The 448,083-nt window shown below is 45.0% G+C and overlaps 40 protein-coding genes and 3 long non-coding RNA genes across 71 annotated transcripts; 18 read left to right on the forward strand and 25 right to left on the reverse strand.

Annotated features, from left to right (window-relative positions):
• Positions 1-2,050: 2,050 nt before the first annotated feature.
• Positions 2,051-30,800, forward strand: LOC130522593 (BCL-6 corepressor-like). 3 transcript variants are annotated; one of them, XM_057027130.1, is made up of 14 exons: positions 2,051-2,805; positions 5,940-6,019; positions 6,534-6,621; positions 6,725-10,252; positions 13,336-13,606; positions 14,962-15,393; positions 15,585-15,812; positions 18,439-18,776; positions 22,766-22,915; positions 24,043-24,209; positions 24,429-24,574; positions 25,127-25,204; positions 25,343-25,529; positions 29,095-30,800. In XM_057027130.1, exons 4-14 carry the CDS (start codon positions 6,749-6,751, stop codon positions 30,488-30,490), a joined length of 6,897 nt encoding a protein of 2,298 aa, XP_056883110.1. In that variant the 5' UTR covers positions 2,051-2,805; positions 5,940-6,019; positions 6,534-6,621; positions 6,725-6,748; the 3' UTR covers positions 30,491-30,800. The 3 variants fall into 3 exon arrangements, with proteins under 3 accessions (XP_056883110.1, XP_056883111.1, XP_056883108.1); XM_057027131.1 differs by having other exon boundaries at positions 6,534-6,606; XM_057027128.1 differs by lacking the exon at positions 6,534-6,621.
• Positions 30,801-43,783: 12,983 nt separating this feature from the next.
• LOC130523036 (mid1-interacting protein 1-B-like) lies at positions 43,784-46,321 on the reverse strand. 2 transcript variants are annotated; one of them, XM_057027980.1, is made up of 2 exons: positions 46,173-46,321; positions 43,784-45,414 (listed from the first exon to the last, which is right to left on the reverse strand). In XM_057027980.1, exon 2 carries the CDS (start codon positions 45,114-45,116, stop codon positions 44,673-44,675), a length of 444 nt encoding a protein of 147 aa, XP_056883960.1. In that variant the 5' UTR covers positions 45,117-45,414; positions 46,173-46,321; the 3' UTR covers positions 43,784-44,672. The 2 variants fall into 2 exon arrangements, with proteins under 2 accessions (XP_056883960.1, XP_056883961.1); XM_057027981.1 differs by lacking the exon at positions 46,173-46,321 and adding an exon at positions 46,033-46,146.
• A 224-nt stretch (positions 46,322-46,545) lies between these two features.
• LOC130523031 (tetraspanin-7-like) lies at positions 46,546-49,419 on the reverse strand. Its single transcript, XM_057027973.1, has 8 exons — positions 48,966-49,419; positions 48,293-48,481; positions 48,146-48,220; positions 47,963-48,058; positions 47,497-47,652; positions 47,277-47,360; positions 46,986-47,057; positions 46,546-46,886 (listed from the first exon to the last, which is right to left on the reverse strand). Exons 1-7 carry the CDS (start codon positions 49,044-49,046, stop codon positions 46,989-46,991), a joined length of 750 nt encoding a protein of 249 aa, XP_056883953.1. The 5' UTR covers positions 49,047-49,419; the 3' UTR covers positions 46,546-46,886; positions 46,986-46,988.
• Positions 49,420-49,835: 416 nt separating this feature from the next.
• xdh (xanthine dehydrogenase) lies at positions 49,836-59,526 on the reverse strand. 2 transcript variants are annotated; one of them, XM_057027948.1, is made up of 35 exons: positions 59,399-59,526; positions 58,784-58,841; positions 58,063-58,159; positions 57,749-57,857; positions 57,113-57,239; positions 56,963-57,024; positions 56,753-56,845; positions 56,595-56,675; positions 56,175-56,319; positions 56,001-56,093; positions 55,557-55,708; positions 55,372-55,465; positions 55,197-55,306; positions 54,836-55,020; positions 54,602-54,764; positions 54,424-54,513; positions 54,091-54,260; positions 53,884-54,010; positions 53,678-53,797; positions 53,469-53,565; positions 53,274-53,398; positions 53,065-53,198; positions 52,907-52,994; positions 52,689-52,775; positions 52,409-52,600; positions 52,187-52,332; positions 52,010-52,091; positions 51,836-51,931; positions 51,545-51,748; positions 51,390-51,442; positions 51,202-51,316; positions 50,921-50,986; positions 50,647-50,835; positions 50,297-50,464; positions 49,836-50,195 (listed from the first exon to the last, which is right to left on the reverse strand). In XM_057027948.1, the coding sequence occupies exons 1-35, from the start codon at positions 59,504-59,506 to the stop codon at positions 50,145-50,147; spliced, it is 4,077 nt and encodes a 1,358-aa protein (XP_056883928.1). In that variant the 5' UTR covers positions 59,507-59,526; the 3' UTR covers positions 49,836-50,144. The 2 variants fall into 2 exon arrangements, with proteins under 2 accessions (XP_056883928.1, XP_056883929.1); XM_057027949.1 differs by having other exon boundaries at positions 50,252-50,464.
• A 722-nt stretch (positions 59,527-60,248) lies between these two features.
• LOC130523019 (adenylate cyclase type 8-like) lies at positions 60,249-69,459 on the reverse strand. 3 transcript variants are annotated; one of them, XM_057027951.1, is made up of 25 exons: positions 68,823-69,459; positions 68,176-68,279; positions 67,837-68,097; positions 67,384-67,569; positions 67,016-67,255; positions 66,713-66,941; positions 66,490-66,639; positions 66,290-66,420; positions 65,949-66,060; positions 65,713-65,840; positions 65,461-65,619; positions 65,154-65,388; positions 64,892-65,080; positions 64,708-64,808; positions 64,422-64,623; positions 64,234-64,335; positions 64,021-64,148; positions 63,859-63,940; positions 63,182-63,340; positions 62,947-63,093; positions 62,691-62,783; positions 62,463-62,577; positions 61,908-62,032; positions 61,742-61,840; positions 60,249-61,636 (listed from the first exon to the last, which is right to left on the reverse strand). In XM_057027951.1, the coding sequence occupies exons 3-25, from the start codon at positions 68,076-68,078 to the stop codon at positions 61,454-61,456; spliced, it is 3,537 nt and encodes a 1,178-aa protein (XP_056883931.1). In that variant the 5' UTR covers positions 68,079-68,097; positions 68,176-68,279; positions 68,823-69,459; the 3' UTR covers positions 60,249-61,453. The 3 variants fall into 3 exon arrangements, with proteins under 3 accessions (XP_056883931.1, XP_056883930.1, XP_056883932.1); XM_057027950.1 differs by having other exon boundaries at positions 68,176-68,387; XM_057027952.1 differs by lacking the exon at positions 68,176-68,279.
• Positions 69,460-69,612: 153 nt separating this feature from the next.
• Positions 69,613-72,200, reverse strand: dnajc27 (DnaJ (Hsp40) homolog, subfamily C, member 27). The gene is made up of 7 exons (XM_057027972.1): positions 71,818-72,200; positions 71,363-71,445; positions 71,224-71,293; positions 70,991-71,155; positions 70,702-70,824; positions 70,447-70,607; positions 69,613-70,366 (listed from the first exon to the last, which is right to left on the reverse strand). Exons 1-7 carry the CDS (start codon positions 71,902-71,904, stop codon positions 70,234-70,236), a joined length of 822 nt encoding a protein of 273 aa, XP_056883952.1. The 5' UTR covers positions 71,905-72,200; the 3' UTR covers positions 69,613-70,233.
• A 167-nt stretch (positions 72,201-72,367) lies between these two features.
• LOC130523035 (T-cell surface glycoprotein CD3 zeta chain-like) lies at positions 72,368-78,589 on the reverse strand. The gene is made up of 8 exons (XM_057027979.1): positions 78,422-78,589; positions 74,337-74,434; positions 74,199-74,240; positions 73,446-73,511; positions 73,295-73,327; positions 73,155-73,208; positions 73,039-73,068; positions 72,368-72,964 (listed from the first exon to the last, which is right to left on the reverse strand). The coding sequence occupies exons 1-8, from the start codon at positions 78,480-78,482 to the stop codon at positions 72,899-72,901; spliced, it is 450 nt and encodes a 149-aa protein (XP_056883959.1). The 5' UTR covers positions 78,483-78,589; the 3' UTR covers positions 72,368-72,898.
• Positions 78,590-79,631: 1,042 nt separating this feature from the next.
• creg1 (cellular repressor of E1A-stimulated genes 1) lies at positions 79,632-82,217 on the reverse strand. Its single transcript, XM_057027975.1, has 4 exons — positions 81,875-82,217; positions 81,113-81,232; positions 80,922-81,035; positions 79,632-80,222 (listed from the first exon to the last, which is right to left on the reverse strand). The coding sequence occupies exons 1-4, from the start codon at positions 82,181-82,183 to the stop codon at positions 80,136-80,138; spliced, it is 630 nt and encodes a 209-aa protein (XP_056883955.1). The 5' UTR covers positions 82,184-82,217; the 3' UTR covers positions 79,632-80,135.
• A 520-nt stretch (positions 82,218-82,737) lies between these two features.
• On the reverse strand, positions 82,738-86,282 carry setdb2 (SET domain bifurcated histone lysine methyltransferase 2). Of its 3 annotated transcripts, none has more exons than XM_057027958.1 (11): positions 85,839-86,282; positions 85,543-85,574; positions 85,359-85,454; positions 84,909-84,996; positions 84,584-84,841; positions 84,175-84,503; positions 83,904-84,073; positions 83,609-83,829; positions 83,278-83,472; positions 83,079-83,167; positions 82,738-83,005 (listed from the first exon to the last, which is right to left on the reverse strand). In XM_057027958.1, the coding sequence occupies exons 1-11, from the start codon at positions 85,842-85,844 to the stop codon at positions 82,852-82,854; spliced, it is 1,638 nt and encodes a 545-aa protein (XP_056883938.1). In that variant the 5' UTR covers positions 85,845-86,282; the 3' UTR covers positions 82,738-82,851. The 3 variants fall into 3 exon arrangements, with proteins under 3 accessions (XP_056883938.1, XP_056883936.1, XP_056883937.1); XM_057027956.1 differs by having other exon boundaries at positions 84,909-85,066; positions 85,543-85,656; XM_057027957.1 differs by lacking the exon at positions 85,543-85,574 and having other exon boundaries at positions 84,909-85,066; positions 85,839-86,281.
• Positions 86,283-86,533: 251 nt separating this feature from the next.
• On the forward strand, positions 86,534-89,500 carry LOC130523029 (uncharacterized). 4 transcript variants are annotated; one of them, XM_057027971.1, is made up of 9 exons: positions 86,534-86,897; positions 87,162-87,350; positions 87,423-87,545; positions 87,883-88,115; positions 88,186-88,323; positions 88,408-88,595; positions 88,672-88,751; positions 88,826-88,909; positions 89,178-89,500. In XM_057027971.1, exons 2-9 carry the CDS (start codon positions 87,254-87,256, stop codon positions 89,321-89,323), a joined length of 1,089 nt encoding a protein of 362 aa, XP_056883951.1. In that variant the 5' UTR covers positions 86,534-86,897; positions 87,162-87,253; the 3' UTR covers positions 89,324-89,500. The 4 variants fall into 4 exon arrangements, with proteins under 4 accessions (XP_056883951.1, XP_056883950.1, XP_056883948.1 ...); XM_057027970.1 differs by having other exon boundaries at positions 86,534-86,881; XM_057027968.1 differs by having other exon boundaries at positions 86,535-86,897; positions 87,162-87,346.
• A 200-nt stretch (positions 89,501-89,700) lies between these two features.
• f10 (coagulation factor X) lies at positions 89,701-105,311 on the forward strand. Its single transcript, XM_057028744.1, has 32 exons — positions 89,701-90,070; positions 90,700-90,870; positions 90,946-90,966; positions 91,047-91,160; positions 91,249-91,389; positions 91,525-91,613; positions 92,015-92,135; positions 92,261-92,807; positions 93,227-93,429; positions 93,950-94,113; positions 94,191-94,215; positions 94,392-94,505; positions 95,108-95,254; positions 95,557-95,669; positions 95,750-95,870; positions 96,008-96,586; positions 97,363-97,526; positions 97,705-97,729; positions 98,117-98,230; positions 98,351-98,488; positions 98,665-98,780; positions 98,849-98,969; positions 99,076-99,548; positions 101,741-101,918; positions 102,602-102,762; positions 103,039-103,063; positions 103,162-103,275; positions 103,419-103,550; positions 103,635-103,882; positions 103,985-104,102; positions 104,208-104,395; positions 104,511-105,311. Exons 1-32 carry the CDS (start codon positions 89,779-89,781, stop codon positions 104,928-104,930), a joined length of 5,697 nt encoding a protein of 1,898 aa, XP_056884724.1. The 5' UTR covers positions 89,701-89,778; the 3' UTR covers positions 104,931-105,311.
• Positions 96,991-101,572, forward strand: f7i (coagulation factor VIIi). The gene is made up of 8 exons (XM_057027961.1): positions 96,991-97,269; positions 97,363-97,526; positions 97,705-97,729; positions 98,117-98,230; positions 98,351-98,488; positions 98,665-98,780; positions 98,849-98,969; positions 99,076-101,572. Exons 1-8 carry the CDS (start codon positions 97,209-97,211, stop codon positions 99,663-99,665), a joined length of 1,329 nt encoding a protein of 442 aa, XP_056883941.1. The 5' UTR covers positions 96,991-97,208; the 3' UTR covers positions 99,666-101,572.
• A 389-nt stretch (positions 105,312-105,700) lies between the features above and the next one.
• On the forward strand, positions 105,701-109,771 carry prozb (protein Z, vitamin K-dependent plasma glycoprotein b). Its single transcript, XM_057027959.1, has 8 exons — positions 105,701-105,992; positions 107,002-107,162; positions 107,244-107,268; positions 107,346-107,501; positions 107,621-107,752; positions 107,827-107,906; positions 108,363-108,495; positions 108,588-109,771. The coding sequence occupies exons 1-8, from the start codon at positions 105,824-105,826 to the stop codon at positions 109,211-109,213; spliced, it is 1,482 nt and encodes a 493-aa protein (XP_056883939.1). The 5' UTR covers positions 105,701-105,823; the 3' UTR covers positions 109,214-109,771.
• On the reverse strand, positions 109,541-113,743 carry pcid2 (PCI domain containing 2). Its single transcript, XM_057027966.1, has 15 exons — positions 113,629-113,743; positions 112,881-112,923; positions 112,709-112,798; positions 112,137-112,210; positions 111,925-111,992; positions 111,803-111,842; positions 111,645-111,699; positions 111,469-111,572; positions 111,263-111,338; positions 110,913-111,054; positions 110,580-110,680; positions 110,421-110,494; positions 110,217-110,342; positions 109,814-109,937; positions 109,541-109,738 (listed from the first exon to the last, which is right to left on the reverse strand). Exons 2-15 carry the CDS (start codon positions 112,914-112,916, stop codon positions 109,649-109,651), a joined length of 1,200 nt encoding a protein of 399 aa, XP_056883946.1. The 5' UTR covers positions 112,917-112,923; positions 113,629-113,743; the 3' UTR covers positions 109,541-109,648.
• Positions 113,744-114,813: 1,070 nt separating this feature from the next.
• Positions 114,814-122,493, reverse strand: tbx19 (T-box transcription factor 19). 4 transcript variants are annotated; one of them, XM_057027962.1, is made up of 9 exons: positions 121,541-122,493; positions 120,689-120,960; positions 118,052-118,328; positions 116,607-116,741; positions 116,451-116,512; positions 116,147-116,205; positions 115,762-115,923; positions 115,535-115,688; positions 114,814-115,464 (listed from the first exon to the last, which is right to left on the reverse strand). In XM_057027962.1, exons 2-9 carry the CDS (start codon positions 120,958-120,960, stop codon positions 115,302-115,304), a joined length of 1,284 nt encoding a protein of 427 aa, XP_056883942.1. In that variant the 5' UTR covers positions 121,541-122,493; the 3' UTR covers positions 114,814-115,301. The 4 variants fall into 4 exon arrangements, with proteins under 4 accessions (XP_056883942.1, XP_056883943.1, XP_056883944.1 ...); XM_057027963.1 differs by having other exon boundaries at positions 120,689-120,977; XM_057027965.1 differs by having other exon boundaries at positions 115,290-115,460.
• Positions 122,494-122,633: 140 nt separating this feature from the next.
• LOC130523034 (vesicle transport protein SFT2A-like) lies at positions 122,634-128,672 on the reverse strand. 2 transcript variants are annotated; one of them, XM_057027976.1, is made up of 8 exons: positions 128,482-128,672; positions 127,740-127,829; positions 127,150-127,235; positions 123,606-123,687; positions 123,451-123,486; positions 123,308-123,366; positions 123,179-123,208; positions 122,634-122,998 (listed from the first exon to the last, which is right to left on the reverse strand). In XM_057027976.1, the coding sequence occupies exons 1-8, from the start codon at positions 128,551-128,553 to the stop codon at positions 122,911-122,913; spliced, it is 543 nt and encodes a 180-aa protein (XP_056883956.1). In that variant the 5' UTR covers positions 128,554-128,672; the 3' UTR covers positions 122,634-122,910. The 2 variants fall into 2 exon arrangements, with proteins under 2 accessions (XP_056883956.1, XP_056883958.1); XM_057027978.1 differs by having other exon boundaries at positions 122,634-123,049; positions 128,482-128,671.
• A 487-nt stretch (positions 128,673-129,159) lies between these two features.
• Positions 129,160-132,855, reverse strand: si:ch211-207l14.1 (histone H3.v1). The gene is made up of 4 exons (XM_057027974.1): positions 131,660-132,855; positions 131,063-131,287; positions 129,946-130,044; positions 129,160-129,704 (listed from the first exon to the last, which is right to left on the reverse strand). Exons 1-4 carry the CDS (start codon positions 131,963-131,965, stop codon positions 129,597-129,599), a joined length of 738 nt encoding a protein of 245 aa, XP_056883954.1. The 5' UTR covers positions 131,966-132,855; the 3' UTR covers positions 129,160-129,596.
• LOC130523037 (uncharacterized) lies at positions 129,622-132,950 on the forward strand. Its single transcript, XR_008949782.1, has 3 exons — positions 129,622-129,717; positions 131,122-131,953; positions 132,855-132,950. It is a non-coding gene; the product is annotated as an uncharacterized LOC130523037 (long non-coding RNA).
• Positions 132,951-133,288: 338 nt separating this feature from the next.
• LOC130523020 (zinc finger protein 271-like) lies at positions 133,289-138,189 on the forward strand. Of its 2 annotated transcripts, none has more exons than XM_057027953.1 (12): positions 133,289-133,422; positions 134,275-134,477; positions 134,899-134,967; positions 135,072-135,167; positions 135,400-135,498; positions 135,605-135,728; positions 135,806-136,103; positions 136,183-136,220; positions 136,350-136,474; positions 136,580-137,087; positions 137,209-137,664; positions 137,766-138,189. In XM_057027953.1, the coding sequence occupies exons 1-12, from the start codon at positions 133,410-133,412 to the stop codon at positions 137,969-137,971; spliced, it is 2,235 nt and encodes a 744-aa protein (XP_056883933.1). In that variant the 5' UTR covers positions 133,289-133,409; the 3' UTR covers positions 137,972-138,189. The 2 variants fall into 2 exon arrangements, with proteins under 2 accessions (XP_056883933.1, XP_056883934.1); XM_057027954.1 differs by having other exon boundaries at positions 135,075-135,167.
• f2 (coagulation factor II (thrombin)) lies at positions 138,159-143,697 on the reverse strand. The gene is made up of 15 exons (XM_057027955.1): positions 143,533-143,697; positions 143,135-143,215; positions 142,882-142,961; positions 142,770-142,794; positions 142,307-142,372; positions 142,123-142,231; positions 141,716-141,852; positions 141,263-141,562; positions 141,054-141,167; positions 140,584-140,710; positions 140,323-140,490; positions 140,072-140,245; positions 139,807-139,985; positions 139,257-139,327; positions 138,159-138,342 (listed from the first exon to the last, which is right to left on the reverse strand). The coding sequence occupies exons 1-15, from the start codon at positions 143,603-143,605 to the stop codon at positions 138,187-138,189; spliced, it is 1,860 nt and encodes a 619-aa protein (XP_056883935.1). The 5' UTR covers positions 143,606-143,697; the 3' UTR covers positions 138,159-138,186.
• On the forward strand, positions 138,949-145,115 carry LOC130523038 (uncharacterized). The gene is made up of 2 exons (XR_008949783.1): positions 138,949-139,211; positions 144,827-145,115. It is a non-coding gene; the product is annotated as an uncharacterized LOC130523038 (long non-coding RNA).
• A 1,158-nt stretch (positions 145,116-146,273) lies between these two features.
• Positions 146,274-151,453, forward strand: fbxo3 (F-box protein 3). 2 transcript variants are annotated; one of them, XM_057026843.1, is made up of 12 exons: positions 146,274-146,429; positions 147,360-147,449; positions 147,581-147,744; positions 148,075-148,189; positions 148,270-148,474; positions 148,594-148,639; positions 148,764-148,848; positions 148,941-149,063; positions 149,133-149,248; positions 149,333-149,440; positions 149,539-149,621; positions 150,206-151,453. In XM_057026843.1, the coding sequence occupies exons 1-12, from the start codon at positions 146,338-146,340 to the stop codon at positions 150,290-150,292; spliced, it is 1,314 nt and encodes a 437-aa protein (XP_056882823.1). In that variant the 5' UTR covers positions 146,274-146,337; the 3' UTR covers positions 150,293-151,453. The 2 variants fall into 2 exon arrangements, with proteins under 2 accessions (XP_056882823.1, XP_056882824.1); XM_057026844.1 differs by having other exon boundaries at positions 150,209-151,453.
• Positions 151,454-151,645: 192 nt separating this feature from the next.
• Positions 151,646-154,158, reverse strand: LOC130522446 (zinc finger protein 443-like). Its single transcript, XM_057026845.1, has 3 exons — positions 154,001-154,158; positions 152,492-153,343; positions 151,646-152,351 (listed from the first exon to the last, which is right to left on the reverse strand). Exons 2-3 carry the CDS (start codon positions 153,333-153,335, stop codon positions 152,017-152,019), a joined length of 1,179 nt encoding a protein of 392 aa, XP_056882825.1. The 5' UTR covers positions 153,336-153,343; positions 154,001-154,158; the 3' UTR covers positions 151,646-152,016.
• Positions 153,993-170,395, forward strand: nhsl1a (NHS-like 1a). Its single transcript, XM_057026842.1, has 11 exons — positions 153,993-154,086; positions 154,853-154,908; positions 160,770-160,880; positions 161,138-161,265; positions 161,762-161,836; positions 162,381-162,615; positions 162,710-162,841; positions 162,929-163,251; positions 163,340-167,069; positions 167,913-168,000; positions 168,896-170,395. The coding sequence occupies exons 2-11, from the start codon at positions 154,893-154,895 to the stop codon at positions 169,500-169,502; spliced, it is 5,445 nt and encodes a 1,814-aa protein (XP_056882822.1). The 5' UTR covers positions 153,993-154,086; positions 154,853-154,892; the 3' UTR covers positions 169,503-170,395.
• A 582-nt stretch (positions 170,396-170,977) lies between these two features.
• On the reverse strand, positions 170,978-176,006 carry LOC130522447 (uncharacterized). The gene is made up of 3 exons (XR_008949629.1): positions 175,850-176,006; positions 171,529-171,621; positions 170,978-171,440 (listed from the first exon to the last, which is right to left on the reverse strand). It is a non-coding gene; the product is annotated as an uncharacterized LOC130522447 (long non-coding RNA).
• A 121-nt stretch (positions 176,007-176,127) lies between these two features.
• LOC130523010 (ALK and LTK ligand 2-like) lies at positions 176,128-183,669 on the forward strand. The gene is made up of 6 exons (XM_057027939.1): positions 176,128-176,510; positions 176,684-176,911; positions 177,417-177,470; positions 178,248-178,328; positions 179,660-179,739; positions 183,472-183,669. Exons 2-5 carry the CDS (start codon positions 176,695-176,697, stop codon positions 179,722-179,724), a joined length of 417 nt encoding a protein of 138 aa, XP_056883919.1. The 5' UTR covers positions 176,128-176,510; positions 176,684-176,694; the 3' UTR covers positions 179,725-179,739; positions 183,472-183,669.
• An 8,058-nt stretch (positions 183,670-191,727) lies between these two features.
• sh3yl1 (SH3 and SYLF domain containing 1) lies at positions 191,728-201,593 on the forward strand. Its single transcript, XM_057027213.1, has 11 exons — positions 191,728-191,878; positions 193,997-194,107; positions 194,355-194,468; positions 195,581-195,645; positions 196,499-196,611; positions 199,165-199,293; positions 199,376-199,520; positions 199,598-199,676; positions 199,758-199,823; positions 200,539-200,571; positions 200,746-201,593. Coding segments are annotated over exons 1-11 (1,065 nt in total). The 5' UTR covers positions 191,728-191,877; the 3' UTR covers positions 200,955-201,593.
• Positions 201,577-207,099, reverse strand: LOC130522643 (solute carrier family 22 member 13). 3 transcript variants are annotated; one of them, XM_057027211.1, is made up of 10 exons: positions 206,687-207,099; positions 205,928-206,025; positions 205,679-205,833; positions 204,838-205,006; positions 204,656-204,758; positions 204,267-204,409; positions 203,281-203,492; positions 202,835-202,940; positions 202,520-202,765; positions 201,577-202,104 (listed from the first exon to the last, which is right to left on the reverse strand). In XM_057027211.1, exons 1-10 carry the CDS (start codon positions 206,915-206,917, stop codon positions 202,041-202,043), a joined length of 1,527 nt encoding a protein of 508 aa, XP_056883191.1. In that variant the 5' UTR covers positions 206,918-207,099; the 3' UTR covers positions 201,577-202,040. The 3 variants fall into 3 exon arrangements, with proteins under 3 accessions (XP_056883191.1, XP_056883190.1, XP_056883192.1); XM_057027210.1 differs by having other exon boundaries at positions 202,835-202,943; positions 206,687-207,086; XM_057027212.1 differs by having other exon boundaries at positions 202,835-202,943; positions 205,928-206,021; positions 206,687-206,826.
• Positions 207,100-207,717: 618 nt separating this feature from the next.
• c3h1orf115 (chromosome 3 C1orf115 homolog) lies at positions 207,718-209,757 on the reverse strand. Its single transcript, XM_057027215.1, has 2 exons — positions 209,354-209,757; positions 207,718-208,224 (listed from the first exon to the last, which is right to left on the reverse strand). The coding sequence occupies exons 1-2, from the start codon at positions 209,660-209,662 to the stop codon at positions 208,084-208,086; spliced, it is 450 nt and encodes a 149-aa protein (XP_056883195.1). The 5' UTR covers positions 209,663-209,757; the 3' UTR covers positions 207,718-208,083.
• Positions 209,758-210,934: 1,177 nt separating this feature from the next.
• On the reverse strand, positions 210,935-215,747 carry LOC130522642 (transcriptional-regulating factor 1-like). The gene is made up of 13 exons (XM_057027209.1): positions 215,664-215,747; positions 214,478-214,921; positions 213,649-214,368; positions 213,530-213,576; positions 213,345-213,444; positions 212,967-213,261; positions 212,813-212,879; positions 212,571-212,710; positions 212,300-212,403; positions 212,124-212,193; positions 211,940-212,025; positions 211,780-211,870; positions 210,935-211,290 (listed from the first exon to the last, which is right to left on the reverse strand). Exons 1-13 carry the CDS (start codon positions 215,670-215,672, stop codon positions 211,286-211,288), a joined length of 2,178 nt encoding a protein of 725 aa, XP_056883189.1. The 5' UTR covers positions 215,673-215,747; the 3' UTR covers positions 210,935-211,285.
• A 582-nt stretch (positions 215,748-216,329) lies between these two features.
• On the forward strand, positions 216,330-218,581 carry lipt1 (lipoyltransferase 1). Of its 2 annotated transcripts, XM_057027203.1 has the most exons (5): positions 216,331-216,536; positions 216,993-217,531; positions 217,665-217,886; positions 217,996-218,267; positions 218,493-218,581. In XM_057027203.1, the coding sequence occupies exons 2-5, from the start codon at positions 217,021-217,023 to the stop codon at positions 218,502-218,504; spliced, it is 1,017 nt and encodes a 338-aa protein (XP_056883183.1). In that variant the 5' UTR covers positions 216,331-216,536; positions 216,993-217,020; the 3' UTR covers positions 218,505-218,581. The 2 variants fall into 2 exon arrangements, with proteins under 2 accessions (XP_056883182.1, XP_056883183.1); XM_057027202.1 differs by lacking the exon at positions 218,493-218,581 and having other exon boundaries at positions 216,330-216,536; positions 217,996-218,465.
• A 143-nt stretch (positions 218,582-218,724) lies between these two features.
• Positions 218,725-227,255, forward strand: eif5b (eukaryotic translation initiation factor 5B). Its single transcript, XM_057027200.1, has 26 exons — positions 218,725-219,063; positions 220,368-220,484; positions 220,689-220,752; positions 220,855-221,016; positions 221,096-221,591; positions 221,678-221,811; positions 221,888-221,965; positions 222,043-222,193; positions 222,270-222,362; positions 222,698-222,784; positions 222,956-223,015; positions 223,165-223,445; positions 223,521-223,628; positions 223,807-223,917; positions 223,997-224,064; positions 224,191-224,332; positions 224,412-224,543; positions 224,689-224,871; positions 224,948-225,109; positions 225,202-225,333; positions 225,435-225,566; positions 225,643-225,719; positions 225,807-225,971; positions 226,039-226,177; positions 226,260-226,421; positions 226,605-227,255. The coding sequence occupies exons 1-26, from the start codon at positions 219,029-219,031 to the stop codon at positions 226,710-226,712; spliced, it is 3,579 nt and encodes a 1,192-aa protein (XP_056883180.1). The 5' UTR covers positions 218,725-219,028; the 3' UTR covers positions 226,713-227,255.
• A 214-nt stretch (positions 227,256-227,469) lies between these two features.
• On the reverse strand, positions 227,470-232,000 carry bco1l (beta-carotene oxygenase 1, like). Its single transcript, XM_057027201.1, has 11 exons — positions 231,810-232,000; positions 231,228-231,356; positions 231,026-231,155; positions 230,799-230,946; positions 230,451-230,598; positions 229,787-230,007; positions 229,105-229,371; positions 228,925-229,030; positions 228,758-228,852; positions 228,424-228,535; positions 227,470-228,359 (listed from the first exon to the last, which is right to left on the reverse strand). The coding sequence occupies exons 1-11, from the start codon at positions 231,871-231,873 to the stop codon at positions 228,211-228,213; spliced, it is 1,569 nt and encodes a 522-aa protein (XP_056883181.1). The 5' UTR covers positions 231,874-232,000; the 3' UTR covers positions 227,470-228,210.
• Positions 232,001-232,692: 692 nt separating this feature from the next.
• LOC130522221 (kalirin-like) lies at positions 232,693-258,829 on the reverse strand. 2 transcript variants are annotated; one of them, XM_057026323.1, is made up of 57 exons: positions 258,542-258,829; positions 254,184-254,258; positions 253,994-254,108; positions 253,723-253,915; positions 253,289-253,512; positions 252,891-253,212; positions 252,693-252,815; positions 252,371-252,562; positions 252,135-252,266; positions 251,918-252,052; positions 251,746-251,838; positions 251,533-251,655; positions 251,220-251,336; positions 251,021-251,095; positions 250,817-250,939; positions 250,630-250,682; positions 249,849-249,996; positions 249,599-249,774; positions 249,420-249,517; positions 248,065-248,228; positions 247,859-247,978; positions 247,691-247,770; positions 247,390-247,528; positions 247,188-247,322; positions 246,850-247,012; positions 246,633-246,748; positions 246,427-246,549; positions 246,172-246,354; positions 245,960-246,084; positions 245,824-245,890; positions 245,591-245,700; positions 245,367-245,436; positions 245,184-245,273; positions 244,972-245,064; positions 244,532-244,643; positions 244,223-244,413; positions 243,824-243,925; positions 243,573-243,727; positions 243,152-243,254; positions 241,377-241,538; positions 240,938-241,145; positions 239,446-239,493; positions 239,247-239,350; positions 239,029-239,157; positions 238,495-238,605; positions 238,238-238,308; positions 238,093-238,159; positions 237,925-238,028; positions 237,766-237,835; positions 237,574-237,660; positions 237,396-237,488; positions 237,275-237,325; positions 236,668-236,745; positions 236,398-236,583; positions 236,142-236,313; positions 235,876-236,021; positions 232,693-235,794 (listed from the first exon to the last, which is right to left on the reverse strand). In XM_057026323.1, the coding sequence occupies exons 1-57, from the start codon at positions 258,594-258,596 to the stop codon at positions 235,609-235,611; spliced, it is 7,086 nt and encodes a 2,361-aa protein (XP_056882303.1). In that variant the 5' UTR covers positions 258,597-258,829; the 3' UTR covers positions 232,693-235,608. The 2 variants fall into 2 exon arrangements, with proteins under 2 accessions (XP_056882303.1, XP_056882302.1); XM_057026322.1 differs by having other exon boundaries at positions 238,495-238,608.
• A 972-nt stretch (positions 258,830-259,801) lies between these two features.
• Positions 259,802-264,683, forward strand: LOC130522224 (IQ calmodulin-binding motif-containing protein 1-like). The gene is made up of 15 exons (XM_057026328.1): positions 259,802-259,992; positions 260,261-260,355; positions 260,780-260,948; positions 261,017-261,134; positions 261,550-261,628; positions 261,768-261,867; positions 261,961-262,133; positions 262,293-262,402; positions 262,780-262,898; positions 263,028-263,094; positions 263,162-263,237; positions 263,318-263,478; positions 263,643-263,780; positions 263,909-264,065; positions 264,302-264,683. Coding segments are annotated over exons 1-15 (1,848 nt in total). The 5' UTR covers positions 259,802-259,990; the 3' UTR covers positions 264,586-264,683.
• A 134-nt stretch (positions 264,684-264,817) lies between these two features.
• LOC130522223 (protein EFR3 homolog B-like) lies at positions 264,818-275,155 on the forward strand. 2 transcript variants are annotated; one of them, XM_057026325.1, is made up of 22 exons: positions 264,818-266,169; positions 268,041-268,117; positions 268,197-268,324; positions 268,394-268,544; positions 268,746-268,867; positions 269,065-269,214; positions 269,430-269,525; positions 269,711-269,789; positions 271,063-271,198; positions 271,283-271,435; positions 271,510-271,621; positions 271,722-271,773; positions 272,130-272,302; positions 272,419-272,494; positions 272,610-272,771; positions 272,867-272,998; positions 273,076-273,143; positions 273,402-273,535; positions 273,686-273,777; positions 274,091-274,139; positions 274,254-274,360; positions 274,461-275,155. In XM_057026325.1, exons 1-22 carry the CDS (start codon positions 265,920-265,922, stop codon positions 274,593-274,595), a joined length of 2,634 nt encoding a protein of 877 aa, XP_056882305.1. In that variant the 5' UTR covers positions 264,818-265,919; the 3' UTR covers positions 274,596-275,155. The 2 variants fall into 2 exon arrangements, with proteins under 2 accessions (XP_056882305.1, XP_056882306.1); XM_057026326.1 differs by lacking the exon at positions 268,041-268,117 and having other exon boundaries at positions 266,042-266,169.
• LOC130522226 (pro-opiomelanocortin-like) lies at positions 274,969-276,645 on the reverse strand. Its single transcript, XM_057026330.1, has 3 exons — positions 276,486-276,645; positions 275,872-275,995; positions 274,969-275,728 (listed from the first exon to the last, which is right to left on the reverse strand). Exons 2-3 carry the CDS (start codon positions 275,986-275,988, stop codon positions 275,189-275,191), a joined length of 657 nt encoding a protein of 218 aa, XP_056882310.1. The 5' UTR covers positions 275,989-275,995; positions 276,486-276,645; the 3' UTR covers positions 274,969-275,188.
• A 108-nt stretch (positions 276,646-276,753) lies between these two features.
• Positions 276,754-282,826, reverse strand: LOC130522222 (protein NLRC3-like). The gene is made up of 10 exons (XM_057026324.1): positions 282,549-282,826; positions 282,407-282,472; positions 282,234-282,335; positions 281,810-281,885; positions 281,543-281,741; positions 279,554-281,348; positions 279,297-279,470; positions 279,060-279,218; positions 278,899-278,945; positions 276,754-278,832 (listed from the first exon to the last, which is right to left on the reverse strand). Exons 1-10 carry the CDS (start codon positions 282,611-282,613, stop codon positions 278,297-278,299), a joined length of 3,219 nt encoding a protein of 1,072 aa, XP_056882304.1. The 5' UTR covers positions 282,614-282,826; the 3' UTR covers positions 276,754-278,296.
• Positions 282,827-284,681: 1,855 nt separating this feature from the next.
• gbx2 (gastrulation brain homeobox 2) lies at positions 284,682-295,493 on the forward strand. The gene is made up of 3 exons (XM_057026329.1): positions 284,682-286,644; positions 290,002-293,453; positions 294,164-295,493. Exons 2-3 carry the CDS (start codon positions 292,934-292,936, stop codon positions 294,700-294,702), a joined length of 1,059 nt encoding a protein of 352 aa, XP_056882309.1. The 5' UTR covers positions 284,682-286,644; positions 290,002-292,933; the 3' UTR covers positions 294,703-295,493.
• A 1,550-nt stretch (positions 295,494-297,043) lies between these two features.
• Positions 297,044-380,826, reverse strand: agap1 (ArfGAP with GTPase domain, ankyrin repeat and PH domain 1). Of its 6 annotated transcripts, none has more exons than XM_057028820.1 (19): positions 379,692-380,826; positions 342,805-342,863; positions 342,642-342,729; positions 338,934-338,948; positions 337,221-337,306; positions 336,562-336,703; positions 335,821-335,955; positions 332,794-332,921; positions 332,381-332,536; positions 332,006-332,098; positions 323,008-323,112; positions 320,721-320,889; positions 319,683-319,847; positions 318,123-318,284; positions 310,033-310,187; positions 309,442-309,532; positions 309,134-309,356; positions 300,030-300,285; positions 297,044-299,942 (listed from the first exon to the last, which is right to left on the reverse strand). In XM_057028820.1, the coding sequence occupies exons 1-19, from the start codon at positions 379,852-379,854 to the stop codon at positions 299,733-299,735; spliced, it is 2,601 nt and encodes an 866-aa protein (XP_056884800.1). In that variant the 5' UTR covers positions 379,855-380,826; the 3' UTR covers positions 297,044-299,732. The 6 variants fall into 6 exon arrangements, with proteins under 6 accessions (XP_056884800.1, XP_056884797.1, XP_056884796.1 ...); XM_057028817.1 differs by lacking the exon at positions 379,692-380,826 and adding an exon at positions 357,849-359,734 and having other exon boundaries at positions 318,135-318,284; XM_057028816.1 differs by lacking the exon at positions 379,692-380,826 and adding an exon at positions 357,849-359,733.
• Positions 380,827-381,855: 1,029 nt separating this feature from the next.
• LOC130523468 (fas apoptotic inhibitory molecule 1-like) lies at positions 381,856-384,088 on the reverse strand. Its single transcript, XM_057028824.1, has 4 exons — positions 382,952-384,088; positions 382,551-382,779; positions 382,393-382,442; positions 381,856-382,311 (listed from the first exon to the last, which is right to left on the reverse strand). The coding sequence occupies exons 1-4, from the start codon at positions 383,138-383,140 to the stop codon at positions 382,162-382,164; spliced, it is 618 nt and encodes a 205-aa protein (XP_056884804.1). The 5' UTR covers positions 383,141-384,088; the 3' UTR covers positions 381,856-382,161.
• A 115-nt stretch (positions 384,089-384,203) lies between these two features.
• On the reverse strand, positions 384,204-386,910 carry LOC130523469 (ras-related protein ralB-B-like). Of its 2 annotated transcripts, none has more exons than XM_057028826.1 (5): positions 386,754-386,910; positions 385,899-386,021; positions 385,615-385,823; positions 385,147-385,321; positions 384,204-384,947 (listed from the first exon to the last, which is right to left on the reverse strand). In XM_057028826.1, the coding sequence occupies exons 2-5, from the start codon at positions 386,010-386,012 to the stop codon at positions 384,840-384,842; spliced, it is 606 nt and encodes a 201-aa protein (XP_056884806.1). In that variant the 5' UTR covers positions 386,013-386,021; positions 386,754-386,910; the 3' UTR covers positions 384,204-384,839. The 2 variants fall into 2 exon arrangements, with proteins under 2 accessions (XP_056884806.1, XP_056884805.1); XM_057028825.1 differs by having other exon boundaries at positions 385,899-386,072; positions 386,754-386,904.
• Positions 386,911-389,078: 2,168 nt separating this feature from the next.
• LOC130523467 (inhibin beta B chain-like) lies at positions 389,079-397,333 on the forward strand. Its single transcript, XM_057028823.1, is given in 3 exon segments — positions 389,079-390,135; positions 393,993-394,185; positions 394,187-397,333. Coding segments are annotated over 3 exon segments (1,164 nt in total). The 5' UTR covers positions 389,079-389,744; the 3' UTR covers positions 394,767-397,333.
• The last annotated feature ends 50,750 nt before the right edge of the window (positions 397,334-448,083 follow it).

Raw genomic sequence — 448,083 nt, forward strand, 5'->3', positions numbered from 1 at the left:
AACTTCCCATAGACAGAGGTCTGTGGTCCTTTGCCATTACTGCTAATGCTACTGCTACATAACTGCTGAAGATTCTGTGTGTGTTGTCTCCATTTCAGTGTGTATGATCCCTCTCTCTTCACACACTTCTGTACCTGCTGCTCCACCTCCGGAGTGTTTTTATTCCATTTTTCAGCTTCCTCAGATGGATATAAAAATGTTTATTGGTGAGATTGTTCAAGGATAATTATACTATTTAGGTAACTAAAAAAACATCCTTTTCAAGGTTTCAATATTATGAAGGACCAGTAAAATGTTTATTATTCCCTTTTCTGACCTGCTCAAAGTTAATTTGTTTTTCCACACAAAATGTTACTTCCCAATTGGCCCAATGTCAGATGACAGTCGTGTCAAATGCGGAGGCTGCCGTTCTCCTGACCTTGAAGGTGACCACAACACCTGGAGGACACACCGACTTTAGTGGCTGTTTTTTTCTGCATTTAACAACCAAAATATCAACAAGATGGAGCCACAGATGTGTGACCAGATAATGGGAACACTGGATCCCCAAATAATGCAAATAATAAATACTCCATTTGACAGGTGTGCAACCTTTTAAAGAAAGTTTCAACGTTGATGTTATTTTCTGCAAGAGAACAAATATCGGCAAACGAATTTTGAAGTTCAGAGTTAATAAAATGTCTTTTATTTCCACTTGGTGGCGCTGTGATATTAAAGCTGAGGACTCCGTGTGCGGGCGTGAGAGGTGCACACGGGAGAGTCAAAGTTGACCTCCCGTGTGCACCTCTTTCACGTGTAGCAGGTCTGTGATCATTAAAAGTATTTGTTTTGTGTCTAAATGACACAATCACAAATGTCGCCATTATTCAACCGCCCTCGTCAATTTAGAATGATGACACGTGACCGATGTTTTAAATAAAGTGCAAAGATTTTTTTTTCGTCGACATTAGCTGAAACAGAAGCGTTAGAATAAAGTAATCAAACTTTGCCAGTGAAAATGGGGAGAATCAAAAGAGAACTGGATAAAAAATATAAAGTAGCGAAGCGATGCGGTTAATATGTGTAAAGTTAACATCATTTAAATAGTATTACGTCGATAAGAGCTTCCGGCTTCTTTCAAAATGAAATGTACGGAACTGAAATTGTGAGGTTTCAAAGAAGATTCATCACACAAGAACTTCAATGTAAAGCATAGGCTGAGATGATCCCATTGCCAGAGCAGGTCCAGACAGCTGATATGTGATGGACATAGGGTTTGCAAATGCTGCAACCTCCAGCGTGAAAAGTTTGGTGATGGTTTCGTAATAATGGTCTGAGAGTGGCAGCCAATGACTCTGAGTTCCCTCTCCCTCAACATGTCAGCAGTTCCTGGTGGCTATTGCCCAGCCTCCCAGAATCCTATCTAGCACCTCCAGGACACCCTATATTGTTACTTCTACCACCACCATGTGGGACCACAGACTGTCCAAGAGTAGATCCTCAAGGAGATTATCCAACATCTCCTCAGGTGTTGTAGGGACGTGGAGGTGACCCACACTATAAAGGTCAGATCATCCTGTACTCTTATCATTCCTCTAGACTCTTAAGGAGGATTCTGTACCCCTGTACCCCCACCCATCTTTCTTCACTCCTGTACATTCACACTCATTTTGGCAAGTTTCCCTCGACCTCTGCTAACTCCCTGAACCCCAAACTCCCTCTCGCCTGTCTACTGTGGGGTCTCAAGCATTCTGTCACCCCACCTTCGTAACAGTCAATCAACAGACAGCTGTAGTTTAAAAACCTCACATTTTCAATACAATACTATAATAAGAAACAATAATAACAAAATACAGTGTGTAATAATGAATAAAAATTAGTATATTTATCTCCCTGGGATGTGTGTGTTTCCTTCATTCCTTTTACTGGAATGAATGTTTTCTGCACACTTAGATTTTGCAAACACACACACACACACACACACACACACACTTTATTTTTTGAAAGCAACTGGCGGAAACGTGAGGCCTAATTATGTAAAACTTGACGCTTTGGAGAAAGAGAACAGCAGAAGGACGGAGGGAAAGAGAAGAAGGGGAGGCAGCGTCCGTGAGAAGGAAGAGAAGGAAAAGAGAGGAGGAGGAAGAGTCGGATAAAACCCAGCAGACAGACGGGCGACGGGCTCGGAATTAAACAGCCCAAATGTGGAATAATTTGCGGGTATCGCTCGTTTCAATTTGAGGATTATTTCCGTTTAAGGAATTATTTTTAATTGTTTTTCATTTTTGGGACGGTTTTCCTTTCCTGGAATTGATCCCGCCGCCGCTTCCTGCTGGGACTTCACGCGCACAAACAGAGGCGTCCGCGCGCGCGCGCGCACACACACACACATATACACACACACACACACACACACACACACACACAATGTCCAGCCTGGTCCCTCTACCTCTGCGCGTGAACGGAAGTCTTTATGCTGTGCTTTTATAATCTTCACGTTTTTTTGCGCACTTTTGTTTGTGAATGTGACCTTTGTCATCTGTGCGCGCGCTCGGGGAGGTTTACCTGAAATCTTCGGGCACTTTTTGGATGATTGTTTATTTTTCGTGCTCTTTGCCCGCGTGCGCGTGTGTGCGAGTGTGAACGCGTGCCGCCTCCACGCGGTCCTGCATCAGCACGCGGCAAATCAATGGGGATGGATTTGTTTACTTTCGCACGAGAGGGTTAAATATTTCGGACACTTTTTGATTTTAGCGGATTAATGAAGAGTCAAAACAATAAATACGAAAAATAACGGAACCGAGCCACTCGGAGGATGATGAAACGGTGAGTTTGAAGGTGGATCTTATCACTTTTTTTATTAAACCTTATTACTACGTCTGAGGTGTTTCTAAAGGAGCTGCGGGCGTTTAACATAACTAATAAAGTTGATTTTCAGGAGTTTAAATATTGCATTTAAGATATTCTGACTTATTTTACACTTATTTTTGGCATCTGCATGTGCCACATTTGATGGCTTTTACACTTTTATGCTATTTTAAAAGATTAAACAACATCAGCAAAATCCTCCCCTCCCATCTGTGGGGTCAACTGGTGTTTCACGAAGGTTAAATACAGCTTTATATAACCCAGACAGTGCAGTTATTGACAAAAATAAAAATAGCTAAACTTTCCATTCAAAGCCTTGAACTCGGTCACGAAAAACCACTAGGGGGCGATCCACATGTTTTACATTCACTTTTCAGAATATTTCAAGTTATCGCGATAAGGAAGCCAACTATTTCAAAAAGTGCCGAGTTATCCGACAGCTAGCTAAGAATACACATAATTTACAGAAATGAATCAGTTCAAAGCTAAATTTAGCTTTGTGTCGTATAAGCTTTAAGCATTTTGTTTTAATTTGCACATTTTTGTTGTTGAAACGTATTTGAAAGAAGATTTTGTGCACGCTCACCATAATCATATTCCTCCAACTGAGCTGCTGCTCGTCCTTCCGTTTTGTTGAAATTTTCAGGAATGAAAGTTTAATGATCCCTGCAGGGGATCACTGGATAAAATCCAACCAGGATTAAACCGTAACTGCACCATTGAACTCTAGGAAATCTGCCTTGTAATGGCAATGAGGCCTTCTAAATTTTGTTTAACTCGATTTGTGAAATCCCAATTGTTGTTTTAAGAAGCTCTACATTTTTTTTCTTTGACGTGTTAGAGGTTTAACCTCACACCATCTTCATCTTTATCTTAATGCAATAAAAAGTCATGTGACCTCTATGCTGTCAGCCTATGGTGGCAACAGGATAAATTCTTCCATGCAACATATACGTGAATACGTAATTATCACAAGACATTCAACGACACCTTCATAGATTTTCAGGTTAGTCTGTGTGAGCCTCTTTTTGATGATTTTGGCATTGGGAGAAGGAAGTTGGGTAACAGAAAGCTTTACGCCCGTGATCACTGCCCAGTGTCACTGCGGGGATGTTTATGTTGATGTTTATGTTGACTGTTTCATTAGACACGAGCTGTTCTGGTATTTAGCTAAGTCCATCCACATCATTCCTCACTTCCTGTTCAGTGCAGGTTTTGGTATCCTCATTCGTTGCTGGGCTTTAAGGGGAGACATATGCCCTCTGGAGTGTCCTTCCAATGGAGAAATTTGATGCGGCAGCATAAAGGCAGGGACATGAAGCCTTTCTGATTCATGGTCATTTACCACCATAAATAACAAATGCTGTCGCTAATGTAATGGTTAGCTAATTCGTACTGTAGTATATTCTATAGCCAGTAGGTGCAGACAAATGGATAAAACATTCTGGGATGACCTTAACAATCCAGTACTCTGCTGGTTTATGGAGTTTGTTGATCGGAAGACAGTGGAACTTTTCAAGTTGCTCTTGCTGCTAGCTCCCTTAGCAATTGATCTTTCATGTGGTCAATCATGACTGTTGAAGGACGTTTTAAGGTTTTTCACATTTGTTCATCCAATGGGAACTGCAGCTCAACAGCAAGCTGCTGGTAAAGTTTATGACATTACAGCTAGCTACTTCATCCCTCCCAAACTTATCTTGTCCTTGTAAAGTCAACATAAGTGAAACAAAACTATTTAGAATTGTACATTTTGAAAAAATGTTGAGTTCTGCAAAACAGTGTATTATAAATGTTTGCTGCGCATGCACTCAAGTACAATTGTTAAGTAAAAGGACAGCCCGCTCCTGATGGAAGGCCAATCTGACTGACATTTGGCTTTAAAATTGTTGATAAATGTCTCCACTGACCACAGGCGGATCTGTGCCTGTGTGCGTGTGGGTGCCAGTGGGGTTGTTGATTGATGAGCATGGATGCCACACGCAGACGTGCACGCACACAGCTGTCCTTCAATAGTCTGGAGATAAGGGCCGTTATTGAAATTCCGGCTCCCTAACAGCCATCAATCTGTGTATGTATGTGTGTGTGCGTGTGTGCACGTGCATGCATGTGTCCGCTGAGCAGCGCTGACACGTTTTCGCTCTCCGTTGGATTATGACTTCCCCGGGAAATGAGGCGACGTGCCTTATCAGTCCTCCGGCTGGGCGATAAAACACACGCGTGCACACGCACTAATGTGGAGCCTCGAAACATCACTGCAGACAGAAACCTTGTGTGTTCAGCGTGTCTGCCTCACTGTCTGTCTGCATGCAGTTTCATTCTGGGACGTTCTTTGTGAATAGAGGATTTATTTGTAAATGTTTTGTCTTTTTAAGATTTACCAGTATAATGTGATATTAAATATTCTTTTACACAAAGACCCTGGTATTACCACACAATCGAGCTAGTAGCTATTATGTTTTAACAGGTTAGCTAGCGAGGCGGCAGTGAAGCACCCTTGAAGGGCAGACAAACATAAATGTCGGGTTACAGTTACCGTGCATTTTGAAACTTTGATCTGAGCTGTGTTTTCAAAAGGAAGCTTGGTTACCTAAACAAACGGTGCAACAAGAACCGGACACCGCTGTCGGTCGTCCGTGCTCCACTGGTGGATAAAAAAGAAATGTGAACAGCTCTGATTTGCTGGTATGATGTGTTATCTGTCATGCTTTTGAAGCAGGAATGCTTTGTTGTACAGGTGATGAGCCTCTGTTGGCCAGTCAGGAAGGATACAACCAAAACATGTTTGACAATGAAAACACAGTACAGAAAGCGACCTTCAACAAAAGGTGCAGTTTCCCAAATAAGAAATCACCAAATTGGGCAGTTATCCAGATCAGCATAACTGGATCCAGAAGTTCTTTGAACTCTAAGGGATTTCCTCCATCTAAATATAAACATTCTCACAGCATAGTCTGAAATGGGTTAAAAGAAGAACCTTTTTTGGTTAAAATCAGAATTCAACAGCTGGTTCTGGAAAGATTGTAGAACCTTTCGAGAAGAGCTTCTGCACATGAGTGGAAGCCTTTGAAACCATCTTCTCTTGTCATTTTTAGACAGGACAAGCTAAGTGTTGTCCACGAGGCAGACTGTCGTGTCTGAGGCAGAAACCAGAGGGCTGCATGTTCACAGCATGGTAAGGTTAAAGGTCAAAGTTCTTTCTGTGTGCTGATGTCACCTTATGCTTTAGTCCCTCCGCAATGTGATGCTCTCTGGTTTGACTCAAATCAGGAAACATTTTGGAAGGTCTGCTTCTGACTCTTTAAGCAAAGAAAACTGAAATCACAGTGTGCACTTCCTACACCAATCAGACACACGCACAGCTGTCTGGATAATTTCATAATGGCCCTGCGGCTGATAGCCAATCAGAGATGGTTGACAATGCCGTGTGACAGGAAATTCAATTACTCTTTCTTGCTCGCTCACTCTCTCTCGATCACTGCTTTGGTCTTTCTTTGTCTTGTTCACCCCAAGATGGTATCACTCTTTATCCTCTCTCCTAAACTTATCTCTTCCTTGATGAGCTTGAAAATGTAGACCTGTGTAAATTCCACCTTTTCTCAATAAATGCAAAAAGAAATGAAGCTACTGCTGCTTTTCCTGCAGCAGCTTTCTCTGCTTCATTTATGTTTGTCCTTTATTTGTAACAGTCAAGGAAGAAATATACGAATGAGATATCCAGCTGAAAACTATTGATGGATGTTTGGTTGTTGATCAATACCAGTAAGAAATATCCCAGTAAGATCCATTCAGGTCAACTGTCATATACAGTATGTCAAAGTATGTCAAAGTGACGATACTACCAGGTTTGATCTGTGTCAATTTCTTCTACATGTTTCAGGTTGATTCCAGCTCTGCTTATAGCATGAATCCATTAGCTGCTCTCAGTGTTGACCGCACTCTGGTAGGAGAAAACTACCGCCCCCAAGGAGGAAATTTCTACCCCAGCATTCTCTCCGGTGAAAAGCCACGGGAGGAAGGCACTTCTGTTCCCCTTCGCTATGATCTCCTTTATAAACCCGATTTCACACTGCTGGATGGGCAGAAATCTGCAAATGGATATGTTGGGCTTTACAAAGGCTCACCACCAGGTTTGCAGAAGCCTATACTTGTTCCTTCTGCAGGGGGTGATAGCCTAGGGCTGAACCAGCAAAATCTATCCAGTGTCAAACAGTCAGAACTGTGTCTGAATGGCGCTGGCAGCTTTCCCAGATTACATTGGATCAGCCCATACACTGACGCAACAATGTACCCATTCCTGGACATGGCATACAAGGCCTCATTTTTATCCCAACCATTACCCTTTATCCATCAGCAACTAGCATACCAGTCTCTGAGTTGTAGCCCATCGGGGGAAGAAAGACCTTTCTATCTGTCTCATTATACTCCCACCCATATTTCATCCACTCTGGGCCCTCCACTTAGGATCCACACAGCGACTCCTACTCCTGCTATTCTTTCAAACTTGCCCCACTCTCAGGACAAGATCTTACAAAGCCTTGGACCTCAGGTCACTCGGAAACATGCTGCCTTTATAAGCAGTCCACAGATACATCAGGACCCTCCACCCCAACCTGTGCCCCTCACTGAGAGACAACATGGGAGCAGTGGAACTATATCCAAAACGCCAACTTCCGCAACAACTACTCTAACCAGTAAAACTGCTGAAAATGGCATCACCTTAGAAAATAGTTCAGTTGGCACTGCTGACTTGGAATCCTCCTCGACTGTCCATTCTCCATGCTCAGTTTCAATAAGCCAACCTGTTAGTAAGACACTAAACAGAAGCACAACCTCATCTTCAACCTCAATCTCTTTGTCTCGTTCATCAACTGCGGGTACCGTGAACTCTGAGCTCTGCTCTTCCAAGAAATTAGAAAATCACAAAAACAAAGATATCTGCTCGGGTGGATCCAATGTGGAAAAGAGTTTTTCTCCTTCAGGTTCATCTCTGTGCAGAGATGTACTACCAAAACCTGCCAGAAATGCTCTGGAAAACTTTTTGGATTTGTCATCAAAAGAGTTGGAAGGAGCCCAAAACAGAATACCTTCGAAATTAGAAGCCCTTGCCAAATTGGGGTATTTACCACCATTGTCTTATGGGCGATCTGGCAATCAAGACATGCCCATAAAGGAGGGTGTAATGGCAACAGACAGCATCTCAACAAAGAAAACAGATCATTCTGATAAGATCAACATTGTATCTTCGCCTTGGCTCATTTCTTGTCCTTCTTTGATTACAACCTCTGACAACAGAAGATCACAATTTTTAAAGAATAGAAATACAGATCACCATCCAATGCCTCAAAATCCACATGGATCTACAGCAGGTATGGGCAAGGATATTCTTAACTATGCCACCGTGGGAAGGCCATCTGAGTTATGTCCTCCCCCAAAGTCCAAACTTGAACAGCAACGCATCCCCTCCAGTGAATTGAAGAAAGTCAGTTTGAACAATAAAGGTGATATTTATAAATCTCCAGGAAAACACAACACAACCTCTGTTAAAGTAGAGGTGCCAGAGATCCAGTGTCATCACAAACAAAAGCAGTCCTTGCGTTTGGAAAATGGAACATCTTCTAGTCCCATCTATGGTGAGTCTTACTTACCGCCTGGCTTATCTTACACTAGCCGCTATATCCCATACTCAGTTGCTGAGAATATATCCCTCCAAAATCTTGCAACAGGAAAAGTGCCAATCTATACACAACTGGGATTACTTGGAACTAGCTTTTACCCACCTCGTATGGCAGCAAATCACGGCATGCCATATGGAATACATCCAAACCACGGGGAGGACTTGATATACCCAAATTCCCAAAGTATGGCCCTTTCTTCCATTTCTTCCCTTCCATGTTCTGACCCACAAGAATTCAATGATGAAACCATGAATTCTGAACTATACAAGTACAAAGGAAGGCTAGAAACAGAAAAATTCAAGAAGAGTGACAATGAAAAACACAGTCCCTCAAATGAAATGAAAAAGGGTTCAAGTAAATCCATGGCATCTGCTAAGGATGATGTTTTTATTGACCTGGTGCACGATGAGACAGAAGCTGATTCATCCACAAGCAGGAACCTCTTGTTTTCCAACAAAAATTCAGATTTCTCCACAAAAGGAGGAAGTAGCTCTAACCACATTCAAGAACGGATGACCAAAGCCCTTGATTTACAGGCTACAAAGCCAAAACAAGAACAGCTTCTCGATAGTACTCAACCCCGACTTCCCGATCCAAACACTTCTCAACATCAAACTCATTGTGAGGATATTTCAGGGGAACTTGAGCCACTGAGTCCTCTTCTGGACATCCCGGAGCAGGAGACAATGCGTTGTGCACGAACATCTATACAGTTTTGTGGAAGAAAAAGCAGAACCTTTATTAGTGCTAGGGATTTAATGAGAAGATGTAGTAATAGTAGTATTCATGGTGTCAATGGGATGGATGCCAAAAATGAATCCAAATTAGAGATAACAGACAATAAAAATGTTATTCCAGAACAAAGCCTTCCCACAAGTGACCACTCACTTGATCAATGTAGCAAAAAGTTTTTTGAAAATTGTGAAAGTAATTATTCCAACATCGTTTGTAATTCAGATGATTTAGTTTCCACTAGAAAAGGTTTGGAATGCAACAGTTCCGGTTCACAGGTCCTATCATGCATTAGTTTTAATCCCAAGGATCCATTAGGAGCAATCAACCTAAGGTCTCCACTGTATTTTAACATAAATCCAAAAAGTCAAGAATTTGACAATCCATGTGGTCAAAGTTTTGTCAACACCGATTCTGTCGGGCCCTGTTATGAACATTTTACTCCCAGGACACCAACTTCTGAGACCACAGTTTATCGACGTCAAATTGATGAAAATGGTAAACCTGCAGCTTCTGACTGTGACAGCATCAATCCCAGACTTCAACATTCTGAAAAACAAAATACTGTGCCCCCAGAATGTGGCAACCTCAACCTTAATGAGAAAAATTGTTCTGGAAATGTCTCTAAAGATCAGATTTCTATCAGTAACCATTCCAAGGCCGATACAAACTGTTTTTTCCCTGGTTCAAACTATAAGGGGCGTCTCAACAATGGAGACATACCTGCGAGTCTTGACGGTCTGTCCTCAAATATGATGGACTCCAAGAGACAAGAAACAAACTCTGACTTCAGCAGTTGTGGAGAAGAATACAAATATATTCAAGAATCCATGGATTCACCAGAAGACAAAGTCCTCGACTGCAATGAGAATCAACGCTCTATCATCTCCACACTCGCCACCAGCTCCTCTGGTGACGGGGGGGACAGGTTTAAAAGTGTGACCACCCATGGTTTGGCTGACTCCAGCAAGCTGAGCAGAGAACAGCAAGGACTGCAGGTAAGATCAGTGTTGACATTCCCATTGTCTTCCTCATCACATCATGAATCAATGAAACTTTGATAGTCCAGTGAAATGGAGAGGTCAAATCTACTTTCCCCTGTTGGTCTAGAATTGGAATGTTTGCACTACTCTGCTCATTCAAGGATTGTTTTCTGATGTCGCCTTTTTCTGTATATGTTCATTAAGGGGATTTAGCCTACCTTTGCTAAAAGTGAACACAAGCTTTCTCTTCACTTTCAGTTTCACTTCACGTGATTTCACGTAATGAAAAACAATTGAAGATTTTGATATTACTGCTGTAGAAGTCCTATATTCAAGAAATCAGTAGATGCCACAGAAATTGTGTTTGCAGTGGTTGTGTTAATTGTTCTTTTATTCATGTCGAATCTGACAAAAACAAGCACTGTCGAGTGAAAATAGTCCAAAAGTGCATTTTTGTCTGAAATAGCCCAAGTAGGATGTTGTGACAATATAGCTGGCATCGTATTCTAATGGTACAAATACGCGGGCAACAAGTCCAGTTCCATCTACTTCCAGAAGAATTCGATGTTGGTTGGTTGGTTGCTGAAGAGTAGATGGGAGGACGGTGTCAGATTACCTGGATACTCTGTCGAGCTTTTTCACTATTTGGGAACCCTCTTAATGAAACAAAGATCATGTAAGATCTTTCGTTCATCATTTTTGACACTCCATTTAATATTATTGATTCTCTGCTTTGTTTGCCATTTTCTTTTGGCTGCTTTATTCCTTCTCCCTCAAAATGAATAAATCTCGATCCCCCGTGTTCTCTTTGTCCTATTTCATCAATCAACAAATGGAAGAGAACAAAAATGTTGCATGAAATGTGTGTACATTGTTTTGATTTATCAGATTTTATATTTTTGGCTGTAAACAGGTAGATGACAGACTGATTGTTGATTTTTGGAACAAAATGTTCTGCTATCAGGCTGTTTTAATTCCTATGAGAGGCTGTTTGGGCACTTAGACGAGGTTCCCAAAGGAGGCGGACGGAGGTAGTGCAGGAGGTGCTCAAGGGAGGTTAGCGCTCAAATTAAGTCACTTTTTGCTCCTGCGCCCTTGGGTGCTGCCGGCTCTGGGCAGCAGCATTAGATGGATTTGTAGATCGTTTCATGGACCATTAATTTTAAAATGGGTTTGTGGTCAGGGCAAAGGGAGGTGACTGAGAATACTGGCCTTTCTAAAGGCACACGGAGAGCGGTTAACAACGTTTAAGAGGGCTGGTTTGGGTCACGTCATTGTAGAATGGACATCATATCTAGCTTCAGATGGACTTTTAGGCAGAGGATAGATCACAAAATCTGACCAAATAAGTATTTTATAAATTAAAAATGACATAATTAAGTTAATTAAGTTTACGCTCTAAATAAAACCAACTTGAAATGAAATAAACTATAATTCTAAAACAAGTGCCGGCATGGGAATTCGATGATTTGAAAAACTAACAAATGTTGAATAAAGGATGAACCATTTCAAATGATAGAGTTGATGGAGAAATTACAGAGGAAGCCACAGAGACCATGCTAAAGTGTCTCAAGGGTAGTTGTAGTGCTCCCGCTAAAATGAGAATGCCAGAAGATATTAAAGTGCTTGAAAGGAGCATGATATATTCATAAACTGCAAGAAAAAAAGCATGAAAAATGCCACTTAAAGTGTAAACTCTGGCTGAAGAAAGCAAGAAATTTGAAATCAAAGGGAAGTTTGGATGATCGTTGAAAACCTACTTGAAGTGGAACAAAAATTGCATGATTTTAGAAAGAGTCAAGATTTTGAATGAGTCAGTGGTGCAATTAAAGGAAGCTCTGAAAGGAACTGAAATATTTATTTATTTATTCTATTTTATTTTTCTCTGCGTGCTCCATTTCCCCATGTGGGACAAATAAAGGACCTGAATCTGGATCTGAATCTGAATCTGAATCTGAATCTGAATCTGAATCTGAAAAAAGGTCCTTAGGTAAGGATGACTTTGTGCATTTCTCCTAGAGCCCTAGTTCTTCACAGTTTTTGAGAAGCTGGAGCCAGAGTTAGAGATTTATCCTGGTGTATTTGTGGTTTCTGATGGGAAAACAGTTTGAAGGTTACAGTTGTTAGTCACGTTGGAGATGTCGAGACTCCATCTCGAAAAATTCTCAGACCCAACTGAAGTTGTGGTGCTTTTCAGCTCCAAAACCAAAGTATGACCACTTCCTCAATATAGTGAATAGAGTGAACATTAGACAACATTCTGGCATAAAATCACACATGACATCAATGTGCAACGTAGCACAGATGAGCAGGAAGCCCTTCCTGTTGTGATGATGGTACGTTACTGTCACCAGACTAAGCTCTGCTGCTAAATGGAAATGCAGCATTACACAAACAAGTGACAGGGTAACATCCTGGAGCTGGCGTTGTCCTCACACATGTCCTGTTTGCTCCTCTACAACCTGTTCTCCCCAGCGCAGCGCCTATCCAACACTTATCCAGACAGGAAACAGGGTGCATACACAGAGCATATATCTGAGCATCACTTAAAGGTCTGTTGTTGGAGTTGATGCAAAGCAGATGCTGATTCTTTTGAACAGAATAATCTCTCATATCACCCATATGAATCTGTCACGCTTCAATGCATATGTAGCCTAGAGAAGCACAGAAACACTTGGAAAACTTCCTGTTAGACTTCAACAAAATTTTCCTGTGAATGATCCAAATTGACAACAATCGTATCAACAAAGCAGGAACAGACCAGATCAGCATCTCCAGACTAAAAGCACATGTTCCCTCTTTCTCCCTGTGCAGGTGCTCCTTCTACTGCTGTTAAGATTAACATGAGCACACAGGTGACCATATTAGCAGGTGTGATTAGCATACAGTAAGTGTAGGCTACGTGTCATTTTGCGCCGATGAGGTGAAACTCTTTGAACAGTGGTTAACTAACACAGAAAAGGTTAAAATAACCTCGACCAAAGAAAGCATTGAATGAAGTTCTAATTGAAACAAATCATGACAGAAATTGAATATTTATAAAAAAAACTGCTTTGTTCTTAATGGTGTCAAATGGCTTCTTTTTGTGGTTCTCCCAGTGTACCCTGCTGAGTTTCCCTGAACTGGAGCTGAAGGAGAAAAAGGAAGAAGAGCAGGAAAAAGGGATGACGGCAGCAGCGGCTGCAGCGGCGGCAGGGGAGACGGAGCTGGCAGACAGCCAGCCCCAAGGCGAAGGGAGGAAAGATGAGGAGGGGGGGGGTGAGGGTAGGAAGAAAGTGGGAGGAGGAGGGAGGGAGTGCTGTCAGCAGAGTGAAGGGAGGCAGGGAGGAGAAGGAACCCCCCCTGAAGACACTGCTGAGGCTCCACGAGGTAAGCGGATTTACGGAAGGGTCTGGAGGATGCAGGCACGTTCGTGCGCGTGTGTGTTCACGCACAGACACACACACGCACATACACACAGAGCACAAAACAGACAAAGCAAACTGTGTATGTGGGATGTGTGTATATGCATGTGCATACCGCACAAACAATTGAACTCTTGATGCACCTCACCGGCTGCATGCTGAGCATACGACTGCTCTCATTTTCTCTCGAAAGCCGAGTGCCCAATCAAACAAGCAAAACAAACACACACACACACACACACACTGGTCACATAAGCTTTAAAAGTTTTTAGGGTAAATCCCGATTTGGTGTAAGTGTAAGAGTTAACAAGAGTTTTTTTAAAGTTGGACAACTTGATGATGATATTGGGTTCTTTCCAAAAATGAATCTTTAATAGCACAAATTTTAATCTGTTAAAGAGGACAGGAGCCATGACAGAACCTGGTGTTAGTCCCTAAATAAAAGTGTTTCATCCGCAAACATTGAGAAAATTGTCAAAATAAAATGGCATTTGTTAAAGGAATACTAAAAACAGCCAATCACTTCACAATCAAACATAGCTGGCAGTTGGTCAGTTCAAGGTGTTGAGCACCCAGACAGTGTTGTCATGACGACTGGCCCAAATGGCCTGCTGCCAGGACGCTTAAAGTGTATTAGAGCCACAGGACACATTACAACTTAGGTGATGAGGATACAAGAAGGAGAAAGATAAGTGACAATGAAGGAGAAATAAATCTGAAATTCCAGAAAAATCAAGCAGCAGATAAAAGGCTAACAAATTTGATCTGCCTCTCGAAGCAGCAGCGCAAGTCTTTAATGAAGAATTTAACATTGCGGCAAGACTCCCGAGAATATCTATGACATCCAAGAAAATGTGCCCTTAAATGAGCCCTAAAGGCCAAGGTAATCCTTCTCCATTAAACCATGCTGTAACTACAGGGCAGCATTGAGGCAAGAAAGAATTACATCAAATCCATTAATTATTAAAAGCATCAAATTTCTGTCATAAATTAATGGAAAGCAAACTCCAGAGAGGGTAAAGCTGAGTGATACGAATGCATCATTGCTCAAAATCCAACTGTTCAACGAGGGGTTAAAATTAGAGAAGCCTCACACAACAGCATCATCTGCATATTGTAATTATTTAGACTCACCTCGAGGTGCATGATACTCCTCTGCTGTTGCAGCATCCTGTTATCAGCAGCGTTCACGTGGATCTGCAACAGAGCATCAACTGCACGTGATGACAGATCAGTTTGTTCCTGGTCATTGATGAGGGAACATTGAGGCCCCTGTGATCAGGATAAATGTCCAATTTGTTATTTTGCTTTATTTTGTAGACTTCCATCCAACCTGTCCCCACACCCATGTATCCGTGACACCACTGCGCCATCACGCTGATAACGTCTATGTCCTCCACGAGAAGATTGACAGCACAGCAGAGGAGCAGAGGAATAATATAGAGGAAGAGGGAGATGTTCCAGCTGAGAAGAGGAAAGATCACAGTTTTGTCTCACAGCCACAGCAGCAAGAAATATTTCTGTCTGCAGCCAGAAGCCCGTTTCAAGGAAACACATCCTCACTGGGACTCGCAGGTTCAAATCTCAGCGTGGCCATAAACAGAAAGCGTATTTTTAGCCTTGAGCCATTTCACCAAAGCAGCATCGTTAGTGGGCGACAGAAGAGAGAGAGAGAAAAAGAGAGAGAACAAGAAAAGGAGGAGGAGGAGGAGAATTCGGGAACCCCCGCCAAGAAGGCCATGTTTACTAACCGTAAGTTAGTGAAGGTGGTCTTCCACCTTCATAGCTAAAACCTTTTACACTTGTTACATTCTGTTATTAGTCCCATAATTTGTTTCATACCAGTGAATCCTGCTAATGTCACACAACTGTATGATTTTACTGCCTGTGATCAGTTTTAGTCTCTTTTGATTGATTTCCATTTGTTTTCTGACCGACATCAGACTCGACCCTCGAGGATGTGAAGAAGCTCAAAGTTTGCATTGAGCTGAATGGCCTACGGTTAAACAAGTCCCACCTTGCCGGAGAGCTCCGACAATGGCTGCCGTGTGGCCCAAGGTCAGTGGAAGTGGACAGGAAGTTGAGAACGGATGACCCAGCCATCGGTGGAAGTGCAGAGGTCAGCGGAGTGTGGCGAAACCCAACACCTGTGAAGAGGAATGATCCGAAAGGTAAAATATTCACATTTCATCGTCTAAGATGAGAAAATTACATCAAATGTTGAAAATGTACAGTGTTTGAATCAAAGGTGTTTCCACACGTAACTCCCCTCCTCACTTTTTTCTGCCTGATTGATGGAGCTCCCAAGTAGAACAACACCAACCGTGTGTGTGTGTGTGTGTGTGTGTGTGTGTGTGCGTGTGCGCGTGTGTGTGTGTGTGCACACGCGCGTGTGAAAACTTGTCGCATGTAAACAATTTCCAGATGGAGCCCAAACACAACACGCACACACACACACATACACACGTGCCAAATAATCATACGGAATGTTTTGGCAGCCTCTTTGTTTTCATGAATGCTGAAGTTCTGTGTGCTCTGACAGACTGTCACTTCCTACAAATTAAGGGGCAAACGTGCAACTTTCCTGCTGCAACCTTTCTCCCAAATAATAAATGTCTTTGTCCACGGTTCAAAAAAGTCAAAAACCAGTCTCTTTTGTGCGGGTATACATGCAGCCACCTGGATGGATTTTTTGCTTTGATTTACATCTCAAAGCCATTGTGGAAGCAAAACAGGAAAAGAGAATGTGCAATGAGGAAATGTGGCAAACAGAGAACCCAGCAAAACTGGGAAAAAATGGACATCCAGGAGCAACAAAAGTGCATTTGCAACTTTTGTTGCTTCAGCTAATTGCACTGTTGACTTATTTCAGAGGTAAAAAGACAATAGTTTGTGAAATGTGACCCTGTTTAAACAGAATTTCTGTTGCACACATGCACGCTAATCAGAACATTCCAGTCAGGTGTGCGTAGGTGCACAAACAACTGTGTGCAACTGTCTGTGTCCAGACTAATGAATAATACAGCAGACGAATGTGGCGTGACTCCCTGAACCTTTGGCTGTGTGCGCACACACGTGATTGTATTTACTAATATTACACATTTCTTGTGTGTGTGTGTTTGTGCGTGCGTGTGCAGCCCCGGTGTGTTGCGTGTCTTGAAGCCAGCTGCAATAGAAAGCAAAACTCCCTCCTCCCATCCCCCACAATCCACTGGCTCGCTCGCGCCGCTTGGTTGCCCCTCCACTCAAGTGAGGAAGCTCTACATTTCTTTGTTCCCCTCCGTCTCACCACCTCTCCATCTTTCTTACTTTTTCTATCTATTTCTTCCTGTCTTTTGTGACCAACTCCTTAATTATTAAAGTAGAGACAAAGCAAAGGCAAAAACTGTTGCTGAAGCACTCCTGAGGTATGCTGACCCAACCACGCTGAGGGATACATGGATTACGCTGAAGTAGCCGATGTTCCTCGTTCTTGATGGCTGACCAATATTTGTGCACCCCTGGAAACTTCAAGGAAAGTCTGCTAAGACCTTCAATGGCAACTTTATGGTTTACCTTCCATCTGAAAGGCTTTAAGGATCTCAAACTCCACACTTGGTCTGGGAACCATGATTTATGGAATCTTTTTAACATCTGTTTGGAAGATCACAGTAGATTGACAGGGGATTATTTTAGGGTTGATGGAGGGTAGAAATCATGTCTGCAATTTATATTGCATTCAAATTTTTTGATCACCCAGACTGTATATTCAAGATCACAAGGAGAGGACGACTGAATAAAGTGCATTTATTCATCTATTTTTCATTACTCTGGAGTCCCGCAGAAAAAAAAGTCAATATAATGTAGTCCATTGCCTCCAATATTGTTTCCTTTTTTTAGACACCGCCTTAGTTGGCTAGCTACAAACATCCCATGATATGCCCAAGCTTTCAGTGACCCCAATAATATATCAGATGCGCTTGCGGTTCCCTTTGCAATGACGCGGATGGTGGAATTTGGTGTTGTGTTTAAGATGTTTGTGTGAATTTTTGGTGAAGTCTTGCTACATTTTGGATTTCGCACACTATAAAGTGTCTGGATTTTGCTTCTGACTGTATCAGGGTTTCTGTCTTCTGTATTAACTGATGAGAAAAGACTGATGATAAAAGACTGACCAGTCCAAAAAAATTGATTTATCAGAAATTAATAAGGAGTTGTCTATACGTGCAAACGGCATCAGGAGACTTTCTGACCATCTTGTTCTGAAGACCCCGCCTTTAGGTACCATGGAACCAAAGGAACTGTAGTGTCTAAACATTTTGAGCCAATACTGTGTCCCCAAGCACAGTGGACACAGAGATTCATAAACGGAACTGAATATTGATTCATGAATGAATGGATAGGTCACTTTTTTGGGGCTATCAATGGCAATTACAGTGGAAACGCTGTCAGGTACATTTTAAAATGTTCGACTTTGAATAAACAGTAACCGTGATAGAAAAGAAGGATTTGGCTAAAGCATTGACAGTGTCAAGACCTGTTCTAATGGTCCCGCTGAAAAAATAGAAAGCACTGGGTGACATCAATGGGACACTGCTTGGTTCTTAAAAAGAATAACTTTAAAAGAATAACATTGATGTCATGGCTGACATGACATGTTTGCAAGTTTTAGCCATCACTCAGCAACGCTTTTGATGCTAAACCAAAGTGGCGCGCTCATTTCTCTGCTTTTTCGTTGCGACAGTAGATGCAGTCTGTAGCTAAGAGTATCTCAAGAACAAAATAAAAAATCTCACTTCTTATCCACTTTCCCCCCAGTTTTCCACATGGCACCACCCTCCACCCCAGCAGATTTTCAGTACAGCTCCGCCCCCCTGCAGGTCTCCCCTGCACCCTTTGCCTCCCTTCCATCCAACGGTCTCCAAGACAAGCATCGGAAATCAAGAGACCACCAGGGAGCCTGTGGTTTCCTCTCCTCTGTCCCTTCACTTCCACTGACGACGTCCTTGTCACCTGACTCCCATCCTCCCCACTGTCATGAAGATGACCTCACCAAACCAAAGGGGAAGCGTCCCTGTAAGACCAAGCACACCGAAGGGGAGACTGGGCAGGAAGAGGCGGAAGGAGGAGGGGCCCAAGATGAGGAAACTGAAATGGTAAGCAAGATTTATCTTCATAAACAGATAGATTTGATTATATAAAACTGGTGAATGCCAGTTTTTGAAAATTCTGGTTGATTCAAGTAGACAATCATTTGCAAGATGCTCATCAGTATTCAGTCAGGTCAGGATCGACGGCCATGCAATACGGGGAACTGTGAGCCAGGACATAATGTAAAAGCTAAACGTTTCAGCTACTGGATCACGAATGGCAACTGGCAAATTGTTATTTTGTCAACCTCTGAACGGGGAAATCCATTCCTGTGCTGCTGGTCATTGTTTTGCTGCCTGCAAACACATCAAATAAAAACAGCCTCCTCTTTGTGGCAATCAGCCATCAGTCAACTGCCACAACCAAGTTTTACGTGTTGTGACAGTGTCTGCGTGGCACCTGCAACAGTTTCCTCAGATGTTGCTACAACAACCGGCGATGGAAAAACATTGAAAAACGTTGTATAGCTGAGATAGTAAATAAATGTAGTCATTGTTTTTAGCCCATGCAAAAGAACAGCACACGAATCAGCCGTCGGTCTGCCAACATCTGTCAGCATTTTGTGGTCGTGAAACTCGCAAATTGCTGCAACACATGTGTAGAGCAGCGTGTCGGGGTTTCGCTTCAGGTCCACGTGTCGTAATGCGACACTTTTTACCCTTGCACTAATATAGCGGTTGAACGTGGGTTTTTACACTGGTACACCCAGTTTAGAAAATGCATTTAGAAGTGTGAACGGCAAGTTCACGCTGTGGGCAGACCCATGTTTTGTGCAGCAGATGATGGGGTAGCAAGGTTGTATCTTAAAAGGGAGAAAATTGCAAAGCCAATTAAAGAAATTGGTGAGACAGGCTTTTCTCGATGAGGTAGGGCCGTTGTCCTGAGCAGAGCTCAGGGTGCAATACAGTCATGATTCCTGGGTATTCATTTATGAAATCAGTGGATATAAATCACCATAATTCCTGAGTAAAATCCTTGATATTGGCACTAATCTGTCATGGTTATGAAAACAATCAAGCGCTTTGGTAGAGCGACAATGCTGTGAAGGTTTTCTTGTTTTGTTCAAAACTGTCGAACAATTTCAAACTCTTAAAGACTGAAACATCTTTTTTGCTTTCTCTCCTCTGTTAATCGTTGCAATTATCATCGTGATTGGAGCTCGGTGGGAAAACTCGGCAGGGAAAGTGTGTATGTGTGTGTGTGTGTGTGTGTTGTGTGTGTGTGTGCGTGTGTGTGTGTGTGTGTGTGCGTGTGTGTGTGTGTGTGTGTGGGTGGGTGGGTGGGTGGGTGGGTGTACACGTGAGTAATTCAATTCACTGCAGATTAAAGTGAAGGAGAGAGCAAACGAGGAAAAGAGGAAGGGATGGAGTGATTGAAGGTTATAGCGGAAGAATAATATTCGCCGCTTCTGCTGTGTTTGCGTGCGTGCGTGTTTGCGTGCGTGCGTGGCAGCTTGTGCCGTTTTGACAGCTGCTGCACCGGAGTTTTCCTCAGGGCAGCGAGGAGACACAAACACACACACACACACATGCATACACACACACAGTCTGGCTCTCTCATGCTTCCTTTTGCTTGCTCTCTCTACCCTCCTCCTTATTTGAGTCAAACACACACATCCACACACACACACACACACACACACACACACACACACACCTCCAGGGCAAAGCTCGCATCCTATCTGTCGATGCGTGGCGGCGAGCAGCTTCGTTTGACAGACGCCTGCACACACACATTACACACAAACACTAAAACACACACGCTGTCTGGCTAAGCAGCGGAGACTGTTGCCGTGGCTTCAGCGGCTCAGCGATGCAGCTCTTTATCCGCCTCTCCGTGCCTCCGATTATCCTCATTTAGAGAATACATTCATTAATTTGAACTTTAAATAAGAGATTAAAACATGATGTTAACTAGCTTATATAACCATAAATTTTAGAAGAAATTTACATTTTTAAAAACAAACAATAAATATTATTTAATATTTTATTTAGAAGATGGCATTTTTATAATGGGGTACTTATAAGTATTAAGCAATGGTTTAAATTAAATGTCCAAAACTAAACAGACTTGAAGAATATAATAAAGAATTGGTTGGATTTGTGCTTAAACCAGGGGTGGGGAACCCCCGGCCTCCGGGCCATATACGGCCTCCGAGACCATTTCTACCGGCCCGCAACGCAATAAGATTTTTATATTTTATATGTGCACTTATACAGTGGGACCGTTCGCTAAACTCCGCGAGCTGCGAGTAGCAGCGGTAGCGTATTTTTGCCCTTCGTATCCTGAAATTTCTTTCGTAACAAGAGGAAATATTTTCCCGTTTTCTGAGATAAAACAGACGGTTATGTTATGTCCGAGTCAAGGTCAGGGTCAGTGAACACAGTATGTGATGTACGTAGAGGGCTGAACTGATTGATACGGACGAAAAATGTATAGCGAAACACACTAAACTCGACGAGTTGAAAGGACAGATGCGTTTGGATAAAATGAATGCTCTTTGTCGGCGTTTGGAGGCTCAACAAGCAGCGTTCACACGACCATGTACCGACAGAGAATATTACGCGTGCAAGTTTTGTGGTGAGTGAATTAATAGCCACGAAGCTGAAACCTCACGCCGAAGGAGAGTTCGTGAATGTGCCTCGTAGCCGCCGCTGAGGCGCTCGCGCCGGACAAAGCAAAATTGTTTCAAAGCGTGAATTTTTTTTCGTGAATAACTATTGAACTAAGACATATTTTGTTATGATTCCAGTGGCTAACGGTATGTTTTTATGGTCAAGGAATCTAAATATGTAGTCAAAGTATATGTGCGACTAATATTTATGGTGGAAATCACAATATGCCAGGAATTGTTGCGCTTGGCGGAGGTCTGCGCTCTCCGAGTGCTTTCTAGTTGTTATTATTGTCTTTATCGTTCTTTCTTTTCATTTATTTTCTTGATTATCTTGTTGTATTGCAGTTTTTGTGAGTAGAGGCCTCGAACAGGCCCTTACGGGTCTCTTGCCTCAACTCTGCACCTCTTTTTATTGTTTTGTATGATCATGAAAACATATTTTACTTGTTTGTCATTTTATTCTATTTTTTTGGTGATTTTATATGCATGTGTACTAAATAAATAATTCAAACTCAAATGCAGCAATCATGAGACTTAGTAACACAGTGGTTATAGACTTTTTTTGTCTTTTTTTTGCATCCCTAGGTATGTGTTCATAATAGTATGGCCCTCGGAGGACTTTATAAAAATTGAAATGGCCCTCGATATGAAAAAGGTTCCCCACCCCTGGTTTAAACTAATGTTAAGGGCACAAAAATTAACAGAAATGTCTGAAACATCAATAAATGTGCATTTTACTGAATAACTGTGGCGTTCAGTGAAAATGCAGCTACATCTTCCATTAGGTGCATATGAAATTTCAAATGCATGAAAAACAACAGTCAGAACAACAGATATAGACAAGACAACAAAGATACAGCTCCATGTAACTCCACAGAAGTGAAATGCTCACAAAAATGTGCAACAAAAGTATTCTGGAGAGGAAACAGGCAAGGAAGGGTTAAACAAACACACAAACAATGAGGAACTCCGGAGAAAATGCTTATTTATCTCCTTCCTGGCTTCCTCTCCTCCTTGAAGATTCCCCACGTCCTCCCCTCCATCTCCTCCTCCTGAGCTTTCTGTCCTCACCCTGAGGTGATGACACATGAACAAACACACACAAATGTGCACACAAACACTCTCAAACACACACACAAAAGTCAATGGAGCAGAGGTGGTGACAGTGCTATTTTGGACCGATATGTGTGTGTGTGTGTGTGTGTGTGTGTGTGAGTGGATGTTTAGCAACATCTGACAGTGATGGATGTAGAAAAAGAGCTTCCCTGTTTATGTGTGCGTACTTAATTGCTTTGTGGGTAATAAAACCAATCTCAAGTACATGCTAATCACTTCAAATCTCTCTCTCTCTCTCTCTCTCTCTCTCTTTCACACACACAGATCCCTCCAGCTGACTCGTCCAGCTGTCGACCTCCCACTCCGCTGCACACACATCCCACCCGGCAAATCCCTCCTGAAGCTCGCCGCCTCATTGTGAATAAGAATGCAGGAGAGACGCTGCTGCAGCGCGCCGCCCGTCTAGGATACGAGGTAACCTGTTACCAACACACACGTGAATCAAGACCTCAAAACAAAAACCTTTGTATTTGTGTTTGGCCTATGAAAACACAAGGGTTTCTTAAGTTTAATAATATCAACAATAATACCGCGGAACAAAAAGTGAGTTGGAACAAAAACACAACAACGAAAGAAAATCTGATTGTTCAAGTTGCCATACTCTCCGTTTACATCATTTACAGTGAATCAGGATGTCACTTCATCCTCAGACATGTTATTTCATCCTCTGCAGAACCTCCTCTCACCTTGAGGAGGAACCTCATTTATTTCTGAGGCCCCATTTTATCCTGATGTGCTAAACTCTGATTTTACCCCAATCACGAACTCAATTTCCTACTGAGAAAGTATGAAATATATAGAGTGAATTCTCCGGATTTTAATGACAGTCTGACCTTTGTGAAGCGCCACCATCAGGACAGAAACCTTATGGCAGGCGTCATCAGCTGAACTTAAACCTGTGGCATTTACCTAAAAGCAGCCGCTCTCTTCAGATGTCCTTCATTTAAATTCAGGAGACGTTCAGAAATTATTAGGAGGCAGAAGACTCAGCGTGTGTGCGCGCGCGTGTGCACATGTTAAACCACAAGCACAGACTCTGAATATTTCATGTGCCGCGCGACAAGCCTTGTCAGGTCTCACAAGTGTCACCCTGCCTCTTCGTGTCTCTCGTTAACGTGCAGCCGCGAAGCTAACGAGCTCAGTTTGCAAATGAAGCCGTCATCCATCAGGCAGACGTACATACACATGTGCATTTTTTAAAATCAAGCCGCAATCATTTCAAGAGATCGGAACACGATCGGCAGAGTGGGAGGATCTTTATTTTCAGTACACCAGGACACAGCAGTGGCATTTCAAATGGATGAGTTTTGCAGCATTATCTCATATTGCAACCGGCCACAAGGTGGGGTTTAATATTTCCGGCCGTATCTTCGCCTTAAACTTAATCTAAAATAAAATGCAAATTATCCAGCGGTGAATTTCCAGTCATGACGTCTGCGGCTTCCAGGGTAGCTGCTTTGAAGGACGATATCAAACGGAAAATTATTCAGTCTTCAAAGGCTGTGATCTCATTGGCTCTCCATGTTTCACCTCATGTCCAGGATGTGGTGCTGTACTGCCTGGAGCAACAGATCTGTGATGTGAACCACAGAGATAATGCTGGCTACTGCGCCTTGCATGAGGCCTGCGCCCGTGGTTGGCTGGGAATCGTACGCCACTTGGTTGAGCATGGAGCTGATGTCAACTGCAGCGCTCAGGACGGAACGCGGTACGAGTTAACGCAGGTTATTCCAGCAGCCACGTGCATGAGTTCAACATTGTTCAGTGTTCTATTCTTTGAAAAAGCCCAGGCCTTTTGTTTTGTTTATCTGAATTTTGGAGCAAAAAAAACCCTCAAACGAGGTTTGTGAGATAGAAATTACATTTTAAAAATTTTAAACAGACAAAAGCTGAAGATTTTACTGATAAAGGATCGATTCTGTTCCAGGCCGCTTCACGATGCTGTAGAGAACGACCATGTGGAGGTGGTACGTTTTCTTCTGGCCTGTGGCGCTGACCCCACGCTCACCTTGTACTCTGGTCGAGGAGCAATTAACATGACCCACAGCGCTACCATGGAGACCTTCCTGGAAGGTAGGAGGGTAATGAGGCATTATCATGAGTGACGCTGGGGTTGATACTAACAATTACAAACCCTCAAATAAAATCTTCGGGCAACCAGATGTTACAAGACCCACAGCAGCTTTAGCATAATCTTAAAATAATAACTTCACATGACCAAAAAGGAAATTGACAACATGAAATTGTGTGTGTGTTTGTGTGTATGTGTGCATGTACATTTGAGGGGGCCCTGAATATCTGTCCAGGCTCATATTTTCTGTCTCCCCATCCCCTTTTCTCCCTCCTGCTTTCCCTCTCTCTCTCTCTCTCCAAAGAGGTTTAATGAGGCTTGGATGTTGAATCCCAGAACAGCTTACTGCCCCCCTACACACACACAGACACACAAGCATTTCTGCCAGCATCCATCTACCCGGTGCCAAGCCGGCCCCGTCTGAGCGTAAACACTTAACCGATTCCTCCAGTCTTTCGCTGCGCGTGTGGCACCGTTGTTTCATCTTTCTTCCTCCGTCTTCTGGGATTTGTCAACTCTTTGATCGAGTGCTAACTCTGCATTTCTCTTCACAGACTATCTGTCTGACCTCCAGGGAAGGTCAGAAGGTGATCAGGGAATCTTCTGGGAGTTTTACAGCAGCTCAGTTTTTGGTTAGTTAACACACAAACACCTCACGCACATGTGAGCATGAAAGGAAGACGTTGAAATGGTTTGGTATTGTTTTCATTTATCAGGTATTTGTGCTGAGGTTGAAGTCTGCATGTCACAGTAAAAATGTGTTTTTCCAGAGTCGTCCAAGGGCGGAGAAGTACATAACATCCTTGCCGACCCGCCAGGGCCAGAAGAGGAGGAGGACGACAAAGAGGATGACAACAACAACAAGGAACAACATGCCAGGAGAGAGGTGTTTGAATTTGAGTTGTCCGACAGACCGCTGCTCCCCTGCTACAACGTCCAGGTGTCTCTGTCCCAGGGGTCAGTTCAAATGTCCCTACATTACAGATTTATATAGATATCACAGAAAACATGATAATAAAACAAGGATAACCACAAAACAGGATGATCTGTCCTGACATATAAAGCTGCATGTCATCTGCATATAAAGGTATCATGTATAGCTAACAATAACATCAATGAGATCTGTTGACATAAATGTCCTCTCTAGTTGCTCTACAATGTAATGGCCTTCTCTAATTATTACGTTCCACAAAAATCCCAGTACTACCTGCCACTATATTCAAAACCCACTCAAGTGCATGGGCGATCAATGCTAACATTGATTGATTTTATACTGATTAAACTGAATATGTGTTAAATCAAAATGTAGATATGAAAATAAATACTGAACAACTACATACAACATTGCCAAAGACCAAAAATGCATCTTCACTTCCCTGGTGGGGTGAGCTGAAAACCATGTTAATAACTCCCAGTCTCTTGCTGGCAAGATAAGGACCCTAAAATTAGACTCAGACGAAACGGTGGTTTCATCATGGTTTCCTATGATGTCACCTCACTGTTCACCTGCATCCCGACTTCAGAGGCAGTTGCCAAAGTGAGGAGACGACTTATCCAGGACAACACATTCTCTGATAGAACTAAACTATTCTCAGACCACATTTGCACTCTGCTCAGCCTCTGTCTCACTACCACCTTCTATGAATTGATTGGAACAGCATTGTCATACCATACATAGGTAAATCGGGAAAAACCCTCAGGACAAGACACCCAGGCACATAAAAAGTAATGTGGTCTATGCTAACTAATGCAGTAAAGAATTTACAGATCTGTACATCGTGAGATGAAAAGAACACTGCACAGATGGAAGACATGAGAGACAACTCCTCAGAAAAGGACTCAGCCATCCTTCTACTTCTGAAAGAGGAACACTAATTTCAGGAGAGCTTTGGCCAGACACAAAAGATAGTTTGAATCTGTAGCAAGCGACAACTTACAGAAAATGATCTCCGTGCACACAGACCACTAAAATGATGTAGTCTGTTAGCCAGGCCAGTGGCAGTAATGAGTCTTTTTATGGATACATGTGGTCACAAAAGTTAACATAAGAACAACGGTGGATTCTAATGGTTTCGAATAAAGTTTTGCGATGACAAAATGCAGTTGCCTCTATGAGCAAGCCAGAAGTACAGAACTAAAAAATTGCAGTTGGCAGTTGTTGATTCTATGGTTCTACTTCTACTCTCACTGCTCTTCTTCTACTCCTAAGTATGGTGTACGAGTACTCGCACAACTTAAGTTGCCTGCAGCTAAAATGTGCATGGCCAAAATCGCTTCATTTTGTGTATACACAACAATAAATGCAGTGGCGTTTTCGAAACCCTCCACCCTGGAGTTTTCTGTCTTTCGGTTTGCTCTGTATTCAGGCGTTCCCGTGAAAACAGACACCCAAAACAGAAAACGTTCTTGTATAAATGAAGCCTTGCAGTGCTTTCGTGGGATCTCTCCCCAGAAAGTTTCACAATGGTTTATACCCGACATCACGTGAAGACCAGAACGATTCACACCCCTTTAACAATGCAAATCACTGCCAACCACCACCAACGACCACTAATGACAGCATTCAGTAAAACGCAGTAAATGTAACTCCAGGATTTGGGAACACTTCTCTTTGATGTGGATGACTAAGAACATTCATAGACATCAACTACATCATCACGAAATTATAATCAGACTTCTAAACTGATGGTTAAATATAATTGGTTGTGACAATTTCTTCAATTTGGTGAGACAGCTACTCAAAACCTTGTCCTCAAGGGCTGGCGATTGATTGAGAGGTGTACCCTGCCTTTGCCCCGATATGCAGCTGGAAAAAGCTCCAGCAACCTCCCTGTGATCCCTGAAAAGGATAAAGCAGTTAAGAGAGAGAGAGAGAGAGAGAGAGATTAAACTCTTGTATACCTAACCCAAAGTTCATGCAACCATAAATGGTACATTCCCAATAGAGGTTTCAGGACACACTGTCCCAGCTGCCCACTCAGTCCATTGGTATTTTCCTTGGCCATAGAGCACTTGTCTATTACACTCAGAACATTATCACCAATGACCAGGACTTGTAGTAAATGACAGTGCCTCCTGTCCCTAATTAATCATTATACAACATAAGATCCGCCATCACATCTACTTTTCAAAGGCAAGATTGGCTAAAAAATATTGGTCCACCATCCTTAAAACAGCATTTAAAATTGATCTTCAATATCATGTAGTTATGGACATATTTGGTAACAGATAGCAGACAGACATTAGGTAAAAGCCATAAAAATATGGCTTAAATAAAATAATAATAGAAGAACATTATTACATTGGAAATCAAAACACCCACTCAGTGTCTGCAAAATATCCTCTAAAGGTGTCCAAAGACAAAATTTATGTCTGGGACCCACTGTTGATGCATTTAAGGTAAACTTAAAACGGAGCCCAGCTAATTACCACTTAGCAGTCATCTTGCTATTATATTTGAGACTGTGGTTGAATTCAATTGAACCATGTCTTGTTTCATGAAAAGTTTTAGTGTTGGAGGTTCTATGTTGGATATATAGGTATAACATATGTACGGATGCATATGAGCATTGTGATCCTGCACAATGTGTCCACGTACTATGCCGCTGATGCACAATCAAATATCTTTTTTTAAGTAAAAAAAATTCAATTTCAGCATTGCCTAATTTAATTCGGCCATCATTTTTCATACTTTTCTTTTCGACAAATCACAACCTGTATAGAATGTCACATTTGAAAAGAAATACCCGAGCTGGCTTGTACAAAACCCGGAAGTACGGGTCCATAAAGCGGACTGCGCGGTGACGCTGTATTTAGGGGAGAAATCGACCAAGTAAGATCAAACCAGATTTAAAGATGCTGTAAAAACAATGAACTCGGAGTTATGAAACACAACTTCATCCATCGGTGGTAAATGAAGTCGACCAGAGAGAGAGAGAACGCACCCGCGCACACGCTGCCGTTCACACCTTTACCGTAACGTCTCACAGTCATGCGTTCCAATTAAGGCGGTGGAAGGAAAAGAACGGGGCAAGTGAGTGAGGGAACGAAAAGCGGCAAAAAAAGAAACGCAATCCTCAGAGGAGAGGATGTAAAGAACGAGGGAGCGATAAAGCCGGAAGAGGGGGAGAGGTCGTTAACGAGGATTGCATCGCTGTGGCGACACGGCTAATTGGCTTCCACTTCGTCTTCCTCCCCTGTCGCCTTTCTGCTTCTCTCTCGCTTCTTTTTTTCCCCTCTCGTGTCTGATGTAGTATTAATGGCTCCTCCAGGGTACAAGGCCACCGGCTACATGCATTCATTCCACACACATTCACGAAGGCTGCTTCAACATTCCACAGAACATTCCTGCAGAAACTGGATGTAAAGCAACATGTGGCCTTGTCCACTGCTCCGTGTGTTGACCACATTAAAATCAATAACCGCACCGCTCACATAGCCTCCTCCTCCCTCCTGTGATATTTATGCAGGTTTTGTCTTCTTAAGACACATTTCTAACACCTTCTCTGTCTCCTTCCTGCAGCCCCAGGAACTGGCTCCTCCTCTCTGATGTCCTGGGCAGGCTCCGGATGACGTCTCGTTCTTTCCGACGCCTCTTTCCACAGCTAAATGTGCAGTCCATCCCCGAGGATGAGTTTTACCGCCAAGCTTCTCTGTCGCAGCTCCTGACAGGTCCAGACGAGCAGGATCTGGCTTCATTCAGGCCGGATATCAAGGACCCACTGGAGCTGATAGAGGCTACGCCTGAGCTGGCGGGCATGCTTGGATCTTCCCTGGAATTTGTGGACACTCGTCACCTGGAATCTTCTCCACCTCTGACCCCACCTCCACCACCGTCACTGCACCTGCCGCCCGAGCAGCAGCAGGATCCAACCAAGGCAATTTCGAAGACAGACAGTGAATCACAAAGCAGGACCGTCAAATCAGGCCAAAGACAAGGACTAAAAACTGGAGAAATTTCTGCTGCAACAGCGAAAACAGAAACCAAAATGACATCTGGCGTTTGTGAAGTGCAACAACAAGCATGTAAAAATGACGTTGGTGCCACAAGTGCGAAATCAAACGTGACGATAAATGTCAACTTATGGGAACAAAGTAAACATACCAGAATTGCTAATTCTGCTTCCAAAGTTGACTCCAACATGTGGCAGCTACAGAGACAAAACAGGGTAACTTTGGAAGAGGTCAACTCAGTTCTTCTGGATCCTAGAAGTGTCACTGTCTTGGAACCCCAAAGAAAAACTCATTCGGACTCCAGCACTTTGGAGCAAAGCAGTAGTAATGCTGGAATTGCGAACTCTGCCAACCCAGAATCTAAAATTGATGCAAGAACATGGCAGCAACAACAGCTCGGAAATTATTCTGCGAGGAATTCCCCAGCTGTGCCTGATGTCAAAGTTATACCGCGGTTACGGAGTAGAACTGCAGGGAATTCAGACAACAATGTTCCATTGGAGCAACAGCAAATGCTAAAAGACTGCGATTCAGCCAATTTAAACGGTACAACAGGCAGTGCCACACTGAAACGACAAAATCCACCCAAAACGTTGGATTCTACAAAATCTTTGGTCAATGGGAGACTTTGGGAATTGCAAAGACAGCGGAATAAGAATACGGTTATCACCGACCCCGCAAAGTCAAGTGCGACAGTTGATGTTCGAAAATGGGAACAGCAGGGAATAAAACAAATAGGTGGCAATAGCCCAGCAACCAAAAGAGAAGCTAGTTTCTGTGACCTCGGCCAAGGTGCTAAAACCATAAAGGTGGATCCCGCCTGGCAAAGGAGCCTGGGTAATGTCAGAGTCCACATCAGAGATCTGGGAATGAACGTGTTGGGAGGTACCACCATCCAGAGAGACCTGAAGAAAGAGCAAGGGAAGGTTAGCGGAAAGGCCGTCAGGGCTAAAGCAAGATCGTGACAATGGAACGAGCTTTTCTCTCAGAAGAAGAAAAAACGTGATTCGGTTTTGTACATATGTGAAAATATTCGGACAGAGTCCTCTGTAGAGTGATGTAAAAGTACGTCTGTGCGATACATCAACTGTACATATGTTTTTATTTATGGGTACAGGTATGATTTTAAATTGTATGTACATAAATTTTGGTGATGTGGTTGACAAGAGAGGAAACATTAGTGTGTAATTTTGTATTAAAATGCAACTTCTTCATCACAAAAATGATGTCCAATAAATGAAAACCCAAAAAAATGTGTTGCTAATTAATGCTAATTCATTATGTAAAGATACTACCCTTTTAAAGGGCTAGAAATAAAATAAAAAATTCTAATTTGTAGAGATCACAATCATTTGCGTGACATGCTAATTAAGGACAATTTAGGGTTCTAAAAAAGACATTAAGTGTTGTATTCAGTCTGCTAGCTGTTGCTACGTGTCAGCACAATGAATCAACATATTTAAGTAGTTGAAGCAAGAAAGTATTCCAGTAGTTGTTTTCAACATCAAATTATCAAAGCTAACACACTAACAAAGATCAGCATGCCAGAAATGTTCGTTTTCCCATCAAATAACTGCTGAACCTTATTTTGTTTGATTTGGTGCACCGATTAAAGCTTCTACGTAACAAAAAATCCATGTAATTCTGGTTAGGAAGCGACGGTTTTTATGCACAGAGCTGTGCGAGTCCAGTAGTTAAAGTGTGTAATTGGGCACCAATTTGCATTTTATTTACAGTGGGCCATGTGCCTGTGCATGTTAAACAGCCTGTAATTAAGGCGGTACAGAAAAATGGTAACATTTCATTTCTAGTGGATGGGAATTCTGCTGATTGGACCGATGACCCCTTACTCTGGCTCTGAGGAAAACAAACAGACGAAAGTGTCCCCAGAGGAGGTTTCACCCGAAATCTCTGATTCCAGACTCAGAGGAAACACCAAGAATGAGCAACGTAAACACAAGTGATTTGAGAGATCGTAGCACAACCAACGCAAAATGACCACGGTTCATTCAACAGATGGCGTGATGCCATATTTCAAACCTGTACCGGCACAAACAAGCCGAGCTTAACCTTTCGCTCCACAGAGCCGACGCGTAGGCGAGCTGCTGGCTGGTCAGACGCTGCGTAACGAATGTGAAGTAAATATCAAACTCTGCAAACATGCTAATTTTAACCTTTGCACAGGTATCCCAGACCTTCACAACAGCTTCTCACTTTCATCGGGTCCCACACCAAAAGGTGAGAAACGCAACGCAACAAAGAAGAACCTGCAGCACACATTTGCAATCAAAAATCTGGGCTGTAAGCAATAGCTCCTGGGACACAAGTGACTCACTTTGGTCCTGGAAAAGTGGGACAAACTGTTTTCCTGTTGTCTGAAAACGTGAGCGGAGCAAGAATCCATTCATGCATGGACGGATGTCTCTCTCTCTCTCATTCGCTCTCTCTCCCTCTCTCACACACACACGCACTTGGTCTTTTCGGTCGCCCACACCCTTTCATCCTGACGTGTGTGTTCAAGATGAGTCATTCACACACGTGTGCATATATGCGCGGGCGCGCACACACACACACACACACACACACAGGGATAAAAGGATGCAAGGAAGTGAACGGGAAAAGACTCGGCACCTCTTCTCGTTTCGTCGCATTACAGATTTTTCTCTTTAAAATACAAAATTCAGTTTTTAAACTGTTTCCCAATTCATGGAAGACGTTGTTATTAAGTTATTTACGATTTGTTCGGGGTTGCTTGTCAAGGAGTTCCTGAAGGTCATTGGCTGAGCTTGCGGTTGTCCTCTGAGTCCATTTCCTGCTGCATCGGTCTCAACGTCTACGTTGCTAGTTGTTCCTGACGGCAGCAACTACATCCTGTTAGCATAATTTGATTATGGTCTAAAGCGCCTCCGTCTACTGCCAAAATAAATGTTGATAATGACAACAGATGGCAAGAAGAGCAGTGGAGATGTTGACGACGTCAAGGGAAGTCAGACTGAAAACAGTGTGAGGTCATCCAGGCAAGTATCCCGTATCCCGTTTGCCCGTATTTGTCATGAAGGCAGCGACACTAAATGATGCTTGTCTTGTTATTGAAATGTTTAAAAGGGCCAAAAGTCAAGGGTGAAGGACATTGGAGCTTCACTTTTCATGATGCAGGGAGCCCCTCCCCATCGAATTGCAGAATGGCAGAATATACGGTATGAGTCCTCACCGACGTTCCACTTCCAGATTATGGGAAATTTAAACTTGGTGGAAGTCACCGCTCCTCTCATTTTCATTTTTGAACACATTCTAGTTGACCTTCAGAATCCAAAAGAGCATAATTAGGAGGAAAATAGGGAAGAAAGCCTTCCATGGAAGGTTAGAGAGGGGCGCAACATCCGGTACACACGCTAATGACAGAGGAATAAATCGACAGGAGGTTAAAACGGCTACATTTGCTGGAGGTTAATTTGTGATAAACATCAGGATCCTGAACAGCAGATCGTTCTTTCAATTCAACATTGCTGATGTCAATTTCCTCAAAGAAACTTAAAAAGAGTGTTGTTGTTTGCATCTCTCTAGATTTGTTTCTTCCTAAATTAACAACAAGGTTAAACCCTGAAGTAAAAGTCAAATTTTATTTATTCCTGACGAATGGCTTGCAGAAGACCAAACGGCTACGTATCTTAACACAGCCGACAGGAAACACCACGGGCCGTCCCTTAAGATGTGATGAAGGCCATCCCGTAGTGTAGGAATTCATCATACTCACACACACACTCACACATACACACACACTCACACTCATACACACACACAGACTCATCCCCTGACGTCAAAGCTGCCACTGGATTCTCTGGTGTGGACAAGCGTTTTTTCCCCCATAATTGTGTGTGAATAATAAGTGTGTAACTGATTGTGCGCTTGTATAAAATTGTGTGTGTTGGTGTGTGATGGGGGGTGTGCATGTGTGTGCACGCGACTGCCTAATGCCACTGTTCAAGACGAAGGATTGAATTGCTAATGCACTGCAGGGCAAGAAAGGGTGTGTGTCTGTGTGTGCGCGTGCATCTGTGTGTGCGGTTGTGGGTGTGCACACAAGTTGTCTGGCTGTTTAGCGAGCGAGACGAGCCGCGCCGTCGATGAATATTTAAAGAGAGAGAGGGGAGAGAGAGCGAGCAGCCATCATTTATTGATGTTGGTAGAGGGAAAGATGAATAGCCCGTCTGTGTAAACAGTGCTGGAAAGCGTGTGTGTGTGTGTGTGTGTGTGTGTGTGTGCACACGCGCGTGTGTACCAGCGTGTGTGTGTTGGAAACAGCCAGCATCCGAATGCTCGTCGGCACTTAGTCTGTATGAGAAACGGCAGCGGCCTGATTACGAGTCAGGTCGCAGAGATTTTCCCGGCATTTTGCCTCTTTTTTCAAAATGCAATTTTCGGACGCCATTCTGCTTCTGACAAAGTGGTGGCGGGATGGCCTGGCAGGGTCTGAAGATGTCCTGACAAACTCACACAGTCTCCGACAAGTTGTCAACAAATGTGCACTTAAATTCAGGGGCGCGAATTACCTGTCAATATCGTCGTGGACGTTGTCTTGCTCAAACCCGCTACAAATCATCTGTGGCTATCCTTATGAAATGTTTTGAATCTATGGAAAGATGGCGGAAAATTCATGTTGCGACACCACGTAATAGCAGCCATGGCGTTTTCAGGCACATAAGGAAACCGGATTTCTTCGGTCGATTACGTAAAATGCATGTTAGCATCAGCCGAGAGGACTCTACCCTCTCGGTTGGCTCGGTTGTGTGTCGACTTACGAGAGAATGTGGGCGGCGGGCTGGCCTCCCTGATCTGACCTGACAAAAGCTTAACAAACAGCAACCAGACGTGATCCAGAATTGCCAGGTTTCACCGGAACGACATGGAGGCTGCTGCGATTCTTACGTTTATGGACGGGCACAAAAACCTGAGATTTACAACACCTAGCTTGAGGGGTCTTGACTCCATCCATAATCTGGCTACTGCAAACTCCTTCATCAACAGAAACTCCGATGCATAAATTATGCACGGCAATTGAGCGACAGGTGTAAATTATTGTTACGCTTGCTGAAAGCTCGTTTAATAAGTCTGATCGCGAATGCTCAGCCCTTACGACTTACATCCCAGCAGCGGTGCTGGCCCAGTCTTGTTTCTCTGTCATTTTCTTTCTAAATGCTCGGCCACAACGAAGTTTTCTGGTTTCCTGGGTCTGGAACACGGTGCTGTGACTAAACTCTGCCTAGCCTTTCACGTAACTTGGGCAAATCGCGTTTCACACTATCGGCAAGCTAGTTTTTGATAATGATATGAAATATCACGCCAACCTGTTTTGTTCTATTTCTCGCATTTGAAAGTAACGACAAAAGGGTTTGGACGCGTAGAGGAAAAGGCCGTTTCGGCGCGTCAAAGAAAAAAAGCCCTTTGGTCGCTTCCGAGTGAGCAGGCGTTCAGGCAGGTACGCACGAGGACAAGCCAGCGCGCGCATGGGAGAGAGGGGAACAGGCGCGAGGGCGGGAGGACGGTTTCAAGGTTCCCCTTCTATTCGCCGGCTCGCTCGTTCCCCTCTGCCTCGCTCTCACACACAGTCAGACAAGGTCACACACACACACACAAACGCGCACACTCACGACTACGCGCGCGCGCACACGCCCGTCTTCATGCTTCGCTGCCAAACCCCTCAACGCTCTTTCCTCGCTCACGCTTTCACCGTGTTGCGGCCCCTCGCTGGCTCGCCCGCTGCTGCACTCGTCTGATCTGCTAAATCTCCTCGGAGCGTATGAAAAGGAGGAAATCAATTAAACTGCCCTGCCAACTCCCACCCTGGTCGGTTCCGTCGGCTGGGATTTGGTGGTGGAAGAAATGTCCGTGATATTTAAAAGAAATCCATAAATCTATATTTTTCACGCCAAATTTAATTGAGCTGCCAGTCATTCCATACTGATTGATTTCTTCGCTGTCCGCGCATGTTGTTAGCATACAGATCGGACAATTGTATTGTTTCCTTTTATGTTTATCAGAACTATGCAGTTACGCCACCGAACCACTAGGTGGCAGTCAGGCTTCCAGAGCATTGTGATTCTGTCAATCGCGTCAAATGCTGCGTTCCATTAACCTCAGAATTCAGAAGTCTGGCCTGGGACTGACATCACATTCGACTTTTCAGCATTGCAGTTACAAAGTCGGAAAACAAGATGACGGCCTCCACGAAAGCCATTCTTGCGCTTGTCTTGTCCAAATATTTAAAACTCCTGGACAAACAAGCGGTCCTTCTGAAACTTTGAAACACGTTGAATTAAGGGGAAATGCAAAACACAGAATGTGTATATTTCTTTGTTTACAGAGAGTATTGAAGGGCGCGCACTCTGTTTACTGTTTACACTCGGGGCAGCCATCTTTGTAAGCCAACTCGTGGGTAGTGGAAATCTCGACCTCGGCGGGCAGCCCAGGTGAAATTCCCAACCTGGAACCCATAAAACCCAACTTCTGAGTACAAAAGCATATGTCCCTCCCAGCTAATTTTTACTGCCTTGGTTTACCTGTGGCTACCTTGAAAGGAGCAGTCTGTAAGTCTGTGACCAAGCTGGTTCCTCAACCACAATCAAAATACAGTGGGACCTCTACTTACGAAATTAATTAGCTCCAGAAGTTGTTTCGTAACCTGAAAATTACGTAAGTAGAGATGCGTTTTCCATGTACTAATGGAAATAGTCCGTTCCAAGCCCCCAAAAATTCGGACATAATTTTTTTCATTAATCATAAAAATGCATCAAAACATGTAACAAATACATGTTACAATTAGATTACCGCACAATAAATGTAGGAATTCAGTGCAAGGCTTCTCCAGGAACAAAATAAACTCTATTACCGTATTGGCCCGAATATAAGACGGTGTTTTTTGCGTTGAAACAAGACTGAAAAAGTGGGGGTCATCTTACATTCGCGGTCTAGACGTTATACCCATTCACAACGCTAGATGGCGCCAGATATATTTGAAGCGAATGCTGAACTTAACGTCCCAGGCCAAAGCGAACCCCTTTCACGAAGAAGAAAAATATAAATAGCGGTAGCACGAAGAAGAAAAATAAAAAATAGCGGTAAGAAAGAAAAGAGAAGAAAATAAGAGAAGAGATAACAGAAAATAGAGAAATGTAGCGACAATCTGGAGAAAAGTGGGTCGAAGATATAATCATTTGTTTCAGATGTACTGTAATTATTTTCTGTATAAAAATTAAATTTGGTGTTCAAAAAGTCTTTTTTCAAACTTGAGTCTTGAAAAAGAGGGGGTCGTCTTATAATCAGGGTCGTCTTATATTCGGGCCAATACGGTATAGGCTAATCTTACATTAGCCGTCATTACTAGCAACGAACGTTAACACTTGTGGTAACACCGCCATCTAATGGACAAACATACGAACACCCACAATAAATAAAAGTTAAACAAAGGCGACGCTGGGAAACACACAAACTTGTACATATTGACGTCCCTCCTAGCCAATGGGATGACAGGATGATGCTAGGCGATAGCCAATGGCAGAGCAGCTACTAGCATGTTTGCATTCGCTAAACTCCGCGAGCTGCGAGTAGCAGCGGTAGCGTATTTTTGACTTCATATCCTGAAATTTCTTTCGTAACAAGAGGAAATATTTTCCCATTGAGACGTGTCGTAACCTGAAAATTTCACATGTAGAGACGTTCGTAAGTAGAGGTCCCACTGTACTTCCCCCAGAGTAGATGTTGCCAGATCCAGCAACATATTATCCCAATTATGTTTCATATTGCCTGTACTAATGTTGCACCAATGTGCTCGAGAAGCAGGCTCTGAAAATGCATTGCTAATTTTAGCAATGACAAGTAGCCATTTTCATTCCTCAATCTATTGCCTTGTCAATTCAATGACCCACCTAGATATGTTCTAATGCATACGATGAACAACCACGCTCGGCAATATTTGACCGTAGAGAACATATGAACTGCCTATGCCCACAGGGATTAGAATCAAGTTAGCCAAAATCCTGGCGTAGAAAGTTCTCAGGGAAAGGTCACACCTGAACGCTGGTGGGCCGCGGCACATGGGAAGCATCTTTTAGCCGCTCCGGTTCTGGTTTATGTCACTGTGGAGACGACCGCCCGCTCTGACTCCACCGAAAAAAACATCCGTGTGCGCGCCTTCCCGCTCAGACACACACACACACACACCACACACACACACACTTTCATTCTCCATGTGCACTCTAATTGCCCTCACTGCCTGTGTGTGTGTGTGTGTGTGTGTGTGTGTGTGTGTGTGTGTGTGCGTGCGTGCGTGCGGGTGCGTCTAAAAGAAGGAAATTAGACTGCCTCATTATTCAAATTGGCTCGGAGGAGAAACGCAGCGCTCGCCTCGTTTACGCCTCGACACAGAGCGAGGGAAGGAGGGATCTGTCACACTCTTCCAGCCTCTCCCGCTCTCCCCTCCTCCATCTCCTCGTTCTGTCATTCACCATCCTTTTGTCCTCTCCTGCTCTCGCCTGCTTCCTCTCTTCCTCCTGTCACTCCATCCTCCCTCTCTTTTTTTCTTCCTCCACTCCTCCCTCATCACGTAGCCCTTCCCTTCTTCCTCGCGCTTCAATCTGTCAGGCCCTCCTCCCCCTCGTTCTCTCGTTCTCAAATTACATCCTTGTTGCTGCCTCGTTTCTCATCCCGTCGCCGGGGGCTGTCGCCCAGGACCGGCGAGGGTGCTAAACGATTTCCCACCATGCATCACTCCTGTCGCACACTCACACAGTAAATTTCAGCTTTCTTCACGCTGTTGGAGTCTCCAGTTGACTTGTTGATGAACGAACAAGGACCCGTTAAAGCGATAAATACATATTTGTTAAATTGAGGCGGTAAATTTTTGGAGCCTAAATTAGCAGATATTGCCAGTTCATCAACTTCTTACCACCATTTTTTCTGGCTCGGTAAATGCGATAAAACATGCGTGATGAAAGTAAATCTAACATGTAATCATCAACACGGGCGGCGCCAACATAGCTGCGGATGCTTTGTTAACCTGATGATGTTTACTTGATTATCCTCGATATTTGTCCCCTCATTATGAAGGAATTGCCTGTATTAGCAGGATAAAAAAAAATCAATGTGGCAACATATTGCCCTCTTGGGAGGTGTGGCACAAGAATTGATTAGCTTTTGGAACATCAATCTTTATTTCGTAGAAGAACGTGCTCCAAACGGATTTCCATGCTATTTTCGCCGACAGTCCAACAATCGTCAAAACCCCAAATGTCCACCAGGGGGCAGTCAATACTTGAATGAGGGACACTGAGAAATCACCCGACAATATAAATTTTCATACTTTTTGAGTGACATCAAACAAAGAAGACATTCGTCAACCGATTAACGCTCTAAGCTAAGTGGGGCATCTTAGCCTCACGCCAACAGTGGTCTCTTTCTTGATCTCCAAATTTAGCCTTACGCGTTTTCCCATCGCCATCATTTTTAGCAACTTTCTTGATTCTCCGATAGATGTCAAAAGGATAACGCACTGAGGCGGGAGATGTTTTTAGTCGCCACTAAGCAAGACTGAGGCACCTCAAGGCGTCCACAACAAAAACTGGCCAATTGTTCTTTCAACATCAAGAAGTCGGAGGTTTAAAACGCCGGTGAGTCTCAACGGGCTCTCTCTTGTTTCTTTGTCATGCTCTGCGTGATCCTTTACCTCTCTTCTGTTTAACATCTCTGCTGACAATGATTTAACATCACATCTCATTCAATTGCGCATTCAACGAAAGAGCGAGAAACCACAGTGGAGAGACGGAAGACATCAGAGGAGGAGGAAAGCGGAGGGAGACGGGATCGGGGGATGACCGATGAAACGAAAGAAAATAAAAGGATGCAAGGGAAAGAAGCAATGCAGGCTAACAGATGTCTACAGGGTCACATAAATCACACATTTCCTGCCTGACAAATTGATCGCTCCTTGCAAATCTCCCCCAGTACACCTCCAGACTGGGCGTAAGTGTGTGTGAGTGGGTGTGTACGTATGCGTGCATGCACACACATGGGTTGAGACAGAACAAGAAAAGACAGAAAGCTCAAGAAAAAGGACACTTAGGACAAAGTAAATTTGGCTTCAATTCGTGAATATTAATCTGAAACACCTCTATAGCACAACAGTGTTACTGCTATGGCAATAAAATAATATACAAAATGAAAAAGGAGGGTTTCATGCTAACAATTAGCCTTTATTTTTATTGCGTTCTTTAATCACATCAGATGAAGCGACACCTGTGGTTTTGGCCTACATGGTTGCCTCCCTCTCATTAGCACCAATGCAACTATATTAGCAATTCCTATTGGCTAAATAAAAATGATGATTTGATTTATTGTTCACACTTAAATGTACTCAGCTACTTCTCACATTCGGTGACAAAATCATTTATTGGACTATTTGCTGACAGGAGAAAGCACCATCTGCCTTTCCAATCATCTGTACCCTCAGTGACTGGTGTGTGTGTGTGTACCAGTGTGTGCATGTGTGTACAACTAAGGATTGAAGATGAAGGCAGTAGCGATGTGACAGGTGAATAATCAGAGCCGTCGCAGCTACACACCTGAGGAGCAGCGATGAACATCTCAAACAACCGTCGTTGTCTGTCTACCCCTCACACACACACACACACACACACACACACACACACACACAGAGAGACTCTGAACTTACCACAATAACCCTGAACTTAACACAGTAAACCTCGACCACATGAATGAGACCCTGAACGCACCACAGCTCATTATCATACAGCACAAACAGGCTAGTTGAGCTCCAAATCACAGAACAGCACAAGTTGCCCAAGTGCACGTCAGTGACACAAGCGTTGTAGAGCAACAACCAATAATTCTGTTCATCAATCGGTGTCTGGATAACAATGCACCAGAGAGATGAGACCTGTACCAAACTGAACTGGACTCCATAATCTGTGTGGCCCGGTAACCATAGCGATTAAGTGACCAAAAGACCTAAAGGCTGTGGACCAGAACACAAGGTCTCATTGACTTCAAGCGCAATATAGAAACAGACAGATTATTATTATTAGTAGTATTATTAGTATTATTATTATTATTATTATTATTGTTGTTGTTGTTGTTGTTCTCTCTCTCTCTCACACACACACACTGATCAAAGCTCCTTGGCTTTGATGTTTGATGGACCAAGGTCAACATCCCTGGATTCCAGAACAGCTCTAAAACACAATCGGCTCTTTCTCGGAACGATTGTAAACCATTGAAATCCGTCCCGGTTTAAGTCCTTTTGTTCACAGACAGACATTCATGCCAGTCGAGGTACGTACCTCTTTTTCCCCGCGGTTTTCCCTCCTGACGTCATCGTGGACACCCAGCAGAGCCAGTTTCTTTATGTCCTACTGGAACCAGTCTATGGATATTCCAGTGGGCCCAGTCCAGTCTCAACTGTGATGTCTGCTTGACAATAATAAGTTATTTAAGAATCAGAAGCTACCAATTCCACATTTTTAGCATTAACCTTGAACCAAAAGTTTGTTAGATTTGGGTCACGTTGGTGGGCCGTGCATTCAAACTGTGGCTGAGGCAGGCGTGACAGCGTCCTGAGCACCATTATATTAAACCCATCCATTATTGTAATAACAGATGGGTAATAATATCTGGGGAAAAAAGCTGAAACATCAATTACACCAGATCTGAGAATTTTATCTTAACACAAGCATTTGCCTTTTCTAGAAAGCAAACATCTCTTAAATGGCATCATATTGTTTAAGTTAATGAAGATTATTCCTTTGAGAAAAATTAATTGTACCGGTATATATTATTAGGAATATTGTTTTCGGTTGCCACACTGTTGCTGACCCTTGACCTTTAACAACACGTGATTCTTCCACAAGCAAATATGAAAAGTGTGTGTGTGTGTGTGCGCGAGTGTGTGTGTTTTAATTATTCTGGGTCTAACCTTGTCAACCTCTAATTGGCAGACACAGGCGCACGGGGACGTAAACCACGTGTGCGTGTCAGTGGCGGTACCACAGCGCCTCCTGCTGGCCATGTCGATGCCCTGCAGTTTGTTTATATAAACGCGAATGAAATAACGGTAAAGGTCTGAAATTAACCATCATTTAAAGTTAATTTTTTTTTTTTTTTAAACACCTGTTAAATGTTAAATTGAATAAACGTATCATTGTCAGACAATATTTAGGTCCAAAACTTTGTGTCAAGTCGAGAAAACAAAAAAAACAAACAGAAAAACGCAGAGATCTTGCAGCTGTCTCTCGTCGACAGCAGAGCTCACATGAGTTCTGAGCTGAGCTTTTTTGTGTTTCCATGGGAATTTTTGGATGAGCAAAACTCAGAATTTAGATTTACACATAAAAACTGAACAAAATAATTATTTTTAGGTGCTCTGTGTGATTTTGCATGGTTTTAGCACAATTTGATTTTCGTCTCAAATTGATGGCATCCCCCTTTGACCCGCTAGCTTCCTGCCTTTTGAACACTGTAAAAAGTCTGGTCTCTGGAGACAACAAGGGTTCGTAAATGTCAAAAGAAGGAAACAAAAAAAAAAGCTTGCTCTGTTTTGTTAGTATTTAGTTTAAAGGAAGGCACATCATGTAAGTTCACATCGTGCACCCTGGAGCAGGGCAGCCAAATGTTCCCACAATCTCATCTGACTGCAGGAGGGAACAGCTACTGCAGCTTCTCACGTGCAAGATGAGGAAACAAACATTGCATGACCTGAAAGGAAGTGAAACTAAATCAGCTTTATTGGAGAATATATGCCTGTTGATGGAAAACAGGTTCCTGAGAACATAAGCAACTTAAGTAAGGACAGCAAATGTGAGCCAATCAGAACTTTTTCAACAAGCTCGGAGTTCTGCTGATGCTTTTGATGCTACAGGCACTTCCTGTTTACAGCTGATGGTTATATTATTCCCATCAAGGCTGACTGGCTGGGACACGTGTGATGCTTTGGGACTTCACCAGTAATCAGATGTGCAGCCTGTCCGTAAACATGATGATCATGTATCCTGAAGCAGTTAGCGCACGCTTGCAGCATGCACACAGCTCATGGTGTTAGCTTTAGCCCAACTGTGTGCATGCAGTATCAGGTATCTGATAAACCCCTTGCTCAGGCCACACACACACACACACACACACACACACACACACACACACACACACACACACACACACACACACACAAAAACGACCTTTAAGTTCTTCAACAGACAGCTGTAAGTAGAAAAACAAACAGCCACTGGTACATTTTGGATGTTTAACCAATCAAAAAATCTTTAATCTCTGGAAACTCAAAATATCCAGTCAGAATTCCATGGAGCAAAAGCACTTTCCTAGATGGAACCCACCCAGATAACATGAAATCGATCCCATCTGCATGCTCCAGCCATCAGAAAAGTCAATAAAAGGTTTATTTTTACATCTTTGGGTTCATTTTCAGAATGTTTGAACACCAACTTTTAGTGACTTTATCCGGGATCCTACACACGGAGATAAAACCCAGGGTTGCAGCGCCGACTGGCGTGAAAACCCAAATTTGGATTTTATTTTTAAAGCTGAAAGTGAAAAGAAAGAGGAGGCATTGCTGTTTTAAGATTAGTGTCTTGTCTTAAATTAGCTTTGCCGCAGCCCGGACTGGTGGCCCGTTTGGTCCTGCAGCCTCACAGCAACTGCTGAACAGAAAACGGGGTTGCCGGGGGAAACCGCCAGCGTCCCCATGGAGTTCTTATCATCACGTTGGTGTAAACCTAGGTTGAGCAACAGCGGGTTTGTTTGTGCTCACAGAACAAAATCCTTCTATTTTTAACCAGACAACAGACTTTTATACTTCTGTAAATGATTGTGGGAGTATTTGATCCGCTCAGGTGTTCGGTGTCAGTATTATGGGATGGACGGCCCTGACGAATCAATACGTTCGACAGGTTTAAATGAAAGCCACTTGGCTGCTATCTGTTCTTCTCCAAACACGTTTGTTCACACAAGAAAACGGCGCGTGGAGAAACTTGCCCGGGGCCGTTTCTCCATCTTTGTGTCAAAGATAAACGCACCAAAACAAGTTGTGAACTCGACGACTCAGCAGAGTTCAACATTCTGGAAACCTGCTTGAGGTCATTCTTCTAGTTGTGATGTGAGAAACTGTCACAGACCAACAAAGAGAAGCTTCATCCCTCATTCTACACAGGAAATATTCAATGATGACGTGCACAAAGATGTTTAGGTTCATTTTTTTTTTTTTTACTCATAACAGTGAACTTTACAAAACGAGGCAGTTTACATTTTCCAAACCCACCACACTGGTTTTGACATTTGAACCGAGAGAAAAGTTTTATTTGAAAGATTGTTTCCCCCTGAGGGTTAAAAGCATCAGCACCCAAACTGCCAGGAGCAAACGTGTTGGTTCTGTACGTTTGGACCCGCGTGGGAAATTCTTATCATGCTGCTGGATTTTTACCTCAAGGTTTCATCGATATATTTATATTTGCACGCAGGTTGGAGGGTTCACCCTTTAAAAAAAAAAAAAAAAACCCTTTTTCCCCCCCAAAAGTCTCATTTGAACACGTTCAGAAATGAACAGCAGAAAACAGGACAAAGAAAATCAAACATCCTCAGCATCACAATTTTCCTTTTACCTCTTTAGCTTATTATATAAATTGTATTTTTTTTTTGGTTTTGTTTATTTTCTATCAGGTCTGACAAACTTGTAAAAATTATTTGGAAGCTTTACTCCAGCTGTTCTCGTATCGGACAACAACTTCTTGCATTTGGAAAACCTGCCACGGGATGAGATACGTTCAGTTTATTGTGCCTATAAAGGACTGATGATCCGGCGTCCCTCAGGGTCCACCTCTAGTTCATCTATCAACAATCAATGTATCATCAAATCCTAAATGATCAACGCACAGCTGATTTATTCCAACTTTTTACATTTGGTGAAATAAATGTTTTGCATGAAATTGAATAATTCCACAAACTGTCTGATTAAGTTTCGGCTGTTCAGGGTGAAAAACCATCTATAAATCAATCAACCAAACCTTGGACATGGCTTAAAACTGAACGGACAAACTGAGACAGAGCTTTTTCTGATATGAGCGAAAGTATTCGTCAGTTCCTGCAGCCGATCTCTTCTTTGTAGCGGGTCGTCAGTGTGTTGGCCTTTCTCGTGAGTTTGGACAGAACCGCGTGGAGTCCGTTCAGGTGGAAGTGAAGCTGCTTCTCCAGATCATCGTCCTCTGCCTCTGGCCTGGACGCCTTGGTGTCCCCCCCGTTCTCCTTCCGTCGCTCCTCAGCCTGCAGGACGCCCCACTCAATGTCGTTGCGGATGGACTTGAGCAAAACATACGAGCTGTACATGTCCCCATCCGGGTGAAAATACGCCGTGTTGTTGCCGTTAGCGCTCTTGACATCCTGCGTGTCTTCCAATGGGACATCCCTGAGCATGCTGGGCACCATCACGGTCTGGTCCATGTTGTTGACAGCGAAAATGAAGCGGTTCATGGCGTTGAAGAGGGACTTCTTCTGATTGTAGGATTCAGATATTTGCATCATGGCGTGCGATGAGCTGCAAAGTATTTCGTTACGTCTGTCACAGCTGAAGCCAAACTTAGCTCCGTAATAGTCTTGAGAGGATTATTATGTGACCACAGCCATGTCCTCGCTCAGGCATTAACAGGGTTCTGAGCTCCAGGTGGCGGTCCAGGTTAAACTAATGCAATCAGGGCGAGAGATCTCTGATGAAAACGTCTGTAGTTTTAACCTGAAGGCTTCTCTCTGGGTCTGAGGAGGGAGGGCGGCTCCTGCTGCAGGTCATCAGCCTGGTTCTCCACCTCCTGAGCTCGGATAGCACCTAAAATCACAACGTGCAGGAAAAGAGACATCTTGCCGTCATGCTCATAGCTCCAACAGGACCAAAAAACACTGACTTTGACTCATGAGCTGCATCCTCACACAGCAAAGCCAGAAAAACAACAATCAGGAAGTGTTTTGAGGTGTTTCCAGCTAGCACCAGCAGGCTAAAATCCACCTTAAAACAACGAGCGCAAGCACTGAGGCTGCTGGGAGTACGGAGACTGCATCCATGCGATCTCAGGTCCTTTATTGCAACAACAGTTTCACATTGGTTGCAATAAAATGTCTGAATTTGTGGAAGCTCGCACTTACTATTAGCTTTTAAGCTAACAGCCGGGCTGTTTCACGAGGAGGATGCGACGCACGTTTGGACTCTTGCGCTCCGATTTTCTCCAAAAAGGAAACAATTAACAGTCATAAAACAGCACGTTTGAGAGCAGAACTTAACAAACCGTGGATTGTAGCCGGGATAAAACCCCGTTCTCCCGTTTATCGTTGACCCAACAAAAGCTAAAACAGAGGGAAATTACAACGCTGCTTCTATACGACGTTGAGACCGAAAGTAGCTTGAGAAATCGGGACATCTGTGAAGTTTAAACGGCGATCGTTAACTTACAATCTGAAGGAATTAAACTAAAACGCAAAGAAAGCGCAGCCGAGACCAAACGGTTATTGTTCCCGCTGTCGCTGAGCCAGCTGCGGGTACCATGAGCTGCGCTACCCGCTCATCCCAACCGAGACGGTCAGGGACCTCACCGTCTGTCCGCCGGGGTGGAGGAGCTGCTTCAGCCCGTTAAAGTGTTCGGAGAACCTCGGCTCGGCTGCAGATTTGACGGTACCAGGAACACGAAGCAGAAGGATGTTGGCTTAGGGGCGGGGCGGAGACTGTCAAACAGTCCGAGCCAGCCAATCACTGGCCGGAATGACCTCATGACATTCTTAACCCCGCCCACATCTCCCAGGACGCATTTCCTCCCTCAGTGGGAGGAGAAAACAGCAAATTAATCAAATCTGAAAAAAATATGTGGGTTTTAGTTTCACTTCTGGTACACTTTGATGTATTTCCTGAGCAACTACTAAGAAACTTTCATGTAATGTTTATTATCATTTGATTTCTGAGAGTCTTGACTTTTCAATACTGTTTAAATGTCATTTATTGTATTTGTTCTAATTATAAATCAAAATACGACAGTTTACACAGAGCAAAAGTTGTGTGTCGACAAATTTCCGACAGGCGATGACAGCAATCTTTTCTCTGCTTTATGAAATGTCGCCCTCTCTCGGTTGTTTGTCCTCATTACATTTTAGTTACGATGTATGAAAACTTTTGTTTTTTAAAATGTTTTCACAAAAAAATAAACAAAAAAACAAAGAGAGGTCAGAGGGCGCTGAAGGATTTTAAAAAATGTTCAGGAGTAAAATGCTGAATCGTTCCAGGTTGTCGCAGTGAGATGAAGCTTTCTTGTTTTCCTGAAAAAGAAAAATGAACGATGAAAACAAATAAGTGTGTGTGTGTGTGTGTGTGTGTGTGTGTGTGTGTGTGTGTGTGTGTGTGTTTGTGTGTTTTACCTGTCAAACCATTTCATACTGGTTGGCGTGGATCAAGCGAGACAAACAGCAGGCCAGTGACATTCCTATCAGCTGAAATGTGACACTCATGTTTAAAGAGAAGAGGAACTAAAACTGAATTCAGTGAAATCTGATGTTTTTAGATCACTTTTCCTGCAATAAAATCTGTTTTTACCAAGCATACTTGTTTCTGTCCTCCTGGTTTATCCCTCACAAATAAAACAGTTCCTGAACTGAATCACGGAGGAGGAATTTTTCTGACTGAAATAAAGCATTTAGAATGTTTTGTACCTGAGAGAAAGCGATACCAAAAGTAATTCCGGCAACAATTCCCATGTTCCTCTCGATGAAGGACGTCACCAGCTCATAGCAGCCCTGCAGGCATTAAGAACCCACTCATATGTTGAAATCATCACAGTTGTAATAATGACCAAAGTGAACATCCAATCACAGAAGCTATGCTGAGTTTAAAATTCGAACATAACAGTTACAGTGAGTCATAATGTGTGACCTGTTTGTGGACTTTACGAGCTGCCAGAGTTGAGTTCTTCAGGTCAGCGAAGCTGCAGTCGGAGAGGCTAATGCAGCAGCTAGCAGGAATCCCACTGGCTGGAAAATGCACACTGTTGAACCAGCTGGTGTAGTTCTGAACCCCACAGCAGCGTAACTACGACACAAACACCAACACTGAGCAGGCTGCAAAGGCCAGTTTAACCCTAAATAATCCTGAAAGATCAGGAAAATCTAAAATCCTCGAGGTTGCTTATGATGTAAATGTCCTGATTAAAATATAATGGGCCAAGAATAGAACCCTGAGGAATGCCACATATTAACTGCGAGACAGAAATTCAATAAATGAAAGTTCAGTAAAGTAGTTAGGTTAAGTAGTTAAATCACAAACTCCAACGTAATCCAGGGGTTTTAATCAAAATCAATCAAATCATCTGTTTTAAACTAAGGAAGGGGCCGACACGAACTCTGCGCTGGATGCCGTCCACAGCCAGACTCCTGTCATCAAGTCCGTCGTAGCTCATCACCGCCTCATTGTACGTCATGAGGAAGGTCCCTTTAATCTGAACACACACCGACGGGCATGAATGCAGCGTGTTGTCAAGGCGACAGTGCTGTGTATTTCTTTTTGCTGTTTTTTTCTGCGTCACCTCGTGACGAAAAATGAACCCAGAGATTCCGGCGATGAGTTCCGTCATGAAGACCAGAGCCAGAAACACGGCGTACTGCAGAGAATAAAGAGTCGGATATCAGTCACCTCCTCGAGCGCACCTGTTGCTGAAATCATGGAAACGCACCAGTTTCAACATCCAGGGTCGACCTTTGCAGGTGGCGAAACACCCAAAGAGTCCAAACAGAACGATGGCCACGCCGGTACCGATGAGGACATATGGGCCGTTGGAGGGGCTGTTGGAAATCAACAGCATGTAGGGGCCCAACATAAACTTCCACCATAAACCCACCGACAACAAGACCACACCTGTCACCTGAGAGGGGGAGGGGCTTCAGGTCAGGCTGCAGTCAGTGGCGCCGCACGCCCCCGTTGATCAAGTTCCCGTCATATTTCAGGCTTACGGTCATATTTATAGATCGTCATTATCACCTGTATGTCACAGTTTCAGCCTCCTCCTTCTCATTCCTCAGAGATCAGACAATTATCAAAACTTCCACTTCACCTCTGACCTCAGCATGTACGACATAAGAAATAGGTCCCGATAATTATCCATTCGAATAATTGTCGGGTTTGTTCTCTTTTGTCTTTAGAGGCCATTTGAGATCTTTGTCAGATTATTGAGTTAATGAAACATTCTTTTATCATCAAATATGACAGAAATGTGAGCAGAAGATGCAGAAAATCCAAATTGGAAGATCTTTAAATGTGTTGATCAACTGAAACTGTCACAAATTCAGTTTAAATGAAGATAGTTTTTTCAAAGTACATAAATCTAGATAATAATGTGCGTTTCTCACCCAAAAGACAAAAGAGTAGAGCAGCAGCACTGTTTTCAGGCAAAGGATCACTGGTTTGGATTCCATCCTCCTGGGAGCCATAATCCAACTGAACCTATCTCTTTCTCTCTCTCTCCCCCTCTCTGTGGATTTCCGAAGTCTCTCGCCCTCTTTTATATCCCGATCTTTCTGCCCCCCAGTCTAAAACTCCGTTAGCATTAAATGAAGCAACGTCTGAACTGCAAAACAGATAAAAATCCCACCAGTAATGAACAGTAGTCCAAACAGAAGATTAAAAACAGGTTTGAAGAAATGATGAAAGATGAAAAAAAAAAGACTTGCCAGCAGATCAAATTCAGCTTTGATCTCCGGACAGAAAGAAAAGAGCAAAGCTAAAATTCAGCTTTCCAGCGTGGGCAAATGCAGTTTCAATCTGAGGCCAGATGGAGGAAACATGTGACACATACTTCACACCATGACCACACAATTAACACACAGGTGGTCAGCGGACAGCCCGGCCCGCTATCACACCTCACTGCTAACCACCCACTTACCCATCAGCCATTGCCCCTGAAGCTGACTCATGCTACATCGCTGCAATATTTAGGGCCGTAGTAGTAGTATTATATTTATTTCATTATACTGCAGTGGCTAAATTAACGAGAAAAAAAGGGAAAAGTATAGCAGTAACTCTCAACATATGCTCAATATCTGAATTATATTGCCATTAATTTTAATTTAGTTTGATCATGCTAATTAGCAAATATCTGTGTAACTGGTGTGCTAACATTAATAGCCAGCTTGCTTTGTTGTTGTTGTAAATGTGTTCATGTTAGGGTTAAAATGCACTGCTCAGGTAATATTTAGTAATTTTAATAGAAAGTCCAGCACTGTGTGGCTAAAAGTTTATTTCAATATTACAACAGAATATTAGAGCACTTTGTAATGGTCAATATTCCATTTGTCAGTGATATTCATGTGAAGCTCATTTGAAAATTGCAGAATTTCTAGTACCTTCATGTAGGTTTTCTCACATTTACTACATATTAAGCTTGAACCGCCAATTGTTACAATCTGAGTTACAGCTGATGGAACCATGGTCCACATTTAGGGGGCCAGATGGTGGCTTCAACTGGTTTTGTAGTTTCAACATTTTCACAGAACATTAAAAGAGTTTTTGTTCCTCCCCACGATGATGTTCTAGACTCTGACAGACCAGGGGGTGAAGCTGCCCGGTTCTGCTGGAGGACACTGAAACAGAAGAAAAACTTTTTTAAACAGAATGTTGTGATGTCTAATGAGGTCACAGTTTATCGAGCAAGCAGATCCAGATCCAGGGCTTCGTTTCCTACCAGTTTGGTGAAATTGTCGACACAGACATTGCGGATCCTCTCAGCAGAAGCAGGACTGTCCAGGCGGAAGGGACCTTTCAGACCAGATTCCTTCCTGACAGCAGTGATGGCATCTTTAATGGCGTAGAAGATGGACGCTGCTAGGAAGAGAGGCGGCTCGCCCACCGCCTGAGGAGATATATGTTATATACATATAGCTACACATGGGTATAACCTGGCACAAGACTTATTTTTTTGTCCCAGAAGATTAATGTTTTTGTGCATTGTCCCTGATAAACAAATTCCTATCCTATCCTATGCTAGCATGTCGCGGCTATGAAGAACATCTGAAATATTTACAGCAATGATACCTTTGAAGAGAAAATGGCCTTGTCATTTGGAGCGTCCCGCAGCAGCGAGACCGTCAGATTGGTGGGAATGTCGCCAAAGGCTGGAATCTTGTATGAACCAGGACCACGAGTGAGTAGGACACCCTGAGGAGAGTAATGAAGCTCTTCCAGGGTGAAGAGACCCAGACCCTGCATGAATCCTCCCTCCACCTGCAGACAAGGACAAGACCTGATGGAGGCGCCAGATTCACAGGCTCATAAGGCGACTGATTTCCTCACTGACTGACTCACTTACCTGTCCGATGTCAATGGCTGGGTTGATGCTATGACCCACATCCATCACTATGGTGGTACTCAGATTCTAGAACACAAATATAATTTTTATTATAAAACACTCTAGACATCCTGCAGTTATCTTTATAGGATGGTGTCATCAGAATAGAAAAATATAACAAAGATGTCAAATTTATGTTAATATTTAGTAACTAACAGTGCTAAATGGCATTAAGAACCCACTAAACAACATTAATACTAACATCTAAACTAACATTGGTAAATAAAATAACCTCTACACACCTTGTGAGCTCCAGTCAGACAGTCGATCTCCACCTCTGAACAGGCCACTCCGTAGCAGAAGTAGTTAAATGCTCGGCCTGAGTTTGAATCAAAATAGTAACCGAGATCAGGAGTCCTGAAAAAAAATAACAGGCCGAGCCGTTAAACTCTGATGTGGACTTTATTATCAGCATCAGAATATCACTCACTTGTAAAACCCGTTTGCGCTCAGGTTTACTCTGTCGAAGTAGGCTGCTTTCACCTGAGGAACGAACCAGTCAATAAATACATCAGAATTACATGTTTTTGGGGCTCATTTCTTCTCCCACAAAGATAACTTTTATGTCATCCATGTGACGCTCACCCAGTTTTCCCAGGATCCTTCGGGGTTCTTACTCTTGTATGGTCCTAAACGCTTCATGAGGATCTCACATGCGTTTTGGACCGCGGCGCCGTTCAGGTCAGAGGAGGCAGAGGCGGAGGTGGCACTGGTGTTGGGGACTGTGTTGGTACTTGTCTCAGAAATGTGAATCTTTGAACAGGGAATGTCAAGAACCCGACTGGCAACCTGGAGAAACAAACACATTAAGTTCAGTTCCACATGGGAGGCCCCCTGGGGTCAGGGTCTGGGCTTTTGGTGGTGAGTTGGTGGCACCTGAACCATTTTAGTGTGGAGGCCTTGTCCCATTTCTGCCCCACCGTGGGTCAGAAGAACCGAACCATCCGTGTAGATGTGAACCAGAGCTCCAGCCTGTAGAACAAAGAGAGACCTGAAGTAAGAACCACAAGACTGGACGCATTTATGCTTGGCAGAACGCTTTGTTCAGACCTGGTTGAGGAAGAGGGCGGAGAAGGCGATGCCAAACTTTGTTGGGACGATGGCGAGGCCTCGTTTGGTCCAGCGGTTCTGCCTGACAGCAGAAATTCATTCTCATGCACCTTCTCTCCTTTCTCAAATTGTAAATGTAAACTTCACCCTTCACTGTTTTCTTCTGTTCCTTTTTACCTGTTGTAGATGTCGATGGCAGCTCGGCGTTCCTCGTATTTAGAGCGAAAGAGGCACTCATCCCAGCACCGGTCCAAAGTCACTTGATCCAGGATCTGGTTGTACGGTGTCGTATCTCCTTTCCTGTACAGGTTCAGTTGACGTATCTACAGAACCTCAGCATGGTCAGCCATAGCCCACAAACACTGGGGAGTTTGGTCACTTCCTGGTCAGACTTCCTACCTCCTCGGCTGGTTTTCCCAGCGTGTGAGCTATATCCGTTATCCAGTTCTCGGCCACCATCATGGCTTGTGGTCCCCCAAATCCCCTAAAGGCCGTGTTGGATGGCAGGTGGGTGTAGCACAGGAAACCGCGGCCACGCACATTCGGCAAATAGTAAGCGTTTTCCATGTGGAACAGAGCGCGTTCCATGATCTGACCACAGGTAGGCAGGAAATAGCATCAGGACACCTTCTGCAAACAATGTGAGCGCACGATCCAGAGATGTAAGAATGATGCTGACCGACAGGGAGAGGTCCAGGGAGTTTCCAGCGTTAGAGTAGTACGTCACATCCAGAGCCACGACCTTCCCGCTGCTGAGAAAACCCACCTGGGGTGGAAATAAATCAGAACATAGAACATGTTGAGTCAATAGTGGGAGATTACGCTGAACTTCTGTCATCTCCACTTCAGCTTGTGTCAGCACTACTTGTGCTCATCCAGCAGGGGGAAAGCTCCTACTTTGTATTTTCCATAGAAGGGGTGTCTCCCTCCAGTGATCAGCATGTCCTCGTCTCTGTCCAGCATGCACCTCACAGGCCTCTTCAACCTGGCACAAGCAAGGAAACTCTAGAACTCTGAGGAGACTCTAAAAGGAGACAATTGAGTGTCGGATATACTTGTCTGCTGCCACGGCGACAACAGTGGACAGTACAGTGGTCCGGCTCTCCTTCCCTCCAAAGCCGCCACCCATCCTCTTGACCCGGACAACCACCCTGTTGTTTGGGACACCCAAGACCTTCGCCACCAGGCACTGAAACAGAGACACGTTACCGTCAATTACCCAAGTTTCAATATGCTGATGGCTGCGTTTTGGAAGTGATTTTACCTGCGTTTCATGAGCATTCTGGGTGGAAACAAAGAGCTCCATCTCGCCGTCCTCTCCTCGGGGCACAGCCAGCGTGACATTGGACTCCAAGTAGAAATGTTCCTGACCCCCAATGTGGATTTCACCTGTCAATAACAAACCAAGATAAACAATATGTTAAAATCTGGAGGAAACTACACACAGAAATTGACAAACCTTCTATTATGTGGTCTGCTTGCTTAAATCCCACTTCCAGGTCTCCATTTTGGATGCTTCTTATTGGCTGGTAAAAGCTCTCGGCAGCGATGGCCTCCTGTGTAAATACGACAGTAAACATTTCCGAACTTGGTCATGTGACTTCCAAGAAACTTTTTTCTTTCCACATTCACACATTTTTGTGCCAGGCCAATACACAGGTGACTCACCTGGATAGTGATGATGGGTGGGAGCTCCTCATACTGGATGCTAACGGCTTTGGCAGCTCTTTGAGCGTGTAGCTGCGTGTCCGCCACCACCACACCGATGATATGACCCACACACGTTACCTGCAGACGGAAGGAGATGTCACCATCCCTAATGAGGAGTGAACAAACTCATCTGATTTCACAGAGGAAGGGAAGTAAACATGCACCTGGCGATCCGCGAAGACAGTCGCATCATGCCGAATGGGTCCTGTGGCGTTACTGCCGGGGATGTCATCGACAAACACGCAGCAGACCACGCCGGGCATCTTCTCTGCTGCAGCCGTATCTACTGAGCTGTCACAAACATATGTTGGCTGCAATAGCCATGTGTTATTGTGCGATTGTTGGGGGTGTGTCTCAGGTGTATCTCTTACAGAATGTTTGCGTGTGCTTTGCTGCTCGTGATGAGAGCCGCGTAGAGCTCGTTCTCATACAAGGGCACATCATCGCAGTAAACCGCCTCGCCTGTCGCCTGCTTCAGAGCGGAGAGGTGCATCATGGGACGGCCCACCATGTCATCCACGTTCTGCCCCTCGGGAACTGCCTAGAGAACAAGAGACATTAGCACACTTATCGAGCCTGTTTGATAATCTGGCTTTAAGTATCATATTATTTACAGGAGTGTAATATTTGTAAGAAGCAGTAATGATACTAATACACTTCTGTGTGTGCGTGCATGTGTGTGTGTGTTCGTGTGTGTTTAGAACCTGGTAGAACTGCACATTGGAGGGTGTCTCTGGGTGGTAAACTTCTGTGGCGCTCAGACAGTCTGATGGCACTTCCTCCACATTCACGCCCTGACCCATAAAAAAAAGCCAATAACATTCCCTCTCTCATAAAACAGTCCTGATAAAGTGTTGATTGTGTTGGTCATCATTTGCAAACCTGTTCTCTGAGCTTCTGCAGCACTGTCAGGTAGAACTTGTAGAACAGGCTCAGGGTCAGGGTTCGCCGGTAGGTCACCATGCCTCCCGGCGCGGATGGGTCCAGGACCATCTCCTCAGCCAACGAGGAACATGCCTCCTGTAAAAGCTCTTCTCCCCAACACCTGGACAATATTGGGACATTGTTCAATTGCTTCATCTTTCTTTGCAACCACTGTGGAATGAGCTCCTTTACCTTCCCACCAGCTTGTTTACTGTCTGCACAGCCATCACAGTGGTTGCCGCCATCCCGCCGTAGCTAAGCTTCAGGTCCTCAACGATGTTGGTACCAGGAGTAAAGGTAACAGTCATGGCAGCTGTGACGGTGCTGATGTCATCTTCCCTGCGAGGTGATTGTTTGAAGGCTGAGAAGAACTGAGTCTGAGAAAAGAGAAATGTTTACACCCAGTCAAGGCAGAAATGCACCCAGCTGGATCCTGGGTCTGTCTCAGATTTCTGCCTTCTGTAATCAGGCCAATAAATGATAAAACAGTGACTGTATCCTGGCACAAGGTCACTAAATTACACTAAATTCTGTAATAATCGTGGTCATTTACCTTTTTGCTGTAGGGGATCTCAATGGACAGCAGGACTTCCTGCGGTTTTACAATTGTCTTCCTGTAACCGGTGAAGAATCCTTCATCCATCTTAACCACCCGAGCACCGTCTGACACATAGAAAATTTAGAGAGGGTGTGTGCGCGTGTCAATGTGTGAGTGTGTACAGTATTACCCTTATCCATCAGTGTAAGTTTGCAGCCTGCTGCCATGAAAACAGGGTTGAGATCTGAGATGGGGCTGGCTGTCATGATGTTTCCACCAACAGCCTGATGACACACAAAAATAAAAATCCAGAACATTCTGGTTGCACCACACACACTCACACACACCTCTGTTTCAGTATGTAAATGAACTCACTGCTACATTGCGTATCTGCAGCCCGGCAAACCAGCGCAATTGTTCCAGGACAGCGAGGAAGACTTCAGTTTGATGAGGAGGAAGCGTCTCCACCTTGTCTTTAAGCACTGCTCCCATGTGGCTCAGAGTGCACGCCGCGCCAAACACAACACCTAAACCCAGAGAAATAATAGCTCCTGATGTTGATTCTCAGCTGTGTATTTGTGAGAGTTTGCACACAGCGACGTAGCGACAGCTGCTTGAGCAACAAAGGGAGCACTAAGGAACAAAACAGTTCTTTGATCTTAGGACGCACGCAACACCAGCTCGTCAGTGTTTCTTTTCAATAAAAATAAAAATAAAAGCAGGGATCATGTCTACCAATTTGCTACCGGTTTCCGATCCTCGGTGTTACCATGACAGCACAAAAGCTATTTGAGTTGTTGCAGCGTTAGCGACACTTACCGTCCTCAGTTTGTGTCACCATGTTGAGTTCAGGAATGTTGTTTGGTGCTAAAATAACTGGGTACACCATGTTTTTAAACTTTATTTCAATACCTGAAAGTAGACAAATCAGTAAGACAACACCAAAGTGATTGGTAGAATCTTGATCTGCATACATGTGAAAGAAAGACTGACCCACTTCGGTGTTTCCCACCACCACTCGGGCGTTCGGATGCTCCCATTTCAGCTGAAGAAATTCGTCTAAAGTGTTGGGCTGCAGCCACATGGTCCGCTCACCACGAAAACACAGAGAACCTGGCTTTTTGTTCTTTGTCAGAGACTAAAGGGAGAAAGGAGATTTAAGACCCCCACAAAGGTCAAATGCTTCTGTGGAATTGGCTTTTGCAGTCATGTGGAATCTACTTTAGTGTGACTCGTGTGGCATGAAACAAAATCATCCATGGAAGATCAGATCAGTCGTCCGGATGTGCTGCTTTGATGATATTATATGCCGATGATTTCTTCGTTTACACGACAGTTTTAAATCAAAAGACTTTAACATTTTAGGACTGGACCTTGGTGATGTCTCGATGCTCAGTGGAATTTGTTGTTTACCATTAGTTCTGGAGGGAAAATGACTTCCTGCGTGGGGTCAATTGGTGCAAAGTCATCTGCGCTGAATAAAGATGTGACTTCCTGAAAATCATAATCAACAAATCATGGTAAAACCGATGAGACGTGTATGAAAACAGGTGGTGAAAAAGTTGATGTACATCAGTGAGACTGTCCGGGCTCTTCTCGTCTCCGTTCCCATTAGCCAGACAGCAGCCGTTGCCCTGGCCCCGGCCTCCACAGCATCCGCCCTCCTGGAGGATAAAAATGGTGTTATTTGCATGTGAGGTTTGTCTTCACTTTTCAACATTTCAGACACAAAACTGCCAGTTCAGCATCAAACTGGTCAGTTTTTGTGGCTAATGACTGACCACAGTGAAAGTCTTGAACCCCTCCAGGATGGGTCTGTAGCCGGTGCAACGACACAGATTTCCTGAAACGGAAAATAAAAACACAACATTGCTTTTGTTGTAATGTGTCGTTGCCGACACTGATTAGCAGATGCCACTGTCTGGGAGTACCGTGGAAGGCCTCCTCCACCTCGGCCATTTGGGGAGTGGGGTTGTTCCTCAGCAGCGCATACATGGACATGACGATCCCCGGAGTACAGAAACCACATTGGGAGCCGTGAGCCTTCGCAATTCGCTCCTGAAACACATTTGTCACTGTCATCAGTGGCACCATGTAAACAGAATAATACACCAAGAAGCAGCTGACCAGAACGTGGAGACACATTCCTGCTGATGTTATCATCCATATTAGATATATAATAGATCTGATATAGGGATGTCCCAAACCAAAATGATCAAGATAGCTATATCACTTCATAGAAATCACCAAAGTGAAAATAAGTTTTGGTATTTATGGTGATGTCATGCTTGGTGCTAGATTACACATGTCGATAACTTTGCCTTGCACTTAATGATGCCCATCGTGTCCAGCAGTAAACATCAATCACACAATAGTGCACTAATCGCTCAACATGTAAACGGGCTGCAGTACACACAGTGAGTGTTTTACCTACTGTACAGTGAGGGGCAGCCCTGTTTCAATATCCATTAACAGTGCAGAGTGCAAGATTCAGCACCAGCTAGTTTTGACAAGAACTAGAAACCTGTCCCAACCGCCCCCCATTGCCTTTACTAAACTACGGTTACCTGTACTGGGTGGAGTTTTTTGGCCACACTGCCGATTCCCTCCACGGTTGTCACGGCAACCATGTGCAGCGAACAGACTGGTGCGAGGCAGGCGTTAACGGCATAGTGACTGGAACCGGAGTTAAAGACCATGAAGCTGATCACAGCACGTTCATGTGTCAGACGTGAAATCAGTTTCCAGTCTTGACAGGAACGAGAGGTCAGATGACAACACATGACGTGTGACGGCTCATCAGGGCACACACACATATTTTCTCTCTCTCAAACACACACACACACGCACACGTATTGGGCCATGCTTTGTCGAAGGATACAGTAGCTGTTGGGTTGGTGGAAGGTATCTGGACAGCATGACAGTGCAGGCTCCACATCCACCTTCAGCACAGCCTAACTTGGTTCCTGTTAATCCCACTGAACACACACACACACACACACACACACACACAACACACACACACACACACACACACACATCACACAATAACTATTAACAGACAATACACCTGACATCATGTGGTCAGCTAATCTGCTCCTGAGGAGTTGAGGACCGAAACATAATCACCTCCATTTGGTCTAAAACAGAAAAAATTAAGATAATTAAGGCAAGTCCGAAGTTGTGGAACTCCCTAAATAACCGACTGCAGGAGGAGGCGCGACCAACAACATGACCAAACTGGGACCCATCTGATAAATCTGACCTCAACCAGTTTATTCCCACGTGACATCCTCCAGTCTGATGTGTCAGAGCATGAGAACCAGTACAGGAACCCGTCCTTTCTCTGAAGCTCTGAGGAGATGACTGGGAATTTAGCAAGTGCTGCTCCTGTGCTGTGATGAGCTCTAAAACATGTCAGACTGTTGTTCTATAGGTGGTCCAGTCACTTTCCCAAGAACTTCGGAGATAAAGAGGAGGTAAAATATTCAGATAAGGGCCTACAGTTGGCTACTTTTCTCTTCATCTTTGCTTTGAATTCATTTTAGAAAAAAATCTGAATTGCTTTATTATTGGCATTTAAAAAATGCAGGTGAGCTCACATTTTCTCCTCAGGTATGTCAGCAAGGTCATCTCAGGATCCACATTTTTCTCAATAATCTGCAACAAAAAGGTTAAAATAAAGAAAACCTGAAGGTTTTTGTGGCTGTTCTGCTTCAGGTGGGGAATAAACTGCAGAAGTAAACCATTAACTAGGTTGGATCATTTTAAATCTGAGAAAAGTCAAGCTTGCTTTTTTTTTTCCATATGTTACATATTTGTACTGTAGATAATCATTACTGACAGTTTATTGATGACTACACACTGAAGATGAGTACCGAGTAACAACTATGGACAAATATTGACACAGTAGCAGAAGGTTTTAGAACACAAGTGTTGTCTTCACAACTCTCACATGAGTTGAAAGCGTGGAATAGTTACAATTCAGTTATTATCTTCATATATGACGTTTGGATTATTGATTTTTAAATGAGTGGGCAAAGATCTGCTGCTGGCCAACTGTACACATTTTTCTTTTTTTAATTCTCAAACTGAATTTAATCACAAACAAAACTGTGTGTAAAATTTAATCAGCACTTGAATCATGAGATTAAGATCATATCATCAAAAAAACAATTAGAAACACTGCCTTTATTTTACTGTAGAATAATTTTTACCTTCTTCCCGTTAACAAAGAAGATGAGCGGGTCGGACCCTGACCCAGAGCTGCCGCGGGTCGGTGGACTGTCGGCCATCCTGCTGCGTGTGGTGCGCCCTCCGTGCATCCTCACACATTAATGCTGAGTCCTGTAGCTGACAGGCTGGAGCCTCCGCGCAGGGGCGGGACCAGCTGCTGGATCTTAAGGAATGTTCCCATCAGAGCGGCAAAGCATCACAAAATCAGCGGATTAAAGTATTCTTAAATACTTTGATCCACAATTAATGACATAAATGACAACATAAATTGAAGGTCATTTGTACATGAAATATAAACTATATAAAAACAAGAACATGAACTGAGCCCCACCCACCAAATCTGCACCCTCAGACCACCTTTGTTTCACCAAAGGCAGTAATCAGATTACTGTTAATAGATATACTTTGATCCATATTCACAAGTGCTCTCACAGGCGGCTTGAAGTTAAAAACACTAGCTTATCATCAGCCAGCTCGATTTCTTCCTCACTAAGAAGTAAACGTCAGCGGTGCATAAAGGACATGGATATACTGTTCATCACACATGAAGAGGCCATTTTAAGATAAGAGCAACAACAAAGTCAGGGTTAATGACCCCGAAAGACTCAAAACAACCTTCCTCTCATCTGTAAACCAACAACTTTGTTGTGAGATGCAAACCGATAAATGTAACAGCAAATATTTGTAATGTGATTTAATAGGTTGGCGATTACGTTGTTATGGTTACATTTGAGAGATAAATATGAAAATTAACCTGGTTTGGTTGTTTAATAGCTCAAAGTTCTAATTTCACCCATTTCACAGTGGAGACAAAACAAACATTCACCAACATTTGGAGGGAGAGTGATGTTTTTGTTTTTTATTATGGATCGATTTGCTCTTGGAAAAGATGAATGACCAGACTTGTAGCGGCCCACCAGACCTTTGGCCACCGAATAAAACCTGCGATTACGACCTTGTGCAGGCCAATAATTCACAGCTAGCGCTGATTGTGGGTTTACTTGAAAACCAATAATCGCAAAACAAGCTGATGTACGGCAACTTAGAAAAGAAATGTACAAAAATATATAACAATCATCACGATTATGCTACACTAACAATTTCCTGTGGGTTGAAAAACACTAACAGGACTGTGAGGCTGCTCACAGATCACTGTGAACCTGCAGTTTGCAGCGCTGACCTTTGATTATTCTGGATTCTTATCAGTACACTCTGTTCAGCCATAATATAACACAGCCATGATTTACAGTAACGGATGTCAAACCAGTCAGACGCTGATGCAGACACACACATCTCTAAATACTGTATAGTTTCTGTTCGATTCTAGAACTGTCAACATGTGACTCCATCGGGCCCTGTACAGTCACCGGTTCAGCTGAATGAGGAGCTTCAGAATAAAAGCAGAACAAATTCAAATGTCGGTCAGCGACACACACACACACACACACACACACACACACACACACACCGGCATTGTTCAATCAGCTCAGAGTCCCGTCACTCATTCATGTGATTTTCTCTCCAGAGATAATTTGACTGGATTTTTTGCTGAAAACACTCCTGGTTTAAATCAGTTTGTTCCATTGCTCTCTTTACACTCATCTTTTTGAATCTATATTAACTTTGTTGAGTACAGTTTAAAATTTACAACATGCTGTAGTATTTAATTGTGTCTAAACTGATCTTATTACACTTTCAGCAGTATGTTGGATCATTTTGTATCAGCAAGAACAGTAAATTAAACTCAAATAATCCTCATGTCTATGAAAAATGAAAACATCCTGAAAACATATTGTTTAATATTTATATGCAAAAGTTATTCCATTTGAAATTAAAATATAAAAATTTACCAAAACTAAGACTGCAATTTGTTTTGTTATTATGCAGGCGTCAGCCAACTGAATTGAGAAAACATTTACAAAGAAAACATAAAAATCTATTCGTCTGAAACATCGCCACCTTCCAGCCGGTCATTTTTCTAGTGAAACGGACGTGTTGTTCGGGCGCCGTGTTCGTCTTGGCCTCTGAACCTCAGCCTACGATGCCTCCACCAGGTGAAATCCTCCGTTTTCCTCCACCAGTTTCTCCCTCTTCCGGGCCTGAATCAGGCTGTAAACCACAGCTCCCAGTGTCTTCCTTTTCAGACTGAAGCCCCGCCCACAGCCACGCTCCATGAAACTAGACCTCTCTTCCCGACTGCTCACAAAAAATGTACGAATCTGCAAATTTCGAGAAACATCACTGGCTCGTCATCATTGTAGTAATTACAAAACATTTATTTGTCATGAGCTAAAGCTAACGGATGAAGGCGAGGTTAGCCTCACCTTTCCATGACGTTCGCTGATGCCTTTGACGAAAATACTCCCTCTGAGCTGCCGAAGGAATCCTCGTTCCACCAGGATACAGCTGGTGGACTCTGGAACCTGAGGGGGGAAGTGTGGGGGTGTAACCGTGCACATGGCAAAGACCCAACAAATCAGACATCCTCACCTGGATCATACCACTGACGCCCGTGCTCTCCATCCGGCTTGCTACGTTCACCGTCGTCCCCCAGATGTCGTACTGAGGTTTTGTGGCTCCAATCACGCCAGCGATGACTGGCCCATGAGCAATGCCTGCAGATGTTGCCACAGGAGACAGAAGTGGTGTGTTCACCACTACTAAACTCTTCATTTTGCTGTTTTGCATGTTGTCGTCTTGTTTTTGTGTTTTTTGACAGACAGCCTCCATTTTTAATGGATGCTAACAGATGCTAAACAGCCTTTTCATGGATGAAAACAAATCTGGAGAGCAACTTTGGGTAAATGGGTGCCACATTTTACTGGCCACAGATTTACTGGTTACTTCATCGGTGACTGTAAAGGAATCGGTTAAATTTTGGGGGGGACTAAAGGCCAGAATTAGCACAACAGCCCTTTTTTTATGATCAAGAACGAGCACAAGACACATGCCAAGTGAAGAATGTGCAACAGTGGTTCCCCTTTATTTCTTAGACTTTGACCCGCCTGGTTGAAACCCTCCTGTCTGTGCTGTTACGGTACCCACCGACTCGGAGCTGGAAGCTGTTTCCTGTGTCTGTGTTGATGTGTTTGAGCGTTTCCTGCATGGACAGAGCGAACAGGACCAGCTCGCTGAGGTGATGCCAGCCATCCTCACACTCCTGAACGTGAGTGAAAAACCACAGGAAATGGGAGAAAAATGTTCTCTTCATTTATCCAAATGCTGGTTTTTATTCGGTTTTGAGGTTTGAAGAAGTCGGATGTGAGGACTGACCTGTCTGTCAGGAGAGAGGCCGGAGGCAGCCATATATGAACTGCCCATCGTTTTTATCTTCTCCACGTCCTGAAAATAACTTTCATCCAGCAGCTGCACGGACACACGCAGCAAGAAATTTCCTTTTCATCTCTATAAATATTCACTTAATCATCTAGATTACAAAAGAGTGGGAAAATACTGCGCCTGACAAGTTTAAAGGTTTTATTTTATGTGTGTGTTTCTGTGTTTCTGCATCTGTCTGTGTGTGTGAGACCTCATCAAAGTCTGTGATGATGTGATTGAGGAGGCGGAGACATCCAAAGTGCTGGTCAGCAGCCTCTTTCTGCTCGTAGTAGTCGGAGAACCCTGGCAGAGAGGCGAAGAGGACGCCGACCCGCTCGTACGATTGAGAGTAGAGTTCCTGTGAGGCCCAGACACAAACACAATGTCCACAACTGCGCACACACACACACACACACCGCTGCAGACACACATGCGGCAGCAGCTACCTCATTATTGCGGTCCCTCTCCAGGAAGTGTTGGGCAACGTGGGCTGGGAGGATGTTGAGCAGCAGGCACTCGTTGTGCTCCCGCAGCTCCCTCATGTCCTCCACCTCCTTTCTGGCCTGGAGGCGCCACAGGAAGTCCAAACGTGCCATCGCCTCGAGCTATATACCACGAAATTGACCAACAATTCCATTTAAATGTGACTTTTTCAAAATGTCTTTGCATGAAATGAGTTGAGAAGATCATGTTCAAACCCAACCATTCAAAACCAGTTAAAGTAACCATTAGAAGCAATGTTACACAGTTAAAGTTACACTGGTGGAACTCTAAAGTTACCAGTTGTATCTTGTATCAGCTTCACACGTGGTTGTTTAATATTACTAATTGTTTTTTATTTTATCAACGGTAATTCAGCAATAAACTTGTGTGTCTCATTCCAAGAACAACCACTAGAGCTCAAATTTCGCATGTCAAAGATTATATTTTGTGCTTAAAGAAGATAAAAACAGCTTTGTAGTCATAGCAAAATAGTTTACTGGAACCCAAAACCCTTGAAATATATGTATATACAGTATTATTATTAAAGCTAGATCTTTAGCACTGGGTTCACATGTCAAAGAGCTTCTCTTTGATTCTTTAGCTAAAATATTACCACAAATTCAGAGTGGGCAGAGCTCACCGTTCTGCTGTTGTAGAGAACAGCTGTGACAAACATCAGCATGAGGATGACACAAATCCCCTTGGTGCACAACTGATGAGACCTGAGAGGGACAACATGTACCTGCGTAAACGTGTGTGGAATCATGGGCTACATGCAATGCAAACAAGGCAATAATGTCACCTGTGCGTCTCTATGAGAAAGGTGTACAGCATGGTGGCGAGCAGAAGAATGACCAATTTCAACACGCATCTCAACCTCAGGAATACTGCGCAGGTTACCATGGAGACCACCCCGCTCAGCACCATGTACTGTTCACAGTCAAGACTGTTAATTCTCCCGCAGTCATAGTGACATATCATCGACATAGAGTGTGATTTGGTGCGAACACCCCACCTCTGGATGTGTGCAGATGTTGACGGCAGGCCAGGTGGAGGTGGGCGGAGCCAGGAATGGGTCACTGCTATTGTTGTGAATACCTGCCGAGCCGCACCAAAACTGGAGGGGGGGAAATTTAAAAGTAATTAGGATTGGAAGGAAGCAGAACGCTAGCCAGTTTAATATTAGCAACTTGTCCGGCTCACAATGTCGACAGTGGCGATTCCGAAGTTGATGCTAATTGCAGTGAGCATGACCAGAGTCCTGGTGAACTCGTTCTCGTGAATCCAGCAGCAGAGAGACTGAAGAGAGGGGGGGCAGCGTTTAAACTCTTCTCCCAACGTCAGCACCAGGAGAATGGAGTAAACGCAGCCACCGACCAGCACCAGGACCACCATGGGAAAGATCCTGGACCATGTAATTACAAACAGTCATTCAATAAATGTTCTCCTGTCTGAGGAAGAGGGAGAACAGTCGGGTGAATTGGCGCACCGGGGAGCAGGGATTAACACCTGGACAGCCATCAGCAGCAACGACAGGATAAAGGAGCAGACAATGTTCGACTTGAAGAGTTCGTCTCTCATTTGGGAGTACTGGCCAAAAAAGAAAATATCAGTAAAGCCGCAGCCAGTGACCCAGACACAGCCCCGCCCACCACAGGAGAGGACCTCATTACCTTCCCCTCCATATTGGTGTCCTTGAACACCTGAGTGAAAGTGGTGATGTGCTCCTTCCTGATTCGCTCACTGCTTCTGACCTCGATGGCCTGACGGATCCTCTTGTTGACTTCCCGCAAGCCTGACCGCTGTGCTGCGATCTGATTGGGCAGCTGGGTTAAAGAACCATTTGTGAAGGTAGCGAGGATCTAAGGACAAAGGAGATCACATTATCAAGCCATTTTTCAAAGGGACCCCCATCTCGTTTTAACGATCCCTCACAAAGTTCATTCCGAGGATATCTCCAAACGGTAGCTCGGCGCTCCAGGTGGTGATGTCATCGTAACTGGGACGCCTCTCTTTAGGGCGCTCCGCCTCCTTCTTCAGCACTGGGTGGACCAGGTATGTGTCAATGTTGTGTTTACGTAGAAACTCACTACGGTCTTGGCCGTGCCCCACCTCTGTTTCATAGATCCCACCCAGACAGTCCAGAGTTGCCCGTGAGATATGAACTCGCCTAAACAAAACAAAACAAAAAGGTCAAACCAACTGGACCTAACTGGAGACGTAACCCAGGGGCGTATCTGACCCCGGCACTCCCGCGGCCTCCAGACTGTTAGCAATGTCCACGTCCCAACTCCAGATGTCAAACTGCCACTTCTGAAGGCCCAGAACACCACAGAGGACGGAACCTGAATGCACTCCGATCCTCATGTCCAGTTCCAGCTGAATTTCCCGCCGAATGTAACTGCAAAAGTACCACGTATTGACAAAGAATCTTCTGTGTGTGTGTGTGTGTGTGTGTGTGTGTGTGTGTGTGTGTGTGTGTGTGAGGTTTTACCGTATGGCATTGATCATGCTGAGACCCATGTCCACACAGCAACGGGCGTGTCCTCTTTGAGGTTCCGGGACTCCAGATACACAGTAATAACAGTCGCCCAGTATTTTAATACGCAAACAGCGATGCTCCTGTAAACACAAACGTCTGCTCTCAGGCAACAATCAACTGTCAAAAACTCCACAATAGAAAAACATTAATCGGTATAAAGGTTGGTGTGGTTGCCACTGAGACCGGACCTCGGCCAGCCTGTCAAATCGACCGAAGAGTTCGTTGAGGGTTCTGACAAGTTCTTGGGCTGAAAGAATCAACGAGAGGGACGTGAACCCAATGATGTCAGCAAACAGGATGCTGCAAAAAAGAGCACAGGCGATGGTGTATTTCAAACATCACAAAGAATGCACACAAATGTCTACATCTCTATCAGGATCCATTCAGCAGATGGACAACGTCACTGTCAGACAGTGAGGAAAAGAGGTCACGTGTTTTTCTGTATAGTGGACGTGAACTCATCTGCAGTGGGATCCCTCAGGGCTGTAATCTTGGCCCATTCTAAAATTACATAGTTTTGTTATTTTACCTGACATCCTTGTAGTGATGGATGTAAATCTTGTGGAACTGCTGAGGCAGCAGGTAATCATCGATGGGGGCCATGTCCCCGATCATGTCCAGGACCAGAAAACGGGGCAGGATGGACATCACCAGACGTTCCTGAAGGACACAGAACCATGTCGAAATGAGATGGATTTTCTTCTAAGGGCTTCTGACCTATTTTCATACTTGTCTTTGGTTCTCTCTCTCCAGCCGGACCCGCCCCTCTATACATCTTCTGGTCTCCAGGAACGACTGTCTTTGAGTTCGGTCTGACAGGTAATGAATGGAGAGACCGGCAGTGTTCATTGCGAGGTACAGCAGGGCCTTAGACAAAACCTGGGAGGGTGAAAACCAGCAGAATCAGCTGACAACTGACAAAGACAAAAAAGAAGAAAGGATTAAAACCTACCTTTCTGACGATGGCGAGGTCACCGTAGTGAGAGAAGACATCCAGCACCAAGTCCAAGATGGACGTGATTGTCCCAGCAACAATGGACCACAGCAGAGGGAGGGGCAGGAGGGTGTAAGTGGAGAAAAGAGAGAAGCAGACGTACCAGGAGTGATCACTCTCTGCCCAAATGAAAGCACCGACCAGGACCTGCAGAATCTGAGAGAACCAGCTGACCACAGACAGGTACCTGAAACAGAGACAGTCAGACGTCCCGCACTCAAATCTAACTGACCAGATCATGAAGCACATGTCCCAACCTACCTCAGCCACAACACCGACATCATCACCTCCTTCCTCGTCAGCACCAGCACGCAGATTCCTGACCAGAGGATGACGGAGAGGCAGGCCAGCCAGTTACAGGCCACGCCCCCCCAGCCCGACGGCCACGTCAGCACAAGGATGATGAGTCTGGCGAGGATGTCGATCATGTTGGTGACAACCAGCGAGGTCCTTCGCTGACCGGACGAAAACTGTTGGTACAGTTGCTCCAAGTCAGGGGACCTGAGCAGGTGACAGGAGGCTTTGGTCATAATTTAAGTGATACTCATATTCATTATGTTTAATGTGCATTTCAAATGTTAGCTCAGCATTGCTAATAGTCATGTTTGGAGTTGTATGTGTCTATGTACTTGAACCTATGCTGCAGCATGGGGATGAAAACACCCCACACAGTCGAACCACATGACTCATAGAAATCAGCGTCCTGCTTCACACACGATGCCGCTTGGCTCTCCGGAATCGTTGGGTAGATACGCGCAGTCGAGGAACGCCGCTTCTGCCAGGATACCGTGCGAGACGCCTTGTTCCGGATCTGCCTGCAGATGACAGGAGCTCACAAGTGAGGAAAATATGGAAATGACTGGTGTTTTTGAAAATAAAACATTTTGTAAAAACCGTTGTCGTCCGCATAGAAACGAATCACAACTTTATGTGGTGTTCCACAAGGTCCAAATGTTTGGATTTGGACTACTCTTACTTTGTCTCATTGAAATCTTCAACTCTCTATTACTGGGAACAGTTTAGCTTCCATCACCTGAAACCAGTATAAGCGCAACGTAAACTGGCGTTTCCATTATTTCTACCTGTTCATTTCGGCGATGTAAGCGTCGGTGACGATAATGCGGTGCCTGTCTCTCCCCAGGCCTCCGGCTAGCTTCAGGGAGTACAGGTTGTGTTGGTCTATGATGTGCCTCACCGCGTTTCGCCACAGCAGCTGCTTCCTTTTTGGGCCAGCAGAGGGGCTTAAACTTGCACTGAGGCTGATGTCACTTCCTGGCCTCGCCAACTTGCACTCGCCGTTCTCCAACATGTAGTCTTGGTCCATGATTTACAACAGGCGACACCTGCAGACGTGGAGAGAAGACATTAATTCCATCAGACTCAGACTGAACTTAAATGACACCGGGACAGCCAGAACATACGGTGCTGTTCCACTTCAGAGGCAGGTCGGAGGTCTAATCCAATCACGTCAGATCACTGGGTATGTCCGGAAGGATCAGTGACAACAAATGTTGCTTATCAATTCCTGAGTCAATTAGAGACGCTTGGTCAACAATCATAAGGGATCAAAGCAAAATAAGGAACAGCAAAGTCCTGCGGGGTCCAATGGTGATGTTTATGAGCAGGCGGCACCCTGCAGGGAACATCATAATGTTGATTGTTTTTTTTACATGAGTGGACAGAATAATGTAATTTGTATATATGAATACAATCCAGAGCATCAAATATAAGTATTTACAGAAATATAGATACATACATTGTATCATGCTAACTGGGGCTAAAGAGGACTCTGATACTGGTTAGGGTAACTTATACTGAAACTAAAAAGTCTGTGATAATTCTTTAATGCTAACATATAATATAGATTAACCGTTGTCAATTGTGTCATAGAACCATAAGAGAAGTTTCAAGTCCACATTCAAAATGAGCAAAATCAGCCTGCCTCATGAACATGTAAATGCTAACATCAGATTTTTACTTCTGATAAAAACATTTTAAAACATATGTAATTCACATTATATTTTCTGAAGCTCGGTGGTGCAGATTTTATTCTGCTTTTGACTCCTACCTCAGTCACGCAGAAACCTTTTCTGTCTCTTCCTCCATTATCCCAAAATGCTTCGATTCAGCCTCCGTTTTTGGTGTCTTTGTTGATTTGTCTCGGTCCATTTCATCACACTTTTCATGCCTTTTGACACTTAACTGTTTTGTTTGAATCAAACATCAATTTTTCTTCTGTTTCCTGGCATTGTCATCTAATTTTCCTCATCCTCACAACACTTAAACTCCCCAAACATTTGATGCTTAAGTTCAGGACATCAAAAAGCATGCAAATATCTGAAAAAATAAAGATATAAAACACACACGTTAGATGAACCCAGCAACACTCAGCAAAGAAGAGCGAGGTGCAGGTTAATCCCATCACGAATTGTGCGGATTAAGCGTCCCTGATGGGATTGGAGGATCTCGCCCTCTGTTCATGTAGGTGTGTGTTTTAAGACAGAGAACAATCAAAGACAAAAACACAAACTCACTGTTCTGCAACACAAAACCAGGAAAATATATAGAACGGGTTTAGTAAACTGAATTTTAAAAAAAATAAAAAAATTTTTTAATAAAATCGGTGGATAAATTACAATTGGAGAGCTTTATCTCTAAATCTCGAGGATTTTTAAACATTTATATATTATATGCATACGGACAGATTAAAAGCTGACTGATCAGTCAAAGTCAAACATCTTGAACGCCCCCTGCTTGCTCATCTCAATAAACCTCACACAACCTCATTCGAATTAGTCATTTAAAATTTTAAATGACTAAAATAAGTGAAGGATCGACTGAACGAAGCACATAACATGAACCATCTCAATCATTTTTAATATTAAAACATGCATCGTGTGTGCAGTTACTGTATGATTGAGTTGATCCAGAACACACAAGTAAAAACAGACGCGAAATACACAAGCAGGCATCACGAAGCAGCGCCGATACAGAAACCTGACGTTAAGAAAGAAATTGCTTTATAATCAAAACTCGTCATATGAAGTCTAGAGTTCATCGTAGGAAAAAGTTTTAAGACACTGAATTGTTTAAGACCTGTGGGATATGAAAATAATGCAAATAAAAGACGTTACAAATAACGAAATATAACTTATAAATCTCTCAGTTAATACTTTTAATGGTTCAACGTGTGTTTTGGAAATCCTGATTTTTTTTTTGAACGTTTGTTTGAATTCTAGATTAATTTATGGAATATAAATACTCACAATCAGATTTAAAGCCAAACTCTCATTAAAACAGGCTCATAAACACAAGTTCAGTCAGGGAACAGAGCGATAAGTTGGCATCGAGCACTGTGGCAAGCAACATGGCACGCGAGACCTTTACGCTGAATAAATAAATAAATAAATAAATAAATAATAAACAGTGAGTGTTCATCGAGGTCCAGGTGCAAATGATCTGCTGCCTGTGGCTTTGTGCTATTTAATATTCTTCAGCAGTGAGGTGCGAGCGTTCACCACAGCCTTGAAAGCGTCCTCGCTGCCGGGGGCCACGCATTTGTCTGGGTGCAGCAGGACCGCCAGCTTCCTGTAAGCTTTGTTCACTTCCTCCCTGAAAATAAGCCACAAACACACCGAAGGTAAATGTCAACAGCTCGACTTTTTTGACCTGACCACTAATCCTCGACCCACCGCGTTGCACCGGGCTTCACGCCCAGCATATCCCAGGAGTCTTTGCTGTTGCGGATGCGGCGAATGGTGTCGGCCTGCTCCTTGGTGAAGCCCGCGCTGACTTCAGTCACCGGACGCTTGCCTCCGTTCTCGCACATGTCGGTGATGGACGAAAAGAAGGACTGAAGAACCAGAAGACAAAGTTCACTTTCATGTGCTGAGCGTGTGTATGAGTGTGTGTGATTACAGCCGATCATTCTTGAAACACAAACACACCTGAAACATTTCATTGATGCCCTCCCCGCTCTGCGCCGAGGTTTCAAAGTAATGGAAGCCCCTGGACTCCGCCCACAGACGTCCCTCCCCCTCGTCGACAACACGCCGCTTTGTCAGATCCACCTGTGAAGACACGTGGCAGTCCGGCTGTTTGAGTCCGACTGTACCGATGAGGCGGACATCGCTCACACTCCTCGTACTAGATGTGTCTCTGCCTGGTCAACACTTCCTCTCATGCCATCACCTAATCTCCACCGTGTCTCAGATAAATAAGCAGCACAAGGCTGACCTTGTTGGCGCACACGATGAACACGATACTGTCCATATTGGCCTGAGAGCCCATTTCCTGTTTCATCTCCCCCAGCCAGCTGTCGAGGGCATCAAAACTCTCCCTCAGGCCCACGTCATAAACCAGCAGGACCCCCTGACTGTCCTTGTAGAATTCGTTCCGCACCTGAGAGGGAAAAGCGAGTGAGGAACAATCCCGATCATGTAGGTGCCACAGATCCAGCAGAAACTCACCTCATAGAAGAAAGGATGCCCGGCCATGTCAAAGATGTTCACTTTAATTTCCCTGTCTCGAACCTGCACTCTGAGAACATACACACGGTTTAATGGCCACACACCTGAAGGAAGGCAGACACACCGGATGTGAACTTACTTGGTGACTCCGTAGTCGATGCCGATTGTGGCCAAATACTTGGGGACAAACCTTTTCTCACAGTAGCGTTTGATGATGCAGCTCTGCAAAATAAAAGCATGGATCAATTAGGGTTTCTAATGATTAAGGAATAAAACGACTATATTTGCTGTGTGGTGTGAACCATGTTGAACGATCATAACTATGACTAATATATTCGTGTAACAATCTCTGACATTAACAATTCCTTAATGTGTCCCCTTTTCTTTTTATCATGGAAGTGAAATAATTTTCATTCGTTAAGCATTTTTCATCGATCGCTGTAATGAAGCTAGATTTATATTTCACTCTGGTAATTTAATACTTTGAGAAGTTAATCTCCTACATTTCGAATCTATTACAACTGAATATCAAACAGTAAATTTTAGTCTTATTTATTCGAGCAACGATGTGGGCTGTGATAAAGTGTCGCTTACCTTTCCAACCTCGGCATTTCCGAGACTTATCACCTTCACACGAAGTGACTTCTTATTGTCTCTGCGCTTCGGTGTGTTTGTTTCCATTTTTATTACTTTAAAATGAAATAAACTGTTTATGTTCCGAATGATGCTGCTGCTGCTGTTGTCAGAAGAGGCTAACAGGGCTATGTGTTAGCAAGCTAGCAATTTTCGCTGCTTTTAAAATTGCTCATCCTTGTCTTTCTTTAAAAGTGCCACATTGTTTTATTTCACATTTAAAAATAGCATTTAGACACAGCTGCCATTGTAGCAAACAGCCGACACGCAACAAGCCTGCTAACCGCATAGCCTACAATGCTAATCAGCTGTTTGTTCACTTCCGGTCTATATTTCCACCGTAAAAGAGCTTCCGGTTATGCTTTTATTATCAGCATGTTAGAAGAACGTTCATCTCATAAAACAACGTGCATTTAAACCATACATTGGTGTTTAAATGACTTCATATTTTGCTAGAACATTTTTAACAGTATTTACTATTCTAACTCATAACGCCAGAGTTTAGAAGAAGCATTGTCAAAACTTTTTATTGAACATTTACAGAATTTATATCACAAACATCGCCATCAGGAAAGAAATGTCATAAAAAAGATGTGTAAAGGAACATCACCAGTTTAATCAACACAGAACAATTCTCAGGAAAATATCAGCTCAATTAAAAAATATATAATGAATAAGAAAACAGACCAAAGTACTTAAAAGCTCAGATTTGTGGGAATTAAAATCTGACAGTTTGGAAAAGAACAGTACTGAAAACATAGAAGGGTATTTAAAAATACAGTTACGGTATGATTTAGCAATGGTGCCAAATGATAATCAGTGACCATGAACGACAGATCTAAACAACATTTTTGTTTTAAGTACACATCTTGGGTATAATGTGGATAAAATAATAATGATGTCAATAAAACACAATCGAAATTTACAAAATAGAGCAATTTTCAGCCAGATTTAAATATGCACACACCTTTGAGGCCGTATGTCAGACTAAACTCTTTTGATTCGAGCTAGAGAATCGGTGCATTCCTGGATCGGTGCATTCCTAGCGAGGTGGCAGCTCCTTCATCTGCAGGGACTGGTAGGTGTCTTTGGTCACAGAGCTCAAACCCTGCAGGGAAAATCGTCCAGTAAAATATATGAACATCTCCCAACAGAAAATAAAAACTTGAAGGCTCTGCTCACCTGGTAAACCTGTTCGTTCTTTCTCTGGCGCTGAAGATTTACACAGGAAAACAGTTAAAAGATCATATTTTGTAGAGAATTTAACATGATTTCATTCCAGAGAAATGTGACCGCACCTCTCTTTTAACAGGAAGTTCTTTGTATTCTCCCTCCGTTCGTTTGTTCAAGTCCTGAATGTGAGGGAAAGTGTGTTTTTATTTGACAAAACTGATTAAAATATCATTAAAAAATGTATAATTTTAAAGCCTTTGGTTACAGTGTAGGTGTCGTCATCCATGGCCCTGCGGTTCTGTTAAAAAAAAGAACACTAATGATTCTCACATTCTCTTTCGGTTCATCCTTCCTGAGTTATTAGCGTTAGCTTCTGGAGCATTTGTTTCTCCACAGAATGTCGGCCTGAGACTTACATTTCCTCTCTCGGGATCTCCTCTCATTACTGGAGCGTAACCCCCAGAGTTCTGACCTTGAAGATCCTGAAAACAGCAACAATTCACATTATAATCATTATTGTTCATACCAAATAAAAGTTAGCATGCTAATACCTGACATACAACAATTTTGACCTGGAACAGCGTAAGAGTGGTTTTATTCATGATTCCACTGAAAACTCACCACAAGTTAGCCTTCTGATTTTTTTTGTAAAATATGCAGAGTGTAAATCTATCAAAATTTCAGTTGTGTCATTTGCCCCACCAGCTAGCTAGCTTTCATGTGGACAACAAAGTTTAAGTAAGAAAGAATTCTAATAACTGTCTTGAGTTCAGTATCCTGACATTTAGCTTTGCATATTTGTGCCGCTGTCAATTTGAGCTTAACATGAGGATTGACACGTAAGCGCGTGAAACTGGGCAGTTTCACATGTTTCAGTAGAAAATATGATACAATACACATCCTTTGTTTGTCCTTTGACCACCTTTACCAACACAGCCGTGGTGGGGGCCCGTGAAAGATATCGCCATATAGCGCTTCCTGCTCCGTGAGAGGAAGTCGTGCCCATAATTCACACAGGCCACCCGTGAACGTGGGCATTTCTTGTTTCCAAGCTACAAACATATTCATTGTGGCGAATGCGTTGTCGATTTTTAAATAAAAAGATCTTCAAAGCGGACCGTTTAACTATGATCGACCTTCGTTGTCAGGGATTTTTGTGTTTCACTCACGCTGTAGAGGTTCTCGTCCTTTGTCTTTTGGCTCCTGAAGAACTGTGAGATTTGTTTATGTCAAAAAAGGAGAGATGATCAGTAAAAGGAGCAACACGCTGAGCGTGTGAACGAGTGAAGGCGTTTAAACAGGCCCACCTTCTCCCTGATCAACATGCCGGTGATGACGAGTCCGTACACACCCAGGAACACGTCCAGAATGTAACAGAGCCGCGGGTCGTTCAGCATCATGGCCTCTGGAGGGGGGTCAGGTGTCAAAGGTCACGATGTTTGCGGGGCAACACAAGTGTGGATCCACGTTATACTTTCCGATTTAAACAACAATCATGCAACAACAACACGTTTGAACAGAGGCAAAACGCTACAAACACCTTTGTAACTTATAAGATTATATTCACACCAATCAGGGTTATTGATTAACTCAATAAAGGCTGGTGTCGACCAAGCAGCCGTCTCATCGATCTGCAGCGTTCTTAGACTAACGAGTTCAGCGGTGAGGCTGTGTGATGAAGCTCGGTGGTTTCCTCCATCACAGGTGTGTGTGGTTACTGAGTGTGTGTGTGCTCGTGCGCTCACATTTGTGTGTGCTTATGTGTGTGAAAGAGAGAGAGAAACAGACAGAGTTGGGATAGCTACAGTATCACTACTGTGATCTTAATACAGATGTTTGTCATTCTTAAGGGGAGTTTTCCAGCTCTTTATTTTGTCATGAAAATCTTATGTGAAATAAAACAATATTTCAAGATTTTTGCTGCAGATAAAGTCGTTAACAACAAAAGTTGACTCTTGGTGATTTTCTCAAATTCCAATTTGAATAATTACCACAAATTAACCATGTCATTGTGTTGCTTTTTGGCAAGGTCGTTGTTATGTTTAGCAGTATTAGCAGCTGTAAATAAATACTGACATGGGTCTCCCTCCGTGGCTGCTAGCATTTAGCTCCTCTGGATTTCTACAGAAGCTACAGAAGGTTTTCATCCTCTAATTAATTTCTGACCAGCTCCTGTTTATTCGATCAGTTTTGCAGGGCAAAAAACAAACAAAAACCCTCCAGTGCCAATGATAAATATATAAAAATAACAAAGGTCTGGAAATGCTTGTGAACGTAATAATCCTAAAAATTAATTTTGCTTTTGGTTGAAATCATATTTTATTTAGTAAGTAAGACCCAAAGATGCACATCAGGGCAAGACTTGAGAGGAAAACAGAAAGGAAAGGAAGATGTCAACCCGAGTTTCACAAATTAAGATACAAGAGTTTCTGATGTCAGCTGATACCATCTGAACTGAACCCACTGTCTGAAAACAGCTCACACAGAATACCGCAGCATTAGCCTCTGTCGCTGCTGCTATATCGCCATGGTAACGCCAAGGAAACCGAGATCACGCGCTCAGAGATTCTTCAGATAGATTTAAATTTCATCTCTTTGAGGTTTTGTATTTACACTAAACTTAAACGTAGTTGCTGAGGCGTGGCTGTCATCTTCAGAATTAAACAACACTTTACGCAGACGATGCAGCTTTTTTGACTTTAAAAGTTCTTGTGATAAAAAATATGGTAAAGTCAGCATCCAGAGGTGGACTTTACCAGTTTACTGCATCATCCCAATGTTAGCCAAAGCTAACTGGCTTATTCCTGGAGGAGGTGATGGGTGATAACCCTGAATTACAGTCCGAGACCTCTGATGGTTACAGCAGCAGAATTTATGCTAAAACCATGAGTGGAATGGGAGACTAATATGATACATTGGGCATAAACTGCAAAAACTGAAGAGCTTCCTTGTTAACCGGCGTGTCGGCTTTGAAAGATCCACAAGGGCTGACAGACGAAGAGCGCTGCAAGAGTGCGAAGAAAAAGATGCTAAAATAAAACAAAACAGCCAAAAAATACAGTGTGAGGCGGCTGATGAGGCGTTTCAAGATTTTGTTGTCATATGACAACAGATGATGCTAATGAGTATTTTAATACTCTAATTTATAAATGTTAAAAAAAGACTTTCATTGTTAAAGCCGGTGTGAAAAGATGGCGAGCGGCAGACTGGAGGCCCCTGAACGTCGCCCCGGGGCCCTAAATGGCTAAATGTGCCACTGATAGCATCAATGTTTCATTTTTATCAAGTCCTCATGTATGAGAACATTGCTCCCTATTGTGGACCTGACGTGCACCTTATTTCCACCAGCCGTTCTCTCTTTTCACCGTCATATTTACACAAACCATCAATTCTTTTGCACGAACTAGCTGATGACACGGAGTTTTCTTTCCATTTCAACTTCTGAGAATTCTTTTGTCATCATGGAATTATCCCACATGTCCTCAAAAGCATCGACAGACTCAGAAAAATAAACACGTGAAGATAAAAGTGACTAAGGCGGGAAAAAGGTCATGTTACACCGAGTTTTTCAGAGGTTTTCTTTTACCGTAAAGATCCTCAAAGCCGGAAACATAATTTTAGTGTTCCTTCATAATGCTAAACTATGGTTAGCTGCTCAAAGAGTTATAGGAGATTATTGAATGTTAACATATAACAAATATCACACATGTATTTCACAATAAGAACACCTTGCATTTGTTTTCGTGCTTCCTCTTTTCATCTTTCTTTTAGTTCTGATTTTTTTTCCCCTCTCTTTCACCCAACTGCAGGATTCAAGAACAAAGGAACCTGGACTGTTTTCTCATAGATCCTCTAAATCTGTGTCCCGAGTGGTTACACACGGTTTGGCTGTGTTAATCAGGTGACACCTACGGTGGTGCTTGGTGTGGAGCCAGCACCCATCCCCATGTGGTCAGAGATCACCTCCTCAGGCTGAACCTCTGGATGGTGCTTCTGTGCCAAATCTCGCAGCTAAAAACCACAGATCTGCTTCCTGGAGTGCTGCAGGGGGATGTCATGTGATGTGTGAAAAAACTTATTGTAGCACATTTTGGATTAAATTACAGACGTTTTGTCCGGCCGTAGCGCAGTCTGTCGGGGACTGGGCTGAGAAGGGGAGGGTTCTTCGTTCGACCCCCATTGCAGACAAAGCATGGAAGGTGTTCTGGTAGTAGAGGAAGGTACCAGAAGACCTTCGAAGCATTGTCAAGGTGCCATTGCGCAAGGCAGCAACCCACAGATGCTCAGATAGGGCCCTACCATGAACTAGCGACTCATCCAGGGATGGACCCTGCCTTCGCCCATATGTGCGCCCTCCCCGTGACCCCGAAAGGGATAAAGCAGCCAAGAAGACAAAGGCACAAACAAACCTCACGGCTGTTCCTTCTCAGTTGACAATCGCTTGGAAAATGTTGGGCATCGTTCCTGAATGTTTAAAACTGTCATAAGATCGGACTCTCACAAGCACAAACATGTATTTCACAAATGGGAAAACTGTATAATGTCTGAAAATAGCTGGTAGTTCAACACTTTTTAGGGTCAGTTATCAAGGGATATGCAACAAATACCAACTCCTGCACAACAGATATAACAATTATTGGTTAAGAAAACAAAACAAAACAAGTGAATAAGCAGAGGTATGTTTTAACTAGTACTTTACATTGAAGAAATTAACATTTTAGGTTATGAAAGAAAAACCTGTGAACAAAAATCAACACTAAACTGCCAATGAGGTACTGAAAGTTTCTATTACATCACATTTCTCTTGCTTATCTTTGACACCAAATATGCAACTTATTCTGAGTCAATCATAAGTTAGTCATAAGACCGTTAACAACTGCAGTTTAAATTCAAAAAGAATTTCTTTTTACATCAAAGCACTTAAAGTCCTTTGCCTTATTTTTTCATCGCCCTTTAACTTGTGGGCTATTTTATGGCTAGCTAGCTCGCTAATTTGCTGCTATGTTGTCATCAAATAACCAGTTGGATGAATCATAGAACACGATGCTGGTTAAACTGCTTCTTTTTCTCGTTGAAAAAGTCACTTTGTGGAAAAAAAATGTGACTTTGATTCTGTTGAGCAACTACAAAACATGCTAACAAAGTCAAGCGTAGTCAACAAACACGTACACGTTTAGTTATATTCTGAAACTTAAACCACCTATAAACTTTCTGGAATTGCACTTTGACTACATTTACTATAATTTCTGTCTTCCACTAAAAAAACCCAACAAATATATGTAAAAATTCAGGCTAACTCTTGATTTCCAAACCCTTGAAACTAAACGTTTGATGACTTTAGCCTGATTTTAAAGGGGAAAATTCTGATTTTGTTCTGTCTGATTGTTCTTACCTGCTGGACGACAAACAGAGGCAAGGACCAGAACACCAGGTATCCTTGCAGAGAGCTCCATCAAGACTGGTTCCCCCAGAGAAGCTTTCTTCTCTGAACTGGATTCAGTCTCCAGTAAAAACTATCTGACACGTTTCACGCTCTCGTCTTTAAGCGGGACAGGAAGTGGTGAGGACCTGCTGTGCCTAGTGACACAAACGCTACGAATCTTTCCTCCACACACCAAAACAGAGCAAACGGAAAAAGAAATTCAAACGGTTTTGGTGACTCGTCTCCATTTTCGATGGTTTGTCATCAAATTTTCATTTTGTTTCCAATCAGAGGCAGAAAAGTTGCATCCAGCTGTTTATATGTTCATTTATAAACACCAGAACATGATTGCTGAGTATTACACAATCTGGCCTTCATTTAAAAGCAACTGTTTTCATCGTCACATCTGGGATGGCTCCTCCATGTTAGCAACACCTGCATGAACCTGACAGTTGAGGAGACTTTAACATAATGCTGACTCAAAAATGGACCTTTCTGGACCTCAGATCCGACTATTAAAAGAGTTGTAACAAATATTTGCTTCATCACGCCGGAACTGTGAGCAAGACGTCCTGTTAGCATTTAATGCCTAATCTTAATTTGCCCAACCCACCATGAGCTGGCGCTATCTTATGCATGTTGACATGTTAGCATTTTATGGGCGATTGTAATTTAATAATATCGACAGATGTCGACTACATGTCGAGGGCGAGGCCGGTTGGATTTTAACAAGATGACAAAAACCGACATGTTCTCTAATCCAGCTCGTAAAAAAGTGATTAGCGAAGAATTATTAACATTGTAATTCATCTTCAAATTCCTGCTACGTTCAGTCAGAAAATGATTTTAAAAAATTACTTTACTAATGAGTCCTAGAATCAAGCATGTTGTTTTTAATTGGCGCTCTGAAGACGAGGAGTTTGAAACAAACCCGAAAGCCACAGTTGAGCCAGAAACTTCTCAGTCTTGTTTCTTTGTGCTGAAGTGAATTCAGCAACATCATCGGTTTCTCCTGACCTGCATTAATTTACAAGTTTCCTAAACTCGTTGCCGCAGTGGAAAAAACCTTGAAGGAGCTGGAACAGAATCGTGCAATAACAAACATCACGTCTTGAAAATGATGCCTAAAACATCCAAACGTTCTTTTATATGTTTGAGAAAATGAGTTACAACTAAAAAGTGGACTTTTTCCCATTATTTTCTTTATTTATACAAACACTCAAAAACATTTTCTCACAAAAATAAAATTTCACAGCAGATTGTCGACATGATTATAAAAAAATACTTTTACTGGAGGTTTTGCATAAGATTTAAGGCAGTCATTTACTGTTAAAGTGCATTTTGTCGTTCATGTGCAAATCCAGTCACATGATGCATTCTCGTTTTAATGAGTTTAGCCTTTGAGCTGCTGGGAACCACAAAAATAAACTCTAAACTAGTACAAATGTGTCAACAAGCTGCTAAAACACTAATTTGCTATATTTAAGTTCTTATTAACTGCAAACTCTACACGAAAGACTGAGAAGCAAATATTAATTTAATTTTTCAGGAGGGAGCGCCCTCTGCTGGCCGTGATTATAGTTTCACAGCAACCTGAGGGTAATTAGTAAACACAAAAGGAAAAATGCAGGATTTTGGGGCCACATTTCAAACATTTCCGACCTCCATGTGTGTCATCGGTGTTTCAGTGGTGCTTAGTGAGCAGCGTCGCGTTGAAATATTCCTCTGGAGTGACGGTCTTCACGCCGCCAAAATAATCCAAAACCCACACCTGAAGGAACAAAAGCGGCACCAGCGTTAGCTTAAGTGCAGGTCGTCGCATTTGCATGCAGTAGAAGTACTCAGATGCAGTAGAAGTACTCAGATGCAGCAGGAGTACTCAGATGCAGTGGAAGTACTCAGATGCAGTAGGAGTACTCAGATGCAGTAGAAGTACTCAGATGCAGTAGGAGTACTCAGATGCAGTAGAAGTACTCAGATGCAGTAGGAGTACTCAGATGCAGTAGAAGTAGTCAGATGAAGTAGTAGGAGTACTCAGATGCAGTAGAGTACTCAGATGCAGTAGAAGTACTCAGATGCAGTAGGAGTACTCAGATGCAGTAGAAGTACACAGATGCAGTAGGAGTACTCAGATGCAGTAGGAGCACACACATGCAGTAGGAGTACTCAGATGCAGTAGGAGTACTCAGATGCAGTAGGAGTACCCAGATGCAGTAGGAGTACCCAGATGCAGTCGGAGTACTCAGATGCAGTAGGAGTACTCAGATGCAGTAGGAGTACACAGATGCAGTCGGAGTACTCAGATGCAGTAGGAGTACTCAGATGCAGTAGGAGTACTCAGATGCAGTAGGAGTACACAGATGCAGTCGGAGTACTCAGATGCAGTCGGAGTACTCAGATGCAGTAGGAGTATTCAGATGCAGTAGGAGTACTCAGATGCAGTAGGAGTACTCAGGAACAGCTCTGGTACCTGTGTGATGTTGAACTTGGCGAAGAACCAGCCGTGATCAGACGGCCAGTCCATCATCTCCGGGTGGCGACTGAACAGAGCTTTCTTCGCAAACTCGGCTTCCGTGCCATTCACCTGACAGAGGGAGGAGCTGAGGGTCACATGACTGCTCACCTGTGTGTGTGTGCGTGTGTGTGTGCCTGTGTGTGTACCTCCATCACAGAGCCCGACAGGATGATGTGAGCGCAGAGGGGGCTCTGGGGGTCGAAGCCCTGCTCTCTGCAGTAATGAGTCTGAGCCAGAGACATGGACATGGACGCCTGCGGGTTCACCTGACAACAGTCAGCACAATTGATCTTGGATTAGATAAACAGTCAGCAGAAAATAGACGACAACTTCTCCTTTAAAACGTCAGGATTCACCAAGTGTGCGTTTATTGGTTGCAACATGAATCGAGGTTGCTGCGGCAACTTTCTCCACCCAGTTTTTGCTGTTCAGACACATTTTTTCGGGACTTGGACATTTTTCTGACATGTGACTTCACCCCAAAACTGCTGCGTCACTCAGACAAGAACTTGCTGAGTCATGGTGGAGCTGCTGCTGTTGCATAAATCCAAAACTTTTATAACGCTAAGTGCAGTTGAAGAAAGTGGACTTTTAAAGGACACAATTTCTTTCTCCATAAACGAGAATTTCTGTCACGTGAAGCTCCACATACATGAAATAACGAGGAATATTTGCTGAGTAGAAGCAAAGAAATTAACACATTTGAACTGCAATTAACTTACAAATCTTTTTTAAGAAGTTAAATAATTGTAACATCTTTGTAAATTAATCTTTGACCCTTGAACGGTGAATTCCCCTTAATTATCTTAATTCGTGTCACTGTAGTTTAAAGAACTATTTGAATCAACATTAAATACCCAGGACTTATGACATTTTCCTTGTCTTAAGGTCATTAACGCGGGTTTTACCTGCAGGTCCTGGACCGAGATCTCCATGTGGGTCAGGTACATGTAGGGGACGCCGGTACCGGAGCACACCGGACCATCACTGACCGAGAAGACGTTGGAGAACGGCTGTCCGACCACCGGCTTGTGTGTCGAGACGGTGGCCATGGAGGCCCAGTCACACCGGTGGGCCACGAAGCGGGCGACACGGGCCACCTGGTCGTGCGGGGGGATGTGGACCCGATAGGAGGAGGTCGGTGGGGGAGCGGAGCAGAGGAGGCCGAGGAGGAGCAGAGAGGTCGCCCGCAGCACAGCGTCCATGGTCGGACTCATTTCTGTTGAAAACTGAGACGAACTACAGAACCACGTAAACAACACCCATATCCGGTCTCGAGTTTTCAAAATATAAAGCAGATTAGACTTTTCTGTCCCTTTTTCCGGTTTAGTTTCAGAATAAAAGACTACTGTTTCCGCAATTATTTCCGAAATAAATTTAATTTTACTCAGAATATTTGGTAATTAACGCCTATTGGTGGACTTTATGTCTATATTATTTTACTGCTATCTATCAACATTTAGTTTTTAAGTAATTTTTGGCCTGCAGTAAGTTTTTGGGTGACACATTTACGACAAGTTTATTTTCATCAGAAGCAATTGAGGGACACTAACAGCTGCACGAAGACTTTTTGATTTAAAAGTCATTAGTCTGCTTCAGTTCTTTTGATGCACCATCCACTCAATATGGCAGGTTCCTGGGGTCAGATGACAGATAGGTGTCTGGCAAAATGCTAAAGGCTAAGAATGCTAAAGCAGAACTTCGGCATCAGTGAGATACGGAGCGACTGTTGGCTTGTATCTGGTCAAGATTGTTGAAAACAATCAACACATACAAAAATAGGATTTATTTGACAAACAGAAAACATGAATTCTCAACAAGGCTCACTTCAGAAAAACTATGACTTTGTTGTTGTTCAGTGTCTGAATGTTTGATGAAGACGACGTTACTGTGCCTCGGCTTCACACATCTCACACAGCTTTTCCTCAATGGCAAAGTGTCCAGTACAATCTCTAGACCCGCAAAGGCAAGGCACCTCCTGTTTCCGCTTGACATGGGTGGAGTAATCCCAGGTAAGCTCGGTGCCAGCCTTCACAACTCTGACACAGATAGAAAAGATAGAAATCAGGTTCCGATGAACAAAAAAAAATCCAAAATCTCTGTCTTTCTTACCTGCTGGTGAAGAAGGCGATGACGGGGAAGGCCAGGTCATGGGAGTCTGTGAAGACGTTCTGGAGGAAGAGGTTCGGCTTGCAGCTGTGCTGCAGGGAGCAGAAGCGGAGTCAAAATCAAACGTCATTTAACCTCTATCACGTTTTATAAACGACACAAAGCCGTTTTGGTCTAACCTAGTATATCCGCTTCAACTTACGTTAAAAAAGCGGCCGACGTTCCCTTCTTTGCTGGCATCCACAATGATGGTGTCCACATCTGTCAAGACTCTCTTTAAAGACTTCATGTTTTTTTTCTCCATTTCGCTACCGTTGGATCTGCAGACATCTGACGTGGGCTCATCCGACATAGCTGCTAAAGTAGCTGCAGGCTGCTGGCCCCCAGGTGGCCCCTTCTGAGAGACAACAAATAAGACTGCTGTTTTTTTTTTTATTCACACAAGATGATGATGGCTAAAGACCAAAGTAGATCTACACCAGACATTAGCATGCTAACACCTCGAGGAGACTTGAGCCAGAACTAGACCCGACCTTGTCTCTGTCCTGCGGTGTTTTGGCGTCAGCAGGTCTCTGGATCACTGGGACGTGCAGAGGAGGCGACGAGCCTTCCATCACAGCACTTTTGCCATCCTCCTGCGAGGGGACCAGCCACTCTGTAACTACCTGTACTTCATCATCAGAGGGGAGTTCTATCCTCGGCAGCTTCGGGGACGGGGGCGTGATGGAACTTTGGGCCCTTTGCAGGATCACACCTGGAAACATTTAACCACACTGGTCAATATATTTCCAGCCGTCACTGCCTCACATGACGCAGACACCTGCTCACCTGCATATGTGCACACAAACGTCCCGCGGTCCAGGTCATCACGGCAGCGCACGCCCCAGCCACAGTTGTCAGTCTGGAAGACCTGAAGACGTACCCTGATCCCTCTCTGGACCAGACGGTTCTGACAGCGAGCTCGGTCACAGCCGCACCACGGTCCACACTCATACACACTGTGAACATATGTCAGAGTGAACAGTGTCGCTCTATCAGCAACCTGGGATCTGTCTGGCTCCAAGTCTTCATTCTGATGGGCAATAAAATTATCTCTCACCCCGATGAGATGGGTTCTTCCAGCCTTTGGTGGCTGTAATGGCGCCCCTCCTTCGTCATGGCAACACAGGCGCACTGCTTTGCGTCGCTGCAGCCATCAACACAGTCGCAACAGGTGCTGAATAATTTCAGACTGCGGCTTAGGAAGCAGCCGTGCGGCCATCGGTCTTTCCTGTAGCGAAAGTTGGGTGGTTTTGCACCACCTTCACCCAGACACAGCTCCACAGGTGTCGGCTCGATGCCGCGGCTCAAGTCAAGCTCTGGCAACTGGAGCCTGTCTGACGGGGGTGGGTCCAACTGAATGAATGGGTTATAGGTGAAGAAGTCAACCTGCAGCAGCAAAAAAGTCAAAAATATTTTAACAATCACTTCTGAGGCCTTTTTCTGCGATTCTGCTGTTTTTGTAGCACCTGCAGGATGTCATAACTCTCTGTGTCCAACAGGAAAGACATCACATCGTCATAGTTACGGAGACTCAGGCCACAGGGTGTTTTGTAAATGACGTCCCCATCCAACGAATCCTCCGAGTCCTCCAACTCTGCCCCCTCAGTGAGTGGCAGTCTGGCGGTCAGCCTCTTAAAGCCGCAGAGCAACGGAATCTTTAGTGGGTTCTGACCCCAAAACAGTGGCACAGACTGAGGCATGATGGGTACTGTGGTCAAGCAAGCCTGGAGGGGAAGAGCAGTCAGAGTTGCTTTTGTATTTTGAGTGTGTGTTTGTGTGTGTGTGTGTTACCTTGCTGCAAGTGTGGGGCCTGTAATGCAACTGAACAGGTGTTAGAGGAGGCAGAAGGTCACCAGGGGAAGCTGCAGCACTAAAGTCTCTATTTGGGGAGAAGGCAGCAGGGGAGGAACAGGGGCTGGATAAAGAGTCCTCAGGCACCATAAGTTCACCTAGACATGACAATATCTTGTTGTGAATCTCTGTGAATGTATATGCCTATATAGCTATATATAGCGCGCTCTCTCTCTCTCTCTCTCTCTCTCTCTCTCTCTCGCTCTCTCTCTCTCTCTATATATATATATATATATATATATATATATATATATATATATATAGCTGGCATGTAAACATGATTTAAAAGTGAAAGGTTCCCTGTTTTCTTTGAAAGTTAAATTGGATGTGTAAGGATTAAATGCTTCACCTCCTGAAGCAGGCAAATTTGCATTTTCAATTTGAGGTTACCTGAACCGATGACCACCTGAACCACAGAAGAGTCCCGATTTAAACCGGACGCTGAACAGTTCAAAGCCTCCAGCAGCTTTAAGCCCTGAACATATTCTGGTGGACAAACAGGAAGACTTGTTAATCACAACAGGAAGTTGGTCACACATTCTGATTATAACATGGAATAATGGCAAAGTCCAACCTCGATCTGTGGCTGTGTTTTTCTTCAGAACCCTTTTCAGATTACCCAGATACCCAAATACTACATGAAACACGTCATCAATATCCTCCTTCTTCCAAAATGCTTTGGCTCGCTCTGAAAGAGCATTGTTTAGATCACTGTTCTTAATAAAAGGACATATCACGAGTTTCAAATGAGGCAATATTTGCCGTACTCATTGAACATTTTGATCCTATATACACGGCAATGAATGGCAATGTGTCTGCTGTGTAAATAAAAATGGATTACTTTGTTTTTATCAAAATGTGACTGCTTACCAACATCTTCTGGATCTAAAGAGTCTTCTTCCATCTCCATCGAAGACGTTAGTTTGCTAGCACCTGCCTACCCAGCGAAGCTTTCTTCATCGGTTTAATAAATAGCCAAGTAATAGCCTACTAACCTTTACTGCAGAAAACCTGTTGTACTAAATGTTAGGCCTGATATTAACGCGAATAACCTGAAACTTAATTTGAAAGTCTGATAATAAGAACAAATAGGAATGTGCCATCTGGTATGAGGTTAACGCTAGTTTTAATTAATTCCTTTTAGCAAGTAATTGATGAGAAAACTATGCTATCACATTAAAACACGAACCTTTGTATAATGATTTTTCAACACTTTCTAAAACCTTATTTACAAATAATACATGTAATATTAGGCTGCCATCTCTTTCCATGGGACCAAAACCAACATAGTTTTTTGCCTTAAGGCGGCCACCGTAGCATTACAAACCCTTCCCTGAGCTTGGACTTTTAGGCAGATTTGCTACCAATCGAATTGTTTTATTTTTCCCATTTCCCATCGTATTAAATCATAACTTTATTCCAAGTGATATTTTTAGACAAGATAACTGTCATTCAAGAAATATTTGAATAGTTAAATTTCTGATGACACGAGACTTGGAATGCTGTCTGAAAGACGTACATTGGGGTGAAAAATTATCCCAAGGATTTGTAATTGATGCACGTCGGACACCGTATGCGAATATAAACCGCAACAAAAACATAACATAAAAATAATCCTAATGTACACAAATTGTACATGTTTTGTTTTCTTTATGCGAAAAACATTATAAATGTATTTGTGACGCACACACGGTCTTCAGTCAGACGTTACAAAAGCACGGCACCACGAACACTTAATAATGTAACCCCGACGCTTGCCTGAGTCACTTCCTGTAGTTTTGTAACGCTAAATTTATGTAAGTTAAAATGTGGAATAATTTAAGAAACGACAGCTCATCCGGAGTAAGAGCGTGGAGGAGAATTTAAACAAATTTACAGCTTGCAAGGCACTTGTCAGGGTTTTTTATTCACAGGTGAGTTACAGAACAGGTGAGTACAAATATGTGTTGGACTGCAGTTACGTTGTGCAATAAGAGAAAATTACCAGTGGTTAAAATGGAACCAGAATTGAAATTCTATTTCATTTGAAGGAAAAGAAGCAGGTCATATCGGCAAAAATGTGTCAATATTTTTAAATAATGAAATCCATTTTGAAAGTTTTTCTAGTTTTTTTAGTTTTATCTTCTAGGTTTAGTGTTATGTAATGGTTATGACAGGGAGACTCTGCCCCCCTTCTTACTTTAACATTGATAGGGCTCAGATGAGGCGGTCTGTCAGCGAGGCCTTCTGGGCGATGTGTGCCGCAGACTCGATGTCCATGCCAGTGCACTGGTACTACAACATCGATGACATCAAGAGGGACTTTGGCGGCTGGATATCAGGCTTCAACTCCCCCCGAGACAGACACCCATCCAGTATCCTCACCCTCTCCAACACCAGTAGGTAACCGGCTGTGACAGGTTTAAAGAGAGATGACAAGAGAATAAATGAATTATGCAAGTTTTTATTTTCCAGCTGGTAGCGGTCGCACAGCCTGGTCCACTGAACCAAAACGTCCTGATGTGGTTGGTAATATAATCCTCCATGATAAACTGGACCTGTGGAAAGCATCTACTGGCTCTGTACACTATCATCAAGGTCTGAATATGACATAAACCTGATAAAAATAAAACATTTTTTTCATCAAAAAATGACTAAATCGCTGGGAAAAACACTGAGGTTAAGAAACAGTTGTCAAAGAAACAGCTGCCCAAAATCCAATTCCTGTTTATTATCCCCAGCTTTTAAGTTTTCCTCTACGTTAGCATGTTAAAGCCTCACATCGTTCCAAACATGAAATGTGTGTTATGTTTGTGATCACCTTATTTTTATGTGTTTATATGATGCTAATCTAATTTATAAGTCAGGGTTCATTGGCTGTTCAATAATGTAACTTCCAGAGTGTGTTTCATCCAGCTGCCGTCTTCATTCTCAGGTCTTCAGGCTGGTGAAAACACCCTAAATGTCCTCTGCGCTCTGCGGGCTGCTCAGACTCTCGTCTCCGGCCGCTTCACTGATTTCTCCCAGCCGGACGCTCAAGCCGCTGTGCTGTCAAACTATGTCGATTTTCTGACAACACCCGGGACACACAACGATACCTATGCTGAATCCTTCCACCGCTCGTTCTTTGCCGACTGGCAGGACACAAGTCCGTCCTCCCCCGGTCAGGTAAAAGAGGCTCCCCTGTTGGCACAGTCAAGTTCTGTGTTTCCATAAAAATCCCTTCTGTCATTTTAAGGTCCTGAAGTTTGCAGAAAAACGTTCCAGGCAGAAGTTGAGCTCCTCTCACCCTGACAGCCAGCTGGATGCCATCGGATGCCTGACCACCATCCTCCCTTTTATTCTGTTGTCGGCCTCAGCCAATGAGGAACAAGCTGTGTGTGTCCTGTGATCATTACCAGCTCTTTGCTTATTTTTATTAGTGGATGCCATGGTGATCTTTGACCTCATGCTCATGCAGGTGTCTTCAGCTGTGGAGTTTGTGAAGCTCACTCACCCCCACCCAAATGTTCCAGAGTATGTAGAGCTTTACAGCCGGGCACTGCACGCCGTACTGGGTGGGGCCAGTGTTCGCCAGCAGGCCGAGCACGCTCTGAGGAGGCTGCACGTCTGGGATGTCTGCCAGAGTTACAGCCGCAGGGCAGCCAGGTACGACCAGGTTGAGCCCCTCATCACAACAGCAGCCTTTAGGGTCTTCAACTCATCCTCAAATTGTGTGTTTCAGATTTGCAGTTTCCTCAGAGAAGCGGCTGAAGGTTCATCAGAGCGCTGTGAGCTACCTCGGTCTGGCCTGCTACACCAAAGGTTCTGATCAATGCCAGAGCGTTCTGATTAACCTGCGAAAGGTGTTAACAAAATGAGATGTTGTGGATCCACAGGAGCACTATCAAGCTTGTTTTACCTTGCCTATGAGTTTCATGACAACCCCCGAGAAGGAATTCTGACCAACACCAACTGTGGAGGTTCGTACACAAGGAAACAAACAGGAATAGACTTTGAAAACATACATCATTGATATAAAAACAGGTTCATTTTGACCTTCTTCAGTAAAAGATCACACCTTTGCTAGCGGTGCAAATTAAAATGCTACAGTAGTTTAACTTCACTCTTAATATGGTCTGGTCTTGGTCTACCTTCATACTCCAGGCTACTCCCAGGGGTTGTCTGAATTCACTTCAGGAGTGTCCGTTTTTATCCATATTTGCACTTTCCTGCCTTTGTTCATCACAGGTGAGAATTGTAACCGTGGCGCAGCGCTGGGGGCCCTGCTAGGGGCCGGCGGCTCTTACAGTGAAGCTTTCATACCGCAGGAGTGGAAGGATAATCTGAGGGATGCCCAGGAAATCCTCCCTGACGTCCTTCAGGAGATGCAGTAAAGAGCAACAGCGACTCCCCGAGGAGAGGAGGAGAACTACATTTGGAGAATTCCCTTAAAATCTGTGGTTCTCACCAGCTGTCACTTTAAAGATAAATGCAATTATTTAAAAAAATGATTTTTGCCTTTGATTATTGTATTGATGTGTATTTAATTTAATAAACAATGAACACGCAGATTTCCAGATATTATTTTAGAATCATTTGAAAAAAAATGTTTTTTTAATCTAATATTCTTTAAAATATTCTGATGTTTTTTTCATTTTTTTTAATCAAAGTGAGAAATTCACCAAACAACATAACCAACTTTACCATATTGGCAAAATATTTATCATCGCAGCGATCAACTTAATCAGGATCTTGAGTTTCAGGTTCATAGGCTGAGAAACTCAACAAAATTTAGCAAAGTTCTGACTGGCGCACACATGAGTGACATCACAGTTCTCCACCTAGTCTAATGAAAAACAGAAAACCTGAATCTGCCCTCATAAAAACAGACTTAACTGTCAAAATCTGTCCCTTTTGCAGAGAACTGGCACCAGTGCTTGTAGCATTATTGTGTAGCACCACTAACGTGTGCCTGTGTCGATGTGTTTGTAATAGAGTAGAAGAGTTTTGTGTATTTTTAGTGTTTTTGACCTTTGATCAGTACAGAACAAACATGGCATCTTTCAGTAGAGGAACGAAGCGTCTCTTCTTCATAAAACTCTTCATCATTACCGTCCCAGTATGCTCTGGGTTTCCGGAAGGTCAGTATTTTCTTTTCTTTGTACTACCCTATTAAAGAAATTGTATTGACTTACATATTTCTGTCTGCTGAGCAGTTAACTTTTAAAACAACATGCAAACAATTTGTTAGCATAGCTATACTAATAGAAAAGTAGGTACAGGCTATTTTCCATACAAAATAATGGGATTAGCTTAGTCTTACATACTGAAAATTGTAGTTTTCCATAAGTACTGGCTAAGAGTGCCATTCAAAAAAGCCATCTGGTGGCCAATCCTGATATAAGAAAATGTTGGAAATCACTGAGAGACCTCACCGATACTTACAATCATCGGGAAAAAAAATAAATTAGGCTGGTATATTGTTTGTGCTCTTGTGCTGATGAGTATGATATAAAGTGATGATGTTGATGATGATGATGATGATAGCACCCTCTCAGCGAGGAGGGTGCGATATCACAGTTTCTTACAACACTGCCACCTAGAGGGCTAATCTAAACCATCACATCGCTGCCAGCTGTGTCCTGGTAAACTCATCAATAATCTGTGGATTCAATTACAAATAGTGTCGAAAAAAATGGTGACACAATGTCGAGTCACTCTTACTCAGCAAGTGATTGACGTCATTATTCTCTGTTATTTTGAAATAAAGCGGGAGTTTTTATGGAAAAACCCGAGGCCAACGTCTTCCTGCATCGCACTCGACGGGCTAATTTCCTGTTTGAGGAGTTAAAGGCCGGCAACCTCGAGCGGGAGTGTATAGAGGAGAAATGTTCCTACGAAGAGGCCAAGGAGATCTTTGCTTTGCCGCAGCAGCTGGAAAGTCCAAGCCAAGCTGTACAATTTATAACTGTCACATCTTTTCACTGACTTGTTTTCTTTTGACCCCTTTAGGAAGCATTTTGGAGGACCTACACAGGTAACTTATCCAATTAACATTAACAACAATATGTGATGGTCACCTGCGTTGATAAATTCTGGGATGCTTCCTGTTTGCAGCTGTGGATCAGTGCAAGTTATCTCCGTGTAAGAACGGAGCGACTTGCACTCGCCGATTTGAAACCTATGCCTGCAAATGTGCAAATGGTTTCCATGGACACAACTGTGACAAGGGTGTGTTGACATCTCTGGCACTGTCATCAAAGGAGAAAGAATAAAGAAATCGCTTTGTTGTGATAGCTCTGTGTCGGCCCCTTCGCAGTACGTCTGACCTCCAACGGTTGCCGCTACAGAAACGGGGGTTGCGAACATTTTTGCAGAGAGTTTCCAGATCGCTCTTACGTATGTTTCTGTGCTCCTGGATACAGACTGGACAAGGACAACAGCACCTGCCTCCCTCAAGGTAAATGAAGAAGATAGCAACAGAGCAGTGATTTTTGAAAAGTTATGCAAAAAGCAGAGAACATGAATCCATTATGTCAGTACTCTTCCAACACTGAACCAAACTGCAGCTTGTTTGTTCATCTTTCCGGCTCAGTTAAGGTTCCCTGTGGAAGGCTTCAGATCCTCTTCAGCCCCAGGGTCATTAATGGACTGATCTGCCCCAAAGGACACTGTCCCTGGCAGGTAAATTCTAAGCCAATGAACAGAATAAGAAAAACTTTGGAACTGAAGATGTCCAAGATGTACAGCATTGGAAGCAATGCTTTAATTCAACGTAGGGTTGATTGCCTGTAAATCTGTGTTGTTTCATCAAACTGACTCATCAGAAATAATATCCAACCTCTTTTATAAAAAAGTTGTGTTGAGGTGATAGAAATTGATCCACCAATAGATGACATGACCCTTATTGCTCAAGCTGCTGGAGTTGCATAAACCGTTGCTGGGAAATGGAATGTTTTTGTACAACCTCCTTTTCATTGCAATGATGATATTATCCCAGATAAGAAGAGGGGATTTCCGTCCAGATGTCTCACATGTGTGACTGAGACTGAGTTTAAACTTTGTCATGCTAACTTCCCATCCAGGCTATGCTAAGTGAAAATAACATCTATACCTGTGGTGCAATCATCCTGTCGGAGCAGTGGGTCTTGACTGCAGCTCACTGTGTTTGGAGAAAACCAGCTCATCTCTTCAACGTTACCGTAGGTAAGACACTAATGGTCTTCACCCATTCAATGGCTTATCAGATATTCCTCTTCATCATATGACCGTTCCTTTAAAATGTAACTTCAATGACAGCAGAACATCCTTTTCAAATGTTTCCTCTGAAGGTGAACATGATCGTGAAATATTTGAGAAGACTGAGCAGCATCGGCGAGTGATCAAAGTGTTGATCCACCCCGGCTATAACAAGACCAACTCCGACAAAGATCTAGCCATGCTGAAGCTTCATCGCCCAGTAAAACTGGGGCTTTACGTGGTTCCCATTTGCCTTCCTGCACAGAACAGCACAATCAGCCGAACGCTGGCGAACATCCGTCAATCCACGGTATCTGGTTGGGGCCGCCTGTCACGCTTTGGTCCCCCAGCAACGATCCTACAGAGGTTGACGCTACCAAGGGTCCCCCTGCAGGAGTGCCGCCTCCACACCAAGCTCAACATCACCAGGAACATGCTGTGTGCTGGGCTGAAGACTGGCGGAAGAGACGCCTGTGAAGGCGACAGTGGCGGCCCCCTGGTCACGTACTACAAGAAAACCTGGTTCCTGACAGGTGTGGTGAGCTGGGGCAAAGGGTGCGCAAATGAAAACCTGTACGGTGTTTACGTCAGAGTCACCAACTTCCTGGACTGGATTGGGAACATCATTGCCACCAATTAAAATTGTTTGAGATGGAAATTGTCAACCAAAACACTGAATTTAACAATTGTATTTGAAAAGTAGAGTAGAAACACAACTGTGTCATCTGCATAGAGGTGAAATGAGGACACATGTAGTTTAAATGGTCTTTAATATTAGCAGGCCAAGAAATGAAATGAAACCTTATCAGAACAGATTTCTGTTTCTTCTGTTTATTCAAGTCAATAATGTAACTCATCTTTTCTCACATTTAATAAATATTTTAATTTAAAAGTGATCTGATTTCTTTCAGACAAAAAGAGCATCTTGTGTAACACCATTCCTGTTCATATTTAAATTTGACTTAGAGTTAAATTTGGGTTTTTGAGCATAAATGCAGATGTTAGCCTCTGAGTAGCTGATATATAATTCACTTTAGCTTAAGAATCCAAATATTTAGCTACAAATTTCAGAAAAACAAATGTTTGCATGTAGGCCGCATGATTTCTACTCATGATCACGTGATCAGCAGAGTGGACAGTAAGAGACTTTGCACCATTGTGTCCACAAAGAAGAACAACGTGCAACCTTCTGATGAAACTATGTGGCTGAGAGTCTTCTTCACCCTCGTCTTCACCTTCACACATTGTCGGGCAGCATCAGGTGAGGACTGACGTGACACAGATGTAAATTCCAAGTTATTTTAGTTTATACCACAAAACCTGTGATTTGTTGGAGTTAAAAGAGCCACAGTGCTACCACACATATGACAGTAAGCTACTCCTTCTGGAGTTGTACAACCAAAACTGATTTTTTTAAAGAGAATAGCCCGAAGGTTTGTACTTCTGTCCACCCTTAAACATTCATTAGTTAAGTTTTCTATTTTTCACAAATGTGCACCAAAAAATGATTACTAAACTGCTGTTAGCATTAGCTAATACAAACATAAGAAATGGCGTTTGTAAACAGACCTTTGTTTAAAAAATAAATTGCCTTAAATTAGTTTTCGCTCCGGTTGAAGGGTCCAAGAGGAGGATTTGGGACTGATGTAACAGGACAAGATGGAACCTCAAAGTTCTGTTGATTTAGAATTGGCACTACAACTAGTTAGTCTGTTCCAGATATGGATGCTGAATCTCTGCCGAACCCTGAATCTCTGGTGAACTCATTTTTGGTTTTGTAGTGTTTCTGGATGCAGATAAAGCTCATGATGTCCTGGTTCGAACTCGGAGGTATAACAGCGGCTGGCTGGAGGAGCTCCAGAAGGGTGACCTGAAGCGAGAGTGCCTGGAAGAAATCTGCTCCTATGAGGAAGCTCGAGAGGTGTTTGAGCACACTAAAATCACGGTAGACCCCCCCACTTTTCTTATCATTGACAGTAAAATAAAATATACACTCTAAATGATACCTCTGTATTTCCTCAGGATGAATTCTGGAAAATCTACAATCGTGAGTAGCCAAACATTTGGCTCTGGAATTTTTTTTGATAAAAATCAACCAAATATTTTGCTGCTAAGTTATGCAAGACACAAATGTAGGTTGCATAGCTCAAACTTTAACAAATTATATACTTTTCAAGAGGTATCTACCTGAATCTGATGATTATTATGTTCATCATTTTTTAGGACCAAATAGCTGCAAATCCAACCCTTGTCTTAACGGGGGGAGCTGCTCTGCTGAGGGTTCGTCCTACACCTGCTTCTGCCTACCAGAGTTTAGCGGGGTCGACTGTGAACTGGGTGAGTACATCTGAGAAATGCTGCTAAAAGAAGTTAACTCTACAGAACATAATAACAGCCTTTGATGGCACACTCAGAATGGTGTGGAAGATATCCACTTCATTCATATTTATACTGTTCGTGCACCATCATAGAAGGTAGATACAATAGAGCTCACTGGCAGTTTTACTGAAGAGGCTGACGCTGCACTCACAACCCCTTTCTTCCTCTATTGGCCATGAACTGTTAGGTTTGGGTTTTTCCAGGACCTGAAAACAGGCAAAAAGCAGGCAGTTTTACCATCCAGAAACAACAACTCTCCGACCCTGGCAGGCAGGCGCTCCATCCTTAAAAAAGTTGCCTTAGGTAGATTGCCGACTGGAGCGTCTTCCTGCAGCACCAGCTGTAGCAAATTATCAGCTCCTCCACGCCCCCCTGTAAGAAACAAGCAGCACACAACCCGGAACCCTGGACCCCAACATGAACAACGGGATACAAATAATAGTTCACAGACAGTTGAGGTCTTTCCACCATTTTTCAAATGTTCTTGGTTCCCTGATGGAAGCTTGCGACACAGTTGGTATGACCTCAGTCTGTGTTTCAATTATGTTGTTGTTGCTCAGAATATCAGACTGCTCCGGACACGTGTCTGCTGGAGAACGGAGGCTGTGAACATTTCTGTCATGAAAATAGTGCAGGACGAAGAGGAAACTGTTCGTGCGCAGATGGGTATGACCTGGATGTTGATGGCTTGAGCTGCAAAGCAAAAGGTGGGAGAGTAATTTTACCAATTCTTACACTATATATGTAAAAGTTGTAAGATAAATATCTGTATTCAAACGTGAAACAGACTTTCTGGACTCCTCTGTTGTGGTAAACTTGTGGAAAACCAAATTGTAAGACAATGGTCTTAATTGAAACGGAAACGGAATACTGGGTGAAGGCGGTCCTCTGCCAACTGGATTGTGGCACTCCTAGGATCAGATTGTCAGAACAACCGATCCTCCAACAGGTGGACACCAATAAAGTACACTGTAAGGAACTATTAAGTTTCTTTCTTTCTTGTTTTCAGAGTCAGTGGCATGTGGCATGGTCTTGTCCACGCAGTTTGAGCACAATCAGCTTAACCCTCGTGCTCGAATTGTTGGGGGAAATGAGTGTCCCAAAGGTGAATGTCCCTGGCAGGTAAACAGAGTCCAGTCCTGTCATCAGATCCCGTGGTTTCTGGAACAGACCCCTCTGACAATACAGTTATTTGTTTGTAGGTTTTGCTGGTGTATAAAGGTAAAGGTTTTTGTGGAGGAGTGATCTATAAACCCACCTGGATCCTGACAGCCTCTCACTGTATGGCGGACATTGATGTTCAATTCTTGAAGGTGGTCGCAGGTATACATTTCAGATCCTGAGCCACAGATACTTGACAGACCCTCCTTCCGTTGTGGTCAAAAAAATCTGCATGCAAAACATTTACCCTTTCGAAGAAACATCATAAATCACCTTTTGCATCTTTTACTGTTTGTCAGGGGAACACAACACGGAGGTGGACGAGGGCACAGAACAGATCATCCAGGTCTCTGAGATCATCATGCACGAAAAGTACGTGCCGAGGACTGCTGACAACGACATTGCCCTTCTCCACCTGGCTGTGCCCATCACCTACACAACGTACGCCATCCCAGTCTGCCTGCCTACGCGTCCTCTGGCAGAACGTGAGCTGTGGGCGGTCAGCCTACACACAGTGAGCGGCTGGGGCAGGAGGAGTGAAAACGGGCCCACCTCGCACCTCCTGCGGCAGCTGAAAGTCCCAAGGATTCGGACACAGCAGTGTATAGAGGAGAGCGGTGTGGTCCTCACCCAAAACATGTTTTGTGCTGGGTACATCGAGGGCAGACAGGACTCGTGTAAAGGTGACAGTGGTGGACCCTTGGTGACAAAGTACAAGAAGACCGTCTTCTTGCTGGGGATTGTCAGCTGGGGTAAGGGCTGTGCCCAACCAGGAAACTACGGCATCTACACCCGAGTGGCCAACTACCTGGAGTGGATACACAACAGGACGGCAACTGTCAACCAGCCAACAAATAACACGGAAAATTTCACAACCTGAGGACCCAAGAGCACAGCAAATTAATGTAAATGTCCTTTTCTTGGAAAAGAAAAATCTTTGACACCCTTCCACTAGACTACACTTCCACCTGGGTAAAACTAGCAACTATGATAATTATTTTTGTGTCAACTCATAATTGAATAAAAGTTTGAGAAAAAAGTTTACTGTCTACATTTTTGACAATTTACGCACTCAAATGTTACATGCAGATTAAGCATTATTAAAAAGGTAAGACTAAGTATCTAAGCAGAGGCCCTAAATCTATATATTGATCATTGATTCATAATTTGCAAAGATGTCAAATACTGAATGAAAGCATAAATATGAACTTTTTGGTAGATAACAATGGTTTTCAAGAGTGGAACTCTATGACAATTCACCATAGCCAGTGTACTGCTGACACTTGATCACAGAGCTGAGGGAAATTCTGCAGGTAGCGTTTGAACACTTTAGAGCTGATAGCACTGCTTCGATCGCTTGGGCAACAGCAGATAATCGATTAGCTCAGAGTACATATAGGCCTGGCTAAAACCTGGCTCTCTGGTGGGTGGGCAGGGCCTAAAAATACATTCTTTCTTTTAAGAAGTGTCCTTTATTGGAGAATTTAGCTGAGAAGCAACATGTTGATTAGGATTTGCTGCACTGTTTGGATTCTCTTTTCCGCCACTGCTGCCGCTGCAGGTATGTTTATTTGCTTTAAACATTTTTATCATAAAGTCTTTTAGCTTCAGCTAAGATATACCCAGGCACACAAAAACTCATTGCTTATTTCAGTGTTTGTGGAAAGAGACGATGCTAGCACAGTTCTGCAGAGACGGCGGCGGGCAAACAGCGGCTTCCTGGAGGAGATGCAACAAGGAAACCTGAAGAGAGAATGCATCGAGGAGATCTGCAACTACGAAGAGGCTCGAGAAGTATTCGAGGACGATGCCCAGACGGTGAATTGGCACTAAAATTAGTATTAGTATAAGTATTAGTTTAGTAAATTTTTAATTTCTACAATTCTTTCAATGCATCAGCTTCGTGGGCCATTCTTAAACAAGTAAAATAAGGTGACACAATCTCTTTGTGATTAGCATCATAGCTATGTCCTAACATTTCTTTATTTGCTTGTAGAGAAAGTTCTGGGAGACATATAACCGTGAGTAATATCATTTATATTCATATGTATCCATGATTTGGATTCATCTTAAAACAATTTTTGTTTATTAAACTATAAATGAACAGTAATCATGCTGATTTTATGCTGATTTTCATCCTGAGTGCTGTGTCGCATTATTGTTTTTGAACATCCTGAAAAATAAAGAGCAAAAGTGCATATTTGTCTTTTTTCAGGTACTTTGTACCTCAGGCTAAGTTCCTATTTGCTTGGATATTGATTTATTAGAATCAGTTTTCTTTTTAGGCAAACATTATTGATCCTTATTTAAAGCAAAAAAATAATAAAATCATCCATTTCTGTCTGAAACAACTGATCCTGAATTCTTAATGATATGAGGAAATAAATGATGAATGATTTTTTGCTCAGGTCATGACCCCTGCTCAGTGATGCCATGTCAGAACAACGGTGTCTGCGTCTCCATGGGAAACACCTACCAATGTCACTGTCCTGAGGGGTTCGGAGGTCAACGCTGTGAGACAAGTAAGACAAACACTGAATCAGCTTTCATGTTTCACTGACAAAATCACCCAAACAAGAACATATTTGGATTTTATTTTACAAATGTGTGCTGGACTGTCTCTCCCCCTTTGTTTTCCTCAGAGGCAGAAGAATTCCTAAAATGTCTTTACCAAAATGGACAATGTCAACATTTCTGCGACGGCTCCGGAGCAAGCCGCAAATGTTTCTGTGCCCACGGATACACGCTGGCATCAGACGGACGACAGTGTATCGCCGAGGGTACAACTATGATAGTTACTCATTTTAACCACTGATGCACCTTTAGATTTGCATTTTTAGATATCAAAATATGATAATTGGTGATCAAACAAGGGGCGATTCAGTGTGCAGCTAAATGTGTTTCACTTGTTTAAAATCTCTCAGTTGACTTCTGACAGTTGCATCCTTTGTTGTAGTGGAGTTTCCCTGTGGTCAGCTGCCCCCACCTGAAACAGGACCAGACCAGACTGTAGTGGGTCAGACCAGGATGGTCGGGGCAAACCACTGTCCTAAAGGAGAGTGTCCGTGGCAGGTGAGCACCGGAGTTTACAGTCACCGATGGAGAATAAAACTGTTGATCGCAGTCTATCTGCTGCTTAGGTCCTGGTGCAGTTACACGGACAGAGTCACTGTGGCGGGGTGCTAATCAGGCCTGACTGGGTCATAACCGCTGCCCACTGTGTTACTGGGAAACAACCCCAACACCTATCAGTGGTAGCAGGTAATCGAAGTCTTGAGTTAGAATTTTTATTTTTCCACTAAAATTTCGACCAATGTTCTGTGATTTGGTTCTGTAAAGTTGTAAAAAAGCTTTATTCTGTTACCAGGGGAACATAACTTGGACAATGATGATGGAACAGAACAGAAAATCCCTGTTGCTAGGGTATTTGCACACGAAGGCTACGTCTCAGAGACGGGTGACAAAGATATCGCCTTGCTCCATCTGAATGCATCAGTTACCCTGAACCGTGGCGTCATCCCCGTATGCCTCCCAACCAAAGACCTGGCCGAGCGGGAACTGCTGATGACTCGCTATCACACCGTATCCGGGTGGGGCAAGAGGACCAATGGAGGCAACGAGGATCACGGCGTGGTTAACACCGTGCCTGTGTCGCCATTCCTCCGCAAATTTTCTGTCCCCATTATCCCCAACCCTCAGTGCTCCCACAGAAGCCAGTTCAACTTCACTGACAACATGTTGTGCGCCGGGTATCTGGAGGGGAACCAGCAGAGTTGCCGTGGAGATGATGGGAGCCCACTGGTCACTCTGTATGGCTCCACTCACTTCCTGATAGGAGTGGTGGGATGGGGACGGGGATGTCCAAACCCAGGATATTACGGGGTTTACACCAACATGGGCAATTTTGTGGATTGGGCGAATGGCATCATGATGGCAGCCAATAAAAAATCAACATAGATAGCTGTAGCGGTGACTTCTATGAAGCTAGAACAGAATATTTTTGAAGCAGACAGAAATTCAGGAACATTGAAACTAAAAGTTTTATCTCAAATGAGTCAATAAATGTGATTTTTTTGAAAAATTAAGATGATGACTTTTTTTTGTGAAGTTCCGTTCATAAAAGTGTTTTTCATTCTCAAACTAATTAAATTAAAATGCAGAATTGAATACAATTAGAATATTATTTAGGATATAAATTAATTTCTTTTTAAAACACCAACTTTGCTGTGTTAAGCTGACTGTGAATCAAACAGTTAAAGAATTTCAGCTCTGAAATTTACCGTCAGTCATGAAGTCGCGACAGTTACGTAAACCAACATCTTTTTTTTCCATTTTGAACTCAGAATTCCTTCTTCTCTCTTGTATCAACATGTGCAAGGAACATGAACATATAACACTGAACATCTGGGCCCGTGGAAGAGAGTAATGGGGAAAAGTAAAAGGGAGCCAACTGTGGCTACACGTCCAAAGTACATGCCAAGAGTTTAAAACAAGACTAGTGTGTCTGTCTCAGTTGTTGTTTCGTATCAAACTGTTTTAGATGGATGTAATTATTATAAGCAATTATGACATTCATGCGTAATTCTTTTTCATTTTAAGTTTAAGAACAGAACAAGAACATGTGTGGTTTCCATCTGGCATGTTAACATAGCGATAGCAGCATTGGCTAATAGAGAATGTCACCCTCATCTGGAAGAGGAGTTTGTTCAGAATGCGCTACATAGCATAAGTCAATTGATTCAACTAACGTTAACTTTTAGAGTCCTGTAGCATCAGTTCATTTACCCGCAGAAGCTGAGCATCCATTCACTTGGGATGAACCGCACAGAACGTGCTTTGATACTCGATGGTCATTGGATAAATGCTTTGATTTTGTCCCTCGGTGTTCTTGGGGATGAGTGGAGCAGTGGGCCAGCCTCGGATGGCCTGGAAGCTGGGCTAACGCATGATGATTGGAGGATCAGTTGAAAGGCTGAATCCCTTCTTGATTGACAGCTATTTTGACATAGACACTGGCAAGTCATCATTAGGAGCTCAGTCCCATCATGGATTTTGCGAGTAAAGTCAAAAGAAAGACAGGAAGTCTGGTGAAATTGTTAATTTCTGACCCTATAAATAAAACACAGTGGTCATATTTTCTTGCTTCAGTTTAACATCATTTCAAAAATTTCCCTGTTGGAGTTTAACATTGTTTCTTTAGTTTGTCCAATTATTTTAGCTATTGGCCAAGACTCCCAACTGCCCCTGTTTGAAAGACAACCAGCTGCCACTGGCACCAATGTTCCTGGTACTCAAAAGAAAGATACAAGAACCAGGTTTTGTACTCACTGCTGATACTGGTGAACATGCTGATGGTGGAATTGTAGCTCATGCACGCTGTACAGAATGTGCATGTTGACAGAAGCATAGTTACAACTGAAACACCCCATAATTCCCAGACCTTGAATGGTGCATCTAACACTGGATCACACAGCAGTTGAAATGAAAACCAGATGTTTTCCTTGTAGCTTTTCTCAAAACCTTCATCAGGGAGAACCCCACGACCCAGCGTAAACCCAGTGTGACCTGGACTCTGCTTGACCCCTGATGCTGTGCTGTAGTATCTGGTACCAAAACATTAGCGTCAGTGTCCTGTCAGTTTTGAGGGGTGGCCAAAAGAAGCCCCCAGAAGAGCTACATTTTCTCCTCTGATAGCCATCCCTCACAGTTGTTCCTTCTCCAACTCACTCAAATCCTTACACCTGTCCACTTTTGCTGCTTCTACCACCTCAACTTTTAAGACAAAATGACTGAAATAAGACTTTGTAACTAATCTGTTTTCAAATTATCACATAAAACTGAATAAATAAGCTGTAAAAACTGTTGATCTTCACATTTGTCCTCAACTCTCTGAACCAAAACAAAATTAATGATACAAATACTTCATCCTGTTGGTATTTTCTTTCCAGCAATGCACTCTGGGATGTCAGAAGATAAGCCACGCCCCTTACGATCAGTGCGCAGACAGCCTCCCCCCACCTCTCTCTCTCTGACCAGTCGTTGCCCTCTCCACCCCTCCTCTCTCCATCCCACACAGTCAGGATCCAACAGTTCCATTCAGCACACTAAGGTCCACTTCCAGCGGATCGAACCATCCACGAGGGACCATGTTTTGGTTACATCGACTGTCCCTGGGCTTCCTGCTCATCAACCTGGCCACCGCTCACATAGGTACGTTGGCTAAAATTCTTAAGTTTTTGAGGTGGAGATGGAGTGTAAAGCAAAGGAGGAAATGTAGGTTGAAAGTGTTCTGAGTGGTTTGTGAATGATTGATGGTCAGCAGGTAACACTTGATCCGCCCCCATATTTTTGTTTACCATCAGGATTTTTATTGACACCTAAAAATCTTACATTTGACCACAGGCTAATGTGAATGAAAGCCCAATTGCGGCTTGTGAATTCTTGTTTTTTCTCCCAATTTTGAAGAAACGTGATATTTACTAAAATAAACCTCTTTAATCATCACACTGCTGAAAATGCTGCTAGCAGTATGGCTAATTATAGCATGTACTTACCCCTGAGATCTAAGGGTTACAGTAAAGTGAAAAGGGTAAGTGTTCAAATTTACATTTATTTTAAAGTATTGAGTATTCACAGGCCTGAATTCAATCAAATTACAGCCACTTCATTTTGGTCTATAAACCAAGTGTGAATAACAGTATTTTAGTTATTTTATTTTAGTTGTTATCTTAAATTCTAATGGACAGTAGTCAATTACTTAAACTTTAATTTAGTTTTACTAAAAATTAATCAAGTATTTGTAGTGTGTAATCCAACCGGAGAAGCTAGGTGGCTAAAGCTAACCAAATGTTTGCTGTGACTGAAAAAAATGATGTTTCTGTTGTTCTTCATAGCCTTTCTGGACAAAACGGGGGCCAGTCAGTTGCTGAGCCGGCAACGGCGAGCTAACAGCCTTTTCGAAGAGTTGAAACAAGGCAATATGGAGAGAGAGTGCAACGAGGAGCAGTGCAGCAAGGAGGAGGCGCGGGAGATTTTCGAAGACGACGATAAAACCGTACAGACAAACCTACATCGACACGCCACTATCAAACAAATCCATCATCAGAACTCTAAAAGAAGCAACATTAATACTGCACACTAGGTTGCTAACTCAGGTTAGCTGTCTGCAACATATACTGTATGTTGAAATCCATGGCAACCTTATAATATAATGTTCATGACTCAGACAAAATGTGTAACAATTAAAACATCCAAATTCAGCTGTTAAAAAAATGCATTTTCAGATTTTCAGATTTTAAAGGTTTAAAACTTTTTAATTCTGTTTTTACAGAATGAATTTTGGGCCATATATTATGGTAGGTTATTTCAGGCTGTTTTGTCAAAACAACTGAAATCTAAAAATGGCTGCAAACACGTTCCATCAAAACGTCATTTTTTAATTTTTATTTTTTAGATGGTGATGCATGTAAATCTACGCCCTGTGTAAATAAAGGGCGTTGCAAAGACGGAATTGGCAGCTACACGTGCTTCTGCCTCTCTGGCTACCAAGGCTTCAACTGTGAAATCGGTAAACAATGTGGAAAATGTAGACAAATGCTGTTTTTGGTCTTTTTTTAAAGGTGATTTCAAAAAGCCGTTCCAATCAGTTTTGATAGCAGCCAGTACTGTGACCAGTCTAAACAACCACTGTTGTCTTCTGTGTATCTGCAGTTATTCCACAGCTCTGCGAGAATGAAAACGGTGGATGTGAACACTTTTGTAAAGTGGTTCGGGGTAACGTTCAATGCTCTTGTGCTGACGGATACGAACTGGCACCGGACGATAAATCCTGCCAATCCAACGGTGAGAGGAAAAAGCTGAGACAACGTGACTGGCCCAAAAGAAAAATCAAAGAGAATCCTTCAAACCTGATGTAAACTCTTGCAGAGACTTTCAGGTGCGGTGGAATAATCACTGAAAACGTCAGAACTATTTTACGGTACCGGCCGAATACCAACACCAACGGTACGAAGTCGGACAACAGCAGCTCCACCAACTCCACTGAACAGGAGGATGAAGAGTTCAGCAGTGGCACCAGCCAGAGGAAGGCTCACGATGCCTCAGACCACGAAATGTCGACGATGACCCGTATTGTCAATGGCGAGGACTGTCCACCTGGAGAGTGTCCATGGCAGGTAACCATCCCTTAGATTACCTCCAAACATTGTTTGTGTCTTTTTTCCAGTACAATTTGCAGCCGTGACATTTGATTATACTGTCCCATCTGGACCTCACAGGCCGTCCTCCTGAATGAGGAACACCGTTGGTTCTGTGGGGGAACTATCCTCAACGAATACATTATCCTGACTGCCGCCCACTGCATGAATGAGACACGCTACTTCTACATCAGACTGGGTAAAGATATTCTAGCTTGGACACACATACACACACACACACACAGCTCGCAACCCTATATTTTCTGTATATTTCTGAATCCCGCCATTGACAATGTTTTCCCAGGTGAGTCTGACATGCTGGAGAACGAGGGCACTGAAGCTATGCATGAAGTGGAAACTATATTGGCCCACTACAATTACAAACGAAACACCTACCACAACGACATCGCGCTCATCAAACTGACCAAGCCCATCAAGTACTCAAGGTTCATCCTGCCAGCCTGCATACCAGAGCAGGAGTTTGCTGAATCGGTGAATCCATCAAACATCGTCACAGTTCACAAATGACAAGTTTAATCTCAGCTTTCAGACAGCACATCTTAGCTCACACCAGCTGCATTTCTAAATGTAAAGTGTTCTCTCACAGGTTCTGATGCAGCAATCCGACGGCATGATCAGCGGCTTCGGTCGCCTTGGTGGAAACAGGCAAACATCCCCCATCCTGAAGCGCCTTACTATTCCTTTTGTGGAACGGCGAACCTGCATGGAATCCACTACCCTGCGCATCTCTGCCCGTATGTTCTGCGCCGGCTACGATGAGATAGCAAAGGACGCCTGTCAGGGGGACAGCGGAGGGCCGCATGTGACGCGCTACCGCAGCACTTACTTTATCACCGGAATTGTGAGCTGGGGCGAGGGCTGTGCGCAAAAGGGCAAATACGGTGTCTACACACAGGTGTCCAAGTACATCCGTTGGATCCGCGACGGCATTAACACGCTGATTCCCAAAGGACAGAGCACCAGACTGAAGAGGCACTACGGCCCCATCAGACGCATCGTTGGCTAGGTATAAAAAAGATCAACCAAACAGTCCACTTAAGGTTTAAATTCAAAATCAGCCACAGAAACCATAGAAGATTACAATTCAACTCATGCTGCTCAGCTAGTGAGTTCCTCAGAGTCCTATTCCGGGTCCTCCAATTCTTGATAAGGGCGATCAGAAAATGCAGGCGCGTTATCAGACGACGCCAATCGTTTCATTGTAAAACATCAACATCTGTGATGTAAAAGAACTTGATTTGCTCTCTTCTCTGGATTAAACCCGTGTAACCCAAGTGATGAGTTGTTTTCATGTATTTTTGATCAAGAATTGGCATTTTGTGCGAATCAGAAAAACAACTGTTGATGTATATATTTTTGTGTGCATAAAATAAAATGATTATCTATCCTCTTTTATCCTTTATTCTCCTCCGAATAAACAGTAGTGGTGACTTTTGTCTTGTTTTTAAAAAATGCTTCCGGGTCAGAGTTATTCTGGGATGGTGGCTGCAGACACATTCGGAGCCTTCAGTGGTCTCGTTCTTTGTTGTTTTAGTGACTCGATACCTCTGTACCTTTGTCCATGTTTGTCTCGAATAAAGAAACTAAATATTTGTGTTTCAGAGGTCGGACAGTCTGCTTGCTTTGGTGATTGTGGACAGACCAGAGTCCAGCACAAGAGAAACACTCTCTAAACAAACAACTGATTAATCGGAACTCTTTACAGCAACAAATTTGGAAATTGCATTTGAATTTAGGAAATAAGTTCGATTGTAGAAATGTGAGGTTGTTGGCTAAGAGGCTACGACAACGAGCCTCACAATAAAAACTGCTTCAAAAGTCAATGTTGAGGTTTTCAGTCACCAAAGTCATTATTGATTTTTATTAAGGGTGACTTGGATTTTACTGTAAAATCCTGTCATGTTTTGGTTTGTAACAAAAGGCTTGACTCAACTGAACTGTGCACACGCTCACGCTCACAGAGAAGCCAGTGACATGGCGGTCACCATCATGTCCGCTCCAGCTCGAGTGTGTGTCCTGCATCTCTGCCTCCTCGGTGGCCTCTTGCAGGTCCTCGTCCAGGGAGAAGGTAAAACGCCTGACATTTTTTCCTCCTTGTTTCTTTTCTCAGGTTTTTGACTATCAGCTGACATCAGAATATAACAATTGTTCAGCAACAGTCTTATTTCATTGCGAAGATAAGATAAACTAAATTATGTGACAATGTAGATAGATACTTTATTGTCAATTCACTCCATGTTTTGAACATACAGAAGAACCGAAATACTGTTTCTCTTCTCTCTAGCTTATCGTGCTGTAATGTAAAATTAAAAATGAATAGAATAACATAACAATATAAATAAGGCAAAAAAGGGGGTAAAATAAGGTGCCAAAGATGCTTTTAAATTGATAAAATTTGTAAAAATGTACCATTTATTATAAATCTTTGCTTAATGGCTGGTTTCCTCAGATGCTGCTAGATTAGAACAGGGTAATTTACAGTATTTGACTGTATTCATAATTAATGTGGCCAGAAATAAACACGTGAGCAACCTAAATTTATTGTCAAATTATTACAACTACCATAATTTTGGATATACATTTCTAGAGATATTAAATCATTTTGTATGGGACAAGGTCAGTCAGAGCTAGCAGCAACTACCAGAACAATGATGACAGGAACTCGAGACAGTAATTCGTTTTTTTTAGCTTTTTCAAATCATTCTATTTGTTTATTTATTTAGTTTTTTGTTTGTTAAAAGTCCTTATTTTAATATGATAGAGGCAGTTATTATTTGAAGATTATACTACATCGATTTTTGGGTATTTAGAAAACAAGGTCTTTATTGTATTTTACAATTATTTTGAGATAATTAAAATACAGATGTGACATTATTGTTTTGGTATAATAACAGGTTATTTAGATGTAGCTAAAAGTCTTTTGAAGTATTAAGTTGAGCTATTTGGTCATTTATGCACAGCAGGCCATTGTTTGGTGATGAATCCCATTAAATGAAGGCAGTTACTTCGTTGATTAGGGCTTTTTCTGATATATATATAAATATTTGTAGGACAATAATGTCTTGAACTGTTTGCAGTGTTTTGGGGGCCACAGACCAGCAATGTGTTTTTGCGATCCAAGCGGGCGAACATGTACCTGATTGAGGAGATCCTGCAGGGGAACCTGGAGCGAGAGTGCTACGAGGAGCTGTGTACCTATGAGGAGGCTCGCGAGTACTTCGAGAACACCAAGAACACGGTCGGATTTCATCAACTGTTTTGGCATCAAGTTTATGATGCCCACCCTAAAGCCCTAAAATCTTGTTTTGCTTTTCAACAGGAAGTCTTCTGGGCAGGTTACCATGGTGAGACTTCCTCCTTCCCCAAATATATAATGATAAACTGATAAGTTGACGTTTGGGATCTGGTCTGTTCCCGAAAGATGGGAACCAGTGCGAGCCGAATCCCTGTCTCCACGGAGGAAACTGCACCGACAAGAGAGGGGCGTTCAACTGCTCCTGTGTTGCCCCCTACTATGGAAAAACCTGTGAGCTGGGAGCTAGAAGACAGATAACTGAATTACAATCCAGCAGATCAGGCAAGGGGATCTGTTGGCTCCACCCAGAAAATGGCTACTCAGCAAAAATCATCATTCATGTGGCATCTTTAATTTCTGTGACATCACTTCCCCATTTGTACCTGCTGCATCTCTTTCAGAGTATTCCCAGTGTCCCACCGATGGTCCCACAGCCTGTCAGCAGTTTTGCACCACCCTCTACCACACCTTCAGGTGCTCCTGTATGCCAGGATTCAAACTACAGAGCGACAAACGGAGCTGCCACCCCGAAGGTCTGATTCACCAATATTCAACGACTGATCCGTCTGTTCAGACTGGCTAAAAAAATCCACTACTGTTCCCTCAGTGGAGTTTCCCTGCGGACAACTTCCTAAAACCTCCAACAGGTCCACATTACTATGTCTCCATGGAAACTGTCCCTGGCAGGTAAGAAACTGGATATCAATTGTATATTTGTATGGAAATAGTTACATATTAGATATAGGCTCCATATTAATACAGATGCTTCAGTGTGTATTGTGGGTGCTGGCGAATCATTCAGGTGTGTAACCTGCCTTCGCCCACATGCTCAGGAATAGGCTCCACCCCCCTCCCTGTGACCCTGGAAGGGATGAAGCAATAGTGGTCTGATGTGTAGATTATTTATTCATAAGGATATTGGCAAGAGTTGCAAATAATATTTAAATATATCATCATTCAGCATACAGATAATATCTCTCCTTCCTCCTGCCATCTTGACACTTGTGCTCCTTAGAAGATAAAGATTGATTGAAGGAATTAAAATTTTTTTTAAAAATAATGTCACCAAGAGCTACTTTTAGTCTTAGGATTCTTTGTGAATATGGGTCCAGGATGTTCTGAGCCTTGTGGCCTTGTCTGCAGGTGAAAGTGGTGAATAGCAGAGGGGTGGAGCTGTGCGGAGGTGTTCTCATGGCTCAGTCCGCTGTTCTAACTGGTGCTAGCTGTCTCCATCAGCTCAATGACGTCCCGCCACAGGACCTTTACGTGGTTCCTGGTACTGAGATTCATTCACCAAATTCTCATTTTACTCATCCTGAAGGTTTCTGTGAGCTGTTTGTTTCTGCCACATTGTTTTTATCATGCTAGGCAACCAGAAGAGGTACCTGCCCGTCCAAACTGTGCATCTCCACCCTCGTTTCCGCAGAGGACATCCCGACAATGACCTCGCCTTCCTAATACTGGTGCACCCTTTGAAGTTTAGCCACGCCCTAATCCACCTCTGCCTGCCCCCAAAGGACTTTTGTGAAAAAATTCTGATGCATTCTGGGACAAAGGGATTCACCAAAAGACATGGGGGCGGTCAGACCCAGGAACTAGCGTACATGACATTGGACCAGTGCCGCAATCAGATGAACGTCTCGCATCGGCTCAGCAACAAAATGTTCTGCATGAGGCGTACCGATGCCACGAGGAGGCCGAGCTACCCGAGCGGAGATGGATTTTCCAGGCCGGAAGCAGGAAACAATTCCAGAGTTCAGAATTCAGCGACCAACTCGAGGCAGTGCGGCCGTCTACTGCCTGGGACACCTGTTGCCACTGTCGACCATGGAACAGTGTACCTGACAGGGCTCCTAAAGTCAGCGTACTCTGACTGCGATGACGGGATGGTGTTCACCAAAATATCCCGCTACCAAAGCTGGATAAATATGTTGATGGAAGAACTTGATAATGACATGGTCCCCCAGAACATTCAGTTCCCCAGTCCTTACTAACACCCCCTGCTGCAATTAATACAATGTTTTTCAACCAAATTTTGAACCAAAAATATCATTTCCAAATCTGAATTCTGTCCTACCTTATTAAATACATTAATCTTTTTACTGTACTAACAATGAATGCTAATGTTTATCTTTTCAATCTGTAAGAAACTAAAATAGTCATTTTTACTGTCAGTCTGTATTTAAACCATATCACATAAGATTAAACTGCAGAACATCTCTCAGTAACAACAAAAGGTAAAATATCCAATACCCACAATGCACCATCAAACCTCCAGCTGTCAAAAATGATTTCTGTATGAAAATAATCATTTCATCACACATCGAAAAAGTATTTTATTCAACGTTTTCAGGGTAAAAAAATTATTTTTAAAAATAAATTGGAAAATTGGAAACATCATAGCCAGAGGGAATTGTGGGTACTGTAGTTTAGGACACTAGAGATAGTGGAGGGAACGGATTCTGTTTACTGACCACGAGCTTCTGGTGTTGGTGGGAGATGTAACCTTTGATGTGACCCTGCAATAAAAGAAAAGCACTCAAACTAATGCATTCACACTTCAGACGCTCCCTTTATTGCACGAATGAGCTCACCATGTAAATGAGATTGGCCAGGATGCACTGCACCTCGTCCAAGTCTACGTCCTCCACCTGCATCATATTCAAAGCCACCAGAAAGGCATCTAGGGGGAGCTGGTGAGTCCTGAGCAGCAGATACCTGCAGCAAAGGCCATCAATTAATGTAAAGTTCAGGTAAAACACACAAACTATCGACTGAAATCGAGGTAACAATGGTTATGATTTACAATCATACAATATGAGAGACAGAAAAACCATTAAATAATTTATGATGTGGCGGATGCTGACCTCACATCAGGGCAATGTCCCTCGAAAGCGAACTAATAATGATTTCACTAATAATGAAATTCTAATGTCAGGCTCTGGCTGTAGATCAAGTGGTAGCCAGCAGAAGGTGCCGCCACCGAGCTAAACTCACACTTTCTTGAACAGGTTCCTGTAGGTGATGATCTTGAGCTTCTCCAGGATGAGGAAGATCCCACATCGGATGAAGAACGTCTCGTGTTTGACTAAGGCCTCATTCAGAAGCAGCAGATTCCCCTCACTGACACATAATCAACCTGTGAGTACGCCGGCAGCGCTGATGTCAATATCTAAGATGTCATCCCAATCATTCGATTACCTCACTCCTTTAGTCACATCGGCAAACTGCAATAGATCATATTTTCTCAGGAGCTGGTGGGTCGGCATGTGACCCTGAAAAAAAGAGCAACATTATGGTTTTTTAAGAGTTAGAGCTGAATTGTGGTTTGTCATTTTTCTGCCAATTTTAGTTTCTGACCAGCAGCATCTTCACGGGCAGCAGGTAGATGAGAATCATCCTCTTGTTCTTCTGACTGGAGCGATGACAGTGATGGAAAGAGTACGACAGGAAGTCCTCCGCTGCAAAGACAAAAACAGACAATCATAAAATCCTGATCATCTGCTTTAGGCTCATTGATTGAATCACTTGATGCTGAAGGAAGCTTATGCTCTACAGTTTAAAGTGTTTGGTTGTGTAAACTAAATGCTTCAGCTGCTGCTTTGTTGCTTTGAATTGACTCTTCTTCATATCTTTAACATTAAAATGTGAATTAAATTGCAGCTAAAATAAAAATGATTCGAGGCTAAATACCCAGTTTGAAGTCGCTGTCGAACATGGCTTTGCGGCCCACGTAGTATTTATACGTGACCTTCTGCGCTTGACTGTAGTCGTTCTTCAGGTTGGAGCTGTCAATGGCTCTGATCAGAGGTTTACACAAGTGCAGCTTATTGATCTGATTTAAAATAAATAGGGGAAAAAAACAACCGATTAAACGTTCACTTTAGATTATAAGTGACATTGTTTAGAATCATTTTGATTCTCTGTGACTCTTAGTTCTTATAATGGCATCACTGCAGAACTAATTTCATAGATCAATTCTGATAGCAATGTTCAATGGTTTACTGTGCACATGACAGTCTCAATGCATCATCTGTTTGGACCTTAAAGTAGATCTTAAAGAGCTGGTTGCTGAGGAACATCATTCCCCACTTCTTTGAGTCCTCAATCCCGGCACGGCTGTTGATAAAAATCAAATAAAACGTTTACCGAAAGTCCGGAAAATCCATAATCCATCATCTATGTGCAGAAATATGTTGAAATAATTGTTAAAAGGAAACTGTTAAAAGGTATCTTTGTCAAGACTCACTTGTCGCTGGCACATATTCTGAAGCAGCTCATGAGATGCTCTGCTGCTTTCTCCAACATCTCACTCGGTTGACCTTTACTCTTCTTCTGCAGCTGTTGTTCAGCCTGGACACATGCACACACTCATTTATAAGAACTCAACAGAATACTCACTCTTATGACAGTTCAGATTCTTACATTGTTGGCAAATATCCTAAGATCCAGAGCAACAGCAAACATCACTGGCAGAGCCCTGCAAACAAACAAACAAACAAACACACACAGATATACAACAATTCCAACATTAGCGTGGCCACTTGTTGCCAAAATTAATTACAAGCAAGTTTCATCCTCACCAGTTCTCCTCTTTCTGAGCCTGGAAAGCTCTCAGGAAGGATGTGAGAGGTCAAGGATTGACACCGATTAATTATTATTTACTTTGGCATCACTGAGTGCATCATAAAGGATCATAAAGGATATTGGACTACGAGCGTCTGAAACTTGTAGGCTTCAACAAAGTCGTGATTCGCCACTGCGTATGTACACCTGTAGCATACAGAGATCAAACAGACCAGTCGTTATGGTTACAAGTACTTAATATTACCCTGGGCTCCGAATAGACCCGAGCTATTTCTGAGAAAACAGAATCCAGATTCCTGAGGATTAGTAGTGGCTGCTCGCTTTCCCTACCTAAGGTGAGCTGCGACCATCTCATCGTACGGTGGCTCTAAAAGCTGCTGACATTTTTCTTCTGGGTTGGCCAGCTGAAACACACAAAGACCAATCAGACCATGTGTCAGCAACACAATACAATGGCATGAACACATTTTCTTGTGTAGTTTTTCTGCTTCTCTCCCCCACCTCCCCATCCATCTCCAGGCATAGCTTTGCATTAACCTGCTGACCTATGACCCCGCTGACCCACTCAACCCTTACACTGACAGCTTGTTGTAATTAATGGACGTGCATGATCTCTGCCTATTCTCTCCTCTGCCTGTCCTCCTCCCCCTTCTCCTCTCTCTCTACCTATCCGGCCATCAGCAAGACGGTCCCCCTACATGAGCCTGGTCCTGCTCAAGGTTTCTTCCTTTTAAAGGGGAGTTTTTCTCCACTGTTGCTTGTTGGGGGTCATGCCCTGGGATTCTATAAAGTGCCTGGAAACAATTTTAATTGTTACAGACGCTATATAAATAAAGGCCTATTGGTTGGTTGGTTGATTTATTGATACTCCTCACAGCAGTCTTGTGTGGGCAGAAGCTCACCTGCAGCCGGGGATTGGCAACATGTGGGTGTTTGAAGGAAAGCAGCTCTGCACAGAATGAACCCTCATGATTATCAATGGATTCAGAAACCTGTCAGAAGAAAACAACAATGAGGAAGGATCACGACAAGGATTCCAACAGACGTAGAGAAACAGAAGGTGCAGCATCTCACCTGCTGCAGATACTGGTTGATCGTGATGTGGGCCATGATGATACTTTAGAAGTGAATGGAAAACAAAGGTGAGGTTATTTACAGTTTCTTCCCATTTTTACACTTTTTATTGAGTAAGCCGCTGTGGAATAATTCAGGTCTGGGGGGCTCGGTAAGAACGCATTAACAAGAGGACCCAATGCGGTTTTTTTTTAAGGTCATACTCATAAGGTTGGGCAGGACAATTAAGGTTGTTACAGGAAAATGATAGTAGTCTTAAGGCTGAGATAAGGTGATATCGGATTTTTGGTGATATCGGAGGTACAAGATAGAGAGTAGTAGCGAAAAATGAGGTGACAGAGGTGACATAGTGGAAAGGGGATTCATGATTTCAGCCCTGTAATCTTTAAAGATCAATGGACTAAGCCTCTCAGACCAGTTGATCGTCATGTTTGCTGTTTAACACACACGTCTTTTTCAGGCAGGGCTGCCGGACCTCTACCTGTAGGGCTTTCCTACATAGTGATCAAAAGAGTATAAATAATCAATGTATTTCGCCGAGATAGATAAAGTGATCTACACTTTTAGCATGGTTTTATTTTCCTTAACTCACTTTGCGAAACAAACAGGAGCATCAACTCGCATAAATAACGCACTGCTTCATTTCGATGTTATATTTCCAGTTAGAACACTTTTAAATCGCCATTTTTATGCGTCATTGCTGGAAAGAAATAATTTGCAAATAATGGGAAAATAATGCCAAAAATACCTTGAATAAGGTGTTTTTTTACTCCAGTCAATCAGTCCGGCATCATCCAGGAAATCGGACCAGTATGGGCGATGAACAACATCCGGGTCATTATTTTAGCTTCCGGAACGTTTTCAGAATAAATACTTTAAAATGTTAATTTAAACCGTCGACATCTACACCTTTTCCCCGAAAATGCAACTTCTCAGATAAAGTATTGTAACATGTTTTACAATAGATTTGTGTTATATTAATAGTGCCTGCTTGCCCCCTTCATAATCGTGGGGATTGAGCATTTCAGTTGCCCGAAGACTGGAAAGCTTTGCCACTTGTGCACTTCGCTGTTGTTTAGACAGGCTTGCAGTTAAGGGTGATTTTTATGATCACCTGTTTTGATGTCTCTTTCGTGTACCTATTGTCCTGTAAAGTACTTTGTGAATAATTTGTGTTTCAATAAACATACTGTTGTTGTTAAACCTGACACTTGATAAATGGAATATTCTCAAACACCTCTCACCCTATAGTCATCCTCATCCCCAAGAAGTGCACAACCAAGGTACTCAACAAATTTAGACCTGTGACTCTCACCTCTCTTGTGATGAAGGCTATGGAGAGGATTGTTAAACAGCACATCATCAGCATAGCTAACTCGGACTGACCCTCTCCAATTTGCATACGCCATGAGCAAAGGCGTTGATGATGCCAAAATATTCATTCTGGACACAGCCAGAAACACTTGCTAACGTAGGAGACAGACGTATTGCCTACTCCAGGTGAAGGAGAAAGTGTATGTTGGAGTCTAGTTCACAAGTTAATAATAATAAGTGGTAATGATGGAGCATTAGGTTGACTGGAGAAACAGAACAGCAGGTGTGGTGATTGCTGCACTTCTGAACTGGTCGGCTTGTCTCTCTGTTACCAAAGCATATTGTGGCAGGAAAATGCTCAGTGTCGGATTTAAAAGGAGAAACTGTCACGTTATTTCAAAATATCGCATTGTTAGGATAAACTATCATGTTATACAGTATTAAAATAAGTTGTTTTTACATATCAATGTGATTTTTGCATTAAACACGTGAAAATCATGTTTTAAATGTAAAGGACAGATATGAGAAAATGGGTCGAAATAATGTGATAGTTGTGTGGCAACAATATCCTTCTGTACTTTGTCTCTCATGTGAAAACAGTAAATGACAAAACAGACCATTTAATATATGAAATTCTCATGTGTTTTATTACATTTTCTTCAACAATAAACTGGTCTTGTCAGAGTTCAAGCCAAGCAGTTAAACCTTAAGGAACGCCACTGTGTTGAAAAGGTCATCACGGCATTATTCATATTTACACCAAATGTAGTGTTTGGGAAATATTGTACATTTATTGACCCAAGGATTTATTACTGTCAGGATTGGATGGGTCATTTGTTAGTCTTACCAACTTATTGGGAAAGTGTATTTACTAAATGATGCTAGTGTTTACAGCACAAGTCACAACATCTTTCAGTTCTCAGACAAAAGCAGCCTTCAGTGGATCTTGTTTAGTGTCCAGGATGGCAACTCGTCACCAATCTTTAATAACGGCCTATTCTAGTTTGCTCTACTGGACCACAGCAGTGTAAGGTATATGTGTTTATCTCTATGTACAAACGATCATAGACAGTGAGTGACAAATGTGTTCAACCGATCCAATCCTTTCTAAAAAGAGTGGGTGGAGCCAGGCAGCCATCCAGCACCATCAACTCGGCTGTTATTTGGAGGCATGAAGCTCTCACTACTTAGTGGTCCATGGTCGGTGGAGCATGGAGAATGGGAGGGGCTTAGCTCGCTGCATCCAGCTGCCCACACAGAGGGATACTGACTGAACAGAAACATGACCTCAATCGGAGTTTTACTATGTTCTACTCTGATTACATTTTGAGGCATCTTACCTGGAGTTGTGAGGGTGAGGAGGTGGTGAGGAAGGAGCAGCGCTGAACAAAGGGAGGGAGGTTGGGGAGGATAAGGAGGAAGAGGAGGAGACAGGACGAGGGGAGGAGCTGCTCCACCCATCTGAAAAGGCCTGAACACTGTCCGGCAAACAAACTGGCCAAACAGATGATCCTTTAATATTTATTTAAATATTTTACAAGGTGTTTACGTCCAATCACACGTTTACCTGAGGCATGAGCACGGTGGGGCAGGTAGGCAGTCGGGTAAGGTGTGTGTCGCCCCTGGAAACTGCTGTGGTGTTTGTATCCGTGGTGATGGTGTGATGTCAGCGGGAGGCTGACATTGTAAGGAAAAGCTGCACTTCCTCCAGTGGCGCACATTGACCAGTCTGAGATGTATGACAACCCCCCCCCCCCCCCCCCCCACATGCACAAACACAAACACACACACACACACACACACACACACACACAGATCGACCTGATCAATCATTCTTAATTATCAATGAGTTAAGAGGCATTAAATAAAGTTTAATTTGATGTCAGTTAATCACTCATTAACATTCTTTAAGATATATCAATGTTAATTAAGACTTTTGAACACTGACTCACATGGTTGAATCCCAGCGTGACATTCCTGTGATTCAGGTAGTCCCCGCACCCCTGTGTTCCTGTCGTGGATAAAACAAACTCATGACATGTTCTTGTGTGTGTGTGTGTTTTGTTTCTGTATCTTTCTCATTTGTCACATTGCTCCAAATGAGTCTGACTAGAGAGTTCTGGGCAGTTCATAATCACCTGATTGGCTTTTTACACATTTATTAAGCCAATACAGTCACATATTTTAGCTCCAGCTGAACGCTAAAGGTGCTTGATAAAGAAAAACTAGCACTGATGATCACTGCTAAGACCTCACCTCTCTTTAGCATCCAGGAAAGCTTTAGCAAAGGGGTTATATTTGATCTTCAGAGCAGTAATCTGGATGAAAACAGAACATCAAAAAGAAATCTAAAGCATAAGATGTCAGATTGATATGTATGTGTAAAAGTTGGTGCATGAAAAGCGACTGTACCTCTTCATTTTGATATGCTGTGACAGCAATGAACTGGGTCTCTTTGAAGGAGACGTTGGAGACCAGGCGATGGCGAGACCCAACACACACAATGTGGAGCTGTGGTTCGTACTTATGGAGAGAGTTCAACATGATCTGAAGACAATCACATTTATTAATGGTTTACCTTTGGTTAGAATGCCTGTTTGTACCTGTTTCTATCCATTCATACCAGTGACTTTGAGATAGTACTGTAAATGGGTTTCATGAAGTCTAACATACAGGGGAGAGTAGATGGAATGAAGCCATCTTTGTCTTTTGGCCCAAACACTCTTTTATCCATCTGTTGTCCATTTCACCATTAACCCTCTCCACCTCCCTTAACTAATGAGGCCCAATTAACCGGTCCCAGTTCCACACTGGACTTAGATAAACAAACATTTCCTATTCAGATTGAGAGGCTGGCTTCACATCTGACCCCAACACTGTGTGTGTGTGTGTGTGTGTGTGTGTGTGTGTGTGTGTGTGTGTGTGTGTGTTGTGTGTGTGTGTGTGTGTGTGTGTTCCAGGTACACTGGAAGTGCCCGCATTAGGCAGGAGCATGTGTGTTCGAATATAGTTTACCTCTCACTCACCCATCCATCTGAAACATGATGTGGAAATTAATTTTCCAGTAAAAACATAATTACCATAATGTACAAATAAGATGGGTAATTATTTCATTATGGGTGAGCGCTCTGTTCCAACTTTGCATTTCTGCATTTCTGACCAATGTGTGTGTGAATGTGTCTGACGCCTAATGGGGTAAATACAAACAAAATTATCACCAATTTTGTAGTACTGAGCATGTGTGTGTGTGTGTGTGTGTGTGTGCATGTGTGTGTGTACATGTGTGTGTGTGTACATGTGTGTGTGTGTGTGTGTGTGAAGGCCTCTCTAACTGGAGAACAGCTCTCCACAGGAAGTGCATTAAAGTGCTGCCAACCAATTAAGAGCTGCTTATCCTGTTCCCGTGGTTACGAGGGGTGCAAGCAGGTGAAGTGAGGCAGGAGAGGGACTGGAGTGGTTAATGACAGGTAGTAGTCTCTCACCCATTCTGATACATTATGGGGAGAGGAGAGGGAGACAAAAGACGAAGAAAGGTTCTTGAAATAGAGAGTGCAGTCATGAAGTGAATGAAGAAGAAGAGTTTTAAGATTTGGCTGAACATAATAGGAAAAGGTGAAGGAGAAAATCAAAAGAAAGATAAAAATATCATAAAAGAGAATAAAAACAAACAATTTTCCACCAGCCAGTCTGCCTGGATAAAGGATGGTCAAAGAAAACTCCTAGTAAGAGGGTCTAGATCAGTTTGCAGTTCTGCAACACTCACAGGGTCAATCTGAAAAACCTTTGATCGTTTCTTTCAACTCAGGACCCCCCCCCACCCCAAATATTGACTCATAATTTGAGGAAAAGTGACACACCTGTCCTCCACCGTTGACCTTGTTGGTAAGTTTGACCTTGTTGAAGGTCACTGCGGCCTTCATCCAGTGAGCTCCGAAGTTGGGGGAGTCAGGGTGGATGTAGATGCTGCTGTGACCCCGCCCCTCTCTGAGGCTCTCCGCCCGGCCAGCTGTCACCCACTCGCCGTTCGCAAACTTCCAGCGGCAGCTGTCGGCCGGAACAAAGTCGAGCAGGAAAGAGTACATGGAGCTGGGGTCCAGACCCGACACGCTTATCTTCAGCACTGGAAACATCCGGCTGCACGAACAAAACACATCATATTTTCCCTTTGCATTTTCAATCACTGACACAACCAGCACATCTGGGACAGCAGCTGTCAATCAGCTATCATTATTACTACTAGCACGAAATTACTTTTTTGCCATAGTCCTTTTAACATAATTAAAGTTTTCCTCATTCAGATTAGTAAGTTTCAGAATTGAAATTCTTAAAACCACTTGTTCAATCTTCTTATGGCCTTTTGGTTAAGACGAGGAAGTGGAGTGAGGCTGCTGTGTCCTGCATCCATTGAGCTATGCTTCATGTCGTAGTACTCCACTTTACATTGCACAGGAAGTACACTTTACACTTTACACTTGACATTTTATCTTATTTAATTTTATGTTTTGCACTACTATATTTTTCACATTTGACTTCAACGCAATGTCACGGGGGGGTAGAGGGCCCCTTGTCACATTTGGACCAATGGCATGACACGCAGGTCCTGTCCACGCAGAAACAGCGGGAGTATACGGCAAACTTTTATGTGCTCTGGATGATTCAGAATCGGATACGGTGCTTTACACATAGACCCAGACTCCAATTCTTCTCTGTTTAATTGTATGGCTGAGTTACAGCAGCACCCACATGCCGGCTGTATTACAGCCTTTCAGCGGCTTCAGGTGGGGACGAACATTCCTCGAGACGGCAGCGTGTTTGCCGAGCGCGTCTCCTCGCCCGTCTCCTTTAAGCGAGATAAATAGTACCATTATAGTGGACGACATCATCTTTGAAAACGATGTCAACGGGATGCTGGTGGAGTTCCTCTCACCCTACTCTCCATGCCTTAAGCACATTACAGATTTATTTTCTCAGCGCAGAGATGCAAAGTATCGGATCGAACACAAATGACCCTTCTGGCTGCCATGGATGCAGCAGCTGACGGCATCACAGCAGATTCTGCATAGGCTGGATAAAACCATCTAAAAGATTCTTTCCTGCATCACTCATCACAAGAAAAGATATTTGTTGGGGCGTGGGTGAGAATATGCAGCCCAACAGAGGTGAAGGAAAACCCGCAGCACTGCAAGGAAGGTTTCCCTCAGGAGATTGTCCTACGTTTACAATTTCTTTTTCCTTTTTATGTTGAATGAAATGGTCTGTCTACAAATTACAGTACACGCAGTCAAAATATGAATAGGAATCTTGTCCAGTCGCTTGAAATCAATCTTCCACATACGCTGAGGTGTAACATAAAATTTCTAATAATGCGGCCACCATTAGAACATCCCTCAAGACAACACTGGTATATTGATGGCACGACTAAGCAATTTGACTGCCTTATCTTCACACAAGGACTTTCAATGTGATGGCTCTGACATGTTCATGAACACAGGTATTTACATTGAAGAGAGGCACCAAGGATTTTGAGCAAGATGTTTTGCAGGCAATCCACAGTTGTTTTGCTGTTTTTACGGAGTTTTTTGAGAAATTAAATTACTGCTTTGCTAACCTCGAGGATAATTCGAGAAATGTACCGAAGCGTCCGAGGACAAACCGTAACATTAACTCTGGAACAACTGCTGCTTTTTCCTCTGCAACTGTTAAAAAAACCAATAATTCTCTGAAAGTTTCAATGAGTGTAACAAACATCCTGCTCTCCATCAGTAACAGAAGCTGAAGTGGCGCTCTGTGGGTGTAAATGGAGGGTTTTGCACCTGCAGGGGTGTGACTGGTTGACCAGCCTTGAATGTGGAACAGATTAATTTAAAAACAGATGCAGATGCTAACAGATACTATCACAGCTAATGAATTATTTGGATCAGAGGGTTCACCGATCTGGAGCCAAGTCAGCTGCTTTTGTTATGTCAAAATTATGATTAACATAAAAGTATTTGTGGGTTTGTTAGACATCCTGAACACAAAAGCAGCTCAAAATGTGCTTCTAAATTATTTTAAGTGGCATATTTACACATATATTTAAATATAATTTAAAAATATGTATATATGTACATGTATGTATGTACTGTATGTATGTGAATGTATATCATTAGAGACATGGAAATCAACCTAAAAGGTACAATGATAAATTTCTATGGAATGACACGTAGCTGAAGAGACGCGCAGACAGTCGAGAGTTTAATTTGTGCCATGAGAAGGAATCGATGGATTTTTAGTGAATTTGAGGAGTATTTTATTTTTGGAACTGGATATAAAGACGAGCGCTGGGTTTGTCCTTCTGGTTTTTAAGCTGCTGATAGAAACCTGCTTAATTAAACCAAGGTGTGAGACGACCAGACTCCTTTTTCTGTGGATTTTAACATCCCAGTGGGTGAACTGGTCTCTGACTTCAGTCCGGCTCAATATGGGTGATGAACGCTGTAAAAAGTTGCACCCACCGTCCGTTCTTGGTGACGATCATCTCGTTGGTGATGTGCTGAAACTTCCTCCACAGCTCGACATCCTCCAGCATCACCCTCAGCTCTCTCTCCGTCGGGTCGCCTTTTTGGCGCCCAGCCTCCAGCTCGCTCTCCACGGCGCTCAGCAGCCGGGACATGCAGCGTTCGTCTGAGCCGGGGCTGCATGCGGGTGTTCCACCGGTGTGACCTCTGAGGTTCTGGTAGGACAGAGAACCAGACTCCCTGTTCTCTTGCGAGCCCTCAACCTTCATCTGGACAAACCCAAAGACTGGATAAGACCATATTCTGTCATTATTGTAATTATCAGGCAATTAGCTGCTGAGTTCTCAACTCGCTTGAGAAGAAACAAACTGAAAAACTGCTTTTCCAGAATCTTTGACAGTCTAATAGTCGACTGATGGGTCAGGTTTTCAATACAACTGAAAAGCGGCAGAACTAAAACCTGCTCATTTCCACAAGTTCCTTCTTTATTTTCAACAGTTATTATCTTTAAATGCAGGATAACTGATTAACTTAAAAGCATGTACTTTCACGTGGTATTTTTAATTTATATCATTTAAATGTAGCTTTTAAAAGATAACATTGTAAATACAGGTTTCTTTATTCATAATGAAATAACTTTTTGCCTTTTGAATTTTCAGAAATGGCCTGTAATCATATTTCTGTATAAATTCATGAATATTAATTTTATTTGAAATGTCAAAAAACTTGCAACTATCAAAAATTTTCAAATATATAAATATGACATCACAACATATCAATAATGTTACCTGAAAATAAATTATAAGCAAAAAGTTATTTGAACCCATAAAAAATAAAACAAAGCCTTACCTGTGACAGAGTCCGTCCCTCCAAATGTGAAAGGATCCGGAAAAACAGGGCTAAGTTTTTAAATGGTAATTGGCAAAAGTATCGAATCAAAAAGAGATATTGAGCGAATCAAAGAGTTAATTTTGATGTGATGTCTCCGCTCAGCCTGGAACTGAAGGTTTCAGAAACAATCAGAGGAGATCAGTCTGACATTACCTCACTCCCTCTCTCTCTCTCGCTCTGTGACACACATGCTCTGTCACACACACACACACACACACACACACACACACACACACACACACACACACACACACACACACACACACACACGCACATCATTTTCACTGAACCTTTAACTGTAACTGGAATTATGACATTCAAATCATAAGTTTGTCTTTCATGTCAACTCACGTGAACTGAACTAAGTGAGAAAATGATGACGTGCACACAGGTGCACGGAAGGGCTCAGAGGTCTGCTCTCAGACTCAAAATGGTATTTGTCACTTCAATTCTTTTTTTCCCCTCTGTTTATCTAAAATCTTAAAATTCCTTAAATCTGGAAAATCACCCTGAGGTTTTTGTCTGAAAACACATAAAATTATATTTCTACAGCTGACAAAGCTGTAAACCTCACACCATGATAAAAAATTAAAATTGGGTTATTATAAATAATTTGTCTGGCCAATTCTACAAGGGCGAAAATAAAGCAGGCCCCCTGCTGCAGGTTCAAATGTCACATGACTCCTTGAAGAACAACAGCATAAGCTGCTCAGATCAGCGTGATAATGAAGAATAGGTCAAATGTAAATGGAGAACATCTGGAAACACATGGAGAGTTCTGTCCCTCAGCCTGCACTGTCATATGATAGCCGGACGGCGGCGGCCACCTTTGAAACGCAGCGTGTGCGTTTGATTGTGTGTGTGTTTTAATCAGCGAGCGGCGGCGGGCGGAGATTACAGGCTTTAGAGTCTTAACAGGCAAGAAAACGCAAACGTCTCTGTGAGGTAAATTTCAGAAAACCAGGTAAGACCCCGAGAAGCAGGTGGGGAGTGTATGTATGTATTGACATATTTATGAGTTTGTGTTTTGGAGACAAATAAGATCCGAATGTAGAACAGTGTCAAAGACTGCTTTATTTTATTTTCTAAAAGTTAATACAGGAAATTTCATACAGACATAACTTATTTTTTTTAGAGTATATTTTTTGTATTTCCCCATTAAATCACATTAGTTTTCTTCCCAAGAGCTCATCTGACATTGTTCAGCGTAGCAACTGCCCAGGATGCTAAAACCGCTAAGCTCAGGAGCACGAACACAAGTGGATCAGATCTAGTTTGTCCCTATACACCCCCCACCACGCTGCTGACGAAGACCACACCTTCGTCGCTCAGCAAACCATCAGCATTGTTGTTGTTGCCCTTTGCTCGGTTACGACAGGTGTGCAGTTGGAAGTCCTGATGGAAACCTCACTGTACCTGATTGGTCACACGGTGCAACAGCAACGACAACATTTGAGGAGGCATTCCCTGTCAACATTAGGTCATGAGTTTAGATGAGTTTAGAGTTTAGTTGACATTTTAGTTCGGGATAAAGGTCTCTGAGTTTCTACAATAATGAAATTGCATTTTTAATATGAACAGAAGAGTGTGTGTTACCTGGCAAAGGGAACGTATGAAAGCGCGTACCTGTGCACAACAACAGCATCAGACATGTCTAACAGTCACTTTTCACCTGTGTGTGTGGGAATGCGTGCATGCGCCGTGTGTGCGTGGTGTGTTTCGTACCAGGTGAAGGCCAGAAATTGACAGGCACAAAAGATCAAAGATAAAGTGATGATTTTCCACTAAAAAGAGGAAATATAAAAATTAAGATCAAAACTATGCTATGTGTGTGTTTGTGTGTATGTGTTTGCGTGTGCATTTCTCACCCAGAAAGTACCCAACACCGTCAGCACCATGAAGGCCTGCACAGAAACGTGCATGTCAGAGATCATCCCTGATGTTACTGGGGCAGATTTGACTCTCACACAAACGAAAGATTTCCATAAAGATTCCGTGAAACATATTGTTGATGGGTTCTCACCAGCATCAGAATGGTGGCAAACGCTCTCTCGATGGCGCACATCGACTTCAGCTGCTTGCACGGGCCAACCAGGAACGTGATGCTAAAGTCGGAACAATGATAGCAATCATATCAAAATAAACTTTACTGTCCCCAGAGGGAAATCTGCCCTGGACAATCAGTCTCACCATCATCTGTGATCAAGACGGAACTCTCAAAACAGGTCAACTAAATTTATATTAGCGGAATTTTAAAAAAAAAAGATTTCAAAAGGTAACTTCGGCCATGGAGATTTTAATTTGTCTCCAGTTCAGCTAAATGATCATTTGTGGGTTCAGTACCTTGCTCAAGGGTACATCAGCAGTGCTCCAAAGGTGTTTTGGCACCTCACCCTACTACCAGAACACCTTCCATGTTTTGGCTGCACTGGGGCTTGAACCCTCAACCCTCCACATCACTGCTCAGCTCAGCAACAGTGAGCAAAAGGCTTCCATTGCCTTGAAATTACTTCACTATCAATTTAAACAAAGGTGCTAGTCATATAGCCTTACCTCGACCCATTTAAGCTAAATGACTAATGGAATATCTCAAATTGCTTGCACGTGTTTTCTGACCATTTCTTTTGTGTGTGTGCATTTTGTTAACAAACCCTTTCTTATTAAATTGAAAGTAATTGGCTGAACGTTGCCCCTCTGTTCCTTGGGATCTAAAATAATGCGCAGCTCATGACCGTTTTCACAGAAAACAATAGCGATGTTTTCAAACCTTACACTATTTCAAACGTCTACAGCTTGTGTGCCTGGTTGACAGCAGGATTCACACATATAGAATGTCAGCATGCATACTTGCCTCTTCCTTTACGTTTCATCACTGTATACACCTGCTTTATAACCTCAGCTGGCGATTCAAGTGTGAGGAGGTCCAAACCATGCTGCCATCACTTATCTGGTCAAAATTCCTACTGCAGCATTATAACCTGATGTCTTGTTTGCGGTATTGACTCCTAACAGTCCTAATCTTTGGACAAAATGCAGCGTGTGGGCTAATATTGCACACAGAGCATCAACATAAATCTTCCATTTCAGCAAGTTATCCATGTGAATTCCTAAATACTTAAAGGATCAGACCTGATCAGTCACCAATGACTGTCACTAATGGGTCAAAAATCACCACTTATGCTTTTGTGGTGTTGAGGATGAGATGATGTCTCTCACCAGACCTTGAAGTAATCAGTCCCTCTACGATGGAGAGGCAGTCAAGAACCCTGTGTGTTCTGTTAAAAGTGAGTAAAATCTCTCAATAATAGAGGGGGGGTCATTTTCATCTCACTAAGCTTCTGAATAAGCGTCTGTCTCCAAGGCCGAGCTAAAATCTGCAAATAAAACCCAAGCATATACCTTTAGTGCATCCAAGTTTGCTACCCAATCGGGATACACTGCAGACTTCTTCAGCACTGCGACTCAATCATTTATACGCTCTGAAAGCACTTCATAACTACACAAGTTAGAGTGACAGGCCTACTTTGGAGTAGGAATGATTGTTGATGGGAATGGTGTGACTCTCCAGAGACAGGTGACAGACGGAGCACCAAGCGTTAATCTTTCTGCCCAGCCAGCCAGCAGTAGGAGGGTCTCCCCATATGAGCCTGGTCCTGCTCAAGGTTTCTTCCTGCTGACGCTCTGTTCGATTTTTGCTCTGTGTTTTTCTCTGCTGCTCCGCACATCATGTTGATCTCTGATGCGCGCTATGTTTTGAAAGGCCATACAGCAGATGCATAGATTAAGTGAGCAGTTCAATGCCCGGATCACAGCAGGTTTCCCTCGCTGAGATGTTTGCACCAGTTGTCCCTCACATACATGCATGCACGCCAACCTCTGGATTTCCCTGATGGAGACTCTATCTGCCTGCACACAAGTGAAGCCCTCCAACTGGATTAGAGTGCCAGTAGCATCAAGCCATGTTTCCGTAAACACCATCAACATGACTCCCTGTATTCATGGCAGCTTCATGCATCAAGCTAGAGTGCACGTTGCCTAAAATGACTGAATGGTGTGGTGGCTTTTTTCCCCTCTTCCCTGCCTCCTCTGCTCCTCTTTTGCATTTAAGGGGGTCCTCCTTGACCTTGTTCACCATGATTCTCAGAGTCATCCTGCTGTTCAGACTTTCATGTCATCTGGTCAGGAGTCTTGACATCTGTGGGGCGTTCGCACAACAATACTGGTCGGCGACACTATGTGACTCTCCATCTCCATCAGCAGTCGGGGACAACTCCTCTTCTTGGGCTCCAAACAATGTTTGGTGTCAAAAACTCATGGAACATATTTATTGCAAGCAGAGAGGAGATCTCTGCTATTATGTGTGCTATTATTTTGTGAATAAAAAACAGAAGTAAGCTGCTGCTGCTGCTGTTGTTGCTGGGTGACTTCTGCAACCCTTTGACTTTTTTGTAGAAGAATATCAAGATATTGTTTCCATAAGTAACTACAAACGTGCATTAGAGAACGAATTATCACATGTTATTGACAATGTGCTCAACGGGGGAGTTTTGACAGCAGCACTAAAGAGCAACCATAATTTCTGATTATATTGCCTGCAGCATTTTTAAATTGCAACCAACTGGATATTTAACAAGCTAAACATTCAGTTTAAGTTGACAACTGAGCTTCAGGCCATCAGAATCTTTGAGGTGTTCACATTAACGACCCAGGCTTATCAAGCGAACGACTGCCTCTCCTCAATTTTGGGGAGGAGGGAAAAAAAATAATATACAACCGGCTGTCTGGATTAAAATTATATAGAATGAACCGGACATTAGACATTAGACTGATTTAGAGAGCGAGCACGAACTCTCTGCACAGCTGTACCAGTTCGTTGTCTGCTGAGGGAGATAGGGGACAGCTCGTTCACAGTCAAGAATTAGAAGCAAGGATAGAAGAGCCGTAATGGGTAAATCATTACAGACCCATCCACTATTAACTCCTATAAACTGAAAGGCTTGTAAGTGACCGCAGCTTTGCTAGCCACGTTGGCTTGTGTGTCACGGGTAGGGAAGACCTGGTACAAAAAGTAGTAGTAGTTTACTACACTGAGAGTGGATGGTAGCCCATGATCTTAGTGTAAACAACAATTTAAAGAACAGTAATACTCAAACGAACCAATAACAATGTTAAAAAACCAATGTTAAAAACAAAAAGCTGCCAAACATTAGCAGTACCACTGTGTCCTTGTCGCCAGGCGAGCAGCGTTATAACAAATATGAATATTATGAGTATATAATGATCTATAATTGTAATAATCATAGCAATAGGTACGTTAAATTGTATTATCATGCCAGAGTTTGAATGCTGAGATTTCTCATTTTCTATATTCGTTCTGGATGTGTGGAAGCCTTTACTACCGATATCCACCACTAGAGGACAATGTTTCTCTCTAAAAAAAACTTTTAGTACATCTCTGGGATCACGGGTAATCTTGTTGGGTCAAATTCAGCTGGAGATTTGTTTCAGTTTTAATACATGTATTTATATTTAACAGTTGGGCAAATCTTTCTTTTTCCCGTTGTTACCTCAGCAGAGCGAAGACATTTCCTGCTGTGTAGAAGGCAGCAAAGATGCTAATACCAAGTCCTGGGAGCCACAGCATAGAGACACCCTGGATAACACAGAAAGGCTGTTACCTTGGACACAAACAGTCAAACAAGAAGGCCACTACAATGATACAGACAGTCGGATGGGAATGATGTTACTATGGATAGAGACAGTCTGAAAGGAAGGCTGCCACCATAGACTGCCAAACAACAATAATGTTACCATGGATGCAGTGACTAAATAGGCTGTTACTGTGGATACACTTGAAGAGAAAGATTGTTTCCATGGATGTAGAGAGTAAGAAAGGAGAGAGTAAGAGAGTAAGAACTTTAACATGGATACAGCCACACGTGAACATTGTTACAGGTACACCAATAAACTGCTACAATAAATACAGACAGACACAACAAATACCAACTAATATTACTACGACATGAAAACCAACCTGTCACCATAGAAACAGAGCAACACTCAGACAGGATTATACCTCCAAAAATACAGTTGGAGCAGTAGAGTCCAAAGTGTTTGTCACACAGCAGCAGCAGAGGAGTTACTGTCCCTGACTCACCAAGAAGCACATCAGGACGCCCAAACAAAAACAGACGACAAAAGCCTTCATCCTGGTTCCACAAGACATCGTGGATGTCTCTTTGGCTCTCTGTGAAGACATCATCATCAACATCAACATCATCAGCATCATCATCATCAGCATCAGCAGCAGCATCATCATCCTCATCATCATCATCATCAGCAGCAGCAGCAGCAGCATCATCATCCTCATCATCATCATCATCATCATCATCAGCAGCAGCAGCAGCAGCAGCAGCATCATCATCATATTGTAACTGATGTTGATACATGATTTCATCATGTTTCATAGGTCATTCTTGGGGTAAAGGGAGCTCCCCTGAACAGAAACATCCAGGTAAAAGGTTAGTGGATTAATATATAGAATATGGCACCAGACCTCATTTCACCCCCAAAAAAAGAATCTCAGAAATTTCTACATAGAAATTTTCTGCACAGCTAATTTAAACCATGACAGAAGACCGATGCGATAGATAAGTATTTCACTTTCCATGAATAATGTCAAACAAATAAAATATGTGGAAGAATAAACTAAAGTATAGTGAGCTGTTTCCTATTTTATTTGATAAAGCAGCGCATAAATCCATTGATTGAAACAGTGTATGTGTGGGTTGACCCAAACAGTTAAAGAAAGACTTAATTATCTGTATTTAACACAGGTGGTGGAGTATCATTGAATTGCCAATTCGGCGAATTAACTGCAAATAAAATCAACTTGTCACCTCAATAATACCAGCTTCATCATCCGTCTTTCCGTCTTTGTCACGGCCCACCACTTTCTTTACTTTATCCATGGTAACGACCTCTTTTGGAGATGACAGGACAACCCAACTGGATCGATCAATGTTCCGATATGTTGCGCGTGCCACTCGAGTATTATTGTCACTGAAAGCAACTTTTCAGAACTTCCGCCTGCAGTTCCTCCTCTGACCACTATACAAATATTACGTTTACGAAGGGAGCGGTGACACAAATTTAGGACAAACTTTTGTCCAAAAAAAAGTTACATGAAACATAAAAATATTAGTCTTATTTTATTCATTCATCCTTGTCAGTTGTCCTTAATTTTTACCTAAAGTCTTCAAACATTACGTTGATAATTTCTTCTCTTTACGTCATCCCAGGTTTGGAACTTTAGAGTAAAATGATCAATCAATAAATTGTAAATTAATTATGAAAATTAATGTAAATGAATTGTGAAAAATTACAAATTACCGACAGAATTTACTGACTAGCTCATTTTGTTATGATTGGAGTGCTATGGTCTCTGTCTCATCACATAAACTTCTCATAATTGACCTGCTGGTTGTGAGTTTTACATCTATGTAATTCAGAATTTAAAAAAAATTCCAAAATCTTGACAGGGTTTCACAAATCAAACAGGAAATCAAACAGGAATGTAGCAGCACAACATATTTATTTATTGATACCTGCAATAAAAACATGGTGAAATGTAGTTTTCACCAGAATGACAATATGTTTTTCCTTAAACTTTCTTTAAAAATCTTGACAACTCTCCTAAACTTGTAAAAACAATTAGTTAGTAATTAAATAAAGAAATCATTAAAAGAGCACTACCCTCCCCCCCCTCACAAACACATACACACACACACACACGCACACACACACGCGCACATCGACTCAAGTGAGGTTACTGTGGTTTAAATTTAAAATAGATCATTTGTATAGTCACTGCTACATTTATAAATAATGGACACCTGCAGATCCCTATCCTTATAAATCTAGAACAGATTTTAAATTCACTTATTAAATGCATTAATTTGTCATGTATCTTTATCCTTTTATCCATCACGCTGCACTATGACTGTGCTATGTTTCAGGGGACTTTGTCACGAGTGGAGCTCCAAAAGACGGGCTGTGGCATCGACACCTGGACACGACAGGTCGGACAGAATTGTTTCCTCCATAGCCACTCCTGGATACACTATGGAGACAAAGTGAGAGCATTTTTAGGAAGGGAGGACAGCTTGCCTGGTCTTCACGGGCCTGTTTGAGGGTTAACACGTGGTTTTAAGGTTAGAGTTAGAACTGGCTTTAGGTCAGAGTAATGATTAGGGTGAGTTGTGATTGTTTGTGTCAGGATAAGGCGCTGTGGGGGTATATTATGCTTATGAAAGTCCACAAAAATAGAAGTGAAAAGATGCCCAGGTGTGTGTGTGTGTTACCTCTTTGTGAAAGCTGTGAGAACACTGCAGTTCTGTGGTGCCGCCGGTTCCTTTACTCAGGTCATTGTGACAGATCAGACACACGCTGTCTGCATCGCTCTGTCATGCAAACAGAGGTTTTTTTAGTGACTGCATTGCTAACCGCTAATCATGCTTGAACTTCAATACATTTTCCCATAAAATGAACCCACAATTATATGTTGTCAGGGGTTGGTTTACAGCCTGGTCACAGGAAAAGAACATTTTGCAGCACTAAAAGCTTGAATATTTTTGTCAGGGATTAGAAAATTATTCTGCATATTTGGTAATTGCCTGCATGTTTAAGCCATTTATGTAATTGTTCAAAGCCCCAATTAGCAATTATGCTCACATAAGAGGATAATAATCGTGCTCATTCATATTTTATAGAAAGCATAGAGCCCATCTGACTAGAGCGACAACAAACATTATTAGCCATCTAAAGGTACTTCATTTTTCAAGGACTTCTATTTCTTTCAACGCATTAGTAATTTTGTAAAAAGATTATTCCAAAGTAACAAATGGATTCTCATGTATTTTTTGTCTCAGGATTACTGATGAACCAGATGAACTCAGTGCTCTTTGAACAAGATGACCAACTTAAGTTGTCCAATTCAAAATAAGTTACAGTTTCTGTAGTTACAGGCAAAATTCCAGGTCTTTCCAGGAATCAGCAAAGAATTCAGAGGCCACAACTGACTTTTCCAGTAACTTCTAAAACAAATATTTGGGCTATATTAGTTTTATTTTACAACTGTAGATGGTGTCCTTTGTGGTCATATTCCATCAGGCAGATGATGGCGATATAATAAGTGAAGTAGATGTTCATTGAATAGCACTTTTCCTTTTTTTTCAGTTTTTTGATCATCACACTATACATTAAATCTGGACGCCAAATGGTTCACCTATGTAATAAGATTGGAAGTAAATTAATGCAACAGTTGATTCTATGTATTTCCACAGCACAGGAAACATGAAATACTGTTTATTCTGATTTGCCATATGACCCTATGCCCATTTTGGCCTTAAGTCTGTGTTAGAAGTTGAATGAAGTAAATTCCTTTTTGTTCAAATCATTTCCATTGTTCTTTTTACCCACCAGTGACATGACGTTGCGTCTTCTGAATGTGGCCCGCTTCTCTGTTACTATGGTTTTAGGGATCGTGCTGATGATAGAGGGTCTTCTTTCGGGGGTGGGGGCAGTGGCTTCCTGTGGCAATGGGAGGAGACGCCGTGATGAGGACCGTCGCAGCAGCACGCTTGCTGTCACCGGGGCCCTCGTGGATGAGTGCAGACGAGACAGGTGTATGGACGAAAGTGCTGACTGGACAACACAGAAAAATTCAACGACATTGGCCAATTAGCGACTTGTAGTTACCAACAAGCTCCAGGCCAGTCTGAGGTTGAGTGCAAGCTGCATTTGATAGTCAACAGTTTCTTTTGTAATTATAATGCTCTGTTCTCTGTTATTCCCATAATGGCCTAGCACATCAAAATTCAAAAGACAGCATCGTCATCCAACTTGAAAATGACTTCACACATAGATTTAGTGTGATCTTGTATTGATGCATACTTTTACATTCAATTTCTGTGGATGCTAAAATTGTAAATTTCTTCAGACAAATCAAAGCAAGATGGCTCCTCGGTTTTATCTTTTCCATATTGAGTCGTAGGGTATTTAGGTGTGTTCTCTTACTGGACATGGCAGCGAAGCCCGACGGTCAGCCCTCATTTTCACTGGGGATTCTGTGGTGCTTCCGCTTTCAAGCTGTCCTGTTTCTGGGTCTTCTTCCTCAGCATCCTCTTTCTCTGGTTTCTCATGATGTTCCCCGCCCTTGTATTTCAGCATCCAAGCATTGAAAATTTTTGCATCTTCCTCGTCATCTTCTTCTTCCTTCTCTTCGTCTCCCTCCTGTTCCTCCTCTTCATCATCTACACTGAGATGGCTCAGGGGGTCTTCTGTGTCAGAGAATTCTTCAGCTTTTTCAAGGTCTGAATCCATTGCAAAAGTCTTGATATGGTAGTTTTTGACGACGCACAAAGGACTTAATATGGTTTAGCAATAAATTAATTCTATACCTGAATAAGTTTGATATAAAGTCACCTGGTTAGCTTGCAATCAAGCTAAACTTTACCCCAGGTGAAAATTAAAAATGTGGAATGAGCATCAATTCATCACAGCAATAAGATGGAATATTGATACTCTGATATACAATTGATTGTGTTTTGGATAAGACAAATGACAACTAAATTAGTCAGTGTGCTGTGCTAGGCTATTAGTAATAGTGTTGTAATTATGTAACAAGGCTGGCCGATTGTAGTGCTAAGATTTAAGCTTAACGAAATCACACGGTGCAGCTAATTTGACACCTAAATAAGACAAGCTGTCAAGTTTAGTCAGAGTATATAAAATAAATTTATCAGGACTATAATACCAGTGTGAATGCAATTTAGACTTTACACATCAAAGTACTGAATAGTTTAGCTGAAAAAACTACTTAAACATAGATCACAATTTCGATTCATTGATTCCTGCGAAAATGAATCCAAAATTAAATCAAAGGGATACAGCAGTGAGGAAAACTAAATTGTGCTTGTATGTAAGTGTCAAACTAACACTAGGCTAGCAGTCTAGTTAACAACCTATATCTATAGAGAGTGGAACAAGACAAGAGATGATCAAAGCAATATATGGACAGATTATCTGAGCTATAAATGGACAAGTCCAGTCCTGTGGTCGATCTCTCTCCTCTTTGTTTGCATCCATACAGACAAAAAATACAACTCCAAAAGAGCCACCAGTGTTCCTGATATACTCCACTGCTCCTGCTGTCTTTTGCCGTGGTCTTTCTTTTTCTTTTTTTTATGTCTGTTGCTGTGTTGTTTTACAGGCTGCTCTCACCAGAGCTCTGCTAATCCAGTTACTGAGCTCTAGGATGAAGAAGGGAGATTATTCCAGGGCTAATTACTGCATCTGTTTCAAACAGGTGAGAGGGGGATATTTCAAGCTCTTTTTTCTATTATTAAAACATTTAAGTAGGATATATAGATTTTTTGCATATATGTGCAACTAAAGCTTTAGAGTTCATTAATGTATATTTAATGACTTAAGACATTGTTTTGGTAGAATTGAAATGAATAACGACAATCCATATTTAATATAGTTATCACCAGTCTGCATAGGGAGAAATTATTAAACGGCTATTTAAAAACTGCTATAGAGTTTCTTGGGACTTAAATATTGATAGCATTTAGCTTAGCTTTTGGTTATTGCTTTAGATATAGCGCTGAAAAAAACCCAGCACGAAGCATCACGCACACAAGCATTAGGAAGTGTTCCGTGTGCTTCCGGTGTGCACCGGAAGTGCTGGTAGCTGGACTGTAAACATGAGTTAGCTGTTAGCCGATAGGTCAAACAAGTGCTGAAACTTGAAGAGTGTGACAGTATGCGTAGAATGGGTACGTGCTGCTTCAGTGTCATTACCAATTTATTTTATTTTTCATTTAAGAGACTGAGTAATCATGTTGCAGTCGAGTGTCGGTAACTACCTAAACTTCGAGCCTAACGTAACCGCATCCCTCCAAAACTGGATCAGTTTGAATCAAACAAGATAAACGTCAATGGATATGCATTATCGAATATTTTAATTGCCCTTTCGAAATTCCGGTTCAAGGTGTTTACGACTTCCAATAGGAGCAGCTTGTTCTTGTGCGTATCAGTTGCAGTGTTAACTGTTTTTTTTTAAAGTAACGGTTTGCTTTTGTTTGTTTAAACCTACTCATTTTCTACAGTTTTGGTGCATGTGAATGTCACACGAGAGTGCACGGCCTCACTCACGAATCTCATCATATTTTGTGCTGCTTATGATGGTAGAACTTGACATCAACATTTCCTCACTACTCCGGTTTGAGGAATTGTGTTCACACTGTCTTTTCCCATGGCCACATAATGAGACTAAAAGAGATCAGGGCAGAATAAACCTAATATTTAGTGATGTAACTGTACCCAGCGAGTTAGTTTACATATCAAATATATAAATTACCTTGCAGCTCTGTCAGACCAGATGTGTTTGGGGAGTAAGATAAAAATGTTTAATCATCTTTGTCTTGTTTTCTGAATAATTTACTCACTGTCACCACTAAGACTTTCCTATAAAACATTTGACCATTGCAGAATGTCTATTTATTTATCAATATAATATATATATATCGATTTTGGTGTTTGCAGTGGTAAAAGCACAGTTGCTGCAGACAGTGTCATCAGAGCTTTTAGCATCTGTGCTTTTCTTTATAATCCTCTCCCCTCTTCAGCCTCCCCTCCCCCTCTATCCTCTCTTCGCCTCCTCATCCCTCCCCTCCGCCTGCTGACGGCAGCGATGTGGCAGGTTGCACGACGGCAGAGCATGAAGAATTTGGTGATGTTGGAGGACTTTGTTTCCCTGGTGACTGAAACAGTCCCGCAGCTCCTAACAGAAAGACAGAAGAGTCTTCTGCTGGTGGCACTTAGAGCCAAGGTGAACGTTTGATGTCTCTTGCATGAATTACAAACAAGCCAGAACTTCCCTGAGAGTTGCCCAATTTCTAAATTGTGGTCTGACTTTGTCCTTGAATTTTTCTCTGTCAAATTCCTCTATAGACATTTCACCTCTTCTCCAAGAGGCTCCTTGTGTGCAATTTAGAGCTGAAGTTCTAAAGGTTATAAAAAACAAAAATGAAGTCCTCCCATATTTTCACTGTTTGCTTTTAGTTGTATGACTGGTTCTTTGCTCTGGCTGGCAATTTAACTATGTGTACCCAAGCGTAAATTTATGTGAATTTTTAATAAAACCAGTCGCTGCAGCTACACGTGACATGCAGATTGATGAGTGAGAGACACGAAATCCATCACAAGCGTTTTCATCTCTGTCACTTTTGCCTTCAACTATTTTAAAACAGGTTGCCCTCAGTGATGCAGATCCACAAGCTGTCCAAGCCCATTTCGGGAAAATCCACTCAGTTTCAGAGGTAAAAGAAAAATCCAAACAGGAGAGATATTTCTAATTTTTTTCCAGAACACAACTTTATTAATTTTGTTTCCTTCCCACCCGCCCGCCTGTGTGTTCTTCCAGCAGCCAGATGAAGAGGTGGACAAATGCTGGGCTGCTCTGTTGAACCTCAACAAGAAACTGACAGAGTGTCCAGCAGACAGACAGCGCCTTCTGGAGGTCAGGATGGACATTGCATTTGAGTCAGACAGCCTTATTTTGAAATACAGCATGTCTGGACCACCAATGTAATATCTTTTATCAATAACACAATTAGAAAATGATTAGCTCTAGGATATCGGAAAACATTTGGTTGTCTGGTGGTCTATTCACGCCTTGTTTGGATGAGGTTTCACTACCTAAAAGTGGTTTTGAGATGTATGTTTTCTAATAGAGGTTTTCTTATTCTCAGGAGGTCTTCAACTACAGTTTTGACTCTGCCCTCCAGTCCCTCATTTCTGATTTCCTTTACAAAATCGAGCAGCTGTTCCCTGTACCTGACTTCAAACAGGTCTGTATTGAATTTGACCTTGCAAATCAGCTGTGGAACATTAGAATAGAGCATAATTTGGCATGCCACTAGCTAACCTCTGCCAATAATCTGTCAATATTTTCAGGCTGCTTTCTGGCTCGAAACTGCTCCTGGAGTTGTGGATGATTCTATGCAGGAAGTCGACAGGGAGGATCTGAGAGAGCTGCTGACCAGTCAGAGCTATTCCCAAGAGCAAGCTGTAGCCACTGGTATTAAAATGGTTGAATTAAATAAAAGACTTTTACTTTTAAATTTTCTTATCATTTGTCTGTCTGTTTTTCTGCAGTGGACCAAAATACAGAAAACGTTCTACTCTCGGCCTGGTCTCACCCACTTTTGACCAAGCTGACCAATCCCGACTCTCCCACCACTTCCAGAGAGGTCCAGTCAGACCCTTTTCCTGACATGGTGCCTCCTGTCCATCTGGGTGTGGAGCTGGTAGAGGAGGAGGTGGTGGTGGCGCTCAACGAGGAGGAGCTGGAGGAGGTTGAGGAGGCCGTGATTGGTCAGGTCATGTCACCTGTGGATCAGGAGGCTTCGGAGGTAGGGGGTGATGAAGGTGCTGTCAATATGGAAGTTGACAGGTAAGACACAGGACTTCTGGAATGTCAGATTTGGTCCAGCTCATGTACAAAATCAGCCAATCACATTGTGCTTTTTCAGGTCAGAAGACAAATTTGCTGTCCAATCAGAAGACATAGGTATTTCTCTCACTCTCTCTTTGATTGCCTATCTGTCTGTCTGTCTGCCTGCCCGTCTGTCTGTCTGTCTGTCTGACACCTGGACAGTGGAATGAAAATGGATTTGTTTACTCCCTCTGACGTTTACAGGGAACCAATCACATCAATCGTGTTCTGAGGTCTTGGCGGAGCCTTTGTATAGTATGTCCCATAATTCCCAGCGGGTGGCGCACAAGTGTCCTCGGTGTGGGAAATGTTTTATATACCGTTCTCAGGTCAGTGGGACTCAGCAGGAACAAAATTAGGACCAGCTGTCCACAGAAAGAACCCAACAATTCTTTGAAACATACGCCTCATTCAGTGTTTTCTGGCATCCACAGGTGATTCGTCACTTGCGCACCAACAAGCTGTGTGCCCCAACATCCACGGTGGCCGAAAATGTCCCAGTGCAACTTAAACCTGGCCTTCAGGAAGAGCCTCCTGCGCAAGAATCCCACCTCCTGGAGCCCCACCCACTCAAAACCCATACGTGCTTCCAGTGCGACACCACTTTCAGAACTGACTCAGAGCTGCTGACGCATCAGCGCAGCCATCGCACTCGCACCGTCTACCAGTGTGACCTGTGTAAGAAAAAGTTCCACCACCTTGCCAGTCTGTCCAATCACAAACAAGCACATCTGGGCAAAAGTGGTTTCACCTGCAGCCGGGGTGAAAAGGAGATTAAGTCGAAGGAGCCGAGGGCGGCGCGGCTGCAGCCTCAGCTCATGTGCACGGTGTGCCACCAGACCTTCAGCTCCCAGAAGCTGCTGCTGCGACACTTGCAGACACACTCGGCAGAGGGGGTGGAGCCTTGCTACAGCTGCCGCTTCTGCGACCAGACCTTCTCAGGTAAGCCGCCACGGCTCTGACCTTGACCAGTCGTTGAGCAGTTCTCACTCTGCTGAGTCATGAATATAGCTCATTTGAAGCAAACTTGGATAATGATCCCAGATCTCTCACTGCTGTCCAGGGGTGACCCAGCTTCGGATCCATCAGCGCACACACACGTTCCGAGCATACAAATGTGACCAGTGCAGCAAAATGTACAGCTCTCTGACCGGCCTCAACTCACACAGGGCGAGCCACATCAACGAGAGTCGCTTCCTGTGCCCCCAGTGCGGCAAGTGCTTTAAAACCCGCGATGGACTCGAAGGCCACCTGAGGAGGCACGCTGGGGAGCGGCCGTATCGCTGCCCCCATTGTCCCAAAGATTTCACGGCTCTCGCAGGACTCAATGTGCACGTGCGGCGGCACACGGGCGAGCGACCTTATGTGTGTACAATTTGCAGCAAAGGATGGCCGTCTGGAGGAGATCTACAGAAGCACATGAGGACACACACAGGTGAACGGCCGTACGTCTGTGAGAACTGCGGGAAGGCCTTCACCCTCTCCTGTCACCTGACCGAGCACAGGAGGATCCACACAGGTAAAACACAGACGCCACCATGTAGCCGATGTGGAAACAACAATTCCAATTTTTCATCGGTACGTTTTTTTTTTGTTTCCTTCTCATTTTTGTGTCTTCAGGAGAAAAACCGTACTCGTGTCCGGAATGCGGAAAATGTCTCAGGAGGAAGTTTGACCTGAAGAAGCACATGTTGTCTCACAGTAGTGTTCGTCCATACACCTGCATGTACTGTTCTAAAAGCTACACCCGCAAAACTCACCTGAACAGACACCTGCTGACTCACAAGTCTGCCAACAGCCAGGAAGCCATAGCAGAGATGGTGTGATGAGGTGTGACGTGGGTTTGGTGACACGTGCAGCAACCACACAGCTGCAGAATAAAGACTGAGCCACAGCGGTCTCTTGGTACATTTTACTTTTGTTAAGATGGAGATTTTTCTTCTTGAGTAGATCGATCTTTTTTCTTTAATTTGCTTCATGTCATTTCTCCATCACATTACTGAACAAGTGTAATCATTGTGAATAAACTTTATTAACATTCTCATGAGTCGTCATTGTTGTCTGACTGCTCGATAACTTTCCTCATCCACTTGGTCATCCTGAAGACGTGAGTGTAGAAGCCGTACTTTCCATCCCGATCACAGCCCTCACCCCACGACACGATTCCCATCTGGTACCAGCGGTTCTCTTCTGGATGCTGCACAGAACATTTTACTTATGGAGGTCACAGAATTATCTGGTTTATGTGAATATCTCAACACAACTCATGAGGCAGGACCTTAGTGTTCCCGACCTCCCCACATCTGTTTCAAATCCCTAAAACATCTGGACATGCTCCTGATGAGATGAAAGATGGAAGGTCTTGGAGTGGAACTCATGGGTCATGTGTTGCACTGTGAAAGTGGGTGTAGTGAATCTTGTGGTTCTTGATTGGTCTGGAGGACAGGGCACTGAAATAGCATCAATGCTTTCATCATCCAGGTGCTGATGACACACTCCAGCCACGTGTGGCATTGCCCTGCAGGAGAACCCTTGGGCCACTGCATCAGTGCATGTGTCTGAAGAGCTCAGCCTGGCACCTAACAACACTCAGGATACCTCGTTAGCATATGTAAGCTAAGAGGTCCTCCAAGGGCATGTTTGCGCAACCATCACTGTCACATGTTTGCAGTCTGTTTCTGAAGGTTGGCCAGAAAGATGCAGGCGAGCAGCCCGTTAGAGGCAGTTCTCAAGTTCACCCTGGCACAAAGGAGCAGAGTGGTGCTGGATTGTTGCCCTCTTACAGCCCCCTCTGCTGGTGTACTGTCTTTACTTGACACTGTGCTGAGGGCTGCGGTAAACGACAGTATGCCATGCTAGAGGAACTGCTCTATCTGAGTGACCGCTGTGGGTTACGGATGCCACCAGATGCTACATTACTAGCGAGGGCTTTAAAACATATATGCAAAGCCATAAAATGAGGTGAGGGACATGGTCTGCAGCCAGCAGAAAACCACGTAAGGGCTTTTTGTTTCTGCAAACTGCCTCTTCTCTCCAACTGATTTCCAACCAGTTGCACATCAGAAGGTGAGATTCATTTCCCAAACACTGAAGAATATTGTCTGTTTTTACCTTCATAACGAAGGGTCCACCGCTGTCTCCCTCACAGGCATCGCCACGTTTGTTGTCCTCTGGTTTATAGCCTAAAAAAGTTGATAGAGTTTCAGAGTAGTTACAGATTACTTGAACATTTTGCAATTGTCAGCTGAAGCTAAACGACATGGCTCTTGGTGAACATAGCACAGGTGTCTCTCATTCAATTTACTGTGAGGCGTCGCTGACATTTATTATTACCCATTAACCCACTAATTGGCTGGAATCTGGTCTTGATTCTAAAGGATCTGGAATTAGCAAGGGGGGAGGGGACCATATCAGGTGGAAAATTACTATTAGGCAAATATGACTGAAATTAAAATGAGCTTGTTTGCACATTCATTAATAGCTTCTATCTATATAAGATGGCTCACAGTGTGAGGAAAGGTAGTTTTCAGTTTCATTTCAGCCCAGTTCTGGAGATAGTTGACTAATAAGTGCCAATTTTCAGTGGGATAACACATCTTGCTAAGATGGATGAAGACAAAGAGCTGTTGGGTTTCCTAAACTGATGTATCTCAGTCATTACCGGCACAGAACATGTTATCTGTAATCCTGATTGACGTGGAGCTGCGGCACACGTCCTCTTCTGCGATCGGTAGATGGATTTGTTGAAGGTTTGTGGGTAGATTTCTTGCTGCTGGGTTAAAGCTTTCCTTGAGGTTTCCCCAGCCAGTGACTCGACCCTTAAACCCCGTGGTCATCAACCTGCCAGTAAAAAAAAAGAAGTATACACCTTGGACATATTTGGACTGTTCCAGTCAGGGGAGGGTGTTTGCAGAAGTTGCTCTTACATCCTGGCGACCTTCTTGTCCGGCAGACAGATCGGGTGGATCACATTGCTGAATGGAATTGGCCGTCTGAGGTGCAGCAGAGCGATGTCACGGTTCAGGTTCTCCTTCCAGTTGTACTTTGGGTGGACGATTATTCGGTCGACCACCATTATCTTCTCGATGCCTTGCTCAAACCTGAAAATTTGCGAAGGCTCCAATGAGGCTCATTAGCAACCTGATGTAGCTGAAAAGTCATGGCCAGGAAGACCTACTTGGCCCTGTTGTGTTTGCCCAGGCGCACCAGTATGTCAGACGCGCTGAAGTTCTTGTTCCAGGGTGGGTAGAGGATGCAGTGTGCTGCAGTGAGGACCCACTCATTGCTGATCAGACTGGCTCCACACAGCAGCTCCTGTGGGCTCCGTTTGTACAGCATCACCTGCCTGCGGATGGCATCATCTCTACTTCATCCTTGCATCACAAGGCAACTTCCACGTGATGTGGTTGCCAAGGTGACACGGTTTAACTGTTCCTACCATGGTGCTGAAGCCACCTCGGCTTCGTCGCCGCCCACGATGCGTTTCTCCCGGTAGGACTGCAACAACTCGTCCTCGCTGGCGTCCTTGTTGTTTATCTGTTCAAACAGGGGTCGCCGTCCACACTCTGATGCAAACAACCAAGTGACTCGGTCAATATTCCACTCAACCAGTTGGACAACAGATCAAACCATTAGTTGTCCTCTCAGAACATATGGTTCTTAAAATGATCATCAATAGCATTATCGTCATATTGGAAACCGCCAACCAGTTTAACCTTTTAAATCTACTCAAATACCTTCCACCCCTCCATTTTGGAAAGCTAGAGTGGCTAAAGCGATTTGTTATAGCTCACCAGTAATGATTTTAAGTCTGTTATGTCCATTCTAGGCTCGAGTACAAGCCTGTCAGAGCAGTTGAGTTAGGTATAGTTCTAATTCTTTGAGCGTTAAAATTAGCCAGTGGTTTACCGTCTTCTCCTTCTCCAAATGTACGGGGATTAAAAAATCTTTTCTTGGAAGAGGATAGGGTTGTGCGCTGCTGGGCTCCAGTATCCAGCGTCTCTTCCTGACTGAGTAAGTCCTCTGTGTGGGAGGTAAACAGAGACAGATGCTTCACCCACAACCTCCATCCATGTGCTGCGGTCGGACCGCGACTTTCTTTGGTGATGTCATTATACCGCACACTGGAAGGTCACAGTAGTCGACTATCACTTTCCCAGAAGCATTCACGTAGCACCAGGGGCCCTCTGGATCTTTGTCGGGGTTTCGACACTTGTTACCAGGCAGGTTGATATCAGGATTGAAGCCCTTATTCTGGCTGAGGGTCACGACTTCAGGAGAGGACCACTTCAAACAGGCGTGGCCCTTCGCTGAGACATCCAGGTCACCAACGTAGTCTACGCCATAGTTTGAAATGCACGAAGAATGGATAGTTTTGAAGTGTTTAGGGGTCAGAGTTGGTGGAACGAAGGCTTCTCCTGGAATAAGAAAGACCTGGGCTGGTCACTGATGTTATTAATGACAAGAAAAGTGGATCAAAGCAATCAAAATCTTTGCATCCACAACAGTACTTTAGAACAGTACTTTGGAACAGAAGGTTCTGCGGGTTTGTAGTGCTCGCAGATACTTGCCACATATGGGAACCCTGCAGGTCTCCTTTTGGACTGTGGGGTCTGTGGTGAAACACCAGGGTCCATCCGGACTGTTGTTTGGGTTACGGCAGAAGTTCTCCTGGAGGATGCTGTTTGGCTCTGAAGCATTGTACTCCCTAGAAGTAAGCAGATAGGAAAAACTGGTTAACATGACTCGGCCTTTATGAACACCATGGCTTGGGACGCTGCCCTGGAGCCAGAGTGGGACTGGGATGTGTCAGGTGTAGGTGTTCATGGGCTTCAACTGATCTTGGCCTAAAAAAAGGACTATGGGGAAGCTTGGACAATTGGACAATTGTCTCGTTTCTGCTCAGTGGACTTCAGTGATCAAGATCTGATCAAGGCAAACTCCTTGTAATTGCTTGGAAATAAGCATTTTTTTGCACCTCATTATGGGATGTGGGAAGCTGTGTTTCCAGTGCTGACACTGAATTCCAGATTTTGAGATGTTGACATTTCCTGCGTAGTTTAGTCCTCTGCCAGAAATGCAAAACCCTGAAAACACACAAACTGTAAGCACACATTCCCACATGAATCAACTAAAACTATTTTCTGCCAGTTCATGTTTACCATCTATACACTCTTTGAAAGCGATGATGTTGGCTTCTGTTCTCGGCAGCTGATTTCCATTACAGTCTGTGAGACAGACAGGCAGACAGACAGTTGGACGTGTGTACTCAGTGTTGCGATGTGTGTGCGTGTGTGTGGGTGTGTGTGTGTGTGTGTGTGTGTGTGTGTGTGTGTGTGATGAACTTTGTTCATGTTTGCAATACCACTGACTGTTTAAACTTTCACAACTGGCCCAAAATTGAAACTCTTTGAGACCTTACTCCCCATCTCCTGAAGTAGTTTTTAGTTCTAATTTGTGTTAATGAAAATTGTTTTTTGTAGTATAAACAGAATCTGAATCAGACTAAACAGTTAAACTCCAATGCTAGGCTAGGCTATGCTAAAATGGTGTTTGCCGCTGCTCTGGACATGCTGGCAGCCAAACTGATCACTTTATTTCATACTTTGAACTTGTGTTGCTCACCCAGATACTTCTTCCAAAAGGCTTCCTGGAAGGGCAAAAATCAGTCTGGATTAGTTTACTGAATTCAGTTTTCCTGATGCTGTGATGAAATTCGAGCACAGCGGGGTTGTACCGTCGTATCCGGCTGTTCAAACACCTCTCTGGCTTCTTCCTGGTCACACATTTCCTCCATACACTCTCTCTCAAGGTTTCCTGGGGTTGAGAATACATAATAATACATCAGAACAGCCTTTAACTCCTCCTGGTGCGTCTGGTGAAGATGGAACTGAGTAGTCATGGTAACTAATCAGTTATCTGTGCACTTTTGGTGGGGCACAGAAGAAACAAGAAAATCACTTGTACCGTAGTAGAGGAGTACTTCTCACCTGCTTTTATCTCCTCAAACATCTGATTGGCCCGTCGGCTCCTGACCAGCACCTGTGAGGCTGAACGGCTGCTGAGGAAAACTGCCAACAATCAAACCGACAACATTAAGAGGACTTGAATTCGCCTGAAAGTGTTACATTTATTCCCAAAGCTGCCAGGTACACAAGGACATATTTATCTGTTCGAGCTTGTTTAGAACTGAAGGAGCTTTCGTGTAAAAGTACGACACATTCAAATACATTCTGATCCCAGGACTCTGAACCGTGTTTTTATACAGCCCTTTAATGTTAGCTTAATGTTACAGTCTCACAATGATCATGACGCTTGCATTATTTTCCATCAATAACCTACTTCTACTTGAATGACTCTGTAGTAATCAGAATATAAAATAAAGTACCATGATTGGCCAGACAGCTGTGCAGCAGGAACAGCAGCAGGACGGTGAGCGGTTTAACTGTTGGTCCCGCCATGATTCAGAACTCCCATCAGAACCTCAGAACCAGCAGTGTCTGTGTTTCTTCAGTTCTTCTTCTCTCTCTCTCTCTCTCTCTCTCTCTCTCTCTCTCTCCTCTCTCTCTCTCTCTGGTGGAGCAGTTATTGATCACAGGGTCAAAGTTTGAGCTGGACTGATGAGTCAGACATGTTTAATGTGATTCCTCATGTTTACTTTGACTTAAAACCTATTTGGACTTACAGGAAGTATGAAGTACCAAAGTACTTGTACTCTTTAAGAGGGCAGTATTTTTTACTTTTATACCTCACCTCAGTAGTTGATCAATTACTACACAATTCAATGGTGTGAGTACAATAGTCAGATCTTACCCAAAGACAAGTGTTACCTGATGGTGACGCTTAAAGCAGTATCAAAATCCCTGAGATGTGCAATGGCTGAAGAAATATGAGTGTCGACATGATAATGAGGAGTGAGTGGATGAACTTTTGTTCTTGAGCAGCTTTAGGAGGATATATGGCTGCTAAGGTCAGAGGTCGAGTCAGCGCCAAACCTGTGCTGGGGTGGGGGTGAGACGGGTCACATAATCTCCCAGCTGGTGTCTTCATACTCATTAGAAACAGAGATGAAACTACATAAATAAGATTTATAAAAATTGTTGGAAGCCTTAAAAACAGATTGTCGTTCTCTTAATCTCTGTTTGTTCTGTTTGTGTCTTACTGTGCAAATATTTATGCACAGATACGGAGGTGAAAGTCTTTCCCTACAGTTTGATCTGGTCGTACTAGAAACACAAAAGAGATGTTTTCCAAAGTTTTACTCCATATACTACAGTCTAGAAATGATCTGGTCCAACAAAATCTGCACACTATAACACATGCCAATAAAGAAAGAAATAACTCCACAAAAAAGTGTAAAAAAAAAAAAAAAAAAACACAAAAAAAACACACTAACTATTTTACATAATTTCCTATCAATTAAAGTCGTAAATTTAAAAAAGTGATTTTTTTTTAATGAACATGATTTTGACGAAATTTCGTTTGTTAAAAATATTTGTCGGTGGACAATCAAACACTAGGTGGCGGTATTTAACATTTGCGTTGTTTTCCAGCCATTGTTCAAAAGAACCGCGAAGAAGAATAAGTGCCGAAAAGTTGAAAGATGGGGAGTTAAATGGAGTCTCAAGTTTTCATGTGAAAAAACAAGGGTGATGGTTTTTTCTGTCCTGTTCTTTCTCCAGGGAGCGTGGTGGAGCCATTTTCCTACAGCTGTCGCTGGTGACAGTCACGCCTGCTGCCGATTGCTAATCTACTGACTATTGAGGCCCTGGGCTCCTGGTCACCAGTGTCAGATGTTCCATCAGCTTTGTGGTCGATGTGGCCTCTGAGATTTGATTCATTTGATGTTTGTGATTTTGGAATTGTTTCTTTGTTCTTTACTTCACTCTAATGGTCACCACGCCTCCCTCCGAAGAATCGTGCAGCGTTCAAGACTTCTTTCATTTAAAATAAACCCTTTTGTTTCCTGTCTGCATCCGGGTCCTGTTCGAGCTAAACCTGAACAATGAGGTGGCCAAGGATATGGGGGTGGGGGGTCTAGTAGTCTGGTTATTGGAGAGTTGACAGTAGATTTGGAGCTTCTCAAAGTCAAGCACAGTAAGAAGAGCTCTGATATTAAAAGTGAGTTTTACTATATTCTGGACAGCAGATATAAGAAATGTATACAGATGTGTCAAAGAACACACAAACCCATAGTGCAGTGATTCAGTATCCGCATTAACAAGTATCAAAACAGTGTCAGCAAGTCATCCAGGTTTAGTGATAGATATAATAGAGTACAGAAAATGTTTAGGGAAAGTGCTTAGTGTTGTTTGTGGCAAAAGAAGTGATGTTGAAAGGGAGGTCAAATTGTCAAAGTCAGAAAGGAAGAGTATTGTATGGAGGAAAGCAATTGAGAGGTGGCAACAGAATTGGGAGGCATTTTTTTCAATACAAAGGACGGTCAACTCATCGAGAAGGGGAAATAACAGAAAGGAACAGGTCGTAATAGCAAGATTACAAATAGGGCACAGCAATATAAATAGTACCTTATATATTGTGGGGAAACATACAAGTGGGTTGTGTGAGCATTGGAGACAACAGAACATGGGCTTTTGGTATGTGGGCGGTATGGTGAGGAGAGGAGGCTGAGGGAAGGACTGAGGAGGATTGGGATGGATGGTGGGGACGAGAGAGGCATTTTGAGATGTTAGGGTTAGAGAATTCAGACGGAAGGAAGGAAGTTTTTAGATTTTTTTTTTTTTTAGACTTTAGATAGCTTCTTCCCCTCTGCCGTCAGGCTGCTGAACACCAAGTGACTTATCACTTAAGCACCATGTACAGCAGCCAGTCGGACTCACGAACAATACATCACATTACTCCTGCATTGACCTGCACTATTTCTTACTATTTATGTATATACTGTATATATGTCTTATTTTATTTTATTTATCTTATTCTAGTGTTGTCTTCTTTATGTTGAATGTCGCAGCGTCACACCAAGACAAATTCCTAGCTTGTGTAATACTGTGTATTACATGAACAATGGCAATAAATCTGATTCTGATTCTGATTCTGATTCTGACACCGGAATATTGCAAAGGCCGTAAAGAAGAGTAGAGGACATACACGTCGGTAGGTGGCAGTCATGCAGCAGCTTGGACGCGAACTGCCCTTAAAACCAAAAGAAGAAGAAGAAGAAGTGCCGATAACAATGGCAGCTTCCGCGGAGTTACGGGTGGATCAGCTCCCCGCAGATCCGTTGCTTCACATTTTATCCTTTCTCAGCTTCAGAGACCTGATCAAGTACGTAACTGACTATTTGGTTACAAATGGCTACAGGCAGGAGAAAGTGACCGTAAAAATGACGGCATTAAATAAGTGAGTAAGCTGCAGAAGACGAGCGTCAGGCGGCTAACGTCAACACGGACGAACCAGAGCAGTGAAAGTACAACTAAGTGGATCCACCGTGACCCAAAACACACATAAAAGATAATATTTGTGGCCTGTGATGTATAAAGTCGACTTTAGAATTTAGTCATTTAGCTGTCACGTCCAGTTCATGTTGTTGCCGGTTAGAAATGCGGGGTTTCTAATGAGCAGCAGACGGGTTTTCTGACATTTAAGTGGTTTTGTGGTCATTTCAACTTAAATACAGACATATATATGTAGCGACATAAATAAAGTCATGAGAACAAACCAAACGTAGATTAAAAAGCCACATCGTGATAAAATGATGAATACTAACTAGAGCTTGTTAGCTGTTGTTAGCTGCTAATTGTTAAGTGAACCTTTTAATCCCATCGAGTTTGTTGGAAACATCTTTTTTGTTAAAAAAAATCATTACACTCATTTTGATTATTTTCAGTGGTGTACTCAGGTTTAACAAAATGTGAATAAATGCTGTCATTATCTTTATTTCAAAAGAGATATTGGGATATAAACTTTGAACAAGATGAAATTTAGCAGATCCCAACACACTGTTTTATTGTGGTGTAATGATCCATCGAAGCGTGTTTGTTTTTGTTGTAAAATACCACATATAAAGTCCCCTAATGGTGCAGGTCTTGCGATATTGTATTATTATAAGACTGTAATTAATTTACGTGTTAAAAGTGCTTCATTTAAAATCCCACCAGAAAGTTTTCCCCTTCTTTGTGTGCATTTAGTTCACCTTTGTATTTGTTAGTAGTAATTGTGTGCGTGTGTGTGGGGGTGTGTGCGTGTTTTCTGTAGTTGCAGTTATGTCAACAGAAGGATGAATGAATTGACCAAACACAACCCACTATGGAAAACACTTTGCTCCAAACACTGGCTGCTGACAGAGTAAGTCCTTTTCACTGCATCTATCCTATGCATTTGTCCAAAAAAAGCAAAGTACTCGCTTTTAACTTTTGTAAAGGCAATTATTTCATTAAATCGAAAACTCAACACGATTCCTGCCTGGTCTTGAACAGCGCAGACCGGGTGCTGAGCGGCACATCGTGGTACTGTCTCTTCAGACAGTACTACAGGGACCTGGGCCGATACATCACGTACTACCCGGTGTTGAAGAGAGCCTGGGAGCAGCTGAAGACCTTCCTGCAGCAGAGGTGTCCACGCATGATCGCATCGCTCAAAGGTGCTGATTACAAGTCTTTAAAGTGGTCAACTAAAGTGGTCAACTAAAGTCAGACGAGTTGAGCACTTGGATTTCTTTCCTGGAACATTCATGTTATTTATTTGTTATCTCAAGATTGATAGGTTTGGGGATTGGTCGTCAGTTTCAAAGGGTCTTTAAAATTTTAAAGCTAAAATCTTTTTATGTGAAGAAAAAGACATTTTTGGCTCTTATGGCACAAAGTAAAAAAGTAACACAAAAGTACTACAAAACCAAACCTACACCTGTGTAAATGTAAAATAACTTGAACGTCAATGTCGATAGAACGTTAAGTGTAATCTCCTCCGCCAGAGGGCGCCACCGAGCTGGAGCTTAACAACATCGAGGCTCAGATCAACGGCAGCCTTCCGAATGATTACCGCTGCTCCTACCGCATCCATAATGGACAGAAGCTGGTGATCCCAGGGTCAGTATCTCTCTGACAGCAGCTCCCAGGCCCAGCCCACCTGTCCTCCAACACTCTCCTTCCTGTCTTTGGGTCCGCAGGCTGATGGGCAGCATGTCGCTGTCAAATCACTACCGCTCAGAGGTGCTGCTGGACATAGAAACAGCAGGTGGAGGCTTCCAGCAGAGGAAGGGGATGAGACACTGCCTCCCACTCACCTTCTGCTTCCATACCGGCCTCAGCCAGTACATGGCCCTGGAGTCCGCCGAGGGGCGCCACAAGTTTGAGAGCTTCTACCCCTGTCCTGTACGTAAGCTTCCTCCACATTTGTAATGCACTTTTTCTGATTGTTTCACCGCTAAATGCAACAGGCTCGGAGTAGAGATGTCACAGTTTAACTAGCGTGAAGCATTTTTATGTTTCAGGACCAGACGGCTCAGGATCCCTCAGCCATTAACATGTTCATCACAGGTCTGTTTCTTGTGTAGAAATGTCCTTAAAAACACATCAAAGCCTCACAACACTATAATTAGAAACAATTCACAGTATCTCCATTACAACAGCTAAGTTTGTGTTTTCATGTCTGTGTGTTCAGGTTCCAGTTTCCTCGATTGGTTCACGACCTACGTCCACAATGTGGTCTCGGGGGATTTTCCAATAATCAGAGACCAGATCTTTAGGTAAAATCTGCTCATTTTCATCTTTATTTTTTCCAAATACAGTAAATACTCTTTCCCGCCATGACGGCCTCCTGTGATTATTACTCCTGCAGGTATGTGCACGATAAGGGTTGCGTGGCGACCACCGATGACATCACTGTTTCTGTATCTACTTCTTTTCTCCCGGAACTATCGTCGGTCCATCCGCCACATTTCTTCTTCACCTACCGTGTCAGGTATCCGTCAGTCTTTCCGGTCCGTCAGCACAGGTTCCTCCTCTGTTGTAACAGCAGTGCCTGTTTCAGAATAGAAATGTCGAGCAAAGCATCGCCTGAGGCTGCCTGTCAGCTTGATAGCCGGTACTGGAAAATCACCACTTCCGACGGCAATGTGGAGGAAGTCCAGGGGCCCGGTGTGGTTGGTATGCTGCTCGGGTCACATGATCGTTTGGTACAGTCATGATGGGCTGTTGCTCCAGGCTGATCCAGGCTGTTGGTGTTTACAGGAGAGTTCCCGGTCATGAGACCTGGAAAAGTCCATGAGTACTCCAGCTGCACCACCTTCTCCACCCACTCGGAGTACATGGAGGGTCATTACACCTTCCACCGGCTTGGTAATGTCCAACCGTCACTTCCTGTTTAGAGGGGTTAGGGTCCTCACCTGTGTAAAATAATCATCACAACAATCCTGAACTTGACTTTTATCTTTCAGCAAATAAAGAGGAAGTTTTCCAGGTGGCCATCCCTCGCTTTCACATGGTGTGCCCCTCCTACAGAGAGCCAGCGGGTCGAACGGTAGTACGCAGTTAAACATACCTCCCACAACGTACTGTTTTATGAGTAACACGATGACACAAGTTTCCAAACTAAAGTCAGATTACAAAAGAGAAATTATTCATCTGTCTATCTGATGACACTTTGACAGACAGACGGACGGTTGGGGTCAAAGGGCCTTTACTCCAGCTTTTTTTGCAAGGCTCTGTCAGATTGGATGGGGAACAGATTTTAGCATGTTCAGTTATGGATTTGGCCACAGCTGTGATTTTTAGGACCCTTGTTCTACTTGAACTTTCCCGTCTGCATCTGGGTGAACGCCGGTAAAGTCCTCTCATCATTTAAGAAGTCAGGCAACAGTTGCCATCCGCAGAGTTTCTCCCATCTCAGCTGTGGAAACGTCTGTTTTGGTTCCCAGAATAATGCACCTTTGCCTTCCATTGCAAGCAACACAAAAGTAGCTACACATGTTTGTACTGCCCCCTTCTATTTCTGGAGGTATCCTCAACAGTTATTTCAAAATTGAATCAGTGAAGAATTGTCTTAAAAAAACAAAACTCTTTCTTGTCCCCCATGTGTCTTAATGGTCCCGATGTTGTCTCCAGCAGAAGACCTCGTCCAATTACATGTCTCATCTGGATGACAACGGCGAGGAGGACTGTGACGGAGACAGTGACAGTTCAGCGACCTGAGAGGAAACATGGCTGCCGTGGAGGAGTGCGGTGCCCTCGCCACTTGGACTGCACCTCTCCTGTGACGTTGTCAGGGAAACCAGAGGGACTGTCAGTAATTTAAGGTCTGATTGATGGCTTAAAACTGTCATGGTGGCCTGAGTGGTTGTCCGACAGCAGGGGTAAGGTAGTACCAGACAAAACCAGACTGGACAGAATTGCATTACGTTTTTCCCAAAACGGTCTCATTTAAACTTGGACAGCGTGGCTTTAAGTTTATTGACAGCAGAAATGCAAAATAGCTGTCGTCTTTTTACAGTTTTCAGCTTTGTTTGATTTCTGTCAGGTTTAAGACCTGTGGGCCAGGCAGGAGAGAGTCTGAGCCTCACGGGAACCCACTGTTGGATATTTTAGATTTAAAATTTGCTGCCATGGTTAAAGTTCTTCTGAAGAATTTTCATGAAGTTTCTTACAGCATTAAATGAGCCTCTTCTTGCACGATAAATTCTGTTTTTTTCCCAAACGTTAACAATTAAAACAGTTTAGTCTGTTAAAATGCAAGTGAACCTTTCTGTCCTTAATTCTGCGCAAAAACACCTTTCCTTATTTTTAAATATGAAATTATTATTTCATTAATTTTGTTCATAGCTGCACTGATTTCATAGCCTCCAGCTAAGTATTAGCATTAAATTTGTAATTTGTGACGCTAATATTTCCTGTACTAAAAAGGTCAAATATTGCCATTGAAATAGAAATGTAACTCCATAATTTCCCAATGAAGCAGTGCCGAAATAATGCTTATGTTTACAGGGATGTCAGAACAGTAAAAATGCTCATTTATGTAATCCTGACATGGCAATTTTTACTTTTTATTCACATGCAACAGCTCCAGTCTGATATATGCAGAGAAAATATCAATTAGCTGCCTGTCAGATTAGCAGGAAGAGGCGGGGCCATGCATCACTACCAGCAGTGGAAAATGGATCAACAGTGGTGGGATTTCTTCTTCTATGCTCACAAACCTTTGTTTTTATTTCCAGGATGTGATTGATTATATTTGTGTTTTTTGGTTATTTCTTCTGTTTATGGTGGAGGATGTGTCTGCACAAAACTTTATTGGTCAGTTTATTGTTTTGATGAATAAAAACAGATTTTGCAGGGCTGCTGTTTCCTGTCAAACAACCTCAGATTATTATTCTATGTTGTTAAAATTGACGTATATGATGATGAAATCATTTAAATATGTGCAGATGCTGCGGATAAGAACCAAAACGCGTTAGTTTGACTCGGTTGTGTTCCACATTAAGAGCTTGTCCACATGTATCCAGGTAGCTTTTCTGTCCTCCAACCCAAAAAAAATCCCATCCACACCAGTACGTTCAAGAAGAATGTATTGTTTGCCGACGGGCACCAAGAGGCAACGTCAACACAGTCACTTGTTAAAATGAGGATGAAGAATCTCAGAAAAAGTCAGTAGGAATGCTGTGGCATTAGAAAGCTCTCTGACTTCTTTCAGAATTATTACTTCTGTTCCAAAGTTGTCACCCCAATTTGATGTTCGCCCTGGTTTTACATCTTGACTTTGACAGTAAAAGTGTTATACTCTAAAAAGCATTAATAACCTACAGCACAAAAGTTCAAAGAGATGTGAGGAAAACACTGGTCTTCATCAGAAATCACATATAGATAAACAGGAACATTTTCCCTCAAATTTCAGTCATCATCCTTATCTTTTTCCTCATTGATCATCTTTGCTGTTTTCCTTCTTGTCCTCCCTCCTTTCCTTTCTCCCTTCTTGTCACACTCATGGTCATCCTCCTCTCCTCCTCTTCTTTCTCCCAGCTTGCCCTCATCCCCTTCCCCCCGACCTTCCCAAGCATTGCAGCGGCTGCAGTGTCTCTTGAAGCCGCCCAGGAAGTGGGACCTGAAGCAGCAGAAGGGGCAGATGTAGCGTCCCGGCCGGTGGGCGAGGTCATGTGCTGCTGCAGCCGGCTGGGCAGGAAGAAGGTGAGGTGGCAGTCTTTACAGTTGTATGGACGCTCCACATTGTGGCTGCGCTCCACATGTGTGATGGCAAGACCTGCAAGGACACACAGAGGGACCCGTTCACCCAAACGCAGCCGTGTATGTGATGAGTTGACCACCGTGTTGACGCCATATTTTTTCCGAACATGATTTGATATGAGTTGTTGAAATCTCTCAAAAATGACAGACTTTTACCTTTGAGTTTGGTCTTCCAGCCACAGATCTGGCAGACAAAGCGGCTGGACACGAAGCGAATGACTTTAGCCGTTGCCTCCATTTCCACCCTCAGTAGCTCGCTGCTCAGGCCGGCCTCCTCGTCCTCCTCTGCAGCAGCATCACGCTTTATGGCCTGGATGGCGTACGCTCGTGGGATGTCGTGTCGCCGCACCACATGGTTGATGGCCACACCTTTTAGTTTGCTTTTCCAGCTGCACATCATGCAGCAGAAACTGACACCATCGAATATCAGCACACTTTCATCTCTTTCACCGTCTGTTTTATCTGCCATCTGGGAGGCATCGCCATTGTCACGATGACCTGCTTCTTCCACTTCGTCCTTTCCCTCACTGCATGTTGTAGGTTTATCACCTCCTTCTCCTCTCTGCTCCTCCAAGCAGCTCATCTTCGCAACATCTTCTTCAACTTTGCTGCTCTGCTTTCTTGTGATGCCGCCTTCCCCTCCCTCTTTCTCTTCCTCCTTCCTTTGCTCTGCTGTCATCAAAGGCCCCTTCTCACTGGTTTCTTCTGTCGCGGCCTCCCTCTCATCCATGCAGTGTTTGGTGATCACATGTTTGTAGACTTTGGTGAAATCTTTGCTAGTAAAGAAACAGTCAAAGCAGTGGAACAACTGTGCTGTGCTCTGATACATCAAGATGTTACCAAGGCGACCAAAGGCCGCGCCTTCCAGGTGTGTCGGGTGAGAGGCGGCGATGTGGGAGAGCTGGTGGGCGTGGCTCTTGGAGTAGAAGCCACAGTGGGGACACTGAAGGTGAGCTGCAACGCCACCCAGGTCACCACGGGCTTGCATGACAACAGACATGACTGTAACTGGCAGGGAGAAATGCAAACAAAGTTTAACATTTACAACCATGAAAGTATGAGACAACTCAGTATAAATCACTATAAGGTCATTTCATACATTTCTGTAACTTAATGGTCCTTGTAGTGAATGAGATAAATTCTCTGATTTAGGATCTCAATGTGAATAAATATATCTTTCTGACTGTCAAGCCATGTTGATCAACAACAAAACCAATTGGAGTATATCAGCAAGGTTTTTCTTTCTAAATATAACCCTCATTCGTCAAAAATATTAGTTGAACATTTTCTTGTAAGACAAAGTTTGCATTTTACTCGTACAAAGCAGCCGTCACACATCATTATACAGGCGCATAACAGTAAATATTAAATGTCTTTCTTGATTATTTTTCGATAAAACTCATTTGAAAACTTGATTGAATATAACATTACTACACGTTATAGACACGTTATTTGTGCTTCATTACAGTGTAATAGCGGATAACATAATAATTATCCGTCGAACATTATTACAATTAATTTCTAAACTATCAAGCAACAGACGCATCACATCATGTCTGTATAGAATAGGTAATGAGTTTGAACTTCCAGATAAACAAAATTAGAATAACCATTTTGCCATATTTAAAAAAAAAAAATCTATTTTATCCTTTGGAGCAGACTCACCACCCGCCCAGGCGCGGACGCTCACTTCCGTGTTTACGTCCGGACCAGCCAATCAGCGTTGTCCTCTCCGCTCGTCACTTCACGAGGTATCGCGAGATGTTATGATCTTAAAAATTCTGGTTAAAGGTTTTTCTTCAGCTAAACTCGTTTATGGGTGTAATCACCGATCTAAATTTGACAATACGCTTTTCTTTTTGATCATCCAACATTTAAAATCCAAAACCATATTTTTATTTGAGCATTTTTATATTTATCTTTTTTTTAACATATGAAAGTTCGTTTGATTTCCAATCACAGTTGACAACAATTAAAACTGCCTGTTTATGGAGCATTTTTTAATAGCTCTGCAAAAATAAGCTTGACTGTGTCGCAGCTTATCGTAGTTGTTTTGGTCTGGAAAATGCCTGGTGTGATGGGAGGAGAGAGGACTGGGTATTGTCACATCATCACACATCAGAGAGACTTTCATTTTGTGTTTGATCTGATTACTTGTCCATCTCTACTCCTGAGCATTACATCTCCTGAAGGACCTCTTTCAAATACTTATTTATACTTTCAAATTTCCATGAATAAATACAGATATTGGAGTGGAAAGGGATGCATAAATAGGTGAGAATTAGTTACTGAGATATTATGCAGCGGCAGTAGTATGATATAGGTATATAACCCACCAATTCACGGAGAGTGTATTTCCTTTTCATTGCCTCAGTGTTGGTGATGATGGGACTGGATTCAAAGAAGGGAGGGTGCTTTTGTTGGGGTAGAATGAGGCAGTACGGTAAGGAGAAATAGAGAGGGAGGGAGAAAGAGAGAGAAGCGTGCTGTGTGTCTGAACTTGTGTTTGTTGCTCAGATTCAAACACACGGAACGACCCCGAGCGAGTGAGGACGACATGTTCTGCATAGAAGGTGAGAGAGCCCAAGATTCTGTCAAAAAGCAAGAGAGTGTGTGTGTGTGTGTGTGTGCGTGTGTGTGTGTGTGTGTGTGTGTGTGTGTGCTTGCATGCATGCGTGCATGTGTATGTTGGTGCCAGCTTATAATTTTGGGAAGAAAGGACATTTTGGTTGGGGCTGTTTGAGGGTTAAGATGTGGTTTTAAAGTTAGGGTAAGAACCGTGTTAAGGTTTGGGTTGGGGTTCGGGGCCGGGGGAATGTGTGAAAGTCGTTTGAGCACAAATACAGCCAGAGAGAAATTAAACAAGGAAAAACAGTTAAGATGAATCCACACATGTGAACAGGTTCATTTGTGCATCTGGCCAATTGGAAGTTTGGTTCAGGAGGTGTTTATGAGTCAGACGTGTGTGTGTGTGTGTGTGTGTGTGTGTGTGTGTCTGTCTGTCTGTCTGTCAGTGATCACATTGACACACACGCTGGCTTGTTGAGGCAGGTTGAAACATCCCATTCAGCTTCCAAAACACAGCTGTTCCTCCCTCCAACACATGCTGACCTGATGTTGACGGAGCATCTGAACACACAGCTGCGTCGGCATGATTTTCACGCATTTATCTGAGTAAAACCTATAAATTCTTTACTTCTGTCACAAAGAAAAGCGTGCCTGCGGATACAGGCATGCTTTTCTTTTTTCAAGAATCAACATAAATGTTTACTTCCTTTTCTTCTGATAATCAAAATTTTCCCTACTGGCTGCACCATAAGCTAATGGCTAACCTAAACCACTGAAGCAAATAGGAAGGAGCACTTCAGTTGTGCAATGAAGTAGCCTCGACAGTCCCCCTCTGGAGGCCAAATTAAGATAAAGTACCGTCAAGGGTCACTTTCTAGTTAGTAGAGCACAACAAAAAACCCACTGGGGCTTTTCCAGTGAGATAAGAATTAACTATACAGCCCCTCGGGCTCAATCAGTGAGTCGCAGCTTTATTTTGATGAATAAATCCTTAGTAAGTTGTCGAGCTTTCTTTATGTCTCCACTCCTTTTCCACTTTATCAGCTAACTGCACCTCCATTCCCACCATTCCCTGCTATGCTGCTGTAGCTGTCGCAATCTAGCCCACATAATGACCTGTCCTGTAAAGTATCTCATTGAAGCTTTCTGCATTTTGGTGTGTGTGTGTGCCCCTGTCCTGACTTGTCCCTGCCTCTCAAACCCGCCCCTGGTGTGGGGCACATATAGAGGATGTACGTGGGAATAAAAACAATGTTTTCTGGAGGTAATGATGGAGCCAGTCAGCCACGTAGGGAGATGAGGTGTTTGGAGAAGAAAGGTTTCTCGGTGACCTTGTGCCGTCTGACTCTGTGATCCCAACATCGAATTTACCCTGTTTGACTCAATAATACAGTATCAGGCAACATGTGGTGCGTTGAGGTAAATACCTGTCCCTCAGTGGCCATCTGCAGACCTGGATAATCCCTGTTAGCAGATTAGAGGTGGAGAGAGGAGAGCAGCGACGCTTCACAACGACCATAACTGTAGGCTGTTCTGGACTGTTGTGGACTTGTTTGGTGTTTTGGTCGCAGGTCTGAGGGGAGACGGTTGCTTAAGTTCTGTGAATTCCATGCCAAATCTGAAACTGGGTGTTTGGCTCCTTTTGAAGGTATTTTTCTGACAAGTTTGTGGGGCAAAACGTCACGTAAAATTTAAAACTTTACTGACACTTTTTTAAGCTCTGGACTTTGATATTTTTTCTGTTTGAGTCAAAAATCTGGAAGCAACTAAAACTTGAAACCATGGATTTGGTGCGGACAAACTGGCAGAGTGTTTCTGAGGGTAAAGTTTGGTGACCTGGATTCAGCCAATCAGCAGACGGGATAAGATGATTTCATATGTGGAATGCCTGGGCGGTGACGGGGCCGGGCACGGAATGGCGACGCGTTGTTGGAACAGCAGTCCCGACGAAGAGCAGGACGAGCTTCTGCCACGTAAGCTGGCTGCGCTGCACCCGAAGACAGAGGGCAGCCTTCGCCGGCGCCTTCTCAGCGCCAGAATCCACCAGCACTACGATGCCATTGTGGCAGTGAATGGGGGCAACGTGGTCAGGCTGGAGTCACCCATGGGTGACAAAAAAGCCCCCACACCCCACTTTCAGAACTCAGGCAACAGCCCTTGGTATCGGCATCAACACTTCTCTCCTCGAGCCCATGTCCATCCTTCTCTGACCCCAGAGACTCATGGGAAACTTTTCTCTGCTGTAGACGTTTATGGGAAACCTAACCAGCATTCCACAAACCTCCAGCTGCCACGTTCCACCTGCCTAGTCATACCCCAGAGGAGCCAAACCCCAACCCCAGAGGCCAGTCCTGGCTACACTGTTCCGGAACCCTCTCCGATCATTGGCCAGGCAACCGCCAGAGGGCAGGAAGTACCACCACAGTACTTATATCAGCCCAGCAGGGTGCGCAGGAGCAGATTCTTTCGCGTTCGTCCACGTTGGGGCAGAAAGTCTGGATTTGAGGCCAAACCAACCACACCCCTTTTAAGGAAAGGTATAACCACTTTTTTATTGATTTGTCTGAGCATACATCCTCTTACTTGGGAGGTTGGGGACCTAAATAAACCTGCTTTGTTTTATTTTCGGTCTTGATGGTACCCAAATCGTCCATTTTCTGAGAAAATTCATGGACCAGTTGTGTTTTGAATTTTGAAAGAAGATACTGCATGGATAAAATATACCCACTCAAAGTCTCCTTTACATGTAATGCATATTATATATAACACACATTTACATGACTGCTTCCACAAAAGCAAATATTCTGAGTCGGACTTGAACCCTGACGCACCAGCTGCAGATCACACTGAGCATACTAACATTCATGGCATTGATGTTTGATCAATAATGCATCTCAGTTCCACTCAGATTCCCAGAGTTAAAGCACACGCACCCTCACAGAGGAAACAGAGCAGCTCTCTCTGCCGTAATTAATTCCCCCGTGTGTGTAATCCGTAAGTGTCTGTTCTTGTGAGCAGGGATTAGCTTTGCTTCCATACGCCAGCTAATGGCTAATTCCGGGAGCAACAGACAAACAGCTGCTACCTGTTAGCATCAGCTAGTGTTTACCTGCGACCAAAACTATTTGTAATTTTACATTTCAGGTTTGGGGCACGCACACACACACGCACGCACGCGCACACACACACACACACACACCACACACACACACACACTCACACTCACACTCACACAAAGAGCCCTCTGAGTTTAGTGTTCCATTTATTCCAATCTGACACCATGTCAAAGCTCCCATTTAGTATCTAATTAATGAAACTAATTATAGTGGTACAGAGGTAATGACAGACAGCGAGGAGGACAGACAGACATGCATGAAGACAGAAGTAATTAGCTGCTCCACTGGCCCAGATAGTTGGCACACTTACAGACTGGACCTGTCCCAGTTTGTGATGACTGATGAACAGTACATCACACTCATATTATTCTTAGCCCCTCTGGTGACTGTACCCGTACTGTTGTCTTCCATGTCACTACTACGTCAGTGCCTATTTAACCACAAAGGTACTCTCTGAATTTCATGACAATCCAGGCCTTATTTTCATTTTTATCCACAAAGAGGGAAAAGCACAGCCACAAATTAAAATTCTGGCCGGTTTCCAAAATTTTGACTTCAGTATGTAGCCCCCATCAGTGCCCCACCCACCTCACACGCCCCTCCACCTACAACTGTACATTTTCAAGCCTTTTTAAACGTGGGTGGAGTCAGGAGCGGCATTTTTCCCTCACAGGTAACACCGGTGGGGTGGGGCACCTGCTGTAGGCTTTCTCCAGAAATAAGAAGCAAGTTCTGGTTCAGCATGCTGAGTGTGTATCAGCACAGATTTCAAAGACCTGTGGAAGCCCTCCAGGGCTCTCTTTTAAGACTCAGCACAGCTGCACACATCTGCACACTTTTGTGGCAGCAAATCAGCCCATCCAAAACATCCGCCAGGATTCTTCTTATGTGTCTCTGACAGTTGACGAGGAGGCTGCGATGTCCAAATGTCACCGCGGTCCCCACAAGGGTAGAGACTAAATAAGACAGAAACCCCACAGAGCAGTAGAACAGAGGGAATAAAAGATCAACAGTCTGAGATCTGAAGACCTCTGATGCACACGCATGCACACGCACACACACACACACACACGCACACGCACACACGCGCACGCACTTTATTACTGCAGTATTTGTCGTTAACCTTCATCACCTCAGGGCTCACCTGAAGGGCACACACGTGCACTAGCTTCCTGGTGTTGGCACCCTGTATGTGTGCTGTGTGTGTGGGTGTTTGCGTGTGTGTGTGTCATGTGTAAATGATATGAAAATGCGTGAGAGAGGGGCGAGTTAAAAAGAGAGGGAGGTGGGAGCAGAGCGGAGCTGCGTTGCTGCTGCGCAGTCTGCTGCAGCTTCGGCATGAAGAGTGTGTGTGTGTGTGTGTCCGTGTCCGCGTGTGTACAGTACCGGTCTATTGTGTCGTTATGGTTCTGATCGCCACAGCAATCAAATCAGTCCTTCGATATATCAACAAAACCAGAGGTGAGTGTGTGTTTGTGTGTGCATGCATGTGCATGAGCACATGTGTGCGTGTGTGTGTGTGTGTGTGTATTAGCAGCATGTTGTACATCTGCAGTTTTCTGTATTTACTGGATGTGTGAGTGTTGTGATTTTAGGTGAATATGTGTAGTTTTATAAATTGGATCGTTGGTCTCTGATTGGCTCCCAGTTTAAAGTAAAGACAAGGGGCATAAACTAAACTGCCAGTAACCTTAGCAACAATATGACAGCTGACTGACACAAAACATCTTCTAAGTGCACAAATTCTGCATCTAAAACCTCCAGTGTAACTTCAGGACTCATTTCTTTTGCCTTCAAAATGGTTGAGAAGCCTTTCAAGGACCTCTGACAGAGCTGGATGACCTTTTTCTATATTTCAAGCTGAATGACAAAATTAGTCCTGGAATATCCGTCACGATGGGTCCTTTGTTCAGGAATTACAAAGCCAGCTGTGGAGTCACCACACCTTTTTTCAGGACTCAGGACACTTCTTGAACTTGATTAATGGGAATTGTTAACCCTGTCAATAGTTCTTGAGGATTTTCTTTTTCAATGACCCTTGTGAAAGACGACAGGGAGGTTCGGTAGATCTCTTTGAAGTAGCCTGGAATATGGTCACAGCTCTCTCAGAGTATGTGATGCATTTTTAAGGACCTTTCAGGACCTCTGTATTTCCTGAAGACCCTTCCTGAGTGTGCTTTGGGATTTTGAGTATCAGGCCACTGACTCCCAGACACCCTCGGTCTTGTCATAGAATATGCCGAGGATTAATTAAATTTACCATGGCAACATAAAATCCTGCTTCCTGATTGGCTCTTCCAGAAAGTGTTTTGAAGTCTCACTTGGAAAGTTCTAATCTTACATTTAATTAAATTTTGTCAACCTTGAGCAAAATGCTTTGTTCACATTTCAGTTTAGATGATTATTTATTTTACTTTTATCCAGTTCTTGTTAATTGTGGAATCTCCCAGAATCTTGTTGATTTAAACCTGTCGGCTCGTGTTTCTGTCTTTGAAAGTGTGAAAATCTCAGTGTAATGGTTCGTTTCCGCAGTGCTTCTAAACTGCTGACAGCTGAGATGTGAACTCTGCATCCATTCACACATCTGTCCAGCAGCTAGTCCATCTGCTGCTCCTTCTCAATCAAAGCCCACAGGCACCACGTGTCTCTGAGGTCACCTTCAGAAGCGCTGATGCTGCGACAGTCATCGTCGCCGGTTCTGTGGGAATGAGATTAACTCCAGAATCCTCCGTTTGTCTTTGTCTCTGCAGCTGGGGATGGAGACACTAAGTGGTCTGTTCACTACTCGACCCAGAAGCCCAAACACAGCATCTTCTTCATCCCTGGGAAAAGACGATCTGGCAGCGCAGATGACCTGCGAGGTCAGAGGTCACCACAGAGCACCACCACATGCATAGATGGAGATTTATACAGGAAGACAGACAGTGACACTGCCATCTTTTTAAAGATTCTGGTTCAACTCCAGGTCTTCCGCCGTCTCTTGACTGGTGTTACTGTCCCCACAAAATGCAAATTAATTAGAATGTCCCACTTTTGTAGCTGCACTGTCAATTAATTGTTTCCTCGGTGTTATTTGGTATGGAGTGTAAAAGCTCTGCGTGTGTGTTTGTGTGTGTAGCTTGCAACAGACTGACTCAGCATGGCCGCAGCCAACCTGGCATCTCTGAGCCCCACCCACCCAGTCCACCATCCTCTGGGCCAGACCAATCAGGGCGCAGACGGTGGAGGGAGAAAAGCAGGAAAATGGTTGGTTGGTCGGTCTCTCTCTTTCAGACACACACACATACACATGCACACACACAAGCACGTTTTCGTCATTTCATCAGGGATGCTGCGCTTCCTCATGAATATTCATTTTCTGAATTGACCGTGGGCTAAATGCTCCATATAGGTCATCATGGAACAGCAGCAATGATAGCGGGGATGTCATTTTGTATTCTGAAGGGTGACACAGGCACGCTCCTTTCTATGTGTTTTAGGATAAAATGTCTCTCAAGGACTTGCTCAATGATTTGGGTTTACCAATTATTTCAGTTTTTGAGAAATGGCATATCAAAATCGTCATGTGTTCAGCACCTAAAGAAAACACTGCATTTATTTCTTCCCTGACTACAAAACGCACTTTTCCGCCATCTGCTGGTCAACCTGAGCTACTGGCGGTTCTGAAATAACGCGTCATCGTTTGAGCGTCTCCGTGGACAAGTATTCACTTCTTTTGTTCTTGTGTTTTCCCTCCATTTAGAGGTGCAGATTTCTGGACTCTCTTTCTCAGTCTTGCTTTGCAGATTGTTTCAAGTTAAAAGTTTGGAGGAGAAAGGTAAACCTAGATCGTCTAGACGAGACGAGTAGAGTAGCGGGTTTTGAACCCCCATCTTAGAGTCTGGAACTTCCTCCTTTTTTCTTATTTGTAAAATTTTCACTGTCGTAATAGCTCTGTTAGAATTCCAGTAGATTAGCAAGCTTATAAGCAGAACAGACCACACTCACTGGTTTGTTATGTGGCCCATCAACTAAGAGCTGGACCAGCTGCAAATATGAAAATTCTAGCATTTGGAAGAAGCGAGCAATGGGAGTTTGCAGATCTGTCTGTCTATATTTGTGGCGCTCCAGTGAAAGTGGGGCTCCAGGCAGTCCAGTACAGTCAATGACAGTTGAGTTGATCCAGTGTGAAGCACTCAGCAGTATTGGTGATGAGAGTATAGATCGCAAGACCTGTCCTGAACCCTTTGGCTGGCATAAATTCATTTTAAATTGTGTCTTAAAATGGGTAGATTTTTATCCTACTTAATTCTTTCTCCAGGACGCATCCAGGATAAAAGAGTTTGATGCTGAGTATGATTTGCCTGTGTGTCTATGCTCAGTCCTCAGCTTTCTCAGACGAAGAAGAGACATTCTTCTTGAACAACACTCGGCCCATGACCCCGCTGGTCCTCAACCCCATCCACCACACCTCACATTGGGATGACTTTGCCCCTCCGTACGAGCCGAGAGTGGACGTGGAGGTGGAGCGGCCACCCAGACTTCCAACACCAGAGGAGAGGATGCGGCAGCAGGCAGAGGCCATTGCAATCGCTGTCGTCCCAATTAACATAACAGGTCTCAAGCAAAACTCACATATGAGATATAGTCAAAACAAAATGACGAACAGAGGTACATTTCTTTTTGTGTGTTTGTTCCATTTGTGTTTCAGGAGAGAGTTTTGATCGTCAGGCCAGTTTTAGAAGAGTCGCCTCCAACAATGACTCGTTATCTCAACGATACTGTAACCTGAGCCGGCGCAAGACGATTACTGGGATGCCCACTAAGTCTCCCGAGAAGACCAGTACAGATCTCATCCTTTTCTAAATACACTGACCTCTATAGTTCATGTAGTTTGTATAAATCCTTAACTTTTAACTTTTCGCTACAGGTCCAGGAATCTCTACCGTAATTCCAGGCCAGTTCTCAACCGTTGGCCGGCCTGGCTCGTGTCCCCCTGTGCAGCAACGACAAATAACAGCGAAGGAAGAGGGAAATGCCAGAGAGCTGGGTTTCTTAACCACAAGGAGGATCCGAGCTCCCAGAGGCGAGGGGATGTCCAGCCTGATGGCTTCCCTCACCTCTCCCACCCCTGTAAACACTGGCCAGGTCCGTAGCCTCCCTCGCCTGGCGACTAACTCTTCCTTAGACTCTGAGGCCAGCTGTAATAGCATCTCCTACAGAGCACTCAGCGCCTCATCATCCTGTTCTCAGGTCAGTTTAAAATTGATACAAGAAAAAGTGTCTTTTGGATGGAAAAGTAATTCTTCATTTTTGTTATTTTGTTTTCCTCTTGTCACAGGATATGCAGAGGTTTCCCAATGATACCCAGCTCCTTCTGTCCCTGAACCCTTCTACCACACAAATTACAGGGTCTCCTTCCCCCTCTGCTCCTTCTCCGCCCTTCTACCCATCGTCCTCCTCGCTTCCCAGCTCTCCAAGTCTTCCCCAGAAATCTCAGTGGAATGAAAGGGATGCGTTTGTGAATATGCTGGGCACCTCCCACCACCTCTCATCTTCCTCCATTGCTGACTCTGAGTCCCAGTTCAGCTACCAGGTGCAGGATGACCAGGCTGCTTCCCTCCAGGACGCCCAGAGCTCCTATACTGGTGGCTCCTGCAGTGAGACATGGAGCTACCGCTCCCTCTCCCCAAGCTCCAGTGTTCATAGTGACCAGATCAGGGATGAGTGGAATACCATGACACGGGACATACAGAGGAGCTCTGCAGAAGGTTGGACTCTGGATTCCCTGTTGTGTTCTGGTCGCTCCCCCCCTCCTCACACTGACAGCAACTCTGTGTGTTCAGAGGAAATCCCCGCAGCTTCCTTTCTGAACTGTGAGAAACGGAAGCAGAGCACTTCTTCCACATCCTCTCGTAGCATCACCCACAGCGTCTCCCTCCGCAAGTCCAAGCGTCCCCCCCAACCACCGCTGCGCTTTGACTCTCTAAGAAGTTGTCCAAGTCGTACCAAACCTTGCCACTCCTCCTCCAGTCCCCGTCGCAAGCACACCCCCCAGCGGGGATCTGCATCATCTCCTAAAGCCTTCCATGACCCCTGGGTGCCCAGGTCCACCACCCAAAGACGCCAGAGCGGGTTTAACTGTGGAACAGTTTCCTCTTTTGAGTCATTGGGGGGAGTCACACAGGTGGAAACCACCGTTCTTCAGACCGAACACCTGCCACCAAGTCCTGGTCACTTTGTCGTGGATGTCTTTGCCCCAGGGTCCCCAGGCTCAGAGGAGGAGGGCCCCAGATTTACTACCCACCCTCCACAGGGTGAACCCAGGCTGCAGCGACTAGCCTCACCCTCCAGTGGCTACTCCAGTCAGTCCAACACCCCCACTCCTGGAACTCCCGTGTCCTCCCCCATTACCCCCTCTTCTCCGCTCACACCAAATCCTCTTTTCCCATTTTCATCGACACAGACCCCTTTCTTCCCCCCGTCCCCTACTTCGCTGCCCAAGCAGAAGTCTCTGGGTCAGAACAGACCAAAGCCACCGGTGCCAGAAAGGAAGTCATCACACCTGTCTCTTTCCTCCTCATTTTCTTCCACATCTTCCCTCTCCTCGTGCACCTCCTCAGACTCCTCGGCTAAGCATCCTCTTCTCCCTCCTCCCCCTCTTCCACCTCCTCAAACAGAATGTGTTCCCCCTGTATTTTACTCCCCCCTTTGTGAATCTCCCGCTTGTCCCGTCTTTCTGCCCCCACCTCCCCCTCCTCCCCCTCTCCCATCTTACATGCTACCCCCTCCTCCTCCTCCCCCCCCCCCTCTTCCTCCAACTCCTCGCCCACCTCCTCCCCCATATTCATATGCCATTAAACACGCTGCCCATCAGGTTGCTGTATCCACCCTATCATCATCGGTAAACTTCACTTTCACACCTGCTCCTCCATCCTCTCTCCTTCATCCTTCAGATCACCTCACATCTTCTCTTGATGCCCTTCCCCTCCCTCCTCCACCACCACCTCTACCTCCACCTCCAATGCCACTGTCATGTTGTCCTACCTGTCCTGCCACCGGCCTCCTTCACCCAGGCAAGTGTACAAGTAGAGCTTCTAAGGCGGCTTCACACTCCCCCCCCCTCGTCACTGCACAGGCATTGCAGAGCGTCAAGCTTCGCTCTATTAAGAACCAAGAAGTGCTGTCCGCTCGTGTCCCACAAGCTAATGAAGCTCATTCAGATGGTGCAGTTTCTGATTTCGTTGGAGCTGAATCACAAAATAGTTCTGAAGTCACCACAACTTGCGGTTTAAGTAATAATGCTGAACTTTATGACCCAATACAGTCTGGGCAGATGTTAGATTGTGATCCTTCAACAACAGTAGACAGTGAGAAAATACCCAACAATGAATCTAGTCATACTAATTATCACAATCTACCAGCTGTTGTTACTCGCTCAGACAACCAGTCACACTCTGGGTCTAATCTGATCCAATGCAAAAGTCCACAAGAATTCCAGTACAGTGAAAGGAAAGAAAATTCAAATATATATGCTGCATTAGCAAGCGATTCCATTTCTGCTTCATGGGTCAGAATGTCTTCTAGCCCAGGCAAAAACCACATCGAGTCACCTATGCAGCTATTGTCTTTGCAGCAACCAGCCACAGAAAATAGATCAATATATGGCAAGCAAACAGAGCTGCAAAAAGAAGAAAACTACAGAGATTCTTCCTACTTGAGCCCCCCAGAGTCCCGCAGACACAGACAAGCAAATAATACAAACATCACAGAAATTAGGAATCCAAAAGTCACTGAAGGGACTCTCACAGCAGATCGTGATTTTAAGTGTAACAGGGTCTGTAAGCCTGGTAGCCCACAGAAGCGCTGCACCGCGGAGAAGCCGATGTTGCCAAAGAAGCCCGATCTTTGCATCTTGGGACGCATGGCAGCGTCAGTTAACAGACAGGGAGCCTGTGAATGGAAGAGCAGAGGAGAGGTCATAGTACAGTCCTCTGATCTCAGCCCACCAAGGCTTCCTGACAGCACTTTCTGCACAGCGTTGCATCCAGATCTGACCCACAGTGGTGCTGAAGGAAAGGCAGAGCCCGCTAATTCACCCGAGAGCATCACAGCTTTGCCTACAAATGCGACAGCTGCTGACGCAGATCCAGCCGCTCCTTCTCCTCAGAAACCACCAATTGTGCACAAAAAGCCACAGTTTTCACTGATGTCACTGAAAACAACCGAACTGACCTGTTCTAGAAGCACAGCAGGGGTCTCCAGAGGGATGTCTGCAGTGTGTGACCCTCTGGAAATGAGTACGATGGGAACCGAAGGGAACGTGGAGACCATGGGTGTCCATTCCCCAGCCATTCTGGGTATTCTGGAGTCCAGTAACTTCAACAAGCCGCAACATTCTTCATCAAAGAAATTTAGTACCTCAGATTCTCAAAGAACGTCATCCAACTGCAGAACCTTAGGGACTCACAAAGCCCCCTCGTTACAGACGGAAGCGTACAGGTTGGGAAGAAGCGGTTGTTGTGGGGATATCCAGCAAAGAGTCATCCATGAAAATGAAGAGAAAACGATTCAGTGGACGATGATGAGGTCATCTCTGGCTGAGGCTCAAGACGAAGATGAGAGAGTGGAAGAGGGAGGCACAAAGATTCTCACCACACCGTCCATCACCAGGAAGAAAGTGAAGTCAAGGAAGAGGAGAAAGAAGGGGGCAGGGAGGCAACTGTTAATGATGTCATCCACAATGGAGCCCTTTCCTTCTTCATCTTCATCGTCATCTTCTTCATCTTCATCTTCATCTTCCTCCTCATCAGACGATGACCGAGAAGCAGTGAAAAATGGGGAAAGGGGCAAGAACATGCCCCCCTTTCCTACCAGAGTTTACTTTGAAGACACCAGCGACTCTGAAAGCCCCTGTGCTGTGGTTGGTCAAAGCCTGCACTCGCTCAGCAGCATGCTGTCCACTGACAGTCTGCAGGTCGAGTTGTCCTTCCCAGACCTCCAGATCCAGGAACCAGGAGAAGCTGAAGACAGGAACCAGGAGGTGGAAGAAACCAGCGGACCTCTAGATGGTAAAAATCACCTGAGGACCTACTTTTTCTCAGGATTTCAATTAATACAATATAATAATACTTCCAGTGGCTTCCCAGTACGCTAGTTGTGTTTGACGTATAATGACGCATTGGTGAAGCTATCTTGAAATCTCCTCTTTGTCCCTCAATAACCAGTGCACCTGGACCCGCTCTTTTTATTATAACCAGCCCATTTATCCTCTCTGTGTGATGGTGAAGACACTATTGGGTTTGGTTCAGTTTGGTTTAGTTTGGTCCGTTTTGTCAAAGGATATCAAAACATGGCCATATTCATTTATAGCTTTTCTAAATAACAAAATTCAAAGAAGATGAGCCTTTTTGTGGGATCTAGGTACTCTTTGTTATTGAGTTTAAGGGTTAGCTCTGCATCTAAAATCTGTCTTGCCCTTTAGGAGAAATAGGCCAACACGAGCTGTCTCAAACTAAAGTGCTCATCACATGATAGAATAGCTGAGGGGAGCTGCAATGGTTGTTGTAAAAGACTTTCAAAAAATGCTTAAGATAATATTCAAAATCTGACTCTGAATCCATGTGGTGTAGCTTCTCCCCTTGTCTTCTGAACCGCTTTATCCCATTGCTAAATGTTTGCTAAAGGACTTATTTTGGGAATTTTTATATATTTCAGAAAAAGATTATCTTGTTGTCGCTGAAATATGCAGCTATTTCAGCAAAGTGCACTTGTACCCAGGCGAGCTCAGTCAAACATCCTAAATAACGTCTTTGATTTCTGCTGTTAATCTTTAAAACCACAGTTTTATTCAAAAGTGGGCATAACAAGATTCATGTTTCCGGCCGGTTTTCCCTCATTCTTGTTTCCCCCAGATGATGTTTTTCGCAGCGTTTCTGCGGATCAGCTGCCTGCACAAAGCCACCCTCGAACCACCCAGGATTTGTTTGCAATCATCCACAGGTAGCCACGCGGTCTCCGGGTCCTTATTGCACGTGTTATTGGGTCGCTTTCTCTCATCACAAACGTACTTTTTATTCAATTTAACAAGACATTTAAAGTTTAAAGTTATTAATGCAAATGAAGTACAGGCGATTACAGACGTAGTCAAATCTGTGGCGGATTTAACAAACAACTGAGCACATTTCCACTCCTTTTCTTGCTTCCCTCCTCTGCCTTTGTGAAGCAGTGCAGTGTGGGAAGGCAGAGCGTGAACACCCTGATAGAGAGGGTTTATCTGCAGGTAATAAAACGCAATCCTCAATCGGTTCAAATAGATCCAGCTTTTTCCTACTTCCTTGAGAAACATCCCACGTTTAGGTTCCCAACCTCCTTCTTTGTTGTTCTCTGGCCCATTTCAAAATTTAAAAAAGGGAAATGAGCTTCCCAAGCAGTACGTTTAGGTCCGGCATGTTGCTGGACTGGCTGGAAAGGTCTGGTTTGTGGGAATAAAGGCGAAAGCTTCACATCACAGCCGCAGGTCCACCTGAACCACAATCACATGACCCAGCAGGACGGGCTGTTGCAGTGGGAATGATTTTGTACCCTCGTTGCACCAGATTCTAAATTTAAACTCGAAAATGATTTATCACATTACATTAAAACCAATTTGTGCTTTTCTTTCCTTTTATATTTCTCAGCTTTAACCCTGTACCCTTGTTTTCTGCATTGTTGGCCTTTTGTCCATATTCTTTTGATCAAGTGTAGTTTAGTTTCCCAGGATTCCAGCGCAAATGTTGTGTGTTGTGGTAATTCATGCTTTAGAATGATGAGCTGGAGGCCTTTGGGTGGTTTGACAACACTTGATAGCCCAACGCAAGAATGTAATTGGGGACTTTCTGGGATTTTTTCCCCTTAGGTCAAAGAGAAAACTGTTGGGAAGAAACTACTCAGAAGATGACAAGCACTACATCTCATCTTCATCCTCCTCCTCTTCCTCCTCCTCCTCCCCTCCTCCGCTCACCACTGCAGCTTTCACAAGATCTTCCAGCAGCGAGAGCTTCAAGGCTCTTCTGCTGAGGAAGGGCAGCAGGTACGATCTGTCTTCGCGAATCTCAGCTGTGGAAAGGCTTCGCCGCCCTCTCGACCAACCCCGACTCGAACCCGGCCCAGATGGCAGCGCCGTGACTGATCACATGGTTCTGAAATTTCCGGTGTCTCCAACATCTCTGTGCAACCAGAGCTTGATATTGAGGCAGAGGGATCCGACACCTACTCACCTGATCCTCACTTCCTCCTCCTGCTCCTCTCCTTTCTTTTTCTTCTCCTCCCACACAACGCGCCCCCGACCTCTCACTCCTCCCTGCTCGGCCAGTCGACGCTTTGCTGCCCGCTGCCGCCTCTACGCCGCCCCCATGACCGCCATCTATGAGGCAGACAGTGAGGAAGAGGAAGCCAAGGATGACCTTGAGGTTTTTATCGGGCCTTCAAGAAATGAAGGACTTAGGCTGGTGGAGAGTTTCTGAAAAAGATGGACCAAACTTACCAAAACCCAACGGGTAGTCGTCTTTCTCTTTGATGCACCAGAAAATCCGTGTTCTTAAAAGGACGTTCAACATCGAGGTCAAGAAAAATTGCAGGATGAGGCTGTAATTTTCTGTGTTTCTGGATCTACCATCCAGTTATTGTATTTAAAATCACTTAATGTTTATCTTTTCCATCTTTCTAGCTTTTTGTACCTGTTATATACAGTAAATCTCACAGATGGATGGGTCCATCTCTTCTCTGTGTTGGGAATTTAATTTTAAGAACTTGGTAGTTGGGAACCCACCTAAGCTGAAATCACATCACATCAGCCCAGATGATCTAATTCTGCCATCATAATGGGATCTTGACTCCCCCAGACAATAACTGTGTTCCCTTTCGGTGTTTTTAAATGGCATTTTTGTGATCATGCATCATCGTTTTATGCTCGGACTGACTAAAGCATTTGTGAATAGTTTATTTTGTATCCATCACCCTCTCAAGCTCATTTGTTACCCTCTTTTAAAAATGAACAAGCGGCCTTAAGGCCATTCTGTCATTAGGGTTATGTTATCAATACTTTTTCTCACTTTCCAGTAGCTATCTAATCCAGACTGGAATCTCTGTTTCCAGCATCAAAGCTGTGTTTTTCTTCAGCTTATTAGAAGATCAGATGTTATGACAATGATTAAGAAGATTCACTGCTTAGAAACATGATGGTGTCTTTGTGAATTTAGCATAAAATGAATTTAAACAAAAGGCGAAAGTATAAGAATTACTAAGACTGACGGAATAACAAGGCGTGTGAGTGTGTGGGGGAACCTGTTTGCATTTGAATGTAAATAATCGTTAGACGACGGAGAAAGCCGGAGCAATAAAGTACAACTTAACAATTTGTCTTTTCATCTTTGGCTTTAAATAACCTGGTGTGGCAGTAAATAGGAAACTTATTCTCCAGGTTTTGTAAAATGTCTGAAGGTTCAGGCGTCATTTTCGACCAGGAGTCAGCAACCCAGCAGGATTGGGGGCCTGATCCCTCATTTAGACAGACTTGACAGAATTTGTCAAAACCTCAATTGGACCGATTGTTTTTCATCTGGGAAGTTCTGCTCTCACCTGTAGGCCACCCCCACGGTTCTGAAGTAGAGGCCGGTGTCTTCCATCTGCGGGGTAAATATGTGTTTTGGCTCAAATCAAGGTACAATTAACCTCTCTGACCACTGAGTGGTGCTCTGAGACCAAGGTGGATGACCATGCAGACCTTCAAACCTTTGATTGTCATGATGTTCTTGATCTTCACGAAGTTCTTTGACTCTTGCATAGACAGATTATTATCTGTCCACTGTTTTAGTTGTTGTGAAAGTGTCGTGATGGTGACCTGCCACTTGCTCCGGTTACTAAGATGTTGTCAGAAATCTGAACATTTACTCACAGGTTTCTGGTGAGGTTTGACATGGATCTGTGAGTGTTTGAGGGTTTCTGGCAGTTTATTTGAAAGAATGGATGAAAGTCAACAAGCTCCAACAGAGGGATAAGTCATTTGTCACAAATACAGTAGCAGATTGTGCCAGTGTTGCTGCGATAATGCTGCAAAAATCGGATTTGAGATGTTCAGTATGGTATTTATTTTGGTTTTAACTGTGGTCTGACAGAAATTGTGTCGGGCATGAGTCCAAGATAATGTTAAAATGAAGATGTCACGGGAGGGTTCAGAACAGTTATTTGGGTACCGTGAAATTAAAAATTTGGGCTTAGTTATAGCGTTGTTTGGCAGCTTTTAGATGACCTTTCTCAAAACCCCTCATCCTGCAGTCCTTGAGGTGCTGCAGAGATAAAGCTCAGCCGTTGTTCATCAGAATGCGAGGAGCTGTGCATGTGTGCAGATTGTGGCAGCAGTCAGATGAAGCAGGGAGACAAATGGCGGCATTGTTGAGTTTGTCCTAGAGAAATAAAAAAAATAAAACACTTGTTGCTGACATTGCTTCCCATTTCAGACAAACAGTCACATGATTTTTTGTTGATATAAACCTTTTATTTATGTTAACCAGATTCCAGGGATGAAACAGGACACGTGGTTGATGGGCCAGGAGACGGAGCAGCTGCTCACTGGTTGGATTTGTTCTGAAGCAAAGGACAAAAAGAACGAAACAGCCTGTAGACAATATATGACAAATGAAGAGAGATTTACAGGGAAAAATATACTTTACAATTCAGACATTTTGACCCCTTCGTGAGTATTTTCCAAAATATTTTAAACCTTTTTTAAAATAACCTTTGTCGATCTGATGCTGGAGGCAAAATCTGCTTAAGTTGTTGGTCTACTAAACCAGAATAAGGAAATAAAAACCTTGTTTAATGTTGACTTTTTAGTTAATCATTTCTGTGTGTGTTTATTCCCATGTTACTGCCTATTGGGGACCCTGTCTTGCTGACCTTTTGCCCTCATGTGGGTTTGGAATCCTGAATGTTCATGTCAACCCGGCAGCATTTCCATTTCCCTGAGCGTTTATCCTAATGACTCACTCGTGAAATAATTTTTATTGAATGTGTATTAATATGAAAGTCCATTCCAAAGGGCGACATGTGTTTGCAGTTAAGTTGCTGCTCAGCCTTGTTCATTTTATGTCAAACATTATTACATAATCCATAACAACCGCTGTCCGCGCAGAACTAATAGAAAAGACCAAAATTCTGCCATGTTTTCCATCCTCCCACAGTCTCTCACGAAATCCTCTGAATGAAGTAAGACAAATTATTTGGCTGGGAATACCGTAATTTAAGTCTTTTTTCCTTTACGTTCCTAATGTAGCAAATAAATGCGATTGATCCAGATGATGTGCACTCATGCTTCCTTTTGTAAATCCATATGTCATAGCTTTTGTTGAGAGGGCCACACCGGGCAGTGGCATCAGACAAGTGTTTCAGGCCTCTGCCTCCTGTGTGTTGTGAAATCACCAATCTTTAGCTTTTGTTAAGAACAAGTTTTGAGGACCAAGAGGTTCAATTTGAGGGTTTCGGGGCATTTTAGGGATTTGTCTTGTGCTGTGCCAATCCTGAAGGACCACTATTCTTCATGAAGGGTTTTGTTGTTTTAGTTTGGAGGCCCTTTTAAGGTCTTTGGGTTCTAATTTATCGAAAAGTAGAGACTTCTTATCCATTCGGAGGTTTTAATAACATCCCTGTAGTCCAGTCTGAATAATGATGGAGTTAAACAGGGCTAACATGTCCTCACAGATGCTGAAAGTCCTCTTGGGAAGGGTCTTGGACAAGTTCCAAAACAGGGCATGTAAACGATGATCCAGGAGTCCAGAACTGGCTGGAATACATCCAGAGCGAAGCCGATGCTCGTGAGAAGGTGAATAAGTGGCCCCTGCTCTGAGACACCCGCTGTCACTCCTGTGAAAATGTCTCCTCAATCCCTGTAGAAATATAAGTGTGGAAGCCCATCAGTGCTCCATTTTATACATTAATAAACACACTCTGCACTTACATATACAGAATGTGTGTTTATAAATGTATGCATCTGACCTCTCACGAGTCCTGTTCTTACATTCCATCACATTTCTACTGCCACAAATGACCACTATTACATGCTAATGAGCAACTGTGTTTTCATTTACCACCAACACACACTCATGCAGGCAAACAAGCTGAGTGGTTTAATATCTGATAAGGCAGATGAACAAATACGGATGGAATTGTGAGAGCGGACTCTTGTTCTTGCCTACGAGAAGTGGCGTGTCTAAGTTCGGGAATTCTTGGCAGTTTAACTGGTTCCCAGTCTTCATTGCTTAACCTGAGAAATCCAGTATGAGACAATTTGTTACTTCTCAAATCAGAACATCTGGGACCTCTTCTTGCTTAGGTTTTGATTTAAGATAAGGCCCCAAACCACCGAAAACACAAAAGTCCAAATATAAATCGCTTCCATCTGATTGAGAAAATGTGAAAGGCTCCGAGAAACCCAAGAAACGTCTTAAAGCGTGAGGGAAAAGTCCAAACCTGGACAGTGGGAAGGTTGTATTCCCATTGTGGTTTCATGAACCCTCGTTACATGCGTGAAAGATTCTCTTGAGCACCCAGGACCCTGTTTGGCTTTTCTCTTTTACCAAGGAACATTTTACTGGACGATCACTGTAATCTCCATAAAACCTTCAAGGACGATCCAAGGCTATACAAATCAACAGTTTGACCTTTGGAAACTCTTTTCTTAGGCTAAAGAAACCCGCATCTCAGGATGTTCATCATTCATCTGTGGAATTTAGCGCACCTCTCGGGAAGTTGCCTTCAGTGACATCTGGCCTGTGGCTCAAATGTACCGGTACCTGTATTTTAAGAAGAAAAGGAGAAATAAAGATTGAGAAGGAGCAGGACTGGACAGTAATCTGGTTTCCATGTCAACATTGACACAGTAACAACACTGGGCAACTTTAGCTGCAAAACCCCTTTAAATTATCCGTAAAGTGCTCCATGATGAAGAGATGACCCAAAAGGATTTCTCTGTTAAGTTTTCACTGTTAAGTTTCAGCATGTTTGTGATTGACTTCAGTACTGGACTCAAAAATTACTTGCTTTCCATGACAATAAACTAAGAAAAATGAACCACCTGACCTTCAAATTGCTTATTACTTAGACTGAAGCAGTTGGAAATCTCTCAATTTAGGATAGATGTTAGATGATAGACGTGTTCAACCCTCTTACTAATCAGAAAGCAGTGGTGCAATAGTGTGATGCAGCTCTAGGCTCCTGAACAGACCGCCTCCACTTGCTGTCCTCAGGGATGACCGAGCACGGTGAGTGACTGGTGGCCGTCAGCTCCAGTCATCCCTCCTCCAACTCCTTCTCCACCGGTGGTTAACCCGGCTATGCTGCCTTTTACCTGGTAAACATTCATTCCCACTCCCACCAGATAGTGGCATGTGCATCAATTAGCCACCAATGTTCACAGACTACTACCTATGCAACACCTTCAGTTAAAGTAGCATATATTATGTCCATTTTGGTGCCTACATGGGCCATGGCCATCTCCAGCCAACGTCCCAATTTGCATTCCAACTATAGTTTGGTCACTCATGAGTTGGGATCGGTATCTGACCTCCCGGTCAGAGGCAGAGAGCCTGAAGCTCAGCTTCAGGCATTTTGCCAGGGAGACCAATCAGTGGCCCAGTTTGCATTCTGAAGGAACATGCAGACATTGTGAAGCAGTGCCCGGACCTTCAGTGCTCCGAACTACATGAGAGACTTCCAGTGGTTCATTTCACAGCTTCCTCCCACAGCCACTGCTGGTTGAAAGTGGGGCTGATGAAAGCTTTAGTGACTCGGGTCTGATCCAGAAAAACCATCTACCCCTGCAAGAAGTGGACACACCCAAGGAGATGTTAGCTATAAATGATCAATGACTAACACTGATCACGAAAACAAAACTGTTTTCTGGAAATCACCAAGAACGCATTACATTTATGTCCTCTCCTGTGACAAAGGTAGTGGTGAGGTTACCCTGGCTGAAGACCCATAATCCCCTGTGGAGAACGTCGAGGATGAGGATGGCGTCACCGCTGCCATGTCCACTTATTTTGGCTCATTACACGATGTCGCCATCTTCACCATCATGCATGTCACCTTGTGAAACTCCAGTAAGGGAAGGAGTGGAAGGCTTGGTGGGCTCTGTTCCAGGGTTCAACTGCATTGTCACCTCTCGGCTGGGACCCAAGATTGTGTAAAAACTGTATTTATTTATCATTAATGCATTAATGTTTTCACAAAAGGAGCTGCTTGGTGTTATAATTGAATTGCAAATCAAGTTTCCACAGACGAAATATGTCATACTTTGGTTTAAAAATATACCTTTAGGCAAACTTTTTGTGTACTATTTAATAGAGACAAAATGATCCGAATAAATTCCAAACAAGTGCTCAAGATAATAAAACGATATGACTGGAATTATGTCTGTAGATAATTGATTAAAAATTTACTTCACTAATAAAAAAATTATATGAATAATTAACTTTCAGTGCAGCTGCAGTGGCCTCAATTCACCAGTTAGATGTTTTATAATTTTCTGAGTAACTGTAATAAATGAGTAAAAGTTTCAGGTCTAATGTTGTGTTGTGTGTTGTGTGTCTAATGTGTTTGACATGAATGTGACAGTTACAGAGGACAGACGTGCTGCATAACCCTGCCTCTGCAGGACGTTAAACATGTACTTTACCTCTTTCCTTTTCTGACATTTGACCCCCATCTGTCACTGCATTTTCGATTATTTTGAAATTTTAACGCCGCAGCAGCCTTTGGTTTGCACAGATTCCAGGAGTTGTTTAACTTATTTAAAATCAGAATTAAAGAAACACACCTGTTCATGTTGAATTTTCACTCATCACGTTTGTGCGTAAATTCCGACCCTAGGGAGACGAATATTATGGGGAATATACCAAAGGAGAAAATTTCTGATCCAAAAACTACACGGCAGATATAAGGACACACGTGAATGAGAGGAGAAACGCCAACATTTCTGAATTCTTTCCACTATGTGGGAGTGCTGGGCTGCTGTAGATATTCAAAGTCTGGGCGCGCGTGTGCGTGTCTGTCCTCTCCTCTTCCTCCTCCTCCTCCTCCACCTTCTCTTATATTTCTGAGATCCCATACAGACCAGTCAGATAGTGATCACCGCACGGGACAGAGGAGATCAGACGTGATCCGCCGGACCGACCGCTCGATCACAACAGAGTTCGATTTCTCCCTAGGGTCGGGGTGGGCTGGCTTTGTCAGGTAAAGGTGGATATAAGCCTCTCTAGGTGACCTCTGCAATGAGAACTGCGAAGGTGCACCCCTCCACACTCCCAGCGCTCCACCACTGATTCGCGCGCCTCTAAGATGCCACATGGCTCTGGTGCTCCAAACGCGACTTCGACCGAGACGAACCCGGGATAACAAACCGCCCCGAGAGAGGTCCGACTGAAGAAGACCCAGAAAACTCACCAAAGATTCGGCAGAACCCAGAAATCGGGTCAGAGGTAACTGCTGAACCCAACTGTCCTGCAAACTTTTTAAGTTTTGTTTTTTAGACTCTGCAGGCAGGGGTTTTTGAATTAACTTGTGGGCGCGTGAACGTCTACGATGAAACGGCGAGACCCATCTGTCCAAGCCGATCAGGGCAACGATCGACTAATCTGTTGTGAACACACAGGTCCCTCAGTGATGCTTCTCCCGACGCTCCTCATCCTCATGCTGGTAGCGGGCCGGTGCGCCGCTGCTGCCTTGCTCAGCGGTCCTGGCCCAAGAGCGGACGGTCGAATGGAGATGCGCAAAGTGCTGGAAACAGTCGGCCGACATCCGTTGACGAGGACGGTTTCGGAAGTATCTGGACACGCAGCTAAAAGTCTGGAGAGGGGGAGCAGGTCACACCAGGGACCCGGTCAGTATGTTTGTAGAAGGCAAATAAAACGAGGGAAAAAAGCACTCAGAGCGCAATTTTCCCACATGTTGCTACACCCAGATTTATACTAAATAATTGCAGCAGTAATAAACGCAGTATTCTTGATCAGTTTGATTTTGCCCTATTATCTTTGAAAAATCAAAGGTCAAAGTCCCTCCGGAATCCAGAACAGCACCAAATTTTAATTAACTCTTCCTTGGACCATGATCAGCTTTTCCTGAAAATTCATTAAAATCCATTTGTTACTTTTTGAGTAATTTTGTTTACAGAAAAACAGACAGACAAATACCAGTTGTCTCATAACCTTCTTGGAGATAATAATTCCTCAGATATCACAAGCTTTGGCGCCTCTGTTTGCATCATTCCTTAAAAAAAAATCCAGGGCAGTGATAATGTCTAAGAATGGCTACCTCTGAGCATCAACCACTCCTTCTCCTTCTCAGAATTAGTTTAATAGCACTGCTGTTTATTTTTTTTATTTCAGAAGGTAACTCCAGAGATCCACGACACAAGGAGAAGTTCATCAGACACCTGACAGGTACGAGAAGAAACACAGCCGAGAAACAGAACATCCCTGCAGTCAGCAATCTTTTTTCTTTCTTTCTGGCCACATATGCCCCTGTAAACATGGTCCGATCAGTTATTTGATGTTGGGAAAACTGGTCTATGGGTGCGGACAGGAACTTGAAACCACAGACCTGTGTCAGAGGACAGAAGGAAGGTCACATTTTTTAGGAGTTTTATTGGAAATGGTCATGTTGTTACTGTGGGTCATGGCCATGGAAGGCGGTAAAAAGTATGTGAGAGGTGAAGAGGAGGAAGAGGTTGTTGTGCTGGATGTGTTTCTAGCAAGAAAGACCAGAACCTGACGGACGGACGGACAGACAGATAGATACAGTAGATAGATAGATGGCTAGTCTTGGTCTCTTTCTGCAAGTTCTTCCACTTTGGTTGATATTCTGAAGGTTAACACAGAAGGTTTTCATTTTAAATGCATGTTTTCCTGCTGCTGTTGTACCCATAGATGCTCACCTGTTCTTGCCACTCCCATCAGCCCCACCATTATTTAACCTCTCCCACCAACCACCTGTTTCGCATTAGTCTTCCTCCAGGTGTCCAACAAGCCTGCATTCATCTGTTGAGTAGGCATTTCTACTACCTCGATGTTGATCTAGACCTGCATCTGCCTGTCGTCCGTCACCTCATCCTTGCCGTTGACTACAAATGTCATGATCGAATCTTCCACCCTGACCTTTCCGTTCAAGCTCTAGCTAAATAGTTGTTCTCCTGAACGTGCCTTCTGTTATGTCCTCAGGTCCTCTTTATGTCAACAAAAAGTGTAGAAGATATTTCCACAAACTGTACCACACCACCAGAGACTGTACAACACCTGCCTGTAAGTACACTTACGTACACACACACATACACACTTGCGCTTGCGTGTTGTTATCAGCAGAATCATGTCCGAACAGCAGCAGTCCCTCAGATCTTCAATCACCCACGTCAGGCTGTGTTTATCTTTGAGAGAGTGTGCGGCTCAATGTGTCAACATTAGTGTGTGTGTGTGTGTGTGTGTGTGTGTGTGTGTGTGTGTGTGTGTGTGTGTGTGTGTGTGTGTGTGGAAACAAGTCTGTTCCTGCTGCAAATCTCTAACAAACTGCTCCAGCAGCTCTTGTCTTTTTTCTTGATTTATTGTTGTTTGTGCACATCAAGATATTTAAGGTATCAACATTTACAAAAAAAAAAAAGGCGACATTAGAACTTAAAGTGCTTCAACATGACTGGGTTTTGACTTGTGCTCTGCCTGGTTTCTATGTCCTGTGATACTGATGAGCAGTGCATTAGCTGCAGCCCTTAGCGTCTTGTAAATGTGGCCCAAGGGGGCAACACGGAGTCACACTGGCTTCCATTGTGCAAAATAAGGTTATTTAGAAGAATTTTATCAGTCTTCAACAACATGGGGAACATCAAAACATGGTGTTGAAATTTGTAAAATCTGATCAAGTCAACATAGTCAATTTTTGAAAATGTGTGGCCTGTTTTTAACTGAAGCGTGTGAATCAACACAACTGTGAAATATTTTAGTAGTGAGATGTTCCTCGCATACACAAATGTGCTAACTTGGATGCAGTGTAAACTATAAGCAGACGCTGCCCTTGGACGATCGACGCAACCCTTTCTTTAGTCGTTATGACATTGCAGTGGAATTTTGCATGTTTCTCTGCTGCTGTCAGATAAGGCTTGTTTTGAGTCATGTGTTTTTTTTGTTTTTTTTTGAATGAATTAGGGTTTGTGGTTTGGAAGGTTTGATATACACTTTTAAAGGCACTGCTTTGTTTTCCGCACCATACCCATGATCTGGAACCACATGATTGACTGAAATACGGGGCCCCTCGCTGTTTGGAACAGGCAGCTGATTCCACCTATGAATGGCATGCAATTTTATTAACCCTTTGATACCTGCCTGCCTGGTAAATTTGAGCATTTCTTTGATGTAGGATGCTTCTAAGCATCTCTTATATGTTACTGATGTGAGGGTAAATGAACTTAAAAGTGAGCAGATTTGTTTTTATTTCCTGAGTTTTCTTTTGACCCCTGCGCGAACCCTGCAAGATTAAACCGACAGTATATTTTTGTGATGCTCTATTTTATTTTATTTTTTTACAGATGTTTTTGCATGTTCTCTAAGCTTGGATCAACATCCTGTGTTGTTTTCTTTTCTTGCAGTTTTTAAACGATGTGCTCTCTTGCTGACGCGATTAGCCAAAAGCCGTCAGTGCACCGAGAGATAAACACAACGGGAGATGGTAAGGCTTCCTTTAAGTCCAGACACTTGTGTACACAGACCAAAATATATATTTTAAACATCGTAGCACCATGTCCTGGCCCTCTTTCTGTTTACAAAACCTACTGTCATGTATATGTTCTGAACCAGGAGGCACTAAAAAGGTCACTAGATGATTACGAGTGCCGATTCTGGGTAGAAAAGTGTTCCAGTCTGAAAAATCATCCACTTTCAGACTTAAAAGTCAGCTGATGTGATGAAGAAGAGACTGTGGATATCAACATGATCTTTGCCTGAAAGGGGAATTTTGAATTAATTTTACAACAAAGTTAAAATGGTGTCATAGCACATAAATCCGATCCGTTTTGTTGTGAAATAAAGACTTGTGATCATTTGAAAAGTCATTTTAAAATTAGAGTTCAGCACAGTGATTTCAAATGACCATCCTGCCCGCTGCAAAGCACTGTGTGATGTGTTCTGTGGAAATATGGAGGACTTTTCTCTTCTGCACAAATGTCCTTTCAGCCCTGACCTCCAGACCTACAGGGCTGAAAGGACCACATTCTACCTGTGGGGCTTCCAAACCCACATGATGAACCCAGACTTCTCAGCAGTTAAGCTGAGTTCACTTCTGTCGGGTTTGGAGCATAACACCATGCTCTGATTTACACCTCCACAGTGGGGTGTGTAGGAGGGGTAGCAGGGGCACGATGGCTCAGCCAGTGACTTAAACCGACAACATCAGAGAAGCACAGCAGTGTTGATGGGTCAGTGTAGATCTGGTGAGCTCAAACTTTTGTTGGTCAAACATTTAGATATCTTGCAGCCTTTTGTGAAGCTGAAAAACATCAAATATTCTCCGATCAAACTGCATTTGATATTCCAGAATGAAAACAGAATTGGTCTGAGGGGGGTGGGTTCCATTTCATCAGATCATCTTTGAGATGTTTTTACAATGTGACCGATGTCCACCTGTGGAAAATTCAGTTGATTTGGAATGATTTTGTCAGGTTTTAAAAACCAAACATTGATGTCCAAAGAAGGGCCTCTGGAGAAAAGGTCTGGAGAAGACCAGGGAAACATTTTTGCTGTGGACTCCAATATCAACTTCTAGATTAAAACCTAGTTCTAGGATGAGCCAGAGCCCTGAGCTGAACCCAGCCATACAACCTGAAACTGTCTCCCAACCACCATCCAGGTCAACCCTGACAGCCTGGCAGGATTTTGTGTTGTTAAACCTAGATTGATTAGAGATTATTTGAAGGCTTCCACATAACAAAATTTGAAAAAAGTGAAGTGTAACCTTTCCCTGCCCTGTCAGGAGCAGAACCAGTTCACCCCAGTGGAATACCAGAGTTTATCTGATTAGACTGGTTAACCATTGTGGACTTTATATATCTTCCTTGTGTTCACTCTCCCAGCAGGAAGGGTTTTGATGACATCACAAAGGGTGATCCTATCAAGGGGCCCATCAACCTAGTAGCACCACCCTCCCATGACACCAATCCCACCCACCCCTGTCCTCAGAATTGCCTCTGACACACTCCTGCAGCCAGGACCAGGCCCTCTTTTCTCATTTTCCATCATCTCATCTGACTGATTGGGAAAAAATCAAACTGATTGATACTGGTGATGGATCTGACCCTCCAGGTCCAGTTTCTGCAATTGTTCTAGTTTATGAGGATTTCAACTGTGGTTTAAATCTTTTTACTCATGTTTTATTTATTTTTTATTTTTTTTGGCCTCTTTACTGCTTTGGAGCTGTTGCACGGAGCGCTGGACCAGAAAGCAGATAAGGAAATGCAGGACCGACAACCGCTGTTACCTTTTTTCCTGGATTGGAGGAGAAGGTCCAAAAAGAGTTTAAAAAGACTTGTTTTGGGGCTCTTTTTGGACATTGAAGACATTGACAAGAGGAGCATGTTGCCATCCTCTTTGCCGCTGAAGCCTTAAAGCTGCTTTTTGTCCTGCTAGTAGATAATTGGACTTTTATTTTTTTCTGTGGTCAGCAAAATAACCTGTCGTTCAGACAATAATGGCTGTCGATTCAGGCAGGTCTAACCTTCCACCTCCTCATTTTCGCAATTCTGCTAGGTGACATTGACTGCATCCAGGTTGATATTCTGCGTAGGTCCCCCAAATATATGGCTTTGTGCAGGACTGTGGGAAAAGTACCACATAAACTGGAAACATTTTTCATTAATTGTCACAAACAATCACAAGACAAATCTGCTACAGATGTGCTGTCAGATTTAGAATAGACTCCACCATCCTCCACCAGAAACGTGCTGACCCATTAGAATGTTTGGCTGCTTCGTACATGTCGCATCAGGTTTTTCATTCAGGTTCATATTTTTGATCTGAGAAGCAACAGAAAATGTTGCCACCTCTGAACAACCTCACAAATGATATATGTGTAAGTTTCTCTGTTTGTTCCTCAGGCAGCACCAACCAATAATTATCTATATATGTAATATGCGCCCTAAATTGGAAATTAAAGGTTTGGGCTTTTTTTCTATTTGAAAATGGGACCACTGAAAACAAATTTGAAAGAATCAACTGTTTTCAAAAAAGTTTCCCCTCTTATCCAGGAGGCTTTTTCAGAACTGAGGAAGTCCAGTTGATTTTTTTTTTTTTAAACTAAGAACATTCATCAAGATGAATCATAACTTTTAGTGTTATTCTCTTTGTCAGTAATGGTTTGTTTACCTTTGTTCTTTAGACGTTTGAATGCTGACTGCAAATGAATGCAGGCGTTCCAGATCCTCTTTTAGTCACACGTGTAAAGTAATTATTTGTTGACCATAGACATTAGTAGATGCCAAATAAATGACAGTGCAGTCACAAAACAACTGATTTTGTTTTTTGGAGCGGTTTTTGGTCAATAGCCTTATATTTAAATAGCATAATTTATTAATAAATTATTTATTGAAGGTGTGTAATATAATTTTTGTAATATCTGTGCTTCGAATTCCAACGCCTTACTTTTTATCTCAAACTGATTTTTTTTTCAAACTGTTGTTTCTTTTTAAACAATGTCGAGTCTCACTTCTGCTGCAGGATTGTGGATCCGCATCAAAAGGAAAAAACTCTTTAAATTCCTTCAGCAGGAACAAGTGTGATTTCTGTTTTTAATTTTATTGTTTCTCCATTGATTTGAGGTTATTCAGCTGGTTTCTGATGCAGCTGTGGGAGCTAGAAACAACAGAAAGCTTCAGTGAGGACTGAAAGTTTTTCCTGTTTTGTTGGAAGCCTGCAGAGATTTTTACCGTACCTTCTTTTTAAATCCTGTGCAGAAAGGTACCCATGCCCCAATCTTGTTTTTGCTCTTATGGCTAAGTTCTATCAGATTTTTTGGTTTAAAGTAATACTAGGCTCTTGTTTGTGTGCATAAACCAGATATTGGAAAGATCCATTCAAAAGGAGAGTCTATCCTTATCTATCCATCTTTGATTCTGCATAATCAGGGATCAATAACCTAGTTTTATCACGCTTCAAAATGTCGTCCCCTGGCTTACACAACTGTGCTCCGAATAGAAGTGAACATCTGTGTTTTCTGTAAAGCAGGTGATTTTTTTCCACAACCATAGTTACATGATGCATTATGTTGATACATTTTAATGACACTATTCTGGATGTATTCCGTATGAACTGCTGCTCTGTGTGCATTTCATTCATACAAATAGAGAAATAAAACCATACTTTGCTAAAAGGTTTCTTACAGATTTTCTCATTTTTCTATTTTTTTCTTCAGGTCCAAAAAGCCCTTTGGTTAGCATTTGGCTGTCAAAACTGCAACATCAAATTTCAAAAGAAAAAAGCTTCAATCAAAGCAGTTCAGGGATTGCGACTGTTGAGCAGGGAGAAAAAACTGCAATAGTAACGATGATGGTTTTGTGCTCCATTCAACCGACGCTTTAAATATAAATTCTTGGTTAGTTGGAAATTGTTATATTAAAATGGGGACTTTGGATTCTGTTTATTCCTCGTTTGATTTAGTTTGCCCCACCTCGTCATACATTTCCCGCAGTTGAGACCTCTCACACGCACTCACTGCCTGGCATCTTTGAAAGACACAAAAATAACATGACGCCACCTAGATAGCGGTTCCATGGTCTGAATCAATTTTGAAATAGTAAAGTATTAAAAACTTTATATGATGCCACATAAATGAGAAATGCCCTCCATTCAGTAGTCCTGACATCCCTGTTGATGGGTTACATCTTCGATGATGTTTAAAAATCCCAAATCCCACTTTCTTCAGTTCAATACTCTTAACTGATAATATTTTACCGCCAAATTGTGGCAAACTCTAAACGGACGGAAGGCGATATCACCACTCGTTTCCTGGTTGCTGAGCAAAACACATGTATTCATATCTAAGCTATCCAGGCAAATATTTATACACTGATGACATACAGAGGTGTTGTCTGTACATGTAGCATCTGAACCTTCCATAATGCAAAGAATTTCTTGAAAATATCGAACAATGTGCCTGTAAAGTCGTTCCGTGAGTGCCACTGAAAAGGACTTAAATAGAAAGTTTAGTATTTGCTCACCTTCTTTCAGCCTTGTTGCGTAAGAGCTATAAACTTGAATAAGTTTTGCAGTATATTTTCTCAATAGCAGATCTTTTTAAGCCATTGCTGTAGTAGCAGTTTTTGCCAGTTTTGGGACCTGTACTTCAAATCCACCTTGATGTCACAGCTCATTACTTTAAATTTGCTTATTACTAGCAGGCTTCAGCAAGTAGAGACAATGGGAGTCCTGGTGAATGCTGGATGTGTCCAGGTTCAGGACAAATGCCAATATCCGATTATACCTGACAGGATGAGCCACATCGTAGCAGCATAGAAAAAGGGAAAAAAGGAAAAAATAAAAAAGTTCTTCCCCCAACTTCAGGGCTAAACATTCTAAATTTATTGAGATTGATAAAGAATTTGATACATTTTTACAGAAATGGGACAGGAACCCAATTTGTTCTGGTTCTATTATAACAGTGTAAATTATAAACAAACAATTAGTTCCAGAAAATTTTAATTCACATGTTACAGCGGTAGCCCGTGGTGTACAGTACAGTATAGTACTAAAAGAAAAAAATAAATAAAAAGACTCTTATGTTATGTACATTACTATGTACAATATACATTACAGAAATGAAAAATTATATACAAGAGAAGTGTCAGACAATATGAAGAAAAATGAAGGTGCACGATTAATTTGAGTCAAATGTAAACAATATGTGACTGCATGGTTTATGCAAAAACACCAACATCTGATTTGATTCTGGTGAATGTGTGTCTGTGTTAGCGGCAGAGTTTTCACTCAACCCAGTTCCTGTTCACATGACAGAGAAGAAAGTCACACAGTCACACAATCACCACAATCCGCATGACTGCACAGAGGGCATGTTCCTCTTCCTTTAACCTACTTCTTTTCAGTTATTTCCTATCTTTTATGCTTTGTGGAATTTATTAAAATAGGATCATCTTCAACAAACTAAGAAAACACAGCTTTTACTTTCCATTGTTGCATCCCTGGGCTACCTTTCTCTTGAGCTGTTTTTTTGTGATCAAATTTCTATTTTATTTTAAAGAAACGTGTAGATGGACACATGCCAAAAATATATCAAATATATCATCAAGATATGTAGTTAAATACATATACAACTGAACTCACAACTGAAATAAATTAATAGTAAATAATCATGAAAAAAATAACACCCCAAATATTATTCACCCATTTCCAGGATCCAGAACTCCAAACCTCAGTCACATATTTATGACAAAGGTCAAATCTCCAAATAGACAATGTCAAAATGTGTCATTTAGTAAAGTTTCCTTGGAATTGCTACCCTCTGGATATAACTGTAATGTATTTGCTGATGATCTCTAATAAAAACTGAAGAAATTATAGGTGAGCTGCTTGTGCCAGTGGTTAAAGAGAAAAGGCAAATAGCGGAGGCCTGAGAGGACAGCCTTGTCCTAATCCCATTCAAATTAGCAAATTTTTAAATGAGGATTAACCGTACGGTAAATGCTAAATCCAAATGTATGACCATTGGCAGAGCGTCTTAGATTAAAGAAGTTGGTCCCTACTATCGATGCTGCCTGTTTGGGTCATACTGTCAAAAGTCCAGGGAAATGTGGGACCAAAGGCAGTGAGGAACAGGAACTGGTAGAGGGAGGCCTGAAAGAACTTGGTGAGAAGACTTGTGTTGAGCACATACAAGACAGCCCTCCTCAAAGTTTCGAGTCCCCTCTTTCAGGGCGGCCCACCAAATCCTTTGATGAAAAACCTCTTATGTTCTTTAGATACCTGAATGGAGTAGGTTTTAAGGTAGGGGACAATTGCAGCACCACAGGCTTTAATGCAAGGAACAAAAAGACCACCATCGGCCAGGCCCTGGGATCAGCCTGGCCATCAGTGGTAGATCTCACTCTCTATTCTCAGGCTAGGCAGAGCGGCTTCCAGACTCTTCCCTGTCGGGCGATCAACGCACACCTGAAACCGATCTCCAGCCAATCACTCACACCTGCCGTTCGCTTTAAAAGCCTGGTCAACTCCCCAATCATTGCCAATTTGTTGTTAACCCCCTGTGGTACAGCCTGGCTCCTAAAATGCTGAATGTAAGTTTGTTTCATCGTTCCTGTTTCAGTTCAGAACTGATTGTTAGTCTCTCCTGCAGATCGCCTTTCGGATGCCTGTTCACACTGCCCAGCCTGCTCCAGTTTGACTGTGTTTGTCTACTTCCACCACCACTTGGTTTTGCCTTGAACCAAATTTTCAGTAAATCTTATTTCTAACCTCATCCAGTCATGTGTTTGCATTTGGGGGTCTTGATTAGTGTCTGCAGTGCTGCACACCCTGGCTCCCTTCAGCCAATGCCACCAATCTTCCAGAGCCATCTTGACTGCCAACAATTCCTGATTGCAGATATCCTTATTCCTCTCTGCAGGGGTATGGTATCATGATTATTCATGATACCATACCCCTGCTTCTTTGCACACGCTTCTGAATCATTAGTTGCTCACTGAGCCAACATAGCCCCAACTCCTGACATCAGAGGCATCCACCTCCACCACAAATTGACCTCCTGATCAAGTACCTGGAGGACTGGAACAAAGATGAAGCTGGGCTTAACAGTCTGTCTGCAGTGTTCACCTGGAAAAGCAATTTAGTGTGTTTTGAGAGAAGCAGCCATTGAACTGTAATTCCATAAGAACCATCCATTAAAGGTTTACAAATCCATGAAACATTGGGACTTGGTCAAGAGGTAACAGCGGATACCTTTTCTGGATTCATCTGGGTGCCCTCCCGAGTCATGAAGTATCCCAAGAAAGATGCTGATGCAGCATAAAATTGCCACTGCTTTACAGTATAAAGAATTTTTCAAATATGATGCTTCAACACGTCCATGAGAATGTTGCTCATGAGGGCCTGAAAGACTGCAGTGGCATTGATCTAAAAGCTTTGACCAGATACAATAACCAGAGGGGGTGTTGAAAGCCATTTCTACTCATCCCCCTCTTGAATCAGGACCAGAGCATTGTGAAGCGATAACTTGGTAAAGAAAGTGACATGTTGTGGCGGCTCAAAAGCAGTAAGTCTAAACCTGTATATTATTTAAAATAGTACAGTTTGATAGAATAGAAAATTGAATATATTCATTATTCACCTTATTGGTGATACTTCACCTGAACTGGCAGCAACACCCAGTGTACTGTTGTCAGCCATCTTCGCCTGTGGCGCAGCCCGTCTACTTCTAGCATAACCAGATGACCCCCTGGGCTCGTCATCCTTGTTAGTCAATCGTCTGAACAGCTCTTCTTGTTTCTGACATGTCCTTGTTGATGCCTGCAAAGTATTTGGATTGATCTTTGGGGGTTTTGTTCATTTGCTAGTTTCTGAAGAAGCATGTGTATTTATCAGTGGAGATTACGGTAAATCATCCTCCAGCCTCCTGAGCTGGAGATCAGGAGAGGCTTGGGTAACTTTAAAGCTAGTGATAGCCCTGTTGCTTGGCTGGTGTTGAGACACATTTGCAATTTTTCAGCGAATTTGGCAAATTGTTCGTGGGAGGATTTTACAATCTGCAACTGATTAAAGGGAAACATGAAAAATTGTGAATGCCAATTTATATTCACACCAAGTATAAACTAGTGGTGCCTCAGCTTCTCACCTAAACTCCCATTTTGCCGTGTCTTCCCATCCTACTAAGCAAAAAAAAATCCTGTCACTCTAAGTTACAGCATAAAGCACACGTGTATGGAGCAGAGGACGGCGGGTGTGTTGTGGAAGGTAATGACTTACTTTTGCTGTGATGTGTTCTATCTGAATCTCAGCCAAATCTGCCGCGCTACTGTCAACACACACATTTTTGGGTTGTGCTTTAAATAAACACATTCTTTGAGAATACACCAGTGGATGCCCAACCAGTTTGTCTAGCAAGAGAAAACCAGTAAAAGACAGCCTGTGGGTGTGTTCAGATCAGAGCTATAACTGTGTGAGTGAGAGGTAAGAGATTGATCTGTCAAGAGTTACCATGGATTCTAAATCTGATTTTCATAGTTTTAGGGTATGAATATGTCACAAATTTATGTTATAACACCTGCTAGGATTAATAGTTTAAAGGGAAGAGAGTTGGAAGATGGCAACAAGAAACTTTTGTCAATCAGGTGAGACTCCACCTTTCAAAAAACATTGAGGCTGAATCCCAATTCTACCCCTTAGCACTAAGCCCTTCGTCTTACCGTTCCCCATTCATTTACCCCTTGTTCTTGGCAAGGGGAAGCGGTGAAAACCTTCTCTAAAGAAAAGAGACAGCACTTGACTATGTCAGCAGAATCAGCAAGTCACAAAGAAACAGTCGACATGCTGTTGTCAATCGCAATGTAATACATGTTACACATGATGTTATTTCTGTGCCTGTCCAGACAAGGCAATGATGACATAAAGTACATTTTATTGTATAAACTCTAAAGTTAATTTGCTATTGCTGTAGCTATTATTAGCAGTAGATTTCTAAAATGAACAATTTTAAAATAAAGCTGACCATTTCAAATGTGGCTAAATATTAACATGCATTAGAAAATGTTATGGATAAATAATTACCCTTAGTTACATTTACGGGCTTCCTTTTTTTCACCTATGCTCCGCCACATCAGTGGGTGCAGTATATCTTGGAACATTTTTCAACCTCTTTATTTTCTGCATTCACACGAGCTGAGCTGTGTGGGCTGCAGTGGGTCCCCAGAGCAGTGTGACACACTGTAGCTTCAACAAGGAGGTTACATTACACAATGTATTTCAAGTGATCTAACTTGTAATCGAGTGACGATTCCATGTCGAGAGGTTTTGGGAAGGGTTCCAAAAAGTTGTTATTTGGTTGATATCTTGATTCCTCCATGACTGTTGAACTCCATGTGCCTACAGCACTGGGGAAATGCAGCTTTACTTTCTCTGACTGAAGGTTTCAACAAATTTTAACACTATGCTTGGCGGTTGTTTTGACAGTTACACCCCTGATGAAAGAAAAACTGCTCTGGAGAACCTCCGTGGACTGGCCTTCTCCATAGAAGGACAAAAATAACAGGACTCAAGACAACTTAGAGTATTTCAGGGACTGAGATGACTTGCACAGTCCCAGTATGAATTGGAGGACTTCACTTCACAACGTATAGTACTTGACAAGGAATTTCCTTAAAAACAGTTTGTAGAGGAATATGAGGAGCAGATTTAAGGTCTGGGGAGTGTAGACCAATTACAGCACATTTCTCAAGGTTTTGTGAAGGTTCAATTTACGACACTTATAACGACAAACATAAATGGGTGAATTCTGAACCCGAGGCATGCACATACAAACACACACACATACACACAGAGGGAAAAGACATTAGGAAGATTAATAGCTGCAGCAAAACTAATGTTTATTTTGCAGAGCATTTAAAGAGAGGAGGAAGAAGGATTAACATGTGTAGTGAAGAAGAAAATGCATGAAAAACAAGAGAGAGTGGGGCAGTGATGTGAGATGAAAGGGAAATGATTGATAGGAGTGCAATTAAAACACAACTGTGAGCAGTAAAATAACATCTTTTAACTGTGTATTTATTTCATACTTTTGTAGCATGATATGATACATACCCGGTATTTAAGGGTAGGATTTTTACTCCACATCTGCCCATCTTGATCACCTCTGCAACAGCATTGTTTTTCTTTCTTTCTCCGTTAATCATTAGCTGACCTTTCGGAGGGGCCTGACCTCGGAATCAAAACGTCTGCACAAATCCATTTGTCTATCATTGATCACAGCTGTTACCAGTTTATCACTGGTCTTACAAAGGTGGAGCCAGCACTTTTTCACTGGGCTGTGTGTGGGAGGAAGTGGGCCACCAGGAGGAGATCGGCGAGTGTGAAAGGTCCACGGGGAGGGGGGGCTGGGAGCATAAATGGGAACAACATGAAATCCACACTACAGGAGCCCCACACCCATACCTGAATGACATGTCAGATCACAACACCAGTGTGTCACTGTGTCGCTTTACACTTCTGCAGGTACAGGTACTATGGTGCTCAGAATACAGTGAGCTCTACACCAAAAAGGAGCGTCTTAGGTCAGCTTTGGACTCTGCTTTCGTAAGTACACAGCCATGACTTCCAGTTTTTGCTTCTCCATGAATGTATGAGAGCAGACGATGCTTCCAAACCTGAAACTCTGCCATGAATGATTGAATGTGTTGATAAGAAGCCATGGAAGGATCAGATAAGAGCAGCTTTGGCAGCGGAGGTAAATCAATGGTGAGAGTCATAAATACTGTGCTGACAGCAGTTGGACCCTCCTTCAGTCTGAAGAAGAGCAGCACAGTGCAGCTGCAGAGGTCTGTGCCCCCCCGGACACTGGGAGCATCAGAGCCATTTGTTCTGGTGCCACCTGAACACCAACCGTGTCAACGAAAGCGTAGCGAGATTGTAGAAACACAAACACTGTCCACTGTCTGACTTTCTAAGGCACCGGCCTGGAAACACCAGTGTGTGTTCACAGTCTGTAATTGAACCCACGTTTCCCAAATAACTCAGTTGGCATTTTCAATAACCTATAAACAATAAAAAAATATATATATACAGTCTTAAATAAATCACAATAATCAGCAGCAGATGTGGTTACTGATACCGTTTGAGCCTCATCTTATGACACATTTTAAATGACTTACATCCTTTTCCATCAGTTTTTCCTCAGAAGTAAAGTTTATTATTATGCCGCATGTTTAGAGTAAAGTATTCATGAGATTTCTGGATTCTCCAAACACCTGACCTCTGAGCCTCACTGCGAGGTTTCTCAGAAATAAATTACATTTATATATATTTATAATTATGATTTGATCACATTATGCTGCGTGACATCACCGTTGTTCAATCGGTGTATTCCTCTGTTTTTCTCACATGACGTGACCTGATAGTTGAGAGCTGATAGTTCACAGGACGCAATATTGGAAGTTTTTTTGTATTTTGGGGGAACGAAACGCGAACATAATCAGAACATCCCGGCAACCAGAAATGTTAATGGGGGGACTTTGTCAAAGACAGGTCAGAAATAATTCCAGCTTCAGTCACTCTTGTTGGATACTTCAGAAAGCTGTTTGTAGCATATAAACAGAGGAAAAACAAAAACACTCATAATCATCATACTCAATTTAATTATAATACAATACAATACTTTTGCAGCATTAAGATAACATTACATCACCTACAGCACAAAACACGAGACAGAACAATGTGAGACACTGGACAAATATTCTCATATGACAACCACAAGACTAAGAACGCCATGTTAAACTGGTGGTGGTACATGAAAATGGGTGGATTGTATTGAAGGTGCATTGAAATGTCCCACTTGCATTCCAGTTTAGTGCTGTGCCTATTTAGAAAATGTGTACAGAACTGTGTACAGCAGAGAACTGTGCAAATTTGGGTACATTTGTGGGGTGGCAGCCAATCAGGACCCGAGGGAGGCGGGACGGAGAACGAGGAGGCGGCTTCCAGGACAGGTAAAGCGGAAGTGAAGTGACAGGGGACGGACTTGCGTCTCGAAACGCCGCTCACCTGTTCGCAGGTGGAAATTCTGAGCTAATTGAGAGACAGAAAGGAGGAAAAACAGGAGAACAGTAAGTGGAACGACCCTGAAAGTTTGTTGTCCGCGTTCTCGCGCCCCCGAGGCTGTGCGGTGTCCGCCTTCTCTTCCAGTCCGGCTGGATCCACCAGTTCTGCGTGGTTTCGGTTCGTTTGTAGCCGAGTCATGTTTGGAATCCCCCCTGCTAACATTAGAAGGAAAAGGCTTGAATCTGCGGCGAAACGCGTCAATGTTGGCTGAAACAGCAAAATGTCAGGTTAAATTTCCAGGAGCTGATCAGCTGTCGTGGGAATTATCACATTTCTGTTGACACCGGGGTACTGAGATAATGCTGTAATAATTGTTGCTGAAGTAGATGTTTTAAGGTGTCGGTGATAATGTGGATGAATTGGGAGACCCACCTGTTCTGTTATTTTTTTTTAAAATTACAATAGTTCTTCCGCTTTCACTCAACCACGTGACGTATCAATGACTTTTTAATTGCCTCCGTTTAGTACGAGATATAATAACTCTTCAATATACTTCTGCGTTCGTAACTACCAATAATGCTGTTAACCATCTAATTTTTTTAAAAGATGTGTTTTACTTTTGTTCAACGTGCATCTTTGTCACCATCATTAGTCTAATGGTTCCAAGCCTGTCTTGATCAGCTCCACAGCGACACTGTAAAACATCCCATGACCCAAACTATTCAAAAATATATTTTACACAAATGGGGGAAAATAACCTAAATAGTTGAAACTTCCCATGGTAATTGGAGTCAATTTACTATTTAAGTAAAACCATATTTAAATCTGTTGTGTTTTGAACAGCAAACAGAACCACTTCACCAAACTACTCGCTTCTTTTAAGGGAAGCGGAAAAAATTCAATGTCTGGAACAAAATCCTCAGTGAATGGGACCTCCTTGTTCACAACCATGGCCAAGAAGAAGCTTCTGTAGGCTGTAGACCACATAAAACTTATCACCATAAAAACAATCAAAATGGTCATGAATTCAAACTGAAAAGAACCCTCTGTTTGGGAGAGTGTAACCTCTGCTGTAAAATAATCGCCAGAACATCGCCAGAGCTTTTGATGTTCAGTATGATCGGAGAGATAAGGAGCTCCTGGAAGTGAGTGGGGCCTTAAAAGTAAATCGTGTTCACGTTCTCTTCCATCACCAACTCACCTCAATCGTGAGAAGGAAAAAAACAAAAATAAAACGCCGAACCCGTCGGGCAGATGGCAACAGATAATCAGAGCGTGTTTGTTGATGGCTCAGACTGCAGATTTCAAAGTTCTCAACCTTGATGAGCAGATTTCCAGTGACATTCCCATTAAGCTCAAGCTTTTGTGCCATCTTTTTTATGGTTAATCATCAAATGTTAGCATCAGAAGTGCTTCATAATAATCACTCTTCGTCTTCAACATTTAAGAATGTGGCATAGTCTCACATCCGTGCTCGGGGGGGAAAAAACCCCAGCAATGTTTGAGGTCAAGTGCCTGAATGCTAGTTTCATGTTTGAAGCCCTAAACCAGTAACAGCAGTGTGGGATGGTCGAGAACGGCCTCTGAAATATGCTGCCTGCTGCATCCAGCACATTCCTGACATGTGACACAACTCGGGCCGAGCATCGCACCATCAGCTCAGCCGCAAAATGCTAACAAAGTGCCCCTTGAGCCGCGAATGCTCCGTGCTGGCGCCTGAGCCTCGGCACTCGGAGTACAAATCCTGACAATAACGGAGCTTAAGGAGTTTTTAACAGCGGAAATGTTTGAGGGAATATTTAAATAGAGCCAAAAACTAAACACCGCAGGTGGTATCACTAGGGTTTTTTTAAGCTTTCCACAGATTTTAGTGATCAGCACCTGACCTCACGATGATCGTGTCAAGGAAAACCAGGACCAGGATCAAATAGGAGGACCCTCCTGTTGACGGTCACTCTAAAGGTTCAGAAATATGTGTTTGATGTTTGTTTATTTGTCCTTGGTTGCTCTCTGGTCCGCATCTAAATGTGTGCCTGAATCTACAAGAAGTCACGAAGAAACAACATTTTCCTTCCGTTCTTGACACAAGAGTTTTAGCTACAAACGGAAAGTATTGATTCCACCTCGGAGCAGTTCTGAAATTGTTTCAGCTTTAAGATAACTCGTCTCTCGCTTGTCGGCAGTGAGTAACCCGATCCCGTCCAATCTGAAGTCGGAGGCCAAGAAAGCCGCACGCATCCTGAGAGACTTCACCGAGATCTCCAACAGGAACGGACCCGACAAACTTATACCTGGTGAGAAAAATGAAGAAAAACAGAGGGGTTTTTTTGTATCTGAACTGTCGTGGGATTTACAAGTCTGGGGAATATAGTGGGATCCGTTTCCCTTTCGGAGCTGATTGACATCACCCCTGAAAATGTACATTATCTTCTTAAAAACTGAGATTTCCATCTCCGATGTGACCAGTCCCTTCAACCTACACACTAGCAATGGTGACCAATCGTAATGAAGAGGCCTGAATTTAATGACGTCTCTTTGCAGCCCATGTGATCGCCAAGGCGGAGGGTCTGGCCATCATCTCCGTCATCAAAGCCGGCTTCATGGTCACCGCGAGAGCAGGCAGTGGCATCGTGATCGCCAGACTGGCTGACAGACGTAAGACGACAGAGCAATACCAATGGTTCCTTTCATCCTGTTTACAGGCAGTTCGGGTCTTTATTCACTGTTTGAGAAAAACTGTCAGTGTTTCAGGGGTGTTTGTGTTGCTCACAACCAGCGAGTGCACATTGCCCAGAGGGACATGTGGCATGTACTCATAGTCATCTGATGTATTAATGTTAATTACTCAACTGGTCTGGACAACTCGGGCATTCCAGCAGTGGGATTTTCAGATAGCGGCAGGATCACAAGGGGAGAACTGAGCCTCCACTCGTGTCTCATCTGCCCCACGGTGCTGAACTGTTGTGGTTTTGTCCCCCCCCCCTTTTTTTTTTTTTTTTTTAAGACAACAGCTGGCCTTTCAACTGGATGCTAAATCCCCGCTTCAGTTAAAAACCAAAATATGAGTAGAACAGATGAGCTTTTTAAAAATATTCTTAGGAAAACATGCACTACCCCGTCTGCGGTTGTGTTCGGCCGTGATCGCATTTTGTCGAGGCCTGTTAACAAATCTCAGTCTTACTTAATTACTTGTAACATTAGAATAACTTTGTAATTGTTGGATTCAGCTCAGGTTGAAGCGAAACCGTCTTTGTTTTTACGCGGCGCTTTAATCTTTTTATCTGAGCATTTTATTTGTCTTTGAAATTACAGCGCTGATGTACTTGAAATGAAATAATCAAACTAGGCCAAAAATAATGGAGGCTGAAACAAAGCCCCCAGGACAAGGACCAGGAAGAGCTGGTAATTTAACACACTGGATAAGAATAAAGTAATCAAACTGTCACATGATGCATTTGTAATTCCCCTTGAGTGACGCGTGAAGGCAACTTTAATATAGAGATTGGTGGAAAATTAAAGCCATGCTTGCAAACTGAACTGTTAGCGAGGTAGAAATTGAAATCTGAGCTTATTTTTTATCTTAAACGACCTCCGAGCTGGCAGCGGGCTCGCGTTTCTTGATTTGCGTCGTTCCTGGAAGTTATTTACACACGTGACTGTCATTTAGCAGGTGACGAAGAGCTAAAGTGATGCACCACATTTAGCTTTTGACGCTGTTGGCGTAGCTGTGAGTAACTGACATCTTCATGCCTGACATCTCCGAGCAGGCTGGTCGGCACCTTCGGCCATCGGCATCGCTGGTCTGGGAGGAGGCTTTGAGATTGGGGTGGAGGTAAGTGTTGATTAGAGAAGTCACTATTTTCATTTCTTTATAAACAGTGGAACGTGGTGACTCGGCTATACCTTCTAGACCAGGGGTGGGCAACCCGTGGCTCTCGAGCATGCGGCTCTTTAGTGCCGCCCTAGTGGCTCCCGGGAGCTTTTTCAAAAATATGAAAATGGAAAACGTTGGTGCGAATATATTTTTTGTTTTTATATAATTTCTGTAAGAGAAAAAACATGACATTCTTAATGCTGTAAAAATGCGTATAATGAATATCGAATTTCAACATCCGTCAAGATTTACATCGACACACGTTTGTTTCAGCTCGGCGTGGTGCCAGACAGGAGGCTGTTGCAAACAAAGGGGCGGGTGTGTCATGGGCCATGGCTACCACAGGGAAAAAGAAAAAGATAGCTGAGGAGAACAAAGGATTCAACAGTTCTAGGACCAAATTATTTGGCAATTAAACTTAAGGCACCATCGTACAACAGTGCTCATTGGTGCGTCATTCTCTCCAGGATGCGCTGCAGGGAAAATAAACATTTAATCATGAATGCTCATTATGTATTTGTGGCCAACTTATAATATAGCTAAAATAGACACTTTCAGCATGCGTTGACGATATTTTACGGCTTTTAATGTTTTGCGGCTCCAGACAGATTTGTTTTGTTTTTCTGGTCCAATATAGCTCTTTCAACATTTTGGGTTGCCGACCCCTGTTCTAGCCGCTGGCAGTTGTATTTAACTAATGAGAAAGTTGTTTTTTTAACCCTCGTTGTGACCTTCCAGCATAAGAAACTCTTTCTAGGTCTTTGCTGCTGAAAGCTTTAATTCATTAAATATTTTTCTGTCGCTTTCTTAGGTGTCAGATCTGGTCATCATCCTGAACCAGCGCAGAGCCATCGAGGCCTTCACCAAGGGGGGGAACCTGACACTGGGGGGGAACCTGACTGTCGCTGTGGGACCTGTAGGCAGGTCAGCACATCTACCATCAGTCTCTTTCATGGGTTTTCCTTTCTTCGTTAAACATTTTACTGAGTAAATTATTAACTGTGGATTTTGAAGCCTGAAGCGTCCTAATGCTTCCAAACCAGTTGGGTGTCTCTTAGCAACATCCCTTGATTATTTGTGTTCATTAGATGTGTGAGAGTGTGAAAAGGCCAGGGCGGTGTCCGTAGAGTTTAACTGGTTTTAGCGGAACTATTTTTATTTTTGCCAGCAAGTGAGGGGGTGTGGCCAGGTGAAGGCTCTGGAAACAAAAGCATTTAAAACTTTGATTCTCATTTGTGATTTAACTCCAAAATTTTAACTCCTTCTCTTCCTCATATTTACATGAACATTTCAAGGTGACTACAGGAATAAATAACAGAGAAATAAAGGAAAGTAAACTGAAAATGTCGAGTTTGAACCTAAAGACGTACAGTAGATGTAACCCAGCTGGCAGCTTGAGCACACATGAAATAAAATGGATAAAAAACCCCATCAGAACATGAAAAGAGCATCCATTTTCCACTTTCAGGCCGAGCTCGAGGCACCGAGTGCCTTTATAGATCCACGTAATCAAGTGTGTCTTTTTCAGGAAGGTCAGGCATTTTTAACATGCAGTTCAATGGTGAACGGGGCGTCTACAACAGTAATAAAGCTCAGAGGCCAGTGGTCGACTGTAGTTGAGTACTGTGGCCTGCTGGGTGATGTACACACCATCGCCATAATCAAGTACTGGCAGAAAAGAAGCTGATATCAGAAGCTTGTGAGCTCAGAGAGAGAAACGTGGTTTATGCAAAACTTTTTGAATCCAGTGACTGTGCTGCGCTTCCTTAAAGATTCATGACTGAAGAAGATTCAGGATGCTGCTGGGTGATTCTTAAAAATCCTACAGATGATTGCAGACTACTTTTTCAGTCCAGTTACAGAGAAGGATATCAGTTGAAACAGAAGCGCATGACGGCACCACTGTAACTGTCTGTTTGCAAGTTGGTATGAAATGGGAAAAAATGTTTCGAATGAAACTTCCTCAAAGCCCCTAGAAGGAACCTGATTGGTTGGTTGGAACAGTCTCTACTCAGAGAAGGAGCGCCTTCTAGTGGAGCATGTGTGCCAATGTGAAACTGAACTATTATTGCCTTTCTCAGGGGTTTGGACTCTTTGAGGATTTCCACCTTTCTGAAAGTAAAATGGTCGGTGGGATGGATATAAAGATATAGGCAATAGTTTTTTTTGTTATTTTTAACCATTTTTATTTTAGCTCTCAAAACAGTTAAGGTTTTGTTTGTATTTTACATTACTGTTTGAGAAAACTTTGAATATGATTAACTTTTAAAGCAGCCTACAGTCAATCTCAGTTAATGAGTGGAGAGCTGTGAACTATGTGATTAGGCAGAACTATGCTTTCACATGGCTTCTCCTGTCACTGCTCGCATATGTATCAACCAGAGCTGAGTTTATTAAAATCAATATGATTCTTAATACGAGCTCTATCACCCCATGGAGATACCTGCTGAACAACGAACTGAATGAACTCCATGACTCCTCTGAAGCCTCTGGTTCCTCTGTGTTTGCCTCCTGACCCAGGCTGTTTTATATTCTCATTCTTTTCCACACTTTTGTGATCACTTTTTTTTTCTTTTTTGCTACCATACATGTCTGGCTCACAGGTGAATCTTAGCAAGACTGACAGCGCTTTCTATTGGTGTCGAGATCTGCATTCTCTAGCGATAGTGACACGGCAACATAACTGTGTCTCGTTGGTCAACGAGAAGCTCATTCCAGATAGGTGGAGTCAGCGCCAGCAAACAACCATCAGAGCTTTTTTCATCGCAATAGAAATCACCCAACAAGGATTTTCAAATATACACAACATAGATTTAGTATTGATGTGTGTGTGTGGCAGCCAGGTATTGAACATTTATGTTAATACGGAACAAAGTGTTGCATTTAATTGCCAAATTTTATGGAATGGGGGAAACCTGTGTTTATTCCCAGTTCCAAGAAAGCATGATTGTAGAGCAGAGTCTCATCCCAACCTGCACTTTCTTATTCAAACAGTGATAATTAGTTTATAAAACAACACACCTCCAGGTATCCAGAAACATTTGGCTCAAATCTCCACTGCTGTTGCCAAGCAGCGGAGTGTTGTGTTGACAGCACGGGTATGTGGTTCAGCTGATCAGATGGTATCACAAACATGGATCAAGAAACAGAAAACCACTCGTGATGATGGGCTTGTGTTTGTGCTTTTCAGTTTGGGCTCAGGCCCAGTTCTCCTCCCACTGACCTTTATGGAGTGAAGCCTTAACTCTTTGAGCTTGGAATGTAGCACAGTTGTTTGCGTAGATTAGGTTTCCTGCCAACATCACACGAGCAAGACGGAGCAGAAAGGTTCTGCGGTCATGGTAATCGTTCTTTTGTGGGATTTTATGACAGTATTTGGACAGCATTGATAGCAGATTTACCTGCAGTTTTTGAATCTGTATTTATTTATTTTTTTGTATATGTAGGGTTCGTAGATTAACAACACTGTCTTTGCAGGAATGTCGAGGCCGATGTTGCTCTTCGAAGCACAGCAGCGGTCTTCACGTACTGTCGATCCAGAGGTTTGTTTGCCGGCATTTCCCTGGAAGGGTCTTACCTGATCGAACGCAAAGACACCAACAGGAAGTGGGTCTGACAGCAGTCCGTCACTGCATTTAAGTCAACTCGTAGGCCGTGGCCTCCACGTCTGGGTGTTTCTGATCCGCAGGTTCTACTCCAGAGACGTACGTGCATCAGGTATTTTAAACGGAGACGTGGAGCCACCACACGAGTGTTCTGATCTTTACCACGTCTTGGAGAAATACACCGAGGCCTACACGGCCGACTGGACTAGCAAGAATATGCGTCCCAAGGTAACAGAGGCCATTATAGAAATAAATTCCTGTGGTCCAGGAGACAATTGATGCAGTGTTTTGTTTTGTCCTTCCAGTCTTCTGGTCCTCCATCCAGACCTCCAGCCCCTCCTCAGCAGAGAGCATCAGCCTGCTACAAGCCACCAGCAGCGAACGGTGACAGTGATGCCTTTCTAAATGCGACCATTTGCTGCTTCTGATGATGCTAAAAGTGCTTGACTATTTTTATGAGTTTAGATGTGACTACTGGAAGGAAAAACGCCCTCTACCCGAGTGTCTCAATCTACAAGTCTGATACCTCGAGTAAGTTCTCAACAGGACTGTTTTAGTTCTATTAATGTTTTACAAACAAGTCTTTTATAGTATTATTAACCTGTTAATAATTACATTTTACACCCTGAGCAGGCCTGTAGTTTATGTGATGAAGTTAAAATGGAAACACTCAAAGGAAAACTGACGAAAGTTAAAAAAAAGTATAATTTCAACATTTGTTTTCTTAAACTGTGTCTATGTGAAATTGTAACATTTAGCAAGAATATGGGAAATTCACTTTTTTTCTCAAAACAAATTGCCAACTCAAAACCTTAAATTAAAAAATGAATCGTGGGAATTTTAAATGATGAAAGGTAAAGAGATTTAAAAATTACAGGATTGGACTGTTCCTTTAAACATTTAAAACAAAACCCCGAGCGTCTTTGAGTATGAGGGTTTGGGGGATTTAGCTCCCTCTAGTGTTCATATATTTAAGCCGAATGCAAATACAGGCAGAATTCCGTTCCGATCTTAGATTATTAATGATGGTGTAATCTGATTAGTGCCACTCATTTTCCAATTCTTTTCATTACTCAAATTAGCCTGTTCATATTAAACATCATCATGAGCGTTCAGGGCCTGCAGCAATGTGTCAAATCCAAAATATTTCCAATTTATCAATTTTCCATCTTGTGAAAGTTACTTGGGGCCTATTTTTTGCAGATTAACTGTTTTTTAAAGTTTTAATTCTGTTGTGTCATTTCAGGTCAGTTTGCCTCCAGGAACTCTCAAAACTTGGGTACAAAACCTAAATTCAAACATATTTGAGTCGTGGTAGTGCTTTCGCTGCTGTTTGCTTCAGTGTTTGACGGGAGGAGGATGATAAATGGTTTCAGAGTCATTGAGGTTTGATAGCTGGTGAAGGTATGTAGAAGCTTGTGAGGAAATTAACACTCAATTTATATTCCTCCAGAGGACAGACCAGCAGTCTGTGGAGCCACTGGACAGCTGGTTGTCACGGCAACCCACCCGTTCACTGGGCAACAGCCCGGAGACCTGAGCTTCGCCCCCGGTGACCGCATCACAGTCATCACCAGGACAGACACCCAGAACGACTGGTGGGAGGGACAGCTGGCTGACGGGAGGGTCGGCATCTTTCCCGCCAACTTTGTCACTTTCTGACGTTTGATCTGAAATATAAAAAAAAAAAAAACAGAATGAGGATTGAAGTTTACTAACTTTATTATTCTCTTAAATTGCAAACACCAACCAGACCATGCTGCCAGCTGACTTTTCTAGGTTATTTAAGTTATTTGGGAAGAAAAAGATGTGTATATGGGATATTTCAAGGTGTTTAGTGCTTAATTATGAAGTTGTGAGTGAAAGTGATTCTTTGATTTGATTCTTTATATTGATTCAGAAGAAGTCTTTATAAACTTTTGCTTGAGCGACAAAGGTTGTAAATTTTTTAAAAATGTGTTTTTAACTTAAATTGCCAATTTTCATTTTTTTGGACCTTTAGTCTTGACTTAAAGGAACTTTAAAGGTGGGCCGATACTGTTTTGGTTTGTTTCATCTTTTTCTGGAATTGATTGTTGGGGAAACAACATTTAAGTTACCTAAAACTGACTTTCTCTTTTCAAACTTCATTTTTACTCCACAAATATAATTGAAGCACAACATGAACCATCTGGTTTATTTTAGTTTTGGTATGTCAAAGGATTTGGTCTAAGTTGTTACTTTGATTTATGAAAATGTTTTTTTGGTTGTCTATATATTTGTAAGGGGATAATGAATAAACAAATTTTCTATTTAAACAGAGATATATTTTTTTAATTTAAATCACATCACATCCTTATTCACATCATCATGATTGTTATCAAACCTGCTCCCTCAGGTTGGACAAACCCAATTCATTGAATCTTTGTGTTAATTATTGTTACATCATGTCCTATATCCGAGGATCCCATATCCTCCTCCAGGTTGTGGTTTAATCGTGTGTCTTGTGCAAGTGTGAAAATAATTAACAAAACTAATTTGGCAAAGAAACCTGCTTAATCAGCAGTTGCACTGCAGGGGGTGCTGACACTGCAATTGCCGAACAAAACCATTTCATTTAATACTCTATACAGTTAATTAGTATGGGTGACGCCCACTTTCTAACAGCAATGACTTTTTGAAAAATAAAATGGGAACTTTAAACTCGGACGGGTGTTTGAAAATCTGAATCATGTTATTTCCTGTCGTTCTCAGTTGCTGGACGGCTGTTCATAAAAGCCCAGTATGGGGTGTTTTCGCCTCACTCCTCTCTGGATGGAGGCTGTCTTTCTCCCTGGAAGTAGAAGGGGGGGCAAAAATGAAAAGTCTTTTCAAAATAATCAACACAGACTGAAAGAAATGTGACTTTCCTGTTTGATTAACAGTTTTTGTTGCAACATGATTAAAACGTTGCTTCACAGCATTGTGTATATTGATCTTTCCTTTCCATCAAGAGAGGTCATTCAAGTTAAACACTTTAAGCTTATTAGCTTTGGATATTGGAGTATAATTGTAATGCCAAATAAGTGACAACCCAGGTGATGAATTAAATAATACCAACGGCTACTGACTGAAGACTAAACATCACGGTAATATTCCATCCTAAATTCTCTGTTTTATGACCAAAGCCAAAAGGGGGCTCCGTTTCCCCGAGATTGACTGGAGGAGACCAGACTGAAGGGATCTAACAAATATAATATACTTTTCACCTGACAGATGGTACACACGCTGGAAGGATGGGGAGTGACTGCCTGTCACAGTCCTCCACCGAATCAGGAAGTTGGGTACCACTCGTTTCTGGCAGCATCAGACACAGCCCTGAGCCTATGATTGGGCCGCTGCTGTACACCACCAAAGCAGCCACTGAGATCATTCCATGTGGGTGTGTGAACAAGAGGGAGTTGGCCAGACAGCCACTACGAAAACTGAGGTTAACCAGGGAGACGCAGCGCTGTCTGGATCAAAAAGAGGGGGTGAACAGGATGTGATGTCAGCAGGCTAAACGTCTTGTATATTAAGCGTACCTGATCACAGTGGGAAACAGCTCGATACTGTACAGCACGGTGATGAAGGAGGCACCCAGAATGCAAAGTTTGCCCAAAAGAGCCACACTCAAAACCAGTTTTGGCTCAGCTGCAAAAGAAAACTGATCCATAACCTGTCATCATGTGTTTTTGGTCTACAAACATTAGTAAATTCAATATCTACAGTTAGAATAACAGTAGGTTTCTGTTGATCATATTCCTCTGGAGAGTAAATTATGATGCTGATAATACACTGCTGTTTGCATCTAAAGCCAATTAACAGCTAATTATCGATGCTGTTGGGGTAAACTGACCCTTATTCAGCAAATAGCATATTTTTACCATTCTGTTAATGAAGCAAATCATAATTTAGAGAATACAATTCCAGTATTCTCGAACAACATCCTTTAACTTCCAAGCTATCGATACTTGCAGCTGGAGCTCACTGTTGTATCTTGAAAGGAGCAGGGTCAGAAAGCAGGCCGCCCCACTCAGGAACAGAGTCAACATCGTGAGTGGACGACGTCCCATGCGAATCAACGGGAGCAGCAGGCAGGGGATCTCTGACAGGCCAGAGAAGAACTGAGCCACGAACACATCGACGCTGAAGGAACCGATGTTCATGCAGATTCCGTAATATGTCAGAGCTGTTGCTGCGCTGCAGAATCCAAGAGGAGAGACCAATGTTTCTAAGATGTCAGGAAATCAGAGCAATTTTACACAATAATCAATGTGTGCCAGCATTCTATTGGATTTCAAGCAGCAGATAATAAGTCTCATTCAGGGAGGAATTCAGTGGCTGGAACATTGGTCGTCTCACATCTCTAAAACACAAACTAGCAGTGATGATATTGACAGAAGCTGGCCTGATCTTCAGAATATTGTCTGAGGATATTATCTAATTTCTAATAAGAGCATCAGGGTGGTGCAGTGTGGTGGGTGGAATGCTTTTCTGCGTGGCGTTTGCATGTTATCCTCGTGTCTACAAGGTTTTTCTTGGAGACAAGCAAATTTTTGACTCTACACTGATCTCAGGTGTGAAAAAGAATGTGAGTGGTTGTTTGCCCTGTTTTAGCCTTCCAATGGGCTGGCAACTTGTCCTGGGGGTACCCCACCTCTCGCCCAAAGGCAGCTGGACCAGGCTGCAGCCCCCTGTGACCCCACTCAGGGATGAAGAAGGCAAAGATAGATGGACGAAATGTAGGCAGGGCTGCTTCTAATGTATGATTCATGGCTTGGAGACAGTGGTCAAAGGGCAAGTTGTGTGTGTCTTGGATGTTAAACAACAGCCAAGGGTCAGTACAATATTGACAGGCTTAAGACACATTTTTGTTGATTTTTGAAATTGTCGACTTGTTATTATCTGCAGGCCTGAAAGTCTAAATTTATTTAACGATTGTTGCACGTTTCTTCTGTCTTTATTACTCTGAACCTCAGGTAGCTCATGATGAGCAGTCGCAACAGAACCGTTGGGTGTTTGAAGTGAAAGTAATCGCACGAGGCGAGGTCTCCAGGAAGCCTCTTCTCCTGGACTTCACTGGCCTTCTGCAAGCTGGACCTGGCTGAATCCAAAACCTGCATTTAGACACATAGAGACACTTTTGGCTCATGCTCTTTACAAGAAGGCCGCAAAAGGTAACGTGTCGCCAACATTTTGAAAGCAGGATAACTCAAAGTGAAGTCTCTTTTTTTGAAGTATTTTGAGGAATTTCTTGCAGGACGACAAATAATCAAAATAACGCGGGACTCATCTAAATAACTTGAGTCAGTGACTCAGAAACAACACGTGCTAAAGGTGGAATCAAGTGATTGCATCGTTACCAGGTCTAGAAAATGTTTATCTTCCGGGCTGTTGTTCCGGTAACGCTCCAGAATATCCATTCTCTTTTTTAACAACAACCAGCGTGGAGACTCTGGGATCGAACTTAAAAGGCAAACAAAAACAATTGTTTTCTTTTTCAGTGCAAATAAATAAAATAAAGAAAGGCGGTGTGCACACATACAAGAAAAGTGGCAGACAGGCAAGCTGAGGCAGAGACATGGAGAGGTGTAGTTTGGTCAAGGTGGGGCTGAGCCAGGCCAGCAGAGCTGTGGCCATCGTACCAATGCTGAAGCAGCATGGTAGGAAGGCCGATGGCCAAAGCCGGGCCTCAGGGTGTGCCCACTCCACCGCTGCAACACAAAGTACAATTGTTGTGATCAAGGTAACTTAGTGTAAACAAGTAAAATTAATGATTTCCATGGAATCAGTTCTGTTCCAGGATGGGGAACCAATCATTTTGACCTCTGCCCTGTCTTCTAAGATAAGATAAGATAAGATAAGATAAGATAAGATAAGATAAGATAGATAAGATAAGATAAGATAAGATAAGATAAGATAAGATAAGATCAATTTTATTGATCCCACATTGAGGAAATTCACATGTTACAGTAGTAGCCAGTGGTACACAACACTAAAAGAAAAACTACTGTATTATGTTCTGTACATTACTATGTACATTATACATTATATACAGAGGGGAAATTATATACAGAAGGGAATATTATACTATATGAAGAAAAATAAAAGTGCAAATAAGAGTGGAATTGTGGCATTTACAGATTGCACAATATGTTGCAAATATGTTGTAAATATGCATAGAAAAGAAAAACAATATAAGAAATTATCTGAAAATATATAATATAAGAAAATATCTGAGTCACATGTTCTTTATCATGTTTTTCACGATGGTCTAGCAGAACGTAACAAAGACAACCATCAACCAAGGTTGCAGGTGGAGAAAATGATATGATATGAAAAGTTATCTTAAACTAAAACAATAATGTTGACAAGTCAGTTGTTACCAAGACTGAAGGAGCTCGTGGTGAGACAACAGAAGCAGACACCGGTCACGCAGCGAAGCCCGAGGTAGAGGAGTGGCTGAGGAAGCATGGCAGGCAGAAGGACGCAAATACTGTCCGCGCAAAGACACACCAGCATCAGCGGGCGCTTACCATACCTGCACTAACGAGAAACATCATCCACCGGTGATGTACAACGGCTGAGGGAACTAGCTGAGAAGTGAAGCCCTGCAGGAGCGACGGGGGGAATACCTGTCAGAAATGGCTCCTCCAAACAGAGACCCCAGCAGCATCCCAACCATGAAAAGTGTCTGGCTGCAGGACAGCCAGTCTACCCAACCACATGCTGACTGACACAAACAGAGACAGGCTGTTATCAAAAGTGTGTATCGACCTGCACAACCCAAAAGTGACACTATTAATGGAAAAAAATGGAAAAGGGAAAGCATTACTTCTTGAGTACCAAAATGCTCATTCTAATGGTAAAGTGGGGCCATTTTGGCTGGTTCTCACAACTTTAAAGGACGGTTTGAGGGTTAAGACCTGGCAGAATTGGGTTGAGGTGAAGGCTCAGGGGATTCGGCCTCGGCTTGCAGGAGAGATGACTAAGGCATTATGTCTGTTAATGTCCTCACAAACAGAGAAATATGCTGTTTCCTACAATCTTCAGAAAATTGAAATTGATTGAAAGTTGTGAATTGATCAGTGTCTTTCTAAGGAACGTCCTGTTGGTTTTGTCCTCAGTTGAGACTTAAAGCTGTTGCACACGGACAACGAATACATTTTCATTTTGTTTATAGACCAAAACAATCAAATTGCTCAATTGAAAATGTAATTTGCCAGGTTCCAACTAAGTCAGGGTGTTTATTCGTATGATTTAAATCAAAGTCTTAAAGCAAATTGAGAAATCTTAATTGGGACCACTCACAAAGTTTTAACAATTTAAGGTTTCAAGTCAAATAAATTTGCCAAAGGTTAGACACATCTGAGCTTTTATAAGTTGTCGCTCACGTTTTGGATCCCATTCTTCATCCACCAATCGGCATCACCTTCCGCGGGCCACGGCTGGTCACTATCCGCCCCTGGCAGGAGGGATCCGTTCGTGACCGTGAGGTTGCTGTGGCGACAGCTAGTGGCGAAAATGGCATCCGTGAAAATGTCCAAAAAGAAGATCAGAGGATTTAATAAAAACAAGAGAGCCAGACGCCAGTAGACAGAGCGCTGCAGCGGCGCCAGGTACATGTCGGCTGTGATTGGAAGAGGGAAAAATCAAACGTGTCGGGGTCCAGGTAAAAACCTAAAGAGCTTCAGGAGCTCCTCATGTCATTGCTTCAGCTCTGTTTGTTTGGTTTAACAGCTGCTGCTGTCAGGCACAGAGTGGTCAAGCAGACAAACACTGACACAAACAGAAAGGCTCCTGTTTAAATCTGACCTCTGAAGTTTTGGCCCTGCCCTCTCCCTGTTTACGTATCTTTTCACCGCAACAGCGCCATCTTCAGCCCTGCTTTATGACGTTTAGCTTCAAAACTGCTCATGCCGGGTTAATATTTCTGACACGTTCAACCATTTGATTGCGATTCCATTTTTCATTAAACTCTTCAGACTACAATGATAAACAATGCTAATTTAATGCACCTAATCCAGTTTTAGTAACCTTTAACATAATTCCTGCTGTAAGATTGTAATTCAGGAATAATTAGTTAATTTGCACCCAGGTTTTAGTGATATGTAACTCACTATGCTGGACTAAGTCATGTCATCATCATTGTCAAGATATTTTATTAAAATGAATCAAAAGTGCTGTCCACGATGAAATCCTGCAGGATTACTGCAAAACTGTTCTATTCCACCTGATACTGCTCATTATCACGTGAAACCAGATGTTGACATCTGACAGAGGTGAACAGTGAATGAGAGGTTTAAGGACCCTCGACATGAGATGTGTGTGTGGTTGTCTGATCTACTGTATTAAAGTGTGGCCGGATATTAGCTTAGCCGCGAGCTAAGCTTCTCAGCCGGCGCTGTGGAAAGGATAAAGTCGCTTGTTTGTCCAACAAAAATTCAATCTTTATTGAGAAAAGGGGTTAGGGTGAAGGGTGAAAGGTCAGAGTGAGGGTTAGAGGCTTTTCTATGACTGTGCAGAAATTGGGAATGACACAGCAATAATGGGAATGCTTGCTCTGAAAACCTCCACTGTGAATGTTAGTATTAAAAATATTTTGAAAGTAATATTATTTTATTCTGAAATGTTCAAAGCAAAGATTTTAAACTTAAAAGTCTTTCGTATAAAAGGTATTTGTGCAATGTAGACATTCCGGACATCCCAAAGGACAGTTTGTACATTATTTATCTGTGTTTGTGCCTTCGGCGGACGTCCTTAAACGCATCTTCTGGTTGTCCATATCCCATCACGCCACATTTCCGTTCGTTTGGAAGACTCCCGTCGCAACGGTGGACATTGCGTAGACAGGGGTGGCATAAGGGGAAGCCGTGTTCTGTAAACCCACCACCAAACAGCGCCAGCAGAAACGCAGCGCCTTCCCCACGTTCTGAAAATACAAATCACTTTATCCACTCAGGCATTTTTTAAGGATAAATAGAATTATTTTACATCTAACTAGAGAGGGGTGTCAAGGGACCAACTATATTCTAAAAACATAAAGTAACACAGCCCACTTAGGTTGCCCAGATCTGTTGCTCTGACTGAAGCAGGATAAATCATTGACACAACTGCAATGGAGCGTAAAAATGATCGGCTACATTCGGAAAATATTTCTTCATGGAAGTCGAGGAAAGGTGTGTGAGGGTGAGACTGCTGAGGTGACGGTGTGTATTGTGCGACATCTCTGAAACCAGAACATCAGCTCTATGGATCCCCAATGGTGCAGAGCATTAAAGAGCACGGCAACAAATGAGGGCAAACCCTGTCAGGTGCTGGAGATACTTTGACAGGAGAGACACAGGAAGACCTCTATGGTAACAGGAAGTGAGGTTTAAGTTGTTAATATCCTCCACCGATCCATCTGGACCAGGAGAGCCCGGCCATGATGCGCCAGACACAGCTACAAAAACTGTTGGAGCACGAGGGCCGCAGAGAATTTCAAGCCTTGCTTTGACGTTATGCTGACCACAAAGGTCTGGAGGTGAAGCTGCGGCAGTGTTGATCGCCTTAACCCTCCGAACAACACGCCACCAGACGAGGGCCAGCTTGTCCCACAACTGTATGTTCACAACCAAGCGTTGAGCATGAAGCTCCGTCAGTTAGAAAAGGTCCAATGTGCTTTTCCGAAGGCTGACGAAGGCAAAAAAAGAGGTCGTTTTCTGCATCTTCAATAGTTTTATCAAATTGTTTGGGCTCTGCGTCAATCCCTCGGGGTCAGAGGTCAACACCAGTGTGCTGAGTCAATGTTTAACCGCCTTTTATTTTGTAGTTTTCACTCATGTCCCAACCGTCTCACAAAAACAGGAAATATTTTGGACGGGAGACAAAATTGTGATGATTTTACACAAATAGTTCTATTTGAATTGAAGTATAAGTAAGCATATGTTTAAGTAGTGGAAAACAGACATACTGAAGTCTACATTCTTGTTTTATGCATTTTAGATTTATCATTTAGAAAACTGTATGATGGCCAACTGGCTGAAGTCTTGACGTCAGCTGACATTCAGTCTTCCTACCTTCCTGTATTTCTTGTAGCGTTGCTTCTTTTTCCTCTTCTTCTCCTCCTTCCTCTTCCTCTTCTCCTCCGCTGACTCCTCGATATCCTGCTCCACCTCCTCGATCAGAGGCTCGTATCGGTCTGGCAGAATGGAGAAGTAAACTTCTTTGGAGCATTTCTGTTTGCTTGCAGTCGAACCTGCGGCCTCCTGCTTCGTCTGTGCTCCCATTCTGCCGTCCTCCTCCACAGCTCCACGGCGTTCCTCTGGTTTATCCTCTGACCTCCTTGTTGTCTGGCAGGAGGAACTTTGGAGCGAGGAGGAGTCCATTTTTATTAGTAGCCTGGAGCTCCCAACACAGGAAACTCTCCAACATAGAACACTGAAAACAAAACAGGATTAGTTAAAGAATGTGGATGCGGTTCAAATGAGATCCCTGAACCTTTTGCAGCATTTTTGTATTCTGTTTGTTTAACAGAATAAACACTGCTGAGTCAACACCCAAAACAAGAAAAACACGTCAAAGTCTGCTTGAAACCCTTTTTAGATACTTTTTGACTTTGAAATGAGCTGAACTTTGATAACAGGATGAGATATTATCGGTCGCCTGACTTTACCCAGACTGAGAACAGAAGCGACACCAGACGAGTACGCGACCAAGCTAACATCTCTGTGAGGCCACAATTGAAAGTACAGTATATTTAAACTGAAGATTCGTGTCATAGTGAGCAGAGGCTGTAATGGGTGTTCCTGATGGTGTGATACTGTACGATTGTTTGGTGACATGGTGACATTTACATTTAGGCAGAGGTACTCGTTAGCCTAGCAGCAAGCCCCTCAGTGGGAAGGGTGCAAGTACAAGTTTGCAAAATGCTCTTAGTTTGGCATAAATATGATAAATATTTATGATAAATACAACATTAATGCTCCACAGAGGTGATGGCAATAGATTTTTTCCCTTCTTAATCAGACAGGAGCTAATGAGAGCTAATTAATATCAACTGTGTGGGTAAATGTGTACCTCTGCAGAACTGCAGGTATCCACAAGAGGGTGCTAAAATACACGGATTCAATCACAGCTTTGTCACGTTGAGCTAATCATCTAACACAAATCAACAAACTACGTTGTTTCAGTCATAAATATTGGCAACACCCAACACCTGCACTGTAGCCAAAGGTCAAAGGGCTTGTCCAAGGGTTGATTTAAAGTAAACAGGAGATGAGGTCTTCCTGTCAGGTCTTCCTGCTTTCAAATACTGGAAACAAACAGCCTAGACTGCTAGGCTTCTGTCTTTTTTGACATCGCCTATTGATGGACACAAACATTTAAAGGCAGAGTATCTGTTATAGCAACCAGAATTAACTCACTTCTCACTCATTTCCTCAATGAGACAACAGTGACAGATAATCCTGAACTTTATTATGTTTGGAATTCTTCTGCCTTCACTGAAGCTGAGCTCAACCTCAGAGGCCCAGAGGGAACAGACAGAGTAAAAAAAAAGACAATACCAGCCTGAGCTGAAAAGTCCAGAGATCCTCTCAGTCCAGTCAGTGCTTTTAAAATTAAGAAATATACAAATAACAGAAACAGAGGAGCAGCCGCAGGCTTTAATGCATAGTTTACTGATAATGTATCACGTGTTATGAAAAGTATGGAGGAAATAAAACCGCCATCAAACATGTTTCATTTCCTCATTCATAGAAGAACACACCTGAATGATTCATCAGAGCTTTTAAAACATGTGTTGCAAACATCATAGATTTTTGGACTTAAATCATCATCCTACTCCAGAATCAACGTTTTAATCAATATAAAAATCATCATTAAGCAAAGTGCAGGACTGGTGGATCCAGGGTCCACCTCATTCAGAACTATGATGATCTTTTCTCAGTCGTTCTGGAGCTTCGGCTGATGACGGCTCGGTCTTTGTTGGATTCCGTGACCTTTAACCTTTAACCTGGACAAATAGGGAAAAAAGAAGCTTGATCATGATTTCGAGGGTTTAGTTTGACCTGAGTTCTGTTGGAAAGAAGAATAAGCTGAAGTGGATGACACAAACAAGAGCAGAGCTGACTGAAAACTGATCAAACCCATCCAAATAAAGCAGGTGGAAAATTGAGTCACTGAGGTCAGACCGCACTCATAGGTTGACGCGCTGAAATGTCAAGTCACAGATCATAAACCCAGTGGCTCTGACAGGAAGTGTGTAATGTGTGTATGTTTCAGTGTGTATTTGATGCTGCTGTGTGTTTGCGTGTGGTGCTTTGTGGATTCTGGTTTCAGTGGTTTTTTCACTTCGAGCCTTTAGTTTCATTTGTGTTGACAACGACTGACCTGAAACACAGAAACAACTAACGATACAGGAACTCCACCGCAGAACAGAACTTTGAGTCCAGCCGCTGTTCTACTTTTGACTGTTGAACTGAAATGTTAAAATAAGTCTCACGGTTGATGGTCAGTCCTCTTGAGCTGGTGCTCATCTTCTTCTTCCACAGATAATAAAACTCCACACACTCAGAGACGGACTTGGTCTGAACCTGAACACACAAAAACATGTGAACCCGCCTGCAAAACCTGGGGGAAACTTCAACACGGAGGAATCGTACAGCTTTCTGGATCCTGCTGAAGTCTTTTTGATGGAGCTGCAGCGATTTAACCAGCAACCTCTTCTCAGCTTCACTCCAGCTGACCTCTGCAATCACATTTGAGGCTAAATGATAAACGATATCAGGAACGTTGTCACAATACTGTTGCAGTAAACACCGATGATATAAATGTGTGGGTGTGTACGTTTGTGCTGTCGGCCTGTGGGGCTGCTGCTGTTGGTTTCAGGAGTCGACAGCAACTTCTCAACTGCCAGCTGAAAGACAGAACCCAAATCTGAGCTCATCCTCATGTGGACTTAAACAACAACAACAACAACGACGACTACTACTACAGCAACAACAACGCCAGTGGGTTCTTACCAAAAAGTCTCCTCTGCATTGTCTCAGGATATAGAGAGAAGACTCTGGGCTGGTTCCACCTCCTGGCACCACGCTGGAGCGAGCCATCAGCAGCAAAGCTTCAACTAGACAAGTGCCCATCAAAATAGGTGCAATTGTGAAAATATTGAAAGGATTTTGTGTGTGTGTGTGTGTGAGAGAGAGAAGAGAGAGAGAGAGAGAGAGAGAGAGAGAGAGAGAGAGAGAGAGAGAAGAGAGAAGAGAGAGAGAGAGAGAGACTGAGACACTCTACCTCTCTGCTGGTTGACAGGAAGGTCCATTTCTTCCCACGCAGACCAAAGCTCAAGTGCATTGTGGGAGTCAGCGTCAGCGTCTCTCTTCTCGTGTAGAAGTGGGATTTCAGCCTGAAATCCTCGCCCCACATTGATCTGCCTGTGATTGACAGTCGCGTGAGGAGGTGATCAAACACGGGCATCTTTTCTGTTTTACATACCTGAAATGATTAGAGAAGCTTCTTTAAAAATGTGTCCTTACGGCTGATTGGCTCTTGTCCTTAGTGTTCCGGGAGGAGGAGAGTTTGTCTCCACGGCAACGTGGTCACCTGTATTTCACAAATGAAGTTTAACAGCAAATCTTTTTTTGTGCTTTAGAGAATATTTGGAGCGATTGTGGTTTTATGCTAGCTCACCAGGTGTGTTGTGAAGCTGTATTGTCTGCGCTCTCTTCACCCTCCTGCTGGTAAGGGAGCAGTACAACCCTGGACCCGCCCTGACGGGACACAACATGGGTGGAGGGGTGTAGTGTCTGAAACTGACACCGTTGCCCATGGATGCGTCCTCATGCAACAGGCTCTGATAGAGCACACCTCTTCTGGAGGCTGGAAACATACAGCTGGCTTTCTTATGAGCTCGTCCTTTGGAGTGGACGGGCACGCTGACGGGCATCACTGTGGAGGTGGAGGGTGAAAGAGAGAGGTCCTCATTCTGTGGAAAAAAACAGCAAAGCCTCAAAACAGCCACAAGGGGCAGCATTTGACACACTGTGCACATTCATGAGGAGCACCAACCTTGCTCACGCACGCCGATCTAATGCCGCTGTGGGAGCGCATGTGTCCGTTTAAAGCCGGCAGACTTCGGAAATCTCGCTTACACACTGTACAGAGCAACCTGTAACAGTAGCAACTTTGTTGAAACAAAGAATAATCCACATAATGTTAATCTCAAATGAGCCTCCACAGCTCTCAGGAGATACCTGCAGACGGGATCCTCAACGCTCTTTTTAGGTTGGGGACATTTTTTCTAAAACGGAAAAGACTTTTAAAAAGGAAGAACTCAAGTTTCATTGCGTTTGTAAAAACATTTGTTGCTCACAGCTGCACTGACACACTCGGATACCCAGTGTGTCCAGTCTGGTGGACAGTGTTCGGCAGCTCTTCCGTGATCTTCTCTCCATGTGAGCCCAGCAGGAAGGCTCGGGGATGGGGAACTGCAGCCGGCCTCTTGGGTCATGACCTGCGGACACAGACCATTGCTGGAGCACCTGGCTGTGTCGAAGAGCCCCGTCTGGTCCTGAATCAGCTCATATTGGCTCAGTAAAGGGTGGTTTGTCTGGTGGGGGGGAGGCTGACTGGTGTAGCTGTCGCACTCCTGGAGACCACAGCTGCTCAATTGTCCAAATGTTTGTGGATATATGTTCCTCGATTCCTCCCAGGGTTGAATTGGAGGGCTGGATAGAGTCGGGGTTTGGGGGTACTGAGGACTTGGACCTGGAGTAGTGGGGCTACAGAAGGGCTGGGGGGCTGTGCTCTGGTAATACTGGGTGCTGAAAGCTTTTTCAGTCGATGATGAGCTAAAATCCATCAAGTCCCATCGTCCCAGGTTGCCTTCTCCAGACACGGAGGCCTGGGGAGAGCACTCCAACTGGGACAGTGTTGCTTCCAGAGACCTACAAGGATCCTGAACTGGACAGAGACCATTAGGTTGCTGGTACACGGTGCTGGTGGGTGGAGCCTGGGCGTTACAGGACAGTCTGTTTGTACATCCCAGTTGACCTTGTTGGTTGATCAGACCCGTGTTGAAGTGGTTTTGATTCTGCAGGTGGTGATTTTAGTTTTAGTGAGACAAATTGATCTGCTGGAATTAGATCCACAAGATTTCTGCTTGTGTTTTTTTCTGTTTTTGGAGAAAGATAGAATCTTACCTGGTACAAGAAGTTATCGCTCCCCTGGTGGTAGGGAAGCTCAGTTCTTCTGGTCCAACCAGAATCAGGATTCTGGTTGTAGACTTGCTGAGGTGGGGAGAGGAGCCTTGGGGATGATAGTTGAGGCTGTGCTGCAAATTGGGGAGCTATCAGGTGAGGTTGTTGTTCAAAACTGGATGATAGGTAGGGATGGGCACAGACGGGCGAGGTTAACTGTGACCCATTTAGGTGAGGGGGGGTGATTTGGGGCAGAAGGACGTGAGGAGATGGTGCCTGGCCCAGATTAAACTGCTGAGGTGGGGTTGCCTGGAATTCAGCTGCCATGTGAGGGGGGGTTTCTGGTGGATTCGAGACATGGTGAGACGTCAGACAATCTGTCGCTGGAGGATCCAGAAGGTGGGATGAAGATACCTGGTTCTGGGGTATGAGTGGATAGGAGGGTACCTGGAAATGAAGCAATCCAGAATTTTATCAGTGTCATAAAGCCAGTGTAATATAACTGGGACAGAAATGCTGTGGCCTTGGCAAAAAATACAGAACAGTGGTTTGTACAGCGGAAACCAAAGCCTATTTGTTAATAAATGGAGAAGGGCAGCACATCATCTCACTTTAAGGCAGTAACAAGCAAAAAATTCAACAAAAGCGTAGAAAATACATTATGTATTTTAAATTGCTTCTTCTTTGTCATTTAAGTTTTCTTATTGACGCTGTGTTCGCTGAATACTGAATTCACAAAATAAATTGTTCCGTAACATTAAAACTAAAACCACACAGTACGATTCAAAGAATTCACACATAGAAGTGATTCAGACTCAGTGTCTCTTAAAGGGACACTAACTAACTTCATTATGCATAGCCGTAACTCAAACAAACTAAGTTATTTTTATGTTTCCTGGTAACTTTTGAAAGATGCAATTTCAAGATTCTTTAACTGTCCATAAAAGTCAAAAGAAGAAAAGTGATAAAACGTCGGACGTTTCCTGTCATTTCTTCTTAAAGCTGCCAAAATGTGATAACTCTCAAATGATTGAATTTAAATACAAAATGAAGTATGTCAAAATAAATACCAGTAGTTACAAACAATAAAAGCACAAAAAGAATATTCAGTAAAACAAGTACTTAATAATCATCTTTCTACAAGAGTTACTTCTTTATTCTTTTTAGAAAGAAGTAAAAATACTCTCACCTGAAACATCACTGATCGACTGACTGACTCTCTTTGGCGTGTGTGTGTGTGTGTGTGTGTGTGTGTGTGTGTGTGTGTGTGTGTGTGTGTTGTGTGTGTGTGTGTGTTGTGTGTGTGTGTGTGTGTGTGTGTGTGTGTGTGTGTGTGTGTGTGTGTGTGTGTGTGTTCGCGCGTGCAAGGATGTGGTCACAAGTTCTTCCTCTCTCTTGCAGTCTCTTCTCGGTGCTTCTTCCTCCTGATTAAGCTGGTGAGATGAGGAAATATAAGAGATAGACTTTTCTATTTCAATGTATTTTATGTTCATTTGCATTCAAAAATGTCTAAAATATATGATTTATAACTGTAAGATTTGAAATATTACAAATATAACAAAATATAACAAATGGTGGTAGATAGCTGGGTTTGCTGGTGGTGCTATACATAACATTTTTCTTTATGGCTTCTATTTTTCTATTTCTTTCATTTTTTCTATTTAGTCTATATATATATTTATATTTCCTTTAATTTAGATCATGTTATCATAAATTAACTATTCATCAGACCGGAACCAATTTTAAAATGCCATGTAGAACCCGTGGTGGTGAAGAAGCGGCAAGAAACACACTAACCGGAAGTACAATAATCATTCCTTCAAAATAAGATGACTCGTGGAAACGCAAAACTCTACATGATTTCTTCACTTCATTATTTGCAGCCAAAGTTATATATTTACGTGCTGTAAATTACCACAGACTATTATGGCACCTCTACCTTTGTATGTTTTACAGCTTCGCATTATTATGTTATTAGTTATACGTTTATCTTGAACATCTGGAACGGAAGTGATAGCTTTGACTGTGGTCCGGCGGATCTTCGTTCCCCCCTTTGAGTCAGGTCAGACGAACATACTCAACTAAATTCTGAAGTTTGTTGTTATTAATCGATGAAAATTTGAGTTAAAAAAATTCTTTTAGCGAATTTAAGTTCGCTTGTTATTTTCTCGCTGTTAGGACGAAATATAAGATCGTGCTTAGAATGACTTTGGTCATGTTACTAACCACAGAAAATTGTATTGTGAATGTCATGTGATTTTTGTCTATTTCGACTTTTTCTGTAAAGACAAGTTATTTTATCGGCATTTCATTGTTCTTGACTTTTAAACAAAAGTGTTTAATAAATGATTATCATGCAGATTGACGCAGCCTCAGTGGTTTAAACCAGTTTACAAAAACAGATTGATTATTTTATACGAAACATACTTGTTAACTTACATTGACAGATTATATTTAATGTTGTTGCAATCAGAATGTCACTTGCAGCTGGACAGAATATATATTTAAACATTTGAAGGAGACCCAGCTAAGAGGAAACCGCCGTGATGTCGATCCTCAAGAAGACGCTGTCTCATGTTGGAGGCTGCTGTCGATCCAGCGCCCAGTCAGTTCGGACCAGCTCCGCATCCAGCAGTGCCCTGTTCAGCGGTGACAAAGGACTGATCTTACGTTCGCAGTCCACTGATGTGTATCAGAACCTGGCCCTGGAAGACTGGATCGACTCGAACGTGGACCTGCAGCAGCGTAGCGTCCTTCTGCTCTGGAGGAACCGTCCAGCTGTGGTCATTGGACGTCATCAGAACCCCTGGGCTGAGTGCAACCTGTCATTCATGAGGAGGGCTGGAATCCTTCTGGCCCGTAGGCGGAGCGGTGGTGGGACTGTCTTTCACGATCTCGGGAACCTTAATTTGACCTTTTTCACCTCAAAGAAAGCATACGACCGGCAGAGAAACCTGAGGGTCATTACGGAGGCTCTGCAGAGGATAAGACCAGAACTAGACGTTTGGGCAACTGACAGATTTGACATTTTACTCAACAGACACTTCAAAATCTCAGGTAGTGTTTAGAGACAATGTTAGATGGTATTTTGACATTGGCTTTTGTTCATTTCATTGGGGTGATTGGGATTTACAATGTTTTCCTGTTCATATCTGTGAAGTTTTCATTGTCGTGGATGGCGTGTTTGCAGGCAGCGCGTCCCGACTGGGCAGGAAGTCGTCCTACCATCACTGCACTTTGCTGTATTCTGCTGATCGTTCCGCCCTGACTGCTGTCCTTCGCCCTTCTTGTCCTGGTATTCATAGTAACGCTACACCCAGTGTTCCCTCGCCTGTCACCAATTTGCTGGAACATGCTCCAACACTGCAGTTAGATGAGCTTCTGAATTCAGTGGTTCACCAGTACCGGACAGGTACTGAACTGTTTGCATGAAACTCGAGTGAATGGTGCCCTCTGCTGATCGCAGATTGCAAAAACAGCCCCAAAACATGACATCTTTTTTTCCTCTTCTAAATATTCAGAGTTCAACTTCAAAGCCGAATCAACCCTTGTTGACCCAGATGATGAATCTGCTTTTCCTGGACTTGGGCAGGCAGCTGCAGAGCTCCGTAGTTGGGAGTGGATCTTTGGTAAAACGCCCAAATTCAGAATCCAAGCTACTCTGAAGCTGGTGGACCATCGAGCCTTTTCTCACAGCTCAGGACAGCTTCAGATGACGATAAAGAACGGCGTTATTGAGAGCTGCGAGCTGGACGTCCCAGCTGACTGGCTCCCCCGGCGGTTGTGCAGCGAAGTGAGCAGCGTGCTTGTGGGTGAACGCTTCTGTCGGCATCGAGCAGCTGCGTCTGTCACCACAATGCTACGATGTGAAAATAGCGATCTGCAGGACAGACTTGCCAACCTGTGTGATGCACTGGTGGCCGCTATGGGCTAAAATCAAACAATGAAATAATTGTCCGTTTTGTTTTGAAAATAAATTATATCTGATCTATTCATATTGTTCCTTCTGCCCCTACAGGTTGTCCCGTGAAACTTTAAACCCGAATGGATTTCAAATTGTTGCTTCCAACTTATATATAAACAAAAAAAATACAATTTTAAAATCGACGATCTAAATGTGTTGTTTTTAAGTTAACATATCTGTAGTTTTGTTGGAAAAGTGTGACTTATCGACACGGCTGACCCACGCGCCGGGTCAGGTAGTTGCACGCATGCGCGTCTGTTAGGATTAAACGACGAGGACACACTCAGCCTTCAATTGGGACGTGCTGTTAATTTAATCGACAAATCAAACGATATCTTCCATTACAGTAAATTACTGACTGAGTCATTTTTATAAACATTTTGCTTACGACGTGAAGTTTCTATCTCGTAAATATATGCTGTATCGATTGACTTTTATGGTGACGGGTGAAAAGTTAACTCAGGTCAGCAAATGTTAGGGAGTGAGTCGTCGCACTTGTATCCGGCAGTGGACGATCTTTGTTTTAAGTGTGATCCGTGGTGTGTGGTGTCAGTCGGCTGAAAGGAGATCGGGATAACCACTGCGACGGGATGGGGAAGAAACAGAAGAAATCTGGAGAGGACAGGTAGAGAAAAGTCCGTCTGCCTTTACATGGGAACCAGTGCGCCCCGACACCAGATTTGCGTCAACAGCCTTGCTGTGTTAAAACTGCGGAGGCCCGTTATCCCGCTGGACACTGTTAGCCTATCGGCTACTGGCGTAAACAGATGCTAACCACGAGTTCCTGTAACTGTGTGCACAGGTGACTCTTTAAGTGGAACATAAATGGCCCAAGATTACCCAAACACGCACTAGCCGAGTCTACCTGGTGTCACCGGCACAACCTCAGTCTTGGCGTGTTTAGTAACGTTTATCCACGTTTTCTTGAGAAGTCGGTCCCGATAGCTAGCGTTGCTAATGGCTAGCCCTCGTAACGGCAGATCCTCGATTCTTTTAGCTCCTCTGAGATCTAAAATTTCTACGCAGCGTTTGTACTCGACGTTGTCTAAGCCGACTAATGTACTGTTCTCTAAGGACGTAATACGCTTTAAATCATTTAAGGTAGTAAAATTTGGATCGGGTCCACAACGTGGAGACCATTCCCAACGGCTGAGCTAGCTCTTAGCTCATTTATCTCCTTTGTGGTTGCAGTATTGTGACTGTGACAGCTAACATATGCTCTCGAATATGCTGATGTGATGTCACCTGCTGACCACGTTCGTCAGTGCACACCAGGCTGAATCCGAACTCAAATAGAATGTCTGGATTTGAGAGCTGTGGAAGCCTTCAGCTCCTTTTATGAGCAGAATTACATCCCGGGTCAACGCTGAAACACAGGCAGATACGTGGTATCTGGAAGCATGAGGAAGACATGACACATTTGATCGGGTCCAATGGATAGAAACACATTTTCTTCATAATGGAAGGGGGGTTATGGTTATATCACTTTCTAAATTTCCCACAAAATGGATAATTATGTGTGATGAACAGAGTCAACATGATCTTAATCTGAAAATGTAGGAATGCCCTGGAGTGGGTCAGGAAACAAAGATCGTGGTCCATAATCAGCAATAATTCTGTAGAGGCTCACCCTCAAACAGTTTATCAGATCTTTTCCAATAAGCACGCATCTGCTGAAATGTTTCCTTAATTAAATGATCTTTCTTATTTTGACACGACAGAAATGACGCTGGCTATTTGAAGTGTTTTTCGTCCCCGCAACTCAGCAGGGGGCTGATGAGAAATAAAAGAGAGTGCAAGTTCAGCAGCTTTTCATTGGTTCATGTTGTTGTGACCCAGAGCGCGGGGTCAGGCTGCAGTGCGGGCTGAATAGATGAACGTGATGGGGCATTTTTTGATCAATCAGTGTTGCTTTTGACCTCTCTGCAGTGCCAAAGACGACGGCGTTGACATCGATGCTCTTGCTGCAGAGATCGAAGGAGCCGGAGCCTCCAAAGAGACAAAAGGGAAGAAGAAGAAAAAAGGAGCCAAGAAGGATGACTTTGAGTATGCCAGTGTTCCTCCTCTTCCTCCTTCTCTTTCCTTATATCCTATATGTCTTCATCCAATGTTGCAAAATGCACATTAATATTCTGACTGGCTAATTTGGTGAAGGATAGATTTTTTTGTGATGAACCATATTTTCTCACACAAATGTGCAATCAACACAAATGTTGATTGGTTTTGTTTTGTGACATTGTCTTCTTGCAGTGAGGATGACATCTTAAAGGAGTTGGAGGAGCTGTCTTTAGAGGCTCGGGGAGGAAAAGGGAAGGTGAGCGCTGCAACGAAATCCACCCAGTTTAATCACAGATTCTGCAGTCAAGCGCGTGGACAAAAGATGAAGCATGTGTGAAAAACTAGTTCTTCTCTCCAGAAAGTGGACACCACAGAGCACACGCAGAGCATCCAGCCTCCAAAACCAGAGAAGAAGAAAACCAGGAAGGAGAAGAAGGGCGCCTCTAGCCCGGATGATGAGGAGGGTGAGGAAGATCATCCTGCTGAAGAAAGGAATGGACAACAGAAGGGAAACAAGAAGGTGAAGAGCAAGAAAGATGAATATTTCACGGAATATTTTTGTTCGTTGATTTGTGATGCACTTTTAAATTCTTCTCCAGGCCACTTCTGTTGCTCTGCCCTCTGACTCCGATGAGGACAACAGCTCTCGATCCCACATCAAGAACAAAGAAAGCAAGAAAGGGCAACACAAACTGTCAGATGATGAGGATGATGAAAAAAGCGTGAAAAAAGGAGGGAATGGAGAGAAAGATGACGACGACGACTCTGAGGATGAATTCGCCTTCCGCAGAGACAAGAAGAAGAAAAAGAACAAGGGCAAGGCTGCAAAAGCAGAGAGCGAGGACGAAGAGGAGCAGGACGGCGAGGACGGTGGCGGCTTCAAAATGAAGACGGCGGCACAGAAGAAGGCGGAGAAGAAAGAGAGGGATCGTAAGAAGAAGGAGGAAGAGAGGCTGAAGCAAAAGAAGCTGAAGGAGGCCAACGCAGAGGTGAAAAAAGAAGCAGAGAAGAAGACGGTCACGGCTGAAGCCACACCCACTCCTCCTGCAGCGGTGATGGAGGAGGAGGATGATAAGCCGGAGCCAGCCGCAGATGGTGAGTGCTCACCCGCCTTCTGTCGGTTTTGGTATGGTTGTTGTGCTTGATTGTTGTGACATTCTCTGTTCTCCTTTCTCCTTCAGATGAAGCCGATAGTGACAAGAAGAAAAAAGACAAGAAGAAGAAGAAGGTGGAGAAGGAGGAGAAAGAGAAGAAGAAAGGCCCCAGCAAGGCTACGGTGAAGGCCATGCAGGAAGCTCTGGCCAAGATGAAGGAGGTGAGGCATGCTGGGAAATTCATTTGTTGGGCCTTGACATGAGCCTGTTTGATGCTCAACAGTGTCTGTTTTGTAGGAGGAGGAGCGAGTCAGGAGGGAGGAGGAGGAGCGACAGAGGAGACTGGAGGAGCTGGAGAGGCAGCGGCAGGAGCAGGTACATCAGCATCGCTGTTAAGGTGATGTCATCATAACTCGAACAGAGACCTCTGACCCCTCGTAATGTTCTTGTAGGAGCGCCTAGAGCAGGAGCGCAAGGAGAAGAAGAAGCAGAAGGATAAGGAGCGGAAGGAGCGTATGAAGAAGGAGGGGAAGCTCCTGACCAAAGCCCAGAAGGAGGCGCGAGCTCGAGCCGAGGCCACCCTCAAGATGCTGCAGGCCCAGGGTGAGGGGCAACGCTCCGGACATTGTTCTCACGTGGATTCGATCTCTTCTTTACTGTCAAATATTCTGCTGAGCAGGTGTTGAAGTGCCATCCAAAGACTCGATGCCAAAGAAAAAGCCAGTTTACGGAGACAAGAGGAAGAGGAAGCCCAACGTCCACACTCCTGAAGGTGTTTTATCCCCAAACCCCACGCCTAGCCTCACACAGTTACAAGTACTGGTTCTCAATTCACCATGTGCAGTCACGCTCTGAGCTGTAGTTCATGCTTAGATGGCCAAACAATGGGCCAAAAGAACAGAGGTCGTGACAGTTGATCCAAGGGTCAGCAACAATTTAAAAGCATCCTGCCATACTCAAACCATGTTACATTGAATTAAACACACAAAAACAAGATAATCATTCAAGTTTGGAGAGTTGGGAGTAAATACACCTGTCAAATCAGCGCATTCCGGTCTGTACTCAACAATGCTCATGAAGCTCACAGCTCCTCTTTGTTCCTTCCAGAAACATCACAAGTGACATCTCCGACCTCCGAGACTCCAGAGCCTGTTGCTGTGGTGACGGAGGCCAAGACCCCTGCTGCAGAGCCAGGTGAGATGAGGAGTCGTCGTCGTCAGATTTGGTTTGTTTAAGAAGGATTAAGAGTGTTGCCTCGGTCATGGGTGATTAAGGCTTAGTAGTTCCAAGTTATTATTGTGATGTAATGATTCCAAGCATGGCAGGAAAAGAACCAAAGCATTTTTAACACAAGATTGTCTGCAGAGGTGAAGCCAGATGCTGATTTGGATGACTGGGAGGCCATCGCCACAGATGAGGAGAAAGGTGAGTTTCTGTACGCTGTGCTAATTCAGTGACGGCCTTGATTTAAATCGACTGAAGGAAACTTTTGATTTACCTTAAAAGACAGATTTTATTTCATTACTAGTATAAATATTCAAGTTGTCCAGTAAACCTCTTCCAATTGATGTCAGATTTGAAAAAAGTTCACATTGAGGTGAAGGAGGAGACGGCGTCCCCCCCTCAGCCTGCAGGCAGTGATGAAGATGAGGAGGAAGAGGATGAGGAGGACGAGGAGGACGGTGATGACGAGGAAGACGTGAGTGAAGAGGAGGCAGTGAAGGAGGTGGCCCCTGCGAGCCAAGGCAAGAGGAAGCCGGCAAAGGAGAGCGAGGACGAGAGCAGCGAGAGTGACGACGACGACGGCAGGACGAAGGAGCAGCGCCTCTACGACCGGGCCAAGAGGAGGATAGAGGTGTGAGAAAGCAGGAGGAGTGGGAGCTTATCCCCTCCTCGTTTCCTTTCTCTGACTTCTTTCATGTTTCTATAGAAACGGAAAGCAGAGAACTTGAAGAACATCAAACTGGACGTGCTGAGAGCACCGGTGGTGTGTGTGCTTGGACACGTCGACACAGGAAAGACGAAAATCCTGGACAAGGTAACATTTAACAGCGGATTAGAAGGATTTGTTCTTCGCTGACTGTTGCTTTACGTTTTCACAGGTTTGATGACAGATCATTTGTTTTCCCAGATTGCTGTGATTGTTTACAGTGAGAGATCATGTTGTGGCGCACCCATTTTCTGATGCGGTTGTCATTTTGTTTTTGTGTGTGTAGCTGCGACACACTCATGTTCAGGATGGCGAAGCTGGAGGGATCACACAGCAGATCGGAGCCACAAACGTTCCAAAAGAGACGATTGTGGAGCAGGCAAAGATGGTTAAGAATGTAAGAGGACACACCCGTGTAGAGGAACCTCGCGCCTCTGTTTTGTTCGTGATCATTGATTTAAGTGTCTTCTGAGCAGTTCGACAAAGAAAACCTTAAGATTCCCGGCATGCTGATCATCGACACACCGGGACACGAGTCCTTCAGGTATCGCTCAAACAAACGCTGTCCTCTTTGTGTTTTGGGAAAATCCAGGAAGCCGCACAGTCTCTGCTGACTGTTGCCCAGACTGTTGTCGTTTTCTCAGGATTTGCTCTTTGTTTTTACATTCAGCAACTTGAGGAATCGAGGCAGCTCTCTGTGTGACATCGCCATCCTGGTGGTGGACATCATGCACGGTTTGGAGCCTCAGACGCTCGAGTCGATCAACCTGCTGAAGGAGAAAAAGTGTCCCTTCATCGTCGCCCTGAATAAGGTGTGTCACCCGTCCACCCTCGGCTGTGTCCTTCACGTTCTTTATCCCATCTCCTGACGTCGGCTTCCTCTGACCTCAGATCGACCGTCTTTATGACTGGAAAAAGAGTCCGGACACAGACGTCGTGGCCACGCTAAAAAAGCAGAAGAAGAACACCAAGGACGAGTTTGACGAGAGAGCGAAAGCTGTTATCGTGGAGTTTGCCCAGCAGGTGTCATCATCAACCAGTCTTCTTTCAGTCTCATGGACAGTTTATCTAGAGAAACAAATGCTCACAACAAATATTAGGAGGTCAAGGACAGGGCCTCGAGGAATGCCATCATTGACCTTCAGTTCATGTTCTTATTGCTCCTCAGGGTCTTAATGCGGCACTATTTCATGAGAATAAAGATCCCCGCACCTTTGTGTCGTTGGTTCCTACCTCAGCACACAGCGGTGACGGGATGGGAAATCTCATTGCTCTGCTGGTTGAGCTCACCCAGACCATGTTAGCCCGCCGGCTAGCCCACTGCGATGAGCTCCGAGCTCAAGTCATGGAGGTGAGAAGCTTTTATTTAAATTTCTTTCCCCCAGTGCACAGTTTTTAAAAAGGGCTCACGACTATCATGCACTCAGGTTAAAGCTCTCCCTGGTATGGGAACCACGATAGATGTCATCCTGATCAACGGCCGTCTCCGTGAGGGAGACACCATCATCGTTCCAGGTGTTGAGGGTCCAATTGTGACGCAGATCAGAGGTTTGCTGTTACCGCCGCCTCTGAAGGAGCTTCGAGTTAAGGTGAAATGGCCGAAATATGCAGATTTGTTCCTGAAACTCAAATATTTTACCCTCTCTGCAACGATTATTGATCGGTGGATGTGTCTGTGTAGAACCAATACGAAAAGCACAAGGAGGTGGCAACGTCTCAGGGTGTAAAGATTCTGGGTAAAGACCTGGAGAAGACGCTGGCGGGGCTCCCCCTGCTAGTGGCCAACAAGGAGGATGAGGTCCCTGTCCTGAGGGTAAAATGCAAAGAAAGATTGGAAATAAAAATAAAACAAAGAAGCCAGTGTAGGAATGGTTGTGTGATGCTCCCAGTTGAGTGAGTGGTGCTGGGTTTCAGGATGAGCTTGTCCGGGAACTCAAACAGACCCTGAGCTCCATCAAACTGGAGGAGAAGGGAGTTTACGTGCAGGCGTCGACGCTGGGATCTCTGGAGGCTCTCTTGGAGTTCCTCCGAACATCTAAAGTTCCAGTGAGTACCACGATCGCTTTGGCAACAGTCGCTGCCTTCTCCAGAACTCTGACCTTTGACATGTGCGGCCCTACAGTACGCTGGTATCAACATCGGTCCAGTTCATAAGAAAGACGTGATGAAGGCGTCAACGATGCTGGAACACGACCTGCAGTACGTCCCTCCATCATGCATCGATAACACGGTTAATCCTCTTCAAGTGGCAGCAAGGACATGTTCAAATGTGTTTTCTGTGCGCAGATACGCAGTGATCCTGGCGTTTGACATCAAGGTGGAGAGGGAGGCCCAGGAGATGGCAGACACCCTGGGGGTCCAGATATTCGCGGCTGATATCATTTACCACCTGTTTGACTCGTTCACCAAGTACAGGGAGGAATACAAGAAAGCCAAGCAGGAGGAGTTTAAGTAAGAAAACGCCCTCGAACCTGAGAAAACGCAGAGCGCCACCTCCTGACTGATCTTATGTTCTCAGGCACATAGCTGTGTTTCCCGCGAAGCTGCGAATTTTGCCACAATTCATCTTTAACTCCAGAGATCCCATCGTGATGGGTGTGTGCATTGACGCGGGCGTCCTGCGGCAAGGGACGCCACTCTGTGTCCCCAGTAAAGGGGTAAGACACGCCCAGACACTAATAATTTAGTTTGTTTTTTTGGTTTGATCCAAGTTGACACCAAATTTACGTTGTTTTACAGTTTGTGGACATTGGCGTGATCACCAGCATCGAGCTGAATCACAAAACTATTGACTGTGCCAAGAAAGGCCAGGAAGTGTGTGTCAAGATCGAGCCCATTCCTGGGGAGTCCCCCAAGATGTACGGCCGCCATTTTGAAGCCACTGACATGATCGTCAGTAAGGTGAGGACACAAAGAACTCAGAAAGAAAAGTTTTATTTCACCTCTCAATAAGTTGTAGCACTGAAACTCTCATTCCTGTACAGATATTTCACAATAAAAGTCTGCTCCACAAAAGAAAAGTAATGTAAACGGTGAAAAGGACAACCTGTCGCACTTTGTGTCATCCATGTTGTCGTGTTTCAGATCACACGGGCCTCCATCGACGCTCTGAAGAACTGGTTCAGAGACGAGATGCAGAAAACAGACTGGCAGCTGATCGTGGAGCTAAAGAAGATATTTGAGATCATCTGAGGGCCTGGGAAACACACACAGCTCTATAAACACACACACACACACTCTTCCTCAGAAGCAGATGGCAGGGCAAAAGGAAAAGATAAAAAATACATGAAAAAGAGTTTTTCTGTGAGAAACTAACTGTTTTTCCACTGTTGTAAACAGTGATAGTTTAGACTACACACACATGCACACACACATGCACAGAGTATTCCAACGTGCCTGTTCTTCATAATCAATTTTTCTTCTGATTTCGGCTGCTGCATCACAGCCCGTCCCAGGCTGCCCCTCTCCTTCACGTCGAACCCAGATGCATTGTGGGATTTGATCGAGTATTGCAAGAGGAGGATTTTTATCTACAATTTCCTTTCTTAAAACACCGAAACATTGAAGCGCTACAACAGCTCTGACTGTAAAGACTCTAAAGGCGTTGCTCGTGTTCTACGTCAGCCACGTTGGATTGTAACGGGGCGGGGTTTAACGGATGGAGGACATCACCTTTGGGAGATTTTAAACTGTCTGTTGCCGATGATGTAATAAATTCCCATGATTCCGATTAAACCCGCAGAAGTATTTTTTCCAGATTTAGAGGGCCAAGTTCTCCCTGAACAATGTAAGCGTTTAGCAACAAAATGAAACTTAATATTTTGATATTTCATAAGACTTCCTATGCATGAATCCCATGAATTAATAAATTGTCCAGCATACTTGAACCCAAAAGATGTCTTAAATTTAGATCATCACCAAATCTATGACTCACACATTTAAAACAAACTTGACAAAACAAAGCGAGTTTTAATATCACCATCACATTAAATGAGATGTATGTGAAAGATGTCCGGGCCCGTCCTCCTCTGAGAGCTCCTGGCGGAGTGATTCAGGACGTCTCTGAGTGAGGAGGGGGCAGAAACCTTTTTCAGCCTGTTGCTAGGTGATACGGCCTTCTGAAATCTGCGATTAAAGCAACATTACATGGGAGACAGTGCCGTTGTGCTGAATATCTTCGGCTGAATCCCACCAGTCTGGACATTCATCCCAAACTCGAGCGTGACGTTGCTTTCATACAAAAGTTCTCCAAGTGCATTTTATTAATTAACAGTAATAAGGGATGACTCATTTGTTCAATCATTTCATTAAGGTCTGTTATATATTTATATGGAACTTATTACACATAGTGTGTGTGTATTATTTATTTAGATGGTCATTGTATAGGGTGTTGCAAATGATATATAAATGTGTTGTTCAGTTGATGGAGAATTTCTCTCCTTCCTCTGTTCTGCCATCTTCTCTGTTTCAGCATCTTAAAAAAGATGTGAATAACTTTTATCTAACCAATGGGTAAAAAAATATTATTTTTTTTAGACTGATGTCACTAAGGGCTACTTTTACGTCGTAGGAGTCTTAGTGAATATTCGCAAATGTTTTGCTGTCTCCTCATTTTATGGCCAAATGTGACAAAAGAAAATCCTGAAAAAGTACATTTTAATGACAGGATGAATATGAAGGAAGTTCAGACTCAATCAGGAATGAAAAGTCCGTGAAGGTCCAAGTGGACGCTGGTGGGGATGGAGGCTCGGGCGATTTCTGTAAATGTTTTTGCGTCGAGGATGAGCATGAACGGCGAGATCTTTGGATCCGAAGAGATGACCGATGACAAAATGACCCCTGTGGAGGACAGCACATTTTAACATCGTCATAAATCAGCGATGCTGGTCAGTGAAAGCCTCACCGTCATCTTCCTCATCAGCCCCAGGAGATGCCACAAACACTGGTTCTGACGGGAAACAGAGCTCTTGCTTCCACTCGAGGTGTTTCCTGGTCACGACGTCAATCTTGGCCAGCTGTTGGGACAAAAAGAATTCAAGATGAGGTCATAATCACCCATCCATCCCCCCATCCATCAATTTTATGTTGCCCGATTCTTATTTGCTATCGTGGACACTCTCCCAGTGGTCTGCAGACGAGAGGCTGGTCTCCACCCAGGGACAGGTTACCGGTCCGTCCCAGGACAACCACACCTGGGGCCAGTTACCAATTAACTTAATGTTGGAGGAGGTTTTCACCTTGTAGGGATGTGGAGAAACCTCCACCCTGGACCCGTAGAAGAATCTGTACTTCTTGGAGTTAAACTTGTAGTTGATCCCAGGAAGCTCGAGACCTGAGAGGAGATCAGACTTGACTGTTGAGGAGCGTTAATCCAGCAGTGCATCAGTAACGGTGGTGTAAGAACCTTCAAACAGGGTGTCTGGTTGGCAGTAGATGGATCCGTCCTCCTGCATCGCTGCCTGAGCTGTGGTGTCTGTCAGAGTCACCAAATTAGATCCTCTGGGGGAATCCTGGCAAAACCATTCATGTGTTACCCCAGACATTTAGAAAAGCGGAGTTTTGGGGGGTGCTGCGTGAACTGTACCTTGTTGACGTTCAGCGGGAAGACGAACCTCTTGCAAACTGGTGGGCAGAAGCTCTGGTTGGACTGGACGAAGTTGCTTGTGTCCTGTTTGACATTTCTGATGTAGAACATGTCGTATAGGCTGCTGTCGCTGTAGGTTATCAGGTCACACACCAAGTGCCCATCATCCTCGTATGCGTTGATGTGGTGGAAAACTACCAAAGCGTCCCCATAGAAACGGGTGGAGACGGCCTTTCCTGTCGTTCTGTTGATGATGTGAAAGAAGGTCTGGAACAGAAAAGGTTGGTTTGATTCCTTATTGCTGGTCCCAAATTTACGCCATAGAATCCGCAGTGTTAAGAAATCGCAACCCTGCAACGACTTTTGTCATGCGTTGACCACAAGCTTTGACGGTACTTCACGTATTGTCGGCATGGTAACGTACGGCCTCACTAATCGGACTATGATTTGATGTGATACTCAAAAGTGAGGTCTTGAGCACAGCTCTTGTAAGTAGAAGAAAAGAGTAATCCAAAATATTTGCAAACTTATAAAATATAAATAGAGGCCTGTGTTTGTCATCTGTGGAAATTCTTCCATGTTGCATTCAGACAGATTAGCCGTCTGTGAGACATTGATCCGTAAATGTGCCCTGAAACTGTCGTTTTCCTCTCAACAGGAAGCGCGAGAGCGAAGGACTTACGGCGTCATCCTTATCAAATTTGAGGCAGCTTCCCCAAGTGACGCCTCTGAAGTAGGCGGTGGCCAGTTTGATTATATCCAGTTTGAACGGCTGCTCCACAAACACGATGTAGTTTTCTGTCATCCCGAAGCTGTGGAAGTAGCTGGGAAACATAGTGGAGCGGAACGGAATGGAACAGATCTGCTGGACCTTCCTCAGCGCCGGCTTCTTGTGGCCTTTATCTAAAACAGGGGGTTGGGGGTTTAGGTCACACGCTGCACTCTCCAGCTTCACACATCTCTGCCCTAAATGTGAGAAATTCCCTATTCACTCCGACCCATCCTGGATTTAAATATTCCTGGAAACATATAGGAACAGATCTTACACATAAGGGGCTTTTAAGGTTCATGGGTCATCATATGGCCCAAACCACCTTTCTTTCCATCTAATTACTGTTTCCCACCAGTTAGAAAATAGAGCACATTCATAATCCCACCCTGGGGGGGGTTATAGCACCCATAAGACCACAGGAATCTGTATAATTCAGAATTGTGTTACATTTGAAAGCCCTGAGGCACTGCAGGCTGCTGCTGTGAAGATTCCAATTCGGTTCTGATTTCTGATGCATTCTGTTTCTGAGATCCAGATAATGCTGGGTTCCCTCCCCACCTGTTTGCCCTCATACCTGAAGTCTCAGCTGGGATTTTGAAGATGACGTACTTTGGCAGCCCCAGCCCGATCAGAGCGGTGCCCATGTTGTAGGTGTTGCCCTCCTCGTCATAGTGAGGGTGAGCCGTTGCCAAGTTCAGAGCGATGTGGTTCCGGTAGTTCACCTACAGAAACGCAGCGAAGGTCATTAGCTCGAGCCACCAGGAATGTCAAACTCAGTCCTCGAGGGCCACGATCCGGCCGGGTTTTCTATCCCACTGAAGGCATTTTCATCCTGGCAGGACAGAAAACCCGGCAGGATCGTGGCCCTCCAGGACTGAGTTTGACGCATGTGCAAGTTTACAGGGCGACTCAAAGAAGTTACCCTGCCCACGGTTTCCAGGGTAACGGGGTCGATCTGGTTGATGTAGTTGATCTCAGAGCTGGCGTAGTAGTCCTTGCCATAGCGAATGATATTGATCAAGTTGTTGTCGGTGAAGTCCGGGATGGCGTTGCAGAGGTGCGTAAATGCTCTGACGACAAACGCCTTTATCAGTTCTTTGACTCTGATTTGAGGGCACTGACGTCAACCTCGATTTTTTTTTCCATTACCTGGAGAAGATGTTTTTGCAGGGATCCGGATAAACCATCGTCCCAAACTCGGAGACAACAATCCTGTTGGACGTGCAGTTCTTTTTGTAGGTTTCGCTCCTCAGAAACTTGCTCCTGTAGGTCACCTCGCCTGCAACAATGACACAAGCTTTAAAAAACACACAAAACACCTGGTTGTTGTCGGCACTCCAGGATTCCTCACCGTTTCTGAAGGTGAAGCTGTGGATGAGTGACAGGCCGTCGAACCAGTGGTTGTACTGTGAATTGCCCACCGAGAAGAGGCCGGGCCCGTTCCTCAGCAGGGTGCCCTGCAGCCATGACGGAATGGAACCTGCAGGTAAAACAGGTCATTTTGTAAAATCTTGAGGAAGGTAGACAAAACTAGGAAATAAGATGATCAGACCATTGAATGCAGCATGACGGTGACGGATAATGCTCTATATTTGTAAAAATGACTATAAATAAAATCCCCTCTTCTATTTTATTCTTGTATGTATGCACGTTAATCCGCAAATAAATCAATAAATAATGAAAAGATGCACCCATGTGTCATGGTTCTGATCATTTGAATATATTTGAAGTGCAGCTCAGTTTAAAAACATAACAGTTCAAATATTGTTTGCACTAAAATACATATTTTCTTATGTTTTAGTATTTCTAATGAAAGAAGGTTCATATACAGTTTGTTCATCAGATTGTTGTTTTCTAATGGATAAAATGTATTTGAACCATGACTGATAAATAAACCCAACACATGTTTATTTTGTTAGGGTTTTAAACTCACCCCTGACTTCAGCCTCGACTGGTTCTGGAGTTTCTGATCCATTCTTGGCAAATATGGCCTCCATTTCTGTCTGAGTCCGCAGCTGCCTGCAGCTGAGCTTTTGTAGCCTTGAATCATCTTCTACGTGTTCATCGTCATGTGTGACAACACAAACATGCCGTGATGGGTGGATTACATAACCTCTGGCGGTGGACTTTAACTGCCTCATAAAATAGGTCAAAATGTCATAATATGACAAAGAGCCTTTCAAAAGATTTAAAAACCAGGTCAGTGTCCACATAGTCTTTTTTTAGGACAAATGTCTTTTCTCATTAGTTTTGGAGGGAAATCAACCCTCCAAAACTAATGAGAAAAGACATTTTCACCCTGGTTGAGTTCCACTTTTAACTGTTTTATAACCTATCATAACTTGATAACCAAGTCTTGTTGGCTCTTGAATTCAAAGGGGCACTGGAGGAAACCTTGGACTCTTATCAGATAAAAAAGCTGCTGTTGGGACACCTGCCTTTATCTAAATTATTGACAATTCTATCCATGACACATTTGGCTGTATTGTATATTGTATTATTTAACTTTGGCTCACTTAAATGCAGTCTCTTGGTCCACATCTGCATTTGTTATGTGTACAAAAGGCATTAAAAAAAGATTTTCAGGAGAAAACTTTGAAAATGAAATTGGGGGAAAATTTTTAACTTGAGTTAAAGACATCAGAGATATGAGAAACTTTGACCTCCAGGCTCGGATTTATCTTTTGTTGTCTAATTGGTTAAATTGGTTTATTGTTTTACAGCTCGCAGTTCAACGCTGATTTGTGACCTGCTGCAAATTAAAAACACATTTAAATGAAACTTTACATCCCCAAAATGACATCGAGTGAAATCGCTTTTGGATGAAAAATGAAGTTTATTACAAACAACGACAGAGAGCTGTTAGCAGTCACTTAGCAGCTGTTAGTTCTGTACAAATAACACTGTTTGATCGTTTATTGAGTCGGCCAATTGGCGACGAGGCTAGGTCTCAAACAGCACCCTACGCCCTTTGTAGTACACCATTTTCCACCCTAAACCTCCTACAGTACATGAGGTGCCGATTTAAAACTTTGTAGCGCACTGCATTTTATGCTACACCCTGCATAGCATCTAATAGCCAACAAAGGCCCTTCGTTTTGTGCTATTCTTCACCCTAAAACCATAGTGCGTCATGTTTGAGTACAAATGTATCTGAGAACATTTACTCCTCCATAGTGCACTACCTTCCACCCTAAACTCTTCATCATGCACTCCTTCCCGTGCACTGTCTGGCACACTTTTGAGTACACTTGATCCTATCCTATATCATTCTGTGCACTCCGAGTTGACTAATTGCAATGTTGAGATCATTTTCTGTAGATGTTTTGACCCTAATAGAAGTTACATTTCTTAATGTACTACACTTTTTGCATTCCCAATCACAACATTGACATAGACAATAATAATGTTCCACGCATGAACAGGGAACAAGGTAGCGTCCTGTTTTTTTTAGTCATTCACCAGACTCATGCTGTGTTCATGTCATGTGGGAATTTAGACCAGTTGCTTTGAATCCAGAGTGGGCTGTATTAAAAATACTGTTTGGTCTCGATTTCTTTTTCTTTTTTTTTTAAGAAAGAAACATATCAAAGCTTTTAATTGTACAATAGACCTTGTGTGAAGTTTACTGAACACTCCTAACAGTCAGGAAATTTTATCTCCCACATTACATGAATGAAGCATTACATAACCTTGCAACACACGCTGGTCACGTCACCGTTTGATAATCCAAAAATGTGTTTCTATAAAACAGGGTTTAAATTAAATAAATGATTATTATTTGGATAATAATTGTGAGGCTTCGCATGTGCTGCTTGTTAAATTCAAATAGTTTGGGGCAGGGCCATGTGAGTGAAAAAGAATAAATGCACTGGGACTCACACCTTAAATTACAAATACTGTAAAAAGTAATTTCTCCCATGTTACGATGCGACCAGTTAGCATGAGTCAAGTAAAAATAAGACCACGATTAAATGCATAAGCAGTGTGTGTCGCCTTTAAACCCAAACTGGAATCTGTCTGACACTCTAAAAACAAAGTTATTTTCATTTAGCACGTTGGCTTGAAGTTAGCCCCAAAAAGTCTTCTTTTAAGTCTGACCTGATGCAAACTTCCTCATATAAAATAACATGTTTGTTTTTACAGTGTATGTGGTGTCTGAAACAATTAGATTTAAAATAAAAATAAACAAAAAAAAAAAACTCTTGTTATTTCTGTCTGTACGACCAACATTATAGTGCACGTAAATTCCGCCCAATGCTGTAGCACACCTGACAGGCTGTAGCTCCTTAAGGACTGGGGTGTTGTCTGAGAATGGCACCAGAGAAACAGAGAGACGGACAGAGAGGTAGAGAGAGAAAGAGAGACAGAGGTAGAGAGAGAGAGAGAGAGAGGAGAGAGAGGAGGAGAGACATCGAGAGAGTGTTGGAGAGACAGTCACAGTTGAGTCCGACCGTTCGGACAGAGAGAACAGCTGTTAGTGGAGGTTGGGTCTATGTACAGGAACGAGAAATGCATATTCAGAATCTCGGAGCTGGCCAGAGCTGAACCCCGCCAGGGAGGGACGGTGGGGGGGGGGGACAGGAGGCGGAGGCAGCAGGAACTCTGGTTCATTATTTTAAGACCCCGCCCCCAAAAACTAACAAACGAATGCAAAAGAGCCGGTGTCCCCGTAAACACATGGCAACGCTACATTGGGACACCACCTAACTGTCCATGGAAAAACCACACACTCACGGGACGCAGTCACAAACACTCACACACACGCTCTCTCTCTGACACACTTACAAACATTAATATGACAAACACTTTCTCTCTTTTTTCTATTGAGGTGAAAAACAGACTCTATTATTATCATCATAATCACCATAATTATTCTTCATCCTAACGGTGGTGTGTGTGTGTATGTGTGTGTCCTCAGTCTGATTTTGTACACAATATTAACAAGATGGCGTGCAGAGCGTTCAGTTCTGATGAGCTGATATGTCACTTTCCCCAGGAACCTTTCTTAAAGGTGTTTTTTAAATTGTCCGTGGTAGCTAGGCGACCGCTGCTTCCCAGAATTCCAGTCTGTCGTTACCAGTGATGAGGCGGTTCCCCCCTACAGGGAACAGTTGTCCGTGGTTGTGATTGGATGTTCGGGGCAGTTAACTGTTCGCTGAAGCTGACGGTATTGTTTTTGGTGGAGTGTTGAAGCACCAGGAAGGTTCAGGAGGCAATTAACAGTACCTGCTGCTGCTGTGTGTGTGTGTGTGTGTGTGTGTGTGTGTGTGTGTGTGTGCGTGTGTTGTGTGTGTGTGTGGCTATTCAGGGCCTAAAGTAGGGACAACTAGTGTTTTCAGGACAAACCAGAACCATTTTCTTGTCCTTGGGACATCATTGGTCAATGGCACCTGTCTTGTATTTTGCCATCTCAACCGATAGGGGGCAGCAGGACAGATGAAGCTGATGTGAGTCCTTACGAATTGCATAATCTAATCAAGTTAAATGATATTAAAGATGAAATAAATTATTCACATTCTCTGTCCTTTGCTGCAGTAATGTCCTGAATTTTCATTGTGTGGCCCAAATATATTTCAAACAGATGTCGAGCGTTTCCAGTCCACACGGAGGATGAAGCGTAATCCTAAAGGAATTTCCCGGCATGCTTTTGGCCCTGTTAGCCTGTGGTGTTGTCAGTCCACGTGTGTTTGTAAACCAGACTGTAACCCTGCTGTCACTGTTTTTATGTGTCAGTGCGTTTTGAGAACGCTGCGTGGTACCCAGCCCTCAGCGGCTGGCGAGTCGCTGTTGGCAGGCCTGTAGACCAAACTCTGACCCTGCTGGTTGGATGCCAGGATCTGGACCTTCTCCCCGTGGAACACGGAGATCTCATCCTCCCGCACCGCCACAAAGTCCTGCAGCACCAGCACCAGCTCCTGAAACAGCGCATGTTGCAAAAGCCCTCAAAAAAAACCCCACAATCGCAAAGTCGCTCATTTGCCAACTTGAAGATGAACCTGATCGTCCTGCTCGCTGTCTGGAGGAGGCTGAGGGGCGTGGCCGTTGGGCGTGGGTGGGGCCGACGGAGGTCGCCCTGATGATAGAGGGCGGGTAACAGTGATGCCGCCCTCCTTCCTCTGGTACTCGATAGGAGACTGAAGAGCTGGGGACACCAACGTTTGATTTACTAAAATATGAAGGCGCTATTGCTTCACAGATGGAAACCAGGAGGGATTCAAATTTAAGATGCTTTGATTCACAGGAGCTGGAATAAAGTCCAAACCTGACAAGAAGTTGTTTTGGGCATCTAGCAGGATGGCGATGGTGTCGACCCAGGTCATCTTGATGCTGGCTGAGGACGCCTGCAGCGTGAAGCGTTCGGCCGAGCCGCGAGACCACAGCACGAACTTACAGGGATCACCGTCTATGCTGTCTTGCATCGCCAGGTAACTCACCTGACACAGGTAAATCACACAATTACTCCTTTTAAAAAACAAGATAATCCTGAATGGCCGTAAGCTGGTGCTCATCAGGCCAACCTTGATGCTGTTCTTAAACTGGTATCCAGGGTTATTGGAGCCTTTGCGCAGCAGTTCGCTGAAAATGACAATCTGTTCGAACAGGAAGACCCTGCGCTCTTTACTTCGAGACAGGACGCCTCCGTCCTGCTCCCAAACACAGAAGGTCTCCTGCTGAAGCAGCTTTCCCTGAGACGTCAATTTTCCCTGGAACACAGGCGCAAAGACGGTCAGGGACTGTGTTTTTTCACTGATGCTATTTTTAATCCTAACTTTAAACCTGTGACACACCTCATATCCCTGCAGGCGTCCCAGGTTCATCATGTCGTTGCAGCGTTTTGGCACCAGTGACATCAGCTCCAGAGCTTTCTGTGCACACAAACACACACACATGCGTGACATACGTTGACGGTTTGTTCCCAAGGTGATGATTCACTATTCTGCTAACGCTGACATCACCATCACCAGATATGCTGCCCACTGAAGACACCGATTCGAGATAAAGTCTTCCTCTTTGGGTTGTACATGCACGCCATACGCTATATATAAAAGATAGAGGTAGTGTTCTGGTCTGAAATTTGAAGCCAATGCAAAAGTAACTGGGGGCTGGCTCCAAAAGAGCTCTGGGTTCAATATTCTCCCATTCATTTAAAATAAGGAAATACTCTTCAACTCATAACAGTGTCAACAGCGAAATCCTAAAATATGATCTGGTGGTCCATCTGAAATTATTTTCATAATCAATGAGAAAAGGATCCTTTATAACTATTTGATTGACATGCGTGATGTACACTGAAGCCAATCTTAGGCCCGCCCCCTTACTCCTTCTTGGTCCAGGCTGAGGTCCAGGGGCTCAAGAGCACCCCCAGAGGCCATAGGAAGGTAGCCCGACACTCACCTCAATCTCTTCATAGTCCAGTCCTGCTTTCGATGTGTACTTTAGAAAATCCTAAAGAAAAAGAAAAAAAAATGAATAATGTGGACGTATGTGGGCGTGAGGTCGTACGAGGTTAGCTCACCTTTAGCAGCAGCTGGTATTTGGTGATTCTCTGGATGGGTTTGATCAGATAATCACTGACTGACATCCTGCAGCTGATTTCACGCTGGATTTCCTGCAAAGTCATCAACCCTCAGGTTCAGATTGGTACTAATAAATAAACGAATAAGTCACTTTAGCAACAAATTGTGCTCCAGTACCTCGAAGAACTTCTCATACTCGATGACGAGGAACTCTGACCTTGGCTTGTTCTGGCAGTAAACTATGTACATGTGAAGGCGGCGCTCCTGCAAAAAATGCATAAAATATACATTTATTATCTTATTCAAGAGTTTTTGTCCACCTTGGTACACTCACTTTGATTTAGAATTCACTGTTACTGATAAACTCACGTGTCTTATAAAGAGGTCTGCCAACAGGTCATGGTTTTGTACACAACGCTCCAACTCTACGAGGAAAAAACTGGGGAAAAAGCACAGGTAGAGTCAGTGTGAGAACAAATGTGTTGGTGTGTGTGTGTGTGTGTGTGTGTGTGTGTGAGGGAGACGGACTCGCGGTGCCAGTCGTATATCTGTTGGATGTTGCCAAAAACGATCTTGTCCTTCCCTCTCATGTCTTCTGGAATTCCTCTGACTTCCAGCCTGGACATGAAGCCCTGAGCGGGAGAATTAAATCAGCTTTGTGAAAGACCTCACACGATCCAGCAGAGTCAGACCCACCTCCACTATCACACCCAGGTCCTTCACGTAATCTTTCTCTGATTGGATCATCTCGTTGACCACAAACCTGCAGAGATCAAAATTAGCTTGAAATGTTTCAATTTTGGCTTGACCTCACTATCTGATAGTTGATGTCGCGTCTTACATGCGTCCCCTTAGTGCTTTATTTCGCTGTTCGCTGTCAGACTCGTTGGACCCCTGGTCTGAGTCCAGAGCCTGAATAAAACAAAACAACGCTGATCCAATCTCAAATTGAATGATGTAGTTTAAAGGAGGCAAAGACGAGTCCAAATGTGTCTAAGTGCTCTAATTGTCTTGTGTGGCTACAGAGCGATAAAAATATTCCTCTAAAATCCCCCTAATTTCACACCTCCGTCTTTGACCCCATTTCCTGCTCTTTACCTCAGGGTTGTTGGGGTCTTTGATGATCTGCATGGGTGGAGGCAGAGGCGTGTGACTTTCTTCTTCAGGCTCTTCCTCTCCTCCACTCTGCCCAGATTCCTCCTTCCTCAGCTTCTGCAGAGATAAAAATACAATTATTCCATCTTTTTAAAACAACACTTTAACATGATGTTGTGTGTGTTTACAGTCACCGTCTGGGGACCGTGCACACTTGGCACAAAAGGAAACATTCGATTTAGGTTAAGTTCGGCAAGGTTTCGGATAAATAATGGGAAGTCAGGAGAAAATCTGCACGTGAAGCCTTCAAATGTGTAACGTCTGTAGCTGTGTCCCATTTGAGGGGCTTTGAGACTTGTAAGACTGCTTCATCTCAGCAGGGTGGCAAAACTGTCCCATTTTCAAAGACTCCTTCAAATGCAAATGTACTCTTCCTTTAGTTTGGAATCCATCTGCAGTATTCCCACTGCTCATCATGCGGCGGCACTCATTGAATGTTGCATTTAGGTGTACAGCACGCTTGCATTTTTGTACCACCTGCGCATTGCCAGTGAGGGGTGTAGTCAGCTCAGATCTGTTGTCCCGTCTCCGGGTTCTGATTGGAGGTTTCTTCTGTCCATCAGCTTTTCCTTGACTGAGCCTCCTGACAGGACTGGTCAACCAGCGCTGCAACAAACATCGATACAATTCCAGTAAAGCTGAGTTTGTCACTGACATATTTCTCATCTATCAGCCCTAGTTCTGTCAGTGATCACCTTCAAGGTGTTTCCAGTTCCCGAGACGCTGCGTTTCTGCCCTGGAGAACCAACAGCACCCCCTGGCGGCGCCCCTACTCCATAAACTGTTGGCGATGTTGCACCTGAAGAAATACGGCGGGTGTAATCAGAATCGAAACTTATTTTGGTGGCTCTACTTGGAAAAGGTGAGTTAATTCAATGATGATACTTGTCTCACTTTGAGTGGTTTGATTCTGGAGCCCTTCAATACTGTACACACCAGAATCTGCAGAAACACAATCACACAACACTCAGAGCTGGTAAATCTGTTTTTCAAATCCATAAAACACAACAGTGCTGAACAATATTCATCTCACAGTGGTAGAGAACCAAAAGAGACTTGACAAGATTTCACACATGAGCTCATCACAGCCACAGAACAAGTTAAAGTGAGAAGAAAGGACACTTCCCTTCAGTACTACAAAGCATGAAGAGACAAAAAAAAGCTCCTGACTTTTGTTTGAACTATACTAAACAATAAAAACTTGCATTTCCTGTTGGACCAAAACAAACTTGAGGACTTTTCACATTCCAACTTACAAAACATAGCTAAGAACGATCAACGTTAACCCACTGTCCTGCCACTCATTAACCAAATATATTTCCATTTTTCTCCCCGTCTCTCCAACCCACCTTGCTCGTCCTCTCCCTCTCCCACAATCCACTGCTGAATGGCAAAACAAGCCCAGCATGCACCTCTGCCACGCTGCATCCTTCAAGATCAATCCATTCAGGAAAATAGGTCAAAAATCAGACGACAAAAAAAACAACAACCTAGAGAGGTTTTTTCACTCCACCAGACTGAGTGAAGTGAGAGACTTCAGAGGTCAAAGGAGGTAGGTTGAAGTGGGCGGGACACACCTAAATGTGGGTGTGGTTACAATTTACGTGGGAAATAAATCATTTATTAAATAACTAAGTTGTCCTTCAAAGAACAGCTGGGAACAGGAGGAGAAGGAAAAGCTTTTAAATAAAAGCAACAGTGACCCAGAGGCAACTCTGTTATTTTTAAACTGCAGCTTATTGTTTAACGTCAGGGAAGAAGACACAGCAGGGGGCCGGGAAGTTCAGACAAAGATTCCTGTTGAGTCTGAAACTCTTTCAGGTCAATGTTCAATGTTTAGTCTTACATTTGAACTCTGTGTGTGTGTGTGTGTGTGTGTGTGTGTGTGTGTGTGTGTGTGTGTGTGTGTTAGAGACAGAAAGAGAGAAATCTTGTCAAACCAGATTACAGATTTATCGCTGCTGAACCACATTCCCTCTCCGTCAGAGTTGTGGCGTTGGCCTTAAGCAGCAGCGCAGCCACACAAATGTAACACACAATGACTTTTTTATGACATGAACACAGAGGGACCCGAGCGAGCAAACAACCGGCCTGAGAAACTTGGGTTTAAATGTTGAGCCAGCACAGGGTGACAGAAAGGAAGTGGGGGTGTCTCACATATTCTATAGGTTGAGGATGTTTAGGGTTTCCCATGTTTGAAGTGGAAGTGACAAGAAAAACAAGGGGAGTGTTGGATGAAAAACAAGCAAAATAATATTGAATCTGGCTGCAGCGGTCTATAAGTGGTGCACCACACTGCTGCCACGTGTGTAGCCTGGTAATGCTGTTAATGACTGATTAGTGCCCCCCCCCCCCATGATTGACAGACAGGGCCCAGAAAACTCACCCCTCCCTGTGCTCAGAGTCGAGGAGGAGTTGGAGCTATTGGAGGAAGAGGTGGTGGTGATGGTGGAGGAGGAGTTGGAGGAAGAGGCGGTGGTTGTGCACGTGGAGGACGTGGTGGAGGAGGCGGTGGAAGCCGGGATGAGCCCCTCCATGTCGGCTGCACTGTGGGAGTGTGACAGACAGAGGGCGCTCATCGGCAGCAAACCCTCCTGCAGGGAAAATAGATTAGAATTTTGTGAATTTCCCCTCTGTTGACATAGCAACCAGTTAATAATTATTGACTACGATGCTATTGGACCCCAAAATGAAGTTCCTTCAAGAAATTTGGAATAAATGTGCTGAATAAATCACCATGTGCTTTGTCACGCATTATCATCAAGGCCTTTTTAAAGCTGTGTTTGCCGCATCCCATTACACCTGAGGGCATGACCTTCTCTTACCTGCTGGGGCGTTTGATCTGTAGTTCTGGCCAAACACCACCCGGGTCGCTCGGCTGAACGCTCCACCAGCTCGACCGTCTGACCGCAGCGAACGCTGAGCTCTCCCGGTCCCCCGGAGGAAAAGTCCAGCAACACCACCACTAACTCACAGCCTCCCGACAGCTGCAGACATGTGCAGGTAAGAGCGTTAGTTCTCCGAGCTAAAGTTGGACCACTTGGCTGTGGTAGAGTCGGGGTGTGCTGCTCCCAGAGGGGTGTGTGCTGCAGTGCCATGACCTCACAGCTGCAGATGGACGGGTGTGTGCTTGAAGGTTTGAGGAGGGAAATAAAAGTCAAATGTGGCTTTTCTCTGGGGTCTGGGACTGTACTATGAGTACTGGTTAATTCATTTTCCAACATTTTTGAATATCAGAACATCAGTACTGACAGAGTTTAGTCTGAAAAAGCAATGTTGAATTATCCGATTTCTGATCATGTTCAGGCTCTTAAATAGGAACAGACTATCAAATTACAGATGACTCGATATTCTGCAGCATATTCATTTTCAATTTTAGCTCTTCAGCAGAGGACCAATGACACACTAGAAGCCTAGAAACATACATGCACAGTGACATGTATGTTCTCCTGGCTAATCACTGCAGACCTTTCTGGCAGCTGATGGGCCAGGCAACATTAGGAGAGCATCATGTGATCTTATATACTAATGTTGCTAATGATGTTCTGCCTGTCTGTTTATGTAGTTAAAATCCAGCAGAATGGGTCCAACTGGGAAAGACACAAGCGCGCACACAGACGGAACAACAGGGTGTTCCCAGACCAAATCCAATGCAGATGTAGCCAGATGCTGTCCAGCAGCACATGTGCACACAGAGGTTAAAAACGCGCCCGTCCTGTCAGGGTGTACACAGTGTATTTTTCACTCTGTCTGCTGTTACTCTCCTGTTTAATATTTATGCTTTAAAATGTTGAATGAAAAGTGTCCTGGAACCGAGCTACTGTAATTCTCCCGACTCATTCAGAAATGTGAAGTAACAGGACGTCCATTCTGATGGACACCCATTTAGGAGGAGGAACAACTGCACCTGAATGGTGTCAGATACCAAAGACAGCAAAGCCAGAATAACAAAATATTCCTGCTCACCCTGGGCAGGAATACAGACGAGGTTAAAACAATGGCAGCTGATACAAAATTGGATGACAGAAAGCATAAAATGCCTCTGCGGACCTTGACAATATAGAGGAACATAACTGATGCTCAGATGGGAGACAAACCACACTTTCATACGATACTAATGCTAAAAAACAAACAGTCTGGAACGAAGAGTGTCTGGAGGGAATTTCCTCCTCTACCGTAGCTTATCGAGCGAATGGGAGCAAAGATTTATGTTTTTTCTAATTAGTGAGGCTTCTCTCCAGCTCTCTGACGATGGCTCATTATGAAACTTCACATTAATTCAAGTCCATCATTCCATCACAGCTGTTAAAGTACGCTCCCAACTGGCATCGCTGCTAAATCACTATCTATCAACATCTGTCAAAGTTTCCATTTGAACCATCAGAAGCACATCAGCCAAACACAAACATACCTGATGATGAGAGCAGAAAACCAGCGAAAGTTTCAAGAAGGAAGGAGCGATGGAAACTCCCTCGTATATCCCACAGAAAACACACACAGCCAGCAGTGGCCAGTGATGAGGTCACGACGGACGACACACCCCTCTGGATAAACACTGCGTCTATGTGTGTGTGTGTGTGTGTGTGTGTGTGTGTTTTACCTTGTCACTGTCCGCTGTGTTTTGCGATGTTCGTGAGGCTATGGAGACGGTGTCGGGTTGACTGCTGGCATCACCCAGACTGTCGGCGTCCTCGCTGGTCTCCCTGAGAAGCGGAGAGAAACGCTGAGTTTTCAGTTTCTGCAGCCAAACATCCACAACATTAAAAGTGTGTCACGAGAACCACGTGACTAAAAATACCTCCTGTGAACATGAATGGGCTTCTTTCACTATTTACAAATGAGGAACCAGGTAAAGAGATAAGGTAAAAAAAAAGGACAGAATGTACTTGAGGTGCACTTAAACTAGTCATGACCTTTGGTGGACAATGGTCAAAGGTCATATGCCAGTTTCCCTTTGAAGCACTGACCCAGTAATTTACTGGGAGGCATCTAACAAGGCTTTGTTCACCGTTTCTGCTGACCTGCGGCTGATGCTGCGCTGCCGCCCCAGTGTGGGGTTTGGCGTCTTGGGCAGAGGGATGGGCTCCCTGAGTGCACCCCGCAGGTGGCCCCGCCTCTCCTGAATCACCTGGCGAATGCTGCGGACCCACTCCTGCTTCAGCTCCAACGATGACGCCTTTGCAAAGGGGCGGGGGGGGGGCGGGGGGGGTGATTTAGCCTATTAGCATGATGGATTCAAAGGCGGGAAAATCCCGCTGCTGAGGGCACAAACCTTCAAGACGGTCTTGTTGTCAGATGTTGGCGTTCGTCCAACCCAGAGGGCAAATTTACAGGGATCCCCCTCGATGTGCTCTGTTACACCGAGCTCTGAAGTCTGATAGTCCCAGAGAGAAACGTGGAGGCAAAGATGTCTCAGTAACAGAAGGTCACTGTTTTCATACTTTAAAAGGGTGATGAGGGTGATCTTCATAACTGTTCGTTCGTTGATACTATGAGACTATAAACCACATCAAGGAATGTTTGGATGAGAACATTTACCATAAGTTCTCTCTATGTCTCTCTCTTTGTGCAGCAACATTTATTTTTGCGAACATGGTATCAGGAAAGTTTTGCGGTGACTGCACTTTTACTGTGGAATTTTTAGATATTTGAATTTCTGAGCTAGCGTTACCCTCAGGCGACTCTTGTACAGGTATTTTGTTCGTCCCGACGAGTCTTTGATCTCTTTGCTGAAGATGAGCGACAGCTCAAACAGAAAGAGGTGTCGATCCCGACCCTTCCTGATCAGCGACTTTGGCTCCCAAACCAGGAAAGAGTCCTGGAGCAGGAGCTCCCCCTGCACCTCTAGACCCTCCTCCAGACCTGAACCAGGACAGTGAGATCTTTTTCAGCAGCTTCTTCAATGTCTAGAAACATCTCAGGCTTATTTTTAGTGGGATTTCTCATCCTCGTGTCGACCTTTTCTGTGTAACTTTGTTACCTTCCAGCATGCTAACGTGCATAGCATCATTAGCTCGCTTTGGGACGCTCAGCATCACATCCAGGCCTTCTTTGATTTCACCTTTGCCCTCCTCACAACATGCCAGCAACTCCTGCAAATTCCCCCAAAATTCTGTTAATTTATTTATATATTTGTTTATATATTATATAGTTTCTATGTTTGTTTCTGACAGTTGAAACGCAGCGTGTCATTTAGTAAATTATGCTAATTTTCATGCACAAAGTGGTGTTTGCAATCAAATCTTGCTGGTGATCAGAAAGCATTTCAAACCAGAGAATCCTCAGAAAGCTGGAACACAAATGATCTTTTAAACATTTATCATTTGGCTCAAACTCTCTGAGCTTCCACATCATGTGTTCAGACTTTCTTTGTGGGTCATAACTTGTTTTTCCTTAATATTAACAGTGTTTTCCAGTTACCTTGAGCAGCAGCTGGTATTTGGTGATCCGCTGAACTGGCTTGATGAGGGCAGAGGAGATGGAGTTGGCCAGGCCGTGTCTCCTCTGGACTTCCTGCATACACGTCACACACAAGTGGGTTAAAAACAATCACAAACTGCTTCTTGTGTGTTTTGTTTATCTCTATGAAATGACAGATGAGTTATTAATACAAGTAGATTTCTAATTTCCACCTCAAAGAATCCGACGCCGTGCTGCTGGATCAATAAACTGGAGTCTGGTTTGTTCCTGCAGTACGTTACGTACATGTGAAACTTATCAGCCTGATGTGGAGGGGAAGAAAGAATGGACTGTTTTAACTGAGAAAAACAGTAATTGTGCTTCTGTGTCATTTGTAAAAAAGATATGCTGGTTACCCAGGTAACAAAACAGTGACCAACGTCTTCAGGGAGTTGTTCGTAGTTTTCGAGTTCCTTCAGGAAGATGCTGGTAAAGAGAACAGATGACTGCGTTCATCCACACAGGTCAGTAGGGTAGAATTTAAGGACTCATTGTTGTATCAGGTCTGGCACACTTCTTAGTTTTACAGTGAATTTATTTATTTCCTCATGTGTATTTTAACACAGCCCAGAGTTTGTACCTGTTGTGAAACTCATAGATGTCCTGAATGTTTCCAAACACAACGTCGTCCTTGTTGGCGAGACCAGCAGGGACGTCCTCTGAGCCACTCGTCATTTCCCACAGGTAAGTCTGCACCAAAAAGCATCACTTAGTTACCGTACGACGCTGTTTTAATCCGAAGGTTGTGCTTTAGGCAGCTAGGCCAGCAGAGGGCAGCGTTTGTTGTTTTTGTTGAACTGCGTTGCGATGTACCTCGATGCACTCTTGCAGGTCTCTGACGTAGACCCGTTCTGTTTGAAGGAGCTCTGCCATGATGTACCTGAGAACACGCACAGACACACGTGAGCAGTGTCATCATCAGCATTAGCGTCAGCACTTTGCTACTCACTCTTTCTTGCGAGCGGATCGCCTCTTCTCGTCACTGACTTGATGACTGGGGTCGGACAGGTTCACCTCGGGATCGGAGTCAGACAGACTGTTGGGGATCAGCTCCAGCTCTAAGTCCTTATTATCCTGACGGTGCAACACACAACAGCTTTGTAAAAGATGAATCAAATCAAAGCTGCTGTTTTTTTGGCCGTGCTGTTTGGGTCCACGTACCTGTGAGCACCCTCCCAGCTCCGTCTCCAGCTGATGGCGGTATTGTCCCATCCTGACCGTGAATTCCCGGTATCTTTTATCCACTGTGGAAACGCAGCGTCGGAGCTCAACGCGGTGGGCGTGGCCTTTCGCCAGCATGCTCTCGGCCAGTTGGATCAAGAGGTGAACCTTCTCCTGGGTGTGCTGAGGAGCAGAGGGTCAGCTGAGCGATGCACCAAAAAATGCTACTATGGCCGTATTTCTGTCTCTTCTCACCTTTGCAGACACACAGAACTCTCTGTGTTGGTTCAGCAGCTCTTGCGTCTCAGCCACCGTTGCCCCTGGCGATGTGTGAGTGGACAGGTAGTGCTCGCCTGACTGCTGCAGCCAGTCCAAAGCCTGAAACGGGATAGCATTGTAACCACATTTGCCACCAAAACTCATTTTCAAACATGTCAAATGTTGGTAGGCGGGGCCATGACCTGTTGGGCGTGACTCTGAAACATCAGGTACTGTTGGCACTGGTCCAGTCGACGCTTCTTCAAAGTCCAGAAATGAAGCACTCTGTTTTCCCTCTGGAGCAGTTCACTGAGGATCCCTGCACACACAGACACACACCCAGTTAATCCCAGTTAGCCTTGGAGTTCCTCAAGGTTCTAACCTGGCCCCACTGGAGTTGTTCTGCTTGTGTTTGTTCACCTTTGACCTGTTGCTCCGGTACTCTTGAGTGTCCGGTGACCTCGGTGACCCCAGTGACTCCAGAGACAGTGACGCTGTGCCCTGAGATGTTCGCCATGGTGACGCTGTTGCGATGGATGTACTTGAGGAAGACTTCAGCATTTCGTCTGGCCAGAGTGCAAGCCTTAAAATATAAAGGTGACTTTACCATGAAGCTCAAAGATTAGTTTTAATCTATATTCAATTTCTTTGTGGCTTCGTCTTTAAAATGGTATGAAAAAAACCATCAACATGGTTGGAAACTCCCAAGTTTACAGTCCGGAAACGACAAATGGGAGCGGTTGTTCTGGGGTTTTCACCTTCAAGAAAGCCTCTTTTTGCTCCATGTGTTTGCTGATCAGAGGCATGAGGTGTTCTGGTTGTCTCTCCCCACCTCCACACCAGTCCTCCTCCCTGCGGTACTCCTGCTCCAGGCTCTCCAGGACCCCACACACCTGGAGAGACAGACATGTTGGTACACAAGCAAACAGGTTGGCTGGCAGACAGAGGGACGGGTGATACCTGCTGCGATGTCCTGTAGAATGCTGCTGATGCGTTGACCAGTTTGAGTCTATCTTCAATCCTCAGCATGAGCGTCTGCCAGTGTAGCGCCACCGTCTGGGCACAAGCCCTCACTGCATCTGGGTCATAGTGACCTGATCTGAGGGTTCAAGAAAGTTACTCATTAAAAATTCTCTCTGCGTACGTCTACAATTTGGACCAGTTTGTTTTGTGGATCGATTTTGTTGCCATTTTAAATGGTCTTTGGTCCAGAGCTGGAGAGTCCAGCCTGACCCAGTGCTCGATGCAGACAATAACTGACCTGACCAGCAGCTCTGCTCTCTGCTGCAGAGCCAGAGCCACCTGATGGGTTCTCTGCAGGGAGTCGGCATGAAGCAGAGACTGAAAATAATGGCGGAAACTGGTTATTTCAATTCATGTCTTTGCATTGGTCCCACCACCAAAAGTGCATGTCTGTGTGCGCATCAACCTCTATGGCCTGTTGGAGGCGCTCATGTTCCCGCTGCAGCTGCTCAGCCTCAGACAGACAGCTGGAGTTCAGCATGCAGGACGACAGCATGACCTCACCTTCGGAGATCCAGCCCAGCACCTGAGTTACGCCCACACAGGCAGACAGGTGTTCAGTCACGTTTCTGCTCGTGTGTGTATGGGTGCGCGTGTTTGTGTGAGAGTTACCTGTTTGACCTGGCTTTGCAGGTGTCTCAGCTGCAGGTTCTGTTCCAGCAGTGTGTGTGTGTGATCTGCAATCTGCTGCAGCTCCTTCTGTTTGTCCTGGAGGAGGCGCTGCAGCTCCTCCACTTGTGCAGACAGCCCCCCCTCTGCCTCCGACAGCGCGATACCTGACCCGCACACAAACCACGTTACACCCTCAGACTGAGGACTTCTGCGTCAAGGTCCTCAGAAGAACAGAGATACAAACGTGTTTTATATCTCACCCCTGCGTGTGTCTGAGCGCATGGATGCCTTTGCGTGTGTATCTCTATGGCAAATTCAATACCCTGGTTTCCATGGGGACCAGCTGTGTGCTTCAGAGAGCAGTTTCCATGACAACCCTTTTCCCCCTCCCCCCATTATCCTCTCTGCCCCTCTTCCCCCTAATATCATCAGTGTGCTCCTGAACTGGTCAGACTGATGCTCGGCTGGAGCACAGAAACGCTGACGACTTTGCTTCTGTTTCATTCTCTTCTCCTTGATTCTGCTCCACTGTGTTTTACTCTGTTTTGACAGAAGTGAAGCAACAATAATTCATGTCGAGCTGAATTTTTAACTGCAGATTGTTCTGTTTTCTCCCACTTTCTGTGATTGATGCCCTTGAACTATCTCATTGGAATCTGGGGGAAAGCCCTGACTCACCAGCTGGAACCCCAAATTTAATAGATTAAATCTTAATGGCATAAAACATTAGAAACCTTTAAATGTAATGTTTAATACATGTTCTCTAAAAGCCCACTGGGGTACTTTCAGAGACTTGTCAATGCTCTCACGAAACACCATCCAAAGAAGGAACAGTGATGGAACATTAAGTGATGATTTTGTGATTCACTCAGGTGTCTCATCTTAACATCTGCAGGTTCTCAGCAATCAATGAGACCAGGTAACTAAGGTCATGTCAACTGTACAAGTGACCCACCAACCAAAGTTTGTAAACCAGGCCCATTTTGCATGGTTCTCTGACAAACTTTGCTTTTTCTCAGAAAACAGTTTGAAATGCTGGACCGCTCTGATTATTTATCAAACACAACAGTTTTAGTCAGATTTAAAAAAAAAAAACAACTTCATTTCAAAGAAAAATTAATTAGATGCAAGTCAAAAACCATTGGTATCGGCTGTGTTATTTCCTGCGGTGTCCCACAGGGCTCCGTTCTAGCTCCAGTTCTTTTATTTCTGTATAACCTATCAGTGTTTTCCATGATTTAAAAACATTGCATATTTCTCCATCAATATGCAGATGAGGAATTCTACACATCAGGAAGTATGTTTAAAAAATAGTTATGTTGTTAATGAAACCTGAATTGTAACAATGATTTTACCTGATGCCTGGACCTCGGTAATGTACTGCTGAAGGTCATGACCTTGTTGAATGACCTCATAGATCATATTGTTCATAGCCAGCCTTCTCTCCATGTGTCTGCATATAAAGTGCTCTGTCAGTCACGGTTGTTGTCGTGGCACTGGTAATGTCAGTTTATTGTTAACGATGCCAACTAACCTGTGAATGCGCTGCTGTGCAAGCGTGAGCACCTCAGGGCTCGCCTCGATTAGCCGCGACTGTGACAATGCTAGCTTGTCCTGGTTTGTATCTGCTAATCTTGGGGATCCCAGCTTTTCTGTGTCCTGGGACTGTTTCTGGAGGTCCTGCTTCCAGGCATCTATTTCCCCGGTTACCTTTAAAACAAGATGGAAGTAGTGAACAGAGCTTTGAGTCAAAAGAAAACTGATTTTTTTTTTTAAAATAGCACCTCCAGCGTGCACTGGTGCAGGATGCGGAGTTGCAGGTAAACATCCAGTCGGATCTTCCTCTGGTGGAAAAGTTCCTCCAGCTGAACATGAGACTCTTCCAGCTGCTGGAGCACTGACTCCACATGGACGACTGAGCTCCCCTGGGGCCTGGATAAAAGGAAACTAAAATTGTTGAAGATGAAGCTAAAAATAAACACAGCAAGGAGGACTTCATCAAGAAAAAACAAAAGGAGCCAGCATGCATGTGTCAGGTAAACAACGTGGGAGACAAATGCACTCGCAAGAGAAGATCTAATACCTAAAATATTTGACCAATTCCACACAGACTCCTGACCTACACTGGGCAATGGAAAAAATGCACCGACGCACAATTATGCAAACAAATTATATAATTCATCATATTCACCCCCTACTGATAAACACCAACTCCACACACCTTCACCACTGACCGGTCCCATGGAGCTCCCAAACATAACACAACACAACAAACCATCTCACAAAACTCATGTATGTCATTAGAAACCTACAAAGCAAGGAAACAAACATGCCTAAACATTTTCTATGTCACCATTGTATACATTTTAACTTCTGGCAGCAGATAGAGTTCAGTCTTTTTCTCCTACTTATTTGTAAAATAAACATTTAAATGCAGCAATTTGCAATGATTAATTTGAATACAGAAATGAAGGCTTTTTTTTTTTTCTTTTTCAGTGCCATCATCCTTGATTGATCAAGCTGCCCTGGTGAATAAATCAAACACGCCCACTCTGCATGTTGTACCTGAGTTGCAGGATGAGGTCTTCTCCTTCCCGGATGACACTCATCGCAGCTTCCTGTGGGTCAGTGTTACAAGGAGTGTTAGTGGGAGGGTTAGAGGTGGGAGGGGGGGGAGTCAGAGGTGAGGATGGTGTTAGATTGTTACCACTGGGGCTAGAATGCAGGACAGAGGTCAAAGGTCAGCAGGTACCTGTGTGTTTGACTGCTGCTGCTGTTGCTGGCTGATCAGAGTCTGCAGAGCCTCCACAGAATCCGGAGAGATGCAGAGATCCGCGGAAAGCTGCTTCTGGAGGCCTTCCATCCATACTGACAACTGAAGGAGAGGCAAAATATCCTTACTGTCATACTACAGATACTCAGCATAACACGCTACACTTTTCTGGTATGCTATTACCTCCTTGGTGTGTGTGTAGAAGGACACAGCGAGGTCCAGCAGAAGCTTCCTCTGCTCAACACGCTGGATGAAGGCCTTCAAACAAACAACAAAGTCTTACAAACGCAGTACATAGCCTGCAGCACAGGGATGAACCATTATTCAACAACAAATTCCTCAAAATTTAAAAAAAACCTTGTTGACTTATTTTTTGTTGCACCTGCATGCGGAGCTCCAGGTCTCTTGCTGCCTGATAGATTTCCTCCTCTTCACATTCTCCGGACTGGGCCAGCTGATCTGCTGCTTCTAGAAGCTTCTCCGCATTTGTGTAAGTGTTCTGACACCCACACACACACACACACACACACACACACACACATGTGCAGGGACCTCGTGTTAGATTTTCATCATGGTGAATCCAGATATTTCATAACTGCCACATTAATCAAGGCCTTATATCGCAGTACGATGTGCAGTGGAAGGAAACTACATCGCATTCACACCACCTCTAAATTGTTGATGCCAGATGTTACCTGAGCGACCTGCTGGAAGTCATCGTGACGCTTCTGCAGCGCCCGTGCTCGGTGAAGAGTCTTGCCCACGCCGCTGTGTTTGTTCAAGAAAACTTCCCCGTGCTGCTCGACCCAGTCCAGCACCTGTGGGACGGAGAGGTAGGGATAGACCAGGGTGTTCTTTTAAAGCGGTAGTAATAAGTGTGTATGGATGCATGGTTTTGGTTCTCATACCTGTCTAACATCCTGCTGAAACACACACAGCTGCAGACGCTGGTGGAGGCGGAGCTTACGGTGCTGCCACGCCCCCTCAACCTTGTGTTGACCCTGCACAAAAGGGAAAAGAAAACTTGACCCACTGCGTCATCTGCCCGCCAACACTGAATTGGACTCTTGTGAGACGTACCTGCATGACCTGGTGAAGGACTCCCATGATGCCGTGGGTGGCGGCCGTGAAGTCTGGCTTGGCTGCCGAGCTGTTGGAATCTGTTGATGGACAAACCTGGAGCACATCCAATAAAACTTTACCACTCTCGCTGACCTGCAGACAAAAAGGTGGTCAGAAGACAAACAAGTCAACAACAACAACCACAACAACAGGGGCGTGGCCAACAGACAGGTACCTGTGTGTAGCTGGCAGCGATCTCCTCATTCAGCTCTTGGTGTTTCTTCACAGCAGCTTCCAGCTCTGCTGTAGCCGATGGAAGTGAACCTTCAGAACATGCCTGAACCCAACCCTCCACTTTGACCAGGAACTGCCCAGTCACACAGACCGACACACAGGGGGAAAGACAGACAGGTTGGTTGAGCGAAGGCAAACTTGGTTGTTCATCATCTTGCAGATTGAAGAGCTGGTCACCTGCTCTGCCCCCTGGTGGAAGCCGGTGGCCATGGCGAGAGTGTTGCTACGCTCCTCCAGTGCCGAGGTTAAAGACTTCCAGTCTTCTTGTAGCCGCGATGACACCAGAGTAATCCGCTCTGCCCCGTAATGGCCGGCTTCTGCTAGCCTCGCTGCCACGGTAACAACACTGTCCACATTCACACTGCCATTCTGCGCATAAACACACATCCGTCACACAGGCTTTACACAAAAAGGACTCAACACGGTTCTGACTGCATTCAAGTTGCCAAATGTGTGAGATGTCCTCACGAGGTGACTCGTACAGGTCCTAAAAACTGACCATGCAGTTGGCTGTGAAGTGCTGGTGTTGTGTCTGGAGGTCAAGGGCATGCTGGTGGTTCTGGCCGACCTCTGTCAGACTCTGCATGAACAGGTCTTTACTGTGCGCGATCCACTCTGACATCTGACACAAAATGAAAATTCCATCAGATTATCTTTTGCTAGCACAGAGGTGCATCTCTCGTTCCGACTGCCTCACCTTGGTCGCGTCCTGCTCGAACAAGTGTAGCTGCAGCGCTTGATCCAGATGGAGCTTCTTGTCGTTCCAGCTCTGTAGCAGGTGACTGCGAGCCGTTTGCAGCCGGTCCAGAAGAGACGAAACCTTTGGTGCCACGCTCTGGAAGTCCGCCCCACCTGACAACCAGCTCCCGTGACTGCCACCCCCGCCACCTTCAGCAGAGGCATCGCCGTGGGCGGGGCCGAGACGCATTCGCTGCAACAGGCTCCGCCCCTCGCGCTCAAGGGCGTCAACTGGTGCTGTGGCGATGGTGTTCCGAAGACGACCGTGCTCCTCGAGAAGCCTGTAATGGAACACAGATAATCTCACGGGTTTGGTCAGTCGTCTGGGCAGTTCTAGTTCTCGGGGACTCGACCCACTTGCGGGCCTCGTCGACATCTTGGGGCTCTGGTAAATGGTTCAACCCAGCCTCCAACTGATCCAGCTGGGCCAGCAGCTGCGATGCCGCGCCCAAGAACTCCTCCAGGCCCAGACGCAGCTCAGTCCACTCGACGTGATCGTACTCCAAAGAGCCACCGAGGTCAGAGGTCAGTTGGGAGGGGTCAACAAGCCGGGACAGACCCTCCACAGACACCAGGCTGGTCTGCAAACGCACCAGAAGAGATGAGGAACCGGTTCAACTGGATCTAGTTCATTTGCCAGCAGGAGCGGTGATTAATCACAGCAGTAATGAAACTTCATTTATCGTGATTACAAATCGACAAATACGAATGAGACTTCATTCAGCACTAACGGGACTTCAGGTGATGATTAGTCCCACCGCCTTGATTAGCTGCATGGCTACGACACTTACCTCAAAGCTGAGCTTGGCGCTCCCCAGGTTGGTCTTGTGTTTTTGCCAGAAGGTGTCAGGTTTGATGAGCAGCGCGGTGTTAATGTTGGAGGAGAACGACTCCTGCAGCGTCCGCAGCACCGGCTTCACACTCTCCCACTTGCTGCCCCGCATGTCGACCACCACAGTGAAGCCACGAGCTCGGACATCCTCACTGATGGGCGGGTCGGAGGAAGAACATGTGAGGAGATGAGGCAACGAGTGTTCAAGTCATACGCCTCCGGGGACTCACCTGGGTATGGTCGACAGGTACGTGACCAATCGACTGAGGTCTTCCTGCTTTATTCGATCGTGATTGGTCCTGGCAGGGAAGGTCAGGATTGGTCCGCCACGTTTGTCCCTTCCACCTTGAAAACAAGTGAGTTAGATGAAGACCAAAGTGGACCGAAATGGTGAAAACAAGCGTGCAGCCTGCTTTTTACCTGAAACGAAGGCCACTTTCTCTCTGAGCACCGTCAGAACATCGACTGCTCGAACACATTCTGTTTTGCCAGAGCCTAAAACATCAGAAGCAGTGATTTTACAACAATGAGCAGCAAACATTGTACTTTATTTTGCCCCAATAATGGAGCAATTAGCAGTAGTAGCAAGATATCTAAGCAACAGTATACCTCTGTGAGCTGTCCTGCCTCATGAAAGAGGACAGCTGACCCACTACCGTGTTTTAGATGCGAGCACTCTGCATATTTTCTCTTTTCTCTTCTTTAAGCTGACGGTTGGGGCATAAGCATGAACCTGACAGCACGCACACGCTCGTGTGTGTGTGATATGACAACACTGGGACCCTCTCAAGTTAAAAACAATGCTCTGCGGCCTGTCCGGAGGTCAGAGATGTCAGTCAATTCAAACGTTTCTTTGACAACAGAAGAGTCGACTGGCGTGGTAACAGTAGCGGCCAGCAGCGCTAAAATGTTAGCAATGCTAAAGTGGCTGAGTGTCTTTTAAGATCTTAACAAAATTTGCTGAATTTTAAAAACATTTTAGGCTCCCTACTTTTTAACGAAACAAGGACAAGGACTAGCAAGTGTTTTTTTCCCACCCACCCACCACATAAGGGCCAATGAGGCTTCTGAGACAGGCAGACAGACGTTTCAGTAGAAAAAGCTGACTCCTGCAGCTCAGCGTGTGTGTCGACACTGTGCTGCAGACAGATATACAAGCCTCCCATGTGTGTCAGATCATCCAGCACAGCGGGAAGAAGCTAATCCAGCACACAGACACAGAGATGTGCACACACACACACACATACACACACTGAGAGGGCATTAAACGTCTCACATTAGCAGCTCGGGCAGTGATAACCCTCCAAGAGGGAGACAACCTAAAACGGGAGCAGGATGAAAGAGAACACTCTATTTTTTCAGCCTCTTTGCAGTTTCCTGTTTCTCCAATTTAACTTCCTTCGAATTTGGTCCTGTCTGTCTCTTTTTTCGAACCCTGTTGTGATGGTTTAGACCCGGATTTGTCTGTTAAACCTAAAGTAATTGTTTGCCTTAAACTCAGTGGATTATCACAGCCTGCTGGCATTTACCCCATTTTAGAAGCTTGAGTGATGTGGAAGGACTCCAACCACAAATCGATAAATACACCAATCACAATCACATCCATTCTATATGTACAGAGCCCACAATTGGTACCTAGTAGGACCATTGCTAGGACCTGCGATTGGATATTCTCGAAATCCCTAACAGAATACGCAAGACAAGCAGTCTTGTTGCAGTTCACCTTGACTGAATTGGACATAAAAACAAGATCTTATTCAGTAAATATTTTAGCTACATTTGAAAAGAAATAATGAAAAACTGACAATATTAGATTAACTGTGTTGTTGAAAGTGACTACGATTACATCAGAAGTAGCTGTTTAGATTAACAAAGCTCTTCTTTTCTTTTCTTGTACTCTTAAAATACATCTAGATGTGAATTTCTGAACCTTCAGACATGAATGTTGAACACCAACTACTGCTATTTTTTAAGAAAATACATATTTTTCTCACTTGTTATAGTAGTTAGCTTAAGAGATGTATGTTGTGTTTCCATTGTCAAAAACTGTTGTTTCACGTTTGGACATCACTGACGTATGTTAGCAAGCATGTTGGCGCGCTACTGTAGATGAAGAGCTGGACTAGAGAGGGGAAGTGACCCATGTTTCAAGGCTGGACTTTTATGCAAAATTATTGTAATTTTCTATTTATTGGCAGGCTTTAATGTGCCAGGCTGCATACGAATATGGATAAACCCACCATGTTTAGCAAGATGGCAGTTCATATTTATCCCTCCTGTTCCAGATAGCATGAAAAGTGCATTTGGTGTTTTTTTTAAAGCTAAATCAAATGCTAATTTATACGTTAGATTCCGACATAAAACAAGTTAATGCATGTTTTTCACTGTCTAGTTTAGGAACCTCACAGCTTTTTCTTGGTTTCGGGCCAGATGATGGTTAAGTATTCATCGCCTGGAAGAATTTGCCAGAACCGCGACCTGTCTCTAATGGAAACCAATGCAGGAAGTGGGTCAGGACATCCGTAGCTTGACCGTTGCCACAACCGCACCACAGCCGCGTAACTGCTAAACACGTCAGGATTCAAAAAGGACATTTGTACCCATGATAAACTGATCGACTGGCTGACAATACACTTGAAACTAAGTCCAGCGCGTGCAACGACACCCAACTGAAGGCAACCAGGACGCATGTTCAAAAACCCGAGTGATCCTCAATTGGATCGCTGTCAGGCCAGACCGGTCCTGATCCGACTGTCAACCAGAGGGACTCCAAACCTGCACTGGGATTTGGAGAAGGGATTTCCAGTCAGATGAAGCTGTCATATACCAGCAAACCACACACACACACACACACACACACACACACACACACACACACACACACACGGAGTCAGTTGAAGGACTAAAATAGCTGCAGAACAGAGCAGATGAAAAGCCTTCAGAGAAACTTGGCTGTCAGTCTGTCAGGACACATCACGCTGATGACGCAACCCAAAATAATGAATCCGTTTGGCCACGACGTCCTCTGACTGGCCAACATGTCAGCCCGTGATACATCAGAGCCGGGCAAATCGGATGACCTTTCGGTGAGAACGCACACTTTGGAATCGTGTAAGGGGACCTAATCAAGAGGAACAGGGAGTGGAATTTAATTATGTGAAAATTTGAGATGTTTCAGAATGAGACCCAGCCTTTACTGTCAATGTCTGTTACAGCCTCAAGATCAGGATCTTGTCATGATAATGAGATGAATCAGGATCAAAGTAAACATTGATGTTAAATAAAAGCAGTTTCAGAAAATGATGGCGTATTACAGAAGCTAGTTCAGAGTATAATGTAATTTATTTCCTAAGCAACAATATCCAGCTGCCCGTTTACAATCAAATTCTTACGCTGATGTTTTCGTTGCCTCGAGCAGAACGTTTCTCATGTTGTCAGGTTGTGTGAAGTGTTCAGTCAATGTCCAGTTGTCACAATACACAACGTTTTTGAGGCTCTTCGTGGAAAACAATGTCCTCCCGTGAGGCCTCCACGAAGCCTCAAAGACAAAATTTTGACCTAAATGTGTCCAAAATATGCTAAACGTACGTTTATGGAAAAGTTTGGCCCGAAAAACCTTTTACCAAGTCGAGTTAATTATTACAAAACCAAACGGACAATATTTAGCATCATGTTATTGAGTCATTTCAGCATTTTCCACAACAAGTGAGCGAGCTCAGATATTCCTGCTTCTAAAATCCATACCCTCCATTATCAGCGATGTAACATCGCAAGAGGTTTCTTGTAAACTATCCTCAGACCTGAGTCTGCTTGTCTCATTTGCATGTTCAATCTTGTTTAGTTTGGATAAACTGATAACAGCTGCATCAAGGCAAGCACATGGTCACAGTCTTTTGTTGGTATTTTTGATTTTCGGTCCAAATTCTCACCATCATGGGAGAAAGCTGACAGCTCATTTGTGTGATTCAAGGGTGCAATGTTCTCCATGTAGTCGATTCTCACAAACTGACAACACAATAGCGTTTAAATGTGTGGCTCATCTTGTAATGCTTTATTTGGCTCATTTGAGCGCCACATGCTGCTCTGATGCCAGAAAGGTGTGGCTCGCCAGTCACAGAGACACACAAACTTTTCTTCAGAGAGTGGAGGCCCCACTTTCAACAACTGACCTGTCTTGTTACTATGGTTACCTGCAGGTTAATGTACAATGGGCCAAAACAGGGCAAGAAACTGCAGTCAATGCAGACTGTGGATAATATCTCACAATATCTCATAATGATGAACTGAATGCGATGATTTCCTATTTTTAAGTCAAGCTTATTTGTATAAAAATTCCAATCAAGTTTTCATTTTTCTTATTAATTTCTTGAGTAAATCCTGAATATTCTGTTGGTATCAGTAACAGAACCCTTTTTTCTGCTGGAATGAATGGAGCAGCATCATGTGACCACAGTCTACCCACTTACATTAACTATAAGATACATTACAGCACCAGTCAAGAAAGCCTGCATGGCTTCCCACAATCCTCCTTGGTAGGACCCTCCACCCTGGTACACACTCACACACCTCACTGCTATTGGATGGAGTAATGGTGACACACACACACACTGCCTACACTTTCACTGAATACATGACTAATGTGTGTAGGCTACACACACACACACGCTCTCTGAGGCAATGGGCGGATGTGGAGGCATCATGGCGACAAACAGCTCCCAGTACCCACACACACACACACACACACACACACACACACACACACACACACAGAGCTCTACCTGCTGACGCCAGGCCGTCCGGGCCCGCTTCTCCTCCTCCATCCACCGGATTCATCCTCTCTCCTCCTCCTCCTCCTCCTCCTCCTCCTCGAGCTCTCTCCCCCGTTAGGTACCGTCGGTCGCTCCGCTCCTCGTGCCTCTTCGCAGCCTACCCGTCCATCCCCGCGGCTTCACATGCGATCGGATCGGTCCAGGCCCCCGGGCTGATCGCGCCGTTGGACGGACGGTTGTGTTCGGACCAGTCGGTCACTGCTGCATCCTCCTCGGCACAGCCTCGACAGCCCTCCTCCTCCTCCTCCTCCTCCTCCTCCACCTCTCCTCCTCCTCTCCGTTGCTGCTGCTGTTCTTACGTTACTGAGATCCCGCGCGGCATCGCATCACATCTCGTCACCGTTCGTGCACGCCAGGCCGCTCCTGCCCGCAGTGTCCGTCGTCACCGTGGACCTCCCTGCAGCAGCGCCGGGGTGTCCCTCCTGATGCCGGTCCAGGCGGCGCTCGGTCGGTCAGTCGGTGGGTTTCAGCACGCAGGCGCACCGGAGAGAAAAGAGGGGGCGCTGTACAGGAGAGTTACAGCATCTGCTGCGCCGACACGCACGCACGCACGCACGCACACACACACACACACACACACACACACACACCACACACACACACACACACACACACACACACACGCTCCGGCACTATTACTTACCCTTACTACGAACACAAACAGAGAACACACTCATGTGCGTGTTAGTCTGGGGGTGAACCAGAGTAACTGGATAAAAGACACGCATGATTTCTATTGTATTGTTTCAAAGGGCGTGGACAGACAGTCCAGAGTGAATACAAAGGTTCTAAACTGACACTTACACCGTTTTAATTCCACGTACCAGATTTATTGAACTGCAGCAGATGTCATAATTTAAGAAATATTATCGCGGTTAAGCAGCCTAGCTAGAATCGTTAATGGATTAGAATTATTACATAGAATACTTTCATCTTTACTATCTTCCTTCTGAGTTTTTCACAAGAATAAAATGCTTCGCGAATCTATCAAAGATATTTTAGACAACTAAACAAGCGACAGCCAGACAAAAGCTTGTGCTGGTTCCACAGCGTCACCCAGCGGCCACGTAACGGCACAGCAGTCATTTTCTTAAACGTGAAGAATGAACAAATGCAATGGTAGATAGATAGATAGATAGATAGATAGATAGATAGATAGATAGATAGATAGATAGATAGATAGATAGATAGATAGATAGATAATCTTTGAGGCGAGGTGCCGTCGCAGTTTGATGACGTCGTGTTGCCGTAGGGACAAAACAGCGTCGCTGTCACAGCATGTTGTGCTGGTCTAAGCTAATGTGTTTAGCTCCATGACGACAACGCTGTACCCCCCGAGCGTATCAAACCCCGCTTTTAAGGCGTTGAAGTAAAGGCGAAGACAGTTACACGTTGTTTATGTACGTGCTCTGTTGACTTTTATTGAAAAAGCCCCAGGTAAGTGAGTAGATTTATTTGTAAAGCTTGAGTAAAGAGAAAAGAAATATGTTGTATTGCTGACAGCAAGGCTGTTTGTTGTTTCGTGTCTTATAAACCCCCGCGGACCCTGAGTTCATGACACTTAAATAAAGATTCCTTAAGTTCTAGCTTCACAGAGGTGGACTGAAATCTGTGAAGGGCATAACATCTGAACCTCATCAAAAATAATCTTTTACTGATCTTTGACAGGATGGAAGCTGTGGTGTTGGAGATGAAGCAGCAACTGGAGGACGGTGACCTAACGCTGGACAGGAAAATCAGCCTGCTGAACGACGGCATAAATAGTGAGACACTCTTTACTTCACCTGTTTGTCCAGGCTGACTGTGTCTATGATGGGAGCCTGCAGAAAGTGTGCTCAGAGGTGGTTTTAAGCATTCAAGGGGATTTGGATAAGTCATTTATTACTTTTTGTGGCTGGCAGTCTGTCCAGGTGTATTTCTGTTTGTGTCAGACTCCAACACTCTGAACAGAAAAGAGTAACGGTTAAAATAAATAACTTTAAATGATTTAGTAATTTTGTCAGCGTAAATAGGACAACGTACTTTGGATTACTTTCTTTCTTTGATTTGTGGTCCAAACTCACAAAGATCCAACCGTTGTCTATACTTATTAACCACTGTTCTTAAATTCTCTTGATAAATCCCCAGATGTTGAGTAAAGAGAGTGTGACAAGAATGAGATGAGTTCTGTTGAATGTTCTTTGTCAGAGGTTCTAACCACAGCTGGAGTGGACAGACACAGCTGTGTGTTGACTAGTGTGAAAACTCAGCTGTATCTGAGTGGTGTCCTGGATCACTGCGTCCACATTCTCTCTCTGGATCCCAGGAGGCTGCGTGACCACTGGAGCTCCGTCACCACACTCGCTCAGCTCACCAGGTACTTTTGGTTTATTATCCCCCAGAAACCTTGAAGTTTTAAACAGTCATTTGAAAATGTCTGTCCAGTTACTGCTGTATTGGGGTAGAACCTGGTCAACGTTTAGAGATGTTTAATCGGCTCTTCCTGCCATCAGTCATGGACGGCCTCCTCTCATTAGCCAGTCACCTGATGAGGCAGACCGAGGTGAGAAGCTTCTTCCTCCCTTTTCTTTCCTTCTTGCAGCACTTTGGATGTAAATGAGCGATACAAATAAATTTTACTTGCGTACTGACATGTTTCAGTTTAAGATTTATTCGTTAAATTGATTGAACTCAAACTGCCTGCCTGCCTGTCTGTCTGTCTGTCGTCTGTCTGTCTGTCTGTCGTCTGTCTGTCTGTCTGTCTGTCTGTCTGTCTGTCTGTCTGTCTGTCTGTCTGTCTGTCTGTCTGTCCGTCCGTCCGTCCATCCGCCCGCCTGTCTGTCTGTCTGTCGTCTGTCTGTCTGTCTGTGTCTGTCTGTCTGTCTGTGTCTGTCTGTCTGTCTGTCTGTCTGTCTGTCTGTCTGTCTGTCGTCTGTCTGTCTGTCGCCCGCCTGTCTGTCTGTCCGTCCGTCCGTCAGTGTGCGTCTCTTTTCAGGAAAGTGATGACGGATTCAGTTGGCAGGCTTTTCAGAGTTCACACTCATCTGGCCACGCAGGGTTGGTCACCTCCAATGCTTCTTGATTTCTTCATAACCCAGCTCATTGATCAGTTTATTGGTCCTCGTCTTATTGAGTCAATGGACCAGAGGATATTTTTGATTCAAGTTTTAAGTGATGCTGTCCTTTGTGCGGTCAGTCCTCAGCTCTGTGTACTATGAACAAATCCAGATGTGTGATGATGCGGCTGTGTGTCTGCTCTGCATCCAGCTGTGGAGTCAGGCTTGCACATCTAGCAGGTAACAGTAAAAACTATTCTGACAAACCAGTTTTGTCTCTTCTTCTTCGGTCTCTTTTTGAGTTCTATTATTCACTTTTCCCTCTGTGTACAGCGATTTCGTCTCCATGTTGACCGATGACTCTCTCCTGTTGCTGCTCAATGAGGCTGTTGGCCAGTTGGCCATCAGCTCGGGGTCTGCAGTAGGCGCTGCCTCCATCAGCCTGGTGCTCCTGTTGGCCAGTCAGCAGGAACTCCGTGTTCATCGCTGCCTCCTCAGCTTCAAAGGTCAGTGTTTGATTTTAAGTACGAAAAATAATTGGAGTAGATTCCACAGTTTCTGTGTAAATAGAAACAAACACGGGCATGTGGCCAAGCAGAAATTAAAGATGAGTTGTTAATCATACATTCATAAAGTCAAAATGCTACAATCCCCGCGTCTCGCAGGTCTGGACAGCTTATTGGACAAAGACTGGAGAGGGCAGGGCTTTGACAAGGATGTGGATCAGCTGATCAAATTCATCAAATCTGATAAAAGCACAAGGCGTTCCTCTCAGGTCTGTGTGCACTTCACCTTTTATTTCTGCAATTTTGTGCAGAAATGATATTGAAAACATTCAGAATGGACTTAAATAATATTCTGTTTATGACAGTTCTTTGTATGGTTTCCAATGTATAGAGATCAAACTTGCAATTTTTAAATGAATTATCAACAGATCATTCTGAAATATAGTGTCATCTAGAGACCAGTCGATCACACTGTAGGGATTTTGCATGAGTTTAAATATTTCATGTAACCATCTAGGAATTTATTAATGTTTTATTGATTGACACTTTCCATTCCCCCCGTCTGTTTGACTGGTTTTTGGAATGCCATCACATTTTGATGACATCAAGATGTCACTTAACTAATCCTCCTCTTCAACTCTTCTAGGCTTCTAGTGACCAAGTTAAGGCCGCTTGCGTGATCCAAGCAGCCTGGAGGTCATATAAGACCAGACGCAGAGTTAAGAGCCTAAACCGAGCTGTCAGCACACTGCAGAGGAAATATAGGTACCTGGCTGTCTGTCTGTCTGTCTGGCTGGCTGGCTGGCTGGCTGGCTGGCTGGCTGGCTGGCTGGCTGGCTGTGTAATTTGCTATGGCAGGTTAACATTGTTTGTGTGTGCATGTGCGCTTGTCAGGGCTCGAATGAGACAGAAACAACAGGAAAAGGAGGTGGAACAATTGGAAAAAGAGCTGAGGTTTCAGGTGAGTGGAGGGCGGAGGTCATTATTTCCTCTGTAAAAACAGAAATTCCAACATTTGTGTGATTTAGGTGGTTTTGAGACGTCAGCAGGCAAGAAGGCAGTTCCACGAGAGACAGAGGGACCTGCTGCACCTCCTCCCTGCTGGTACACCTTGACACACACCCACTAGAGCTGGTGTTACGCTGGCAGGCTACATACATTCCATTTTATATTGTCCTGTTCAGAGCAGCTGCAGACCTTCTTGCAGGAGTGTGAGCGCCGTGCGGCCGTGGTGATTCAGCGGTTCTGGCGAGGCTTCAAAGAGAGGCAATGCTACATGAGACACAGAAACACACTAAAACAGAAGCAGCAAGAACAACAAGCAGCCAGAACACTTCAAAAAGCGGTAAACGCACACACACCCTCATCCTCACTGTGGTACACAACACTTGTTAATCCCCACATCAAACACGGAGGTTGGTATTTGGACCTAATAAACAGGAGAAGCCTGGATTACACACAGATTAAGAGCTGTCTGGCTGATTTGCTGCCATCATTACCTTCTCTCAGGTGCGTCGATTCCTCCTGAACCGCAGAGCTTCCAAGGTCACACCCTATCACGGTTTCTGGATTGGTCAGAAAGGTTTGACAGACAGCCGCAGGACTGAGCTAAAGAAGCAGGTGGAGGGATACATTTCCCAGCATCCAGTAAGAACCACTTTTTTCAGCATGTGTTTGATTAATTTCTCATGTGCTACAGTTGTGCATACGTTTGCATCTGTGTGTGTGTGTGTGTGTGTGTGTGTGTGTGTGCGTGCGTGCGTGCGTGCGTGTAGTCCTCCCGTGTGTCTCGCGAGGAGTGTGAACGTCTTCATGAGGAGATGCAGCTGCTGCTGATGTTGGAGCTGCGGAAAGGAAATCATCAAAGGAGGGAGGAGGAGAGGATAGAGGCTCTGCTGGCTCGTGCACACACACAGATGGAGCTCCTCATAGGTCTGTCTGTCACACACACACACACACACACTTTAATCAGGAAGACCATGTGCAGAGCCACATGCAGGTGTTCATTTGGCTTCAAGAGCCCTCCTGAGGTGCGGATGTTAACACATATGTCCTTCTTGTGTGTGTTTGCATGAATGCTGCTTCCTGTCTTCTGTTCTTGGCGCTATTACAGTTTGAATATTGAATTGATTCCTGCACTTATCTAATTGTTTCTCCTCTCCTGACAGATGCCCCAGCCCTGTCCGCCGTTACAGAGTCAGACGTCGAGTCCTTTTTGAGCCCCTCGGGTTCTATTGCTGCTCGTGCCCGTAACGCCCACAATGAAATGCTGCAGGCGAACAGGCTGCCATGGTGGAAGACGCTGGGAGAATCCACCAACACTGACATGACTTGCTCTACCCATCCTCAGGAGACGGATGAACTTGGACAGCGGGAGTCATTAAAGACGGAATTAACTCCAAACATTGCTGGGGGTTTAAAAAGGACAAATGGGATATTTTCTACTCAATGAAGCTCATTAATGATGTAAATAGTTACACTCTTTCTTTCAGGAATAAGTGCAAAATCAAATAACTTAAAAAAGAATTAAAAAAAACATGCTTTGGGTTACTTTCCGTCATAATTTATATACATTTAGCAGAGGTTGGCCGGCCAGAAGACTCCTGAAGTTTCTCCTTCGACCATCCAGGAAACAATTCCCAACGTCACAAACCACTGGTGCAGAGCCAGAATCCATCCAGCAGGGTGTGTCAGTCATGATGATTATCGAGCACCATGCAGGGCAAAACAGCAGGGGGAGCTCTTCATCATCCAGCGCCACATCATCTTCACATGCAGGAAACAAGCATTTTGTTTATTTGTTTGATTACTTCGAGTCATTTCTAACATGAGGGTCAGTTTCTGTAGCCTTGAAATTCATCGTCCCAGTTAAAGTAACTGTCTGCACCCCACAATGTGCTGTAATGCCAACATTGAGAGCCACGGATCAATCCCCCTTATTGACTATCGATCAAGGCTGTCAGCCACCGGAAGCTCGGCAGATGTTACATAAGCTTATAAACAGCTGTCAGAGGAGAGGAGATGGCTGTAGGAGAACCACGTAGGATCCAAGCAGGTATGAGCTGTGTGTGTGTCACATTGCATCATCAGGATTTCACTAAATGGAGCATTTATTTATTGTGACTGTTAGAATCAATAATATTAGATGACGCTGAGGAAATCTATTAGCATGCAAAGTCTTTTTCTCAGTTTTAAGACGATAAATTATGTTCATTCTAAGGTTGAAATATTTACATAAATTTGTTTGAAGGACCACAGAACATTTTTACATGTCTTCAGATCTCCAGATTCAGTGACGGGCTGCATTTGTTTTTCTAGTTCTAGTGAAAATCCATCTACAGAGGCATTTACCTTCAGTATTTCCTGTCCCGCCCCCTTATTGTCATGTTTTCTCTTACCTGGAGCAGATGTTTTGGCTGCTGTTGAAGGTGTTTTCATGTCAGCATGTGAGCAATTACTCTTGCAGTCACTACAACTGGAAACATTTTAAGCTGACTTGCTAGTAGCTAGTTGGTTAAATGCTCATTCCAGACTGATTTTCCTGAAGTTTCCTCACTTTTTAAAAAAAAAAAGTTTCGGTAATATCTCTGTGCGTCCAGAGGCCGTGGTGAACTGAAGGGGTTAAGGTTCACAGGAATGTGGGCTGGCACAAGGTGGAGAAAAGGAGGGCAAAGCTTATTTTTCACTTCAGTCTTCTCATTTTCTCATTAGTGTGACATTTCTCCTCTTCTTCCTCCTCCACCATCTCTGTCAACGGCACCACTTCCCTCCATCGTCCACGCTGAGATGCCGGGGACTCTTCCAAGGATTCCCACCATGCCAGCTCTACTCAGCTCCCTCCCCAGAGGTGTCAGCCCCCCCAGTTTACCCAGAGGCATCACCTTTCCCAATTTATCCAGTTTACCCAGCATTAACATACCCAGCCTCCCCAGGGGGATGTCTCTTCCGAGGCCCGTCGCCATGGCAGCTGTATCTGAGGCTCCTCGGAGGCTGCTGCAGGACTGCGGCTCTGTGCTGGACCACCAGACTCCCAGAGGTAACATTCAACTGGTGCTGATGTTGGTGTCCCTCTTGAACTCAAAGTTTCTTTTCTTCTGTTTTTGCCACGATGTGTGCTTCTTCCAAACAACAATATCATTATGTTGTGGTTTGAACTCTTAAGTATGGAAAATCCTATCAAAAGGATCAGAACAGTCCATTGCCTGGCTCCTGTAAATCCTCCAAAACTTTAAGCGGCACAGCGCATTCCAGCACTGCGTTTGGTGCATGTCTGATTTAAATTCTCAACAAGGAAAAGTAAATGGATTCATATAGAATAGCTGGAAACCTCTGCAGCATGTCTGCAGGACACAGGCTGCTTTTGCTGCCCCCAGCTTCACTTCTGCTGCTTTCTGATATGTTTTTTTCCTGCTGGATGATAAATAAATCCAGAGCAGATTAGAGAGCACTGAGCTGCTGCACGTGGCCTGAATCTCTCTCTCTCTCTCTCTCTCTCTCTCTCCTCTCTCTCTCTCTCTCTCTCTCTCTCTCTCTCTCTCTCTCTCTCTCTCCCCCCCCCCCCCACACACACACACACTCATACACATTTTGACAGTTAGGATTTGATGAGAGTTATTAATTCTACACCATGTGTAATGTTTTCTTTTGTTTCTTCTGGACCTAAAATGGTGTAAAACAAAACAGACAAAAAGAAACATGAGTGAATGAATGTGGAGAAGCGTGACTGTGATGACGGGGACTGAGAGGACAGACCTTTCTGTGTGTGTGTGTGTGTGTGTGTGTGTGTGTGTGTGTGTGTGTGTGTAAAGGATTACCCCACAAAAATGTGTGTGTGTGTGTGTTTGTGTAAACGATGAAGTGACGGCGTGGATGTGAGCCGTAGGAATCGTCTTCATGTACGGTGAGAAATGTTAGCATTTATTCTGTGTTTTTTGATATATCACTTATATTTGTGTTGTGCATCAGTCAGTATTTCAAATCAATATTTTGCAGGGTTATTAATGAAACTGGAAAACTTGAGTGGGTTTATGAAATTCTGCATCACCCAACTGTTCCATGAAATGTAAAGATTTGTCATATATAAGGTTTAAATTGTAATAATTTAAAATAATATATATGAAAATATTTTATATTCATAGGCTACCAGCTGTACAAAAGAGCAAATAATTCAATTATTTAAATAATTGAATTATTTGATAATCATAGTTTCCATTTTTACTCTGAATTACTTCACACATTTCAAAGTCTAAATTTGACCGCAGCAATTCTAAGATATGATGCATTTTTACTTTAAAGATGGACAAAAACAGACACATGAGACAAAGGTGAATGAAGACAGCTGCAGAAATATCGACGGTAGTTCAAAGTTTTGCTCGATGGCTCCGATTTTTCTCATTTTCTTCCAGTAGAACCTTGTGCTTGACTCACCATAAAAAGCAAAAAACATAAACACATTATGTAACAACAATCCAGCACAGGATTAATGCGTAAGATGTGCTATGACTGTGAGTGTGCATGTGTGTGCGCGCGTGTGCGTAATGGCGATTTCTAAATGTCTTTATTTTTTTTAATACTTGCTATTATTTTCCTTAATAGTCAGAGTGACGCATTTCTGACGTTCTTCTTCATAATTTCAGATGTGACACTTCCGGTTTTACTAAGTTTGTGTTGCTAAGATGCCATCCGTGCAGCTACGGTTTTCTGTAGTAACATTTAAATCTGATACTGTGGAAAATCTCTTTATGTTCATTTAAAAACTGTCTCTTAAACTCTTAAATATTAAATATATAAGATTTGAGGCAGTTGAGTGAATTCATCATCAAGGTAAATAACATCAGACTAAGATTCCCGTGTGTGTGTGTGTGTGTGTGCGTGTGTGCGTGTGTGTGTGTGTGTGTGTGTGTGTAGGACTGTGTGGCTGTTGTTGGGCGTTACGGCCTCGCTACAAGCGGCTGGTTGATAACATTTTTCCTGAAGACCCTGAAGTGAGTGATGCCAGAACCTTTTATATAGCTTTAAAAACTATAAACTATGAAAAAGCCTTTGACCTGTGTGTGTGTTCAGGAGGGGCTGGTCAAAGCCAACATGGAGAAGCTGACGTTCTTCGCCTTGTCCGCTCCGGAGAAGCTGGATCGTATCGCTGCGTACTTGTCCGAGCGTCTGACCAGAGAGCTGAACCGTCACCGTTACGGGTCGGTGCACAAGCACAACCACATGCACGTGTGACAGGCGACATTTAACCTCACGCCGCCGCTCCTCAGGTATGTGTGCATCGCGATGGAGGCGATGGAGCAGCTGCTGCTGGCCTGTCACTGTCAGAGCATCAACCTGCTGGTGGAGAGCTTCCTCAGCATGCTGCGTCTGCTGCTGGAGGCTGACAAACCTCACCTGTATATCCTCGCCACCAACTCGGTACGCAGCTACTAGACCAAGTCAATTTCAGCCTTAACCCAAGGTCCTGGCCCTGGATCGTGAAGGTCTGGGAGGGAGGGATGCAGCGTCTCCTACTGCGCACATCGTAGTTGCTATATTGGACGTCTGTTAGGGAGTTCTTTCTTTTCAGGTTGAGGGATGATAAAATAACATTTAACATGATGATGGCTTCTTCTACAGTTTGTCAAGTTTGCAAATATTGAAGAGGACACACCTTCGTACCACCGCAGCTACGACTTCTTTGTGTCTCGCTTCAGTGAGATGTGTCACTCTGAACACGAGGACCTCTACATCCAAAACAAGTCAGTCGTCCTTTTAGTTTCATCACCGCATTAATACTTTTATCAGAGGACTTTCTGATCAAGAATGCTGTGTGTGTGTGTGTGTGTGTGTGTGTGTGTGTGTGTGTGTGTGTGTGTGTGTGTGTTGTGTGTGTGTGTGTGTGTGTGTTGTGTGTGTGTGTGTGTGTGTGTGCGTGCGTGTGTGTGTGTGTGTGTAGAATTCGTGTGTCAGGCATCCGTGGTCTGCAGGGTGTTGTCAGAAAGACGGTGGACGACGAGCTGCAAGTGAACATTTGGGAGCCGCGACACATGGAGAAGATAGTTCCTGCTCTGCTGGTCAACCTTCAGCAGCACATCAACACTAACAGGTACACACACACACACACCACACACACACACACCACACACACACACACACACGTATTACAAGCTCATTACACTAAAGTCAGATACTTTGTTTGAAGGGGGGGATATGTGTTTTGGTAACAATAGCAGTAGTTGTACATTGTGTGTAGTTGTACAACACAGTTGTACAACACAGTTGTACAACTGTGTGTGTGTGTGTGTGTGTGTGTGTGTCCAGTGATTCTCCTGCAGAGCAGACCGAGGTGTGTTTTCGGGAGCTGTTGAGCCGAGCTGCTTATGGCCACATTACCAACGCCATCAGACCTGTGCTGATGTAAGACGCAGACTTCATGTATTCAGTATTAAGAACATGAACATATACTTAACATGCCTTCAGTTCTAGGTGGTGAATCTTTAGCCTTCCGAATATTTTTTAAATGAACGGTTAATAATCTACTTGGCTCTTCCATAGTGATCGAGTCCACAGCTACTTTGAAAAGATTTCTGTGTGTATTTCAGGCACCTGGACACTCACAGTCTTTGGGAAGGACCAAGTTTTGCAGTTCAGTGTTTCCAGATCATCATGTACTCCATCCAGGTGAGCATGTGCACCTACAACCTAACTTTTCATGTTTAATTTCTTTGTTTTAAGTTTCCCTGACTTCTGTTGCTTGTCAGGGAACAAAATGGACGGCATTCAAGCATTGTGGAAACAGTTCAGATACATATGTAGAAATTTTAATCCAACTTGAATGAGAAATTATAGCTGACCGCCTGCAATGATCAATACACGAATGAGAGTTAAGGATGTAACTACAATTCCATGAATTCCAGAGGCCTGGCACAGTCGGCATGACATGCCTTTTCAAGACTCATTCGAGATTATTCAAAGTCTCATAACCATCACATGAAACCTCAACACAGTGGGCTGGAACCCAGCGATCATTTCCTACAGAATCTTCTCAACGAGATTCCAAGTGACAGAGAACTCCGGCAGTCGTCTGGAATTCATAGAACCTCAGTTACATCCGTAAGTGTCTCTACACCAACAAGGTATTGAGGAATCTGCACCCAGTTGCAGACTGAGGTCACAGATCTTGAGTCTGTGTCCACATGGCCAGCTAGGAGGTCTTAGCATTAGCCTCCGCGTCCACAGAAAAGGATGTTTTGATGGAACTAAAACAGACGGATAAACGGTCCAACAGAGCCACTGAAGTCGTCTTGAGAAAAGAAAGGAGAAGGGGTTTAAAGCATTTTTTTCTTATGATGTCATTTAGTTACGCCTGTATTTGACAGTCACGTATCAACACGTTGCATACTCTCAAAAACACTTTGTTTACTTTATATTATTCATGAACAGTTTTGTTTCATTTGTCTCTTAAACCCTGTCAATGCTCACTTTGTTTTACAAACTTGTTTGAGCTAAAATAGCGCATTTTTGGTGGACTTATCAAAACTTTATTGGCTAATCTCTTAAAAACACTTTTTACTTTTGGGTTTTGACAATACAGGTGATCTTAGTTTCCTAATCTACATTGTGAATGGGAGCTGATTGATTTTAAATCCTCCAGCCTGTATTAGGTGATAGAAAACAAGTGTGATACCAAATGGATTCTCAAGCTGTAGCTTTATATTGATGATATTATGAGGTGTAGTAATTTAGGTAGGACTGAGTAGGACATAAATTACACGGCCTGTCACTGAGTGTATGCGCAGTGGGAGAATGAGTGCTAGCTACACAGTTCCTGGAGGACAACACTCATAGCTCCAACAATTGTGGCTTCGAGGCAAAAGCACTTTAAATGTGCTTGCAGGTATTTACAGTCTATATTTGACCCTCAGCAGTATTTTAAATTTCATCCTCTCTCCAGTCGCAGCATTCACACCTGGTTATCCAGCAGTTGTTGGGTCACCTGGATGCCAACAGTAGAAGTCCAGCCTCAGTCAGAGCGGGAATCATAGAAGTCTTGTCCGAGGCTGCCGTCATAGAAGCTTCTGGATCTGTAGGTCCGTCCCAAGAATCTGGATTAGTGTGTGTGACTGTAATCCTGCTTGTGCCACATTTCCTCTAACGAGGGGTGACTGTTGTAGGGCCCACAGTCCTGGAGGTGTTCAATACGCTTCTGCGACAGCTCAGGCAGAGTGTGGATTACCAGCTGACTGGTTACTATGACAACGCTGCAAAACACAAAACCACCTCAGATGAGGAGAAAACACTGCAGGACGCCGTCATCAAAACCATCGGTCAGGCTCATGATTGGTCGGGCCTTGGGTTTCAGCACCATTTCCGTCATCTCTGACCTGTGTCTTCTGCTCAGGCTCTTTTGCCAATACACTTCCTGTCTACCAGAGGTCAGAGGTCATGCTGTTTATCATGGGGAAGATCCCAGTTCCTGGAATCTACCCCGCCCTTGGTTCGCCCAATTCAGGGTGAGGTTAACTGTTAAATTCCTGTTATACAAATGGAATATTGTATTCTGTGCATTGTGTTTCTTACTTCCTTCATCCGTCTGTTTGTGTCCTCTGTCAGATTTGAAGGGAGCCGAATGATCCAGGTGATGCTGCTGAAGTCCCTCCTTCAGGTGAATTCAGTCACACTCTCTTTGTGGGTCCTCACCTGTCTGATGCTAATCTGATCATGCTACGCAGCAGCAGGCTGAGCTCCTCTAAACAGCTAAACTCTGCAGAAATCCTTGCAAAAGAGCTTTTGGGGGGATTTTCTTCCTGCTTAGCTTGAATATCCACTCCCAACGTTTGAGGTTAAAGGTCACAGAAACATCACTTTGGTTTTTATGCCTTAATTCCAAAGTTTCTTACACAACCTGTGTAAGTTTCTAACCATTAAGCTCCATTGTGCTACCTGGCAGCTGTGTAAGCATTTTGTTTTGTGTATGGATTCTGTTGTGTCAGCTGTCTGGGTTGGTTCTCCTTGTCTCAGGTGTCAGAACATTACGAAAGCACCAATCTCTTGACGGCCTTGCCCTCGTCCTTCTTGGAGCCCCTGCTGTCCTTCACCCTGATGGAAGAGCCTGAGATCCGTCTGCTGGTCCTGTCCATCCTCACATCACTCATTGACCGACACCACAACGCTGCCAGGCTCGTCAATGTCAGGTCAGGTGACCAGACGGTACCGTTTCCTGTTGGTTTTTCCCAGGTCACGGTGCGCCATCTAACGGTGGTTTGTGGTCTCTGCACCAATGAGCTGCGTCGTATTTGTGTGTTCACAGTGTGATGTTTGACGTCTCTGTACTGGAGCTAAAGGAGGACGCATGCTGTCATCAGGACATCTTGTTCATCAGGAAGGTGAGGAGGCTTTTAATGTACACATTTGTTGAATAACACATTTTAACAAGACATTCGAAACCTATTCCTCATCACTGTCAGTCCAACTCAAATGCATCAATTTCTGGATGTGCAGCATGCTCAGCGTCTCTACAGGCATGTCTACCTGACATGTAAGGAGGAAAGCAGTGGGAAGGGCCATTACCAGGCTCTCATCACCCTGTTGGCTGTCCTCAGCATTGAATTGGTCAATAACGAGGTTTTGGTGGACCTGATCCGAGTGGTCCTGGCCCTGCAGGTGCCCGGCGCGTCCATGAAATGCAATAATGATCATCTGCTAATCGTTTTGTTACAGATGTGATTACCCTGTATTTTCTGTGATTGGCTGGTCAGGAGCTGGCGTTGTCCAGTCATGAAGGTCTGTCAACCTTTAACCGCTGTGGGGTTCACGCCGTCTGCGCCACCTTCCTCTACCTGTTGTCCCAACTCGGCCCTCCTCCAGAACTCCAACAGCACGTCACACAGGTGAGGCGACTGTGTGTGTGTGTGTGTGTGTGTGTGTGTGTGTGTGAGGAGTAAAGATATGTTTTTTGTGTGTCCAGGTCATAGAGAACCGTCAGAAGAATGCTCCACACCTCCTTCCTGACAGTGTGTTTAGTGAAGAGCCCAGGTACCAAACAGCTGCACCACTGGCCGCTGTTCAACAACCAGTACTAATGTTCCTGCTAGTGGCATAAAGATTACAATAAGTTACATTAGTGGATAAAAAGCACAAAAGTTGTTCTTTAGATTTAATTTGTGTTTCATGTCCAAAGATCACTGATTGCCTGGTTTCTGGCCCGACAGTTTTTTGTTTTGTTTTTTGAACAGTAATAATCAGTTTGATTGGCCGCAAGAATAAGAATGAACACATATTCCTTTTTGTTAGACTCCCAGAAGGGGAGCTGATGGCAGACAAAGCTTTTCTGCTTGATCAGTCAAAGATCTGCGAGGCTCTGACAGGAAGCAGCTACAGCGTTCACATCGAGTGTTTCAACACACCTTACACACCTCAGCTGACAGGTACAATTACATCACTGCTGATGATAATGTGTACGTTATCTCTGCTAATTTCTTCATGTAAATGAAGTTTCCATTGTTGTCATTGGTGTGTGTGTGTGTGTGTGTGTGTGTGTGTGTGTGTGTGTGTGTGTGTGTGTGTGTGTGGGTTAGATGAGGATCGCTTGTCTAAGAGGAAGAGTATTGGAGACATAATTTCTCTGCAGATAGACATGGGCCCTGATCAATGTCCTGATGCACAGCAGGTACTGTCTGTCTGTCTGTCCTGTCTGTCTGTCTGTCTGTCTGTCTGCTGTCTGTCTGTCTGCCTGCCTGCCTGCCTGCCTGCCTGCCTGCCTGCCTGTCTGTCTGTCTGTCTGTCTGTCTGCCTGCCTGCCTGCCTGCCTGCCTGCCTGCCTGCCTGCCTGCCTGCTGTCTGTCTGTCTGTCTGTCTGTCTGTCTGTCTGTCTGTCTGTCTGCCTGCCTGTCTGCCTGCCTGCCTGCCTGCCTGCCTGCCTGTCTGTCTGTCTGTCTGTCTGTCTGTCTGTCTGTCTGTCTGATGACATTTCTCTCCTGCAGCATCCCCAGACAGAGCAGATAACCTTTGAGACACTGAAGAACACCATTGGTAAGTGATTCCAGCTGTAGGAATCTGTCCATATTCAAGCTTATGTAGTTTTTTTAAAATGATCTTTGAATGTGATTAAATTAATTCAGCGGCTTTTGAAATTCGGTTGTGCAGAGGACAGCGGGAGTCTGGAGGAGGAGGAGAGGAGGAGGAGGATGCAGGTGATGGAGAGGTTCCAGACGGCTCCATTTGAGGAAATCGCTGCCCACTGTGGAGCCAGAGTGAGTCACCTGTGACCTTAGAGGAGTAAAAGTCTCGACGTTTCGATAAAGATGTCTCCCATCCCCGACACTCACGTATGTCTCCTTTGTGTCTCTCCAGACTTCTTTGCTTCAGTCGAAACTGGACCAAGTGTTTGATTTAATCGTGCGGCCTCCTCCGTCTCCATCGGGACACCCGTCCCATCGCTCTACGCCGCTCTATGAGATGAAGTTTCCCGACCTCTCCGTCTATTAGACGTCCCTCCTGCAGTTCGTCTGCCATTAATTTAAAGTTAGATGTCTCGTCTCAATTTTCCTGCTTTTTCTGTTCAGACACAATCAAATCGTGTAGAGTTCGACCACATAAATACTATTAGAGAATAAGTTGTGTCCTGTTTAGGTTCTTCAGCTGTCCACAGCCTTATATTGAGTATTTTTCTATCTCAAAAATATGTAGAACCTTTTCAGCCTGTTGTTTGCTTTAAAGAGGAAAATCAACTGTCGGATTAAGATGTATTCAGTAAAAGCAGATGTTTGTTGAAGGAAATCTATTGTTGATCTTATTTGTAAAACTGTATGTGATGGATGCTTCATACAGCTCATGTATCAGGAAAAAAGACAGAAGACCCTTTCATTTGCTTGCAAATAACTTTTGATATTTTTATTTCATTTACAATAATTTACATAAATTCATAAATATGAAAACCTCATCATTAAGTCATCTGGGATTAAGTGTAAGTGATTTCTTTTTTTTATTGTCATGCATTTGTTTCTAATAAGCTTCACTGACCAACAAACGCTCTGCTGCCTCGTCCTCGTCCACCTCCATCTGAATTCTCTCTCCTCCTCTCACTTCTGCTGCTCTCCGTCTTTGTTGATGACGTTTTTGAAGAGGGTGAGCAGCGGCCTCTGGCTGCGTTCATCCCAGCTCTTCATAAAGCCCCCGTAGCGTTTGCTGGCCGGGGGACTGCTCCAGCGGAAGTGCTTCATCTTGTACGAACCGTCTTTCTTCTCCTGAACGTTTCCCAAAAGCTGGCGCTGCTCCTCCTCCACCTCCTCCATCCTCTCCTGCTCCCTCTGCTCCTCCTCCTGTGCGGCCGCCAGCAGCTCGCCGGGCAGCTCCCGCCTCAACACTGCAGGGAACGCCTCTGTGGAGTCCTCCTCAATGCTGTTGGCGGTGTACACCTTGACTGGGCGGCGTTTTCGGCCGACGGGCTTCCCCCAGCGGAAGTGCTCCATGGAGTAGGACCGTTTGGCCTGGGGCGACTGGGAGGATGGAGGGAGGCTGAAGGAGAGGGCCTCTGGTTGAGGTTGAAGTTGGAGGTGGGCATTTCCAGGGAGGACGGGGGTCTCGGCAGTGAGGTCAGAGTGACAGCGGTTGATGAACTCCTGAGGAGAAGACGAGGTGGGGAAGCAAGAAGGTAAGAACAGCTCACAGCAGTCGTCATGTGACAGCTCTGTCATTTAAAAAATGTTTTTTCTGTTGCTGATGGTGATGGCAATGATGGCAGGGCTGCATCTGAAGGCATTACCATCAGGCTGTTGTCAGAGTTGAGCGCCTCACAGCTCAGACGGTCCCAACACTGAGTGTCGGCTCCTCGGGCCACACCTACAACCACCACACTCACAAACAGCCACACAGGACCCATTCTGGCTCTGGCCAATCACAAATACACACAAATACCTCATCAGACACAGTTCTAAATGTACTCCCTCTCAAGTCATCTGTTTGTCTGACACTACTTATCTGGACAGCATTTATGCATTTACATTGATTAGCTTTGTATTTTTATATTGTTTTCTATTCACAAAAAGATTAATAAAATAAATCTAAATTGAGTTTTAGTAACTTATAGGTTTTTCTGTGCAACCATGAAACCAAATCAAGTTCAAAGCCAAAACAATTTATTTTTGAAAAGAACTCTTATATGCTCTTTCTATTATTAGTTTTATAAATTATGTAATATAAAAACATTGATGTCGAATTCATACATATTAGTACACAAGATATTTCTGAAACTATAAATCTAATTTATATTAACTGATCTATGCATAAAGCCACAAACGATTTAAGGAATAACTTTCACCAAGAACATAGACGATATAGCGAGCTAAAAGATATAAAAATAATGAATAATAATCTCACCAAACTGTCCTGTTTGTTGCGTTCTGCTGTTGTGCTCCTGCTGGCTGCTGAGAGACTTCTGTTGTTTCTCTCCTCTTCTGTCGTTCTGACGTTTAGGCAGACTTTTGTAGTCTGTCGGCCCGGAAAACACACACACACACACACACACACCGAACACAGTCACATGTGATGATGTCATACCAAGGAGTCATTCATGCTCGTAAACACACAAAAGGGACAATCAACGAAATTTCTTTCCCTAATGCACACAATACCATGCATCCAAAAGTTGATTTTCCAAACTATTTGACTTTTATTTCTCCAATTTTATGTACTTAGAAACATCAATACGGACAAAAACCCAAAGCAACTTTTAAAAAAGAAAAAAGGAAATCAGTGTGACGGTCTGCCGTCCACGCTTGTTTTCACAGGCCCTGTGTTAAATGTGTTAAATGTCAGCGGTCAGATTAGACAGATTAGCACCGAGCCGTCATGCCGTCATCACAGAGGTAAGGGGATCCAGCCCAGCTGGCCCAGGGTCCACCTGCACCTGCTTCAGCACCTTCCTGTTGTCCGGAGCCACATTGTGACCGATGATTGGCCAACACCGGATCAATGGATTTAATCTCCCCAAGCCATGAGCATTTTCCTGAACCTCGTCCGGTTCCACGTGCAGAATGGTTAATTATTTTGACGTCAGCGTTTTTTGTTCTGGAACCCAGCAGCCTCATTTGTAACTTTTTTTCCTTTCAGTGTCAACAGTAAAGATGCCCGACAATGATACAGGCCTGGCAGAGAATTATGATATCGATCATAAAATAATGAGAACTGGTTAGAGTGCAGCGGTTGGATGAGACGTTGACCGGACCAGTACTTCTGTTTTTCTTTCTTTTTCTGATACAGTACCTTTATTCTCACAATTCACTCAGTTTACCTAAACGGTTGTTGGAACTATTTTTTTTTTTTTTTTCAATCTAATTGACCAAACTGAGCTGCTTGTGAAGGTATACAAGTAAATATGAGCCCATTAGATTCGTCACACAGCCTTGAAACTCCATTCAGGCCATTATAGATAAGCACAAACACTCAGATATTGACAAGAAAAAGGAACTAATGGGCCCGTCAATCAAAAGTCATGAGATCGACTCAAGGCAAAGAAGAACCAAGAGTGGAAGCACTTTATAGCTTCAGTCATTGCATCAGTCGGTTCTGATCTGTTAGAATGTGATTAAACGATGAAAACAACGTTCAATACAGAAGACACGTTATGAAATAAATTACATGACAGATAATAACACAGGATCTATTCAATCTGTTATCCCAGCCTTGGAATCCATCCTGTTTAAGGCAACGTGATAAAATAGACTAAAAACAAATACAACATTAAATATGAATAGAAATACATTAAAAATAAAGTCACTGCGAGATGACGTAACAGTTTTCATCAGGACGTTTAGGAACAGAAGTCATCTGCTCAGGTCTGCTCTTTCTGAACAAAGAAAGAATCTCCGATGGGTCGCAGCCCCGTGTTCTCGGGTCAAACCGACCTTGTACCCCATTGTTGGTGGCGAGAGCGATGTGATTGGACACTGCTGTAAATACAGGACATCAAAGGAATAAGTTCGAAATCAAAGTCACCTGCGGACTGAACTGCTCCCAACTACTCAAATGTGGTTAAAAGGCAAATCTTAAAGACCTCCACATCTTGTCTTGAACCCCTCTCGGGGGTCCGCAGTGGTTTCCAGATACCTCAATACCCGAAAAACCCGCGCCAAAATAGTGTTACTGGACCAAAGAAAGGGAGTCGCTGACTGGGGCCGGTCTCTCCCCTCCTACTGAGAACACAGAGAGATTGAGGAACCAGGCCAGAACCAGAACCCAAAGCCGGGATAGAGGGGTTCAGTGAATGTGGTGTTGAAGCTTTCAAGGTGGATTATCGAATCGGTGCAGACGATGTAGAAAGACAAGACTCCGGCCGGCCAGTCCAGATACACAGCCACTCTCTGGGAGGGGGAGGGGGGGGAGGAGATGGATGTCGTTCTGCCTTCGTGGCAGACGGAATAACGACCTCCGTAGCAGTTGAGTCTCCACGACTGATCGTTCTCTCCAAACTCGCAGTGTCCGTCGTCGCCTTTCCTCCTGATACCTCGGTAGCTGACTGAGACGAAGGCCCGCCCTTCGTACTCCACTTCCCAGTAACAGCGGCCCGTCAGGCCATTTGTGCACAGCACCTGTGGCCACCAGTCAAATCTGTCCGGATGGTCGGGGTACGCTTGTTCCGCCTCCACAAACCTCACCGTCCTCTGGCTTTCTGACAGCTGGAGCTTTTTGCTCAGCGTGTTTGCGTCTAAGGTCAATTTGCAGCGATCTGAGGGAGAAAACACAACATGACGTTTCTCAACACGCTGAGTCGCTGCGGAGGAAGACCACTTACATTTGCCTAGACCTGGTCTCAACCACTGGACCCCAGCAGGATCCACCCTAAAACAAAGAACAGGGAGACGTTGGTACCCAAAAGCACAGATTTGGATCACACAAGCACCTCAATCTTTATTTTGTCCATGACCCCAAACAAAGACGAAGAGCCTCTTCTACCTGAGAGAGTCCCGATTCAGCCTAGCAGACAGCAGAGTCACTCCCAGGTCTCCGACAGGATTGTAGCTCAGGTCCAGCTTTCGCAGACGGGAGTGTTTGGAGTTCAGAGCTGATGCCAGAGAAGCACAACCTTCGTCTGTGATCAGGCATCCAGACAACCTGCAGCAGACACAACAGCCAGCGTGGGAGAACTCACAGGTGGTTGTGTCGTACATCACCCTCGCGTGGACGCCTCACCCCAGACTCTCCAGAGCACAGTGGGGACTTTCCAATCCGGTACACAGCAGCTTCAGTCCAGAATCTCTCAGGTCGTTGTTGCTCAGGTCCAGCTCTTTGAGACCAGAAGAGGAGGAGCTGAGAACTGTGGACAGAGCTCTGCAACTCTGCTCTGAGAGGTTACAGTTATCAAGACTGGAAGGGCGACAAGACAGAGACGCACCAGTTATTTTTCTCTGCCCATTCCAACGAGTATGTGCTGTCTGAATCCCACTTACAGAGCTCTTTTGGAGGCTTTAACGGCCGGCAGCAGCTTAAAAAGAGCCTCCTCCGAAGCAAAAAACCTCTTCAGGTCAAACACGTCCAGGTGTTTCTCTGACGACAACAAGATGAAGACCAGGGCAGACCACTGGGCCGGAGAAAGGTCACCTGTGGAAAGTTTTCCAGAGCTCATGGACTGTTGGATCTGCTGCAGGAGAGATCGATCGTTGAGCTCATTCAGGCAGTGAAAGAGGTTGATGCATTTCTCTGCACACGGAGCCCCTTCAATCTTCTCTTTAATAAAATCAGCCATGATCTGATGAATTTTTGGTGTGTCTTCTTTGATCGGTTGCCTCAAGAACCCAGAGAGGAGGCTCTGGTTTGTGGGCAACGAAAGTCCCAGGAGGAAGCGGAGGAACAGGTCCAGGGTACCGTTTGGGCTCTGTAAGGCCTCTTCCACTGCTTTCTGGTAGAACCGTACAGTTGCACCCTCATCAACCTTCTTGGTTGTCGACTGATCTTTTGAGAGAAGGTTTTCACCAGAGCCGAAGTACCTGGTGTGGACATAAAGAGCAGCCAGGAACTCCTGAACACTCAGATGGACAAAGCAAAACACCTTCTGGTCAAAGAGGCCTCTCATCTCCCTGAAGATCTGCGTGAAGACTCCCGAGTACACGGCGGCCGCTTGGACATCGATGCCACACTCGGTCAGGTCGGATTCGTAGAAGATCAGGTTGCCTTTCTGCAGCTGCTCATGAGCCAGTTTTCCCAGAGCCTCCGTCAACTCGATGCTGTCTGGATTCCAGGGCGGATCTGCTGCGGCTCCACCGTCATACTTGATGTATTTTAGTTTGGACTGAACCAACAAGAAGTAGATGTACATCTCAGTCAGGGTCCTGGGCAACTCTTCTCCAGCTCTGTTTCGCAACATGTGTTCCAGAACTGTAGCGGCGATCCAGCAGAAAACCGGGATGTGGCACATGATGTGGAGGCTACGCAATGTCCTGACGTGGACGATGATTCTGGTAGCCTCCTCTTCGTCGTGAAACCTCTTCCTGAAGTACTCTTCCTTCTGTGGATTCGTGAACCCTTGTATTTCCGTCACCATGTCGATACACCCAGGAGGGATCTGATTGGCTGCCCCGGGTCGCGTCGTGATCCAGATGTGAGCAGAGGGAAGCAGATTCCCGCCGATGAGATTTGTGAGCAGCGCGTCCACCGAGGAAGACTCCGTGACATCGCTCACGATCTCGTTGTGGCGGAAGTCCAGCGGAAGACGACACTCGTCCAGTCCGTCAAAGACGAAGACCACCCTCAGTTCTTCAAACTTGATTCCCGCTCGCTTTGTTGGCGCGAAGAATCGGTGAAGCAGTTGGACCAAGCTGCACTTGGTCCCTCTCATCAGATTCAACTCTCTGAAGGTAAAGGGAAACGTCAAGTCCACGTCCTTGTTGGCTCTGTCCTCAGCCCAGTCCAGGGTGAACTTCCGCGTGAGGACGGTTTTCCCGACGCCGGCTACTCCTTTCGTCATCACTCTCCGGATGGGCAGGTTCCTCCCAGGTGAAGGCTTAAAGATGTCTTCGCACCTGATGGTTTTTTCTGATCTGGCGGCTCTCCAGGATGCTGCCTCAATTGTTCTGACCTCATGTTCCTCGTTGACAGCTCCAGGTCTTCCCTCCGTGATAAGCAGCTCCGTGTAGATCTCATTCAGACAGGAAGTGTTCCCAACCTCCCCGATGCCCTCAGGCAGATGCTGGAATTTCTCTTTCAAGCTGGACTTTAATTGGCGCTGACAGACTCTGTGGGGACCACCTGGAGGACCATCCGACAAGAACCATCATGACCAATAAACAGACACCCGGCAGTCATGTTCCATGAAGCTGCTCCAGTCTGCTTAGGCCTATTCCAGTTATCTAACGAGTCATAAACACCTGATTCAGGTGAGTTCTTTCTATAGTTTTACTTATTAATCTGTGAAAACAGCCACAACTTCATTTGGTTCCAACCTGAAAACCATTCGGCCATCTTGTCCTGATCTGTGCTCCTCAGGATGTGCTTTATAATGACCACCAGCGCTTCTCTGGCCCGCGTCGTCTCCTCGTCACCCTCTGGAATCTCGGAACACTTCGGAACGTCTGAATGCAGACGCTCCCTGATCGCGTCGAGCTCGCCATCCACAAACGCTCCTATTTTCTCCTTCAACATCTGGAAAAAGAGATAATATCAATGGCTTAGAGTCAAATCCAGTATGTCGTCACCGTGCAGGCTGAAACCTTGAATGTGGAGTCCAGGTTTAGCTGATGCTCTCCAGGCGGATCACTGGGAATCTCCGATCTCTCCAGTTTGATTCTGTAAAATAATTCATCTCGGAATACACTCACACAACCAAAAGCTTATTTAGCGGTTTGGTGTTGATCCCGAATTGAGATGATGGAATCGGCCACGATGGTGAGATCTCTTTGATGTTTAGCTTCACGTTGGTTTATGGCAGAATACTGAAATCTAAAACATGTTTTGGCTGTTGTTAGACAGGATTCTGTGGGAAAAAAGGTCAGAATCGTTGGAGTGAGTGAGTGGACAGGCTACTTCAGTTTCTGTCTCCATGGTAACCACTTAGCTGTAGTGATGCCATATTCTGAAACCTGACCCCACAGAGTGACCCCACAGTTCCAGAGGCTGTAAGTGCTAATTCCTCACTGATCTTCATGGTGACGTCCATTTCTGAAGTCTATGGGACGGTGAAGAGATGAGTCACTCCTCAGGGACACGTGGCTGGGTTCTGCTTTTCCCTGCCCTCCCCTGAAATAAACACACAAAACATCTGGAGTGTGTGATCCATCAGTGCAAAGCTAACTCTAAAGGCCACACACCTGAGTACAAGTCCAGGTCCGGGTTCTGGTTCTGCTTCAGATGTGCCTTTGTCTTGCTTTTCATGGCTGCGACAGACAATCACAGAGTCCAGAATGTGGAAGAACGTGTTCTGAGATGTGTATCCTTCGCTCATCGTCTCACCTCTGAGCTCTTTTGTTGCTCTCACGAACAACAGTTTCATCGCGCTCTTCCTCACACCGGATCATGGTCCTCCAGCTTCCTCAACACCTCTGTTGGCACGACAGAAGCGGCTGCTTCAGCTCATCTGCTCCTGAGTCGTCAGTGTCGTGAGTCCAGTGTGACGGCGAAATGCGATGTATGGTGTATATTTATGGGATGTTCCGGTATTACTACCTTACCTCCAGCTGAACGGCGGCAGCTCCGACCGCGACCGAAAAACTCAATTCGAGAGCGAAAGTTAACACATCCGCTTTGGGTTTATGAGTCACCTATCTGGTGATTCCGCCCATGTCCGATGGTGTCTGTTAATAGTATTAAACCTTGATTTCTCCTTTCATGAACATATGAGACGCCATCGACGCTTCCAAAAAGAAAACCAACATTCACATGGGGCGTAAAACGTCCCCCCTCAAACACAGTTTTTGGCTCCTTAACAGCCTGTATTTATTTCTGAGGAGCATGGAGAGGGGCCGGGGCCAGGGGCCAGGGGCCAGGGGCCAGGGCCCCCTCTCTCCCCACCTCTGACCTGGCAGGATTTGAACCACCTTTCCCAGGACTGTGGACTCGGAGCCACAGCCTGTCCCACCAGGCCATTCCCCCTCCAGGAGAACTGCTTTATCATGCTTTTAGGTTTTAACTTCATGTGTTGAACGTTAAAAGTGAAGAATCTGAGATTTGAACCCCAAATCAGCTCACTGATCGACCAGCAGCTCTTTATCAGAGACTTTGTCTTTTTCGTTTGGACCACAATGTTTTTAAAAAAAAAAAAAAAAAAAAAAAAAAAAAAAGGCAGAAAACTCTCAATATCTTCAAAGGCTGAAGTGGATTTGAACCCACAGAAGCACAAGCCCATGTTTTGCTGCTTCAGCCACTGAAGCTGCTGTTTTTCCTGTCTCAGACTTTTTATCTGGAATTATTATATATGGATTTTAATATTAATTCAAGCAGCTAAATGTGAGACAATGTGACTTTATTTCAGTGTTATAGTGAACTCAGCGATAAGAACGATGCTCCAGATGTTGGGGGGCATTCGACACATGACAGGTGAAGGGTTAAAACGATTGTCTGATGTTTTGGGGAGAAAAATATAGAACAAAAAAGGCATAAAAGAATATACAGTCACCCCGTGGGCGACCCGGACTTGAAGGTCAAAGATAGTTGAAAATAATAGCTGAAAATAAGCACAAAAATATTTTCAATAAAATGCACATTTGTCGCATAGATGTTACTGAAATGTTACACATTTGTCAGTAAATCGACTGTTGTCTTCAGCGGATCCTGCTTAAGTTTTGTTCAAATAAAAAAAGAGAACGTGGATAAATATGATAAAGGTGCAGGTCGCGGGTGCAGCCACTAGAGGGAGCTCTGTCACTGTGTCCTGAGAACGCCACAAATTGTTGCTTCTCAGAAACGCTGCTTTTCTGGGCTGACCCGGTCTTTAAGTGTTTCTACATGGGATACTGAAGGCCAGAGGCGCAGGTGAATTCACCCAAACTAGTGCTAACAATCGTAGCACAGCAAACGAACAAAACCTCTGACACTTAAAACAAGATCAGTATAAAACAGTCGTCCTCTAAGGCCCAGAGGGGGGTCGATCCCCCCAACTCCTCATCCTCAAACCCCCCTTTCAATGAAGATACTTTGGTTTTCATCTTTGAGAGGGGAAAAAGAGATTAAGCACAGACGAGGGATGAGCTTCAGTTTCAGACACTTGAACCATTTTGAGGGATTTGAACCAAATGGGCGTCGTCGTCACGATGGAAACGCACCACTTCCTGTCTGTGCCAGAGCGCTGCTAATTAGCCTGTGTGTAATTTTCACAACTGACGATTACAGCTGGAGGGGTTGAAGTGTGTGTGTGTGTGTGTGTGTGTGTGTGTGTGTGTGTGTGTGTGTGTGTGTGTTGTGTGTGTGTGTGTGTGTGTGTGTGTGTGTCTGCAATGGATGCTTAACAAGCCAGCCTGCCAAGCGCTTGACCCACTTCCCAAAGAAAATCCCACAGGACTGTCTGTCTCTCTCTCTCTCACACACACACACACACACACACACACACACACACACACACACACACACACACACACACACACACACACAGTTTCTTGATGTGTGTTTGCTTGAACACTTTTAGTAAATGTGCTCCGATTATTCTCTGATGCCTCCTTAATTGGTGGCTTTAATCTTTGAGGGTGAAACGGTTGAACTTAGAGGGGAAACTCCGGCCAAACGCCGACCCGGCCGCGCGATCTGTGCCTCTGTCTTCGTTTGGTCCTGCCTGCCTCGGTCCAGGTGGGTTCATAGAGCGGAACAAACTCTGTCACCTTTTCTGCTTCTTGCCGTTAATCAAATTATTCAGAAAGTGTCCGGGCCACCGACTTCTCCTCGCTCAAGAAGGAGGCCCTCGAGTGGGAAGATGCCGCCCTGGGTTTGTTGTTCCAGTTGTGGTCCCAGAAGGACACACACACACACACAACACACACACACACACACACACACACACATTAATCAGCTCACGGAGCCTTTGTTTTCCCTCCTGTGTACATCTACACGCGTAAGAACGTTTACATTTATGTATCTGTGTCACGTTCACACAGTATTGATCCCTGAAGGGAAACTGAATTAAGAGTTCATTTTGCACACTTAGCATCCAGCTCGCCGAAGGAAAAGGCTGCAGGAGGGGTTTTAAAATTCAACTCGTGCACACACATAAATATGGAGGAAAAATGTAAAGAGAAGAGGGAGCGGCTGGCTGCAGGTGTGGCGTCCTGCAGCCGTCTGACCTCTTTCCAGGCCAGAATCCAGAAAGATCCGGGGACGGTAACTTTCCGAGCGCCTCTCGTGTCTCCGGGTTCTTTTAGCGCCTGTTTGCTGTCACACACCCACAACTGGCAACGCGCTTGCATCTCCTGCAGTCTTGGCAACAGAAGTTACTCACAGAGGGAAAATGAGGACCGTTTCCTTGGAGACAGCAGGAACGCACGACGCCGGTGTTGGAGAAACATTCCCTAACATTCTACCCGTCATTCCCAAACAGGAAAGTTCAACTAAAACACGTTTTCTGCCACTTGTGTGGAGGCAAATCAGGATCATTCTGTCCTGATGAACAACAGACATGCTAACCGCGGGCGCTAACATGTCTGGGGCGCCCACGCCAACCTCTCATGAAGACCAAGTGAATTTTAAAAAGCACAAATATTTTGATTATACATGCTGGGTGTCCCTCGCAGAGGTCTCCACGGCAACGACGGTCCCCGGAGCTGCTGTTTTCCAGTCATTATGCCCTGACCTGTGGGCCTGACAGGCTCGTTTAACCACTCCTGAGAGGACTCCACCTCTCAACCTGCCGCCATGGACACGGCGCCGCCCGGCCCGGCAGACGCCTCCGGCTGCTGAATATTCCCTCCTCATCAGCGCACAAACACGCAGCAATAAAGTCCAAACCTGCTGTAAATGTCCCCGACCTGCTCGGCCGGCTGCCCGTGTCTCGCTTCACTGGAAATTCATGCAGAAGCAGAGATGGACGCGACCTTGAGTCCGGGGCCGTTTCCTCCCTCTGCATCAGAGAGGCCACCAGGCGTCCGCTCCTCAAAGCTGATTGGATCTGAAATAGGATCCAAAGACTCCAACTCCCCCCCAAAAAAGTTTAAATTCTGCTTCCCTGCTGTGGACCAGGGACTAATAACCAGGTTTTCCCTTTTTTGGGGGGGGGGGGCAAAGCCTCCCTTACCCTCCGCAGCCTGTGATTAGCCTCCAGCTGCCCTGCTGGAACCTTGACCTCCAGCGTCCCTGCAGACTGTAATTGACAGGACAACAGCTGTCTTTTTATGTCTCCTTCACCTGTTTCAGCAGGACTCACCTGTGGGACCAGTTCAACCTCAGCTGCTCTCCCAGTCAGACCAGTACGGCCACACACATGGGGGGGGGGGGGCAACATGGGCACGTTTGCTCCCACGGTCGTCAATTATCAGCGTTTCATCAAGCTGATGTTGAGCGAAGGAAAGTCTGAGGCGCCGAAGACACCTGGCGTTTGCCGAGACTTCAAGGACCAATCGTATCAAAGGTATGTGTGATGTCATCAGCCAGGGTGACATGTGGCCCAGATGTGAAGCTGAGAGGAGTTTGTTAAATATCCAGATCTGTCTGATTAATAACTTGTAATTTCGTACACCAAAGAGGCTTCAGAGTAATTAGCGAAGAATTAGCAAATGATCTCAAATTGCTCAAAATCTGAGTTAATAGCATAACATTAATTGCTTTGTTTCATAAAAGCCAGCTGGCTAATTGTTCTCTGCTCCCCCAAACGGTAATTGATCTCGACTGGAGGTGTTTCTCTCTCGGCCTGTGTGTGAGTGTGTGTGTGTGTGTGTGTGTGTGAGTCAACCATTGTCTTGCTCTCAACAATGATTAAAGAAACTGTAATCAGATCAAAGCAAAACTCGTTAGCAGGTTCCATTCAGATCTTTTTCTGCCTCCGTGTGGGGCTCTTCTGATTGGCCAATCGCAGTAGAAGCTCCCTTCACGTCCCGTTTTCCATTCTCCACAGACAAAAGTCGAGTTCTCCCGATCAGCTAGCTGCTAATGCTAACTGCAGCTGTTGCAGTTGCTTTTTGATGGTTGCTGGGATGCGAGCTTTGTCACCGTGGCAACGTCGTCACTCGGAAATGCCGGCGCATGAACGATTGTTTCCTTTTCATTAAGGATCAACAGAGTCAGGGTTCCTCTCCCCAGCAGGTGCGTCCAAACACCGAAGCACGAAGCCCCCGTCCTCTCATCAGCCCCCACCTTGACCTCACCCACCTTCACCTCACTGTGATCAGCAGCCAATCACCGCTGTGGCCTTGCGGGCTCCCGCCATTGCGTGACCCCGCCCCACTGTCACTCATCACATACAGGTGACACACAAACGGCCCCTCGTATTGCTCGGCCCATCGCTTCGCCTCTTTCGCTTCTAACATCCGCGTTTGAGGCGCCGCGGCTTTGACCTCTGACCCCTGGAGCTGCTCAAATGAAACCCAATCATCCAATCATCTTCTTGCCTTCAGCGCTCCGAAAAGTTAGTCAGAGCCGGATTTGAAGTCTCACGGTTGGACCCGGAGACGAGCAGCCGGGTGTCCTGATCCATCGTGCTTTGATTGGCCACGGCGGACGAGGCGGCGATCGGGAGGGGGCCGGCGCCAAAGCGCTGAATGATAAAGACGATTATGTTTCAAGGGTTTTACGTAGCGAGCCAGAATTCATGTCCTGCCTTAATAGTGCTCGTTTTCTGCCTTGTTCACTCCATTAGCGGCGAGCAGGGGGCCCTAGCGCTGGGCCCGCCGCTAATTACGGCGTGAGGGATGATCGGAGAGGGCTCATTACCGCCGATGCGGGCCGAAACATACTGTCTCTCTCCCGGCTAATGATGTTGGATCCGCAGCGAGGAGAGCGCAGCGCTCGCCGCTTCATCAAACGTCGGAACGTCCCGGGGTTAACGTGGCTGTTGACTTCTCCGTCTGACGAGCTCAGAAACGTTTTCTCTGTGAACCAAAACCACAGCGGCCTCGTTATCGGGAAGCGCGAGTGGAGAGCCGTTCGGCGCCACGGCCGTCCTTCGTGCCGGGCGGCCTCACTTCACTGGGGACGAGAGGACGCCAACAACGATGGACAGCAACAGATGAAGTCATCAGATGTGAATTATTGATTAAAAATTAGCATGAGGCGTCGACCCCGGTGGGCCGCCTGGGTTTTATACAGTTACATCAGAACACACAGTTGCTAATTTACCAACTAATGAGCTAAGCTAATTTGCCGATGAGCAGAAACAAGCTAAATTCTCCTGTAAAGACCTCATATGTGTCTAAAAAAAGCAGGACATGTCGGGCTTTAAGCTACAGCTCAGCCACATTTGTCTGTCTTTATCAGGCTCGACTGTCTCTGTGTCCTTCCCGTCTTCTGGCGGTCCCATTACGACTTTTTACCGGACCCAGTGAAGCAGGGCTAAGTGACGTTCAGCCAGCGATCTGTCGTAGCTCGACGACGCTAACCAGAACACTGGAACGCTGCAGGGGGGCGGGCGCGGTGGTTCGGCAATTTATGGCCATTCATCCCGCTGTAACAGTTACCGCTAAAGATCAAAGGAAGCTAACTGCTACAGGAAGTGCTAGCTTCTGTGGAGAAATTCCTGAAGCCCGTGGAAGCCTCAACATTTTTGAGCGCCGACGTTCCGAGCGACTCTTTCCCTGATCCGTATCATCTGACTTCAGACGGTGGCCGCGAAAACCGGCCGCGCGGCCAGAAAGCGCCGTACAAATTGAATCAGGGCGGAGGAGAGAGAGGATTCTTGTGAGAAAAGCTGATTCTTGGGTGGGAACATGTGTGTGGAGACAAGGCCCTCATTCACGCCGAGCTGTTAAAAACGGCGCCCGGGCCGGGCAGCTGCGGAGTCAAGCAGATTCACGTGGTACCGCGGTGTCGCTAATGGAAGCTGACACGGTTAACCCAGAGGAAACCAGTAGAACGAGGCAGCGCTAACCTAATTTTAGCCGCCGTCTCCTCGCATCCTATTTCAGTGATTGTACCAGCAGTAATTAAGGCTGTAATAATTAAATAAGTCTCTTTCGGCCGTGCGAATGAGAGCGAGGAGGAGAACATTTCACCGGATTTAATTAGCCTGTCTGGAGCTCGCTGTCAGGACTTCTCTCCTGCCCACCTCGCTCAGCTCCACGTCTCTAATCCTCTGGGCTTGGTGAGGCAGCAAACCTGCACTTACTTCTGCGGTTTTATGGGCGGAGGTCAAAGGTCGAGCGGTGTACCCTCTTATGTATCGGCGTAAAGAGGTGGGAAGGCTGTTTTCAGCGCTAACAGGGGTTATTAGCACACCTGCTGTGGGCTGTTGGGACGGGGGGAAGTTAGTGTCACGCTGATGGACGTCCGGACTCTGACTGCAGGTCCATGGTCTCCGTCCTGACAGCCGGAACCTTTGAGGCCCGAACTCCCACAACAGACCACTGGCAGGAAGCTCCACAGAGGAGAGAAAAGGAGGAAAAGTTCTGTTTTCTCTGGTTCCCAGGAAACACCACCTGGAGCCAAACAGAAGAACTTTTGGATGTTTATGGGCAGTTTTATCCAAAACCTTCAAAGAGAGAAGAGAAGCAGAGGTGGACAGAACGAGTGGAGAACCTTCAGGTTCTCCAGGACAGCGTGTGTGAAACAGCCTCAGAACGCTTCCTCCTGCCAGGCTGGAGGTTCTCAGTCCAAACACCAGCACAGACGTGATTCTGGCTCTAGTTTCTCGTGTGGAAGAGTCGTGTGCGATCGGGTCCTCGTGGCTCCTCTGTGAAGCCGCCTGAGGACCAAACGTGATCAAAGCCAGCGTGTTTAAGCGTCTCGCCGCTCTTTCACCTCAGGGCTTCATCAGTTTAATCTGTCTGATTTTAAGGTCCAGCTCACAGCAGCAGGCTCCGCCCCCAACCCCGAGAGAGGCCCCGCCCCCAACTCCCACAGTAATTATCACCGCTGGTCCTCATGACGGGGCCGGCGGACTCTTCTCAACACCAGGGTCAGACGAGGTTCTCGTATCCTGTTGCAGATTCTCAGTTCGGCTTCAGTTTCCTCACCTGTGAGGTCTGAACACACCTGAGAGGCGGAGCTTATCTCTTCAGGTGTGTATGACACCTGTACCCGTTGAATCGTTGAGCGGCCTGACTCATGAAATCAATGGAGACGCTTTCATTTGTTTTTACCGACGTTTCTCATTAGTTATTTGCCGATATTTCTTATTTCCCCATTTAAGTTCAGAAAAATGTGGTTTTCATGGCTGCACGGATTAAATGATTTCTTCGGACGAAGGTTTTTCCGGAGCGGAACGATCGATTCCCACCCTGCCGTTACCAGGAGATACTTAAGAAACACAATCGCCATCAGACCTCCTCCCTCACTGGACCAGTGGGGCCGGGGCCCCCGACCCGATGGTCAATCAATCAAACCCCTTTCAGGTCCGATAATCAAAAATCCAATCGCGACTCTAAACGTTAATTGATTTGATCTGTGGGACAAAAGCTCAGTCGCACTTTGAAGCTGATTATTTCATTGTTTGAAAAAAAAAACTCCAACCAACCAGCAGAGGTCGCTCAAATAAAAAAAATCCCTCAAATCCCAAAATCCGTCCACATTTTCATTGGAGCAAATAGAATCGATCAGACAACCATCAGAGCCTCTGAGCTTTCACACATCATTAAAAATCAAAAGCAGCGGGTTAGCCTGTTAGCAGGTTAGCCTGTTAGCAGGTTAGCCTGTTAGCAGGTTTGGCCAACAACCCATCACAGAGTCTATTAAGGGCTGGGATCTGGTCCCCAGCTCTGTGTCCCGGGAACATTTGGACCTTCCGTTCCTCCTCCTTCTCACTGCCGAGCTTTTATTTTGAAACTGGGCTGCGTTCACGCCCTGACGGGGCATTTGTGAGCAAACATGGCCTGGCATTTAGAGGCTGATGAAAAGGTTGATAGTGCCACGCTGCTCTGCTCTGACTGAATTGTGTCGAGCAGCGTTCGGCGCCTGGGGGCCCCCGCCCCCCGCCCCCCCCTCGGCCCTCCACCCTGTCCGGGCATCTGTTCCCAGCGCGGCTCTGCTCCTCAGCTGTAGTTTCATAATTGCCTCTCCCACCACATCCTCTCCACTTTACATCGGGCGACCACAGCAAACTCCTGGAAATGGAGCCGCTTAGCGTCAGATCTGAATGTGAGTCTTGTGGGCGGGACGGCGGTTGTTTAACACGCCGCCGCGTCTCCGTTTGTTTCCACAGAGGCTCCTCAGCCATTCAGAGGCCGATTATCTCAGCAGGTAAGCTGCTGCTGTTGGAGGAAGCTCCATTTAGTGCAGCGTTCCGTCCCACCACCACACCGCCACCTCTATACCTCCTCCTTCCCCTTCTCCCCAGCCCATAAATGATGATGGAGGCACTGGGCTAGCATGCAGGAAAGGTTTAATTAAATCATAGTCCAATCATAATCCATGTTGTTAATTAAACTGGATAATTTATAAGTACAAAAGGGGATATTTATTAGCCGCTCTGCAGCAGTGGCAGCGCCGGGACACGCACGTGGAGCGTGCACGGACACCTACACTTGCCCACCCCTCCCCTGCCGTACAACCTTTTACTATTGATGCCCCACATGATTGATAATGAGACAGGGACCGCTGTACTATTTGTCTAATGGCTGTGCAATTAAATTCCCTTGTAAATGACCCATGGCTCATTTCATCCTAATCTATGGAATTTTGATTGAATTTGTCAGCCCTAATTGAAAAATACTGCTATTTAATGTCTGCATTGCAGTTGCAGATCAGGCCGCCTTTAATGAGATCGTGTCCCAGTGACCCTGAGGGGGGGGAGGGGGTGGGTGAGGGGCTGCCCTTGACGCGGCTTGTGAGGGAAGGTGGAGGTGGGGGCGAGGTCAGAGGTCAGCGGAGCCCTCTCCGGATATATGAGGACGTGCTGCCGATGGTTTGTATTAATTGATGAGGAAGCCGTTAGAGGATTCGTGAACATGGAGTTCGGTGGTGTTGTGATTTAGGCCCACACACACCTCAGACCCCCCAAAGGATGAACGGGAAACCTCACGCACGCAGGTCTTCAAGAGGAAGCTGACAAATGTGGAAACAACAGGATTCTGAAGGATGAAACAAGATCAGGAGGTCAGGAAGGACACACACACACACACACACACACACACACACACACACACACACACACACACAGCTTGCTTTACACTGAAGTCTGTCAAGGTTTAGTGGTCCCAATTTGTGTAACTGGCATCCATACTGGGGACCGCGAACGCACCCGCTCAGCATCGCCAACGACCAATCAGAGCTCAGAGCGCGTCGAGGGGGCGGGGCCTGTGTGGGGAAGGCAGCGCAATTAAACGGAGGGGAGCGCAATTTAAATCCAAAACATCTCCGGACGCGCGCCGAGCTGAAGGAAACACACAAACGCACACAACTTCGCTACACGCACACACACACACACACATTTTCTCTCTCTCACACACGCCGCGTCAAGGGGAGCGTCCGATTCTGTGATTTCGGGTGAGCTGTGGATCCTGGCAGGACGCGCCGGAGCGCCGACGGTTGGTTGTTGTTGCTGGAAACAAACAGAAGAAGAAGAGTTGTTGAGTTTGTCTCTTCCTCTCGTCTTCCCGACTTGCTTCCCATGGCGGCACCGATGGAATGGTTGTGTTTAATCGGTTTACCGCTCCTGTAAACTGGTTTAGAGAGGCGGTGCCGGTCGCGGCTCCTCCGGGGGTCTGTCCCCTCTCCGCAGCCGCCCACAGCGCATCTTCTTCGGTCTCGTCCGAGCTGCAGCGGTCGTTCTTATGAGCGCAGCCTTTAGTTCGTCCTTCATGGTGATGCAGCGGCCACTCGGAAGCACCACCGCCTTCAGCATTGACTCTTTAATCGGGGGGCCCCCGCCGCCCAGCCCGGGACACTTTGTTTATACCGGCTACCCGATGTTTATGCCCTACCGGTCGGTGGTCCTGCAGCCGCCGCCGCCGCCGCCCCCAGGCCTGCAGCAGTCTCTCCCCGCCGGGCACCACCCGCACCCGCAGATCCCCAGCCTGCAGGGCGGCTTTTGCTCCAGCCTGGCGCAGGGCTTGACGCAGGGCATGGCGCTCACCTCCACGCTCATGGCGTCGCTGCCCGGCGGCTTCTCCGCGTCCCAACAGCACCAGGAGGCAGCCAGGAAGTTCGGCTCCCAGGCCCTGCACGCAGTCTTCGATAAAACTCAGGATCCGAGGCTGGACGCGGAGGACGGCAAGAGCTTCCTGCAGGGGAAAGAGTCCGCGGCTCTGCAGGCGTTCCACGACACGGACACGGCGGCGCAGACCCCCACAGGTAGGAGGGCAGCTGGGGGGGTTACTGAGGAAAAACGGGAAAAATGTGACGAGCTGACAGCGCTCTTTACTCTCTAATTTCGTAAGTTTTAATTCACCTGCAAAGTTGTTTCCGAGATATTCAACAGCCTTAAAATAACGAATCTGTCAAAGATTCTTGAAAAACAAAAACCTTGGAGTGATTTTATGACACGTAAATGTCGAAATTACAAATATTAAAAGCGCGTTTAACAAGCCTAAATGTCCCTACATTTTAAATTAAGCCAAAAGACCCCAGTAAACATGTAAGATTTTTTCCCCATTTGAATATTTAAAAGGCAGAAAAGCGACTAAATTTAATACTTCGATTCTTCAGGCCATTTGATTTGTATCGATCCGGATTATCTCATCTCCTGAATCGATTATTTGTGTTTGGGGCTCCGTGTGTAATTACGCGTGAAAAATAAGGGGGGAGAAAAATCCCCGCAGAGCCCGAAAGAGTGATCCAGTGTGCGGGGATGATGGATATTGACGTGGCACCGGTCAGCCCGGCCCTCATTAGCATTTCCTGTCAAATCGAACTCACTAGTTTGGTGCCAAAACTGGACTCTTGTCACATTTTAAAACCTGCGACTTTATTGGTCGTTTCAGAAATGATATAAACTTGGACCCAAAAATGCGATGTGAATTTTTACAAAGCTTCCTGGTGACCTGTGGTGCTTCTCCTCGCAGTCCGAGCGCACAGCAAGGAGGACCTGAAGGAGGACGAGTGCGGCCGCAAGGACGAGAGCTTCTCCATGGACAGCGACCTGGACTACAGCTCCGACGACAACCTCACCTCCATGTGCCACAAAGACGACGGCGACGGCGGCGGCGGAGGGTTGGACGACGGCCCCCACATGCACGGCTCCGGCGGCGGCTCCGGGTCGGGGGGCGGCGGGAGCGCCGGAGGGGGCGGGAAGAACCGGCGGCGGCGGACGGCCTTCACCAGCGAGCAGCTGCTGGAGCTGGAGAAGGAGTTCCACTGCAAGAAGTACCTGTCGCTGACCGAGCGCTCGCAGATCGCGCATGCGCTGAAACTGAGCGAGGTGCAGGTCAAGATCTGGTTCCAGAACCGGCGCGCCAAGTGGAAACGGGTCAAGGCTGGAAACGTCAACAACAAATCCGGAGAGCCGTCCCGGAACCCCAAAATCGTGGTTCCCATCCCGGTGCACGTCAGCCGCTTCGCGATCAGGAGTCAGCACCAGCAGATGGAGCAGGCCAGACCGTAGAAGAAGAAAGGAGAGGGACCGCGAGCCTGGCCGTGCTCCATTTAACCTCAAGATATTCAAAACATAGAATAAAACCAGAGGATTGGGAAGAAACTGATCGATTTATTCTCAAAACTGACCTTTTATTTTAGCCGGTTTTAAGAGACTGTTGACAAAACCATCACGGATGAGTCTAAATTCCACTCATTCAAATGCCCAACATTTACTTTTCATTATAAACAGTTCATTTTTATTCTTTTTTTTTTTTTTAATTTACACAAGTGTGAAATTAATTACAATTCGTTCCAGATGTTTTTGGGTGACGGGTTCCCCGCAAGTTTTTAGTCTGATTTAGTTTCAGTCTCTGGAAAACTCGCTTGAAAAACCAATTCGATCGTTTCAATTTGATAAATTCTGGGAAAGGCAACATGGTCGAGACTCCAGCTGGCGCGTTGGTCTGGACCTCAGAACATTTGTGCGTAAAGACGCAGCGGAGGAGGAGGAGGAGGAGGAGGAGGAGGGCCGAGGTGACACATGGAGCAGCTCCTCCTCCCACATGTAAATACAGCCGGGACCAAACGGAGATTTCACCTCAAATTGTTGATGCGCGGTTTCAGAAAACTGTCGGAACACTCGAGATTTTTACGAGCCGCAGAAATCCACCTGTTGTCTGTTCAGAGTCTGGCTGCTTCGTTTTATTCGCTTTATTTTGGCCCGAATGACGCTAATTTATTTATAGAGATTTGTGCAAAAGTAACTAACATGGAGTTTAAAAAGTGTGAATTAAAAGATGAAACGTGAACAGATGTCAACAGCTGCCTCGTTCATGTTTATTTCTGAGTAAAAAAAACAACCAAATCCATCAATTTCTCATTGTATTAAAGGCATGTTTTAATCAGGTACCGGTGATATCCCGACGGAGCTTTTGTTCATGGTGATAAAAGTGATTCAAAATAAATGAAGGCCTGATATTTAGGCCACAAATCCGCACAGATATACGACGGAGATGGATTTAAAACCATTTTCTCAATAGAAATATCACGAAACTTTAAGATATGAATGCGCTGAAACATGTTTTGGTTTCCTTGTGTTTGTATTGAAGGTCTAAATTATGGATCCTGATGAATTAAATGCTCGGACAGACTCGGTGAGAAATTTAATTAAAAAAATAAAATAAAACAGCCAGGTGTCTCAAACCCCCCCGTTTTAATTAGATTTTATTAGAAAGTCTTATTTACTTATTTAATTCGTGTTCATCCCATATTTAACTCTAATTTTTCCACAGCAAACGGAAACATTTTAAAAATCCTACCTGGACCGTCGGTGCTGCATCCGGGTGACTAGGCTAATGTTAGCTTAGCATAACTGAGCCCGATATGATGCAGCTTCACAAAGAAAGCAAAAATTTCGAAAATCCGATGTTTGTGTGGCGAGAAGTTAAAGGCAGTCGGGCAACTTTAAATCAAACTCACACTTCATCTAAAAAGTGGTCGGACGCATTTTTAATGGTGACGAACCAACAAAACTGGGCTGTTTGATCAGGTTCGGCAGGTGATTAGGCCACGCCCCCTGGAGAGAGCGCTGATCAATAACGCAGAATCACAAATCTCTCAAACGAAGATACATTTGAAGGTTGCCTGAAGTTTCTGCCCTCGTCGATAATGAGATGATCAATTCTTCTTTTAAAACGTTGCGAGGTGGGAGAAGCAGCAAATGTCTCTGATTTATTTCATTCCAAAATAAAACCGGTGTTGTGTTTAATTAATTAATTAATTACCGAGCGGTCACTTTGATGATTTCTTTGTAAACAAAATAAATGCATACATTAAAAAAAGACAACAACCCAGATCTTTTTAAAAATAATTTTCCCCCTATTTTTTTTACTGGCCTTTTGTCAGATTCAGCGACTTCAGATTGAAGGCAATTTTCATTTGAAGGAGAGGAAATTACAAATTTTGGGTGTCACTTCCTGTCTTCTCCAGCCAACGTCTGAAACGTGACTCATTATTTTAGACTTGAAAGAAAAATAAAACGGATAAATAGGGTCTCAGGAGGTCAGCTGAAGCCTGACCTGCAGCAGGAACTGAATGGCTTCCTCTAGAAACTGTAACCAGGCTGCTCGGCTGATAAATGAGCCCCCGGGGGATCGGCCCGTCGGGTTTCGGTCCCTTCGTGGGTTTTAGGAAAACTGATAATGTTCACGCGTCAGCTCCTAATGTGACAGACGCCCACCTTCCACATCACAAACTGTCAACACACACTTGTAGGAAACAAGCTTGAGCTTTGACCCCGCCGTCAGGTGATGCTAAAATTTGCTCTCATTTAAAAAAAAAAATCTGTGAAAAAAAAACAAAGCTGGATGTTACGAAGCATTATTCTCATCTTTATTGGAAGAGACACATTACAGTAGAAGACTCTGTATGAAGTAAAAGTTGTCAACAACAGTTCTGTACAGCTGACAAAAAATTCCTCAACAACAATAATAATAACAATAATTAGAATAACAACAAGGACAATAATATGTCGGGATGGTAAATCAAATTTTCATATGAACTGGAGAGGTCAGAGAAAAGAAGGACCAGGTTTGAGGGGGCGGAGTCTCCTGCACCGGCCCGTGAGTAAAAGCTTAAATATGGACTCAAACCTGAACTGTTGACTTACAGAGTCATTGATTGTTGTTTATGTACAGGTGGTCATGAGCATCGAGCGCAAACACAACCCTCCCCGAAGTTTTACTCCTTTTCCAAAGCACGTTTATCTACAAGCAGGCAGCTTCGGTTGCACTCAGTTCCTACAGCTGTGCGAACATCACGAGAAAACATTGCACAGTGCTTTTACCCGTTAAGTGAGCTTCGCTAACTTACTGCTAGCAGCAACTAGAGCAAACGGGGGTGTTAGCAGTAGCATCATAGGACAGTTTCTTATCAAAACACACTGAAAAAACAAAAGTGAGCATTTACATAATTTAGTTTTGACCACAACACACAGACAAAGGTTACTGGATGACTCGGCAGTCTGCTTCTTTAAATTAGCATCTTTTTGCAAACTGACCACTAGATGGAAAATGGAAAATCGAATTTTGCTCCTGGATTACTGATCGGTTTGCACGAAACTGACATAGCTGCGATTTTAGTGTTGATTTCGGTGCAAATTTGCTGTCAGCAGCCGGAGGAATTTACATCCGACATTTTATGTCCGAAGAAAAGGAAAATGTAGTGACACGAGTTAGCTGGACTGAATCTTCTAGTGCATTTTTGTCATAAATAAAAGGACGTGTTTGACCTGTCCAGATACGGGACAGACGAGGGCGGAGTCAAATATAAAAAAAAAAGGTCAAAAAGCTTCGGTCAGACGACGTAATTCAGCATTTTCTGGCGTTTTAACGGCACCACCAGGGGACTCGGCCATGGCACCACAAACAGAACGCAACGGTGGCAGCAGATCATTTTACAGTTTTTCCTGTCCGAAGTTTAATTTAACAAGAATACAGAACGAATTTACAGTGTCGTGGTTACAGAGGCGTCCTCGAGAATATTGCTTGGATACAGTCCGGTCGACGCTTGCGATGAAAGAGCAACGACGACCACACGAGCGGCCAGAAATTTGCAAAAATACGACCGAGCAGCTCCTTTCCCCGACGACCTTCGACAGTTTGTCACAGCAGCTACAAAAACAAGACCGCGGTGGCAAATGAACCCTTAAAAAACCGGACCAGTGGTTCCCAGCAGCTCCGTTGTCAATAAAGAGAGAGGACATGAAATGAGACGAAGGCTGAGGTCATCCTGAAATCGTCCGCATGTCCACTGTAACATTTTCTTCTCTGAGCCAATAAGCCACTGGTCTATCCACCTGGTTACCCATAATGCTTCAGTTCCTGCCCTGGATTGTTGCGATCCTCTGCTCTATGACCCGGGTCAGAAGGAACCTTGCTGTGGTCAATGTTCATGCGGCCACAGCAGGATTATTTACAAGGTGACACCTGCAGACCAGAGACGAGGAAGAAGCCCTTCTGTGACTGACCGACGACCTCAGGGACCGTCGGATCGGACGGACCACAGAGGCCGCCGGGAGGTCCGAGATGTCGTCCCAGTTTGAACACAAAAACATGAAAACGACCTCACGTATGTACAAATGCGATAGGGTGTAAAGGTCAGTCGAGATGTTGGGGGTCGTGCTCCCGCTCCCTCGGTCACACCTTTGTAGCGGCGCGTTGTTCCCTTTTAGCTACCTGTTAGCTGCTTCCGCATCGGTTCCATTTTCTGACACATTAAAATAAACACTTCCACGCCAGGAAAGGTTAAAATTGTCCATCTAACGTACGTCAAAGATGCTAAGGCTTCAGTCATCTTAGATATGGACAGACATGCCGGATTACACCAGACTGATCCAGATTGTTTCAGGCTCTCAGACCTGAAACTGTTGGTCAAACTCGGTTTACAGACTCACTCGAACACTGGGTGAGGAATTCTGGGACGAGACACGGGAGCGTTTAGACAGTTTCCGGTCCCTGAGCCTGGAAAAAAAATGTGTATATTCAATTACTTTATACACCCGAAACAATGAAAATCCTTCCCTGCGTCTGACAGCTGGTCCAGCGGAGGAGACGCCATCCTGGAAAAATGCCTTAAATTAACGAGGGACATGCAAACAACATTTTTTTCTTTCCACACAAGTTTTTTTCACAATAAAATGTGTAAAATTTTACAGAATCCAGTAAAAAAGAAAAAAAAAAAATCCATGTGAGGAGGTGGGACGCCTCCGATGGCGTCAGGCGCATAGGCTCCTCCCCCTTTCCTTCATGATGATGCTTTTCTTCGATATGTTTTGCCTTTCCTGAAGCGCCTGGTTGGCCGTGGGTCGTAGTGTTAGCCGCGTGATGAGGTACGACCTTCGGCCTTCCTCGGCTCTCCTGCGTCAGCCGTTTCCCAACGTCCCGTTCAAGTGGGCGGGGTTTATGTTCACGACGGATAGTGGTTCCCAGTACAATCCAGCCTTTCCCAAACTGTGCTTCTGTTCAGTCCCGAAGGGTCCGGAGTTGGCGGCGAGGCTGGTCATATGAGCGCGGCGCTCCCGATGCTGCTGCAGCTGTTGTTGCGGTTGGTGTTGCGGCGTGAGAGGTTGGGCGTGGCCATGAGCGGGTAGCGCTCGTCCGGACAGCCGTACTGAGCCAGAGTGTCCACGCACTCCTGGCTGCTGGCCTGTCGGGCGTAGGCCATCGCGCTGTTGCCGTGGACGTCCCTCGCCAAAAGGTCCACGCCGTACTGGGGGGCAGCAAGCAAACGGGAGGATTAATGAGGAACAAACTTTCATCGTGGCTCAGAAACGTGAAGGGAGCGATCAGCTCGTACCCAGATGAGGAGCTGCGTCACCACCACGTTGCCTTTGCGGCAGGCCAGGTGGAGCGCGTTGCGCCCGTCGGCCTCCCCGCACGTCTCGTTGACCTGCTGCCGGTTGCCGTGGGCGAGGAGCAGGACGACGGCCCGCAGGTCCTCCTCGGCGGTTGACCTCAGCAGCTGCTGGCCCAGCGACAGGTCGGCGCCGGGCAACGACGCCAGGAAGAGGCGCTGCTCGTACTTCGCTCGGATCCAGCGTTCTCGCTCCTCCCTGGCGGACAGAAGACACGATTAGTGTGGTCCATCGCCGTGGATACCAGCCACAACAATGGCGGCGGACGGTTAAATATTTAAATGTGTCTCAGGTTGAGTAAAATAAGACGCAGGGGGGGACGCGGGGGGGGGGATTTGAGGGGTGAGGGCATGTGGACACATTGTTCTTCAATTGAGTGTCATGAACTGTTAATCTGGCTAATCCGCGGCGCCCATCACTCTAATCTCCACACAAATCCCTCCGTGTAAACAACGGCTCATTCAGCCCGCTGGGATTAGTCCCAGCTCAGGAGAGGGACCGGCGACGGCTCCAGGGAGGGGACACAGAGCTGTCCCCCCCATTACTGTGCCCCTCCATCACGCAACAACTACACCTCCTCCAGGAGCAGGGGGACGACCCCACAGGCTGATGCTGTGGAGCTCCAGATGATTTAAAGATGGACACCAGTCGGTCCCTCGGAAGGAAACCGTCTCCTCTCTAAGGAGTGTTAACAATGGTCCTATGATGGTATCGCTGTCACACCTGATCGCTCATCTATTTATCAATTAATGTCAATTAAAGTGAAAAAAAACTGCAGTTTTAGATGATCTGAGGAGACACCAACAACAGAAAGTTTGTCTGGCGTGAGACAGAATCTCATTAACCGCCCGTGTGTGTGTGTGTGTGTGTTTGTTTGGGGGTGTGGCCAGTGGCTAGCATCACGGAATGTCCCGGGGGTGTTTCCTTCCTGCCCCGGCCCAGAGAGAGTAGGGAGGCTGGGCACTAAAGTACGGCTGACAGCCCCTGGACAAAGCCTGGAGGTGTTGCTGTGTGTGTGGAGCAGAGACAGAGTTCTCAGCAGGGTTCTGGCCTTCCGTCCCCCAGAGGACACAGAGGAAATGTGAGGCCACTGGACCCAGGAAACGCATGCCTTCCCCATCTAGTGGAGTTGCTAAGGGCACAAGTGCATGTGTGAGTGTGTGTGTGTGTGTGTGTGAGTGTGTGTGTGTCCCTCACAGTCTGAGGTGTCCACAGACTTTTGGCCAGACAGTTTTTATCAAGAGTCAATTTCAAAACCTGGTTGTGTTTTTCTGTGCCGATGGCGTGTGTCTGATGTGTTTTCATTCTGCTGTGTGTTTAATTGCGTGTTTTATTCCTAGGTTGTTGTGTGTTCGTGGAGATTGTTGTCACGTTGGTGTGTGTTTATTGTGTTGTGGTAAACATCATCATGAGCTAATGAGTCCTGAGAACACATCTCTGGACAGTGGAGAGGCTAATTGCACTAATTAACCACGCAGTGTGTGTGTGCGTGTGTGCGCACGTGATACTATGTGTTAGCATGTGTCAACAGAACACGCACTCATATTTCCTGTGTTAATCTGTGTGTGCGTGTCGCCTTTCACATCCCATTAGACGACGCGCTGTGCTCCGGCACCAAGGCATGCTGGGTAGATAATTAAACATGAGCCTGGGTGAGATGGTTTGTGACAGGAAGACACACACACACACACACACACACACACACACAACACACACACACACACACACACACACACACAAAAAGCCCAGTGGGGTTATGATGTGTGTTTCAGTCCATTAAATGAAATGATAAAATTACACCAGTCAGAGGGAACACACACACACACACACACACACACACACACACACACACACACACTCTTGCTGTTTCACTGTTAGACCTCTCGTTAAAGAGCAGATTAGGACGTATCTTTATATATATATATATATATATATATATATACTGTGTATATATATATATATAATATTCAGTGGAATTAAATCTGAGTTTTGGAGCATGAGTTTGACTTGGGGATCTGCTCAACAGCCAACGATTGCTCATCCGACCTGTTGATTGACAGCTATATCAGCTTGGGTTTTCGAGTTGCTGTAGGAAACGCTGGGGTGGAATGTGATTCTGTTTGGAGTCCCCCAGGGAGGAACACTTGGCCCACTGCACTTCTGATTTCCTGCCTGTTGTTTGAGCTCATATACCCTGCATTGTGCATGCGTTTACTTTTGGTGTGTGTGTGTGTGTGTGTGTGTGTATACGTTCCTCCTCAGCGGTTTCTTTCAACGATGGTGTTTACATACACAGTTTCCTCTCCACCCAAAGCCCGGGGGTGTTGGCGCTAAACTGTGACCAACACTGGATGTCCCACCAGCTGCTCTGCCTTTACTGTGTGTTTAAAGGAATCATCAACCCGTGACCCCAAAACAGAGCAGGGACGCAGAGCTAAAAGCCGGCATACGCCCTGATATTCACACCATGTTAATGATCATGATGACCTCCAGCTCTGCTGGGTTTCTGTTCAAATTAAAAGATCAGGATCGTTTATCATACCACAAAGTTTAAGACCTTGAGGCTCATATATGTGACATCACACTCATATACTTTAGCATGTTTCCCACTGATCGAGGAGTTAAGGGAGGTTTTGCAGCCTTTAAGGAGACTAAAAGGTTTTATCCTAATTTTCATCGTTACTATTAAACACAACAAATGAATATTTCCCAGCACAATGTTTTTGTTTGTTTAAATATACACTGATTTATTTCCTGCCACATAGTTCCAGTTTAGGCTTTGATTACTTTACTAGTTATCAGTTTAATGTGTTAAAACATCAAACACTGATATTTACACGTAAAGCTGAAATTGAAGAAAGTTTCACAAAATAAAAGACCAAAAAGTTGTATTCATGGTTCGGAGCTGATATATGAGCTAGCACAGCCTTTTTAAAGCCCATCATTAATTAAAGACTCTGTGTGTGTGTGTGTGTGTGTGTGTGTGTGTGTGTGTGTGTGTGTGTGTGAGAGAGAGAGAGAGGTAATGAGCGGTAAAGAAACGGGGTTAAGACTGACACGGTGTCAGTGACTTCTCTTTGGGCCTAATTAGCCTTCTAATTAATAGATTAATAGATAGATAGAGTGCGGATAAGAGCATCAGCTAACTGCACGAGCTAATGTAGGAATCATTGTCGCACAAAGGGTTCTGAACAAGGTGAGGGGCAAAATTCAGCCCTAAATCGACTCTTAAAATTCCTCCAGATCAGCTGTATCCGAAAACAGGAAGGAAAAGACGGAAAGGAAGAAGAGGAGGAAAAGGCTGAAATCAATTAGCCTTTCCGAGCAGGTCATTAGCTGCCCTTGGATAGGCACAGATAATTAAAGGGAGGGTGGTGGGCTGAGAAAGGTCTGGGTAAGGCGGTGGGGGGGCAGAGTCGGACGGAGATGGAGGGGTTAAAACGGACAGGGAATTAAAGAAAGTGAGAGACAATGCAAATGAGGAAAGAAGGAGTGAAGGAAGAGAAATGGGCCAAACCGCAGAGCAGCGGATCTCTGGGCTGAAACGCAATGCTCCAGTGATGCCACACAAATACAAAAAAAGAGTGGAAAGGGGGAGGACGCGAAGAAAGAGAGGTGGGAATGCAGAGGAAACCGGGATACAAAGAAGAAATGTGAAAAAGCGGAGGACGAAAAAAGCATCCCACCGTCGCTAAGCTGCAGCCTTGAAGGAGACTTAATGATCAAACAGGGGAGCACAGGGAAGAGGTCACGTTCTGATAATTGAACTGATAATTAAGTGTCTTCATGTCGGATCAGGAATCCCAGCGCTCCCGCCGTATTCCCTGGGGACCGCTCACGCCTCATATCATGTTGTCGCGCTCATGGCGAGAGTCTGTCCCGGTGCTTCTGAGCCCAACTGGGTCGCCCCGGGAGTGAGCCCACACCGCCAGCTGGGTATCAGATAGGGAAAGGTGGAAATGCGGGAAAGACTGGCTGAACTGACGGAATTCCTGAGAGGACAAAGAGGAGGAGGTTTGGAATGTTTACCGGCTGGACGGGAGTCGCTCTGAACCCATTCAGTCCAAATGTATTAACAGCACGAGCAGAACTCGAATTTTTCCTCCTTTTCTTTCTTGTATGAGCAATTTGCCGAATGAGCCAATTAGCCAGGGGGTGGGTGGGTGTGAGGGTGAGGAGGGTGAGGAGGGTGAGGAGGGTGACTCTGACCGCCGGCGTGGAGATTCATTTCTGCTCCAGGAGCCGGCCCCCACAGGAGGCAGGAGCAGAGCGGAGGACGGCGAGCGAGAGCGGCGGGATGGAGTCACGCATGTGGAGAGTGTTATTTATTTCTTCATTATAAAAAAGGAGGGGGACGCGAGCTGAGGACGGCGAGGTTAATCTGATGACTCAGGCATAAAGAATGTGCATTTAGTTTGTGCTTTTAGCTCACATTAGCATAACCCCTCCATGATGACAAACGATGAATGGCTCTGTGATTGGCCCATGTCAGCCGGCTTAATGTCAATAGTAAATTGGAGGGCTTGTTAGGCGAGCTGGGGGACGAGGTTACGAGCGGCGGCGAGGCAGTCATGTACAAAATAATGTCTATTAGGACTAATTTAATCAAGGCCTCCCTTTTACAGATGAATTAGAATATAGGGGCCAATTATTTTCCAACGTTTACACTGGCCCTGCCTGTCAGGATGCTCAGCTGTGTGTGTGTGTGTGTGTGTGTGTGTGTGTGCTGTTTAAAATGCAGGCCGTGGGGCCGGCTCCTATCAGCAGGGGCTGTAGATAATGGCGCAGAGATGATGGCGGGCGGAATCAGCTAGTTAAGCGACAGAGATGAAACACACTTACTGGATCACAAGATCGACACACAGGACAACGCACAAACACACACACGTGGGGAAGAGAAAAAAAACTATATTTGTAAATATCTGTTCACGGGAATTAAGCCCTCCGAGTGTTTTGACTCACTATAATCCAGAAAACAAACCTTTGACCTCACACCGACTGAAGAAGTTGACATTCGTGCTCATATTTCAGCTAATTAGAGATTAAATTAAAGAGCGTCCTTTGTGTGATCACCTGCAATTTGACTTGAAGAGCAAACATTCATGAAACTTTGCCTACATCTGTGGCAAATGATAGAATCGCCACTGTCCCTGTACGTCGGGGTGCACGTTATGAAAAGGAGGATTTTAAAGCTCTGAAGAGATGAAGTCACACTCTTTGTGACCAAAACAAAACCCTGAAACCGTCCGTCTGTTTGTGTTCTTGTTTCCGGGGCAGCGGTCCACCAAGCGTCCGTATCAACCTCATTTCCTCCCGATGTGAGGTGGCGTGTGTCTGCTTCCAATCACGCCAGCCCGATCTGTGCTATGATCAGGGAATCCAGAGGGGAGGGGTCTGTGAATAATTTCAGGTGGAGTTTTTATGGGGTTTGTGGATGCGGTACCTTCTTGTACCCCCTCACTATTGTCTCTGACCCTGGGGGGCAATTATCTTGTGATATGGGCCCCGGCTGCCCGCCTCCTTTCCCCCGTTTCCCCATCTGGTCCCCCGAGCCCAATCCCGTCGCTGTGCCGGGGCGGCCGCCGCACCTGCACCCCAGCCCAGATTAAAAGCCACCGGTCTAATTTTAAATCTGTTAGCGCTGGCCTTTTCTTTAGGGAGAACAAGACTAATCTGTTCCCATAAAGAGCCCTTATTCTTTCACCCCCCGGTACCCAGCGCAGACAGACCTGCTGCTGAATTATTACTAGCCCTCCATTCGTCTTGTGGGGCCTGCTGTTAAGTGTGTGGTGCGGTGGCGCTGCGAAACGCCACGCGGCTCATCCGTTAGCCGCCACGGCGTGGGCTCATCATTCTGCTGTCTAATTAAGGTGAGGCCCCAGTATCAGCATCTTTACCTCCTCCTATTGTTCATATTGACCCTGTCATCCAGAATCCTGCTCGGGCAATAAAACCTACTAAATTCTACTGACAAGCTCATTAACATCTGTGGATTTTTATGGAGGTAACAAAGGATTTTATTAACCGCACAGATTCAGGTATTATTCATCAATTCTCACGATCAAACGGCAACTTCTAAAATACAAAACCTGGACAAGAATAATATATATATAAACCTTTACTGAATCCTAACCTGAGCCCCGGCGGATTATAGCCTGCACTGATGATTGTGGCTACACACACGGGCCAAGATGCTGACCTTCTGCGACAGACTGCCAAAGGTCGGCAACTTGCATGAGACGAGGGTGGGAGGACGAGGACACGGGGAGCCCAGGGGACGCAGGCACATGGCCGCCAACCACCTCCTCAGTCTGATGGCCAGGAGGCCGGATTAGCGGCACTGTCACTTGCTGTCTGCTCAGGACCACTAACACACTGCGTCAAAGGGAGCCTGAGAGGGCCCTGGGTGCTGGTGTCCAGGCGCCACTCGACACGTTATTAAAACAATGATGCTGTGGCGCCAACAACCACGGGCCGAGGGCGCGGCGCCACTGCCTGGATCGCCGTGTCCCTGTGGCTCCACTGTGGTGGGTGGCGTTCCCAAACTTAGCAGCCCCTTCAGCTGTGGCATCAGCTGGGGTGCGGCACCGGCCTACCGTGCCAGCTGAGGTGATGACGGCTGACCGCAGGCAGCCAGGGGTTAATGGGAACGTTTAGATGATGGCTACGTCTTTTTGTGGTTTGTACCAGACAGGAAAATTCCTCTGGCATGTGTTTAACTAGCTGGCCCGTGTGCTTCATAGCTCGGCTAGCTTGTCAGGAAGTATCCGTCCTCAGAATAAAGCATGGACGCGGTGAGCAGGGGCGGCACGACAGCATGCGCGCCGCAATGATCCGCAGACCTGAGACGATTAGCGCAGACAGTATCTGTTCCTCATCCTCGCTGAAAGTCTGACATTAACGAGACCTGGACCGTCCGTGGCTGCAGGCAGATGTGTGGGGGGGGCGCGAAGGAAAGGGGGAGATAAAGAGATGATGACAACAGTTGGGGATGGCGGCGCTTGGCCCTGTCACATATCTCACGGGATGGGGCGGAACCGTGGAGGTGAGGTGTGATCTCTCCGAACATAATTCCTCCCTCTGGTCTGACTGGGAAGTCAACAGCAGAGTGGAGGAAGGGGGGGGGGCAGACACGTTAAACACTGCGGCTGTATGAACCCACCTTTTTTGTCCGACTCCATTTCTTTCTGCTCCTTTTTGTCAATAGTTCATTGTCCCTTTCTGTCGTCCCTTCTCTCATTCCTGTCTCACTCTCTCCTTCTCAAACCTCCAAACAGGACCTAATTGAGGGGCGGGGTGGGGGGCCAGACCTTGACAGACAGGAGGTCAGTGTAATTGCTGCTGGCCATATTTAACATTAAGATAATCAGGCCATTAATTACCCTTTGGATCATTAAATCAGCCACTTGCAAAATGAAATTTCGGCCTCTATTACTCACTTGAGAGACCACGAGGGGAAGGTTTTTTTCATTCATCAGACACCCCCCTCCCCTCTCTCTCCTGCTGCCTGGACAAAGCCGTACGTCGGCGGTGTCCAATGCTTCAACCTTCCTTTATAGCTCTAATGGGAGCTTCTATCACAGCTCATGGTTAACATGGTTAACAGTCCCAAAACATGCTGCAAACAGACATCGCTGATTCTTACTTAAACATCAGGAACAGCGCTGATTGGCAGGACTAAATGTGGTCGGGTGTATTTAACCTTCATATCTTTGGGTACCTGTTGGCGTCTCTCAGTTTGAGTTGTAATAAAAGTGACAGAAAGTAACCTCACCGCTGCAGCGTCTACATTTCACTTTATAGACTGCCACTGGCTCCATAAAGCTGTCATAAAAACGCCACACGCCCTCACGGCACGTTGTCGACCGGCGTGCTTGAGGTGAAGAGTTGGGCCAAAACACAGGAAAGAGAAGGCTCGGCTACAAGCTGCTGCTCTTATTTCACAGATCAGTAACAGGAAGCGGTTCACACGTAGCTGAATGCACGATCATTTCTTCTGTATTCTGCACATTTTCTGATGCAGCCGTGGAAAAACAGACAGATGCTGAAGAGGAAAAAGGAGAGATTTGTGAATGTGAGCGGCAGAGAGCCACTTAAGGAATGGACTGATAAATACTATTGATGGGATGGGGGGGGTGAGGGGAGATGGAGCTGCAGTGGAGCGTTGAGGGTTAATTGAGATAATATTGACCTCCTCCTCTAATCTCTTCAGGGGAAACACGCTTCAGATTCATAAATAAATAGGAACATGAGCAACAATAAAAGCATTACTGCTCTGATGGAGGAGGGCTAATGGCACGTCAATACTCAGATCCCTTCAGAGAGTGTGTGTGTGTGTGTGTGTGTGTGGAGCCTCACCGCACCGCTGCAGAGAGGGTCTCTCTTTATGTGCCTTCACTGCTCCATATAATAATATCACACGTGAAACCACTGAACCCAGCTTTTCATTTTAAAGTGACCGTCTGTGAGTTCTCTGCAGATTTTAGTTTTTAGCTTCCTTTCCTTCATGAAACACATATTAGGAATTAATTTTGTTTCTTTTGCTAAAAAAAAAAAACGACGTTAAAGCACAAATCAGTTTCCAAAAGCTTCACTTGGTTTATTTTAAATTGTACGCACCCTTGTTTTTTTGTGCATGTGAGTGTGTGCTTGAGGGGAGGGGGGGTCATGTGGGGAGTAATTATAAGGTGCTTCTGTTGACGAATGGGCTTTGAGGGGGGCGGTGAGTGCGAGGGGGAGGACGGGGAAGTCGATCTTTATGCAGTTGGCAGTCAGCTCTAATTTGTTACGATGGCGGCTGGCTTCCCGGAGACACGGTGCCCAATAATTACAAACATACACACGCATCGTTAACACGCAGGTACACACTGATCAACACCAACGTTACGCTAAAGTTCACCCATTTGTTACTATCCCCTGTGGTCCAACACAGACAGGAACACAGGTTTGAAGGCAGCCCTGTCAATATGAAACACATCCAAAGAGGCAGGAGGTGAAACACTGCCCCCTGTCGGCGGCGCGCAGCACTGCTGACTGCGCTTCCTACCTGCTGGCATCAGGCGCGGGTTTGGGACGTCCTTGTGTGTTGGCCTCCCACACGCTGTTGGCGAGCTCGTTGCCGATGGCTGTCATGACTTTGATGAGCTCCAGCGGCCATTCGTCCAGGTCCAGGGACCGAACTCTGGACAGGTGGGTGCCAAGGTTCCTGTGGATACCTGAGCACTCGATGCAAATCAGAGCCCCGAGATTCAGACTGGCCCAGTCTGGGTCTGACACACAAAACACAGGATTGTCAGATTCCTTAGATTACTGTTGGTTTTGAAGAACAAATGCTTCCAAATGTTTGGAACTCACTCTGAGCTTCGCAGTCCGCACAACGACCATTTCCTCGAATACTTCGGATGGTTTGCAGAGCCATGGCCTCCGTCTGGCTGGTCAGGCGAGACTGAAAACACAAAACAACCACAGGTCAAACATGCAGAGAATAATCCTATTCGAACACCAAAGACAGAGCTTCACTGTGATGCCGTTTCAACCTAAACCTGCTAATGTTGAGAAATAAAGGAATAGGACGCCAAACAAATGGAATGGGGGAGGGAAGGAGGGTGGACGGTGTTTCAGTGGCAATGAAAGGCTGAGAGCCTGAGGCGTCAACACAGCAGGGCCGGGCTGAGAGCCGACCGCTCACTGCAACATGCAGGTGGAAAATGGCAACTCCGAGGTTGAAGCAACAGTAATTACACTCCCATAATTATGCGAATGAAAACGCGCTTGTGTGAGGAAAACATAAAGGTGATATTTTCACTGATGTGACCATACATGGTGCATGTTCTCAGTCATAAAAATCTCATTGGATCTTAGTCTCATGGTCTTCATCACCTGAGTTGGGTGGTGCAACGGCATTTGTTTCCCTTTATGTGCTGAAACAGACTTTCACTTGTTCACCTTGTTCTTGCTGCTCTCACAAGACTGCAGGCTGGCCAGGATCTGGCTCTCGATGACCTGAACCCAGGCGTCTCGCTCCTCATATGAAGTGGCTTCAAAGTGCCACGTCTGCCCCGTCAGCGACACGATGGTGAACTCAAAGTTCTCCTCTTGTTCTGTTGGATAGAAAAGAAAAAGAGTAAGAACACGAACCAGCCGACTACCATCCCAGACCGCCATCTTCAACAGTCCAGTGACCACGAACCCTATAAGATTCACTGAACTGCTCACCAATCCACCAATACTGATCCACAGACTGTTGCAGTTGTTTTGGCAAACATTAGCAAACAGCTAACATGTGCGGTGCTTGAAGTTTTGCTAAGGCCACACAATATATCAAAAATGTATTCTAATTGTGCTATTATGTGCAATAATGATACCGTAAACAGTCCTTGAACTGGGATAGTTCAACCCTCTCCTTCCACTCCCTCAAGTGTTCTCGTATTTTTAACACCAACAAACACTTTCACGTTTTCCTGAAGAATTCACTACAACTCCGCCTCAGAAGGTCTTACAAACATCATTTTGTAGGTAGAAGCTTCTACTACCTCAAAACCTCACATGAATCAGAGCTACATAAAAGGAGACGATAATTCGGGTGCCCGCTACCATTATCTGAAAAAAAGCTCAGACGGCTCAGAGCAGGTCATTTCCGTGTGTGTTTGTGTGTGTGTGTGGGGGGGGGGGGGGGGGGGGGGGATTTTCAGTTGTTCTCTCACACAGCTCAACCAAATCTTGTGAGAATTCACAAAGAAAACTTTTAATGTCTCCCGGTTGTAATGAACCCACACACAACAATATTGGGCATTTCTAAGTGGTTGAAATAAGCGCCTGAATACGGTTCTGGGTTCTGTGCTGATTATTGATCAGTTTCAGAGGGGGAACTGCTCCTCCTGGAACTTTCTTTTGAACATAAATTCCTTCATCATATAGCCACAAGCTCACACTCTTAATACTTGGTAGCAGACAAAAGCCACTAAACTGGTTCCATTTCTTTGTCAAATTTCTTGCTTAATTCAGTTGCAATTTTTCGTCAGCTAGCCAGGCTTGTTTGAATGTAAATGTCCCTTTTCAGTTTTTTTTTGTTTTGCTTTGTGATTCACTTTTCACCTCTCAGCAGAGCAAACCTAAAAGAGAAATACAGTTAAACGAAACTTTAACATTTATTTATACAGTGGGACCTCTACTTACGAATTTAATTTGTTCCAGAAGTTGCTTCGTAACCTGAAAATTACGTAAGTAGAGACGCGTTTTCCATGTAAATGCCCTAATCCAATCCAAGCCCCCCAAAATACGGACTTAATTTTTTTTATAAATCATAAAAATGCATCAAAACATGTAACAAATACATGTTACAATAAGATTACCGCACAATAAATGTTGGAATTCAGTGCAAGGCTTCTCCAGGAACAAAATGAACTTTATTACAGGCTAATCTTACATTAGCCGTCATTACTAGCAACAAACGTTAACACTTGTGGTAACACCGCCGTCTAATGGACAAACATACAAACACCCACAATAAATAAAAGTTAAACGAAGGCGACGCTGGGACACACAAACTTGTACATATTGACGTCCCTCCTAGCCAATGGGATGACAGGATGATGCTAGGCGATAGCCAATGGCAGAGCAGCTACAAGCAAGTTTGTGTTCGCTAAACTCCGCGAGCTGCGAGTAGCAGCGGTAGCGTATTTTGACCTTCGTATCCTGAAATTTATTTTGTAACAAGAGGAAATATTTTCCCGTTGAGACGCTTCGTAACCTGAAAATTTCGCATGTAGAGACGTTCGTAAGTAGAGGTCCCACTGTATATCGCGTCTCAATATTTAAACATTTTCTCCCAAACCAACCACTCGTGACCTCTGTGACCCTGCCCCCTGAAGCCAGGCATTCACTAGAATCACCGAGGTCAGTCATTACAATCAGGGCCTGCTGGAGGGGGACATGTGGATCTATTACCCAAATACCCCCCCTTGGAGGTTAATCAGGAGTCTGTGTGTGTAATATGTTTATTTTTTAGAATATATTTGGGACTGAAAGCACCTGAAAAGGTGACAGAGGAGGGTGACAGAATCTTCTGCTCTCTAGTTTTTTGGTAACATAAATACCTAAATTCTTAGCAACTTTCAAAAACACCAAATGTGATTGTGGAGAAGCATTAAAGCATCCCAGACATGCCGAACTCCTCTCATCCAGCTGGACCTCGGGGGTGAGGGGGTTCTGGTCAACATGGGAACATTTGGAAACTGTTACTGCTCACAAAATGGATGGGAAGTGGAGGTGAGTTGGGGGCACGGCTGAGAGTCGGTATCATCACCACACCAGATCAGACAACAATCAGCTCCTGTTTACAATTAGCTTCAGTGAGGAGGTAAAAGGTGGAGGGAGGGAGGGAGGCACCGGGGTAACCACTTAACCAAAGGATGGCCTCCAGCACGGCTGATCATTCCCAGGATTCTCTCGGCCTGACCCTCAGCAAAAGCAAGAGGAGCACTATTTTTGAACGAATGATGAGCTTGAAAAGAAATTCAACGCATCACCGTTGGCATAAATGTCAGCTCAGAGATCTGTAATCACTTGTGACACTTTCGGGTGAGCGTTTCTGGAAGCAGCAGTTTTCTGACGTGTGCTTGGAGTATTGAAAAGATGAGAGGTTTAATCAGCTGGAGAGAGCAGTCACGGCCCGCCCGTAAGGGAACGACCATTTGCTCTTCCTCAACTCCAGTCATTTGGCTAATTGGGAGCGTCTCAGAGCACCGGAGCTGAAGTTACCCTCTGGCACTGCTCTGGATAATCAATGGTCTTGTCTGAGCAGAGGAAGGACAGAGGTATGAATGGAGGGGAAGGGGCCCGAGGCTGGAGCACGGTCGGAGGAACCCTTCTACTGCCAGGTTGAGAAGACTGAAAACACTTCCTGGACAAAGACGTGGCTCTTCAGGCCACGTCAGAAACTCGAAACAGCTGTTTACAGCAGCAAATTCTCTGTGTGGTACTGGGATTATTTTAAACTGGCAGATGAATTGATTTCAGGCAGAAAGCATGAATAATACACTCCCGCCTAAAACATAAAGCGAGGGATCGTTTTCACACATTATTCCTGTGGCCTGTGGGTCTAAATTGTGTTTGTCGCCGCTCTGAACAACAGCCCACCCATCATGTGTCAACAGAGCCCTGCAGGGTCAAGAGCAAGAATCCCATCGTAATTAAAATCCCATGATTTTCTGTTTTCAGGGGAGGGGGCTTGTCTGTTTGACAATTATGGGAACCAACAATCCAGAAAGGCACAGCCTCTCTTCAGCACAGATTAAAGGCCGTCTCTCGATTTAAATGCTACACACTGATGGCAGCTAATGAGGAAAATGAAGCAGACATTAGGTTGGTCAGAGAGGACCCCTCCCACTCAGAACCTTCCCCAGCTGGAGCTGGTTCTGTGCTCAGAAGCTAACGGCAGAACAGCCAGTCTAATGCAGCAGCATGAAATATAGGTACAGAAATGGATCATTTGAAATTAGAGCTGGGTTAAATGACACAGGACCAACACTTCCTGTGTTTGCACAGGCATCTTTACCAGCTCAGCATACCATAGTCCCCATATTTGTCTGCTTGTATGCTGCTAAACATATGCATGAAGAGTATAAACACACACTTGGCGAGTTACTGGCTCGGTATAGGTAATTACAACCACTGCTCTCGGCGAACGCCGGCGACATTCTCGCAGAAAAGGTGCCGCTGAGGCAATTTGTGAACTCTGACACCGCTAACCTTTAAGAGCAGAAACGGCAAAATCCAAATACAGCATTTACAAGATGCAGGGAGCGGAGGGGGGGCATGCATACACGCCTATCATCTGTGGTGTGAGGCGTTGGTTCATGGGCGTACGTGTGTGTGTGTGTGTCATAAGCAGGACGGTAGGTGCAATGAGAGGGGAGGCGTGAGTGAGACAAAAGGGGGCCTCGGGAAACACAAATTAAAAGCCTTAAATGTCACTGCACACAGTATTGCTTTGCGACACAGGTCATTACTCCTAATATTATTTGCAGCCTTCTACAACATTAATAACCTGGAAAATATTACGGCTGATTGTTTCTCGGCCTCTCTGAAGAGGAACTACGTGGTTGCGGGTTTCGAACAACAAGAAGAAAAGATGCTGTGATCGAGCTGATTAAAGACATATTTAGAGACGATGTAAGGTCCCCTTTTACCTCCCACAGACGGAGACAAAGCACTGAAGCACGCTTCATTGAGAGGAGCTGAACACCTGGCACAGTCTGGCTTTTCCTGTGCCTCCATATTGTCAGAAAAAATGAATGATGTCAGCACGGTAACCTGAAGGTTCTCGGCCCCTCGACTTTCTTTTGTTGAGTCCTCGGAGGTTGGGGGGGGGGGGGGGTGAAGATGTCTCAATAAACTGAATATCTTCAAAAAACAACAAATGCTGTAGTATTTTTTATTGTTCCACTTTAGTAAATAAGCAAAGCAAAGCTCCCAGAGAGAGGTCCATTTCTCCAGGATCACATGTTCCATCCTTGCAGTGGGTGGGGTCAGAGGGGTGGGGGTTGACAGTGCTCCACCTGTCTGTCACAGGTCCGCCACTTCAACCTTTATTTTACCTTCTGAGTTGTGCAGACTGTTGGCGTAAATGCTGCGGAGGCTAGCGACGCGGTTAAGTTTCCACGCTTTACGTTTGGCTGCGTCCCCCCGATGGCAAGAAGAGAGAAAAGAGGGAATGATAGAAGATTAGAAGGAAGGATGGAGTGAGGGGCGGAGACGACATTTGGATCAAAGGAAAGAAAAAGGGAAGAAAAGTGAGACAGGTGTAAAAATAACAGCAGCAGTTTGGGGGTCGGTCCACAGACGAGGGCGTGGTCTCTGGTGTTAAAGTGGGAGGGGCCACTGAGCACAATGGAGGGTTAAAATTGAGTTTGCAACATAACAAAGACCAGAAGAGCGACAGAACTTGAACCGTCATTGAAGTGATTAATCGTTATGTTTCTGCACATGTTTTCATCTCCATCCGAGGGTCCTGCTGCAGTTTTGATTGTGCCGCACGCTCCGTGACCTCTGACCTCTGCTCCTTTCAATGCTGCGCTGTTCCATCTAAAACACACACATCTTTGTAATATTTTCTCCCCTGGAGCTACTGGGAGCATTTACCCAGAATGAAATGTAAGCGTGACGACGAGCACGACGCCGGGCTTCAAATGTTACCGTGCTTGTTTCCACAGTCGAGCCCCCCCACCGTCAAATCACTTTACAAACAAATCACAGGACGCCGCTCACCGCTGCAGGAGCTGACCTCCGGCACGTCATACGTGTGGAAAAGATCAGAATCTCCATCCCAAAAGAGTGTTTGGATTCTTTTAAGGAAGTGCTTTGGAATCAGACGATCCCTTTAAAGCAGTGATTTTAATTCCAGCAGCGACTTTCATCCAACCTAAATATCACATTTAGAACCTAGACTTGATGATATCTCATCCAGGAGACCACCTGGGCTCTCCTCCACAGGAACCCTCTTTGTTCACCAGCTGCTTGGATCCAACTGACCCTAATTGACCCATGATGGCTGCAAGTGGAGCTCATCTCCATGATTAACCTCGACTTTAGAGGAATCTGGGTTCAGCTGCGACCGGTGCAGGTGCACGTGGAGCTAACGGCTGATTGACAGACAGAGTGACGTTTGGGGCTAAACACTGGTACAAGTGAAGCTCTGACACACACACACACACACACACACACACACACACACACTTATTTTCAGCTCCACTTGTTGTGACTGTTTCTTGGTTGAAGAATCAAAGCCACCGTGATCACAGAAACTCTCTTTGCAATCAGGAATGTTCTCCTGCTGCTACCTGTGAGGGGTCACTTCAAATACCTGAAGCTCTGTGCCTCTTCTTTGTGCGTGTGTGAGGGTGTGTGTGTGAGAGAGAGAACTTCTCAGGTCAGCTTTCAAAGCATCACGATGAAAGGAGAGTATCAAACAAAGGCTGGTTAATGAGAACAAGAGGTAAGACTGTGATCAACAGGGACTAACCAGACACAGGGGTGTGTGTGTGTGTGTGTGTGTGTGTGTGTGTGTGTGTGTGGAGTATTAAAGAAATGATAATAATGGTGCATTTATATGATATTATTTAGCTTATATATTTGTAATTAACCATAACCAGGATATTTTCATCAGTTTGTTTGTTGAATTTATAATTTTGTAATATTCATTGATTGATCAGGTTATTATCTGAAAACATCCTCTTGGTATCTACATGGACATATTTAATTGAATCATTTGGTTTGGAAACAGAATTATGTAAATTTTGATGACAAAATGTGTCTGTGCAGCTGATCACAGCCCCCAGTCACATGACCAAACACGCAGTCCTCTCAGAGCTGTTTCAACACATTTCGGATGATTCGGGCTCGTTATTAAAGTGCTGAAGAACGTGGCGGCCGGAACTGTCACTGATGTCAAAAATTCTGGAAAATCTTGGATTAACAGAGCATCCAAGAAAAAAAAGTTCAGATGGTTAAATAGTACCAGAGAAATCTTATTTTAATAATTAATCATTACTGATTAATCTAAGATTTCCGAGTTCAGAGGAGGATCCTTCAGCCTGGGTATCAGTGATATCTGGATGGGTTGTTTGGTGGTTCTACCTGGGGGAGTTGGGCCTCAGAGGGCGTTTCCCCCATGAATTACCACGAGCTTTGCTCTGACATGAAGATATTTCACGTGCCCGCCGGCTGTGACAGACGCCGGGCCGACCGCCGGCTGAGTGCGCTCAGTGCTTAATGGCTAAATTGGGAAGACTGTTACTAATCGCTTAGTGAATAATGAAACTGACACAGCTGATAAAAGATTTCAATACGCTGGATTATTTATAATATTTCACTTAAGCCTCTCTGGCTGACTAATGGGGAGGCGACGCGAAGAAGAACGTCTGTGTGACAGAAAGATAGAAGAAGAAGAGCATAAAGATTTAAAAAAAAGAACAAATACAACAAATGCAGATATGAAAAGTGGAAATAGAGGGTGAGAAAAGAAACAGATGAGAAAGAGAAGGAATGTGAGGAGGGAGTGAGAATGGTGAGAGTGGAGCAGAGTGAGAACAAGGCATCCATCTCTCACTCGGACAGCTGCTTGCCCTGTCAGCTGTGTGATGCCTCCATGATGGAGGGATGAACATTACACATCTGCTGCCGCCGCCACATCTGTTCAACCAGCCGTAGAGAGAGTGTGTGTGAGTGCGAGTTTTTTGAGGTGGAATGGCGACAAAGGTGTGTCCTTTGACACATTTATGAAGGTCGGGGTGAGTTAACAAGTCAAACTTGAGTCTGGCAGGTCACATGGTTGGGTTTAAAACCATATCACGCTCTTGTCAATCAAGGGCACCAAAACTGAGACGTTGGTCATGGAACCTGAAACTGTAAATATGGCAGCAGGCAGCAGCGAGCTGCAACCAAACAAAGCCAATGCTAACTGCTCACTTCTCTGCCCACAGAGCAACAAGTGAAGAGCGTAAAAACGAAAGAAACTGCTTTTCCCTTTAATCATCAACCCTCACGTGCAGACCGATGACAAGTCATCGAGGTTATGTCACAAACTGGTTCAGCGTCAAAGAAGAGACAGAAAGGTGATCAAACGGGACAGACGGATGAAGGGCTGAGGGAATGAGACGATGAGGAGATCCGTCCCTCACAGCAGAGGTCGGGGGTCTCAGATGATCACATGACTGCGTTTCCCCATCCGGGTCCAAAGTCATTATTCACAATTTCTGTGACAACTAGTTTAAAATGCAAACTTTTAATACTGAAAACTAATTAGAAGAATAGTCCATATATATTTCTTCAATCTAAATTCTCAAAGTGCGAGCTGTGAAAGTGACTGAGGTGGAAAGAAATCTGGGTAATAATAAATAAAAACAGACTGAATAACAGTCTGCACATTTCTGCAGATTTGGAACTGTGCAACTGTCAGACGTGTTTCTGGGGGAAGGATTTAGCGTTCGGACCTGGGAAGGGAAAGTGTGAGGCGAGGGGAGGGGAGATGGTGTTACCTTCCGCAGTACCAGATAATCCGTCAGCTTTGAAGTTGCTGGTGCTCTTCTTCCTCCGGTGCTTCTTGCGGTTGGCGTGCGGCGATGGCGGCGGCTCCATTTTAGGACTGGTGGTGCTGGAGATACTGGGACTGGAGCAGACCGAGTCTCCCAGGCCAGTGTCTGCAATTTTAACACCAGCGCTGATTTCAGTCTCCACTCTACATTCCGATAGGTACATATGACCATAGTGATGACATCAGTGAGAGGAAGCTGAATCCTCTCCACAATAAAAGCTCAAAACTTTGATCGTGGTGATGTTTGCCCACAAAATAATGTGAATTTCAGGTATATTTTCAACATAACCTCATGAATCAGGGCTCGTCTCTATCAGGTGATCTCACAGGTGGAGTTTTTGAGCCTGTGGGGTTGGAGTGAGGCTTTAAACAGTCTACAGCCTCTCTTTCTCTCTCTCTTGCTCCACAGCAGCTGCTGACAGCTGTGACTAGCGGCAGAATAAAATAACATTCAGATTCCATCAATATCACAGCGCAGCGGTGACGCTGACACGGGCACTTGTGTGTGTGTGCCAAGATGGCAACACCTGTGCAGGAAACACACATATACATGCAGAGCGTGCTCGCTGGCCGCAGCATCCCCGGAATGGCAGACAGCCCCAAGGACGGCCATAACTTATTTTACAATCGTTTAGTCTCAGCTCAAGTGGAAAATGTGACAACTTATCTCTGCTGACAAGATGCCATCCCCCAGAGTGCAATTAACCACCGTGGATTAACGGCCCTCCCATCTGCACGCCGCGCTCCATCCACATCACCCCCCTCCCCCACCCTGACGACCGGCTCCCGCTTCCCGTCCCCTCCATCTGATCGTCTCTTCCTTTCTGAAACCCATCAACAGTTTGGACAGCGGCTGCTGCGACTTTTGTGGACCCGTGACCGTCGGGAGGAACGCTACGAGTTGACCCACTGAGTCGACGTTTAGCTTCGTCAGATCTTTAAATGATCATTGATGGATCATCATGCGACAGTTATCCTTTAATCATCAAAAATCCACCTGATTTATTTTGGATGAAAGATCTCTTGACCTCCAAAACTACCTCTACAACTTTCAGGTTTATGTGGTCCTGGTTCTGGTTAGAAAGAAGAAATGTAGAATTATACCAAATATTCTTCACAATTAATTAAAGTCCTACTAGATCTGATATTATTCTCATTTAGGCATCATCATCTTTAATTTTAACACAGCAACAGTTTGGTGAACCTAACTGTAACTAAAGTGTGTGTACATATGTGTGTGTGTGTGTGTCTGAAGTTGTGTAAAAGCATTTCACAGCTTTAAACGTTATTTGAGAAAAGCTGGAGGCCACAGAGTTGACCGCAGAGCTGTCAGTCAAGTTTATCATCGTGACTACACACACACACACACCCAGACACACACACACACACACACACACACACAACGACACACAGACTGACAGAAACTGGCCTGCAGGTGAAGCTGCACATGCGGGCAAAAACAATGGCACAATTACTGATTGCATTTCCAGAACGTGTTGTTTACCTGTGCTGACTCCCGAGTTGGCGATGACCGTGGCGTCGGCCCACTGGTCGGCGCTGGAGACAGAATACGAGCGTTGGTGCATCCCCTCCACACCTCGGCTGTTGAAAGACATCAAGCTGATGCCGCTCGCCATCTGAGACGCTGAAGTGCTGCTGGTCACCGAACCTGAGGCAGGAAGTTGTGCTTATTATTTACAAGGTACTTTCAAGAACACATTTAATCTGGATTCTAGTGAACTAATAAAACATCCTAATCTGTTACTCTCTACTTCCTGTGTCTACTTCCTGTGTGTACAGGAAGTAGAGCAACCCAAATCATTTTTAGCACATTTTATCAGGCCAGCTTGCACATCTGCTCTTATTACACATTTATAACCTGCAGCACTTGCGCAATTACGGAACGGAAACAGATGAATCGATGGGGCCTGGAAGCAGAACGAGCAGCTGTTGTTTCCTGGTTTTAACAAAAATATCTAAATAACAAACAGCAACAGAAAAGCCAGGACAGACTCTCACAGGCTGGAGGTTTAAATCAAACCTTTGAGTTTGTGAGAGGCTGTGAGGTCCAACAGCCGGGTGACTCATACCCCCCCTACCACGCCCCCCCTCGTCCCCCCATTCTCTCATTACAGCTCATTTCATGGTGCTGGCTGAGTGGATCCAGGACTCTGATTGCATTAATATTCATGACAATAATTAGTACATGGAGTACAGCTCACTGAATATTCATGCTATTAGCTCGGGCCTCCTGGATCCCTGCGTGCTACCAGCATGTGTGTGTGAGTGTGTGTGTGTGTCTGACTGAGGCGCCTCATAAGCTCTGATTTCATGTGTGTGTGGTGGAGGAGCACTCATGTCTCTCCACCTTTTATTTTATGATGTCTCCCTTCAGGTAGAGAAGCCTTTCTGAGGCTGAACTCCTGCTTTTAATTTCAGCTGCTCATTGAATATTCAGCCGTTATTCGCTCACAAAGGGCAAAATGTTTAAGAGAAGCCACTGGGAGCAGCAATTAAAGATGCTAATTAAAGGAGATCTTACCCGCCGTTTGTCCGAGCTGCAGGCTGCTCATGTCCTTCGTCAGGCCGTTGGTTTTAGGGCTCGGGACGGCAGCGCAGGTGGACACGGCCCGCGGAGGCCTTTTCCCCGGCACCTTAACTGTGGTCCTCAGGAGGTCGATCTCTTTACCGTGGACATTCTGCATGTAGTCCTGAGAGGAACAAATAATGTTCACGGTCCTGGGTGTTGCACACATCTTAAATCATGAAAGTTCGACAAACGTGTGTAAAGTAGATTCGTGATGGTGATGCGGTCAATTTCAACTGAAGCGCCGCTTCATTCTTTCGCTTTCATGAGCATTAGCGCTGTAGAATTTCTTGGAAACCACGACTTACGCTCAAAGACAGATTCTGTTTAAGGCTATTTTGTATTACTCAGTAGAATTGTTAACATGGTTAAAATCAATAATCGGACTGCCTTCTTTCAATGAAAGCAAATAAAAAAGACCATCGCTGTGAGTTTCTTCTTTTTGGTGAGAATGAATCAGTTAAAAAGCAGCTAAATCCTCAAATCCTACAATAGAAACAAAGAAGCGATAATCCCTCAAAGCAGCAGTGAAGTGGCGGCTGACGCCAGCTCTGATACGGCTCCGCCTTTTTTGTCCAACACGGCCGACCACAGCTGGATGCCTCTCCTCCACTCAGGAAGGGGCGGATCAGAGAAGAGAGTGAAAAGAGAAGTCGGGGTATTAACGAGGGACGAGAGGCGACCATCCCTGGATAAGGGGCGAAGCGCTGGTGCTGACCCGTCGGCCTCCTCTTCAACATGAAGGAGACGAGGAGAAACAAAGCTCAGGCTCGGCTGGAAAAGAAGGCCGGTGTCGCCACTCAGGTCACCTTTTTGAAACAACAACACTAACCCAATTAAGGAATCTTGACCCTCCGACGACCATTTTGGGGAATGAAGACCCTCATTTTTCGGCTCTCAAACACTTATGGGCCCTCACAGAAATAGGACTATCGGAGCAGGATCATAACACACACTCCCTCAGGTTGTTCCGCCTCCTTCTGGCTGCTCAGCTGACAAAGGGCCAATTCAAAGCCAAGTGCTCTCGACGGCGGCTTAACAAGCCACCGGAGAGCCCTCGAGCCAGGGGCCCGCTGGGTAAACCCTCTGCACACATGCACGCACGCACTTCCCTCCGACAGATTGACCGAGGTAATTGAGTCTCCATTTGCATCGAGAAGCTTTCATCATCGGCCCGATCTCCCACAGCACACGGCGACGTCCAGGAGGGATGTGTGTATCGACCAAACGCCGCCTGCAAATGATCTACAGTGCTCATTTTGTGACGGTCTCGGATAGAAAGAGTATTCACTTCTGTGTCCTGCCAGCTTACGCGTGTGTACGTTCAGTCAGTACAAATGGAGGCATAAACATCACCATCAGTGGGAAAGATACACGGCAAACAGAGCGCCAAATATTGCTGATCTGACGAGGCCCAGATCAATGGAAAGGGAGAGGGTGAGGACGGGAGACAGGAGAGGGAATAAGGAAGAGGAATGGAGGGAGAGATGATGTGACAGAGGTGTACAAATGAATATAAAACCCAGGTAGCTAAATCTCGCTCAGCTCACTGCTGAACCTGTGAGAAAGATGAGAGAAAGATTGTAGGCGGAGCTTCTGACTATATTAAAGTAATTACAATGTTAAACACACATCAGCTAATGCAGCTGAGCTGGTAACTTCGATAATCTTGAGAGTGTCGTGAAGCAGAAGGCTTTATCTGCATTACTGTGTGTCAGTGTCTCCCTGCAGGGGTCGTGGCTACAGTAGGAGGTCAGTCCACAGGTACAGAACCAGATTTGTCTACCAGGCTTTCATGATTTAAGGTGAATAATGGCCCATCTTCACTTTGGTGGAGCTTTTTTCTCTTGCCAAATAGGTGGCATCTATTGCCTTCCACTTAATTAGCAGCATTAATGTGATTTCTTTGCACATAGTCGGGCAATTAAGGGCCCTGATTGAGTTTCATTCGATTAGCCTCTGCAAACATGCTAATTGATGCCTGAGATGCAGATGTAATGCGCTCACAGCAAACCTGGATTTTTGGTGCTGCAGGGGGTTTGTGTGTGTGTGTGTGTGTCGATGTGTTAAGTGATGAGTTTTAACACTAATTTAATGCATCAGCTGCTCGAATTGGTGACGGATGTGTGCATTTGAGGTGAAGCATTTTGTCAGAGTGGAGAGGGACTTGAACCTTGCAACAACTGGAACACACACAGAAAAAAAGAGGTGAACAGTAGGTGTGTGTGGGTGGGTGTCTTACATGCAGGCTGGGGTGGTACGTGAGCAGTCCGTTGTCACACAGTGTCACATACTTCTTCTTCCACTCCTTGTTGAGGGATTTACCGCTTCTCTTCAGCAGCATGCCCTGCAACACATCGGCGTTAACAACATTAACCCTCCGAAAAACTGACAAAGGTTCGCTTCATATGGTGACAGCTGAATGGAGGCTTGAACATTTAGAGAAGACACAAATGTGGAGACTTTTGACTGGAGGGCTCTGTCAGCGGAGCAGAATTAAACCTGCATCTGAGCAGAGGAAAGCACGAGAAGCCGTGTGAGAGAATGTCTGTGCAGAGTTTTACTGTCTGAGCCTTAAAACTCTCATTTCAGACTTTGGATCAGGACTTTTGCAGCCCACTTAAATTCTTCTGCACATTTTGACCTTCTGATTCTCCGATTCTGCCATTTGTGCAGTAAAATTACACTTGAGAAGCTCTGGTCTGAAGATAACGAGCTGAGATAACGAGAGAAGTTAATCTGGACAGAAAACAAGGTTTTAACATCAGCTGAAAGCAGCGGCGAGAGGAGAAATCAGCAGTTATTTAATTGTCTGGCTCCTTTTTCCCCCCTCTCTCCTACGCACATCAGCTGCGGCTGACTGACCGCTTAAACCGAGCCACTGCCCGGCGCTCGCTCGCTCGCCCACCCACACTTCATTTAAGCCAGATTCATTAGGCTAGAGAGAAAGAGAGCAAGAAGGTCAAAGAGAAAGCGAGAGTGAGAGAGGGATGGAAATGGGAGAAAGATGAGAGATCAAAAAGAGAAGTAGGGGGAGAGTGTGAGGCAGCGGCGGCGGGGGATAAAATTGTCCACTGATTAGCAATTACAGCCGCGCTACCACGCGTGTCACTTCACTGGACCTCTACAACATTAACACTCCGACAGAGGATAATAATAAAGCCCAGCCGTGAGGGGAGGGGGGGAGGGGAGGCAGAAGTGGAAGACGGGGGGGAGACGGACAGTCCGGCTGATGGACGGAAGCCTGCTCGCTGCTGCCCTGACCGCTCAGCTTTCATTAAGGTGGTCGTTGTTGGTGGGACAGAGCAGCGTGCCCGGGGTCATCCGCGCTGCCGGTGACGGCAGATTTGGTGTAATTGGCGATGACATAATGCCAGGAAGCAGCAGCTCAGAGTGACAAAGAAGAAGTGGAACTCGAGCAGTGGCGCTGATTATCGCCCGTGTCCCAAAGATGCACCAAGGATGTGAGAAATGAGAGAAAGTGATGGTTCCTGGTGTCCCAATACTTTTCCATTAGAACTAAAGTCCATCTTTGAAGCTTCATGAAGAAACTGAAGATGGAAAAACACCCATGAATCATGTGTGGTTGCTCAAACGTCTGAGATGGAGGACTTGTCACTGTCTGAAAAGCTCTTGGTGATGTTAAAAAGGCTCTGTTGAGATTAGAGGCAGAGCTAATGGTAGCACCATTAGCTCTGCCTCTAATGAATGAACGTTAAAACATTGCTGATCATTTGCACAGCTTACACCAAACAATATCGTTCTTCTATTAAACACTCATCAAGGCAACCACGTTAGCAATGCGGTATGAGTATATGTTCTACATTTTGACCATTTAACAAAGAAAAAGATGAATTAGATCCACGATCAGAGTTATTGTTGGCCAAACAGGAAGTGTTGGATCGTAAAGAACAGCTGAAAGATTCATGCATGACTTCATGAACTTCCACTGGTTTAACAAATTTCACTACATGTCACGAATAAGTAAAGCAGACTGGTGTGTGTTGCTGTTATGGTGTGGGGGTGTGTGTGTCCACCCCCACGGTGCGCTAAACGCAACTTGACGAGCTTCCTACTGCTGCAAAGTGAAAGCTGCCGGCAGCCGTGCAGCTGTCAGGCCAGCTGATCATCCATTACTGCCTGTTAGTGAGCGAGCGACATGTTTGCAGGCAGGGGGGGTCCAGGGGTGGTGGGGGAGCCTCCAAATAGGGCCGCTTTTTAGGTCAGCTGATTACCCCTGAGGTTTTGATCAATTTAAATCAAACAGAACCGGATTAAAATCACACCTACTGTGTTAAAAAAAAAAGACAACTACAGCAGTTAGCTAGTTAACTAGCATTCCATGCATGTTTAGGCTAAAATCAGAGAAGTTCAAGAAAGTGGAGAAAAGGTGGAATGAGGACAGCAACCACATTTAACAGGCTCCAGACAACATGCTTCAGTTAATGTCACAAGAAAGGGTTGTCACTCAAAACGCTCGGTCCTAAAATAATGGCAAAGCTAACTAGCCTGTATAATTATACAATAAGCTTCAGGATTTGTTCATTCTTTCCTTCATCATGAGACACAAATAAATCATCACGGGCAACAACATGAATTTGCTTTTCATCGTGAGAACGTCAGACACATTCCACATAAAAGGCGGGTTGAGAAGGTCAAGATGAGCCCGACGCTGAAGAAGAACGCTGATCTCGACCACTGCAGGCCTGGACTCAACTTAAGTGAGGGCTCAGACAATATTTCTCACACTTTTCCATCTAAACCTGGTATTTGGGGAGTCAGACGTCAGCAAATTAATTTTGGCCATCCATCCCGGGGAGGATAAGTGATCGGTTTGCTCCGGGGGAAGGCTAATTGAACGCTGCATCAAAAACCTTCATGATGGGTAATATCTTTCATTATTCACCTCCCCCGGCTCCATGACACACACATGCGTCGCCGCCTATCTTACCTTCGGAGAGGGGTGGGGGGTAAGCTGGCAGCCATGACAGCTCACAAGGTCTCCACATGGGAAAATAGATGTGGGGAGATAAATACATCGTCACATGGATTCTCTCCTCGCCGCACCGAGGCACTTCCAGGCCTGGTGAAGTATTGTGGCGTAGTGCTCAGGAAAAGGTCGCTTGCTTGCGGGTGCAAGGAGATTAAGTCATTTGTTAGGCATTCCAAAATGTCCAAGGCCATTAGTGGGACTCAGAACTGTGTTCCTTCTTTAAAAAACAGAACAAAGCCAGGTCCAAGTGGACACAGCCAGGAATGCCTGAAAGGAACCGAAGGGAGGACTTTAATGGCATTAAAAGCTAGTTAAAGATGCCCGCAAACACAAAAGTCCCCGAGTCACTCTCACTACTTCGCCCCAGTGAAGTATTGTGGCGCTGTGCTTAAGAAAAGGTCGCTGGCTCGGGGGAAGCCAAAAGATGGAGTCATTCGTTAGAAGACGCATCTGAAAATGGTTGTGGGCTCCCACCTGAGGGCTTAAGAATAAAGAGCACGGCAGTCACATTTCAGTCACAGTGATGATGATGTCGGAAAGAATGAACAGGAAAGGGAAGCAGGAAATACTAATAATGCCAGCAGAGCTTCTTTAATGTCTCGAAGTTCACAAAAGACTAAATTCTACTGAAAAACCGCCGGTGACCGTACATTCTATTTCCATCGAGAAGGGACCAGTAAAGGAAGCTTATTGGAGGATTTGTCCATTGATACAGACTCATCTCCCCTCTAATCACTCAATCTTCCCTTATTTTCCCCAGACAATGGCTGCTGCTCAGGCCTCTTCAGGGGTGTGACAGGGCAGATATCAGGGAGCTGCTATCTCTGTGGAAGACATGGTCAAACCCTCCAGAGAACAGGACGATCTCCAAAGGGCCAAAAGTACTTTTGTTCTCCGGCGTCTCCTGAGAGCACCAGGCTAAATTAGAGGTGTCACCCCCGCCGACAGCAGGGCGAGGGAGGGGACGGCTCCTGGAGGGAAGCTGGACGCTCACTGCGCTATCGTGGCGGCCATCTGATGCAGCCTGAGCGGTGACCACAGGTCATCCATCATCCTCAGGGGGCGAGTGTGAACCGAAGGCGGGTCAGTGAAACGCTCAATTGTCTAATCGCTGAACAAAAAGCTGTGGTCTGGGATGGAGGTCTGGAGTTTATTTGTTCCCTCTCTGGCGTGCACAGCGCTGCGCTAAGATGCTGTTCAGATGTGCACATGGTGGCCGAGGAATGACCCACAATGAGGTGCATTCCGTTTTAAATCCTTCATGAGCCACGGGTCTGATTTGGTACCGTTTAGGTACCTGGGTAATTTCTCAAAGTGGCAACAAAGCGACCCCGACACAGCCAGTTATGGAGGACGTGAGGCTCCAGCAGTGCAACAGGTTTCCATCTTTTCCCACCACTCTTTGTCCTTACACAAGCCATTTTCTACAAGGAGTTGGATGCTTTGTCCTCTTTTTGTGTTTAAGAAACTTCGGGCAGATATTTCATGTCTGTTTTCACGCTGATAAAAAGTATCAACGGCGACAAAATATGGAAGAAAAAAGCAGAAGACACAAACAAAGACAAAGAGCAGCTTCAGTCTCTGTCACAAGGTCAGCAGTGATGAGGCAAGGACGGCAAAGGGCAGGCCCAGGGGAGCCGGACGCAGGCCAGATCACATAAAACACCACAGAAGAAGATTAAAGATGAAGAGGAGCTGATTTGTCTGATAAGAGTTCTGGGTAATTAATTGGAAACTCAATTATCCAAACCTTACTTCGGCAGTCTCAATTCATTAGTGGATAAAGGAGCTGGCCCCTCGCTCCGCTGACGACCAGAGCGAGACAGGATGTGAGGGAAAAACTCTTTATTCAAGACCCTCAGGTTGCCGCTTTTGTCCGGGTAATCAACAAACGAGTGCAAGCGCCACCCACATGTGTGCGCGCACACTGTAACACAATAAAGCCACCACGGGGACGCCGCGAGCGTGCTCAGAGCAACATCGCCACGCTCAACAAAAACAGTGGTGGCCGCTCCGTGGGGACCGTCCCAGCGAGGTGTAATGAGCAGGATCTAAAAATGCTCTTTGATTGACGCCTCTGCTCGTTGTTTTAATCATTTCGCAAAGTAAAAGGGGAGCGCCATCCCTCCGACACATCCCTGACCCCCCGCACGAGGAGAAATCTAATTTCCAGAGGTTAGTGTGCATGACAAAAATGTCATCATGGCCAAAATGTCTCCGAGCAGTGACAACCTTTCCCAGGGAAATGATATTTTTCCAATCCGGCGGAAGGCGGATCGTGTCACCCTCGTTAAAGCCTTGATAGCAGGTCTTTAATATTCACCGTCTTAATTAGGGCCACAGTTAATTTCATTAAATTCTTTGGCTGCTAAATGAAGCAGATTATGAGACATCTTTTATTGCGAAGCGTGAAATTACAGCCTGCCCGCTGCCAATGGCGGGGTGAAACTAATGAATTACAGGGTAAATAACACCCGAATTAACCATCCAATTTAACTCCTTACAAAGCACCCGACGCCGAGGGGGGACGAGAGGACTTGTCAAAACCACCCAGCCCCGTGCTCGTCTGCAACCCCGCAAGAGGCAATTACAAGCACAACACTAATCAGCCCCTTATAGGAAGGAGACGGCGGCAGACGGGCATTCTGCAAGCCTCCCAGTCACGGAGCAAATGCTCCTTTATGGGAGGAGGTGGTCTGCTCCGGGCTTAAGTAGTCCGTTAATCGCTGCGGAGCTCAGGATTTGCAAACATCATCTCTACACAACTTAATGAAAGAGTAACAACACTCCTTCCTCCTCTGTGGTCATCAGTTAAGAGGGTCCCTGAAGGTGGCAGCCAAATTCTTTAAATCCTGTAATTATGTGTTCTGCTCTTTTCTAAACCAATCAATTTTAGTCATTAGCCATCATCGACACTTTCAAACAGGTGTTGTGTATCATTTTCCATTCCAAGGCCTTCACAACAGCATCTGGCTGCTGTGTGCCTTGGCGCGCTCCTTCACCTGTTACTCCTGAAGTACCGCAGGGAAGTTGGAATTTGGTCTTTTTACTTAAAATATGTCCATTTCTGCAGTAGCTGGCTTGAGGAAATCGACAGGTCAAAGCAGCTCAAGTCAAAAATTATGCTTTGACATAGCGCAGTAATATTCTTCTGAATTATAGTTATATTTCATAATATGGAATTTTGGAGAAATTCTTTTTTTTTTTTCTTTTTTTTCTAAGCCCATTTTAGCGCCCCCTGGCGCCCCTGGTCCCCACTTTGATGACATTTGCTTTCATGTCTCGCCTTGCATTAAGCTCAAAATGCTGGAAAGCTCATGATAATTGGAAGTGATTATTTCATAAATGATCATTCATCTATGATTTGAAGAAGACAAACCCAGTTCACTTCAAGTTAAATCCCGTATTTTACCTTAAAGGCTGATGAAAAACAGCTTTTGATGGACAAGAGCTGTTTTCATGCCTACAAGCCACGCCCACTTAGCAGGGTAAATAACCAAAAGCAGGACAACACTTTGAAGAAACTCAAGAAAAAAAACTGTGGCGAGCATTAGCTTAAATTGAAATTCTATGCTTCTTCAGATCTGAGGCTGCAGGTCTCGCCGCTCCAGGCTGCTGTGAAATCTGAGTGCGAGTGTTGTGAAACCATCACTGAGCTGGCCTTGAAAACAAGCCGACCACACAAACGGAGCGGCTCAGTGGCCGCCAGCAAAAAGGCCGTTTGTACCGGGCAGCCCTCAGGTGAGCTCCAGCAACACCAGTCTGGCCCCACGCTGAGTAAATAAACGTTTAGGAAATAAATAAATGAAGAAACCTCCCTGTGTAGCGTGTCCCAGCGGCCCGGCTGCTGTGTCGGGGAAAATTAATTTGTCAGATTGTTGGTTTTCAAAGTGCCTCGGTCAGCCGCTCGACAGAGACACGAGCGGCCCCTCGCTCTCTCTCCGGCAATTAGCGGTTAATTAGCGGCGTGGAGCAGATGTCGGAGGAGCCCTGCGTCGTCAACAGCCTCTGTAAACAAAGCTGGACGCATCCACTCACTTCGAGAGACAAGAAATGGGGGGAAACAAAGAGCGAGCCGCTCCTGGAACGTTCCCTCTGTGGGTTCCCACGCCGCGGAGGCCAAGCAGCCGCTTCCGACGCCACCTTCAATCTGTAGGCTCCTCCTTCGGGACATGAAGATTAAGGCTCCTCCGCGTTGAATTCAACAGGATGGACGCGTTTCCCATTGTCATTGTCTTTTTTTAACCTTTTAATGCAGCATTTGTTGGCATTAATCTGCATTGTTTTCGATGAAAGATTTGTCAAACAATTCCAGAATAAGTGCAGATTCTCAACCCCCCCAGAAGCTCTAAATAAAAGCTGACCCATTCAGTGGACAATCGTCCAGCCACAGCCGTCACATCTGACCTCAGCGACAACATCAACACCTCCAAACTTTGTTACTGTTGTTGAAACGAGCTGTTAAAGGCGTCCCCCAGGGGTCCACCTCAGGTCTTCCTTCCTGTCAACAGTGAATTTTATGCTGGACCTTCTCAGAAACACCCGCAGAAAGATGCGGAACAAAGTCAAAATTGTGTTTCTGCTATTAAATGTGGTTAAATTCCCGGTGGGAGACGAAAAGGTGACGGAGTCAGCGCGCCGTCTCATTAAAAGCAAGTGTGAGCGCAGCGCTAACAAGAGAAGGTAAACCAGAGTGCAAATGGAGCGTTAATGGGGAAAAGGGAGTCGAATCTTGAACGTGAAGTGCAACACGCACACAAAACACACACACACACACACACGGACTTGAGTGTCTAATTAGGGAGCAGGTCTGCGGTGTGTCGAGCCCGTGGTTGACACTGAGATTCAGGCAGGGAGACGAGTCGAGCGCGACCACAGGGAACCATCAAATCAATTAGCGTCCACTTCCAAAATGATACAAGAGGGGAGCGCTGGGCGCTCTGCCTCACAGCGCTGCCGCTTCTGCTGCAGTCTGCTCTGGAGGAGTGTGAGCTGCTTTACCGCATCCAGCACAACATGCCAGGCCAGGCGAACTCCGTGTCGCTCTTTATTAGCATTGCTTTCATCAGCTGACTTAATAAAGAAGCCCCAGCTGAGCAGGTTTGGGACAATAATTACAAACATTGTTCAGAAGGAGCAGATGTCATCTGAGCTGACATCCATGTTATAGTGCTACAGCGCTAATTTGGGGTATTTCTGACAGACTTTTAACATCAGTTTTACCCTTGAATTATACAAAAGATGTTTAATTAATCCAACATTTGTATTTTCATTCATTTGCATCATAAATTCCAAAGCTTCAAGGCTAAAGGACTTTTTTTAAAAGAAAAAAAACCCTTAAAACTAGAAAAAAACAACTAAAGAACAAAGAATGAGACTGATCATGAATGAGAGAATACACGTTTGCATCCACTTCATAAATGTTTATCCCCGCCTGCTGAACTCCACCTTTGGATCAGCACCACAGAAGAAGAAATCCCGCGGGAGCTGCGGAGGGACCGCACCTATAACCGAGACTTCTCTCCACCCAAACGCACAAGCACCAACACACTCTCTCTCTTTCACACACACACTGAGTCCACTGTGTCTCTCGCCCGCTCTCTCCCGGCGAGGTGGCCCCGAATCAAAGATGCGATTTGTTCATTAGGAGATTACAAACGAGGCTGCGGCGACGAGGCGAGAGGCCGTGATTAGTGCTTGCTAATTGCCTGATTTGCTTGTTGGGAGAAGCCTCACCTTCACCCCCCCCCCATCACCCTCACCCCTCCTTTACTGCAGCTCCAACTGGAGAAGAGCTCATTTATGTGGGATAAGGAGCCGGTTCAGGTGCTCTCCTCGCCATCGCAGCGGGCGTGAGCATGGATGTTTGCTCGCCTTCGCCTTCATCCTCGACTTCCTCCTCTTCTCTTTTCATTCCTGCAAAACGCTGCCGCCGACGCTCCAATCAAAGAGCTCAAGATGACAAAAAAAAAGTGTCTCTGAACACAAGCGGAGACGCCTGAAGTGGCTGAACAGAGGGAGGTTAAAAAAAGACGGAAAAAGAAGAGAGGGCGAGAAAAAGGAGCGGTGGAGGGAGTGGCAGTTAAATCCGTTCCCTCTCCTGTTCCTAATGATCCGGTTGGCGGACCCAGGAGAGCCCCTCACACTAATTGATGTTAAGTGTGTGATTTCACTGCTAATCAAGGCCGAAACACCAAACACAGCGAAAGAGAGAGGGAGAAAGGGAGGGAGGGGGAGAGAGACTCACCTGTTTGATGGGAATGGCTCGCCCGCTCCCGATGCTGTCGGCTCGAGCTTCCAGGCCTTTTTTGTCCTTGTCCGTGTCGCTCGCCTTCCTCGACTGCAGAGCGGACGAGACGAGAACCGTTACTATCAACGGCGAGTTCAACGCCGCCACAAGGAGACGTCTCCAGCTAATGTTTGAATGTGCCCGACTGAATGTGATCAAATCTGCACCGGGATCGGGAACATTGAGGAAGACTTGGCTGGGCACACAACAGAACGTGTTCATGGACGTAATCACCACGTATTTAACCTCAAATACCGAAGTATGAGACTAAAACGTCAGTTGTTGCTGGAATACTTTTTCAAATGAGAGCAGGGTTTCCATGGAGACACTTACAGTGAAGAGGTTGGAGCGGCGTTTGGACTGCTTCCGGACGGGTGTCGGGGTGTTGGTGGTCTGCGGAACGTCGATGCGCAGCTCCTTCTGGCTGGTGCTGGGCGTAGACGGCACCGAGGACGAGTAGTCGCTCAGGCTCCCGCCGCCATTGCTGGTCTGGAGGGACAAAAGTGTGGGTGGAGGCTGAATTTAACCCGTGGTGCAGAGGTGGCTGAGGACTTGATTTGTGCGTTTCTCATGAGCTCGTCTGCGCTGGGCGATGGCGTTTTAATGAGAAATCGATGGCGGGCTGAAGGACGAGGATCAGAGCGGCTAAAGAGGCTGAAGCTGATCAGGTTGTGCGTCGCCACCAGACATCAGCGAGGCGGGCCTGAGCAGCGAGAGTGTGTGTGTGTGTGTGTGTGAGCGCTGACCTGGCTGATGTGGACAGCCGCCACTTGCGTGACGCAGACGGACGAGTGACTCGGCGAGTTGGGGAGCGACTTGCACGGCCCGATGGACAGCTGCTGCTTCTTCTTGTTGGCCACGATCTTCTGGGCGACTGTGACACACAAATCACGCGAGGGAATAAGAAAACCACCCGATTCACGCAGATCAAAGGCTTCACGGGGACTCTGTTAATATTTGTGTCGTTTTGGGCTCATGAAGGAAACTTCAAGCAGAACCCAACAGTTCTGCTCCTGTGTGAAGACTTTTCTAATGAACCCGACCAAATCAGACCAAAAGGCTCCCGAGACCCCTCGGAAGGCCTAACATTTACACTCGCTCCGTCTGGTTTGGTTCTTCAACACTTCATCATTGCTTCTCCTCCGTCTCGCCGCTGCCCTTGGCTCGGCCCGGTGTCACCTGGTGGTAAATGTTTACGAGCAGCTCCTCATTAACGGGGACCGAGGCTTTAACGAGGCCAATTAAAACAATGGCTTCATCTGAGACGCTCTGTGTTTATTGGAACAGAGATAATGGAGTCAGTAAAGTTTTAACTCTCTCCTGTCCCGACGACTCAGACGCATCACCAAACATTTGGGATTATCCCTGCGAGCTCGGGTCTTGGCTATTTCGATGGAATTATTGACAAGCGTTAGCATGTGTGATGCTAGCTGGGCTGGAGCAGCACAGGCTGGGTCACAACTCAGGTGTGAGAAACACTTATGATAAGGTTGTGCTAAGTATTTAAACTGTGCGGGGAACATAATTTAAGTTAATACATCAATCTTGGTTCTGCTTGGAGAAGCTGCCATTCCGTCTAATGGAACCCTCGTCGCTTTGATCAGATTTACGACGGGGCTGCACCACCAGGTGACATAAAACAGGACAGAGAGGTCAAACAATCAGAGTCACTTAAGAGCCGTTTTGCCAGGGACCAAATGATACGTTTCAATAAAGACAGGCTCATTTGATCATTTCTAAAGTCCTGTCCCGTCCCCCCCGAATCAGAATCAATGCCTTGATTTACACTGATGAATGTCTGGTGTGTGTTTTGGGGGGGTGGAGGTCACTATGTCACTGGCTCGGATGACGAGTGTTCAACATCTGCAGTCTCAGAAAGATGAACTCTGCGTGTGTTTTTGTGCATGTGTGTTGGGGGGTGGTGTCGTTGTAATTAGGCTAATTAAATTAGCCCCGCTGATGGACGAGGGAACATGGCGCTGTCGCCCTCCTCCACCTTAGCCTCTGTCCCTCACACAGAGGTCACTTCCCCCGAGTGGACCCGGCTTCACTACATATCACAGGAAATCCACCCAGACACACACAGACAGAACATTAGTGGATAAAATAAAAACAATCTTCTTCTTTGAAAGCATGTTCGTACAGCGGGATGGGAGGCAACATTAGCATGAGCTTGCCGTTTAGCATTTTATCGACCTCAATAGAGAAAAAAAAAAACTTGGTGTCTCGACATGGATGACAGGCGAAAACCACACAACTACCCCCGCCCCTTTACCCCATCTCCCCCGCATGTAAAAATCATCTCAATGATGAGGAGGTCAATTATTTTTAACGCTAAATGTTGTGGTCACTTGTGCAGCTTCTCACTCGCTCTCTCATTGTGCAGTCACTGAAACTCATCAAAACCTTTATAACGTTTACCCTCCTCACACACACACACACACACACACACACACACACACAGATACACTAATCAAGTCAAATTAGAGCGAATCAGCATTTCTTCAATGGAAGACTCTGCTTGTCGCCGTGACGATGCAGCTGATTGTGAAGATGGATATGGGAGATGTAATTAAAGCCCCCACCACTGCCGTCTGACCAACCATAATTGATTTGGACTCTGAATGAAGCGAAGGTCATGGCAATATGCATGCGGGATCAATACACACATACACACACACGCGCGCGCGCTTGCACTTTCTCATAAATTGTGAATTTATTTACGATCGACAGACCGACGACGTTTGCAAATGTCATTTAAATCAGCGTCAAAATCTGTCAGAGAAGAATTAAAAGAAAATCTGTCTAAATAAATATGTTTTTCTATGATCAATTCCTGTTGACAAACAGGGATAATATGATAAAACTCAGGAGAAAAGATGAGACAACGGAGGAAAGAATGCATAAAATTACATCTAGCATCAAATATTCAGCACACACATTCACACACGTGCACATGCTCGCACGCACGCGCACACACACGCACAGACACACAGCTCCAGGCAGCCGTCGTCTTTCGGGTGTTGACACAAAACATTAAACTCGTTGTCTGCTGGATGATTAAAATACTGATTAATTTGAGATAATGACAAGAAAAATACCAAGAGACAGTGTCAGAGACAAGAACACACATTAACACACAGATACACGTACACTGGAATAATTAAGATGATAATAAGGCATCGTTTAGTGTGAAAAACTTCCTCCTGGCCAACACACACACAACAAATTCGGAATCCTTTGGGTTCCTCAGACATTCACATTTCCAAGGCCTCAAATCTGCTCCTGCAGTGCCCCCTTCAGGACAACCAGTGTAATGGCGGTCGGGTCGGGCTCATGGTTAACTGCAGGGTTAATCAGGGCAAAACATACTCGAATATTATACACATCTGTGTATTGAACCACTGCTAAAAATAGTTCATTAACCTTCAAATTTAGTTAATAACTCAAATCCAACAACAAGAGGTCTCTGTCCAGGTCAGTCGCAACCTTGGCAATGACCTCAGACACTTATTTTCCGGTAATGTCATATTTTTGACGATTTCATATGAAAAACTGTGGGTTCTTGCTGGTTCCGGCACCTCTCTGGCTCCCTCCCCTCGTTATGGTCAAACTTAATTGCTGTTCACTTTGAGCTAAATAGGTGAACAGGCCCATTTAATTTGTAATTCATGTGCGATTAGGAGAGTCTAAATGGCTCTGGATGGGCTGGGGGAAAGGGGCAATGTCACCTTCCCAGAGGACTGGATTAGAGTTAAGACTTGTGTTCATACCGTCCTGGAAGACCCGCTCGACATTGAGCCCGTAGGTGGCGCAGGTTTCATAGTAGGTGCAGCGTTTGAGGTCGTTGGACAGTTTTCTGGCCCGGCTGTCTTCGATCACTCTGGGGTTGGCTGAGGTAATGGCATCTGGGAAATTCACAAAAAAAAAAAAAAAATACAATAAACTTTTAATGGCTACCAGAGTAATTCTTAACATGAGCAAATTTAACATCCAAAAGTGCCTTAATTTATACACACAAATATCAAAACAACAGTAAAAGTTCAATTATTCAAGTTGAGGTGAGGCGCTATTAATAATCTGGCGCCCCCTGCTGTTCAAGACGTGTTTTCCAGCTCCAGTCTCCGTTTAAACACAAGTTTCCAATCTAAATTGTTTTTGTAGGATAAAGATTGCAGTTTTTGATGACTGTCCAAAAGGGGAGAAATTCAAAAAAACGAGTTTAAATAAAGTAATGTAATTTTAAAACCTAAAACCTTAGTGAAGTAGCTATGACGCAATTCTGGCGACAAGAATTTTGAGGTGCGAAAGTATTGATGTCATCACACCCAGTTAAATAATAGTTTGATATCTCTTTTAAAATTCAACAGTCCACTCTAAATTATCTTTACAAAAGACAGATTTTTACATTCTTTACAATAAATCAGATGAGGTGACTGTAATGAACGACGGAAACCACTAGAGGGCGGTAAGACCACAGAAACGGTTTGTGCCTGTGGGCGTGCGCGTCTCACCTTGTGTGCCGACCAGCACCAGCGGCAGGTCGGCCGGGTTCCTGTAGCTGGCGAGGCGGCTGAAGTAATGATAAACTGTCTGGAAGCTGTTCTCGTCCTCCAGACTGAACACGAAGATCACAGCATCCACCCACAAAGCAAACTGAAGCAGAGAGTCAAAGTTAATGTCAAATAAATATTTTCAAACAGCGTCCTGAAATGGTAATAATTTACTGGCTTCAGAAATGTAAAATACTTCAATCCCTAAAACTGAATCCCAACAGGAAAAACAACTTCCTCTGATGTGAACGGGGAGGAAGATGATCCCTTTGAGGTGAACAGGTGAATTATTCATGACCACTCTTCTGTCTAGACTCTCTGGCATTAAACTCCATTTTGTCACTTCACAGGATGGAGAAAGTGAAGAAGTACGACCCACTCATATGGATTCAGTCAAGATTGCGGTTTGTCGGAGGGGGGGGAAGCATCTCGAGTGTTTCTTTAACACAGTTAGCCCATAATCAGAATCTGTGGTTAAACTGGGCACAAAAGAGGAGTATGGAAGGATGAGAGGTGCAGATGAGCCTCAAGCAGGAAGTCCCTCTGCTAACATGTTTGTGGCGACTCTCCAAGTGTTTCTGGGCTTAAACGGTGTCGTTCAAAGAGGTTGCAGTACTCACCTGAGGCTCTGGGGGGCCTCCTTCATCCCTGATCAGCAGCAGGTGACTCTGACCATCGACCACGATCTCCTTCTTAAAGCGACCGCCTGCGGGAGACAACAGCCGCTGTCAGAGGTGCAGGAACGGTGAGGCATGGTCACTGCTCTTCTCTATGTTCTAGTCTGACATGATTGATGTCACAGAAGTGATCAATGGATGGATCGATCGGGTGAACGATGACTGCTATCCAGGAGGGGAGTGAATGTTAACGGCGGACATTAGCGATGCGAGTGATCAGCAGAGGAAGTGGCGAAGGGAGATGTTACACACACTCACAAACCAATGACTGGAGCTGTACTACATCATTGGTGGTGCTGATGGATGTTATTATAGCAAAGCTGCTTCTTTAGCCTCAGATTTATTTCTGGTTGGAACCTTGAGTGCAGGAAGTTTACGTGTTCCCTGGTGGTCTGTGGTCTCCTGAGGAGATGTTTCAGGGGAACTCCTTCAGTGCTAAACTCTGGCGTGATGTTTTATTTTAAGCTTCCGAGTTCAGCGATTTTACTCTGGAGGTTGGCGTTGAAAATGTTTAAACCTGCCATTTTGGCTGAGAGATTATAAACACGTATCCTGCACCAGGTTTATGGATTAACTAGAATTATAAAGTCAGTTAAATGTGGACATGATCTTCCTCTCCACAGACGGGCTGCTGGGTTTTAGTGCGCATCCATCTAATGGTGACGCTACATTGGCCTCTGAGCAGAACTTCTCTGTCTGCAGATGGACCCTGCACCAGTGTTGTTCCATTTTGGGTCAGTGTGGGGGGAGAAAAACTCTTCCTGATTTGACAGGAAGTGGAGGAACCCAAAAATGGGGCTCTGGGTGTTATTTTGGGCAGAGAGAGCTGCAGCCGAACATGTGGCGATCTGCGCTGCGGTAATGATAGAGGGGATGTTTGTGTGACACACACACACACGCACGCACGCACACACACGCACACACACACACACACACACACACGCACGCACCACACACACACACACACGCACACGTTTTATGAGGCTGGCGAAAGGGCCAGTTTCCTCCCTCTTCACATATTTTGTTGAGATGTTTGTGTTGCGCTAAAATTAAGAGTGGAAGGTTTTTAAAGCTTCTTCATGTGCAATATCAAACAACTGCTTGATCAATGGAAGGAATAAGACAAACATTACATTCAAAAGAAGCTAAGTGGAGATTTCAGTAACAAAAAAGTTGAAAAAAATCATTAAAAAAAATCACTCATGTTGCTTCATTAAGGAGATTTCCTGTGTGTGTGTGTGTGACGTGATGAAGGGAGAAGGAAGCTTCCTGTGGATGGTTGAGGGTCGACAGCAGATGGAGGCGTGGATGCCGAGTCAGCACCGTGCCGGCTGCTGTGTCAGCATGTTTCTGTGCATTGATGTACAGTATGTGGGCGTGATGCCATGTTGATGTGCAACGACAGAGGGAGGGAGGAAAATGAAAAGATAAGACAAGTGGGCGGAGCTACAGGTTCAGCTTCAGCAGCCAGAGAGATGCTCAGGAGGTCAGAAGTCCATCCTAAATTTGCAGATTTTACCATATCAATAATATACATAAACAAATAAAATAGGCCAAATGCACGGGCATTTTCTGATGCTGAAGCTGGTCTTTGGATCTAAAGGGACGGATGGAGTGACTGAGGAAAGAGTGCGGCAGCAGAAAGAGGATAGTTACCTGCATCCACGTCAGCTAGATTACAAACGCAGCCCAGAAACAAGAAACAAAAGGCAACACAAAATATGAAAGATGCCGTAACAGTTAATACATGCACAGTCAAAACCCCGAAAACCAGAGATGCAGGGCCAAAAAGAGAGAACTCTGAGGGGGGGGGGTTTCAGGGGTAAAAAAACAAAAGATTTATAGTTGCAGCGAGGCAGAGAGAAGAGTAAATGAGTTTCAAAGAAAAAAATCATGAAAGAAAAGAGAAGAACTCAAAGTGTAGAGTTTTATTGGCAGGTCAGCCAGAGGCCAGAATAAGAAAAAGAAAAAAACTGCTGATATAAGACTTGTTTCCTGCTTGAAGGAAAATCAAATTCATGCGTGCACTTCCTGAATCCCTTCAGTTAGTACACACGACACACCAAATGTTTAAGTCTTGTCCATCCATCAGATGTCCACACACCCGTCCACACCCAGCCTGATTGGTCCACGCCGTTCCCACTCATTTCCTCCCGTTCTTTCTTTTTTCACTACATTTGCGCCGGCGGGACCAAAGTTTAATCGTAGTTGTGTGCGTGAAACAGCAGTTTCTCCACGGCTAACATCGGCTAACATTGGTAGCAACAACTATTTACATGGATGGAAAATACTGTGGATTGTATCCATTCATCGTTTATACTTTACAGTGACTGAAGGTCAACAAAAGTAGCTCAAACTGCATTTTTTAGTCTCCTGCGCTGATGTTTGCTTTACATCCTGGTTTCTAAATTCTACACTGGCATTAGCAAATGTCCAACACATAAACAGTTATTATGGGTAAGTGGAATCCAACTGGTCAGTGTGCTGGTGTTACGCTGCTCCCCTGAAGTCAGACACAGTAAAATGGCTGCAGATTAAAGGAAACAATAGAATCTTTCAAATGGGCTTTGGTGACTTGTGCGAGCTGCTTTAGCTCTGGTGGTCGCGGGTGATTTCCCAACCAAAGCTCTTTTCCGTTTTAATGGTTTCCATGTGCTGCTGCTCGGCTGCTGTTTGGCTTTTGGGGTTGTTTTTGGAGGCGTGTTCAATCAGGAAAGCCCCCCCACACCTCATCACTGGGGGGGGGGCACTCATTGCTTTTGCCGTGACAGAATACAGGATCATTTTAACCTGATAACAGCTTCGGACCTTTTTATTCAACAACTTGATGCGTTCACTTGGGAGGGGGGGCTTTGTCATCTTAAAAATGGGACAAGAGAATGTGGGAATGACAAAAACACTCAGCAAGGATAACAGATTTCTGTGTTTCAACACACAAAAATAAAGGTTGATTGTTTCCCCTCCATTGTCCTACAGTTTATTGACAAAAGGCCAAACTCAAAAACGCTCTCGAACGCAGCTTCAAATCCAAAATTCAAATAAATCAACAGAGCAAGCGGCCGCCCTGAGGCCAGTTTGGAGAGCCCCAACACTAACTTGAGGTTGGCGGATGATGGCGAGCGTTTGTGGCCAGTGGTTTTGCAGCCAATTGTGCTGATTAACAGGAGCTGGTGTGAGCCGTCTGCAGCCCAGGCTCCAGTCTGCAGCCCAGGAATAGTTCTGCTCGGGGGATTTGTGGTGCTGAGCCTGCCACCAACGCTCTCCCATCAACTGCCATGGGAATCCAAGCTCCCATTTTATTTTTAGATCCCTGGAATTTCAGAGCGGCACAAGCTTCCTGCCGTTCTACTCTTCCCTGAAGCTGCTTTTATTCCTGGTTATGCAACGATATCAGAGATGTTTTTGATGATCTGACTGAAGCCGAGATGCATCGTTTTGGACGAGTGGCGAGGAACAACAAGCCATCAGGGCTTTTCTGCCGTTTGATTGGGGCTGGCTCCAACAGCATGTGCAAAGCTGTTTGCAAAGCTCCACCGTGTTGCCGTTGGCGATGCTGCTGTGTAATTAAGGCTGAGCGGTGGAAACGGACCAGCGGACATTTCGCTGTCTGACACTGGTCATTTTTAAGAGATACGTCACCTCTATAACAGATTTTCTCAGTTTTCAGGGCACTCTGGGGATTCCCCACAACCGACAGCAGCTGGGATTGTTTTCCAGAGTCCATTTTTATCAGTTACTCCTTTGTAACATATTAATCACAACGGCTTCAACAGTAAAACGTCAAGCGCACCGACTGGAAGGGCTCGTTTCTCCACTGAGGGCCCCAAAGCTAAAACTGGTTTGTGGGAAGCTTGGCGACCACATCACAACAGCGGCAGAGTTTTCTTCCTAAATGAGCAATGTTTGATGGTTTTCAGGGGGTCGAGCATAACAAACAAAAAGGTCAGGAAAAGTCAATTAGCTCCAGGGAGTGTGGTTGAATGTACCTTATCTTCAGCGGTTAGAGAAGTAAAGAGGGGGAATTTTTCTATATGCTGCTGAAAGCAGTTTTCGTCTCCGACCTGATGAGTAATAACTGGTTTTCATATATTTCAGGCACTGTTTTAAATGTTTGGTTAAAGCAAACGCATGCATGGCCTCTCCTACATACTTTTTTGAGTGGCTGAGGCTTTTAATTTAAAATATCGGAGCAGAAAGACTCCCCAACTGTTACGTTTGCAGCAGAATTTCTAGGTTGTTAGGTTGAAATCCATTTAACCTAAAAGATCAAATGTATTGACTACATAATTGTGTCATTTAAAGTTGATGATTTCTTATTTGTGAAACTCTTAAATAGTGAATATACAAAATCAAAGCCTTTCTGTCTGGTAATAGGACCCATTTTTGCAGACATCTCGGGGTCTCTGTGCTGGTGTGGCTCAGCACCACCTGCTGAAGGTTGCAGATGATAATCCCACCAGTCTGATGCTTCCTGAACGCTTTCGTGAGTGTCAGGAGAGGAAAGAGCTGCTGCTGTGAAATATTAAAGGAATGCGGGGTTTGGCAGAAGTGGGTCTTCGCCTGAGGAGGCTGCTACACTCGACGGTATGTGGGCGAGCTGGCAGCCGAGCGGCTTTAATATTGGATGAGGAATATGGCCGATTCCGCGGGGTGTGAGTGGGGAGCGTATAGAAAACAGAGTAAGCTTTTTTCATAGAGATGAAACATTCAGGAGTCCTGAAAAGAAAAGTGGCGCAAAGTGTGCCGAAAGTCGCCGTCATTAAACTTTGATTGTGTCCAAATTAAATCACCGCTTTTTGAGGGATAATTCCAGATTATTGCAGCATAATCTTGGTATGTTTTTTCATAATATCACCAACATAATGTGGTGACCAGATCGCTGTTATTAGATATTCTGTGAAACGGATAAATGAGCCTGTAAATCTGTGAAAATGAGACCATGTTTGAGAGCCAGAGATAATATCTGTGTGAGGATCACAATCACGGTTTTTCCAGTCGGATGGTGAGTTCAGAGTCAGATGATGAGAGTAGGAAGTTGAGGAGCTTCCTCAAACAGAGAGGAGAAGTAGAAATGGAACTTCTGCTCTGGGCAGCTGCGTGCAGAAGAGTGAGGTCGCTCGCATCTTATTCTGCCCGCTGGGGTTTTAATCCAGCCGTGTTTTAGCACATCCACCCTCGCTTTTTGGAGCTGACTTAATCTGCTTTGCCTGTTTATTATTTATTTATTTGACTGAACTAATCATGGACAGAGGGGATTGTGGGTAAAGCTGGTTAAGTTTGGATGTTTTCAGTCAGCTGTTGACAAGAAAACAGACACAGCCAGATCTCTGAGAGACAGATGGACAGAAGCACTCAGGTTCTGACCTTCAGGTGACTCCTCCTGGACGTACGTTCCTGTCAGGTACCTGTGGACCAGCGCCGACTTACCGCTGGCAAGGTTACCCACAATGCCCTAGGAGATGGGGGATTGATAAAGTTAGAGAGCAGCATTTCCGACACAGGGGTGAGGTTTGTCTGGATCACTCACCACTTTTAGTTCTGGAACCGTTCGGCTCAGCGTCCACTCCTGACTGTTCACAAACGCATCTGCAGAGACACAGACAACCTGTCAATCATAGCGCATTCATGTATGTGGGGTAAATGAGGAGCCAGGGAGGGAACACTCCCAAAAAGGGCCCTTGTTTGCTTAGCATATTGTACATATTAGAGCCACAATCAGGGTCAAAACAGAATCAGGGAAAAGGAGAGAACATTTACCTTTGAAAACAAGTCAACTTCATATTTAACAAATTGAGCAAGCGAAGCCCTTTGCCAGAATCACACACTCAACTTTCATTCACTCCCCCCCCCCCCTCCAAAAGTCCTCCAGGACAGACTGTGGAACCAGATTTCTGCGTCTGAACGACCATCAAGCCCCCTCCGTCACCCCATGTGGGACTGTTCATCTGAGGCTGACGGAGAATCTGACTGTAGCATTTTAAGACTCAGAGCGGAGGCAGCGCGGCTCCGAGGTCATGGGAAACGAGGGGCGTTGGAGACTAATCGATCCTCGGCAGCGGGTGTGCATGAGCACAAACACACAGTTACTGTGTTTGCATTTGTTCACGTCGCTATCAAAGTTTTGTTTTTGCAACGTGGTGATTTCCGTGTTATCAGGGAGGTTCCATCCTGAAGAATTAGACTCACTCTCACACAGTAGGAACCATCACAACACGTCTGCTTTCCCATGATGGCGGGTCAAAATTTTCCAAAAACAATTTTATTTGACTATCTGGGAGGGGAGTTTATTTAGAGGTTTGCTATGACTCAGAGATGAGTTAAATCTAAATGAGTTTAATAAAGTAATGATGTAATAAATGTTGAAACAAACGTCCTACAGACACAGTGGAACCACCAGAAGGTGACGCCGGTCATCCCCGGCGGTGTCGCCCACAGAAATCTTTCCACTCATCTTTCCATAACGTCCATGATATCTAGGCCAGTGGGCCACGTCCACTTACAGCCTTCAGCCCTTTTTTATTAATTCAGCAGCACTGATCTGTGTCAGCCTGTACACTCACAACGTGTCTCTACCAGAGAGGGAGGGAGGGAGAATAATAAAGATAAGAAAAATGTTCATGCAGGTCAACACTCCAGACCAGGAATGCAGTATTCTTGTTCCCAAGAACCTTCAAGGTCTTGAATTAAGATAATAACAATTAATAAAGCTAGCGTAGTAAAAAGTAATTGATTGAAGTGAACAATTTAAATTTACTGAGTCCACAATTTAATGAAAACCTCAAAGATTATTTCTAATGGAATTAAGGCTGCTAACATGTGTGTGTGTGTGTGTGTGTGTGTGTGTGTGTGTGTGTGTGTGTGTGTGTGTGTGTGTGGTTGCTAATCAGTCTCAAAGAAACCAGAAAGATGCTAGCCTGTTTGTGAGGGGACACACACACAGGGGGATTGTAGTTTCCACAAATGTCTGCCTGTGTCGTGTGACCCCTCCCTCTCTGCCAGGCAGGATGTTGATCCAGCTGCTTCCTGTTTTCAAGGGTCCTCCAGTTTCCCTCGGCTGGTTCCCAGGAGAACCCAAAAATCACCCGTAGCGGGCATCAACCCACCCCTGGGCCAGGTGACCCGGCATTACAGTGATTGGTAGAGTTGGACTGGATAACTGGTGCTCCCTGGTTCTTTAACACTTTTATTTGATTTCAGTGCTGACAGATGTGTAAGATGTTTGCCTCACACACCTGAGGATGGTGACAGGTGAGCTGGCAGGTACTTGAGGTCATGTGATAAAGTCACTGATGCAACAAAACACAGGACAGGTACAGCAGCGGTGAAAAGGCCAGTGGAGGAAAAGAAGACAGCCAGAGAGAAACGGGACAGGTGAGAAAACAGATGGGTGAAGATCTCTACTGCTCTGCTCGGGGACAGAGAAGCTCTGAGCATGTACTGTGGGGACGGAAAACACTCATTCCTGCATCCATCCACTGTGCCAAAGAACAGGAGAGAGAGAGAAAAGGAGCTGATGACCTGAAGAGACTTTCAGAGGGACACCAGAGGCCTTCAGAGGGACACCAGAGGCCTTCAGAGGGACACCAGGGGCCTTCAGAAAGACACCAGAGGCCTTCAGAGGACACCAGAGGCCTTCAGAAAGACACCAGAGGCCTTCAGAAAGACACCAGAGGCCTTCAGAAAGACACCAGAGGCCTTCAGAGGGACACCAGAGGCCTTCAGAAAGACACCAGAACAGAGGCCTTCAGAGGGACACCAGAGGCCTTCAGAGGGACACCAGAGGCCTTCAGAAAGACACCAGAGGCCTTCAGAAAGACACCAGAGGCCTTCAGAGGGACCCAGAGGCCTTCAGAAGACACCAGAGGCCTTCAGAGGGACACCAGAGGCCTTCAGAGGGACACCAGAGGCCTTCAGAAAGACACCAGAGGCCTTAAAAAGACACCAGAGGCCTTCAGAGGGACACCAGAGGCCTTCAAAAAGACACCAGAGGCCTTAAAAAGACACTAGAGGCCTTCAGAGGGACACCAGAGGCCTTCAGATGGACACCAGAGGCCTTCAGATGGACACTAGAGGCCTTCAGATGGACACCAGAGGCCTTCAGATGGACACCAGAGGCCTTCAGATGGACACCAGAGGCCTTCAGATGGACACTAGAGGCCTTCAGATGGACACTAGAGGCCTTCAGAGGTAAAAGGAATACTCCTTATCCTTAATCCTGTTTTTTTTCAATGTTTGATTACGTTCTTGCTCTTTGTTCTCCCTCTTGATCTGGAGAAAGTAAAAAAATTCTTTTTTATGGTTCATGTGAGGAGTATAAAAGGAGACAGACTGCATGATTTCAGCAGTGGGATGAGGATAGGACCAACCCAGAAAGATGTTTTCTTCACTGATGAATAAAGCCAATTTAATCCAGCAAAAGCCCTCGGCCATAAACCCAGACCAAGACATGATCATAAATAAAAACAGCCATTCTTTTAACGCCAGTGACGGCAGCTGCAGGTCTACAACGTCGTCCACAATAACAAAGACTCAGAGTCTCTGACATCCAATCTGATTTAACAAGGTCTGAACTGGACTCAGCCGAGCTGCAGTCCAGTTCAATCTGCTTCAAAACCATGAAGAACAAAACACAAACCTCACACATGGTTTTCAGCATGCGTGGACGTCTGCACAGCATCATGGGTAAAACAGAGAGAGACAGAGAAGAAAAGAGGGGGACAAGAGGAAATGCGGGATAAATTAAGACCAGATCAAACAATGCAAATTAAAGCCGGACTGACAAGTCTGATTCTCATTTCCCTGCGCACATTTTTACATTTCCACACCACTTCTGCATCCAAGAATTCAAAGTGAGAAGCACTGCAGAAAAATATTGAAGGTTTATGTGAATGTTTCTTTCTTTGCTGGTTAAATATGTGTTAAATGAGGTGACTGCGATGCATTAACAGTATATACTTAAAAGGTTTATATGGAGATAAAAACTCTCAGGTGCGCGGGACAAATGTGGTTTCCTCATCAGGAACTGCCGCACACACGCACATGGTGATGTTTAAAAGTCAGATGCTTCGCACATGGAATCTGGGTTTAGCTGCAGGAAACATAAACTGAGATCAGACTGCTGTCAAAACACTGACTGCCTCAATGTGGAGCGCATCGGACACGAATGAAGCTTGGAACACGCCGTTTATGGCTGACATACCAGTGGTGGTGATCCACGTAAAGACTGAACACGGGAGTCGCAGGACAGATGTCGGGATAATCTGCCAGCTGATGAAGGATGGTTTGGTTCTGTCGGGCAAACATCCCAGACTGAAGACGCACCCATCCAGCAGTCACAAAACTTCCATCCAAAGCTGACAAAGAGCAAAATAAACCTCCCAGATCTTCTTGTTTTACTGTGCTGTTAAAATATGATCCAAACCAAAAATCACTCATCTTTTGATGAAGAGGGCATCGTCATCATCAAAGCATCAGTGAAACGAACGGGGTGTGACAACGGAGGCAGATAAAAGATGGACAGGAAGACAATTTACAGACAATAAAAGAACAGATGGCATCCAGCCAAATACACACACACACACACACACACTGCAGACCAAATGTGTGGTGAGAGGACCTTCACTTGAATCCACAACCACAGAACAGCAACAAAACTGGTATAAAATCAAAAACTGCACATATCGCAACATCCTGCATCATTTAATAAGCGTAGAATTTAGCATATGTTAAGTGCAGCATGACGCTTCACTCGTTACCGTTCCATAAATCATTGTAAAGTTTAATAGCTTTCAGCAGCCACCAGACGGTGATGCGAGCTGACCTCTAAACACCCACTGGCCTCCTGGCCTCCAGACAGGAGCGGCAGCCAAACCTGTTTCCTGTTAGCTGCTGGTTAATTACAGCTGCACCAGAGTCTCAACGGGAAGGTGCCACCTGATGTTGCTGTTGTTTCGATCAAGAGGCTGATTTGAGGCCTCCTTTGGTATTATCAGTGTGAAATGGGTTGTTGAAACCTAACACCTCCATATTAACCACATATGAATCACATTCTGCATAAAACACCACCTTTAACTGCTGTTAATGTCTCATTCTGAATCAAGCACACTGTTGACACAGTGGTTTGTGTCCAGAAGCCAATGAGGCTTGGCTGTCCTCCTGTTCTCATCTCCCTTTGTTGAGCTGAAGAAGCGATTTTAAAATCAAAATAGGGCTTTTCAATGTGGAAAAAGTGTGTGTTTCCCTTGAATCATTTGAGATTTACAACACAAGCACACGAGGGGTGGAAGATGTTGCTGATTTCTCTGGAAACGTTTACATGGAAAATAAATTACTTGAACTATGAAGTGACCTTCGGTGTGAATGGTTCTCCAGGGTGGAATCCACCAATTGCACTAGCTGGAAGAGGCTCCAGACCTCCCATGATCCCGGGGGGTCAGGGTAAAGCTGATGAAAATGAATGGATGAAGTACTTATAGGAAAACCTTCTCTAGATATAGGCATCAAAAACAGACATGTGTGCAGAGGCATGCTGGGACTCATGCAGCATGACATCCTGAAACAGGTTGAGTCTGGCGTCTGAGAGCAAACACGGTGAGCAGGTGACGCTGCAGCAGGTTCCAGACACGCCTCAGAACTGGAAACAACAATAACTACTCAACCAAGGGAAAGAAGCTCCAGGAAAGCAGCGGCGTGCAGCAGGAATGCAGGCTAAAAACATGACCACTGGGGTCAGGTTGCGTCTTTTGACAGGCTGGTGCCAATAACGCCAGAGTGGCATTACAATAACACCGTCCCCCTGATGGGTGTATCCTTCATGCTGCTGTGAGGGATGAACATGATAAAACCCTGCTGGATTTACAATGAATTTAGAAAAAACTGTTGACAATCAGGAGAGAGGGAGAGGGAAGGAAGGTGAGGAAGCTGCTCGGTTTTCCCATCACAACCATTCAGATCCGCTGACCTGAACTGGGAGCGATAAAAACGTGATGGAAAAGGAACAACAAAGACATCCGTACAGCCCGTGTCTGAAGTGGAATGTGACTCTCTTGGTGTGTCAGGGTTGATAAGGATGTTGGAAAAAGCATCACAGAATAAAAACAAACGCTCCTCTTTCAAAAATAAGCCAGATGATGGAAAATGTGACATAATTCCCGATCACTGACAGCACTGCCCAGTATTCCCAGTCTAACCTGTCTGAGGGACCTACCGGTGCCTCATCGGAACCTCCCTCTGGAAAGGCTCCGCATGTTTCAGTTTTTTTGTCTCCGAGAGGCGGAAAAACAAGCAAGACTGGCATGTGGTGGTTAAATGGTGGAGATGCCTTCAGGAGGAGATTCCAGAGGTTTGATCTCAGCAGCAGCTTACTGGGTCGGGATCAACGGTCCAACACACCAAACATATTCAGTCACTTGATATCTGCTGTATTTGGGGTTGATATGCTGTAACGACAGTCAGTTGCGGGCGACGACCACAGGACTAAAACCACCTACATGACCTGGTCTCAAAACAAATCATCAACTCAAATAACCTAATGTTAAATGACAGGAAGACTTTTATTTCTTTAGGACCAATTCTGAACTAAATGTGACCAATTCTGCACTAAATATGTTGTGTTATCATCCCGTAACAATGTTACACATCAGAAAATAGCCTGTAGTGCACGTGTATACAGGCCAGGTGATTAAATCCAGATGCCAAAGGTCAACCTGCCCTCACGCATATTTAACAGACAAAAACATTAAAAAAAAAATAGTCCCCAAAATTCAAAGAAAAAACAACCAAATGATACAAAAATAAATCACAGTGTGAAAGTTAAAAAAAACAAAAAAACCTGAAAAACCACCAGAAATCCAAATATGAATCTCTAATAAATGGGGGGAAAGAGAGCTACAACCTTGGCTTGTTTTTATCACAGCAAAACACACCCACACACACCCACACACACATCGCTGCAGGGTGACACAAGCTGGCAGGTTTGAATAAATGACATTTAATGCTACTTTTGTCTTAATGATTACACACACACACGCACACACACACACACACGCACACACACACACACACACACACACGCACAGAGTGGGATCATGGGTGGAGTGTGGCTGTTCCTCGCCTCAAGACAGGGTGTGTGTATCTATATGTGTGTGTGTCTGTGTGTTGGGGTGAAACCGCCGCCTGACTGTGACAAATCAGCAGTGCGACCTCATCAGTCACACGTGGCATTATATTATCTCAGCCTTCGCCCCTCACCCCACTTTTCTGACTCTCCACATGCAGTGTGTCGGCTTCTTCATTGGCTGCTGCACAGTAGCCTGTTTTAGGCATCGCAGCTATGTTGTGTGCATGTGCGTGTGTGTGGGCGCGCATGTGTGTTCAAAGACATAATAAAAGCTTCCAAACATCAGCAGTGAATTCCACATTAACATCAGCAGTAGGTGAATGTGCTCCTGTCTGTCAGTTTCCTTTTGTCTGTCTTAATTAAACCAGTCAGACAGGTAGTGACTGACACACACATGTACGTCCGCACACACACACTCTGCCGAATGCAAGTGTACACCATCTGCACACCATCTGGTTTGAAATGCACACATTGCTTGTTTGTTCAGACGTGACAATAACATCATGACGCAGATGAAAAACACACTATATGAAGCACAAAAAATACGAGTGTTCAGAAACAAAGCTGCATCCTGCTACATGTAGCATTAGCTACATGTAGCAATAGCTACATGTAGTATTAGCTACATATTCTCAGAGTAATACAGACTGCACAGAAATAAGCAGATTCAAGTTCAAGTCTAGATTCAGTATTACAACAAACAATCAAGAAGAGACGGAAACCAGAAAACGGTGTCTGCCATGGTTACAGCCACAGGGATTACGATAAGTTTTTTACCCCGAAGTCTGTCATCACTGCGATACAAAGTGGGACCATCCACCAGGTGTGTTTCCTTCACCCAGCTCATCAATAAATTTAAAATGGTCTCACATGAAAATGTCCCATAAGATTTAATGACTGACATCTTCTCTTAATTGCAGCATTTCAGGAATCAGCATAATTACATTAGCCTTTGCTGAACTAATTATAACTCCACGCTGCGTCAGATGTGAATAGAAATCCACAAAAATGGCACTAAAACAAAAATTCTCCCAAAAGAAAATTAGGTGTCTGCATTTTTCTTCATTAGTGAGAAAATAAAATAGGGTTGTATTGCTCCCATTTTTCCTTTATGTGCATGTGAGTGTGTGTGTGTGTGTGTGCGTCATTAGAACGCCGGGGTGCTGGCTGATAATAGCTGTCCCAGAGAGACAATTAGCATCAGTCTGGAGGAGGATGAGCTGGTATAAAGGAGACTAATGTTGGAGATCTGATTAGCATGAAAAACTAAAGAAACAACGGGGTTATTGTTCACCTGAGTTTTACCTCACAGCTGCATCAATTATTAGCATGTGAACTGAAAATCATCTGTTTTGTTTTCCAAATTAAGAGTCAAAACTGTGTGTCCCCGCTGTTCAGCAGTCAGGTTTTACTACAGACAGATCGCATCTCTGCTCACTTCCTGAACCCAACAAGGGCCAGAGGTGACCTGCTGACCTCTGACCCCAAGTGTTGTTCTGGGAAGCCGTTTAGCATTCATGGCGCTGCGAGCGCCTCATGTCACACACCGTGTGACACGGAGGCCGGCTGCTGAGCTCCACTGAAGGAAATCATTCTAGCGGGCTGCCAAGCGGCCCTGAAGGACTATGGGTCAAAATAAGAACCAGCAGAAAGACAGGAGGCATGTGGGGACAAGGCAGATCTACAGTCTTGGTGAAGCTTATCCAGCTAAACCGGCCTTCATAAAGGCAAATTCAGCCGCGGTTTAACGTTCGCAATTGTCCTCTCGTTTCCATCAGCACAGCGAAGCTGAGCTACGCTGGCTGCATGACAAACAGCATCCGTTTCCCACATCCTGGACAACAGAGCGCCTTGTGCGGTGATTTTACAGGCAGAACAGCTGTTCCTGAGGCCGAGGGTATGGGAGGTGAAGGCACGGCGGGCGAAGAGGACTCCGAGGCCTGCGCCACCTGGGAGGGCTCAGATCCCAGAGGAAGCGGCGCTCGGTGACACCACTGCAGCAGGTGTGAGGACAGAGGCTGCGATTGTGCGCGGGAACATGAATATTTAAAAGCGAAAAGTCCAATACGCCTACATCCATAAGGTGGGTTTAGCCACAGTGGAAGATGGCAGCTCTGCACAGATTTGGGAGGAGCTTTGATTTATTGTGCGCCAGCGTGGAAATGATGAATAATTACTCTGCGCGATAAGCTGCATTAACTCTGATCATTGGCGATGGCAACCAGTGCGGTCTCCCAGTGGTTAATAACGTGCTGCGTAATGTGTGTGTGTGGTTCTGGAGGCAGCTGTTAATGGTTTCAGCTGTCACACACTGGAAATTAAAGCAGTAATTTGCCGGTTTCCACAACCAGGGTGGACAATTTCGTCTTTCGGGATCGTGCTTAATGTGGGTTTATATCAAAGATCTGCACAAGAACGTGAACAAAACAACAATTTGATGCAACACATAGTGAGAAACTACAACTCTGTGTTACGTATGAAAACACAATCACATAAAAGGCACATTCCAGCAGATAAACACACAGGGAAGTATCACAAGCTTAGTACTCATGGACTGACTGACCTAAATATCAAGCTTTTAGGGTGAACCTTCCCCCACCACACACATATGCACGCACACACACACACACACACACACTCCAAAGCAGATGAAGTGGTTGTTGCACAGAAGAGAATGAGCTGGTGTGAAACCAGCCAATTTTATCAGATTCATTAATGAACCACTGGGGTTTGTGGGAGATCGTTTCTCTGCCTTGCCAGCCTGTGTAATTTACCTCTCAGCCTCTAGTCGTTGCGTTCCCATTGAGCAGTAGGAAACTGCAGGGTGTGTGTGCCGCGCAGCGTCGCTGAACAAAGCGGCACATCAATCAAAAGGCGGCATGGGGTCGTGTCCCAGTCTCAAACCGGTGTTTCTGTGTGTGTGTTAACACAACAACGACATCCACGTTTGTCGAGGGGTTAATTAGCGGTTTTATGTCCACCCTCAGTCAGCTTCCGCTCTGATTACAGCTCACTTTGTTATATAAATACAGCGTTTACATAAAGGAGGACAGCTATGCCACACGAGTGTGTGGGTGTGTATGTGTGACAGAGAGAGAGACAGAGAGAGGCTGAGCCAGGAAATGTGTTAGAAACATCTTTCATATGGAAACTGGGCGCAATTCTTACTGCTGGTGCTACAAATATGAGAGGATTCTGTGTGTGTGTGTGTGTGTGTGTGTGTGTCCTTGTCCTCGGCCTTCAGATGGATTTGTGCCTTATATAAGAGCTTTAAACAACACTGACGCTCTTCTGGCATGTCAGCGTCACTGGACCAGTAAAGGATTAAGACACTGAGAGCCAGGGAAAAAACTATACCTGCAAATACACACTCGCTTGTTAATTTTAAGGTGTGTGTAACAGGATGATGTAAGAGGTCACCTTTTCATCTATATTTGGAGGAATGTTGCACCTCACATTGGGGTGGATTTTTTCATTTCTTTCCATAATTACAGAAGAAGGACTATCTGGCCACCTGAGGCACCCCCCTTTTTCAAAACTCCAGAATCACAATAAATATGTGGAATCATCCTTTAAACAGTTCGACACAACCATAAAATCCATAAAAAGACTGTTTAACATGAGTGAAAACCAACCTTAAACCAAAAAACAAGTCAGCGTGTCAAATAAATGTGTTCCTCGCAAGTCAGACCTCTTCTGTCACTCAATATACCCCCCCCACACACACACACACAAACACAGACACACACACACCCCTTAGTGTCACTTTGAGAGTGGGCTGCTGTGAAGTGTGCGTGCATGAGTGTGTGTTGCTGGAAGGGGGAATGTGCTACTTCACTGCTCCCAACAGCTTGGTCAAATAAGGGAAGCACTCACAAACACACACACACACACACACACACACACCACTCGGTCCAATATGGGTCTGAGGAGGAAGTGGGCAGGAGAAGATGAAGCGCACACACACATGCTCTCTGACCCCAGCACAACCTCTGCCAATGAAGCGATGAAGCGACACAGCAGACGGCTAATAAGCCTGTGTGTGTGTGCGTGTGTGTGTGAGCGTGTGTGTAAAATGACAGATGACAAACGTTGCAGCCGGATTTTGAAAGTGGATTTCCAACATTAAAGCTGTATAGACAATGATAAAACAGGTCGGTTCGTGACTTTCTGACAAGTGAAAACTAGAATTCACCATGCAGCACGAGCTGCGGCCGATGCTGCAGACGATTCTAGAGTCCAGAGCAATTATCAGCGGTTTCCTGTAGACCGGTTTACAAAACCACACAAAGTTCTCAGTGTTTCAGATGGGCTGTTAACAAGTCTGAGCACTTTTTTGACCTGGCGCGTTTCTTATCAGCTCATGCCGTTTGCCTCAAAGCATTTAACTGTCCCTGAACTGTGGAAAACCCTTTTAGAGCAAAAATGCTGCTGAAATCCAACTGATCTCCATCAGATTGTCAGCTAATAGTCGAGGGTTTAGGTTTCAAACGTGCAGATATCTCTAAATTGTGAAAAGTTATATGGTCATAGATGTACTGTTAACATTTCATCGACTTCTTAAGAACACATTCATCTTGAAGAGGAGTTTATTCGATGGATTGACTGGCTGGATTCATTCTGTCATCTCCTCACACAGTCCCGTAGCATCGACGTCCGACTGCAGTGACCGAGTATTTGCCTGTGGACGCTGATCTGGACCGACAGTGATTTTGAACCATACACAGAGGAACAGGTTCTCTCCGTTCTCTCGTAAGACAAGGGACAAACTCTAGCTCATTTATTTGTATTTACTTGTCGATTTGTCCCATTTCCATTACAATACATTGCAAATAAAATATTTCCCTTTTCGGTCTAACACAGTTCTTGCCTGTCCTTGTTTAATATAGTTCAGAGAATAATTAAGCTCACTAATTCTCACTGTGGCAGCAAGCAAGCTGCCTAATACAGCAGACATTATTATTACGTTTTTCCACCAGAAACACAATGGATCAAGTCCGTTTAAACAGTCCAGCTCGCTGGTCAATGAGCGGTTTGGGCTAAAAGCCTTGGAAAGATGGCTCGATGGCCCAACAGGGTCGTTGGTCCGTTTCTTGAGAGGGAGGGAAAACTGGAAAAAGATCTGTTGAGGCTGAATGAGCTGCTCCTCTCTGAAAATCCAGCAGCCGCCACTGACACACACAGTGTTCTACTGGCCTGACCCCCTGGTAGGCAGTGGGCAGACAGAAATAACGTCCCACCCGGAGACTCATATCCAGGACAGTCCGTGTCCCAGTTCTCATTTCCCACAGTTCCTCACCTCAAAGACAAATGTACTAAATGCAAGTTAATATGACTGAAAACAGTGACTAATTCACAGACGTCACCATAAAATGGGTCACGAACAAGCAGTCCTGTTCTCTGTTGAATATCTGTTACTAAAAGCGCTACAGTAGCATTTATTACCTTCTTATGAGCACCAGTGAGACTTATCACTTGTTACATGCTAACAACATCACATTGGTGGTTTCAGGCTTTGTGCCAACACAACAGAAAGCACAGCTCAGAGAACACACTTGCAAGTAACTAAATGCCTAGGAAGGGTTTTGGAAGGGTAAGGCGAACGATGGTGGTTCATGACAAAATCTACATCTAATTAGTATCCATCTCAGCTAATAACAAAATTTGGAATAGCTGGGTTTTAACTGATAGAGGCCAGGCTTACATTTTTAGAAAAAAAAAAACTAAATTCTTTGACTAAAATTTCAAAATTCAGACCAGAATCAATCAAATAATATAACTTCATATACAGGTGCTTGAAAAGAAAGAAAAAGCATTTCAAAAAGCAGGATTTCAGCAGCATGGTAGCTGTTGCCTTTAGGAAAGCCCTGTTCCACATGTTTTACTACTGACCTCACAAGACCTCGGCTTTAATATTAATAATATTGTTATTAAGAGGCTGTCATAAACTCTGTACATGCAGGTATTTGTACCTATGTATGGATGTATGTCCCAAAAGGTAAATTGAGGTAAGTATGGGATCAGAAAAGGAAGTTAGGAAACAGGAAATCCTGTTAACAGGTAACATCCCATACTGGCAGGAACCGCTTGTGGAGTCACTTCAGCAGACAACATCAAAGGCACAGACATGACTTGTGGATTGGAAGTTTCTGTAGGTTTAATTGAAACTTTCCGATCTGTGAATTAGGTTGGTATCAGAACCGGATACTGGATGGGAGTGGCTGGGATGGAATCATTTGCTGGTTTAATCATTCTAAATGAATGAAAATCAAAAATGTGACGTGAATGTTAAGAATTAAGATGTTAAGAGTTGAAAAGAGATGGAAACATGGGAGAGGATGGATGGAAAAACTAAAAGAAAAGTAAGGGGGCAAAAGGAAAGTAGTAAAAAAGGAGGGACAAATGGAGGAAGGCCATCTCTCCATCATCCCTCATGTCTTGGCCCCCTGCAGCATTGCAGCTAATAGGATTTTCTCCCTATTACACCTATTGTAAGAGACTCAAGTATCACTCTGGGCGAGTGTGTGTGTGTGTGTGTGTGTGTGTAGTTTTAGATGAAGGGAAAGCAGAAAGAGGGATCAAAGTTGCTTTAACTAAGAAACAGCTTGATTCATCTGCAGGCGCTACAGAGATGAAACTCCAACCATTTGACCGTGAGTGTGTGTGTGCGCGCTCGCTCGCTGGTGTGAGTGTGATTGTGTGTATTACTTCTGCATCAGTGTGGATGTAGGTCACATAAGCATAGACCTTGAATACACCCACATCCACACCCTTTACCTATATATACACCCCTATATTTAGGGCCTATAGATGGATATGAACACACACACACACACACACACACACACACACACACACACACACCACACACACACACACACAACACAGTGAGGGGCTTCCTCAAACAACAACTTCCTATGTGGAGGGTAAAATTGGTTAAAAAAGAAGATGAGGCTCAGAATCTTACACCATCCTCTTTGTTGTTATGGCAACATTTCTATAGGTTGAGGAAATGAATGACTCATAATTAGCTTTAACGAACTCCTCTCAACTATCAGTGTTGTCATCTGGATTGCAACCCCATTTCCTGCCCCCCCACCGACACACACAGACCCCGCCTGATCCAACACGTTAGCCGTCAGCTCGTTCAGGGTTACTCCTGATTGTGACCTGCAGCCACTTGGACTCAGGAATCCTAAAAATGTGGAGCCTGCGCCCTTCTCGCTCCTCCCTGCACCTCATCAGACACACACCGCTGAACCTGTTAGACAAACCGCACAGAGACACCGAGAATACCCCCGCCTGAGGGAACCGTACCCCACAGAAGGATGCATTTGTTGTGTGCACAGGTGGAGGTGCTCAGGTGAGGTGTCCTGGAACATTTCCAGGTACAAGACATGCTAGAAGCTAAAATACATAATTGTTTTCCAATCTGAGCATGAAGCATGCAACATTTTCTCCCTGATAGTTGCAGCAACAGAGAAAGTTGTAAAAATCCAGACTCGATTAGCAGCAGGAAAAAGCAGGAAAAACGTGGTGGATCTTTGCAATCGTTCAGGTTTCTGAACTATAAAACTAAAAAACTTGTGTACATCTTCAATTGGGAGTCGTGTCAGTTGCTCTATGCTTACTTAGGGTGTATGACAACTCACAATAGCTCACTTGCCTGCAGCTAGTGCACGTGTCCAAAATCGATGAAAACACTGTTTACACACCAACGGATGCAGCAACATTTTTAAACCACTGCACTTTTGAATCCTTTTCATATGTTTGCAGGCATCAGAGTGTAAAGGCACAGTCTAAAACAGTAAAAAAAGTTTTGCGTTTTCACTTAAAACTGTGTGAACGGGGGCCTGAATAAACTTGTGTGCGTTTCCTGGCTCACAGAGGTGTCAACATGCTGCAGCTGGATGGAGGCTCAAACATCTGTTTGCCCCGGCAGAACAACTGCGCTTCTTCATCGTCATTTTTTCCATTCTGGCAGAAAGAAGCTGCTGGTGCGTTGTTTGTGTTGGTGGGATACGATGATGGAGCTGTTACGGTCATGTGACCGCACATTCTGCTCTGTTATTTAAAATAGAAGAAGTGTTCTGGCCTCCAGCTTCTCCTCTGGTTGTGACTTCCCCTCTAATTCCACTCCTGCTTTCCAAAAAGCCATTCTCCCCCCTTCCGGCTGTTCTTTATCTGCATATTTGGGTTTGATCGCCGTCCCCCTGGTTTACTTTTGTTCCAGGCTACGATGGTTTTATGTTTTGGTGCGTTGAGATCTCTTTGATTCTGAGACTGAAGCAGTAATGAAAGACAAACAGCAAAACCAACATCACCCCTCTGTCCAAAACAAACACGCCGACCTCATCTGTTCTGCCCCCACAAACACACGCCGGCTCCACATTGCGCGACCGTTGGAGCCGAACCTCTCCCCCCGGACCCTGACAGAGCCATCGCGACTTTACCTTCGGTGCTTCCTCCGTTCATGCTCTCGGTGCTGGACTGTGAGAGGACTCTTCTCTTGCTCCTCTGGAGGGATCGATCTGTCTTGGGGCTGCCCGTGGGGGTGGAGGTTAAGACCCCATCTTTCCTGGTGAAGATCCCGCTGAAGAACCGAACCAAGCGTCTCTCACTGGACCGAGAGCCGCCTCCTCTATACAGGAACCCCCCTCCCGATCCGTCTTTTTCATCCGACAGCCGCTGCAGATCGCTGTTGTCCAGAGTACGGTTCTTGTTGCCCTGCGCCCTCTCCCAGCGGCTGAGCTCGGACATCGAGTCGGTCTTGTTCAGAATGGCGCCGACCTCCAGGGTTCGGCTCTTCTGCCGGGTGGCTGTGTTGAGGTGCGAGGCTGGAGGTGAAACCGGAGCCTCTGGGTCCTTATCGTCCCGTGCAGTGTCCCTGCTGATGCAGCTGGAGCTGCTGTGGTGCTTCTCTTTGGACAAGGCCCGTAGGCGCAGCAGCTCGCCACCGCTCCAGTGTCTGAAGCTGAAGCTACGCCTCAGGAGGCCAGGGGGCTGCTTCACAGCTGGAGAGTCGGGGGACAGACATTTGGCTGCTTTTCCATTGCTTTTAGAGGACGTCTTCCCGTCAGAAGAGGTGCTGGTTCTCTCTTCCATGCTTTTCGCTTTCAAAAGCCTCATCTTCATCTTCGCGCTGCCGTTCTCCATCGGTGGAGTTTTATGACACAGATCCTCCTTTGGACCTTCTGATTCAAGCCTTTCTGCCTGGGGTTCTGTTGACATGTTCTCCTCCCTGCTGTGCTCTGCCAACGGACTTGTGGCTTTTTCCTGCAGGTCTTTCTGCAGCAGAAGCTTCTTGGTGATTTTTAGCCTGCCGAGCTCCAGCTGCCCCGTGCTGAACGTCCTGAAGTTCCTCATGAAGCCGCGCGATGAGGACAGCTCCTCAGACTCATCCTCCACCTCCTTCAGCTGCTCCAGCAGAGTGCTCCGCGGGATCTCCACGGAGCCCTCGCGCCTGAAAAGACCCACCTTGGGGTTTTCTCGCTTTTGGGTACCTGAGCCTTCATCCTCATTGTCTAAGCTCTCCCTCTTCACCAAGGTGAGGGAGATCCTGTAGACTGTTTTCCTCTGAGGTATGCTTCTCTCCATACTTTCAGTGCAGTCGCTGTCGAGTAAGAACATACCTAATGACCAAAATCCTCCTCAAAACGCCTCTTCAGTTCCCTTCATCAAAAAAATTGCTTTTCTTTACAATCCTCCCACCTCATTAAAATTCGAAGCCGTGCACTGTGGCTGGCGTGAGCGATGTTCATTACTTCAGAAGGTAGAAGATTCAGCCGTGGCGGTGGAGAAAAGAAAAACACTCCGGTGCAATAACCGACCGCTTCTCCCTCATCCAGATGTGCAAACAGCGCGGATTTGGTGCAGGAAATACATTCCGTGTTCATCCCAGCGGAATTTTAACTGGCAGCAAACAGGCGGAGCAGGCGCGTCCTCTCTTCGGGCCGGAACACGGATGCGCAGAGCGCAGCACTTTTCTGGCCGGGCAGAGCAGGTTTTCCTCCGGCGCTCACGGCTCCTCTATCCGCAACTCATTCCCAACAGGCTCCAGGGTAAATATTATTCTAACGCCGGGTCCCGGGCGGTGCGCGCGCGGCGTCTCCCATTGTGTGCGCACATCCCCCGCAGCGCAGCGCAGCGCGATGAGCCGAGCCAGGCCTCCTTTCACCTTTTCACGCTCTCGATTGTGATTCAAATGGCTGCTGGGTTTAGACAGCGAGGAGCCGGGCCGGCCCTCCCTCCTCTCAGCCTGTCTGACAGGGACACATTGGCTTCGGCAGCCGCGCTCCGCTCCTGCCTTCTCCGCTGCTCCGCCTGCACACTGAACACACGCGCGCACACACGCACACAAACGCCGACCGGCGAGCGAGCCGCGGCAGCTGGCAGGCTCAAAAGGCGGAATGGAGCCACAGGCAACACTGGAGCGGAGTTTCACGCTGTTTAAAAATTCGGTTTCGGAGACGAATTTGAAAGGGTTTTACAGCCACACCAATAAAATACTTAGATTCAATATGTATTTATAATAATCATTTAGAGCAATTCGCCGATTATGAATTAATTATTAAAGGATAGTTTTGGCAGAACCTTTTGAATATATATATATATAACATATTCTAATACTAGTGAGGCGCTTTATTTGGGATGAGCTTTATATATTTCAATAATATGTTGTAAACCTTACTGCCCAAAAATAAATTAATCGGTTATATCAAGTTTCAAGCTTCTTGTGACTGAGCTCAGCACAGGTGATCAAGTTAAAGGGGAACAAAGATTCCAGCTCATGTTTTCATGCCTGCAGACACCAGGGTGGAGCCTCCTGTTCTCTGAATGTCAGACCTTCATCACACCCGCACACACGGGCACACACAGACGCACACGCACACACACCAGAATTGCTCAGCTTCTGTAGTCAACTTAATCTTGTGATGCACACGACCACAACTAAAAGTAAATTTGATTTCTTTCTCATTCCAACAAAGCAACAGCAACTTTTCTGCTCATGACCACGAACCAGAAGAAAAAGCTTCATCTGAATGACATCCATAAGCTGTTTGCAACCAAGATTTCAAATATATGGATGTTGATGTCATAAAATAATCAATTTTCAACACTGAAAGACATGTAAAACTGGCGATTTTGTGGCAGGTTTGCCATGAGCCATGAATAACATCACTATTATAGGATAATTATTGGAGCTATCCTGCATCCCCACCACAGGGCATCAGTTCCTCTGAAATCACATTGTATTTAAAGCAGCCAACTCAATAGAACACACAAAAATCAAATGTGTTATAATTACAAACCCAACCCAATCCCATGTGATTTCGTCTTTCACATTCGCACCATTATGTTGGTGCCAAACAACAGCGCTACCTGCTGTTAGTTTTAGGAATTATGTTAACATCCAAACCGGGCTTGATTTAGTCAGATTAGGTGAAAATCTGACTTCAATTTAAACCTGAGCAGACGTGCGTTTACACAGTGTTTTCTTCCATCTCAGAGGTGGCTGCAGGGTGTCGTGGTGGGATTACCCTCCCTGCACCCCCGCAACACTAAAGGTTTGGGGATTATTGCTGGGATTATAAAAAATTGAAAGTTCAATTTGATGAATGAGAGTTTGAAAAATACAATTACAGAAATGCGAGTTCACAACCAATAACGTCACCTCAGAGGGACAAAAATAAGAAATAAAAGTCAAATGAGGACGTCGTTGTACTTTTTCAGTGTTTATTTTTAGGTCAAAACCCAATTAATCAATCAATAAAAAGGATCAATTGTACAAACAATTGAAACAAAATTAGAATTGATGATGTTTGAGATGTTTATCAATACCTCACACACACACACACACACACACACACACACACACACACACACACACACACACACACACACCTCCCATTACTGTGCCCTGTGTGCAGAGACATCAAACGCACCTTTAAAGCCTCCGCCTGACGCATCACCAGCACATCAAAGACGAGGACCTGTTTTGGAGGGGGCGGCTTGAGCGCCGGGTGAGTTTCAGAGTGTTCAGATGAAAAGCATCAAGTCAGCTGTGAGTGGCTCCGTGCCGAGGCGGTGAATTACGGCGGAGAGATCGACAGACATGTGAAATGTTGAAGCGTTCTCCTGTAGCAGCGCTGCAGCAGATCTGGGGGGAGCGTGGGGCCGGGACACTCAGAGGGCAGATTCTTTATTTGGCTCTTTGGAGGACAATGCTGAGGACGTGGTTCTGTGTTTGGACGGATGGGGCTGTTCTGAGGGGGCCAGGAATCCAGTGAGAGGTGAGCCTGGGGGCTCTGCTCGAGGCCAGCACTCCATGTACAACCATGTCCTGGTCATTGGTCAGAAACCAGCCCTCAAACTCTTTTCACAAATGGGTTTTTTTCCCCTTCACTTTATTTAATGCCCCAAAATATCCTTGCAGTATAACTGTAGCAGGCAAAAAGAACCTCGCCAAGGCATCCTGCAGCTGGTCTGACGAAATCAGCCCAGTATTAAATACAGATGAAATGCTGACGGAGGTCTAAACCAAGGTCTGTCAGTCCTGGATGTCACTTTTTGGGAAGTGTTCAGAAAACCTTTGAGTCACATTTGTTCCATCTGGTTGCAATGAAAAAGCTGTTAACCAACTCTGACGCCGAATATTAGCTCAGAAGCCTTATTTTTAATTGTTTCCTCATGCGAGTCCTATCAAAACAGCCTCTGCAGAGCATCACTCCACCTGCTGTTAACTCCTCAACTCCTCATTATCTTTTTAATTTAGGAAAGTCGGCTCCAGTCTGCCTCTTATCTTTGAATCGTAGTGATGCCTACGGAAGGTGGCTGCAGTTATAATGTGAGAGCGCTCCTCTGTAGATGCGCTGCGTCTTATCAGTAGCTGCAGCCTGCAGCTGTGCAAACCACACACACACACGCGCACACACACAGCAGCTGTTTACATGAGGAGATGGAGAGCAGCTGGAAATATGAAAGTGTTAACTGGGGTCAACAACAGCAAGGAGGGAGACTGACAGGGGAGTGGATTTTATAGAAAATGAAATGATATCAGATGGATTCCAAATGTCACGTGGCGACTTCAGGTCACAGAAATTCATCCAAATGTGTCTTTGTGTCATATAAAGCTAAAACAATGCTGCTGCTCCGTCCTAAGTGTGTGAAGTCCACAAACTCCACCTGCAAACCTGCAGCGGTATTTATCTCTGCCCTCATCGCCCTCCTCCACACGTCTGCTCTGCCTCCATCCCATGAAATATGTATCCACATGACCAGCACTCATAGATGGCACGGAAGCACATCTGCAGATGCTCCACTGAAATGGACCATTGTCTTTGGAATAACTGATGAGCCCACAAAGATGGCAAAAAATCTGGAAAGACGCCTACAGGAAGAACGTGGGGTGTAAAGTGTAACCACAGGAACTGTAGCTAATTTCTATGCATGTTTATGTTTGTACTATTATTGTGGTTCTTGTGCACGAGCTAAACTGTGAGGGGAGTCAACACAAGACTGTCTATAGTAGCAACCTAATCATATTCAACAAATATTTTCAGATATCAGCTCTGCTCTCATCTGTATTTGATGACTGGGCTTAATATTCAGTCATAAACTGGAATGTTTTTGTTAAATTTAAAGGAGAATAGCAGTCAAAACTATGATGATGCAAACACGATGCAAACATCAAGTTTTTTTGTGGAAAAATGAGTGTTTCTATCATCAAACGCTTCAATATGAATAATCTCCGTTCGCACACGCCCAACAGGTTGAACAGGAACATGATAACACTGATCAAAAACACACACACACACACACACACACACACACACACACACACACACACACACACACACGCGCGCCTTCATCCTGCTCCGGCAGTTCAGCCTTTTTCTGCATCAAAGCGTGAAGAAGCGGCAGGAGGTGGGAAGCACAACTGCCGCCCCTCTGCCTCCTCCCCCAACACTGCCTCACCCCCCCGGAGACAGGGGAAAATGGGTCAGTTAGCAAAGGGAGGAGGGGTCCAAGGGGGAGAAGAGAGCAAAGCCCCCTGCTGGTAGGAGGCAGCGGAGTGCAGGAGATGCATATCATCATATCACATCACATCAGAAAGCATAAGGATTTAGCAAGAGCAGAGGATTCTGGGAAAAGCTGCTAACACGATCTTGTAATGGAAAATACACCCAAAAATGTGGAGTCAAACAGAACCTTTGACGTCCACTCGTGTTTCCTTCAAGCCAACAATGCTAAGCTAAGGCAGCTTTTATTGTTGCATTTGGAGGAAGATGAACAATCAGGAGCTCGTTCACATCTTTTCAAATCTAAAACTGAAAGGTTGTTCTTGTGAGGGACAATGGCTGAACATGAGGAGGAACAGAGAAACGGTTCTGTTTTGAGCAGATTACAAACTCCACAAAGACTTAAATTACAGTCCCACTGTGGATTTACACCTGAGAGCCCATTTCTGTCGACAGATGAATTCCAAATCTGTCTTGATTGTTCAGAACTTTTAGAAAATGACATCAGTCCGGCCTGTCAAGGTTCTTTCTGCAACACAATAGGATCATTCTGCACCAGCAGAACAAACACACAGAGGTGACCTTCAACTGTCTATGCAAATCAGCTGCTGCAGGTGTGTGTGTGTGTGTGTGTGTGTGTGTGGATGAGAGAGAGCAAGAGCGAGAGAGAGGGGGCGAGAAGGGAGACAGGGAGAAAGAGAGGAGGAGTATATGGAAAGAGGAAGAAAATGCTGCCCTGCCCCACCCCAATATCCAGACGCGGTCTGTTACTATGGCGACCAATCAGAGGAAGTTTTGCGTGGCTGATTCGATACTTGATGGATCTCGGCATCTGCAGACGGAACAAAAGATGTTGTGTGGTTTCTAAAAGAGGCTGCTGCCCATTTTAGACCACGACAAGCACTGGGCCGAGCGCTGCTCTCAGGTGGCTCGCCTGCTCCTGCTCCTGCCTCTGCTCATGGCCGCAGCACAGATGGACCTCAGACGGATCATTATGGATTCATGCATTTCTGAAAACAACACAACCACCGCAGCAACACACCTCCCAGAAAGACAGGCGATGTCTCCCCCCCCCAACCACCTCACACATACAAACACACAATTGTGTTTTAATCCCTGGCTACAATAGGAAGCAGATGCTTGCCTATAGAACACGCTGCACGCTAGCGCTGCGTTAGATTAAGATCCTGGCTGGTCAGGGCGGCGGGCAGGAGGAGGTTCGGGACCAGCTGGGAGGAGGCTGATAGCAGCACTTAGACAAATCCCACAAGACGTGACCCAAAGCAGAAAGAGGAAGAAGAAATCAGAGCAGGTGCAGGGTTAGAAGAGGGAAAGTGTGTGTCGGGTACACAACTGCTGTTGTATGGTGGCTCGGAGAGGTCAAAACACCACATGCATAGCTTTTTAATTTATTCTGATAAAAAGGTGTCAACACAATTTATGAATACGGTGCCATTAGTATCTCTGTAAGATGATAAACAAGGACCAACATTTAACGCATGTCAACACCGCATGTCTGCACAAATAAAAATAACCACATCTTCCTCAAAAAGTGAGCTTAAAACACATTTATGTTAACATGCCTCCCAAGATGCATCGAAATGTGACACAGGAAGTGTGTAAGTGTGTGTTTGGTGTGTGTGCGGTATCATGACAACATAAACAGTGGCATAACATGAACACACACATACACTCACACTCAAACACACAGGGTAGTTCTATGCCCTGGGGGTATCATTAGAGAGCAGTGAGAGGGAGGCATTAATTATGCAGGGCTTGTGAAGAGTCCCGTGTGTGCACGTGCGTGCGTGTGTGTGTGTGGGGGGCAGATGCAGCTAATTAGTTCACACCACTGACAGAAGACTGAGGCTTGAGCAGTGTAATAACTGATCCATCCATCCGATCGGGAAAAAAACAGTGAATTAAGTTAGATGATCAATCAGAATCGAACCAATGAGGAGGGCCGATCATCTTTAGGAAGTCATGGACTCTTATTCGTTCTTTCTATGTCACGTCAAGGTAAATTCCCAGACGAAACAGCTCTCTTCTGCCCCCTGCTGGCTTCCATCTGATATTAACGCTCACTTTCAGGCTGGAAAAGGTTTTCTACTGTTTTCTGTTGTCAACACTATCCTTCAATGTCTGTGATCACATCCTCAATCCAAGAGAGGAAACCAATCACAGGCCTGAAACTACACAAAGATGAGTCTAATGACACTTCATGAGGTTTAAAGCAGCATAATACGATGCCGATTATGATCATATTTGGAGAAGCCACCAAATGACAAATCCAATTTTATAAAGATTTGCTTTCGGTCACCTCATAATTCAGGTTTCAGCTCAGGCCCATATTTTTGGTGAAGGGCTTTATTAAAGTTTGCTGGTACATTTTGAGGTCTTTTACTCCCACGAATAAACAAAAAGCCGTCATCTTTTCCTGCTGCGGGTGCCTTCACACAACAAAAACCCCAGCGAAGGCAGGAGGATGCTGGCTGACAGCCGTGACCCACAAACAGAGCAGACGTTTTCTGTGAAGACAGAGCCTGAAATCTGCTGGGAAAGGAGGAGCGACCCAGCGGGGTGACACTCTGCCTGCAGGGGGCGAAAACGACCAACTCGAAGGCAGCTTTTTAAAACATTAATCAACACAGAGACTCACTGATTAATTGGTACTTATTAGTCACATTATAACTGAGAAGACTGAGAAGAAAGCGATTTTAAATGACTTACATCAGTAGGGGGAACTAAATAGAAACATAAATAGAAATATTACATTTGAACACTGCTGCTGGTTCGGCAGTTTGCTCTGGCCTGCAGAGGGCGCTAGAGCTCCAGGAGAAACTCCACAAGCCTGAGTTATTGGGTCATCACGCTGCACGAGTTAATGTTTAAAAAGAGGTGGACAAGTCTGGACAACAGCGTGAGAAGCCGTGGGCATTCACTCGAAAATATTTGGTTTGTTAATTGCTCCTCAATGGTGACACTTTATAAAGCTCGCGAAGAGTGTGGCGTTCAGGGACCAAAAGAATAATGAAAGCTTCGGGTTTTCACTGGACCAGAAACGCTGACAGAACAGTTTCTGCTGTCAGACTGAAGCAACCCTGCCAAGACTGTTCAGGTATTCTGACAGTGATGATAGTTACTTTAAAAAACACGAAGAACATTTGCGAGGAGGCAGGATCAGGCTTGTTTTGAACCAGCCAAGAAGACGGCAAAACACACTCTCACACACGCACGCACGCACGCACGCACGCACGCACGCACGCACGCACGCACGCACGCACGCACACACTACATGCATCCATAAACATCACACTCATAACAGCCCATGGGAAAAAATCACAAATGCAAAGTCTGAGCAAGCTTCACAGTCAAAAGATAAAAGACTTTTAGTTACTAAGACGCACACCAGCCGAGAAGACAGCAAACCGCACGCACACACACTCAGGGACGCGCACGCACAGCTAGAGGTACATTTATCTGCCCTGCAGCCTCACAAAAGCTGATTTGAGTCATGAAACCAGGCACTGAAACAAAGAAAGCCCTCATCTTTTCACTGCTTGGCATTAGCACTCTTGGAAACTTCTGGGAATTCCGTTTCATTTATGGTAAAGAGTGAAGCTTTGAGTTCCCAGAAGACAAAAAAGTTCTCAAAAAATCCCAGTTCCTATTAAAAGTGGAGCTTCTGTTTGAAGAGCTGGCCGTAAATATCTTCAGGTTTCTTATCTCTTCTATTCTCAACATGCAGTCGATTGAATGATCGACAGATCAGTTTAAAATCACAGCAAATGACTCCAATGCAGCCCCTCTATCATCAAAGTTGGCTACACTGTGCTAATGTAGCATAGCAGCATAGCAGCTAACGCTACATTACCTCCCCGTAGCATGCTGAACCGTGGAAAAGCTGCATTAAACTGTAGTTTATAGCCAACAACGTCAAGGTGATGCTGTGGGAGACGCCGCAGACGGATGATGCATTCACTCACTTCCAGTTTATCGAATCATCTGAAAATGCCGATCAGACAAGAGAGGCAAAGGTGACCTCTGCATCAGCACCACACGGACAGTCGGAAAACAAAAACGCTCCTCCGTCTAAACAAAATTCCTTGAAACACCACATCAATCATGAACACAGCACCTCGTAAAGTTTCAACAGATAATTTAATGGAGAAAACACAAGAACCAGAATAATTCATCTCTAGCAGCAGTGACCTTGAAAAAGGAAGACTCTCTCTCTCCCTCACACACACACACACACACACACACACACTCACTCAATAAAACGGGACAGTTCTGCAGTGAAACCTGGCGTGGATGCCAAATGAAACCTCATCAATATCTCAGATATGTAATCTTTTATTTATCCAAACTGGAATCTGACTCAGCCTGACACAAAAAGATGCTTTTTATAGACAAGCACTCTTTTCTGTAATTTCCACCCTCATTTGCATAATTTCCTGTGAATTCCTGACAGTCAAGCAGTGAGCAATAAACACATTTTCCTCCCCATGATGTTCCAAATGTCCTCACTTTGTGAAGACGGCGACAACGATGCCGAAAGGAATCGCTTCCTCCCCAGCTCAGCATCCTTAAATAAATCATGTGACAGCACCAGATTTCAGTTTAACTGGATAATATTCGACCACCTCACGATTTACCGACTATAGTATGACAACTTTCAGGAAGCTAAACCGCGTTTTTTATTTGTAGTTCCTTTTAATAATAATAACCCGACCTCCTGACGGTGACTCAGCAGAAACGAAGAGATGAGCAAGCGGAACGGTGGTTTTCACTTTTGTGCGGCTTTTTAAACAGCAGCACTCGGCGTTCACGAACTGGTTTGCAAAAATAAACCTGCTTTATTTAATCATAAGGTCGATATGAGTGAAACAATTCGACAGTTTGAGAAAGCGGAACTTTAAATGTCTTGATATTTTTGTTGCCGGGGGCAACAGTCGGTGGCTCACCACCGCCTCCCAAGGTGACATGTGACATTGCACATCATTTTAGAAGTAATCCTGAAGTAACTCGGGATCTAAAGTACAACCCAAGCTGTGTGCTGAGCCTGGAGCTGAGGTGGAACTGGTGACGGGACCAGAACATCTGAAGGTTTATGACAGATGTGATGTGGTCCTGGTTTCTGCTCCGTGGCTCTTGTTGGTCAGTTTGCCCTCATTTTCTGCAGGAATTTGGGGCTTCCCACACAGGCTGAATTCCACAGAAGTCTTGTTTGTCGCCCATAATGCTTTGCTGTTGTTATTGGAGGCGTGGCTGAGAGATCGGCTTTCATCCGCTGCACGTCCTCACCTCATTCCTTCCTGCTCCCTTCACCTGTCCACAATTAATGGCCCTCTTCGTGTCCATCTATTCTGTGGATGCTTCATCCAAGGAATATTAGAAAATCCAGCCATGTTTATTATTTTAATTCTGTTTTAATGTGATGTGAAACAGCAGAACATTCACAGCGACAATTTAGAGACTCAGGGTTATTTCACATCTTTCTTTTCTCCCACATTTGTGCTTCCATTCTAGTTTTATTTTCATTTTCCTACATTTCCCAGAACACACATAACCCTCCGGAATCACCCCTAACATTTCCAAGACCGCTGAGCTGTTCAAAATTCGAGTAAATTTGTGGGAAAATAACAAACTCTCCCCTTTTGTGCAGAGCTGAAAGAAGCGTCTGACACTTCGCTGCGGGTCCATGAAAGACGTGCAGTGTTGCTTTAGACTGAGTCACAGCAAAAGTCAGTCGGGAGTGGGAAGATGAGAGGAGGACAGAGGGACCGAGGAGAGATCAGCAGGAAGCGAAATCACTCCAATGAGTCACACGCTCTCGCTGTAAACAGACAATTCTGCTCCTCGACTGCAGCGATGCGTTTACTGACACGCTCAAGTCAGCGTCAGCTGCTCCAGGAAGGATATTAACCTACATTTATGCATCATTAATGCCACTCAAGAGAGAACTTTTCAGGTTTGAATTCGAGGGCAGTCAGTTGACATAGAAAAGAGCGATCAAGTGTTTCTGTTTCCACTTCCCAAATGCACTCATAGATGCAGATGGATGCATTGATCTGGATTAAACGGTCATTTACGCTGTCCTGACAGAATCCGTCTCCATCAGTGAACATGCCACTGGAAATGTGCGTCTGTGTAAACAGATTACAGCATCATCAGACCCCGGGTGCCAGGGGCCCATTCAGCTGCCAAAAACCAGGACCGCTCAGTCCCGCTGGGGTCAGCGCTCCGCTCCAGCTACAGCTGAATCAGATTAATCACCCTTTACTTAAAATGAAGAGATTTATGCAGCGGACGGACCTGCTGTCCCCGAATGCGATACTCTGGAGCAGCGCTGCTCTATCTCACCAAGATAAACGAGCTTTTTGCGATATTTCGGGGAAGTTAGAGCAGAGATAAAGCGCACGTTTGAGTCGATCCGCCTCACACGTCTTTGGTTTCCTCTTGCCTCGCATTGTCCCGATCTAATTATAGTGGGCGGGCAGCGCTGTGTCCTCCAGAGCAGGGAGGTGCAGCTCACACAGAAACACAAAGGCAGGACAGGGCATCCTCCTGCCAGATGGTGACCCAGTACAAAGAGAAGGTCCGTCAATATTCTGAGTGGACGATGAGGAGACAGAGACAGATGGGGAAGAGTGAGGAGAACCTATAAAATCACTTCTGTGGTGGGTTTAGGACACTTGGAGGCCTCCGACGCCACGGTTGCTATTGGAAACGACAGTTCGGGCATGCCCTGTGAGTTGGGTTCCTTCAGGGATAAAGGTTACATTGCAGGTCGGAATAAAAATACTAAAAAGGTCCAGATAATTAATTGTTTACTGCTGACTGAACAAAACAGAGAAGTGAGACGGCTTCTCTGACAATATTTCCATATAACGATGAGAAAGTAGCTTATTTCTCAGGTCTTGTTCTGGGTTTACAGAGACTGAAACAAGGAGGTCACGAGCCACGATCACCAAGTGTTCCACTTCCTCAGCCTTTATGGAGACAGAAACAGGAAGCTGCTCTCATTACATTCATGGGATGGCGGAGTCAGTTTAATTTAGCTGTAAATCATTTATTGGGGAATGAGACGAGGCCTTCGGGGGCTCCCGAGCATCTGCTGTATGCCTTGAAGACACGCAGGAAAAACGCCCGCAAATCACGGCCGTGCACCGCACCTTAGTAGAGCGAGATAGCAGGAAGTGACATCATCAGCTCCAGGGAATTTAAAGAGATGGATTGCGAGCGGCGCTGTGGTTTTCTGAGCTAAAGCTGTCTTTTACGTTCATCCTGGGGAGGATGACTGAGGTTCATAAAGAAGCCAGTCTGCTTCATGCCAACCCAACACAGAAATGGAAGAGTATTGTTAAGGAGCAACAGGAAGTCCGTGAGCCAGCTGCCTATTTTTATACACACATCAGATGTGCGCCTTGGATGGGGTCGGCTATTGTTTTGGCCGGGTCAGTGTCTGGAGCTTCCCTTCATGTTACCGAGGCTCGGGGAAGAGGAAGAGGAATGCTGCAGCTGGAGAGGGCAGCTGCCGGAAAATGCCGGCCGAGCATCGAGCCACAATGTGAAGGAACGGCTCTAAATCCAGCTAAAGCACCTATCTGCACAATAAAAACACCTAAAAGTCAGTCGATGAAAATTAGTGGAGGATTATTCTTGTTTAAATCGATATTTGTTGTGGGGTTTTTGTGAAAAGCAATGTTATATCCTAAGATATAACGTTGATGGCTCCGTTTTCCCTTTAAACATAGTTCAGTTTAGAGGTGAGACCAGGACAGAGAGGCGAAATACACGGCTGTGGGGAGGGGGGGTGCTTTCTGATACTCCTCTCCCCTCCCTCGCTCAGCCAGTCGCTGATCCGACTCCACTGTCTGGAAAGTTCTGCAGTTTTCACGCTTTGGGGAGGAGGATCAGAGAGCTGGAGAAGCTGTCGGTTCAGTCTGAGGTCCTGAAAACGCCCCGGCCTCACAAGTGTGTCTGGCTTTGGGCTGAACGTTCACGTGGACGGAGTCAGAGGAGGCTGAGAATAAACTGCAGTAAATCAGAGCGCAGCCGCGGCCCGGCCCCAGAGAGCAGAAGATCAAATGGGAGATCCAGCCTGCTGATCTATTACAGCAGGAACGCACACACCTTCATTCTGCTGAGTCACACCAACAAACACAGGCAGGAAACCAGCAGCTCCATCAGTCTCCACCTTCAGAAGACTTCCCGGTGAGGACTCAGACATGGTTCTCAGGCTGCAGCCTTGAACTCATTTGGTTACATTTGCTTTGTTGAAGGCAGTCGACCGTCTCCTGCAGGAGGAAACACCGTTGAGCTCCGGTCCTCAGGATCTGCCTGTACTCATCAAGCCCCACCGGTTATGATGATCAGAATATTGATCTCAGCAGAGCAGCCCCACTGCTGAACGTGGTCACGTGACCATTATCCGCAGTAAACAGGAAGCAGGGGATTGGCTGCTTCATTATGAGTCTCAGGTTCTGCTGTTCCGGCTGAAACCTGATCTCCATTCTGGGCTGCACATCACATTTTAGCATGAAACCGCGGCAGCGCAGCCAGAATCCTGTATCATTTACTCAATGCGACAAGCTCCAGGAACGAAACGTGTCCGGGGGAGAGAGCTTGGGTTGGTGGTTCTGTTATTTGAACCTCAGGTTTTCATTTGATCAACATCAACTCAACGGTGCACGCGTCCTCTGAATGAATGCGACACAGCCGAGGCTTTTCAAAGCAGCGGAGGCCGAAGAGGAAAGAAAAAAAGCAGAAAGGTCAGCCGTGAGGTTTAAAAGCTTCTGAAATTCCATCCTGCTTTATCAAAACAGCTTTCCCTTCAGCATCATGAAGCTGACCTCGCTCCCTCCCTCCCTCCTCTCAATAACACACCAATTACATGTGGCCTTGTGGCGCAACACACAACAAACCCCCGCATGTCACGCAACTACAAAAATAACCTGCCGCCATGGAAAACTACAAGTACCGATCCCGGAGGTTAAAATGGAATTTTTACGGTTGGTGAAGGTTTTTCCGAACGAGAGACAGTTAAATCCAAGAAACTGATCCGTGATCAAACTGGGTGAGCTGGGAGGGGCTGGGGGGATTAGGGAACAAACCCAGGCGTCTGGGATGACACAGATTAGACAGAGGGGAAGATTAAACACCCAAAAACCTCCATCACCTCAACGTGAAGGAGCGCAGCGGGGAGAAAAGAGCTCAAACACACCAACACAACATTCAGAAATGAGCAAAATCAACCTCTGGATTTTCTGGGAACGAGCATTGCTCTGCAATTTTGCTGCTTTTCTGTGTTTATTTTCTCCTAAATTACATAGTCTTCTTCCTAAGGATGATATTTTGGACCCGAGTGGTCACAATATGACATTTTCATCATGAGCCTGTTGTAGCCTTGTTGTGATTGCAGCATTCAGGCTGTAAACACAAGTGCACTTAATGAGCAGCCAGAGCGGGATTATGACGCTATATTAGCATTTGTGTTCCAATACCAGCATCGGAGTTTCAACAGATCTTTGACCAACATTAACATTTCTAGTGTGTGTAAATCCAACAGGAACTGTTGCGTAAGAGTGGACCCGAGGCGGTTTTATTTCTGAAGCTCCTTTCATACAGAAGCATCTTTATAAAGAACAAAACACCGTGGCATCGTCTTCCTACAAAGACGAAGGTCACGGGCTGATAGAAATGCTGGCACTGATGTAAATTGCTGCTGAGCTCCAGCTCACGCAGACGTTGGCCACATTTCCCTAATGGCAGCCTGGAGGCAACTGCAGAGCCTGCTGGCAGCGAGCTGGGCAGCCGGAGCGAGGCTTCCTCAGCTGCCTCCACGGTGAGGAGGCAACAAACTGGAGATGGATTCCTCTTAAACAATCAATCATTTGGGTGACAAATATGGATTAAAGCCGGTTCTAGATCAGCTCTCATAAGTGACCTCTTCACTAATCTTCTTCTGCTCTACTTTCACAAATTCACCTCACTCAACCTCCTGATTTGGATCTAGAATCAGAATTCAACAGCCAGCTCCATCCAATCACGCACGCACACGCACACGCACGCACACGCAGAATTCAACCGGTCTTGCTGTGTTCAGCAGCAGCAAAACTGTTGCCTAGACGATGTTTTAAATCACCAATAATCAACACACGAGACAGCTTTAACCAGCATGGTGAAGAAAGAGAGGCTGGTGGATCCAGCCTCTGGAAACTCACTGGAGACAACATCTCCACATTCTGAGGTGTTTTGGCAAGTTGCTACTGACCGTGATCATGTCTCGTTAAACAACTTGTCTATTTACTTTATACACATGAACTCTTTTGCCAGCGTTTGGCATTTTCTGCCCCAAACTGAGATGAACAGGTTTAACATCAGTGGCCCCTAGAAGGTACTGAGGACTGGTCAGATACTTTAGGTTCAAAGTTCATTCAGGACAACCCTAAATAACTTGAGACAGAAATAGTGGGTGCAGCTGCTTAACTAACTTTACTTTAATGTAACTGAATCACTTTTCCGTCACAATTATACTGCACCTTCCACATCACTGACACGTCTGTTTTCAGAGATTCAACCATTATTGTCCATCACAGTGACTCAAAACATACAAACAAATAAAAGAAATAAAAGCCAGACACATTTAAACCAAGAAGTGTCTATTTTAGCTTGTTTGTTTAAACCAAAAAAAAATGTTATTAAAAAAGTCTCATTGGTTTGAATGTGGGTTTTTGTTTTTTCATCTTTGTGGCCTTGATGTTTTGAGCCTGTCACCATGGGATGGACAATAGAGCTGCTTGAATTGAATTGTGAATTGTGCAGAACATGAAGTAGAGCACAAACCAAATCAAACATCCCAACATAAAACAGCCCATGTTCACAGCTCATAGATTAAAACCTCCACAATCCACACGGAGACCAAATCCAAAGGTTTGAAGATGTCGAGTTCAGGGAGCAGTCGATTTCCTTCTGTCCGCTTCATTAGAGCTGCCCAGACTACCTAAAACGACCTCCTGATTCTGCAATCCCCAAACGGGCCGGGCTGTCACCCCCAGGGCGCTCATGTCTGTGTTGGCAGCACGCTGAGCCCGTCTGAACAGGACTGGAGGCGATGAGTTGGTCTCACCATCATCACCTGCCCAGAGGTTTGGGGGGTTTGACTCAGGTATCAGTGGCTGGTGTTCACAGGTACCAACAGTCTGGACCAGACACCTGGTGTCGGTCATCGCCCGTCTTTAATATTAACCAACTGTTGCTAGGAAACTCATCCAGCCGGCTATTTTGTAGCCATGCAACTGGGCACCAGGAGGAATCCATTCTGACATTTGTGGAAGCTAATTAGAGGTGGGGGGGAGTCGGAGGGATGTTGTGCACTTCAACAGCCAGACAGGCTCATTTCACCTGATATTTATACTCTTAATCCCAGCCTGAGATCACCAGTCGTTACCAGGGCGACTGGATGGACACATTTCTGCTAGCATGTCTCCTCCGTCAGTGGTCCCTCACGGGTGCTTCCTTTGCACACGCATCGATCGCCCTGGCCACATCTGGGTTTAATGACCGGCACGCTATGGCACTAATCTCATTCTGTGATGGGACGGAGGCCGGACGAGGCAGGAAACGCTAATGGCAACTGTCACTTTGTGCTAATCTGCCCGTCAGTGGTTTCTCATTTGCAACGTTTGACAGATAGGGGAAAGAAGAACACGGGGAAAATGTATTTTTCTGAGGAATTGAACAGCCCGTTCATGTCAGCGTGGCGTCTAATGTAAAACTATGAGCTCCGTAACAATAACATTTTCCTCTCCGATGATGTGAAATATTAGAACGCCCCCGGGTCTCGTCGGCTTTTCTCTGAATAGACACTCGCGGCAGCTCCGGTCTGCAGTTGTTCTTGGACCTACAATGACCCACAATCCAGCGGTTAGCTGGTTTAAACAGAGCCTTTTGTTTTTCCTTTTCCATCCACCCATCATCAGCAGCTGGACGTTCCTTGAACGCACCACGAAGGCCGATCGCAGTTTTTCTCCTGTGAATAAACCGATTGTAGCGGCGTTTCTGCCGGCTGACGTGATCTCAGCTCGGCGGGTGACAACAAGGAGCCATCTTGGGTCCTTAGAGATTAGAAATTGATGTTTCATAACATCTTCATGGTACCAATAAAATGCTGTTATGATATCTAATTCAGAACTTCCAGGCCGGTGGTGAGTTTGAGTCAGCTGGGATTTGGTGAATATATAGCAGGTACTGATGCTGGCGCGATCAGAGGGTGAGGAAGAGGAGGGCCGGTTGATGTCATAATCCTGCTCTGGATTATACGGCCATGTTTTATGAAAATGTTCTGTTTTCTCTTTTTAAGCCCTAAATGGGGGTCAGGGCGCTGGTGTTGGAAATAAATCAGCGGGGAACAATCAACAAGCAGGAACCTGATTCTCCTCCGTGTCCATGGAGCCCATGTCAGCTCGGCGGTGATGAACCGCCTCGTCAGACGTGGCGAGCGCAGTTAAAGTGTAACCTGGGGTGAAAATAAACACAGAAAAGTGCCTCGGTGGGCTCTGATCTGGGGTTGCCTTCAGGCACGAGTCAAAAGGTCAAAACGTGCGCGGGACGTATTACGCAACAGCTGAAAACTCCGTCACCGTTACGCAAGCGATCCAGCTCCAATCTCACGCCGACATCGTTACGTTGCAGCAGACTGCTAGCATGGCGATAATCCGCTACATCAGAAAAGCATCTGAACGGTGACTCCTCTCTGGCGGCTGATTGGTTATTTTTGTCTTACAGGCCAGTTGGCACGGCGACCGCCCCGTGCGACTGCTCTGCCTCCGTTTACAACCTGTGTTTGTTCAAGTTCAATCGTCACGGCGAGGCCGCTTTCTCCTGCCCGCAGGTGCTCCCAGGTCAACCTGTGTTCTCCAGGGATTACATCAGCGTCGGCACAATCGGGCTGAAACACGAGAGCGCGCTGTGGGCACGGCGCTGACGACAACAGCGGATACGCCGAGTCGGCGGGCTGAACAGAACACACGGGAGGGACGCGAAGTAGGTCACTCGAATACAAACGAAACCTCCACGCTGCACCAGAGCACAGGTGCTCAACAAAAAGCTGCGCGGACTCCTGACGACCACAACAGTCAGCTCCTGATGACAGCTAAATATCCCAACTCTAAAATCGAACGTTTCTCTGTCCATTATCGCGATCGCCGTGATGGCACCAGCCTCATGAACGGGGTTTATTCCACTGAGGGGCTCCAGGGTCCAGAACCCCCACCAGGGGGGCTTCAAACCAATCTCTTACAGTTGCCTTTGTTTTGGACGGTAGCTAGGCAGCTAGCACGAGCCTCGATTAGCCATAGCCCCAAAATAACCGCTTGGTCTGATACTTTTTCCGGAAAATGTAATGTGTATGAGTAATTTTAGCCCTTTAGTCAGCGAGCGTTTGAAAATAAAAGCCTTTGTCGTCTTTGTGGATGTTCCACAGCTCCCGGTTCAAACACCAAGCAACAACCCCGACAGAACCAGGCTCCAGCCGTGTTCTGGAGTTAATGATCTGCCTTTTACTGGTGTGGAGTCTGTAAAACTGAGGGGAGACCTGCGCTTCCTGCTGCGGGAACCGTGTTCTCAGCAGAGCGGCTTCTCTTAAACCTGCCGCAGCGCAGAGGACGGACCCTGGAAGTGGGTCGCCTGGTGGGCAGCACATCCGCCCGCGTGAACGGACTCCACGGCACCAGAGAGCCCCGCGAGATAAGAGTCTCTGCGTGGTGAAGTAGGCCCACTTCCACCTGCGCCAAAGGTCCCTGCTGGACCCATTACGCAACCACCCAAACACACGGGGGCGACCGCGGCTTGGGAGCTTGCGTAATGCGCCGTGAATCCCAGCGACATTTCCAGATGTGCACCGAGGGGCAACGAGAGCGGACAGCAGCGTGACTGATGCTGCCGCTTTGGGCCGTTTGCAGCGAGGAAACGGTCCGACACCGCCGCCGCCGCCGCCTCCCAGAAGTGAAACAGATGCTCTGCTGCCTGTCACATGATCAGAGCTCCAGATGCTGCAAACGTGCTCACACTGCATACAGGTGAAGGCAGACAAGGCCAGCTCACGCAGCAGGTCTGAGCACGTTCCACACATCTGGATCTGTCAGAACTCACGACATTTCACGCTCGCTCAATGCTCAACATGCAAATAAAGTCAATAAACGGAGCCGGGAGGCGTTCGCTTTCAAGCTAACAGCCACCAGGTGCCGGTGCTTTGAGAGTCCGTCCGCTTTGATGTCAGAGTTTGCTCCTCAAGTCTCCGGTTACCTTCGTTTTAAGAACGCTAACGAGAAAATGAAGATAGTGGAAGAAACAAAAGGAAGACTTCAGCGTGAGAGCGGGCCGGCTTCCCTCTGTATCAGTCCTGGAATGATCCTGGATCATGAGATAGGACAAAAAGTAAAAAATTGGAAGGATAATCTCCAAGATTATCGCTGACAGGCGGCGGCTTTGTTGTCAACACAAAGGCTCCCTGTATCCTCGCTCGCTATCTGTGAGTGTGGCTGCTCCCAACTGGGAGATGGGATGTTTGTGGTTGGTGTGAAGTGTCCTTAAACTCTGTGTACACAAGATGGGAGATCAGCTGATTTTTCACACCGGCAGAGGACAAAACGCAGTTTTTCTTCAGTCCCGTCCAAATATATTTGCGGCAAATCCTCGCAAAGCAAATAAAAACACCAATTTAAGGCAAAAAGGTCAGGATCCGGGAATAAAGGTGTCCTTTGTAGCTTGTAGAGCTTCTATCTCGGGATTCTGACAAGGACGTCGTTGACTTGAATAGTCCTGCAATTCCCTGATCTAATGAGGTCATTTTCAAGTATCTGCTGATGTCCATCCATCCATCCATCCATCCATCCATCCATCCATCCATCCATCCACCCACCCACCCACTACCGCTTATCCGGGGTCGGGTCGCGGGGGCAGCAGCCTAAGGAGAGAAGCCCAGACTTCCCTCTCCCCAGCTACCTCCTCCAGCTCATCCGGAGGGATCCCCAGGCGTTCCCAGGCCAGTCGAGAGACATAGTCTCTCCAACGTGTCCTGGGTCTCCCCGGGGGTCTCCTACCGGAGGGACATGCCCTGAACACCTCACCAGGGAGGCGTCCAGGAGGCATCCTGACTAGATGCCCAAGCCACCTCATCTGGCTCCTCTCAACGCGGAGGAGCAGCGACTCTGCTCCGAGCTCCTCCCGGATGGCAGAGCTTCTCACCCTATCTCTGAGGGAGAGCCCAGCCACCCTACGGAGGAAGCTCATTTCAGCCGCTTGTACCCGTGATCTTGTTCTTTCGGTCATGACCCAAAGCTCATGACCATAGGTGAGGGTAGGAACGAAGATTGACCGGTAAATTGAGAGCTTCGCCTTTCGGCTCAGCTCTCTCTTCACCACAACGGACCGGTGCAGAGTCCGCATTACTGCGGATGCCGCACCGATCCGCCTGTCGATCTCCCGCTCCATTCTTCCCTCACTCGTGAACGACCCCGAGGTCCTTGAACTCCTCCACTTGGGGCAGGATCTCCTCCTTTACCCGGAGAAGGCACTCCACCTTTTTCCGGTTGAGAACCATGGCCTCGGATTTGGAGGTGCTGATTTTCATCCCAGCCGCTTCACATGCGGCGGCAAACCGATCCAGTGATAGTTGGAGGTCACGGGCCGATGACGCCAACAGGACCACATCATCTGCAAAAAGCAGAGACCCGATCCTGAGGTCACCAAACCGGACCCCCTCAACACCACGACTGCACCTAGAAATTCTGTCCATAAAAGTCACGAATGGAATCGGTGACAAAGGGCAGCCCTGGCAGAGACCAACCCTCACTGGAAACGAGTTCGACTTACTGCCAGCAATTCGGACCAAACTCTGGCACCGATCGTACAGGGAGCGGACGGCCCGTATCAGCGGGCCCGACACCCCATACTCTCAGAGGACCCCCCACAGGACCCCCCGAGGGACACGGTTGAATGCCTTCTCCAAGTCCACAAAACACATGTGGACTGGTTGGGCAAACTCCCATGCACCCTCAAAGACCCTGCTGAGGTCTGATCTGCTGATGTTGCACTTCAAATTCCTCAACAATGGTTCAACCACTGTTCCATCAACACCACACCTGACAGGTGGATCTGGGGATCCCCGATGGATCTCTGATGGATCACTGCATGCTCAGCAGAATCACACCGTTGGAATTTCATCCCGACACCCCCACACCCGCCCAGAGAGCCCAGTCCAGTCCCTACCTTCGATGGCGATGACGTGCTCCCGGATCTGGTTCTGCAGCTGCGGCTCGTCCACCTGCTCCAGCAGCTCGTAGATGGAGTAGATGTTCGGGTGCACGGACTCGAACCTCTGGATCTCGGCTCGGATGGCGGCCGAGTTGGCCAGATGCTGCTGGTAGTTCATGGCTCCAACTCCCAAAATGGACCAACCCCCCCGGCGGGTGGTTTAGGGTCGGGGAGGGTCGCAAAAGTGGAGTGTGTGACCTCCAGAGATGAGCCTCCGCTCAGGCTTTCTCCTTTCTCTGGGAGCTCGAAAGTTTGTCGCTATAAACCGTTCAACATTTAAATCCCCCGGAGGGGAAAGTCCCGAGGCAGAAATGGGTTTATCCAATTTTTCATCCCCGGTGCTGTTCTGGTGGAGGCGACCAACCTGCTGCTACTGCGCGGAGAGGGCAGCGCTTCCCCGGGGCGTCCCGCTTCCCAGTTCCGATGTGGCGACAGATGTGCGGCAGTTAAGGCGACGCTTCCCCATCTCCTCACGGCTCGTGTGAGATTAAGACGCCTGCAACGGTTCGGTTCGACGCAAAAGAGCGTTTACAGCCACTTGTAATCATACCTGGAGATGGATAAAAATGGCCTTGTTGCTAGGTGGCTATATTAGCCGGCTAAGGCTAGCTAAACTAGCTGTAGCTTCCAAGCCGGGAGAAAAGGGGGGAAACTCGTTTTTTCGGCAGCAAAAGTTGGTTCCGGAGAGCCGCTTGGCCGGGATTCAAAGCCTCGGTGTGGAGGGTAAAGCGGCCATTTTCGGGAATCTGAGAATACTGACAGCGGAGCGGCTCCAGAAACACTCCGCTGGACCGTGGTCGGTCCTTAAGGTAACTGTTCCCGTTCGTTGTTTTGTCTCCGCTCCAGGACCAGCTGCGCAAAAGCTCCGGCTCACAACGGAAACACAGGCGCGGAGGAGCCCGCACGGTTCCGAAACCAATCCAGGTGTCTTAAATGAGGCGTATATTACAGGGAGGTCCCGCACACGGAGCGCAAACACGCCGCCGTTCCCTCTCCCAGCGCTGTGTGGTCCATCCCGTGTCGGCTGCAGCTCACTCCCCGGTCAGGAGCGTCATTACCCTTCGCTGTTTCCCCCTCTTCCGCCCGGAGCGTCAAGGCACGGGAGCAACCGCGCCGCTTCCGCTGAGCCGTTTCTCAATAAAAAACGTCAACTACACTTTAAAACAACAAAAAAACTCAGCTTCATATCTTTGAATGTGCGGTAGGAGGGGGTGACAGGATACCTTCAGAGTGGTGCCGGGGGGCCCTTGAGCAAGGTGGGGACCCTGCCTTCAACCATATGCAGCTGGGAGAGGCTCCAGCCCCCTCCCCCCAGGACCCTGGAAGGGATCTATCAGACAGGGAAAAGAACATTAACATATCCATCCATCCGTCCATCCATCCATCCATCCATCATCCATCCATCCATCCATTATCCATCCATCCATCCATCCATCCTCTACCTTATCCGGGGTTGTGACACAAACATAAAAATAGACATATATACTGTATATATTTTAAAAAACAACAAACAAAAGGACAGAAACAGATAACAACAACAAGGAGTTTTAGAGTCAAACAGATGAGGGGGTGTATTATTATCTACCTAAACATTCCAGCACGGCGGTGCGAGGCAACGGGATGCTGCTGGGATTTATCTGTGGGAAATGCATTTTCTTTTTACTTCAGTGAAACTTTTAGCCTTCCAATCATTGTAAGTAGATGGCTAAGTGTGTGTGTGTGTGTGTGTGTGTGTGTGTGTGTGTGTGTGTGTGTGTGTGTGTGTGTCTCAGCTGACTGTTTTAAAATGCACCCACCTGAATGAGAGGGATGCATCTGGTGTTTCAATTTATTGTATCCTCAAGTGTTTCCTGGGTATTGATAACATTGCTTCCAGTTTATGGCTTTAAATGATGACGACTGACGTGTCAGGATGTAGCTGGTCATCTTTGCAGTTAAGAGGATTATCCAAAATATGTACTGTAAGCCAATAATTGTGACGTATGGACTCCTTGACACTTCACTCAGATTTAATATATGTCACATGTAATCTTGATTTAAAGGCAAAGGCCGTCTGTGTCAAAACTACAAACAAAGTAATTAACAGTAAATAACCTTTAAAAAAAAACGTGTCAACGACTGCAGTTATTTGATGCTTTTATTTTATAGAGCTGCCAGTTTCCGGTGTTCACGGTGTGCGCGGCGCGAGCTTGACCGCGCGATCATGAAGCGGGTCACCGTCGCGCCAGCGCGGCGCAGCAGCGACTGCACGACTCACTTTATTCCTCTGATTTTCTCCCCTTGCTTCGCAAAGATTTGAGCAATTCGGACATTGAATTTCAACGGCTGGTCATTTATTTTCGCACGTTCACATGGAAAACACACATTTGCACCTTTCCTGCGCTCCACAAACGCAGATTTGCCAGTGGTGGAGCCTCTGCCAGGTCTATTGTGTTGAAGCTGGCACTTTCTCTCCATCCAGCAGCAACAAGTGAACAATGGCTTTCTTCTTCTTGCCCGTGCTCATCGCCTTGATGCAGCACTCATGTTCCCCCAGACTAAAGAGTGTTTCTGTGCCATCCTCCACAAACTCCCCCTGAGGAGACAGACGGACAATAAAATCAAGAATAAAGTTTCCCAACCGTCTCTCTGAATATATCGGTCTGACGTTTCTTACCGTCGTCTCCATTTTCTGCCCGTTGCACCAAACATCCATCGTGTCTTTTTCTGTCAGAGAAGAAGAATCAACAAGAACAACCTGTGTCTGATCTTCGTCCTACCTTAAATAAGATCTGATTCAATGTTTGGCCTCAGCAGGTCCCCCCCCCAACTCACCGAGGACCACCCTGCAGTCCTGCCCGTCCACGTTGAGGAGCCAGGTGCTGGTGGTCTGGGCCCGGTCATGGGTGAACCTCTGCAGACTCTTGCCGTCCACCTCCAGCGAGTACTCGTAGGCGAAGCCGCCGACAGCCTCGATCTTTATGGTGGCTTTGGTTTTGCTGCTCCCCACGACAAACGTTTCCTTCCCAACCAGCTTGAACATCCAGTCTTTTCTGATGACTTCCTGTGGGCGGTGGCGTTTGACATCATCATGAGGATCAAGTGTTTTAATCTTAAGCTAAGCTAATGACTACATGCTTGTCCAAGTTCAAGGCTGCGAGGGGGGCGATGGGATCGTGTTTGAGCACAATTTCTGGCATTTTTCGTCAGCTTTAGAGGGTAAACTTTGACCTCACCTGTCCGTTGACACAGACCAGCCTTTTCCCGGTGGTGGTTCCATGGGAGAACTGGATCCTGTGAACGCCGTCGCTCAGATCCAGGTCCCACGCGGCCACCAGGTCTCCGCTCAGCATCACCGACACAAGCAGGAGCTTCTCCAGGCAGCAGCAGCAGTGTGCAGGGTGTCGGCTCAGCAGCAGGTGCATTAATGTAAGAGGATTACAGCCGGATCAGTTCCCCGACATTTCCAACAACATTCCCATGTGAAACATCCGAACACGGGAACATCTGCTGGAACATCACAGGCCACCACTGGAACAAGAGCAGGAAGAGGATTTATGGTGCTTTTGTAATCAAAGGGAAGCAGAACAAAAACAAAGAAGGTTGGGAAGGTGGTGACAGGGAAGAAAAGCGGCAGCGCAGGGAAAATCTGCATCATGAATCCAGACAAACGTCTGGGAAAATAAACTTCACCAAAGCAGCATCTGTTATCCTTTCATATTTGTAACAAAATACTTGGAGCAAAATTTAAACAAAAATACAACTTTTCAACTTTTGATCCGGGGCAAAACAAAGTATTCCAAGAAGACGTTCTGCTGGTCGGACCAGTTCCTCCTGAATCAGAACCATCAGGAAGCAGCGAGGACGTCGATCCTGTCAGGCTGACGACAGGATCACTTTTTTTCTTCACGTTCCAGAACTGATAAGACCAGTTTCACGCTCCAGGCACTTTAACGGAGGGCCATAATATTTGGATTTAATGTAGTGTAACTACGTGTTTTCACACAAAAATCCACAAAAAATTATAACATCTTTAAACACCTGTACTTGTGATTGGGTAAAAAAGTTTAACAATTTTCTTTTTTATAAATCTGCCTTAAATTTTTGTAGGACAAAATTAGTTTGATGAAAAGATTTTTTTATATTAATTTACTCGTTTGCCCCAAAAAGTTTGAACTTTTCGCGAACTAAAAATCCAAATGTAGCTCAGAGACGCCCCCTAGTGGGCAGCTGTAGCAGTCACACAGCTCTTTGTTGCAGAGAAAATCCAGTTTCTCTTTTCCATAGGTCTTTCTTCGTATTTACATTATCACCAGGAATATATTTATATATATAACCTAGATTAAACATCTCTCAAGCAATATTGTTTGTGTTCAAACATTAATATTTAATGTTGTGTACTTGTTTTTGTGTCATAAATACTATTTTTAACTATTACATTTTTGATGAGAAATTGAATGTATTTCAACAAAGAGATGGACGAGCGTCGGTGGTCCGTGCGTGTTTTATTATCAAACATAACCAGAGTCTCTCTGACATCATAAATACAAAAAAAACCCAAAAAAACTGCACGATTTAAAAAGATGACGACGACGATGGAATGTTTGTCAGAGAAGTGAAGGGTGAGACGGACGAGTGTGCGGAGGGGTGAGAAGAAACAATAATACTGAGATGGACAGAAACAAACGGACAACAGGTCAAGGCACAAACGATCAACCATCAGAATTCCGCGAGCGGCCCAAAGTGGACGAGGCCTTGGCGCGCTCCGATTTGGCGTGCTAGGACTGCTAAAGCTAACGATCCGTCAGGGCGTGGCCGGGGCCCCCGCACTTTCTGCCGCAAGGCATCAAGTTGATCACAAACAGGAAGTGAAAGCTGGAAGTGCGCCAAGGTCACCTGACAGCTTCTAAACGATGATGGACTTTGTGATAGTTTCATTCTACAGATGTGCAGAAAAACAACATTCTTGGATATTTTGAGAAACATAAAACACACGTGCAGGTGGGGAAACGCAGCTTTAGCGGCTGTCTGTAGCGTAAATGTGCAGCGGATCGGCGCTGCCGCCTGGGGGGGGCAGTCCGGAGACCGCTTAGGTTCACCACGTCTTTCTTTGGCACTTTGGCGTTAAAGGATGCAGCAGCGCTTCTTCTTTTTCTTCCCGCTCGGACCGTTTTTGTCTTTGCTCTCCGCCATCTTCTTCTTGCGGACCTCGCGCATGAGGTCAAAGAAGACCTGTGTGCAGAAGAAAGAACCCTGGAGATGAGAAAGCTACCACGCCAACCATCAGAACGCCCATCGATCCTCAATTTTCCATCAATATGAGTGAAAATTCCAACCCCGGGGTGAAGAATCAGTGCTAATCTGGATTCTGATGATCATTAGAAACCCCAGAACCAGGAGAAACATGCCAGAACTCAGCTTTGTTGCGTACCTTGTCCACATTGGCTCTGGTCTTGGCCGACGTCTCCACATACTGCACCCCCCACTCGCCCGCCTTGGCCGTGGCCTCATCCGCGGAAACCTGCCGTCTCTCCTCCAGGTCCGATTTGTTTCCCACCAGGAGCAGCGGGATGGCCTCCTCCTCCTTCACCCGAAGGATTTGCTCCCTGAGCGTGAAGATTTTACACAAACGCGCATAAATGAGCAACACTCCCAGCATCCTAACATGGAGTGCCCGGTCAGCTGACCTAACCACACCAGGACGTTGACACGATGGAGTGAATTAAACTGAGACCTTTTGAAAATGGTGATTTACATTTACGCTGCCGGCTGCTTGTGGCCGAGTTCAGCTCTGAGCTACAGCGGAAGTTTCCGTTAGCCTGAACCAGGACGTTCAACGGTCGTTTACATTTACGAGCTCAGCAGCTGATCTGCGCGTGACCACCGGTTGTCTTCACACCTGAACTCCGATGTTGCCGTAAAGGACTCGTGCTCCGTGATCGAGAAGACCAGCAGGAAGCCTTCGCCGCTGCGGAAGTAATTATCTCGAATGGCAGCGTAGTCCTCTTGGCCCGCCGTGTCCAGGATGTCGATCTGAACGTCCTCGCCGTCCAGGACCACTTTCTTCCTGTAGCTGTCCGCCTTTGTGGGCTCGTAGTCCTCCACAAACTGGCAACGACACAAAAGCCGTCAGGAAGGAGAGACAGAGGTGTCCTCTGCGGAGGCGCAGGCCGGCGGTCTCACCTCGTCGTACATGAACTGCAGCGTGAGCGCAGACTTCCCCACGCCGCCACTGCCCACCATGATCACCTTATGAAGAACCAGAGAGGTCTGGCCCTTGTTCTTGCCGGAGGCCATGATTCTGGCCTGCAGAGACCAGCGGGATCAGATGCAAGAACCCACAGGCAGAAGAAAAAACTAAAACACAAAAATAAAGAAAAGAATCCTCCAAACATAAGCTCCTGACCTTTCAAAAACTAGCTGATCAATGTCATGAATGTGGAATTACAATGACTCGAATAGACTGCTGGAATGCGTGCAAAACTCGACCTATTGCCAGGCTGCTGTTGTTTACCCTTAAACATGTGTTGCTAGCTGCAAGGACAGAATGAGGGCAAAACATTCGCCAAGGAAAACATCATTCTTGCGAATCGGTTCTGGCTGCAAAACGCGTAATAAAGACTTGTTCTGTGCACTGGGCTACAAAGATAAATAAGGAATAAAATAAGAGTGCGTGCGGTTGTGAAAAAAGGGGAAGTATATTTCATCCTGTTAACACAAAGCTTCCTCTCTTTCTACCCAGCTGACAGTTGGAAAAAGAGTTTCTACACCACAGCTTTAGCTCTTCCCGGTTGCCGCCTTCGGCAGGATAATCCGCTCTGATTGGATAAAAGGACAAGTCCGACTCATTTGGGCTCTTCCTATTGGCTGTTGGGCCTGTCCATCACAGGACAGATAGCAGAGACAGTGGTATGACAATAGATAGCGCTTTCTGTGCCCTCAGGGGAATGCACTGTAAACGACAACAAAGTGCCTGGTGGCGGAGCAGAAAACAGGTCCGGGCGGCTAAAATTATACGGCAAGTGTCTTGTGACTCACCTGCTAACGAGTTTTTCCGTGATTCGCCGAGGAATTCTCCATACACCGACACACGCTCAACTTTCACAAGTTGAGTCTCTGCCCCACCTTGTTCCTCGGAGCCGAACGAAGATCGTGTTTACTTAACACGACAGCTCACTTCGTAGCAGGGACGTGCGTACGTGAGTTGCTCAGTTACCCTGAGGGCATACGACGCATTCTTGTTATCAATCTACAAAAATATTACCAATCGGCCATAGCATCATTAAATATGTCAGAACGAAAAAAAGAATAAACAGCTTTGCTTAAAAAACAAAAACAAAAAGAAGGACGACAAATACGACAAGGTGACGAGTGAGAGCTCCTACTTTTTAGCTAATCTCCTACAGGAGCCAGACAACATTAAACAGGATGTGATGTCACGGAATTCCATTTATTTATTTTTTCTAGTTAATCATGACTAATAATGTTTAATTTTGATATTAAAATATATACAAAATATTTTCGTCTTCATTTATAAAATCAAAATAGTCAAGCAAATTCGCTACAGACATTAAGGAAGGACAACAAAGGAGCAACCTAAAAAGTACAGGACGATTACAACAGATTGACATAGTAAAAGGACAAGCCAGCAAACCTCGAATCATGCCAGAGTGCCACTGCATGGTTTCCAAACTGAAGGTAGAGGTCTATTGTAGAGGATCAAAAACGTTTACACGTGAAAAACATGAAATTTTAAAAATAAAAACTTCGAGTTGCAACGCCTGTAGTGCAGTACATCGATTTGGAACATAGATGGCGCTATTTCACTACTTTGCTCGCTCCTGTCTTTTCGCCTTCGGATCTGAGTCGTCAACAGACTGAAAATCACCAACGGTGCCAGATTTGAATTCAGTAACAGATTAGACTTTTCTTCTTATTTAATTTTCTCCCAACTTGTGTCCAATTTCTGTTTTCAGTGTTGATGAAGAATGTAGAGAAGTACTGCAGAAACTAAATGCACAGACAAAACATCCCTTTTTTTCTTGGGGAAGGCTGCTTTTCGTCTTCCTGCAGAGGTCAGAGGTCGGTTTCTGACCACAGCTGTTGAAGCTCCATTTGCTTTGGAATTTTTAACTAACAAATTTCTGCAGATTAGATGTCGTGGCAGCGCAGCCTGGATTCACTCTGAGTGTCCCCAGCTGATGAATTTGACTGGGAAAGCTCAGCTTGTTTGCATGTTTCTGGTCACCGGTTCCACTGTAGCTGCTGGTGTCGCTTTAAATCAATTAAACCTTGTCGCGCCTAAAATCAAATACTGCCTATCAGTGTGAATTACTGTTAATATCAGGTACCTATGAAAGCTTCACCTCAAAGGTCATGTGACAGACAGCAGTAAAATTCTGGAAATTTCTAATAAAATTTTGAAAAGTTGTAATTAAATTCTGTCAAATACAATTAAACATATATATAAAAAACATCAGTGCACCTGTTTTTGACTAATAAGTCAATTAAGTTCAGAAGTAAAAGGGTTTAAATAGAAAATAACTTGAATTTATATCATACTACAAAACGTAGTACTTAATTACAAGGACTCAGTTAAATGCTACAATTGAAAACACCCAAGTTCACGTCATTTAACAAGACTCCTGACGCACACACGCACACACACGCGCGTGTGCGCGCAGCTGGATGATTTCAAGGTTTGAATGTCATAAACTTTATTGGGGTTGTTTTGCGAGCTCCGTGTGGTGACTCGAGGATCTGCTTTCACCTGCTCTCATCGTGTGTGATGTGATCTTATCGTGCCCATCTGATTTTGATTTTTTTAACAGTAGATTGTAACTCTCTTAGAGAGTGTGTTACATTGTACTGAGTAAGGGTAAATGTCCCTAAAAAAGACTGTAATGACTCATCCAGATTAAGAAAAATCAGGTCTGATAAAGACTATTGTTGACTTAATAAAACAAATGTTCATCATTTAGAGTCAGAATATTCACTCTTTGCAAAATGGGTTTAGAGAGGACAATAGCTCTGTTCTAATCAGTCTGTTTTTGCGGTTTGATTTTTTAAAATGTGTGCCTTATGACCTTTCTCACCGGTACCTAAGTGAATAAAACTTTTGTGTTGTATAACTCCAAATATAAGTGAGTATAGATAATTACAATGACTTTTATCTGCAGTATTTTGAGGGATAAATACATCAATCTTGTGCTGGATCTCGTGAAATTGCGACTTTTACGCAGCGGGTTTTCTGACACCCCCCCCCCCCCCCCCCCGACCCAGGGTTACACACTGACCCCGCCCACTTTATTTCGGCTTTCCCCCCCTCCTCCGTTTATAAAGGAGTTTTCGTTACGCGGCGACTTCCGAGTCGAACGCCAGAATGGAAACGTTCCTCGGTGCGCTCTCTGGCACACCTCCCTCTCCTCCCCTTCCTCCAACTCCTCCTCATCATCATCATTCTTTCCTTCTTAATTGCGCATCGGCACTCAGGCAGCAGCAGAGCGGGAGCCACGAGCGGGCGCGTGTGATGTCCTGATCGTGGATGGGCTCGAAGTTTCAGTGTCAGGCTGGACTTAAGTTGTGAAAGATGTTAAAGTGGGATTTGGACGCGCTTCTTCTTGCTTTGCGGAATTGGAGGCAGAATTCAAGCTGGACTGATGCTGATTCATGACATCATGACGCGCTTTCCTCTCCGCGCAGAGGTGATGCTTTCCGTGTGAAGCTGCTCCAAACTCCAAAAAAAAGAGGCTCCTTTCCAGCGGAAGAGAGAGGACCGGTCCCATTCCTGACAGACTGCTGAGAGTGACCAAAGACATCCATTTAACGATGTAATAAAACAGATTTCTTGAGTGACTGGAATAAAAAAATACACTGAGTGAGCGCGTCCGACCTGAGCAGACCGCCGTTACGCATGGAGACGGCTCGGAACTGAGAGGATCTTTGTTTTTATTGTTTTCTATTCTCTTTAGTTAAATAAGTCTGACAAAAGAGGGGAAAAGCTCATTCCTCCTTCTTAGACATCAGAAAATGAGTAGCTGTCTTCTTCAACTGGCACTCTGCGTGGCTTGCGTACTCTCCATCCGCTGCACCTCTGCACCCCCGACGGAGGCGCACACGACATCCCGGGACACCTGCCCGTCCTGCGGGATCGCGCAGCCGCAGGACCCCGAGTCGGGTCAGCTGAACACGAACTTCCTGGAGGCAGTGAAGCGACACATCCTGAGCAGGCTGCAGATGCGGGAGAGACCCAATATCACGCACCCGGTGTCCAGGGCGGCCATGGTGACGGCGCTGCGGAAGCTCCACGCCGGGAAACTGCGGGCGGACGGCAGGATGGAAATCCCCAACCTGGACGGGCACCCAATGGGCAACGAGGTGCTGGAGGAGAGCTCGGAGATCATCAGCTTTGCAGAGAAAGGTGCGTGAAGGATGCGTGACATTTTAGATTCCAGAGAAAGAATTCCACTTCTCATTATCGAGAAAACTCGACATGTATTTAAAGAGTTTTTACAACATTTCATCATAAATGTCAAGGCCATTTTGTAAAAAGAAAAAGGAAAACTCATGTTTCATTAAACTTAGAAACTTGATATTTTTCACTCGTGATTGAAGAATACATCTAGATAAAGCTAATCGAGCGTCAGGCTTAGGCAAACACACCCTCCCCTCAGAGACTCTCCCTCATGAAGACACGAGAGGCAAAAATGTGGTCTGAACTGTTGCAGCTCAGACACACACCTGCTCGTGTGCGTCTTTGTGTGCCAGCCGGATGAGAAACAAGGAACACACTGATGTTTATCAGATGTTTGATGGCAGATTCTACAGAACCCACCCTGACCCATTCCTGTCGTTAATGACCTTTGACCTCTACGAGTCGCCTGCCGTAGGTTAGCGGGCCACTTTAGGAGTTACCCTTAATCCTAATCTGGATCTCCACATATATTAAGCGAGGCCAACAGAGGTGCTTGTTTCAACCGTTTACGCTGCATTCAGGGTCATAGGAAAGTTTCGACTCTGCGACCATAGACCCAGAACCTTGCACGAGGCTCCGAGCAAAAGTTCCCGGTGCTCTGAAAACAAGCAGGGCTGGGAGTGATCAACCGCACCACCTGCTTCGCCCACGTGGAAACATCTGCTCCGCACATCAACAAACGCTGGTTTCCCCGCAAGGTTCTCCCGAGGTGTTCCTCGGCCGGTGGCTCTTCGAGATTTTCCTCAAACCCACCTCCGGTGTACTGAAGGATCAGAGCTGATCGCCCTTGTGCGTGTGTGCGTGTGTGCGTGTGACACGTTCAAGCGGTCCTCTCGGTTTCATGTCAGAGCTTTTTCGTCGGCTTTCCTGCGGCCTGAATGCAGATGGACGGAGTCCCACGAGGACTCCCAGCGTGTGTAAGTGTGTGTAGGCTTCGTATGAAAATAACAGTGTGACTCGAGCGCACGGTGGAGGTTTGTTACATCACAGCCACGTTTTATGTGTCACACTTCACCGCGTAGTTGCAGGAAATTTGTGAGCAACATCTTGGAGGAATCAATAGTTCCGTTGGTGCTCACGTGGGCTCGGGCTGCGCTCGTGAGCACGACGCACCTCCACAGATGGAAGAGTTCCCGACATCTGCAGGTGAGATCACCTCATCTTAGCGCGGTCCCTCTTCCTGAGCAGCTTGAATGATGAGAATGACAGATAAACTCCGCTGCTGCGGTTTCCTTTTTTATGGGGCTCCATGTCGGGGTTTTCCTTCAGCTTTTCCTCGAATTTGCTTTGTGAGGTTTTTCAGGTGTTTTACTGCAGTTCAATGTTTGCGAAACTCCCCCCCCCAATGACTGAATGTCCTTAAATAGTGCAACCAGATTTCTTGCCTTCCTGGCCTTTATAACTTAAAGACGCATCTCAACTTTTTTTTTAACCTTCAAGTCTGATCTGTAAATGATTAATCAGACAACAAATTCAAGCTCTGTGGTTTTTATCCATCTCACGCTTTCAGACGCTGTAAGAATAATCCCAGATGAGGCGCTTTGAATTCTGGGAAATGTTGACCCCCAGAAAATGAAACAAATTAGAACTATTTGCCCATTTCCCCCCTGTTTTATTCTGCTATATGTAGCAAAGGCAGCTGGATCGTGCACGAACGAGCCGCTGTTGCGACAAGATCGCCAGTTTTTCTTCCCTCATTTGTCACCGGAAAGAAAGAAAGCTGAAATATTCGTCTAATCTGATGTCAGGCTTTTCAATTCAACGCTCCGGGATCACCGTGATCCCAGCCCTCTGCTTCCTGGATCAAAGATTAGAGCTGATCTCATTCCGGAGCTGGTTTCCAGATCCCGGCAACTCAACTCAGGAGTCCGGAGTGCTGCTGCGAGGCAGACGCTCGTGGATGCCTCGGTTCATGTCGTCCCGTTCCAGAGGTCTCCTCTGACCCACAGTTGAGAATAAATCGAGTCCAGATTTTGCTGGAATGTGTCGGCAGGTGGACAACTCTGGAGCTCTGCACCTGTACGGCTCTTTCTTCTGTTCCACGTTGTTCTTGGCTTTGCTCTGGAGCGGCTGAGGGCGATGCTCTGCGCCGCAGGCCTGGAGCGCAGCCGCGTGCGCCCTGACATCCAGGCTGCTGAGTAATGACTCAGAGATTATCTCGCCTCCTGATGGATGGGCTAATGCTTGTGGAGGCTCGCAGAGCTCCGCCGTGCTGGCGTTGATGGGTGCTGCCTCTACATCTCGGAGTAATTCTTCAGAATGTTGGGTTTGTCTTTTCTCAGTAAAAATGCTTCTGCCGCTCAGGACTTGTTCTGTGCACTTGAGCGGCAAAATCTCAGGTTCATCTGCTGGACGCCGGGTCCTCTTCCCTGAGTGTCAGACCTAGTTTCTTTAGCTTAGCTTCTGAGGGTTCACAGCGTCCAGACCTGACGAGTGGCGCTAATCTCTTCACCTGACAGCTGTCAGTCAGCTGCACCACGTCTTTGCCTTCAAATATAGAAACAGTAGGAGTGCGAGGCCTGGCCACACATGTGGGAGTTTGAAAAAAAACAAAACCCAAAACAATCCCATCCCGACCAGGACCGTTTCGGAAATATCTCCCACGGCAGAAACTGGGAAAGAGCATGTCAAGCCAGCAGGAGGCGCTATAACTCTCATACAGCAGCCAACAAGCTGTCAGCAGGGAAGAATATAATGTTAACCTCAAAGTGGGGTGGGGGTAGGGGTCTTAGGGTCAGAATAAACAGGACATTTTCACCTGCCCCACAGGTGCTGCTACATATAACGTCTGTCGCATTTACACCTGTAGCCAAGTTTGCGGAACGTGCTCGATGATGAAGAGTGTTCTTGTCCCGGCATCAACACTCAAAGCGATTCTTTTCATTTTCTCTCACTACACTAAAATATTTCTGACTCCAAACCGACTGCGGGCTCGGCGACAGGAGCTCAGGAGCTAAACACTTACAGTGAGCAGCACCTGTTTCTGTTCAACTTCTCGTGGTTTAGCTGTGGGAACGCTGAAAGGGTAACGGGAGGTGAAGTCTGCGTGCATTTATCCCTGACTTGCTTGGTTCTGAGGACACTGGAAGCAACTGAACGAGCTTCAGATGGTGACTCTTCCTGCTGAAGGCTTTGAAATCCTTCGCAGCGTTCCACTCCAAAAAAAATAAAGAAATCTGAGCATTAGCGGCGAGCTGCAGGAGCGTGCACGGCTTCTGAGAAACAGCTAATGTCATGTAAATGGTGTTTTCCATGGCTTTATTCTTCAGTTTGTTGTTGCATCTCCAGCTCTGCCTGACCTCTCGTTGAGCCCTTGGGCCTCTTTGTGGGGACAGCGAGGCTCCACAAGATCTTATTTTCAGGCAGCATTCAGTGCAGAGCCTCTGAACCTTTGTCTCTGCTAAACTCTCCCCCTCCCTTGGCTGAAAGTTGGGATGATTTGATGGCCCAACACCTTCCCATCGCAGTCCACAGAGTCTGTGCTGCCACCCTGGAACTCCAGGGCTAATGAGGAGCCTTCACTTGTGCCAAAGTACGGTTCCAATTCTAAATATTTAAGAAGTGTACTCGCTCCACCCATTTTATCAAGTACGCATCAGACATGACTTGTGTGGTCTTCGATAACCAGGTATCACGTGATACATGTCACCTGGGTCCTCCACGTATGTAGTGAGGCGTTCAAGAGTCCTGCAGGCCTGCATCAGCGCTGAGGAACAGCTCCGTCCATGTTCGGAGCCCAAGAGCACCAAAGGCAAAAACGTATCGAACAAAATCTAATCTTCTAATCTGTTTGTGTTCCCCAGATGAAATGGTGACATCCAAGTCCAGCCTGTTCTTCATGATCACGAATGAGGGGAACCAGAACCTGCTCGTGACGCAAGCCACCCTTTGGCTGTACTTCAAGGTGTTACAGGCCCCACCGGAGGTGCGACCGCGGCGGAAGGTGACGGTGAAAGTGTACTACCAGGAGCCCGGCCTTGGCAGCAAGTGGGACCTGGGAGAAGCGGGTGGAGCTGAAGCGCAGCAGCTGGCACACCTTCACGCTGACCAACGCGGTCCGGCTGGTCTTTGAAAAGGGCGACCGGCGGCAGAACCTGGACGTGCGCTGCGAGGGCTGTGAGGCGCAGGGCGTTGTGCCCATTCTGCTCAACCAGAATGACGAGTCCCACTGGCCCTTCCTGGTGGTGCAGGCCCGGCAGGCCGACAGCAAACACCGCATACGCAAGAGGGGGCTGGAGTGCGACGGCAGCAGCAGCCTCTGCTGCCGCCAGCAGTTCTATATAGACTTCCGGCTCATTGGCTGGAATGACTGGATCATCGCCCCGTCGGGCTACTTAGGGAACTACTGCGAGGGGAACTGTCCAGCCTACATGCCGGGTGTCCCCAGCTCGGCTTCGTCCTTTCACACGGTCGTGGTGAACCAGTACCGTTTGCGCGGGATGGGCCCGGGCTCCATGAACTCCTGCTGCATCCCCACCAAGCTCAGCACCATGTCGATGCTGTACTTCGACGACGAGTACAACATTGTCAAGCGGGACGTTCCCAACATGATTGTGGACGAGTGCGGCTGTGCCTGAGTTTGATTTATTTAAAGAAGAACGGAGAAACTCGACTGTAAACAGTTCCACCATATTAAAACAACCACACACAAGAAAAGAGAATATAGCGGCAGAATATTTATAGACCATGGAGGGAACCTCATCCACACATATCTACACACAATCATATATGCCTGCACAGAACTGTACATATATTTATGTTTGTCGACCGTTGTTGATGTTTCATGATATTCTGCGTTGGAAGATCACTTCTGTCCGGAACCATTTGATATTCCTTAAAAGGGACACAAAGTGTTCCCTGCTGAGTCATTGATCGTCCACTTCAGAAGTCTTCTTCCAAGATCCGGTTTGTAATCTGGCCTTTCGGTGCAGCGTTATGTGACGTAATCCTCCGCTCGCTGTCACCTCCCAGCAGGTGCTACTTGTCAGTGAGTACCACAATTTTGGACTTCATCCCCTCACGAGTCGAAGATTCAAGCTGCCATTAAAGGAAATCTCTAGAGGAGGTGTAGGGAGCCTTACATGAGTCACAGAGAAGGCTGGTGTGATTCAGCCGTGCGTGTATGTGTGTGTATGTGTGTGCGTGCGTGTATGTGTGTGTACGTTCATTTGTGTGCGCAAACATGTGGGACAAGCACTGAAATTGTTAACACATCACAGCACTTCTGGCCAAGAATCGCGTTTGCGTCTCAGAATCGCTGCCGTCCACCAGTGACCGGACAGATCGGGGGAGGACGGAGACGCGCCACAATCACATTCACAGACTTTTCCAAAAAAGGTCCCGGCTCAACTGTCATCAGTAATCCTCCCTTGACCTTCACTACGAGCCCTGACAGCTGGAGAAATAATTCGATAATCATCGTAACTATTGTGTTCCCGAATATTTGGCAGCTCTGGGTCGTTTCTGTCATCGTGGTGGTTGGAAGGGAACGCTGTAGCGTGTTTCTGTTACTCAACAAGGGCAGAGGTCACCAAAATGTCTCGCAGCGTTCCGCAAAGCATTACGGCGAGAAATCGAGGGTTTCTGGTGAATTCACTGTCATGCTTAACGTCAAATTACGTCAAATTTTACCCTTAAAACACTGACAAAAAGCTTTGCAACAGACAAAACAGAAACTGGAAATTCCCACTGAACGGATCCACAGTCAGATGTCCCAGAAGGATCCTTTGATCTTTGCGTGTTGGACCGTCTTCGACCACACCACATATCAAAAACAGCTGCGATCAAAGCGCGATGATTATATGGGAAATGTGTTTACTGCGAGGACATTTTCACCTCGGTTTAGGTTTTCTTCTGAAATTCTTCACAGATGTCTCAAAAATGCCACATCTTTGAAACGGCGCGGGGTCTCACAGACCGACACACACTCTCTGATAGCACTTGTAGATTGAAAATGCCTTTAACAAGCCCTGCGAGGTGCACCGGTGATCACAGTCCTTCAAAAAGAAATAAGTGCCGCATGAGCTATGCAATGTATAGTATTTTTCCCTGACAGCAGACAAGCTAAACCTAAGCTCCTTTGACAAACTATTACTGATACTTGAAATGTTAGCATGGCACCAGCAGCGGGTCGGGCTTTAGCGAAAAACTGCTGCGTGTTTGGAAATGTGCTCCTGGTAGATCAACGAGTCTTGTTGCACAACAGGAAGCAGGGGGAAGCATATCTATTCACGTCTCATGTTAGCATGTTAGCGGAAGAAACTGACGAGAGTCTCAAAAGACTCATTCATTCGGTGTTTGTTGTCAAAGATTTGCTTTATGTGTGGTGTGTGTAAAAAGTTCTAACTGGGGCTAAGTTTGACCCAAATGTGGTGCACAGAACAGGGAAGGGACGCATCCCGAGGGGGTTCCCATCAAGGCCCGTTCGACACCAAAACACACTTTGAGACACAGTTTGGATTCACTTTGACGCATCTTTTTCCGGGCGTATTATTTTTTTGAGCGTGTTCAGGCCTCGCCGCTACCAGGTACACATTTAAGACAGACACTTGCGTTCCCACTGACATCATCAACGCGCCGCCGTCGATGTTGCCTGCCTGTAAACTTTAGTTTGTTCTTCAAAGCGAATTGTTAGACTATTTGCACTGAGGAGCTGCGAGACAATTAACGAGTCAAATGAAATAAATAGAAACTGCCATTGAAAAAAAAAGGAAGCTATTTTTATAGGAAAAAAATCCTAAACTCTGTTCAAATATATTAAACCAATTAAATCATGGAACCAAAGAGGCCAAGAGGTTTAGCCATTGAAAGTTGGCTCCGCCATCACGTTTCTGTTGTAAATGACTTTGTGACGTTCAAAAGAGGCCTAAACACTGTATCAGGGTATAATATCAGTCCATAAACAGCTTAATCTCTTTTCTACTTTGTACCTACAAATGGAATGTTTCATATTTTTTCATCAAATTACTTAAATATTCCTAGGGTTGTTTTTTTCCCTTCTTTCTTCTTGTTAGCTCTTGTTGCTAAATCATTTAGAGTAAAGCACACGCCATCTGATCCCTGTACAGTTGATGTAACATATGAATATGCTTTGAAATATTTTGTTCTGTGTGATTGTTGAGAATAAATTTCTTATTACAAGTTGTTTGGATCTGTTGTCACATTACTGCCGATTCTTCTTGAAAAATTGAAAAGAAGGTTAAATAACAGCATGGAAGAAGTAACTTCAAAGACGGCGACGACGCGCCAGCTGTTGTCTGTCCCGACAGAAAAACCCGATGCTGCTGTCGGCGGTCGACTTGCTGTTTGTGTTTGTTAAAATCTTTCGACATTTGCAGGTTTTTAAGTGGGGGGGGGGGAATCCCAAATGATTGGCGTTAATTGCAGGAGGAGTTTCCATGCTTTTTGCACCCTATACTAAATCAAAAGTACTCGTTGCCCTGAGACAGAATAGTAGCTAGCTCACTGCTAAATGCAAGGGAAGGTTGATCATAGATTAGCTGGTCTTTTTGGAGCTTGGTTTTGTGGTCTGGGTCTGTTTCTGTTAGAAGATATTTACTGAACAACATGTGTCGCTAGTATGCCATTTCCCATCAGTCCACATTATTCCAGGAGCTCCACGTACATTAGCAAACGGAGACGGGGTTGGGAGAAAGAGCAGACCAGTCTCCAGAGGTCTCGATGTGCCCATTCACTCATACAAAGAGCCTAATTATATATCTCAGCTATATACATCTCAGCAGGACTTCCAGGGTCAAGTGTTTGACCTCTGTGATCACGCCCTTATGACTAGGAAGAGACTCTTTCGGCTATAACTAGCCCGGGCGTTGCTAATTAGCACAAAGAAAACTCACAATTGTACCATGAAAGTGTTGGAACCCCTTGGAGGTATTGTTAATGCTTCTGAGAGGTTGCCCCAAAGCTAACATTTTTAGTTAATGTGAGCTAAAATCCACAAATAATTTTTTTTTAAAAAAGAAAAGAAAAGGTACCAACTCATTACAGCTACAGAAAATATGGCTGGAGCTCTTCAAAACTAGAGGCATCAACAAGCTGTTCCCACCCTGCTTTGGGGTGTATCTGAAGTGGGAAGGTAGTCAGCCATAGGTTTGGTCTAAATAACTGGCGTGTAGGGTCATTGTGGTGATGTCAGGTGACACACAAGAGCCGTTGCATGATGTAGCTCAGCATTAGCTAACCCACCACAAAACACAGGAATGTTAATGAACAGCGCCCGGGGCTGAGCCGCGTGACACACTTTAAGTGAACATGGCTGTTGTGAAGCAGCAGAAGATCAGTGTTTTGACAGAGCGCGGTGAGCACTGACAGACACCTCCTGCAGGACCGAATGTGCTCTTTCCTGCTGACTACAGAGAACGAGAGACAGGTCTAATTTGTTTCAGAGCTGGGAGTGGTCATGAATCATCCATCATCGTGTGTGACAAGGTGCAGTACCTGTTGCCTGGAGGGATGGTTTTGAAGGTTTTGAAATGGCAGTGAAACAGGAGCTGCCGTCGTCCCAGACTGTAATTCCCCTCGTCAAATTAGACCTTGGCTGAGCACACTGTGCACAGCGGGGAAAAAACAGCAATTGTCAAAAAAGACACCCCAGCTAGCTAGCTAGCTTACCTAAAAAAGATGCAAAGCCAACAATTTCAACAGGTGAAAATGTTTCATTTCGATAGAAATGAAGGCAGTTTATAATATTTTGATAGCGCTGCGCATGTTAGCAACCGGTGGAGGCAGAGTGAGCTTTGACATGTGGGCGATTATGATTAATGGTTTAATTATTGTGTAAGCAATCGTCGCCAGGCCACAGTCTGCTTACAATCAGTCAAATATAGAGTGTGTTAACCCCAAATTCATCTCAACCTAGGGAGACTCTACCACATAACAGAAGCATACCACAAATTTAATAAGATGTAAAACCTATGTAACAGGATTAAACATAACAGATAAATAATAACAAATGATGGGAGATAAAACAAATGTTTCTATCTCTATGAAGCAATCCTAGTTGAACAATTTTTAATTACTTTTAACAGGCTAAAAACAGGCAGTGAGGAAACGGAGATAAGTACTAAAGTGGTATAAAAGGTTCAAATGTCAGTGCATCAAAGGCGCGATCAGTTGTTTCTCCGCGGGGCTTGGGTCGAAAGTCATGTCCGATCAATCATTGGGCTCCATAAGTGACTTTACGCATTCACCTGCTAAACCTGCCGTCCACATTTTTCCACAAATAAGTGTTGACACACACGCAGCTTAAGTAGGAGTTAGAGGAATGTTTCAGAGATCAAGAGAGGTGATGAAGATGTTGCATCCCAGGAGTGGAGAGACCGTGTGCAGTGAAAAGAACAACTTTATGGGGAAAACGAAGGTGCAATTCATGCTAACTGCGCAGCCAAAACCTCTCAAAGATCCCATTTAAGAGTCAGCTGTGCTCACTTTATGTAAGAAAGCAGATGAGACGTTCATGTTTGTAGTTGCGGAGCTATTCGAAAACCTCTCTTGGATTTGTTGACAATAGCAGGAAATGAAGCGGGAATGTTCTGTTGGGAAAAAATGCAAACAAACGGATCAATCTGTGATGTGTGGAACCTGTCCGACCCTGGCCTTCAGTGAAAAGCATGAAAGCAGGATTGAAGTGTGCGGATGACTGTCACGCTTTATTGGCCCATCATTTTTTCCACATTTCACCCACGGAGGAGGAGTTCTGCACGCTGTCTTGGTTCGGTGGAGTGTTTTTCTGTCTCTGGTAACGTGGGCGATCCAGCATTTCCTGTAATTCACCAAATGCTCCACGACCAGCGCGCCCCAGTGCCTTCTCAACATCTCAAAAGTTGGGCGTTTTCTCAAACAACGGCCTTCGTGCCGAGGTGAGCGTGAGCCATCGGGGGACGCCCATCGGGGGACACGTGCGGACGCCACGCAGAGTTTCCAGCTGAAGGAGAGGAGGAGAGCTCTAGCGGTGAGGGCTTTGGTGCGCTCTCCTGTATTTACACTTAAGAATGACAGGAATGTTCCGTCGCACTCTTCAAAGTATGCAAGGTACATCTGCAAGTTCTTCTCTGGCCAGAGGCCTCTTCACCTCGTGGATCCTGGATCTTCTTCTCCATTATGTCCTCGGGCACTTTCTGACCTTTTGAAACTGCACAAGTTCACCCAGAAAGGGCTTTTATTGAAGAGCGCATGGAAAGAGCAACAGCAGAACCTTAAAAACCCCCATATTGTTCCACTGGAGGAAGTCGGGCTCTCGTTTCCAATGAAACAAAGAAGAAAGTGCGAGATCTTGCACGAACGTGGCCTTGGGCTAAGTCGGCGCTGCTCTGCTGAGCAGATTGGTTCAGTCCAGTCCGGTCGGGCCCTTTTACGTTTATTTTTGTTTCCATTCCCAAAAAGTTGGAACATGTACCGGAATAACAGTATGTTCTGTCCAGGTACTAAAATAGTGGGTTGGGAGCACAGCGGGTCAAGCTGGACGCACCGGAATCTCGTGATTAGTCCAGTTCCGAGGTACTGACATAGAAAGGGCATCCAGGTTCTTTTCCCCATCTCAATTATTCCCGCAGGTGTCAGGCGTTCCCCCTCCCTTTTCTAGCACGACCCTTTCTTGTTAAAGCCCAGTTAAACCCACCTGTCCCACAAACATTAGAAAAAACAGATCAAAGAATTTGTTCCGTACCGAACCTGGTGGAACTGGTACACTCAGTGGAAACATAGTTCACTAAAGTCAATAAAGTTTTTGGTTTGGCGAACGCCACCGTACAAGAGCTGAAGAATGAAAAACACAAAAAAGTTGAATTCAAGTACAACCGGGAAATGAACCGTTGCCGTAGCGACTCGGCGGGGCCCGGTTCAGGTGTGAAAAGGCGCTCCTTCAGAGATGAGCGACGTTCCTTCAGGGGTGGTGGGTGGATCACAGTCTGGCTTGTGGTTTCCTCACTGTTGTTGTTGTTCCGACGACTCTTGACTCACACCTCAGGCACGACTCTCGGGTCTTGGGGACGTCCCCACCCCAGAACACTTGTGGATATTAAGAAGTTGATGTTAATTGGACGTCTGAACATCTGAACATGAGCCGCAGAGGCGAAACCACAACAACAGCGCCGCCCTGATTAGTCAAGCCTGCCGAGGACTTTTCCAGCAGCAATTATTGCAGACAGATGAGAAAACACATCAGAAGATGTTTCACAGGACATAAAAAATAGAAATAAGAGGTTTGACTCTCTAATGCAACAAGCTGAATTTGACTTGTAGAATCGTATTTTGTATCCAGAGGGGATTGAACGATAACATCTCTGGCCAAGATTCTCTCTGATGGAAGAAATGCAGCTCCGTTTCCTCAGAATCACGCGATCTGAAGAGGTTTTTGAGCTGTTTAGAGAATGTCTGGCAGCTTCTAGGGGACAGTTCTACCTGTCGTAGGCAGATGCAGAGGTAAACCATTACATCGAGGTGATACTTCACAGAGGAACCCTGAATCACCTTAGTTTATTTCTACAAGCATAAAACACCAGTTGTTGTCATCAAAATTCACCGTGCTGTTTCTTTTTTTTTCCACACGAGACGTGCACTTTTTGTGCACCCTTTAAATTAAGAGTCGCCTGCAGCTCTGCGCCTCAGCCTCCCTGGAACATACCACCAGTCAATGTCAGATGTCAGCTAACAGCACAGATTAATGACATGCAAGTACAGCATGAACAGTTTCAGTGACTTGTGACACTCTAAATACGCATATCAATCGTAAAATGCAGATTGAAACTTTGGTGTTAAGTCTCTTGAATTTGCTTGCATAGCCTCAGATTGTCTGATGAGCCAGAACCTACTGATCGGTGCGATGCTAAAAAAGCTTCTGTTCCTCTCTATGACATCTGGACACTAGTGAAATGCCACCCGAGGTAGGGCAACCGAATAAAAAAAAAATCATTCCTATCCTTTCCAGACATCAATAATGCAAACGTCAGTGAGGTCTATCTCAGGACTTCGGGGTAAAGCTGAGGTCAGATTTTGATGCATCATTCAGTAGGACTGAAAAATAATGGTGGGTCGTGAGGCAATGCAGCTCGGACCCCACTTTTTTTCTTGGGGTAGGGGGGTGGGGGTAGTGGGGGGCGGGGCCGAGCACATTGTGCTCCCCAAGCGCTCCAGATGGTTGGTTAAGCCAGAGCTGCTGCTGGATCGCTGCGTCCAACTGACCCGGGTGGTGTTCGCCGGCATTGACGAGCATCATCAATATTCATGAGGAGCAGAGGAAGAAGCTGGCTGTGGAGGGTGAACCAGCCCAGCCTGATTAGAATATTCATACTACCGGGGGGGTCACAAAAATGACGTGCGGGACTCATAACTATTTATGAGGTGGCTCTAATCTGATGGGGACCATTTTTAGTGGAAGCAGTGCCCCTGCCAACTGTAAGAGGCTGTAACGATGAGAGCATGACTTGTACGATACAGTGAGCAGGCTGCCAGTTTTGTTGCCTGATTAAGCCTGATGCCGGTCCGTGTTTCTAGGTCAGGCGGAGGCATACCAAAAGCATCAGAGCATCAAGAATCGGGCTGATGACTTTGTTAAGACAACATACTGAACGCACCATCTCGCCGGACCACATATGTTTTTGGGAACCTTTGAGGGTTCTTGGTTCCAGGGAGAAGCACCAACCTGGTCTTTTCCCTCTGTTTTCTTTTTTGACTATATTTATGTTTTCTGACATTGTCATTGTCGACCCAGAAAAGTAGGACAGACCAAGTTGCAAAAAGTCACAGCGGGGGGGAAGGGGGGGGGCATTGCTTTTCTCGGCAACTCCCAATTAGGCATTGTTCCCACTTGAAATGTTTCTTTTGAGTAATTGACAGTAATTTACAGGGAACTAGAGAGGGAAAAGAGGTGCATCTATTATCTAAATCAGGCCACGTGTCTCTCTGGGCCCACATCAATATTATTTAAAAAGCCTCATTTGCATGTGGCACCAACAGCAAGTTCTCATGTTAAACTTGCTATTTGCCCTTGGCAGAACCCCCCCCCCCCCCCCCCCACATCCACACACACACACACACCTTCCGGTATTCAAAGGTTGCACCCTTGGAGGTTGGGTGTTGTTTCACAGCTACAGTCTCTGAATCAGGAGTTAAACTTCGCTGCAGCAGGACCATGTTGCCGGTTTTACTCACCCCCCTCACCCCCCACGTCTCTCTAAGGGTGCTGAGTCCCTGGGCTGCTGCCGAGTCTCTCTAGGGCACATACTTGTGGGGCACATATATTCTCTCTCATTAGTTCCACAGATTTGGGGCCCTCAGGGTGCTCCTGTGCACATGTGTTCAGAGTGCGGTTCCCACTGTGCTCTGCGGCTCTGATTGAGTCTCTGATTGCCTCGACATTAAGGGGGCTGCAGTTCCTGTGTCATGCCCACTCTGATGAATTGGCAGTGTGGAAAGGGCAGGTGGGGGGTTGGTGCACTCATGTTGTTAAAGCTCACAGGTCTATTGTTTCACTGATGGAATTCTTGGGCACCTGAGGCAGTAGCCTGAATCAGGTCTATACAAGGGGGTGGAAGAGCTGCAACCACTGGAGAATAGACTTAAAACTGACTTTTCTTAACCCCTAAAAACTGGACGGCCTTCTGATGGATTTGTCACAAACTGGAATTCCAAGATGAGACATCTGACAGGCCAGAGGAGGGAACATTTTGGAATGTGATCAAGGGTTCAAAGAACTGTGACATGCAAACTCAGAGGCATGAGTCAAACCGTCGTGATTGTTCTGACCTTTTACTGATGGAGCAACTGTGTCAACTTTGTTGAGGAAAAGGAGGAAAGACCTTGTTCCACCAGACGTCCTTACCAGAGACGTTGCATTTAGTGCTTCATCTTTATTTTGCATCAGCTGTACGATGTGACCAGTAGCCTAAAAATACAAATTTCTTCCAAACATAAATTGTAAAACTAAAGATTATCTGAAAGAATAAAATAAAAATAAAATTTCACATGAATCCGGTCAACTTAAAAACTATATTATCTATAGTATCTAATATTTCCTAAATCAGACAACACAGTTTTGACAGCTAATGTCATTTTTCTCTGCGTTGATCAGTCAGCTTATCAAGCTGTTTCAGTTTAGAGCAGAAATGCAACGCGAGCCGGGGTATTAAATCAAGACAGGGTGGTAAATCTGGAGCTGCAGAGAGGGTTCCAACCAGATTAGTCTGAGACCGCGGAACGCAACTGCACCCGTGAAGGCCCCGGCCCACCCACCACATTCCCCTCGCCGCTCTGAATCCTCAGCTGAGCCTTGAAAACTCAAACTGCCGCTTGTTTCCTGTCAACCCTCCTCCGTGTCAGGCCAGGTAAGCACAACTCCGCGGCACGTTCTGCATTTTTAATTAGCTTGGTTGGTTTTGTGATCAACGCAACGGTTCTACTTTAGAGTCAGTCCAACACCTGGAGTCCCTTAAGGTGTGTCGGTTGCCTCTCTGAACAATCTAATGAGTGTGAAGGCATCTAAGTCCATGTCATCCAGCATGCATCAGAGGTCAACGGCAGCCGAGGCCTCCCAGTCGGCTAATCTCCTGCTATGAGTGACCTCATCAGTTAAGAAGGCGCTGGCCGATAGATTGTACAACTCATATAATTAAGAGGCTTAGATGAATTTGTGCAGAAGAACAAAATGCCATTATGATCTTCTGGAGGATTTGGGGCTGAATGATATTCCTTATAATCACACACTTATGAGATTAGGAGCTGGACGTCCCACCTTGGAGCTCTCAACTGTAAGAACCAGAGCTGAAAGATTTATGGGCCTGGTTGTTTTTCCAGGAATCCGCGGAAAGCTTCTGGTTGACAGCGTGCTCAGCTCATGCACGGTGCCCATGTGTTATGACACTGTAATCATAAAACAAAAAAGCTCACCGATTAGGCAGGTTAGCTTGATGTGTTACAAAAGTGGCGTTTTAATTAATGAGTGTTTGGCGAGTTCCCTTTGTTCTTGACAACGCAACATTTTTAAATCCACTTTAATGAGTGGGTAAGTCTCAGAGGTCCATCCATTTTCTTTCCCAGGGAACTCATCATTTGGTACATGCTGTGGCATGTAGGGTTTCCCATTAATGCCCGGAACCTGAGCTGCTCAAGATTACTCACGCTTGGTGACAGTTGCCCCTGGTGGCTGCGACCTGAACTACAATTACAACAAAAATGACGGCACGCACACAAAAATACAGACAATCGTAAGAGACAAAGTAAAGGTTCAGCAAAGGCTCATTAAAACCACCTGACTCTGGGCTTCATTGAAGGTTTTGGCTCCAGGGTTGAGGCTAAAAGCTTCAGTTTGCTTTCCTAAAGAGAGATTTTGGGCCGAACAATCAGAATCTGGACTATAATTACAGATGAATCACTTTGTTGATGCTGCTTTAATGAGCTGCGGCTAAAAACACGAGAGTTTTGTGGTTTTATGACAGTGAGAAAGCAAACCAAGAACAGTCGGTGACTCATTTGCATACAGAGTCATCGCCAAAAACAGGCCGAGCCAACATCCAGCCAGTCAATTTAACCCCACTTGTTTCCGGGTTATTTTTGATTAGTTACTGACCTGGTAATAGCACGTGATAACATGCGTGACAAAAATAGAGAAGGCCTCACACAGACACACACACACGCACACGAAATTCTCCAGGAAAGATGGCAACAATTCAAGAAAGCGTCTTTTGAGGGAGCTTACTGAGCTCGCTTCCAATTCCCTGTCGACTGTGAACACTGAATGACATCACTCGCAGCTTGTGCTCACAGAAATTTTGCCCCGGCCCTGAGATCTCATTCAAGGCAACTTGAATAAATATTGGCAAGGACGACGGCTCCTTAACTCTGTTCCTCCACGCACACACTCACAGTCAGTGTTTTGATGGATAAACCGTTTAGCTGCAATCACCATCGCGACTTAATACCGTGATAATTTATGGTAATATATGTCGAGGCTGTGTATTTACTTTAAAGGCGGTCTGATAAGAATCATGTGGCGTGTTTCTGGTGAGCGTAGGGGAAAACAATTGGGAGATTTGTTGCGGAGCTCTGGGGGCCCCGATTGCCCCCCCGTGGGGCCTGAACAGAGCTGCTGTGGCTTGAACAAACTGAGGCAGTGTCTCCGCCTCAGGCTCTGTCCATCACTCACGGGCTGTCCATCAGGACTGCGCGTCCCTGGGGTGAATGAATCAGTGGACTGTCGGGGAGCCGGGACGCGGTGGGTTCACTGCCAAACATGATTCAGCAGCGTTCTGTCAGTAGACCCGAATCCAGGGAATAAAATCAGGAAGGGGGCTGAACTAGAACCAGACCCACTGCACAAGAGAAAACACGCTATTTTTATAACAATAATACATTTTTTATTCTAGAAGGTGACGCTGAGGTCTTTCAAAGTGGGAAAACCCAGCGTGGATTAGGCTAGCTTTGGGCCGCCGCTGTGTCGGCGCTCGGCTGCAAAGATTGTTTATGTTCAGCACGCTCACGTCCATTCAAACATCTCCGGATTCCTCACTTTGATTTACACTTGCCTTTACTCTTTTTACGGCGCAGTGTGCAGTTAATCCAACAAAACCCGTAAAACTGAAGGCCAGCGGGTGCGCTCACCATTTCTCCTGGACTCCTCGTAACTGACTGCTTTTCAATGACGCTGAACTCAGTTCCAGAAACTTAAGCTCTCACATCTGTCGATTAGCGGACTGTTTATGGAACGTAGGCCGTGTCTGGCTGCCATGGCTTCCTTTCGTCAGCTCCGTTTCTCTTCTCTTCTCTTCGAACTGCTTTACTCAAAGCCGCAGACTCTCGGTAAGAAAGGTCGAATAATGCATAATTACCAGAAAGGATAATAACTGGGATCATGGAAAGCTGCAGAACTGTCACCTGTAATTGCTGTTTCGTCCTTTTGTTTGACGGGTTTAAAGCTTGCTTGATGAATTTCAGTGACAGGGATGAAAACTCACAGCTCAATCCTAAAATCCAGGTTGTGTAAATTGTTTTTGACCTACTTTCTATGCTCTAAATAAATGTGATTCTCAGGAAAAGACTGATTTTGGCCATGTTTCCATTTCAGTTTTTTTTCCTCCTGGCCTGCGGAGACCTGAATCTATCAGTGTGACAAGTCCTCACGACGGACTGCAGGCACTGTGGCATTGATGGAGGGGCCTCCTCGAGACCGGGCGTCTTCGAGAATGTTTCTGCCTGCTGAGTGAAAACACTGGAGCAGCAGGTATTTTGTAACGTTGATGAGCTTGATTTAGCAGCCAACAGGAGACCCATCAAGGCTGCTTACCTGCAGGGAGTGACCTTTATCGAATATTAATGTATCCTCATCATGAAAAGAATAGTCTTGTTAGCGCACCAGGGTTCCACCAGATGACTGCCAATAACTTGTGGTTAATACTGTTTCTGCACTGAACTTTCCTCTTTTGCTCAATTACACACAAACTTTACAATCATAGTGCACAAATCATTTTATGCTTACGTTTTATTGTCTTTTACACAAAGCAATATATCCAAAATGTTCTTGTTGTATTTTTGTTTTTATTGTATCCCTGTCCAGTCATTTGCTCTTTCACGAAGACATTCCTATTTGTATTTTGGAGGTTTTGCCCAACATTGCCCCTTTGGTTTGACCAGTCAAACTTTGCTACTTAAAGCAAAACTCCTCAGCCATGTATTGGAATTTAAGCCCCTCCAACTTGTTTCTGCTCTTTACGATGACAGAAAGTCAAAGATAAATTCAAAGTCAAAGATTTCAAAGATGACAGAAAGTCAAAGATTTCCACAGGCGTAACAACCCCTCGCCTGCACCAGTGAGCATCCTGGGAATGGATGTTGATGTGGTGGAGTCCTACAAGTACCTGGGTGTTCACCTAAACAATAACCTGGACTGGACACACAACACAGACGCCACACACACAGAGGCTAAGGTCTTTTGGGGTGCAGGGACCACTCCTGAGGACTTCCTATGACTCTGTGGTGGGATCAGCCATCTTCTATAGGATTGTCTGCTGGTCCAGTAGCATCACGGACAGGGACAGGAAGAGGATGGACAGACTGGTGAGGAGGGCCAGCTCTGTCCTGGGATGTCCCCTGGACTTGGTGGAGGTGGTGGGAAACAGGAGGATGATGGCTAAGCTGTCATCCATGTTGAACAACGCGTTCCTTCCCCTACAGGACACCCTAGCAGCACTGCTCCACCCTCGCTGTGTGAAGGAGAGGTATCGCAGATCTTTCCTGCCGGCTGCTGTCAGACTGCTTAATAAACATAACGCCCGATAGCACAGTCTGAATATGATATATTCTGATATGTATATTGTATTCACCCTCTGTACTATGTACAGGTACACAGAGGCCGAGTATCCATTTACCTGGATTATTGTAAATATACATCTTCTTTGTATATTCCGAATTCTATTCTATTTTATTTTTATCTTAATTGTCTCTGCGTGCTCTTGCTGTTGTTGCGCTGTAAATTTCCCTGTGTGGGACAATAAAAGACCTGAATCTGAATCTGAATAAAACATCATGATCGAATGCTGAGCTCCAGCTGTAAGTCAGAACTGATGAAAATGGTATGAAACGCAGATATTCTGGTCTTTCTGTCATTCATGTGTCTGATCAATCAATACAGCTACATGTGTGGAACTTAGGCCAGCAAAGATGGCATCTCAAAAAAGCTCTTGTACAAACGATGCCAAAATGCTGTTATATGTATGCCAGGCCAGTAGGTGGTGGTAATGAGCCAAATCTGCATCTGCAATTGTTGCTATTTGTCTACTGAATGTTCCACGCCTACGTATGGTCCGACTTGTGCGAGCTCAGTTGCCTACAGCTCTAGTACACAGGCCCTGAATTACTGAAACTACCGTTTCGTGTTTACACGACAATGACTAAACAGTTTTGAAACGCTCCACTTTGAAGCCATTATCATATCGTTTTCCTTTCGTTCCATTTTCAGGCTTTCTCATTTAAATGGTCAGCCAAAACAGAACCAAAATTTTCTGTTTTCACCAGAAAACATTGTCGTGTAAATGGAGGTTCTTGCGTGGTTCCTGACACTAGTTAGCCCTGGTTGCAGAATAAAGAACTCCAGTAAGACTGAAATGTTGTCAGTGCGAATCATTTCAGCCTTTCAAACATGTTTTTCTTCTACTTAAACAGCCAATTTTTCTACATTTCTGACAACAGCAGACAAGGCCCAGAGCTCCGGACCTCAGAAAAACTCCTCGGACAAGTTTCTGTGTCAGGGAAATAAATCACAGCCCAGAGGTAACTCTCCCAGTTATATGGCAGGAGCTGGCGTCTCCTCCGCAGCCTTCTAATCAAGCCTGAGAGAGGGGACAGAAACCAGCTGCACGGCCGATATGAAAGGAGACGCTTCATGAGACCGCAGGTGAGACGCCTCTCTGCCGACTCTGATGGCCGCAAGCAACTAAAAAATACAAATGTCTTCTCCCCCAACTGTGACATCAAGGAGGTCTTGTCGTGGCACTTCAGCGGGCCTATTAGCCCCAGCTGAGGCGTTTTCCTGCTGTGCGGGGTCAGCCGTACAGTAGTTGAGATGTTTCAGGTTGCTGGAACATTCCCATATTTCAGAATAATGAGAACAAGATGTCCTGTGGGTTGATAGCGGGTCAGAGTGGTGTTGGGGGACGAGCACAAGGTGGGACAAAGCACGGGGAGAGATTGAGTTGGAAAAGCAAGGGAGAGAATCGGAATGGCAGTGGGCCGGGTTCCTAAATGCACACAGCGAAGGCCAAAGTTTAGAGCCGCTCTGTGCTGGGAATACCAAGCGAATGGCTGCCTGCTCGGCGGACAATGGGCTGATGGGCGTGCTACGGCAGCTTAATTTTCAAAGAGCGAGAGGCGAGTGTTGCCCATCTCTTTCAGTGCTGAGCAACAGGCCTAAATAGCATAAAGACACATTGTGAACGTGGCAGAAACTGAGCCATCCGTGGTTTCACAGAGATCGCCTCCATGTGAAGTCGAGAAAAACTTGACTTAAACCTCTCCCAGCTGGAGGAGTGTCCCGAGGATACTTCCAAGTTTATGGCAAAACCTGAGGAGGGTGGGAAAGGAGCACCAGCCAGACAGCTGAACACTGTTAAAGGTAAATCCTTCACCAGCCACCAAGATTTTTGCCCTAAACATGTCGTGGTTTGACGAAAAAAACCCTCCCAACAAACCCATCAGATTTATTTTAGAGAAGCACTCCGCAGGTTTAACGTTTCACTCCCAAACTGCTCCTAGATGCCCCAGAGACAGGTTTATAAAAGCTGGAGAAATTAAAAGCAACAGAGACAGTACTACCTGTGTAATATGTGGTGGGACTTGAGACAAAACCACAGAGGTGACTGGCAAACAGCAGCACAACAGTGAGCAAACAGTTTCAACATTAGCTTGATAAGCTCAATGTAATGACACTGGTGGACGTTGAGGGTGAGGATAAAGGTGTTTTAAAGGGTTTTATGAGGGGAGGAGAAACAACTTCATTTCTTCAACTGTCAGATTGTTGGGTTTTTACGGCAGATTTTTATCAAATCTAACAGATGGATCACAGAGAAGTTTGGAATGGACCTGATTGGTCAACCTTGAAGAAGGGTTCAACCAGGGAATCTTCACTTAAAAATGTGAGGTTTTCATCATACAAATCCGGTCACTAAAGCAATCAGCTGTCACGTTTCTCTGAAGATCAAAGTTGAACTCCGGCCCACTGTCCCGGTCCGGTTCTGTGGTAGGTCCATGAAGTCTTCTTCTGTTCTGACAGCGACAGCTTCGCTCCACGTGTCCCGTGATTAATCTGCTGGTCATTAAGGCTCCGTGCAGCGCTGCTGAAACCCAATCCTTTCCACTGCCTACATTTTTGTTTGTTTGTTTCGCAGCCCCAGCCCTGAATTAGCGCAGAGAATACATTAGCATACTAACTACCAGCGGCAGGGCCCGGGCAGAGAGTAGCGGGGGCTTTTCTCAGAGGCAAATGTTCTTTCTCAGGAAGTCAAGTTTACACACAACAAATTCCCAGTCAGAGAAGAAAGCTCAAAAAAAAAAAAATCCGGCATTGAGGGACAATTTGTCAGTTGTATTTCAGAGTATGTTTGACAACAGTTGAGCATTTTACCAAAACTGCGTTGTTTAAAACCAAACTTGAATCATATTACAACTGAGGCTCAGAGAGAACTTCCACAGTCCAGATCTAATTTCAGGGAACAGACGGGCAACAATGCAGCAACAAAAAGTGTGATGTTGCCCATGAAGGAAGGCGGAGGGGGGGGGTCATTACCATAACAAGCGTCGCACAACCAAAAGCCATTTTGCTCCTTTTGTTTCAGCTAAGCAGCTGTCATTTGCAGAACATTATGCATTTTAAATTCTGCTATGCTAATTTTTTTCGGGGGACAATTTTTTTCCAACAATAAGCACCCGGGCATCGAACAGAAAGCCTTTCATGGCACAGACCCTGGGGTGCCCCGAACCGTGCCAAGTCAAACAATGGCTTATTGCTCCGAGCAAGCACATCTCAGCCCTTCAATAAAGCATTAAGTTCCCAGCACACCGTGGCCTAAATCCCCCTGAACGACTCTCTCACACGTACCTCATACAAACCTGGTCCCCTGGGCCGCCGGGACCATTAATCAAGATATTAATCAATACTGACTGGGACATGCATGGAAATCCGTTACAAACAGTGTGAACTTGATAAGCTCCATGGATCACAGTTGTTATTTTTAGTTCTCCAGAGATCAAATTTGTTCCGATGGATGGAAAAAAGCAGTTGGTCACAAGTCTCACAATCCTTTTTCCTGACGTGTTTGTGGCTGTCCGCCATTTTTATGAAGGATCGCCCCAATGCAGGCATCAATCAGGCTGTTTAACACCAGAAAGTATTAGCATGAGTAATTAAAGTATTGTGATCCAAAGGTCTTCTCCCGTTCATTATAAAAGCCACGGATTATTGTTTATGTAGGTGGACTTCAGACGTGGACAAAACAAAGATTTTTATGTGGAAAGAAGGACCTGAGGAGGAGTCGACCTCCAGCTTCAGTTTCAAAGAAAAGACTGAGGGTCTTTGCATCTAATCTGGGATGTTAAAGAACATTTACGGAATATTTTGAAACCGTTCTTTGGCATAATGTCAGGCCTGCGCTCTCCAAGGTGCTGATTCTGATCTCCATCACGAGCCACTGAGGCGCTGCATCGCCGGCTTTAACCCATGCTTCTGACGATCTGCTGCTGAAGGTGCTCCCTGGTTCCTCAGAGAAGATTTCAGAACAGGTTGGACCCAATATGGAAGCACAACTGTCTGATCAACAAGGAGAGTCAGGAAAATAAGACCTTCAAAAACCATGTCTCTAGTTGAAAGATGAAATCCTCATGAACGTTTAGGGACATATATAATTAATGTTAACTGAAAGAATAACGATTCTGAAGCCAGACAAGAGGCAGTATTCTGTTTTCTGTCAATCCCGGTGCAGCAGAACCTTTTAAAAGGACCTGAATGAGCGATGTGTGATCATGTGTGTGTGTTTGTTCGTGTGACAGTGCGCGTTATCTGTGACTTCATTGTATTACTTGAATTGTAACAGCGCGTAGCCCCGGGCCACAGCTCTCCCTGAACGGGCAAAGTCAACTCAAATTGGGTTATTGGAGACCTCGGGCTGAGCAGCCGGGCCACCAGGATTCCAAAATAAAGCGGCCGCCCCTTCTCCCCCCAAAAATAGACCGACATCAGCAGCAGGAAATCAGGTTAATGTTCAAGCAGAAGAAAAAAAAAAACCCTTCCGAAGCATTTTCAACCCGCGTTTCCTCGCATGACCTCCTGGATCTGATCCCTTCCGACAGATTTAGCTGGTGATGTGAGTTTTTCAACCTTGCAACGGAATAAAAGGGGACAGTTTAGAGGTCATCTTTTGACCCCCGAGGGCAAAATCAATGATATTATTATTACAGGGAACAACAAGATTACACTCACTCAGCCGACACTTGAGAGGAGTCCGCCCTCTTACCCCCTCACGTCTCCAGCTGACTTTCAGACAATAACGTTTCCATGAACGAGTCCATCATGCTTAGTGGACGTGTGGTTAAAAAGCCTGAGGGAAGGTCAAGACAGAGTGAAAGGAGAACGGCCGCCACATTCAGAAACACCTCAAAAAATTTGGCTAGTGCCGTTCCTTGTGCTCCAGACAGCCCTGAAACATTCGTTTATACGTCTTCTCCTCAATTATCGCCTTTCACGTCCCAGCAGGGTTACAGTAGTCGCTGGTTTGGGTGGGTTAGTGAACACGACTGGGGTTTGTCCCAACATCTGCAGCGGTTATTCACAAAAAAATGCATTTCTATCGAGCTTAACCAGGTTACCACCAGAATTAAATGGATTCTGAACATGGTAAGTTCTGACCTGTGGCCATTTTGAGATATACAGTATGTGTGTGTGTGTGTGTGTGTGTGTGTGTGTGTAGAAAGAAAGAAAGAAAGAAAGAAAGAAAGAAAAAAGAAGAAAGAAAGAAATAAAGAAGAAAGAAAGAAAGAAAGAAGAAGTAAGAAAGAAAGAAAGAAAGAAAAAAAGAAAGAAAGAAAGAAAGAAAGAAATTTCATCAAAGGGAACTCGTCAGTGAAGGTTCTCAGTCATCTAGGCTTAAGAGAATTCAACTGGAATTCTCTTAAGATTAATTCTCCGAGCCAAGAACATCAAAGTAACATCAAAGGAATGGGGAAAGTCTCAAGAAATATCCTTGAACAGCAGGTCATATTTCACTATTTTATCATGTTATACTTGAAAACTAACCAGCATTTCCTGCTTGTATCAGCAATATGGAACTCGTTCGTGTGACAGCAAATAATTTATGGTAAACAATACTAACGTGGCATGTTTCCGAAGTTGCAACGCGTCATTTCACACTGGATGGTGCTGATTCCCACGAAGGTATCCCGACCCCTGAGTGATGTTGTGTTTTCCCATGTCCTGAAACAGGCAGTAACACTGTCCTTGACTACCTGAAACACGCCTCCCTGCCTTTCTATCCTACAACCCTGTTAAGATTATTTATCACTGTTATCAGGGACTTCATACTAGTGTTTAGTTTTCCTGCAGCAGTGTCATATACTGAACATAGAGTGCAATTTCCCCGATGTGGGGTCAATAAAGTCTTTTATCCTTATCCTTTTATCCTACAGGCCATTAGCATAGAAGCTAGCACCTGGATTCTAAGACATGTTGGCATGTTTGCCTCTTCATCTCTGGCACGGAGGGATGAAACGATCGGTTCATTTCCCTGGTTGTCGGAACAATGTGCAGCGACGTTTCGAAGCCCTTTAATAAAAGCTGCACACATGAATGGAGTTGAGTGCGGCTTCATTCAGGATAATCAGCCATGACTCTGGGAGATATGGATCGTATGACATGTTTTACATGGGGGTGGGACGGCGAGCGTGCAGTGGTGGTGAAACGGGGGCTGCCGAGCGCGGGCTTGTCCAAACATCTTGTCCAGTTCTATTCTGAAAGCAGGATTAGAAGCACCTGCCATCCAGACAAAGGCAGGCCTCGAGCCAGATGAATGAAGTGCCACTAACCAGGAGCTCCGCCCCCATCCTCCCCTTTCGCCGAGGAGCTCGCCTGCGGGCAGATGTGATGAGCCAGTTCAGCTCCCGATGCGAGATGGTGAGAAAAAGGCTCTGAGAGTCTCCGAGATGGAGGTGTAGAAGTTAAACGTTAGCTGCTTCCTGGGGATTTCCTTTGGATTTTCAGGAGGGCAGATCGGAAGGAAACGCCATTAAAGATGATTAAAGCAGTGGTTTCTGTGGTTCTGTATCCAGAAAACATGCAACACAACAAATCTTGGGACTATTAAGGCGTTTGAAATGCGGAAAAAGGTTTGGAAAAGTTCGACAGAGCGTATCCGATGTTAGCTGGACGTCAGATCCCGGCAGGAGTCTGAAATAGTTATTTAATTCTGACTCCAAAAAGGGAAGCGTCCAAATAAAAGCAGAAAGGCTCAGTCACGGGGAAAAACAGCCTGAGAACCGATCCCGACCCATTTAACTTTTACGATCCTAGACAATGTTCAAACATGAGGGTAAATGAAGTGTTGTCTTTCAAAAGGCCCGAAACCTCCAGAGGAGCTTTTTATTTCCATCTGGGCCTGTTTTTTCTGGGATAATACGCCACAGCCATCACCCTCAAACAAAATCAAACATTTCACTCAGAATCAGTTAAATGTAGTGGAGCGTAGCAGCTCCTCTGAGTCATCCAGCCAAGCAGCAAAAGATCTAAACTCACAGGTCGGGAAAGAAAAGCCAGGAAATGACATCAGCACCGTTCGGCCCATTATAGCCAGACTTAAACCGCGCCGCTCTCAATGGAGAAAACATGTCTGTTTAATTTGGTGGAAGAAACCAGAGGTTGAAAACGGAGGGCAGACCAGATTAGGGGCATTAGGGAAAAGCCTCAGTTGAGCTGAAAACCCCTCAAAAAAGGAGAGAAAGAACATTTTGCGGTGAACATGATAGTTAAAGTTGATTTAGTGCTCCGTGCTGCTCCTTGGCACTGTGAAATCTGGAGAGCAGCTAAAGATTCTTTCAAGAATCGCACCAATTATGTAAATTACAGGACAATTTTCCAGTTCCGGATGATCTGCAGAGCCTGTGTTTGGCAGAGAGCGAGGCGTTCACACTGAGGGCTGCAGCGGCGGCGGCGAGCGTTGCTGTGAACCACAGCAGGCTGGATGTTTTGCATGTCCAATAAAAGAGATTTTCATAATATTATTCTAACAATGCTGAGAGATCTGTCAGCGCAGGATCGTGTCCTCCAGGAGGAGGGGAGATTTCGTGGTGGGGGGGCTGCAGGGGAGCCCTTGGGGATCTTTCTACTTGGCACAGCGTGGTTCTTGTCCCCTGATTGAGAGCAGGACCCAGGGGCTGGTGGGCTGTCCAGGCTCACCACGGGCTCCAGCCACGTCCAGTCAGTCCACATCAGGATCAGCCAGGAAGGGAGAGAGACAAAGGCTGGACGGAGGCTGTGACAGAGGCCATCAGGTGCACTCTGATATGGATCCAAACCATGTGTGGACACGCTTATATCACTCCTCCATCTGTTTATCTATTTATCATCCAGGTTTCGACGTTTAATTGACTTTAATTTGTTTTCAAGATACTCCTTTAAGTTTCTCTCGGCTCTAGTTTCACTGTTTTTATTATTTCCACCTGAATTCATTTGCGCTTCTCTGCCTCGTCCATCCTCTCAATGCTTTCATTGTTGTCGTTCACATTTTTCTTGCCTGAGCTCTCACAAAAGTCATTTTGTTTCTTTCCAAAGTCCTTTAAATCCCCTTGAAATTCTCTGAGTTCCTTTGCAAAGTCCAGTTTGATTTCTCCTGTTATTTCTTTGATGCAGGACTCTGGCTTCACTTTAGGTCGGCCTGCCAACACTCTTTTGTTTTCTGTGTCACATAACTTCAATATTTATTTATTTTTTTTAATTTTGTGATTTTCTCAATTTCAGCCTTTAAAAATACAGTTTGCAATTTTAATAAAAAATCGCTTTTTGCCGTATTCCTTTGAAATGTCACAACGACCTGACAGTAGTTCACGAGTGACGTAATTAGCCCTCTCCGGCCTTGTTCTATGTTTCTAATTTGATTTGCAAGACCACACCTGGACCTTGGACAAAGCTCAAGACAAAACAAGGGTGAACAATGAGAGAATTTACAAGCAACACAGAATAAACAATCTCTCTGCTCAACAGGTTTGTCGGTGAACGAGACATGAGAACGTCTCTACAGTAGATGGCCGCGCTATATCTCGCATCATATCAAGCCAGGCAGCAGCGTTTGAGAAGTTCGCCCCTGCAGGTAAATGGCGGGCAGGGCTTTGGTCAGAGACTCGAGCGGGGAAAGATTAATGAAGCAAGGCTACGTGCAAATCTTGCTAACAGTTTTAACACTGCAAACTTAACTTTTAATTGCCAGGTTGTTTTTTTTAAACTTAAAGTCTCTTTAAGAGTTTTATTCTGATTTAAAATAAAGCATTCATGTGTTTTGTGATTTGATTTTGTGTGCTTAAAAGACAGATGGATAAAATCTGAATATCCTGCTAACAACTAACAACCAAAGGCCTGTATCTGAAGAGAGATAAGGGAGGTCAATAGTTTGGGTACAGCGTGTGCCTGGATACTCACACTCATTGTCCTTCAAATATCAGTTTGAGTGTTCTACTGCTGCAGCAAATCATATTTTTACATTTTTGATGTCCCAGAAAACTTCCTAATTTGCTCCTCAGACATTTAGACGAACAATCTGACCATGTTTGGTTGTTGTGGCTCCCCTCTGTTTGAGGCAGAATCCCGATTGTGCCGACCCCTTCGTCTACCCCTTGTCCCTGAAAATGGAGCGGCAAAGGGGAAGCTGTCGAAAAAACAACCCCTTAAGAAATGGGACACCATTTGACGACCGTTACGTCATTAAACATTGTCGGCCGCTAGCAGGCTGTTACATCAGCAGAAGCAACAAGCCACAAACAGTCAACATGCCGTCGTCAATAGCAATAGTTGCCACGGTCCTGGTGTGTTCTGTGTCTGCCCTCGATGAGGCATTCAGGAAATGCAGCACATTACAGTGAAGTCCTTTTGCAGTGAATTTGCACTGATGCATTAGATTGTTATAGCGAACTATTTTAAAATTAAGCTTCCAAACATGGGTAAATATTTGCACATATTAAATGATTTAATATGCAATTTTCTTTTTTTTTTTAAATCATCCAAAAAGCTGTTGTGCTCATCTTCAAAACAGATTGGCCCTAAAATCGGACTGGTGGTGGACCTGTGATGTGGTGCCAGGACTCATCACCGGATCCAGTCAGTCATTCTGGACTTCAGTTGTCTCAGTCGGAGGTAAAGAGGTCCACCACTCACTAGCGTCTGACTGTCAGACACAAACACCCCCCACTGTGATGTGTTTGGAACAATCCCCTTTGTTTCAGCATTTCTTCACTCCTGGGTGGTTTAGCCCCCTCCTCCACTGTCCATCCGTCCCTCCTCCTCTCCCTGTTTTTTTGACATTTCTGGTCCAGTTCCCATTTCTACACCCTGGGGTGTTGACAGCAGCGCAGATGAAAACTCTGGGCTCCTCCTCTTCTGTTTCAGAAGTTTGAGGTGCTGAGAGTTTTTGTCTGGCATACAGGTGAGCCTCCATCACAGGAGCATTTATCCAGAACATCCAGACAGCCCAGTTAAAATAAGGATTTAAATGGGAGGAGCTGTCATTACGGGTCGCCGTGTTGTCAAGGTTAATCTCTGTATGAGTGGGAGAGTCTAACAATAACTTGTCATGAGCTTAAAGAAACTTCTGTGTCACTGGAGATACAAAACAGGCTGAGCACACAAAACAAAGGATTTAACCAAATGTGTGAGAACCAGGAGATCCAGATTCCAAAAAGTAGATCCCTTTTCCCCATCAAGTGACTGCATTGATTTTGAGGGGGAAATGGGGGAATTTTTCAAACAAAGTGAATATTGATTGACTCATAATAATATTGGCTCTGTCTGGATGTTCTCCAGACAGAGCCAACGTATCTGACATAGTTGCCTAGGTAACGATGTAGGTACAATCATCTAAACCAGGGGTGTCCAAACCCAGTCCTAAAGGGCCACAATCCAGCCAGGTTTATTTTCCCACCAGCTGGCCAACCCTTCCACCTGGGATCCACCTGTCCTTGGTAAAACAACCGTTCCTGGCTCTTCTGCCCTTAGAACAGAAAGTCTGGCTGGATCAAAGCCCTCGAGTGTTGAAAGTATCGAAACAGCCTGTGAGCCTGTGTGAAGGACGCATCCATCCAAGTTCCAAACACATCACTTTTTTCTTAGGGTTAGGGTTAGGGGGGTGTGTATGCATGTTAAATTGCTAGTTAGCTAGTTAACTCCGACCTGGCCAACAGTATAAATAACAATGTGTTATTCAAATACTAAGGAAATATTAAGTAATGGGTTTCAGTTCGTCTTTTGAACTGATTTGTGTTTATCTCAAAATAGCTGCCAATCAAGAAGGGATTCAGCCTTTCAACTGATCCTCCAATCATCATGCGTTAGCCCAGCTTCCAGGCCATCCGAGGCTGGCCCACTGCTCCACTCACCCCCAAGAACACCGAGGGACAAAATCAAAGCATTTATCCAATGACCATCGAGTATCAAAGCACTGAAAAAGCTGTTCCGTGCGGTTCATCCCAAGTGAATGGATGCTCAGCTTCTGCGGGTAAATGAACTGATGCTACAGGACTCTAAAAGTTAACGTTAGTTGAGTCAATTGACTTATGCTATGTAGCGCATTCTGAACAAACTCCTCTTCCAGATGAGCGTGTTCTAATGCGCTTGTAGCCAACGATATGTTCAGAAAGCATACATATTTCACCGTTTAAATATTTATAGGAAGCCATGCTTCAGCTTGCAGCCTTCGAGAAATAAAGGGATAAAGAAGATACTTTTGAAGAGGTTTCACTAAAAAGAGAAGTCAACGTGGGACCGATTGCTTGGCCCACCGTGTTTTTCTTCAGATCTCAGTAGGAAACGTGACTCTGCATGACCAATGCTGTGTTGGGGTTAGCCGCGGAGGTCCCGGAGGCTCCCGGCTTTTTGAACATTGCAGAGAAAACAAAGGTGTGAAACCAAAACCCTTTCCAAACTAAACCTGGGTGGTGATGAAGTCAGATTACTAATCCTTCGTTCAACATTTCATTTCTGGATCAACTCAGAGGTTGGACAGAGTCTCCGCCGTTGACGGTTTGGGGCTCAGGCCAGAGTCGGGGAGCTTTGCCGTCACCCACCTGCTGCTGGGTCGGTGGGTCCTGAGTTTCACCAGCTGCTTTGGAATCTAAATGGGATTTCAGGATGAAACCTGAGCTACAAATGTAATTTCTGCACACAAGCCCCAAAGATCCCCGAGGGCCTGGTTCTCCAGGCCATTTGGGAAGATTTAAATCTTTCCTTTGACAACATTTCATGAGCTTCTAATTTTTTTTCCCCTCCACATGAAGAGTTTATTTTGACAGTTATACGCAAAGTTCAGAAAATGTGACAAATATTTGTTTGTCAGGAACAGTCGTGAAGCTAAAATCAGGAGGAAAAACCAATAGAAACTCACAAAAGTGTGTTTAAATTCATATTGCAGTATTTCTTTATTTTTTTTTTAAAAAGGATTTTTATTATATAACTGGTTTTTGCCAAACAGCAGTGGGCCTGGTGCGGTTTTATAGGCTCAGGACCAGGGATAGAAAATGTTTTTAGGCAATTATTTTAGATTTATGTACTTTCATAATGACACAGGTTCCTTTCTGAAAGGTCCTTTGTCTTATTTATTAGACTTCAAACTGCAACGGTAGTTTCACGGTCCAATTTTCAGGGATTTCTTCAGGACTGTGCGCGGGTTGACACAGCAGAAACAGACCTGCAGCGTGTTCTCCGCAGCGCTGCGAGCCCCTTCTGGCACGCTCGCTGGAAACACAAACATTGGGTAGAATATCCGCATATTAGCCCCAGTTGCTCTGCAGCCGTCACTACTGGAAAAAGCCAGGTAGACATTTGCACATCAGGTCTACAGGGCCGTCGGGGTAATGGAACCTCCCGTCTGGGTCACGGTACCTGCTGACTTCAACTATTATACAATACGGAACGTTTGGAATCCAACTAACAGCAAGTTGTGAAGGATTTTGTGCACCAGCCAAGCAAAACTAGCTGTTCAGGTCAACACAGGTGAGCCACAAAACCACAAAAAGAATGATGGACAATGGTTTGTTTCAAAGTTCTGGTGTTGTTTGCTGGGTCAGGACCGGTACACAACTCCATTCTGAGTGGTGTTTACACTGTTTTAGTATATGCGTCAGATATATAGCCTATATTTCTACTCATCAGCAAAGTTCAAAGGCCAAGGCCTGCGCCTCCTTTACCCATTTTAAAATCATCCGAATCCCAAACTGGGGCTCTTTGTGCTGTGCTTGGAGATCGCAGACTCTCACGCTGGGAAGCGGAGGCCGGACCTGGGAACCCGCCACGGCCATGTGTGTTTTTCTCCTGTACGTGTAAACGGACTGCGGCCGACCGCCGTTGTGTTGCTGTTTGTTTGTCTGCATGGAGACCTTCAACGTCCACGTAAACCGCTGCCAACAAGGGAGAGACGACGGACAATTTAAGTTGAGTCACTCACTTCCAAAAACAGTAGAATTCAGTTACAGCCATGAGTCATGTGGGTAATTTCTGTTGTGCAAACTGCAGGATACGTGGAAACTTTTGCAAGCCTTAGACGTGAAATTATTCTGCTTTTTAAGGAGCGAGTGTTGTCACTGATGCGGTTTCAGAGACACTAAACTGTACTGTATTGAATGTTGTGTGACTCATCATAAATCAGCCCAGTAACCAAGAAAACAGAGGAGCCCTTTCTGGTCACGTCTGTATATCCTGAGCTTTACAAAAACTGTCATAACAGGAACAGGAAAGCTCATCTGTTGGAGCAGATGGGCTGGACACAAAATGAGGATATCAATCAAAATCCTGCCTTTTTTTTCTTCTTATAGAGGACTTGGGTCTGCCAGGCAATTCCAAGACTGGTCTTTAAAAACCTGTCAAGTGGTTGAAGTGACGATGTGATAAGAGGTCAAAGTAATTGATCAACAGGCAGCAGATGAACTATAAAGAAAGATCAGAGGAAATTTGCCTCTTGGCAACTGACCTCAGGGTTCTTTCTGCCTTTTATCACAGGACAAGTCCTCTGTAGGTTAATGGAATTATTGTTATGATGGTTTAAAGGAGCCTGTACTCTAGTTCAGCACCGGAGATCTTTGTATGTGACGCGACAATAAACCAAAGGATTCTGGATATCCTTGTCAGGATGTTGGATCTGAAACCTCTGCCTGGAGAGCCAGCAACCCAGAAACCAGTGGGTTAATCTAACTTATGTCTAAATTAAACTGTTAACGACTGGAGCAGCCCCTCTTTCGCACATCCTTTACAAACAGTATTAATCAACTGCCCGTTCTCTCAGACCCAGAGACAATGATCTAAATGAATCTCAGCACATCGGGCTTGGGAACGGCTCGGCTGCGCTTACAGTATTCATTAATCATAGTCGGAATCTATTGTGGGAGCCACCCGGCACTGCTGCGACGACGGCCTCCGATGTGGGAACCCAGAGTCCCCTCTGCCGCTACAATAACACGGGCTAAATGAGTAAAATGTAAATGTTCAATAAAACCCTGAGTCATGCCTGCAGCTGCTCTACGGTGCTGGCAGGAAAAGTTGATCAGTCGCAGAATATTAACACTCAACAGCTGTTTAGCTGCTGGGAAAGATTTGAGATCATAATACATCAAACTTCAAACGAGACAGGAGACACAAAAATAGAACCAGCAGCAGGATCTCATTTATCTGTTTTCTACAGGCGGAAGAATACGCCTTTTATGAGGCCTGTGCATGACACGGAGATGAGCAGATGAAAACGCTGTGTGCTGTCAAAACAAAAACATCCTAGATCAATGTGACGGAGTGGGCCGGGGGGTGGGGGGGGTGGGGTTGCTGGGGTGGGTTTGCTGGGGTGGACGGCAACGGCAACACACCGTCACACCAATCTTCTTTTAATCAAAGGTAAAAATGATTGTTTCCTGGATTCCAATCATGCCCGGAGTATCGGACATTTACTTTATATTACTTTTTTTTTTTTAATTTAAAAAAAAACAAACAAAATTGAATCCCTTTGTCACATTTTTCGTCAGCATCGTTGTGTCCAACCCGTTACCACGGTCACTCTGAGAGGCTGAAGGTGTGCAGACACGTGCTGGTTTCTGCATTCATTGACTTTAACTGAACCCGCATCGTTTTGGGGGAAAGGCAACGTGGAGGGAATCTAATCAGACTGTCAACTCTCTTCTGGCTGGCGGAGGCAGCCGTAACCTCGTGTGCACCCTGGTTTATGCTCGGCACAGCGGCTCCCTTTGATGCAAAGATCTCCGCTCTTCCAAGGGGCACCTGAGAAAACTTTAAAGCCATTGGGGCGCGTCGCAAGAGTCTTTGCACTTCAAACTCTGGTATTATCCTGCGTCAGAATGTGGGGCACTTCACCCCTCGTTTTTCTGAGAACTGTGTTTTCCCCATTGTTGTTGTTGAGAGAAGAGGATTATTGATGTATGCGCTTTGAAAATATCAAAGCGCTGGATCCACGGCAAAAATAAAGTGATGGCTCTGCTCTTTTATGCCATCACTCATTAGGGAGCTCGCACTCAAAGGGTAGCTTTGTGCTGGGAGTCGTTTTAAGTTGGAGATGGCTTTACAATAGATCACCACGAGCACGGTGCGATTTCAGGCGCAGGAAGTCAGTGAAAGGTTATGCAAATGGAAACATGTACATCTCACGGTGAAAGAAAAGAATCTTTCTGAACTTGAATAAGGAGCCGCCTTCTCCTGCGCCCCCCTCCTGCTTTATGTTTCCTCCTTTTTTAAAATATAAAAGTTTTCCTCCAAAAGCGTCGAGCCCAGCGTGATTGACTTTGTGACAGGTGAAATATTTATCCAGGCAGAGTCGGGAGTCAAAGGCAGCCGATCGTGGTTGAGCAGACAAAAGCTTTTGAAAGGCTGACAAGTTTGTGCACGGAAGGGCCCGCCACGAAAACACACTCGTAAGTGACTGAAAGTTAGACAAACGGGAAAGAAAAGAAGGAGGTATCTGCGGGTGACCATGGGCCACATGAGGCCGTAATCTGGGGTCTTTTTAAATCCATCTCTGCCCGTCAAGATGCAGGACTTTCTCTCACGCTGAGGCAAAGAGCAAAGAGACGAGGCCTTTGAGCTCTGCCACGGTGTCTGGCCCCAAATATCTGATAGCCTTTCTCCTTTTACATGCTGCCCTTTATCGCCTGGTGAAACGAGACATGGTGCCCTCACCCGACCTGAGTACCAACCCGACACCGAGTCAGCAAAGCGGTGAGCTGAAAAAATGGTGGGAATAAAAATGGTCTTTCAAAAGACATTAATAGGAGAATAAACACCCAAAACCAACACCTGGCAACGTGCTGTGACAACCCTGACAGAATCTCTTTTAGCACGCGAGTACACCGCTAACAGGACCATCCAACGAGACCAGCAGTGGCCAAAAAACAGCTTCAAACAGCTTTTGACAGCAAGAGGGGAAGAAGGCAGGCTCCGTAAAATAAATCAATCTGCCTCAGTCTGGGTGTGATCTGCAGAAAAGGAGGTTTACTTTTTTTAGGAGGGGGGTGGTTGAAAGTATCCTAAGGGCGTCAAACTGTTTCCAGTAATGTCGAAGTCAAGGGAGAGGGACTCCTGAAGAGCCTCTGCAGCTCCTGTTCAGACTTCACAAACAGGGTCACCAGAACAATCAAACCCTTTGAGGGGCAGCGCGCTCTGCTCCACAGCTAAACACAACCAGGCGTGGACGCGGCGCAGCGCTGCTTGAGGTAGATGATTATCAGGTCAAACTTGTTTGACCTTGAATTAGCCTTGACATTTAACGCTTGACCACCCCATCCCTGGGTCGCCTCTGGTCAGGGTCAACGGGTTCAGCAGCAGATAAAGTGGTTGGAACTCTAGGCGGCGCTGACCCACGTTTGGTAGGACACAAATGGGGAAAGTTTCCACACGCATAAATTAGAGCCAAACCGCAGGAATTATCTCAAGATGAGGAAGAAACATCAGTGCGACTTTTGGATTACTCAGAGGGTTTTGAGTTTCTCTCTTTGTGCTCCCGGTGTTGTTTTAACCTTTCGTCTTCGTCACATCTCACAGGTGGTTTGCTCCATCTTTTTTCCTTTCAGGGTTTTCTGCTTCTGCAGTTTGAAACGTCGGAACAAGTTTGGTTTCCCACATGTCTTTATTCCTGCTTTGAGTTAGCATGTTGGGCAACCTGGGAAACTCTGGGACACTTGGCGATGCTGCGTATGACATCACTTCCTGACAATTCCGGGTTTGATACGCACAATACGAGCTCAGCAAAGCTTCACTCACTTCACACCAGAGCTTCTATGGCTGCTGTCAGCTGTTGCCGATTAAGTCCTTTTCCTGCATTGCATTGTGGGATAACAATGGCACTGCAACATGTGTTTAGTCAATTTTGCGTGACCTAGTAATGAGAAGAGAAAACTGTGACTTAACTTCGCAATGCTGCTGCAAAGTTTATGTGCACAGAAGAGGCTTCTTCCGTTAAATGTGTCAGATTGAGCAGCATCTAGTGGCGATAATGGAGAGAATTTGGAACTGGAGGTTTTAGCAAGTTGGTTTAGGTTTTGTTTTTGATTTGTTTAGTCCTATGTGATGCGTCTGTGTTGTTTTGATAGAAGTGCATAACGAATTAGAGCATTAAATTACTGATTTCCAGTCATTTCCAGTCAGCAAACCCTGCAGATGGAATTAGAGAAACAGATCTGATATATTATTAGAACATTTTTAAAAGAGAAAACATTCTTCACATAAAAGTCAATGAGAGGAACAGGAAAAAGAAGTTGAAGAGTTCATGTGTTTGACTCATGGATGATCTGTTTGGATTCAGCTTTCTTCTCACGGGAAATAAAACTTTACAGTCCTACTCAACAAGGTTAACCAGAACTATTCTGAGGTGGTCGACTTCTCCCTGGCTTGTTTAGAAAGCTTTTATTTAAAACAGAAAAAAATAAATAAAAAAAATTAGCAGTGGTTTATGAGAAAATATGTTGTTATTGAATTCTGGGAGGAAAAATCCCAGTCTGGGAACGTTAACAGGCTCAGATACACAGATCTTTTACATGCTCTGATTAGGTAATTAGATTTTTAACAGGACTATACAGCAGTGAGATGTGGGCTTTCTCTGTCAGGCAGATATTGAACAGTGTGAGTTCCTCTCTCTGTCCCTGGAACAGGGACTGGAGCTCTGCTATCCTTCCAGTGTGTGGTGGAGAGAGTGATCAGGATTAGCCATGACAGATAACCCTTTTTTCAGCATCCTTCTCTCCACCACAGCCTCCGCAGTGTCTATCTCAGGGACACCTGTGTAGCTGCACCTACAGGAGTACTAAATAAGTGGTGTATGAACCCCGGTTTTAATTACAAATTCACCACCTGGATAGCAGCATATGAGTGCTGACTGGAGCTTTCTTCATGTAAGTTAGCAACTAAAACTGTATCTTAGAGAGAGAAATTTCAATTGAAAGGCTGTGAGGTTGGATTGTCATGATCTGTATGAAACAAGCAGGGTTTAAAAGAACAAATGTTCCAAAATGCAGCTTTAAATCTTCTTAAACAAACCTGGTCCATGTCTGGTTACATGACTGAAACTCCCCCAGTGACACAAAGCATTTTGCCACGTTCTGGTGATAATTTTGGTTCTATTTTAGAAACAATTTCCCCTACAATTAAGTCCCATTTCACAAATGGGGCAAGCGTTTACTGCCCAGATTTTCCTAAATCCAATATGTCACTGCCTGTAATTACTCGGGCGCGGGACGGCTGAGATTAATTGCGTATTAAGGTTCACACGAGCCACCGAATCGTGTTTCTACGAACCCGAGCTCGCTGAGGAATATTGTGCATGGAACAACTAATTTGTCGTGGTTTTTATGCGACACAACCTTAAGTGGATCCAGAGAGCAACGGTCTGGAAAGAGAACAACAATCTCTTAATTGTCCTTAAACTATTATGAACCATCACATGGTGCTGCTTGCTGAGCTTTAATGTGGGCAAACAGGACGTGAAGGAGACTCATAAAGAGCCCAATGAAAAGATAATCTGTCTTTCTTATGGAACACTTGACAAATGAGGCCTTAAAAAGTTTTGTTTAGTTCCATGTGCCTAAAACGCCCTCACTTTTACCAAGTGTCTTTGTCCAGCAGGCTGTTCCTAATGATGCTCAGCGTATAGTTTCTTCAACAACACACACTTAAACATCAAGAATGAGGCGTGAGCGCGCCGCCCGTCCTGTTGTGGCCTCTTCCTAACTGCTATAGCGTGTTGTGGCGTGGAAAGCAGAGGGTTAATCAGCACTAGCACACTAATTGGCAGAGACTGTGCTTTTCCCATGACCCCTCTACACCCACTATTAGCCGTATTGTTCTGGAAAGAAGAATTATCATATAGGCTGCAAAAACAACACAATTAGCACAATTTGACAAAAAAATAAATAGCACAGCAGGCCAGTCAACCCTCCGATGAACTCTGACGTTTGTGCACAAACACAAATAGAACTGACGTGAAAAAAACCCACAGAAACACTGATGTCAGAGAGCGCTGCTATTGCGAAACGTGGGGATTGACGTCAGTGGTGACGGGAGTTTCAGAGCTAACGCAAAGGTGGAACGTCGTTGCAGAAAGTGGTTCTGGTTTTTGCGGTTGAAGGAAGACGTATCAGACTCAGTCACTTTCAGGGAAGGATTTGGAAATGGCTGCAGCTGTGGTCAGGACTGGGTGACAGTGCAGCTCCAGATGACGGCACTCAGATCAACCAGATTTTCTCGAGGTGAGAGGGCTCGCTCAGGGTGAACATCAGGCTGGGAGCCAGTTCCTTTGCTGGGGGCATTCTGGTTCACTGAAAAGGGGTCTTCCAGACCCCTGTTAAAGTTGCTTCACCATAATCCCAGACTTTACATTACAGCTTTACATCCACTCTGAGATCTGTTTAGTTCAAGTGGATTCCCCAGATGGGTCCCGCACCTCGTTTTTCATGCGGTGACCCCCCCAGAGCAGGCCCATGCTAACCACGGCAACTGGAAAGCATGCATGGCTAACGCCTGTGGGAATGTATGGAGGCTTTTGTCTGGGCTATAGGCTCTCTGAGTGGACGAGATCCTCTGCACATCCTTCGCATTACACACAATTTACCATCCATTTTTCTTTTGCTGTCTTTTTTTCACGGCGCAGAATGACATGCATAATATGAAATATATTCCCAGACAGGCCAGTTTAGATTCATTTTAAAGTGTTTACCCGGGCAAAACAATGGGCAGCGGTTACGGCTGTTATCTGTTGATTTATTGGAGAGCTGGTGAATGAAAGAACTGGCAGCCATGTAGGACAGTTCGGTGAGGGGGCACAGGGAGATGGGCGGAGGGGACGGAGGGGGAATAGATGCACTTAAAAATCACTTCTTTCACCGTTACTCCTTGGGCCCTGGTTGGTCGGACAAAGGGATGAAAAAGTCCTGGCACCAAACGCTCCTTTCACTCGACACAGCTCATCATTGTATTTGGAAAATGAGCCAATTTCCATAAGCGATTTGGAGAACAATGTATTAAACAAGCGTGCATGCAGAGTGACAAAGCCGCCAAACAAAAGACTGTCCCGGGTCGTCTCAGTGTGGCCGCTCTTTATCTTACAGTAAACGGGCTTTTGATCCCTGGTGCTCCCAGGACAGACTGCCAACTGCGGCCTAAGAAACTCGGAATTAATGTCGGATTTACCGATTTTTTTTCTCATTTTGACGCAAAGTGGCACATTAGATGCAATGGTGATCTGTGCTTCGTAGTGTTTAAAGTTTCTGGTCTTTTAGCTACATAAATACACTCCCGGTGGCTTTTTAATAACTGAGGTCTAAATATTTTGGCCTTCGACTGCAGATAATTCAGAAAGTGGGACTTTGATATTGGTGCCAGAAGATCTGTGGGGGGAGCGAGACCTCCAGAGTTGAAATAAACCAAACCAAAAATTCATGACGGGGACCAGTGAGAGCCCAGAAACTCCAGGACGTTCATCCCACACGTCCTCAGGTTGGTACTGAAATCTCTGACATACATTAAATCCAGCTTTTCACCCACGACTGATCCAGTTTTGGCTGCTTTGATAGCAGTAAAAACAAATTACACGAACCTCTTTTGTAGGACATCAGATTATTATTCCGAATAAGGGAGACCTCGGCCTTTTGAGCCTCTGTAGCAGTGAGGTTCCTGGTTTATGTGGATTCTAGTGCCTCTTTTGAAATCTTTGGTCATTTCATAGGTTTATCGAGGCAAAAACAAATTTTTCAGGAAAACCTCAAAAGCAGCACGTATCCCAGATCTGATAGGGTTTGCTGACCCTGGATGGTCCGCATTTGCTTGGGCATAGGAAGGAGAAGAGCCCACCGCTGCCGAGGGAGAAGGCGAGGGAATGTTTATCCAGGTGGAGAGTGTTAGCGGACGATGTGCTGACCCCACCTTCTCACATCCTCCTCGAGATGACGAGGCTACACGAGGACATGAACGGGCTCCACTCAGAGCACTTTCAGGGCACCTCGAGCAACAATGGGATCATCATGAGAACCACAGTGCACACTCACACACACACACACACACACACACACACACACACACACACACACACACACACACACACACACACACACACACACCCATGCATTCAGTCTGTGAGGGCTTGACACTCTCATGGCACATTCATGGGGCATTAACACACCCACACACTTGAGTACTCCCTCCGTTTTGAGCAAAGAAAACACACAGACACACACACACACACGCACACACACACACACACTCACGCCATCACAAAGTAGGGAGTGAGGAGCTTTGTGAGGAGGATGTCACAGGCTCCCTGCTGTGCTTCACGCTGCCGCTCAGCGATGCTGCGAGATGGGACATTGCATGACTGGGAGCACAATAATAATGTGTGTGCGCACGCATGTATCTGTGTAAGCTCATATTAAAGGTCTTTCTTTTAATGTACTGTTGACACACACTCATGCACACACACTGGCATCATTGGAGTGGCCCCCTGCTGGGTTCCTATCAGCGTCAGCCGTGAATCGGCGCGTTCAAGCAGCAGTAAAGCCCCCAAAATCTCACTCCACTGACCCTGTGCGGACAATAAACTGCATCTAATTACTGGCACATGCACTCCCAGCACTCCCAGTGCAGCATTCCCTGGCACTGGGAGTGGATATTCACAAAAAGCCAGTGCAGCCCACGCCAACTTCTCTTACAGATATAGCTTTTTTTGACAGCTTGAGCCTTTTATCGGGGCCATGCACCACTCGGCTCACAACGGGCCACGCTCGGGTCGTGTGGGCTGCCAAGCGCAACATGTTGGCCGCAGCCTACGTCGCATTTGGTTCAACATTGCTTTATTTGTGCCTGAGACCGGCAAAAAGGGCAAATGCACAGAAACAACTCAACTAAAACGGTCCCGCTTTGTAAGAAACCACTCGGCGTCGGTGCCACGTCATTTCATTCCCCTGATTCAATTCATGGAGGGCCAGCGTTCAAAAACATTAATAATTCAGAAGAAGGTTTGCACCAGACTTTAGGAATTATTTGTCAGGATATATGGAGGAAAAAGCCTGAGCCATAGAACGACACAGATAGAGTGGACAACAAGAGGATACAGACAGTCCTCCTTTAAAAAGACCTGGTTGTGGTCGTGCAGGTGCAACACGCAAAAAACACGTAACATGAAAGATACGACGTAAAGTGCTGTTCAATAGAAGAGCGGTTGAAGCAAACTATTAGCTTCTCTTAGCTACACAAATCGCACGTCATTTCGAGTGAAACAATAAAATATGATGAATTTCCGATTATTTACTTTTGATAATTGAAACATGTCGATGTTTAGGAACATCTGAAGCTAACAGCAGGCTGCCCTTTCAGGATCGTAAAAACGGAAATTGGGGTTTGGAATTTGTGTTTTTCTCACATCACCTGTTTCATTTCTGATATTTTCCTCCCACTGGTCCTAAAGAGGGCTTAAATTTCCCATCCATCAGTGCGAATATAAAGGATTGAACCTTTGTGAGACGCACAGTATCAAGCCCAGCGCTTTGAGGCTTCCAGCACCTCTTTTGAACGGTTCAGCTCCACCCTGGTTTTAGGTTTACATCTGAACGCTCTGGCTCGCATCTGCCCCCACGCGCAGGTCAAACAGTGCCGACATGTTGGCGTTTCACTTCCTTTCTGAAAAGGTGGCAGTGACGGGGCCTGAGCGCCCTGACAGCCGGCTGTTATTAATGGTTGCTCCCCCACCCTGTTTGAATAGGTGTGCCGGCACCAACAATAGCCACTGTTGGGAAGTTGGAATAGCAGCTTCTGCTTTTGAATGAAGGCGGACATGCTGCAGCACCTGCTAGCGTCGCTGCGGCCTCGCAGGTGTGGAGGCATCGGGGACGTCCTCGCCTTCACGTTGAGGATTCCACTGGATCACTTTTCATCCCTGACAGGCGCGCCGTCCACAACAATTTAGCAATAAAATGTAGTTCAATCTGAATATCGCATTCAAAGTCCTGTGTGTCAGATTTAGCAACACCTAGTGGCGACCACGCAGACTGCAAGCATCATTTCCATGACCAAATCCACACGTTTTCAGTTACTGTTCTTTCCTAGACCACAAAAGGGACAAAACGGACGAGTAACATTATAATGGACAAATATTTGAGTCTGCTTGTCCAATCAGGGCTACCGTAGAAACACGGAGGGTGACCGGCATCCCTCTTTATCTAAATATCTCCCTGCTACATGAGCAAAGAGACATGGATAATGCTGACATGCTTTAAAAAGCATGTCAGTGTTTATTTGATTCAATAATTGATCTTTAATGCCAACATTACAGCCTTTTATGTAAGTTGGGGTCTGTTTCTGGTTGTGAATCTTGCAACGTAGATTTTCCAACATATGGATCCCACATTGGAATTTATCTCTTTTCCCCGACCACGTGTTTATGTACAGCTCGACACAGTTCTGAAATTATTAGCGCTGATGTAGCCGCTAACTGCGTGGGTGGCTGATACTGAAATAATTGGCTGCAGATGGTGCGTGGAACGTGGGGGAGGGGCTTATGCCCACATGCCCAACACCCTACACAATTAGTCTATTAAGCTTGTAATGACAACCACCAAATAACCACTAGCTTTTGTTTTGCGGGGTCGGTTCTCGTAAGTACGCGTAATGTGACCTGGAAAAACGCACAATGGCAACTTTTGGCTCTTTAGCTAGCAGCAGAAACAATGCCAGCATTCCGCGCTGGAGATGACATCACCGAGTTATTGTCATCAACAACCTGCCGTGTTTTGTCCCTCATTACTGCTCATTAGGCACACGCATGCGTGCACACACGCCACGGGAGGTCTGCGTGGTACTCGTTCTTAACAGTAACCCTGAAGAAGCACGTCAGGTGTGCCCCACCACTCACCTGTGACCCTGATCCCAGTGAGACGCAGTGGGTCCTCACCATTGTGAAAAAGAATCATTTGATCCAGTTTTAATCAGCAGAATGAAAATGTGGGTGCATCGTTCCAACCAGCTCTTTTGTTCTTTCATTCAGAACTTTGAGAGTTCTCATGCACCAGAGCCTCCAGATAAAGCTTGGAATCTAATTCTTGTTTTTGGAAAACCCAGCTGTCCGGTGAATTTTTTTTTTTTTTCAGGGGGGTCTGATCATAATCTAAGATTACTTTTTTTAAATTTTTTTTTTAAAGAGGCTTGTTTTAATCAGTTGTTTCTTTTTAAGTGTGGACAGAAAAGTCTTGCCAGAAGCATGTTAGCGTAGGAGAAGTACACAGTGCTAATGCTACAGAACAATGGCTCCAAACAAACAAGACACTGATTTGCATGTCAGACTATGAGCTGAAATGAATTATGGGAAAGTGGGCACAGAAAGTCAAATTCCGACAAGCTGGGACTTTGAATTATCATAATCGGAGGCCATGGCGGTGGGGGGGAATTGGCAGCCAGACATAAATTTGATATGATGAAGCCCAAGTGCTCACACAATAAACCTGATGTTTGATTATGTATGACTGTCCTCTGAGCGGAGGCACGAGTACGGAGGACGAGTTCAAATCTGGCATCGGTTTCCTCTCCTTTGTTGTCATTTTTCTTTTCTAAGGAGACAGGCGGGTTTCAACACCCTCCCTTCTTTTTCCTCCTTTTTCTTTTAAACCACGAGGTTCTTTCCAAGTCACTGACCATGAAACCGCCGTCTTTGATCTGACTTCCGAGGTTAGGGAGGATATATTGAGGGACGATGGCAAATTAATCTTCCTATTGTCATTTTTTTTTAAAAGGAAATCTTTGCAATTATTCCTGTCATCCAAAACCACAGAGGCTCTTTCTGTTGTTATTTACTTGTTTCTGCAACCACAAACCCAAGTTTGGACCCCGAGGAAGTGAACACCGATGGTGTGACGTGAGTGACCAATACACATCTATTCTTGTGGGGTTTTTTAGGGCATGATCACATGAACACATGTTCAAGCTGGGAGGAAAACTAGAGGATTTGAGGAACCATCTGTTAACCAAAGCCTTTGGGAAGCACACTAAGATGATCTTCGGATATTGTTCTCCCCAGGTGGGAATGGCAGGGGCTCCGCGGGGCCCCTCGGGTCCGAACAGAGAAGGGAGGGAAACGGGGGGGCTTAAGAGCGCCAGCTCACTGATGCCGTAATCTCATTTTCATTCATAACGCCTGAGTTTTCCAGGTTAGAGGGAAAATGGAAGATAACAGCAAAGAGAGCGGAGTAACGTCAGGCTGCACAGCAGGTCAGAGCCTGACGCTCTTTTGAAACAAACTCCACAAGCACAAATAAAAGGATTATCATTTTTAAGCATCACGGGAGACCCCTCACAGGTCAGGAGAGACAAATCAGGAGGATCCTCGTGATGAGGCGGGAGGGACGAGCGCAAATCTTTCCTTTAAAAACATCTGCAGGGAAGGGACGGTGGAGATCAAAGCACTTCTGCTTTGGTGTGAAAACTGGGAATGAAAACTGGGAGAAACTCATCTGGGCTTAACACAGTTCAGGTCCGTCTGTTTCCAGCGTTGGCCACAATGTTCCCAACAACGGACTCGGAATGGCCTCCTCCTCCTCCGCCTGCAGGTTATCCCGAGTCAGAGCTTTCCAGCCGTCATCCGCAGGTCTTCCCTGGGTCTCGACGTTCACCTGTCAGCCTGGTTGAGGGCGTTAACGCCTGCCAGGACCATCAAAACTCACAATGTAAACCATAATTTACAGAATCCATTTGGGCCGAATGAATCAATAGCTCAGACAAGCTTAATGCTCACTTTGGACCGGCCAAGACAAACTTTCCCTGAGGAATTTTAGGTTGGGAAATCTTTCTTCGAGGCTGACACAATCGGATTAATGGGAATGTCCAACCTCTGGACTTGAGCCCTCGGAGACCCGTGTCATACGCACGGTTTTGGCGTCTCTGGCCAAACCGAAGGTGGGAGGAAGTCCTCGAGGCAGTCGCGGATGTGATGAATTGCGGATTTGACGTGTAGTGGTGGACCTTTGCACCCACACGCTTCAGCGGGAATACAGCCATGGAGGTGAACGCGGAGCGTCTCCAACGGAGACATCAGGCATTAAATCATACAAGGCTGAACGCGCGTCGGCTGCGGGTCCAGCTGTGTCCTCACACACCTCCAGGAACACAGCTGGACTCCCAAATACACGCAGACTTTGAGGAACTTTTCAATGGAACCAGAGAGGGATGTTGTAAACTGCCCAGAGCCGGGATCTGGACCGTGTCCATGTGTGCCCGGCATGTCTTTGTCATGTGGCCCAACAATCCGCTGACAAAGACTCCAAACTGTGGGTCATTTTGACTGAGTGGAGCGGGCATCACACACAGGAGAATGAACTCGGGAATGTGCTCAGGCTCCATTTGAAATGTCCATTCATTCCTGAGATTGTTGTTTCTTTATGACATTCTGACCTGGAAGAGACCCGGGGGTCGTGACCTCCAGTTCTAGGTGGTGGGGCTGGACTGTCCAAACACGGCCCAGCGCTGGTTAAGGAGCTCCTTAAAAGCAGCTTGTGCGCCGTTAGGAGTATTATGGATTAGTTACAGTCTGCAGGCTGCAATAATTACCACAACAAACAAGAGGGCTCTAAGCCGGGTACTTTTCTGCTCTTCTTCCAGACTTTTCCAATCTGTAATTAGGATTTTACTCGTTTCCACCTCCTCCTGAGCTGTATTTGTTTTTCTCCTCTTTTTTTACACCTTCATTCACACCCACCCGGCCTTTACCCTCTCCTCCTCCTCCTCCTTTCACCTCCTGTCCATTTCCGTGTCTCTTTCCTCCTCCCTCCAAGGTAATAAGTGATTTAAATGTAGGAAAAACAAATCGCGGAGGGGCGAACAGATTGTTGGATGCTTGTTGACCTGTCAAAGCAACAGAATTGTGGCACAGGATTGAAAATCTAAATCTGCATTAGAGGCTTTTGTTGGGCCTGAGGCGACTCACTCTGCACGAAGGGGTCTTTATCTCACCATTAAGAGGAGGGGACGTGCACACACACACACACACACACACACACAAAAGCACTACACACTGCCTCCCAAGATTTAAAGCCAACACAACGTCAGTGCAATGTCAATGTCAGGAGGTGGCGGCTCATTATACCGACTCTTCTACTTTCTCCAAAGTTGATGTAAACATTAACAAAGTTATGAATTATTCATAATAAATCCGAAATCATCACCATTACTCCAGTAATCTGACATGAAATCTAAAGTTGTGTCTGAATGCCAAAATGCTGCACTCATGAACCGGGTTTGTTAAAAATGATATAAATTTTACGTTCATTCCAACGCTGATACTAGACCACAAAAAGAATTTAGGACCGTAAAAAATGAAACAATCCCATCTTATGATTTAAGAAAGTTGCAGAAGAAAACTTTGTTGAAAACAACAAGCTGAAACATTGAAATACAACTATGAGCCATAACTCTATTTCTTCAAGGGATGAAAAGAAAGGTGGCATCAGATTTGGAGACTGTAATCGCGTCTACATGCATTGTTTGTTTGTTTATTTACTCATGTCGGTTGTCGTCCTATGTGAGGGATGGTTGAAGACGGATAATCCCTCCTTGGGTTAATGCTGTGGCCCAGATTGCCGCACAGGCCACCGTCTAATGATCAGTTCCTGGAACCTCATCGCTAAAGTGAAACTTTAAGTTGATTTTTCTCCGAATCAGAGAGAAAAGTCCCAACTGTAACTGAACTATGTGGGATTTTATAGGTTTAAAGTTCAGAAATGAGTTAATTCCTGATAAAAATTCTAGCATTCATCACCAAAATTAAAGCGCCAGTAAGGAGGCAGATGAGCACCAGAGAGCACCAGGCCGTCCGGTCCCCAACGTGACGTTCTGGGACGCAAGTTCGCAGTCATATGGCCGCAGGACAACACCCAAGGCGAGGATTAATTAAAGCGGTGCGTCCCAGCGGCGGCCCTGCTGATCAAATCAGCACCAAGACGCTTCTTACCAGATTAAAACATTAAGCCATTAAAATCTTATCACAGAGTAATCATCTATCAGGCGCTCCATCGAAGAACTCATCCGTTCATCAAGGCCAGCTAAGTCCTGATTAGCATGAGCGCCCAGTCTGCCAGCACCAAACCCAGGAAAACAATGGCTCAAAGTGGAAAATATAATTAATTAGGTCAGATTAGGATTGTTTTAAAGTGTGAGATGTCCGTTTTGTTGCACTTCCTGATGTTGATGCATGGTGTTTATTTCACCTGTCCAAATTGTCTGAGCTCTGATGCAACCTAAAAATAAGAAAAGGACCAACGTCAGTGCCCATAGTTCCTCTTTTCCAGGAAGCGCAACATTGTTACTGAGACTGTTGCAGAAACCTACACTACCACAGGCGTAGTCCTGCAGTAGGATGTGAACTGCACCATTTCCTTGGATATGATTGAGGTTTGACCTTTTTGCCGTCATTGATTCTTTCTGACGAAATTTCTGATTAAGGAAGTGAAATCACGCAGGAAGGGAACTTCTGACTGATTCCACTTGATTGAAACAAGAGAAACTCTTCAGTTTTAGTATTGACTTTGTTCAAAATGAAGCTTCGAGCTAAATAATTTAGTTGAACTTGGTTTAACTTTTAAAATGGATTCTATCTGAAAGGGCAGCAAGGCCCCTCGAGCATGGACCATTTGCTTTTAATTAAAAATTTAAATTAGCACTGCTTTGTTTCATCTGCGTTATCATGAGGTTTATAGACGTTGGCTGCCGCAGCACCTGAGGCGCCGTTTGAGAAACTTCGCAAGATATATGCGATGTCTGATAACTGATGTTATAGATTGGGATATGTGTTTACTTGGTGAATGAAGGACAGCAAATAAATGTTAGCTAGCAATACACAACAAACATAAAAGAGAATTAAATTAAAAGCATCAGTCTATTCGTGAAATGACGTACAGCGAGAAGTTTTTGATTTGGATTTAAACTGAGGAGGCATCTTCGAGATTCAGCCCAAGTCCACATCCTTCGTTATGGACGGGGCGTGACCGTGGTCGGTCGGCAACCACGGCAAGAAAAGAATCCTACGGTGACTTTTGATTGGAGAATAACTTGATCAAAAATATCTGCCTTTATCTTCTCTTCTGCTCAGTTCCTAACCTGCAGTTCAACTGTCGCTGGCTTTCTTCCCCCAGAAAACCGTCGTGAAACACAATTGGAAAGTTGGCAACGGCGCGGCAGATACATTGTAACCCAACCGGGAATGGCTGCTTTAAACTCTATCTTAGGCAAGGCGGCTTTTGTAAAGCGTCAGACAATGGCGAGCTCTGTTGAAGGCACACAGGTTGATTTTCACCTTTTAAGTGAGGACACCAGATACCCGCCGTCCCTTTGTGTTTGGTTTGGGGACAAACTTTCTATCTCGAGGCCTTTTTGAACATGAGCAGAGGACGAAACGTGACACACGGTCGGGCCGTATCTCCCAAAATATTCCAATCCCTCAAGAATTTCTGGGACGATATTACCTCAAGTTTTTCAAAAGCGGATTAGGGATCCAAAAGGCCCGTGCAAAAAGTCTGTAATTTGAGCGGTGTATAAACACGCCGGGCTGTCCACGGGACGCCTCAGATGTGGTTGAGATGCGACTTGTTGAACCACAAGAGAATGGGATTAAAAACACCACTTAAAAACCACTTCAGCGCTTCAGAATCTGCGTCTTCAATTGTTGCTTCTTTTGTTGAGTCTATCTTCCTGCCTCTGGGCCGAAAATACCCAAGGCACAAAAAGAGGATCAGAAACCACGTCTGAGGCAAACAAGACCTCAAACCACACGAAGACGTTCCGAAAAAAATATCTCGAACTGTTTTTCACCTGGTCCTTCGTCGTCGGAGTCATCTGGACTTCCAGAGGAAAGTTTGAACTTCTCTATTACCCATTTTATTGGTCAGCTGCTTCCTCATTCTCTAAATCCTTTAGAACAACAGACAGAGCATCGCACATCAGTCAGCCCGGGATTTTCTGTGGAACGACACTTGATAGTGGAGTCAGAAAAAAGCGGCTTATGATAAAAAGGAAAGATGTTTATTTTAGGATAGCTGGTGGACTTCAGGGAAGCCCCTGATAGTACCCACTGACCTCAGCAGGAACCAGAACTGCATCTGGTGGCAAACGTTGGGTCACTGACTGATTGATCCCGTCATCAATATCTCTGAAACAGACGAGGATCTAGGGATCAAAGGAACAGCGTCATAATCATGCGTGTGGAGCTTTGATGTCTGTAGTTTTGTCCTAGTCCGTATTTTGGGCACTTCTGAAGTTTAACCTTAAAACGAGGACTTAAGAATGATGTTCCGGTCTTTGATGTTGACTTCCACCTCCGAGGGTTTAATCTGCATCTGTTTGATCACCAGCGGAGTGATTATCATTGAGAGTGATGCTGGAGGAGCTAATGAAGGCGCTTATTTGATGCATAGAGCTCTGGTCACAGTTATCAATCATGCTTTTATCAATTATGGATATATTTATCTCTGCATTGAACTATGGAAGAGGCAGGAGACGTGTTTCATTTGATGATCGAGAATTTGAAATATCCCACGGCTACAAAGGGAGCTAGTTTCTGAGTGTTTCTGACATGTGGGAGAGATTTCATAATGTCTCCCTCCCGTTGCTTTGAAGTCAGTCTAGATTTATATTTTCTGGGCCAACAAAGTATGGAAAAATGTTTATGTAACATCAGAATATTCCAGTAATGCGGAGAGTAAATAAATCAGTGGGTAAAGATGGTGGGTGATGTTGAGAGATGTTTAATACATGCGAATGATGGATGACAAACTCATGCTAATGGACAAAATGTGCTGCTCGTTTTCTGAACGCATGCTGATCGCGATGTTTGGGGAGTTCAAAGGCTCAGGTTTTCAATTTTGGAGACTTTTCTGTAAACGGCAAAGGGCTCCAGATGGACTATAGACTGCAGAGCAATGATGAAGCGATGGGTTGCAGAAACCAACGGCCGGCGTGGCGTTGTATCATCAGCTGGAGCAAACCCGATATAAATCTGAGGGTATCCACAGCGGCGCTGATGAAAAACTGCTGACTCGGAACATCAGCCGGCAGCTCGGTTCAAAGTGTACAAATAGACCACAGCCGTTATTTTTCAAAAGTTATATGAATTATAACAACTAGTCACATCATCAAACTTAAAAGAAAAACAAATATTCATGCTAGTTTTGACAGGTCGAAGACAGAGGAGCCCTTGAGATGGTCCCTTAACAGCCTTTTGAAGAATAGTTGATAAGTTACTGTGAATTTTCTCCTGTAAAAATGCTCCTCCTGCGCTCTGTCATCCCACCTGCCACCAGGAAAACACATCAGTCTTGATTTCCATCCAGCTAACTGACCTGCGTTTGTCCATTTTCACACACGTTATTGAAATTTTGCGTATCTGGCTTTATGGCGGCTGGAGGTCGCTGTGGTGTTGATAAAATGACCCGCGAGACGCTGCGTGTATCATCGGAAGGCAGCGGTGGCTGTGACAGGTTACAGCCGCTAGCGACTCACTGCTAATCAGCTTTATTCGTGCCACTAAAACCAATCAGCGGGGATCAGACGTGCCAGCTGTCTGCACGACAGGATGGTTTCATATCACAGGAATTATGAGGCTCAGTCATCCCGCCACAGAGATCGACAGCATCGCATCCTGTTGTGGAAATGCCACCAGTCAGTTGGCTCAGCAGGTGCTATTGAAAGGTTAGCATCCTTAGCAGTAGACAAGAAGATGGGCAGGGACAGCGGTGCTGCTGCCGCCGCCTCCCCATCGGATTCTGTAATCTGTTGGTGGATTAAATGATTAATTATCTGATTAGCGTAAATCAATTACCGCTGCAAATGAAAACAAAAGGGAGCGGTCGGTGGGGGGACCAAAAGGCTGAATGTAAACAAGTTGTTCACGTGGGGTTATGCTACATTTTGCTCGGCGAAGGTCTGATTGTGGTGCAGGTGCTGAGGCCGTTGACGTGCGCATCCTCGGATTATCAGATGGAAGATGTTTAGATGCTAATGGAGCCAAACTGGAATTACACCCTACTGCTCGGGAAAGAGGCAATTTCTCTTTGATCTTGGATATTTTTCTGCCTTCTGTTCGACACATTTCCTGTCATTTCCTGTCTGTGCAAAAATTGGACATCTCCGAGAAAATTTATTTGGAACGGAGCAGGACATTTTTCAGTCTCACTTGTTGTTTGCAGCTGCTGCTACCGCAGCCACAGATTGTAACCATCAGCCTCAAAAATGCAAGAAAACAAAGTCTAAAAAGTTTGGTTGTCTTTGATGTCGCCAAAAGCCTCATGTTCTTTCCGTGTTCGGACACGGCTTCATTCATCAGCTCAGCAGCTAACAGCACGCTAGCGACGTAAACACCCTCTCGCCAACAGGCGCTAATGACTCCCATGCTTGTGCAGTGGCTTCGGGGGGGTTCAGGCAGAGTTCAAGCTGCTCATTTGCCACTTGTTTGAAGCCCAATCAGCCTCGGCATCATCAAATGTCCCCCGAGAAGACAAAGACGGCACAAAGGCAGCAGAACACACGAACTAGCACGGATTGGGAAATATCACTACTGACAAAGAGTGAACTACTTCTACCCTTTTATTATTATTCAGTAACACACTTTATTCACTCTTACCTAATAATTTATTGAATGATTTCAATATTAATATAGGTTGTTGGCTTGAAATAGAAAACCATTCCAGTCGTTTCTCATCTCCTTGGGGGTAATTTAGGTCATTTCAGTAGCTTTGTGTTGCTCACGGGACACGTAAACATTCTGGATCTTACATGATGTGGTTAAAACCTGCTCATTTAATCCCTCTTATTATACTTTGAATATTTCCCTCCCTCCCGCATGTGTTAGACTGATGCCAGGCTCCTCTGTTCAACATTTGAGTGCTCCCACAAGCTGAGGTCATGGAAAACAACAAAATAAGTTACCATAATTACACAGATGACAAACTTATTTATATGTCAACCGGGAGGCTGTAATTACAAGCTCTGAGAAAGTGCTCTCAACAAAGCCATGATCAAACGTGCCAGAATAAAAAAACAAACCTCTGTAATTGTTTGGACCCCCCCCCCCCCCCCCCCCCTTTAGCTCTTTTCTTAACTTCACAGCTAAAATTATTACCGTGAAAAAGAGTGACAAGATGGTAAATGTTGTCTACTTAAGCTATATTGTCATTTATTTAAGGGTGTGCAAGGTACAAGGTGATGCCTTGCTCAAGGATGGACCCGACCATGACCAGGACGAAAGACGCCGCGCACCCTGGTGCAGCCTGACAATAGTCTTGTTTTCTGTGACATTATTGGCTGTAATTTGTGCTCAGATCAGGGCTCAGATCAGTTTTATCACTTCAGCCACTGTCCAACATTAAAAATCCGTCACATTTTTCTAAATCAGCTCCAAACTCCCGACTGTTGAGGCCCAAAACTAAACTCTGCCAAAAGAGCAGGTTCTGATGATATAGTGGCCACGTGCTGAGGTCACCAGAACAAACCTTTTGTAGCCCGACATGATGACTTAAAGCTAATTAAATCCATCCGACCACGTGGTCTCAGATTTGTGGAATCATTTTTAGACACGTTTTAGACACATTTACATCATCTGGCCTTTAACGCACAAACATTCGTCCTTCAGCCACCTTTTCCCCACCTTGGGCTCATCCCCTCTTTCATTGTCTCCGTTTCGCTCCTTTCTCCTCTCCCCCCTCCTTCCTCCTCCCTCGCTCTGGACCAGATGGACATAGAGTGCCCCCCTCCCATCCCCCACCGTCCCCTCTATCTGCATTGTCTCAGTGGACTCTTTAAAAAAGATAAGCCTCACGGATTTCTACGCACGCCAACCTCCTGAACTTGACCCCTGGACAAATTCATCAAAGGAAAAGCCCCCACCCGCCTCCTCTTGACAAAAACATCACCCATCAACACCCTCCCCCTCCCCCACGCGCTTTGTTTTCCTTCATTTACTCTGTTTATTTTTAAACATGACTGACGTTTCTCTACGTATATATCTATCTATCAGCTTCCAAAATTCAATATAAACCAAAGGAAAATTACAAACAGGATTAATGTGTTATGCTGACTTCATTTCAGAAATTTGTTGAAGAAAAATGAGAAATCCGTGATTAAAACTATTACTGATGATTCAGAAAACTGCCAGGAGGTAATAGTGGTGCTAATGGAGCGTAATCTACATGAATATATCGATGTCACGTCCTGAAGGCAACGCGAAACAGCCCTCGACCAATCAGGGCGCTTGTTTGGCTTAATGAGGAAGTTATTCCGCAAAGATCAAAGACAGCTCTTTTATCTGGGGTGAGGAATGAGGCGGGCTTTAGCTCATTCTTTATTTCCACTTTTCCGGTGTCACCTCAGGCCACACAGCCCAACATGCGGCCGTGTGGGCTTAGCAATTGTAAAGCTGGAGGAATCCCATTAGGCTTTGAGAAAGTCTCCGCTCTCGGACCTCCAGCTCCAGTGTTTTATTGCCCTGGACCCGCTCCATTTCTGCCTAGCATAAACACTGATTAGCAGCCCAAATCCCCTGGAAATGTTACAGTTTGTTGAGACACTCAGTAAATCCCGCTGCTGAGCTGCGTGATCCAGCTCTGTGTGGAGGGATGTGGGAAAACCTGCTGGCCGCGAGCCGTCCGACACCCAAGATGGGGGTTATCTGGCACAGCTGGACCTTTAACGCGATTAAAGTGGGGTGTCGATCTTCATCACCCACTGGAAATTCGTCCCTCCAGATTATCTATATCGTACTGTTGACACTTCTCTGGACCGTTTTATCCGTGGATCGACACACAACACAGGGAAATTATTGTCAAGTTGGATTCATTAGGAGATGCAACGACTGAGCCTTCTGCATCATTCTGTGGATCTGTACTGTTGGAGCGGGCCCTGAACAGCCCCCCAACACTGCAGCCAGAGGGGAACCTCCTCAGAGAGAATCACACATATCTGACCTAAAAATAAAAATAACACAAACACATAAACTCTGCGTTCATTCACTGAACCTTCTGCCTGACGTCTCCCATCCAGACCTGCTTCCTCTCGTATATCCAACTGTGGAAAAACGTAATTTGCAAAGACTGAGGCCACCTGACACGTGTTTGGGCCAAATTCCCTTGTTTGAAAAAGTATTTTCCAGAACGGTTCATCCAGAGAAAAATCACAACCCTCGCGCAGATTGTTAGAAAGGAAGGGGGGAGGGGGTTGTTATCTGCCGCCCCCTTCCCCTGACTGGTTTTGCCTTTGCTTGTTAGCACGCTATCTTGACAGAATTTTTCATTTCTGCAGTAGTGACAGTGAGCTCGAGCCTCCTTCCTAGGAAAAAGGGCCCGCTCGCATCATCAGGACGTGTTTGGAAAGACGCTGTTGAATCACACAAACCGCCAACTGAGAAATGGCGAAGAGCGGCTTGTGTCTTTTTTTTGGGGGTGGGGGGGTGGGGTGACGTCACACTTTTAGGAAAAAGAAAAGTATTTTTTAAAAGACAGAACAGATACGTTCTCCTTCACCTCTGCATCCTCGCATCATTACTCAGATAATCCTCGATGTCATATCTGTTCTGTTGGGAGGAAGCTTGTGCGGGGCCCCTTGGGCGGCGCGCTCGCCAGCGGCCCATCCGGTTTGAAGAGGTGCCAGGTGACGGCTGTAACAGGAGGAATTCCTGCTGCAGCTGCCTGCCAGTCAAGAGGGAACCAGCCGCTCTCGAGTCCACCACAACCCCCCAGGAAGGCTCCAGGTTGCTCCTTTAATCCCCTCTCTCAGCCTGTCCAAACCTCAAAGCTGAACCCATTGTCCTCTGGTCCCGGAGTCGCTCCGTCCCCTCCTTCCCCACTTCAGGCCGCCACGAACCTCCTCGACTGACGCCGGCCTGATTGAGTGGAACGTTTCCTGACACAAATGTCCTCGAAATGCGAGCTCATAATGAAATGAAGGATGGACGCTTTGGCACGTCGGTGAAAAATGAAGCAATGCTTTTTCATTTTCTAATTTATTCTCCCAGCAATGTGTTTGTGGTGAGTTTCTGTCATATTTCACTGGGGAAGTACGTTTAGCAAACCGTTTCGTCATTCCAACCAGAGTAATTTGAACCAAAAGCTCAATAAAACCATAAATTAGCCTTTGTTATACAAATTGCATGTGTCTGGAAGCGATCTGCTTTTATCCTAAATGCTATTTTTGACATTTTGGAGAAATCACTGCCAGCAGTCCCGCTTTCTTCTAAATAAATGTGCTGACAGAAGAAACTGATTGAATATTATGAGATAATAATGATGAAGATGTGAAACCGAACAATTTATTTTTTAAAAGGAATCATAAAATTATAAACAGATGCTTGACATCATAGCACATCCAGATATTCTATTCCGTCTCTATTTTGGACGTTTTTCTCTGGACTTGAGTTGTTTAAACTCACTCTTTTTCAAGACGTTCTGGGCGTTCAACACAAAGAAAACTGCCGAATAAATTCATGAAAATTCAATCACTTTACATTACGTTTAAATTATTTAGCAGATGCTTTTGTCCAAAGCGACTTTCAGTGAGAGACAAAATCAAGACACGATGCAATTGAGACCAGTGAGAATAAAATACTACCTTCCGTCCTTAACTAGCTGGAATCAGTGCTAATTCCTACTAAAAGCGCAGATCTATAGAGCGGGAGTGAAGAGGGATAAAAACAGGAGAGAAGAAGAGAGGAGGTGAGTGTAGATCAGAGGAGAAATATCAATAAATATATCTTTATCTGAGAAAAACAAGGGTGGGCAACCCCTGGCTCCCTGGCCAGCATCGGTACACCACAACAAAATCCTTGGCAGACCCTGAAAATACCTCAAAGGTTAAAGTTTTCCGGCCCCCACGGATGTGAAATCTCAGGTCTGCTTTTCAAAAGAACTCCATAGTGTACGCCTTATGTACAAAAGCTCATGCCGATCACACCGGTCATCGTTAGCCAAATGATGAACCGGGTTTTTTCCCAGCTTCTCGGACGATTTGTCTTCAGAGAACTATTTTGTCAGGAAGAAAGGAGTTTCCTGCTCTAGCGAGAAGTGTTGCGTAACACATCGACGCTGATGCTGTCTGAGCACAGAAAACAGCTGGGCTAACAGATGCAGCGGAGTTTGCGCATGTGAAGGATGCCCCTAGATAGGGTAGCCGTGGCAACACGTCGTTTTAATATTCGTGGGTGAGAATTTCATCTTCATTGTTCGAAGGGCGGCGCAATACGCCAACAGCAGCGAAGGTTAAGAATAACCAATATCAGCTGTGTGACTGTGAGACATGACTTCAGCGTTCAGTGACGCCTGTTTTTCTCATACGTCTTTATTATCTTTCATCCTCATCCTCCTCCTCCCAATCACAACGTCCGTCCTGACTCGCAGCTGTGCTCAGGCTGTAATTTCACTTCTTTCAATAAAAAAGGCTTTAAGGGCCGAATTACAGCGCAGGACGTGATAAGAGGGGATGATTTAACCGGGCCGGTCACCCGACATGGAATCAAAACAGCAAATCTTGGAGCTTTCTCCAAAATCTTCTGCCTCTGTCTCCAACCACAAAACCTCCACAAACATTGAAGCCTTTGTTGGAAGTTCTCCCTCCCTCATCATCCATTCTTACAATTTGGAGCCTTATCTCTGCCGCGATGGTAATCTAACCCTGCACTTACTCCAAGCTGACCTGGATAACACCATCAGCTTAATGCTTAAAATGCAAAAAAAAAACGTCAGTCCTTGAGCAGCGCAGCTCCCGTGCGCAGTGTTTACAGTTCAGCATTTAAAACATCCAAAAAAACACTCGATATTCTTATCTGGGCCGTTTGTTTCAGGATCTGAAAGGGCCTGAGTGCATCTGCATGTCCACGCCACCCCATCGCTCCTGCCTGGGCCAAAGCACTTTTCCCTTTTAACGTCACTTTGCAGCGAACATTTATACCTTTAGCATCAACATTTGGACAGGCTGCTCCGTGAATCTCTGCCAGCCCTCCTGGAAGATCCCGCACGAGCGCTAGCCGCCAGGGCCGTGACTGACAGGGAGGGGTTAGGGAGGGTCGTGGGTAAAATAAGCAGAGGGGGGCTGTGTTTCCGTAAAACCCATCAAATGGACAAACACGAACACATGAAAGTCCAGTCTGGAGCGTAAACGGACGAGACGGGGGAGGCCGAGCCGGTGTCAGGGGACGGAGAATCATGTGCCGCCGCAGCTCTTAGCCTTGAGAATTATGAGCTTAATCCCATTATTTTTCTTCATATTTACTCACAGAGCTGCTTGCCTTCATATCTCAAAAGCCTATAAACACTTTATCTGCTGATGATGTTAATACGTCGGTGGACTGAATAATCTGACCCTCAATGGAGCAAAAGCAAATCATCTGTCTTCAGTCTAATCCAACCATGGAGCACATTTAATCCATCACAGGTCCTCTTAAGTGGTCTGTCTCATAAATTTCAAGCATTAGAGTCAAACAAATGTTGGGTGCACTGACCAGGCGATAAACTTTTCCCTCGTTTGGCAGGTCCGGTTACTTCGTGGGTGAGTTTCAACCAAAAACTGACGGTATAGTTTAGTCACATGCGTAAACTTCCTTCAGTGTGGGTACAGAAACTGTGGTTTGCTAGAATAGCCACAGTGAGTGTGCTGCGATGCTAGCACGCCTACTGGATGGAGTTGGGAGCGAACTCCCCGTTTAAAAGCGATTCAACTCGCATCTGGCTTCAGGAATTTCTGGCATCCTCAAAATTTTCTCCTGAGAAGCCAAAGGCAGGTTTGGAAATCAACTCTGCGCACGTTTCCCTCTGTAGCCTCACAGCGGCGGTCATTCCTCATTTATTTGTTTTATCCTATTATTATTATTAGTCCTCACGTGAGACCTGTCACTCACGTGTCACCCAAGGGATTGAGCTCAGGAACAGGGTGACCCAGGAATGGGAACAGCCAGTAAAGATTTAGATCACAAACCTAAACAAGGAAAACCGGGACGTGCAGGAAACTGCTCCTGAAATGCACAAATGTTGTGCCAGGTGGGTTCAAAGCCCAAGTCGCTCGCAGTGTTGTGGCAAAGGTGCCCATGGAGACGGAACACTCAAATCCTTCCAGTTCCACTCACGATTATGAAGGTTGTTGCGGAAACGGAGTTTGATGGAAGAGTCAAGAGGGAGGAATTTATTTACATGAGCATCCATTAGTCATGTCTGGACCATGAGGCAACAACAACAGTCCCAGGTCCACTTTTCATAAGTTTTGCTGTTCACCTGAGGATGGAAAAACAAGTAATCAGCCAAATAATATGTGACTTTAATTCATTTTAGCCCCAGAAAAATGTTCCGGTCAGCCTCAGTTCGACTCTGACGCACAGTCGAGCAATCAGATGCCAAATTCTTCCCCAAGTTTCCAAGTTTTTGCGCAGACTTTCGTGTGGAAGCTTCTTTTTCCATCGGGTCCCACAACATGCGAATGAACAATTAATAAGTCAGCTGTTGACAGAGACGCTTTTCCTGTCTTCTGCTCTGTAAAGATGCTTTGATAAGTCCTCATAGAGATGATAAAGCTCTCGTTCACACACACACACACATTGCCGAGGCGTCTGAAAGGGCTCCGTAAACACACGTGCAGAAGGAAGTCGATACATGAGGAGCTGCAGCGAGGTCACG

Source organism: Takifugu flavidus, chromosome 3, assembly GCF_003711565.1.
Source record: "Takifugu flavidus isolate HTHZ2018 chromosome 3, ASM371156v2, whole genome shotgun sequence".
In the NCBI taxonomy this organism is placed as follows: domain Eukaryota; kingdom Metazoa; phylum Chordata; class Actinopteri; order Tetraodontiformes; family Tetraodontidae; genus Takifugu; species Takifugu flavidus.

Coding starts and splice junctions, on each gene's coding strand:
- lipt1 (XM_057027202.1), top strand. CDS start 217,021: ATGTCGATCCTCAAGAAGACGCTGTCTCATGTTGGAGGCTGCTGTCGA. Junction 217,532..217,664: donor CAGACACTTCAAAATCTCAG/GTAGTGTTTAGA, acceptor GCGTGTTTGCAG/GCAGCGCGTCCCGACTGGGC. Junction 217,887..217,995: donor GGTTCACCAGTACCGGACAG/GTACTGAACTGT, acceptor CTAAATATTCAG/AGTTCAACTTCAAAGCCGAA.
- LOC130522643 (XM_057027210.1), bottom strand. CDS start 206,917: ATGTACCTGGCGCCGCTGCAGCGCTCTGTCTACTGGCGTCTGGCTCTC. Junction 204,759..204,837: donor GCCTGTCTGCCACTTTTCTT/GTATGTGTGCAC, acceptor TTGCCTTTTAAG/TTCGATCCCAGAGTCTCCAC. Junction 204,410..204,655: donor ATAAACATTTTCTAGACCTG/GTAACGATGCAA, acceptor GTCTAAATGCAG/GTTTTGGATTCAGCCAGGTC.
- sh3yl1 (XM_057027213.1), top strand. Junction 194,108..194,354: donor ACCCGACAAACTTATACCTG/GTGAGAAAAATG, acceptor GTCTCTTTGCAG/CCCATGTGATCGCCAAGGCG. Junction 200,572..200,745: donor CAGGAACTCTCAAAACTTGG/GTACAAAACCTA, acceptor ATATTCCTCCAG/AGGACAGACCAGCAGTCTGT.
- dnajc27 (XM_057027972.1), bottom strand. CDS start 71,904: ATGGAAACAAACACACCGAAGCGCAGAGACAATAAGAAGTCACTTCGT. Junction 71,156..71,223: donor GGCATCCTTTCTTCTATGAG/GTGAGTTTCTGC, acceptor TTTCCCTCTCAG/GTGCGGAACGAATTCTACAA. Junction 70,825..70,990: donor TCATCGTGTGCGCCAACAAG/GTCAGCCTTGTG, acceptor GTGTCTTCACAG/GTGGATCTGACAAAGCGGCG.
- si:ch211-207l14.1 (XM_057027974.1), bottom strand. CDS start 131,965: ATGGATTCAGACCTTGAAAAAGCTGAAGAATTCTCTGACACAGAAGAC. Junction 130,045..131,062: donor GACGCAACGTCATGTCACTG/GTGGGTAAAAAG, acceptor TTTGCATGACAG/AGCGATGCAGACAGCGTGTG. Junction 129,705..129,945: donor CTCACAGCTTTCACAAAGAG/GTAACACACACA, acceptor TTGTCTCCATAG/TGTATCCAGGAGTGGCTATG.
- LOC130523029 (XM_057027968.1), top strand. CDS start 87,169: ATGAGGCGGTCTGTCAGCGAGGCCTTCTGGGCGATGTGTGCCGCAGAC. Junction 87,347..87,422: donor CCTCACCCTCTCCAACACCA/GTAGGTAACCGG, acceptor TTTATTTTCCAG/CTGGTAGCGGTCGCACAGCC. Junction 88,752..88,825: donor TCTGGCCTGCTACACCAAAG/GTTCTGATCAAT, acceptor GTGGATCCACAG/GAGCACTATCAAGCTTGTTT.
- LOC130523019 (XM_057027952.1), bottom strand. CDS start 68,078: ATGGACCAAGACTACATGTTGGAGAACGGCGAGTGCAAGTTGGCGAGG. Junction 66,640..66,712: donor ACCTCGCCATCGTCAGAAAG/GTAGGTTTTAAT, acceptor TCACCCTCCCAG/GTTTTGTCTAAGGCCCTGCT. Junction 63,341..63,858: donor TTCTCTACAACAGCAGAACG/GTGAGCTCTGCC, acceptor CGTGGTATATAG/CTCGAGGCGATGGCACGTTT.
- LOC130523031 (XM_057027973.1), bottom strand. CDS start 49,046: ATGGCTCCCAGGAGGATGGAATCCAAACCAGTGATCCTTTGCCTGAAA. Junction 48,221..48,292: donor GACCCTGGATGTTGAAACTG/GTGCGTTTCCAT, acceptor TATTCTCTGCAG/TACGCCGTGTTTCTGGCTCT. Junction 48,059..48,145: donor GGTTCATTTTTCGTCACGAG/GTGACGCAGAAA, acceptor GTGTGTGTTCAG/ATTAAAGGGACCTTCCTCAT.
- fbxo3 (XM_057026843.1), top strand. CDS start 146,338: ATGGCAGCTTCCGCGGAGTTACGGGTGGATCAGCTCCCCGCAGATCCG. Junction 149,064..149,132: donor TTCTTCACCTACCGTGTCAG/GTATCCGTCAGT, acceptor TGCCTGTTTCAG/AATAGAAATGTCGAGCAAAG. Junction 149,249..149,332: donor CCAGGGGCCCGGTGTGGTTG/GTATGCTGCTCG, acceptor TGGTGTTTACAG/GAGAGTTCCCGGTCATGAGA.
- pcid2 (XM_057027966.1), bottom strand. CDS start 112,916: ATGGCCCACATCACGATCAACCAGTATCTGCAGCAG. Junction 111,339..111,468: donor AGAATATGTGCCAGCGACAA/GTGAGTCTTGAC, acceptor TTTTATCAACAG/CCGTGCCGGGATTGAGGACT. Junction 111,055..111,262: donor TCTTTAAGATCTACTTTAAG/GTCCAAACAGAT, acceptor ATTTTAAATCAG/ATCAATAAGCTGCACTTGTG.
- LOC130522222 (XM_057026324.1), bottom strand. CDS start 282,613: ATGATCCGGTGTGAGGAAGAGCGCGATGAAACTGTTGTTCGTGAGAGC. Junction 281,349..281,542: donor GATGGCCGAATGGTTTTCAG/GTTGGAACCAAA, acceptor ATGGTCCTCCAG/GTGGTCCCCACAGAGTCTGT. Junction 279,219..279,296: donor TGTGCTCTGGAGAGTCTGGG/GTGAGGCGTCCA, acceptor TGTCTGCTGCAG/GTTGTCTGGATGCCTGATCA.
- eif5b (XM_057027200.1), top strand. CDS start 219,029: ATGGGGAAGAAACAGAAGAAATCTGGAGAGGACAG. Junction 220,485..220,688: donor GCCAAGAAGGATGACTTTGA/GTATGCCAGTGT, acceptor GTCTTCTTGCAG/TGAGGATGACATCTTAAAGG. Junction 223,446..223,520: donor GGGCCAAGAGGAGGATAGAG/GTGTGAGAAAGC, acceptor ATGTTTCTATAG/AAACGGAAAGCAGAGAACTT.
- nhsl1a (XM_057026842.1), top strand. Junction 161,837..162,380: donor TAAAAGTTTGGAGGAGAAAG/GTAAACCTAGAT, acceptor GTCTATGCTCAG/TCCTCAGCTTTCTCAGACGA. Junction 168,001..168,895: donor TTGTTTGCAATCATCCACAG/GTAGCCACGCGG, acceptor TTTTCCCCTTAG/GTCAAAGAGAAAACTGTTGG.
- LOC130522221 (XM_057026322.1), bottom strand. CDS start 258,596: ATGAATCCGGTGGATGGAGGAGGAGAAGCGGGCCCGGACGGCCTGGCG. Junction 252,267..252,370: donor TCCACCAGGGGGCAGAGCAG/GTGACCAGCTCT, acceptor GTGACTGGGCAG/TTCCTGGTCAAAGTGGAGGG. Junction 238,029..238,092: donor ACCTGGGTGTGATAGTGGAG/GTGGGTCTGACT, acceptor TCTCCCGCTCAG/GGCTTCATGTCCAGGCTGGA.
- LOC130523036 (XM_057027980.1), bottom strand. CDS start 45,116: ATGATGCAAATATCTGAATCCTACAATCAGAAGAAGTCCCTCTTCAAC.
- LOC130522446 (XM_057026845.1), bottom strand. CDS start 153,335: ATGTCTGTTGTCATGCAAGCCCGTGGTGACCTGGGTGGCGTTGCAGCT. Junction 152,352..152,491: donor CTGGAAGACCAAACTCAAAG/GTAAAAGTCTGT, acceptor GTGTCCTTGCAG/GTCTTGCCATCACACATGTG.
- gbx2 (XM_057026329.1), top strand. CDS start 292,934: ATGAGCGCAGCCTTTAGTTCGTCCTTCATGGTGATGCAGCGGCCACTC. Junction 293,454..294,163: donor GGCGGCGCAGACCCCCACAG/GTAGGAGGGCAG, acceptor TTCTCCTCGCAG/TCCGAGCGCACAGCAAGGAG.
- tbx19 (XM_057027962.1), bottom strand. CDS start 120,960: ATGAAGGTTGAGGGCTCGCAAGAGAACAGGGAGTCTGGTTCTCTGTCC. Junction 118,329..120,688: donor ATCGTCACCAAGAACGGACG/GTGGGTGCAACT, acceptor TTGTTCGTGCAG/CCGGATGTTTCCAGTGCTGA. Junction 116,206..116,450: donor TTCCTGGATGCTAAAGAGAG/GTGAGGTCTTAG, acceptor TATCCACGACAG/GAACACAGGGGTGCGGGGAC.
- f7i (XM_057027961.1), top strand. CDS start 97,209: ATGTTGATTAGGATTTGCTGCACTGTTTGGATTCTCTTTTCCGCCACT. Junction 97,527..97,704: donor TCGAGGACGATGCCCAGACG/GTGAATTGGCAC, acceptor ATTTGCTTGTAG/AGAAAGTTCTGGGAGACATA. Junction 98,489..98,664: donor ACGACAGTGTATCGCCGAGG/GTACAACTATGA, acceptor CCTTTGTTGTAG/TGGAGTTTCCCTGTGGTCAG.
- LOC130523034 (XM_057027976.1), bottom strand. CDS start 128,553: ATGGATAAAGTAAAGAAAGTGGTGGGCCGTGACAAAGACGGAAAGACG. Junction 127,830..128,481: donor ATGAAGCTGGTATTATTGAG/GTGACAAGTTGA, acceptor ATGTCTTCACAG/AGAGCCAAAGAGACATCCAC. Junction 127,236..127,739: donor GCGTCCTGATGTGCTTCTTG/GTGAGTCAGGGA, acceptor TGTGTTATCCAG/GGTGTCTCTATGCTGTGGCT.
- LOC130522226 (XM_057026330.1), bottom strand. CDS start 275,988: ATGGGTCCTGTGTGGCTGTTTGTGAGTGTGGTGGTTGTAGGTGTGGCC. Junction 275,729..275,871: donor ACTCTGACAACAGCCTGATG/GTAATGCCTTCA, acceptor TCTTCTCCTCAG/GAGTTCATCAACCGCTGTCA.
- LOC130523035 (XM_057027979.1), bottom strand. CDS start 78,482: ATGGAGCTCTCTGCAAGGATACCTGGTGTTCTGGTCCTTGCCTCTGTT. Junction 74,435..78,421: donor CTCTGTTTGTCGTCCAGCAG/GTAAGAACAATC, acceptor ACCCCCCTCCAG/AGGCCATGATGCTGAACGAC. Junction 73,512..74,198: donor AGGACGAGAACCTCTACAGC/GTGAGTGAAACA, acceptor TGCTGTTTTCAG/GATCTTCAAGGTCAGAACTC.
- f2 (XM_057027955.1), bottom strand. CDS start 143,605: ATGGCGGGACCAACAGTTAAACCGCTCACCGTCCTGCTGCTGTTCCTG. Junction 142,795..142,881: donor TTGAACAGCCGGATACGACG/GTACAACCCCGC, acceptor TTGCCCTTCCAG/GAAGCCTTTTGGAAGAAGTA. Junction 141,168..141,262: donor CTGTGACCTTCCAGTGTGCG/GTATAATGACAT, acceptor CCTCCCACACAG/AGGACTTACTCAGTCAGGAA.
- LOC130523020 (XM_057027953.1), top strand. Junction 134,478..134,898: donor TGGTGGCACTTAGAGCCAAG/GTGAACGTTTGA, acceptor ATTTTAAAACAG/GTTGCCCTCAGTGATGCAGA. Junction 136,221..136,349: donor TGTCCAATCAGAAGACATAG/GTATTTCTCTCA, acceptor TGACGTTTACAG/GGAACCAATCACATCAATCG.
- xdh (XM_057027948.1), bottom strand. CDS start 59,506: ATGCACGGAGGGCGCACCACACGCAGCAGGATGGCCGACAGTCCACCG. Junction 52,333..52,408: donor TGGGAAAACCAGCCGAGGAG/GTAGGAAGTCTG, acceptor GAGGTTCTGTAG/ATACGTCAACTGAACCTGTA. Junction 51,443..51,544: donor AAGGATCCTGGGAAAACTGG/GTGAGCGTCACA, acceptor TTCGTTCCTCAG/GTGAAAGCAGCCTACTTCGA.
- LOC130522642 (XM_057027209.1), bottom strand. Junction 212,404..212,570: donor TCCTGTCAACCAGCAGAGAG/GTAGAGTGTCTC, acceptor GCACTTGTCTAG/TTGAAGCTTTGCTGCTGATG. Junction 211,871..211,939: donor TCAGCAGGATCCAGAAAGCT/GTACGATTCCTC, acceptor TTGTGTGTTCAG/GTTCAGACCAAGTCCGTCTC.
- LOC130523010 (XM_057027939.1), top strand. CDS start 176,695: ATGCTTCTCCCGACGCTCCTCATCCTCATGCTGGTAGCGGGCCGGTGC. Junction 176,912..177,416: donor CAGGTCACACCAGGGACCCG/GTCAGTATGTTT, acceptor TTTTTATTTCAG/AAGGTAACTCCAGAGATCCA. Junction 177,471..178,247: donor GTTCATCAGACACCTGACAG/GTACGAGAAGAA, acceptor TTATGTCCTCAG/GTCCTCTTTATGTCAACAAA.
- c3h1orf115 (XM_057027215.1), bottom strand. CDS start 209,662: ATGGACTCCTCCTCGCTCCAAAGTTCCTCCTGCCAGACAACAAGGAGG. Junction 208,225..209,353: donor GCTACAAGAAATACAGGAAG/GTAGGAAGACTG, acceptor TTGTATTTTCAG/AACGTGGGGAAGGCGCTGCG.
- prozb (XM_057027959.1), top strand. CDS start 105,824: ATGTTTTGGTTTGTAACAAAAGGCTTGACTCAACTGAACTGTGCACAC. Junction 107,502..107,620: donor ATTACAATCCAGCAGATCAG/GCAAGGGGATCT, acceptor CATCTCTTTCAG/AGTATTCCCAGTGTCCCACC. Junction 107,907..108,362: donor ATGGAAACTGTCCCTGGCAG/GTAAGAAACTGG, acceptor CCTTGTCTGCAG/GTGAAAGTGGTGAATAGCAG.
- agap1 (XM_057028816.1), bottom strand. CDS start 359,025: ATGTTCTTACTCGACAGCGACTGCACTGAAAGTATGGAGAGAAGCATA. Junction 319,848..320,720: donor GCAGCTCGGACAAACGGCGG/GTAAGATCTCCT, acceptor TTCCTGCCTCAG/GTTCGGTGACCAGCAGCACT. Junction 310,188..318,122: donor ATTATCTGGTACTGCGGAAG/GTAACACCATCT, acceptor TCTATCCAACAG/AACAAGAGGAGAACTTTGAG.
- bco1l (XM_057027201.1), bottom strand. CDS start 231,873: ATGGAGGCCATATTTGCCAAGAATGGATCAGAAACTCCAGAACCAGTC. Junction 231,357..231,809: donor AGTCGAGGCTGAAGTCAGGG/GTGAGTTTAAAA, acceptor TTTTACCTGCAG/GTTCCATTCCGTCATGGCTG. Junction 228,360..228,423: donor GGCTGATGAGGAAGATGACG/GTGAGGCTTTCA, acceptor TGTCCTCCACAG/GGGTCATTTTGTCATCGGTC.
- setdb2 (XM_057027956.1), bottom strand. CDS start 85,878: ATGGAGATGGAAGAAGACTCTTTAGATCCAGAAGATGTTG. Junction 85,455..85,542: donor AAACACAGCCACAGATCGAG/GTTGGACTTTGC, acceptor TTTGTCCACCAG/AATATGTTCAGGGCTTAAAG. Junction 83,473..83,608: donor CACCGCAGGACAGAGACAAG/GTCGGGTCTAGT, acceptor GTTGTCTCTCAG/AAGGGGCCACCTGGGGGCCA.
- creg1 (XM_057027975.1), bottom strand. CDS start 82,183: ATGAGTCCGACCATGGACGCTGTGCTGCGGGCGACCTCTCTGCTCCTC. Junction 81,233..81,874: donor TCTCGGTCCAGGACCTGCAG/GTAAAACCCGCG, acceptor GACTGTTGTCAG/GTGAACCCGCAGGCGTCCAT. Junction 80,223..80,921: donor CCAAGTTCAACATCACACAG/GTACCAGAGCTG, acceptor TTGTTCCTTCAG/GTGTGGGTTTTGGATTATTT.
- LOC130523469 (XM_057028826.1), bottom strand. CDS start 386,012: ATGGCCTCCGGCAAGAACAAGGGCCAGACCTCTCTGGTTCTTCATAAG. Junction 385,824..385,898: donor TGCAGTTCATGTACGACGAG/GTGAGACCGCCG, acceptor TGTCGTTGCCAG/TTTGTGGAGGACTACGAGCC. Junction 384,948..385,146: donor CCAGAGCCAATGTGGACAAG/GTACGCAACAAA, acceptor TTCTGCACACAG/GTCTTCTTTGACCTCATGCG.
- LOC130522593 (XM_057027128.1), top strand. Junction 13,607..14,961: donor CACTGCTGAGGCTCCACGAG/GTAAGCGGATTT, acceptor TTTATTTTGTAG/ACTTCCATCCAACCTGTCCC. Junction 25,530..29,094: donor CAGGTGTCTCTGTCCCAGGG/GTCAGTTCAAAT, acceptor TCCTTCCTGCAG/CCCCAGGAACTGGCTCCTCC.
- LOC130523468 (XM_057028824.1), bottom strand. CDS start 383,140: ATGCACCTGCTGCTGAGCCGACACCCTGCACACTGCTGCTGCTGCCTG. Junction 382,780..382,951: donor TGGTCTGTGTCAACGGACAG/GTGAGGTCAAAG, acceptor CACCGCCCACAG/GAAGTCATCAGAAAAGACTG. Junction 382,312..382,392: donor GGCAGAAAATGGAGACGACG/GTAAGAAACGTC, acceptor CTGTCTCCTCAG/GGGGAGTTTGTGGAGGATGG.
- LOC130522224 (XM_057026328.1), top strand. Junction 262,134..262,292: donor CTGCCTCCTCAGCTTCAAAG/GTCAGTGTTTGA, acceptor CGCGTCTCGCAG/GTCTGGACAGCTTATTGGAC. Junction 264,066..264,301: donor ACAGATGGAGCTCCTCATAG/GTCTGTCTGTCA, acceptor CTCTCCTGACAG/ATGCCCCAGCCCTGTCCGCC.
- LOC130522223 (XM_057026325.1), top strand. CDS start 265,920: ATGCCGGGGACTCTTCCAAGGATTCCCACCATGCCAGCTCTACTCAGC. Junction 271,436..271,509: donor CGCCGTCATCAAAACCATCG/GTCAGGCTCATG, acceptor TCTTCTGCTCAG/GCTCTTTTGCCAATACACTT. Junction 271,622..271,721: donor CTTGGTTCGCCCAATTCAGG/GTGAGGTTAACT, acceptor GTCCTCTGTCAG/ATTTGAAGGGAGCCGAATGA.
- f10 (XM_057028744.1), top strand. CDS start 89,779: ATGAAAAACAGAAAACCTGAATCTGCCCTCATAAAAACAGACTTAACT. Junction 95,670..95,749: donor AAGGTGAATGTCCCTGGCAG/GTAAACAGAGTC, acceptor ATTTGTTTGTAG/GTTTTGCTGGTGTATAAAGG. Junction 98,781..98,848: donor AAGGAGAGTGTCCGTGGCAG/GTGAGCACCGGA, acceptor TCTGCTGCTTAG/GTCCTGGTGCAGTTACACGG.